The sequence below is a fragment of the Oryctolagus cuniculus genome, chromosome 4, assembly GCF_051225735.1.
Source record: "Oryctolagus cuniculus isolate XC-2025 breed Fujian yellow rabbit chromosome 4, ASM5122573v1, whole genome shotgun sequence".
Taxonomy (NCBI): Eukaryota; Metazoa; Chordata; class Mammalia; order Lagomorpha; family Leporidae; genus Oryctolagus; species Oryctolagus cuniculus.
This window is the reverse complement of record NC_142870.1, coordinates 7,778,026-8,348,060: the sequence shown is the minus strand read 5'-3', so window position 1 is coordinate 8,348,060 and position 570,035 is coordinate 7,778,026. Positions and strand designations below refer to the sequence as shown.

The 570,035-nt window shown below is 50.2% G+C and overlaps 5 protein-coding genes and 4 long non-coding RNA genes across 60 annotated transcripts; 4 read left to right on the top strand and 5 right to left on the bottom strand.

The window, feature by feature from the left end:
* Positions 1 to 97,183: 97,183 nt before the first annotated feature.
* Positions 97,184 to 103,857, bottom strand: LOC149126888 (uncharacterized). The gene is made up of 2 exons (XR_016232994.1): positions 103,705 to 103,857; positions 97,184 to 99,333 (listed from the first exon to the last, which is right to left on the bottom strand). It is a non-coding gene; the product is annotated as an uncharacterized LOC149126888 (long non-coding RNA).
* A 68-nt stretch (positions 103,858 to 103,925) lies between these two features.
* On the top strand, positions 103,926 to 147,778 carry SIM2 (SIM bHLH transcription factor 2). Of its 5 annotated transcripts, XM_051833637.3 has the most exons (11): positions 103,926 to 104,735; positions 111,985 to 112,067; positions 114,864 to 114,953; positions 121,574 to 121,682; positions 125,159 to 125,244; positions 127,735 to 127,934; positions 133,509 to 133,615; positions 140,729 to 140,876; positions 142,022 to 142,190; positions 142,844 to 143,252; positions 144,901 to 147,778. In XM_051833637.3, the coding sequence occupies exons 1-11, from the start codon at positions 104,561 to 104,563 to the stop codon at positions 145,344 to 145,346; spliced, it is 2,022 nt and encodes a 673-aa protein (XP_051689597.3). In that variant the 5' UTR covers positions 103,926 to 104,560; the 3' UTR covers positions 145,347 to 147,778. The 5 variants fall into 5 exon arrangements, 4 of the variants coding, with proteins under 4 accessions (XP_051689597.3, XP_089187554.1, XP_089187553.1 ...); XR_016232993.1 differs by lacking the exon at positions 144,901 to 147,778 and having other exon boundaries at positions 103,928 to 104,735; positions 140,729 to 140,853; positions 142,844 to 143,004; XM_089331428.1 differs by lacking the exons at positions 103,926 to 104,735; positions 111,985 to 112,067; positions 114,864 to 114,953; positions 121,574 to 121,682 and adding an exon at positions 123,888 to 124,388.
* Positions 119,921 to 124,441, bottom strand: LOC149126887 (uncharacterized). The gene is made up of 3 exons (XR_016233002.1): positions 124,340 to 124,441; positions 120,905 to 121,451; positions 119,921 to 120,292 (listed from the first exon to the last, which is right to left on the bottom strand). It is a non-coding gene; the product is annotated as an uncharacterized LOC149126887 (long non-coding RNA).
* HLCS (holocarboxylase synthetase) lies at positions 147,501 to 356,904 on the bottom strand. Of its 7 annotated transcripts, none has more exons than XM_089331422.1 (12): positions 356,608 to 356,902; positions 351,459 to 351,596; positions 336,138 to 336,300; positions 333,133 to 334,085; positions 327,876 to 328,058; positions 291,543 to 291,814; positions 222,240 to 222,281; positions 163,106 to 163,173; positions 161,356 to 161,516; positions 156,244 to 156,358; positions 152,310 to 152,523; positions 147,501 to 150,780 (listed from the first exon to the last, which is right to left on the bottom strand). In XM_089331422.1, exons 1-12 carry the CDS (start codon positions 356,800 to 356,802, stop codon positions 150,609 to 150,611), a joined length of 2,676 nt encoding a protein of 891 aa, XP_089187548.1. In that variant the 5' UTR covers positions 356,803 to 356,902; the 3' UTR covers positions 147,501 to 150,608. The 7 variants fall into 7 exon arrangements, 5 of the variants coding, with proteins under 5 accessions (XP_089187548.1, XP_089187549.1, XP_089187550.1 ...); XM_089331423.1 differs by lacking the exon at positions 356,608 to 356,902 and adding an exon at positions 356,039 to 356,493; XM_089331424.1 differs by lacking the exon at positions 356,608 to 356,902 and adding an exon at positions 356,067 to 356,493.
* Positions 356,637 to 391,590, top strand: LOC149126886 (uncharacterized). Of its 2 annotated transcripts, XR_016233001.1 has the most exons (3): positions 356,638 to 356,775; positions 391,020 to 391,174; positions 391,313 to 391,590. It is a non-coding gene; the product is annotated as an uncharacterized LOC149126886 (long non-coding RNA). The 2 variants fall into 2 exon arrangements; XR_016233000.1 differs by lacking the exons at positions 391,020 to 391,174; positions 391,313 to 391,590 and adding an exon at positions 357,974 to 361,428 and having other exon boundaries at positions 356,637 to 356,775.
* Positions 379,702 to 394,167, bottom strand: LOC127487597 (uncharacterized). 5 transcript variants are annotated; one of them, XR_016232996.1, is made up of 6 exons: positions 393,791 to 394,167; positions 393,485 to 393,596; positions 388,033 to 388,368; positions 384,776 to 385,152; positions 382,392 to 382,476; positions 379,702 to 379,894 (listed from the first exon to the last, which is right to left on the bottom strand). It is a non-coding gene; the product is annotated as an uncharacterized LOC127487597 (long non-coding RNA). The 5 variants fall into 5 exon arrangements; XR_016232995.1 differs by lacking the exon at positions 388,033 to 388,368 and having other exon boundaries at positions 385,077 to 385,152; XR_016232999.1 differs by lacking the exons at positions 393,485 to 393,596; positions 393,791 to 394,167 and adding an exon at positions 392,791 to 392,911 and having other exon boundaries at positions 385,077 to 385,152; positions 388,033 to 388,676.
* RIPPLY3 (ripply transcriptional repressor 3) lies at positions 391,790 to 410,939 on the top strand. 6 transcript variants are annotated; one of them, XM_089331432.1, is made up of 5 exons: positions 391,790 to 392,180; positions 392,863 to 392,935; positions 397,270 to 397,337; positions 407,184 to 407,267; positions 407,599 to 410,939. In XM_089331432.1, exons 1-4 carry the CDS (start codon positions 392,077 to 392,079, stop codon positions 407,245 to 407,247), a joined length of 309 nt encoding a protein of 102 aa, XP_089187558.1. In that variant the 5' UTR covers positions 391,790 to 392,076; the 3' UTR covers positions 407,248 to 407,267; positions 407,599 to 410,939. The 6 variants fall into 6 exon arrangements, with proteins under 6 accessions (XP_089187558.1, XP_089187557.1, XP_069927944.2 ...); XM_089331431.1 differs by having other exon boundaries at positions 407,472 to 410,939; XM_089331429.1 differs by lacking the exons at positions 407,184 to 407,267; positions 407,599 to 410,939 and adding exons at positions 399,751 to 399,911; positions 406,172 to 406,222 and having other exon boundaries at positions 391,802 to 392,180.
* A 21,590-nt stretch (positions 410,940 to 432,529) lies between these two features.
* Positions 432,530 to 442,725, bottom strand: PIGP (phosphatidylinositol glycan anchor biosynthesis class P). Of its 5 annotated transcripts, none has more exons than XM_089331421.1 (5): positions 442,586 to 442,725; positions 441,801 to 441,904; positions 439,607 to 439,679; positions 434,472 to 434,590; positions 432,530 to 432,797 (listed from the first exon to the last, which is right to left on the bottom strand). In XM_089331421.1, exons 2-5 carry the CDS (start codon positions 441,880 to 441,882, stop codon positions 432,667 to 432,669), a joined length of 405 nt encoding a protein of 134 aa, XP_089187547.1. In that variant the 5' UTR covers positions 441,883 to 441,904; positions 442,586 to 442,725; the 3' UTR covers positions 432,530 to 432,666. The 5 variants fall into 5 exon arrangements, with proteins under 5 accessions (XP_089187547.1, XP_008273091.1, XP_008273090.1 ...); XM_008274869.5 differs by lacking the exon at positions 442,586 to 442,725 and adding an exon at positions 442,216 to 442,419; XM_008274868.5 differs by lacking the exon at positions 442,586 to 442,725 and adding an exon at positions 442,246 to 442,407.
* Positions 442,418 to 569,520, top strand: TTC3 (tetratricopeptide repeat domain 3). Of its 28 annotated transcripts, none has more exons than XM_008274871.5 (46): positions 442,418 to 442,554; positions 453,159 to 453,304; positions 454,335 to 454,377; positions 454,692 to 454,842; positions 455,952 to 456,039; positions 458,101 to 458,154; positions 460,357 to 460,477; positions 463,146 to 463,231; positions 464,550 to 464,644; positions 465,296 to 465,358; positions 475,791 to 475,845; positions 483,638 to 483,800; positions 484,778 to 484,823; positions 485,638 to 485,761; positions 487,502 to 487,565; positions 491,924 to 491,984; positions 492,175 to 492,259; positions 494,992 to 495,126; positions 497,571 to 497,651; positions 500,045 to 500,157; positions 503,062 to 503,182; positions 504,542 to 504,664; positions 505,398 to 505,499; positions 507,672 to 507,764; positions 508,694 to 508,758; positions 509,742 to 509,878; positions 511,927 to 512,253; positions 515,427 to 515,678; positions 518,376 to 518,422; positions 519,418 to 519,474; positions 522,431 to 522,504; positions 526,810 to 526,974; positions 533,532 to 534,594; positions 535,441 to 535,506; positions 539,383 to 539,532; positions 543,242 to 543,381; positions 546,477 to 546,545; positions 548,773 to 548,869; positions 550,097 to 550,197; positions 553,291 to 553,381; positions 553,795 to 553,896; positions 559,045 to 559,400; positions 562,921 to 563,047; positions 563,219 to 563,365; positions 566,872 to 566,964; positions 567,946 to 569,520. In XM_008274871.5, exons 2-46 carry the CDS (start codon positions 453,170 to 453,172, stop codon positions 568,027 to 568,029), a joined length of 6,012 nt encoding a protein of 2,003 aa, XP_008273093.4. In that variant the 5' UTR covers positions 442,418 to 442,554; positions 453,159 to 453,169; the 3' UTR covers positions 568,030 to 569,520. The 28 variants fall into 28 exon arrangements, with proteins under 28 accessions (XP_008273093.4, XP_051689579.3, XP_008273096.4 ...); XM_008274872.5 differs by having other exon boundaries at positions 442,455 to 442,650; positions 563,219 to 563,356; XM_008274870.5 differs by having other exon boundaries at positions 442,455 to 442,650.
* Positions 569,521 to 570,035: the final 515 nt, after the last annotated feature.

Genomic DNA, 570,035 nt, shown 5'->3' with positions numbered 1-570,035 from the left:
ACGTAAAAAGACAAGAGCTTGATTTTGGTTAAGTGAGAGGTCCAAGGTCAAGGGGCCGCTGCTGGGGTGTGCAGGGCATCTCACGGCGAGAGGGGCACACGCCAGAGACAGACAGAGACCAGCTGGAGACCCACACGCCAGATGCCCCGTTAACCTCGTAAATGGGTTAATCCATCGCCGAGGGCAGAGTCTGCACAAGCTAATCAGCTCTTGCAGCTCCCACCTGGTCCCACCTCTTAATGGTGATTACATTTTGACGTCCGTTCTCGTGGGGTCATTCGAACCCCAGGAATCGTGTGGCTGACTCAGCGCTGCCAGGCCAAGTTCAGCTGCTCCAGTCAGGTTGTCTGTTATGTCAGTGCAAAATACGCAGCAAGGAGTGAGGAGAGCTATGAGGGGTCCCCTGACACCATCAGGAGCGAAGGTCCCAAGGCACAGTGGAAGGACCAGAGCCATGCACTCGGGGCTGTGCTGTGTTCACACACCTGCTTCCCTCTTGCACCTGCGTCTTCCCCCCGATGGAGTGGCGAGTGGGCTCAGTTTAGCTAACGATCGAACAAGAAGATGCAGAGGTGGATGGCGCCTGCTGCCTACACACCCTCGCTCTACGGAGGAGGCGCAGGAGCGAGTTCACCGGGCCGATGACGGTGGCTCCCCGGTTGACCTGCTGCCGTCTTGGGGAGAGCACAGTGGGGCCAGAGGGGGTGGCTGGGTTGAGACCTCACCAACGTTGAGTTTCTGGTCAACACTGACAGCCTCATGAACAGTGGGTTCCTCCAGTTTATCTGCTTTCACTTGGAACTTCTGTTCCGTCTGACTCCGTTCAACAGGCAAACCCTCTGCTTAATGTACCTGTGGCTCAGAAGTCTCACAACTAATTGCTTCTAGATGGGGCCTCCTCTACCTTTCCCACTCATTTCTCCTATTTTCTCCGTGAGAATCAGCCACTCTCAAGCAGAGGAGCAGGTGCAGTGTTGGCGCTTCAGTGGGATTTGCGGGTTCAGTGCTGATTGCTGCCATTTACAAGCCAAACTCTGCACAGATCCTTGTGGTTTTGTGTGTGTTGTTCCCTGTGAGTACCCTTGAGTAGACCCAGGAAAGGAAAGTGAGTTTTATCTCAGGAAGCCTGGACTCTTGGCAGAAGCTGTGAGACAGGACAGCAGCAGCAAGCGGAGTGAAGACACTTTAGAAAGCGACACGTTCTGATCAGAGAAATGGAATGCAGTGGCAGAGAGGGGGAGGGAGGCATAGCACACGTGGGCACCCCCGGCCCTGCCCATCACCCCACCCCCACCAGGATCCTCCCGGCTGGCAGAATGGGTGCTGGGGAAAGTGCCAGGCCTGCCATGAGTGTACAGAGAGGGTCTGGCCCATATGTGAGTTACCAGTCTCAGACAGGACAAATAAAGATTGAGAGATGGGAAGGCTGGGAGTGAGACCATTCTCCCGCGGGAGTGGGTAGAAAATGCACCCTTCTCTGTTTAACTGTAAGAGGCGAGAGTTCGCAGAGGAAACCCAGGGTGCTTGGGATTGGCCGTGGGAAGTTTTCAGCAACAGAATCAGACATGTTGGGGGCAACTCCACTAAATGGGCTGATCTCAGGGGACAGGAAACAGGGTGGGGAGAGGGAGAGCAGGCCAGGATGAGACAGGGAGTTCCAGTGCCCAGGGTCAGACCCAGCCCCTGGTTTCCACCCGCCCTCCATGAGGACTGTGCTGCAGCAGGTGCACCCAGGCTCCCAGCAGGTGCAGTTAAATCTCCACCCAGTGTTGGCCCAGCACGCACCCTGTGCCTCAGACACCGGTTACCAGGATAGGACCCGCTTCTCTTGACAGCTGTCTGAGTCCATTTCCTGCCAAAAACCCCCTCACTCAGCTCACGGCTCTGGAGGTCGAGGTCACGGTGCCAGCACTGGCTCAGCTGTGGTGAGGACCCCCTGGAGGGCGGCAGGGCAGGGGCAGCGGAGATCATGGAGCGGTCAGGAAGCAGAGAAGAGCCGCGAGGAGCCAGCTCGCAGTCTTGGAACAACCTCGTCACGAGAACTAGCCAGGGTCTCCCAAGAGCCACATCGGTTCCTTCCGGTAGTCGTAGTCTCCAGTGCTCTGCCGGCTTTCCACCAGACCCCACCTCCTGAGGGTCCCACCCCTCCCCACACCACTGCACCACTGAACACTTGGGGGCTACGCTCAGACTGCGTCCAAGCGACAGCCGCAGCGCACGCCACTGCCTTGGAGCTGCAGCTCAGGTCTCCTATCCCATAAATGGGATTAACCCCATCCATGGAGGAGGAGGAGGAGGAGGAGGAGAAGGGGTAAGAGGAGGAGGAGGAGAAAGAAGAGGAGGAGGAGGAAGAGGAGGAGGAGGAGGAAGAGGAGGAGGAGGGGGAAGAGGAGGAGGAGGAGGACGAAGGAGGAAGAGGAGGAGTAGGAGGAAGAGAAGGAGGAGGAGGAGGAAGGGGAGGAGGAGGAAGAGGAGGAGGAGGAGGAAGAGGAGGAGGAGGGGGAGGAGGAGGAAGGGGAGGAGGAGGGGGAGGAGGAAGGGGAGGAGGAGGAGGAAGGGGAGGAGGGGGAGGAAGAGGAGGAAGGGGGGAGGAGGAGGAGGAGGAGGAGGAAGGGGAGGAGGAGGAGGAGGAAGAGGAGGAAGGGGAGGAGGAGGAGGAAGGGGGGGAGGAGGAGGGGGAGGAAGAGGAGGAGGGGGAGGAGGAGGAGGAAGGGGAGGAAGAGGAGGAAGGGGAGGAGGAGGAGGAGGAAGAGGAGGAAGGGGAGGAGGAGGAGGAAGGGGGGGAGGAGGAGGGGGAGGAAGAGGAGGAGGGGGAGGAGGAGGAGGGGGGGGAGGAAGAGGAGGGGGAGGAGGAGGAGGAGGAAGAGGAGGAAGGGGAGGAGGAGGAAGGGGAGGAGGAGGGGGAGGAAGGGGAGGAGGAGGAGGAGGAAGAGGAGGAAGGGGAGGAAGAGGAGGAAGGGGAGGAGGAGGAGGAGGAAGAGGAGGAAGGGGAGGAGGAGGGGGAGGAAGGGGAGGAGGAGGGGGAGGAAGGGGAGGAGGAGGAGGAGGAAGAGGAGGAAGGGGAGGAAGAGGAGGAAGGGGAGGAGGAGGAGGAAGAGGAGGAAGGGGAGGAGGAGGGGGAGGAGGGGGAGGAAGAGGAGGAGGGGGAGGAGGAGGAGGAAGGGGAGGAGGAGGAGGAAGAGGAGGAGGAGGAGGAAGAGGAGGAGGAAGGGGAGGAGGAGGGGGAGGAAGAGGAGGAGGGGGAGGAGGAAGAGGAGGAAGGGGAGGAAGGGGAGGAGGAGGAGGAAGGGGAGGAGGAGGAGGAGGAAGAGGAGGAGGAGGAGGAGGGGGAGGGGGAGGAGGAAGAGGAGGAGGGGGAGGAGGAGGAAGAGGAGGAGGAGGAGGGGGAGGAGGAGGAGGAGGAAGAGGAGGAGGAGGAGGAGGGGGAGGAGGAAGAGGAGGAGGGGGAGGAGGAAGAGGAGGAGGGGGAGGAGGAGGAAGAGGAGGAGGAGGAGGAGGAGGGGGAGGAGGAAGAGGAGGAGGGGGAGGAGGAGGAAGAGGAGGAGGAGGAAGAAGAGGAGGAGGAGGAGGAGGAAGAGGAGGAGGAGGGGGAGGAGGAAGAGGAGGAGGGGGAGGAAGAGGGGGAGGAGGGGGAGGAAGGGGAGGAGGAGGAGGAGGAAGAGGAGGAGGAGGAGGAGGGGGAGGAGGAAGAGGAGGAGGGGGAGGAGGAAGAGGAGGAGGGGGAGGAGGAAGAGGAGGAGGAGGAAGAGGGGGAGGAGGAGGAAGAGGAGGAGGGGGAAGAGGAGGAGGGGGAGGAGGAGGAAGAGGAGGAGGAGGGAGGAGGAAGAGGAAGAAGGGAAGGAGGAAGAGGAGGAGGAGGAGGAAGAGGAGGAGGAGGAGCAGAGCCCTGAGGGTGCTCCAGCTCTGCAGCCGCAGCCAGAGAGCCCAGGAGCTCCCTATGGTAACTCCGCACTGCGTCCCCCACAGCCCCTTCCCGCTCTCCTGCAGTCTCGGACAGGTTTTCCTTCCTTGAGTCTTGGAAAAGAGTGGGGGATGCTGGGCTGCAAAGATGGCTGCAGAGAGATTGGCCAAAGGGACCTGGGCAGGCTTTGGGGGTCCTGGCGACCACACAGTGGCCCAGGCAGGGGCTGGGACCCTGCGCAGACACATCGCTCTCTTCAGCGACGTGGCAGAGGGGCTGGGGAGGGCTGCTGGCGTGCACGAGGTGCGGGTCCCTGTGGAGGTTAAGCCAGGGAAAGCCCACCCTCCACCGCGCTGCACACACCCAGCAGCTGCTCCACCACAGGGACCCTGCCCCCTGCTGTTTCTAGGGGCCCCTTCTGCAGACTCCTGGGAAGAACCTTCCGTGCGGTCGGCGTGACTGGCCACCTTGGTGCTCCTTGGCTCACGGCAGCCTGTGCCGTCCCGTGGCCGTTCCCCGTGTCCGTGTCCTCTTCCTGCAAGGACAGCAGTCATTTCAGACCAGGACCCCCCCCCCCAAGCCATCTGACCCTTATCTTATCCTGATTCCATCCAGGAGGACCCTAATTTGGGGGAGCACCAAGTCCAGGACTGTCGCTCCCCGTCTTCATGGAGGAGCGACACTGAACCCTGCGCTGTTCTTTTGTCTGTTCGGCCCTTCCCGGGTTTGCTGCTGGTTCTTCCCGGGTTGGCTACCGTCCCTCCCACCTCCGTGGAAGGGCGGTTCCCCTGCCACTTTCCCCACTTCCCCGGGGGAGCGGCACACCGCCGGCCGGCTCTCTCGGGGGCTGCACAGGTGTTCCCTCAGATGTTCCCCTTAGATGTTCCTGGTACATGCCGTCTCTCTCCTCCTTTATAGTCCTCCTCCGCCAATCCTAACTCGGCTGCCCACACGCCGAGTACGCTGCTCTCCTCCAATCAGGAGCAGGATCAGCTCCTGGAGGTCATCACTCAAGTTGGCAAGAGGCAGCTGCGTAGAAGTTGTTTTCTTCTCTCCCAGCACCATATTGTGGGAGAGCAGATGCATAGAATAAGTCTTAATTCCAGTAACTCAGTCCAGTCTGGGTTGCTCCCCACAGATCCCCCTTTCTTTTTATTTTTGGCGATGATACGCGCCTGTCTTTGGTGCCCCGTGGCACACACTCTGCTCTGCTTGCTAGAGTTGCCCACAGGTGCTTACAAGTCCTATCAATCAGGCAAACTGAATCCGGGTCCTCTCTTCGCCATGTTGTGAGGAGGTTTTTAGGCGCTGATGTGTGCCTGTGTTCGGTGCCCTGCAGCGCATGCTCTGCTCTGCTAGAACTGCCTGCAGGTGCTTACAAGCCAATCAGGCAAACCGAATCCAAGCCTTCTCATTGCCGTATTGTGGGGAGACTTATTGGTGTTGATAACGTGCCTGTCTTCGGTGACCTGCAACGCGTAAGCTGCTAGCCGCCCGCAGGTGCTTATCGTCCTAATCAGGCAGACCAAATCCAAGCTCTCTCATTGCTGTGTTGTGGGGAGGCCCTTCTCTATTTCTCTATCTCCGGGCATTCCTATTTCTCCTATTTTACTTCTATCTACCAGCATTCCTATTTCTCTCATTTTACTTCTAAACTTCTGTTTCTCTTATCCCTGTGGCTTCCCAGCGCCCGCCCCGAGGCTGCTTCTTGGCGGCTTCCCGGCTCTGCGCGCGCACTCCGCGGTCTCCGCGCCCCTTCGTGTCCGCACCACGGCCTCACGCCAGCCCCGCGTTCCCTATCTATTCACGCCCCGTGCTCTCTCTGCACATGGCGGCTTCCGCGAGTCACACAGCCCCAGCTCACGTTTCCACCACTAGTATTCAATCTAAGTTCCCCGGGCTAACCTGGCGAATTCAACCTAGCTCACGCGTCTGCGCCTTTCGGTCTGGCTTCCCGTCCTTTGCTCCCCGGGCTAATCTGACGGATTCCAACCTGGCGGCCCACATCTCTGCCTCTGGTTCCAGATTTTCGCCTTTTGCCCCCTGGGCTGACTTAAAGAATTCCAAACTGGCTTACGTCTCCGCCTCGGCCTGCCCCCCACGGCTTCAATTTCCCTAACATTTTTCTCTACCCGGTATATTTCCCTAAGTTTTCTTCCAACAATATTCCTCCCTCATTTCTCCTGGCTTCTCCCCACAGCCTGCATCCGAGTCTGTTTGTTCTAGCTTTCACTTTCGCTTTCGACCTTAGAGATTTCTCCCAGCTTCCCCCCGTAGTCCGTATCTGAGTCTATGCCTAGGCTTTCAATAGCTTCTTCCGGCACCTTTTTCGTCCGGCTTTTCCCTAGGCTGTTTGCTAGTCTCTCCGGTATTTTCCCACTTCTTCCCTCCTAGGTTTCCTATCCGAGTCACGGCACCATTATGTCGCTCCCCGTCTTCATGGAGGAGCGACACAGGACCTTAAGGGTAAAGAATGCCGGGACTATGGCTTTGCAGGGATACCCGACTTTAATCACCAAATCCTGTTTTCTTCCCAGAGGATCTGAGATGACCACAGGTCTCCCTTTGCATCCTGTAAACCTGGTCTCCTACGGGCAGAGCTTGGAGTCCAGGTGAGGACACCAGAGTCCACAGCATCGGGAGGGCCAGCTTGAGGGGGGCTGTGGGGGGAGAGGACGCCCCTAGGGACTCCTTCCAGGGCAGGGAGCTCCTAGCACAACTCCTGGCTCTGCCCGCTGCTCACCGCTCTGCCCCGGTGGGCGAGCATGGAAGGAGCACCGAGTCTCGGGCAGTGAGAGGCGCCCGCACCTCCGTGCACCCTTGGTGGGGAGCGGCACCTGTAGGCCTGGCTCCTCCTGTGGGGTGGGGTCCACTACCCCTGCTGCAATGTGGGCGTCAGTGTTGGGGAGCTTACTTGCATGGAGCTAGAAGCCATGACCTGCAACCCAGACTCCATCAGTTGTAAAGGGGGTCCCCGGGACTCCACCTGCCTGCTTCCTTTATTCTATTTCCCACTTGGACAGGGAAGGACATGCCGGTGGCCACCCCAAGGCCTCATGCAGAGCTCACTTTCAACGCCACTGGCCTCTGAGCACTCCGTGAGTGGTCCGTTAATGGGGGCCTCCTTCCTTTCTTGTGCCCAAGAACTCACCCAAGCCCAAGGCAAGCCTGCTCTTTCCATGAACCGCCCAGGAGGGGACAGACCGCCCCCCCAACCCCCGCCGATGCCCCCAGGACCGCTGCCCCACGTCGGCCAGAATGCTTTCCAAACAAGACCACAAAGGAGCAAGGCCAGGCGGTGGAAAGGGGCTTAAGTGGAAATCTTCTACACGCCAGAATCTCAAAGGAGAGGAAGTAGCGGGCCACCCCCGCAGTTACGGTCCATCGTCACGGAGCCTGTTTTTGTACAATGGGCTCCGGCGATTATCTATTTGCAGAAATGTACAAACACAACCAGCCCGCCGTGTGCCGGTGGAAAGACCTGGATCAATACGAGAAACAGAAGAATGACGAAGGGAGAAAAGAAAAGATTTTATCAAGCCTGTGTACTTTAAGGGTACCTTAAAGACCTGTACAAACACACCTGCTTCTTCAGTGCCAGGCAAGCGCAGAGCAAACACGTCTGTCCTTTCAAAGCGGAGAAAGAGACAATTGTAGCCACAGGGCCAGTCACCCCCGGAGGCGCTAGCATCCAGGAACACAAGTGCCAGTGTAGAAGCCTGGCCCGTGATCACTGTTCTGAAAGGGACGGGAGTGGGCTGGGGGTCCGGCCACGCCTGAGCCAGCAGCGGAACAACAAGCCAAGCCTGACTCCACCATCTGCCCATTGCTGGGTGTAAATGCTCCAGCAGCAGGTGATTTCAACCTGCCAGCGTGCTGCTGAGTGCAGGGGCCGGGTAGATAGGTGGAGTACCACACCCTCACACCAGGGGGCGTCGCAAAGCCCGCGGGAAACGGAATTAGAAGACTATTTTGGGCTGGCGCCCGGCTCACTAGGCTAATCCTCCGCCTTGCGGCGCCGGCACACCGGGTTCTAGTCCCGGTTGGGGCGCCGGATTCTGTCCCGGTTGCCCCTCTTCCAGGCCAGCTCTCTGCTGTGGCCAGGGAGTGCAGTAGAGGATGGCCCAAGTCCTTGGGCCCTGCACCCCATGGGAGACCAGGAAAAGCACCTGGCTCCTGCCATCGGACCAGCGCGGTGCGCCGGACGCAGCACACTGGCCGCGGCGGCCATTGGAGGGTGAACCAAAGGCAAGAGAAGACCTTTCTCTCTGTCTCTCTCTCTCTGTCCACTCTGCCTGTCAAAAAAAAAAAAAAAGACTATTTTGATGCAAAAAGAGATTGAAATCCATGAATAAGTGGCCCTCAAAAAGTTCATGGATGAGTGGGCGTTGGGGTGCATCAGGTTAAGGGTCTTGGGGTGGGGCCACCAGGGCTCCAGCCGTTGCTGTTCGCAGGGAGGAGAGCCACAGCAGAGCTTCTTGCTGGCACAGCCTGGGGAGACTCTGGCCCCAGCACCAGGAGGGAGAACAGGTGTGGGAAGGAAAGGCCGACAGGCACAGCCCAGAGACCCTGGAACCTCAAGGCCAAGGTCTCACGGCCCTGCTGACCTGATGGGGTCCCCAGGCCAGCGCTCAGCCCAGGCCCTGCAGAGGGCGGTGAGAAACGCAGCGGCCACCTGCTGCTCTCACGCCGAGGCTGTCCCGGGGCCGGGGTCCACGGAGCGCCCACAGCCGGTTCCCCCAGACTTTGCTGATCCCCCTGATTCCTGCAATGCTGGGGACGTCTCTTAGGGGCCTCCCAGCGAGACGGAGAAGCAGAGGGGTCAGGGAACAATCGCACACACACAGGTCCTCCCGGCTTCACACAGAGCTGTAGACCCCAGGCGACAGGTCAGGCGTCTGGAAGGAGCAGGTGCCAACATCTCGGCCCTCAGCTGGCCACAGAGAAGCCAGGACGGCCACAGTCTGCAATCCGTGTGGTGAACTTGTTCTAGGTAATAAAAGACCGATTACAGAGGAAAGAAAAAATAACCCATGCCAGAGTGTGTGCTTCGACTCCAGACCCTCCATTTCTGGTCCAGCTTCCTGCCAATGCAGCCTGGGAGAGAGCAGACAGTGGCCCAAGTGCTTGGGTTCCCGCTGCCACGGGCTAGACCTGGATTCAGTTCCCAGCTCCTTGATTTGTTCTGTCTCCATTTGGAGAGTGAAGCAGCGGGTGGAAGACCTCTCCATCTCGCTCTGCCATTCTGCCTTTCAAATAAATAGACCCTTTCAAATATGCTCCTGGCACAAGTGTGTTAGGAGAGGAAGCCATTTGGGGGTGACATTTCCACCCTACAGATGCAATCAATCGCCCACTGCCCAAGCGCTGAGGCCCCTGGGCCGACTCCCCAGAGAGACACGTGTTTGTATTTGTTTATTATTTAACTTTTTAAAAAGATTTATTCATTTATTTGAAAGTCAGAGTTACACACAGAGAGAAGGAGAGGCAGGGGCGGGGGGTCTTCCATTCGCTGGTTCACTCCCCAAATGACTGCAATGGCCAGAGCTGGGCCTATCCAAAGCCAGGAGCCAGGAGCTTCCTCTGGGTCTCCCACGTGGGTGTAGGGGCCCAAGGACTTGGGCCATCTTCTACTGTTTTCCCAGGCCACAGCAGAGAGCTGGATCGGAAGTGGAGCAGCTGGGACTTGATCCGGCGCCCATATGGGATGCTGGCCCTGCAGGTGGCAACTTTACCCCCTATGCCACAGCGCCAGCCCCACATGTGTGTATCTCAACAAGCTTACCAGGGAGAGTCCAGCGGACACCCTGGGACACCTCGGAACAGGAGCTTGGGGTGCGATGTGCAAACGTCCCGTTGGTTCACACATGCCGGAGCTGGGGAAGACTAGTGCTTTCTTCCCCTCCCCCAGCCCTTCCCAGCCCAATCACAGGCGCCTTCCAATCCGCTGTTGAAATGCTGAGCTTTGTGCTGGGACCCGTGCAGCGAGATCAAAGCTCGCCTTTTCGTCACCCATTTTCAAAGTGGGCTTGTCAAGGACACTCGTAGGTAAGCAAGACCTTAAAGCACACAGAAAGACAGGCAGACAGACAGACAGCTCCCAACTGCTGGTTCCCTCCCCAAAGCCTGCCGTAGCCAGGGCCAGGCCACAGCTGGGAGCAGGCATCTGGGAACTCCATCTGGACCCCAACACGTGAGCTATGCGTTACCTCCCCAGGGGGTGCGTCAGCAGGAAGCTGGAGCCTGGAGCAGAGCAGGGACCTGAACCCAGGTGCTCAGAGAGGGGCCGGAGTCCCCAGGCCAAACCCTTGCTCCTCAAGAAGCTTCGAAGACCAGCTTGTATCTGACTTTATTTCCACAGTTTGCATAATAACACGGGTCTTATACATCAACTAAGAGAGGGCTGAACTGGCACCCTTGTAACTCACTCATGTAACTTAAAAGTCAAGTGACTTGGCCAGCAAGATTATGGGTGATTTGAATGTTCTTTGATTTCCTCTCCTATATTGTTTCTAAATTCACTTCATCTAGCACAGTTCTATGATGCTCTCTTATATTCTTGAAAACGCTAATATAATCAGGAAAAAATATGGCATGATAGAAACAGGAACAAAACCTAAATCATTTGCATTCTTTTTCTGCACCCAGACTTCTCAGAAACCCAGTTTGCTGTCTCTCCGAAACACACTGGTGTTAAATCTTCAGGGCTTAAGTTCCAAGCCCCCCAGTGGATGCCTGGAGCCATATGGGTGTGCACGGGTTTAAAAAATGCTTCCACTTAAATGCACTCATCTTTTAATACTATTATCCATGCAGGTTTTTTTTTTTTTTTTTTTTTTTTTTTTTTTTTTTTTTTTTTTGGATAGGCAGAGTGGAGAGAGAGAGACAGAAAGAAAGGTCTTCCTTCCGTTGGTTCACCCTCCAATGGCTGTTGCGGCCGGCGCACCGCGCTGATCTGAAGCCAGGAACCAGGTGCTTTTCCTGGTCTCCCATGAGGGTGCAGGGCCCAAGGACTTGGGCCATCCTCCACTGCATTCCTGGGCCACAGCAGAGAGCTGGCCTGGAAGAGGGGCAACCGGGACAGAATCCGTTGCCCCAACGGGGACTAGAACCCGGTATGCTGGCGCCGCAAGGCAGAGGATTAGCCTAGTGAGCCGCGGCGCCAACCTCCATGCAGTTTTAAAGCTACCTTTGCAAACTCCTTTTTCCTATATACACATACCTACAGTGCCGTCTGTTATAAATTCACTTCTGTAAGGGATTCACAATGACCGGTAATGAAAGAGAGCAATTATAACAAGATGCCGTGAGAGAAGTGATGCGGCCGTCGTCTCTCTCCAAACACCTTACTGAGATGATGTGAGGCAGGGCGACGTCCGTGTTAGGACATGAAGAGCGAGGGGAATTCAGCCAGTGAACTTAGCCTGGGACTCTGCCACCTGCTGACCCCGACGGTGGCCACTCAGTGGCTCCCAGCAGGCAGCGTAAGCAGCCCTGTGGCGCGTGACCTCTCAGCACGCTGCTGAAATCAACATGACATCCACAGCTCAGGGCACCGGCCCTTTGTCCCTTTCTCAAGTTCTCTGCCCCGGTGGGCTGCAGGTCACTGACCCCGTGGAAAGCAAGAGTGCCCAGTGGGGAGAGCAGAGAGCGGCCGTGCGGCCACACTTTCCCTGCGGGACTTTCCACCCACGCGTCCCAGAGGCTTGGGGATGCCCTCCCTGGGCGGTGTCGTCCCCACTGCATGGCACGAGCTCCCCTCAGCCCCCTACCCACACTGCCCTCGGTGGGGGCACTCAGCTTGCAGCTCCAGCAGGCGTGGAAAGCAGTGCCAGGTGGCAGCCAGGCCAGCATCCCTCCCACTGTCACTTGTGAGAATGTCCTATGACCAACGGTGGCCTCATGCCCCCGAGGTACTAAAAGTGAGCTTTGGCTGAGCCCTGTACAAAAAAAGCACACGCCGAGGCTGAGAAGGAGGACCGTGGATTCTAGAACCTTCTCTGCTCGCACTCCCAGGGTCTTGGTGTTCACAGGGCCTTCTCCTCCCTGCCCGGGGAGGGGGGCATGCACCCTCACTCATGCTTCTGCCAGTCCTCACCGCAGGAGGTCAAAGCCCTGGAGGAAGCAGCCTCCTCTCCCGGCCACGGCTTCTCAATGGTCCTCAGGGCCGGAATCCCGCTGCAGAATCCCAGGCCAGCTCATTGCCTGGCCCCCGCCCCTCGGGTGGTGACAGAGCTGGGAAGCCGAGGGGCGGGGGCTGGGGGCTGCCGCCCAGGGGAGGGAGCTTGCACGCTCTTTCTTGCTGGCACAGGGCAGTCTCTCATCCTTTTCTCTCCCGGGCTCCCAGACACAAGGCACCGTCAAAGCATCCACCTGTAGTCCACGCCCTCTGGCCTCGGTCCTCCTGGAAGAAGGCCACGTGCCCAGGCAGCTCGAGGCTCCGAGCCCGCCCCGCCCCCAGCCCACCCTGGGGTCTGGGGGCTCAAGTGCACAGTCACGGCCAGAGCCATATCAGGGTCCCCCTCCTGCCCCCAGCAACTGTGCTGTGGGAGTCACGTGACTTGGCTAGAGGTGGGTAATGACGTCACCTCAGAGAGAGTAGCCCGGGCACCCAGGAGCCACTGCGCAAGTAAAACTCTGCACCCAGTGCCAGCACCAGGGTCCGAGTTCCCTTCCGCTAAGACCCCTCCTCTGGGACCCCTTGGCCCCCGTACCGGCTCCCTCTGTGGGGACCCCGAGATCTTTGTAAAGTTCTCCAGTGACACCCAAGTCACTCAGTTGCATTTGAATTCACATCAATGCCAAATGCTGTTGAGTTCAAGTGCGTCCCAAGCAGTATTTTGATTTGCTAAATCCAGAAAACCAAATTTAAGGGGCAGGCATGGTTTGTGGGGTCAGACACCCGAGTGTGAGTCCTTCATACTCCTCCCCATCCAGCGGCCTGGGCCGGTGCCTGGCCCTAAGGGCAAGTGTCCAGGTGGTCAGTGGCTGTCAACAGGGGCTGTACTGCCCCCTAGGGGCTGTTTCTGAAAGTGGAGGAGGCGGCTTTGATGGGCAAGACTGCTGCGGGGACTTCGTGGCATTTCATGAATGGGAACAGGAAGGGGACAGTAGCTCTGGGCAGAGACTCGGCCGCTGTCCCACGCGCCATTCATGGAGGCGACAACCCTGCTTCTGACTGCCGTAGCCTGGACGCCGGTTCCCCGTGAGCACCACGCGAGCTGTGTGTGGCCTTCCGGGAACACCAGCACCGTGTGAAGCGAGGGAGGAAGACACTGTTTTGACACATCCGTGGTTTGACAGCTCAGCACAACACACCTGGCTCCGCCCTATTTGCACCTGCATCTCTGCCCCGATGGCCTTTGTCTCCTTTGTCTGCAAGCGTGGCCTCCACAGCCCAGGACACAGCAAGTGGACCACATTACCAAAACCTTCCCTTTCCCCCTCAGCCCACTTACCACACACCACACACTCAACAGACATGTCGTATTCTGGACTCCGTGCTGTGACACGTGTGTGCGGGATGAAGCGGCAACAGAGCTCCCCACACACCTGTTCTGTGTCCTCTTGGCACGGGGGGTGTGGCGTGGATCTGGCTGTCCACACACACACACACACACACACACACGGGACAGGCGGGTGTCAGGTTTCTGGTTCTGCTCCAGTACCAGAGTTAGCTGTAGAGGACGCAATCATCTGGGAAACTCAGGGTAAGATGCATGGGGCCCTCTGATGATCTTTTCCATTTCTGGAGCATTGATAAATATTTCAAAATTCAAAAAAAAATTAATTAAAGAAGGGGCGTCCTCAAGTGTGGCTTGGAGGGGAGGGGAACAGGGCTGGTGGCTCCTCCACCTGGAGCCGGGCTCGGTCTCTGTCCCGGATGTGGGATGTGCAGTCAGCTTCGCTCACCCAAGGGCAGGTGCAGCTCCAGGGGCTTCTCCCCTCTCCCCCTCCCTCCTACCCCGCAGCCTGGCTTTTGTCCCACTAATCTGCAAGATACAAGTTCAAAGGCCTGGGGGTCATGTGACAGGAGGCTTGGCCCCAGAACCTCTCAGTTAAGGGACAGGCCAGTTACAGCGTCCCTAAGCCAGAGTGGCTTCCCTGGGGCTCGTCCAGTCCCCTTCACCCCCTCCCCAGTCCCAGCTGCAGACCCCCCAGAGAAACTCGAGCCCCCTGGGGACGCGCTGGAAGCGAAGCCAGCAGCTCTCAGGACCCAGCAGAGCCAGGGCTATGCCGGGCAGCCCCTGGCTCTCAGCGGCCCGGCTCGGCTGCGTCCATGCCTCTGGGCTGACTCCAGCCCAAGCCTGCCTGGGGGGAGCAGGGGAGGGGGGGCAGTGGAGCGAAGGGGAGTCGGTGCCAGGGCGGCTACCGTCACCCGTCTCCCTGGCTGGGCTGTAGCTGGGAGGGGTCTTTAGGTGAGATTCACCAAAGACCCAGGACGCTGAGATGCAGGCGGCTCTCGTCCAATTAGGTGCAGGTCTTTCTGGAACAATCTTTAATCTAGATAACAGATTATAAATAATTGATAGGTTATAGGTGGGAGGTAGGCGACAGATGATAGACAAATAGATAGTAGATGGACAGATGGATGGAGAAGGGAGAGAGACGTCAGGACCAGTGGGATGGGGCTAGCACGACTGGTCCTTCTGGGCCATTTCTCAGGGGCCAAGGGCCTCTCCTGGCATAGGGGGTCCTTTACAGAAAGGCGGGGGGAGGCAGAGGAAAGACAAGGAGAAGGCAAGACAGAGGCAGGCGGACAGACAGACAGACCTTGTGGGCCCACCGCAGGCTGAGCAGCCCCTCGGCCCCATGGAGCCCGAGACCACGCCCAGCGCCCACAGGCCGTGGCCCTTCCCCTCACTTAGATGCTGCTTCGGTTTTGCCGTGTGAATGGGTGGCATTGAGCTGCCTGCGCATCGGAGCCGAGTGGCCAGAACGGACTAGAACGCCATGTCCATTCCAGTGGCCAGACGGAAGAGGAAGGCTTCGCAGATCCTAAAGACGGTGAGGAGCCCGGCCCCGCCCCAAGCCCCCCACTAAAGCCCTGTCACCTGGGGTTTTTGTTCCCAGCAACCAGAGCCTGCCAAGGACACCTGCCTGAGGGTGAAGACTCTGGCTAGGATTCCGTGTCCCACATCGGAGGACCAGGCTGCAGCCGGCTCTGCTCCCGGCTTCGGCTTCCTGCGAAGCAGCCATGATGGAGCAAGTAACCCGGTTCTCGCCACGCTGGACCCCTGGCTCCGCTCTCTCCCCAGGCCACGGCAGACGTTCGGGGCGAGCGCCAGCAGCCGGGAGCTCCCTCAGCCCCTGTGTCTCTGCTCTCACTCAGATTAATTAATTAAGTTTGGGGAGACTGGAATTCAAGGATAAAGGTCCTTTTCCACGAATCTCTTGAAATACCCTTTAAATTGCATTAGGTATATGCCTGGTTTTGTTGTAGGTTTCACTCACTTTCAGGAAGTATTTGGTCCTACCTGAGCGTTAGTGGTGCCTTCAAAGGAAACAAATGCAGATGATATGACTGGTTTTCAGTGAGTTCATTCAACCCAGACGGGAAAAGCTGACCTGGCGGAGCGCCTACTCCCTTCCAGTCCACATCTCCTTGCCTTCCCAGCTAACACAACTGGATTTTGGATAGCACAGCAATGTGTTAAAGTGAAAAAAGAAATCATTCCCCTCCATGTTTGTCAGATTAAGGAGACCAACCACATCTAGGTAGAACCCTTCAAGTGAAAGACGAATACCCCTTTTTGTCATTTTCTATTTCCCAGCTCCCTATCTGGGTGGGGCTGTGATAGCTGGAGCTGCAGTAGCCACTTTGGGACAATGAGCTTATCGTGAGAATGGAAGCTTGCAGATGACCACACGGGAAAACTGAGGAGATCTGAATCCCAGGTGGGACTCAGACACTAGCCCTTCACCGGCTACTTCAAACTCTTTTGCATAACCAAACAAGCATCCAACTACTCCAGGCTTCTAGTCACAGCCAGTGTGCAGCCAGCTCCTTAGCTGGCTCAGGCTGGAAGACCCAGTTTCTGAAATGTAACTTGCAAGTGACAAATGTCACAACAGAGAGGCAAACCCACGTTTTGTAACCTGATCCTGCACTTCATTTCCTACTCCCAAAGCTCCCAGGACCAACCTCAGCAGTCCAGAGCTGGGGGTGGGGAACTTCAGCTTCCTCCAGGGTCTGGGGGTCTGTGTCCCTCCCCTCCACTCCCAGGCAGAGCCGTCCTCAGGGAGTCTTGCTGGACCCCCACCCCATGAAGTGCTCCTCACCGCGCACCACCCTCCCCATGACAGCCCCGCCAAGCTGGCCCGTCGATGAACCAACCACCCCACGACAGCCCTGCCAAGCTGGCCTGTCTCGGGTGTGGCAGGGGACACGAGCCCACTGGGGCAAGATTATCTCCAGGGAGAGGGATCAGCAGATCCTTGAGCATTGGTGACTTTTATTCTTGTGTCTTCCTCAGAGGCACGCGTTGTAGGGGCCGAGAGCTGGGGTCTGGGGTCTGCTGGCCCTGAGTACTGCCCCCTCCCCGACTCGCTGGCTCACGTGGCTGTGCCTCAGCGGCTCTAAGAGGGAGGGCGAGTTCCACATTTCACGGGGGGTGTGAGGAGGCCACAGGTGGAACTGGTCTTCATGAACGTGCCTGTGGATGATGGCGTGCGGAGACATTCTTCCTGTTGATTTATTTTCCGGGGTGGGGGGTGGGGGAGAGGACAGAGAGGGAGAGAGATAAGACAGAGAGAGAGAGAAAAGAGAGAGCGAGGACACTACCCCCTCCTCTGGCTCTCTCCCCAGGTGCCTGCCAGAGCAACCAGGGTGAAGTGAGCCACGGCCTCGTAGCAGCAGGACGTCCACCCCGAGCGGCCACGTGGCAGCAGAGACCCAACGGCCTGAACCCGCCCCTGCCGCCTCCCAGGGTGCACAGGGAGCTGGGGCGCAAGTCCAGACACTCCCTGTGGGCTGCAGCTGTCCTACCTGCAGCGCCCACCCGGGACTTCCTCAGGGTACGAAGGCCCCACCCACACCTCCTCCTTTGCCTCAATGCAGCCGGTTCATCCTGCGCCCCGCTCTCCCCGGGCAGGGAAAGCAAGACCAAGAGGGGAATCGCTTCGTGGTTGGCGGCTGCGAGGACTCCACACGCTACCCATGTCGCCGTGCCACAGTGCCTGGCACGAGCCGCCTGGGAAGCAAGGGGGGCTGGTTAGCCCCTGAGGCTCATGGTCCAACCTCGGGCAGCCCCGTGCTGTTGGCTCTGCGGATGGCACTCCCCCTGGCCAGGTCCTGAGGTTGGGCAGGGCACCACGTGGTGAGAGGGAGCAGGTGGCCACATCTCTCCGTGCATGGCCACTGTAGTTCACTCTTGGGGGCCCCAGTCCAACCACTGCCCAGGGCCCCACTTCTAGGCACAGTCTAAGCCCTCAGCACTCAGGATCATTCACGTACACTCAGGGGACCAGGCCGTACCCCAGGGGCCTTCGGGGGACGCTCAAACTGAAACCCACCTCGCGGAGATGGTGGAAACAGCCATCCTCCAACCCCGAGGCCCCGCGCGGGTCAGGCAGCTGACCCCGCACCTCTGCTGGCCCTGAAGCCAGGCTGCTGGGCTACACGGCCTCGAAGTCCCTCCTCCCAGCTCTAGACTTCTGGGATTTTCCAGTGTTTTCTCAACAGGCTCCATCTGACTCACACCCCGGGCCGCGTTTTGCACCAGCATTCGTGTCTCCCACGCACCTGCTGTAAGAGCTGTGGCTTTCCACTCTCGAGTGCTTCACTGCATTGATTTTTTTTTTTTTTTTGCCACATCAGGGACCACTGGGCAGCTGGCCACATGGACCGGGACCGAGCACCTGAGTTTCTGCCCTGGGGGGGTCAGTTGGTGTCCTGCCAGTGTGACTGTATTTGATTTCATCTTTGTGGGCAGAGGCTGGTGGTTGACACGCCCATGTGTCAATAATTTCAGTGCCATCCTTGAACCAATCAGCCCTGAACAGCAAAGCCCTCTCCTACAGATGGTTGGGAATTGAAAATCAGAACTGGAAGGAAGAGGAGGGGGTGGGGTGGGGGAGGAGAGGAAAGAGGGAGGGAAGGAGGTGAAGAAGGGGAGGCTGGGGGAGGGGAGAGGAAGCGGAGAGGAGGAGGAAGAGGAAGGAGAGCCTTCTCCAGGAGAACTGAACGCTGCTGAGCGGAGCCCGCAGGCTGTGCCTGCCCAGAGAAGCCCACTGATGAGTGCTGGTGACAGTTCTGCATGGAAAGCCCAGGTCCCTGGCCATCCACCCGGAGAGAAGCTGGCCAGCACCACGCCCCTGTGGGGTCCCGTCTGCCTCCCAGCGGTGGGGAGGGGAAGAGGCAGAAGATGAGTTTGGGTGTGCGTCTACAGCTCCGTCATCAGGGTCCCAGGAGCACCCCCTCAGCTCTAGTTCTTAGCCACCATGGGACGACGGCACAGACTGTAGGGAGCCAGAAGGGATGCCGGCAGCTGCAGTCCCTGACCCAAGAAGCCCTGGGGAGGGAGCAGCAGTGCGGGCTGACGAGGTGCTGCCCAGAGACAAGGGGCCACTGCGAGGAACTGCGGTCCCCCAAATACCGAAAAGCCAAGGCCAAGGAATCTCCCAAGGCGGGAGTGGGGCAAAAGAGCAGAGATTTTCAATGTGTGAGAAAATACGAGGGAGAGAGACGACGAAGCCAGCAGGTGCAAGGGCGGGTTAACAGGAGTCCTACAGCAGGAAACCGAGGGCGAGAGGGACGCTTTCCCAGCAATCACAGGGACCGAGCTCCTGGCTGCGTGGAAAGGGCTCTGGTGCCAAAGGGGACGAAATCCACCCCCAGCAAACCCCGGAGCTCCAGGCCACCAGGAATGAATAGAAGACCCTTAAAATGTCCAGGGAGGGAGGAGTGGGAGGAAGGGGGAGGGGGGAGGAAGAGAGGAGGAGGAGAAGGAGGGAGGGGGAGAGGGGGAGGAAGAGAGGAGGAGGAGAAGGAGGGAGGGGGAGAAGAGGAAGGGGAGGGGGAGGAGGAGGGGAGGAAGAGAGGGAGGAGTGGGAGGAGGGAGATAGAAGGAGGATGGGGGAAGAGGAAGGGGAGGGGAGAGGAGGAAGGGGAGGAGGGGGAGAAGGAGAAGGAGGAGGAAAAGGAGAAGGGGGAGGAGGAAGGCAATGGGGGGCAAGGAAGAGAGGGAGAGGAAAGGAAGAGATGGAGGAGGAGAGGGAGGAGGAAGGGGAGAAGGGGGAGGAGGAGAAGAAGGAGGGAGGGAAATGAGGGGGAGGGGAGGAGGGGGAAGGGAAGATGAGGGGGAGGAGGAATGAGGAGGAGGGGGAGGAGGAAGGAGGAGGAGGGGAAAGAGGGGGAGAGCAGGAGGGGGAGGAAGAATGGGGAGGAGGAGGGGGAGGAGGGGGAGAAGAGGAGGGAGAGGAAGGGGGAGGAGGAAGGGGGAGGAGGGGGAGGGGAGGAGGGGGAGGAAGAGGAGGAAGTAGGAGAAGGAGGGGAGGAAAAGGAGGAGGGGGAGGGGAAGAAGGAGAGGGAAGAGTAGGAGGAAGAGGAGGAAGAGGAGTAGGAGGAGGAGTGGGAGAAGGAGGAGGAGGGCAGGGGAATGGGAGGAGGAGAGGAGGGAGGAGAAGAGGGAGGGAGAGGGGGAGGAGGGGGAGAGGAAGGGGGAGGAGGAGGGGGAGGAGGCCCGTGTTTGCGATGGTTCATGGCTGACCTTGCCTGAGACTTTGGCATCCCAGAGCCGCGGCTTCTGAGGACCCGAGACTGGGCTGCAGGCCAAGCAGGATGGGTTCCTCCCGGATTCGCAGCAGTTTGAGCTCTGTAGTGCAGCCCTGGTGCCCTGCTCCCCACCATGCCCCGCTCGATCCGTGCAGGTCCAGGCTAAATCCCCGGGCTCGGAGCTCCAGCCGCTTGGCAGTGCGACTGGGGAGTCTGTTCTCTGCTGCTCGGCTCCACCCCTGCAGGAAATGACTTCTCCACCTTTCTGTCCCTTGCCCCTCAGGTAACCTCACAGCCCAGGAGAACGCCTCAGGTCCTTCCTTCCTTCTCAGGCGATGCCCCCTACAGGGTGGGCAAACTTTGCATGCAAAGGAGCAGACGGTAAATATTGTCCAACTGGCAAGCCCTATGGTGCCTATAGCCATTGCTCAACCTGCCCTCCTAGTGCAAGAGGAGCCACAGACAATACATAAACAAACAGGTGTAGCTGTGTTCCAATAAAACTTTATTTCTAGGAGCAAGGGGCGGGCTACATTTTGCCTACCGACCCCCAGCCGTGAAGCTGAGGAAGCTAAAACACAGAAGCTCTATTGTCGAGGCCCTGAAAGGCAGCGGGAGCTCCCTTTCCGTTCTCCTGGTCGGATCTCCTGGGTGTTTCCCGGCTTCTGCGCCCCAAGGGAGGTGGCTGGCGCTCGCACTGCTCTGCTGGTGAACGCGGCCTCCACCAAGCCATGGATGCTGGCGAGACTGGCCGTGTTCCATCCGGCCCAGCTCCGCAGAGCACGCTTGCTAACAAGCCCAGAATGGCCCAGGGGGCGCGTGCTCCTGTTGTGTGCGGTGTTCCGACAGCTCCCAGCCACGGCCCGGCTCCTGAGAGTTTTACGGCTGCCCTCTGCTGAGCCACTGCGAAGCCCGAGGAAGAGGAGGAAGGGAGAGGAGATGCCGCTCATTTTCCTTTAAAGGAAAAACAAAACTGCTTCTCGCCTGATTCCTGCACCCGCTTCCACCTGGCTGCGTTCTTCAGTGGCCCCACTAGGAGCACCGGCGAGGGCGAGCGCCTCCACCAAGGGACCCCTGGCTGCCCGTCCAGTGGGAAGGAAGTGGGGCACCGGGATCTGGCTAGGACGGAGCAGTGCCGGGCAGGACGGCCCTCGGGCTTTGTTCACGTGACCTGGGGCTGTTGGACCCAACAGCACTGTTTCCAAGCCGAAGAAACCTGGCTCTCCTCCTACGTGACCGATGGTGGCAAGAATGGGGCTCAGAGCAGGGCGCTTGGCCCAGCGATTACAGCACCCAAGATGCCCATGTCCACATCACAGTGCCTGGGTTTGCGGCCCGGTTACTGACTCCAGTTTCCTGCTGACGCAGGCCCTGGGGAGCAGCAATGATGGCTCACATCACGGGGTTCCTGCCGCCCATGTGGGAGACCTGGGCTGAGTTCCCGGCTCTAGGCTGTGGCCTGGCCGAGTTCCAGTCATTGTGGGCATTTGGGGAGTGAACCAGCAGCCTCTCTCTCTCTCTCTCTCTCTCTCTGCCTTTCAAATAAACAATGAGAGTTTAATTTCCACTTGGATTTCTCCAACAACAGTATGAAGAGAAAGGTTTTTCACAACAAGATTATAAAGTCCTTTCCAGGGTGTGGAAAGATTTTTGGGGGCTGGTGCTGTGGCGTAGCGGGTAAAGCCACCGCCTGCAGTGCTGGCATCCCATGTGGGTGCCGGTTCAAGTCCCGCTTCTTCTCTTCCGATCCAGCTCTCTGCTGTGGCCTGGGAAAGCAGGAGAAGATGGCCCAAGTCCTTGGGCCCCTGCACCCACATGGGAGACCTGGGAGAAGCTCCTGGCTCCTGGCTTTGGATCAACGCAGCTCTGGCCGTTGCGGCCAGTTGGGGAGTGAACCAGCAGGTGGAAGACCTCTCTATCTGTCTCTGTCTGTCCTTCTCTCTCTGTGTAACTTTTTTTTTTTTTTTGACAGGCAGAGTGGACAGTGAGAGAGAGAGACAGAGAGAAAGGTCTTCCTTTGCTGTTGGTTCACCCTCCAATGGCCGCCGCGGCCAGCGCACTGCTGCAGGTGCACTGCTGCCGGCGCACTGCGCTGATCTGAAGGCAGGAGAAGGTGCTTCTCCTGGTCTCCCATGGGGTGCAGGGCCCAAGCACTTGGGCCATCCTCCACTGCAGTCCCAGGCCACAGCAGAGAGCTGGACTGGAAGAGGGGCAACCAGGACAGAATCCGGCGCCCCGACCCGGGACTAGAACCCGGTGCGCCGGCGCTGCAAGGCGGAGGATTAGCCTAGTGAGCCGAGGTGCCGGCCATAATTCTTTCAAATAAATAATTAATTTTAAAAGGGGAGACTTTTCTCAGGATGGAGAGCAGATTTGACATTTCCTGAGGAGGCCGGGGTTCCCAAGCGGGTAGACTGCGGCTCGAAGGCCGAGTCAGAAGGTCTGCAGCTGCCGCTTTCCATGGGACAGCAGCCGGGGTACAGGGGACAGGAGGGAGGGCGGGGCGGGGGTGGCAGGAGGAGGGGGCTGCGCAGGGGCGGAGTCTTCCCCTCCCACTTCGTTGCATTCTTCGGGCTTTTGAATCATGGGAAAGTGGTACCTGGGTGTGAAGCTACAGTAAGAACGATGCTCCATGCTCGCCGCGGCTGGGATGCTTCGTCCTGTTGGAAGCTGCAGCCCCAGGCCCGCCTGTGACTGGCACATGGAGGTGGGCCTTTGGGAGGTCGTTAGGGTCAGATGGGAGCCTGCAGGTGAGGCCCAGGGAGACATCGAGAGCCAGCGCACCTGCTCTGCCGCCGTGAGAAGCCCTCGACCTCCGACCTCCATACCACGCAGCCGGAAGCCCCGCCCCGCCCCGCACAGGGAAGATGTGAGTGCCGCGCTCGCGGGATTCCCAGCCTTCAGAGCCATGAGCGAAATCAGCCCCTCTTCTTTGTAAATTCCAGAGTCAGGGGCAGTGTGATACAGCAGGCTAGGACCCCGTGTTCATTACGTCTCCTAGAACTTGGCCAAGCCTCCAGCCCCGGGGCTTCCTCCTCTGCCTCCTGCAGCCTGGGAGATCCAGGGTGGTGATTCCCAAGCCTGCTGGGCCTGGTCTGGGAGGGCGGAGGCCCCAGCAGGTGAGCTGGTCCCAGCTCCGGCTCTGAGACACTTCCTGGCACCCGCCTTGAGGGGTCTCACAAAGCATTCACAAACACTGTGCTTTACGGATTTATTTTTTAGTAGCCTAAATAGCACACTTAGAGGCTGGGAGAGTGTAGGAGCAGCCAGAAGCATCAGCAGTGACGTGGCAGCAGCAAGCAGATCTCAAAGCCTGGCCATGAGGACTTGGACAAGGAACTCGGAGTCCCCAGGCCTCAGTGTGCTTGTCTGTATAATGGGGACAGAGCAGCCTCCTCCCGGATTCGTGGCGGTTCCTGGGCTCATGACCTGCTCAGTAAGGGGACTTATTAGGTGACAAAGACAGGGACCATGACCACAGCTGCAGCATGAGCCACCTTGGGAGGGGCTCCCCAGATGGAAGAGGCAGCCGTCACACGCTTCCATCATCTCTGCCCCTCTCTTCCCTGCTGGCTCTCCTGTTGGTGTGGCCAGCGAGGGGCTGCTCACGTGTCGCCGCCCTCACTCTCCAAGCCATCCCAGGGTGGGGGACAAAAATCACTTTCCCTGATGGTGCCCCACCCTCCTGCTTCCCCCCATACACACATACATAGCCTTGTCTGCCAATCCAAGTGCCCTCCCCGGGCCACCAGCTGGGCCAGGGCGGACAGAAGCTGGTCCATCAGTCTCTCGCCTGGAAAGCTGAGTTTTGCGTCATGGGATTAGTCCTTACCCGTCCCTTTCTCATCCATGTGCAAACCTGGCCCCTTCCCTGAGGCCGCCCCCATCCTGGGTGCAGAAGGCCTCACCCCTCCGCCTCCTGCAGCCCTCGGGTGCCTCCCTGGGGTACCAGCCGCTCTCCCCCCTCTGCCCAGTGAGGGCGGGCCCCCTCACCGGCCCGACTGCATCTTCTCCATCCATCTGTCTGTCTCCTGCTTCTCTCCACCTCTTGGAGGACCGGGGCTGGGCCCCCGTTGTCCACATACCCCAGTCTCTGGGGCGTCGGCTGGTATGAAGGCAGAGAATGTAAGGAGGGGTCACTGGCCGGCAGGATGGGGTTACAGCATGAACACGCCCAAGATCCCACAGCTGCGGCCACACCGGTGGGGGTCCTGCATCCCAGGCTGGAAATCTGCCCTGCAGGCTGCGGAGGACCCAGCCACCCCCCGCCCAGGGGACAGAGACCCAACCGGGAGAGGTTGGCGGCTCCACGGGGAGCCCAGGCTGCTCTAGCTGGGCTAGGAGTGGGTGCAGGTGAGTGTGAGGGGCCCGGTGTGCCCCAGGAGAGAGGCAGCTCATGGTGAGGGTAGGTACCCCGGGCTCCTGGCCTGATGCCCAGTGCTGGGTGTCAGGGGAAGAGGATCCCTGGGGGCTCCAGAGGGCCTCCCTCCACCCATTCTTCATGCTGAACCGCTCGCTGGACAACCTGTACAAGCATAGGCGAGAGGCCCTTGGCAGAGTCAACTACCCTGAGCCTGGTGTAACACCACCGGTCAGCCAAGGGACCAGCCTGGCATGTGAGTGTGTCAGCGGAAGACGGGACACCTGCAGTATGTCCCCACGACACCACCTGGAGAGGAGGTCCTCCTTAGAAGCTGCGGCGCACCCCCTAACAAAGCCACCCACCTGCCCGCCCCCACGCCCAAGCCGACAGCCTGCTGAGTCCAGATGATTCCGGCAGAAACTCAGCCACACCAACGGGTTCCAGAAGAAACAGAAGGGCTTTTGACCTAATTGTTCCCGATTGGTTGTCTCTGTCCATCACGTCCTCTTGGTAATTACGCACCCCTGCTTCTGGGCCGGTGGGCAGCTCCCCCGGGGCCGCCACTCAGGTGGGATGAATGGGGTGTGACATGGAGAGACGTGCGGGCCCTAGCTTGCACACACTGCTGCCTTTGTGGCCGAGTGTTTTGTTTATTGCCATTAAAAAACCCAGGGAACACAAGCAGGGGGTCTGTGGGGCCCGAGGCAGGGGCCGGGTGATGTAAGCTGAGCTGGGAACTGACCCTCGCTGGGTCTCGCAGGCGTCTGGGCCCAGTCACCCTCACTCAGTCCCTGGTATCTGCAAACCCCCGATCCTGTGCAGAAACCTGCCCCCCGCCCCCCGCCATGCCCTCCTTTGCCGCAGCATGGGACCTGGCCTCCCCGGCCTGACTGTCAAGACTCCTCGTGGTGTCCACGTCACGTTGCACCTGCCACTCACCCCAAACTGAGGCCCTACCCTGCTCAGTGACCGTGCCGTCCCTGGAAATGGCCCAGGAATCCCAGGACAGCCCTTCGCCTGCCCTGTGCCTCTGCTGGGGTCTCTCGCTCATCCCCAGCCTTCCCCTCCTCCTGCTGCACCCCGGCTCCCCAGCCAGCCTGCGGGGGAGCTCCGGGGGGAAGGGCCTTCTTGTCTGGGGCCAGGTCCCTGCATCTGAAGTCATCCTGGGCTCTTCCAGCGCCCGGCTGCCTCTGCGGCCTGAGAGACAACTAGACGGCAGACGCTTCCGCGCGGCACTGACCCCGCGGGAACACGTCCCCTTCCTAGGCCAGCCAGGACACCCACATTCTTTTTCCCAGCCCGCGTGCAGCCGCCACAGCCCCAGCCAGATCCTCCATCCTGCTGGTGGCGTCTGAATCCTCTGTCCCCAGCAGAGTACCAACAGTCGGCTCGGCAGATGTGAGATTCAAGTGTGAACGCAACATCTGGGGTTTGTGGGGACATTTTCATCAAATGCTTCAGATTCTATCTCTCCACACTCACCAAGATCGGAACGGGTTGGACACCTCGGGTGTCTCTCTCGCTAATGCTGCCTCCTCCTAAAGGGGCGGCTCCACCCCAGGACTGCAGCCGGCGAGCTTCCATCAGCCTCTGCCTATGTCCCCTAAGTCTGCGGTCTCAGCCTGGGGTGATGCCCACCAGGGGACATGAGCAATGTCCGGCACCATCTTTAATTACACAACGGGAGTGGAGAGAGGTCTGGCATTCAGGCAGAAGCCTTGAGTGCACAGGACAGCCCCGACCCCAACTCCAACCCCCACCCCCAAAATGATCAAGCCCAGGACGTCAAGAACCCTGCCCTAAGTACTAGATGAGGGTACATGGAAGGGGCCAGCGCTGTGCCACAGTGGATGCCTGCAGTGCCGGCATCCCGTGTGGATGCCAGTATGAGTCCTGACTGCTCCTCTTATGATCTGGCTTCCTGTTAATGGTCTGGGAAAGCAGTGGAAGATGGCCCCAGTGCTTGGGCACCTGCACCCACATGGGAGACCCAGAAGAAGCTCCTGGCTCCTGGCTACCAATAGGTCCAGCTCTGGCTGTTGTAGCCATTTGAGGAGAGAACCAGCAGAAGGAAGACCTCTCTCTCTCTGTCTCTCCCTCTCTCTCTTTGTAACTCTGCCTTTCAGGTAGTTAAATAAATCTTGAAGAAGTAAAAAAAAGTTCATGGAAAAATGCATAGTGTGAAGAAACTGCCCAGATTTCAAAATATTTTGCCCCAAAATAAACTCACCTTCGAAATCCACTTTCCATGAACTTTTTGAACTTCCCGCGTGTTGCAAAGTGCACCTTACTACAGAGGTGAGAAATGTCCAGCCCTCAACATCATTTGGTCCGACCCTGCCAGGCTGGGACTTGGAATTCCCTGACTCTGCAGCAGGCTAACTTTTAAACTGATCTTTGGCATGGCCCGTGGATGACGTTATAAATCTCCAAAAGGCCTTTGGTGGAAGCGTTTCCCCGCCCCCGTGAGATCGGACTATTTGATCAGGACTGTGGAGTGACATCTTCCAGAGGTCTTCCTCGCTGGGGAGCCGCCGACAGCACCCCGGGGGGATTACGAGCTGGAGGGGACGTCTGAGCTGGAGAGGAGCCAAGAGGCCCGTGGGTGACACTGTCCACGGAAGCCGGAGGTCCCGTGTGCTTTTGGAGGTGAGTGCTGCATGGTTTCCCCCTCTGAAATTCCCAGCACTCCGCGCACAGGAAGGCTCCGGATTAAAAGCCGATGAGAGACGGGCAAAGAGAGCATTCTCGTTTCTAAGCCCGCAGAGCAGGGTGGAGAAGTTTTTAATGGAGCCAAACCACACACACCTCTACTGGGGCATGAAAAATGTGCACATCAACAAGACAAAATAGGGCACGTGACTCGGCTTCTCACGCGGGCTGCACACAGGTCTCTCTGAGCGACAGGGGACGGCTTGTTTGCTTAGTGCAAATTCTCAAATAATGGTTCTTGCCTGTTGCAGCAGGTCAAAGCTGCAGTTCAATTGTGCTAGATTTTTTTCAACACAGGATTTCTCCGTTTGACAATATTTGAACAGATGGTGTATGGGGCAGACTTGGGACAGCAGGATGCTGGAGTGGTTTGCAGTTTGAGACCCGGATCCAGCGTCTCTCACTGTTGGCCAACACGTAGAACTTGGAGGGCTCAGAGATGTTGCTTTCTGCACTGGGCTGGTACCATCGTTCCCCACGGAGTTTCCTGCAGTGAAATCATTGCACCCAGTTAGGCCTGTTTCCAGCGGCAAGCAATGGCAGATCCAACTAAGAGCAGCTTAAGTGATGAAGACCAGCGATTCCTTATGTCACAGCCCTGGAAGCCGGAAGTGGAAAATGCCAGGGCTGTCGTCACGTGTTTCAGTGACATCACCGAGGGCTCTTTTCCGGCTTTTCTCAGGAAGTTAGAGTTCCATCTTTAACCTCGTGGTCGGAAGACACTTCTAACACAACAATGGAACCAGGAAGGAAGGGTGGGCAGCACACCTTGGTGTCCCCAACTAAGAGGGGCTCCTGAAGACCCCAGACCAACTGGGCCAGGTTGGGCACCCTGTGGCCAACTTCCAGTGGGGAAGGGCAGCTTCCCCCCACCCCGACACCCCAGCACCTCCCCTGATGCTTTTTGGGCCAGAACTAGGTCGCACCCTCACCACCCGCAGTTCCCTGCTGTGAGTCCTTCCTGGGGGAGGAGCTTTCCCCAGGTTTGCCCAGCCCAGGAGCGGAACCCCGTCCTGCTGCTCAGGAAGAAAACGAGGAACCAAACACGCATTCAAGGGCCCATGAAGCAAGTCAATGTCTCGGTGAGCCCAATCTCGCCAACGGAGCCAAGTCCCCCAGATTACGCTCGGAGACAGACCCATCCATTTACTGCTCCAGGGAGCAAGCACGATGCAAGCTCTGGCCTGGTGCTGGGAACAAAGGGCACGGCAGGAAGTTCGTGGGAAATGGGATTAAAAGATGACTTTGTTTTGGTGTAAAGTTTTGAAATCCACCCATAGGGTTGTTTTTTTTTTTTTTTTTCACAAGATAAATTGTTCATAAACTTTTTCCAAAGTTTTCATATGATCTTTTCAAAGCTTCCAACCAGGCCACACTGGACAAGTCAAAAGTGTGTTCTTGGTTGGTCTTCTGCCTGCGGCGCCGGCATCCCATATGGGCACCGATTCTAGTCCCGGCTGCCCCTCTTCCTGTCCAGCTCTCTTCTGTGGCCCAGGAAGGCAGTGGAAGATGACCCAAGTGCTTGGGCCCTGCACCCGCATGGGAGACCAGGAGGAAGTACCTGGCTCCTGGCTTCGGATCGGCACAGTGCTGGCTGTAGTGGCCATTTGGGGAGTGAACCAACGGAAGGAAGACATTTCTCTCCGTCTCTCTCACTGTCTATAACTCTACCTGTCCAAAAAAAAAAGTGTGCCAAGCAGCACTAAGAAGTCCAAGTTCTAGGGCCCATATATGTGACACGGGAGTCCCCTAGGTGCTCCTGGAGGACGTGGCCATCAGACAGGTCTCAGGAGTGGGCAGCAGTAGCAGGAGGTGGGGGAAGGAAAAGAAGTAGAGGGAAAGTCGGGGTGCCCCAAGGGAAGGCCCCCTCCCACACTGTAAGGAAGAGGTTCAGTGGGCAGGTGTTTGCTTCGTGTGCCTGGGGGGCAGCCTTGCTCAGTTTCCTTAAAACGGTGGGGAGACCCTTGCAAAGGATGTTGGGTTTTGTCACTGAGGCTTTGGGAAACTGTTGAGGGGAGAGAAGGAACCAGACAGGTACTTTGGTACTTTTCAAGTCATTCTGGCCCAGCGGGAAGACAACAGTGCAAGATTTCATTCTTTTCTTTCTTTCTTTTTTATGATTTATTTATTTTGTAAGGGTCAGAATTACAGAGAGGAAGAGACAGAGGCAGATAAAGAGAGAGGTCTTCCAGCCACTGGTCCACTCCCCAAAATGAACACAATGGCCAATGCCAGGAGCCAGGAGCTTCATCCAGGACTCCCATGCGAGTGCAGGGGCCTAAGGACTTGGGCCATCTTCCGCTGCTTTCTCAGGCCACAGCAGAGAGCTGGATGGGAAGTGGAGCAGCCAGGACTCCAACTGGCACCAGTATGGGATGCTGGCACCGCAGTTGGCGGCTTAACCTGCCACACCACAACACCAGCCCCCTGGATTAATTTCAGTGATAATCATGTAATGAAATCAGTGTTAATAATGGGCAAAAATGTACCACTTCCTGCTTTTTATAAAGCCAGCTTAAATCCTATTCAGAACAAGAAGGCTAAATAACCACATCCTTATAGATAAGCGTTTGGCCTAGTGGTAAACCGCTGGTCAAGATGCCTGCCTTGCGTAGCAGAGGACCCGGCTTCTGTGCCTGGCTGTGGCTCCTGATTCCAGCCCTTAGCCAGTGCTGGCCCTGGGAGGCAGCCGTGATGGCTCAAGTAACAGTTCCTGCCACCGACGTGGGAGACCTGGATGGAGTTCTTGGCTCCCAGTGTTTGTCCTGACCCAGTCAAGGCCATTGTGGGCATTTAGGGAGCAAACCAGCTAATGAGAACTCTCTTCTTTTTTCTCAATTTAAAAAAAATTAAAGGGCTTTCACACATTTTATTGGAACTTCAAAGCAATTTTATAAAGGCTCAAATCTCTGCTTACTTTTTGTGTGACTTTGGCAAATTAATCAATTTCTCTGTTCCTCAGTCTTTTTGTCAATATAATGGGTATAGTTATACCTGTTTCACGGTGTTGGTGTAAGACATAAGTCACTCAGCACAAACAAAGTTCACAGAGATTGCCTGGCACATAGGAAGTACCCAGTAACCATCAGCTGTTACTACCTGCAGTAGTTTCTAAACAGGGTAGAACAATTTCTTCACTCCTCCCTTCGTGGGCTAGAAGTCTGAGTGATCTCTCCTTATGGAGCTTCAAGAGCGACTGTTTGCAAGGAAGAGGGGCCGGGGCCTCTGTGACCCAGCCTCAGAAGTCACATCTTCCTGTGGCCTAGTGGCCAAGACAGAGACAGCACCCAGACTCAACTGCTGGCGGCTGGGACATAGGAGTGGGGCGGGGGGCCTTCAGAGGCTGGGCCCTGTTCCTGGGAACACTCGGCCTGGGAGGTCCACAGGAAGAGACCCTTGGGGTCACCATGCTGGACAGCCCACGTGGCACACTGTGGCCCACACTCCCAGCTGAGCCCAACCCTCCAGCTGTCCCCACCAAGGCGTCAGATAATATAGTCCCTGCAAACCAGCCCATCTGCCCCCCGAGCACCACCAAGTACCCCACCACCAATCCCAGGGGCAGCAGCAGATCTGCCCAGCCCAGCCGACACCTTTTTAATTATGTATTTATTTATTTAAAAGGCAGAGTGACAGACAGAAGAGGAGAGACAAAGAGAGTTCTTCCCTGCGCTGGTTCTCTCCTCATATGCCTACAACAACTGGGGCTGGGCCAGGCCAAAGCAAGGAGCCTGGAACTCATCCAGGTCTCCCGCACAGGTGGCTGGGACCCGACGACTTGGCCCACCTTCCGCTACTTTCCCAGGTGCATTAGCAGGGAGCAGAATTGGAAGCGGAGCAGCCGGGACTCAAGGTGGTACTCCAGTGTGGCTTCACCTGCTGTCTACAGAGCCGGTCCCATCAGCTGATGGGATTTGAGCACGTGTGTAGCTGAAGGGTTCATGTGCTGGGTGGCAGTGTTTAGTGGTGGCGGGTCCTTAATAAGGTGAGGAGTGGTTAGGTCACGGGAGGCACTACCTTTGGAAGGGCTTAGGGTAGTTCTCATGGGATGCTTCTCTGGCTTCCTACTTGCCAGACCTCTCCTCCTGCCTGCCTCCTCTCTCTCCCCTCCCCCCCCCCTTGGATGTGCTGTGACCGTGAAGCCATCCACTGTGAAGCGATGCAACCACACTCACCCTCACCAGATGCCAAACCGATGGTACAGCTACTTGTGGACTGTCAGCTTCTGAAACAGAAGCTCAGTGGACATCTGTGCTTTGTGAGCTCCGTAGCCTCGGGTATTTGGTTCCAGCAACGGCCAGCTGATTCCCAGGCCTTGCCCAAACTCAGAACTCAAAAAATCGGGTGTTATAATAAAATATAAATTAACTGATGGCTGTTTCAAGCCACGAAGTATTGGGTAGCTTGTCATAAGCAATAGATAACTAGAACGCTGCTGCCATAGCTACCTTTCAATGCCATTTGTATTATTCTTGCCCATTGGAAAAGACCTTTCTGGGGTTAAAAGTCTTGCATTAGGGGGCCGGCATGTGGTGTAGCGGGCCCCTGCACCCATATGGGAGACCAGGAGGAAGCACCTGGCTCCTGGCTTTAGATCAGTGCAGAGTGCCAGCCGTAGCAGCCATTTGGGGGGTGAACCAACGGAGGGAAGTCCTCTCTGTCTGTCTCTCTCTCTCACTGTCTATAACTCTCTCTATGTCTCTCTTTTTCACTGTCTAACTCTATTTGGCAAAAAAAAAAAAAAAAAAAAGAATTACTCAGGTGATCGGGCCCCAAAGAACACAGTCAACTCGACACAGTAAATACCACCCAGCCAAGACTCAACTTTAAAACCCTGCAAGGGGCCGGCCTTGTGGCGTAGCAGGGAAAGCCACTGCCTATGATGCAGACATCCCATTTAGGTGTCAGTTTGAGTTCCCTCGGCCCCTCGGCTCCTCTTCCCATCCAGCTCTCTGCTATGGCCTGGGAAAGCAGTAGAAGATGGCCCAAGTCCTTGGGCCCCTGCACCCACGTGGGAGACCCAGAAGAAGCTCCTGGCTCCTGGCTTTGGATCAGCCCAGCTTCTGTAACTGTGACCATTTGGGGAGTGAATCAGCAAGATTCAGCAAGAATTAGGAAGATTCTCTCTCTCTCTCTCTCCCACTCTCTTTCTCTTTCTCTCTCTTTCTGACTCTCTCTATCTATAATTCTGCCTTTGAATAAAAGAAATAAATCTTCAAAAAAACAAAAACAAAAAAAATAAGGACAACAAAAGTGCTGCAAAAATCCAAGGGCATTTCCTGGTTTCCCCTGAATATAGCAAAGGTACCTCGGAGAACCCGATGGTGGGCACATCCCAGCCAACAGGGAAAGATGCCCCCAGCTCTGTTCTGTCCACCTGTCAGAGTGAAGGAAGACGACACATTGCTCTTTATTTTTTTTTTTTTTACAGGCATAGTGGACAGTGAGAGAGAGAGACAGAGAGAAAGGTCTTCCTTTGCCGTTGGTTCACCCTCCAATGGCCGCCACGGCTGGTGTACTGCGGCCGGTGCAACGCGCTGATCCGATGGCAGGAGCCAGGTGCTTCTCCTGGTCTCCCATGGGGTGCAGGGCCCAAGCACTTGGGCCTTCCTCCACTGCACTCCCTGGCTACAGCAGAGAGCTGGCCTGGAAGAGGGGCAACCGGGACAGAATCCGGTGCCCCGACCGGGACTAGAACCCGGTGTGCCGGCGCCACAAGGCGGAGGATTAGCCTAGTGAGCAGCAGCGCCGGATGACACATTGCTCTTAATCAACATTTACATGATGGGGGTCAGCATTGTGGTGCAGCGGGTTAAGCCACTGCCCACAATGCTGCTAGTCCATATGAGCACCGGTTCAAATCCCAGCTTCCGATCCACCTCTCTGCTAATGCGCCTGGGAAAGCAGTAGGCGACACCCAAACACTTGGGCCCCTGCACCCACGTGGGAGACTCAGAAGATGGAGTTCCTGGCTCCTGACCCAGCCCAGGCTGTTGCAGCCGCTTGGGGAGTAGGCCATCAGATGGGAGATTTCTCTCTCTCTCTCTCTCTCTCTCTCTCTCTCACTCTGCCTTTCAAATAAATAAAAATAAATCTTTTTTAAAAACCACTTATGTGATGACGTAAGTTGAACTCTCCTCCCTTTAAACATCTTGTAGCTGTTACTCAGACGGGAAGCTGTTCGTTCAGAATCACTACATCCGTCACCCGGGCATTCCCGACCGCCTGTACTGAGCCCTTACCGCATTCCCCCTCTCAGTCACGTGCCTTCTAGCTCCACCTCCCCGTAGATTCTGCTGATTTCTGGCGGCTCCCTGGGGTTCCCCGACAGAGGGACCTCTGGGACTGGAGTCACAGCTTCATATACTCAGGGCGCCATCCTTTTGTTTATTAGGGTTTTCAACTCAGCAAAGGGCGACAGAATAACTCCAAATGCAGCCAGGTTTTTATGAATGGTTCCACAGACACAGCGCCTTTTGCGAATCTTCATGTACCAACTTCCTTGCCTCCTCCATTGGTTTGAGAGGTTACCAGTGTGTACTTAGCGTGTTTTTTGTTGTGTGGACCCAGGTTATAACTCTGGCAAGAAAGCATGGATTAAGTACGAAAATTCCTGAGATTCTTTCTGTGCAAATCTCCATGCACTCGCTTCCATTGTTCGCTTCCTATAAATGTCACAAGCTGATCAGGACAAAGGTGTCTCCTTCCCACCACCGATCTTTGCTCGTCCATTCCTTATCAATGGATGGTTTTCCTGCTTTGGGCCTAGGCTGACAAACACGCAGTGTGTTGCATTCTGTATTCCGCCTTGTGACTCTCCCGGTCCCCTCGGCACTCCCACCTGCTGTGGGCGCTCCTCCCTGCAATGCTTCTTGATGCCATCATTCAAGTCATGGCTACTTTGCAGTGGGGTTTCACCCATAAAGCGATGATGAAGACTTATTCACCTGGGGGGCCCCTGCAGAGGGCCCAGGTGGGGCTCTGGGGGAGCGTGGTCCAGGACAGCAGAGGGGGCTGCATTTTCGACAGAATGGATTGGGCCAGTTTGGGCCTGGGGCTCTCCTTGGCTGCACCCTGAGACGTTCTCATGGACAGACTGGTTGTGGAATGTTCCAGAACTGCTGATCTGAGCAGAAACCAGAGACAGGAACTGACAGCAAATGGTGGATGGGGTGTGTTTGTTTAAACTCTGCAATTTCTCCTTTAAAAAAGTTCCCAGCCACTGTGCGTGCCACACAGACACAGCCACAGCTACCAGTCACCGTGTGAGTGTCACAGACACAACCACCAGCCAGTGTGTGACACAGACACAGCCACCAGCCTCTGTGTGTGCCACAGACACAGCCACCAGTCATTGTGTATGCCACAGAGACAACCACCAGCCACTCTATGTGCCACACAAACACAGCCACAAGCCTCTATGTCTGCCAGAGATACAGCCACCAGTCACTGTGTGTGCCACAGACACAACCACCAGCCACTCTATGTGCCACACAGCCACAGCCACCAGCCACTGTGTGTGTGACACAGACATAGCCACCAGCCTCTATGTCTGCCAGAGACATAGCCACCAGCCACTGTGTGTGCCACAGACACAACCACCAGCCACTGTGTGTGTGCCACAGACACAGCCACCAGTCACTGTGTGTGTGCCACAGACACAGCCACCAGTCACTGTGTGTGACACAGACACAACCACCAGTCACTGTGTGTGTGCCACAGACACAGCCACCAGTCACTGTGTGTGACACAGACACAACCACCAGTCACTGTGTGTGCGACACAGACACAGCTACCAGCCACTGTGTGTGTGACACAGACACAGACACAGCCACCAGCCTCTATATCTGCCAGAGACACAGCCACCAGCCACTGTGTGTACCACAGACACAACCATTCCAGGTTCCTTATGATCACCTCTAGTGACGTAGCAGGCTTATGGTGATATTTTCCAGATTTCACTTGAAAGTCTACATTATTTATGATACCCTACCTTGTTCCAGGAGAGGTTGAAGGCAGCTAACTTAAACATACAATCTTGCAAAACTGATTCAACTTCCTAGTTGGTTAAAGACAGTCTGCTGTAACTGGAAAAGTTTGAAATTCTCTTTTTCCATTAGACAGTGACTTGTGCCAGGTGACTACGTGATTCTACAACAGACATTTCTAATCATCGAATACAGCGCAATATCTGCCCAGAATGTTCCTTTTGATCTAGAAATCGCAGCTGATACACAGTGTTTTCATTTCTGCCTGCACACAAGGGGTCTGACGTCATGGAGCCAATCGGCGGCAGCTGCATCCTGCACCGGCAAAGCTGAGCTCTCCCAGCAAGCTGCACCAGCTGTGCGCTGGGGTCCTCCCAAGCCCCCACACTGATTTATTTTGTATTTTACCTCATTTATTCTGACACAGAGGCACAGCACTCTCTAATCTTTTCCTTTTGAGGGACAACTAGGAGTCCCATGAGTCCACAAGTTATAAAACGTTCAGATGTCATTCATTTATTTCTATCTCCTTATTTTTAAAGGCTTATTATTTATTTGAAAGTCAGAACTAGAGAGAGAGAGAGAGAGAGAGAGAGAGATCCTCCATCCGCTGGTTCATTTCCCAGATGGCCAGGAGCCAGGAGTTTTATCTGGGTCTCCCATGTGGGTGGCAGGGACCCAAACACTTGGACCAACTTCTGCTGCTTTCCCCAGGCCGTCAGCAGGGAGCTGGATCCAAAGTAGAGCAGCCGGGACATGCACCAGTGACCACATGGGAGGCCAGCGTCGCGGGCGGCAGCTTTATCTGCAATGCCACACGCCAGCCCCCTAGTTCTACTTTCTAGAAAAACTTTCCCTGTATCTGTGGATCAGCGCTGAACTTACCAGTCTCTGGCCAGGTCACGCATTGTGGGGACTTAATGGCAGTTTGTGGTCACAAGGCCAATGCCTCTGGCCAGGTCATCACTCCACTTCCTGGTGTGGCTGCCAGGCTCTTCCCAGACAACCTCCGTGGAGTGACACCCTGGGAGAGAAGAGCAGGCTGTGTGGACACTGCCTGGCCCTTGCCCCGCCCCCGCCTTCTTACTTTGGTCCAGGAGCAGGGGACGCGTGCTGCCCCCCCATCTTACCCTGCTCCCGGGGAAGGGGACGTGTGCTGCCCCCCCATCTTACCCTGGTCCAGGGCAGGGGACGTGTGCTGCCCCCCCCATCTTACCCTGGTCCAGGGCAGGGGACGCGTGCTGCCCCCCATCTTACCCTGGTCCCGGGCAGGGGACGCGTGCTGCCCCCCATCTTACCCTGGTCCCGGGGAAGGGGACGTGTGCTGCCCCCCATCTTACCCTGCTCCCGGGGAAGGGGACGTGTGCTGCCCCCCCATCTTACCCTGGTCCAGGGCAGGGGACGCGTGCTGCCCCCCATCTTACCCTGGTCCAGGGCAGGGGACGCGTGCTGCCCCCCATCTTACTCTGGTCCAGGGCAGGGGACGCGTGCTGCCCCCCCATCTTACTCTGGTCCCGGGGAAGGGGACGTGTGCTGCCCCCCACCATCTTACCCTGGTCCAGGGCAGGGGACGCGTGCTGCCCCCCCATCTTACCCTGGTCCAGGGCAGGGGACGCGTGCTGCCCCCCCATCTTACTCTGGTCCCGGACAGGGGACGCGTGCTGCCCCCCATCTTACCCTGGTCCAGGGCAGGGGACGCGTGCTGCCCCCCCATCTTACTCTGGTCCAGGGCAGGGGACGCGTGCTGCCCCCCCATCTTACTCTGGTCCCGGACAGGGGACGCGTGCTGCCCCCCATCTTACCCTGGTCCCGGGGAAGGGGACGTGTGCTGCCCCCCCCCATCTTACTCTGGTCCAGGGCAGGGGACGCGTGCTGCCCCCCATCTTACCCTGGTCCAGGGCAGGGGACGCGTGCTGCCCCCCCATCTTACTCTGGTCCAGGGCAGGGGACGCGTGCTGCCCCCCCATCTTACTCTGGTCCAGGGCAGGGGACGCGTGCTGCCCCCCCATCTTACCCTGGTCCAGGGCAGGGGACGCGTGCTGCCCCCCCCATCTTACCCTGGTCCCGGGGCAGGGGACGCGTGCTGCCCCCCATCTTACTCTGGTCCCGGGGAAGGGGATGCATGCTGCCCCCCCCATCTTACCCTGGTCCAGGGCAGGGGACGCGTGCTGCCCCCCATCTTACCCTGGTCCCGGGGAAGGGGACGTGTGCTGCCCCCCCCCATCTTACTCTGGTCCAGGGCAGGGGACACGTGCTGCCCCCCCATCTTACTCTGGTCCAGGGCAGGGGACGCGTGCTGCCCCCGCCAGCCTGCCCAGTCCTTCGCACTGAGCCTCAGTGTGTAGCTGCAGCAGCCCCGCCCCTTCCAGGCGTTTCCACTCTGGGCGTTTCTCAGACCTCGGCTTCTCCTGAGACAGGTGAGCAGCGCTGTCCAGAGCCTGGAGGAACCCAGAACGCTGAGGTCCCGGCACCTGCCCTGGGTCCCCCTCCCACAAGCATGGTGTCCGTAAGGCTGGAGGGACAAACCGTGCGGGCCGAGAGGCGCGTCTGGATGCGTGCCTGCTCTCGCTGCCACACTTCTGGTGGGACACCCTGCACGCCCACCCTCCTGTTGACCCAGCTCCTGCACCACCAAGGGCTAAGAGTGTGACCCTGTCCCTGGCGGGCTGGACTCGTTGGTGCTGGGAGCCGATAGAGGCTTGGGAACTGGTTGACTCCTTGAGGGGGTAGTGAGGCAGTGACTGGAGGTGCGGCTGGGGCTGGGCCCACATCCTCCCTACGGGACCCCAGAGCCTGCTTCCACAGGCCCTCTTCCTCCCCAGGGGGTGGGCTTCTACTTTTTGTTGCTGTTTAGATTTATTTATTTGAAATGCAGAGAGAGAGAGAGAGAGAGAGAGGTCTTCCATCTGCTGATTCACTCCCCAAATAGCTGTACCGGCCAGGGCTAGCCCAGGCCAAAGCCAGGAGCCTGGAGTTCCATCTGGGTCTCCCACGGGGGCAGTGCTTGGGCCATTGTCTGCTGCCTTCCCAGGTGCCCCAGGGGCTCAGATGATCCCTGTGGTTGCCCGTGTGGTGTCGCAGGCAGCAGCTTAACCTGCTGAGCCACAGCGCTGGCCCCTGTTTTTGTTTTGTTCACAAAAGTAAAATGCAGTTGAGAAACGGACATCCTGAAGCATCTTGGAAGGCGAGCATGAGGTCACAGGGATCGCCTGCTGTCTGAACATGTCTCCCCCGTCCTGAGCTCGGGGGGGCAGGCCCTAGCTGAGCAACTTCATCAGCTGAGCTCTGCCTGGGAGGTGTCGCCGTCTGTGTCTGCCTCTCTCATAAAATGCCCTGGACCGGATCACTTACAAACAGCACAGGAGCGATGTTTGCAGTTCTGTAGCCTGGGAAGTCCAAGCTCAACGTCCAGCAGATCTGGCGTCTGGTGGGGCTTGCTCGTCCCAGAGGGCACTCTCCGTGTGTCCCAACAGGGAGGAAGGGGTGAACAAGCTGCCTCGGGCACCCTTCACAGGGGCACTGAGCTCACTGACGGAGGGGCCACCCACCCAAAGACCCTACTCCGAGTACTGGGGCATTGGGGGTTGGGGGTCACAGACATCCTTAGAGCAGCCTCTGCCCTTGGTCCCCCAGGATTCACGTCCTTCTTATGCAAAATGTGCAAAGTCCAGAGTCTTGTCTAAATGTCGCCTAATCACGTGCGGGAGAGGCTCAAAGACGAATCCATCCTGAGGCGTGGACTCACCTGCTCTCCAGCAGTGAACCTGCGAAATCGAAGATGTCACCTGTTTCCAAACTGCAGCACAGGACGGGCCCAGGATGGACGTTTTGCTTCCAGAGGGCAGGATCAGGGAGACAGAAAGGGGTACCAGGGCCTGAGTCAGCCCAAACCGAGGCAAACAACACTGAGTCTTAAGGTCTGAGAATCGTGGTCACTGACTCACGCCTGGTCTTCTGGACACCCTGGAGTGGGGTTGGGCCCCCACGGCTTCAGGCAGCCTTGCCCCCGTGCCTCTGCTGGGTGCAGCCCACGCTGTGGTGCCCAGGGCCTGGAGTCTCCTGCCTGTGGCTCTCCCAGACTGGAGCCACACAGGCTGGGGGCTGGACCCCCATAGGCTCCCACAGTTCCGCTGGGCACTGCCCTTGTGCGCACTCTCTGGGGTGGCCTCACCGTCCACGGGGCCCTCTGCCTAGGCTTTGTGCGGGAGACTCCAGGGGGTTCCATCCTTTGCAGTCTAAGTGGAGGCATCACACTCTCACAGCGCATGCACCCTCTGGGCTGGTGGCCCATCAAGGTTTTGGCCTGTGCCCTCCAGGGGCGATCATTGCAACCACACTGCACCTGGCAGTTGTACTGGACAACACAGGTAGAAAGAAAATGCCAGGCCATCTGTTCTCTCTGCTTCTACCAGAAAGGACAGATAAGAATTCCCATCCACCTGCCTATAAAGAACTTAGGGATAAAGACAGAGCCTGTGATGAGCGTTAGAACAAAAGAACAACAGGTTTTTTAAAAGATTATTTATTTATTTATTCAAAAGACAGAGTTACAGAGAGGGGGAGGCAAAGACAGAGAAAGAGAGACAAGTATCTTCCATCTACTTGTTCACTCCCTGGATGACCACCATGGCTGGGGCTGTGCCAGGCCAAAGCCTGCAGCTGGGCGCTTCATCCAAGTCTCCCATGTGGATGCAGGGACCCAACTACTTGGACCATCTTCAGCTGCTTTTCCAGATGCATTAGCAGAGAGCTGGATTGGAAGTGGAGCAGCCAGGACTTGAACCGGCTCTGACATGGGCTGCTGGTGTTGCAGGCAGTGGCTTAACCTGCTCCACCACAGCGCTGGTCACCAGAACAAACTATTGACCAGGATTTCTGTGCCACGCGCACACCTCTTGTCAGCTGCCGCCCGCACCGTAGCAAGGCCCCAAGCCAGGGGCAAGGATGGATCCTCTTTTAACAGAGAAGGGAGAGTGAGCAATGTGATTATTAGTCCTAACAACCACGGATGGCACCTCCCCAAGTCTGTGATACCCCTGGAGAAACTGAGGCACGCAGTGAGGGGCGGGGCGGGGGTGACTTGCCTGCAGGCCACAAACCAGCTGGTAGCAGAACCAGCAATAGCCCCAGATTACCTGTCAATCAACACACCATTCTTAATCCTACCGTGAATCTCCAAAAATGCCCCCCACCCCGCCCCGACATCGGCAGGAAGCGGTCGGGACCCCTGTGGCCCACATCTTGTGCCTGGGCTCCTCCCCCAATCCCAGCTTTCCGCTAGTGCGCCCCCTAGGAGGCAGCAGTGACTGCTCAAGGAGTTGGGTCCCTGCCACCCAAAGGAGAAGCTTGAACTGAGTTCTTGTTTCCCAGCGTTGGACCAGCCCAGCCCAGTTGCTTTGGGCATCTGGGGAGTGAACTAGCGGGTAGAGCTCTGTCTCTCTTTCTATCTTTCAAATTAAAAAAATAAATTAAATATTAACAGAGGGAGACTCAGGGGTATCTCGGCACCTTTATTATCATTGAGATTTATGAATCCCCAAGTCAGAGAGATGGGCGTGAGATTTTGTTCTTGTTTTAACCACAAAACCCACAGAACCCACTGAGGTACAGCTCGTGGGGCTGGTGCCACAGGAACACACTTGGGGAACCCCAGGAGCACCAGGCCCTCTAATCCAACAACTCCGACTCCCCCCAGGAAAGCGAGGGGTATGTTTTACATTGTTGTAAAGAATGGTTTAAAATGCCATAACCAGAATATCAATTCTTTTTTTTTAAGAATTATTGTATTTATTTGAAAGAGTTACAGAAAGAGGTAGAGCCAGAAAGAAAAAGGGTCTTCCATTCTACTGGTTCACTCCCCAAATGACTGCAATGGTCAGAGCTGAGCTGATCTGAAGCCAGGAGCCAGGAGCTTCCTCTGGGTCTCCCACGTGGGTGCAGGGGCCCAAGGACTTGAGCCATCTTCTACTGCTTTCCCAGGCCAAAGCAGAGAGCTGGATCAGAAGAGGAGCAGCCAGGACTCAAACCAGTGCCCATCTGGGATGCTGGCGCTGCAGGCTGGGGCTTTAACCCGCTGTGCCACAGCGCCGGCCCCCGGAATATCAATTCTTCTCAGCTCAGCAACAGACACAGCCTTCATCTGTGCGGCGCTCATGCCTCTTGGCAGGGCCGTTACATTAATTTTGATTACTTTGTCCACTTTCTCTGCAGTTGCAGCCGAAAATGTAATAAATGTCACAAAACAGATATTCGTGAAGCTGCTGGCGGATGAATCACGGGTATCTGGAGAGTGTTTTTTGCCTCTTTAATATAAGTCTTCTTTTTCCTTAATAAAAACAAATATCACAGACCATCCCTCAACAGTAACAAGGCTTTCCCAAGACACAAACCCGTGACCCGCCGAACCACCCTCAGCGACCTTGAAGAGTCGTGAGCGGCCACGGTCGGGGCCAAGGAACGTTCTGGAAGAGCCTGCGAGTGTTACATCATCCTTTCCGCTGATGGTTCCTTTCATCTGTAATGTGTGTGAAATCTGAATACACGTTACATGGCTTGAGATTTCCCAAAACCTTTCAAAAAATAAAATGCTGTGACTCAATGGTGACCCAGAGCCCAGTCACCCTGTGACAGGATTTTCCAACATACTGGGATAAGTATCAAGCCCAGGGCCCTCCCCTAGACCCCCGGACAGGCAGCTCCAGGGACCACTACCTCCTGGTGGAGATAAGCCTAAAGGCCGCCCATCACTCATAGGGGTCCCTGATCCTCTCCCCCCGTGTCCCCCCAGGTGACCATGCTGGCCCTGGGGACAGAGAACTTCCTGGAGACAGAGCAGGTGGCACAACACTGTTCTCTCCATGCATCCCAGACCCCCCTGCAATTCCTAGGTCTTGAGGAAGGGACAGACCGTCCCTCTGTCCCGTGTCGGCCCTTCAAGCATCCCAAGGCTTCCTCGTCCCCCGAGGCTTCTCCTCTGCAGGTCAAGCACTTGTGGCTCCTGGGAGGCCCGCGGGCAGCTGCAGGTGCTGGCCCACTGGGGTCCCAGGTCCGTGATGCCCACACACCAGCCTGAGGTGCTCACAGCTGCTCCCAACCCAGGAAGCGGGAACAAGTGCACAACAGCTGACGCCAGAGCCACGTGGGGCTGGGGGCCTCGTCTCCTTCTTGGTCACAACTGTGTCCATGGAGACAGAACCACACAGCAGTCTGGCCTCCGTGTGGCCTCTGTGTGGCCTCTTGACCCAGACCAGAACAGCTGATGTGTTTAAATACGGGGGTGATGAGCGTTTGGATGCGGCCTGAGTTATAGGCACGACCTTGTAACACGACATGCAGGATGCATGTGTCATCACCACGGGGAATTGGCACACCAGCTAAGAACCCTCCTAAAATATAGACAAGTCCAGGGCCCCTCACCCGAAATGCTTGGGAGCAGAGGAGTTTCAGAGTTCGACTTTTTTTCAGATTTTGGACTACTTGCATATACATAGCGAGATGTCTTGAGGTGGGACCCATGTCTAAATAGAAGATAGTTTTATAAGGTATTTATTATGCCTGTCTTCACTGTGACCCCCTGCTTTTTGGGTAAAGCTGCCGCCTGCAACACCGACAGCCCATACGGGCACCAGTCCCAGCTCCTCTACATCTGATCCACCGCCCTGCTAAGGCACCTGGGAAAGCAGTGGAAAATGGCCCAAGACCTTGGGTCCCTGCACCCAAGTGTGAGAAGCTCCTGGCTCCTGGCTTCTGGCTTTGGTTGGCCCAGGCCTAGCCATTTTGGGAATGAATCAGCAGATGGAAGATTATCTATCTATCTATCTACTTTCAAATAAATCTTTAAAAAAAATAATTCCCCACTTATGGTGCCATGGTCAGTGTTCAAATGTTGGATTTTTTTAATGTAATGTTTATTTATTTGTTTGAAAGGCAGAGTTATAGAGGTAGGGAGAGAGAGAGAGAGAGAGATCTTCCATCTGCTGGTTCACTCCCCAGATGACTGCGGCAGCCAGAGCAGATCCAGGCCAAAGTCAGGAGTCTGGAACTCCACCTGTCTCTCCCACGTGGGTGTCAGGGAGCCACGCCCTTGGGCCTTCTTCCACTGCTTCCTACATGCATTAGCAGGGAGCTAGAGTGGAAGTGGAACAGCCGGAACCGGAATCAGCACTCCAGGGTGGGCCGCTGGTGTTGCCGACAGAAGCTTAGCCCACTGCACCACAATTGCCCCCCAAAATGTTTTGGATCTGGAGAGTTTCAGATTTTGAATGTTCCAATTAGGGAATGCGCAACCTGTGGTCTTTTATTTATTTATTTAAGATTTGCTTATTTATTTGAAAGACAGAGTTGAGAGAGAGAGATTCCATCTGCTGGTTCACTCCCCAGATGACCACAACAGCCAGGGCTGGACCCGATAGAAGCCAGGAGCCAAGAGCTTCATCCAGGTCTCCCATGTGGGTGCAAAGGTCCAGCCCTTGGGTCATCTTCTGCTGCTTTCCCAGATGCATTGGCAAGGAGCTGATTGGAAGTGGAGCAGCCAGGACTCGAACAGGTGCCTGTGTGGGAATGCCAGCACTGCAGGTAGCAGCTTTACCTGCTACGCCACAGCGCCGGCCCCAATCTGTATTAGCCTTTAATTCCATTTTTCCACAAACATTTTGAAGCCACTTTGTGCATGCATGTGCACTTGGGTGTAGCTACATATATCTGTATCTATATCTGTATCTATCTTTGTATCCGTATCTACATCTATATCTATCTATATGTGAGTACTTCAAATATCTGTGGGAAGTTAAATGAAAAGCTAAGTTTATTTTGGTGCAAAAATTTTTTTGAAATCCACCCCATGAGGGAGTCTTCAAAAAGTTAATGGAAAATGCATATCATGGAAAAACTGCATTAGTTCCAAAATTTTTTTGCACCAAAATAAAGTTACTTTTTTTTAAGGATTTATTTATTTTATTTGGAAGACAGAGTTACAGAGATAGAGAGATCTACCATCTGCTGGGTCAATCCCCAAATGGCCGCAACAGCAAGAACTGAGCCAATCTGAAGCCAGGAACCAGGAGGTTTTTCCAGGTATCCTATGTGGGTGCAGGGGCCCAAGCAGCTGGCCATCCTCCACTGCTGTCCCAGACCATAGCAGAGAACTGGATCAGAAGTGGAGCACCCAGGACTCGAACCAGTGCCCATAAGGGATGCCTGCATCATAGGCAGCAGCTTTACCTGCTACACTAGGTGTCGGCCCCATAAACTTGACCTTTGAAATTCATTTTTTCATGAAGTTTTTGGAGTGCCATCCCATAGTATTGTGTAGACTCACACACACACACACACACCCCGCCCCATTCAGATCACACCCATGGGTGTGCACACGCTTCCTACCATTTTCCCAGATGCAGTGGTTGGCCATTTTTATTAGTAGTCTACACAGATTCCAAGATTTCTGCTTGTTTTCCAGGTAAGATTGAAAATACATTTAGGGGCTGGTGTTGTAGTATAGTGGGTAAGGCCTCCATCTGCAAGTTGGCATCCTGTATGGGTGCCAGTTCGAGTCCCAGCTGCTCTGGGAAAGCAGTGGAAGATTCGGCCTGGCTGTTGTGGCCATTTGGGGAGTAAATCAGCAGATGGAAGATCTCTCTCTCTCTCTCTTACTATGCCTTTCAAATAAACAAAATAAATCTTTTTTTAAAAAATACATTTAAAATGTCATATAAACCTTTTAGGCTTATTGAAAGAGGAATCTGGCCCAACCCCTGCATTATTGGATCACAAAGGACTTCAGAGAGCACAGGTGCCTTCCTCCCCCGCCTGGTCCCAGGCTGGGGGGTTTGCGGGGCACAGGGGAACAGGAACAGGCGAGGTTCAGCCACGCCTTCCCCGTCTCCCTCTGGGGCCTGCCCGGGGCCCTGGCAGGTTTCCCCTGTTCTGAGAGCCCCCAGGCCTGGCACTCCCACGCTCCACACCTGAGCGAACTCCCTCTTCCTCTTGGCTAATTACCGGGTCCTTGGGCCGGGTGGCCTCATTGGCGAACAGTGAGCCATTGTTTAGAGGAGGAGAAAATCACCTTGTGCTGAGTGCGCACCCGGCCCCGGCTTCCTCGGCACCACGCCCTGCCGGCCCCTGTGTTTGGGGTTTCGTCCCAGAGGACAAACACCAGGGCACCCCGCCAGCTGTGCCAGGCGGCCCTTTACAGCCACAGCCTCCCTCTGCCGTCCCCAGCCCGGCAGCTCGATCTTCAATCGGGACACCCCCAGGTCTTCAGGAGCATAGCCATGGGGGGGGAGGGGGCACGGCAGGGGGCGATAGCCACTGAACTGATTTGGTGGCTGTCCCAACGTAGGAACTGTGCTATGGGACACAGAGGGACTTCAGGAAGCTCAGGGAGGGGCGGCGTTTAGCCTCGTGGTTGACACCGGGGCTAGGACACCCACATCCCGTGCCAGAGAGCCGGACTCTGCTCCCAACACCCTGGGAGGCAGCAGGTGACGGCTCAGGCCCTTGGGTCCCTGGGTCCCCTGCAGCGCAGCCTGGCTCTCTCACACGCGCTCCCCAGGCATCTGCAGGAGGCCCAGCCTGGCAGGAGCAGCAGCCTGCACGCCTCACAGCGGGCAGGCGGCAAAGATCCAGACCCTGAGCACCTCAGAACAGGTGCGCCGCGAATGCGCCCCGAAGAGCCAGGACACCCCGCGGGCAGCATCTTGGGCTAGCAGTGACACAGGCTCTGAGAGCACCGTGCGTGCGGGGTGTGCGTGTGTGCGCGTGTGTGTGGTCTGTGTGTATATGTGGGGTGTGTGTGTGTGTGGTGTGTGTGTATGTGTGATGTGTGCTATGTGTGTGGTGTGTGTGGTTTGTGTGTATGTGTGTTCTGTGTGTATGTGTGGTGTGCATGTGTGTGCGTGTGTGTGGTGTGTGTGTATGTGTGATGTGTGCTGTGTGTGTTCTGTGGTGTGTGGTCTGTGTGTATGTGTGGGGTGTGTGTGTGGTCTGTGTGTATGTGTGTTCTGTGGTGTGTGGTCTGTATGTATGTTCTGTGGTGTGTGGTGTGTGTGTATGTGTGGTGTGTATGTATGTGTGTTCTGTGGTGTGTGGTCTGTGTGTATGTGTGGGGTGTGTATATGTATGCTGTGTGTGGTATGGAGTGTGTTACGTCTGGTGTGTGTGTATGTGTGTTCTGTGGTATGTGTGTGTGTCTGTGTGGTGTGCAATGTGTGGTCTGTGTGTATGTGTGGGGTGTGTGTGTGCTGTGTGTGGTATGAGTGTGTTACGTGTGATGTGTGTGTATATGTGTTCTGTGGTGTGTGGTCTGTGTGTATGTGTGCTGTGTGTGTGCTGTGTATGTGTGTGCTGTGTGTGGTCTGTGTGTATGTGTGCTGTGTGTGTGGTGTGTGATGTGTGTATGTGTGATGTGTGTATGTGTGTGTGTTCTGTGGTGTGTAGTCTGTGTGTATGTGTGTGTATGTGTGGTGTGTGTATGTGTGGTGTGTGTGTATGTGTGGTCTGTGTGTATGTGTGGTGTGTGTGTGTGCTGTGTGTGGTCTGTGTGTATGTGTGCTGTGTGTGTGGTGTGTGATGTGTGTATGTGTGATGTGTGTATGTGTGTGTGTTCTGTGGTGTGTAGTCTGTGTGTATGTGTGTATGTGTGGTGTGTATGTGTGTGCTGTGTGTGGTATGGAGTGTGTTACGTGTGATGTGTGTGTATATGTGTTCTGTGGTGTGTGGTCTGTGTGTATGTGTGCTGTGTGTGTGCTGTGTATGTGTGTGCTGTGTGTGGTATGGAGTGTGTGTATGTGTAGTCTATGTGTATGTGTACTATGTGTGTGTGCTGTGTGTGGTCTGTATGTGTGCTGTGTGTGTGGTGTGTGATGTGTGTGTATGTATGTGTGTTCTGTGGTGTGTAGTCTGTGTGTATGTGTGTGTATGTGGTGTGTGCGTGTGTGTGCAGGCTCCAGGCTGTGTTCTGACCGTGTGCAGCTCAGTGCCCCGTCACTAACCATGTCCAGCCACTTGTCCATCCCTGGAAGCCTCAGGTACCCTCCCTCTGGGTGTGCCCCCAGAAAAGTGCCTCAGCACCTTCACGTGTGTGCGTGTGCCCTTGGACTTGACTGAGGTCGTTACAAGAAGCTGCCAGATTAGTAAGATTGCTTCTGGGTTGGGAGCTGAGATTGTAGCCAAGGACAGGGCTGGCTTGGCACCCGTGGATTCCTCTAGAAAGTCCAAGGAAAATTTGTTTTGTTTTGTTAGACTGTAAAACCCGGGGCGGGTGGAAATCCCTGTTAAAAATTGCCGGGTGGGGCCGCTGCTGTGGCTCAGTAAGCTGAGCCTCCGCCTTCGGGCCAGCAGTTCATTTCCCGGCTGCTCCTCTTCCAATCAGCTCTCTGCTGTGGCCTGGGAAAGCAGTGGAGGGTGGCCCAAGTCCTTGGGCCCCTGCACCAGTGTGGGAGACCCGGAAGAGGCTCCTGGCTCCTGGCTTCAGATGGCTTAGCTCCAGCCATTGGCAGCCATCTGCGGAGTGAACAGTGGATGGAAGACCTTTCTATCTCTCCCTCTCTCTCTCTGTCTCTCCTTTTCACTCTATAACTTTGCTTCTCAAATAAATAAATAAATAACATTTTTTTAAAATTGCTAGGTAGAGCTGGCCTTTGGCATGGTGGCTAAGGTGCTGTTTGGGACACCGACATCCCCTATCAGAGTGCCTGGTGCGGGTTCTGGCTTCTCTGCTTCCAACTCCAGCTTCCTGCTAACAAGCACCCTGAGAGGCAGCAAGTGATGGCTCAAGTCCTTGGGTCCCTGCCACCCAGGGGGAGACCTGGCTGGCGCTCCTGGCTCCTGGCTTCGGTCTGGCCCAACCCTTCTTGTTGCAAGCATTTGGGGAGTGACTCAGTGAATGGGAGATCTCTCTCTCTCTCTGTCTCTCTCCCTCTGTCTCTCGTATGTGTGTGCTTTTCAAATACAGTGGAAATAAAGAAAATGTTTAAAAATAAATAATTGCTGGACTTTCTGATAGTGGATATTATGCAACCGAGCGTGGCTGGAGTTCAGGGCAAGCCTCAGAGACGAGTCTCAGTACCGACACTGGGGTCTTCCTCCGGCGTCTGTCACCTCCTCATCTGCTCCCTGCGGCCGAGCTGCAGCTGTCGCGGGAATGGTGTCATCCACGCCTGGTTTGTGTTGGGAGCAGCCAGGCCTTTGTGGAAGGAGACAAACATGTTAGGCGACACAGGGCGAGCTCCCGTAGGTCCATTTCGCTCTGCACACCTGCGTGGATCAGCCGTGATTCCGGGGCGGAGCCATCCGCAGGCACCAGGTGGTCCCCACCAGTGACAAAGCCCCTGCGGCGCCCTAAACCCTGACAGTCTGGGAAGGGGGAGTCCCAGTCCGCGGCCGGTGGGGGCCTGCCTGCTTCTGTGACTGCGTGCAAGCACCTACAAGTCTCTGGAGAGGACGGGCGGGGCCATCGTCCGCGGGAGGCACGCTCCCGCCCCACCCCTGCCGAACACCCGCGTTTGCAAAATTCCGAAAGCTCACGTCAGAGAGAAGAGCCCTTTTTAGAAGGTAAATAGTTCACCAAAGCAGGAGTCCTTCAAAAGGAAATGAATGTCACGGTTTCGGATCTGTGCCACCGCACCACCTGGACCGCGCGCGGGAGCTGAAGAGCTAAAACCCATCCTGCTCTGTTTAAGCCTTGGAAGGCAGAAGGAAGGCACTGAGCTCCTCGTGTGGTAAGCCGCGCTCTGCCCCCGGAGGGCCGCGGCACCCCCACCTACCCTCCTGGCTGCCGCTGCCCTGTCTTTGAACAACGACGACGTTGAAATCCCGGCTCCTCCGGGATGCTCTGAAAGTCTCGTGTTTCTCAGGAAGCCAACCCCGGGTTGCCTGCACCCGCCTTTCCTAAGCGGAGTATTCCAAAGCACCCACCAGGGGGCGTAAGGTTCACTTCAAGCAGTGACCAGGGGTCAGGGCGCCAGGCACAGGTGAGGAGCCCCCAGTCTCCCCAGCCGGCTCCGGAAGGGGTCCAGATGTCCCGGGACGTGGGGTCTTCCTGGGGGTCAGGCTGGGCTTGCACCGTCTCCTCTGCTAACCTATTTTGCAGTTCCCCCATATCTCTGAGCAGCTGGCCCAAGCAAGCCTTACTTCTGCAATGTCTGGCATTTGGTAGTTTGGGGCCAGCTGCCTGTCTGGGGAACCTCTTTTCTGTAGGTCTACTTGTGATTCCTATTGAAGGCAAGAGTCTGGGGCGGGGAGTGGGGACGGGGTGAGTCTCTGCTTCTTGCCCTTGATCCCTGGCCACGGAGGACTGTGAGTGTGGCCGTCGAGGTCCTTGTCTGACCCCTCTGCCAGGGGTCCCTGTTTGGGGTATGGGAGGGGGAGGGGGGCGGTTCCGTGCCCCCAGGAGTGTGTGCTGCTTTCAATGGAGAGGTAGCCAGCCAGGCATAGCACGAGCTGTTTCGGCCACTGCCATTTGCTGTCAGCATCCTTGACCCTGACCGAGGACCACACTCACAGAGGCCAGGGGAGCCGTGGGATTCTTTGAGGTGCTGTGTCTGGGACTTTGGAGAAAATCCCCCAGCCCTGTTGTAAGTTGTGTGTCTTTCTGTGCACCTGATCCTGTTGGCAGTGGGGCCACTGTGGAGGTCACTCTGGAGGAGGGGGTCCCCAATCCGCTGTGACTGACGGGTATCCTCGTACGAAGAGGAGGGGACAGAGCCACAGATGCGCGGAGGAAGCCACGTGACCACGAGGCAGCCATGGGAGAGACGTAGCCACGGAATGGGCCACAGAACGCCGTGGACGGTCAGCACCAGAAGCTGAGACAGGCGAGGCAGGGCCTGCCCTGGTGGACTCAGGAGCCGACACCTGGAATGGGGACTTCTGGCTCCAGCGCTGGGCAACCATAAATGTTGGTTGTTTTAAGGCACTCGTTTATGGTTCATTCTCTCTCTCTCTCCCTCTTTCCTTCCTTTCTTTTTTCCTTCCTTTCTTCCTTCCTTAGATTATTTATTTGAGAGGTAGAGTTACAGAGAGAAGGAGAGACAGAGAGAAAGTTCTCCCATCTGCTGGTTCACTCCCCATATGGCTGCAATGGACAGAGCTGGGCAGATCCAAAGCCAGGAGCCAGGAGCTTCCTCTGGGTCTCCCATGTGGGTGCAGGGGCCCAAGCACCTGGGCCATCTTCCACTGCTTTCCCAGGCCACAGCAGAGAGCTGAATCTGAAGAGGAGCAGCCAGGACTTGAACCGGCGCCCATATGGGATGCCGGCACTGCAGGTAGATACTTAGCCTACTGTGCCACAGCAGCCTCCCCACTTTTTTTTTTTTTTTGGTAAGATTTATCGTTGATTTCCTATCTAAGCCCCAGAGACACCCCTGTGACTCTGCGGAAGAAGAGTTTGTGTGCAGTGCAGCATGATGGGATTGCCTGACACAGTTTGAAAAAAGAAAAAGCAAAATGCGTGTTTTCCTTTCTCCAACGGTTGACTTCGCCCTTGCGAAAACTGGACGTGGTGCAGCCTCGGAAGCCGTCGGCAGAGGCCTCCAATCCCAGGCCGGCCCCTCCACATCGTGCATCACTGCCTGCCTCTGTTACTGCTCTCGGGACCGATACTTCTCTCTCCTCTGTCACTCTGTCACTCTCGCAAACACCAGTCCATGGTCATGTGGGTGAACAGTGACGCCCCCAAAGACAGGCCCACCTGGAGCTTCAGAGTGTGACTTTGTTGGCATAGGGCCTTTGCATTTGGGATTAAGACCAGGATCTCAGGGTGCACAAACCCAGTGACAGACCAGTGTCCTTACAAGGGTCAGAAAGGGAAAACACGCAGGAAAGGAGCCACACGGAGCTCCAGGCAGAGGTCGGATGCGGCAGCCACAAGCCAAGGAGCATCAGCAGCCAGCAAACGTGGGAAGAAGCAAGGAGGGCCCCTCCCCGAGAGACGCCGGAGATGCCACCACCCTGCCGGCACCCTGATTGCTTCCTCTGGCCTCCCCTGCTATGAGAGAATTCATATCTGCTGTGCAAGCTTCCCGGTGGGTGGACATCTGTTAGCAGCAGGTCACAAATGCAGGCTGAGTATTCCTGATCCAGAAAGCCAAAGTCTGAAATCCGAAACAGTCCAACGTCCAAAAGTTTTTGAGCATGGACGTGGCAGAAGTGGAAAATTACACGGCACAAGGCCTTGTTTCAGATGCAGAACCACTAAAGATACTGGGTGAAGTTCCCTCGGTCTATGTACAAGGCATATGGGAAACAGAGGAGAGGCTGGCGCTGTGGTGCAGTGGGCTAAGGCTCCGCCTGCAGCACCAGCATCCCATATGGGCACCAGTTCGAGTCCCGGCTGCTCCTCTTCCAATCCAGCTCTCTGCTATGGCCTGGAAGATGGCCCCAGTCCTGGGCCCCTGCACCCACGTGGGAGACCAGGAAGAAGCTCCTGGCTCCGAGCTTCAGGTCGGCTCAGCTCTGGGCATTGCAGCCATTTGGGGAGTGAATCAATGGATGGAAGACCTCTCTCTCTGTCTCTCCCTCTCTCTGTAACTCTACCTCTCAAGTAAGTCAAATCTTAAAAAAAAAAAAAAAAAAAAAAAGAAAGAAAGAAAGAAAAAGAAGGAAGAAAAAGAAAAAAGAATCATGCTTGAATTCCATCTTTAGACTTGGGTTCCACCCCTAGGATATCTCATTATGCATATGCAAATCTCCCCAAATCCCCAAATTCCAAAACCCAAAACACCGCTGGCCCCATACCTTTCTGATGAAGCCACTGCACCGTGCCACGGTCTGCACCTGCGATTCCACGGTTGGTCCCTGCCCCTTCTTGAGAGAATCTTCAGGCATGGCTGCTGAGGCCCTGTCCCTGTTGTACCTTCCTTTGGGAAACAAACAGCCACTGCGCACCTACTATGTGCCAGGAGCGCTTTGGGCCCAGGGCTGCGGGTCCAGCGACAGAGATGTCCCCGCCCCAGAGAGTGGCCACCTTGTCTCTCCTCTTTCCTTGCCATCCCAGCCACTAAACACAGGGTTTCCCAGATTCTGTCACTGCCCCTCTACCCAGTGAAGTTCTATCACAAGGACAACCCCCAAGCACTTTTTTAAGGATGTATTTATTTTTATCTATTTGAAAGGCAGAGTGACAGAGAGAGTTCCAACCGAGTCTCCCATGTGGGTGGTAGGACACCAAGCACTGGGACCACGGAGGACACCCAGCACTAGGACCACGGCAGGACACCCCGCACTGGGACCACAGCAGGATACCCAGCACTAGGACCACAGCAGGACACCCAGCACTGGGACCACGGCAGGACACCCAGCACTGGGACCACGGCAGGACACCAAGCACTAGGACCACAGCAGGACACCCAGCACTGGGACCACAGCAGGACACCAAGCACTAGGACCACAGCAGGATACCAAGCACTGGGACCACGGCAGGACACCCAGCACTGGGACCACGGCAGGACACCCAGCACTGGGACCACAGCAGGATACCCAGCACTAGGACCACAGCAGGACACCAAGCACTGGGACCATGGCAGGACACCAAGCACTAGGACATCATCTGCTACCTCTCACTCCAGTATCACAACGTGGGATCAGAAGCACGGGGGAGCTGGGACTTGAACCTGGCACCCCCACACAGGATGCGGGCGCCCCAAGCTGCGGCTTAACCCACAGCTCCGCACCCAAGCCTCGAGCCTGCCCTGTGCCCGTGTCTCCTCACCTCCAGCTGCTGCTTCCACGGCTCCTCCTGCACATCGAACGCCTCTGCCCCTCCCTCCAAGCTTTCCCGTCCCATCAGCACCCCTGCCTGCCCCTGGGCTGTCGCTGGTGTCTGACACTAGCTGTGCATGCTCTGACGACGCATGTCATTGTTGAACACGCCAGGCGCATGCACACACACACAACACCCCCCGGGGAGCAGAGCCGAGGACATGGTCATCCCAGGCTGATGTCTTAACTGGTGAGCCAGCAGCCTGCCCCAGGCTCGCATCTCAGGGTACTAACGGGGGTCTCACTGGAAGAATCCCTGCCAACACCCCAGTGACCTCCCACAAGGCCCCACCACCTCCCGACATCATCACCCTGCAGACCAAGCCCCCAGCAGGTGAGCCATGGGGGCCAAACCACGGGCCCGCAGCACCACCTCTCAGAGCTGGACACATAGCCTGGGGCCAAGACCCCGGGCTGGGAGACCAGCTCTGCAGTGACCTCATATCTGGAGGGGAAGGCGGCCGAGACCAGGAAATCGTCCTCTGTCTTGGGAGGGACGGAGGGAGCAGGCGGTTGAGTAGCTGCCATTCAAAACCGGCCTGCGGTGTTTGAGTTTCGAACGCCCAGGCCGGTGTTCAGCTTCCTGCGCCCTCCATAAGGACAGGCGGCCCAGGGGAGCCGCACCTTGTACCATTCCCTGGCCTGGAATTAAAAACTGACTCCTTGTCTACCTTAGAGACAGATGGACCAGACACACGTCTGTCGTGTGGTACCATTAGGTACCCCTGGGGAACCGCTGTGGCACTGTGAGTCGACAGCTAAGGGGTCACCCTCAGTCACCAACACAGATCTTGTGGCCCACAACTTAGGGCACTGGTGTGGGATGTAACAACACTCCATCGTGCTAGGTCAGGCCCGAGGCAGAAATGCCATCTTCATGTTGTCTGACTGCCGTGTGTACAGGGGTCCCGAGGGCTAGAGGTGGACAGAATGACCCCAGGACCAGAGAGCTCTCCTGGCAGCCACCACATCCCATACGTACACTTCCCACCCCTCGAGGGTCACAATGGGGATGGAGCGTGTCTGTCCACCACAGCTAACAGCACCTTTAGAACAGTGTCAAGGGACAAGAATGACGAACAGCAAGAGAAGGACGCTACCCCAGAGGACTCTCCCAGTGAGAGAGGAAGCAGTCCCTCGTGCTTTATACAGTGCAAAGCTACGCATGTGCTGAGCCTGGGGCAACCCAGGAATTCATATGTGTTCGCCGCCCTGGTGGGTTGACCAGTTCTCCGGCTAAGCTCAAGTGGCTGAGAGCTGGGTCTGTGGCTTACTTGTTCCTCTTCCCGCTGGACATATAGACGCCCGTGTTCTCCCAGCCCCGTTACTGCCGAATTCACGGGAGCCACGTCTCTGTGGTTGGTAAGTTTTCCCTTTTTGTGAAAATAAGGTTCTGCTGTGGTTATTCAGGGTTGCAGAAGTCCGGCTCTCGGTCTCTCCCAGCGAGCAGCCTTGGAAAAGCCCTTTCGTCGCTCTCGTGTGCAGCTGTAATGGTTGCCCACAGGTGCCGCCTGAAATGAGAGAGGCCAGAGGGCATGCGCAGGGGATGGGCCTTCTTGAGGCCTTGGGAGAAGAACGTGCCGCATTGCGAGGGACCGCTGGCAGCTCTTGGGGTGCCCGGCTGGGACTCCCTAGATGCAGTCTCCCGCCCAGATGCCAGGGGGTCGTCGGTGCCCTCCCCTGGGGCTCTGCTCTGCAGGCACATCTCTCCTGTTCTCTCGTGACTCACCTCTGTTTTAAAAAATATTGTATTTATTTGAAAGGCAGAGTTAGAGAGAGAGAGAGAGAGAGAGAGAGAAGTCTTCCATCAACGGGTTCACTCCCCAAATGGCTGCAACAGCCAGGGTTGGGCCAGACCAAAGCCAGAAGCCAGGAGCCAGGAATCAAGAGCTTCCTCCAGGTCTCCCATGTGGGTGCAAGGGCCCAAGCACTTGGGCCACCTTCCACTGCTTTCCCAGGCCGTTAGCAGGGACCTGGGTGGGAAGTGGAGCAGCCGGGACTAGAACCGGCACCCATAAGGGATGCTGGCGCCACAGGTGGCGGCTTTACCCATTAAACCACAGCGCCGCCCATGACTCACATCTAAATCACATCTGCGAAGGTCCTATTCCCAAACAAGGCCACTTGCACACGTACCAGGGGTTAGGACGTAATCGTGTCTTCCAGGGAGACATAATTCAACCTGCAACTGCCTGTAAAAACAAAACAAGCAAGCAAACAAACAAACAAAAATCTACCGAAATTGAATCATGAAGAAATAGGAAAATCTGAGTGGACTTGTAACCAGGAAGGAAATTGACTCCGTGATTGAAAAGTCCCCCATCAAAGGAAAGCCCAAGATCTGATGGCTTCCTGACTACATTTTACCATACTTAAAATAATTTTTTCTTATTTATTTATTCTATAGGCAGGATTGTTTTGAGGGAGGGGCAGGGAATAGGCGATCCCATCTCCTTGTTCACTCCCCAAATGCCCACAAACTGGGAGTTGAAAACTCAGTCCAGGTCTCCTGTGTGCAGTGGAAGGGACACAATTAAGTGAACCTGCTGCCTCCCTGGGTCTGCATTAGTAGGAAGCTGGAATCAGGAGTGAGAATCAGAATTCGAAACCAGGGGCTCTAACACAGGACACAAGCATCCTAATCGATATCTTAACTGCTAGGACAAAGGCCTGCTCCCTACAGAACTTTTTTTTAAGACTTATTTATTTATTTGAAAATCAGAGTTACACAAAGAGGAGAGACAGAGAGAGAGAGGTCATCCATCTGCTGGTTCACTCCCCAGTTGGCCACAATGGCCAGAGCTGCGCTAATCCAAAGGCAGGAGCCAGGAGCTTCCTCGGGGTCTCCCACATGGGTTCAGGGGCCCAAGGACTTAGACCATCTTCTACCGCTGTTCCGGGCCACAGCAGAGAGCAGGATTGGAAGTGGAGCAGCTGGGACTCGAACCAGTGCCCATATGGGGTGCCAGTACTGCAGGCGACAGTCTTAGCTGCTATGCTGCAGCACTGGCCCAGACCCCGACCTGAGCTTTCTTCTTTCGCACTCCTGGATGGACAGTTCAGCCAGGAGAGTGAGGCTGGGACAGTAAACGGAAGAATTCCCGCCTCCCTCCGCCAGGAATGGCCACACTCTGATGCCTGGAGCTCATGGACAGAACTTGTTTGGAAAAACGACACTAGTTGTGGGATTCTAGGTAATAAATAGACCTTTCTCTGTACTCTGTCACTGCTGAAATAGATGTCTTGCCTGCTCCCATGAAAGACTAGTGTGAGTGTGCTCTGAACTGATCGTGGAAGGGGTGGGTGTTGTGGTGCAGCCGGTTAAGTCACTGCTTTGGACGCCCGCGTTCCACACCAGAGTGCGTGCTTCGACTCCAGACCCTCCGTTTCTTTCTTTCTTTCTTTCTTTCTTTCTTTCTTTCTTTCTTTCTTTCTTTCTTTCTTAAGATTTATTTATTTATTTGAAAGTTAGAGTTATACAGAGAGAGGAGAGGCAGTGGGGGGGGGTCTTCCATCCACTGCTTCACTCCCCAGTTGGCCACAATGGCTGGAGCTGGGCTGATCCGAAGCCAGGAGCCAGGAGCTTCTTCCAGGTCTCCCACTTGGGTGCAGGGGCCCAAGGACTTGGGCCATGTTCTACTGCTTTCCCAGGCCATAGCAGAGAGCTGGATCAGAAGTGGAGCAGCCAGGACTTGAACTGGCACCCATATGGATGCTGGCACTTCAGGCCAGGGTGTTAACCTGCTGCACCACAGCGCTGGACCCCTACAAAACTTTTATCATAGAATTTTCTTTCTTTTTTAAAAAAAGATTTATTTTATTTATATGAAAGTCAGAGTTATAGATGGAGATGGAGATGGAGAGAGAGAGAGAGAGAGAGAGAGAGAGAGAGAGATCTTCTATCTGCTGGTTTATTCCTTAAATGGCAGCAACAGCCAGGGATGGACAGGCCAAAGCCAAGAAACAGACGGATCTGGGACTCCTACATGGGTGACAGGAACCCAAGCACTTGGGCCATTTTCTGCTGCTTTGCTAGGCGCATTAGCAGGGAGTTCGACTGGAAGTGGAGCAGCCGGGATTCAAACAGGTGCTCACGTGGAAAGCTGTCGTCACAGGCATCAGCTTAACCCACTGCACCACAGTGCCATCCCCAAAACCAGTTCTCCTCCAACTCTTCCAAAAAAAACAGAAGAGGAGAGAATACTTCCAAACTCATCTTAAGAGGCCAGTGTTATCCAAATGCCAAAGCCAGAAAAAGATGCTTTGGAAAGAAAATTACAGAGCAAAATTCTTGAGGAACATAGGTGTAAAACTTAACAAACCCCTGTGAACCAAATTCAGCGACACGTGAATGAATCCCACACCACCAGCAAGGGGGATCCAGCCCTAGGGTCTGGGGATGGCTTGACATGGCAGATCCATAAGTAAATGTGATTCTCCACATTGACAGCATGCGAGATAGAAATCCCACAATCATCTCAACAGATGCAGAAAAAGCAATTGACAAAACTCAACATCACTTTATGATTAAAAAAACTCTCAGTAAACGAGGTACAGAAGGAATATGCCAGAACATGAGAAAGGCCACTTTGACAACCCACAACCAATGGCAGCAAAACCTGCTTCCTCGTGCTGCAAACACTGGTCTGGTTCTGCACGGCAAGTGGAGATGCAGGGCTGTTGAAAAAACTCTTAGCTCCCAATCCCAAGTCCATGCCCATGCCACGCCCATGGCTGCACATCTACCAAAGACCCCGAGGGTTTGGGGTGCTGGCTGCAAGGAACCCCGCCACAGGAAGCTGCTAGGCTGAGACCCAGCCAGAACCAGGCATCCTGGTTCCCAGTCCCGGCTCCATGAAATGGGCCCTCTCTCCACCAGCCTGAGTGCCTCCAGGCCACGGAGCCAGCACGTGCAGCTCTCTGCTGCCAGCTGCCGTGCCCTCCATGTCACAGGGCACCGCCCCGAGCCCCTGGTCAAGGGCCCTCCGTGGCAGTCTGAACTGATCGAGGGAAAATGTGCATCTACCAAAAGGCGAGCTGAACTGGGGGTCTCCAGATGCTGAGTCACAGCACCCAGAGGACCTAGCGGCCAGGGTCACAGGTCGTGGGTTTCACAGGACTCGTCCGAATAAAGCTCCCACTGCACGATGCAGGAAAAGCAGCCTGGGGACTGGTTTGTAGGGAAGCATAGAAATGAGTGAAGGCGCAAAAAGCAACCCCAGGGGAGAGGCAAGAGGGAGGGGTTAATGTACAAGTGCACCCCCTAAGTCCCCCAGATCTGCAGGGATTTGTAACTCAGGAAAACCCTGAAGTGAAACACAAATCACAAAGTGACCAGGAGTCGTAATCCGCATTCCTAAAGAACTTCTCCTTTCCGGTAATGAAAACGGAATCAGACTGTAAATACATAATATCGCTTTCCTTCGGTGCCGCTTCTTTCATTGCTTTCTTAAAATATTACAAAGCAAACAAATCCTGCATTCTAATCCATTATCAACCAGTTCCATATCTAATCAACTTGAAGCCAAAGCCATATGGACAGTGCAAACATAAAAAAAAAAAAGTCGTTCTAAGATAAGCAAAACAGGAAACTGCAGGCTGCTGATGATGAAACTGATATCCCGGTGGTAATCTGAGCAGTAAAGTCACTAAACCCTTCCTACACCATAAACAGAGCTGCTTGGGGACGGGTCTCGGTTTCCCTCCCTGGTGGCTTGGCGGTCGGCTGCAGCAGCCAGCACACATCAGCGTCTTCCTCTCTCTTGCCCCCATATCGCCGGCACCGGCACGCTGCACCGGGACTGCAGGATCGCCAGGCGCCAGGCGCTCCCATCTGCTCACTGAATGCTGTGTGGTCCAGCCTGCAGCTCAGGCTGCCGAGGGAGGGGCAGATGGATGCACTTGCTTTCCCAGTGTGGCGGGGGAAGCAGGTGTGCCTGTGCAGAGCAGGCTCCCAGCCACACTTTGCCAGCCTGTGTGTCACAGGATGCCCAGCCACACCCTCCACTGCTACCTACTGGAGCCCGGAGCGCACCTCCCAGCTGCGAACACAAAAAGAAAGCCTCTGGGTATCAGCAAATGACCCCGGGAGGGAGAGGCAAACACCCCCAGTGAAAAGCCCTGAGTTGGAAGGAATCTGCTGAGAGAGCCCAGATCACGCATCTCAGGTAATGCTACCGCTTAGGCTTCATCGAAGGCATTCGTTGTGACCCTGGGTACTTGAGCGCCACCCTGTCCTTCCTCCAGGCTTGCACCAGCAGCCTGTTCCACCCACCTGCTGTTCCCATGACTTGTTTTCATGTGAACTTTGTAACAATCCTTCTCCCCTGCAGGAAAACCAGAGTAAGTAGTTCCAGGCACATAAAGGGTATTCTAAAGACACTTGTTGATACAATGAAGAAATGCGCTGCTCCTGTGGCCGGTCGGGAGAAGCCTCCAGGGCTGGCTGCCTTGCCATTGCCACAGCAGCAGGCTCAGGGTCGCCCACCTGCTCTGCTTCTCACCCAGATGCATCGGTGCCCCGTGGGAGAGGGGGTGTGGGCTCCCGACCATCTCCTTGCAAAGACAAAGGAGAGCTTCCCATGACCCCTCTTCCCAGTGTCTGCTGGGCACCTCTGTCTCAGGGTGTGTCTTTGCTCGTAGTCGTGGTAATGCTAAGCTCTTGTGGTTTTCAGCACAGAACTCTGTTTCTCTCTTGCAAAGCATCACGTAGATCAGGCTGCTCGGCTCCACGCAGTCACTCAGAAACCCAGGCCCCCGCCCTCTGTTGCTCCCATATCCCCTGTGCCCTTCACATCGTCTGCAAAAATCGTTTGAAATCCATGCACTCTTCTTTCATTTCCCATGCGCAAGATTTATTGTGCACTGAAAAAATGTTAATTTCATCTTCCACAGACTTTTGAGACATCCTCATATAAATTAATTTATGGAGGCCCTAATATAAGATTACCAGCAGAGAACAGGCAGTGCTGGAAATCTCACTGGGCACCGCTGCGTTGATCGGCTCTAGACGGCGAGGATAAAAGATGTGGAAGAAACAGGGGCAGAGACCAGAGCAGTAGGAGTCTTAGCTGCAAAAAGTGCCAAAAAGGAGTTTGAAACACAACATGGAATGTGGTGAAAATATATTGCCATCAGTTGATGCCACAGCTTACTAGGCTAATCCTCCACCTGCGGCGCCGGCACCCCGGGTTCTAGTCCTGGTTGGGGTGCCGGATTCTGTCCCGGTTGCCCCTCTTCCAGGCCAGCTCTCTGCTATGGCCCGGGAGGGCAGTGGAGGATGACCCAAGTCCTTGGGCCCCTGCACCCACATGGGAGCCCAGGAGGAAGCACCTGGCTCCTCGCAGTGCGTCGACCGCAGCAGCCACTTGGGGGGTGAACCAACGGAAAAAGGAAGACCTTTCTCTCACGCGCGCGCGCTCTCTCTCTCTCACTGTCTAACTCTGCCTGTCAAAAAAAAAAAAAAAAAAAGAAAGAAAAGAAAATATACTGCCATTATAATCTCACACCTAGCAGTGTGGCTCATCCTATCATCCTTGAAATTGAACTGTAATCAGGCCAGCGCCGCGGCTCACTAGGCTAATCCTCCGCCTGTGGCGCCGGCACATGGGGTTCTAGTCCCGGTCAGGGCGCCAGATTCTGTCCCGGTTGCCCCTCTTCCAGGCCAGCCCTCTGCTGTGGCCAGGGAGTGCAGTGGAGGATGGCCCAAGTGCTTGGGCCCTGCACCCCATGGGAGACCAGGAGAAGCACCTGGCTCCTGCCTTTGGATCAGCATGGTGCGCCAGCCACAGTGGCCATTGGAGGGTGAACCAATGGCAAAGGAAGACATTTCTCTCTGTCTCTCTCTCTCTCTCTCACTGTCCACTCTGTCTGTCAAAAAAAAAAAAAAAAAAGAAAGAAAGAAAGAAATTGAACTGTAATCAAATATCACAAAGGCAGCTCATATCAGCTGGTGACCTAGGTATATCTAGAAAAATTATACATTGACAGGCTTTCTAACAACATTTAAAATCCTTTTTGTAACATCATTCCCACTGACATTAAAAGCTAGATCTATGTGTGATTAAATATTTCCACGTGTCGTCATTATGTCTGTCTCCTGGCTCAATGCAAGAATCTCTCACATTGGGCAAATTCTAGCATTCTTCAAGGCAGTAATAAATGCAATATTTGTAAAGCAGATTGTATAATAAATGACATATCTCCTTTAATAACACGTTGTTAAATAAACACTCCTTTGTGAAGTGAATAACCAGCCTCTGCTTTATGTGTGTTTAGATTTCTCTGCTTGCATGTTGCATTTTCTGTATAACAAACCTAAATTTCTGCTGAGAGGAAAACACTTCCCCTTGCCTCTGTGTCTTGGATACCCTCAGTTTATTATGGCACACGGGTTCCTATTGAAGCGCTGTGCTGTCCCCAGAGTGCCCTTCTTCCCTGGAGAAAACCTGACTGTTATCTAGATTGACTCTAGATGGTGTGTGACTGTGCATGTGTGCATGTGTGTGTGTGTGTGAGTTCATGCATGTGTGCACATGTGCAGATATGGAACGCTTACAGAGAAACCCCAGGCCTGGCCGGACCAGGAGAACATGCATGAGGCATTTCCGAGGTCCCTACGTGCCAGCACCTGTGCCAGGTGCCAAGCAAACCGCGCAGGGCCCCGCCTCCTGCAGGAATGAGACATTCATTTTGGGTTTTCCAGTAGTCTCAGAGTCCTGGTCACAGAGCAGAGATTCCTGAAAGGTTTCAAGTCGTGTGGAAGAGAACCGGAAAAGGGAAACTGCATGAGAGAAGCAGCCAGCCCCCAACACACCGGGGGGGGGGGGGTGGGAAACGCTAGAAACCAAACCCCCAGCGAGAATGTCTCCAGCAAGTGCCTCAGACACGTCACTATGGAGCAAAAACAGCCGCTTTCCCCTTGGGAGCCGCTCAGCACTGTTTCTCAGTGTTTCAAACCCATAAACGATGCCCTCATGCATAAAAAACCTCATTTCACTCAGGGATCGGTCGCCTTCGTTGCTCATGCACATTTATGCTTCTTGGTCAGAAAAAACAAAGCAATGAACAGCCCTGGGAGACCGTTTCCTTAAACCCGAGAGGGCCAGAGGCTCGGCTTGCAGACTCGATCAGCTTATCTGATGGCATTTACAATTGGGTGGCAGTCACGGTGCTCAACACACGCTTCCCACCAGCCTGGCTGCCGGGGACCCGGGACCAGGGACCGCAGGACCGAAGGTGGGGGCGGGTACCGAAGGCGGCGATGAGCAGGACTTTGAAACCCTGAGTAAATGCTTCCTTGCCACAGTGGGCTACAGACCGTAGCAGCCCCGGAAGCTGTCCACCACGAGGGCGAGGCGTCTCCTCCCTGTGCCGGCCAGGGTCCCGTCCGCCCTGGGTTGCAGGAGCACACCCCAGCAGCGATCACCAAACTACCTTTCCCTACCCTGCCAGAACCCCGGCCCCATTTTGTTTCTCCTGCTTACAATTTGCTCAACCCCATGGGGTCAAAGTTCCACTCACAGCACAGACGGCCTCCAAGCTCAAAACGCCTCCTCCATCTGCCTCAAGAGCAGGGAGCAGGGCCAGCACTGTGGCATAGTGGGTAAAGCAGCTGCCCACAGTGCCAGCATCCCATATGGACGCCGGTTCAAGTCCTGGCTCCTCCACTTCCAATCCAGTTTCTGCTGTGGCCTGGGAAAGCAGTAGAAGATGACCCAAGTCATTGAGCCACTGCACCCACGTGTGAGACCTGGAGGAAGCTCCTGGCTTCTGGCTTCAGATCAGCTCAGCTCTGGCTTTCCAGTCATTTGGAGAGTGAACCAGTAGATGGAAGACCTCTCTCCCCACCCCCCTCTCTCTCTGGCTCTCCTCTCTGTGTGTAACTCTGACTTTCAAATAAATAAATAAATCTTAAAAAAAAAAAAAGAAGAAAGAAAGAAAGAAAGAAAGAAAGAAAGAAAGAAAGAAAGAAAGAAAGAAAGAAAGAAAGAAAGAAAGAAAGAAAGAAAGAAAAGAAAGAAAGGAAGGAAGGAAGGAAGGAAGGAAGGAAGGAAGGAAGGAAGGAAGAAAGAAAGAAAGAAAGAAAGAAAGAAAGAAAGAAAGAAAGAAAGAAAGAAAGGAAGAAAGAAAGAAAGAAAAAGAGCTGGGAGCTTGACCCAAGCTCCTAACGGGCCCCCGGCACTCCACGGCAGGAGTTTCATGGACGCCTCGCTCTGCCCAGCGGCAGGCCCAGGGTGCAGATGGCAGGCAGCGGGCTGTGCTGCTGAGTTGTGCCCCCACCAGGAAGCCCTCCTTTGCTGTGTTTATCAAACAGGTGTAAAATCAGCAGGACTTCCTGGTCAGTGAGGATCAAGAGAGCCATGGCGAGTTCTTTTGTTTTTTTGTTTTTTGTAAAGATTTATATTTATTTTATTTTATTCAAAAGGCAGGGTTAAAGACAGAGAGGGAGAGACAGAGACTGAGAGATTTTCCACCCACTGGTTCACTCCCCAAATGGCTGCAACAGCCAGAGCTGAGCCAATCTGAAGCTTCCTCCGGGTCTCCCATATGGGTGCAGGAGCCCAAGGACTTGGGCCATCTTCTACTGCTTTCCCAGGCCACAGCAGAGAGCTGGATTGGAAGTGGAGCATCCAGGAATCAAACTGGTGCCCATATGGGATGCAGGCACCATAGGCGGAGGCTTAACCTATTATGCCACAGCACTGGCCCCAAGGCGAGTTCTTAGGGAGCCCCTGTAGGCCTACTTCCTCTAGGACTACCCTTCGGCCGGCGGAAGGCAGAGCGCTCCGGTACAGGCTATGTGCAAGAATCTGGGCATGAACGACCATGATGCATTGTATGAAGTGCCCAGAGCAGGTGAGTCCACAGAGGCAGAACGCAGCCCAGTGGGGCCCCAGGCTCTCCTCTGGGGAGGGGAGATACAAGTTTCCTTTTGGCAAATAGGGTTTGGAGCTAGACAGAGTGGCTGCTGGCACAGCATTTTGAAATGTCCTGTGTCACTGATCTGGTTACTTTAAAATGGTGTTGTGTTATCCAAATTTCATTTAAATGTGGGTGTGCATGCACGCACACACACACACACACACTCGTTACTCACAACCTGAAAAGACGTGATGTTCACCCTTTCATTTCACCTGGACACCTCCTGCAAGTTTTAAAAAAATAAAACTCCTTCCCGATATCATTTCTGGATTTCGAGGATCTTTCTTTAAAGGGAGTGCAATGGTTTGGATACGGGTTGAGGGTCCCCAAAGGCTTCACGTGCTGAGGTTGAATCCCTGGTGAGAGCCGTGAGGAGGTGGAAACGCGGTCGCCCTGCGGTGCCCAGCAGTGCGCCCTCTCGGCTCTTTTCCTGCTGAGTCTCACGGAGGTGCCTCCAAGAAGGGGCTTGTCCCATGATCCACTGCCCCGGCAAGGAGGGCTTTGCCGCTGGCTGTGTCCTGGACGTCACTGCTGCTTTAGACCCTTCACCCACCATGGCCCAGCACGTGGGATTCGTGAGGCTGCACACACGCCAAGTGCATCTCCGTGCTCCTGCGTCCACCTGGGCTGAGCCCATGTGTGTCGGGTTGGTGGAGACCTTTTATGCTAACATCAAATCCACCTAATTAAGGTTGATGGCACCCAGAAACTGACCGAGAGAGGAAAACCTCCCGCAGCGGGTGACGGCAGCTGTGTGGTGGACTGGCCACTTGTTGCAGAGGGTTAAGCTGCCATCTGCTATGCCAGCATCCCATATGGGCGCCAGTTCGAGTCCCAGCTGCACCACTGATGTGCAAATTTGTAGAAATAGGCTATTGGCTGAGCTTGACATCCATAAGTCAGCTGCTTGTGCCTGCTCTTTCCCGGGTGAATTTTAGTGGCACCAGGCTGTCCTCAGAGGCAGGCGCATCTCCCAGCTGGGCTTGAGGGCATTTGGTGAAAGAACTAAATCTCAGTGCTGGCTGGGGACCCGCCTTGTCTCCCTGCTGCCCCCCAGGCCGGGCCTCAGTGCGGAGGAAGGGCCACAAGGACCACCTCCCCTGCCTGGCTTATTCCCATTTGGGCTGAACCCCATCCAGCTATTCCCTTGTGGCTTGGGAACACCTGGGCCACAGGGTGCAGCTAAGTCACAGGAAAGGAGAAAACCAAGAGAATCCTATTGTGCCACCCTCGCCCCACAAGATCAGGAGAAAATTCGGAGTAGGGGGAGGGGAAGCTACAAAATGTGCAAAGCTCAGTGCACAATGAAAATGCCAGGACCCTTATTCAAGAATTATTTGAGGCCAGCGTTGTGTCATACCTGGAAAAGCCACTCCCTGTGGCACCTGCATCCCTTATGGGCACTGAGATATTTCCCAGCTGTTCTGCTTCTGATCTAGCTCCCTGCTAATGGCCTGGAAAAGCAGCGGAAGACGATCCAAGTCCTTGGGCTTCTGAACCACATGGAGACCAGGATGAAGCTCCTGGCTCCTGGCTTCAGCCTGGCCCAGCCCCTGCCATTGCAGCCTCTGGGGAGTGAACCATAGGATGGAAGAAATCTCTGTCTCTCTCTCTTTGTAACTCTGATTTTCAAATAAGTAAATAAATCAATCTTTTAAAAATTGCTAAGACCTTTCAGATGGCCATAAAAGAGCTTTAAACCCAGAATGGGGCAGTTCCACCAAGCTGGCCAGAGTGGGGGTTGGCAAGAAACTGTTATTCGAGCACCATTGTGAGTGAATGGGTCCCGAGTTCCAGGAAGAGAACTTAAATTGGGTAAATTTGATCTATCTGCATTTTTTTAAGATTTTATTTATTTATTTGAGAGGCAGAGTTAGAGAGAGAGGGGGAGAGACAGAGAGAGGGGTCTTCCATCCACTGGTTCACTCCCCAGATGGCCGGGCCGATCCAAAGCCAGAGCCAGGAGCTTCTTCTGGGTCTCCTGTGTCTTTGCGGGGGGTGGGTGGCAGCAGTGTCACAAACTGTTTCATAAACACTGAGCCCGTGTAACCCAGCAATGAGCACCTTGACCCTGGCTCCCTGACTGGTAAACAGCTGTGTTGGACTCAACTCAGATCATTCAGATGTCAAGATTTCCAGCAAAGAAAAAGGAAAGCAAGGTGACAATGTGGATGGAAAACACTGACTTGCATGGCCTTGACCTTCACAGAATCCCTTTTATGAGGACTCAGCATCCAGTCCGTTTGCTTCCGTCCTAGCCCATCCCTCTTCCATCTCCTGGCACAGAAAGGACCACATTAACATTTTTAGATGTTTTCCTCGGCTCACTCCCAGCCCACCTCTACCTCTCTACGCACCAACCTCTTTTCCCTGCCCTAGATAGAAAGTGCTGATGCCCACAGCTCAGGATCACATGGTCTGGTCATCATTCACAGGGTAATGCCTCCCTCGGGGCTCCCAGCCCTTCTCCCTCAGAGCAAACCGTGAGACCCGGGTCTACACCAGAAGGGGCACTGGGTCTTGTGGATACGTTCACTCCGAGTTCATGCACCAATGAGTCTCTCTCTTCCAGGTTTGCCTCCTGGAGATCACAACCCAGGGATAGCCTGATGTCAGAATCAGATTCCATGACCCTCTTTCCGGGGGAGGGGGTGGGCTTTGGACTCTGCCAGTCTAGCGACCAACTAGATCAAGGCAGATCTCCCCCAGAGTGCTGTAGGAAGTTGGGCAAAGGAGGGGAGACAGGGCCCCAAACAGGGGTGGAAATGATTGACGGGTCTTGGTGGACTTGACTGGAACCACGCGGGTGCACACTTGGGGACACCTGCCTTCTGCTGGGCTTTGTCTTCCAGTCCTCTCGTCTCAGGGCTCCCCGTCTGCTCCTTTCCAATAAACGTCCCATTCCTGGCTTCATCTGCCCTCTAAAGCTTCCCCTCTCTCCCACAGATGACCGTGATCTGAATCTATGCATAAGACACATGGACATTTCTTCAGCTCACGCACGGAACCGTCTCTCCACCCACGCACCTGCCAACTGACAGAGGCCGATGTCTTTGTCATCTAGCGGAGACCAATGCCCTTTTAAAAGGTTATTTCTCCTACAATAACCTGGACAGCCAGGGACAGTCGCCCTGTGAGCTTCCTTATTCATGAACCCTCACCCTCCTCCCCAGCGTCGATGGGTGACAGCTCCTCGGCCGGGCCTTCCCTGGATCTATTTACAGTTGTCTGCCAAGTACGTCCCTGAATCCGAGGGGCCGTGACTCGCTGACACGTCTCTGGAATACCACTGATGACTCATTAACATGGTAACAGCTTCTGTTGGGATGTATTGATCTGGATGTCAACTCTTACTGGAATAAGAAAGTTGAGTTTTAAAAATTTATCTTTCCGCTATGCTGAGTGATAAGTGAGCCAGGGAGTGTCTGTTTGGGGGAGGATACATCACTGGGGGACCCCAGCTAAAGTAGGAGTCAGAGGAAGTGCCCATCAGCGCCCTGATGAAAAGTGGACAGAACTGAGCCCAAACCCGGGGCAGCATGCAAGGAGACGCCAATCCATGGGGCACGGGTTTCTCAGTCACTTGTAAGGATATCCCGGCTTCCCCAGTAGCAGGTGGGAATGAGTCCAGACTGCGAGGAACCAGCTCCGGGGGAGCCACTCTGGATTTCCTGAGGCTGAAGCCCAGGGAGAAGCCCCCCGGCTTCTGATGGCTTCCCGCTTGCTGGCTGGCTTCCAGCCCGCTCACATTGCAACCTCTCTGATCCTTGAACCTGCCGGGGCCTTGCTTCCCGCTGTCTGGGAAAGCTGCTCTGCTTTCTGCTCTCAACCCGCCTGCCCTCCTGGAGCCCCCTCCCCAATGCCCCATCCTGAAACAGACCCCAACGGGCCCCAACCAAGCCCTCCCCAGTGTGGACCCGAATTGCTCCAACCAACATCCCTGCCTGATGCCCTCCACACTCCTGTTGACCTGTACCTGCAGTTCTCCTCTACTAAGCAGGCAAGTGGAGACGGTGTGTCCATCTCCTTCCATCTGGTCCACACGTCAGCCATTCCTCACTGCAGCCCTAGCGCTGACACTCAGCAAACATTGGCTGAACAAATGAGTGAAAAGTCCCTCCAGAACAAGGAAGGGACCCTGGGATACCCCGGAAGGAATTAAGCTGAACATAGCTTTACCCCCACTCCTAAAAAAAAAAAAAAAAGCCGCAGGGAGGGGGCTGGGAAGAAAAAGCCCCCAAGAGATGTCTCCCACTCAGAGGAGGGGGAGGAGGAAGCCAGCTTCTGGGAAGCTTGTCCAGAGCTCCAGTCCTGCCTGGAGTTGCACTCCACAGGGCCAGTTCCTGATGCTGATCTGTGACTCGGGCCCGAGTGCCACGGCCTGAGTGTGCGCTCAAGCCCTAAGCTGCCGCTTCCAGAGCAAACAGCCACAACCCAAAGTGGCCAGGGCGCTGACACCCCACAACTCTGTCAGGGCGGGGCCGCGTCTGCTTGGGGGCAGCATCGTTCCGTCTGCCCGCTGGGCCCTGGCGCTCTGATAGCCCGTCAATGGGCCCATTCACCCAGAGCCCCGTTTTGCATATTATTCTTAATAAACATTCGCCGTCCAAGCCATAATGGCCCTTTCAAGGCTCCTGCTTTGAGCGTGCTGACAAGAGTGCCTTGTGCGCTTACCTGTGAAAACACACTGGCCCCCTGTCGACACGCAGCGTATATATTTATAAATATTTATCACCCAGTCGCGGCTGACATTTTTCAAAATGCTGCATTACGACTGGACCTCGTCTTTGCTCTGTCTCCCAAGCAGAGAGGCCAGACGGGGTTAATTAATCCAATTTTGTCTCATAATGTGCAGCGTAATGATCTCCATGCCCCGGTTTATTTGTCAAGGGGATCGGGTGGGGGTGGGGGCTCCGAGTGAAAGCCGCAGAGACTCCGAGAGGAGGGGCTTCCCGACTCCAGGCTTGATCCTGAGCCAGCCGGAGGAAACCACGCCCACAGCCCCCCCCCCCCCCGTGAGGCCCAGGCTGTGGGCCTGGGTTGTTCCCCGCGGAAGGGGGCCGAGTAGTAGAAGGAGTTCCCACCTGAGTCCATCCCTCTCCCTGCCCAAGCCCCCCACCCGGGTGGGGGGGGTCACCCTGTAAGAAGCGGCCTTTCTAATGTGCCTCGGTGAACCGGACTGAAACCTTTGCTCTTCGTACTCTGCGGTACCGGAAGACTTGCACCAGGATCTGGGTCTGATCCGAATCGGCCAGTGGCAATGCCCTATCTGACAAAGAGCTGGAGCAAGGATGCCCACAGGAGGACCTGTGCAAGGACGCCACTGTAGGATCTGTGCAGCAGCCTGGGTTCACAGCCACGGTGCTCTGAAGATGCCTGCGATACCCTGATCTGCGTGCAGATGAGTCTCTTTGGGGCTCATATTCTAATCCTTTTTTTAAAAAGATATATTTATTTATTTGAAAGTCAAAGTTACACACAGAGAGAAGGAGATGCAGAGAGAGAGGTCTTCCATCTGCTGGTTCACTCCCCAATTGGCTGCAATGGCCAGAGCTGTGCCGATCTGAAGCCAGGAGCCAGGAGCTTCTTCCAGGTCTCCCATATGGGTACAGGGGCCCAAGGACTTGGGCCATCTTCTACTGCTTTCCCAGGCTACAGCAGAGAGCTGGGTCAGAAGTGGAGGGGCTGGGACTTGAACCTGCACCCATATGGGATGCCAGCACTGCAGGTGGCAGCTTTACCCACTACGCCACAGCGCCGGCCCCCATCTTCTAACCCTTGAAGGCATACGGCTTCCACTCCAAGACAGCAGTGTGAGAGGGGAGGTTTTCAAGCCACATCTGAATTCACTGAACTCTAACCCCACCTCCCCTGCTCAACTCTACCCAGATCCAGACTGGGGCTCCTTATGCCTCCAAATGAGGCATGTCTCCACCTCCCCTGCCATGGCTCTCGCTGTCTTGAGAATCTTATTTGCCGCCCCAGGTGCCCTTACAGGTGACTCTCAAAGTTCAGCCTGCCCCATCACTCCTAGGCTTGTCGCTATCTGTCTCTGTAGAGATTTGCTCTCCTAACTCACCTTCACCTTCTTGTCCCCTCCCGTATTATATCCTAGAGGCAGCCTGCCTTTATAAAGGAAAGAGGCTTCTCTGGGCTCACGGTTCAGGAGGTTCACAGTCCAAGATCAGGTGGGCCCCACTGGTTGTATCTCTGATGAAGGTGTTCTTGCTGGCAGAGTCGCAGTGTGGCAGGAGACGGGGACACGTGCTCTGTCTGCTTGTCATTTCTCTGTCTCTCCTTATGAAGCCATCAAGATTCCATGATGAAGAACTCAATCTAACAACCTAACCCATCTAACCACGTCCCAAAGCCTCCATCTCTGAATTCCTTAGCTGGACCAAATTTCCGCCTCTTAGTACTATTAACATAGGATTTTTGAAACCAAACTCTTGAGTTAGGGGAGGAGAGTAGGGATGTGTATTCAAACCATGGCACCTCAATAACCACACCTGGACTTCCAAATCCCAGTGGGCCAAGTCCCATTCAACACTCATCAAGCAAAACCTAAGGGGCAAAGAGAAGCTACTTTAAAAAGTCAGGTGTAGGCCAAAGTTTAGATTTTAAAAACTGCATTTTCTTTGGATCACCCGTGTGCCACAGAAGCTTGTCAACACCCAGCGCTTACCACTAATGGTGTCTGAGTCATAATCATTGCCTTACTCAAAACACCCGGCTCAATGGATCAGTGCCCACGTGGACATCCACCATACCCCACGCCCACCCCTCAGACTGTGTGGCCAGAAATCGGAGCAGCCTGACCTTGGGCAGCTTACCGAGCGGCTAAACTACCACTTCTTCACTGTGAAATAGGTGTGATAAACTCACTCCACAGGGTGGAAGTGAGTACCACATAAGACCATTTCAGGGGGCCAGCGCTGTGGCATGGAAGGCTAAGCCTCTGCCTGCAGCGCCGGCATCCCATACAGGTGCTGGTTCAAGTTCCGGCTGCTCCTCTTCCGATCCAGCTCCCTGCTAATGTGTCTGGGAAAGCAGTGGAAGATGGCCCAAGCACTTGGATCTCTGCATCCATGTAGGAGACCTGGAAGAAGCTCCTGGCTCCTGGCTTCGGTCTGGCTCAGCTCCGGCTACTGCAGCCATTTGGGGGGATGAACCAGTGGATGGAAGATCTCTCCCTCTGTGCCTCTGTGTAATTCTGCTTTTCAAATAAATAAATAAATCTTCAAAAAGGAAAAAGGATCATCCCAGAAGGCACCTAGCCGGGGGCCAGGTCACAGTAAATTCTCAACAAAACTCTGTCGAATCAGTGAATGACAAGGTAAAATCTAGAAATGCGTGTGTCTCTGTTATTTACAGTGGGGATCAACAACATATCTAGATAGTTCCAGAAGCTCACAGAGCTAACAAGCACGTGTGAACACGTGGCGATCTACACACACAACCCTGTTGGAGCCAAGACTCCCTCTTACCTGAACATCGTTACTTATAATCTCAAGCGTCGATCTCATCTGGGGTCTGTCCAACCAGGCTGGAGTCCCCCCAGTTACAGGTGCGATTAATTCTCCACCTGTCATTTGCTCTCAGAAGCACTGCGCCACGGAGGTGACCACTGAGAATTTATTAACTGACATTTGTGTGGGCTTGTGCATTGGACACGTCAGAGGTACCCCTCAGATTCCCTCAGCCTCCGTTCCTGTCCGGCTCGCAGGTACTGGCTCTGCCTCGATGACAGAGCAGCTTCCTCAGGCTCGTGTGATTCTCCTGCCCGAGGCCAGCCAGCTCCAGGCCCAGAGTCCCTGGCCCCTGCCAACCCTTGTGGGCACAGAGGAAATCCACAGCTTGGATTCTGGCTTCTACCAGGCTAGGGAAGGAGCTGCATTGTGGAGTTGATAGCGCAATGGAGTCTCCTCCCGTTCTCCTTGCACTCCCCCGCATGGTTACTGCACGCTGTGCCAGCTGCCAGCCCATCACGAAGCACCTCCCTCTGTCTAGCCACTTGCCACGTTGCTTTCTCCTTCGCTCACCCCCACTGCCCTGAGATGGCACCTCCCAAATAAAGCACTTACACCTAATCCTTGCCTTGGGCTCTGTTCTCTGTCCTTTGAAAGATGCACAAACTGAAGGAAAGGCTGTCTGAAGGAAGACCATGCAAGAAAAAAGGGCCGGGGTCGCCCAGCCCACCGGGTGCATCCCATGAAACTCCCTGAGTGGCCGCTCAGGCCAGCCGTCCTCCTGGACTGGGTCATCAGAGAATCAGGGGTGCCAGGCACGGCCCCAAGTACCAGTGACACCACTGAGCTCTGGTTGAGCCCATGTGCAGCCCAGCAGGTCCGTGCTCCGGCCCCTTCATTTCTTCTTTAGCTGAGATCCAGCTCCAGCCTGGAAGTCCAAGCCAGGCAAGGTGTCAGGGCAGTTTCTGTTCTTGGCCTTGTGTTGGATTTCAGTAAGGAACACAGATGCGGCCACGTGGAAAAGAGTTTGCTCCTGTGTAGCCATGAGAGCAGAGGCAGCCTCAATGCAGGTGAGCGACTTGCCCAGGCAGGAAGCCCCACCCTCAGGCTCACCTGCCCCCCACCCCAATTCCTAGCAGGAGTTCCAGAGGCCACAGGCACAGCCATGCTCTTGCTGGTCATTGGCCTGGGCACATTCTGCAGAAAGAGAGGAGAGTGTGGCTCCTTTGGAAGACTCCCGAGGGAGGGTTCTCCGAAGCCCCAGGGCCAATTAAATTCCCCCCCACCGTGCCCCAAACCCGGAAGCAGGAGCACACACCTCAGATTTGCATCACGTTAGGCTGTTTTCAAAACCCCTTTTCCAGAATTGTGACGTTTGATTACAAATGTACAAGCCCTAAAACGCTAGTGCAGCTTTAAGCGAAGCCATATAAAATCGCCAAATCTGCTAAGTCAGAAGACTGGGATCAGGCCGGCGCCGCGGCTCACTAGGCTAATCCTCCGCCTTGCGGCACTGGCACCCCGGGTTCTAGTCCCGGTTGGGGCGCCGGATTCTGTCCCGGTTGCCCCTCTTCCAGGCCAGCTCTCTGCTGTGGCTAGGGAGTGCAGTGGAGGATGGCCCAAGTGCTTGGGCCCTGCACCCCATGGGAGACCAGGAGAAGCACCTGGCTCCTGGCTCCTGCCATTGGATCAGCGCGGTGCGCCGGCCGCAGCGCGCCGGCCGCGGCGGCCATTGGAGGGTGAACCAACGGCAAAGGAAGACCTTTCTCTCTCTCTCTCTCACTGTCCACTCTGCCTGTCAAAAAATTAAAAAAAAAAAAAAAAAGACTGGGATCAGCAGCTTCCTACGGTTCAACGCACTGCACGGCGGATGTCCCAATTCCGGAGGAAGCAGAGGTCCAGGCTGGCAGCAGAGAAGCAGAGCGCGGGGGCAAGAGCAAGAGCTGGGCGGGCAGATGAGCTGTGCCCACCAGGGCCACTTTTCCTGGCCGTGAGAGTTTGCTGGGGTGTTGGAAGGTTTAGGTTGGAAGGTTGCTCTGGGCTCTTTCCGCAGACGAATCTTATCCTTCCATTCAGCACGTTTGGAAGCGGGTTTTGAACACGTAGGCGCCGACTGAAGAATGAACAGAGGTCAGTCAGAGGCTACAGCGCCCCAGGAGCAGACAGCAGAGGGCAAAGACGCGGTCGGTTTGTCTAAGCACCAGCAGAGCTTACGCCACGACGATTTCCAATACGGACAAATTTGTCAGGTGACCTTGAGCGAGGTCTTGTTGCTAGGAAGCAGGGGATAATATTTATTCCATACAGGGTAGTGTTAGAGGAGGGCAAATGTGATTGATGGCTACGGCTTTTGAGGAAGGAAGACGGTGTAATAAATACTAATTATAACAACCGTTCCTGGCTTCTAAGAAAAATGCCTTTAAAAAAAAGGAAGGAAGGAAAGAAAAACTCCTCCAAAGAGGGTCTCCCGGGACAGCCTCGTGTGTCGTGGACTTGATGCTGGTCCGACGAATTCAGTGGAAAGCTTGCGTAGACTCATGTCCTATTCCGACCGTCAAGCGATCACAATTCTATGTGAGTAGACACGGTGCCAAAGCTCGCAGGCAGTTATCCACTTCTCCACCTTATTTACATAAGTCCTAGATCGAAGTTTTAAAAAGATTTTAATAGCAATATTTAAAATATTCAAAAAGTCCTTGGCGGGCAGGTGTTGTTGGTACAGTGGTTAAGCTAACGCCTGCGACGTTGGCATCCTTGGTCAGAGCTGGTTCCGGTTCCAGTGGCTCCGCTTCTGCTCCCTGCTGATGCACCTAGGAAAGCAGCAGAAGATGGCCCAAGTGCTTGGGCTCCTGCCACCCATGTGGGAGACCTGGATGGAGTCCCTGGCTTTTGGCTTCAGGCTGACCCAGCCCTGGTCATTGTGGCTATTTGGGGAGTGAATGAGCTGATGGAAAATCTCTCTTTCTCTATGTAACGCTGCATTTCAAATAAACGAAATAAATCTATTAAAAAAAAAAAAAGGTCTGGGGCCTTTGCTGTGGCGCCGTAGGTTAATCCTCTGCCTGCGGTGCTGGCATCCCATACGGGCGCCGGTTCTAGTCCCGGCTACTCCTCTTCTGATCCGGCTCTCTGCTATGGCCTGGGAAAGCAGTGGAAGATGGCCCAAGAACTTGGGCCTCTGTGCCGGCATGGGAGATCTGGAAGAAGCTCCTGGCTCCTAGTTTCTGATGGGCCCAGCTCCAGTTGTTGCGGCCATTTGAGGAGTAAACCAGGGGACGGAAGACCTTTCTCTCTGTAACTTTCCTCTCAAATAAATAAATAAAGTACTTTTTGACAGGCAGAGTGGACATTAAGAGAGAGAGACAGAGAGAAAGATCTTCCTTTTCCATTGGTTCACCCCGCAATGGCCGCTGCGGCCAGCGCGCTGCGGCCGATGCACCGTGCTGATCTGAAGGCAGGAGCCAGGTGCTTCTCCTGGTCTCCCATGCGGGCTCAGGGCCCAAGGACTTGGGCCATCTTCCACTGCACTCCCGGGCCACAGTTTATTTATTTGAAAGACAGAATTACAGAAAGAGATAGAGACAGAGAAAGAGGTCTTCCATCCAATGGAAGCTGCGCTGATCCGAAGCCAGGAGCCAGGAGCTTCTTCTGGGTCTCCCACGTGGGTGCAGGAGCCCAAGGACTTGGGCCATCCTTTACTGCTATCCCAGGCCACAGTAGAGAGCTGGATCGGAACAGGAGCAGCCGGGACTAGAACCGGTGCCCGTATGGGATGCTAGCACTTCAGGCCAGGGCATTAACCCATTATACTTCAGCACCGGCCCCTAAAATATTTTTTTTAAATGTGCATAGGAAATGCATACAATGAAAAAGCTGTGTGTGGATTTCAAACTTCTTTCTGAGTTTGCTGAGGCCCCTGGCAGGGTGGCAGGGTGTTCTCGCAGCCCCCAGCAGATCGTCCACTTGCCCAAGTTACTGCACAGCCGCAGGGTCCTGACCTGGGCCTAGGACCCTCCTGAGCATCACCTGGAAATGACCCGGAACCCCCGACAGGAATTTTCTAGATGGATTTGCCAAGGGTCTGACCCCTCCCCTCTCTGTTGTATCTCCTCGCTGCATCTCCTGGACACGCCCACAGTCAGTGTGGCCCCCGGTGTTTGCAGCCCGGAAGGAGCTGAGGATCTGGTTCTGGGCCAGCCCCCGCCCCCTGGGCTGTTAATGGACCGTGGGGCAGATGGCACGCTGCATTCCTTCGTGTGACAGCAGTAATGGAATACACGTGAACCCCTGCGAGGCGACCCTGGAGTGTGCCACACACCTGGAAGCAGTGAGGTTCAATTAAGGTGTCACTGCCAGTAACGGCAGCTACCGGTGAGACCCGCCAGTCGGCTGCCGGGAACAAAGCAGAGGTCAGTGCGGAGCCAGCCCAGGGGGCCCCGGGAGCCCTGGGCCAGCGCTCACAGCCTGGCGCCTTCCCAGCAATGCACCTGCTCTTAATTAAACTCTTGAGTTTTACCTGTGGCTTCCTCATCTCTCACCCAAGGAGTTGGTTTTGCGCTACAACGCCAAAACAGTCCATTGAGAGGAGATGGCAAAGACCCAGTGCAATTCTGTGATGCTACTTTTAATATAAAAACAGAGGAGACCTTGATGGGATCTAAGGGAGGGACAGCGCAGGATAAGGGGTCGAGGTGCACCTGCTCAACCTCCTGCTCCTTCCCTGAGAGCTCTGCTGTGCTCACGATGACCAGGACGCTGTGCGAGGAGTGGTCACCTGGCCACTGATGTCCCAGAGTTCCAGACTGTGTGGGACAGGCCCCATGGCACAGGGAGCCCGGGGCAGCCACGGCAAGGCCTCTCTGCCTTCTGCAGTTAGGGGAGGCTGCTGGAGAAAGCAGCCCCTCAACTGCAGGAGGAGCAGGGGTAGCCAAGGATGGGGAAGGGAGAGGGCGGGGAGGAAGGCCAGGAGGCTGGGAGGCCAGCGAGGGGCAAAGCTGTGGGTGGGGACTGGACCGGGAGTGGCAGCTTGAAAGCCAGGGTCGGGAGTTTGGCCTTTTTATCTTTTTATAGAGTTGTTTATTTATTTGAAAGGCAGAGGAATGAGAGAGAGGGGGAGAGGGAGGGATCGTCCATCCACTGGTTCACTCCCCAAATGCACGAAACAGCCAGGACCAGGTCAGGCTGAAGTCAGAATCCAGGAACCCCATCCAGGTCCCCCACATGGGTGACAGGAACCCAGGCACCCGGGCCATCTCCTACTTTCCCAGGCACATGAGCAGAGAGCTGGATTGGAAGCATGGAGTAGCTGGCACTCCATGGGGTGTGGACGTCCCAAGCGGCAGCTTGACCCGCTGTCCACAACACCGCTGGGCTCTGGTCTTGGAGATGTGCTTGCACTTTCTCCAGCATCAACAGCCTTTGTCTCTCTTAAACATACAGACCCCCCAGAATATCAGAATTCAAAAGGAGCGGCTATGGTTGCCACATATTCCTGAAGGAAAGAAAAGAAAATGGGTATCATGTTTTATATTTGATAAATTCCCTTTAGTTCATTAGCAAACCCTCCCAGCACTCTCTGAGTTTGTGGAAATACCCCAGAGCTCAAGGGCGACACGGTCCCACACCGTGCGGCAGCCTGTTCTGCCTGACCACTCCCATGGCCGTGTCCCCCAGACCTCGTCCACGTGCCGCTGGCTGGTTATCTGGCCCCCTCTTTAAAATAAGAGGCTGTGGCTTGGGTGCACACCTGCTTTAGCACTTTACTTGGCCTCCAGAGGGGGCAGGAACTCTCCGGACCACCCCAGTCCCCTCCTGACCCACTCCTGGCCTCTGGTCCACGCCCTCTCTGGCCTCGTCTGTCAGGCACGCTGCATTCCTTCGTGTGACAGCAGTAATGGAATACACGTGAACCAGTCTGGACTCCCCCAGACATCTCAGTGTCGTAGGGCCCTTCTGGCTGTGTCTCGGCTGGAGCGGGCGCATGTTTATCTCTACATTGTCTTCCAAGCCCACTCAGATGCGAGTCACGGCTGCAAAGCCAAGGACTACCCCACCACCCTCAAGGACAAAGCGGCCAGGAGAAGCAATAGATTAGAACAACCTGTACTCTTCGGAAAGGAGACGAGCGGACGGTGTCCCACTCTTCAGCGGAAACCGGAAATTACCTGCTGGGCTGAAGTGGAGGGGAGGCCATAAGAAGCAAAATTATTCCTGCTGCAGAACCCCGGAAAAGCTCGGCAGCTAGGGGACACCAGGTGACTCTGAAGGCGCGGGGGGACTGGCATGGTGGAAATAGGAAACGCTCTGAGTGACTCTATAGGGATCGTGGACTTGGGTCCCTTTGGGGGTACACAGCTGTGTTCTGCCTCCCAAAGGACAGGCCACTCACCTGCTCTCTCCACATCTGCTCCTTGCCCAGTGCTGCCGGTTTCTAGAAGCCTCCTCTTGGATCAGTGAAACCACTCAGACTCAGAGCCCTGGACCCAGCTGAGAGCTGGAACCTGAAAGCCAGCCCACCTAATGGCACTGCACATTATGGTGTAGCCTGGGAAAGAGGGGACATGGCCGTGTTCACAAACGTCACCTGTACCCAAGCTGGGATTTGGCCCCCTGCAAAATGCATAAGCTGGCTGCTGTTCTCACATCTGTCCCCATCTGTGCCATGTTGGGCGCCTTTCCTACCTCTGCAGGAGATATGCAGGACCCAGTAGAGAGCGGCCTTCTCCCAGTCTTCCTGCTGGCTCGAGTCCCGGCGGGGAGGTGTGTTGAGACTCTGAGCAGGGGCAGTACATGCATGTTGCATGTTCAGTCCAAGCATTTGCTGCCTCTCCCCGAGGGAAGCTAACGCTCCTCACTCCATTGGCAACAGACTCAGCCACGTTACTTTCTCGGCCAATGCAACGTGAGGGGAGGTGACATGCGCCGCTTCTGAGCTGAAGCTTCGAGAGCCTTTGCTTGGCTCCCTCCCTGTCGCGAAGGCAGCTGCCCTGGGTGGACACTGGGTCCTGGAGCTTCATCTGTGTCCCAGGATGAGGGCCACATGCGCAGAGCAGGCACAGTGTGCCAAGAGCTAGACTTCTGTGTGTGCATCGACAAGTTCAGGGGCCATTTGCACACCAGCAGTGAACTGAGTGATGTGGCCCCCGAGGCACGGCAGCCAGGCTGGACAGGAGAAGTGGCGCCGTCTCCTGCCGAAAGAGCATCCTTCAGGGGTCCCCAAAGGCAGCTCTCTGGGCGCTCCTGCAGATGGCACAGCCGCTTCCCGGAGGGCACCAGCAGTGGTGATGGGAGCGAGTGCCTCCCTCCAGTGGGTTGGGGGCTACCGATGTGCACAAGGAGGCCAGAGTGAGAAGACTCCTTGGGGAATCACAGCCTTGGAGGGGGGAGCCGTGAATGTCACTAATGGGGACAATTATTAAGTTCTTCTCCCTCAACTCTAAGCCTGCCTTGATGTGCAGTTCTTGAAGCTGTGCCAAGGCCCTGTGGGTTATAATTCTTCATTACGTGTGGCTCTGTCAGGCTCTGCCAGTGGACTGGGGACGCCGCCTTCCTGTCTGCTGTTCTCGTGGGCGCGGCATCAGCTGCTGCCCCAACCCCAGCGTCTTCCACGCTCCCAGGACCAGTGTCATGGCGTCCACTCAGAGGAGGGTGTCTGAGTCCCTCTCCCACAGTCCCCCACGGCAAGCTTCTGCTCTGATGATCTCTTCTTGTCCTGTTTTCCCGACTGGACCCTGCCTGCTACAGTAACACCGATCCCACCTGCACTCACAGTGGGGGACACCTGTGGCATGTGGACAACCACCCAGAATGGGAGGCTTCCGTCCTGTGCCCTACGAGCCAGAAGTCTGGTCCAACAGGTACTTGTTGAGCACCTATCACGTGCTCCAAATTGTGCCGAGCGCTCTGGAAGACACGGGATGGTTAAAGTATTGTTCTACCCTCCCGAGTTGGAACAAGGACTCTGGGTGGCAATGCGCAGGTCCAGAGAAGGAGCAGGCTAGGAGACCAGGAGAGTAAGAAAACCGCCGGGGCTTCTTCCCTGCAGCCCACCCTGGCTCATACCAGCAACTCCAGGCACCGTGGGGTAGACGGGGGCGTCAAGTGTGACTCTCTCAACTTTCTCCTTTCTCCAAAGTCCCAGAGAAGATTAAAGATGGCCAGGGACACTGGTGTATTTCCAGGAACGGGCGATTTCGGTTTTCAACAGGAGCAACCAGAATGGCCAAAATGTGTAGGACGGACAGTATCAAGTGTTGTCAAAGATTAGAGCAACCGGAACTCTCACACTGCTTGGAGGCGATCTAAATCGGAACCACTGTGGAGGTATCTGCTGAAGCTAAACCTACGCGCAGTCCGTGACCACCAGTTTCTCTCCTGGTCGTGTGCCTAGGGGATGTGACTGTGTGAGTGCACAAAGATACACATATAAAAAGGTTTGCAGCAACTTCATTCACAACAGCCTGGAATGAGATATAGCATAACTGTCTAGCCACAGAGGAAAGAATTTTTTACATTGTCTTACCTCTGGGCTGGGTGTGTTGGGCACCAGGTTAAGCTACCACCTGCATGTCCGCACCCCATACCAAAGCGCCTGATCTGAGTCCCAGCTGCTGCGCTTCCAATCCAGCTCCCTGTTAGTGCACTTTGGACTCAGCAGAAGGCAGCCCAAGTGCTTGGGTTCCTGGCTCATGACTTCAGCCTAGCCCAGCCCTGCTGTTGTAGGCATTGGGAAGTGAACCAGAGAATGGAAGATATCTCTCTCTCTATCTATCTATCTATCTTTCAAATAAATAAATAAACTTTTAAAGGAGAGGGAAGAAAAGAAATCGTGCAGACACCCCCATCCTAGTCTGGGTGCTTCCACAGACTCTGAGACCAGGATTAGAGGCCCAGGGTTAATTATTTTGGAGATATTAGCAGCACTAGAGAGAGGCAAGGGTGAGCTAAGGAGAAGATAAAAGATGCACTGTTGAACCAGCTCCTGTGGTTGGCAACTGGGCTTCACCCCTACACAGCAACAGAGGCACACGAGTGTGGGCACTGGGGCCCTGGCAGGGTGCGTGTGCTTGGGACAAAGGAAGTTCCGGGCATCTTTGTCTCTGAGAAGCCACTGGGTAGGAGGAAGTTGACCTGGCCCCTAGCCCAGAGCCTCAGGGGCACTTGGTCCTGATGACCGGCTCTGGTTTGCTTGACTCTGCCTCCTGGCCCCAGCCACTCGCCTGCTCTCCCCTGAGTGGCCCAGGGAGGGCTCCGCCACTCCATGGTCACAAAGCCCCATCTCAGCCTCCCCCAAGGGTCCCCTGAAGGCGAGCCCTGCAGCAGCTCTGGCGCCCCAAGCTGGCCTGACCCAGCCCAGGAAGTTTCTAGCAGCTAGGAACTCCAGTCTATAAGAACAGGGCTGACAGGGCCCAGGAGAGAGAGGGGAAGGAGCCAGCAGACGAACTGCTTGTCTTTGCTCCCCCGAGACCCTGCTCCAAAAGGCCATGTTCAGAGCAGCTTCCCCAAGAAGTCTCCAACCACACACCCATGGCCACACCATGGCCACCGGAGTGATGGCCCGCCCTGAGTTCACGTCCCTCCTTCCGGCCTCACCTGGCCCTCGTCCTCGCTCTGGCTTCCCCGGGATGCGTCCCTGCATCCCTGGATCGACACACAGCCTAGCTGCAGGCTCTTTCTGGGGTGCAGGATCGGCCTTGTCCCTGGTGAAAGGCACTGCTTCCCAGCTGTGAGCCCGCTGGCGCCCTGGGGGCATCAGTGGCTGTGTTAGTTCCCACGGCATTGTCCCAAACTACCGAAGACCCATGTCTTCAAACAACAGGGTCTACTCGGTGGGACGCAGGCACCAGCAGGCAGCACGCCTCGCAAGGCTGGGGGGAGAGGCCAGCGCTGCCTCTTGCAGCTCCTGGGAGCTACTGGCAACCCTAGGCGTCTCCTTGGCACTTCTTGATTTGTCTGCCTCATTCCAGTCTCACCTCCGTCTTCACATCACCTCCTGTGTGTCTGCCCAACACCCATGCTGCCCCCACCTGGACAAGGACGCAGGGATGGCATTTAGAGCCCTCCCAGGTAATCCTGGGTGACTGCCCCCACTCCAGATCCTTAACGGAATCCCACGACTAATGTCGTTTTTCCAAACAAGTTCGGTCCACCAACTCTGGGGATCAGAGTGTGGCCATGCCTGGAGGAGGGAGGCGGGCATTCTTCGATCTACTGTCCAGCCAGGAGCGAGAAAGACCGGCAGCCTAGGGAGAGAGCGGCACGAGCAGGATAAAGGGCTGACATTTCCACTACCGGTGGCTTCAGAGGCCAAGAGGGATCCCACCTTCCGTCTTCACGTCAACATGAGTTATTCCTTCCTTGAGGAAAGCAAAGGGGAGTGACCCAGCCTTCCACAAGCTCGCTGTCTGTGTGCCTGGCCCTCGGCCCCCTGGCCTCCTCCCTGCCGCCCCCAGCTCAGCTCAGCTCCTGTGGACCCCAGGCCCCCGACCCAGGCACGGCTGGAGTGGAGCTGTCAGTGCCCCCACTTAAAACCCTCCTGCGGGAGGCTCATGGGTCACATCTTTAGAGAGCTCACACACCACCGAACGGGGCAGAGACAAACCCTGTTAGGAAGTTGAATCTACATGAACATGTAGCAGGTGGGTGTGGTTTGCAGGGGTGTGAGGAGAGGGTTTTTGATAATTTTTTTCCAACTGTTTATGTTAACAAATCCAGGAAAAATTACAGGTGTTCCCTCGAATGCACACATCTCTGTTGTCAGACTGCAAGCAGCAGCCACTGAACTCTTTTTTTTTTTTAAGATGTATTTATTTATTTATTTGAGAGGCAGAGTTAGAGAGAGAGAGAGTAGAGAGAGAGAGAGAGAGGTCTCCCATCTGCTGGTTCACTCCCCCAAATGGCCACAATGGCCAGAGCTGGACCAATCCAAAGCCAGGAGCCAGGAGCCTCTTCCAGGTCTCCCATGCAGGTGTGGCGGCCCAAGCATTCGGGTCATCTTCCACTGTTTTCCCAAGGCATTGGCAGGGAGCTAGATCAGAAGTGGAGCAGCTGGGACTCCAACCTACACCCACATAGGATGCCGGTGCCATAGGCAGAGGCTTAACCTACTAAGCCATGGCGCTGACCCTGACACTAGGCAGGTGATTCAGGGGACCCAGATGGCTCATTATCCCCCATCTCCCTCTCCCTGCCGACTCCACAAAGCCACTCGACTAAAATCCCAAATTCTACAATCAGAGCTCCCTTCCTTCGCATTTGCCCTTGGCCTCAGCACTAATATTTCTGGGAAGGGTCACACACTGGGGTGAGATTTTATTTATGCACTGACCTTAGCATTGTCTTCAGAATGATTTGATTTATTTATGTGAAAGGCAGAGTGCCAGAGACAGGGAGAGACAGAAAGAAAGAGAAGAGATCTTCCAACCGCTGGTTCACTCCCCAAATGGCTGCAACAGCCAAGGCTGGGCCAGGCTGAAGCCAGGAGCCAGGAACTCCATCCAGGTCTCCCATATAGGTGGCAGGGATCCAAGCACTTGGGCCATCTTCCACTGCTTTCCCAGGTACGTAGCAGGGAGCTGGATTGGAAGTGGAGCAGCCAGGACTCGAACCAGCGCCCATATGGGATGCCAGCATCACAAATGTAGGCTTAGCACCCTGCATCACAACGGCAGCCCCAACCCTAGCATTTTCTAAGAATGAGATGACAATGGTGCAAGATGAGCCAGCAGACGGGAGAAGGAGCCCTTACTGAGGGAGCCAGGACTGAGTCCCATGCTGCGCCCAGAAAGGCTCTGTGTGGTTCTAACGTTGGAGGAAACCACAGTGCGTCCAGCACTAGGTCAACTCCCAGGTCATCTCCTCCACCTACTTACCCACGAGGACGATGCCCAAGCTCCTCCACGCAGGAGCAGGGCGGGGCGGGGGGGGGGCTCTAAAAGGCGGTGCCTGTGCCGATCTGTTCCAGACCGTGACACCAGATGAGCTGAGTGAATGCTGTGCGTATCCACCCCGAGTCTCACCAAAGAGCCATGGGTGACGGCTTTTATTTCCAGAGCAGGAGACGCAAGGAGCTTGAGGGACCTGCATGCACCACACAGGGTCTCAGCGAGGACCTGTTCCTGGAGGTGGCGTGGTCCCCGGGGGCCCTGACACACAGCTCTGGCTTGGACATGGTGTGAGCGTGTCCCCCAGAGGTCCACGTGCTGGACGCTGGGTCCCCAGCGTGGTGGTGTTGGTGGGGGCAGCCTGGTGGGAGCAGGTCCTCGGGTCACTGGGGCGTCACTCTGCGTGAGGCGAGACAAGACGGGACTCCTGGAGTGAGTTCCCTGAGAGTGACCGCTGGGTCTCTCGGGCTTCCAGTTTGGCCACGTGATCTCTTTCTTGGGCGCACACGTCCACACTGATGCCATGGCCGTTATGTGGCACAGCCGAGGGGACCCTCACCAGAGCTGGGCTTAGGCGGGCACAGCACACTCAGACCTCCTGAACCATGAGCTAAATGAACTCTTCTCTTTATAAATAACCTGCCCATGTGTTTCATTACAGCAGCACTAAATGGACTAACGCTAGTGAGGTAGGGAAGGAAAGGAAATAGACCGGAGCGCCCAGGCTCCCAGAACTGGAAGCTAAGCTGGCCTTACCACCTGCTACGGTTTGTCCCTCTAGAGTCCGCGTGCTGGAAACTTTGTCCCTAATGTAAGGGTGCTGAGAGGTGGTGGCCCTTTAAGAGGTGGGGCCTGACTTACAGGGGCTGGGTCATGAGAGCTCCACCCTCAGCGGCTACTATAAAAGGAGGCTGAAGAGGGCGGGAATGTGGATGAGCCGCCTGACAGGCAGGGGGCGGGGCTGGAGTCCCTGACTGAGCCCCAGGAGCCGGCCTGCACCTGTGGCCACAGGGAGAGGGCAGGTGGTCCTGGGGCATGGACCCTTAGGAGGACCTGCCTCTGAGACCCTCTGCCTTTGAGACAGCCTTGCGTGGAGCAGCAAAAGCAGGGGCAGCTTCTCTCTGGAGGAAAGTGCCAGGTTTGCAGGAAAACCACAAGTTAAAACGAAGCGCAACCTCCCAGCAAAAACCAACAGGCGATTGGGAAGGCGAGCCACCAGGGCTGAGAGCGAACGGAAGCGAGAAGCGGTAGCGATGCAGCCCCAGAGGCTGTGGAGGCAGCTATTGTACCAAAGGCGTGCAGGGGACTCGGTATAAAATGCCTAAAGAAGAAAGGGCATAGTTAGAAAGACGAACAAGCAACAGGAAGCATCAGACGTGAACTGGCAGAGTCAGGGGAAGCACAAATGGAATGTCTAAGAAATATTAATATAACTATTGAATGAAAAACTCAGTGGGTGGGCCGGCACCGTGGTGTGGTGGGTAAAGCTGCAGCCTGCGAAGCCAGCATCCCATGTGGGCGCTGGTTGGAGAACAGGCTGCTCCATTTCTCGTCCAGATCCCTGCTAATGCGCCTGGGAAAGCAGCAGAGGATGGCCCAAGTCCTTGTGCCCCTGTACTCATGTAGGAGACCCGGAAGAAGCTCCTGGATTTGTGGCCATTGGGGAGTGGACCAGCAGATGGAAGATCAGTTTCTTTCTCTCTCTTTCTCTGTAACTCTGCCTTTCAAGCAAATAAATATATCTTAAAAAAAAAGAAAAGAAAAGAAAAGAAAAAGACAGTGGGGCAAGCGTGAAGGCTACTGGTTAAGATGCCCGTGTGCCACATCAGAATGCCCAGTTTCAATTCCCAGCTCTGGCTCCTGACTCCAGCTCCCTGCCAGTGCAAACCACAGGGGACGGCAGTGATGGCTCAAATAATTGGGTCCCTGCCACCCACGTGGGAGACCTGGGCTGAGTTACAGGATCCTGGGTTTGGCCCTAGCCCAGTCCTAGCCATTGCAGGTATTTGGGAAGTGAACCAGTAAACTGGATGGATCTCTCTCTCTCTCTCTCTCTCTCTCTCTCTCTCTCTCTGTCACTCTGCCTCTTAAATAAACAAATAAAGCTCAATACGCACGTTAAACATTGGTTACATTGTTAAGGAGAGATTAAATGAACTAGAACAGAAATCTGAGGGTCTGATCCAGAACGCAGCAGAGACAAAGAGATGAAAAATGAAGAATAATAGCAGATGTAAAGGCCAGAATGAGAAGGCTACCACAGAGAATGGCGAACTATGCGCACCAAAGCCGCTGGCCGCCTGTTTCCGGTTTTTTTTTTTTTTTTTTTTTTTAAGATTTATTTACTTCTTTGAAGGACAGAGTTACAGAGAGGCAGAGGCAGAGATAGAGGTCTTCCATCTGCTGGTTCACGCCCCAGATAGCCGCAATGGCCAGAGCTGAGCCCACCTGAAGCCAGGAGCTAGGGCTTCTTCCGGGTCTCCCATGCAGGTGCAGGGACCCAAGCACTTGGGCCATCTTCCACTGCTTTCCCAGGCTGTAGCAGAGAGCTGGGTTGGACGTGGAGCAGCCAGGACTCTAATCGGCGCCCATATGGGATGCCAGTACTGCAGGTGGAGGCTTTACCCACTAGGCCACAGCGCCAGCCCCTGGCCACCTATTTTTATGAGTCAAGTTTTGTCAGAACACGACCATCCTCACTGGTCCGCATACAGCCTACGGCTTCCTTCACACAACAACTAAACAAAGCCGAGTAGTAGAGACTGCATGGCCGACAAAGCCTAACATGTTTCTCTCTGATCTTTAACAGAAAAAGTGTGCCCTGCTCTAGTATATATGAAGGATTTTATTTATTTATTTATTTATTTTTATTTTTGACAGGCAGAGTGGACAGTGAGAGAGAGAGACAGAGAGAGAAAGGTCTTCCTTTGCCGTTGGTTCACCCTCCAATGGCCGCCGCTGCGGCCGGCGCACCGCGCTGATCCGATGGCAGGAGCCAGGAGCCAGGTGCTTTTCCTGGTCTCCCATGGGGTGCAGGGCCCAAGCACCTGGGCCATCCTCCACTGCACTCCCTGGCCATAGCAGAGAGCTGGCCTGGAAGAGGGGCAACCTGGACAGAATCCAGCGCCCCAACCGGGACTAGAACCCGGTGTGCCGGCGCCGCAAGGTGGAGGATTAGCCTATTGAGCCACGGCGCCGGCCTTATATGAAGGATTTTAAAACATTCATGGAGTGGGGCCGGTGCTGTGGCGTAGCTGCCACCTGAGGTTCAAGTCCCGGCTGCTCCACTTCCCATCCAGCTCTCTGCTATGGCCTGAGAAAACAGTAGAAGATGGCCCAAGTGCTTGGGCCCTGCACCCACGTGGGAGACCCAGAAGAAACTTCTGGCTCCTGGCTTTGGATCGGCACAGCTCCGGCCATTGTGGCCAATTGGGGAGTGAACCAGTGGATGGAAGACCCCTCTCTCTGTCTCTGCCTCTCCTTTTTGTAACTCTTTCAAATAAATAAACTTTTAAAAATTCAAGGGAAAATGAGATTAAAAGATAAGTTTATTTTGGTGCAAAAACAATGAAATCCATGATTTTTTTTATATTCTGCATTTTCATTAATGTTTTGAAGACATGGATCTCAAATTTTTTTGCAACAAAATAAACTTATCTTTTAATTCTATTTTCTGTGAAAGTTTTGAGGTAACCCTAAATCTGGGAACTCAGAAATAAAAGATGAAGAGAAATATTTTTAAAGTTAATGAGTAAATCTCCCAGAACTAACTTGAAACATGACGCCACACAGCTAGAGAGCACGACATGCTCCAAGCAGGATCAATACAAGGCAGTCCTCCCGCTCCAGCAGGGTGAATTGGGTCCTACCCCCAGTCCCTGTGATCATGGCCTCATTTGGAAACAGGGTCTTTGCAGATGTAGTCTAGAGGGGGTCTCGAGCTGAGCCCTTAATGCAGACTGTTGCCTCCATTAAAGAAGGGGGGGGGGGCAGGGAGGCGCTCAGCAGCACAGAGACCCAGGACCAAGGTCACGTGGAGGCAGATGCCACCCAAGTCAGGAGCTCCTGGCGCCATGAGGGGCTGCGAGAGACAAGCAAGGGTCCTCCCCAAGAACATCTGGAATGAACACAGCCCTGTCCCTGCTGCCAACTTGACTTTGAACTTCTGGCTTCCAGAACTGTGAGAGAATACATTCCTGTTGTTTGAAACCACTGAGTTGTGGTCATTTGTTATGGCAGCCCAAGGGAACAAACATAGACTTTGGTACTTGGTGTGGTAGAATAAAAATTATTCTCAGATCGTTGTCGCTAAGAGATATTACTCACCTCCCTCCTCGTGCATCTGGGTGGGGCCTTTGCCTGTGTTCACCAATAGAGTCTGCCAGAAGCGATGCCAGGCCAGTTCCAGGCTGAGCCTCTGGAAGCCTGGCACTTTCTGCTTTTACACTTCTGCAAGCTAAAGAGACCACAGGGAGAGCCACAGGCACACAGAGGGAGAAGCCACGGATTCCATGGGAAAGAGACAAGGCCCCGACATCCAGCATCTTAACTGGGTCCAGCCTCCCAGGTGTCCCCTCCACCAGTGCTTTGATGCTGGCTTCCAGCTTTGCCTCACTCTTGCCTCATTCCAGGACCTGTTCCTGGGGCTAGAACTCCTAGTGCCTTCTGGAGGCCAGCACACTTCCCAGAGGTGCTGGCCTCCATCCATCCCGCCCAGGGGCTCCTGTCACATGCACATGAGCCATCTTGGCTGTCCCAGCCCAGCTGAGACCCGAGATGGCTGCAGCTCCAAGCGGCAGCATCTGCAGAAGAACCGCCCGGCTGATCCCAGCCACCCCGCAGACTCAGGAGGCACTGGCAAACCTGAGAAAGAAGAAACCTTTAGCTACAGGTCACATGGCCCAAAACAGATAGAGATGAATGGGGGAGGGGTTGGTTTCTGCTCTCAGGAGAACTGAGTAGGAATTAACATAGCATCCAGACAGAAGTTCACTCTTGGTCCTATTCATGTGACTCTAATTTTGTTAACTAGGCACAGAAGTTTTTTATTGTTATTACTAATTAACACCTCTTTTATGGGTTTGTAAGTAAATAAAACTGATCAGATAGAACAAAACATCAAACTGATAAATATCAAATCAAAGAATTATAAATATGAGCTTGTGGTGAAATGCATGCCCTCGGGCCAGAAACTTGAACACTAGGTGATCACTCACACTTGGATCACACACACTAGGGGTCACTCACACGTGGGTGGCCTTGCACACCTAATCCACAGTCAAACAAAACAGGGTCACCACAGGGCCCATGCTGTGGTACAGCAGGTTAAGCTGCCACCTGAGATGCCAGCATCCCATATGAGTGCCAGTTCAAATCCTGGCTACTCCACTTCCCATCCAGCCCCCTGCTAATGAACCTGGAAAGGCAATAGGAGATGGCCCAAGTGTTTGGGCCCCTACTATCCATGTGGGAGACCCGATGGAGTCCCTGGCTTCTGGCTTTGAGCCGGCCCAGACCTGACTGTTGCAGGAATTTGCAGAGTAAATGATGAAAGATCTCTCTTTCTCTGTGTCTGTCTATCCTCTCTGTCTCTCAGTCACTCTACCTTTCAATAAATCTTCAAAAAAATAGTGAGGGATTGGAGCCAGGATTGTGGCGTGGTGGATAAGGCCCCCGATGGTTTGAGTCCCTGCTGCTCCACTTCCGATGCAGCTCCACTTCCGATGCAGCTCCCTGCTGGTGCGCCTGGGAAAGCAGCGGAGGATGGCCCAAGTGCTTGGGTCCCTGCACCCACATGGGAGACCTGGAGGGGGCTCCTGGCTCCTGGCTTCAGACTGGCTCAATTCCAGCTGTTATGGCCATTTCGGGGGGTGGGTGAACCAACAGAGGATCTCTCTCTCTCTCTCTCTCTCTCTCTCTCTCTCTCTTTCTCTCTTTCTCTTTCTCTCTCCCTTTCTCTCTCTCTCTTTCTCTCTGTAACTCTGCCTTTCAAATAAGTAAATAAAGCTCTAAGAAAAAAATAAGTGAGGGCAGAATGAAGACATCGCTGTACAAGATATTAAACTTGTTCTCCCATACGGCTTTTGTCAGGAAGCGCAGTGAAGCTGTGTTTCCCAAAGGAGAAATAAATCATTTACGTTTAGAGAAGTGGGGAAGAGTGGAGAGAGGGAGAGAGAGGGACAGCGCCAGTGCTGTGGCGTAGCAGGTAAAGTCGCCGCCTGCAGTGCCGGCATCCCATATGGGCGCTGATTTGAGTCCAGGCTGCTCCACTTCTGATCCAGCTCTCTGCTGTGGCCTGGGAAAGCAGTGGAAGATGGTCCAAGTGCGTGGGCCCCTGCACCCATGTGGGAGACCCAGAGGAAGCTCCTGGCTCTTGGCTTCGGATAGGCGCAGCTCCAGCCATTTTCGCCATCTGAGTGAACCAGTGGATGGAACGCCCCCCCCTCTTTGCCTCTGTCTCTCTTTGACTCTGCCTTTCAAGTAAATACATAAATGTTAGAGAGAGATGAGGAATGTCTGTGTGTGGTCTCAAGGTCTCCCACAAAACATGTATTAATGCAAATGAAACTGGAGTGAATTTACAGGGAGGGAGGAAGGCTGGCAGATACGCCCTCATTCAAATGATGCAATTTAACAGTACTCATAGGGTGAATGGAAATCCTGAGTGCTTTTTTTTTTTCTTAAGGAAGAAATATTTTTTTAACAAAAAGATTTATTTTATTTACTTGAAAGGCAAAGTAACAGACAGAGATCTTCCATCTGCTGGTTCACTCCCCAAATGGTCGAAACACCCAGGGGTGGTGGAAACCATGAGCTTCATCCGGGTCTCCCACGTGGGTGCAGGGGCCTGAGCACTTGGGCCATCCTCTGCTGCTTCCCCAGTGCACTCGCAGGGAGCTGGATCAAGGTGGAGGAGGGCCTGCGCTGTAGCTCAGTGGGGAAATCCCCCACCTGCTGTGCCAGCATCCCATATGGAAGACACTCCTGGCTCCTGACTTCAGATCGGCGCAGCTCTGGCCATTGCCACCATCTGGGGGTGAACCAGCAGATGGAAGACCTCTCTCTCTCTCTCTCTCTCTGCCTCTGCCTTTCAAATAAATAAATAAATCTTAAAAAAAAAAAAGAAGTGGAGGAGCAGGGTCTCGAAACGGCACCCCCAGGGGATGCTGGGGTCGCAAGCAGCAGCTTAACCCTCTGTGGGGAGCAACTCGGACTAGACTAAGTTACTGGAATTAAGACTTATTCTATGCATCTGCTCTCCCACAATATGGCGCTGAGAGAGGAGGAAACAGCTTCTACACAGCTGCCTCCAGTTCAACCAATAAACTGTAGGACCTGCTCCTGATTGGAGGAGAGCAGCGTACTCGGCGTGTGGGTAGCAGAGTTGGGATTGGTGGAAGAGGACTATAAAGGAGGAGAGAGACAACATGCACTAGGAACATCTATCTGAAGGAACACCTGTGCAGCCCCCGAGAGAGCCGGCCGGCGGTGTGCCGCTCCCCTGTGGAAGTTGGGAAAGTGGCCAGGGGGAACCGCCCTTCCACGGAGGTGGAGGGACGGCAGCCAACCCGGGAAGAACCAGCAGCAAACCCGGGGAGGGCCGAGCAGACGAAAGAACAGCGCAGGGTCCTGTTTCGTTCCTCCACGAAGACGGGGAGCGACATAATGGTGCCGTGACTCGGATATGAAGCCTAGGCAGGGTTTAGTGTCGTTCCTCCACGAAGAGGGGGAGCGACAACCCTCCACACCACAAACCCAGCCCCACAAACCCAGTGCGTTTCCTCTTCTAATAACTACAGTGAGGCCATGGGAGAGAGGACTCTTGTCTCAGGAAACACACAGGAAAGTCCCAAGGGTAGAAGGACACAGTGTCTCCAGCTTATTTTCAAATGAATCAGAGAGAAAATGAGTAACCAAGTGGGCAGCAGTGTGAACAGCTGGTTCCTCTGGAGGGTACGTGGGAGTTCTTGTCCTGTCCTCACGACACTTGTCTACAGTGGAAAAAGCTACAGAAGGGCTCCTTCTTCCAGGAAGAATTCTCCTCCCTAACAGCGTGCCTGTTCCCATTAAAACTGTGGTTTTACTAAAAGCATAAGTGAACTCAAGGCAATGTAGCACAGAAGCTAGGAGCACCTCCCCAGAGGCCAACTGTAGGTTAATTAACTTTCCTGGGCCTTGACCTCCTCATCTGTAAAATGGGCTGACAACAGTACCTTCAACTCAGGATTGGGTCAGGTGAAAACATCGCATCCGCTCCACCTTTTAAAAAAGCCCACCTTGGTGCCGGCACTATGGCTCACTTGGCTAATCTTCCGCCTGTGGTGCCGGCACACTGGGTTCTAGTCCCAGTTGCTCCTCTTCCAGTCCAGCTCTCTGCTGTGGCCCGGGAGTGCAGTGGAGGATGGCCCAGGTCCTTGGGCCCTGCACTGGCATGGGAGACCAGGAGGAAGCACCTGGCTCCTGGTTTCGGATCAGTGCAGCGCCAGCCATAGCGGCCATTTGGGGAATGAACCAATGGAAGAAAGACCTTTCTCTCTGTCTCTCTCTCACTGTCTAACTGCTTGTCAAATTTAAAAAAAAAAATTTTTTTAAATAAAGCCCACCTCGAGAATCCTCTCCACCATGTGGTTCGTCCTGCAGCTTGCCTGTATAGCCTGATACTCAGATGCTGTGTTGCAGCCCTGATGTGTCCCACCGTTTTCCAAGCTGGATTTCCCCGTTCCTTTCTCTACATCTCACCAGCGTCTCCGCTCCGGGTAGCCACTGACGTGGAGAGCAGAGGCTGGAGTACAGGCAGGAGGCGCTCTGGATGCAGGGGAAGCAGGAGGGGAAACTCCACGGCACCGCTCTCCATCCGGGGCCTCCCGCACCTGACACAGGCACCTGCAGGCTGGAGACGCGAGCCCAGACTAAACAAAGAATGCTGTGGTTTTATTTCTACTTAAGAAGAAGGGTCAGAGCAAATGTTTTCTTTTATTAAAATTGTGATTGTGCTATTTGTGGGGTATAGTGAGATAATATGATACTTATAATATGAACCCAGGTCCTCTAATATGTGATATGGGAGTCTCAAGTGGTGGCTTAACCTGATGCACTACAACGCCTGCCCCCATAACAGAGAGAGAGAGAGAGAGAGAGAGAGGTCTTCCATCCTCTGGTTCACTCCCCAGTTGGCCACAACAGTGAGCGTTGGGCCATGCAGAAGCCAGGAGCCAGGAACTCCATCCTGATCTCTCACACATGGGTGGCAGGGGCCCAAGTACTTGGATCATTTTCTGCTGACTTCCTAGGTGCGTGAGTAGGGAGCTGGATTGGAAGCGGAGCAGCCAAGGCTAGAACCAGTGCTCAGATACGGGATATCAGCGTCACAAGCAGCGGCTGCTTAACCTTGCCATCCCCTCCACCCTTTGTAAAATATTGATCAAAATACAAGCAAGACACTTTCCTCTGCTAACTATGGGTCTATCCTTGGGTGCAAGTCTCACGTTGCATCCCAGCTTTTCATTCGTGCTCTTTCCCGTCATAACGGATTCCACATCAGGCAGTCCCGCTGAGACCTGGAGTGTCCGGCTGGGTCTAAATAACTCACTTTCACAGCATCCAGCAATTCCCTTGGGCATCACTGATGTGCCTTCACCAAAGCCGTGGTTTCCTTTCTCTGTTTCCCACCAACTTTTCTGAATTAACTAGTGAAGAATGTGCTAAAACATTCAAAGACTCTGCAAACCCCATAACAAGCAGAGCCAGCCACCTGCTGAAGGCGTCCTGGGGCCAGCAGGCCCACCAGGAAGCAGTTCTGACTGGCCCTTTGTCAGTGGATGCACCTGGGACCAGGTGTGCCCGTGATGTGCAGTGCAGGGGCGGCACTGTACCAGTCCAAATGCGCGAGAGACGGGCGCTCCTGGTCGGGGGGAGGCACGTGCGGAGCAAAGCTTCACCCATCTCGGGAAGGTGCAGGGCCTTCTTAGGCATCCTGAGTCTGTGCCGAGGGCCGCCTGGGCAGCTGCAAACTCCAGCCCAGGTACAGCCCTCCGTGCTCAGCACAGAACCCATTCCCTCCCGGGATCCTGGCAGGAGAGCTGGGCAGCAGCGTGGAAATCCCTGTGGATGTCCACTTCCTTAATTCAAATATTTGATGGTCAATCTGTGTCTCTTTCAATTCAGGATACACAGGGCCATGCCAGTACTTTTTTTTTTTTTAACACCTGATCTTGGGGGAAGACGTTGTGGGGAAGGCAGATGGCGAATATTTTTGAGGAGCGCCTCACGATGCCGTGAAAGTGGTAGGAGTTCCCTCCAAGGAAGCGTGTCAACAGCACGTCTTCACGAACTCTGGAGGAGAGAAGTCTCTCTGAGCGCAGTTTTGGCTCCGGCTCCTGCCCCACCTGACCCAGTAAACTATACAAGGGCAGCTGCCATTGAAGGCTAAAATTAGCCTTTTCCGGGGCTTGCCAAGGAGCTCGGATACTTCCAGTGGTTACTCTGCAGGCTCGGGTGACAGAGCAGTATGTCCTGGTGTTGCCACAGAGGGGAAGAAAGAATTTCCTGCCTTACTTTTCCCAGCAGTTTGGCCACAAGCAACAGTCGATTTGGCCTTTGGTGAGAGTCCCGCTTGGATCACAATTGATCTCAATCTCAATCAATATTGAGAAATAGTGATTGGTCATTCATGATGCGCCTGACCTAAGGCTGGGTGCTGTGTACAGAGACACACAAGACGGGCCAGAGCATGCGCCCAGAGCCGGGACGGCAGCCTCCCCCCAACCAGCCCCGGCACTCATGGCCACACGGTGCACAGCCGAGTCCTGATGATCGTGGAGACCCAGGAGCCAGGAAGCATCCCGAGGGAAGGCGGCACTTCACCCCGGTCAGCCAGAGCCGGGTTACAGTTCCTCTCTTCCTCACCAGCTGTGTGGCTGAGCCTGTGGCCATTTGGAAATGGTCAGAAAGGAAGAGACGTGGCTGGGATGGAGAGGGAGAGGAGGACCGGAGTGGAAACCAGACAGCCAACGTCTTCTTTGCTTGAGACAGGGCGTGACTTTCCTGCGGCGAAACCCAGCAATGCGGATGAGTCGTAAGTGGACAGCTGGGTGAATCTGTCACACCAGTTCCTGCAACCACAGCCCAGGACAAATACATAAAGGCAAAAATCACAGGATTTGTGTGAGGTTGCTGGGACCAGTCCCGCCCGGCTACTGCACTGCTTGCCAAGCAGTGGCTGGGGCTGCTCTCTCTTGCTCTGCCGTCCTGGGGATCAGGAGCACCGCTCACAGATGAGGGCAGACAGAGCTTGCATTTCTTTCTTTTTTTCCCTCAAAGTTTTTTTTTTTTTTATTATGTATTTAGAAGAGTTAGAGAGAGGTAGAGACAGGGAGGGGGAGTCTCCCATCTGCTGGTTCACTCCCCAAATGGCCACAATGACTGGAGCTGAGCTGATCCGAAGCCAGGAGCCAGGAGCTTCTTCTGTGTCTCCCATGTGGGTGCAGACGCCCAAGCACTGTAGCCATCCCTGCTACTTTCCCAAGCGTATTAGCAGGGAGCTGGATCAGAAGTGGAGCAGCCGGGACTCGATCTGGCTCCAATATGGGATGCTGGCACTGCAGGCTGGGGCTTTAACCTGCTGTACCACAGCACTGGCCCCAAGCTTGCATATCTGTCTGTCTGTCTGTCTCTCTCTCTCTCTCTTTCTTTCTAGATTTATTGATTTATTTGAAAGGTAGATTTTCAGAGAGGCAGAAGCAGAGAGAGGGAGAGAGAGGTCTTCCACCATGGTTCACTCCCCAAATGACCACAACAGCCAGAGCTGCACTGATCCAAAGCCAGGAACCAGAAGCCTCTTCGGAGTCTCCCACGTGGGTGCAGGACCCAAGCACTTGGGCCATCTTCTACTGCTTTCCCAGGCCACAGCAGAGAGCTAGATGGGAAGTGGAGCAGCCGGGTCTCAAACAGGCACCCATATGGGATGCCGGCACTGCAGGCGGCAGCTTAACTCGCTACATCACAGTGCTGGCCCCGTCCATCAGTTTTGAGTTAAAATGCACCACTTCCTTAAGAGATAACTGCCATCCCCATTGCTCAGATAACCAGACGGAGGGTGAAAGAGAAGTCCAACCTCGATTTGACAGCCCAGTCGTGTCCTTCACCGTTATGCAGTCCTGGTGCAGAAAGGCTTTCGGAGCCTGGCTCATTGGCCTGTAGGACACATAAGCAGATGAAAAAGAATCAAAAGCTACAAATGCTTCCAAGGCCCTGGACGCCCACCAGCAGGCCACATTCTCAAAGTCGCCACAGTCTCAATGGCAGAAGCTGGCTTCCAGTGGGAGAGCCTGGCCCGGCGCCCGGCACGCTGTGGCCGCTCCGTGAATGGTTCCTGCATGAGTCACGGCGCGTGCGGAGGAGGCGTGCGTGAGGACTCTGCATTCCTTCGGCAGCAGACAGAAGAAGCCGCTTCGAAGCTCCTCCAGCCCTGCACTGCACGTGGGACCCGCACCCCTCCATCTGCTGTAGCCGCCTTCACACACCATGAGTCAGCACCAGCCCACAGCCAGGTGGAACAGGGCTAAAGAGACCGTGCGGGGGTGGAGGCTGCATGTAGGGTTTTAGGCAGGTAAATGGGAGTGCATTCTTAGCAATGGCTTCAATTTGGATTATTTAATAACCGCTCTATTAAATGCTGGTTTTCTACATTGAATAGCTACTAATATATATCTCTCTGTGTGTATGTGAGCGTGTGTGTTTGTGCTTATATATGTAGATATATATATGTATATATATATATATATATATATATAGGGGGTCCTCGCCAAGTTCGCTGGAAGTGCACAGTACAGAGCCAGAGTTTGGCACAGCAGTTAAGAAACACTTGGGGGCCCGGCACTGTGGCATAACGGGTGGGGCCACCACCTACAGTGCCAGCATCCCACATAGGCACCGGTTTGAGTCCTGGCTGCTACACTTCCAATCCAGCTCTCTGCTGTGGCCTGGGAAGGCAGTAGAGGACAGCCCAAGTCCTGACGCTCCTGCACCTGCGTGGGAAACCCAGAGGAAGCTCCTGGCTCCTGGCTTCGGATCGGCCCAGCTCTGGCCATTGCAGCCATTTGGGGAACGAACCAGCGATGGAAGATCTCTCTCTCTCTCTCTGCCTCTCCTTCTCTCTGTGTAACTTGACTTTCAAATAAATAAATAAATCTTAAAAAAAGAACCACTTGGGATGCCTGGATGCCACATCAGAGTGCTTGGGTTCAAGTCTTGGCTTTGCTTCCTCTTCCAGCTTCCTGCCAGTGTGCACCCGAGGAGACAGCAGGTGTTGGCTCACAGCTGAGTCTCTACCGCTCACTCAGAAGAGACCCAGGTGGAGGTCCAGGCTCCTGGCTTCAGCCTGGCCCAGCCCTGGCTGCTGCAAGCATCTGGGACATGAACCAGAAGACGAAGACCCCTCCCTCTCTGTCAAATGAAAACATAGAAATTGGCAAAGAAAATGCGTATTATGAAAAAAAAAAACCATGGATTTCAAAATATTTTGTACTAAAATTAATTAATTAATTTTAATTCTAGTGCCACTTTTCCACAAACTTTCTGAAGTCCCCTTGTAGTGTCGCCATCACCAACGCCTAAGTTGGGTCAGACTGTAACCCCCACGCCACTAGAAGCCGCATTAACCGGCACTGGTCACTAAATAGCCTTTATACGCCTTGCGCTGCTTCACCAGGAAGGGCTCCCACTCACAGAGCCACCGGCAGAGGGGCTTGTATGCTAATCCCCCGGGACCATCATCATGTGTGGCACATCCCTGCAAAGTTCAAGAGCAGGAAGACCGGTCTCGGAAGTTTCACCACTGAGGTGGCAAAAACTCTGTTGCCGACCAGCTGGCCTGTTCGGGGGTGAGCCTGCGTGCCAGTGGGTCCATTCTTTCAGTCTTCTTCCATATTTCCCCTTAAAAAAACATAAGGTTACTCAAGGTTCTCTCTTGGTGCTTACTCACCCCTTAGACTATACTACAGAAGGGTCTCTTTAAAAACGGAATTGTAACTTGCCTTTTCAGTATAGAAACTACCTGGCAGCAATGCAGGCTTTTTTTTTTCTTGGTTCATATCACACAGGCTATTTTTAAATCTCTGAAGTGATACCAGGTCCTCCTGGCACCGCCAGAGGAAGGCTGGGAGGCGGTACTACCCAATCCGACCATACTGATTTTATTTATTCCACATGGCCTAAAAACATGTTTGAACATAATGTGCCATAATTTTTCTGGTGATTTCTATGAATCACTTTTTAATTATGAATAATGTGTTCAGGAGACACTCCTGAGAAATTTTACCCAAGGTTGCCTTGACAACCATCACATAAAATATCCAAAGTAAAGCAGCTTCCATGACCGGCACAAAAAAATCAACTTGAAAGCTTGGATTCCTAAAAGACCATCAGTCAGCTTCCCCCACGATCCACACACGCAAAGCATCGCTGAGAAATCCAGATCCACAGACAAAAGGAAAAGATATTTACTGTCAAATCATTGTTCAAAGGGGTTTTGTACAAATATAAATTTTCCAGCTCCCCATGGAGCCCGTGCCCTGTCCTTGGAGCTAGGACATTCTCGGTGATTGCCTCTCTTACCCTCAGCGGAAGATTTGCAACTTTTAAGCGATCCGCTGCGGGTTCAACCGGAAGCAAGCCTTCTTCTTCCATGGCCCATTTCAGGCTGCTCCGAAATTTACATGTTTGTGCAAGGTGATGAGTGCGGACTTCCGTTTCAGGGATTCGCTTTCAGAAAAACTTGCCTGCTGCATCTCAGGCCATGAGGTCCGGTCCACCTCGCGCTCTCCGCAGGAACCGGTGAGCGGGGTTAGCTGTGGGATTCCCCAGGGTTGGGGCGTCTCTCTTCTCATCTTTACCTACTTGGAGCTGTCAGCTTTTCCCAAACTGATGGTGTAGGCATGAGGCTAAATGGAAACCTCGCGCGTGAGTTTCGCAGAACTCACAACTTTGCTTAATTGTTTAACAGGTATTGGAGCCTTTGCTTTCGGTCCCGCGTGGAGGGCGCCGAAGCAAGTGTAAAAACGGTGCCGGGTGCGCCAGGAGGAGCCAGGTCCACCTGTCCACTGCGCGAGTACCCGCTCAAAAGTTAGATTTCTCTATAAACTCTCCCAGCTGTGACCCACCTTCCCCCCCCGCCATTCCTTGGCGCCCAGCTCAGGGCCTGGCAAATGGGAGGAACTAGCCAAAATTAAACGCAAGGTTGACACCAGGTCTCCGGCATCATACTACAGCGGTTTCACTAGTCTGGGTCCTGTGGCAGCGGAGCCGCGCTCACGGGAGTTTCCGATCGCCTCTCCCACGAGGAGGAAGGCGGCGGGAAGGGTCTGCGCGCTCGCTGCACCCCAGGGCAAAAGCGGCCGCCAGAGGAGCGCAGAGAGGAATCCGGGGAAGTTAATAAACCTGTGCACACCCGCAGGCTGGCGGGAGCGTGCGTGCAATGCCCAAGCTTATTTTGTTTCCGCCCCCTAAAAAGCGGAGAGGGTGGTGGAGTTGGGGCCATTTTCGTAAAACGCACAGTGGAAATTTGAAGTCACTCAGCTACCCGACGCCCTTCGCGGGGGAAACGCTCCTGAATTGAGGAAAAAAAAAAAAAAAGTCCGTGGTTTCGCACGAAAACGCGCTCGTCTGTACCGGCACTCAGAAGGGTCTAGGGGCCACCGAGGGGGCGTGAGACCTTCCTCTTCCTCCTCCTCTTCTCCTCCATCTCGCACGCGCCCGTCTCCCCCACGAAGGCTGCGCCTCCCGCAGCCGCGCTCCGTCCGGGACAGCTCGGGAAGCGCGACTTCTGCTTCCCACCCCACCAGACACCCCGACCCACCCGCACCGGTGCCCGGCGCCTCTCGTCCGTGCCACACGGGTCCCAGCTCCGTCCAGTCCCCACTCCCCGCGCGGAAAGAATCTGAGAGGCAGGAGCCGAGCGAGGGCAGAGCGACCCGAGCGGAAGGGCGAGTGGGAGACGGGCAGGGGCCGCGCGCATCGGGGCTCAGGTCCACGCACCAGAGCGTCACGGCCGCGGGCGCCCACCACCCCATGTGACCGCGGCCCTGCGCGCGAAGGCCCCTGTGCCTCCTGCGCTCCCTGAACGACCCCTGGCCACCACCACGCGCCCCCCACTACGGGCAGCGTGCGCATTGCGCCCCCTTCCGCCCACGTTCCCGGGCAGCGTTTCTAACCACGCGGGAGGCTGGAGGAGCGAGCGAGCGCCAAAAGCCGCGCCGCGACGCCATCTCCTAAATAATTTCCTTCAGTGCCAGGAGGACGTGCCGAGACCCCTCTCTAAGTCCAGGAGACCTCTGGCGTCTGGGGAGCCTGACTCTCCATCCACTCCAGCCGCGCGGCTCTCGTGCCCACGTGTGGCCCGCAACCCACGAAGTCCGAGTGCGTCCACGGCGCGGAGGGCTGCGAGGGGGCCTCGCCGCAGCGTGGAACAGGAGCAGGTGCAGTCCCCGCCGCGGCTCAGACGCGAAGTCCGGTTTGCGCGCGGCCCGCAGGGCGAAACCTGGGACGGAGGAGCGCCGGGCTGTGTGGGCCTCGCCTCTTGCTCCTCTGGGAGTAAGTGTGTTCCCATACACACACCTCTCACGCCGGTCTCTGAAATGAAATCACAAAAATAAACACCCGCTGGAAGCGGGAAGGTGCGCGCGCCCAGCCAGGCCCGCCCGCCGGCCTTCCCGTAACTTTGTGCGCGCGTTTTCCCCCAGACCCGGAGGTCCCCACTGCTGTGGGCGCCCGGCAAGAGGACCCTGCGCCAAACGAACCCTCCGTTTTGGCCAGCCCTATATTAAGGATTGGCTATTGCTGTTATTAAAAGCTAGGGAAAAAAATGAAGCCCATCACGCTGGGACTTTCTTTGATGTGCAGAAATATTTATCGCGGCGGGTAGGTGTTGTTTTTGTTTCTTAAAGGCGATTTTGGGGTTGAGTTTGCGAAGGGCCGTTTCCGCGGCGACACAGGTGAACGAATCGGTTTTCAGATTTCTAGGCGCTCACTGATGTAACTACCGAGAAAGTTCGGGGCTCACGGAGCTTTCCCAAGTGATCACAGCCTCCCAGGACGCTGTGGGACAAGCAGGGTGGAGGAAGGTGGGCGCCTCGGGGCTTCTGCTCTCCTTTGGCTGGGAAGCCCCGTCTGGCCGCAAGCATGGCTCCTGGACGCTGGGCGCCGCTTTCGCTCGGCAGAGACCCCCGACTGCCAACCTCCGAAGGTCACTGGGTGTCTGTGTGCGTCCACGAACCTTGTCGGAGCCCGCCCCCGGGGAAGGCAGGGCTGGGCCCAGGAGACGGAGGCAAAACGCAGAGGGAGGTGTCGCCTCTGCTCCTCCCCGGGTAGAATGAACTCTGACACGTGTCCGTTTATCCCCACAAGCCCAGTGGGCCTGCTCCTGGGGCGGCCCCTCTCAAGGACCTGGCTGCTACCTGTAAGGACCGGAGACTGCTTGTGTCCCACTAAATGCCCTGCGTTGAGACAGGGGAGGCACTGTCCCAGAAGACACCCTGGTGCCCCCAGTCTCCAAACCCCGAGTCCTCCTGGACAGAGATTGGGGGAAACGTGGTCACCACCCATCCCGGGATCCCAGAAAGAAGCATGGGCTTCAAGCCCCCAACCCCACGGAGAGCTGCAGCCTGGCACGCGGGAGGCTTAGGAGAGAGACCTGGTCCCTGAACCCAGCCCAGGGGCCCATGGACCCAGTGCAGGAAGCCGGACCTGCCCGGGTTCCTGTCATCTCAACCAGACCAGCCTCAAAGCCCACACTTTCCCAAAGGAGGAGCTTCTAGTTAAAAGAACACTTCAAAAAAAAAAGGGAGAAGTAACCCCCCACCCCCACCCCCCACTTGGGATGGAGCAGGCAGAGCGAGTTTGTCTAGGGCTCTCAGGGATACACTATTAGGAAGTCGCTCTGGATACCTGCAATTATTTTTAAACACTGTGGGGTAAACGTGGTGCTCCCTGCTTTCTGGGAGCAGCCAGGACCCTGGGGATTGTTGTTGAGGTCTCTACGAGGTTTACGCGGGAAAGGAGGGCCGCTCTTTAGGACAAGAACGTCTCCCAGGCTGGAACTAGCCACATGTGGCACCGGACACGCGCAGTGTTTCGCGGCGTGAGCACCGCCAGTGGCAGACCCCGGCTTTTTGGGGTCTGACCCTCCGCAGGGTTGCCTGTCGCCTCGGCTTGGGGGTTGGGAGTGGGCGGCCAGGGCGGGGGAGCTCTGCCTGTCCCCCTACCCCTTAGTGACAAGGTTTGTGATCCGCCACGTCAGGGGCCCGTCCCGGGGGCCGGTCCCTGGTGGACCCTCTGCGCTTGTCTGCGTTGACCTCCCCTGAAAGTCCGCCCCAGGTAGGCGCGCGGGGCGCGGCAGCTGAAACGGAAACTCGGGCAGATGCGGGACGATCAGGGCCCGCCCCCCTTTCCTCCCAGGGCCTGAATTCCTTCCAGATTAGTTGTGTAATGGAAAATTTCCAAGACGTAGGGGTACGCGGGGCAGACCGCTGGGGCGGCGCGGGGCTAGCAGGCCGCGCGCCCACGCTCCTGAACTCGAGCGGCCGGGCCCCCTCGCCCGCTCGCCCTCCTGTCGGACTCTGTGGGCTCCTTCCGGGCCAGCGTGTGAACCGCCCTTGCGGGGTGATGTCTTGGGACCCGGGGTGGGCTGCTGCAGCCCTACGAGCTGGCCGTGCCCCGAGCGAGAGACACGTAGCCGGTGTCCCAGTCCGCAGTCGCCGCCAAAGTTCTGAGCACTCAGTCGGGGCTTTTTGGTTTGTAAGATCTTCGGACTTGGCTCTGACTGTCCCTCATAGGGCCCGTGGGTGACCTGCGCCGAGGCCGAAGATCTCCCTCCCTTAGGCACAGCCCTGGGACAGGGGTAGCTTCTGCCTTCGCTGTCGCGCGCTAACGCCACATTCTTTGCCACCTGGGAAAACGCGGAATCCGCGCCCAGGGCTTTGAGTACTTTCGGGAATGCCTTCGGAGACCCGGGTCCCGCAGCCGGGTGTGCAGACAGAGGAGGAATGTTTGGGGGCAGGGGCTTCTGCTCGGGCAGGCTTGGGGCCTGGACGCGGCCCACGCCACTCACCTTCGAATTTTTAAATTCTGTTTTCCGACCTCCCAGAGCACGCGGTTCGAACTTGCCTCGCAGCTGCGCGGGCCGCGGCTGCGCCTGGGAAAACCGGGCCGCCAGAGCTCCCGTGCGCTTTCCCGTTAAATCCGGGGAATTTGGTTTTGGGAGAAAGTTTCCGTGCTTGTTACTTGTGGGGTCTCTCCCAGTGCCACTTAGCCATGCTTCTGCGATCTGCGTAATCCCTTTTCAAGCTCGGGAGGCTTGATTGAGGGTCGGAAATCGTGGGGGGGGGGGGGGTGGAGAGAAGCGTTGAATCCTCCCGAAGCCAGGAAGATGGCAGTGCGTGCAGAGTTGGGGTGGGGGTGGGGGAGCTGCGAAAGCCGCAGCGGGGCCTGGGCCGCAGCCCGGTGCCCTCTCTGCGTCAAAGCCAGATCCGGCAGCACGGGCGCTGCCCAGCGCAAGATTCCTGGGTTTGGGCACCGCGTACCCGCGCGGCTCGCACCAGTAACAGGAGAGCGCACCATGCTCCCAGTCCTCCACCTCCACCACCACCACCCCCGCGAAAAATGCGGGTTCCTCTTGCTCCCTGCTCCAGCGGCTCTGCGGTGGGTTTGCCAGGGTGAGAGGGGCCGGCGGGGGTGAGCCCGGGTTTGCTCACGTTGCCAACCACCTGGATGGGGCGTCTACGCCGCCTCTAATGCCTTCAAAGTCCTGGCCTTAATGGGGTCCCTACGGGAAGTGAGGAGCGCCTGCTGCAGGCACGGTGGTCGGGACCGGGTCTTCCTGGTGCCTGCCCGTGAGAGCGCCGAGCAGCCGGCTCCTCCTGGGCGGAGGAAGAACGCAGTGCGCCCGGAGCGAAAATCCCCCCGGCCAGCTCTTCTGATCGGGCGACCTCCATCCGCGTGGCTACCTCTAGCGTAGGCGCTCCAAGGCCCTAGATCCCAACAGTGCGCGGCACACCGCCGGGAGACCACCCAGGACCCCGAAGTCCCAGAGTGACTGTGGCCTCTGCGCCTGTCCATAACCCGGGGCGCCTAGGGAGCTGGTGTCCACACTGCGTCGGGGCTTTCAGGCTCCTGGAAAGGATAGGGTTGTTGCCCATCGCCGTAGGTGGCGTGGGCGGAGGACCCCGTGCCCAAACCTATCCCGGGGTGCAGACGCTTAAGGTTGGGACAAGGCGGGACAGCAAGACTCCTCAAGTCTCGGGTGTCCCAGAGAGAGCGCGGCGGGATGCTGGGTGGCCTCGCCTCCAAAGGCGCCTCCCAGCTCCCCTGTCTTCTGTCTTGTCGCTTGGGCCCCACCGACGCCTGCCAGGTGAGCCCACCTCTGCAACCCTCGCCCCCAAGTGACCGCCCCACTGCGATCCCCCGAAATCCCCGCTGCAACGGATCGTGCGGCTGCGCCACTCTCGGGCAGCTCCGGCCGGCGCCCAGGGAGAGGCCTCGCCGCCAGGCTCGGCTCCCCGAACCCCTCCCTCCTTCCGCCCGGCCCGGGCGTCCTGGCGGCCTCCTGCGAGGGCGCCGATCTCTTTTTGCTCTGTTTGCAGGAGACAAGGGGCAGAAGGGTCACTTCGGAGCCTCCCGCGATTTCCTTTTGTGTATGTGTATGGGGCGGGGGCCCTTCCCTCTGGCCGCACCGCTTTGGCTCTCGGACCTGCGACTTGGGGAGGGCGAGAGCACAGGAGCCGCTCGCGCTCCGAGGACTCGGCGCTCCCCGGCAGGGCACTTGGCCGGCGGGTCTCGCCGCCTCCTCCCGGCTGCGCCCGCCGGCGACCTGCCCGAGAGCCACAGAGGAGGCCTGGACACCCCTCCCTCCTCCCTACTTCGCTCCTCCCCGCGCCCAGCCGAGCGCCCAGGTCCCGCGACCCTATCTCGGGGGTCGGGTCCCCACGGGGCGCTGGGTGCACTCACCGCGACTTGCCCGAGCCCGGGAGCGCGCGGGTCTCCACCAGGAGAGTCCCTGGGGGCAGCGGCGCGGAGGCGCGCCAGTGGCTCCAGGGCCGCGGCAGGGTCGGAGGCGAGATTCACCGCCCCCGCCCCCGCCACGGCCCCTCCCCCTGCCGGTCCCCCTCCCCCCCTGGGCCGGGGCGGCCCCGCGCTCCGCCCGAAGGCGGGTCCGCCATAAACAAACGCAGCTCGGTCGCACGTGGACGGCGGAGCGGCTGCGCCTCGCCACCTTCGCGGGCTCCAGGCACCGCGTCTCCAGGCACCGAGAGCGGCTAGGGAGGGCAGGAGAGCGCTCCGGGGCCGGGCCCCAGCCGCCTGCGCCCCACTCCCCTCCGCTCGCCTCCCGCTCCATGGCTCCGCGGCCGCCGCCGCCCCTGCGGCCCTCCGCGGCGGAGGGGCCTCGCGGCCGCGGGTGCACACCCTCGGCTAAGGACTAAAGGGCGCCGCCGCCTTCTCGCCGGCCCCCTCGCCCTCGGGAAAGCCGAGACACGGGCCACAGGCGGAGGGAGGAAGAGAGAGCAGAAGCGAGCGGGAAGCGGTGCTCCGGTCGCCGCGGGACAGCCCAGCCCCGAGGAGGCTGCGCCCCGGGCCGCGGCGGGCGGAGCGCGGGGCGGCGCCGCGGGTTTGCGCCGAACCCAGGGCTGGCGGCTGCGGCGAGGCGCCTCGGTGCCCCGGGGCGGTCCCGCGCACCTGCCCGCGGCCGGCGCTCCGGACCCACCTGGCTCCGGAACCCCTTTGCCGGTCCCCGCCGGGGCAGCCCGAGCGGGGCTCCGCGGGCCTGCAGCGCCGCCGGGTCTAATATGCCCAGAGCCGAGGCGCGATGAAGGAGAAGTCCAAGAATGCGGCCAAGACCAGGAGGGAGAAGGAAAATGGCGAGTTCTACGAGCTGGCCAAGCTGCTCCCGCTGCCGTCGGCCATCACCTCGCAGCTGGACAAAGCGTCCATCATCCGACTCACCACGAGCTATCTGAAGATGCGCGCCGTCTTCCCCGAAGGTGAGGCCGCAGGTGGGCCGCCGGGGACGCTGGGGAGCTGGCGGCCTCGGCGCAGGCGGGGAGCAGCAGCCAGCTGCCTGGGGAGGCCCCGGCGGGGGCTTCAGCTCCAACCCTGACTCAAGGAGAGGGGCAAGGCTGGGACGGCCCAGGCCACCAAACCATCTTTTGTCCCAGGGTCGCGCATTAGCGAACCAAGAGTTGTCCCAGGAACAGAAGGTCCCCAGGCCTGCACCGGCTCCACCATTACAGTCAGTCTTCTTTCTTTTTATTTTTCTCTCTTTCTCTCTCTCTTTTTTCTCTTTCTTTTCTCTCTCTCCATTCTTTCCTTTTTGCTTTCTTTTTTTTGTTTCTCTCCCTTCTTTCTTTTCTCTTCCAGTTCACCCTTGCTTTCCTTTCTTTTCTCTTTCTCCCTCGCCTCCCCTTCCCTACTCTTTTTAAAATGTCCCCTTTTAATCTACTCTCCTCATTTCTCCTCTTTGCCTGGAGGGGTGCAGGGCTCTTGCGTTCCATGCGCCGGCTCCCGGGCAGGCCGCGCTGAGCACTTGTAGGGGCTCCTTTTCCTGTCCACTTCCCTTGGATCCAGGACGTGGGAGATCAGGATAGGAGAGTGGGCGGGCTGGCAAGCGCAGACCCAGCCTGAAAGAACCGGAGACGCCCCCAGAAAGACGCGATGCGATCGGCTGGAAACTCTTAGGACCGAAGGAAAGGAGGAGGTGGGTGGGCTTCGCCGCCGCACACGCCAGCCTGGCACCGCCAAGCAGCAGGCCCCCGGGGTCGCTGCGGCCAGCCTGAGGGATTCCGATGCTGCAGGCTGGCGCACTCCTCCGGGGCCTGGCGGGCGCTCCGGGACGTCCTGGCCTAGCGGCCGAGAGCTGCGCCGCGGCTGGGAGAGCTTCAGCTCGGTGGTCGTGGCTACCTCGGCGACAGGTGTCCATGGGCCACAGGGCTCCTCCGTGGACGCTGGTCTGTGCCAGGCGCTCGACCTGAACTCCATAAGCCCCGCTGTTTGCAATCGCCACCACGAAACCTGTTATTTGTAGCCGGCCCTGGCTGGGAGCTGCGCTTCTCGCCGCGCTGGAGCGCCGAGGGCCAGGGAGCCGAGAGCCGAGAGCCGTGGCGTCTCTCCGAGGCGGTGCGTCCTTTTCCTCGCTTGCCGGAGCCGGAGTAGTTCTCCACTTTGCTACTTGGGTTGGCAGAGACGGCTCGGGCTGCAATCCCTTCTGCTGCTTGAGAAGTAACAACGATTCTCAGGCTAAAGTTTCCATGGAAATTCACAGAGAATTCGGTTGTACCAGAACCAGGGAGCAATGGTGTTAACTAGTTTGCTCACCGCCTGGCACGAAGCAGCTGTGGAATTAGGACAGGGTTTTGAGCCCCTGGCCTCCACCCGGTTCCGAAGTCAAAAGGGAGGAAGAAATGATCAGAAGATTTAGTGATCCTTTGCCGATGAATTAAAAAAATAATAAAACGCAAGTTAGTTGAAAGGGGAGGCCTGGGCAAAGACGGCAAATTGTGAGCCATTCGTTGTTTGGGGGTTTCCGGGAGAGTCCACTATGCGATGTACTAACGTTTATCCCAGACCCGTACCTCTTAGTTCTGGTTGTTGGGGCAGCACGGCTGTGCTGTGGGCCCACTGCAGGCATGGCGGTGCCGGTCCAGACCTGGATCCCTGTGTTCCAGAGCCGGCCAATTGCGGAACCATCTGTGTCGCGGGCGGGCGCAGTGACCTGGAGGGGTCTGGAAGGAGTTGTTTGGGGAATGGCCGTGAACCTGTGGGTTCTCCCGAGTGGACAGGAAGAAGGGAGCAGCCCCCGACCTGTAGCTCCAGGCTGCAGCCCTAGTCCCCTCCCTTCAGTTTGGGGCCGAGGAGCTGTGCAGCTGGGAGCTTGGGACGTAGAGAAGGACCACTGCACGAGGAACCTGGCGGGTGGAAACGGTGCTTTCATGGTTCTCGGGAATCCTGTTCGGGAGGATGTGGCTGGGGGCTCCGGATGGGACCTGGCTGGGGCTAGGGTTGGGGACGTAGGTTTGAGGGCCACGGTGGTCCTGCTCTTTGGTGGCAGCCCCCAGATGGTCCCCAGATAGCAGCAAAGGGATAGGAGCTGAACAGAACTGATCTGCCAAATGCCATCTTTAAGAAGAATCTGAAAACCAATTTGGGACTTTGGGAGCCAGAAAATGACCAGCACAGTCCCGAGGAACAACAAAAATCAGCAGACTAATCCTTTTACCCAGGAAATTGAGGACAGACTGGGCACAGCCCCTTCCCAAGGTCCCCCAGCGAGGGCGAAGGCAAGCCAGTCCTACCTGGGAGGAGAGACAGAGAGACTGCACCAGGGCAGAGGGAGGCCCCAGAGCCGCGGTGGGCACCGGGCACGCAGGCCAGTCCTCTGCCTGCCGGGTGTTTTCAAATACTGCAACCCGTCAAAGCTTCTACCATCACTCTGCTCGGTGGGCCTCAGTCTCCTAGTTTGTGAAATGGGTCCGTTAGCAGCTCTGGGGCCTGCGCGGGGTCGCTGTGATCAAGCAGCAGGATGCAGAGAACCCACAGTGCAGGTGCGAGTCTTCGGTCACTCCTTGCCCAGCGTCTCCGGGAGAAGCTCACAAGGCAGGGCTGGACTGGGCGTAAGGGCCACTGCTTTCTGGGACGCCGCCCTTGCTCCCCTTCTGCAGAGAACTAAGAAGTGGGAAGTGGACGGGCTGAGAGAGAGGGAGGACGAGACCCCTTTGAAATGCGGACCCGAAATTTAAAACTTGGTCTCTTAGCAGGAGCAGGGAGAGAGGCTAGTTAACAGGGCTGGGCTGTAGCCGTAGGGCTCTCCCTGGTGGGGGGGGGGGCTGCGGAAGCCCCTGAGTGGGCAAACGGGGCAGGACCAAGGCCAAACAAGGCACCGACTTCAGGGTGCCAGGGTTCGGCGCAGAGTGTGGACACACAGGGTGTGTGGTGTCTCCTCCTAGACTCTGTTCACGGCAGGCTGGTAGAGGCATGGCTGCCGGAGGCCCCAGCTGAGTCTCACTGCCTCTCGCTTTCCTAGACCAGAAAGGCCCAGGATGGGTGTGGGTGGAAGAGGGGAAGTTAAAGCTACAAAATGCTGCATGCACACCCAGAGTGGTGGGATTCGAGGCCCTGACTCCTGTGGGTTTACATTGAATGACAGGCAGGCACCCCCACCCGTGCACACACCTGGGCCTTGCCCGGCCAAGCCGGACTGACTTAGAAATAGAATCAAAGCGATTTGATCTGGAGGGTTTGGGAAGGAAAAAACTAGCCCTGTACCAAAATGCTGATTTTTTTTAAACAAAAAAAACTCAATGTATAGAATAACGCGAACACGTCCAGCCTGCTCCCCACCTCTACTTTGAAGCCTGTGGGTCTGGGGCCCGGATCCAGAAAGCAAAACCCGACTGTCGTGGGACGGGGCGCTCCTGCTGTGGCCTTGAAGGCGAGGAGCTGGAGCGCACGGGCTTCGATTCAGCTCCGCGCCACCGGAGCCCAGGCCCCAGAACTCCGTGGGCCCAGAGAGGTAGCCGTGACCCGGCGGCGCCGGGCGGCTGCAAGTGCTTTGCGCCTAGTGCCTGCTGCTGCGGGGCTGCTGCGCCTGGCGCTCCCGAGGGCTGGCGATCACGGAGACCCCATCGGTTGTCCAAGAGCGGGCAGTCGGGGCTGAAGCCTCTGGTTCCCGGCCGATTTGGGGCGTCGCCCCTCTCTGCCCCTCACCCCGGTTCTCCCGCGGCGCTCAGAGGAGAACCGGGTTCTGAGACTGGAAAGTGCACGAAGTGTGCCGCAGGAACCCCTATATAACGACTGTGTCCCGGATCCCACGGCCAGAGAGGGTCCTTATGGGAGCGCGAGCCACGGGCGCTTCTGGCTCCCCCGAATGGAGCCTCCAGGGCCCCCAGCCCCGCAGGTGGTCGTGCTCTGGATTGAGTGTGAGCGCCATCCGGATGATGGGCGCGGGCGTTCCCAAGCGACCTTGGGGACTGTGCGTCTGACTTGGGAGTGATTCACACGCTGAGGTAGCCGAGGACCCCAAAAACACGCCCTCCGCTCCCCGACGAGCGCGGTTAGAGGGAGGAAGAGGGTCTGGGATAACGGGGCCAGGGAAGGCTGGAGGGAGGGGGCGGTGGGAGAGCGGAGGAAGTCCCCAAACGCCTGCCTTCTAGACGCTGGAAAGGTTAGCGTCAGGGCCCGGCTGGAGCTCAGACCGGCCCACTGGCAGGATGGGCCCTCGAGCCAGGGAGGTGAGACCCCTGCAGACCCCGCCGGCTCCCTGCCAGGGCTACTGGGTGTTCCCTCTCCCAGAGCCCTGTCTTCCATGTTCACAGGTGCCTGTGGAGGTTCTTGGTCACCGTTTTTAGATACCAGAGGTTGCCCCAGGAAATGAGAGACCGGCCAGTAACCTGGTATTCTTCCAAAATCCAGGCCGGGACTCCTGGCTGCACCCAGGGTCACAGCGGCCGCTTGGCTGGAAGAGGGGAGGCTGGCTCCTTCCAGTGTGCCCCTTGGTCCCAGAGGGTCCCAGCCGGCCCCCCAGCGAGGAGTGGTTTTCTTTCCCAGATGGCTCATTTGTGTGGCCTCGGGCTGTTTTTAATCTGTGACCTGTGTCTGGAGGCACCCCCTGGCCTGGCTGGGACCCCTATACAACACTTGTTCAGGAGCAGTTTGTTAACTGACTAACCAAGTGCGCACAGAGGAGGGACCCTATTTAGGCAGTGGTCCCTTGGGGTTCGGAAGGACACCGAGCAGAGTGCTTGCACCCACAAACTCCGGGAGGCTGAGAGGAAAAGGGGGCGCCTCCACTGCCGGGGGGGGGGGCGGGCATTGTAGGCTGACTGAGCCTCCGCTCATGCCCCCTAACTTCAGGGTCCCCCAGAAACTTGCCGTGTGTGTGTGTGTGTGTGTGTGTGTGTGTGTGGTGGGGAAGTCCAGACCCACAGTCCAGACCCACTGGCTGCCAGGGGCTCCCAGGATCTCCTGGCCCCAGACCACCAACACTGCTAAACTCAGACTTTTTCTGTACCCTCCCCATTTTTTTTTTTTCAAATAAATAAAGTCCTTTGTTAGGTGCAGATAAAGGCCACGTACTCAGCGGCTGGCTCCTCAGCTAGGTATCTCGCTTTACAGTATCAAAACGATTTTCCCCCTTGCAAACCTTACCTTATTTAGTCTCTCTGCATTCAGCCCAAAGTAGATTTTTATGGGCTTAGTAAAAGGACCTCGCCCACAGCGGTTTCTAATGGAAGAGCTGGCAGCGCCACCGGGCCGGGGTGAGGTGTGTGTGTTGGGGGGGGGGGAGGGGGAGTGCTCGGGAAACAGTCCTGTCCCGGTCGGAAAGGGGCGAGCACGCCAGAGCTCCGCCGGCACAGCGGGGGCATCGGGAAGCTGCAAGGAAAAAGTTAAAATGATGGACGTGAACAGGCTTTCTTGAAGCGTGGGGGTATTTGAACGACAGGGAAAATTGTCCCGTGAGCTCAAAGCACTTTTGTCGGTAGAACCCGGTTCTTCGGCAAGGCTTTTGGGAGCGCTGGGCAGGGCAGCGGGGTCTGGGGATTATTCCCACAGGTCCAGGGGCCCCCCAAATCCTTCCGCCACCGGGGGGAGGACAGGTTCGCTGGGAAGGGACCAGAGGCAGGGCAGCGAAGGGTGCACGTGTCCACTTCCAGAAATCAGTTCCTGAATCCTTATTAAATTGTTTCCTCACTCAAACCCCAGGACTTCTGACTTTCGGTATTTTCTGTTGCTGGTTAAATGGAGTAAACGCCTCCGCCACCAGGCTGCCCGCCCGGGTGTAGCGGAGGAAGGACCTGTGCGGTGTGGTCACGGGTAACCTGTTCAGGGGGTGTGAAGACCCCTCCTCCCGTGGTGGAGCCACCAGCTGCGTGGGGACCCGGGAAACCAGGACGCGCGGAAATTGGCCAATTCCCCATGGGGAGACCCGGACAAGCCTCTGATTCCCAGCGCCCAGGAAACTGAAGAACACGCGCCTGCAGCGGCGGGGCTCAGCCGCGCACCGCGGGGTGCGCGTTTCACCTCTGATGGAGCTTTGCAGAAGCCGCGGTGCTCCGGGCGCCCGCGGGGGCAATGGGAGACCCAGCGTGCCGGAGCGGAGACTCCCAGAGACCCCCTCATGGCTGTCCGCTTGCTGGGCGCTGCGCCTCTGCGCTCTGCGCTCCTTCCCCGCATTCACCAGCTTGACCGCGGCTGGCCACGTTCTGCTCCCTGCCGGTGCCAGCCGCTCAGTGGCTCCCGACCCGTGGCCCTGCGCTGGCGGGTGGTCCAGAGGAACCCGCTGGCGGGCCCACAGCCCACCCCGAAACCGGCGATGCGCGCTCCGTGGGCGGCTGGGGACCTGCGGACATGCTCTCTGCGGGCGAGGGTGGGACTTAGCGGCGGTCAGCGGCCTGTGCTGCCTAGTGTCGGGGCCTGGGCGCTAACGGCAGGAGCTGCGAATCGGGTGCTCAGTGGAGCGACCGGGCACGGCTCCCAGCCCGCACTGAGCGCCTGTCCCGCAGGGCCCGAGCTTCCTCCGGGTCACAGGAGCTGGGCCCAGGGCGCAGGCAGAAGGGGACCCCAGGAGCGCTTTTGTAGGCACTGGTGCCCTTGGGGAGGGGTTGGGGGGTCCAGTCAGGGAGTGAGGGCCTGGGGGACCCCCATTATGTGACAGCAGACACCCCCAGTTCCCGTGGAGTGTGCACGTGGCTCTCTGGCGGCTGGCAGATTGGGGGTTTGCCGCCGGGAAGCCCCCCAGGGAGGGTGCGGGGAGAGGCCCAGGGAGAATGCACGAGGACAGGTGGTCGAAGCAGCAGGCGGAGTGGGGACCGAGGACGCCGAGTTGCCCTGGGCGCTGGGGAAGGGTGGGGAGGCGGGAGGGGTGGGATCCTTGGGGAAATATTTACGGGTCTAATCGATATCCCCGTTTGGCTCCGAGGATGGCCGATTTCAAAGCAGATTAGATTACTTTGTGGCATTTCAAATAAAATGGCAATTTCAGAGCCGTGAACACGTGGGCGACCCGTGGGAGCTGGGGGCCAGGCGGGCTCCCTGTGCTCAGGGGGCCTGGGCTGGAGGCGTCGGCGGGCTTTGCTCCTCCGGCTTTTTTGCTCCTAACTGAGGGCTTTGGGCGAGGCGAGCGCATAGGCGGTGGCTCGGGGCGGAGGCGCGGGGTGCGGGGGTTCCCCGCGCTCCACCCGGCGCCCTGGCCTCGGGCTGGACGCTGCGGTTCACTGGTTTGTTTTATTCCTCGTGCAGGTCTAGGAGACGCCTGGGGACAGCCCAGCCGCGCCGGACCCCTGGACAGCGTCGCCAAGGAGCTGGGATCACACTTGCTGCAGGTAGTGCCCCGAGTCGGGAAAGAAGCGTGGAGGGCGGGGGGGAGGGGCTTCCTTCCAGCGCTGCCACCCGGCCTCGAGGTGTCTCCTCCCCGAGCGGCGCCAGGCAGACTGATAGGCCAGAGCCCAGGCTGCAGAGGTCGCCGGAGGTCGAGGACGGCGCCCCGGGAGGGATCATGGGGTGTAGCCAGGGTCCAGTCCTGGGGACTTAACCCAGCGGAGACACAGGCCGAACGGCTCCCCTGGGTGTGGCGAAGTCCTTTCCAACCTCACTTCCAGGGCAGCGTGGGCCGTGCGCTTGCCCTGCGCCAGGCTCTGGTGCAGGCAAGGAGAGATCCGGCCGCGCTGAGCCCGGTGCATCCGCTGTAAGCTCGGGCTGCAGCGGCCCAAAGGCGGCGGCAGTACCAAGATGTTGAAACAGTTGGCCCCACGAGCCAGATTCCTTTCAAAGCCCCCACTGTGTCATCTCCCTTCACTATTCACCTAGGGTGGGTTCCAGGTGGGGTTTTAACTCCATTTTTCGCCCCCAGGGAGGGAAGTTGAGGCTCAACGAGGTTAGGGGACGGGTCTCGGGTAACACAGCAAGAGGCGGAGACCAGCTGACCCAAACAGTACAGCCGAAGAGCCCATGTGGAGTGGCCTTTGGGCTCACCTGGCTCGGCTTGGGGTCAGGAACGCAGCACCCCCGTCCAGGGCCCGCAGCCGAGGGGCGCGCGGCGCCGGGGCGAGCGCTTGGGGCTGGGTTCCCCCACCCGCACGCGCCCCGCCACTTCCAGGTTGGCGACTGGCGTGGGCAGGGGCACTGCGGACGCCTGCTCCAGAGGCTCCTCAAGGACTCTATTCATCCCCCCCTCCCCCGCTCCTCCCGTCGTTTGTCTCTGCCATCGAAAAATGCCTACCGAAAACTGTTTTGCATTTCCTGTCTCCAATTTGTGTTTTCTTTAACGGGGTGGGTGGTGGATGGGGAGTTGGCTGCGGGATGCGGTGACTTGGGTCAGCCAGGAGCTGCGCTTGCAGGAAAAGCAGATCTTTGCAAACCTCTTTTGCCCCCGGATGCCCAGGTCGGGGTTTGCTTTTGAACACGCCTGCACTGGGGAGGAGATGACACTGGGGAGTATTTTGGCACGCGGCGTTTTCGCCACCTAGGGCGCACGGGGCTGCGGCCCGGCGGGGAAGGGCGCGCGGGAGCCGGGCTCGCGCCCTCGCGTGGGCCCTAACTCCGCGCCAGCTCAGCCGCAGCGTTCTGCCTGCCTCCTGCCCTTGCCTGTTCCAAGTGACACTAAACATCAGGGACATCTAAGTGGCGGGCAGAGGCTACAGCCCCCGACTTGGCCGCTGCTGCGCTCTTTCTCTGATCCCGGGGCGGCATGTGCGGGGGTTCCTTGCACTGCGTACCCGCGGCAGCCCGGGAGGTGACCGGAAGCTAGCAAGGCGCGCTCAGCATTCCCCAACGAGAGTCTTAACATTTTGGCTACTGCTGGCAACTTTTAAAATTTAATTATGATCGTTCTCCCCCCCCCCCCACTCCTTTGTCCTGGATACTGGGAGACATGCATTCCATTAAATATATTTCTCTTAAACGATTTTGGAGAAGAAGAAGTAAGCAAAATGGCCCAAAACATTCCTGCCTTGAGAGTTTATGTTTCTGAAAGGGTTAGTTGGGGAATGATTCTCGTGAGCTCGGTGGGAACCCTGGAGAGTAAGGCTTCTTGGGACATCCTGATTCCAGTCCGAACCCAAGGAATGGCACTGACGGTTCGTTGGCCAAGAATTTTTGCAGTAAACTGTTGGCAACTGGAGAAAGCAAGGCATCCTTCAAGTTTCACTTCTGCTACCTTTGCTAGCCCCGCACCTCGGGAGGGGTGCGTTAGAAAAACCGAAGGTGATCTGGTTTCAATTATATGCTGTAAAAATAGAAATTGTGGCCAGAAATTAATTTGGAATATTTTTATGGGGGTAGCATTGTGGGTTGTACTGGTCTGTCACCAACTTTACTGCTTCTCTTTGGTTCTTGATCTAAAACCTGAATGGGTAAATAAAAGAGTTTCCTTTCTCAAGAATAATTTAGTCTTTTTTTTATCCTTGACATACATAATCATTACCTTTTTATTTGTCCTAATTACCTCTTATAATTTCACTCTGTGTTTTTGAGGGCTAGCCAAAGTAGGCAAAATTAGAATTTCATTTGGATAGCTTTCATTTTTCAGAAGTGGATACTCATTCCCCTTGAATTTTGCTAAGGTTATTTGATCTCTTATAAGTTCTAAATAAATAATTCTGTAGACACAGTCCAGTAAAATAGCCGAGTATTTTGTTTTATTTCCTGGGGAGTGGTAGTGTTCGGAATTTATTATGAAAGTGGTACTTAGGGGTAACTAGAAAATTGTGGCAAATAAACCCTGTGTCCTAGTGGTATAAGCGATTGCCAATTATGACATAAAATGGTCTGTGGAGTGGCAGATTTCCCCCCAAGTACTATAGAACTCCGGATTTGTGCTAAGTGCTGAAATAACTCCAAACAATAAAGCTACTACATTTAAACCGGGCATGATAGGAATTCTCAACTGTTTTGCATGATTTTGTGATGTGGCTGTAAGATTCTTTCTAAGTGCTTTAAAAGCCTTGGAGAGCCTGGCCTGGGAATTAAACCTTGAGTGTCTTTCTTATGGCGCTTCTGCATTGCACCAGCGCGTGCATTCTTAATCACACGGGATGCTTTTCCTCCCAGCGGAACACCCCTGCCAGCCGCACTCTAACGCACAACTCTCCTCTCTTACCCCGACGCCTTCTCTTTTGCAGACTCTCGATGGATTTGTTTTTGTGGTAGCATCTGATGGCAAAATCATGTACATATCCGAGACGGCTTCTGTGCACCTGGGCTTGTCTCAGGTAGGTACTGCCTCCTTTACCCATAACCAAAACAGCAAACCAAGTGTCTGCACGACTCCACAGCCCTCCCACCTCTGTTTGAACATCTGCTTTTGTGTGTGAACGGAATCCCAATCCCGCTTTGCCAAATCTTCCTCTTAGGGTGGGATCTCCCCAGTGCTACATTTTGCTCTTTGGCTTCCTTTTTGCCCTGGGAGTGGATCCCTGTATCTTTGATCCGTCTTCTGAGGTTGTGTCTAATCCCCTGGACTATCTGGCGCGGAGAAGAGCCCCACTGAGGGAGACTTCGCTGTGCACAGGAGCTGCTGGGTGCATGCGTTGTGCACTGCTGTGCAGAGAGCGGGGTGCTGACGGAGACACGGGTTTTCTGCAGAGTGTGCTTTGGGGAGACTGAAAGGGGAGTGGGAGATTTATGAGTGTTCACATGGAGCTCAGGGTCGTTTCTCCTGAGTTTTTCCAGTTCAGTGGGCGTTTCAGTAAAGCATTTTATATGCCTGTGATAGAAACTCGTAAAATCCGGTTTACTACTGTTTTGCACAGCGAGGTTCGGGTTCCTTTAGTATATCTGAAGATCTAAAGATTACCAATTTTTAGGGAAAAGGGCAACCATCTTTTAAAAGGGAGTTGGCCATCCCTTGGGGAAAGTGAACCTAATTTATCCACATCAAACCAAGGCTTTGGGACAGGAGTCAGCTGCTGCCTGGGCCCAGGGCACGGCCCCGGGGGAGCCTGGCCCACAGGTCCCATTTGCAAATGTGGGCGGAACTTCTGAAAGTCTCAAGAGTTCCTTCACGTTGTGGGAGTTTTCATCACAACTGGACACAGCGGAGTTGGTGACGGACACAGACCATGGGCCCCAGAGAGCCCCCCAGTCTGTAGCACACCAGCCTTCCAGTGTGCTGAAGCCCAGAGAGAGCTTGCTAGTTGGTGGGGCTCAGAGATCCTCCTCGAAAAACCGAATTATCAGATTTGGAAGCCTACATTTGACATGTTCCTTGCCTTCTTCTGAAAATACAGTTATTTTTTTAACTTGTTAACATTTGTTTACAATGTTCCCTTCCAATACTAGGTGCCTCTTTATGCCTGTCCTGGTGGGTCTGTGTGCCGGGGCGTTTCTTATGCAAACCCCTGTACAGCAAATCCCAGGTTCGAGCTATTTGGAGACTTCTCTTCCTTTTCCTCCTGTTGTGAACTGGACCGCACAGACACGGCCCACTGGGCTTTGGGTTTTACACCTCCCTGTCTCATGGTCATGTGGCGTGCCAATGCTGTTGAGAATATGAAATTTACTATTTCCACATTTTTCCATGATTTTTTTTTTAATTTCCATCTTGTCCTATTAAAAATGATTCAGGCTTCCTTTAGTTCCACCCAGGCTGGCTTTTATTCTTGAGCTGCTCCATGAAATGATCTTGATTACATTACTGCCTTTTCTAGTTATGATTAATAAACACTTGGATAGGTTTAGTAATGTCAGAAACACAACAAAACATTTCACGCATGTTTACAATGACAGGTCAAAACTGTCACAAAAAGTCACTGACGTCAAATATTTAACTTAGGTCTGAGCTCCCTAGCAGACAAAACAAAAAAGGGAAATGCACTCAGCTGTGAGGTTTTCATGGTCTGATAGGGTAGATACTGACCCTCCGTGAACCACCACTTAAATTATAAAATAACGGGTGTTGGAGCCCTCTTTGAGGATCATGGTGAGAAACTCATCCAAGTACCCGTTTCATGTGGTTTACAAACTACACACGATTCAGGCACCCACACCACTTGACAGCACACAGTTGCTGCTTTGTCCTTGGAGTGGCCTGGCCCATGCTTGAGGGCCGTGCACATCCCAAGGTAACCTCGTTTGTTCGGTCAGACTGCTCGGTCTAGCATCCTATTCCTCTGTCTTTCTGTCTGTTTCTACTGGGGAAATAGGATGGATTGATTATGGCCACAATAATTAAGAATAACCAAAATATTGGAGAGATGACAACTATGCCTGCTGATCGCAACTCCACCGAAGAGAGTCCAAGCACCCTCCCAGGTCAGAGTATTGGATTCTGTGCTGATGGTCAGGCAGCAAGGAACCCTCGTGTCGTGGGTCCCACCGTTCCCAAGGAAGTGTAGCCGAACTCTTGTCTCGGCCTTCCCAGCAGAAATGAAAAACTGAGAACAGAGAAGTCGCGCTGATTTCCTGCGGCCACGTTTGTTCCCTGCGGGGCTGTGCGGGCATCCGTGCCAACATGCGGTGCCAGCGGGGCCCATGGAAGTGTGTGGGAGTGTTCATGGTGTGCTGTTGCAGTAAGAGACAACAAATTCCCCCTCAGCTCTACCTCCTGCTCCTGATTAAATGCCCAGAAGGAAGTCGAGGCAGAATCACAGAGAGAGAGAGAGAGAGTGTGTGTGTGTGTGTGTGTGTGTCTTCTTAAATGGTAACAGAAATACTGGGTAGGATGCTCCAGTCGCTGCTGTTTGATGTTGTTTGCACTTTTAGATGATTGTCGTTATTCACACAAAGTTGAGCTAATACAGAGAACATGCAAGTGTTATTAAAGATTGATTTAGGAAGCAAAGTGTTAGGGAAGAAGTCGGAGTCCTCTTTGGGATGGGTTTTCCAAGGACAGTGGTGGTCACCCCGGCTTGTATTTGCAAGGTGCTCTTCTGTATTCTGAGAACTTCCAATCACCCTCCATGACATGACCTCGCTAAGGGCCAGTCTTTCACGCTAAGTCAGGGTGAAACTCCTTGTGGGATACTCACGGGGAACAGACACCCCCAGGGCTGCCAGCAGTGTGTGAAAATGCAACAGAGTGGCAGTTTGTCTCTCATTTCGGTTTTGGCCTGAACTGTCTGAACTCTGTCTCTGAAGTGTCCATGTGTAGGTGCAAAAATGGTTCTTTATGGTTATAAGCCCATCCATAATAAAGCACGCCTTTTATTAACCTTATTAACCCCCTTTTTTTAAAAAAAAAAAAAAAGATTTATTTATTTGAAAGGCAGAGAGGGAGAGAAGAGTTTTCCATCCACTGGTTCACTCCCCAAATGGCCAGAGTGGCCAAGGCTGGCCAGGCTTGAAGCCAGGAGCCAGGCGCTTCATCTCCCACATGGGTGCAGGGGACCAAGCACTTGGGCCATCCTCTGCTGCTTTCCCAGGTGCCTTGGCAGGAGGCTGGATCAGAAGTAGAGCAGCCAGGACTTGAACTTGTGCCCTTATGGAATGCTGGCATCACAGATAGCAGCCTTATTTACCTGCTATGCGATAACGCTGGCCCCTAACTTTTTTTTTTTAAGTGTTGGAATAAGACACCTACTTCTTTTGACTTTGTTATGTTTATGTGTGCTTTTAAACTAGTAAACAAGTGATCATTGCTGTCCAACTTTTGTACTTCAAAATGAAAGCGACAACCACAAAATTCAAATTGACTCCTTAGTCCAGGGTCCAAGTATTAGGAAATAGAGGTTTCTGATCCCTACGCTCCGCTTGGTGTAGGCACACACACATGTGCACACGCACATGGGCCCACACGTGTCATACCTACAGAACAGCTCAGGCTATTTGGCAAGGGAAGAGCTATAACCATGCCTGTTTAGTACATGATTTAGCTCCGTGTTTTTTGGTCAACACAATTATTTTGCTTATAGTTGAGGCAGGGAGGGAGAAAGCCCGGGATGGCTGCTCTATGAGGGGGCTTCGAAAGGTTAGGGAGAAATGAATTAAAACACAAGTTTATTTTGGTGCAAGAGATTCTGAAAATCTGTGCATATTTCTCATGATCTGCATTTTCCATGAACATTTTGAAAATTCCTCGCATGTACAGATTGCAAATTTTGCTGCACCGCAACAAAAGTGTCTTTTAATTCTATTGTCCCATACACCTTTATAAAGTACCCTCATGTACATTTTTACATATCCCTGTGGTTCAAATTTCCTTAGGAAATTTGCCTGCATGATGTAGTGTTTAGGTAGCCAATATACATTTTTTAAAATAAATATAGATGTGTATGCAATAGCTGTTTATGAGCTGCATAAGGAAAAATTTAATATTTTTGTTGAGATTGCTGAAAAACACAACCATAAAAATGGCGACAGAGCTCTTTGGAGCCATAAGAACTAATCCTTTTCACTTTTGAAACACAGAGAAAGGACAGCGTTTTATGTTTGTTGACATAACTTGAACCCTGAAACCCAAACCACCTTATTTTAAAATGCTTAATTTGCCATACTCAGCAAAACACCCCAAGCAGAGTAATGTGCGTTTTCCGAGTGCCCAGTGGCTCTGTCCTGCACAGAATCCATCCATTTAGTGCTGTATTTATCATATGGAATTTTCCTGGCAGGAAAGAAAGCCATTCAGCAAAACATAAAAAAGCTCTTAGTAGGAAGACCATTCATTTTGTAGTTAGCAGGGTTCTACAAATACTAAAGTATCACATCGAAGGTCTGTTTCAATAAGGCTGATATATGAGACCTGGCGAGTTTTATAGCGACAAGCACAATTTCTCTAAAAAAAGGTTTGTGGTGAGGCAGCTCAGCCGCACGGGCAGGTACCTCGTACAGGAAGCGCCCCGTCAACCCTAATTTCCAGTGAAGGTCAGGGCTGTTTTATCATTCCAAGATTCTCGCTTTAAAACCGTTTCCGCTCTGCTTTCTAGAGAGCCTTGGAGGTTTCCGTGCTCTGATAAACTCCTGTAGTGCCCTGGTCGCCTACCGCGGGACGGCCACTCGAAACACTCCCAGCTCCCGTGAGACCTAACTGCAGGTTCATGCCCACCAAGCACGCAGGCCAGTTTTCCAGAGCGTACCGTACGTGGGGCACGCCCCGAAGTTCGGGGGAAAAAAATGGAATTAAAACACACGTTTATTATCATGCGAAAGACTTGAAGTCCATGCCTAGCTTTTTCATAATACACATTTTCTACAAACTCTTCAAAGACCCCCCATAGACAAGAATTTACATTTTTTGTGCCACAATAAATTTATCTTTTTTTTAATTTGCCTTTTCATTCCATCTTCCATGCACTTTTTGACATGCCCTCATGGGAAGAGCTCTCTTAAAGGTACATCATGCATGTGCTTTTTTCCAAAACACAGTTTCAAGCAGACCAGAATCATCATTACGCTGTGAACATGTGGAGATGGGAGAAATGATTGGATACTGCAAACACTTTCTATTTGGGGATTTTTTTTTTTTTTTTCGGTTTTTGGGAGGTGACAGAGGATTCTGGAATAAGGGTCTGTGGCTGTGTTTGCGTAATCTTGGAAAGACATTCCATGAATAATGCAGAGAATGGAACTGTGTAGGGGCCAGATTTCTTAGCGGGGGCCAGAAGTGTGATTTGCTCTGAAAGAGAAGGCCACGCGCACAGTGTTTACGGGTTGGAAGGAGCGGGGAGACGCCCCCTCACGTCGGCAGGGCTCCTGGTCTCAGGCAGAGAGCTGAGGGCCAGGAGCTGCGTTGGGACGGTGGCTCCCAGGAGACCCGTGTCACTAAGCTTGTGCTGCCGTGCGAGGTGGCACTGTCAGGGCTGCCCCCGCCCTGGACGACCTTGTCTCTCCCCTGCCTGAGCCCACAGCTCGCCAGTGAAATCCACAGTGCCACACACCTAAAAGGACTGACAGTGGCCAGGGGTGGGACACACCACAGCCTCTCATGCTGTCATGGGTCACCCTCCCCCCTTGGAGTCTTCAGTCCTCCAACCCCCCAGCCCATCAACTGTCTTTTGTCATCCAGGGAGACTTGTTCGTGTGATTGGAGTTTCTGCCCACACTGGGCTTGGGGAGAGATAACATCACTGCCCCCAGGGTCCCCCTGGACAATACTGGGGCCCACAGACTCACAGTCCTTGCCGGCCACCCTCCACTGTTGATTGTAGCTCGAAAGACAGGGCCCACCCACTGCAGCTCGGGAGGCTGCTTTGGTGGTACAGACTTCTAGAACATTCTTTCTCATTACCTGTTTCATGCTGGCCAAGAGGGCCCAGGGCTTGAGACCTGCGGGTTCCTGATGAGACTGGGACCTCTGTGCAGACTGCTAACTGTGGCATCTTCCTGCCACTTGCCACTTGGTCCTGCTCAGCAGCGCCCTGCCCAGAGTGGACCCGTGTGCCCGGCGGGCTGTGTCTGGAAGGAGGTTGTGTGTGAGCGTGCAGGAAACTGTCACGGTGTCACGCGGACACCGGCTGCTCCCGTGGCGGGAGCCGCGGCGTGAAGTGAGGATCCTCTTGGACTAGGAAGGCTGGGGACACGTCTCTGGCCCTGGGAGAGGCCTGACAGCGCCGGAGGAGCTTGGCTCGAGCTGAGGGGGACAGGCCCTTGTCGGCTGGCCCGGGGCCCTGCGTGGCCAGTCCCGCAGGCAGCACGAGCGGGAGGCTGAGGGGCAGTGGCTGTGGCTTCAGCCTCCTTCCGGGGGCCCCTCATAGGCCTGTGCTGCTCATCACCCACCCTGCAGTACTTCCTGCTGAGGCCTCTCTGGCCGGAGCCTGGGGGTACAGCTGACACGCCTGTGGGGTGTAAGCAGAGATCAAAGTCGTGTCGGGGTGTGGAGCCGGGACACGCCTGCCCCCTGCCCGGAGCCACTCCTCAAGCAGCTGGTGACATCTCTGCCTTTCCCTCCCCACGGCAGGTGGAACTCACGGGCAACAGCATCTACGAGTACATCCACCCCTCCGACCACGACGAGATGACGGCTGTGCTCACGGCCCACCAGCCTCTCCACCACCACCTGCTCCAAGGTACTTCTGCCCAGCCCAGAGAGACCAGAAGGCAAACAAGACCTTGTTCTTGAACATGACCTGAGGGCTTCCCACGCCTGCCAAGGGGCTGTGGGCTGAGGAGGACTGCCCAGCCCAGGTCTCCCGCAAACCCTCAGCCCTCACCAAGTGGGGCTTTGCTCTCATGCCTCTGTCTTTTAAGCCAACGTTATCGAGCCCCCGTTATGTGCTAGGTAGGAGACAAAAGTGACCCAAGGCTGCTCCCCTAATGTGCTCTTGGGTTAAAATTTCCGGGGAGCAGCCTCTGAGGACAGAATCCAGTGGGGAGGGGTGTGCGGCGTGAAACTGCACAGGTAAAATTCCATCTGTACTTCCCAAGCGAAAATTCGGCATTCCCCCTGCTTATGGCTGTAGACCATAAACCACCCTGGATGACTGGCACCTGTGGCTCTGCCGGCCACAGACATCCCAGGCATTTTCCTTTCACTCTGAGGCTGTTATGGAAATTTCAACCTATCGTGTATGCTTGTGGCTACCTCGGAATTTTAGGAGATATGAGACCTGCTACTGAATCTTGGTTTTTATTTTTTTTTAAATATTTATTTATTTGAAAGGCAGAATTACAGAGAGGCAGAGAGAGAGAGAGAGAGATCTTTCCATCCACTGGTTTACTCCCCAAATGGCTGCAACAGCGAGAGCCAAATCAATCCGAAGCCTGGAGCCAGGAGCCATAGCGCCGGCCTCTGATTCTTGTTATTTAAAGTATTAATGAAAGACCAACTTCATATCCATGTCATTACATGTTTAAGTATTTTGATAACTATTTTCCAGTATCATCAGTTTTGTTGTGATTGTATTTTTAAGATGTATTTTTTTATTTGAAAGGCAGAGTGACAGAGAGAGAGGTAGGGAGGGGGAGAGAGAGAGAAAGAGAGATCATCCATCTGTTGGATCACTCCCCAAATGTCTACGATGTCTGGGATTTGCCCTGAGCTCCTTCGGGGTCTCCCATGTGCGTGCAGGGGCCCCAGTACTCAGGCATCCTCTGCTGCTTTCCCAGGCGCATTAGCAGGGGGCTGGATAGGAAGTAAAACAGCTGGGTCTTGAACTGGTGCCTGACTGTATGTATTTTACTTGTACATTTAAGAAATGTAGGCTCGGATCAGTTAGGAAGCCTTGGTTATTACACAAATGGCCCCTTAAATTACAGTTGCCTGGAGAGCTGGGGAGACCCAGGACTTCCTCAAGAGGTCCTGGCCTTTCAACTGTCTCCAGCCATCTGCTGAGGCCAACAGACATGTGACTAATGGGCCTCACACTGGACTACGGTATGCAGCTTGGCCAAAACACCCCAATGGAGGGGTCGGCCTGTGTCGTAGTGGGGGAAGCTGCCACACCTGGCATGCTATATATGCTCCACTTCTGATCCAGCTCCCTGCTAACGCACCCGGGAAAGCAGCAGAAAATGATCCAAGTGCTTGGGCCCCTGCACCCATGTGTGAGCCTTGGAGGAAGAAGCTTCTGGCTTTGGCCTGGCCCAGCCCTGGCCACTGCAGCCATTTGGGGAGTGAACCAGTGGATGGAAGACCTCTCTGTCTCTCCTTCTCTCTCTGTAACTCTTTCAAATAAAATAAATCTTAAAAAAAAAATTAGCCGGCGCCTTGGCTCACGAGGCTAATCCTCCGCCTTGCGGCGCCGGCACACCGGGTTCTAGTCCCGGTCGGGGCGCCGGATTCTGTCCCGGTTGCCCCTCTTCCAGGCCAGCTCTCTGCTGTGGCCAGGGAGTGCAGTGGAGGATGGCCCAGGTCCTTGGGCCCTGCACCCCATGGGAGACCAGGATAAGTACCTGGCTCCTGCCATCGGATCAGCGTGGTGCACCGGCCGCAGTGTGCTGGCCGCAGCGGCCATTGGAGGGTGAACCAACGTCAAAGGAAGATCTTTCTCTCTGTCTCTCTCTCACTGTCCACTCTGCCTGTCAAAAATAATAATAATAATAAATTAAAAAAAAGAAAAGTGGAGCACAATGCAAAGAAGATACTTCAAGAGTGATGACTCTAGGGCGTCTGGGGCGCCCTCCTGGGAGGGGCCTTCTGAGGCCAGGAGGAGAGGCGACGGTTGTCACCCCTGTTGCAGGTGCAGCTCTATGCCTCCAGTTCCAACCCCGGGAATGGTTCTTAAGTCTGATGCTTTCTTACCAGGGCGAGGCTGGGGCACTGGTTCGTGAGATGAGACACGGGCTTCACGGTAGCCATGGCCCACGGTTCTTCTGTCCCTGGGTAGGCCCGGCCTCGCGGAAGCCACGGGGAGTAAGGGCTCTGCAGAAGCCACTGCTCACGCCCCGAGGCTCCGGCTGGACCGGGACGGAGTCTGGAACCCGCTCAGAGCCCACCGCAGCCCCACTCTGCTCTTCCACCGTCAGACAGTCGCCCAGGGCGCGAGCTCCTCCCACGGGCCCTGGGTGTAGTTTTCCCTCCCCAAGTCCCAGCCTCAGCAAGAGCGCTTCTGAAACGGAGAGCCAGGGAATCGGGGCGCAGCCGAGGGGGCGGGGCCGGCTGGGAGTGTTGGGGTCGCTGCTGAGCTGCCCTCCCTGTTTCATGGCAAACAGGTGAGAAATGGGCTGCCCCCCCACCCTGGCAGGCAGCGACCACGTGACGTTTCTTAGGCGCACTCGTCCTCACCTCGGAGCTTACCCGGAAGTGTTTCCGGCAGGCGGCCGCCCGAGGCATTGTGGGTAAAACATGGCGGCCCCCCGAGCCTGGGAAGGCAGGGTACTCTGAGGCACCCTTAAATTGCCCTCGGGGAAGGTGGAAAACCGGGCTTCCATTCCTGGTGCACCGCTTCTTTAAAGATTAATTTATTAACCTCCACCGAGTGGCTGTTTATTTGTCGCAGAGCGACCCTGCGGTCACCCCCAAGGTGTGGGCGCCGCTCTGTTTGCGCCCGGAGTGTCCCTCCCTGCAGCACAGCCGGTGTATCAGGGGACTCATTTGCATCTGCAACACTCAGATCTTGCTGGCTCAGCCAGGGAAATACAGCGAGCTGGGTGCTGCCCGGGAGACAGAGACAAGGGGCTGGCCCTTCCCGGGCTGGAGGGGAGGGCGCGGGCCTTGGCCCAGCTGCAGGTTCCTGGGCCTCCTGGAAGTCCACAGTGCAGCCGCTGGAGCTGCCCGGCCAGGGAACGGGCTGTGCTTGCCGCTGCCACCCTGAGACAAGTCCGTGCTCCTGGGCTTCCTGGGGCTCAGGCACCGGCCTCAGGGCTGGCGACAGCTGCGCCTCAGCCCGGCCTGCTCGTGATGCCAGGTTCTTGCAGTGGCTGCGTTTGGAGCCGGTGGGGCCCAGTCTCTTCCCACTCCCTTCCCAGCGCTCAGCCCCCAGCAGGTGCTTTACTGGGTCAGGGTCCAGGCTGTAGATGCGGCCGTGGGAATTCCTGGACGTTGCAAGGAGGAAGACGGGGAGCGGTGGGACGGTTGCCGGTCTAACCTCACTCCTGCTTTCAGAGTACGAGCTAGAGAGGTCGTTCTTCCTCCGAATGAAGTGTGTCTTGGCGAAAAGAAACGCGGGCCTGACGTGCAGTGGATACAAGGTAGGTGGCGCAGGCCGGCGGGGTGGGAGGGACCGGGGCAGGGGTCTTGCTGTGTCTTCCGTTCTGTTTCACACAGGGGCCCAGCAGGTCCTGCGCACCAGGTAGAAATGGAGTCACGGGGCTCCTGGCTGCTTTTGGGCTGTTCCAGACAGACTGGCTGGCCAGCCGCACCACGGTTTATTGAGAATCCCTGTCTAGGGCCAAACCCTGGGCCTAGCGGTAGTATTTGGAGCCCGGAGACGCTGCTCTGACCTCGGCCTGTTCCACAAATCTCCGCCCCTAGTGGGGATGGGCTTTGCAGTGACAGCAGAGCTGTCCCAGGTGCTAAGTGGGGCTTTATCTCACTGCGGTATCTCACTGGTCCCCAGGGAGCCACAGCCCTTCCAAGGGAGGGTTATTGCCCATTTCTTATTGCTAAAAACATTTTATTTATTTGAAAAGGTGGGGGGAGGGATTGAGACCGAGATCTCCCATCTACTGGATTATTCCCTCGGTGCTTGCACAGCCAGGGCTGGGTCAGGCCAAAGCCAGGAGCCAGAAACCCAAACACCTGGGCCCTCACCTGCTGCCCCCCAGCGTGTGCATTAGGAGGAAACTAGAATTGGGTGCAGAGCCAGGACCCGAATCAAGGCTCACAGGGGACGCAGGGGCGCCACGTGACGTCTCCACTGCCGCACCAGTGCCCCACTCTATATCTAGGACTTGAGCCGATGGCAGGGGAGGGGCGGCAGGTGGCCAGGCCTCTGAGGCCCGCATGCGTGTCTTCCAGGCTGCGTTTCTCTGCCAGCCATTGTGCTTGCCCTGGTCACTTCCAGAATCCAGGCGCAGGCTCGCCTGTAACAGCCTGGTGGAGGGCTCTGCCTGGACGTTCCTCAGCCCCTCCCACAGCAGGGGGCAGGGAGCTCACACTGCAGCCTCTTCAACCCCTTCTCCTCTCAGGAGCTCCTCTCCCTCCTCTGGGAGACTTCCCTGCTGTCCTCTGTGGTCCCAGACCTGGAGGCTGCTGGGAGACTTTCAGGAGTGCTTGCCCTGAGAAGGGGCGGGGGTGAAGTGAAGAGGAGGCCACTTTGCTACCTCTGCTCCTTTGTCCTCTGTTCCTGTTGTCCCCAGCCACCCCCATCCCAGGGCCTCCTCCACCCCAGGCCTGTCTCCCCTTGGCCCATCCTTTGAGCCCCACTCTGAGCCCTTCCCTTTGACCTTGGCCTTGCTCCTCTTTCTCCCCCAGCGTGGTGGATGCACTTGATGCTGGCCGTCCCAGGGTGGGGACCCCCAGCATGGCCTTGCACCTGACAGACCCTCCAGGGCCCTGGAGCCCGACTTGTTTCTGTCGCTAGTAACTCTCCCATTGTCTAACCTGAAGCTAAGCACAGCACCTCGTCCCCAGCTTCTTTATCCACACCAGGGCACAGTGTGCCGGAAAGGTTTCAGGACTTCCTCCAGCTCTAGACGTTGTGACTGCGTGCGGGAATCCTGGAGGCAGAGTACTTGAAAAGAGAGTTTAAGGCTAAGATTCCAGCTCCCTTGACACTGCTCTTGTGATGGTGATGCTAACCCAAGTAAACGCTTCCAGTCGTGAGGCTTAAGGCTGTGCAGGTGTTTCTGGGTGACGTGGGAATGTGTGGCTTCCTTCCTGTGTGGCTTTGGCTAAAACAAGTGGAAGTGCTTCTGTACCGCCATCCTGGCGTATGGTTGGTTATCAGTGGGTAAAATCTTGAAGTATTAGGTAAATATATAAACATTTGAAAAGTGAAGACATTTTAAAACCAAATTCTGTATCTACTGGAGTGGTGGAACATGTCAAGTGACACAGAGGCCAAGTTCAATCCCAGGCTGGTGTTCTGGTACAGTGGATTAAGCCACCACTTGCCAGGATGGCATCCCATATCAGAATGCTGGTTCAAGTCCCAGGTGCTCCACTTCAACCCAGCTCCCTGCTGATGCATCCAGGCAAGGCAGTGGGCGATGGTCCAAGTACCTGGGCCCCTGCAACCCGTGTGGGAGACCAGGATGGAGCTCCAGGCTCCTGGCTTCAGCCTGACCCAGCCCCAGCAGCTGCTGTGGCCGTTTGGGGACTGAACCAGCAGATGGAAGATGCCTCTCTCTGTCATTCCGCTTTTCAAATAAAGAAGTAAAAATAATCTTTTTAAAAAATTCAACACTCCTGGAAGTTCGGAAGCATTCAGTCACTGACACAAGCAATGTGGAACAGGTGAAACTCCTCTGAATGCCTTCGTTGGGTTTCTGATCATTACATGGCAGTGAATCAGTTATGTATAAACCCATCATGTATCAGAGAGCCCTGATTTGTAGAGTTACTTGCACATGGCCAACCAGGTAAGACAACCCTCAGATTTGCGTTTCTTCTGATTAATGAGTGGGGTATGTATCAGCTCAGCAGAGGCTGCGCCTTTGAGAAAATGAGCCAGGAGGAGTGGGTGCCCATCTCCGACCCAGGCTGCTGGTGGTTGACCCTGCCCTCTGCTTTCCCAGGTCATCCACTGTAGCGGCTACTTGAAGATCAGACAGTACATGCTGGACATGACCCTGTATGACTCCTGCTACCAGATCGTGGGGCTGGTGGCCGTGGGCCAGTCGCTCCCACCCAGTGCCATCACGGAGATCAAGCTGCACACTAACATGTTCATGTTCAGGGCCAGCCTCGACTTGAAGCTGATTTTCCTGGATTCCAGGTAAGCCTGGCCATGGTCATGTCCAGAGGACACTGTACCCTGCGAGCTGTGCTAGGAAGGCAAAGCATAGCGAGGCGTAAATCACACAAGGATGTCATCGGAAAGGGAGTAGTGAGCTAAGCTGCCGCTTGCAGGGCCAGCGTCCCATCAAGGAGAGATGATTCGAGTCCCGGCTGCTCCCCTTGTGATCAGCTCCCTGCTAATGTGTCCGGGAAAGCAGCAGAGGGTGGCCCAAGCGCTGGAGTCCCTGCCACCCATGTGGGTGGCCCAGATGGGGTTCCTGGCTCCTGGCTTCAGCCTGGCCTAGCCCCAGCTGTTGTGTCCATGTGGGGAGTGAACCAGTCGATGTAGGATTCCTCTCTCTCTCTCTCTCTCTCTCTCTCTCTCTTTCTCTCTCTGACTCTCCCTTCCAGGTAAATATTTTTTTAAGGGATTTCGTGAAACAAGCCATGAATGAGGAGGGTTAGTGTCAGCCTGAGGGCTCCGGGACTCAGTGTATTTGTATTTTAATCATCTCACTGGCGTTGGAAGTGGAAATAGGTGTCGTGGGTACAAGTTAGCCCCTTTGGAAGGCCTACGATATTAGAATGTTTTTGGTTCTTAGTTTTAAAAATGTATTCCAAAGGCACACACTCAGCTCCCTTGTGTTGGTTCCCTCCCCAGGGGCTAGGGTTGGGCAGTGCTGAAGCTGGGAGCCAGGAACTCCATCCAGGTGGCACCCATGTGGGTGGCAGGGACCTATGCACTTGAGCTGCCACTGCTGCCTCCAAGGCGCACGTTAGCAGGAAGCTGGACTCAGAAGCAGAGCTGGGGCTAGAACCCAGGTCCTCTGATACGGACGTAGGCGTCTTTGACCACCAGCCCAGGTGCCCACCCTGTGATGTCAGAATTCTGTCTCCTGTTTCTACCGAGTTGGTAGCACATTAAAACGAAACGACAGAAGGTTTTCGTGCTGGGCAGTGTGAGTGGAGGGGGCCGTGCAGCTTGGGGCTCAGCCGTGCGGGGCTGAGACTGGACTGTGTCCATAGCTGGGCTCAGGGAAGGGGATTGGATGAGGCAGCAGCCCTGATTCATGTTGCCTGGCCTGGGAGAGGGCCTGCTGAGGGGGCCTGCACTGGAATGGCGGGGGCACCCTTAGGGCAGGCTGTGGGCCTCATACATGGTTTATTATTTGACAAATAGTAGCCACGTATATGATGAGGTTCTCTGTGATGCTGTGGCCCCGTGTGCATGGGTTCTGCCTCCTCAGATCCTGCCAACCTTGTATTAAAAATAAATGAACTAAATATCTGGACTGGATTGAACAGATCTTTTCTTGCCTAAATTACAGAATTTAACAGTTATTTACAGAGTACTTACGTTGTATTATAAGCAATCTAGAGATGATTGAAGGTATATTGGAGGATGTATATAGGCTCTTTTAAAAAATTGTGTCTATTAATTTATTTGAAAGGCAGAGAGATATTTCCGCTAGTTAGTTCATTCCCCAAATATCCACAACATCCGAGGCTGGGCCAGGCTGCAGCCAGGAGCCGGGACCTCCATCGAGGTCTCCTGTGTGGGTGGCAGGGCCTCACCTGCTCAGCCCTCACTGCTGCCTTCCAGGTTGGGTTCGCAGGGAGTGGAGTGGGGAGAGGAGCTGGGTCTTGGACTCAGGCCCCCCAGCGTGGGATGCTTGTGTCCCAGGTGGCGGATTAACCCTCTGTGCCGCAACGCCCGCCCTCTTCACTGATTCTTTGCTGAGAAAAACAAATCTACCTGTTGTGGGGGAGGGGGGAGAAGATGGAGGCACAAATTAATTGAGGTCATGGTTACTGCAGCTCAGAGTGGCCACTGTCCTCCCAGAAACTCCAGGCCAAGAGCAAGTCCAAGTGCAGCCATCTGGGGGGGAGCTGCCCACAGGGACTTGCAGGGAGGGGGCAGGGCTACCTGCCTCAGAGCCCAGCATGCGAGGTCACAGGGGCCCTTTGCTGACACAGGAGCCACATCTGAAAGTCACCCAAAGGAAATGAGCCATGTGTGGTCATTACTGAAGAAACCAGGGAGGAGCCAGCTGGACTCCCACCTTGTGTCATGCCCTGGTAGGAAACCCCTTTGGGGACCTAAAAGTCGGAGTCTCCCCAGAGGAGAGTTGGGGGTCTGTTCAAATTGTCCAGTCCGCACTGCTTTGAAGTGAGGAGGGTCTTCCCAGCCGAGAGATGAGGTCGCCTCAGCACCAGGCCACTGCCCAGAGGGACCCCCAGACATGGCTTTCTTGAGTGCCAGTGGGGGCTCCCGAACCTCGGTGCGAGTGCTGCACCCCACAAGTGGGTAGGAGGGGGAGGCTTCTGTCCCTACCCGCTCCGTGTCAGGAAGCTTCTGGTCGTCACATGGCCTTTACTGAACTCCAGTCATGTGGCAGGGGTGCGAAGGGGTCAGAGGGTGCTGTGCATTGTCCACAGTCCCTGAGGTCTTCAGTGTGCTCTAGCTGGGACGCCTTTAAAGGCCACTGCATCAAGGGGACAGGGGCCTGGGCTGGTCCAGTGCTAAGAGGTAGTGGTGGTCAAGTGCACAGGGAGATGTTGGCTTCATCACCCAGATCCTAGGAGCCACGATGAGGGGTTGGCCAGAGACCCGGCAGCCCCAGGTCACAGGGACAAGGGTGGTGACACCTCACCCATCTCAACCCCAGATGCATCAGGACTCGGCATAACCTGAAATGTGGTTCCTAAGGGTTTTGCAGTATTTCGCTTTGAAAGTAGAGCTGGCGCTTTTGCTAAGGCTAGGTTTACCTGGTCGTGTTTGGGGTTTGGCAGATTGCATGATAGGTCTTCAAACACTAGAAGTTTGGGGGAAAAGGAGGGCCTCCTGCCAAACCCTTCACTCTCCCTTTAATTTTTAAAACCAGTGTGTACCTTGATGGAGGACGTAATCCGTGTGTCCTGACGCATTCACACGTTCAGGGCGGCTGTTCTATTGCTTGACGTGCAGAGGGCCTGGGAAGCCCTTTCATCCCCACGAGGCGGAGACACCTCCTCTCTTTTTGGAGACACAGTGTCCCCGCCCCACAGAACCAGACTCAGAGGGGCCTGGAAGGTCCAGGTGGCCCCAGGCCGCTCCCGAGCGCTTCCCCTTCCTCGGGCCCTTCTGTCCCCCAACTGGGAGCCATTCCAGGGAAGCCTGAAGATTTACGATGCAAAATCCGAGCAGAATGCAGCAGAAAGGGAAGCGGGTTTAAAGAACCAAAGCGAGGTCAAGTTTCCTGGTTTAATTTACAGCCAAGGTTTCCTATTGCTGCCAGCAGAGTCCCCAGCCCCCGCCTGCTTTGGTGCCCCCGCCAGCCCCACTGTCCCCAGGACTGACTTCTCAGCAGACTTTTACCCCCCTGCAGTCCTGTCCCTGCCTTTCATCTGCTCCTGAGTGTCTGTCACCAGCGTGGCCAGGGCCGCCTTCTCCCCGGGCACGGTTCCCAGCTCCCTGCACACGGAGCGGTCCTAAGACTGCTGGTGGCGTGGTCTGGGAAGCCAAGGGCCACTCTTCTTCGGAGAGCGGAGATGCGAAATTCATGTGCCTGGGCCTTGATGAGAACGAAGACGGGCCGTGTCATTTAAACACTGGGAAAATGTTCCCATGTCAGGGGAGAGCTTAGGTTACCTTAAGTCGCAGTATTTGGGAGTTAAAATTGGGGGTCTGAAGCATGTCTCCGCTGATCCCAGGCTTAAAGCTCCCCGGCCATCCCCGACTCCCCTCAGTGGGAATCACTCAGCTGCAGTGTCCAGAGAGCAACTTGCTAATTAACAGTGTCGGGGGTGGAAGGGATTTGAATGCCCTCACGTACGATAGCCAAGGTGTGGAAGCATGCCAAGAGTCCATCAGCACGGGGATTGAAAAGCCAAGTCCAGAATGCGATGTAAGCCAATCACGGGAGAGAGGCTAGACCCAAAGGGCCACGGATTGTATCGGTCCACTTCCGAGGTAGCCAGAAGAGACGAAAGTCTAGAAAGAGAAAGTGGAATCCCAGTTTCCAGGGGCTGGGGAAGTTAGTGTCTAATGGATGTGGAGCTGCTGCTGCCGCCTTTTTTTTTTTTTTTTTTTTTTAAGAGTTGTTTATTTGAAGGCTGGCGCCGCGGCTCAATAGGCTAATCCTCCACCTAGCGGCGCCGGCACACCGGGTTCTAGTCCCGGTCAGGGGCACTGGATTCTGTCCCGGTTGCCCCTCTTCCAGGCCAGCTCTCTGCTGTGGCCAGGGAGTGCAGTGGAGGATGGCCCAAGTGCTTGGGCCCTGCACCCCATGGGAGACCAGGATAAGCACCTGACTCCTGCCTTCAGATCAGCGCGGTGTGCCGGCCGCAGTGCACCAGCCGCGGCGGCCATTGGAGGGTGAACCAACGTCAAAGGAAGACCTTTCTCTCTGTCTCTCTCTCTCTCCCTGTCCACTCTGCCTGTTAAAAAAAAAAAAAAAAAAAGATTTGTTTATTTGAAAGGCAGAGTTACAGAGAGAGGGAAAGACAGAGAGGAGAGGGAGAGAGATAGAGACAGAAACAGAGAGACAGATCTTCCGTCCATCGTCTGCTGCCTCCCCAGGTACATTAGCAGGGAGCTGGGCTGGAAGTGGAGCAGCCAGGACTCAGACTGGCGCTCATATGGAATGCTCTTATTGCAGATGGCAGCTTGCCTGTGCACACTACGTGGCCGGTCCCTGGGTATGGGGTTTCTGTGTAGTATCAGGAAAAAATGGTGGAAAGGGATGGTGGCGATGGTTGCCCAACTATGTGAGAGGAGTTAATGCCGCTGAATTGTACACACATGATGGCTAACATGGTGCATTTTATATTATGTAAATTTTATCAGAATAATTTTTTAAAATATTTATTTTATTTATTTGAAAGACAGAGTTACAGAGAAAGGTAGAGACAGAGAGAGGTCTTCCATCCACTGGTTCACTCCCCACATGGCCGCAACAGCCAGAGCTGGGCCAATCCAAAGCCAGGAGCCAGGAGCTTCTTCCGGGTCTCCCATGCAGGTGCAGGGGCCCGAGCACTTGGGCCATCTTCTACTGCTATCCCAGGCCATAGCAGAGAGCTGGATCAGCAGAGGAGCAGCCAGGACTAGAACCAGCACCCATATGGGAGGACAGCGCTTCAGGCCAGGGCTTTAGCCCGCGGCACCACGCGCCGGCTCCCAGAATAATTTTTAAAAAGGGGCTCACCCAGGACTGTGCTCCCGGGCCCCCACAGATGAGTATTTTCTCCCTGTGGGAGCTTTCTCCCAGTGTCGGTATCAAAGTTCACCATTCGGCGTCCTCAGCTAAGCTTGACCTTGAACAAGGCTGCAGTCTGAAGCCATCCCAAACATGCTCCTAGCCAGCGGTTTCAGAAGAACATTCCTGCTCACAAATAGCACTACATCCTGCCCTGGGCTAGAGTTCAAAGACTTTCTTCTTGTAAAAAAGATCATTCTCGGCTTCCAAAACCAACACACACCCCCCACCCCCTGAGCCTTTTAGCACTTGATTAGTTGGCAAAACCAATATTAGTTTAAATGAAAAGTAATCTGCAGAGCCGTGTGACTCATGGAGCCGCTGTCCTCCCCTAGGGTGACCGAGCTGACGGGCTACGAGCCACAGGATCTGATCGAGAAGACGCTGTACCACCACGTGCACAGCTGCGACGCCTTCCACCTGCGCTACGCGCACCACCTCCGTGAGTAGCGCCCCCTGCCGGCCGGGGAGGAGGCGCTGGGGGCAGAGAGCGCAGGCCTCCCTGTTTGGTGCAAGGATCGCCCCCGAATCTTCAGTCTCAGGGCAGCTCCCTGGCCATTCTCAGTGAGACCGAGAGGTGTGGGGTAGTGGGGAAGTGGCCTGGAGTCTAGACAGTGGATCTGAGACTTCAACCCCTCGAGGCCGCGGGTCCTGGCCAGGGGATGTCAGCCTGGACGGAGTGTTTGGTTTGCCAGTGGAGCAACCTGTAGTCGCTGAGCGTGTAAAGGAGTGGCACTTCCTTCCTGAATCCAAATGCAGGCGGAGACCAGTTTGGATGGCGTGAAACACCTTGCTCCCCTGCTGTCCAGGGGTGCCGTTTCCTGGTGCAGGTGGGGAGAGGAACTTGACCTTCTGCAGTGTGGCCAGTGCCATGTCCCCTATTCTTGTTTTGCCTTGTGGTAGCTAAGAGACCTCAGAGGGCAGGTTGCTGGGCCACATTGGAGGTGGACAGCAGGTCCGTGAGTGGCTCCGTCTGCAGCCACATTGTCAGTCTGGCCACTGGGCATGGACTGGGGACCCAGTGAACATGATGGACACTTGGGTGTCACCATAGTTTGGCTCTCCCCAGGTCACCACAGGCAGAGGTCACGGCTTCATCCTTGCTGTGCGTGCAGAGACTGGGAGCCGAGCACAACTCTTAATTCCTGCCTCTTTAATGACCACATCATGGTCCCCTGTCAACGTCCCTGTCACTCTCGGGCTTGGCAGGGAAGCAGCTGTGTGGTGTTCGGAAGGAAGGTCAGTGTCGCTGGTGCAGGAGCTGGAAGACATTCTGCGCGAACAGGGTAGAGAGTGGCACTCACAGAGTGGGCGTCTCGCGGATCCGATGGACAGAGTGAGGGGGCAGCGTAGGGGAGGGTACTCCAAAGAAGTCAGAGCAGTCGGCAGGTGGACAAGGCGCTGCTTGGAGAGGGCGTGGCGCCCTGGCAGGCACCCCAGGTCCATCTGGAAGGGAGGACAGTGGCACTCGGAACACAGAGGCCAGCACCTGCACTTGCCCATGTGACCCGCGCGTGGAGGCAGGTGTGTGCTGGGGAGCTTCTGGGACGAGTGGGGGCGTCTGAGCAGAGCCCTGAAGAGCCGGAGGGCGGGAAGCGAGGCCTCTAAGCCCAGAGGAAGGCGAGGGCGGCCTTCAAATCTTCCTTCAGGTCCTGCCTGCCTCCAGGCCGGGGGAGGGGAGCGAGACTGTCCCCAGGGGAAAGGAACCGCATTCCTGTTCCGGAAGGCTAGCGAAGGCCACGGTGATGCCAGGCGGTGGCTCCCGTGCCCCTGTCTTGGTCAGATGTTTTTCACGCAGTGATGCTGTCCCCTCGGTGTGGTGGTGGGAGGAGCCAGGCTGCCATGTGTCCATCTCCCAGGTGAGCAAGCTGAGACTCAGGGACCCAGCGGCCCGCAGCGGGGCAGCAGCTGTGTTGGGCCAGGACCGTAGGCCAGTCCCTGTGGTTTCCATGAACCTCAGGGACATAGCCTGGCCTCCATCCCATAGGAGCCCCGGCCATCTGGAAGGTGTTTGGCTTAACATACTCACACGGGGATTTAACCTGAGAAGGTTCCTATGTGTCACAGAGCCGTTCAGTGATCCCTGGGGAGGCTGGAAGGGCAGGCAGGGCCAGGCTCCCATGGGACACACAGCAAAGGCGGCAGTGTTTCGATCCTGGACCGAGCACAGCTTTCTCTTCCGAATGGGCTGGAATTAGCAAAGCACGGGACCCAGAAGACAGCGATCCTGACAGTGGTCACTGCCGTCCTGTGACTCCAGGCTCGGCTGGAAGGACACGAGGACGAGAGGGACGCAGGGCGCCCAACCCGGAGAGTCTGGTGTGGCTTTGAGACCCACCGCGGGCCCCAGATCCGCCCGGTCTCCCCTGCACTGGGTTTGCTGGATACTGACGAGGCTACGGCAGCAGGCACGGTCTCAGACAGCGGGGAGTGTGTCAGTCGGCATTTCGGGACTGCAATGGAATACCCGAGGCAGGTTGACTTTGTAAAGGAAGGGACTCCCTACCTTTGGGGGAGTCACAGTCCAAGACAGGAACAGGCCCCATTGGTTTGTCCTCTGGAGACAGCCTTCTTGCTGGCAGAATCCTGAGATGACAGAGCGAGGTGTGGCGAAGGACACGTCTGTGCATGTCTCCTTCCAGAGCCAGCCGCGTCCACCATGGGGCTGCGCCCTAAGGGTCCCACACAGTCTGGTCCCGCCTCCGGTCTCACCTCCGGAGGAAGTTTCCACCCTCTTAATGCCATTAGCTTAAGACGTTGGGGACCCAAACCCAAGCCCTGGACCAGAGTTCTTAGCCTTGGCTCTTACACACAGCAGGAGAGCCACGCCACCGCCCAGAGCAGCCCCGACACTGCCGGGGGCTCATCCGCCCGGCCCGAGTGGCACCCTCAGGCGAAAGGAAGGCAGCTGCAAGGGTGGGGCCCCTGGGACGAGGCACGTTGGCCAGTCAGCACCCTCTCCAGCGTGGGGCTCTGAGGCCAGGGGGCCCCCTCAAGCCTCCTGCTCCCCACTCTGTCCCCAGGGCTGCCTGGCATCGGTTTTGCTTCCTTAAACTCCAGAAGGCAGCGAGAGCCTGGAAGTGACTGAAACATGGATGTGGACTGAGAGGGAGCCAGGAGAGCCAGGGGGCCGTCAGCGAGGCATGGCCTGCCGGCTGTTGCCCTGAGCCAGCTGGAGCGCTGTCCCCAGGGAGACAGTCCTCAGCCAAGGACTGCTCTAGGAGGGCTAACTCCCTGGCTTAGCCCACAACTGGCCCTAGTGGACCCTACCAGTGCCAGGCCCCAGAGGGAGAGCAGGTGCAGGCAGGTGGAGGTTGGTGGTCAGAGCAAGGGTCAAGCTCCTCACAGCCGGCCTCAGCCTGCTCGCCGCCTCCTCTGTGAAGACCGCCTGGGATCCAGCCCTCAATGCGTTCCTCCTCACTTCCCGGCTCTGTGTGTCGCTTGTTCCTTGCACAGAGCCACACCCATGCTGGGGGCCGTCACCCTCCCTGCCCAGAGCTCGTTGCCAACAGGAGCATCCTCGTGGCCGAGCTCCTCTCTGTGGGGGCTGAGGGCAGGTGAGCCCCCGACTCTCCCATTCTGTCTGCACTCCCAGCTGGGTGCCCACGGTCACAGCCCTCCTGCCGGGACGGGTGTCCAGCTGCTCCTGAGCCGCTAGGCCTGGCCCGGGGGCCCACACTCTTGTTGCTGAGCGCCGCTTTGGTCTCTGGCTGCATCACTGGGTCAGAGCAAGCGCCGTAGCTCGGGCTTCAGCCATGCGCCTGGTCGTCTCACGATTCCGGAGGCCTGAGCTCTGCACCAGGCAGGGGCAGGGCTGTCTCTCCGAGGCCTCTCTCCTGGGTTTGTAGACGGCAATGGCGTCTGCGCCCTGTGCCCATGGGCATCCCTTTGGAGGTCAGTCACATGCATTAGGGCCCACCCCAAGGACCCTATTTTATTTTTTAAAAAGTTTTATTTTTAAATTGAAAGGCAGAGATAAATAGAGAAATTTTTTAAAGATTTATTTGAAAGAGTTAGAAGATGAGAGAGAGATCTTCCTTCCGCTGGTTTACTCCCAAAACAGCCACAATGGCCCAGCTGGGCTGTGCCAAAGCCAGGAGCCAGGAGCTTCTTCCGGGTCTCCCATATGTGTGCAGGGGCCCAGGGACTTGCGCCATCCTCTGCTGCTTTTCCAGGCACATTAGCAGGGAGCTGGATCAGAAGTGGAGCAGCCAGGACTTGAACTAGCGTCCATATGGGATGCCGGCACTACAGGCCATGGCTTTAACCCACTGCACCACAGTACTGGCCCCGGGGGCTTGAATTTTAAGAATGGGTCACCTTGAATCCAGGGCTGTCCCAGGCTGTGATACGGAGGTGTGACTGCATGGAGGTGCATGATGGGCAGGGCCCCTGCCCTAAGGACTTAGGGCTTTGGGGACACCTTCCTGCCCACTACCAGAAGGACCTGAGTTCATGCTCTCCAGCCTGGACTTACGTCAGGCAGCTGGTTAAGAAAGACAGGCTAGATGCAGAACTGGAGCAAACCAAGAATGTTGTGAGTCAGTGTCTGGGGTTTCAACTTGGATTGATACGGAGACTCTCGCCATGGGTCATAGAGAAGGAAAAATTAAAAGTCTGTGTATATGTTTGTTTGTCCTCTGTATCTAAGTGTCATCACAGCGGAGTTTGAGAAAGTCTCGCTGCAATTTTTTCAATTTATTCTTATTATAAAACATTTGGGATACACTGGGTTCATTTTCTCCAGCTGAAGACGGTTACAGAGAGGTGGCAGGAATGCTGCAAGAAGTAAGAGGGCGTGTAAAGTCCGTAGGAAAAGGCAAAGTGTACGATCGTCCTCCTAGGCTTGGCAAACCCTGCTGGGCACTGGTTTCCAAGCTGGACAGCTTAACAGGTTTTCTGCTGAAGACAGCATGCCTCTTGGGAAACCCAGGTGGGCCTGGTCAGTTTGATCATGCCCCATCTTTGGTCATTTTGGAGCCATAAACAAGTGGGCTGGATCCCCCTCAACAGGCTCTCTCCACCTACAGAGAACTTTCTAGAAGCTGCTGCTCTTCCTCCCACAGTCACCACTCTGCCAACACCTGGGCTGGGGTCCCTGGAGTCCTCAAGGTCTGTTGGCCGTGGTTTCCTGGTGATGTCATCTCCCAGGGTGGTGGTGGTGAAGCGAGGCCAAGTCTGTGAATGGGTCAGGTTTTCATTACCATAACGACATAGCTGACACAGGCCGCGTGTGCAGCAAAGAGGCGCTTACTTTGCTCACAGTTTTGGGGGCTCAAGTCCGAGATGGGCAGCTCCATCAGTTTGACGTCTGGGAGGGCAGCAGAAGGCAGTGGCAGGCTGCATGCGTGGTGGTCGCTCAGGCAGGGAAGCGGTGGGGAGGGGAGGTGGCCCTGACTCAGGCTGTTAGGACAGCCCTCCCCCGAGCGCCCCAGGGGTCTCACGGGAACAGCCTTCCCAGACCCCACCTCCTGTAGGTTCCTCCCTCTCCCGATAGGGCCACCTTGGGGACCAAGCTTTAAACGCTGGGCCTCTGGGGAGGGGGGCGTCCAGCCTCCAAACCACTGCAGTGTGCAAAAACAAGGGGGCTTTTTGGTCAAAAATGCAAACCTCAAAAGGAGAAGCTTCTTACGGCTTCTCTCTTGCCTGCAGCCTTTGTTTACCTCTTTCGCTGAATCCTGTTCGTGCCCAGTGACTCAGATGCAGATGTCAACGTGGGCCAGAAAACAGGGGGTCTCTGCACTGTCCGGAGAGAGCGGCTCTGCAGCGGCAGGGGCTGGGGGATGGCCCTGGGCCCCGCCGGCTACACCCCTAAGGGCTGTGTGGCCTGACGTAGGCTGTGTGCTTCCCGTCCCCGCCCACACCAAGAGCTTTCCCTTGTGAAAATGAGTTGATGCTAAATCCTGGTTGTGGAACTCGGACCTCAGCCTTGGTGGAAGTTTAGAGTGAAGAAAAGCTGCAAAGGAGAGCCCGAGCCAGTCTGTGGTCTCCTCCACCACACAGTGGATGAGCGGTGCTCGGGGGGAGCCCTCGGCCGGGCCAGCCGCCGCCCCGGGCCTGCGCGCGGCTTCTCTCAGCCTCACAGCAGCCAGGCGAGCAGGCACCCGGGCCTCCCCTCTGTACACCTGATGTAGCTGAGGCTCGGGCAAGTCGCTGGTCCAGGGCCACGCGGGTTGCTGGGGTGCGTGTGGGTTTGTGTGGCCACACAGGTGCCTACTTCTGCACAGACAGGTCATTCCCCAGGCATCCCCTCCCTTCTGCACTGTGTCATGCCTTGTGCCCACAGGGCGCCTATGCCACGCTCTGACTGAACTGCCATCTTCATGGCTGCATGGCACGCGTCGTCCCCCTCTCGACAGTGAACCCCGCTGTGTCCGAGCCTGGTTGGCACTGCTGGTAATTCCCAAGGGACTGACTCCTGGCCGTGAAGTGTGTGTCATCGATGAAGGACCACGCCAATCCCCTCTGCCTCTGCTCAGGATTAGCCAGCGTCACCTGTCACCCTCTGCCTCCTTTGCCCATATTACCGTCAGGGGCTTCCCCATGCATCTGGATGGATTCTGTGTTAAGGCTGATGACCCCGTGACTGTCAGTCTGCACTGTTGTTTTCTTCTGTGCCAGAACACTTTGTTGGGTGGTGTGGTGAATGGTGAGGAGCCGTCTGCAAAGGAGAAGAAGCCGGGGGGCCGGGAGGGCATGGGTGGGGACCCGGGGTTCTGTGTGTGTGCCGGCTCCGAGCCTCGCGGGACTGCAGCCTGGAAGGTCACGGGCTCAGCCCCTCAGGCCATCTCCCCAGCGCTCTGCTCAGGCAGCTGCTCTTCGGGGGCATGGGGCCGGCACTGCCTTAACAAGCAGCAATGTTCTGGCTGGGGTCCGTGCAGCCCAGGGCGCCCTCGGTTGGGGCTGCCTCCCCCTCCTGGAAGGCTGGGTGGGGCTGGGGAATGGTGCTTCATGGACGCATCGCGCATAGAGGACGGGCCTGTGGAACAGTTTCCAGCATGTGTGTCGCCGAGCTGAGCTGATTCCTGCCTAATCCACAGAGGAACTGCACGGGCCGGAGAAGCCCCGGCACCTGGGCAGAAGTATTGATGGCTGCGGAGTCTCAGACCCTCTCACTGCACACGGCTCCCGGGGAATGGCCAGCGTCAGCACCAATCCATGCCCCGTGGCCTGTACCTACCTTGCTCCTTTCTTTAAATAACAACATCACCCACCCCCTCGCTCACTGAGAATTTGGGGGATGAAAGTATTACAGTGGCGTTTGGGAAACTAAGGAGCAAACCCCGCTCTGCCAGGAACCCGTGTGGCCTGGGGAGTTGTGGTTCCCCCCAAGGAACCAGGGAGAGGGGGGCTGCTCTGCAGACCCCGTGCAGCAGTGGGCAGAGCTGGTGTGCGATGAGAGAGTGTTTGTGTGTGTGTGTGTGTGTGTGTGGGCGGGTGTGTGTCCGCCCTCAGCACAGGCCCGCCCCTCTGTCAGGCTCTCAGAGGTGACCGTGGCCATGGAGAGGCTGCGAAGCGGGGATGGAGGTGTCATCGTGTCCCCTTGTGCTTGCAGTGCTGGTGAAAGGCCAGGTCACCACCAAGTACTACCGGCTGCTGTCCAAGCTGGGCGGCTGGGTGTGGGTGCAGAGCTACGCCACGGTCGTGCACAACAGCCGCTCGTCCCGGCCCCACTGCATCGTGAGTGTCAATTATGTCCTCACGTAAGTCAGCCGCATTTGTTTCTCTCCTGGTCTCTCCTGCTCCCCAGCCCTCATTGCACCATCGCGCTCTCGCTCGCTCGCTCCCTCCCTCCCTCTCTCCCTCTCTCTCTCCAAAACTGTTCATTTGTCTCCTGTGTTGTTTCTAGTTGAACAATCCGGCCCAATGAGAGGTCCGAACTTTCTCTGTGCTTGGCAGTGAGGGCCAAGTGCTGGTCCGTGACGGGAACGTGAGGAGGGAGGGCCCCGGGTGGGCGGGGCCAGGTGCGGGGAGGCCCCCATCTGGAACAGGTGCACGTCAGGCACACCCGCTGTACTGTTCCTGTCCCTGAGGACCGTCCTGGGGGCTCCTGCCGTTCACGTCCCTGCCTCCCTGGCTTCCTGTGTAGCCCGCTGCAAACAACGACGACTGCTTGGTCCCTTGAAACGCTGGAGGCCAGTGCAGCGTTCAGGTGCTGTTCAGGCCATGGAAGCAACGGCTCCTCGCTCCATCTGGGAGCACCTCGGAGAAGCCTCCAAGAAGTTCACAGAAAATGCGGACTATGAAGAAGCTACCCGTGGTTTTCAATGTTTCTTTTTGGCACCAAAACGAACTTACCTTTTAATTACGTTTTCCCGAGAACTTTTTGGAGAGCACTCATACGTTACTGCCCCCCCCCCCCCGGAGGTGGTTGTGTATTAGATGGCCTTGCCCCAGCCCCACCCTGCAGCGGGCCCTCCTTTGCGTCCGAAGTGCACTGAGGGCTCAGCCGCCAGGTTCTTGTGCTGACGATCGCCAGGTCCCTATGTGATTTGAAGTAGATTTGGTAAAAAGTGTAAGGACAAACAAAACGTTGGAGCCCCTCATTAGTCTTCCTGGGCGCCCAGGGCTGGCTGGGGCCTCACGGACTGGAGAGAGCTCCACCGGCCCCTCTCCGTCCCGCCAAGCAGCACTAACCCCGCTCAGCAGTTTCTGGGGTCACCATGCTTGCGGCTGCAGGAAGCTCTCGTAACCATGGTGAGCCGGCCTTTCCTTAAACAGCCCCCACCTCCTGTCCCAGCCAAGCGCACATTGGGACGTTGACAGTGAACTTGTGCAGGGGATGGTGCGAGGGAGGCCGCTCCTCCTCGGCCACCTGCTAGGCTTGACCCCCCCTCTCGCCCTCCAGGGATATCGAATACAAGGAACTGCAGCTGTCCCTGGACCAGGTGTCCACGTCCAAGTCCCAGGACTGCTGGAGGGCCGCCTTGTCTACCTCACAGGAAACTAGGAAATTAGCTAAGCCCAAAAGCACCAAGATGAAGACGAAGCTGAGAACAAACCCTTACCCACCCCAGGTAACACGCTCTGCAGCTGACGGCTCTGGGGGGCTCGGACGCCTGGGCTGGCCCTGTGGGGTGAGGCGAGGTCCCCTGGGGGTGTGTCGCCTGCACAGTAGCGGCAGAGCCTGGGGAAGGGGATGTCCAGGCAGAGTGCTCCAGAACAGGAGACTGAGTGGGAGGGCAGGCCAGCCGCTGGACGCTGCGTCCTGTATACTTTAAAAATGATTGCAGAGACAGACGGACACGGAGACCTCCCATCCACTGGTTCACTCTTCAGCTGCCCACAGTGGCCCCGGGTTGGGTCAGGCTGAAGCCAGGAGCCGGGAACTCCAGCTGGGTCTCCCACGTGGGTGGCGGGGACCCAAGGACTTGGTCCATCACCAGGCTCTTGGATATGGGGTGTGGGCATCTTAACCACCAGGCCCGATGCCTACCCCCAGCAGTATTTCTGAAATGAAATCCTTCCCTCTTTTTTTTTTTTTTTTTTTAAGTAGTTTGGGAGCTCTTGGCAAGGACAGTGCCCACGTGTCTGCGGTATCGCCAGCGTGAGGTGGGGGCGTCTCTTTCTAGCTGGGGGTTCTGCCGTGCACCTGTCCCCGGGGAGCCCCGCAGGCCAGGGTCAGACGGGCCCCCCTGCCGGCCCACCATCCGTGCTTTTTGCCTCGCAGCAATACAGCGCATTCCAAATGGACAAACTGGAGTGCGGCCAGCTCGGAACCTGGAGAGCCAGCCCCCCGGCCGGCGGCCCGGCCCCCCCAGAGCAGCAGCTGCCTTCGGAGAGCAGCGACCTTCTGTACGCGCCCTCCTGCGGCCTGCCCTTCTCCTACCACTACGGACACTTCCCCCTGGACTCGCACGTCTTCACCAGCAAAAAGCCCATGCTGCCGGCCAAGTTCGGGCAGCCCCCGGGCTCCCCGTGCGAGGTGGCACGCTTCTTCCTGAGTGCGCTGCCAGCCAGCGGCGAGTGCCAGTGGCATTACGCCAGCCCCCTGGTGCCCGGCAGTGCTTCTCCAGCTAAGAGCCTTTCAGAGCCCCCCCTGGCCGCTGCTCGGCACAGCCTCGTGCCAAACTACGAAGGTGGGTCGGGTTTGCTCGTGGCGGGGGGAGGCCCGGGAGTGGTCAGGGGCCCGCAGCAGTGGGAGCGGCGTGGCGGTGGGTGGCAGGAGGACAAAGAACCCCCGCGCTTCCGCAGGCGTCTCTCTTCTCTGCTTCTGAGTAGGGCTTGCTATGCTCTCCCGCTCCCCACACACGCACTCACGAGAGCCGGAAAGCACTGGGGGACCGTCCTGGAGCCTCGTGGGCCCTCGTGACTGCGTAAGGGGCGACAGGAAGCCGAGTGTGCAGCTTCCGGGCCCCCTGTCCCCCACAGGGAGACGGGGGATGTGCAGAGCCAGCTCCCGGAAGGCTCCAGCACACGCATTTCACAAGAGTCCTGTCCAGTCCACCCCACGGTGAACCAAGACACACAGGGTTTCTCCCAGGCTAACAGGGAGAATGTGGGCTCAGGGACAGAGGTGCTGCTCACCGGCCCAGGGAGAGACGTGATCTCGGGTCTGTGTTAGCATCTGTAAAATGGGATCATAAGCTACGCGCCTACCCCAGGACCTGGCACACCGCAGGTGCCTTCTCCCTGCGTGCTGGGTCAATGACAGGCAGGCCCCCCGGGGGCAGGCAAGTGGCCGTCCTCCATGGAGGACACAGACTCCTGCTTCCTGATTGGACCAACCCAGGCAGCAGGGTGGCGGAGGGTGAGGACTGACGGGCAGATGCAGGCCACACGACCCTCTTTCACCCAGACTCCCGTCTCCTGAGTGCAGGCACCACACAGACAGGCCGGTGTTCAGGGAAGACTCCCACGACCCCCACCCCACCCCCCGCCGGAGGAGGAGTCGAAGAGGAGCGCTCCCTGGACAGCCCCCCCCCCTCGCTTTGCGTGCAGATCCTCGAATCTGTTGCTCTCCTGCTCTGAGAAGAGGGGTCCCACCGTGGGAGAAACCCAGCCTCCATCACTAGAGCAGGTTTCCCAAAGTCGGCCACCTCTGGGAACCCACACGGCCGCCAGGGCCTCGTCAGCAGCCCCGTCCTCAGATTTGCATCCCTGTCCCCCCGGTGCACCTGTGGACAGAAGGGGCATGCAACGGCCAAGCACAGGGATTGGCCAACGGCTGACCGCGTGTGTGACATAGACTGGAATCAGTTTTCTTTGCATCTGGGCATGGGCTAAGGACATGACACAAAATTTGATTTTTGTGGCTATGTCATGTTTTTGTTTTTTTTTTTTTTTTAAGACGTGCTCGTTTGAGGCCATTTGTGATCGATTTCCTAGTCTTGTTGGTATTAAAGGCAGGCAGAGGTGCGGCGAAGCGGACAGGGAGCGGACTGGTTTTCAGTGGGTAGTGGGGTGCAGGCTGTAACCGCTTTAACCCCGAGGCTGTGGGGCCGCCTCTCGCCAGGGCACCCCTGGGCGCCGGCCTGGCAGTGCGGCAGGGGAGCCTGGGTCTCCCGGACAGCGCGCACAAGGCAAAGATCGGACGTCGGTAACATCGGCTTCTCTCTGCTTGGCGTGGCTCCCACGAGTGTTCAGACCGGGGCCGCCCGATTGCCCCGCGCGGGGGGAAGGGGCGGGGGCGACCCGCGGGTCCAGCGTCGGGGGGTGGGGGGCGCTGCTCTGGGCGCGCCCCTTCCTCCCCGGTGCCAGCGTCTAACGTGTCGCCTGTCCCCGCAGCGCCCCCCGCCGCCGCCGTCGCCGCCTCGCGCAGGTTCGGCGAGGACAACGCGCCCCCGCCGCCGCCGAGCTTCCCGAGCTGCGGCCACTACCGCGAGGAGTCTGCGCTGGGCCCGGCCAAGGCCGCCCGGGACGCGGCGCGCCTGGCGCTGGCCCGCGCGGCGCCCGAGTGCTGCGCGCCGCCGGCCCCGGAGCCCCCAGGCGCGCCGGCGCAGCTGCCCTTCGTGCTGCTCAACTACCACCGCGTGCTGGCCCGGCGCGGGCCGCTGGGGGGCGCCGCCGCCGCCGCGCCCGGCCTGGGCTGCGGCCCCGGCGGCCCCGACGCGGCCGGCGCGCTGCGGTCCCGGCTCCCGAGCCCCGCGGCCGCCGCCGCCGCCGCCCCGCCACCCGGCGCGCCGCGGCCGCACTACCTAGGCGCCTCGGTGATCATCACCAACGGCAGGTGACCCCTGCCCGCAGGGGGAAGCCATGGGCCGGGCCTGCCGAGGTTCGCGTGCCACGAAGCAGAGGGGCGAGCCGAATATGCACGATATAAATTAATTTATACAGAGACGACTATTTTAATAGAAGCCCGCAGCCGACTTTAGATTTTTACCGTAGACGCCACGAAGGCGGGCGCCGAGGCTGGGACGAAGGGACCCCCGGCCTTGCTCGCCCCGCGGAGACGTGGGGCGGGGGCCGGGTCGGTTTCCCTCATCTGGAAGTCGGGCTCCCGCACCTGGCCTGCTCCCGGGGCTGGGGGAGGGGCAGGAGACACCAACGCTGTCTTTAAAAAGTCACTCACGGATCTCGCGTTAACTTTTTTTTATTTTTTAATACAAAACTGGAGCCAAGACAGGGGAGGGGGCGCGCGTGCAGCCCCACCGTGTGTGCGTGAACTTGGGTGTGCACTTGGGTGTGCACCCAGCTCCTACTTCTCCCTAACCCCTGTGAACTCTCCATCACCCCAAGAGTGGCACCTTCAGCATATACTGAATAGGCATCAAATGCAAAAAAAAGAGAAAAAAAATTAAAACCCCGATTCCCTGGCCAGACCTTGACGAGAACGACCCCGCCAAGCCGGATTCCACGCGAACCGCCCACCCCCCAGCCCGCGCGCGTCCGCAATTCGCTAGGCGGGGTTTGCTACACGTAATGCTAAGGAAGTTGGTGACGCTGCATGTGCAATAAGGAAAACTGCCTACGGCCTGCACCTTGTGGGAGAAAACGTGCTTCCGGGAAGTAAGGAGACGATGTACACATTTGAAGCATTTTCTGTTATTTTATACACAGCAAGAGGACTGCACATGGACCTGTCATGTGTGTAACCGGTTCACAGAAATCCTTTTCCAAAGCACCAGCCGTGTTTGAAAAATAAACTTCCGTTCGTTTTTATGTTTTTTTTTTTTTTTTCCTTTGCTTGTCATGGTGCGGGTCCCTGGAACCCGGGCTGTCAGACTGCTCCAGCTCCTCGCGCGGCCTTTCTCAACACCGCCCCGCCCCAGCCGCTGTCGACACGGGAACGGGCCCGGGGCTGACCCTGTGTGGACAGCGAGGACCTGACCCGCGCAGCCCCTGTGGGTGCCGGGCGGCTGGACCGGGCGCCTCCACAGCCGTCGGCGCGCTGGCTCCCTCTGCCCGCGTCGTGCGAGGAAACCGTGATTGCAGGAGGGCGTGGGTTTGGTGGTCAGCGGACACCACGGACTTTCTATCAAACGCCGCACAATGCGGCTGTGTCCGTGTGGGGCTGGGTTTAGCACACACTCGCGAGGGCGTTGGGGGCACTTCGAGAACAAGGATCTCACTGCCGAGATTATATACCACAACAAACCAAAAAACCCATTTTAGATTTACAAACGATGCGGTCCACGGGCTCCACCGAGAGCACGCGTGTACCCCGCGGGCCCCGCAGCCTAGAACCCGAGCAGCCTGCGTCAGAGCGGCTTCCCGCCGGCCGGGGCCTCCCGCGAGCGCGCGTGCGCGGAGCCGTCGCCACGGCAACCCGGCCCGGGCGCGTCCGCCTCGGAGCGCGCGCACGCCGCGGCCGGCGTATTGTTCCCGGGCTTGGGCGAGGGGCGCGGGCAGGGGAAGAGGAAGCATTTTAATACCTAGGCCTCTCTCTCTCACACACACACAAAAGTCCTAGTGAGCCCGAACATGTACCGTGTTGACAAAAATGCCAGATCAAATGGATTTGAGGAATCAGCTCAATTCACGACTGGCTCAGCCCTCCCAGGGACAGGAATTCCTTTATGTCCTTGGAAGCCCCTTCTAGAAAAGCCATTCCATTCATACCTTTGTGCAGAAGTGAGCTGTGTGCGAAGGGCAGCCCCGGAAAGCCCCAGCCCCTCGCCCCCACCCTTTTATCCTCCTCATCCCGGCCTCCCTGCACCCTAGGGTGGGGAGGGTCCTGCTTCTACCGTTCAGGGGTCGCCTTGGGGGCTGGCGCGGACACGGGCGAGAAAGAACACGCTCAGAATGACAGCAGCCCCAAGGGTTAGGGTTACCCGGGCGGCACTGTCCAGGCACCTCCTCAAGCGCTGTATTACGACCCTGGAGCCACACAATGAAGCCAAAAGGCGAGCGGTTTCCACAAAAGAACAAGAAACGCTGTCAAAGAATCCAGAAGTTGTTAGAGCAAATTTATTTCTGACCTGTTTTAAAAGTTTTTTTTTTTTTTTTTACTTTTTGGGTTTTGCTACCTTTTCATTCTTTGGAGTAATAAGATTTCTCTTTTGTATGACGCGTAATACCTTTGTCAGAAATACATAAAAGCCAAACACCAGCTTATTGCTTAGAAATACATACATATTCCTTACTATGTAAAATGATATTTATTTTGTAAAAATATGTTCAGATATGAATAAAAATACTGTAGCCAAAAGTAGTCGCCTCTTTTTTTAAAAAAATGAAACTTGTGGTGAAAATAAGGAGCCCACACTACAGAAAGTCGTAAAGTTTATTCCGTAGACTTGCTTTTTATAGGCAATGGTTTAAAGTGAGTTTTCTGAGATGGCTCCTTGAAAAGCTAAAAATGCAAAAGGTTCAAACCTCCTCGAGTCTCAGAGCTGCATAGTAATCACCTGGGAACAAGGACTGGGGTTCTGAGGCTGGCTGGACCCAGGGCACCCCCACTCCTTGCGTGTTGCAACTGCAGGGCAGGCTGGCTGTGTTCTCTGCACCCCAACACTAGGGTGAGGAGTGTCCATGCTGTGTGTGTCGGGGGTGAGGACCCCCCAGGCCAGTGCCCCCCACCCCGGGACCTGTGTCCCCACGGCAAGCAACACCAGGGTGCTGCAGGAGAACCCGCCAAGGATTTCACAGGAGATGCGAACCCTCTTCCTTCCAACCACCCCCGCACCCCCGCCCCGCCCGATTCCCAGCGCCAGCAGGGGCCCCAGGATGCCCAGTTATCACCGCGTCCTGTGGGGGGGGGGGGCACCTCCTGCGAGTGCCACTGAAATCGGCCACCAGTCCAGGAGGAGGACACCTCCCCTTTCACAAAACACGGCAGAGGGCAGAGGCATCAACACAGCTTGCAAGCGGGAGGGGAGCCCGGGCTCTCGCACCCACGCTCCTCCTGAGTCCAGGGTCCCATTTCAGAGAACGGGCAATGCAGTTTCTGTGAAGACTGAAGCTCCGTGGACCCTAGACGTGGGGTCGGGCAGTTCCGCCCCCCGGCCCGCGGTGCAGCAGGCAGCCGGGGGTCGGCCTCCGGCCCTTCGCTACGGAGCATGGTGCCGAGTCTTCGGTTCCCGGCAGGCAGGATCAGGCTCAGCAGAAAGAGGCCCTCTGCCCCCAGGCTGCCGTGTCCCCCCCGGGGAAGGCCGGGCTCCTGCTCACGCGAAGGCGGCGGCTCCACGGCGCAGGGCCACGCGGAAGGCCCGGACAGCTCCGTCTGCTCGGCCGCGGCCACACTTCATTAGTTTTCATTTACGGAAAGGAAATGAAATGATAACATTTCTTTTTCTCCCCCAAACGAAGAACTGTCCAGAATAGGACTTCGGCTTAAAACAAAATGCAGCATGTTTTTCATTAAATAATCCCCCACCGAAATTCAAACAGTAATGGTGGCAGCTCTGGGGATGGCTTGCCTTGCGTCACAAAGTCGGAGAGCTGCAGTCCGCGGTGATATTTCACAGACACCCTCTCAGGGGTGAGTCCATTTTGCGATCCTGGGGTGGCGTGGACTTTTATTTAAACTTGTCACTAATTCTAAAAGAGGACTTGGGCGTTTCGGAGAGAGGGATTTATTTTTATTTTATTTTTGAGAAAAATAATTCTAATTGAAGCTTTACTTGCAAAAATTACGTTGGAAGTTCTTTTGAAGTTACATTTCCAAGAAATACATATTGGTTCGGTGTAGTTAACTAAACATGTTATTTTTTTTTTTCTTCCTGCGGGGCTGTCTGTGCCTGGCTGAAGGTAGACAGATTTTATATTGAAAACCGCAAGATTCTGGAACTAGCTGGACGGCCTAAGACCCGGATAAAGACGGTGCAGGTTTACAATGAGGGGATTTTGTTCAAAGCTGAGTGCTCCATCGAGTTTTCTTTCCACTCATTTCGGTTGGGGCTGGCAGGAAGAGGGAAAAGTGGACAAACACTGGCCTTTTCAGGCTGAAAAGCAGCGGGCCTGACTCCTAAGTTCAGCAGAGTCGGGAGCTACATGGAGAAAGCGTGCAGAACATCTGGCGGCAGCAAATGTGTATCAAAGGCTCGCTTTCTTTTGTTCTTCCATGGAGACTTGTAGCCCATCAGAACTTGAACGTCATCATTTAAAGCTACACACACACACACACACACACACACACACACGAGGGTGTTCACTATCAGTATTTTCTTTCTTGGCAATACAAGGAAAAGGGGGCCAAACAGGGACTTCCAGGTAAAATGCCATGCGTCCGACCTCCTGCGCACCGCAGGGACTTTCCAGTCTGCAGGCATGCTCCAAGTGGGCTTGACCCTGGCTAACCTCGCTTCCAAGCTCCCCACGCCCCCGGTGCGGCGGGCACGCGAGCCTTCACCTGCTAGAGCCACGCTGCCCGCTCCCCCTCCCCTGCACCTGCACGCAGCGCCCCGTCAACGCCTCGAGGTCTCGAATGTGATCCCACCTCTTCAGAGCGCGCAGTAAACCTGGGCTTGGCTAAGGAGAGCTCATAAAAGAACGTCAGAGTCATTAGCTGGCTTCCTCTGCCAGGTCACTGCCCCGGTCACCCGCCGCCCGAGAAGGGAGCTCCCGAGGACCGCCTTCCCCTTCCCTCATTCACAACAGTAACAACGATTAAGCACCACTGTGTGTGCTCCCTGGGTGCTGAGACCCAGTGACGCCACGCTGGCCTGGGCCCCACGTGGTTTCTGACTGTTTCTCAACAGCCTAGGGGTCAAGGTCTCTGCTCCGGAGAAAGCTCTGGCCCACCCCACCGCTGCTTCCATGTGCCACCCTCTCCCAGGGGTGAGCAGAGATACAACCTCGGTGAAGGCTCCGCCCACATGCATCTCCAGCTGCCGGCCCTCATCCCCAGGCATCCGTAAACACCCAAACGGCAACAGAACAAACCTCAGAGAGCGGATGGATAGGAAAAAAGGAAGAAAGGAAAAAATCTGCCTAGGTTACTTCTCCAGAGCCCTGGGAAGAGGGGAGGGGCAGCCAGGGCAGCGGCAGGGCAGCAGCAGGCCGGCGGGGTGGGGTGGCGGCGCCAGGCCCAGGCCCGGGTTCCCGGTCTGCAGCTACGGGTGCTTGGGGACGATGAGGTTGCGCAGCATGTCGAAGGAGTTGCCGTCCGGGTGCACAGTCACCACGTCCCCGTCCTGCCGGTGCACCTGCAGGAAGCCACAGTCATCCAGGCCCACGATGGACACCTCCGGCCCCTCGGCACCTCCCAGACGCACCTGCTGACCACTGAAAATGCAGAAGAGCCAGCAGTCACTGGGGACTGTCCACACGGAAAGACGGGGCCCGCGCGCCCCGTGGTTAACACGCAGCTGGCCGACCCGGTTCCTCCCTCGGTCCCCGGGATACCCCCCCAGGCTAGAGTCTCTCTCTTCTGCACATGTGACATCACCCCTCCTGATCCTGTGGTCATCTGTGTCGCCCTCTCCCACCCCTCCTCCCCGTCCCCGACATTAGGAAATACGTGCGACTCCACGCACAGCGTCCTGGAGACTGCGGGGAGACTCCCGCGGGGGAAGGAAGGCTCTGTCTTAGGGGAGAAAGTTGGGCCGCACCGACCGGGCGCGCCTCGTTCGGCTCCTCCTCCTCCTGACCATTTTCCACGGGTCTGCTCACGTCACAGCCTCATCAGCAGCTCTCAAAGGACAGAACTTCCTCCCCCGGGGTCTGCCTGGAAGAATTTCACATCCACAGGAAAGCTGGGCACATCCGTCCCTTCCCTTCTGCGGACACCAAAGGGCGTTTTCCGCATTTGCTTTCTCTGCACACACACGTGCGTGTCTGCAGGCTGCTCCATTTAAACACATGGGGCAGGCACGATGAACTCCTGTGCTTAAACGTCCTCGAACGTGGGGAACGTGGGTCTCCCAAGAGCCACGATGACCTCCCGGGAAGCCGTCATCACCGGGACCCTGCAGAAGGGGAACCTTGAGGTGGGGGGCGGTGCTCACCGTTAATAGCCTGTGGGATCTAATAAGCACCGCCCCTCAGGTCTGCTGCTCCTCTATCTGCTTGTTTGTTTGAGGACTAGGCCGGTGACGCTTTGGAAGGGTCCTGGGTCAGCTGCCCGAGACCCCCGAGGTGGCTGTTGGAACCCAGAGTGCTGGGCCCCAGCCCCAGAATTTCCCATGTAGGGGGTCCAGGGCTGGCCCGCAGAACGTGGGTTTCTGACGAGGCCTCAGGTGAGGGTGCTGCCGCCACCTGGGGATCTCACTTTGAGAACTGCTGTTGTCTGGAAGCTTCCACGGCTGAGGAGATGTGACCCACTGTTTCCCCACGATCGGACTCCGATGACACCGGTTTCAAGCTCCCTCTGATCCCAGCATGAGACACAGAGGCCAGCGGGCCAGGCGATGCGGACTTGGGCGAGGTGGTGTCCAGCACGTTTCCCCAGCGGGGAAGGTAGAAATTAATAACTCTGACCAGTGCACAGTTCCTCATTTCCAGATACTGAGTTACCGGGTGGGCATTCGGCTCGCAGCCAGACGCCTGGGTTTGAGGCTCGGCTCTGCTCCCCATTCAGGCTTCTCAAATCCCTGAGTCCCTGCCACCCATGTGAGAGACCTGGATTGAATTCCCAGCTCCCAGGTTTGGTCTGGGCCAGTCTGGACCCTTGTGGGCACCTGGGGAGTGACTCTGTGGATGGACGCTCTCTGTCTACCTGCCTCTGTCTCTCGAATAAATATTTGAAAATGAAGGATACTGAACCACTGGTTTCATAAAGGGGTTGAAAAAGACGAAGTGGAGCCAGCACTGACCTGTGCACCCAGTATTTGTAATACAGGGGAAGAACGCCGTCGGGCCCTTCGTCCTGAAATGTGTCGATCAGCCGCTCCAGCGCCGTCGCGGCTCGCGCGATGAGACAGTCAGCTCTTAAGGGCTTCAGGTCCGCCTTGTGCTGCCGGTTGTATTCCGCCACAAGATCATTGATGCATATGGTAGGGTTGCTGTTCGTCACATTAAAGCCACAGCCTGGGCACAGACAAGACCATGAAAACCTAAGCACATCAAGAGAGTGGAGCCAGGGCCGGCGCCATGGCATAGCAGGTGAAGCTGCCACCTGCAGTGCCTGCATCCCATATGGGCGCCAGTTCAAGTCGCGGATTCTCCGCTTCCCTTCCAGCTCTCTGCTGTGGCCTGGGAAAGCAGTAGAAGATGGCTCAAGTCCTTGGGCCCCTGCCCACGTGGGAGACCCAGAGGAGGCTCCTGGCTCCTGGCTTCAGACTGGCGCAGCTCTGGCTGTTGCAAACAACTGGGGAGTGAACCAGCGGATGGAAGACCTCTCTTTCTCTGGACTTTCAAATAAATAAATCTTAAAAAAAAAAAAAAAAAAAAAAAGTGAGGGAGAGTGGTGCCATCCCACCTGGAAGAAAGGACACTTTTTTTTTTTACTGACAGCTTCCTGCTCCCATGCCTTCGTTTCAATGTTAAAAAGATTTTTCTATTTTATTTATTTGCAAGGCAGGGTAACAGAGAGAGAGAGAGGGAGAGAGAGGCAGAGACAGAGGGAAACAGGTAAGTCAGTTCACTCCCCAGATGCCTGCAACAGCCAGGGCTGGTGCCAGGTCAGTCAGAAGGCTGGAATTCCATCTGGGCGTGGGTGCAGAGGCCCAAGAACTTGGACCATCTTCCGCTGCTCTCCCAGGCAGGTTAGCAGGGAGCCGGAGCAGCCGCTGGAGCAGCCGGGACTCGAACCAGCGCTCAGCTACGGGATGCCGGCGCTGCAGGTGGTATTAACTCTGCCACGGCGCGTGCCTCCTCCATTTCAAGATCATCACCACACAGAGTGGCTCCCTCCTTTATTATCTCGTTCAAGCGAGGAACATCTGAACCTCACTGCCACGCAGGTGACAAAAAGCCAAGCCACGCTTCAACTTAACCACGCAGAAGCCACCAACGGGACGAGCCTCTGACGACAATGGTGCCGCCAAGCCCAGGGGTGTAGATCTGCCCCGGGCTGGTAAGATGAAATCTCTTGTTCTTTCCTACTTGAACAACGTAGTGCAAGCTTGAAAAGGGAGCATTTCATTCCGGTCTTGAGGAGAGAACTCGGATCCAGAGATTTCAACCCCTGGTCTCGGCACAACCCCAGACACATCCCTTAATCCCTTCCCCTTGGAAGTCTCTGGGGCTAGGGTTACGCCACTGGCCGGGGGCCAGCCTGTGTTCAGGGGCTCCTTTCCATGCTCCCCCACCCAGGCAGGCGTCAGGAGAGTGAGTTCCCAGGGCCGGGGGCTGAATCGGCTGCTGTGTGCGGGCCCCTAACCCCTCCACGCTCGCAGGCAGAGCTTAGCGTCGTCAGGAGAGCCAAACCTCAGCTTCCAGAAGGGCCCTGGCCCGGCCTCAAAGAGGCTTCAGTAAGAAATGAACGGCTGCAGGCGGCAGGCCGTGAGACGGCTGCGTTCACAGGGCCTAAGGCCAACGTGCCCACAACGTCTCCGTGCAACAGTGCCGCGTGCAGGCGCAGCCTTCTTCCCTCAGTGTTCTGTTCTCAGTGTGAAGGGGACGACGGCTCAGCCTCGGGTTTTATTTATTATTTTTTTAAGTAGACTGGTTGCTAAAATACTAAGCAATGTAAATTACATCTGGAAAACACGAGTAATTGCAGCCACGGGGCAGAATTTGCAGTTGTTTGTCCATTCATCTAGCAACATTTACGATATCCGAGGTGCCGCTGAAGACAAGGCTTTAACCGCTATGGAGGCTGAAAGTTCTCCCTTGCATTCAGAAAATTCAAGGTTCTGGGGCCAGCATTGTGGTGTAATGGGCTAAGCTGCTGCCTGTAGCCCTGGTATCTCACATGGGCGCCGGTTCGAGTTCTGACGGCTCCACTTCCAATCCAGCTCTCTGCTAAAGCATCTGGGAAAGCAGTGGAGGTGGCCCCGGTCCTTGGGCCCCTGTACCCACATATGAGACCTGGATGAAGCTCCTGGCTCCTGGCTTCATCCTGGCCCAGCCCTGGCTGTTGTGGCCATTTGGAGAGTGAACCAGCAGATGGAAGACGTCTCTGTATCTGTATCTCTCTCTCTCTCCTCTCTCTAACTCTGCCTTTAAGCAATGAAAAAAGAAGTCCTGGGGTGGGCATTTGGCACAGTGCTTAAGATGCCCGGCTCCCATCTGATAGTGCCTCGGGTCAGGGTCAAGTCTCGGCTTTGCCCCTGGTCCAGCTCCCTGCTCATGCGCACCCTGGGAGGCAGCAGGTGTCGGCTCAAGAACTCGGGCCCCTCCACCTAGGTGGGAGGTCCAGATTGAGTTCTGGGCTCCTGGCTTTGGCCTGGCCCAGCCCTGGCTGTTGTGGGCATTTGGGGAGTGAACCAGAGGATGGAAGGTGTATCTCTGTCACTCCATCTGAGTGTGCGCATGCACTTTTCTGCCTTTCAAATAAATAAACAAACCAGGCCGGCGCCGCAGCTCAATAGGCTAATCCTCCGCCTAGTGGCGCCGGCACACCGGGTTCTAGTCCCGGTCGGGGTGCTGGATTCTGTCCCGGTTGCCCCTCTTCCAGGCAAGCTCTCTGCTGTGGCCAGGGAGTGCAGTGGCAGTAGAGGATGGCCCAAGTGCTTGGGCCCTGCACCCCATGGGAGACCAGGATAAGCACCTGGCTCTTGGCTTCAGATCAGCGCGGTGCGCCAGCCGCAGCGGCCATTGGAGGGTGAACCAACGGCAAAAGGAAGACCTTTCTCTCTGTCTCTCTCTCTGTCCACTCTGCCTGTAAAAAAAAAAAAAAAGAAAAGAAAAAGAAAAAACACAACAGAAAGTCCTACGGAGAATGGTGACCTTGATCCTGTCCTTCCCAGCTCCAGAGAGCACCCCGTGTTGGCTACTCTGACTCAAAGCCGCCCCCATGCTCCCGCAGCCTTAAGAATTGGACAAAAGCTCTGGATTCTCCCCCAACAGGACAATGCTTCATTTTCCCGATGCTGATGAAATTCCTGGGCTCCCTGGAGCCATCCATGTGGACCTCACTCGGGAATCTCCGCATCCAGCCCCAGTACTCCTCTGAGGACAGGAAGCAGGCTGCAAGGGTCTGAGCAACTTGCCCAGATAAGACTGACGTTGGTAGCAGTGTTGGATGGAGAAGCCTTGTGTTATCTGGCTGGCACTTCCAACACAGTACTGTGTGTTACCATCCATGACTGACTGAACGCCAACGCAGACCCAGTGGGCATTAGGGAGGGTGCTGGCCGCTGCGATGACCAGGGCCCAGCAGCCTCTCAGATGGCCTCTGCGTCCTTCTCCTGCTTGGCCCGGATGAGCTCTGGGGAAACGGGGTTCTGTGCCCCACCTGACCCGCCTGGAGTTCCTTCTGTAGGTTAAACAAGAAGACAATGTTTTCACGGCCCAGGAGGGTCAAAGAACAAGGTGAGACCACGAGGAGGACTGTCTTAGCCAACTGTATTTTCTTATCCCAAAGCAGTGTATTAAATGTACATGTCACCACTGCGAGCTGAATGAGCAGCAGATTATGAGAGGGACTGGACACCAGCTTGGTGGTTTCCATGACCGCAGATAGGAGATGCTAAGCCCTTGGAAGCGATTTCAACCATTCTGGGCCTCTGTGAATACAGGTCATACTCTGTGAACTACAAACAAGACCGGCAGGAATGGTGACCCCAACGCAGGCGTGCGTAAATCCCTTTTATCCTGGTTTTGAGAATCTAAAACTGCCGCGGGAAAGGCTTTAACACTTACCAATAAGTATATAAAATGTTTCTCCCACAAGCGTGGAATTAACCAGAACTCCGCCGATCTTCATGAGGTCGCTGTAATAAATATCGTTGGGCCACTTCACTCGCAAGTTGATATCCTAAAGGCAAAGTCTGCGTGTTACTTGAGCAGTCACGGGACACAACGCGCACAGGCAAAGGCATCAGCCGAGGAGAGGGGCAGGACGCTCCCGAAACCGATGCAGCGTGGGCCTTGTCCTCCCTCCTTTTTCAGACACCGAATCACTTCTGTGGGACAATCCAATGTGAAAGTACCTCCTGAGGCCAGGAAAGGAAGACCTCAAGAACATATTCAGCATAAATCCCAGCATCCTCTCACCCCCGCCCCCACCCGCCTCTGTCTCTCATCATGAAAAACATCTTCCGTCCACTTCGTTCAGTATCTCAAGGTCAACAACAGCCACCGCAGATTGTCTGCAATGCGCTATGGATCATCGATCACGTGTGTAGTGACGGGGCAGGGAAGGTATAATACTCTCAGGGTTCCTGTGAAAGTGCCCTCAAACGAATCACCTTCATAAAAGGCAGGTAGACGTGTCTAGAGCAGAAGGCTATGGAGACACAGCGGAGGAGCTTGTTTTACTGAGTGGTTACAGAAAGCCTCAGAACTGCCCTCCGTCAACCTGGGGGATGGACATGGACTTGTCACGTGACCCGCTGCCTCTCCCTCCTGAGGAATGGGGCTGGGGGGCATCTGCCTGGATTCCAAAGTGGAAATGGAGCCAGAGTGGACACTGCCTTGCCCACCAAGACCTCCACCTACCTGTGACTCTGAAGTTGGGATATGCAAACTGGGTCAGGCTGCGGGAGTGCCAGAACTCTCCAGGCTTCCGAGGCCGGGGGCTGGAGGCACATTGTGCCACATGTGCATAAAGGAAGCTCGTCTACACATGTGGGGCTGGAAGAGGCACTCAGCAACATGAAGCCCGGAGACCAGAGAAGGGCTGGTGGCCTCCCTGTGCTGCGGGGCTGGGCCTCCTCTGCTGCTGGCCATGCCCAGTGCCACACCAGTCTCCATGCCACTGACACTGAACCCAGTGCTGCTTCCGGGACATCCCTACTGAACAGAGGAAGAAACTGAAGTCTGAGGAGAGGACGTGGCCTGCCGGAAGTGGCAGGGCTGGGATCCACAGCCGGGCTTTCTGGGGCAGGAGTTTGGCCCCCGCTGGGATGGCAGCGTCCCACCTCAGGTCGCCCGGCCCCATGTCCCAGCTTTGCTCTTGATTCCAGCTTCCTATCAGCTGCAGACCCTGGGAACGGGCAGTGACGGCTCAAGTACGTGGGTCTCTGCCACTCACGGGGAGACCTGGATGGAGTTCCCGGCTCCCCGTCTCAGCCCCCACCACTGCAGGCATCTGGGGAGTGACCCAGCAGATGGGGGCTTACTCTGTCTCTCCAATGCAGACTTTTTTTTTTTTTTTTTTTTTTTTTTTTGACAGGCGGAGTGGACAGTGAGAGAGAGAGACAGAGAGAAAGGTCTTCCTTTTGCCGTTAGTTCACCCTCCAATGGCCGCTGCGGCCGGCGTACTGCGCTGATCCGATGGCAGGAGCCAGGTACTTATCCTGGTCTCCCATGGTGTGCAGGGCCCAAGCACCGGGGCCATCCTCCACTGCCATCCTGGGCCACAGCAGAGAGCTTGCCTGGAAGAGGGGCAACCGGGACAGAATCCGGCACTCCGACCGGGACTAGAACCCGGTGTGCCGGTGCCGCAAGGCAGAGGATTAGCCTAGTGAGCCGCAGCACCGGCTCTGCTGGGCAATATTGAGAGGCAGTTCTGGTTGTCCCAGACTTGGGGGGAGTACTGGCTGGCACCCAGGGGTGCTGCTCCACCTATAACGCATAGGACGGCCTCCATGGTATTCACAGCGTCCAGGGAGAGAAACTCAGGAGCAGAGATCTGCAGCCTGGAGACCTGGGTCTTTGTCACTCTCCCAAGTTGCCTTTCTTTCTCCTCTCTTGCTCCCCTGCTCCCAGCTGTGCCCACCACACTGGCAGGGTACCCAAAGCTCTGACACAATCCCTCCACCCTGTGTGCGTAGGCCTAGTTAGCGAAGGAAGCAGCTCATGACACATGGGGGCCTTACACATACAAGAGAAAGGCACCGTGCTTATTTTTCATCTCAAACATGGATTCAAGTAGTTACAGCAACCCTTCCATGTATGCAGCTGCTTTTAGAAGTCAGTAGAAGGGACAGGTGTCTGGCCTAGTGGCTAAGATGCCAGTGGGGATGCCCACTTCCCATAGCAGAGGGCCTGGGTTTGAGTCCTGGCTCCACTTCTGATTCCAGCTGCCTGCTAAGGCACACCTGAGAGGCAGCAGGTGACGGTTCAAGCACTTGGGTTCCTGCCACCTACGTGGGAGATCCAGGTGGAGTTCCTGGCTTCTGGCTTCAGCCTGGTCCAGCCTTGGCTGTTGCACGCATGTGGAGAGTAGATTAGTGGACAGAGATTTCTGTCTTTTCTTCTCTGCCTTTCACACAAATTAATAAACAGGGACCTCCCCTCCCCTCCCCTGCCCTCCCCTCTCCTCTTCTCTCTCTCTCTTTCTCTGTCATTATCCCTTTCAAACAAACAAATAAATAAATGGTTTGTTCTTAAAAAGATGCAGAGAAGAGGGGAGGTGCAGGGACCAGGGTGGAAGGGAGGGTGCAGCAGCCCCGCAGGGACTTTGCAGACAGGAGCAGGTGGCCCCCAGTGAGCTGTGGAGGCCATGGAGAGCCATGGAACGAGGCTGTCTCTGGTCTGCGGGCAGTGGTCATGATCTGTGTGCTGATGGTGACATCTAGCTAGGGACAAGTTGGGGCCCAAGTGAAGGCCACAAGAAAAGTGAGCTATACCTGACCAGGGCCTATGCCAGTCGTTCAGGGAAACAATAAACCCACAAAGTCAACGTCGCATCTCAGAGAAGGGACTGAGACAGGCGACTGTGGATCTGGGAGAAGAACTTTGGTGGCAGCCTCCTAAGGAGGATGGAGGCCCCTCGAGACCCCCACCTGACCCCCCACCCCTCACCACTGAGGGCAAGCTTCCCACCTCCCTCCAGTCCATCTGCCCCCAGTGCCTGGCACAGCATCCCACCAGGCTAATGAGTGAGGCTACAAGGTCAAAATCAAAGCCATGAACAAGTTCAACACACTCATTTAACAGTTTAGATTCACTATGTGCATTAGAATGTACTTCAAGAAGTTGGTGGAAATGGATTTAAAAGATACTTTTACTTTGGTGCAAAAAAACAGGAATGCAGGCACAGTTTTTTCATAATATGCATTTCCGTGAACTTTGTGAAGACCTCTCGGAATGCATGGATCTCAACATTCCTTTGCACCAAAACAAACATCTTTTAATTCCATTTCCCGCCAACAGTATGTTTGCATTTTCCTGTCGCTAGCGTTAAAAATAGCTTCTCCAGTGACAGAACTTCGCATTGTCAACAGCTTCCTGTGAATCGGAGTGGCCAGCTCAGGGGCTGCAGACCAGCACCGGGCGTCCTACAGCAAGCGAGGGCCGTGCCTGGCAGTAAGTGTCCGTGACAGTGACTTCTGGAATTTCCGGGAACATGGACTGCGGGGTTGCCTGTGTCTGTGGAACACAGAGAGGCACACGCACACACAGGGAACACTGTGCCATGTGGGGAGGATTTGAACACCAAGGACGGACCCCTGAGTCTCCTTTGAGCTCTGTGCTCTTAACATGTTGCTTCAGGATTCAATATAATCTTTTTTTTTTTAAAGTTTTACATGGGAGCTATAGGTGGTGGGAGGCAGGGGAGGAATCCCTTTTTCATATCCACGTGAGATCCTTCCAGGCGCCTTTTGTGTATATGTGGGGATGCGTGGGGAGCAGAGCTCAAATATGGAAGAAAAGGCTTCAGTCACTGTGTTGAAAGTGCTGTTTTTCCTTTCTTTCTCTCTCTCTCTCTTTTTTTTTTTTGACAGGCAGAGTGGACAGTGAGAGAGAGAGACAGAGAGAAAGGTTTTCCCTTGCCGTTGGTTCACCCTCCAATGGCCGCCGCAGCCGGCACGCTGTGGCCGGCGCACCGCGCTGATCCGATGGCAGGAGCCAGGTGCCTCTACTGGTCTCCCATGGGGTGCAGGGCCCAAGCACTTGGGCCATCCTCCACTGCACTCCCTGGCCACAGCAGAGAGCTGGCCTGGAAGAGGGGCAACCGGGATAGAATCCGGCGCCCCAACCGGGACTAGAACCTGGTGTGCCAGCGCCGCAAGGCAGAGGATTAGCCTAGTAAGCCACGGCGCCGGCTCTTTCTCTTCTTAAAGACTTATTTATTTATTTGAAAGGCAGAGTTACAGAGAAGGACAGAAAGAAAGAGAGAGAGAAAGAGAGAGAGAGATCTTCCATCTGCCCATTCATTCCACAAATGGCTGCAACAGCTTGGGCTAGTCCAGGCTGAAGCCAGGAGTCAGGAGTGTCTTCCAGGTCTCCCACATGGGTGAAGGGGCCCAAGGATTTGGGCCTACTGCTTTCCCAAGTGCATTAGCAGGAAGCTGACAGCCGGGACATGAACCAGCACCCATAGAGGACGCTGGCACTGCAGGTGGCAGCTTAACCAGCCACGCCACAGCGCCAGCCCCTCTTCTTAATGACTGACACCAAATCATCTGGCAGTGATAATGGTGCAGGCACATCTCTCCTGACAGCTGGGGACGAGGGTCCCAAACAGACCAGGATGTTGAACGTGGTCAACCACAGACAAAGCACAGACTACAGGATTTAGATAAGGTCAGAAATGGGAAGGATTTTGGGGTCTCTAAAATAAGACATTCAACAGAAAACACAAACAGCTCCCATCCACTCTGACACCCAAGAATCATCCAAAGTTGTAAAAGGTGTGTCCTTATCAGGATATCTGAGAATCAGGAGACGCAGGGATCCGGTGACCCCGAGGCAGCAGTGGCACCTGGGGGCGTTCTCACAACGTCAACAGCACTTGGCCGCCAGCTCTGGCGAGGGCAGGTAGAGGCTCAGTCCCACCAAGCGACCAAGCGGACATGGGCTCCACACACAAACGAGCCGGATCCTGCACGTTTCCAGGAGGCAGTGACTGTCCGCGGTACTCACCTGATACTCGGGGATGGCCCTGACCGCTTCCACGACGGCCAGCGACATCAGATGCTGCACGAAGGGGATCCTCTGTCCCAGCGGGGACCTCAGCGGGATGGAGACCAGCAGCGTGGAAAGGGCGCATCCCGCGGGGCTCAGCCAAGCATTGCGTCCTCGCCCTGCAACACAGGCCCTGCTGGTCACAGGGACGGCCTCGGCCGCGTGCACAGGACAGCCCTCCCACCGGAATCCGCCTGCACTTCTTACAGTTACTGTGGGGCTACTGGGCTTGACTCAGGAGGAGAAAAGCGACTCAAAACTGGAGGGTCTGTGGCCGAGGAGGTTTCCAATAATTAGCACCACGTCCGCTCTCTGTGGCCCACCGTTCACGCTGCGATGATTCGTGGCCTCACAGTGTGTATCACTCTAAGCTTCATACTCGCCACAGGGCCGTGCAGGCGACAACAGAGTGGCTGGGAAACCACAGTGAACCTATACCGACCCACGCCAAGTTCTGGGAACTATATTTTAGAGGTGCCCCCTCTGGCATAGCCTGGCAAATGTATTAGAAACCATAGCTGCACACCCTAAATGGAGAAATTGTCTGGCACATGGATTACGTTTCAGTAAAACTGTTTAAAGGGAAAAAAAAAAAAAAAAAAAGATCCCGGCTTCCTGCACCCTGGGAAGCAGCAGGGGATGGCCTAAGTACCTGGGCCCCTGCCACCCACATTGGAGACCCGGATGGAGTTCCTGGCTCCAGGCTTTGGCCTGGCCCAACCCCAGCTGTTGCCGGGATTTGGCAAGTAAACCAGCGCATGAAAGGTCTCTCTCTTTCTCTTTGTTTCTGTTTCTCTGCCTTTCAAATTAAAAATGAAAATAAATAAATGGAAAAGGAGTTTTTCAAAAAGATCCCTCATATTAACTCGGTAAGTTGTTCCTTTTCCTGAAGCAGAATTCAGGAAAATAAAACAATCAAAATGAGAGGTACACTTAATTGAAGTCCGTACTGAGTCCCATAGCTTTTGATAAAATGAATTTCTTTTTTCTCTTTGACTTATGTTCCAAAGACAGATCCAAGGGAAAGAATTGGGAAACAGTAGATTCCTTATTTCTTTGCTTCCTTTGAGAAAAACCACAGGAGCCTCCAAGAGCTAAAAAGTACACGTGGGTTGCCCTGGTGCTGCCGGCTGGGGGCAGGGGCCAGCCATCCGCCGGGTCCCACCAGGTGCCCCTGCACAGACCGGGGAAGGAACTGCTCCAGGCCAGGCCCTAGGTGGGTGTTGGGAGGACCTGGGCTCTCAGCTCCAGCGCCTGCAGGTGTGTACACCCTGAGCGGTGCTCTGCTTTCCTTCCGGGTCAGTCTGTGGATGGGCACTGCACGTGCAGCGGGGGTGGGGCCTGGCAAGCCACAGGCTCCTCCTGTGACAGCCAGCACAGGCCCGGGAGGCACCTCCTGGGGAACCTCCAGAAAGGAAATGCCCTGAGAACACAGCCACGAGCCAGTGTGCGAGGGAGGAGAACGTCCAAGTTGTAGGGAAGCGGGTGTGCCAGCCACCACGGGCGAATGTCAAGTGACTGACAGGCACCATCCTCCAAGAGAAAGCCTTCACTGTGCCCAGGCTGCACCTGCCCAGTCGCCGTTTCCTGCCCTCTCCCTACGTCCCAGGAAGTCATGGAAACAGAGTCCAAGCCCCAGCTGCTGCGCCCGAGCGTCACAGATTCCAGGAGAGAAGAGTTAACGGCAACGTCACGAACGATGACTGACCTTTGCCCTGGGTTTGCCGGACCGCGATGGCTATTAAACCCATTTCCGGTGGCATCTCAAACATCAACCTGCAAATGAGGGGAAAGACCGGTCAGCCAGAACCGCCAGAACAGGACACAGGCGCTCAGACAGGAGGGGGCCGGCATCTGCGTTCACCTGCGGGGCTGTGGCCAGGGAAGAGCCCGCTTCCCGCTCCAACCCTGGGCAGAAAAGCAAGGCCAGGAGGGACAGTCCCTCTCCCGGGGGACGCCCCTGTGGCGAGAATCCTTGCAAAAGGGTGAACCAAAAAGGCGGGGGAGGAGAGCGTGGCAGGTGTACCTGCCTGAGCTTTATCCCGTTTACCTAAGGCTGGGTTCGTTGACATTTCCCCAGAACATCTTATCAAGGTCCCCCTTCTTCGAGTGACAACCTAGCAATCGCCAACATTTGTTCCTACTTACGGTGCGTTTCTGTTCAAACGGCCAAAATCCAATCGCCACAGAAGTTTCTGATTACTCAGAAAGCCAATATGGTGGCAATAAAGCCGTTTAAAAGACACACTATCCCCTGAGAACTAATTATGCCTTAACTCTCGTAAATAAATCCACACCTTCTGAGAACTACGGACAGCATCACTGCAGGCTGCGGGTCTGCTTTTAAAACGGTTTCATTTAAAAGAACACAAAGTTCCCTGCGGGGGAGAGGTACGGATGGGCTGCATCTCCACAGACTTCTTCTCTGTACCGGGGAAAAACACCCCAAACCCTCACTGGGAACCGTCTCCAAGTTCCACCGCACCTATTTTAACTCGGTGCGGGGACAGCTTCCTCCGGGGTCCCGGCGGTTCCTGATCGGGGATAGAGCACACGCAGTGCCTGGTAGCACTGATTAAACACAGCCCGAGCCCGAGTCAGGTTCCCTCACTTGTCGGTGCAGCTGGAAGGGCCCCTTTGGAAGGGGCGTGGCAGGGGCCGGGGCCAGGGCCGGAGTGGGGGGGTGAGGACGGCCTGGAATTTTGCATTCACCAGAGCTTCCACTACAGGGTTTGGAGTGTTCCACAGCATGGGGGACGTTAAAGGAGCAACCCGGCTCTCTTCCACGCTCAAGGAAGCGGGTGGACCTTCATAAATAGCTGGAGCTCCCAGCAACAGAAGAGCAGAGACAAGCTACACAGTGCCCCCTGCACACCGCAGGCTCACGGAGCTCTGTCTGCCCCTGCATGAGGGGCACAGTTAGGAAAGCAGAGCCCCGAGGGTCCCTGATGGGTGAAGAAGGTCGTGCAGGGCTGTGCTGGTGGGACGGTCGTCTCCCCACTCCCCAGCCCCGGCTGCTGCAGCAGGCATGGGGCACTCCGGGCAAGCCGTCCGTGTGCCAGTCCCTCTTCCATCGTGCATGAAATACAGCCCAGGACGTATTTCTCTTGGACACTGTGAATGACTCATTGAGATGGGGTGTGCCCATGCTTCGCTGGGCCCCGAGAATAAAGCGTCCCTTTCTTGTGCCGGCCCGGCAGCAAGGCCTGAGAAGGATTCTTTGTCCACGCTGGGAGCTAACATTGTCTTCCAGGAGTGCTTGCTCCCCAAAGGCCGGGGGCGGGGGGCTGTAAGGGGCGCACGCTGGGAGCAGACTGCAGGCCATCTAGGATGTTCTTTAAATAAACATGGAGGCAGCAGACAGTCAAAGGCTGGAGCCAGGGATGGAGATGGCGATGGCGGGAGGGGTGGGGGACGCAGGAAAAGCGTGGGTTCGGAAACCAAACACAGACTCGGAGAACAAAGAGAAATGATTAACGGAACACGTGCGCTAAACTGCTGGCGGCTCAGGGCAGCAGCTCCCAGGGCATATTAATCAGCAGAGCGAGTCTGCGCTGCCCAAGGCCGAGAGGGGATTTCTGCACAGAGGGAGCCGGGAGACGCCCGGGCGAGGAAGGGGCTCGGCTCAGTTTGAGACAACTGGAGGCCGCCAGATTTATTCGTGCCATCTGAGATAACTCTGGGGGCTCAGCCCGACCACAAAGGCACATTCAGGAACTCTGTGAATTTCGCGTTTCTGAGTACCAAGCGAAGCTGCGCCCGCTTGCGTTAGTAGGAGGCAACCACCAGGCTCGTCCTCCAGGGGCTCGGCAAGGCTGCTCACGCCACAGAGCAAAGAACGACCCCTGGTTCACCTCCCTGCCTCTGTACATTTCCTTTCCTCACTGGCCCAGGCTGAGGACACACAGGCTCCCAGGTCCGGGCTGGACCCCTGCGTTGTGACCCTGGAACGTCCGAGCGAGGGAGGGTCACGGTGCCGCTGCTGCCACGGCCTCCCAGGGGGCTTGGTTTCCACGAGATCTGGAGGGAAGCTCCCCTAACTCAGGCTCACCCAGAATACATGCTAGAAAGAACGGGTAGAACTTCTGAATGAACGAAAATGTGAAGTCCGACCCGGTCTGTCCACGTCCATCACGGTGTCGTGGAAGTGAGAATCTGGAAACAGCCTCACCTCTCAACAGGGGAACGGTTAAACACGGTGTGGAACATGAAGTCAGGCAGTGATTTGTGGTCATTACAGTCGACAGGCATGAAGATACGCAACACGCAAAAAGATGCTTGCACACAATGCTCAATAAAAAAGAAGAACATAAACTCCACGGAAACTTTCATTCCCACTATGTAAAACTCACAGAAAAAGGAGGGAGTGCGATTTGACAAAATGTTAACTGTAGCTACATTAGGATGATTCTTTTTCTTGTGTTTAAATTTTTCTTTCATATGATTGGTTACCTTTTAATTTAAAAGTGACTTTTAAACTTTTCGGGGGGTTAAAAGCATGCACTTTACCTTTAGAAGTAGTATTCACAAATATTTCTCTTTTAAAAATAAGACAATGGCCGGCAGCACCCACTGTATAATACCTGACGAGCAAGAGCCTAAAGGATAGTAATTAATGCGCAGAAATTCTTCAAACCATTCTGTTCGTGCAATGAGAGACTTAGAAACTCTGCACTTTCTGACCCAGTGCCTGTACTTCTAGACTTGAATCCTCAGGAGTATGCAGACAGGGAAATAAAATTCTTCTGGCACACAGCCATTCGCTACAGCGTTACTGATACATTGTGGAAAACCAGAAATAATCGAACTATTATTGCCCACGAAGGAGGAGTGGGAAAAAATCACAGGCTCTTCACGTGGAACAGAGCCACCCCGCCATCCGCGCGCCACGGGGGCCAGCGCCCGTCGGCAACTATCAGGCGGTTTAATCGGGATGTAAAGCCCCACATCCAGCCGGATTCTGGTGGTGCTTTCAAATCGACTAATCAGCTTTTAGCAGCTGTTAGGAAATATGCCAAAGTATTGGCATATGTCTGAGAGTGCAAGTATTTTTGAGAAACAGAAAAATGCGAAGTAGAAAATAAGTCATCAAGTAAGACTCACTTTTCATTAAAAGCAGACATCCTCCTAGAATTTTTCTCCTTTTAAAAAGTACACAATTGTGTTTTCTAGTGATTAGAAAATTTTTATCCTTGGAGCTATTAAAATGAATGTTATACATGTATAGTTAGGGACGGTCTTACTATGAGGGAGCTTCTACAAATTTATGGAAATGTGTCTTAAGACAAAGACTGCATGGACTTCAAAACACTTCTGCACTAAGATAAAGTAATCGGTTAATTCCATTTTCTAAGAATGTTTTGAAGTAGCCTCATATATGGATAAGCCCCAAAAAAGAAAAAAGAGGAAGGCTCAACACCAGTGTACCCTTTAGGTAAAATGTGTTATATAGCAGAAGGAGGAGGGAGATATGTGTTCATTTTAATTTCTTCTTGAAGTTGTTCTATGCGATCTCTGTGCAGGAAGATTTCAAGAGATTTTCATTTGCCTTTCTATGCGCTTCTGTAATCGCCAGTATTTCTACAGTTGGAGGCATTCACTCACTACAGTCAGGAGACAGGAGATGCAAACCGCTCTTGTAAGCGACCCCTTCCTTCCCAGCGACATCGCATGGGGGGCGGCCACCTGTGTGAGGGTGTCCCAGGCACACTCCTGCCCAGCCCACCCTGATCTGATCTCCCACAGGACACACCACAGCCGCACGGGCTGGCGCACATCACCTCTGGAAACCTCGGTATACATTTAGCCAGGACTCCCTCTCCCAAAGAGACATGAAGCCTTTCACTGGAAGGACTTCCCACCCCACAGCCGCGCCTCCCGACCCCCTACCCCATTGGGCATCGGGCTCCAAGGGTTGCCAGAACCAGAGTCAGGCACCAGGCTGGGCTTGGCGGCCTTGATGTCCCCAGCCTGGGGCGCTGGGGGCTTCATCAAGCTGTGGCTTTTTCCCAGCTCAGGAGTGCGGCCTGGGGCTGCCCCCCACTTTCCCTGCCTGGTTCTGATCCCCTCTCTCGGCTCTCAGAGAAGACACACATTCTCAGGCCTTCCCCAGGTTTTCCATATGTGCAGAAGAAACCAAATCCAAGGGTTAGAGGACGAGGGAAAAGAGGGGTGTGGGCGGAGGCACAGGGAAGCCTCGCTGCTTGCTTCTGGCTTAAACACACACACACACACACACACACACACACACACTGGGAGCGTTTACAGCCTTAACACACTGCCGTGCAGTTCAAATGCAAGAGTACCAAATTTCACTTCAAAACTATTTTTTAAAATGTATTCCATTATAAAAACAAGCCATCGTCTGTGGGTAGCACTTTTTTTTTTTTTTAAGCTAAACTATCAAGATCCTCTGTTTTTTCACAAGTGCCTCTTGGCAGGAGCTTGGAAGGAAGATGGACAGTGTTTTCTGCTCAACACCACCATGTGATCTGCAGCGAGGCACGCATCGGGGTGTGGTCTGGGGCAGGTCAGGGCTGGCCTCTGGCCAACGACTCTGACCTGGTGGCCAGGAAAACGGTGGTCCTGAGGCAGCTCCCTGGGGCTAGGATTCCGGGTAGCCAGAGTAAGGTTCCCAAGGAAGCTTAGGAATAGCATGGCCGAGTGGAGACCCAGACAGACAAGGAACCAGACCCTAGGGCTGATGGGAACCGGCATGGAGCAAGGGGCTCCATCTCTCCCAGTCTCTTCAGCCCTTTGTAAAATGGAACACTGTTTGGGTAGACACGAAATACAAAGGATGCACACAGCAGCCTTTGTCACATGGCCCTTAGAACCTCCCACTGCCCGCAGACCCGAAGGGCCTCCATTACCTGCTCTTGGGGATAAAGAGAGTGTCGGGGAGTGGGGAAGAAGAACAGTGAGTAATGGTGTGTTACAGGACTGTCCAGAAATTCCAGACAACACCTCCCCTCTCTAACCACATCCTAACCTCTGCTGCCTACACACAGTAGGTCAGAGAGTTAAAAACAAAACAAAAAATAACCCGGAACACTATCAGTTGAGGACACGCAATCTTCTAACTCTAGGGTCTCCAAGCCCACTTACCAACAGCGTGAGCAGCTGGTTGAATTAACCCTTTGGTTGACAGTGGCCCACCACGCACAACAGGCACATAATTCAACAGCTTTGTTAACAGATTCTTCCACTGGATTATGGAGTTGACACGTGAAGGCGTACTGGCCTATCAAAACCCACCCTTCTGGCCTGCACCAGATCACACCCCATTTTCCTCTCTTGGTGTTTAGCAGGGCAAGGTTTCTGGCAAAACAGGAATGTGGCCTGTCCAAGAGTCATCACCATGTTTCCCTTTGGAGCGCTGTGTTCTCAGAGCCCCCCTGCCACCCGCTGAAAGATGCCTGCAGGTTAGGCCCCCTACTGGAGCCGCCTGTTTGACTGCCCTGTTCTCTTGCACACCAACCACTCGTAGGTTTTCCGCTGTCTCCCCACCTCCCCATCATAGTCACATCCACATGATGGCCCAACCGTCCCACTGCTCACAGGAAGGAGCCCCCAGATCCAGCTTCCAGAATGAAGTGTTTTCTAGTAAATTAAACATTTCTTTATGGGTGTCTGTATCATTCCACCAAGACGACACTTCACCACCTGCACGGACGTCTGAGCCGCCTCAGTCGCCTTCTCCCTTCAATTGGTGTCACTGAAGAATTACCAGCCAGGAAGTTAGCCTGCCCCGAAAGAATCATGGCGCCCACAGCTACCAGCTCCCTCTGCAGCCAAACTTCCAGGTGGTGCTGGTCCTAGGCCCTTGCCTCTGCGGCCTCCTACAGCGAGCCTCCACTACTGCTCCACGTACCAGAACGCAGCCCACATCCGGATCCCTCCCTAGCAGTCCCCAGAGCTCAGGAACTTGTTCAGATTCACAAACATGCCCATCACCTGCAGGTGGGTGTGAAGGGGCGCCCAGTGGACAGCACAAGTCAGCAACTGCTAGTCCTTCGTAGGCAGCAAGCACGTGTGGGACGATAAATACACTCCTCAAAAGTTTAACTTCCTAGACTCGTAGCATCCAAGCACGACTCTTGCTTGAATCCATTATTTATTTGGAAGGTACCAAATGATTCCATCATTCCTTCTGTATTTACCTGTTGGGATTCTCCTATGAAGAAAAGCTTTTTCTCTCTCTCCCTCTCCCCGGGGACTTGTTTATTTATATTTGAAAGGACTTGCGGATTCTTCTTTTATTCAACAGGTTATACATCATCCTGGTTTTGACACTGAGACTGCCCCAGACCTGGCCAGTGGCAGCCCCTTCAGGTCGGCTCCTGTGCTGTGCTCTGTAAGTTCTTGGCGCTCCTCCTCCTCCCTCCCTACAGCTGAGCAATGCTCCAAGTGTGGATGCAGCGGCTCATTCAGCCACTCACCTAGTCCCCAGCGCCACGGTATGATCAGCACCCTAACTCATGTGTGTGGCTGAAGGTGTCACTTTTATTTACTTGATACGTGAAATGGTTGATATTTACAGTGTACCCCGTGACATTTTGAGATACGTATACACTGTGTAATGCTCAGTTCAGGGTACACATATCTATCTACTCAAAATCTTTTTTTAAAACGTACTGTACATTATCATTATCTGCAGTCACCCTGCTAGGCAACGGAACGCCAGAGCTGCTTTCTCCCACCTAACGACGACTTAGCATCCATAAATGTATCCCCCTCCCCGGCCTCCGCTTTCTCCCCAGCCTCTGGCAACCACCCCTCTGCTCTCCACGTCTATGAGATCAGCATTTTCAGACTCCACCTATGAGGAAGAACATGCAGTATCCATCTTTCTGTGCCTGGCTTATTTCCCTTAACATGACGACTGCCAGTCCCATCCACGAGCGGCAGGATTTCAGCCTTCTTATGGCTGGGCAGTGGTCCAGGTGTGCACATGCACCACATTGTCTTTATCCACTCGTCACTGGATGGCCACTGGGGCAGTGTCCGTTTCTTGGCTATCGTGAGCAGGACAAAGCACGGGAATGCAGCTGCTTCGTCCACAGACCGAGTTAATGTCCTCTGGATACACACCTGGGAGTGGGACTGCTGCATCATAAGGCGATTCTCTTTTTAAGTTTTTAAAGAATTCCATATTGTTTCCCACAATGGCTGTACCAACTTACATTCCCACCAATAACGAGCAAGGGTTCCCTTTTAGTCACACCCTCACCAGCATCTGTAATCTTTTGTCTTTTCAATAATAACCCACCTAACTGGACTGAGATGATCTCTCATGTGGTTTTGATTTGCATTTCCCTGATGATTAGTGGTGCTGAGCTTTTTTTCATGCACCTGTTGGCTGTTTGTGTCTCTTCCTTCAAAAATGTCTATTTTTAAATCTATTGTGCATTTTTTAAATTATACTATTTGGATTTTTAAAAAATTTGTTTGCTTCTGCTATTGAATTGGGTTTGTTGTATATTCTGACTATTGACCCTTTGGCAGATGTATACTTTGCAAATATTTTCTTTTATTCCGGAAGTTGTGCTTTAACTCTGTGGATTAGTTTTTTTCTTTGCTGTTCAGATAAAGGTAGATCAATTATCTTTTAACATAAATAAAGTAACTAAAAGATAATCTTCAGGGTAGATCGTTTTAGGTGGGATGCTGGGTCAGAAGATAAACGCATCCCAAGCATGGTGCTCCCTTAACCTAACCACCTCCCACTGTTCCATCACGTCTCAGCATCACCACACTGAAGACCGAGCTTCCGGCACCAGCCCCTCTGGGTGACAAACCACTCCAAACGACAGCACACGGTAAAGGCTGGGGTATGACACACTCACACTCTTGACTGTCACCTCAGTATGACAGGCTTCCAACAGGGGCACACCAGCCCACACAGCGCCATCTCTCCACTCACTTTTACCATTTCTCTAATGTCTCGTGATCACATGAATTAATGAGCTACTAGGGGGAAATGAGTTCTTTGGGTTTTGGGGAAGTACATCAAGGTTCTAAATTGCATAGAACCCAATACCTTTCACTGAGTACCCAACCAAGTCCTGGGGCTTGGTTTGAGTGATTTTTCTCATTAAATGTCCCAATGACTCTCTCAACTGCAATGTCCACATTCTCTAATTCTACTGCCAAGAAGTGGAAGCTACACAGGTTAAATAGCCTGGAGCGATCACCGAGCAGTTAGCTGAACAGTTAGCTGGTTCAGAGTCCTGTGCCCTCTGACCCACCACAAATAATCCCTTAAATTTATCACAACACAATCTGAGAGCTGAAGCCACCAAGTCTTTTAAAATGCATATGTGGCCAGCGCCGCGGCTCAGTAGGCTAATCTTCCGCCTTGTGGCGCCAGCACACTGGGTTCTAGTCCCGGTCGGGGCTCCGGATTCTGTCCCGGTTGCCCTTCTTCCAGGCTAGCTCTCTGCTGTGGCCAGGGAGTGCAGTGGAGGATGGCCCAAGTGCTTGGGCCCTGCACCCCATGGGAGACCAGGAGAAGCACCTGTCCTGGCTTCGGATTGGCGCGGTGCGCCGGCCGTGGCGGCCATTGGAGGGTGAACCTATGGCAAAGGAAGACCTTTCTCTCTGTCTCTCTCTCTCACTGTGCACTCTGCCTGTCCCAAAAAAAAAAAAAAAAAAAATGCATTTGTATACATTTAACAGTCCTGGAGGTTACAAAGTTTTCTGGCAAGTTCTGGATATTTGCTTCCAAACAAGAAACTTGAAAGGAGTTTCTTGAAAAAAAGTTTTAAAACTAAACTAGTTCATCTTAAATTTCAAGAGTTAAACACCGTCATGCTGAGGTGAGGTTCCTCCTGGGAAGGCACTTCCCCTGCTCCATACAGTCTGATTCAGAGAAGCCAATCTCTCCCCACCGATGCGCAAAATACAAGAAGTTTCTTTACCCACAAAGCCAAGGGGCTGCCGGAACATCTGGGCAGACGAAGCACCGTGAAGGTAATGAATTTCTTCCTCTGGAAAGGGAAGTCCGCCCTACCACTTGGGCCCCCTCTGGGCCCCTTTTTCCGCCCGTTCCATGGCCGCTTCGGGGTAATTACGGGGAAGAATTTCCTGCCGTGCCAGCCGGTCTCCAGGCCAGTGTGCCTTTCACCACCTTGCTGCCCCGAGGATCACCCTTCCTCTCTCCCTCTCCCAGCTCCCACCTCTCTCCAGAGCCTTCCTTGCACCCCACCCTGCCAGAGACCAACCAACGTGCCGGTGCTTGTCCGCTCCGGAAGCTTAACACCAGCTTAACTCTTCACTCCACAGGACAAGGGGCCTCTTTCTTCAATGCAGGGCTTGGCTCCTCGAGACACGGGGCTTACAGGCCCCCGTGAACTAAACCTGTTTCAGAACCCAATTCTATAAGAGATTTTCCTTCAAATGGCAATTTTCCATCCGCTCCCTTCCAGTTCCATTTTCTGCCCATCTCTCATAATCCTGAGCCCCAGGGGCTGACCCTGGCTGGGTCCAGGGCTGGAAGGATGCTCGCATCACGCGGCCCTGTTGAAGCCTTGTGTTGCCCTAGTTTACTTTTGTCACTGAGCCTCTATGGTTTCCCAGGCACCCTACCGTATCCCTTGCAAACAGATCCTTTGTACCTCCTTCGATTCTGCTGTCTCCCATCCATTTCCCTTGTCCACGTGGAGTGGCTAACAGCTGAAGGATGATGTGAACTGGACGTGGAGACACGAGCCAGCACGCTGGCCTCATTCCAGGTCATCATGGAAATGCACTCAGGGCTCCCCACCGAGTAGGACCCAGCAGATCGTCCAGCTCCCTCCCCAACTCTGTGTTCCGGAAAATGCCATTTCCTCCCTGGCCCCTTGCATCCTGTGGCTCAGCTGTCCTCCCGAGACAGCAAGACAGCGGGCAGGGGCCCTCAGCCTGCCCTCACCTCCCTGCTTCCCTTCAGCAGAGCTGGGGTCTGCGACGTCCGCGGCTGCAGGCACCGGCCGCAGGCTCCGCGTGGTGGGCCGCAGTCTCACCCCTTTTTCAACAGGGACCCTTCAGGGAGGGGCACGGGCAGTGAGGAAGCCTTGCCCTTTCCTGCGCTTTCCTGGGACATTTTCTGTCCTGGACTCTTTGTCTTCATGCTGCTTTCTCCTCCTCCTCTAAAAAGAAAGTACTTCCCATTGGTTAATTTTTGAGAGCGTTTACTGCTCTTTTATTTTGCCTGACATCTTATAATCAATCTTCTGTAAATGTTTATATATGCTTTTCTATTGAAACTTTTAAACTTTTTTTTTTAAATCTAAAAAACACCATACCATACCGCCAAAGGTGTCAGGAAACACGCTCAAATAAGGAAGGGCTCCAAAGACCGCTCTGCCAACAAAATGCCAGTAAAATCTGAAACCCGGGTTCAGACACACTGGGAACGTTCCAAAACTTAAAACTTAAAGAACTTCTTTATTCCAGTAAATCAGCTTCCCTGTGAATACCATCAAAATCCCAAGCCTTAATGAGTGAGGGAATATCAGAGGAAGGGGTGGAGAGGAAAGGATTTGGACGAGTACGAAATTTAATTTAAAAACTATTATGAGAAGTTTAATTTCCCCCTCCCCCAACAAAATACATAAATCTTTTCCATGCATTTTCTTTGTTTCATTTTTCCTAAAAAAGCAAAAAAATCAAAGGCTTCTTAGACCATCCAAAACAGCGACAGTGAGTCTAGGGGTATGGATTTTAGGAACGAATACTTGTTTACTGGGTCCCACTCGTTACTAACAACGCCATGTTGGCTACGTGGGAGAACGCAGATCCTCAGCCAAGCTGTCTTCCCACCGAACGCCTCGATCGAACCAGGGGAAGAGACAGAGGCCGGCGGGACAAGGGGCGACTCCAGGCCACAAGGGCCATTTCCCTGGGGGGGAAGACCAAGGGGTCAGAGTTCAGGGGTCAGAGTGCAGAGTTCACCGCAGCAGCACGCAGCAAAACCCGAGCTTTGCTGAAACATGTGAACACGAGGAGAAATAAAGCTGGCCTTCGGGGTCCCTAATATCATCTAATCTCCACACTGCCAAGGTGGACTAGTCAGGGCCAAGAATAAACCACTAGAAGGCGGGTTTCTCGGGTTTTCCCACAGGCCGTGTGCGTGCGTGCACGTGTGCGTGTGTGAGTCGGTCCCCTGGCCCGCGCTGTCTCTCCTGAGCCAGGGCTGTCTCAGGGCCATTGTAGATGCTCTTGGGAAAGCTGTCCCAGGACCACAGTGGCGTGAGATTCCTCTTTAGCCTCATCAGCAAGTGCCCATCTTCTGTGAAGGCGCGCGAGGGGCCGCTTCAACTCCAGCAGAACCACCCCGCTGCAGGGCCTTGCTCCTCCTAGTGATGGGGGTCTTCTGCTCCAGGGAACCTCTGCAAAGCCGGGGTCACTTGCCCGTGCATGTGTGGAGATGAAGCGGCCTCTAACCCTTAATAGGGCTCTGCAGGGAATAAACGCATCCCCAGGGGGCCGCACACGGCCGCAGCGGCCATCTGACCCTCGCAGGGGCTCCTTCCCACCATCCTGCTGGCCCCTGGGCGATGCCCATCTCGGGGAGGTTACAGCTGCCCCCTGCCCGCCGCCACTCCACAGCCCGCCCCTTTCCTGCTGGTCTGAGCTGCTCTGCTCACGGAACATTCTGGACAGAGACGCGTCTGTCTCCCTCCTACCTCCCAGGGCTGGAAGAGATCAAGAAGACATGAAAAGGCCCATGAAGAGACCATATAGATCCACATGGCTACACAGTAATGAACTGCTGTCACTGTTCCCAGGGATGACAAAATGACCGGGCACCTGTGCTGATGGTCAGGCCAGAAACAGGCACAGCCACCAGAAAGCTGCCAGTTCTCCCCAGGGAAAGCTGCCGCCTCGTGTCTGTGTGTGTGTGTGCTTTAAGATTTATTTATTTGAAAGTTAAAGGAACAGAGCTGTCTTCATCCATTGTTTCAATCCCCACATGGTGGCCGCAATGGCCAGGGTTGAGCCAGGCGGAAGCCAGGAGCCAGGAGCTGCCTCCCTGTGGGTGGCAGGGGCCCAAGCACTTGAGCCATGTTCCGCTGCTTTTCCCAGGCCGTTAGCAGGGAGCGGGATCTGGAAATGGAGCAGCCGGGACTCAAACTGGCGCCCATAGGGATGCCAGCATTGCAGACAGTGGCTTTATCTGCCATGCCACAATGCTGAGCCCCCAGCTGCCTCTTGATTTTCTTGTCTTTTCATCCCTGCGGTTGCTCAACTTAGGTCACTGGTTCATTCCATTCCCATTTTGCTAGATTCACGCCACTCCCTCAAGCCTCTACAAAACCACTGTCACTCCCCACTCCGATAAAAGGGGAAACCGAGGCACTTCCTAGCGATGGCACTTTGTCTTCCTGACACTGTACTGGGCCCAGGTTCCTCTCTGCACCCAAGTGGAGCACTTGGCAGGTGTTCCCAAGGAACACAGGCAATCGGCCCCTCCCACACACAGCAGAGGGGCAGGGCAAGGGCACTGAGACCTACTGCTCCATGTGGGCCCAACCCACGGTCCTCATAAAGCCAGGCACGGTAAACGGAGTTTAGCATTCTAACGGAATCAAGATTGCCCGGTGTGCTCGCACAAAATGAAACTGCCTGGAACTTCTCATAACGTTTTTTACGATGAGCATTAAAATGCAAAGAGGAAGATTAAAGTTCCTGCTACAGAGCAGGTCTGTAATGAGCGAGGGAGGGGGCCTCGCGGGCCGGGTCTGCTGGAGAGGTTTATGCGCTGCGTTACAGTTGGATATTATTATATGAAATGAGTGTGTTATTAAAAGGATCCTGAAGTTATAAAAACTCAAAGGAACTTTTGGTGAGGATGAATAACTTCTTTGGTAAAGATGAATAACTGGTATTTTCTACAGGCCGGGGAGCAGTCCGTGCTGCAGCTCTCGGATTGCCAGTAGTTGGGTTCTCTTGGTTTTGCAGGGAGCCTTTGTTGGGGGGGTGGTTCTGTGCAGGGATCAGGGATGCATTCTCTGAGAAAGCTCTGGTGGGTAGGAGTCCTCGCTAGCAACAAAGTCCCTTGATCATCCCATTAGAAAAAGACCACAAAGAGGCCCATTCACACAAGCACACACGTGATGTGGCTGCTGCTTCCTAATCAGGGCACACACCTCATTCCTCTCAGGCTGCGAACAATAAAATCAGTAGTCTGGATGAGTGAACTGTGTCACAGTGGTTAAGCTGCTGCTTGGGATCCCAGCATTTCAGACTAGAATGAGAGCTCAAGTCGTGGCCGCTCTGCTTCTGACCCAGGTTCCTGCTAATTGACCTGGGAAGGAAGCACACGATGGCTAAGTACCGGGGTGCCTGCCAGGGGTCTCCATGTGGGAGATGTGGATGAAGTTCCTGGCTCCCGGCTTCAGCCTGATCAGCCACAGATGTTGCAAGCGTTTGGAGACTGAACCCCTGAATAGAAGATCTTTCTCTGTGTCTGTCCCTTTCTTTTGTTCTTTCAAATTAATACAGAAGTCTTTTAAATAAAAACTGTAGCCTGATGTAGTAGAAAACAGTTTTTTTAAAATGCAAGTCTGGGGCTGGCAGGACAAGCTGTGGCCTGCAATGCCAGCATCCCATATCAGAGCACTAGTTTGAGTCCTGGCTGCTCCACTTCTGACCCAGCTTCCTGTTAATGCACCCGGGAAGGCAATGGAAGATGGCCCAAGTACGTGATCCCCTGCCATCCATGTGGGAGACCCAGAGAGAGTTCCAGCCTCCTGACTGTTGTAGCCAGTTGGGGAGTAAACCATCAGATACAAGATCTCCTCCACCCTGTCAATACCTTTCAAATAAATAAAATATTTTTTCCTAAAAAATGCAGTTATACTTCTTTCTAATATATTCAGTTAAAATCACACCAATGCATGACTTCAGGCTTGATCTACTCAAGTAATTTAAACATTTACCCTCAAATTTTGTTTGTGCCCATAAACTTCTAATTTCAACTTAATCTATATGCAGACAATCCTAAATTTCAAATTAGTCAAGACTAAGTTAATGTTTTCCTTTACCATGTTCAGAAGGTTGTAAGATATTTAATGAATTTTATTTTATTTTTGACAGGCAGAGTGGATAGTGAGAGAGAGAGACACAGAGACAGAGAGAAAGGTCTTCCTTTGCCGTTGGTTCACCCTCCAATGGCCGCCGCGGCTGGCGCGCTGCGGCCGGCGCACCGCGCTGATCCAATGGCAGGAGCCAGGTACTTCTCCTGGTCTCCCATGGGGTGCAGGGCCCAAGCACTTGGGCCATCCTCCACTGCACTCCCGGGCCACAGCAGAGAGCTGGCCTGGAAGAGGGGCAACTGGGACAGAATCCAGCGACCCGACCGGGACTAGAACCTGGTGTGCTGGTGCCGCAAGGTGGAGGATTAGCCTAGTGAGCTGCAGCGCCGGCCAAATATTTAATGAATTTTAAAAACTATGATGATTTCACACCACAGTATGGAAAACAGAAATGAAAGATTTGTCCATGTATTGCAGCATAACCACAGCCACTTTGAATATTTTCTCCTTTTTTACATGCTTGTTTTAAGATTTTAACTTCTTACTTATTAATCGAACTTGCTTTTTACTTAATGGATCTTAACCTTTCTGTCTCTTGCTACAATCTGTTGATGGACAATCTTACATTAAGGGACTAGATACAACGATATTAATCATGAACCAACCTGCTTATGGTTTCCCCATATATCTGATTATTTCTTAAGGGTAAATGTCTAGAAGGATTACTGGGTCAGGGATACAAACTTCTTAAAACCCTTAGTGTGTACTAGAAAATTAATTTCATTTTAAATATTTATTTTTATTTTAATGGCAGAGTTACAGAGAGGCAGAGGCAGAGAGAGAGGAAAGAGGTCTTCCATCTGCTGGATCACGCCCCACATGGCTGCAACAGCCAGAGCTGTGCTGATCCGAAACCAGGAGCCAGGAGCTTCTTCCAGGTCTCCCATGTGGGTACAGGGGCCCAACGACTAGGGCCATCTTCTACTGCTTTCCAAGGCCATAGCAGAGAGCTGATCCACTGGATCAGAAGTGGAGCAGCCGGGACTTGAACCCATATGGGATGCCAGCACTGCAGGTGGTGGCTTTACCCGCTATGCCACAGCACTGGCCCCATAAATTACTTTTCAAAAGGTGTCTCTAATTTACACTCACAGCAGCATTTAAACCAATTAAAAGTATCTCTTTCATTATATCCTTGCCCACATAGGGTACTATCATTATACAGTTTTTATGTTTGTTGGTTACTTTTAAAAGAAAAAAATATTTATTTATTTATTTCAAAGGCATAAAGAGGGACAGAGTGAGCAAGATCATCCATCTACTGGTTCACTCGCTATATGGCTAAAATGACCAGGGCTGGGCCAGACCAAAGCCAGGACCCTGGAAGTCCACTGGGGTCTCCAACGTGGGTTCAGGGGCCCCAGGTGCATTAGCAGGGAGCTGAATTGGAAGTGTGTAGCAGCTGGGACTTGAACCCGCGCCCATGTGGGATGCTGGTGCCGCAGGTGGAGGATTAACCCACTGTGCCACAGTACCAGCTCCCTCCTGATCCTTTTAAAAGCAAGGATCCACTGGTGCTTATGTGGGATGCCAGTGTACAGGCAGTAGCTTAACCCACTGTGTCACAACGCCTGCCCCAATCAAGAGTGTGTTTAGGGTTAAGTGAGGCACACCAAGGGTGTGTAGGTTTTTATCTTGGACAAGCCGATACTATGCTATTTGCTGCTTCTTTGTTAGAAATATAGGATACCTGACTCACTGTAAATACACATAAGCTCCACCAAGGCACATCTCCACGTGTTATGTCTTTTTATCTGTTTACAAAGCACATGATCCAACACCCAGATTCCTTGCTTTAAGAAGGATCAGGGGGGAGCTGGCGCTGTGGCGCAGTGGGTTGACCCTCTGCCTGCGGCACCAGCATCCCATTTGGGCACTGGTTCTAGTCCCGGCTGCTCCACTTCCGATCCAACTCTCTGCTATGGTTTGGGAATACAGTAGAAGATGGTACAAGCATTTGGGCCCCTGTACCCATGTGAGAGACCCAGAAGAAGCTCCCGGCTTCTGGCTTCAGAACAGCTCAGCTCTGGACTTTTGGGGAGTGAACCAGCAGATGTAAGACTTTTTTGTATTTCCCTCTCAAATAAATAAAAGTAAAATCTTAAAAAAAAAAAAAAAAAAAGGATTGGGGGCCAGCACTATGGTGTATAGTATAGTGAGCTGTAGTGGGCCTCACCAGAATCCCATATGGGCACCGGTTCGTGTCTTGGCTGTTCCTCTTCTGATCTAGCTCTCTGCTATGGCCCGGGAGTGCAGTGGAGGATGGCCCAAGTGCTTCAGCCCCTGCATCCACAAGGGAGACCCAGAAGAAGCTCCTGGCTCCTGGCCTCGAATTGGCCCAGCTCCGGCCGTTGTGGCCATTTGGTGAGTGAACCAGCAGATATAAGACCTTTCTCTCTGGCTCTCCCTCTGTCTGTCTGTAATTCTACCTCTCAGATAAATAAATAAAATCTTTATAATGGATAAGAAGCCACACCAATGCCTATAAGTACAGAAGGGCAAGGCTGGTGAACAGAAAGGCTAAAGAAAATGCTGCCAATTTCATAACTGCTTTAACTGGAGAAAGCAGCAAAGCTGTGCCATCTCCTGATTCCAGAAGTCCAGTGCTCTGCAGGCAGATGGGGGTGTGGCCCTGTGGGAGGGGTCTGATCACCTTCTGAGCAGGCAGCTCCCCACCCCCTTGCTGTCTGAGTCCGGGTACACTTTCTGTTGCTTCTGCCTTCTTGTATGGGATGGGCAAGAGCACAAGGCCCCAAGAAAGGCACCAGAAGATAGCTTGGTGAGTGTTTTGTGTCTCTGGTCCGAATGCAGGAGCCAAGGTAACAGTGTAGGGCCCCGCTTCAGAGTCCTTCACAATTTATGGGCCACTGTGTCACCCACTAAAGTAGCCAACAGGGGCTAGCATTGTGGCACAGTGGATTAAGCTACCACCCGCAACACTGGCATCCCATATCAGAGCTACAGTTCGAGTCCTGGCTGGTCTATTTCTGATCCTGCTCCTGGCTCCAGACTGTTCCAGCATGGCTGTTATGGCCATCTGGGGAGTGAATCAGTGGATGGAAGATCTCTCTCTCCCACTGTCTCTCTGTTTCTCCCCTGCTCTCTGTAACTCTGCCTTTCAAATAAACAACTTTTTTAAGCACTCCCAACTAAGAAACAATTCAAATGCACACCAAGTAGCAAGAAAGCATAAGGAACCCCACAGACGCTGTCAGCACCAACAGTCGATCAACCCTTAGCATCCAGGGCTGAAGGAAGAGCCGGGGAACCCAAGGCCCGCAGAGCTGGTCTGCCCGCAGCCAAGGAGTCTCGGGCAGAGGGATGCAGCTTTCAGCTCTTGCGAGAAGCAGCCCAGCCAACTGCCAAATTCCTGCTGGGTTGGCCAAGACATAGGAACCCCAAATGAAAAAACACGAAGGGTTTGTTTTTTAGAAGCAATACATCAAACATAAAAAAGAGCTCTTTTGTACGAATTTTCGGTGTGGGAGCCAGAGAGGAGAAAACCGCTCTCCCTCCCGGGAGGAAGCAGTTTGACCTCACCTGTGACTTTTCTCTTACGGTGTGGACTTTTCTCACCCCATTAAATGTAAGCTACTCTAGGTGGGTTTGTGCTGTGAGAGAGAAATAGAGAGTGATGGGGAACATGGCAGACAGGCCGGCGGGGCCAGCCCTGGATGCCCTGGGAGGCAGGCCCTGGGCAGCCGTGTGGAAAATGGCCGCTGCAGACGGCCAGTGAGCTATCTTTCCACGGCTTCAGGCACTTCGCAGTTCCATCCTCTCTCTCACCCCCCGCCCCCACCCTCCAAAAGCAAAGTGAAACGGCAAAAGCAAAAAGGGAGAGGAAAAACCAGGTTAGAACGCGTATTTGCAGCACTGAGGCAGGGCAGGTTTCATACTGTGAAGGCTGCAGGAAAAGCAGCAGAACGGAACTGGGGCCACAGCCTGCCAGACAGGAGCAAGCACGCCTGAAACCCACGGGGCCCGGCACTGCCTGTGGTCAGGCGCTCGGGACGTGGTTCTACAGAGCAGTAGAAGACGATCTCAGCCCAGTCCCCAAGTCCCCTGGCCATTAACCGACTGCCAATGCACAGGGACGGTTGTGCAGACGCCCTGGCTGCATCACCTGGCGCCACGCCCTGGGGACTGGCCGTCCTTTCTCGTGGCACACGACACGAGGAAGCGCTCACCTTGGTATCTGTGTGACAAGGGACGGCTGCATCTGCTACCATCGCTCACTTAGCAGTGGTCTGAGCAGAAGCAGCAGGGGGAAACCACGTGAAACTATGGACATTCGAGCACTCTGGACCCACAGAACAGCAGTTCCTGCTCACCCCGATGAGGAGGGGGAGGAGGAAGAGGAGAAAGGTCATCCCTGGCTGACTTTACCAGTCCTGTGAGAGCCGCTGCTCGAGACGTCATCTAACCCGTGGGACAGTGCTCCCTGGTCAGGCCTACCACGGTCTCCACTTGAAGATAAGGTGCACCTGCTTGGAGAACTAAGTCACTGGTCCACCGCCATACGGCTGGCAAGAGGCACACCTGGCACCTGCAGCCAACTGCTCCCATGTAAGGACACCAACAGCCCAATTCACCCTGGAAACCCAGGGCTGCTAGGACACACGATGCCTCCCGGGCCAGCAGCCAAGAAGAGCAACCGGAAGATGCAGTGAAAGGCTCTGGGAGAGAAGGCTATGAGGCTTCGTCTGCTCCACCACAACAGATCCTGTTCTGGAGGGACCCGGAGTGCAGGCAGCAAAGATGTCAAAAGTCTGGGGTGAGTGTTTTGCACAGGGAAACACACACACCCAATACTGGGAGGGCTGTGCTCAAGTCCCAGCCGCAATTCCAGTTCTAGCTTCCTGCTGACACACACCTCGGACAGCAGCAGTGATGGATCAAGTGCTTGGGTCTCTGCCACCCACATGGGAGAAACCTGGATTGAGTTCTAGGCTCCTGAAATTGGCTAGACCCGGCCCTGATTGGTGTGGTCATTTGGCGATTGGATCGGTGGGATGGAAGATCTCTTGTTTCTCAAATAAAATGAAAACAAAGGGTTTTGTTTTGTTTTTTTTTTTTTTTTTTTTAAGATGTCAAGAATCTATCTGCATCTAAACCATACCAGTTGCCTTCCTCTCTTGGTCTCATACCTGTTACAGCCTTGTGCAGGCCAAGGACAAGCATCCTTTGTGGTAACCACATCTGTGGTCACCCAGAACCAGGTTTGCAGGTGCACTTGGCCATGGTTTGAATATCCTCCCACACTCAGACAGGAGTTTAATTTCTGAAGTCACACGGGAAAGTATTCAATTCAGAAGATGGAAGCTCAATCCAACTGTGGTAAGTTTTTGTTTTTTTTTTTTTTTTTTAAGATTTATTTATTTGTAAGGCAGAGTTAGGGAGATGGAGAGAGATCTTCCATCCACTGGTTCACTCCCCAAATGGCTGAAGCCACGAGCCAGGAGTTGCTTCCAGGTTTCCCTTATGGGTTCAGGGGACCAAGGACTTGGGCCATCTTCTGCTGCTTTTCTCAGGCCATTAGCAGAGAGCTGGATTGGAAATGGAGTAGCAGGGACTCGAACTGGTGCCCATATGAGATGCTGGTGCTGCAGGCAGTGGCTTAACCTGCTGTGCTACAGTGCTGGCCTTTTAACTGAGGTATTTCAGGTGGTACTCCCATGACTGAATGTGTGTGTGTGGGGGTGGGGGAGGCAGGTGGTGGGCAGAGGCAGATAAACAGGTAAAGGCATGAAGGGTCAGTGCAATAGAAACAAAATAAAGCAGAGGAAATGGCTGAGAGAGGAATATTCTAGACATTGTCAATGGCAAGGCCATCAGTGGGTTTGCAGAGAAACATGAGGTGGCTGAAGCACACCAAAGCATAGCAATGTGGGTTTGTGTGTTATGTGAGGTGAGCAGCAGCCCTGGGGGTTGGCAGATCATACTAGGGGACCAGGTTTTTTTTTATTAATTTTCATTTATTGATTTGAAAGGCAGAGAGACAGAGGAAGAGGGAGAGGAAGAAAGACAGGGGGAGAGGAAGCTTCCATCCATGGGTTCACTCCTCAAATGCCCACAACAGCTGGGCCTGGGCCAGGCCAAAGCCAGGAGCCCAGAATCCATCTGGGTCTCCCACATGCGTTGGGGCAGGGACCCCAGTACTTGAGCCATCACCTGCTGCCTCCCAGGGTGTGCATTGGTAGGAAGCTCGATCAGAAGTGGAACTGGGATTCAAACCCAGGGACTCCAACATGGGATGTGGATGTTCCAAGTGGCGACTTAATTGCTGCACCAACGCCTACCCCAGGACTCCAGGTTTTATAGTGAAAGAAGAGGTGATGTTGAAGTATTCCAAATGGAGGGATGATATAACCAAATTACTGTTTAAAGAGATTCACAGCTGAGAGTAATGATGGGAGGCCTTTCTGCTCTCAGTGTCTGGAACAATCCTCTTTCTACCATCTGCAAGGTATATACTGTCTCACCGTCTGTTCTCGGAAGGGCGCCCTGACCATCTGACTCTCACCCTGTCCCTCTCCGTCCCCTTCCTCTGCTTTATTCTGTTTCCGCTGCACCGACACTTCATGCCTTTACCTGTTTCTCTGCCCCTGCCTGCCCTCACACAGCCCACAGATGTAGCAATGCAGGTGAGAAGGAAGCTGCCTGGGCCAGGGTGGCGAGCACAGGTGGCCGGAGGAGAGCATTCTGTGTCTTTGAAAGTGGGACCAACAGGATTTAATGATGGACAGGGTTTCCGAGAGAGATGGGGTCAAGCAGGAGTCCAAGATTTCCGGCCTGCATGAATAGGGGAAAGAAATGGGCCAGTCATGGAAGGCAGGGAGCAGGCTGGAGGGTGGCATGTGGGGCTGGGTTTGGCGAGAGAGAGGTGCCTACCAGGGGCAGGGGAGCCAGCTATAGTCTGGAGTGGAAGGCAGGGCTCTGGGCCAATCGATGCCATGGAGGTGTCTGCTAGGGAATGAATCAGACCAAAGGGTCTGATCAACCTGACTTTGCTCTCTGCTTAAGGTCCCAGGTTAAAAATTCAGAAGCCCACCTCCTGGCCACCAAGCCTCACCATGACACCTGAGCGGCAAGCCACCAAGACCTCCGGTGGGGCTTAGTGAGGGGCATGAGAGACGGGAGAATGCCGAGGGCCCCTCCTGAGTGGCTTAGGCCTCTAATACTCTCCGAATACATCCCAGAGGGAAACCGACAACAACGTGACCCTTCCACACACAGGACCTTTGACACAGGCTGCCGAGACAGATTTCAGTCTCGGTGCTACACACAGGTCTAGCACAGAGGAAGCATTTTATAAATACGTGATGAATGGAGAGCTATGCACATTTCTAAACGAAACTAGAGCAAGTTGGAGCCATGCCTCCTTCACAGGCTTCCACGGAGGGCAACACCCTGCTGCAGGAGGCAAGTCAGGAGCAGCTGTGCACAAGCTCTGCTTCCCCTGTGGAAGATCTGGGGGCCTGGGATAATGGCCCATGCAGAGCCAATGCCCAGTAAATCTAAATAAATGTCGAATGAATGAGCAAATAAATATTCATTAAAAATTAACTGGACAGTTAATTTAGGTCACTCACTGGAAAAAAGAAAAACATTGAGACCAGAAACGCAGCTTTCTAATTTAGGGGCTTAATTAAGGACAGGTTTTAAAAAATATTTTGGTGGCTTAAATAAACCAAGCACGAGTGGGTTCAAAAACAGCTGTGATCCGTAGCTCTGAGAACCTTCGTTACATCCATAAATTAAAAGGGGGGAAACTGTCTGACGCATTTCATGACTCTAGTCCAATCTCAATTCTACAACCAGAAAGTGAGAAAAATAAAAGGCTTATACACTTAGAAGTGAAAATCCTTTATAAAACTCCAGCTAACTGAACACAACACGGTATCGTCTGTGTAATGCATTATCACCAAGAAATTCAAGGATGGTTTAACATCTGAGAAATCTACCAATGCAGTTATATATCAGAAGTGAGCTAAAAGAAGAAAATCACACAATTTACTCAAAAGACAAGACATTTGATTGATTTCAATGGCTTCTGGGTCAGATTTCCCAATGACCCATTAGTCTGATGCACAATTTTCTGGTTTTACCAAATTTTCTCATTCCTGACAGCATGTTTTTAAAATTTTACAGCGGCTATGTCAGGTGCACTGGTAGGGCCTACAGGAGCTGTAGAGACCAGGACTCAACAATCCAGGGCCTTGGGAACTCTCCCAGACCCACATACCATCCCCACACACTTCTGCCCTCTCCACTTTCCCCCAGAACACCACCGACTCGTCAGGGCCACAGAAAGCGAGGGAAGGAAAACTGCTCCCAGCACCATCCCCTCCACCTCTGACTCTTGCCCCACAGGATCTGTGCAGGGCCAGCACTAATGAGTGACAGCATCCGGAAGGGAGCCTTCAGCCAGAGGGGTGAAGTGAGCTGGGCGGATCAATGCAGGCCGAGATCAACAAGTTAATTATATTAAGAAGAGCTTCTTTCACAATCTCCCCTACTACTGTCCTGATGTAACTTATGCCAAGGACAGTATCTTGTGCAATGTCTGAAAAGCTTCCCATCTGGCCTTAAAACAAACCTTCAACATCACAGAGTGACAGTGTCAGGACATAGTGCTAGTTCCCATGCTGACAGCTTTTATTTTATTTTCAAGATTTATTTTATCAAAAGGGCAGACACACATACACACACACACACACACACATACACTCAGATCTTCCATCTGCTGGTTCACTTTCACAAGACTGCAACATCTGGGGCTGGTCCAGGCTGAAGCCAGGAGCCAGGACTCCCTTCAGGGCTTCCATATGGGCACCAAGGACCTAAGTACCTGGACCATCTTCCATTGCTTTTCTAGGTACATTAGCAGGGAGTTAGATCGGAAGCTTAGCAGCTGGGACTTGAACCGGTACTCTGATATGGGATGTCAGTGTCCCTTGAAGGCTGTTTTAATAACATTAAAGTCTAACATTTTATACCTGCTGTTATAAGGATTTGCTCCTAGCATTGCCTTATTCATGTCTTCATCAATGGGGTGAGGGGGCACTAATGATTCACCGTCACATTGTGTATCACTTCAGAAGTTCCCTGTGCAAAATGTTCTATTTTATTTCTTTTTTAAAAAAGATTTGTGTATTTATTTGAAAGGCACAGATATATATCTAGAGAGAAGGGGAGAGGGAGAGAGAGAGAGAGACAGAGACATCTTCCATCTGCTGGCTGGTTCACTCTCCAAATGGCTACAATGGCTGGGGCTGGGCCAGGTTGAAGCCAGAAGCCATGAGGGTCTTCCAGGTCTCCCACATGGGTGGCAAAGGGCCCAAGAACTTGGGCCATCATCCACTGCTTTCCCAGGCACATCAGCAGGGAGCTAGAAGGGAAGTAGAACAGCCAGGACTTGAACTGGCTCCTATATAGGATGCTGGCATCACAGGCAGCTCAGCCTTCTAAGCCACAGCACCAGCCCCAAAACACTCTGTTTTTTTTTTTTTTTTTTTTTTAAGGTTTATTTATTTATTTGACAGAGTTGGAGAGAGAGAGAGAGAGAGAGAGAGAGAGAGGAAGAGACAGAGAGGGGTCTTCCATCTGCTGGTTCACTCCCCATATGGCCACAATGGCTAGAGCTGGGCAGATCCGAAACCAGGAACCAGAAGCATCCTCTGGGTCTCCCATGATGGTGCAGTGGCCCAAGCACTTGGGCCATCCTCTGCTGCCTTTCCAAGCCATCAGCAGAGAGCTGGATCGGACATGGAGCAGCCTGGGCACAAATTGGGGCCTGCATGAGACGCTGGTGGTGCAGGGGAAGGCTTAACCCACTGCACCACGGTGCTGGCCCCAAACACCACATTTTAATATCTCTGCAAAAACATTCAGAATGTACCAGTGAATCCATTTGATCATATTAGATTAACAATGTTTTAGTGCATCCATACTTACTTCTAAGACTGCATCCATTTCTCAAAGCTAACCTGAGCCAGAGCCTGCTTGGCAAGCAAATAAGCAAGAAGGCAAGGCCAAGGAGACAGCCACTAGCATGGGCTGCATTGTCTGTACCTGCATGGGGCACACACAGTCTGAACCCTCATCCTGTATCTGACACCCGCATTCCCAATTCTGTGCACCCATGGACTAAGCTTTACGTATTGAGCACTTAGTATGGAATACTGGTATAGGGACCGAGAAGAACAGCAGTAAACAAAGCGGGTATACATTCTGGAAGGAGGCAGACACTTGACAGACATGCAAGTGCACACGGGAGACACAAGGGGAGAGGGCAGGGGGCGGGGGACAAGCCTCTCTAACAAGCTGACAAGTACCTGGGTCCCTGCCACCCATGTGGGAGACCTGGATGGAGTTCTGGGCTCCAACTTCCTGCTAACATGAGCTCTGGGAGATGGTGATGATGGCTCAAGTGATTGGGTTCTTGCCACCCACGTAGAAGACTTGGACTGAGTTCTGAGTTACTGGCCCAGGCTGGAGTTCACTGCAGGCCATTTGGGGAGTGAACCAGCAGATAGGAGAGCTCCCTATCTATGCATCTTTCTCTCTCTCTTTCCCTCTGCCTCTCAAATGAAAAAAATAAAAATAAAAATTCAGCTGGCCACATAGGTGTTAGTCTTCTGGATAATGCTCTGTTCCACTGATCCATATTTTATCCTACACCAACACCCACTGTCCTGATGATTGGGGCAGGTTAATTTAAAGACATCTCGTGGATACGTAAACATGAGCTACCTAAGTTATCGTTTATTTATAATTTATATCCAAACAGCAAATAAGTCTAAGAATCTGAAGATCAGCGAAGAGATAAAGGAAGTAAATTCGGGAGCCGTTGGGGCCTTACTCAAAGCAGGGGATGAAGGGACACACCATAGGGGACGGACACAGACACAGGACTGGGCATGGGGCAACAGCCTGCCCAGAGCCGCTGAGTGCCCAGGAGCACACAAATAAAGTGCAGGTCTCCTCCAAACTCCAATGTGCAGGAAGTCAGGGTTCTGTCAGCAGCAGTGCCAACACCACCTCCTCCAGCTCGATCTAACGCGCATCTCCCAGATATCCAGAGAGCAGAAAACTGAACCCCACGAACCAGAGTTCCCAGGTTAGCCTGGAGGCTCAGGGCATTGCTCCACTTTTCCAAGTCTCAGTTCTCAGATTTGGAAAAAAGAAGTTCAGTTACTGGCCCAAGTCCCAGGGCTGTTTGTGGACAACGAACGCATGTAAAATGTCAACATCTGGGCATGCCAGCCTCACGAGGGGAGTCCAGGCACCTCTCTTTTTAATCAAGGTTGTCTGAGTTCCACTGAGCTGCAGAGGACACACGAAACAGCCTCTGGTTGGGTCATCTTGAGCTTAAATGACCCGCGGACTCTGAGGCCAGCGTGACCCTATCATCACATCATCAAAGAGGATCGTGGGAAGGGCCTGTGGACACACTCGGAGTGGACTGCTGGCACATCACAGGGCCAAGAGAGCTGGTGGAGGAGCAGATGCGCCACGACAAACAGAGACAACAAGCCGAGAAAACAGACACTCCGCAGTGACGCTTCCCGATGCAATGAGAACGGACAGGACATCTGGAACAGGCAGCTGCAGAGAGAGAGAGCATGAGGACAGCTGAGGGCGTGCACCCTGCAGCCCATTCTCTGCATGTCACATGAACTGGCCCGTAAATCTCATGAGGGAGTGCTATTAATTTTTCAATTTTTTTTAAAAAATCATTACTTTTTCAATATTTTTCAACACTGTACCTCTATTTAAATATATGTATGTATATTGATTTTATTTTTTATTTGAGAGGAGAGAGACAGAGAGAGAGCTCTGGTTCAGTCCCCAAATGCGTGCAACAGCCAGGGCTGGGCCAGTCCAAAGTCAGGAGCCCGTTGCCTGTCCCAGTCTCCCATGTGGGTGGCAGGGACCCAGGTATTGGGGTCATCACTGCCACCTCCCAGAGTGTGCTTTGGGAAGAAGCTAGACTGCAAGCAGAGTAGCCAGGTTTTGAACCCAGACACTCTGAAACGAGGTGTGGACACCCACAATGGCAACTTAACCACTGGGCCACATACCTGCCCCAGGGCTATTATTAACTCCACTGTAGTGTGAGGACACAGAAGGAGGAGGGTGACAGAATTAGTTACCCCACTTTACAGATGAGGAAAGTAAGGCCCCCATAAGTGGTTGGGCTGGAACTTGAAGCGAGTTACAGGGCTGTGGGATTCTATACCCCTCTCCCCTGCACCCCGTTGTTTAGCCAGCCTGCTATATTCTCTGTCATTTGCAAGTGTCTCCCCCTCAAGTATAAGGCAGTATCTGAAAATTCCCATTCAGTCATTTGTTACCCTGCAGCCATCTCAGTGGCAAAACTTCAAAACCAGGCCCGTTCGGCCGGCGCTGCGGCTCACTGGGCTAATCCTCCGCCTTGCAGCACCGGCACACCAGGTTCTAGTCCCAGTCGGGGTGCCAGATTCTGTCCGGTTGCCCCTCTTCCAGGCCAGCTCTCTGCTGTGGCCAGGGAATGCAGTGGAGGATGGCCCAAGTGCTTGGGCCCTGCACCCCATGGGAGACCAGGAGAAGTACCTGGCTCCTGCCATCGGATCAGCGCGGTGCGCCGGCCGCAGCACACCAGCCGCGGTGGCCATTGGAGGGTGAACCAATGGCAAAGGAAGACCTTTCTCTCTGTCTCTCTCTCTCACTGTCCACTCTGCCTGTCAAAATAAAACAAAACAAAAAAAAACAGGCCCGTTTGTTGAAGAACCCTCAGGACACGAGCTCAAGGCTGGCTGCACCAGCCTCTCCTTGGAGGATGAGTTCTAACTGCTGGGTTTTGGGGGCAGAGGGAGGTGTTGAAGGAGAGAGATACCACGGCAAACCTGAAGTCGTTCATCTTGAAGTACCTGCGGCATCCATGTCACCCAGGGCCACATGTCCCTCGGCAGGAGTCATCTGGGGAGACAGTACTGGGACGCTGGTGCAGATGGCGTGAAACACACAGGCAACCACACTGCCAAGCATTATTTATGGAAGAAAATCAAAGAACACGCTGGCAAGCCACTAGCCAGGCACGAGTGACCCCAGAATGGTCATCCTCCCTATTCACGCCAGCCCAAACACGGCGGGTTCACAACGGAGACACGTGTGCTTTTGTAACCTGCGACAGGATTCAAGAAATCCATTTCAGCGCCTGCCACCCGATGACAGCTTAGAAATCGGGCAGATGTCTGGTTACCGAATTAGCGGCCCGGCTCAATTCATCAGTGCCACATTCCACCACAACACAGGGGAACGGGGTGTGGCAGCCAAGGAAGGAGAACAGAGAGCTTTCGTCCCAAAGCTCACACCTAATGGGTCTAAAAACGACATGGACCAGGGCCGCTTCTGCCTTCCACATCACGCCATAGGCCCATCCCGTCTGTGAGGTTCCCAGAACAGTAAATACTGAAGCAATAGCGACGTATCTTTTTTCTTATTATTAAGGTTTCAAGGATGAACTCACCTCTCAGAGAACCTATTAACTTCCCTTCTTGGTCAAGGGATGTACAAAATGTGAACAAAGTTTATGCAATTATGGTCTATTTATAAAAACTGCAAATAGGTTAATTTTTATTTCCATTTGTACTTTTAACAGCAATATTTACATCACATGATATAAAAGAGCCTTAAACAATAATAGATTATTGATGATGAATAAATGAGACATAAAAACATAACAGTAGCAAATGATACTCTTTTTGAGAACTGTGATTAAGCAGGGCAGGCTAACATTAGCCAAGACAACGCCACCTGTGGCCAGTGGCCCCAATCCAAGGCCCGTCACTGGGCTCTCCTCCAAGTGGTGACTCAGGGTCGCAGGCCGATTCCAATTTATGATGCTGTCACTTTCTTTCATGATCTGCAGATGGCCACAGAATGGGAAAAGGAGGGTCTGATGGGCAGGCCTGGAAGGGGTGTGATCCACGTCACTCTGCCATTTCCACACATAGCGGCAGCCAATCTGAGGCACTGTGCACCAGGAGACAGGGTGGGAGTCATGAAGTCTCTCTGCCCTCAACACTCTCTACAGATAGGATTAACCCTTGCCACAAGCCACCCATGTGGGAGACCTGGACAGAATTCCTGGCTCCCAGCTTCAGCCTGGTGCAGCCGAGCTGCAGCAGGTATTTGAGGAGTGAAGTAGCTGATGGGAGATCTCTGTCTCTCTGCCTTTCAAAATAAATAAATAAGCTTACAAAACTCCCAGAACTTTGGAGATTGGGCCATCAGAGTCAAGTGCTAAGCTCTATCCCTTCAACTAAAATGAAGCCCATGTCTAAGTCTCACCGTCGGGGTGACAACAGGACAGATGGAGCTGGAGGACAGGTGAGCACACACGTGGTGTACACAAAGCCCGAGGCGTCACGAGGTGCACATGGCAGTACCCATCGACCTACTTGCGCTACCAACAAGATGGTTTCCTTCACAGGAAAGAGGCTGCTGGTGGGGTCGTAGCTATGGCCGCTGGCAGGGAGCGGGCAGACGGACTGTCCACACGTACCAGGTCCCCAAGGTCTGTATCTATAGCATCAATCTTCACATGTTCAGGGCGGGACAGATCAATGTAAATATTTAGCAATGATTTTCTCCTTTCAAAACAAGGTGTGACGTGCAGCACTAAATCTGGATTCCAGAAGCCTCCGCACAGGGCGACCTTGTGTCCAGAAGTTTATTGCCAAGGTTCCAGTTTACGCCCACGAGGCACACGGCGAGGTTCCCGGATGCGGCAGCAGCTTTTGGCATTCCCTTCACAGAGCTCCTGGCTCTGACAGGTTTTGGCTGCAAGAATATCCCGCAAATGATTTATTCCTCCGTTTCAATTCTCTTTTTCTCTACGTGAATTATTGCCATGTTTCCAAAGTAAAAGTAGAAAAAAAGGGAAAAAAAATCTATGAAGTTAAAAACAAATCCTGCAGCACAGGGATGGGTTTGCTGTCAAACATCCATGGCAGGAGACCATGAGGTAGTGCCAGGCGGTGCGATGGGCAACTGGCCTCAATCAGAGCCATGTCTTGTACATGCCTGTGCACATGTGTGCGCACGTGCGCGCACGCACACACACACACACACATTCCTTCCCAAGCCAGCCACCTCATCAGAGCATGCGCTTTTAGTAAGAATGAATTCCAGCCAGAAGGGTAGTTTGCTTTGCACTGTACCAACATAATGCTTCATTACACCAAGACACAGCATGCCCAATCCACCGGTAAAATAAGGAATGAGGGTGAACATTTACAGCAGTCTTTAAAATGCCAAGCATTTCACCCCGAAACGAACAAACGCATGGCCCCACCAAGCCCTGCCCGGCCCGTGCTCAACTCTTCCTGCGGCTGAGGCTCAGCAGGTCTTCCACAGCGTCTATTAGTTCTTCTCAGCTGGACCCCAGGATCCACACAATGCTCCCAGCAGGTGCTATAACTGCCACTAACTGAAAACTCTCAGGTTGCACTGTGCATCGCTGACAAGGGCGTGGGGTGCTGCCTCTGATTTTGTCTTCCAGGTTCTCTTGATCAGAAGGAATTTCGAGCCACTTGTGCTAAGCAAATCAAGCTACTCATAGGCTGGGGTCAGGGCCACTGCTGAGGTGATGCATAGACCCTCAGAAGCTGGGCTTGGTCAGAGGTATCTGAGGGGGTCTGCTCACAGGCCCTTACAATGAGGCATGTCAAATTACCCACTCCAGGCTAGGGGGCGGACAAAAAGACAGCCCACCTGCAGTTTTCCCGACAAACGGTGCTCAAGACAAGGGAGATGCCACAGGGAACCACAAACTCTCCCCACTTCCTCCAGCCACCCACAGCACTCCACCCTCCATGGGCTGACTGCAAGAGGATCTCTAGGCCAGAACTTGGGGAAATGCTTGTATTTATTGGCTATTTACCAAGTGCTGCAATAGTCGACAGCATTTCTCATCAAGTGCCAGACATCTACCAAGAAGATCACGTTTCAGAGTGACAGAGAGAGAAAGATCTTCCATCCACTGGTTCACACTCCAGCGGACACAAAGGCCAGGGTTGGTCCAGACCAAAGCCAGGAACCTGGAACTCTATCCTGGACTCCCACGAAGGTGGCAGGGGCCTAAGTACTCAGGCCATCATCTGCTGTTTTCCCAGGCATATTAGGGAGAAGCTGGCTAGGAAGTGGAACAGCCAAGACTCAAATCAGCACTTTGAAATGAGATGCCAGCCATCATGGGTGTCACCTTGAACCACTGTGCCACTGTGTCACATGCTGGCCCCTAGACCACGTTTCTGGTGGACCCTAAGTGACCATTAAGATAAAAACCCACTCTGGCTATCATGGGTGAGTTGATGCAAAGTGGCTCAAGTCTGGCATCCCACATGCATTCCCTGTGGACACTGGGCAGCTGCCAAACTGTCTCTGCATGCGCCCTTACTCATACCCCTGGCCGGGGTTGGGGGAGCAAGGCAGGTACACTCATCCTGGTTTTTGTAGCTGAACAAATTGTGATCCAGAGGGATTCAGTGAGGCCACAGGGCGAGTGAGGGACTCCGGCTTGCCATTCCACCAAGCTGGCTCAGCACACAGCCCCACAGGATGCCAGAAACCTGACAGCATGCGACGTTTTCAATGGCTTAGAAAACAAGGCAGCATGATGCCCAGTTTGGAAAATGAAAAGGTGGCAGATACAAAACACACTTTCAAACTTTTAATAATAATAAAAGAAAACCCTTACGACTCTCTCGGTTAACCCTCCATCCTCTGCTAAGAATGAAAGCATCGCTTTGCTGTCCCCTGGATCTGCTGGGGTCTCACTGCCCTCCTTGCCCTGGGGCACCTTCCTCCTCCCGGGCCTGGCTCTGGGCTTCGTGTGTGCCGGCAGGACATGACCTCCCCCGCTCTGTGGCGGGTTAAGCAGCCTGATTGAACGTGGCTGCTAATTAAGGGCCCCTCTTGTCTGGCAGGGCCACCGGGGTACCTTCTGCACTTGTTCATGACCACAGCACCTCACTCAGAAATTAACTCTTGATGAGTGCAGACAGGGGCCCAGCTGGTCCACCCGTGTCCTCCCAAGGAGATAAATGAAGTGTAACAAGAACACTGCTGACTGCCAAGGGAAGAGGGCCACTCCGTGACCTCTCGGTAAAACCCAGACTATGCTTTTGCCGTGACTTAATTCTCTGCACTGGGGGCACATAATGTAGCCAGGAATGGGGTGAACAGACCGACAGCCACAGAGGCGATGCTGAGACGCCTGTGACCTGACGTCCACTTTACGAAGGGGTTGCTAAGAGACTTGAGACAATTTACAAGAAACTTTCAATATGCAAATATTTTCAAGCGGTGAGAAGTGTGATTTTTGTCTATCGTTCGTTCTGGGCCCCGGGGACAATGCTGGCTCCTACTGTAGCTTGCAAACAGTACAATTCCTCTCAGGTTTAAAATAGTAAATGCTTATTTCCCAATCTTTCTAGACAAGAGGGATTTTTTCCCCCTTAAAGATCTGTTTAAGGAAAGACACTCACGGTCATCACTATGCAAGTTTTTGGATGCAGAAACCAGGTGGCCAGGATCATTCTCGATCCCGGAGCAGGGCTGTGGCATCAGTGTTGTGGCCTCTCAGCCGCAGCATTCTCCACTTTGTCATCACAGTAAGTCAGCACACGGGCCACCACGCTGCACCAGCCCACAGTGTGGCCCCTTCTGGGACACCGTGCGTGGTAGGTGTGATACAGGGACAGCAAGAAGGCTGTGAGCCACTGCTCCAGGCCCTCGACAGCAGCAAGCCACACTGCTCTAGAACTTCTGAAAGGACAGGATGATCTCCAAAGAAAACAGCTGAATGGCAGTAGGAGTCTGTGATCTTATTAGCATAGCGAGAAAGCAGTCACTTCAAGAACTTGCAAGGTGGAAGGATGAAGATATGGGCAGGAAAGCCATTTGGTGCCTTGATGAAAGTTTTCTAAAATAAAAGTGTGCCATGGAGGAACTGGAACAATTCCCTAAGGACTCCAGGTGGAAGGGATGGGATGAGGCAGGCAAAGCTGGCACAAATAGTTGCTCCAGAGAGAGCATTTGTTATCCATTGCTATAAAATGGAAGAACCCCAAAAAGCAGCAGCTTAGGACAATTCACACTGCCTCCTAGTTTCTGGGGGCCAGGAGTCAGAGCATGGCTCTGCTAAGTGCTCAGTGTCTCCCACTAGGCTGTGAAGGTGTTAGCTGGGGCTGTAGTCAACCCAAGACTTAACTGGGAAAACCTCCACTTGCGGCTTTTTTTCATGGCTGCCCGCAGCCTTGGCCTCTCCCCGGCTGTTAATCATGTGAGTCTCACCATCGGGCTACTCACCGCATGCCAGCCTGCTTGGCCTAGAGCAGCTTGGGGAATGTCTGGCCCGCAGGCCACATAGGGCCTGCAACATCATCTAGTCTGGCCCTGCCGAGGCAACTGCAGGAGGGATTTAAAATTCAGTGAGTCTACAGCATGCTGATTTTTTTTAAGTTGGTAATTCTGTATGGCCTGCGGATGATGTCATAAACACCCAAATGGACCTCATCAGAAAAGGGGTTCTCCACTCCTGTCCTAGACCAGAGAAAGAGAGAGAGAGAGAGATGAAGACAGAGGTCACAAATTTTTTGTAACCTAATCTTAAGTAGCTCATCCCATTACTTTTGCCATACAGTTTGTAGGTGTCGCTCCCCCTCTTCGTGGAGGAACGACACTAGACCCTGCGCTGTTCTTTTGTCTGCTCGGCCCTCCCCGGTTTGCTGCTGGTTCTTCCCGGGTTAGCTGCTGGTCCTTCCCAGGTTGGCTGTCGACCCCTCCACCTCCGTGGAGGGGCAGCACCCCCTGCCACTTTCCCCGCTTCTGCGGAGGAGCGGCACACTGCCGGCCGGCTCTCTCGGGGGCTGCTCAGGTGTTCCTTCAGATGTTCCTGGTGCATGTTGTCTCTCTCCTCCTTTATAGTCCTCTTCCACCAATCCCAACTCTGCTGCCCACACGCTGAGCACGCTGCTCTCCTCCAATCAGGAGCAGGATCAGCTCCTGCAGCTTATCAGTCAAATTGGCGAGAGGCAGCTGTGTAGAAGTTTACTCCTCCCCAGCGCCATATTGTGGGAGAGCAGATGCATAGAATAAGTCTTAATTCCAGTAACTTAGTCTAGTCTCAGTTGCTCCCCACAGTAGGAAAGAGAATTAAGAGATAAGTTTATTTTGGTCCCCCCATCCCTCCCAAAAAAAAAAAAAAAAAAGGCAAAACCCAGACACATCAGTGGGTCTTCAAAAAGTTCATGGAGGGGGCTGGCACTGTGGCATAGCTGGTAAAGACATCACCTGCCATCCCATATGGGCGCCAGTTCATGTCCTGAATGCTCCACTTCTGATCCAGCTCACTGCCAAGGGCCTGGGAAAACAGCAGAAGGTGGTCCAAGTATGTGGGCCCCTGCCACCCACGTGGGAGACTTCGAGGAAGCTCCTGGCTCCTGGCTTCAGTGGCCCAGCGTTGGCCATTGCAGCTATCTGGGAAGTGAACCAGCAGATGCAAGATATGCCTGTCTCTTGCGCTCTCTCTGTAACTCTTACTTAAACAATTAATAAATCTTAAAAAAAAAAAAAAAAAAAAGCTCAGGGGCCAGTACTGTGGCGCAGTGGGTTAAAGCCCCAGCCTGCAGCACTGGCATCCCATATGGGCGCCAGTTCAAGTCCTGGCTGCTCCTCTTCCGATCTAGCTCTCTGCTATGGCCTGGGAAAGCAGTGGAAGATGGCCCAAGTGCTTCAGCCCCTGCACCCACAAGGAAGACCCAGAAAAAGCTCCAGGCTCCTGGCTTCAGATAGATCAGCTCTGGCCGTTGCAGTCATTTGGGGAGTGAACCAGCAGAATGGAAGAACTCTCTCTCTGTGTTTCTACTTCTCTCTGTAACTCTTTCAAATAAATAAAAATAATTCTTTTAAAAAAAAGAGCTCATGGAAAAATGTGTATTATGAAAAACTATGCACAGATTTCAAACTTTTTGCACTGGAATAAATTTATCTTACAATTCTATTTGCCCAGGAACTTTCTGCACTCTATTTGTACTTGATTTGCCTGAAGTGAGTCAACAGGCCCCACCTACAGTCAAGGGGTCGGGCTTGAAAAGATCATGAAAATTGGAGGGCAGAGACCACAAACCTCCGAAGCTGTGTAGACTCTGGTCCACCAGATAAACCGAGAGCCTGAGTCTTCCACAGTGAAGTACAGCCGCATCAAACCACACCACGAAGCCATCTGCCGAGCGGTGCACCAGCATCACTCTCTCCACATCTCATCTTTCATTCAGGGTCTTCCCCTCAGGTGTGGGGTTTTAATATAAGGAAAACGTGACCAGTACATGCCAGACTGAAGCAGTTCTTAGGCACAGCTGCCTGGAGGTGTCTCAAGCTTCCTTGTGATCTGCCCACAGACTGGTGTGTGGCTGCCAACAGCTCCGTCCTTGTCTCTCAGAAAAAGATGCCCCCAGAGACACAGTCTCCCGGTGATCACTGCTGGCGTTTGTTGAGAACATGATGGTCAGGTGCTGAGTGCTTTGCGCTCATCCACACGTTTAATCCACAGATTACCCATCCCAGAGGAGCCTCCAATTAGTGCCTAAGTCCTCGGGGTACCCCCACTGCACTGAAGCAGACCACTAGACACCAACAGATCTTGTGACCACGCTGCTGTGTGGTGCAGCCGGTGCACAGTGATACACAAAAACCCCTGAAACAACCGGAGGAACCCTCCCCACCCCAATCCTATTAGAACAGCAGTAAGTTTAGGGAAGTGCATAAAATGAGGGTGCAGAGATGTTAACTCTTATGAGATTATTCACTAGCAATAACTAAAAAGAAAAATTCTATAACAACACAAGCTTGTAGAAAATTTAGAAAATATGGAAAAGTAAGGCTGAGACATTAGGTCATGATTCTACCCCCAGAAGATATTTTGGTACACTTCCTTTCATCTGTTTTTCTATGGCATCCGGTGTGTAATATATCAAGGTATTCCTTAAAAAAAAAAAAAAAAAAAAAAAAAACAAACCGTTGTCACACTGTACTGGCTGTGTATCCTGCCTTTTTCATTTAAAACATCACGGGGGTTTTTCCATGTTAATAAATGTTCTTCAAAAAAAAAAAAAACAATTTTCAATAGCTACTGAGTAGTTCCTCATATAATTTTTTAAAAAGTAGCTCCATTTACTGATTTAATGGGCCAAAAAATCAAATTTTGTTCCTCTATTCCTCATTTCCTGCCTCTTAAAGAATTATTTGAATATCTATTTCAACTTTCCCCTTGGCTTTCAGCCATGTTTCTTTCCATTTTTAAGTGGCTGCACCAGGAATTACAAATATGCTGTAACTTTTCATCATCCACCTACAGTCGGTACTGTATCACTTCCTGTAAGGTTCAGACATTTTGCAACCAATGTGGTTCCCAAAGAGGGAGGCAGCTGAGACCTCCTCCAGGGAACCCCACTGACTGACAGCCACCAGCTGCTGCCAGGACACAGGGCAGGCCTGGGCACTCATATCAGGTGCACAGGCTGCACAGTTCACAAACAAGGGAACTTCCCGCTCATGCCCTCCCTGGTCCCCACCTGGAGATAACCACACAGCTCACGTGAGTCTCTGCTCTGCTTACCTAGGGCTTCAGAACGAACTGCCCCATAACCCCACAGTGGCTTACGTAACCCAGTCATTTGCTGTGTTCACAAATCTGCAACTAGGGAAGACTCAGGCAGCAATGTCTGTCGACTAGGGCAGCTCCCTGAGGGCTCGAGGATCCACTTCCAAGATGGCGCATGTGGGTGGCTGGCAAGGTGGTGCAGCCAGAAGTTCAGCTTATGTTGGGCAGAGTTGTGATTCTTCTCCATAGAGCTTACAGAGCTTCCTCTCAGCCCAATGATTCCAGCAGCAAGTGTTTCAAGAGACAAGAGGTGGAGGCCATCGAATTTCTCAAGACCCAGGCCCAGAAACTGGCACCCTGTCACTTCTACCTTAGTCTACTGGTCAAGGCAGACACAGAGCCCACCCAGGCTCAAGGACAGGGGACACAGACCCTACCTGCCCACAGAAAGGTCAATGCTAGCCTCCTTCTCTTATTGTGAAATACGCAGTTTAAGGAACCATAGTAAACGCACACAACACACACATACAGTGTAGTATTTGCTGCCTAGAGTTTGGTAAGAAAACATGAGCTCTCTTTACCAGGTCAAAGAAGGCTCTCAAAAGAATCTAGGGGCACGAGTTCAGCCTTGCCGTGAAGACACCTCCAGCCCATACTGGGACGCCTGAATCAACAGCCGCTCCAGCTGCTGATTCCACCTTCCTGCCAGTGTAGACCCGGAGAGGCGGTGGTGGTGACTCAAGTAATTGAACTCCTGCCACTCACATGGGAGACTTGGACGGAGTTTCTGGCTCCTGGTTTCAGCCCAGCCTGATCTCAGCTACTGTGGACATTTACAAGGGCAAACAAGTAAGGGAGCTCTCTCTTCATCTCCATGTCTATTCATACGTCTCTCTCTCTCTCTTTCTCTCTCTCTCTCTGTCTGCTACCTCTCAAATCAAAAAGAGAATGTATATTGTCTTGTGGTGTAAGAGCAAAAGTGACAAAAGTCTCTTTAATTAAGGCAAACATTTATTAATTTAGTCAACATTCATTGGGCAACTTCTACATGCTGTCCCAGAAGCTGCAGGGAATATAAAGTATGGTTAACAATATGAGCATGGTCAACATTTTCAAATGACGCAAAATTTAGCATGGAGTCAAAAGTGTGTACAGTTTGGATGGAACTCATGGATGCCAACGATTAGCAAAGCCCAAGGCGCCAAGGGGGTAGGGATGGGCAGGCAGAAGGGGTTGACACTTGCCTTACCACAGTTTGCCCACTCTGCTCACATTTGATTCCCCTCAGTCATCTCCAGTGGGGCCTCCAACCCCAGGAATTCCATGTTCTAAACACAGTGAATTTAGTATCGCTTTACATTACATATCCTTAGTCACAGCAAGATAACTCATAAATCACTATTTGTTTTAAATACTGTTTTAAATTTAGAAGCCCACTGGATAAAGCAATATACATGTATATAGGCATGAGCTTCAGAACATGTTAGCAGCAACTGGCAAAACTTTCCTGCGTCTCCATCCTGGTCTTATCACCTTCTAATTACAGGTCTGAAACCAACTCACAGTATTAACATCTGACTGCCTGCTCCTAAATCATATTTGGCTCAAATATAAAAAAAAAATACCCACCTAGAAATGGACATTCATAAACTTCTGAGGAGAGAATCTTAGTACCCAGGAACCCTGGGAACAGCCAACAGCCCAGCCTGTTTTATTTCCAGAATCAACACAGAGAGCTGTACCATACGATTAGTGTTACAATCCAAACCTCAAGGATTAAAATCCTTTATTTTTAGATTTGCCCTCAACCCTTTCTCTCAGTAACACTCCCACCAACTCCATATATGCAGTGAATGATCTCGCTCAATGTGCACACACACACGTACACAACACCCCTTAGTGTGCACCTGCTATATTTATACAATAAATATACATTTTAAGACACGTTCATAAAGGCTTAGTTGCAGATTAGGCAGCCAAACTCTGACACTCCCCCCATGGAGTGGGTGGGGTGGGAGGTCCCTGGGAGGGCGACCATGCTAGAAGGCTGTGTAGGGGCTCGAAGTGGACACTGGCTCTCGGCGGGCACTGCGTACAAGCCCTCCCTGCCAAGGTGACTCACCGATTTAAATAAGGCCATCTTGGTCTCTCCAAACCAGTCTGTCCACCAATGATTAAATAAATATCACCAGATGACCTCAGCCAACACCTCACTGAGCCTTGTGCAAATTCCTCACCCAGAAAAATCACAAGATATCACAAAATCGTTGTTTTAAGTCATTATGCTTTTGAGGTCATTTGAGTCGAGGCAACAGATACTCAGAACAAACTTTAATTTTGAAACTAAGAAACTTGAGGTTAAATGTATGTCATAAACAAGAATATAATTACACTGCAACTAGGAACTAAACTTTCTGCAGTGATACCCCCTCTGCCCGCCCTCCCCCCACCCCAAGGTAGGCATGAGACAGTATAGTATGGCTATGATTTCAGACAGTTTGCTTTAGGGTCTGAAATAAAACATGCCAGAGTGGCAATGTAAGTAGCATTTTGATACATTATCTTGGAATGCCATTCATAGTATTTTCTAGTTTTTATGCTTAGGAAAAAAAAACATTTAACTGGCAGATAAAATCGCATGCATGTATTATGTACAGCACGATGTTTTAAAGAAAATACACTTTGTGGGATGACTGCATCTACTGATCAGCAAATGTGTGACCTGGTACAGTTAGCACGTTCCTGAGCTTTTACACTGTGAGCTCATACATGTCTAGACCCTGACTTTCTGGATTCTACCAGAGACAGCAACCTCCTCGCCCTTAATCAAACAGCTGCCATACTTGTCGCTCCCCCTCTTCGTGAAGGAACAACACTAAACCCTGCCTAGGCTTCCTATCCGAGTCACGGCACCATTATGTCGCTCCCCCTCTTCATGGAGGAATGACACAGGACCCTGCGCTGTTCTTTTGTCTGCTCGGCCCTCCCCGGGTTTGCTGCTGGTTCTTCCCGGGTTGGCTACCGACCCTTCCACCTCTGTGGAAGGGCGGTTCCCCCTAGCCACTTTCCCCACTTCTGCGGGGGAGCGGCACACCGCCGGCCGCCTCTCTCGGGGACTGCACAGGTGTTCCTTCAGATAGATGTTCCCCTTAGATGTTCCTGGTGCATGTTGTCTCTCTCCTCTTTTATAGTCCTCTTCCACCAATCCCAACTCTGCTACCCACACGCCGAGTACACTGCTCTCCTCCAATCAGGAGCAGGTCCTACAGTTTATTGGTTGAACTGGAGGCAGCTGTGTAGAAGCTGTTTCACTCCTCTCCCAGCGCCATATTGTGGGAGAGCAGATGCATAGAATAAGTCTTAATTCCAGTAACTTAGTCTATTCCGAGTTGCTCCCCACAATACTCCTTAAAGTGTTCTTCTAGACTGTCACAGCTCAAGCTAGAAATGACCTTCGGATCTCTGCAGACTATCAACATTGAGCATTTCCTAACCTTTGGCAACTGTCTTCAAAAACTAGAAGCACACGCACTGCTGGACAGTGAGGCCCAGGAGGCAGCTCCTTCTCCTTGGGCGCCTGCTCTGTGTTTGGAGGGCTGAGCAGCCAGGAGGGCCGACCCCTGCCTCCTTACCAAATGCCCCTCCTACTGCTCACTAACAAGCCGACCACCTGCAGTGCTCAGGAACACATCTCCACTCCACAACCTGGAAACTGCAGACCTGAGGCTAAAAATCGGGTATACTTAGCAGTATTCCAGGGGAAACGTGGTCTTCTTATGGTATCCACATGGCCTTGAGTTGATAACTTGAGTTATCAACAATCTCTAAAATTCTGAAATGCTGGCTTTCAGAGGCCTGAAGACAGGGTGACACAGTAGGCAGTGAGGGGACCAAGAGTGGGTTCCCCCAGTAGCTGGGGTGCATGGCCACTGGCCAGCCAAGCACTGGGCCTGCGCTTCTGTAGGAGAGCTGGCCACCAAAGGTGGAAGGAGCTGAGAGAAGAAAGGAAAATCCAAGATTATACAGAATTTTACTTGTTGGGGAGATTTATGGACAGAAGCAAGGTTTTGAGGGGCCTGAGACAATGGATCCATGAGCCACAAAGCAAGACAAAAATGATGGCACATCAGAATGCACCTGGAGTTACCTAAGAAATATTTACGTTCTTAAGAGGCTTCCCAGGAATCAGCTCAGAATCTCAGATATGGGCTACAGGTCACCCTAACAGTGCTGTTGGGGGGCGATGTGGCATAGCAGGTGAAGCCTTGTACCGGAGTGCTGGTTCAACTCATGGCTACTCCAATTCCAGTGCAGCTACCTGTTAATGCACCTGGGAAGCCAGCAGAAGTGGCCCAACTATTTGGGCCACTGCCACTCATATGGGGGACCCCAGATGGAGTTCCTGGCTCCTGGCTTTAGCCTGGGCCAACCTTGGCTATTGAAGCTATTTGGGGAGTGAACAAGTGGATGGAAGATTTCTCTGTCTCTTCCTCTTTCTCCTTAGCTATGCCTATGAAATAAATAATTGGGGCTGGCACTGTGGCATAATAGGCTAAGCCTCTGTCTGCAGCACTAGCATCCCATATGGGCACTGGTTCGTGTCCCGGCTGTTCCTCTTCCAGTCCAGCTCTCTGCTATGGCTTGGGAAATCAGTAGAAGATGGCCCAAGTGCTTGGGGTCCTGCACCCTCGTGGGAGACCAGAAGAAGCTCCTAGCTCCTGGCTTACTTCAGCTCAGGCCAATGCGGCCATCTGGGGAGTGAACCAGCGGATGGAAGACGCTTCTCTCCGTCTTTCCCTTTCTGTGTCTGTAGCTCTACTTCTCAAATAAATAAATAAAATCCTTAATAAGTAAATAATTTTTTTCTGTAAAACAATGTTGTTTACCCTATATAGGCTTGGAACAACCACCGCAGATGCCTATAGGGCGAGATGGTATCACACCTGCAACAGCTGCGTTCATGTCAAGTTGAACTGCCACAGCTCCTACAGCTGTAAACCCAGAGCGAAGAGGCTGCCGAGGCCCCTTCCTTCTCGACAGCCTGTGATTCGTCATTGCTTCGGGACTGCCTGGGACGCCTGGACACGGGGCAGCTCCTTCACCCCAACCCCCCACCCCAGCATGGTTCTGCCAGGGGAGAACCTGCAGGAGCCACTAACAGCCTCGGGGAGACAGGGACAGTCGCCCTCCTGCTACGCTCAGGGTCAAGGTGCTGGCACAGCCAAGCCAGGGTAATGGGATCAGCTCTGCATCGATGTCTCCTTTCTCCAGCCTTCTGGTTGGAAAATGACAGATTCCCAATGGATTTCTCAGAGAGTGAAGGAAACAGCTGCCGTCTGTGGCACGATTTATAATTGTGCTAACACCCAGGTACGTTAACTCGAGTTTTTAAAGCTCCATATCCTTTACAGAACTCATGTTACACTGTGTTATTTGGTTTTTGATAAACTGTTAGTTGCAGGCTAAGTGCTTATGCTAACAGTGAAATCAGGCAAGTGACATGTCATAGAATTTTAATCTTTAAGTATAAAATCAATGTTAACTTAATTTATTTATTTAAAAGATACAGAGAGACAGAAAACAGAAAGGTGGAAAGCCAGCACCCCTATCTGCCGACCCACTCCCCAAATGCCTGGGATAGCCCAGGCCACACCAGGTCAAAACCAGGATCTGAGACAGCAATGCAGGTCTTCCACGTGGCTCTGCCACTTGAACCGTCATTGGCTGCCTTCCAGAGTCTGCATTCGCAGGAAGCTGGAATCAGAAGCAGAATGGGGGTTTGAACCTAAATACTGCAATATGGGATGTGGGTGTCCCAACAGCATCTGACCACTGGGCCAATGTTAAAAAATCATTTTTATTTAAGACTTCATAAGCCCCCAAATAATTGAGGGTACTTTAGAAAGTTAAGTGGGAAAATGGAATTAAAAGATAAGTTTACGGGGCAAATGTGGCACAGCAGATTAGGCTACAACCTAGGAGGTCTGGTTCAAGTCCTGGCTACTCCACTTTGGACCCAGCTTCCTGTTACTGTACACCCTAGGAGGCAGTAGATGAGAGTTCAGCACTTGAGTCCCTGTCACCCACGTGGGAGACCTGGATGGAGCTCCAGGCTTCCGTCTGGCCCAACTCTGGCTGTCATGGGCATTTGAGGAGTGAACCAGTGAATGGAAAATCTTGCTCTTTTTCTCTCTCCCACTGTGTGTGTGTGTGTGTGTGTGTGTGTGTGTTTTATCATTCTACCTTTCAAATAAACATCTTTTATTTATTTTTTAAAGATCTTAATTTATTCATTTGAAAGACAGAGTTAGAGAGAGAGAAAAATCTTCCATACATTGGTTCACGCCCCAAATGGCTGCAATGGCCAGGACTGGACCAGAATGAAGTCAAGAGACAGGAGCTTCTTTGGGGTCTGCCAAGTGGGTGCAGGGGTCCAAACACTTGGACCATCTTCCATGGATCTCCCAGGCTCATTAACAGGGAGATAGACCAGAAGCCCAGGACTCAAAACAGTGCCCATGTGGGATGCTGGCACCGCAGGCAGCAGCTTTACCTGCTGCACCACAACACTGGCCCTCAAATAAACATTTTTTTTTTTAATTTGACAGGCAGAGTTAGACAGTGAAAGAGACAGAGAGAAAGGTCTTCCTTCCATTGGTTCACCCCTCAAATGGCTGATACGGCCAGCGCTGCGCCGATCTGAAGCCAGGAGCCAGGTGCTTCTTCCTGGTCTCCCATGTGGGTGCAGGGCCCAAGCACTTGGGCCATCCTCCACTGCCCTCTCGAGCCACAGCAGAGAGCTGGAATGGAAGAAGAGCAACCAGGACAGAATCCGGTGCCCCAACCGGGACTAGAACCCAGGGTGCCGGCGCTGAAGGTGGAGGATTAGCCTAGTGAGCCGTGGCGCCAGCCCAAATAAACATTTTTAAAAAACAAGTCTATTGTGGCGGGGCTACCACTGTGGCCTAGTAGACTAGGCTTCCACCTGCGGTGCTGGCATCCCATATGGATGTCAGTTTGAGACACGGCTATTCCTCTTCTGATCCAGCTCTCTGCTGTGGCCTAGGAAAGCAGCAGAAAATGGCCCAAGTGCTTGGGCTCCTGCACCCATGTGGGAGACTCAGAAGAAGCTCCTGGCTCCTGGTTTCAGATCGGCTCAGCTCCAGCCATTGCGGCTATTTGGGGAGTGAACCAGCAGAAAGAAGACCTATCTCTGTCTCTCCCTCTCTCTGTCAACGCTCTCTCTCAAAGAAATAAATAAAAATCTTTTTAAAAAAAAAGTCTATTGTGGTATATAAGTTTTGAAATCGTGCATAGATTTTATAATCAATATTATTCATGAATTTTTGAAGCCGCTTTGAATCTGGATTTCATTGTTTTGCACCAGAATAGACATTTTTTTTTTGACAGGCAGAGTGGATAGTGAGAGAGAGACAGAGAGAAAGGTCTTCCTTTTTGCCATTGGTTCACCCTCCAATGGCCACCACAGCTGGCGTGCTGCAGCCGGCGCACCGCGCTGATCCGAAGGCAGGAGCCAGGTACTTCTCCTGGTCTCCCATGGGGTGCAGGGCCCAAGCACTTGGGCCATCCTCCACTGCCTTCCCGGGCCACAGCAGAGAGCTGGCCTGGAAGAGGGGCAACCGGGAAAGAATTCGGCGCCCCGACCAGGACTAGAACCCGGTGTGCCGGCACCACTAGGTGGAGGATTAGCCTATTGAGCCGCGGCGCCAGCCGAGAATAGACATCTTTTAACTCCACAGACTTTCTGAAGCACTCTCGAGCTCTCACTACTTTGACTTCATCAGTTTGTTTCCATTGCTTAGTGTCTCGCAGCAAAGAAAAGCAGAGTATGAGCTGTGGGGGAAGACTCGTGGCAAGACAGGCATCTAGAAAATTTCTCTCACTCTGACCCAGCAGTGGAAAGTAGTGCAGCTGAACCTGCAACAAAAGGAGGCACTATGCATCTAGACAAATCTCAAGGAAAAATAGGGCAAGCAACCAAAGTAGCTGATGGCTCCAGCTCTAACAGGAAGGTTGGAGAGATGCAGCCAGGTAGTGTGAGAGCTGGAGAGAAAGTTCTAGAGCAGCAAAGTACCTAAGCAGTTCTAGATGGTGAGAATGAGTTCTTACGAAGAGCAAGGCACAGCCAACGTGCCAACATGTAAAACAGAAAAAAGATGACATTTTCCATCTCTGACTTTTCTTCCCCTCAGAAGGAAAAATTAGATATGCAAGAAGTCTCGGATTCCTGTTTCCAGTCAACGTTACGCTTCACGTATGTAAAAGCATGTCAACTACACGGATCATCTTGCTCCAGCCAGCAGCGCCACTTTCCCAGACCATAATGCAGTCAGCACTCCTCAGCGTGGCACAGCTCACAATGCTGAGCGATGCAGACACACTGGCAAACAACCAGCACTTGCACAGTCTCGCTTCCATTTCTTCCACCACCTCATTTCCTGCAATGGCCTCACTCACGCCTGAGGTCCACAGACATTCTTACTTGGGCTTCTCAGGTCACAATGCCAGCAGCAAGAAGACCCGTCTGAAACCCTGAGCTTTCCCAGTGCTGCTGAAGGAACCTGACCAACACTGCCTACTTCCCGAGCAGGAATAATGTAAGAAAGCAAACTTAAGGATCTGGTCCTCATGTCATTTTCAGTTAAAAGCACTGAGAGATTTTCAATGATCAAATAATATGCCCGTTTCTTTCAAAGCATGCCAACATTTGATGCCAACACAATTACAAGTTGGAAAAATGTGTAATGAATAAGGCAGCTCATAATTTCCCTGAGAATATGTACGTACAACTTATTCAGCGACATAAAAAGCAAAGAGTCATGGCAAATGTTGAAACCTATAATCTGAGTTTCATTGCTTTGGGGCATTTGCGTCAAACTCCATCATCTGGAAGTGGCTAACAATAAGAAGTGTTAGGTCACCACCGGCTGCTTTCGCAGCACCTGTAGCACCGTCACCTAATGAGGCGAATAAACGAGAGCTTCGTGTTCCTCATCAAATAAGAACACGTAACAGTTAAATCTGACATAATAAGCCCAAATTTGAACCCTGTCGAAATGAAAACATACAGGCGGACGGCATTTTCTCTTTCCAAGTTTCAGCTCAGCCAGCTCCCTCACACAAAGCCAAAGCCACCTGGTGGAAAAGTCTCCCCCCCCCCCCATGCCAGCTTTGCTGTGTGTTTTTCCAGATTGGGCTTCATTTACTTGGTGGTCTTCAGAGGCTCGGGGGAATAAGGTAGAGTTGTCCTTTGATGTTTCCTCCCTCACACCTGCCACCTACTCCCCGGCCCCCGCCACCGTCCCCAACACACACAAATAGGTTAGAAGACAAACCCCACATGCCCTCCCTTCCAAGGTACTTGACAGGCTAAGCGAAGGGACAGGAATGGATGGCTCTCCAGGACACCCCTCGAAACTCACTTCTATATCTTGTACACTCTCAGTTTCTTCATCAAACTTAGCCAAGCTCAGCATCCCTGAGAATCCGAAGTGTTCCAAAATGCAAAGCTTTCTGAGGGCCGGCAGGACACCACACATGGAAAATCTCTCACCCTCCCTCAGAGGAGAGGTCACGGTCAAAATGCAGGTGCACTGAAAACACTGTATATAACTGCTATTGGGGAATCCAGGGCCTAGCTCAGCAGTGAAGATGCCCATGGCCCACATCGGAATGCCTGGGTTCCACACCTCCTCCTGCTCCTGACTCCAGCAATCAGGTTTCTGTCATCTACATGGCAGACCTGGATTGCAATCCCAGCTCCTGGCTTCAGCCCCAGTCACTGCAGGCATCTGTGAAGCAAACCAGTAGATAGGAGCTCTCTGTCTTTCTGCCCTCAAATAAATTTTAACAACTTACCTTCAGGCTATGTTATAAGGCGTCTATGAAACATGAGTGAAGTTCATGTCCTTATGTATATGCCAAGATCCAAAAATCCAAAATACACTCTGGTCCCAAGCATTTCAGATGAGGGATACTCAACCTCTCCTATCATTTTCTTCCAAATAAAGATTTCACAAATAGAAAATACAGAATGCCCAGTGAATGTGAATTTCAGGTTGATAATTTATCATTTATAAGTATGCCCCTAAGCAGTGCATGGGATGTACTTGCACTAAGCAGTTTCTGCTGTTTACCTGAAACTTGAACTTGCCAAGACCTCCCGTGTTTTATCTGGCAAATCTATATAGAACATTCACAATATGGAGAAAGAGAAAGCAGAATTCTACTTCTTTCTGGCAGTCCAAGAAACAGAGGAAAGAGGGCTCTGAGAAGGAGTTGAGGGAATGGAGAAGATACGGGCTCCCTGATTTTAGCAGGATTCCATGTGGCGTTTCTCACACTTCAACACACATGCAATCCCCCAGGGATCTTGTTAATATGCCATTTGGGTTCTGATCTGGGAGGACCCAGGTGACGCTGACTACCGGCCAGAAGCCCTACCAGGTAAGGGGACAGACAAACTGCACATGGCTGATGACGAAGGAGGCGGCCAGTGACTGATGAAGATGTTGTGAGCAGTTAAGGTGAAAAACAAAAGATCTGGTCTCTCCTGATGTTCTTTCTAACCAGCCACTGTGAGAAGTAATCACTTGTCGGGCGTACCAAGACATGGGTTTTCAGCAGAAACACACAACACACATACAAAAACCAAAAGCATCACACAATTCTAGAAATGCTCATTTCCCATATAATCTCTCAGGAATGGAGTAGGAGCACACTTAGGAATCTAGCACGTGTCATAGCTGGACAACTTGGTGAGAACAGGGTGTGTGCTTCACCGACTTGGCCTTCCCCAAAGCTAACTTGAGATTTCGGGATGTGGCCCTGGGTTGGTCCTGAGTGAGGCAGCACATACTCTAACCCAGGCACACAGAGCACCTTCCAAAAGCCATTTGGGTCAGTGGCTTATTACACAGGCCAAGGATGGACACTTGGGGCTGCAGGGGCGTCTACAAGAGAATCTTAGAGTCTCCTTAATGCCTTTAATGCAACACACACACACACAAAAATACCTGGAGCCCAGGAAAACATCAGAAAGTGTTCTTGTCATCCACACAAAACTCCAACTCTCCTACCCTGAAATTCTACCACTCAACCAGTTGACAATAAAGAGCAGGGAGTAACTTTCTGGTGAATGTTTTTCCCTAACTTGGAGGTCTATAATGTGACAGCTAAGAGTGCCCCAGCACCAGTTCATGCTCGAGCTGCTCCTCTTCTTATCCAGCTCTCTGGAAAGCAGTGGAAGATGACCCAAGTACTAGGGCCCCTGCACCCACATGGGAGACCCAGAAGCAGCTCCTGGCTCCGAGCTTTGGATTGGCCTAGCTAAGGTCATTGTGGCCATTTGGGAGAGTGAACTAGCAGATGGAAGACCTTTCTGCCTCTCAAATAATTAAAATCTTAAAAAAAAAAAAAAGTGCTCCAGAAGAGCAGGTGTTGTCATGCAGTGGGCTAGGCTGCCACTTGGGACACTAGCATCCATACTAGAGTGCCTGGTTCAAGTCCCGGCTCCTCCACTTCCAAGCTCTCTGTTAACTCTAAGAAATAGAGGATGGATCTGTGACAGACCCAATGAAGCTCGAAGCTCCTGGCTCCAGGTTGGCCCAGCTGGCTGCTATAGATATCTGGGGAGTGAACCAGTACACGAATGATCTCTCTCTGTATTTCTCTCTGCCTTTCAAAAAATAATAATCTTGAAAAGAAAAGCCGATCAACAGCTTAAAAAAAAATAAGAGTGCCCCAGAGTCAGACTGCTTGTACCAAACCATGGCTCTGACACTTGCCATCTGTAACCCTCTTGGCTTTGGTTTCCAAATCTGTAAAAAGATGTCAGTAAAAGTGTGTTTGTCATCAGGTTGTCATGAGTGATAGATTGACTGAAGTACATCAAGTGCTTAGCAAAGTATCTAGGAAGAGTTCAGTAATAGCAGCTCTTAATATCCTGACATTGCTATTTGTAGTTACTGGTTTTTTGCCACTTGGCATGAAGCATGAAGTTACGAATGCTAAGTATTAGCCAGAGGCTCTGGACTAGGGGGCCACCAGTAGATCACTTCCTCTCATTTGGCTTCCCTGATGGTAAAGCCATGTCCCCAGTCAGGTCCAAGAATATACATTTGCACTGGCTGTGCAAGAATATGGTGACAGATACAAGAAGGTGAGCTTTCTGAAATACATATTTTAGGAAGTAGAGATGCATGGCACTAGCTGGTATGTGCAGAAGCCCGCTCCTGCCAATTCCAAAGGCACAACCAGAAATTAATTTTATTACAAGCAGGATAACTTCCCTCCACACATTCGAATTCAACATTGCAGACCCAACTAAGAGCCTGTCCAGATGAGAGATGGACCATTTTATCCATATGATGGCTAGCTGCTAGCACCCAAGAGATAATGTCCCAGGAGGTGAGAGGCCACCACTGAACTTGCTTATATCATCAGCCATGCCTACAAATAAGAGTAGCAAGAAGTATTTCCCAGCATTCCTTTCCCCAAGGATGACCTTGTTGGAGACTGTAAGGGCTGGCCTGGCTTTAGAGTGCTACATCAGGACCTCAGTGACCCTAGACAAGGGCCAGGACATCCATGCTGACATCTTACATCTCGAGTCTCCAAGGCCAGCCAGCCCACAGCTGCTCTTACTCTAATAGGCCTTTCTTGTTGTGCTTGCCAGCCATGGTTGTGAGAGAAATAGGTGGTTAGCAGTTCCTTTTCCACAAGGAGTCACATTTTCAGATCAGACTTCCGATGCTTGCAACTGGGGAAGTAAAGGGCCAGGGCAGTTGGCTCCCACTGCTCAGATCCTAGTAAGATTTTCAGTTGCAAACTGGAAACTGGCTTCCCTCTTAGGTGGCCAACGTTCAGAGCAGCTATGTTTGGCTGCAATGCACTGTGCCTGTTGTAGGAACTTTTCAGAGCAAAGATGTAGCGCTGCATAAAGATTAAGATGAGCTGGAAATGAAAGAGTAAGCATGAGATAACAGGATGCATCGCCTACCACATATCTGCAAGATGGAAAAGACGACTCTCCTACCATGGAATGCTTCAGAATAAAGGGAGATTATGCACACTGAGGCTTTTCTCTTGACTCAAATTTGGAATTACTTTGGCCTGCCCATCTGTATCTTTGCGCGATCTGGACCCGACGTGTTTCTCTACTTATCCCCATGAAGCTGAATCTTTTCACCAAATGCCCCTGCAGTCATCTTAACTTGATTTTCTGGGCTCACAGGGTCTTTATCTTTTTAACAGTCATGACTTATCTTGGGCCATACTTGTGATCACTGCTCTAACATCTGCTTGACCGTGGCTCAAGATTTTAAAATTTTTCACAAAAGAATGTAAATCTCTTCATTCCCCAACACTCACCAACCCTCCACCCACTGGGCATTTCTCTCCCTCACCCCACACCTCTGCCGGCTTCTCCACCCACTGCACTGGGTCTTCTTGCCTTTGACATCGTGCAATTCCTTGAATAAAGGAGATGGGAGTTTTGTTACCAGTGAAACGAACTTTACATTGGAGACATCCAAACTGTGTGGATTTGCTATAAGCTTCTTTCAAAAAGTACGACTCCATTATTGGGCATGTTTATGCCTAAAAAGAAGATTCTGTGTTCTATTGTGTCAGAAGCTTTCAAAGTGCAATTGTTCAATTTGCAAACTGCAATTGGTTAACCAAGCTAAACTTAATTAGTCCAACGATCCTACAGCCCACATCAAACCCCACTGTTTGATGTATTCTGTGAGATGTCCAAGCCGCCTACAGCTGGCGAAGGGTCACAATGAAAAGGCCGCCAGGCTTAGGTCTGGGAACTGAAATGAGCTGTTCTAAGTGGAGCTTTTCTTCCATTTTCTGAGGCTGCACTGCTCTGACCTTCTCCAAATCAATCCTCTGCGGATTAACATGTAAAGCAGTGTCGAATTAATTTCAGAAAGGGAATATGAGATCAGCCTAGGATCATACAAAACATCTAACTCCTAAATACACTAATGCTTCTCCCCATTCAATGAGAAGCTGTCAATAAAGGGAAAGGAGTCGGGGAGGGGGCGGCCAGAAGGATTTGAAGGTTGGAGCAATCTATCAGACGAGTTAGCACATCGCCTACTTCTGTGGCATGGCTAATGCATTCCTCTAGAAGTTAATCCTATTTCTAAAGACCCTCCCGCCAGGAGCACATAGGCCGTGCTGAATGAGAACTAAAATGCATTAAAATTCTCAACAACTTCACCAAAAGGCACACTATTAGATCCTGAGTGTCTAAAATAAGACGGTTCATTAAAAGTGCAGGTCTTAAAGAAGCGGCTTGTGTCCCTGCACACTGGGGAGAGGGGCCAGTGTGTCGCTCACAACACCTGCAGCCAAAATATTTTTACATGAGAGTCTCGGCGCCGTCACATGAAACGGCGAGCAAGGGCCTTTTGCACCAGCTAGCTTAAGGACCGTTATTATGCGCCGACGAGGACGTGTGTTTCCCCAGCATTAGTCACACAACGGTGTCATTAAACCCACTTTCTAAAAATCAAACATGAAAGAGCACTTAATTTCCCTTGAAGCAGCGGCAGTGTTTGAACACTTCTCTTTTTCGCTCATTGTATTCTGCTTGTACTCAATTAAGAGATAATTTGGCCGTTTATCAAGCCCGTGGTCCCCGAGCGTTCCTGTAGGCATTTGCTGCAGCCATTCTTAAGGGCGGAAGTCCCAAATCCCTCCTCCCCCACAGCTAGCAGTGGCAGGGGCTGCAAATGACATCTGGATGTCAAGGAACAGCCTGGGGAAGGCTGGCCGGCCCTCAAGGATGACTGGGACAAAGTAGAAAGTGATGTCAGCTGCAACATCGGCAGTGCCCAGGCCCAAACACCTGAGAGGACAGGGAACTCACAGGAGGCAAGGTGGGAGACAAACTCCAGGAGACAGAAGCACAGAGGAGGCTCCTGATGCACACCTAGCGATGAGAGGGGTAAATGCGGCGAGTTTGTTCAATAAAGGAATGAGTGGTGAGTGAATGGAGTCAGATGGGCCGCTGGGCCACCCCAGTGGCCATGGGGGAGTCCCTCTGGGGTGGGCACAGGTGCAGAGCTGGAGCCCTGGCCTTGTCCACCTGTTCCCATGCTTCCTAACACACGTACATGCTGCATCACTTCTTCAAAATGTATCAAATATTATTTATTTGAAAGGCAGAGGTACAGAGAAGACAGAGAGCTTCCATCCACTGGTTCACTCCCCAGATGGCCTCAATAGCTGGGGCTGTGCCTGGCTGAAAGCCAGGAGCTTTATCTGTGTCTCCCATGCAGGTGCAGGGGCCCAAGCATTTGCACCACTGTCCACTGCTTACCCAGGGAGCTGGATCCCAAGTGGAGCAGCCAGGATGCTAACCAGCACCCATGCGAGGATGTCAGCCTTATAGGTGGTGGCTTTACCTGCTATGCCACAATGCCAGTCCACACACTGAAAATTTTTGAAAATAACTCACTCCTTCTGACCTTTTATCTTCATATCAGCATCTGTCACATCTTTGTGATTTATAGATACGGTCTATCAACCTAAACTCTGTTGGAACTGAACATGATAATAATTACGGTAATGACACAAAGAGCACCCTTTCTGGAGAGCTTCTAATACTGCGCCCATTTAACATGCTTCATAGGTAATCCCCACAATCCTTCAGGAAGAAAGCATCTTTGTTTTACCTGAGGCTCAGAGAGGGTCAGTCAGCTGCTAAGGGTCACACAGCTAGCAGCCACCACAGAGAGGACTGAACTGAAGGCTGTCAGACTCCAAAATCCAGGCTCTCTCCATTTCTGCATAAAGACACAGCGCAAGAGAAACTATCATGATGGTTTCTAGCAGAAGCTGCACACCCAAAGGCTGCAAGTTCTCTCAGACTGGAAGGAAAGATGCTTGCTTGCTACCAGCACCTTTATTTCAAGGGACAGGAGTAAGAGTTTAAACAAAACAGAGCTGCCCTATCTAAACCAGATCAGATGCACTCAGAGGGTAACAAAAAGAAACAGACTAAAGACAGGCCAGAGCTCCTACCAAATGCCACATCACATGGGGATGGTCACGGCCTGGCAGCCCTTCTCTCTGAGAAGGCGGGTCCTCAACCATCAGAGGGAGGCATGGGAAGGGGAGGGCAGAAAAAGCAGGAGCCCTGAGGACTTGGCCTGAGACCTGCACGGTCATCCCCCAGCAGAGGAACATCACCAGGCCCTGCTACAGGGGCAAGGCCCAGGTCCCAGGGAGACACAGACAAGGGGGGACTGGCAGGAAGGGAGAGACTGTGAGTCTGTCACCCCTCTCTGCTCCTTTGAAACAGTGAAGAATATTCCAGAGCTGGAATGGTCATGGCATGATGGCTTGACAGGACTGGAGATGGGACAGGAGTCTATCAACTGGTATAAGCATCCGTGCACACCTGTGTTTCTATCAGTATGCAGATCTAGATATGTACAGAAAGACATAGATATGGATATATCCTACCCATTGTAGAAAAACAAAATATAAAGTTAACAACATTTTTAGAACTCCCTAGCAATTCTACCACGCCACACCAGGACTGAGAGGCTGGACTGGGGTTCCTCGCCCCCCAAACATCTGCCACCCGCCATGTGTCCGAGGGCACCTCCTGGGTCTGAAGGGCTTCTGTGTTTCTCATGACCCTGAGAGACAGGCACACCTCCAAGGTCTCAGTAGCCGCTGCTGCAGGGGCTGCCCATATGGGAGAAGCCTCAGCCAGGAAGCAGGGTGCTGAGTGGAGACTGGGAGGTGACTCATGGCCTGGACCAAGGCCAGCCCTGGCACCTGGGACACGAAGGGGCCTGGCAAGAGTGTGTGAAAAGATAAATGGAAAAAGCATGCAGGAGACCTGAGCCCACCTGAGAACGTGTGGGAGAAGCCGGGCGTTCCACTCGCAGCATAGCCTCTGCTGATTGCCTCAGCCAGGCCTGGCGAGCTGGCAGCCCGGCCACCTGGGGGAGAGGGGCTTATGTCACCCTGAGATCACACCGCCATGGGCAGGCCTGCCTGGTCTCTGCACTCCCTTCCTCTGTCCTTTGTGCGTCCTGAGAGCCCACAGGGATTAGCGGGAACAGAGGAAACAACTGTACCGAAGCGGCCTCGCTGAACCTCTGCCAAAAGGCCTCAGAAGAGCGAGGTGACTGAAAGCGCGGGACATTCGCTCGTTCGTTTGTTCATTAACTGCAGCCCCAGCTAAGACGATTACCACGTCACAGTCCCCCAGAAATCATCGCTGGGAGATCTGTCCTTTGCCAATTCTGCAGACGCCTCCTCCCCCAACCCCACATCTTAGGTTTGCTCTGGCAGTGATCTCAAGGACAGGATCTTAAAACAAGGGTTCAGAGCTTCACACGGTTACTTCCTGAGCGCCTCGGTATCAGCTTCTGTGATAAAGGGGACCTGAAAAAGCTCATGGAAAAAATGGAATTAACAGCTAAGTATTTTTGTACAAAAATTTATGCATTTTTCATATACTTTTTGAAAACTTGTATGCATGGATTTCAGATTTTTTTTGCACCAAAATAAACTTATTTTTAAATTCCACTTTCCATGAAGGCTTTGAAGTACCTTCCACAAAATACATCTATCTAATCTGATGAGTTATTTTTAAAAATAATTTTTATTCTGGAATAATTTTTCATTGATACTGTTTTCAATGATATCGCAGCCACAGTTCTGTTTCTTTATGCTGGGCTAAGGGTATATGATGGTATCAACACACAGACATGGCCTTCAAAGCAGTCAGTCACCAACTTGATCGGGGATGTACACGCATAGACACGGATGTATCCGTACACGCAGGAGAGGGAGAACCCTTGCCATGAATTTCATCTCTCCCAGCACTTAAAAAAAATGGTTAGGCAGATCAATTATCCATGCCTGAAGCTGCCTGGAAAATGGAAGAACAGGAGCAGAACAAGATCTAATGACTTATATTGAGCTGTAGCCGAACAATTTAATAAAAATAGCTAATGGCTAACAATAAGAATAGTGTTTGATCCAGAGTAAGGTTAAAAGAAGTAACACCAAAGTGACAGTTAAATGTATCACACTCACTGCAATTACCTGATCTATTGATTAGGGCAAAACCACTCAGGTTTTCTTGACCTGTCACCTGGACTTTGTGTGTATATGTGTGTTTTGAAGGACAACCAAATGAAACAGGGACTAATAGCTTTTTAAATTAATCTAAGACTCCACTGATTGTAGTACACACCCCAATTTCAGATCCATTAAAATATACGTTTTAGAACTGACAGAACAGTAATAAATTCCACTGAAACCAACCACAACTAGATTTCCTGCTTACTTGGATAATGATGCACAAGACCTGGTGGAGAGCTGGGAACAGGCAAATATTTACCAGATCAATGTGTGGGCAGGGGGAGATACGCACCTGCTAACTCGGGATTGCCTTTAATTTGCCCACACACCATCTTCCCTCCCTATACTTGCCTGAATGCCCCTCCCTCTCCTTGGTGATGAGAAACAGTCATTATGGCTATCACCTCACCATGCATGATGTAATCTCTTCCATGTTAACTAGAAACACTAACTTGGTGTTCTCCTTCAAGGGGGGGGCAAGAAGATTCAGGAACCCTCCTGTATGAACCACACTTGCAAAATATGCATATGTGTGAATGGCTAACAACCTTTTACCTGCCTTGAATGCACAAGACGTGTGCATGTGTGTGCATCGCTGCTCATCTGCCTCCACCTTGCTCCATTTTTGCACAGGGCAGAGGGAAGTGTGAGTCTGTGTGTGTGTGTGTGTAAGAATGCACAAATGTGGTTCAGCACAGGGCATATGCTATATAATTTACGTCATAGGTTTACTACCACCCAACAGACAGAGTCAGGCTCCCCTGTGTAACTTAGAAGCAACTAACGTTTCTGTTTGCATTACCTAAATAATTCTTTCTCTGCATTTGAGCTGCATAGACCAAGCCTATTCAGTTATTAATTCTCTCTCATCCTTGGAAGAAAAAAAAACCAATTCTGTTGTTCTCAGAGGAAAAATGCCAGGGGTGGGCATTTAGTGTAGTGGCTAAGACTACACCTGCACCCCGTATCTGAGTGCCTGGGTTTGAGTCCCGGCTCCACTCCCAATTCCAGCTTCCTGCCAACCTACACCCTGGAAGTCAGCAGGTGATGGCACATGTAGTTGGGTCCCTGACAACCGCAGATTTCATGTAGGTAACCTATCTTGAGCATGGGCAGCTCCAGCTGTTGTGGACATCTGGGGAGAGAACCAGCAGACAGGGGAATTCTCTTTGTCGCTCTGCCTTTCAAATAAATACAAATTTTATAAAGATCAAAAATTTTTAAGAAGAGAAGTCAAACATAGCATGGACACTGGGCTTGCTGGAATAGCAAGGAGAATGTAGGATGATGAGCAGAATTATACCTCCCACCCCCATGGTTTCAGTTACCTGCTCTCAACTGCTGTCCAAAACTAATAAATGGAAAATTGCAAAAATACCAGTACTTAAGTTTTACAATGTACAGCTTTGCATCGTGACGATATCTCTAACCACCCCACTCTTTGCTGCTCCATCCTGCCCAGAACATGAAGTATCTCACGGTCTAGAGTATCTGCACTGTGCACACCACTTGCCCATGAGCCACTTGGGAGCAACCATGGTCAAGAGATCCAAGGCTGTGGTACTGTAGTGCTTGCGTTCATGTAACCCTTACTTTCTTTTTTTTTTTCTTTTTTTTCTTTTCTTTTTTTTTTTTTTTTTTTTTTTTGACAGGCAGAGTGGACAGTGAGAGAGAGAGACAGAGAGAAAGGTCTTCCTTTGCCGTTGGTTCACCCTCCAATGGCCGCCGCGGTCGGCACGCTGTGGCCGGCGCACCGCGCTGATCCGATGGCAGGAGCCAGGAGCCAGGTGCTTTTCCTGGTCTCCCATGGGGTGCAGGGCCCAAGCACCTGGGCCATCCTCCACTGCACTCCCGGGCCACAGCAGAGAGCTGGCCTGGAAGAGGGGCAACCGGGACAGAATCCGGCGCCCCAACCGGGACTAGAACCCGGTGTGCCAGCGCCGCTAGGCGGAGGATTAGCCTAGTGAGCCGCGGCGCCGGCCTTCTTTTTCTTTTTATAAAGATTTATTTATTTGAAAGTCAGAGTTACAGAGAGAGAGGAGAGGTAGAGAGAGAGCGTGAGCGAGCTTCCATTGTATCGTTCACTCCCCAGTTGGCCACAATGGCCGGAGCTGCGCCAATCCGAAGCCAGGAGCTTCTTCCAGGTCTCCCATGTGGGTGCAGAGGCCCAAGGACTTGAGCCATCTTCTACTGCTTTCCCAGGCCATAGCAGAGAGCTGAATCGGATGTGGAGCAGCCAGGTCTCGAACTGGTGCCCATATGGGATGCTGGCGCTTCAGGCCAGGGCGTTAACCCACTGCGCCACAGCTCCAGCCCAACCCTTACGTTCTTATTAGTGGCAAAGCACAAAGGAAGGGATGCTGACAATTCAAATACACCCAGGAGAAGCTGTAAGGTGCTTCCTCCAAGTGAAGAGGTGACAGATTTTCATAGGTAGGTATGAGAAGGGAAAAGCATGGTGTATAAAGGGTTCAGTACCACCCATGGTTTCAGCACCCTCTGGATGTGTTAGGAATTCTCTCTGGCAGATACAGGGGGCTACTGTCATACTGAACTATCAACAATTCTCACCAAAAACAACACAGCAACTACTCAGCTATCAGAAACTTATTAATAGGCCACCAAACCCTGCAAACTTTCTGTAACACAAGTGGAAAGAGGAATATTCTTTAAGTATAACCTTGAAGACCATAGTTAGTAATGATAGTCCACCAACAGAGACCATCCTAGAGCCTGCTCAGCAAACCACTGCCTGCCCCACCCCTGCCCTTCCCACAGGGCCTCTGCCACTCTTTAGGACAACACCTGATGCTGTCAGGGCCAAAGTGGATGCCCTCTCTGGAATCTTGTGCAAAACTCCTTCCTCTTCTGGGTTTTATTTTGCCCATACTGTGTGGAGAATTCCCATACAAACAGCCCCTCAGGACAGCAATGTGGCAGTGATGGTCTATAGTCAGTTAATATGCTTTTGGGGCAGGCATTTATGACACTTGCATCCCATGTTCGAGTGTTTGGTTTGAGTCCCAGCTCTGCTTTGCATTCTAGCTTCCTGCGAAAGTGTACTCTGGGAGGTAACAGGTGATGTCTGGAGTACTTGGGTCCCTGTCATCCATGTGGGAGACCCAGATTGAGTTCCTAGCCCCTGGAACTAGCCTTTAACACACACAGCTATACTGCAACATTGCTAGGCTCGACTGTCTCACACACACAGCTATACTGCAAAGCTGCTACATGTGACCATCTCACACATAGCTACACTGCAACATTGCTAGGCATTGACGGTCTCTCACACACACAGCTACACTGCAACATTGCTAGGTGTGACCGTCTGACACGCACCCACACAGCTACACTGCAACGTTGCAGGCATGACCATCTCACACATGGCTACACTGCAATGTTGCTAGGTGTGACCATCTGATGCCCACACAGCTACACTGCAACATTGCTAGGCATGATTAGTTACAGCAACCAGCAAGTTAGAAGTCAGGATGATTCCAAGGATAAAAGATAGTCACCAGTGAAACATCTTTTGAATGTGAGGTAGTTGACCAGTACCACAGAAGGAGGGGGGTCAGGGGCAGGGATGACACACTAACAGTACCCTCTCCAAACAATGGAAGCATGGAAATATCTGGAAGGAGAAGGCATTTGGAACAGCAGGTAAGACACTGGACCCCACACAGGAGTCCCAGCTCTTCTTCCCATCCAACTTAATGTTAATGTGCACCCTGGGAGGCAGCCGTGATGCCCAAGTACTTGTATTCCTGCCACCTACATGGGAGACTCAAACAGCTCAGAGCTCTTGCCTTTGACCTGGCCCAGCCCTGGTTGTTATAGACATTTGGGGAGCGAATAGGGGAATGCAAAGATCTATCTCTATCTCTTGCTTTCCAAATAAAATGGAAAAAAAAATTAGAAGAGGGAGCTTTTCTCCATTGATACAAAGAATTAGAATAACAAGTGATTTTTCTAAAAATTAGGAAAAATGAAAGAATCCTGCCAACTTCACTCTGTGGATGACAATTTTAATGTAAGCAACAATGATAGGAAATCAATCAAAAGCTAGGATTATGTATTATCCTGCACACTTTGTGAAGTGGTTCCTGACGAGTCCAAATGAATTTCAGGTCTTTAAGCCAATATTTACAATACATAATCACCTTTTACTACTATTGGTTTAACTACTTTTTCCAATGAATGGACCTTTTAATCTTTTCATTTATTTTTTTGCCCCTCTCCCAGACCAGTCTTTATTTTTCTCACATGCTTAGCGCTCCAGGAGGTGAGACTTCCCATGGGAGGAGCAGAAAGCACTTCTCCAATTATCACAGAGTGGTTTTTCCGCTTCTCGATATTCAGGATTTGGTGCCTGTTTTTCTTCTTAATTCCTCTATTTTTTCCTTCTATGACCATGTTATCAGCTGTTTTCCCATATGCACTAAAGGTATAGACCAAACTCCAAGATGAAAGGGTCTTCAAGAAGTTCGTGGGGAATGTATGTTATGAAAAAACTATGCATGGATTTCAAACTCTTTGCAGCAATATAAACTTACCTTTCACTTCTGTTTTCCTGCAAACTTCTGTATTAGTTTTTTTTTTTTTTTTAAAGATTTTATTTATTTATTTGAGAGGTAGAATTACAGACAGTGAGAGGGAGAGACAGAGAGAAAGGTCTTCCCTCCATTGGTTCACCCCCCAAATGGCCGCAATGGCCGGAGCTACGCCGATCCTAACCAAGAGCCAGGTGCTTCTCCTGGTCTCCCATTCAGGTGCAGGGGCCCAAGCACTCGGGCTATCCTCCACTGCTCTCCCAAAGAATGCCAGCGGCCGCTTCCAGGGACACCTCCTGGGGGAGAGGGGCAGCTGGGAGGGCTGATGAAGGAAGAAATTTCCAAGCATGTGGCAACGCTGCTACAGTGACACTCAGGCCAAAGCAGACAGACACATGAAAGACTCACTCAGTGCCTGAGCTCCAGATGAAAGGATGCGCTGGGCCGAGCCTGCAAAGGAAGCAGCACAGGAAGTGACAGATCTCCGGTGGTGCCTACGTGAAGGGTTCTTCAAAAACAGTGGGAGGAGCTTGGATCTGGTACAGAGCATGATGCAAGACCCCCGGAGCCATCCCAATAGAAGGACTGAGGATGAAAGTGAGGGATTCAGGGCTGGCATTGTGGCACAGTGGAATAAGCTGCCCTCTGCGATCCTGTATCCCCTGTGAGCACCAGTTCAAGTCCGACACTTCACTTCTGATCCAGCTCCCCACTAATGAACCTGGGAAAGCAGCAGATGGCCCAAGTGCTTAGGCTCCTGACATACACAGCAAGATCAAGCGTTCTAAGACCTGGCCACTTCCTGGGCTTTGTAAGCAGGGGCAGCTACACTTAGACCTGCCCCAGGTCTCAGCTGCAGGGTGTGCTTTCAGGGTCAACAACCCCCGTGGTGTCCCGATCCCTCTCTTTCCTCAGCAGTAGCCCACTTCAGAGACCATTTTCTAGGGCTGTACTTGGAGCTGGCCCAGAGTCAGAGCCTCTAGCCTTCCCGCTGATCTGACAAGTACTCAGGCATCTGCATTCAACCCCTTTCTATTCAAAAGATAAGCAACTGACCCTTGACCACTAAGCCTACAATGTGTCCTCCCTGGTTTCCAATTCATACAGGGAAACAGTAATGTTCTATTACACAGAATTTTCCAGAATGGTTATATCAAGTTGTAATTCATGCTGTATACCATTAGCGAACTTCTCACAACACCGACAAAGAAATAGGTAATATACTCTCATTTTACCAATGAGGAAGCTTGTCTAAGTTTACACACTTGGCAATGGAACGGCAATTCCATTTTTTAAAAAGATTTATTTATTTGAAAGTTAAGAGTCACAGAGAGGGAGGGACGAGGGAGAGAGAGAGAGAGAGAGAGAGAGAGAATCTTCCATCCACTGGTTCACTCCCCTGATGGCTGCAAAGGCCAGGGATGTGCCAGGCTGAAGCCAGGAGCCAGGAGCCTCATCAAGATCTTCCACGTGGGTGGCAGGGGCCCAAACACTTGAGTCATCTTCCACTGCTTTTCTCAGGCCATTAGGAGGGAACTAGATTGAAAGTGTAACAGGTGGACTTGAACCAGTGCCTATATGGGATGCCTCTTAATGCAAATCCATTTTGCTATACTGTCTCCCATGGGAAATTCACACAAAGAATTTAGAAATTCAAAGAAAGGGAGAAATGAAAATGATACAGGATACAGTAGTGGCTTAATGAGTATAAATATGATCTGAGCAAGAATAGTAAAAAGGAATAAAGAAAAGCAAAAAAATAAGAGTCAGCAAATGGAGTGCCAAGAGTACAAGGGGTCTTCATGGAAAATAATGCATGGATTTCATTTTTTTTTGTACCAAAATAAATGTTATTTTTTTAAGAGGCAGAGACAGTGAGAGAGATGGCAGGAGAGAGAGAAAAACAGAGCTCCCATTCATTGGTTTACTTCCCAAATGCCTGCAACAGCCAAGGCTGGATCCAGGAGCCCAGAACTTAATCTGGGCCTCCCATGTGGGTGGCAGGGATCCAACTACAGAAGCCATCACCTGCTGCCTCCCAGAGTACTCATTAGCAGGAGGCTGGAATTGGGAACTGGACTCAAACTCAGACACTCCAATATGAGAGCAGACATCTTAACCACCGGCCACACACCCACCCATAAATGTATCATTTAATTCCTTTCTTTAAAAAATATTTATTTATTTATTTGAAAGTCAGAGTTACAGAGAGAGAGAAGGAGAGGCAGAGAGAGAGAGAAGTTTTCCATCTTCTGGTTCACTCCCAAGTTGGCTGCAATGGCCAGAGCTGTGCCGATCCGAAGCCAGGAGCCAGGGTCCACGCGGGCCCTAGGGGCCCTAGGACTTGGGCCTTCTTCTACTCTTTCCCAGGCCTTAGCAGAGAGCTGGATTGGAAGTGGAACAGCCGGGACTCAAACTGGCACCCATATGGGATGCCGGCACTGCATGCAGAGGCTTCACCCGCTATGCTACAGTGCTGGCCCCTAATTCCATTTTCTACAACTCTTTGAAGTATCCTCACTTAACTGATAACTTAGACCAATGGCTGGAAACAAAAGGACAGTGTTACACAGGAGAACTGGGAAAGCAGGAAAAATACAGATGTTTGCTGGCTGGCTGGGAAATGGAAATGCCTTACAGAATCCACGAAGAGCTTATACTTTTTTAAAGCATGCTTTGAAGGTAAACAAGGGATGGGAGACAACTAGGAAAGCATTAACAGTCACCAAGTTATCTTCAATGCACACACTCAAGCAGTAAGTTAAAAACACTGCCCAGGGACCGGTGCTGTAGCATAATGGGTAAAGTTGCTGCCTACAATGCTGGCATCCCATATGGGCACCAGTTCGAGTCCCAGCGACTCCACTTCCAATCCAGCTCTCTGCTATGGCCTGGGAAAGCAGTAGAAGATGACCCAGGTCCATGGGCCGCTGCACTCGCATGGGAGACCTAGAAGAAGCTCCTGGATGCTGGCTTCAGATCTGCGTAGCTCCAGCTGTTGCAGCCAACTGAGGAGTGAACCAGAGATGTAAGACCTCTCTCTCTCTGCCTTTCCTTCTATGTAACTCTGACTTTCAAATAAATAAATAAATCTAAAAAAAAAAAAAAAAAAAACACTGCCCAGATCATGGAGAAAAGCACAGATTCCCACAGTAGAAGCAAAGAGTGGAGTCTGTTCACTGAAGAACCCTTGGTGAATGTCAGTGGTTTCCTTTATGTCTTTCATCCCATTTTTAAACCTCTAACTCAGTGGTATTTTTTCACTGCTGTTCCATGTTCTGAGGACCAGAGATGCTCATTTTTGTTGTAGGTACAAACTGAGGTCTGATTCCGTGGGCTCAGAAGGAACTGAATAAAATCAAAGCACCACTACAGGGAATCCCAACAAGGGTGCTGAGCTTGGCCAACAGGGATCAGAGTCTTGGGAAAAAAAGGTATTTCTACTTGAATCTGCAGAGTTCAGTACCTGGTACCTGATGGTGACATGAACGGAAGAATCAATAAATGGCTGTGCTTTGCAGCAGGCAGGATCAACATCCTAGAAATGCTGAAGAAGGCACTGCTTTTTCAGGCTGGCATTGTGGCACAGCAAGTTAAGGCCCAGACCTGCAGTGCTGGCACCTCATATGGGTGCTAATTCATGTGCCCAGTTGTTCCACTTCTGATCCAGCTACCTGCTAATTCACCTAGGAGAGCAGTGGAAGATGGTCCAAGTCCTTGGGCCCCTGTACCCACGTGGGAGACCCAGAAGAAGCTCCTTGCTTCTGATCAGCCCAGCTTCAGCCATTGTGTCCATTTAGGAAGTGAACCAGAAGATGGAAGACACCTCTTTCTCTCTCTCCCTCTACCCACTTTGTAACTCTTTCAAATAAACAAAATAAATCCTGAAAATAAAGAGGTGCTGCTTTTCAAAATCCTGCTTTTCTTAGTTTATTTTTCCTTTTCTTCCAGAAGGGTAAGATGGATTCAGCAATTCCTCCCCTCACCCCACCCCCAACTGTAATAGATAACATAATACCATATTTTTACTAACAGCAAAAATGATTACTATTAGAAGGGGGTCTTCCATCACCAGAGTTAATTTTTTAAGTGGATAAGCAATTAAAGATGCCAAGTAGATTAAAATTGATCCCAAGCACCAAAGTTGTGATCAATAAAAAACAATCTGTAAATTTGATTGCATAAATCCGTTTTACTTAAGTCCACCATAAGCATGATTTTCAGGATCACTACTTCGATCTCACTTACTGGAAAAGAAAATGTAATGAAAATGCTGCTGCAGAACATACTTTTCAGAAAATGACAAAATAGCTATTTTAAAATTTTGAACCACACTCAGAGACAAATGTGCAATGATCAGACTATGCTGCTAATCAAGGGAAATGTGTGATTCAAGGCCTCTGGGATCTAGCTAAGCTCCCATATAGAAACTGATATGAAAAATGCTCTCAAAAATGCAGCTTGTTGTGTTTAACTGGTTTTAACAAGCCCTCATACTGGCTTCCATGGTTTGGCACCTTTCTGCATTGTCCACTGGCTTCTTGCTAGGAGGATTTAGCTCACACATCATCCATCTCTCCTCTCCTACTCAGGCATCTGCTGCCAGCTTTACTGAATTCTTATGAATCTCCAAATAACGTAATGAAAACCCTCTGATTGCTTTATCCACCACAGCAGGTCCTGCTGCTCAGTCTGAGGGAAGCACATCCACGCTTAGTGATTCATTCATTTCTCCTGGACTGCTCCCCTCCCAGCTACACCTCCCTTTATTACCAAATGGACCAACATCCGCACTCTGCTCAGTAGCAACTGCTCTATCTCTTGTGATTTGTCTACAGATTTGTTCTAAAAGTTGACATACACCAGCTTTGCATGTCATGACACACAACCATAAATTATAATATTAACTGCACAGATGTTATCTATTACTATACCACATAGATATTAACAGCACACTAATAAGTATTGGTACATATTAACAAACTACAGATATTAACTGTACAGATGTTACCTATTACTATATTACATGTTATACATATTAACAGAACATTGAAAGATATCAGTAAATGTTAACATACTATATAGATATTATTTAAATACTAGTATACTGATAGGCTCACTGTGCCATCCAATGGAGAATGTTTCTAGTATCAAAATTAGAAAGATTCTCTATCCTAACTACTACCATTGTATGGGAACTTCAAAAAGTTTGTGGCAAAGCAGGTGTTTAGACTATTAGTTAAGATGCTTCCACCTCACATCAGAGTACCTCATTCAGCCTCCTGCTAATGCAGATCCCAGAGGGCAGCAGTGACAGTTCAAAGTTGGGTCCCTGTTACTCACAGGGGAGATCTGGACTGAGATCCTGGTTTCTGCCTTCAGCACTGTTCCAGGCATTTGGGAGTGAAACACCAGGTGCCATAGAGCTCCTGCTTTTTTTTTTTTTTTTTTTTTTTTTTTAATTTTTGACAGGCAGAGTGGACAGTGAGAGAGAGAGAGAGACAGAGAGAAAGGTCTTCCTTTTTGCCATTGGTTCACCCTCCAATGGCCGTCGCAGCCGGTGTGCTGCGGCGGTGCATCGCGCTGATCCGAAGCCAGGAGCCAGGTGCTTCTCCTGGTCTCCCATGGGGTGCAGGGCCCAAGCACTTGGGCCATCCTCCACTGCACTCCCGGGCCACAGCAGAGAGCTGGCCTGGAAGAGGGGCAACCGGGACAGAATCCGGCGCCCCGACTGGGACTAGAACCCGGTGTGCCGGCACCGCAAGGCAGAGGATTAGCCTATTGAGCCACGGCGCCGGCCGCTCCTGCTCTCTTTCACTCTCCATGTCACTCAAATAAAAAAAGAAATTTTTAAAGTTCATAGAAGATTGCATTTAAAGATAAGTTTTTTGGTGCAAAAAATCTGAAATCTATGCAAATATAATTCTCAGAAAGTTCGTGAAAAATGCACATTAAGAAAAAAACTGCATGGATTTCAAGATTTTTTAGAAGAAAATGTACCTATCATTTAACTCCACTCTCTATGAGATTTTGAAGTTAATGGTGGCCCCTAAAATTATGCCCATGTGCTGATCCACAGTACCTGTGAATGTGACATTATTTACAAAAAGCATTTTTACAGATGGCATTAAGTTAGAGTCTTGGGCTGAGATCACCCTGCATTTCCTGGGTGGTCCCATATCCAACGATGCGTGTCTCTCTACAACACAGAAGAGAAGACACAGACACATAGAGCAAGACAGAGACAGACACTGAAATGATGCAGCCACCAGCCCACTAGCCAAAGAAGCTGGCAACCCTCAAAGCAGGAAGAGGCAAACAACAGGTTCTCCCTGAGCCTGAGAGCGGGCCTGGCTCTGCTCGCACCTTGATTTTGAACTCCTAACCTCCAAAACTGCTGTTATTTTTAAGCCGCAAGTTTTGTGGTGATTTGTTATAGCAGGCCTGCTCAGGTTTTACCAAGTTCTCCAGCACGGTCTGCACATCAGCCATCTCCTTTTCATTCCAGAGTTACCTCCTGCAACGCTCTATCCCATTCCACTCGAAATGGATTAATCCAGACTTCCTCCATATTGTCTTCCTGGGATTTCCTTTATTCTTTGATTGCCTTTATACCTGGATCCCGTAACAACATCTCTCTTGGTTTTGTTTCTTGTTTTGCCAGAGCATCTCCTCAAGTAACTTGCTAGGCAAGGAGATTCATGAAGCAAACTTTCCAAGTCTTTCCGTACCCCCTAATCTCTTCTACCTGGTTAGAAATGTAATCAATTGTTTGGGTGGAAACATAATTTCAGAAATCTTTCTCTGGAACTTTAGCATAGCTCATTCTCACTCTCCCATAAATGTCTGTACTTAACCCTTTCCAGAAGCTTTTAAAATATCCCCAGGTTCCCTGAAACTGCACAATGGGATGTCCAGTTCTGTCTGTACCCCATAGCAGAGGAACCGAGGTGGGTATCTGGCTGAGCTCCGGATTCCAGCTTCTGGCTAACGCAGACCCTGGGAGGTAGTGGTGACGGCTCAGGTAGTCGGGTTCCAGCTACCTATAATGGAGACCTGCATGGGATGCTTCCCACCCTGGCTTTGGCCAGCTTCCAGCCCCGCCTTTGCAGGCATGTGGGGAGTGAACTGTAGGTAACGGCGCGAAGAGAGCTGGTTAGAAAGGAAACAGGGAAGTACACGCGGGCTCCCGCTCTCCCACCTCACTCACCCGGACAGGGATCCCGCAGCCACGGTACGTGTCAGGCACCATTCTGCACACTTCACTGCCGTTGCGCACTTAACACCCACAACAATACTCCTCGTATTATCCTCACTGCACAGATGAGGAAAATGAAGCAGGGATAAACTGACTTGACCAAAGATACACAGCTCCTCAGTGGCAGAGCCTCGGACCTAACACAAGGTCATTTCCTAATTCTTGGTCGTTTAAAACCTGATCTGGCATGTTTTCTCTCACTGAACAAAGGAATGGTATGCTAACTCAAGAGCCAGCAAAATGTGTCCTCCAAGGCCGGCAGAAAAGGCCTCTGTCCCTCCGAAAGGCATGGAGCGGCGGCGAAGCGTCCACTCCCGGCTCCGCGGCTGGGCTCAGGGGAGCGCAGGAGGCTGGGCCTTATTTCCAGAAGGGGCCTTCCTCCCCTTGGGGGCCCACGAGTCACAGAGGGCAGCCGGAGCCCGAACGCAGGAGGCGGCTGACCGGCCTCGGAAATAAATGCGGACAGGCGCGCTGGCCTCGGCCGCACGGAGGGAGCTCAGGAGAGCTCAGGCGAGAAGCGGGCAGGCAGGTGGCGGGGCAGCTCGGAGGAGAAGCCCCTGAGTGGGCAGCAGGGCAGGACCCGCAGAAGCCCACACCGCGCTCACCGGACCAGCTGGGGACGCTTCCGGGGCGCAGGCGCTCCTCACAAACCCGGGGCACGCGCTCTGAGGCGGCAGGGGTCTCCTGCGCATGCGCGCCCTGAGGCTAGCCAGGTCTCCGCGCACTCACACCTGAGGCGGGAAGGGTCTCCCGCGCATGCGCCCCGGTTGACGAGGCCTTGCTGGCGTTCAGGGTCTGACACCAGACACAGAGGGCGCCTCACCAGCGCTGCGCAGTCTTGGCACCTGCCTGGCCCCTAGATACCGAGGGCATCGGGTTCTAAAGGTGGCGGTGGACGTCTCAGGAACTGTGTGGGAGCGCCTGCGCACCAGAGGCCGCGCGTGGCTGGGTGGCGCCCGCGCGTGGAAGCCGCCTGTAGAGAACCTTCCAGCAAAGACTTGTTGGGGTCAGAAGTCAACGCGTCAGGGAGGAGACACGAGAACGACTTCGTAGGGAAAAGCAGGGCCTGTGAGGAATCAGGGGGTCGGGTGCCGCCCTGCCTGAGAGAACAGCCCTGCCGCGGGCCTGTCCGCCCCCGGTGGCCCGGATGCAGGTCATCGGCCGTGCCTCCCCCACTCCCCGGAGTCCTGGCGGGGACAGAACCCCTGGGCTGCGGGAGGAGCCATTTCCAGCAGGGCGGCCAACGGCTTCCAAGATTTAACGCCGCTGGGGATTCCAGGGCGTCTGATTCAGATTATCAGTCAAGCAACTTGGTCTTTCCTAAATATGGTGACAAAGATTTGCGTTTCACATTATGTCAGGAGCCCCGCAGCGCCAAGAAGCTTTCCAGCGCTGAATACCCTTCCGCAAGTCCCACAGAAATCAGACGGCAACAGTCATCATAATTATCACCTTTTGGGTCAAAAATTTGATTAAAACCAAATGACAACTAAACTGTATTTTATTAGCAGGAAGATTAAATCCAGAGCATGTGTCAAAGCTGGAGTATGAAGTCACAATTCTCCAGATTACTGCTGGAAGCAGTAATGTTATCACTCTGCCCCTCCCTAGCCCACAAATCCCAATACAGTTCAGGCAGCCACCAGGACACAGGCAAAACCCCCAGCGCAGTGCTCTCCTTTGGCCCCAAGTCGCAGGCCTCCCTGCCACTTCTGCTCACCCACCGCACTCCCGCCAACCCCCGCGCACCTGGCATCTCTCCCAGTACCGGGCTCCACGTACTCGGATCAGCTGTCTGGCAGGCACGCCAGGGAGGGGCCTAACTAGTTGCTGGGAAGACACTGCATTTGGTGAGCAATAATCAGAACTAACTTCAAATGTGAAAACATGTTAAAGGTGGTGACACCCCTTCCTGTGGGTCTCTGAGTTGCAGTCCCAGTCACAGAGAGCTAAATCCCAATTTTTAATCCAACCAGGAGTCATCCAGATCATAGTGATCCTCTATTCCAGACCTGAACCCCTGCCCTGGCCTAAGAAAGACATCCATCCTCTGACTCAAGAAAGTCATGCAAAGTTTCCAGTGGCCTCTTCCCTATTTCTGTCTCCGGTGTCACTGTCTGGATCCTCATCCTCATTAGGGTTTGCTTGGATTCGTGGCAGTCTCCAAAAACATCCCAAGGTTGACCCCTGTCCCTCCTGGTCACTATCACCAGATTGTTCTGGAACACAGCCCCATTTAGGTAGCTCTGTACTGGGAAGGGCCTCCACTGTCCACTCAGGCAAGTCAATCTGCTTCTCCCACTATAAGAAAGGAGTAAGGACTATGCTAACTGGGGCTCTAACAGGACTATGAATTTTCTCAGCAGGGCAGTAGAAATCCTGGTGGAATTATTTTTTTAAACTTATTTATTTAAAGGTGGCAGGGGAGGTAGGTAATATCTTCCACCTACTTGTTCACTCCCCAAATGGCTACAACAAGTGGGACTGAGCCCGAGCACAGACAGGAGCCCAGAACTCCAACCAGGTATCCAAAGTGGGTGATAGGGGCTCTAGCACCTGGGCCATCTGCTGCTGCTTTCCCAGGGCATTAGTAGAGAGCTGGATTGAAGTGGAGTGGCCAGGACGCGAATCGGCACTCTGATATGGGATCACAGACGGAGGCTTAACCTGCAGCACCAGAATCCTGGCCCCTTGATGGAATTCTTTTTTAAGGCAGTAGGTGTCAAGGCATGATGTGAGCTTCTTTCTCATGCCACAGAAACTGGACCAAAAATGTGTACACTTCAGCACATAAGCTAGATGACAGCCGGCAGTCTCTGGACTGGGCCCTGATCTGCAAACCGCTCAGAAAACTCTTTACAAGGCTTCTGTGACCCAAAGCACTCTAAAAACCACGCACTGTGTGATTTAGGTTTTATAATCTGGAGATCCTTTCAAATAGAAATTTCCACTAACAGGCAACTTGAAATACTACAAAGACACATGGTCTATGACAATTAGACATTTAAAAACACAACATAAAAGACTGCATCCTGGCCAGGAATATGCCAAGGCAAAGTCCAAACAGAACGAAAGCATTGAAATTATAAATCCCCACCCCAAAAAATCCTTGCTAATCAAGAGGGAATTGATATTTAAGTTATCTAATGGGTGCAAGTATCACAACTCCTTAGTACGAAGCTTGCAAAATTATCACCAGGAATATTATACTTGCTTTTTGAAGGAAAAAAAAAAAAGGATTCTCCTCTTCCCGCTAGGGTTAGACCATATAAGAATAAGCACATACAGGATGCACAGGAGTCAAATGGGAAAAAATGAGTGATAATTTTTACAAACTGGAAGAGTGGGTTTTTCATAAAAGCATAATTTTAGAGAACTGTACAAGTCAGCTGCAATCAGGAACATTGCATCAAGCCAAATAATGAAAGCCACTGCTGCCTGGGCGGGTGGGGGACCCGACTGCTGTGCAGCTGATCATGGTCTCACACGAAGCAGGGCACAGGGAGGAATGATGACAAAATAGCAACAGGAACAAAGGCCAAATCTGAACAATCCCTAGGCATTGACTGTTTACACAGTTGACAGCTTCCCAAGATTTTCTTCAAGTAGTACGGGAATCCAGGCCAACTGTGAAGCAGAGAACACGGAGGAACTATTTTTAGGCCATTTCATTCTGTTTTTGATCGATCGTGTAGCCCAGGCAACAGTTTGGCTTCAAAGTGGCACAGGAGACATCCTGAGCTCTCCTGGGCCCAGCACCACATGGGGCTCCACCCTTCCCAGAAGCTGCCTGGTTACATTCCAGTACAATAGGCCATTAGCAGTGGGCTGAATGGTCACACATAGACACATCAGTACACGTCCGTATCCTCACAGCCGGACCCTGTGACTGCTGACTTATTTGGAAAAAGTATTTTTGCAGAAGCAATTAAGTTAAAAATCCTGAGATGAGATCATCCAGGATTACTGGGTGGGTCCCAAATCCAATGACAGGTACCCTTACAAGAGAAAAGTCACAACCACACAGAGGAGGTAGACACATGAAGAGGAAGGCCACAATGAGAGTGACACTTGCAACAGGCCACAGAATGCCCAGAGCCACAAAAAGAGGCAATGGGGTCAGCACTGTAGCACAGTGGGTAAAGCTGCCACCTGCAGTGGCAGCATTCCATATGGGCACCGTTTCAAGTCCTGGCTGTTTCACTTCCAATCCAGCTCCCTGCTATGGCCTGGGAAAGCAGTAGAAGATGCCCAAGTCCTTGGACCCCTGTACCCACATAGAAGACCCAGAAGCTCCCGGCTCCTGGCTTCAGAACGGTCTAGCTCCAGCCGTGTCGGTCATTTGGGGAGTGAACTAACGGATGGAAGACCTCTCTCTCTGCCTCTCTGTAACTCTGACTTTCAAATAAGTAAATAAATCTTAAAAAAAAGGGGGGGGAGGGAGGGAAGGAAGGAAGGAAGGAAAGAAAAGTAAAGAAAAGAGGAAAAGAGGTAACACCAGGTCCTCCAGAGAGCATCCAGAGGGATGCAGCCCTGCCCATGCCTTGGTTTTGGACCCTGGCTCCCAGAGCAGTAGCAGGATTCTTTTCTGTTGATGGAAGTGTTTTGTGGCACCTGTCACAGCAGCCCCAGGAAACACGCATTCCAGAAACAAAGAGAGGTATCCTAGTCCTAAGCAACAAAGGAGCATCCCAGTTAACAGGTTTGGTCTCTACAGAAAGATTAAAATTAGATTGAAGCCGGCGCCGCGGCTCAACAGGCTAATCCTCTGCCTTGTGGCGCCGGCACACCAGGTTCTAGTCCCGGTCGGGGTGCCGGATTCTGTCCCGGTTGCCCCTCTTCCAGGCCAGCTCTCTGCTGTGGCCAGGGAGTGCAGTGGAGGATGGCCCAAGTGCTTGGGCCCTGCACCCGCATGGGAGACCAGGATAAGTACCTGGCTCCTGCCATCGGATGAGCGTGGTGCGCCGGCCGCGGCGGCCATTGGAGGGTGAACCAGCAGCAAAAGGAAGACCTTTCTCTCTGTCTCTCTCTCTCACTGTCCACTCTGCCTGTCAAAAAAAAAAAAAAAAATAGATTGAGTTCAGGCATTGCTTCCTGTATTACACTGCCTTGCTGATAGATGCAGTTGAAAGGCCATGAGAAGTGGACAGCCAGATTTGCATACCTGCTTCATCAAAGGAAAGACATTTCTCAGTGTCGCTTCCATAAATACCAGATCCAGTGAAATGTAGACAGCTAGCATTTAGAAATGATCTGAAATTGTTAACCATCTTCTTGAGATTTACATCTGAATCTTAGGGGGAAGGCACCTGACCCTCAAATCTCTCTCACACATACTTTACCCACTCAGAGTTTTGTGAAAATTTGCTTTTCCTTCTGTAGACACACAGAGATATGCTTTCGACAGTGGGAGAACAGATGATAGCAAGGGACACAGGGACCAGATGTGTATCTGATGAACCACAAGAACTTCAAAACAAAGTTCAAAACACAGGCAGGGGCAATTATCTAGCATACGGCAGGAAAGTTCCTAAGAAGATGGTACAACTCGCTGTTCACTTCTTACCAGCGTGTTTTTAAATTTTCAGAATATCTCAAAATACAAGACTCTGCAAACCCAAATATGGACCTGTAGTGGTGTTGCATGTGTTTTCCAAACCAACTACATTCACACAATTAGAATTCAAGATGGCTGTGACACGATGCTGCCCATGAACTTGAATACAAATTCAAGTTAATGTTTACTTCACTTCTGAATAATGAAAGTGCTATGTAGCTTATAAATGGTCTACTTGTAATTTATTACCATAATTTTGGGGAAAAATTCAAAATATAAACAAACTGTAACCTTCAGTAAAACTCTTTCTCATAATAAAGCTTTAAAAGCATCTTAAATAACTCAGAGAAAGTATGTGTGGATTTACTTAAGAAACTTACATATTATACATATACTCAGTAGGAATCTCATTGCTAATTTTTACATAATCAAAGAACTGAGTGAGGCAGCTATTTTACCTAACATTTACATTTTAAGGCAAACATTTCTATCCCAAATATAAAAATAACCTCTCTCTGAAGAAGGTGACATTCAGTCAGTCTTTGCTGCAGAGGTACTGCCTCCTCAATAACTGACTGGGGACTCAAAAAAACAAGCCCGGCAGAATTAAATGCCAATATCTACAAAAAGACTCATCAGAAGAACTTTCCAATTTTCTTTGAAGTTACTGATTTCCTTTGAAGTAATGATGGGCTTCTTATAGTGAAACTATGAGTTACCAAAATGATAAACATCTTCAGATTTTAAAATTAAAACTAAGTAGTAACATATCATAGTAAGGACTGTAAAATAATATTCCCAAGTCATGGGAAGAAAATGTATGCTACATTACAATATTGCTTTTAGATTAAATCTGTGACCTGCATTAGAAAAAAAATCATTGAGATTTTCAGGCAATGGGGAAGCAATTTAACAATAAAAGCATTTGATGTGGGTAAATTTTATCAGGTGTGAATTGTATCTCAGTTTAAAAGTTTCAATGACACTAAATTAAATTTTTAAAGGACAAGAGCTTAGGCATAAAAAACACCTTGGACATTCAGTTATTTTCCTCTTTCTGTCATAATTTGCCAAAATATTTCAACAGAATTGTCTTATTCTTAAGTTTTAATGAATCAAATGCATCAACCAAGGGCATTCTGTTGGCTTTTAAGGCCATTGTTTTGTCTGCAAACAAAACTCTAACCACTGTCTAAATATTAGGAATGATTTATAATGTGTGTGAAGATTTCGAGTTCATGAAATTTGAGAATGAGGAGCCTGCAGGCAGCAGCGCATGGTCTCTTACTGCTTTCTATCGGTGAAAGGCCAGGTACACTTGAGGCCTGAGTGAAGGATGCAGATAGCAGCCGCCATCATGTTACCTGGACCCACAAAATGCAACTTCTTTGGGAGGTGAGAGAATCTCATCAGCACATGAACGTGGCAAAGGCTAGGGCTGTGCTGTAGCGCAGCCAAGTGCACGGGGGTCAGAATCCCAAGCTGGGATTTGGGTTCAGGCCTTAGTAGCATAAGACCTTGGACACAATGACATCACCTTAGTCACAGTCTTGTCATCTGTAAAGTGGGGACAGTATGATTTATGGTTCTTGTGTGGGAGAACACTAGGCATAATGCTTGGCCCATAGCATGCGACTCAAGTGTGGGTTGTGTCCCTTGATTGGTTTGGCTCTGTTCTTCAGTCCAGGATAGGCCACACATTTTAAAATGCAGGCCCTTGGGGCAGGTTTCTCGCCTAGTAGTTGAGATGCCCGTATCCCACTTCAGAGTGCCTGGGTTTGGTGCTCAGAACCAACTTGTGACCCCAGTTTCCTGCTAATGCAGACCCTGGGAGATGGTGGTGATGGTTCAGATATTTACATTTCTGCCATCCGTGTGAGAGACTGGATTAAGTTTCTGGCTCCTGGCTTCAATCCTGTTGTGGGTATCTAGGCAGTGAACTAACAGGTGGGATATACGCTGTCTACCTACCTACCTACTTACTTACAAATCCCTTTTTCCCTCTGCCTTTCAAAAAAGGGGAAAAAAAGTGTTTTAAAAATAGAAATGCTTATTGTTGATAATGAGGGGCCACCAAGTCAAAGAATGCTAGTATCAGTCTTGGAAGTCTACTGACCCCACAGCACATTCTCATCTGTTGGGCAACATTCTGGCAGGATCTACAGAGCTTGACATATGCACACCTCACAACCCAGCATAATCCTCCGCCTGCGGCGCCGGCACACCGGGTTCCAGTCCCGGTCGGGGCGCCGGATTCTGTCCCGGTTGCCCCTCTTCCAGGCCAGCTCTATGCTGTGGCCAGGGAGTGCAGTGGAGGATGGCCCAAGTGCTTGGGCCCTGCACCCCATGGGAGACCAGGAGAAGCACCTGGTTCCTGCCTTCAGATCAGCACGGTGCGCCGGCCATGGCGGCCATTGGAGGGTGAACCAACAGTAAAGGAAGACCTTTCTCTCTCTCACTGTCCACTCTGCCTGTCCAAAAAAAAAAAAAAACAAAAAAACAAAAAAACCTCCTTTAATGCAAAAAATTGGCCTTCCTCCCACCTTGTAAGACTTCTACTGTTTGCCTGGATGGTTGTGCAGAGTTCAGACCATGCAGGTAGCAGGACAGACAAAAGCATTCACACATTTCCACAGGAGTGCACTTGCATGCGCATTTTCAGAGAACATCTTTTCTTTTTTACTTTTTTTTTTTTTTTTTTGCACTGGGCTGGCATACCGTTCTTCTGTGTAGGAGAATACGATGCAAAATGTATTCAAATAAAAGCGAGAATAAGGGTCGACTTTAATACCTCAGGGAGAAATCTGATCGATTGGGTCCATAAGGAAAGATGTGTGCGTTAGGTGCTCCCTAATTACGACTGCTTTGGTGGGCAGCAGCGCTGGTGGAACACATGTGGGAGACCTATTAAAGAAGGGGTTTCAAACATCTGCTTACAATTTTAAGGCAATTGTAAATACAGCAGAGAAGGTCAATTGGGCCAATTAAGGCCGATGTGCAAATCCACCGCTGCAGGTTTCTTTTCAAGCTTACATGGACTTGACTTTTTTTTTTTTAATGCTTCTATTTTCTACAACCACATTTTTTTAAACACAGGAAATAGGCTTAATAACAACTTTTGTCCATTTTGATTGTGATTTTTCAAAAAACGGCAGCAAATTTTCTGTTTGCGGTAGTAACTGCACACCTTTGGCTTCACGAAGACTCGTTTTCCTTCCCCTTCCCCTCCTACACGCGTGCCTGCACGGCGCCCATCAAACGGGGCTGTGCAGTGTGCCAGGGAGGGGAGCGCTGGCCTCCTCTCGAGCCAGGAGGAAGGAGGGTGAGGGTCAGCTGCAGGAAAGGCAGTCCTGCGACAGGCGGTGCATAAGGAGCTGCTCTTGGCTGTGCCACACTGCTACCGCGGGCACCCTTCCCCAGCCCGTGTTAGAAAATCATGCGAGGGCACCCTTCCCCAGCTGTGTTAGAAAATCATGCTTCGTGAGCTGCAATACAGTGGCAAATCTTACCATCCTTAGTCAGGCTGTGCAAAAACTAAAATGGTCCCATGGTATAAAAAGCTCATTCACATCAGAGAAGATACCGGAGACTCATTCCTGGAAATTCTAGGCAGTGTTCCAAAGACTAAGATTCAGCTGGACCCCAGGTGAGCAGGGAGACGGGGAGAGAGTAGTCAAGGATGAACAAGTCGCCTATCTTATTCCTAGGGAATTTTCCTTAAAGCTGGAAGCTTCATTGTTGGGACCCAAACTCCTAGAATCCCACAGCTACGAGACAGTGCGATCTAAGCATGAACTATGTTTCCTCCCGTGAATGCAGAGTGATGGCCACTGTAGTGAATTTCACCATTGTTTTCAGTGGTCCAAACCACTACAGTACTCTCCGTATACAGAGAGAAGAAAAGCAAAGTCAGCCAAACCTAACTTCAAATTCTGCACTGTCTACCTGAGTGACTTTAAACCCTCAGTTTCTTTACACTATCACCTTCTAGAGCTCTAAATGCTGACGCATAGCAGGCAGTCAATAAAGGTTGGTTTCCTAAAGTTGAAATACAGTAGACACTCAATAAGTGTTGTATTCCTCTGTCCTTCTACGACCTGCAAGACCTCCACAAGATGCTTCCAAGGACCTGGGCCAGGTTCCCAACCATGGGGACAGTCAACCTGAAGACTGCTGTGGGTAGGTGTGACCAGGTTCTGTGTTGCTGATGTTTTTTCTTATTTTTAAAGATTCATTCATTTATTTGAAAGGAAGAGAGAGAGAGAGAGAGAGAGAGAGAGAGAGAATCTTCCATCCACTGGCTCACTCCCCAAATGGCCACAACGGCTGGAGCTGAGCCAAGGAACCAGGAGCCAGGACCTTCTTCCGGGTCTCCCAAGTGGGCACAGGGGCACAAGGACTTGGGCCATCCTCCACTGCTTTCCCAGGCCACAGCAGAGAGCTAGACTGGAAGTGGAATGGCGAAGACTTGAACTCAGCTCCCATATGGGATGCCGGCACTGCAAGTGGCAGCTTTACCTGCTACGCCACAGCGCCGGTCCCAGTGTTGCTGATGTTTTTATTACTTGCTTTGTTTCTGGTGAAACCAAAAGAGACTGGGTAATGACCATATGAAGTAAGATCTAAAAGGGCCACAGAAAGGAGAGAAACAGGAGAAAGCAAATGCTGAGGGAAAGTGAATAGCCCACAGGAATCTGTGTCAGAGAGAACTTTTCTTCCTTATGTCCCCTTTTTCATTTTCAACCTTGAGGCTCAGCTCCCTCAGGTCTGAGCAAGAATAGAAAGTCCTGCTTGTCTAAACATCCACTAAATCTGAAAGCAAACAACTCAACTCCATGTGCTCTTCGGCAGCGTTCTTGTCAATAACCCTGTCTCCCTTTGATTGGCCCAACAATGCCAGACTTAGAGCCGTCTGTCCACTCCCCTCTTCCAGCATGCAAGGGGATTTTCCAAAGGCCATTGCAAAAAGAGCTCTTGCAATTTTTGTAGCCTTTGCAATGACACAAAAATCTAATTCTTTTGGCTCCCTGCTTTGGCTATTTGGAGTAAACTCATTTAAAAATCCCCCTTTTGTAAACAGTGATGTCTGGAATAGCACTGTTGCCATCATATAAAACGGTTGTATTTTTTTCTCTCTTTTGCAATCAGATAATCATAGTTTTATAAAGCTTCAGACAGAAACCGCAAACACAGAAAACCACCTGAGCTTCGGCAGATACAGATGGCATCAGACACAGGGAATGTTTTTAACACTGGAATAAAAGCTTGGGGTACGTAATTTCTTTCTGGAAAAAAAGCCCAGTGAGTAGCAGGGGGCCTGGTACAGCAGCGGTGGATGAACAAAAGCTGAGTCCCAACAGCGACCGGAATCAAGATCATCCACCTGTTCTGCACGTGTCACCGAGCAGGAATTTCATGATGCTGTAGGAACCAGCACAGCAAGACACAGCAAGCAATGGCAGCAGGTATGCATATTAGCGTCTTACGTCACTGTACCGCCTGGCCTCAACTTGTTACAACTGCAAATAAGCCAAGAAATGATCTAAGGTGCCTTCAGATTAAAATTTCTCAAAAGTAATTTTTTTATGTAAAATATTGCTCATGGGTCCTACACTGGGGCACAGTAGGTTAATCCTCCACCTGTGGTGCCAGCATCCCATACGAACACCGATTCGAGTCCCAGCTGCTCCACTTCTGATCCAGCTCTCTGCTATGGCCTGGGAAAGTAGTGCAAAATGGCCCAAGCACTTGGGCCCCTGCACCCACATGGGAGACCCAGAAGAAGCTCCTGGCCCCTGGCTTTGGATTGGCCCAGCTCTGACCGTTGCAGCCATTTGGGGAGTGGGCCAGCAGATGGAAGACTTTTCTCTCTGTCTCTCCCTCTCACTGTCTGTAACTCTACCTCTCAAATAAATAAATAAAATCTTTTTAAAAAATTGCTTATGGTAGTGTAAAGCCACAGTAACATTTGGGTCAAAATTCCAAAGAGCTGAGATAGATGTTAGCTGGAAACAAGACCAGCACAAGTGGAGGAGGGGGTGGTGTCCTCTCCTGGCAGCTATATGCCAAAACATTGGCTGGTTCTTTAAATAGCACTCATTTCCTTCCTATTTTAAGGCAGCAATACATGTTCTCAGAAGAAACTTTGGAAAATTCAAAAAAAATCACAAAGAGGAGAAAAAAAGCCTCCCATAATTCAGTTTGCCAAAGAGCAATGCCTGTTAATACATCCTGATAAACTTCTCTTGATCGTTCGATGGCTGCACAAACATTTTGATTCACTTTCTGTGTGAAAACAAACATCGAATCATATTGGAGATATTGTTTTTGATTCTTTTGTTCCTGGGTTTTATTTATTTATTTGCATATTTTCATTCAAGAGGCAGAGAGATAGACAGTCACAGAGAGTTCTCACCTGCTACTTCATTCTCCAAGTACCTGGGCCTCCACCACCCACGTGAGAGACCCAGAGGAAGTGTCTGGCTCCTGACTTTGGCCTGGCCAGTGTTGGCTGTTGTGGCCATCTGGGAAGTGAACCAACGGATGGAAGATCTCTCTCTGTCTCTCCCTCTCTGTAACCTTTTCAAAATAAATAAATAAGTCTTAAAGAAAAAAAAGTAGGACAATGAACAGCCACACATATACAAGCCTACCTCTGTGCCTACTCCATGTTTTCTAACTTCTTTAAGCTGTTGACTCAAAATATATTCACAGTTTCAGGTGTGTGTCACACAGGGCACACGAGAAAGGCTGTGCTAATTCTGCACCAGCAGCATTCGAGAGTCGCCTGTTCCCCACACCTGGACTCAAAGAATTTTTTAATTCTTCGCTAATTTTGCAGGCAAAAAATTATGTACCTCTCCATTTTCATTAACAATGGTATTCAGATGTTCTCCTATATCTTTACTGGTTCCTTCCGGGAACTGACTGTTTACCTCCCTGGTCCATTTCTCCTCTGTGAACTGTTTTCGTCCATTGGAAACAGTGGCCCGTTGGTTTCTGTGTTCCCAGTACTTTCTCTACAACTGGACCTGATAACTCCACAGTGAGCTCACATGCAGGCCTTTATTATAATAGACAGACCTATCAACCTTTTCCTTTTATCATTTTTCCTTGGATTTCTAAGCTCCTTTCCCACCCTGAGAACAAATAAACAATCTGTTTTACATATTGAAACAATACGGAGATGGCATTGATTCTGATTGCGGTGGTTGAGAGGGCAGAACAGAGTTGGGCAAAGAAAAAAGAATCCCCGAAGGAGTGAGAAAGAGGTGAGAAGGCTTCTAAAAATAACATTTGGCAGACATTGGCTAAATCCAAGTCTAATTTGCTTCTTAGTTAATGAAGGAGAAAACGGAGATGGCGAAGGAATAAAAGGGCCATTCTAGAACGGCAATAATAAAATCCCCTATGAAGACAATAACAACATTCTTGTTATACACAGAAATCCAATCCTAAAATAATAAAGAATATATCGATGTAACAGCACTGTGCATAAATTCCATTTAAGCTGTGTTATTTTAACAATGACCCAGAAAATGTTGAACCGAAGTAGTTTGGTACAAGTCCAGTTTTGGGGGGTGGGGTCCACTTAGAGCACCCCAGGATCTCCCAGGAGCACAGATGGAAAAGGCCCGTTTTAGGTCTGCAATCAATTCATCAATAACCGTGTGCCAAAACGCTGGCGTGAGCACTGCTCACGAGCGTGTACACAAATACGCGCACATGAACAGATACACTTTGCTCAAGTCACAAGGCGGGAGAAACTCTATCGACTTTGGTTTATGTTGTGCAGTCATTAAATGTAATCATCATCTCCTTGGGCTCCAAGAGAAATGATGACTTTGGCAGCTTTGCACTGAGCCCTTGCTCCTCCCTCCTCTGGGAGGAGGCGGCCACGGAGCCAGCAGACCTGCTGCCCTGACCCCGCCCCGTGCGGCAACATGTCCAGGACCGTCCAGGAGGTCTGTCAGGGGCGGCTGGACTCCGGTTCTGCCCACGTTGGGTTTGCACCTTGCGTTCCCAGCCGAGTCCTCTACCTTCCCCTCAAATCGGTGAACTCCTCAGCCTCCACCCTACCAACACGAGAGGACTTCCAAAAGGTCATGGAAACTGCATCCTGCGAAAAAGCTATGCACGCAGTTCTAAACTTTTTGCACCAAAATACACTCATCTTTTAATTCATTTTTCCATGAGGCTTTTCAGAGCACCCTGGGACATATCTACTCTGCTGAGGTTGCCTGAGCCAGTTCTGCCATTTGCAGTCATGAACCCTGGCTTGGACAGACTCTTCATGGTTTCCAACACAAATGAAAATGCAAGAGGGGAGCTCACAGAGTTCCCAACATGGAGGCGCACACCACCCGCTGCTTCCCAGCTCCTACCCCGGGGTTCACCCTTGATTTGGGTCCTTTCTCTTTCGTCTCTTCATGCCCAGTGCCCCTCCCTAAACTGCTCTGGTGGCAGAGGTGAGGAGAGAGCAGAAGCGAGACAGAAATAGGGACTGGTGTTGCGTCGCAATAGGCTAAATTGCTGGCAGCTCATTTGGGCACCAGTTTGAATCCTGGTTGCTCTGTTTCTGATCCAGCTCCCTGCTCACACACCTGGGAAAGCCGCAGAAGATGGCCCAAGTGTTTGGGTCCCTGCACCCATGTGAGAGACCCAGATGGAGTTCCAGGCGCCTGGCTTCATCCTGGCCCAGCCCAGACTGTCGTAGCCATTTGGGGAGTCAACCAGCAGATGGAAGATTTCTTTCTCTCTCTCTCTCCTTCTCTCTCACTCTGCCTTTCAAATGAATAAGATTCATTTTTTAAAAAAAGAAATATTGGAAATAGTTCAGAAAGTATCGGGCTGTGCAATGTGCTTGCCACGGTAGAAGTTATCTTTTGATTTTTTCCCTGTAACAACAGTAAAAGGGCTTTGGACCTGGTTTCGCACCTGGCGTTACTGTGGATGTATTCAACCCCTGCATGTTCTCTATTAACACAAACTGGAGACTGAATGAGAGCAAGCAGAGGGGTGCTGGGAGCCGAGCCAGGGCCACTGATCTCTCTCTGGCCTCGCCATCCCTGGCGCCTTCCTTTAGGGTTGTGGGGCTGTGGGGTGAGGATGCTCGGTATTGGGTGGTCCCCCGACCCTGATCGGGACTTGGGGAAAACTGAAGAGACTGCTCTTTACCGGGCCTCTCCCAGAGGCCAGCCCCAAACCAGCGCAGTGCTAGCGCAGGCTCCCTGCTGAGCATGAGTTTGGACACAGACACCCTTGGCGCCATGAATCTGGAGGCCCCCGGCTCCTTCCCATTCCCTTTCTTCTGGAAGAGTTTTGTCCCATGGCCATCTCTTGAGATTCCAGGGTCAGGGGTCAATGCCCCAGGAGGACAGACAGCAGGGTGACCTTGGCCAACAAGGTTTAACAGTTCCAGCTGAACCCTTGCCCTCAAATGTTCCTGCTGGATTTTCTGTGTCCTCCCACCCTACAGGCCAGCCACAGGGACAGCGGAAGAGCAGGACCAGGTGCCTTCCCAGGGCACTGCAGCCTCTGGCCACGGGGTGAAGAAGTGGGACCTGGGCACCCCACAACTGGCTGGATTTATCTGCACAAAAGCTTTTTGTATCCCACCTCCCACTGTAATAAATAAATAGCCACCATGAAGAACAGTGAACAACAATTAGTTCATTTCTGAGACATGTATTTGAAAATTAATTTTTCTTTTACTGTAGGCATAGGCATTTTGGCCCCTTGCATCCTACAGTCCTGAGTTCAACTTGTGGCTCCATTTCCAATTCTAGCTTCCTGTTAATGCACACCCTGGGAAGCACCATACGTTGGCTCAAGTAGTTAGCTCCCTACCCCCCAGGTGCAGAGCTGAACTGAGTTCTCTGCTGGGGGCTTTGGCCTGGCCCAGCCCTGGGCATTAAGGGCATTTGGGGAGTGAACTAACAGATAAGTATTCTCTCTTTGTCTCTCTCTTTCTCTCCGCCTCTCAAATAAAATTAACAGTAAATTAGAACAAGAACTAGATTTGCTACCTTTTTTGGTACTGGGATGCTTAGAGACCCCGAAGCTGACAGGCCTACGGGCTGTACTGCTCTTTCAGGAAGGACACTTCTGAGGATGCTATCCCTTCCCACGCAGTTTTCTTTCACGATGATCCAGAAGAAGTCCCTGTCTGGTCTGGCCTCTGAGAATAGGCCTGCTTTGCAGGTGCTTCTCTATTTTAACCCATGTCCTGCTGGACTTCTTCACATGGGCGGTGAGTCCACTTAGGCGAATCTATGGCTGCGATGAGGTCAGAAGGATCACGTGAGGTTACCGTGAGCTCTTCGGGGGCACACAGGCCTGGGGGTCCTCACACAGCATCCGGAGAGATCAGAGGTCCCTCTCCTGGCAGGCAGGGCTGTCCCCGGGCTTTCTAGGATCTCAGGCCCACCGGCAGGGCTGCTCGTGTCAACAGTCAATCCCCAGGTCCTGCTGCCCAGTGCCACTGGCCCGCTTGTCCCATAGCAAGTGAGGGCAGCAGTGGAGTCCTCCCCTAAAAGCATACACACACTTCATGGTGAGCACAGGGCCCAGAACGCCTCTCCTACAGAGCCACAAGGAGCCGGGGACCTGCTCATGGGCAAGCAAACTGCTCTCTGGAGCATGTTTCTCGCTGCTTGCCTGGGAGCTCAAGGATGCCCTCCCCACGTCCTGGCACATACCGGTGCCTTCTGCAAAGGGACTTGACCTGCCTGCAAAACACCCCTAGGAAACACGTCTTGAGTCTGTACCCTGTTTGTCGCCTTTGTTCATCCCAAGCAGTGTGCGCCCTACCTCTGCTTCTCCTTTCCCAATCTTATTCAGGACCTGACACAGACATTGTGTTAAATCACTTCTGGAACACAGCAGGGCAGGAGACGGGGAAGGAAAGGGAGGAGGAGGTGAAACAAAGCCCCTACTTTTCAGAAGCAAGCACAAATTCCCCCCAGTGCCTGGCCTTCTAGGACTCAGCGCGCACCTTCTAGATGAGACTCTCGTGACTAAGGAGGATGGAAATGCCCTGAAATACAGCCACTGTCACACTGCGGCAAAGCGTCTTCCTGAGAGGACGTGCAGGCACAGTTTCAGGGGGAAACAGTCCCCAGAGTTCAGTCTTCCCCTCGCAAATGTGCTCCTTCCTAAATCAGCCTGCTTCCGAATGCGCTCCAAGTCCAGGCACACGCAGGCTCTGCTGTTCTCTTTTATAAAAAGATTTATTTATTTATTCGAAAGTCAGAGTTACACAGACAGAGGAGAGGTGGGAGGGGGGGTCTTCCATCCGCTGGTTCACTCCCCAGATGGCCACAATGGCCGGGGCTGTGCCCATCCGAAGCCAGGAGCCAGGAGCTTCTTCCGAGTCTCCTTCGCAGGTGCAGGTTCCCAAGGACTTGGGCCATATTCTACTGCTTTCCCAGGCCACAGCAGAGAGCTGGATCAGAAGAGGAACAGCCAGGTCTCAAACCGGCGCCCATACAGGATGCCGACACTTCAGGCCAGGGCGTTAACCTGCAGCACCACTGCTCCGGCCCCTGCTTTTTTCTTTTTTAAAGAGATTTATTTATTTGAAAGATTCAGAGAGAGAGAGAGACTCCCAACTGCTGGTTCACTCCCCACATGGCCACAACAACAGGAACTGCGCCAAGCCAAAGCCAGGACCCTCATCCAGGTCTCCCACGTGGGTGCAGCGACCCAAGCACTTGGGCCATCTTCTGCTGCTTTCCCAGGCCATTAGCAGGGAGCCGGATCAGAAGTGGAGCAGCTGGGACACACACTGGCACCTATATGAGATGTCGGTGTCAGAGGAAGCAACTACGGCTACACCACAACGCCGGCTCCAGGCTTTGCCCTTAAACCCTCTCTTAGTGTCTCTCTCCCTTTCCCTCTCTCTCTCCCTCTCCCTCTCTCTCTCTGTCACTCTACCCTTCAGATACATAAAAAGGTCTTTATATAGAAAATATATAACAAGGGCTGGCATTATGGCACATGTGGGGAGCAGCCCGGACTGGACTGAGTTACTGGAATTAAGACTTATTCTATGCATCTGCTCTCCCACAATATGGCGCTGGGAGAGAAGTAAACAGCTTCCGCACGGCTGCCTCCAGTTCAGCTAATAAACTGTAGGACTTGCTCCTGATTGGAGGAGAGCAGCGTACTCGGCGTGTGGGCAGCCGAGTTAGGATTGGCGGAGGAGGACTATAAAGGAGGAGAGAGACGGCATGCACCAGGAACATCTATGGGGAACATCTAAGGGGAACATCTAAGGGAACCTGTGCAGCCCCCCAGAAAGCCGGCCAGCGGTGTGCCGCTCCCCTGCGGAAGTGGGGAATGTGGCCAGGGGGAACTGCCCTTCCACGGAGGTGGAAGGGATAGTAGCCAACCCAGGAAGAACCAGCAGCAAAGCCAGGGAGGGCCGAGCAGACGAGAGAACAGCGCAGGGTCCTGTGTCGTTCCTCCACGAAGAGGGGGAGCGACATAATGGTGCCGTGACTCGGATATGAAGCCTAGGCAGGGTTTAGTGTCGTTCCTCCATGAAGAGGGGGAGCGACATAATGGTGCCATGACTCGGATAGGAAACTTAGGACGGATATGAAACTTAGGAGGGAAGAAACGGGAAGAACTAGGGAAAATATCGGAGAGAGAAACTAGCAAACAGCCTAGGGAAAATATCGGAGAGAGAGACTAGCAAACAGCCTAGGGAAAAGCCGGACGAAAAAGGAGCCGGAAGAAGCTATTGAAAGCCTAGGCATAGACTCGGATACGGACTACGGGGGGAAGCTGGGAGAAATCTCTAAGGTCGAAAGCGAAAGTGAAAGCTAGAACAAACAGACTCGGACGCCGACTGTGGGGAGAGGCCAGGAGAAATGAGGGAGGAGTATTGTTGGAGGAAAGCTTGGGGAAACATACCGGGTAGAGAAAAATGTTAGGGAAATTGAAGCCGTGGGGGCAGGCCAAGGCGGAAACGGAAGCCACTTTGGGGTTCTCAAGTTAGCCCGGGAATGGGGGGCGAAAAGTTGAAACCAGAAGCTGAGATGTAAGCCAGATTGGGATCCGTCTGATTAGCCCGGGGAGCAAAGGACGGGAAGCCAAATCGTGGGGCAGAGACGTAAGCTGGGTTGAATTCGCCAGGCTAGCCCGGGGAACTTAGATTGAATGCTAGTGGCGGACACGTAAGCTACGCTGTGTGACTCGCGGAGGCTGCCGCGCGCAGACAGAGCGTGCAGGGCTCAAGTACATAGGGAACGGGGCTGGCGTGAGGCCGTGGTTCAGACGCGAAAGGGTTAAGTGCGAGACCGCGGAGTGTGTGTGCGCGCAAAGCCGAGCCGCGTAGATGAGAGAGGCGCTGGCTGAAGCGGCTCAGCCGGGAAGCCGCCGAGAAGCAGCCTCGGGGCGGGCAGCGGGAAGCTGCGGGGATAAGAGAAACAGAAGTTTAGAAGTAAAGTGAGAGAAATAGGAATGCTGGAAGATAGAAGTAAAATGGGAGAAATAGGAATGCCCGGAGATAGAGAAATAGAGAAGGCCTCCCCACAGCATGGCAATGAGAAAGCTTGGATTCGGTCTGCCTGATTAAGTGAGGCGATGAGCACCTGCGGGCAGCTAGCAGCTTATGCACCGCAGGTCACCGAAGACAGGCACGAATTAACATCAGTAAGGCTTCCCCACAATACAACAATGAGAAAGCTTGGATTCGGTCTGCCTAATTAAGGCGGTAAGCACCAGCAAGCAGCTCGACCAGAGTATGAGCTGCAGATCACCGAAGATAGGCACGAACCAACACTAATAAGTCTCCCCCACAATACGGCAATGAGAAGGCTTGGATTCGGTTTGCCTGATAGGGCTTGTAAGCCCCTGCAGGCAGAGCAGAGCATGCACTGCAGGGCACCGAACACAGGCACGCATCAGCGCCTAAAAACCTCCTCACAACAGGGCGAAGAGAGGACCCGGATTCGGTTTGCCCGATTGATAGGACTTGTAAGAGCCTGTGGCAACTCTAGCAAGTAGAGTAGAGTGTGTGCCGCGGGACACCGAAGACAGGCGCGTATCAACGCCAAAAAATAAAAAGAAAGGGGGATCTGTGGGGAGCAGCCCGGACTGGACTGAGTTACTGGAATTAAGACTTATTCTATGCATCTGCTCTCCCACAATATGGCGCTGGGAGAGAAGTAAACAGCTTCCGCACGGCTGCCTCCAGTTCAGCTAATAAACTGTAGGACTTGCTCCTGATTGGAGGAGAGCAGCGTACTCGGCGTGTGGGCAGCCGAGTTAGGATTGGCGGAGGAGGACTATAAAGGAGGAGAGAGACGGCATGCACCAGGAACATCTATGGGGAACATCTAAGGGGAACATCTAAGGGAACCTGTGCAGCCCCCCAGAAAGCCGGCCAGCGGTGTGCCGCTCCCCTGCGGAAGTGGGGAATGTGGCCAGGGGGAACTGCCCTTCCACGGAGGTGGAAGGGATAGTAGCCAACCCGGGAAGAACCAGCAGCAAAGCCAGGGAGGGCCGAGCAGACGAGAGAACAGCGCAGGGTCCTGTGTCGTTCCTCCACGAAGAGGGGGAGCGACAGGCACAGTGAGCTAAGGTGCCGCCCACAATGTCAGCATCCCTTATTGAACACTGGTTCAAGTCCTGGCTACTCACTCCTGATTTAGCCCCCTAGTAAAACGCCTGGGAAGGGAGTGGAAGATGGCCTAAGTGCTGGGGCCCTGCCACTCACATAGGAGACCCAGATAGGGTTCCAGGCTCCTGGTTTCACTCTGGCCCAGTGCTGACCATTGTAGCCATCTGGGCTGTGAACCAGCAGACAAAAGATATCTCTCTCTCTCTCTCTCTCTCTCTCCCCTTCAAATAAACAAAATCTTTGTGTGTGTGTGTGTGTGTATATATATATATATATATATATATATATAGCCCTCGCTGCGACTGTCATTGCGGCGTAGTAGGTAGGCCTCTGCCTGCAACGCTGGCGATCCATACGGGTGCTGGTTTGATATCCAGCTGCCCCACTTCCGATCCTGGGAAAGCAGTAAGAAGATGGCCCAAGTCCTTGGGCCCCTGTACCCGCCTGGGAGACCAGGTAGAAGCTCTGGCTCAGGTCTGGCCCAGCCCTGATCATTTTAGCCACAGGGAGTGAATCACAGGATGGAAGACTCTCTCTCTCTTTTTTTTTTTTTTTTTTTTTTTTTTTTGCCAGGCAGAGTTACACAGTGAGAGAGAGAGAAAGGTCTTCCTTTTTCCATTGGTTCACCACCCAAGTGGCCGCTATGGCTGGTGCGTTGTGGCTGGCGCGCTGCGCCTATCCGAAGCCAGGAGCCAGGTGCTTCTCCTGGTGCGGGTGCAGGGCCCAAGCACCTGGGCCATCCTCCACTGCCTTCCTGGGCCACAGCAGAGAGCTGGAATGGAAGAGGGACAACCAGGACAGAATCCAGTGCCCTGACTGAGACTAGAACCCGGGATGCCAGCGCCGCAGACGGAGGATTAGCCTAGTGAGCCGCGGCACCGGCTCGCTCGCTCGCTCTCCCCTCCCCTTCTCCCTCTCTAATTGTACCTGTCAAGTAAATAAGAAACAAATCTTAAAAAAATAAAACTCTTCTTAAATAATCACTTTTCTCCCACACGACAAAGAAAGGCGACCCTCTCATCTCCCCTGGCAGCGTAAAAGCATCCAGAGCGGCAATGACCGGAACAGACTGAGCGACCCTCCTGAAATGTCTGGGGCCCAGGAGTGTTTTGGAATTCGGATGATTTTTTTTCCAGATTTTGGGACATTTGCATGCACATAATAAAATATCTTGGGGACCCAGGTCTAAACATGGAATTCATTTGTGCTTCATGCGCATCCCACGTGCACAAAGTGAAGGTCATTCTAGACAACGCTTTCAGTGCACCTGTGCTCTGGCTGCCACCCCTCACAGGACACGGGATGGAATTTTCCACTTACGGCCTCATGGGAACCCTCAGAACGCTCTGGAGTTACGAGCAGTGGATTTAGGATCAGTGGTGCTCCACCTGTGATGCAAGCTACTGATGACAGTTTTTACTAGATCCTTTGGTCCAGCGTGTCTGAGATGGTCCCCCACCTTACAGAGGCACACGGTGTCCTGGCCATCAGCCAGGTATCCTCCCATCTGTGCGGCAGTGCAATGCACTGCAGGGTCAGGCAGAGGCACTGCAGACAGCCTGCACTTAGTCTCTCCTCTTCTCCAGCCCAGAGGCTGTCCAAGGATGCATTGCTCCCAGGGGAAAAGCCAAACAGGACCGAGCGAAATGGGGACCTTGTTTCAGTAAGAAACTCTGTGCCTCATTTATCCCCCTGAGAACTGGGAGGAGGAGGTGAGCCAGTGTCACCGGGACACTCACGCTGGCAGGGGCGCTCAGTGCACTCGCGGACAGACGGCCTGAACGGGCCGACTGCTGCCCGTGAGGCACGGCGTGGCCCATGAGGACTCCACCTGGGTGCTCCCCAGCAAGAGGCCAATCTGCATCATCAAGGCTGTCTCAGATATCAGATATCAGCCGGGTTTGTAGGTTTTCAAAATTATTTCAGGGGTACCTAATGGAGAAAGCTGACAAACCACTCGCTGGCTCCATCAGCACCTCGTTATTCCACCAAGGGGCAAAGCTCCCTGCTTTCCACAGGGGCCACCAGGTCCCAGGGCCGGAAGGACACTCAGGCGGATGCTCACACAGAAGGATGGTTTATAACGTGCACAGGACCGCAGGCAGCATCAGGAGCAGCCCCAGACCGCGGGACGCTCAGACCCCTGCAGGAGCTCACGGCTTCGCCTGTCTCTGAAGAAGACGCTGATTTCCCTACGGTTATGACCAATGATTGGAGCAGCCCAAGGGGTGGAAGCTTCCGCCGTGCACTGACAAGTGGAGGTCACAGGGTCGCCCCAGGTCAGAGGTCCTCCACGGGTGCAGGGCCGCCCCCTGGGGGACACTGAGAACGCCAGTTTTCTAGTTGTCACACACAGAGCGGTTCCTGATCATCTAACGTGAGACCTGCATTTACTGTTGCATGGAAACACAAAGTCCTTCCTGTTCCATTTTATTACCCTCCGAATACTCTAAAGATGTTGGCACCATGTAAATCAGGAGAAGACGGGCAGAGCCCACGCGGAGAACACCGAGTTGTTTCCCACTACGCGAACAGTGTCCTCTTAGGCCACAGCACTCATGGCGTCCGAGTGGCTCCGTGCACCTTTAGCAGTCTGCCCAGCAGCCGTCCCATCCTTGATCTCAGACTCACACAGGCACAAACATCTTGCGGACTCGTTGCATGTTCTCAAACAGGCAGCCAGGAGCAGATATCAAGGCGCACATTGTTTTATTCTGATACTTTCTGTTTCTCTGGCTTATTATGTTTAGGACATTACATTGATTTTTTAAAAATTATACATATATAGACAGGTTAACAATCTATGAATTTAACTTCAAGAAGCTAAAAATGGCATAGTAAATATTTGCTATAGGGGCTGGCACTGTAGCATAGTAGGCTAAAGCCTCCACGTGTGGCACCAGCGTACCATATGGGTGCTGGTTCTAGTCCCAGCTGCTCCTCTTTCTCTCCAGCTCTCTGCCATGGCCTGGGAAAGCAGTAGAAGTTGGCCCAAGTCCTTGAGCCCCTGCACCCACATGGGAGACCCAGAAGAAGCTCCTGGCTCCTGGCTTCGGATTGGCCCAGCTCTAGCCATTTGGCCTTTGGGAAGTGAACCAGCAGATGGAAGACCTTTCTCCTTGTCTCTTCCTCCATCTATAACTCTACCTCTCAAATAAAAATCTTTTTTAAAAATTTGCTATAAAAAGAAGATAGACATGGTATAAAACAGGTGCACCTTAAAAACATTCTACTAGGGGCCAGCACTGTGGCGCAGTGGGTTGAAGACCTGGCCTGAAGTGCCGGCATTCCATATGGGCACCAGTTCTAGTCCTGGCTGCTCCTCTTTTGATCCAGCTCTCTGCTATGGCCTGGGAAAATAGTAGACGATGGCCCCTGCACCCACATGGGAGACCTGGAGGAATCTCCTGGCTCCTGGCTTTGGATCCACACAGCTCCAGCCATTGAGGCCATCTGGGTAGTGAACCAGCGGATGGAAGACCTATCCCTCTGTCTCTACCTCTCTCTGTAACTCTACCTGTCAAATAAATAAAATAAATCTTTTAAAAAAAATTCTACCAAGTTAAAGCATCAGGCAGGAACGAATGACTCTGTTCACAGGAAACATCCAGAACAGGAAAATCTATGGAAATGGAGAGCGGAAGGTGGCCGCCTGAGGCTGGGGTGGGGGGCAGGAGGAGTGAGGAAAACGGGGAACGAGTGTTACTGGTCAGAGGGTTTCTTTTTGGGGTGATGAAATGTCCTAAATTTGAATGCAGCAATGGCTGCACAAAAGAAAATGTATTAAATCTGCTGAATTAACTACACACTTTATAAATGGCTGAATTGTATGGGATGTGAACTGTGTTCCAAAAATAAAAAGTATGGGTCTCATGGGATTGAAAACCACTACTCTAGGGGTTGGTGCTGTGGCACCAATTGTGATACCAGCATCCCGTATGAGCGCTGGTTCGAGTCCTGGCTGCTTCACTTTCGATCCAGCTCCCTGCTAATACGTCTGGGGAAGCAGCGGAATACAGCTGAAGTACTTGGTCCCTGCTGCCCACGTGGCAGACCTGGCTGGAGTTCTAGGCTCCCAGCTTCAGGCTGGACCAGCCCAGTCATTGCGGCCATTTGGGGAGTGAACCAGCAGATGGGAAATCAATCTTTCTCTTTCTCTCTCTGTCTCTGTCTCTAACTCTGCCTTTCAAATAAAAAAAAATCTTTAAAAAAAAAAAAAAAGAATTCTCCACTCTAGAGCTACTTCCATGGAAGACAATCACCTAGGAGATTGGCCGGCCAGATATCTCCGTCTAAATCTTGCCATGGAGAGATAGAACTCTTCTGATATTCAGACAGTAGAAGGCTATACAAACAGCAACAAACATAGGTAAGGTTTCTAATATAAAACCTGCCTCCAATTACAAATAAAGACCACTGGTTGTGTGGGTCAGAGAGATATAAACACCATACACCACATCCATAGCAGTCCTCTGAAACCCTCTAGACCCAGTTAACGCCCTGGGAAGAACATTTAAACATACCCTGTTCTAAGACGTCATCCCTAGGCATGGAAAACAGTTTCCACAGCGATGAAAAGAAAAATAGAAAGGAGAAAAAAAAACACGAATGCCCGAATAGCACCCACCACCAATAATCACCTAGTTAAGAGAAAACCACATCTATGGATCGTGTTCCCTCACCTCCAGTTATGAGGTGGGCCTAAGCCAGCACATGAAACAACTAATGTGTCCTAGAATCAGAGAGCGAGAGCAAAGGAACCAAGATTGACTAGCATGGAAAACTGGCCCCACCCCACCCCCACACACACACCATAATTTCCCCTGGTAGTGATTACCTTCAATTTACTAATACAGGGTTCTCACCGTGCATGGCCCCAGCTTACTCAGAATGCAAGCACCTCAGAACCAAGTCCAGGCAAACCGTGCAGAATAAGGATGTAGGTCTGATGCACCCAAGTTTCAGTCTGCACTGTACCACGCCAAGCAAGAATTCCTGCTCTGAAAACCGTCAGACCGTATTTTACACACCTTTATACACTCGGACAGGGACTGTGCAAAAACAAGGCTCAGGGCTAGCTATGAATCTGCTGCTCAATACCACCACGGCACAGCCGGCAGCTCCAGGTACTCCAGGTCTACTCTTGTTCCTGCACTGATTTCCCCAAGGGTAAAACGCGCAAACCTTCAAGTCCCCCTCCCCTTCCTTTCCTCTCCCCTACCTGCCTGTTCAGTCCCATCCCAGCTGTAGATGGGAAGGCAGAAGGCAGGAGGTGGGGAGGAGAACTGCAGAGGACTCCGTCTCCTTTCCATCACCTCCCACCACGCCTTCTCTTCTGAGAGTCTCATAATGATCCATGTTTGCTCTCTCACTTGTGGGTGACTTGGGGGAGCCTGGCTAAATAATCAATGTGTTTGCAAGACCCTGGTGCAGTGGTGAACTGAAGTGTCAAGGCCCCAATATCAACACCCCCCCCAAAGCCCCTATGACTCTCTCCAGGGGCCCCTAGGGCTCCCATGGGCACCTTAGTGGCCCAAGCTTTGGCTGCTTCACTCGAGTCAGACCACACCGATCCAGTCCTCAGCTGATAATCCCTCACTCTGGGGCTCTGTTTAGTTTTTTAATTTATTATTGCATCTTAAATGTTTTGATTAAATATTTAAAGTCATTAAAATTTTCCAAAAAAAAAAAAAAATCTTGCTCATTGGCCTTAAACTTAAGAAGTCCTATTAACAGTAAGGTTAAATATCTACTTTACTGTCTTCTCGCTTTGTGTTTTATGTTTGACTCTTTTTTAAAAATACATTCTGTTTATTTGAAAGGGAGATGGAGAGGCAGGGACACAGAGGGATTTTCTATTTGCTGGTTTACCCCCAAATGACCACAATGGCTGGGGAGCCCAGAACTCTATCCAGGTCTGGGAGGCAGGGGCCCAAGGACTTGTGATGGCTTCCGCAGCTTTCCCAGGTGCATTAGCAGAGAGCTGGATTGGAAGTGGAGCAGCTGAGACCCAAATCAGCACTGATACAGAATGGCGGCATCACAAGCTTAACCTGCTGCACATCACCGGCCCCTGTAGTTAATCCTTGAATACATCTGGAATCCTCCTTGATACACCTCCAGGGGCTGGCACCGTGGCTCACTTGGTTAACCCTCCGCCTGTGGCGCCAGCATTCCATACGGGTGCTGGGTTCTAGTCCCGGTTGCTCTTCTTCCAGGCCAGCTCTCTGCTGTGGCCCGGGAAGGCAGTGGAGGATGGCCCAAGTGCTTGGGCCCTGTACCCACATGGGAGACCAGGAGGAAGCACCTGGCTCCTGGCTTCATGGGCGCAGCGCCGGCCATGGCGGCCATTTGGGGACTGAACCAACAGAAGGAAGACCTTTCTCTCTGTCTCTCTGTCTGCAACTCTACCTGTCAAATAAATTAAAAAAAAAAAAAAGATACATCTCCAAAAGACAGTTCCAAAAGTAGCTACTGTCTAAGCACTGCTTGAAATACAAGCACAGGGCTCTCTCCCCAACCACACAGTCTTGTTTCTAAGAGGTACAATGACTAGCAAAACTGGTTGCAAAGATCAATCTCTAACAGAGAGAGAGGAAATAACCAAGCAGCACCGAGTGTGGTTTTCAAGTGCATCCACTCACTGCACAGGGTTACTAAGCCCCTGCCTCTTGCAGACTCTGGGCCTACAGCGGTGAGCAAGGGTCTGACTGTGTGAGGCTTGGGCGTTAGAAAGGAAGACTGCGTTAGTCCAATTCCTGTCGCTGGAACAACAAATGCCTGTGGCTGGGCCTTTATAAAGAAAAGAGGTTTATTTAGCTCGCAGTTTAGCCCTCAACCTTCTGAAGTTAGTTAAAAATGAAGTTACAAGGATTTCAAAACAAGCATGGACGTGGTCTCAGAGCCCCCTGCAGGGCAGGTTCCAGACGAGAGCTGGCCAGAAGAGAATGCAGAGTATCTGTGTGTGTCCTCTCATAGTACATGTTAAGGAAGAGTTTTTTAAATTCATCCTGTTTGTTTGTTTTGTTTTTTGAGGCAGTGAGCTGAGAGTGCCCATCCACTGCTTTGCTCCTCAAATGCCCACAGTGGCTGAGACTGGGCTGGGACAAAGTCAGACGCCAGGAAGGCAATCCAGGTCTCCCATGTGGGTGGCAGGAATCCGACCACCTGAGCCGTCACTGCTGCTTTCCAGGACCACGTCTTGGCAGGAACCTGGAATCAGGAGCTGGAACTGGGAGTGGAATGCTGCCATTTCAACACAGCATGTGGGCGTCTTAACCCAGGCTAAACGCTGGCTAATGTTCACGGAGCACCTGCTGGGTCCCTGGGTGTTTGCTTTCCTCCTTATTCTCTCCAAAGTAGTGGTAGTATTCCCGTTTCATCAGATGAGGAAAGCAGAGAGGTCATCCACCTAGTAAGTGGTGCAGCACTCAGCCGTGTTGACACAACTTCAAAACCATGCTCTACCCGGAAGCCATCTCCCCAAAAACCCACACCCCTCTGGGGAGCCACACCCCTGTTATTGCTCTTTAAGGATTTATTTATTTAAAATGCAGAGCTACAGAGAGAGATGCAGAGGGAGAGAGAGAAGGAGGGGGAGACAGAGAGAAAAAGAAAGAGATCTTCCATCTGCTGGTTCACTCTCCAAATGGCAGCAAAAAGCCAGGCTGAAACCAGGAGCCCAGAGCTTAACCAGGTCTCCCACATGGGTGTAGGGGCCCAAACACCTGGGCCACCTTCTGCTGCTTTCCCAGGCACATTAGTAGGGAGCTGGATTGGAAGTAGAGCAGCTGGGCCACAAATCAGCTCCCATATGGGAGCAGGCAGGCGGTAGCTTAACTCACTGCACCACAATGCCAGTCCCTGGTGTTCTGCTGTTTTGTTTTTTTTTAAAGATGTATTTATTTATTTGAAAGTCAGTGTTACATAGAGAGAGAAGGAGAGGCAAAGAGAGAGGTCCTCCATCCGCTGGTTCACTCCCCAGTGGCCACAACAGCTGGAGCTGCACTGATCCGCAGCCAGGAGCCAGGAGCTTCTTCCGGGTCTCCCACATGGGTGCAGGGGCCCACGGACTTGGCCATCTTCCACTGCTTTCCCAGGCCACAGCAGAGAGCTGGATCAGAAGTGGAGCACCCGGGACTCGAACCGGCACCCATATGGGATGCCAGCACTGCAGGCAGTGACGTTACCCGCTACACCACAGCACCGGCCCCTGTTTTGCTGTTAATAAGGTCCTCAGTCCAAGTTTTACTTGAAGGTATTCAAATTTTAATTATAAGCTATTTTTAAGAGAAATAAACTGTAGCGCTCATACAAAGTTTGTGTAAGTGAAATAAACCAGGCTAAATTACAGCTCTAGCTTTATTTTTGAAGAGGCTGAAGAAAAATGCAATGAAAAGGAAAGAGCATTTCTCTTTGAGTCACCTGTCTAGTTTAGACACGGCACGTTGGGTGTGACAGATGCTGTGTATGAATGGAAACCAGTTTAGAGCAATAAATGTTTCCCCAGTGTTAAAATAAACACCTCGGGGGTTCAGACTCTGGCCAGGCAATTTCTCCACAGTAGGAGGCACTTATCTACTTTAACACGTTGCTACTTAGAAATTATCACTCAATCAATTACCGTCCACCTGGGTTTGTTTTCACAGAGAACTTCAATGAAATGAGTGTGAAAATAAGTTAAACACATTCTATTCATTTTCTCAATTTTTCACCTCTCCCAATGGTGGGTATGTTGACAGAAAAATTACTTCACTTTATTTCAGCGGACACGTACGGAATGCGGACCAGGTTCTGGGCTCTGGGCAGGGAGACGGGATACGACAAAGAGGAATGACGTGCGGTTTCTGGCACGGAGGGGCGCACACAACTTGCCCTGTGACACGGGTCGCGTCTCCACATCCTCACAAAAGCAGCCACAAGGAAATCCTGGGCCTAATGATGTCCACAGCTCTCCCCAGAGCCCCTGCACTTCGCCCAGGCCATGCCCTGTGGGAGGCAGCACTCCATGCCTCCGTCAAGCCGCCCTGCCGCTTCCTGGTGCGCAAATGCTCCTTCTGGCCCCGAGGCACGTGTGTTACTCTTCACTTTCAAACAGCACTTCTCTGTTACATCACCTCTGAATTTCCATATTGCCCATCGTTTTCTAAATGATAGCTTTATTGAGATACAATTCAAATATCATAAATTCACCCTCTTAAAGTACACGATTCAGGAGCGGATCTCTAGCCTAGCAGATAGGACGTCAATGGACATGCCCACGTCCCATGTCCCAGCACCTGGGATCAGCTCCTGGCTCTGGCTCCTGACGTCAGCTCCCTGCTAATGCAGACTCTAGGACGCAGCAGTGACGGCTCAGGTGCTGGGGGTCCTGTCGCCCACGTGTGTGCCCTGGACTGTGTTCTGGACCCCCTGTTCCAGCCCTGACCTTGGCGCAGCCACTGCAGCCATTTCGGGAATGAACCAGTGGATGGAAGCTCTCTCCGTCTGCCTGTCTCTGCTTCCCTCCCTGTCTCTCAAGTAAACAGAAGGTTGAAGTGCAACATTCAGTGGTCTTAGTACACTCCAGAGCTGTCCAATCAGCACCACCATCTGATTTCACAGCACTGTCATCACCCCCCCCCCAAAAAAAACCCTACACATTAGCAGCCACTCTCTATCTCTGCTCCCCACCAAGCCCACCAATACCCAAGCAACCCCAAATCTATCATTTATCTCTGCGGATTAGCCGAGTCTGAACACTTCCTATAAATGGAATGTAACCGACTTCTTTCACGGGCAGAATGTTTCCGAGGGTCATCCATGGGCAGCAGGTGTCAGTCGTTTACTTCTGATCTTGGCTGAATAATATTCCACCACGTGACAGACCACGTTCCACCGATGCGCACTGGGGTTGTCTCCATCTTTTGACTCTTAGGAACAGTGATGTTATAAATACAAGGCCTTATGGGGGCTTCTGTTTTCACTTCTAGTGCACTCCTGGCTCCTGGCTTCAGCCTGGCCCAGTGCTCACTGTTGCAGCCATTTGGGGAGAGGCCTAGAACTGCTGGATCACATGGCTAACGTCGTGTTTTGAGGATCTGCCAGCCTGTTTTCCAAAGTGACTGCCCCATTTTACATCCCCACCAGCAGCGTGTGGAGTTCTAATCGCTCCACCTCCTCTTCTAGATCCCTTTTTCCTTACAACCATCTTCATGGGCGTGAGGTTCTGATTTCCATGACCCTGACGGGTATAGCTAGGCAGTCAATTTAAGCTGAGGCAAGCTGGAATTCTTAGGACCCTGCAATGTAATGTCTGCCTTTTTAACTGCCAGTTGGATATGCCCACCTTCCCAGGATGCACCTGTTATATCCCAGATCAGGACACACGCTAAGCCCCGACTGTGTTTGTAGATCTGAATAAGGTACCACTCCCTGCCTCATCAAAGAGGCTGAGAACAGGGGAGAGGTCTCTCTGCCCCAGACCATGCTTGGAGGTCCTGCTTTTGCTTCATCTCTTTCCTGGGCAACCCTCTTTCCCACTCACAGCGGGTATTTCTCTGTGTGGGCAGCCATGTTTGCTTACTCCCTCACTGTTAAATAAATCCTGTTCCTCTTGTACACGTTACTATGTCTCTTCTTGCAATTCTTATCTCCCTGTGTAGTATGAACTGGGAATAAAAACTAAGCCCCCCACCCCCAGGGCCAATGTCGCTCCCAGATGATCCTGGTGGTGACCATTCAGCCCGGACGTGAGCGGAAGAAGCTCCAAGCAAGCACTTCTGTATCTGACGGGCAGCAGAAGGAAGCAGGGAAAGGCCTGGGAACCTTCCCCAGGGAAAGCAACGCTCTGATGGCTGCAGTAAAGCCGCAAGGCCTCTGGACTACTCTTTCCATGGAGTTGTGCCACATCTCTAATTTAACATCCGCATTTTGTAGCTGCTACAGCTTCCCCAAAGCCCAGGATCCCAACACATACCTACAGTGGCAAATATGAGTGCAGGCCCTACGGGCAACAAGAAAAACAAATCCTGACTTCCAGGTGCACGAGCAGTCAGCGGAAGCCTGGGAGAACGAGTGCCCACTGTAGGCAGAGAGACGCAGAAAGCGCATCAATGAGTTCAAGGAGGGAGAGTCACACCCACGGCTCCCCGGGGACAGAGCACAATGACCACCCAGCCGGAAGGAACAGGGCAGCAGACAGTGGGGGAAAGTATTCAGGAGGCCAGAACGGCAGGTCAAACTGAAACAAAAGGTTTGTGGGTCAGAGGCCGGCTCAAGGCTGGACAGAAAGGTCGGGACCCGGGGTCATCGTGTGGCATAGCAGGTAAGCCGCCGTCTGCGAGCATCCCATGTGGGTGCCAGTTTGAGTCTCTGCTGCTCCACCTCCAATCCAGCTCTCTGCTAATGCACTTGGGAAAGCATCGGAGGACGGCCTAAGTGCTTGAGTTGCTGCCACCACATGAGACCTGGAGGAAACTCCTAGCTCCTGGCTTCAGCCTGGCCCAGCGCTCACTGTTGCAGCCATTTGGGGAGTGAACCAGTGGATGGAAGATCTCTCTCTCTCTCTCTCTCTCTCTGACTTTTAAATAGGTAAATAAACCTTCTAAAGCAAAGAACGGACTGGTCCCATGCTTGTCAGCATTCCCTGCCACACTCAGGGCTGAGAGTCTGTCCAGGAAGAAATGGAAAGCCTGGGAGTTTCAGACACAGGGACACAGTCAGATTTGCACTTAGAGAGCTCACTCCAGCAACTGTGCCGCAAATGTCACACTGATCCATTTATTCGGCCCAATTAGGAAAATCAGAAAGAGGCCAAGAACAGGGGAGAGTTCTCTTCGCCCCAGACCGTAAGCTTGGAGGTCCTGCTTTTGCTTCGTTTATACAATACCTATAAACTTACCCAGGTGTGGGGAGCAACTGAGACTAGACTAAGTTACTGGAATTAAGACTTATTCTATGCATCTGCTCTCCCACAGTATGGCACTGAGAGAGACACCAAACAACCTCTACGAAGCTGCCTCATCAGTTTGACTGATAAGCTGCAGGAGCTGATCCTGCTCCTGATTGGAGGAGAGCAGCGTGCTCGGCGTGTGGGCAGCAGAGTTGGGATTGGTGGAAGTGGACTATAAAGGAGGAGAGAGGCCGGCGCCGTGGCTCAATAGGCTAATCCTCCACCTTGCGGCGCCGGCACACCGGGTTCTAGTCCCGGTTGGGGCGCCGGATTCTGTCCCGGTTGCCCCTCTTCCAGGCCAGCTCTCTGCTATGGCCAGGGAGTGCAGTGGAGGATGGCCCAGGTGCTTGGGCCCTGCACCCCATGGGAGACCAGGAAAAGCACCTGGCTCCTGGCTCCTGCCATCGGATCAGCGCGGTGCGCCGGCTGCAGCGGCGGCCATTGGAGGGTGAACCAACGGCAAAGGAAGACCTTTCTCTCTCTGTCTCTCTCTCTCACTGTCCACTCCGCCTGTCAAAAAAAAAAAAAAAAAAAAAAAAAGATTAAAAAGGAGGAGAGAGACAACATGCACCAGGAACATCTGAGAGGAACATCTGAGCAGCCCCCGAGAGAGCTGGCCGGTGGTGTGCCGCTCCTCCACGGAAGCGGGAAAGTGGCGGGGGGGCAGCTAACCCGGGACAGCGTCGTTCCTCCGTGAGTGAGGGTCGGCAGCTAACCCGGGAAGGGCCGGGCAAAAGGAACAGCGCAGGGTCCAGTGTCGTTCCTCCACGAATGGGGGAGCGACACCCAGGATTTTCATTGTGTCTTTTTTTTATTAGAAAAGTTTGATCAGGGCCGGCGCCGCGGCTCACTAGGCTAACCCTCCGCCTAGCGGCACCGGCACACCGGGTTCTAGTCCCGGTCGGGGCGCCGGATTCTGTCCCGGTTGCCCCTCTTCCAGGCCAGCTCTCTGCTGTGGCCTGGGAGTGCAGTGGAGGATGGCCCAGGTGCTTGGGCCCTGCACCCCATGGGAGACCAGGAAAAGCACCTGGCTCCTGGCTCCTGCCATCGATCAGCGCAGTGCGCCGACCGCAGTGCGCCAGCCGCAGTGCGCCAGCCGCAGTGCGCCGGCCGCGGCGGCCATTGGAGGGTGAACCAACGGCAAAAGGAAGACCTTTCTCTCTGTCTCTCTCTCTCACTGTCCAATCTGCCTGTCAAAAAAAAAAAAAAAAAAAAAGAAAAGTTTGATCAAGGCCCAACAATCCATTTCAATCCCATAGCACAAAGTTTAAAATGCACACGAGGGACTGGCATTGTGGCACAGAGGGTTCAGCCACCACTTGCAATGCCAACACCCCATATCAGAGCACAGGTTGAAGTCCTGGCTGCTCCACTTCCGATCCAGCTCTCTGCTATGGCCTGGGAAAGCAGTGGAGGATGGCCCAAGTCCTTGGGCCCCTGCACCCATGTGGGAGACCTGGAAGAAGCTCCTGGCTCCTGGCTTCAGATCAGGCAGCTCCGGCCATTGCGGCCAACTGGGGAGTGAACCAGCAGATAGATTCTCTCTCCCTACCTCTGTCTCTGTCACTCTGCAAAAGACAGAAAGGGAGGGAGGGAGGGAGGGAGGGAGGGGGAGAGAGAGAGAGAGAGAGAGAGAGAGAGAGAGAGAGGGAGAGGGAGGGAGGGAGAGAGAGAGGGAGAGGGAGAGAGAAAGGAAAGAAACAAAAAGGAAAAACAAGTGCACAAGACCATGTGGAATGCAAGAGTCTTCAAACCCTAGGCTCGCACAGCCGCTAAAAGAATCTTGAGAAACTACAGAAGCCTCGCATATTTGAAAGCAGACACAGAAAAATTTTCAGTCTAAGATGGGATGATTGCAAGGTGTGGAATTTCTCATTTAGGCTAGATATTGACATTGATAAAAAAAAAAAAAAAAGATGACATCACTCTTTTGAATGTATTCAAAGAAATGGAGCACCATAGACATGTGCTACCTTGGGGCCCAGGCTGTGGCATAACAGGCTAAGCCTCCACCTGTGGCACAGGCAGCCCCCATGGGCACCAGTCCATGTCCTTTCTGCTCCCCTTCCAGTCCAGCTCCTGCTTATAGCCTGGGAAAGCAGTGGAAGATGGCCCAAATGCTTGGGCCCCTGCACCCACATGGGAGACCTGGAAGAAGCTCCCAGCTCCTTGCTTCAGACTGGCCCAGATCTGGCCATTTGGGGAGAGATTCAATGGATGGAAGACCTTTCTGTCTTTCCCTCTCTATATCTGTAATTCTACCTCTCAAATACATAAATTAAAAAAAAGAAATGTGCTACCTACCTACAACTATTTTTAAAGTATATGAACAAATTCTTCTTTGTCATAAACTAGTGTTCCTTTTCATCCTTTAAGAAAATTTCACTCCATCCCCAAAATTCCATCCTAATTTTGCTTGAAAGCCTTGAAAGTATGCATACTTCACTTGCCCACAATAAAAAATACATAGGTAAAAACTAATATATTAATTGTTTTATTCTCCTGTGACCATTAAGTTCTAAGTGTTAAAGTATTTTCTTGTGGAATTATTGATGGCTATCAGAGTCAATAAGAATGAAACTATTTCATATTGTGTGAAAACTGTTACACATAAAAACCTGAAATCCGTTGGAAGTACACCTTGTGGTGGGATGACAGGGCATTCATTCCTCATTGGCTCCACAAAGGTTCCTTACTGAGAGAAGGAGGCGACGGTCAACCAGGATCACGTTCCACAGTACAGGGAAACAGGACAGCTATCCTACTGCGATGTCCCTCAGTTCTTTAAACTCCTCCCAACCTGTCTGCCCAAAATCACACCCTTCCCAGTGACCCAAAAGTCTTTTTTAACAATCTCCTGGCTGGCACAGTGGCAGAGTCCTCATCGGGTCCATCTGAGAAGTGGGAACTCCTGGACATGCCTCCCAGTGTTGTTTCTCACGGCAACAGTGCACACTTCCTGCTGCCACCCTGAGGTTGCTCCACCTCACAGGATGGTGGGGGAGGGGAACAGACGACTGGCCCAGCGGCTAAGACACCACTTGGGATAGCAGCATCCCACATCAGAGTGCACAGGCTCAAATCCCAATCGCACCTTCTTGCTAGTGCGTACCCTGGGAGGCAGCAGGTGACGGCTGCCACTCACGTGGGAGACCTGGATTGAGTTTCAGGCTCCTGGTTTCAGCCTGACCCAGCCCTGGCGACTGAGGCATTTGGTAAGTGAAGCGGCAGACGGGAGCTCTGCCTGTCCATCGTCTCCATTCTTGCTCTGTCTGCCTCTCAAATGAATGAGTAATTTTAAAAAGGATTTGTACATGAGTGAAACAAGACATAGGGCGGGATTAACAGGTGGATGCAACCATCCCTGGTGTTTGCATGGGCAGATCAGTTTCAGTAAACAGCCCAGAACACGACCCTGGCTGGAGACTGGGCTCCAGGGCAAGCGTGCAGACTCCTGGTTAAACGCTGAAGTGCGCTCTGTTCCTACAGAGCCCAAGGAAGGGAGGGAAGCAGGAAGGGAGCAAAGATGGGAAGCAATGAGAAATGTTAGAAAGCAAGGTAAGAGGGCTAGAGATGTGGTACAGCCGGTAAGGCCTGCGAGCATCCTACATGGGCACTGGTTTGAGTCCTGTTCCTCACTTCCAATCCAGCTCCCCACTAATGGGTCTAGGAAAGCAGTGGGAAATGTCTCAAGTCCTTGGGCCCCCGAGTTCCCATGGGAGACCCATGGGTCTCTGCCTCCTGGCTTCAGCCTGGCCCAGGCCTGGCTGCTGCAGTCCTTGGGGAGAGAATCAACAGATGGGAGGTCTCTCTTTCTGTCTCTTCCGTTCTCTCTGTAACTCTGCCTTTCAAATAAAGAACTCAAAAAAAAAAAAAAAAAAAAAAGAAGGAAGGAAGGAAACAAGAACAAGAAAATATTTGTCTGTTTGTTTAAAACAGAGCAAAGCCTCTGTAAGTTAGAACCCTGCAACTGGCCACACATTTAGTCTATCGGTCAGGCAGCTGACCTCCAACCAGCTCCTCCCAGCTCCCGGCTCTCCCTAAATCCACGCACAGGACCCCTTCAGTTTTTGCACTCGTAGGTTGTTGCATTTATTTATTTTTTAAACAGAGGGTCATCATTTCAATCTTGATTTTTTCGAAGGTATAGTCAAATGTGACAGAAAATTCTGAACATTCCACCATCACTGACCCTTACTATGCTGATCTGGTCTAATAACTCAAAATTATTCCCTATCATACGCACTTTACATGACATCAGCTCCCACACAAGATTTAATACACAGTAAGCAGGTGGCCCCAGCAATTCCTCCTATATCTCACATCTGGTATTGTACTCCATATAAGGTGCTGAGTCCGATTTTTTAATAAAAACATGGCCTGAGCTTGTAAAAGTTCAAGTAAAATATACCTTTAAAACTGCTGTATTTAATTTCCAGTCATGAAAGTCTAAAATTATTGTAAAATAATACTCAACCTTTTTCATAGATCCCTTCAATGAAGCTTAAAACTACTTTCCTTTCAGAAAGGAAAAGCGCTTCATAACCAACAGCTTCCTGAATTCACATGTGCTGTCCTGCTTTTGTGAGTCTGAACTGTACACGCCTTATAACCTTCCAATCTGGACAAAATTAGTTGGGTTGGGAGTACAAAGTAATCATGCATTGAAGTCTGGGTGGGGCGGTAGGGCAAAGGAAAAGGCAGAAATAGCGAAAATTAAATTAAGTCAGTAACCTGGAACTTGGGGAAATTATTTGTTTTGCTAAATTTATCTGAGAGGCAGAAAGAGGGGGGAAAAAAATCTCCCATCTGCAGGTTCACTCCTCAAATGCCCACAACAACTGATCTGAGCCAGGTCTGAAGCCAGGACCGCAGGAACTTAATCTGAGTCTCCTCTGTGGGTGGCAAGGACCCAACTGCTTGGGTCATCACCTGCTCCCTCCCAGGGTGTGCACAGCAGGAAGCTGGAATGGGGAGGGGCCGGGACCCAAGCTCAGGCATTCTGGTAAGGGCTGCAAGCTCCCAAGCTGCATCTAAACTGTTGGGCAACTGCCCTCCTGGGAGTTATCTTTTTCCAAAAATGACATGTATGATTTAAAAGAAAGATACACCCTAGGGAAGAAACAGCCCAGCAAACGAGCAGAAGATCATAAACACTGTCTTATGCCTGGAGGAACAACCGCTCTTACTGCTATTACACTTTCTATGAGTTTGGTGCAGACGTGCATCTACTAAAACAGCTCCGGTTTCACCCCCCGGACTCGCGGACCGACTAGACAGGAGCTGCAGCGCGAGCGGCCGGCCGTCTCCCCTCTGGCCTGTGAGAGGCGGAGTCCTTCTGATTTAAATAACTGTTTCATGCTGGAGCCAACCCGCGGTGGAAACACGGGCTCGCCTTCCTCCCACCATAAATTCCTCGAAAGCAATCTTGTTCCAGGGCAGCTGGTTCTAAATCAAAAGGTAACTTTCATTTCCTTTGACTAACTCGGTTTCATCTTTAACTATCATCCTCAGCCACAGGTTTTAAATTGATACTGAACTGGGTAACTAAGTGGAAATAAATTAGTAGTAGATGCTGGCTATAAAACAAAGCCAAGAATTGAGTTGCTCTCTTTCTTTTTTTTAAGTGCTCTGCTCTAATGGCTCTACTCAATAATAAATATTTCTCCCCAGAACTTTTAGGCTGGTGTTCATTTTCTTCTTTTTTTGGGGGGTGGGGGTGGGTGCGGGGTCCCTTTTTTTTGTTACAACTAAAAATGGAAAAATCAGGGCCAGTGATGTGGCACAGTGAGCTAAGCCACCACTTGGGACCAGCCTCCCACATCAGAATGTCAGCTCGTGTCCTGGCTGCTCTGCTTCCAAGCCGGCTTCCTGCTAATGTGCCTGGAAAGGCAGTGGATGACGCCCAAGCCCTTGGGCCCCTGCTACCCAAGATGGAGTTCCTGGCTTCTTGGCTGGTTGTTGAAAGTATTTGGAGAGTGAACCTGAGGATGGAAGCTGGCTCTCTCTCTCCCTTTCCCAGTCATTTTGCCTTTCAAATAAATCTTTAAAATGCAAAAACCAGCCCACCGAAGAAAAGATTCTCTCAAATTCTAAAGGCAGCAAGGGCCAGTGAGAAAACTGAACCAGCCCGCTGCTCAGTCTAACAACAGCTCTGCAAATTGAGGACATACTCTTGATGGCCTAGTTCTCCCCAGGGATGGGGGTGGGGGAACAGCCCACGTGTGTGCCCCAGCAGGCACTGGTTCCAACAGCAAAATGAAGGAAAGCAGCCCACTACCCTTTAAGGAGGAGACAGCTGAACAGTATGTTCTGATGGTGGTGAGTGAACGGACAGCAAGTCAAAGGACGCACTAGCCCGATACACTCCAACGGGAGTGTCTCCAGAACACTGGGCGGGATGGCAGAGCCACACAGCCGTCCACCCACATCCACACTCCCCCGCTTGGCAAAGAACTCTGCCTGCATCGCGCACCTCCTCACCCACGCCTTCCAGCTGTGCCAGTGGACCGCTCCAGCCTCACCTAGGAGAAAACCTCTTGCTGTTTCCACTCTTTGGTCTTGCCCGATGACTAGAACAGTCATGACCACACTGACTTAGGAAGCCCCAAGTCAGACAGTGGCACCACTGTCGGCCTGGTCCCTGGATCGGCACACAGTAGCCCAACGACTGAGACTACGTATCCTGGATTACCACACGGTAGAAGCTTTCTCTAAAGACTAATTACTGTGGGGTTTCTTACTGTAGAGACTTGGTCTTATGCCCCAATCTAGAAACATGGCTACGTCAGCACAGCTTGTATATGATACTATAAGGAGTCTTCAAAAACTTCCTGTTCTTGGGAAAGACAGATCAACCTCCCAGCAGTGATTACTGAGGTGTGAATGAGATGGGAGGGGCGGGGGCGAAGGAGATAAACCTTAACCTCGGCTGTGATTTTTCATTTATTTTATATAATTGAAAATGAGAACATCTATAGGATTTCACAGTTGGGAGGCTCCACCCCATTTTTCCTCTAAACTTTGCATTAGGCTTGTATTTTGATTCTAACGAAAGTCCACAGACATCTCCCACAAAGTGTAAAAGAAAATGATGATCCACATAAAAATTGTCATGGGGAAAAGGTATGAAGCAGACACTGTTTGCCTGCCACTCAAACTCTGCAGGAGGGAGCAGAGCAACCGCCTGGCACAGAAACAGGACCCCCTCCCCATGGAGCGAGGTCCAGTCCCCCGTTCTCCGGCCAGTGGCGTCAGCCTGCACAGTGCACCTCCATGCACGTGCCCCGGAACCTGGGAGCAGCCCCACCCCTCAGATCAGCAGCGGCCGCTGGGCAGGGCCAGGCTTTGGGGTGAGGGACTAAGGGTGCCCAGGCTCTTGCCCAGGGTTGTGTGGCATAGAGTGGCTCTTCCTCTCTCCCAGCTGCGGTTTCTTGCAGGGAAAAATCAGGACCCTGCATGGCCTGCATCTGAGCTCCAAGTCCTCAGCTGCAAGGTTCTAAGGATAAACTCCCAGTTTTTCTTCGTATGATGATTTGAGTCACTTCATTAAGAGAAAGCTGTTTAATTGTGGATGAAGTTTCATTACGTCATCTTATGAATGGCCACAAAAGGGATTTTCATTTCATTTTTTAACTTTTACAGGGACCCGCGCTGTGGCACAGTGGGTTAAAGCCCTGACCTGAAGCACCAGCATCCCATATGGGCACCGGTTCTAGTCCCGGCTGCTTGTCTTCCTATCCAGCTCTCTGCTATGGCCTGGGATAGCAGTAGAAGATGGCACAAGTGCTTGGGCCCCTGCATCCACGTGGGAAACCCAGAAGAGGCTCCGGCTATTGCGGCCATCTGGGGAGTGAACCAGAGAATGGAAGACCTGTCTCTGTGTATCTATCTTTCTCTGTAACTCTTTTAAATGAATAAGTAAATCTTTATAAAATTTTTTTAAAGATTTATTTTATTTATTTGAAAGGCAGAGTTACAGGGAGGATTACAAGAAAAGGGAGAGGGGGGCAAAGAGAGAGAGAGAGAGAGAAAGAGAGAGAGAGAGAGGGAGGGAGGGTGGGAGGGAGGGAGAGAATCTTCCATCTGCTGATTTACTCCTCAAGTGATTGTAATAGCCAAGGCTGGACCAGGCTGAAGCCAGGGGGCTCTGAACTCCACCCAGGTCTGCCAGTGGGTGGCAGGGGCCATCTTCCGCTGCTTTCCCAGGCACATCAGCAGAGCTGGATGTGAAGTAGAGAAGTCAGGACTTGAACTAGTGCTCATAAGGGATGCTGGCATCACAGGCAGCTTAAACCCACAGTGCCTAGTCCTGAGATTTTCATTTCCAAATCTCATTTCTTTCCTAAGGAGTACACATGCATGATTGCATTCTGCATTTCCAAAATGCCCTTTGTTTTATAAAAAGCCCTGTGAGAATGTAAGACATGCTTAAGACGCTTCAGGAAATTAAGAAAAAAAAATTCTACCTTTGATAGTTCTCGTCTTTACCAGACTCACTTAGTCCTATTAAATTCTCTAACCAGCAAGAACGACCCTTTCAGATACCATATCCTGATTGCATTAACCCTTCATCCCAAGTTTATTGACGTCCTCAGGTTGTGCTTCTAACAGCTGGGTTAAAGCCAGACTCCCGGAATTTAAGCAGCACCCCAGGGACCGGCTCCCAGCCCCTTACCAGGTCTCCCCACCTAGAATCACTTTATGAACGAGAGGGGAACTTTAACACTGGGGGAAACCCTGGATGGCTGCTCTGAAATCTTCTGGGTGTGGGAACGGGATAGGAACAGGAGAAAAACCACCTTTAAAACAAGACCTGTGAACCCTAATTACAGGGCCTTTGAAGGGCAAAGAAGCTGGGTGGTTGTTTGCTGTGATTTTAAAATCAGTTCCACACCCAAGCACATTGTTTTCCACTTAAAACTTCAGAAATGGACAACGAAGGACTGTCAGCTGCCGCAGGAGTTGGCTGCTTTTGTTTCTGGCCCCAGTGGAGCTGGACACAGACCCAGCTGCCCCTCTGAGCACCTCCCCCATCCCAGCTCCCTGGTCCACACTTGTGACTTCTTACTACCCTGCAGGGCCCTGGGGAGCAGAAGAGAGGAACGCACAACACACGGAAAGCACTCGTCAGCAACCTGGTCCATTCTTAGCCAACAGTCACTCTTTTCTTCACAGATTTATTTGAAAGGCAGAGCATGGCGGGTGGGGAGAGAATCTTCCAATTGCTGGTTCCCTTCCCAAATGCCTCCAACAGCCAGGTCTGAGCGAGGCCAAAGCCAGGACTCCATCCAGGTCTCCCATGTGGATGGCAGGGGCCCAAGCACTTTGGGCCATCACCTGCTGCTTCCCTAGCCACATTAACAGGGAGCGGATGGGCGGCGGGGCAGCCGGGACTTGACCCGAGCAGCGGTTCAACCCACTGTGCTCAATGCCACTCTCACAAACAGCCACTCTTATGCTTGCCAACACACAGCTCCTTTCGTTATTAGTGACTGCATAAGTAATAATCACTAATATTATTAGTTATTACTTATGTACACGCTTATGTGAGCAAAATTCTTCCGATTTCTTACAACATCTTCCCACATAGCAGCTAGATGCCTGGTTGATACAAACGGCATCTCCAGCCGGGCTGTGCTCCCGTGAGTGCCTGGCACTCGTGCCACAGGGGAGGCCAAGGAGCTTTCATTGGGGCCCTCTGCCCAGAGGCCCCTGGGAGCCAGTCGCCCACCAGGGCCCCTCACGGGACGAGGAATCCTTACAGGGGAGCTTCAGGGTCAAATACCACATGAGGAAAGATATCTGAAGGATCCATTCAGAGGGAGAAGTTTCAATGAAACCAGGAGCCAGAGGGAAGACTAAAACAGACTGGGAAGAGAAGAGGTGCTCCCACCGGCACAGGTGCAGGACGACGGCTTTAAGGGACCTGGACGTCCTCCTGGAGGAGAACTGACCTCTGACCCGTCCCGCGCCAGAAAGGCTCTCGTGAGCAACCACGGGCCAAGCTGCATCGGAATCGTGAGAGCAGCCTCCAGAACAAGAACACGGCTAATTAGATCTTCTCTTTTGAAGGTAGAGCGCCTTTTACGGCGGCCCCGGGACAGCCGTGTGCCCGGCAGGGAGCCCCAGGTTCCGTGCTGTATGAGGTGTGAGAAATGAAACTTTATGTGCATACAAATTTAGATTTTTAAAATATTTTCGCTAGGGGCATAAATAAATGGAAACAAGACCACTGGGGTTTCAGAGAACGAGAATACAGACTGTGATTTTTGTCTTAAATTTTAGTAGAGTACCCAATACCTAAGGAGTAAATAATCCAGCGAGTCACCAAAAGTCACACTTCAGTTTTTAACTTCACACTTTTTAATAATTTAACTGTTTTGTCCAAGGGAGGAGAGAAAATTGTACATATTTAAGTAAAAGAAAGGAGGACAACGTATGAGCAAAGGAAAGACCATGTCTTTCTCTTTATGATAGAGCCTTACGGATAAATACTAAAAACACATAAATCCAATTTTCATAAATATAAAAACTTTTAACTGTATAACCATGGGGCAACAACACTGGCCCCAGAATGGGATATTTAAAAATTTTTTTATTTATGAAGCCATCACTTGTGATGCCAGCATCCCATATGGTACTGGCTCAAGTCCTGGCTGCTCCACTTCTAAACCAGCTTCCTGCTAATGCACCTGAGAAAAGCAGCAAAGATGGCCAGTGCTCGGACCCCTGCCACAAACATGGCAGACCCGGATGAAGCTCCTGGCTCCCGGGTTTGGCCTGGCCCAGCCCCGCCCTTGTGGCCATCTGGGGAATGAATCAGCAGATGGAAGATCTCTGTCTCTCCCTCTGTCTCTGCAACTCTGACTTTCAAATAAATAAGTAAATCTTTAATACATACACTCACACGTGCACACACACACACACACACACACCCCCCAACATGGCCATTTTTAAAAATCTCCCACAGTGATTTCCTCATTATGAAAACGTTGACACAACTGCAGCAAGCCTGAGTTTTATCAGAAAGACCCATGGATCCATCACTCAGCATACACCACTGACATTCTGTTCTGCTTGTTTAGCACATACGGACCCATCCATCCACACATCATCCATCTTGCTGCTTTCTGTGTTTCAACGTACATTACAGATATTCCCCTGCATGCTATCACCAAGAGTTCAGTGTTGGAGTTTGCACATAAAACTGACCTGCAACGGTAATCTAAGATGGGTTGAGTCTCGACAAATGTGTAGGGCATGTTATCAAAGTCCCTATCAAAACAGGAAACGTAATTTACGTGAGAGCTGCTTCGTGCCTCTTCCCAGGCGATCCATCTGGACAGCCCCCCTCAGATCACTCTCCGACTCCGGGACCTCACAAAACGCAATCAGTACAGCCCGCACTCTTTCGTGGAAGCTTTCATTCACGCTATGGAAGTCTGGGGACCCATGCAAGGGGATGCATGTACCAACTCCTGCTTTTTATGGCTGAGCAGTGTCCACTGTGTGAAGATGCCACGGACTATCCCTTCATCTGCTGCTGGACACAGGGTGCTTTCCAGGTTTGGACCACCACAAAGAAAGCTGCTGTGAACAATGGTGCTGGCTGTTTTTGGTTTTCATTTGTCTGGGTTGGATAAATATCTAAGAATAGGGATACTGGGTCATAGAGAGGTGCATGTGTAATTTTATTGAAAAAAAAAAAAAAACTTCCATAGCATTTTTCCAAAATAGCTGTACCACTGGATACTCCCACTAACAATGAGAGAATTTTATATTCCCACTAAAATCTGAGAATTACAGATGCTCCATATCTCACCAGTATTTAGTGTGGCCAGTCTTTTTGTTTTCATTTAATCTGATGAGCGTGTAGGGACAACTCACTGTGAGCTGTTTTTGTTTTTGTTTTGTTATGTGAGAGGCAGAGACAGAGCACAGACCCAGGGTCCACTCCCCAAATGCTTGCCATGGTTGGGACTGGGCCAGGCTGAAGCTGGGAATTCAATCCCTGCCCACGGGTGGCAGGGACCCAATTACTTGAGCTATCACCCCTGCCTTTCACAGTATGGCATTAACACGAAGATGGAGTCAGGAACCAAGAGTTAGGTAACAAACACAGGTACCCCAATATGGGACCAGGTATCTTAACTGCTATGCCATATGCCCCTACCCCCCACTTCTCACTGTGTGGATTTTTTTTAGATTTATTTATTTTATTTGAAAGCAGAGTTACAGAAAGACAGAGGCAGAGAGAGAGAGGGAAAAGTCTTCCATCCACTGGTTCACTCCCCAAATGGCCGCAACCACCAGAGCTGAGCCGATCCGAAACCAGGAGCTTCTTCCAGGTCTCCCAAGTGGGTGCAGGGACCCAAGCACCTGAGCCATCTACCACTGCTTTCCCAGGCCACAGCAGAGAGATAGATCAGAAGTGGAGCAGCTGGATCTTGAACCAGCATCCATACGGGATGCCAGTGCCACCGGCAGACGCTCAGCCCATTATGCCACAGCGCCGGCCCCTATTTATTGGCTTTTTAACTGTACTTTTTTACGTTGTCTGTTCAGTGGTTACTCAGGATTACAATACACCTCCCTAAATTCTTAATGCTCATTCTGTCACACACGTCACATGGACTGCAGGTATGCCGCACTCATACAGGTCCCACTGACCACCTCTTTGCTGTCCATTATGCTGCGGTTTTCATGAACTCATGCAAGTCTATTAAAGAGGAAGTTATAAATGTTGCTTTGGGCAGGCATGCACGCACATGTGCACACACACACATACACACACAAACACGCGTGCGCACTGAGTATCCCAAAATGTCTCAGGGACTTCACCTGTGAAGCAGCCCTAACCCAAAAATCCAAAATGCTTCCAATCCAAAGCTCTTGGAGCACCATGTCAGCACTCAAAAAGTTTCAGAGGATTTTCAATTTCAGAATGTCTGATGAGAGATACTCAAAGTGCATATATTTTTTTAATTAGGTAGAAAATAGTATTTCAAGTGCACCCAGTTATTCACGCAGACCGGTCTTCTCCCCAAGGACCCAAGCTTCCCTCCGGTACATTTCCTTCCACATTTCTCTCCAGCAGCACTGCACTAGGATGAATCACCTCCGTGTTCTTTTATCTGAAAATGGATCGTGCCTTGGTTGGTGAAGCATACATGTTTTCTTGAGCAAAGAAGAGCTTCTTTTCTTTAAAGTACTTAGAAATATTGTTCCATTCTCTCTGGCCTCTGTGATGTCAATAAGAAGCTACTGGACATGCAGGTTGCCCTCCGGGCATGCTTTTCCCAGCTGGCTTCCGGTGTTCCCTTCCGTCTTGGGTCTCCGGCAGTCTGAATGCGATGTGCCTGGGTGTGCTTTCATCACACCTCAGCTTCCCAACCTGTAACTAAGCCTCCGGACAAACTGGGGAAACATTTGGCCATTATTTCTTCAATATTTTTTTTCTTTTTCTTTCTCTCTTCTGCAATTCCACCTCCATGTATACAAGACATTCTGATACCACCCCAGAGGACCCTGAGGGTTTGCGTGCTTTCTCAGATCAGGTAATTATCACTATTCTACTCTCAAGTTCATGGGACATGAGAACATGAATGACATAATTGCATTCACTAAGAGGGCTCTGTGAAGGGTCACTGTGAACTAGACAGATGCTGAAAGAAATAGGTAGTTCCAATTTTCAAAGGAAATTATGCTAACTAGAGATGCCAAATCCCAGCAGAAATTCAAGGAATATGGACACTCCTACTGCTGAGCACCTACTAAATAAACAAGGTCAGGAACTGCACTGGCACTTTCACATATTCGACTGTGTCTAATCCAGCTCACATCCTGTTGATACAGGCAGCACCGTCCATGTTTTACAAGTCATGGTACAGAGGAAAAACAAGAGATCTGTCCCCCTAGTAACCTCAAGATCTAGGTCTTTAACTTAGGACTCCCATTATAGTTCATTCTACCATAGCATCTCATTTTTTAAAAATCAAAAGAATCACCAAGAATTAGACGTGTCAGCTAACTTGATTTCCTTCTGTAACAGGCTTACTATTATGTAGTTGTTAGATGTATGGAGGAATACAGTAGATTACAATTTCCACAAAGCATCTGTCGTAAGTAATACAGTGTTAGGGACTAGGAATTAAGGCTCTAAAAGAGACACTCTTAAACTGCTTCTACCACTCCCTCTTGTTGCAACCACAGCCAAGCCATTTAAATTGTCTAAGCAATAGCTCCCCCAACTCTTTAGAATGAGAACTATAATGGTACCTATCTCACAGGGATTTGGTAAAGACCGACTAGGGGAAATGTGCATAATGCATTCAGCACCGTGCCTCCATCCATGCAGTGAATGCTGAATTGCCATTTGCTATTATTATTAAGGCATGACATCCCTGTGGGCAAAAGAGGAACTACCGTGGACATTTGCATAATGATGATGAAATCATACAAAATACATACAACAGTGCAAATAATATTAACCAATTGTTAACCCCATCTTGTTCAACTTCCATTTGTGCCTGCTTTTATCTTACAATTTTCCAATTCGGTCCTGGAAAAAGAAATATTGTCATGGGGGTCACTAAAGAATTATACAAAACTGCTGACCCAGAAAGAAACATGCTTATTTTTTATAATAGGAAAACACTAGCAAGGACAGGAATGCATTCATGAGGGATCAGTTAAATAAATTCTGGTCAGACCATATGCACCTAATAACAGACATGGTTTTTAACACACCACGTGATTGCCTGGGAAAATCCTTGTTTAAACCTACAATATAAGTGCAACTTTGCAAATGTTGTGTAGGAAGAAGACAGACTAGAAGGAAATACACCAAAAAATTTGCAGGTGGTGGTGTTCCAGAGGAGTTGACGTCCTTATTACTCTCTGCTGTATCTCTACATTTTCTACAGCTTATAAGAATTTCTTAGAATGGAAAAATGTTTTCAGAAAACAAACCTATGTAGTTTTGTATGTCCTGCCTGGCCTTCTATCAGTGTGCTTAGTTCTTCTAACATAAAGCTTTGATCCCCAAAATAAGGATGTGAGAAAAATGTTCAGCTGCTGTTCAGGGAAAAGACGATATGGGGACAAGGAGGCCACAGCAACTATCTTCCAATATCTTAACAAATGTCGTGGCAACCTTTTGGGATACAGCTGAATGTTTTCTAATTGTGGTCAGATTCCTGCTTTGGAATGGACGGGCTGGGAGGAAGAGCTGTCCTAAAATGGCTGGAACGGGCTGCGCGAAGCAGCAAGAGCCCAGCAAACCTGTGTTACCTGAACAACGGGCACAGAATGGCTCAGGAGCTGGTGCTCAGACACACGCATGGCGTGGAGTGCACTGCATGGTCCGGCGGGACCGGCCTTCCAGGCCCTCCCCACATTCGAGAACGCTCTGTTTGGCACATGCTGTCATTCTGGTACATGTCAAATCTCTCCTTCAGTGCCAGTTATGGCAACACTGCACAGGACACATCTGGCCTGGCCCAGGACCGCTCTCCAGGTCTCAACATAAGAAGTAGGAAGGCCCAGGAATCTACTGGGCAGTTGGGAGACCCATTTTGTAGTAACGAGAAGGGAAGAAAGTAAAAGCTAAAATAAAATCCACAGCAGACATCTTACTTGAGCTTCTGAAAAAACGGTAAATCCTTTTAAGAAAAGCTCCACATCAGAGCTTCTCCAACCTGGTGTGCAGCTTCCAAGTTTCTTCTCCTGGTTCGCACAGAATGTTCAATAAATGAAATTACATTTCAGTTAAGCTTAGAAAAGAGAAGAGGCCACAGGGTATTTTTAGAAGTAGGAAGACGACAAAAAGAAACTCCAGGCAAGCAGGGAGGAGGCCACCACTTGCACAAATCCTCCACCCCAACCCCTCCACCTCTGTTCCCTGAAGGTCTGATCCTCACTCTGGCTCCTGGGCAAATCTACACTCCCTGTGCCATCAAGCCAAGCAAGTTTAATGAAAACTTCAGTGTCAGCCAAGACCTCATCCGAGACAACTCCCCTTCCCTGCCCCACTGCCCCTTACCTCCGTGCCCTCCCTGGGTGCTTGGAAGGGTCCTGGGAGCCAGAGCTGTGTTCTTCACTCCTCCTGGAGTCCAGGTGTCTGGACTGCTAGTGATTCGGGCAGAGATTTTTTTCTTCTTAGACTTCACTCTACTCCAAGTGGGGATATCTGAGCACCCATATGGACAATCACCAACTCCCCAGTAAAGCAGGCACTTAGCTGAGGGGCATGGGACCCATCAGATTCTCCCTGGGTTCCAGAAGAGCTACCATCACTCAGTGCTCACTGCTGGTGGCAGGGGGAGCCAACGGCTCTGGGTGATGCTGATTGTTATGTGTGATACACATCTGTGAACTTTTTTTAAAAAAATATTTTATTTATTTATTTATTTATTTGAAAGGTACAGTAACAGACCATGAGAAGGAAAGGCAGAGAGAAAGGTCTTTCTTCCGCTGGTTTGCTCCCTAAATGGCCTCAACATCCGAAGCCAGGAGTCAGGAGCTTCTTCCGGGTCTCCCACACGGGAGCAGGGGCCCAAGCACTTGGGCCATCCTCCACTGCTTTCCCAGGCCATAGCAGAGAGCTGGATTGGAAGAGGAGCAGCCAGGACTAGGACCGGTGCCCACATGGGACGTGAGCACCTACTGCGACACAGCACTGGCTCCGTTTACGCATCTAATAGCTTTCACCTGACAAGTAACAGCCAGGGAAACAGAGTGTGTCCATCCCACTGGGACTGAATAGCACCTACAGGAGGCAGAAAGAATGCATCTGGGTAACATGTAAAACTGAATCCCCATCGTCTGAAGTGCTTCTGAGAACCAAGCCGGGCACAGGAAGAAATGATCCAGCCAACCAGGCAGGCAGCCACTAAAACTGTGGCACAGCAAGTTAACACCAGCATCCCATACTGGAATACCAGTTCAAGTCCCAGCTGCTCTCCTTCTGATCCAGCTCCCTGCTAATTCACCTGGTAAGGCAGTGGAAGATGGCCCAAGTGCTTGGGCCCCTGCCACCCAGGTGAGAGACACACATGAAGATCCTGGCTCCTAGCTTCCGCCTAGCTCAGCCCTAGACATTGTGGCTGTTTGGGAAGTGAACCAGAAGAGGGAAGCTCGCTCTCTCTCTCTCTCTCTCCCCCTCTCTCTCTCTCTCTCCCTCTCTCTCTCTCTCCCTCCTTGTCATTCTGTTTTTCAAATAAATAAAATATTTAGAAACAAATAAAATAACTGTCCTCAAGTTAGCTTGACCCAAGTGTCCGAGTTGGAAAGACACGGGGCAACGTGCTGCCCAGTGACCTTGACACGGATACCCTGCAGAACCTGGATGCTGGGAAGGCTCCTGAGGCCCACTTATGCAGGGGGCTCCGTGTTACTTCATTTGAAAAGGAGCTGTAGTGTTTAAGACACAATGAAGACACGGATCGCGTAGCACCCTCTCACCTTACAGATGAGGAAGCAGACTCCGAGGGGCTGGGGAACCGGCCCCACGTCCCACAGCTGGAGTGTCAAAAGGACACAGACGCAGGCCACAGTCTAAGGTTTCTTGCTTGTTAGCGCTGCCACCCTACCGTGCAGTTTCATTTTTAGATAAATTCTGTCCCCACGTATCATCAGATTTTACACTGGGAAAGCCACATTAGTGTCCAGGTAACCTCTGGGGCCAAAGGCCAAAGACAGAGGTCCTTGCCATAATTCCTCCCTCCCCCCTCGCCTCCTCACCCTCCCCACATCCTGAGAAAATCCTTCTCTGCCAGGCAATGACTTCATGGTTTCTCCCTCTCACTAATTTGAATACTCTTGTGGGAGAGCCAAACAAAAATGAAAATGATGAATGACTGCTTGTGCAATGCAAGAAAAATGTGCGCTGGGGATGTCCGAGTGCCGGAATCCCCCTCATGCAGAAAACAGAGCAGAGACAGGCGCTTCGCAGCCCAGCGCGTGTCGGGCCCAGCGGGGGGTGTGCAAAAGCTGTTCCAGGGGCAGGTGAAAGCAAATCAGCCCTCACCTCCACGGCAGGTAAGTGTTTCACTCGAAACAAAACAAAACCAAGTCAGGGGAGAAATGGAAACGGTGCAGAGGGACTTAATAAGTAGGAAGCAAAATAAATACTTGATTCAGAACTGTTTTACACTTTTTTTTTAAACCCAGAGTGCAGCCTCTTATCTCCAAACCACATGTCCACAGGTGAGCAAGGGGCCTTGCCTGAGTTACCATAAACACTAAATTCTAAGGATTTCTCATAATACACGTTTCTCCATGAAAACCTCTGACGATGCCTCATATGCATGGATTTCTTTTTTTTTTTTTTTTTTTTTTTGCAGTGCAATTAACTTACAACTTTCCAAGAACTTGTTAAAGTATTCTCATATCTAAAAAGTCTCTGCTTAGAAATCAATGTTTTCAAATGGTGTTGTACCATCCACGTCACACCGTTCTTAGAACATCAGAACCCTGGGTCAGATTATCAGTCTTCATTTTTATAACCCCCAAGGAGGTGGCTACGGGCGTTCCCAGTGAGGCAAAAGTACCTGTGTCAGTCGGCAGGTGAAAGGGAGACCAAACCAACACCTGCTGACCACCCACTCATGCCAGAAGCTACGCAAAGTGTTTTCCAGGGCACTATGCCCTCTGTCTGACCTTCTCAACGTGAGGGGCAGGACCATGAGTGGCCATTGCTATGGCTTGTCATTTGAACATGAGGAGTCCTGCAACTGACCCCAGGCCAGAGGCAGGCCTGGTGAGGGGAGGGGGGCTTCAGGGACACTCACTCTGGGTACTCCGAGGCGTGCAGACAACTGACTGCTGTGCACCCCCGCGGCCTGGACTGAGACAGTCCCAGCCAGCAGAGGCAGCGGCTCGCTCCTCTAAACCACAGTCGACACTCTTGGCTCTTTCCTGAAGACGAATCTGAGCCCAGGGAAAACGATCAGGGAGGCCCCTGTCACCATCTTTACTGATTGCCCTTTCTAATCCCACCCTTGCTTTATTGCCTTTTGTGGTCTTTTATCGCTTGCTTAAATATCACAGTGGCATCTGACAAAACGAGCAACAAACACAGCACACAGTCAACCATCTTGCAGACAACGAACTATCCGAGACGGCAAGCTGATGTGTTTCTGACGGGCACGGAAGGCCTAGGGTCTCAAGGAAGATGTGGGTAACACACAAGGCTTATCCAAGGGCCTGTGAAAATGATCTAACAGTTGAAGATTTGGCTCTTTCAAACTGACTGTGAATTACCTGTGAAAATGATAGATAAAGTGTTAAGACTGACGGAGGAAGTTTAATGAACAAAAGAGCTCACTCCACATATTTTAAGGGAAACGCGAACATGGACAGTCAACAATGTTTTCCCATCTTTCAAGAAAAGCTGGACTGAAAGAACACATTTTTGGCCAAATGGTAACCAGCAATGAACCATCATGTTTCGGGTATGATAAGGAGAAAAAAATAAGTCAAAATTGTCAACAAAAACTCTACCCCAAGAAAATGCATTATCACATCTTACATGCAAACCATGTCTATGTACAGCAGCACTCTTGAAGGTAAAGATTAAAAAGAAAAACAGAACAGCACCCAAGTTTAAACAATAGTGATTTGATGGATACTAGCTACAGTCTAAGAGCCTTGTGGATGTGTTTCAATGTAGCTTCATCCTACCTGGTGAGGGAGGACCCCCCATGCCTGCTCTGTTCCCCACGGGGCCCCAGAGCCTAGCACAATGACCTGCTCACAGGTGATGCCCTAGAGAAATTAGCTGAGTGACTGGACCTAAAAAAAAGAAAAAGCAGACCATTCCCAGCTGCCCGGCACAGACAAGGAAATAGAAGCATGAAGCGTTAAGCCGTTTGCCCAAGGTTACTCATGTATTAAATGATGGAACTGAGAGTATAACCCAGGGCAGGAGGAGCCCATCTCAAGATCTAAGGATCAGGTCAAACCCAGGTGTCCTCCGAAAGTAATGTAACATCAATGCCCCACAAGCAATTATGCAATCTCTGTAGGTATCCCCTACTACGTTACATACTTCTTTTTCTGGAAGCCTTACATACCAAGACTGCCACTACTGAGGACACTCAGAAGACTGTGCTGTGGGCCTGGAAGAGAGTCAACATACTTTGGGCACAGGAGAGCCCACGCACAGCTAAGCAGCTTTCCCACGCCTGCCCTCTCCTGAAGGAGACTATGTTCACCAACTCAGGGCTCCACTCACCCTCCTCTTCAGCACAGTAACACCCAGGAGTTATATAATAAGTATATAATGTATGTACAGAAATATACAGTAAATGATGTTCAAGTGCAATGCCCCTCCCTCAGTTCGTACGTTGCAATCCTCACCCCCAAGGTCATGGTTCTAGGAGGTTGGAGTCCCAGGGAGGTAAACAGGTCATAAAGGTGGGGCCCCCATGAATGGGATTTGTGTCCCTATCTCTAAGGACCCCAGAGAGCTGTCCTTTCCTCTTTCCACATGATACCACAGGCAGGTGGCAGTCTGCAACCAAGACAAGGGCCCTCACCAGAATCCGGTCATGTTGGTAGCACATTGATCTGAGACCCCGCCTCCCAGAATGTGTTTCTCACCAAATTCAGAAATTGAGAAACACGTTCCTGTTGTTTAGGAATGCAGTAGATGCCACTCTACCACAGCAACCCAACCTGAGCCATTAATGTTGAGAAACTGCCAAAGTTCAGTCCTGATGAAAAACCCTCTAAATAGAACACACTGTCACAAAATGGTAGGCATCCCAATAAATCTACCTTACTTAAAAATCAGTTACAGTGCTCAGTGCTGTGGTGCCGTGGGTTAAGCCACCGCCAACAATTCCAGCATCCCATTCGCGTGCTAGTTCAAGTCCCAACTGCTCTACTTCCGATCCACCTCCCTGCTAATGTGATTGTGACAACAGCAGAAGACGGCCCAAGTGCTTGAGCCCCTGCCACCCACATGGGAGACCTGAATGGAGTTCTAGGCTCCTTGCTTCAGCCTGGCCCAGCCCTGGCCATTGTGGTCATTTAGGGAGTGACCCAATGAAAGGAAAATTTGTCTCTGTCTCTCCCTCTCTCTTAGTAACTCTGCCATTCAAAAAAATAAATAAACTTTAAAAAAATCAGTTACAAAATGTAAAAAATTAAACATCCTGGCATACTAAAAGTTAATGTTAGGAAGCATCTCTTAAAAAAACGAATAAACCACTAAATAGCTCAACTTCAGGAACTTGGCATGTGAACGGTTAACTTATTCAGGTGTGGAATTGGAACAACAACAGAAAAAAAAAAAATGATGGAGAACCTGCCAGAATAATCCTTCAGTCCCGACTGCTGCCAAAGTCAAAGCATAGACTTATATTCTAAACTTTAATTTAGAAGTAAACATTAAAATGAAGGGAAAATTCTCCAATAATTTTCACTTTTAAAGTACCAAATTGGCCCATAAAAAAAACTCAGGCTAATTATTCCAAAGCAATCAACTTCTTAAAAACCCTTTATTTCACAATTACGTTAATATCCCATTAATTTGGGACACTTACCAATGTATTTATTCTTTGCTCATTACCTACATGCACATTAAGAGTACACCAATAACACAATACAGGCATTAATATGTAAAACATCAACAAAAGCCATCTGGAAAGCTAATGAATAATCAAGGGATTTCAAATTAAACTACAGAATTTTCCCTTAGAATCTTTAGGACAACACTGTCAAGTTCAATCTATTCACTTCGCCTCCAGAATCAATTTTTCAAACTTTATGACAGCTCTAATCGCTTCCACCTGTGCCTCGAGCTTGACTCTTGACTGGCATGCTACCAGCCAGGGTGGAAATGTAGACAAAGACCCCTATTAGGATCCGGCTGTTTCTCTACTGTGAGGTCACTCAGCCATTAAATTAGTTCCAGCCCAGTTTCTGTCCTCTCAGACCTTGGCTTCAGGAGAGGAGGGTGCAGAGTAGATAGAGTGAGTCCTCGGAGCAGGATCAGAAGGGAAGAGGTGTTTGGGACCAACCAGACCTGCACGCCCAGGGCTGGAAGGCTGGGGTCGGCCCCAACTCTGGAATTAAAACACTACCTGTCCTAAAGGGTGCTGACCATCGTCCCCAGTGCAATCCTCCCCCCAGCCCCACCAATTTTTTGTTTGTTTGTTTTGTTTTGTTTTGTTTGTTTGTTTGTTTGTTTTGACAGGCAGAGTGGACAGTGAGAGAGAGACAGAGAGAGAAAGGTCTTCCTTTGCCGTTGGTTCACCCTCCAATGGCCGCCGCTGCAGCCGGCGCACCGCGCTGATCCGATGGTAGGAGCCAGGATCCAGGTGCTTTTCCTGGTCTCCCATGGGGTGCAGGGCCCAAGCACCTGGGCCATCCTCCACTGCACTCCCTGGCCATAGCAGAGAGCTGCCAGCCCCACCAATTTTAAAGACCATCTTAGGGGACTGTGTTTCCTGTGCTTGTACAAAGCCTACCGTCTCAGCTAACAAGGGGCTGAGCGCGGGCCGTTCAGCCCTCTGAAGATGCAGGAAAGTCACCATGAGACAGAGGTTGGTCGATGGCAGCTCTGACCTGCGGGCACCACTGGGTCAAAGGAAATGAGTGAAGGTACCTGGGGAACATCTAGTGGGCCGATGCCCATGACCTCACAGCTGAGGACAGCAAGGTCCTGGCAGGGGTTGCGGCCAAGGTCACAGAGCTCATTTGTGATAAAGTCTTGGCTCTCGCGTTTTCTCTACTAGACTGTGAGCTTCATGACATCAGGAACAAGCCCAAAACACAGGACCTACACAAAACACCCTGACCATTCTGCCTCTCTCCATCCATCATGTGGTCTGCTAGCCCACTTCCTTCCTGCCCAAACCCCAGGACGCAGACCAAGAACAGCGTGCACAACTTTGGGAAGTATACCATCACCAGGACCTGCCACTGCAAATGCTACATGAGGATGGTGCCTCATCCATGGATGTGCCTCCAGTGCCCAACACGGTGTCTGCATATGGAGGTGGTCCTCAGATGCTGAGTCCATGAAGTGATGAGGGCAAATATAAGTCTGAAAAAAATCAAACAACTTTGGGGCTGGCGCTGTGGCATAGCAGGCTAAGCCTCCGCCTTGGTGCAGGCATCCCATATGGGTGCTGGTTCTAATCTCGGCTGCTCCTCTTCTGATCCAGCTCTCTGTTTATGGCCTGGGAAAGCAGTAGAAGATGGCCCAAGTACTTGGGCCCCTGCACACACATGGGAGATCTAGAAGAAGCTCCTGGCTCCTGGCTTCAGATTGGCTCAGCTCCAGCTATTGTGACCATTTAGGGAGTGAACCAGCACGGTCTCTCCATCTCTCCCTCTCTCTGTCAAATAAGTAAGTAAATCTTTTTTAAAAAAAAAAATCAAGGGACTTAAATGATAAAGAAGTAAGGAAACCTAAATTATTCTTTACGAATAAAACAACAGCCAGCCTTTAGCCAGGTTATTCATGGTGCACAAGCATGCAAGGGAATCTTTTTTATTTTTTTTTTTTAATTTTTTTTGACAGGCAGAGTGGACAGTGAGAGAGAGAGACAGAGAGAAAGGTCTTCCTTTGCCGTTGGTTCACCATCCAATGGCCGCTGCGGCCAGCACGCTGCAGCCGGTGCATTGTGCTTATCCGAAGCCAGGAGCCAGGTGCTTCTCCTGGTCTCCCATGTGGGTGCAGGGCCCAAGGACTTGGGCCATCCTCCACTGCACTCCCGGGCCATAGCAGAGAGCTGGACAGGAAGAGGAGTGACCGGGACAGAATCCGGCGCCCTGACCGGGACTAGAACCCAGTGTGCTGGCGCCGCAGGCGGAGGATTAGCCTATTGAGCCGCGGCGCCGGCCTCAAGGGAATCAACTTAACAAGCTGGTGTTCACATGTTCTCCATACCCTGTGTGGTTTACACAGAAGTTGTTTCAAAATCTCATAGAGGCTTGGTATAAGTCAGTCAAAACAGACACTCTAGGGGCAGGAGTTTTGTGCGGTGGTTAAGTCACCACTTGGGACAACTTCATCCCACATGACAGTGCCTGGTTAGAGTTCTGGCTCCTCCTCTCTGGCCCAGCTTCCTGTTGATGCATAGCTTAGGAGGCAGTAGACGATGGCTTAAGTACTTGGCCCTCTGCCACGTACATGGGAGACCCAGAATGTGTCCCAGTCCTGTCTGCTATGGTCATTTGGGGAGTGAACCAACAGATGGAAAATCTTTCTCTGTTGCCATCTGTCCACCTTTCAGATAAAATGAAAATAAATTTAAAAAAAATATTTTTTAAAGTAGACACTAGAAGTCTAATAAAAAATGATTCTAAAAGTAATACAATGACTCTGTTACCCCAAGCTCTCATACTCCTGGCCTTGCCTCACACTGTCCCCACAAGTGGAGGCTCAGCCATTGCTTCTCTAGAGAGTAACAGAATGGGCGCTTTTCCAGGGATTCACAGCAGTGTTCACATAGCCTTGCCTAGGTCCCACAGCTCCACCAACAGCTCACATGGGACGCAGTCAAATTCACTGGCCCAGACCCAGAACTGAAACCACGCCCTTGGGTGGGTTCTAGACTGTGAGCTTCATGACATCAGGAACAAGCCCAACACACAGGACCTACACAAAACACCCTGAGCATTCTGCCTATCTCCATCCATCATGTGGTCTGCTAGCCACATGATGATCAAAATCACCTCTTCCGACCAGAGGGGCCAAGAGGAACAGCCACGCCAGCCACCAGGAGCAACAGCAGCCGCTCACGTGGCGTTCACTTCTGGAGAGGAGCCTGATTGTGTTGTCAGCAAGCACCCCATAGTTCCCTCCATCTTCCCTTCCCCTCCATGGCATCGCTGACACGACAGGAGCAGAGGGGTGGGGGCTCACAGCTTCGGGAAAACGAGCCTGCTGTTGCACCCCAGAGATCAAACGAGAGGTGGCAACTTCTCCGTCAGCACCACGGTAGTTCAGCTGGCTGTGCAGTCAAAGGAGGAAATGTGACGTCCACCAAAACACTCATCAGAAGAGAAAGTTCTAACCCTTCCCAAGGCTTACGACAATGCAAGGAAAAAGCCTCTACTGACATGAATAAGCAGTAAAACAAAACCAGTGTTACGAGTCAAATGAGTATCCTCAGCCATGACTGAATCTTACAGGCCTCAATGTGGGTACTACTTGGAGAGTCTCCAGCTGTTTTCTTTAGTGGTCTGAAAAACTGAAAGTACTTGCCTTTGACAGGGCCTTGTAGCTGCCCTCACTACCAGCTTCCAATACTCTCCAGGAAGTGACAACTCGTTTTCAGCTGGATTCATGGATGCCAATTCTAAGACCACATTTACTTCCTAGCCTTTTTCAGGTAGCTGTGGTCATCTGACAAGGTTCTGGCCAAGGGATACAAGCTCAAGGTCATGTGCAACTTTCGAAGAGAGTCCATCAGGGATGGGAGGTCAGCCACCTTACTCCCTCCTCCTGCTTGCTGGCTGACATGAGAACATAAACATGAGGGTTGTCTTGGACCACAAGTTCAGGGTATACAGCAACACAGCTAGGTCCCTGGGTGGCCCACCTCACTTACAAGCCAGAGAAATAAACTTCAATCCTATTTAAGCTCGTTTTATTTGGGGATATGTGTTGCACAGAGCACAGCCTAATCCTAACTGACAGGTATCTAATCCTGGAAACAGGTACCTGCATGGGGTGTGCTTAATCTTCTATCTGTGCACACCATCACCAGGGACTGAAGACGCAGCCCGACAGGGAGGATCTGGACAGCGGCAGTTGGCAAGGACTCGGGTCCCAGAGGCTCACTGGCAACCGCAGTCAGGCAGTGACCAGCAAAGCCTGTGATCAAGCCTGGGCCTCTGGGCCTTTGGCGGTAGACCAGGTGTCTGTCCCAAGCTGCTGCTGCACATCATCAGCACACCACATGGAACGGTTCTGAAAAATCAGAATGTCCACATTTGTCAGATCTTCTTGACTGTCTTAGCAAAGTCCAACAAAAGACAAACGGCCTCCTTTTGTGCCATGGTATAGCGCACATGGGAGAAGTAGCTCCCAGGCTCTACAGGGAAACTACTACTGCGATTTACCATACATCTCAAAATAACTAGAGCTGAAGAGTCGGAAGGCTCCTTACACTCAGAACGATGATATCTGAGGAGGTGGAAGATAATTCCCCTGATCTGATCATTGTACATTAACTACATGTATCGAATGATAATACTGTGCCCCATAAATGAGTACAAATATTATTTGTCAATGATTTAAAACTAGAGCTAACCAGCTTCAAGAAGGTAGCAAAGAAAACAGATTCAATAAGAAAGCCACCCTGCAGACTACCGGTAATTGAAATTGGGGCCACGGCTGCACCTGCAGCCCAGCAGGAGATGAGACAGGGACTGCACCGCACAGAGCTGTGCAGTCCTTGGGGAAGGCCCCTGACCTTGCACCCAGGGCCACTGCTCCCCCCAGCACAAGGGGAGGGGGTGGCAGAGCACTGAGGCCCCTTTAAGACGGGAGTTTTGAGGAAGAAACATTCTGTCTAGCCAAGATCTCAGAGGCAAACAGACCAGCGGTCGAGGGACTTTTCAACAGACTGACGTGACCACAGACACCATAAGGCTAGTGATAAAAAGCTGGACTGTGCAGGCCCCAAACCCTTCCAGAAAAGCAAGTGTCAGAAGTCCATCCTCTCTAGCATCCGTCTCAGATGTGACACAGGGAAGACGCGCCCCAAAGGCAAAGCCAAAGGATACCAGGCCAGAAAGCTCTTCTTGGAGGGCAGAACCAGGGCTGCCCAAAAGGTGACCAGGGACCATATCAACCACCCCTGCAGGGGCCCCCAGGATCCACGGTCCTCCTTTCCACCAGGGCAGCACCACAGTACACGTGAGTGCTGGGGACAGAGGACGTGTCTGTCTTAACACACAAACTGCCAGACCTCCATAAGCCATGTCCAACCCTGAGAGACTGTCCATGCCCAGGTCTGCTCTGACCAGAAGAAAGTCAGCCAGTGGGAAACCAGGGTGAAGGGGCCTTGCTTGAAAAAGGGTGAGTTTTCTGCGATGGGGAAGACAGACGCACGTGGGCATTTGGGAGGGTAGCAGAAATTACTAGTCATTCTACATAACTGCCCCCATCCTTCAGGATTTGAGCTCTCAAATTGAGCAAAAACAAGTCCCTCTTTTTATATTGGGGGTGGGGACAAAAAATAAATGTAAAAAACTTTTTAATAAAGAGCTATGTCTAATTTCAACCTCACTTCAGGAAAGAGTAGCTGGATCGCCACAGAGTGGTAAATATGAAGAGAGAACTAGGAATTGAGAGGCAGGCACTTGGCACAGCAGTGGAGCCACTGGCGAGAGTGCCTGGTCCAAGCCTGGCTCTGCTCTCCACTCCAGCCTCTTGCTAATGCACAGCCTGAGAACCAGCAGGTTATGGCCAAGTAGTTGGGTCCCAGCCACTCTCCTAGGAGGCCTGGATTGAGTTCCCTGCTCCTGGCTTCTGTCTAGCCCAGCCCCAACCATTATGGGTATTTGGAAAATAATGGATAAGGGAGCTTTCTGCCTTATTGTTGCCTCTTTAATTAATTAAATATAAATTTAAAAATAGGAATTGAATGAACATGGGCCATGGTTTTGAAAATTCTTCTTGTCTGTTAGTCCATTAAAAAAAAAAAGCAACATTTTTTTAAAATAAATATGCAAGGCCAGCGCCGCAGCTCACTAGGCTAATCCTCCGCCTTGCGGCGCCGGCACACCGGGTTCTAGTCCCGGTCGGGGCGCCGGATTCTGTCCCGGTTGCCCCTCTTCCAGGCCAGCTCTCTGCTGTGGCCAGGGAGTGCAGTGAAGGATGGCCCAAGTGCTTGGGCCCTGCACCCCATGGGAGACCAGGAGAAGCACCTGGCTCCTGCCATCGGATAAGCACGGTGCACCAGCCGCAGCGCGCTGGCCGCGGTGGCCATTGGAGGGTGAATCAACGGCAAAGGAAGACCTTTCTCTCTGTCTCTCTCTCTCACTGTCCACTCTGCCTGTCAAAAAAAAATAATAAAATAAAATAAAATAAAAAATATGCAGAAACTACACAATTCCAGGTACAGTAAGCCCTGCTTCCTGGCACTCTAAGCACTGGTGTGATGCAACCATTTGACTCTGTCTGTGAAAGACCATGAAGCATGAAAAGATGACGCATGGAATGGTGGCCTTGTGTGGCGCTCTAACAGCAGTGTCTAGAAGAGAAGTCTTCTCGGGTACATTAGCTGTTAGTAACACCATCAGCAGACTGCTTCTGTAAGGAGAGTGCACATAGGATCAAATGTGATATAAGCATTAGAAACAGCTGGGGGTTTATTCTCGGAATGTGACCATCCGTGTATTTCATTTATCTATCTCACGTTCTCTTTATAGAACATTGTGGGTCCTGACACCAAGGTGACTTTCCCCAAAGACTTTCCTCTAAAAATGCATGCTGCCCTCCAGGCGCGTCTTGGGTGAGTGACTTCACCTCCGTGTTAGAAAGGGACCCAAGGGGAGAGTGGGAGAAGGGCTCCCATGGAAAGTCAGGGCCAGCACCAACTGCTGACTCAGAACCCGCTGTGCACCAAGCACAGAGATGAATAATAATCAAGCCCACTTCACTCTCTGACAAGAAGAGACAAAGAGGAGATTCCTAAATGCCTTTTGTCAGAATAAAGTCTCAATCCTACAGAAAGGCCCATCCTGGTCAGTGCCAAGCTCAGCTTACACAGCTTCAATGTGTAGCTCTCACAGACCCAAGGTGTTTAAAGCAGCATTACTGTTTTTAAGTTCAATACTTTTTAAACTCATTTATATTCAAGGGTATGAAAGCAGTGCATTGACACAGGCTGGACAGTGTGCAATGCAGCCCAAGCATCTGACGACACCCGGGAGCCTGGCACCACCCCCCCAGCCCTGGCAGGACACTTGTCACTCTCAGCCAGGCACCACCCACAGCCCAGGCACAGTGACCAAACTTCCAGTGCTTCGTGGTCACCCTGACAGCGACTGTTTCTCACAACTGTCCACACAAACCGTGAAAATGGTCTGGGAGTGCCCAGAGTTCTGACCTTCCAAAACCTTTCGTGAAATGTCACATCTGACTTTCTGCACAGGAACTATAATTACCGTGAGCTGCCCCTTCTGTCTGACCGCGCCTTCGCTCAGGGGACAGAGGATTATCACAGCTGTTCCATCTGCAGGAACAGGTTTTTTCCTTCTCTACTGGGGAATGGCAAGTTGTGGAGAGGGAGGGAGCAGGAGAAGTAGGGACCCGGGTGGGAGGAGAAGTTCCTATGACAACAGGAATTTTGAACATGGCTGTGGTCCCCTTCACCACCGTCCTCTCTGCTAATTCTACACGAGCGCTATTTCTATTTCCCATTCACATACCAGAACTGCCACTCCCATGCCAGGTGTGCGAGGCAAGAAAGTACTAACGTTATCTCGGCCTTTTATACTAACATGCTATCAAATTCTAGAAATCATCATTAAGGTCAAAGGCTAAAAGACTTCATACATTAATTTGTACATTCTGTCTAATCATGCAGACTCATGGGAAAATACTTCAGAAACTGTGAATCCAGTTATTTTGGCAACTTCTGTCTTTAAATTTTGTTCTCGCTTTGAGAGATGATGCTTTCCTTATTCCCTCTCTGTATAACCCAACTTAAACTAAAATATGTAATATTCTTACTAATTAGAGAATTAAACTTCGTCTTTTTTTATGGTTAACCTTTAATCCAAATCCACCAGACAGAAGAAATAAAAAGGAAAACTTGTCATCAGAGTAAATTTCAAACATTGTACTGGGATGACAAAGTGCTTAAGAAAGGTATGGGCTAGGGACACTTCAAAACCCAAAGTTCCAGCTTACTCTATTAACACACCCATGTATCATTCAAATTTGCTTTTCTAATGCGGCTCCTGGGAAAACATTCTAAATTAAGCGTTCAGCAATTGTTGCAACAGCACAAAAAGCAAACGATAACCAGAGTAACGATGCTACCCCTTAAATTTATTTTTCCAGAATGTTCTTTTTCCTAAAGACAGTCTGAAAGGTCTGGTTAAATCAAAAAGCAAGACTCAAGGCAAAATACTTCTTGTTTGGTAAAACAGAAATCTTTGATGAAAAACTTGACTTAACTTCTCTTCCTAATGTTTTAACTCGGCAAGGACAGGAGAATTATACAAACAGGTGTGTTAAAGTATATTATCCTACACTCCTACCCCTCTACCCACCCCCAACTGCTTAGAGAGAAGAATCAGTATAACAAAGTTCTCTGAGCAGGTGCCTCAGAGGTCCGATCAGAACTCACCCGTCCAGGAGACTCATTGTCGTGGGGGTCACTTCCGCAAACAGAATTGTTTTTCCAAGTTGCCGAGTCTGCAGATTTTGTCGATAGATCTCAAGGTCAAAATTTTCTGACGAGAAGGCCTCCATATCGGTGACCACGGGTATAGAAGACGGGGTTATTTCCATGTCAGATGTGTAGGATGAAACGAATTTAAGGGACAGTTTGCTGGACTTGATTACTCCTTCAGGATCCATGTGCCTCTCCAGCCACTTCATCAGGGGAGCCCGGATTTCCTGTGTTGTCAATGAAAAGGTTGTAGGTTAGCATTTCATTAGGTGACGGTAGCTTTCTCTTAAAATGTCATTTCCTAATTCATGAGCCAACAAAAGCTCAATTAACATAATCTGTACACCTCAACTATTACACAACGTGGTGATAAACATTCTAGGTGCTATGGTCTGAATGTCTGTCCTCCAGAATTCGTGCACTGGAAACTTAATCACCAAAGTCCCTTGTTAATGGTATTTGGGTGGTGACTGGGTCATGGGGACTCTGCCCTCATGAACGGATTAGGCCATTCATGGATTAATGGATTGATGGGTTATTGAACAAGTGGGTTCCTTATTACAAGTAGATCTGTTACAAAAGCCAGTTTAGGGGAAGGTGCTGTGTGTGGCCCAGCAGGTTAGGCCACCATGGGTAACGCTGGCATCCCATATCAGAGTGTCACTTCAAGTTCCGGCTGCTCTGCTCTGATTCAGCTCCTTGCTAATGCACCTAGGAAGGCAGCAGATGATGGCTCAAGTACTTAGGCCCCTGTCACCTGGAGACCTGGAGAGAGTGCTGCCTCCTGGGAAAGCAGCCATCTGGGAAACAAACCAGTGAACAGACAATCTCGATCTCTCTCCTTCCCTCCCTCTCCTTCCCTCCGTGTGTGTGTGTGTGTGTGTGTGTGTGTATGGTTGTGTGTCACTCTGATTTTCAAATGGTAATTTAATTAATTATTTTTTTTAAAAAGCCAGGGGGGCAGTGCTGTGGTGTAGCAGGTTAAGCTTTTGCCTACGGCACCAGCATCCCATACAGGTGCCAGTTTGTGTCCCAGCTGCTCCCCTTCCAAGCCAACTCCCTGCTAATGGCCTGGGAAAGCAGTGGAGGACGGCCCAAGTACTTGGGGCCCTGCACCCATGTGGGAGATCTGGAAGAAGCTCCTGGCTCCTGAATTCAGACTGGCCCAGCTCCAGCCATTATGGCCATTTGAAGAGTAAAACAGCGGGTGGAAGCCCTCAATCTCAATCAATCAATCTCTCCCTCTCCCTCCCTTCCTCCCTCCCTCTGTATATAACTCTGCCTCTCAAATAAATAAAAATTCAAAAAATCTTAAAAAAAAAAAAAAAAAGCCAGCCTGGCCTTCTCTCCCGGATCCCCTTGCATGCGACAACCTGTGTGGCCGCAGGACTCTGCAGAGAGCCCCCAGTAGCAAGAAGGCCTCTTGACCTTGAAGTTCTCAGCCTTCACAACTCTAAGCAGCAAATTTCCTTTCTTTAGAAATTATCCCATCTCAGGCATGCAGCAATTGCAAAAGAAAATGGACGGTGAAAAGTATGCTTGCACTATAAAACTAAACTGCAGAATCCAGGATCCAAGGACATGTGTTCTGTTCATTACTCCCCATCTTCTGGGACCTTCTAAATTCACAAAAAGCTCCCTCTGGCTCCAGTGTGCCAAAGTGATTCTCAGGTTCTCTGCGCACATTGCAAGAAACGTCTACGGCACTACACTTCCACCCCAATTCATCATCCCACCTATGAGAAAAACAACACCCATCGGTGGAAGAAGCCACAGAACAAAGCACGAAGACACCGCCGCATCTGACCTCTGCCCGCAGAGGACCTGCACCTCCTCTCAGAAACACGCTGGGCACTGGTGCCCAGCAAGGGAGAAGTGGATTTTCACACACAGAAAATAACGGGGGGCCCCACAGCTGCTTTGCTTGCCCCAAATGCGGTCCAGGGAGGAGACAGAAGGCAGAACTCAGGGGAGATTTTGCACAACCCAGACACAGCGCTTCTGCCCCCAAACCACAAAAAGGAGTCTTGGAGCTGGAGGAGGCTGCGGGTGCCCCCGAGGCCCCAGGGTCCTCCCTTGGGCTGGCCCAGCAGGAACCGGGGGTTCAGGGGAGCCCTGCACAGGCAGAACCATGCTCCAGGGCCATCCTCCTGCAAATGGCAGGCCTTTCTTTCTTTCTTTCTTTTTTTTTTTTTTGACAGGCAGAGTGGACAGTGAGAGAGACAGAGAGAAAGGTCTTCCTTTGCCATTGGTTCACCCTCCAATGGCCGCCACGGCCAGCCTGCTGCGGCTGGCGCACCGCGCTGATCCGATGGCAGGAGCCAGGTGCTTCTCCTGGTCTCCCATGGGGTGCAGGGCCCAAGCACTTGGGCCATCCTCCACTGCACTCCCTGGCCACAGCAGAGAGCTGGCCTGGAAGAGGGGCAACCGGGACAGAATCTGGCGCCCCAACCGGGACTAGAACCCGGTGTGCCGGTGCCACTAGGCGGAGGATTAGCCTAGTGAGCCGCGGCGCCGCCATGGCAGGCCTTTCGAAACAAAAACACCTCCCTCCCTTTCCCCATTAATATTAGTGTATGCCACAAAGCTCCCCAAAGCTACAGAAAAGCAGCATCAAGGATGAAATTTAATTCAACTGGGGTCAGAATTTGCAGTGCAGAGAGCTAAACCTCCACCTGCAATGCCAGCATCCAATAGGAGCATCGGTTCAAGTTCCACCTGTTCTACTTCCGATCCCGCTCCCTGATAATGAATCTGGGAAAGCAGCAGAGATGGCTCAAGCGCTTAGGCCAATGCCACCCACGTGGAAGACCAGGATGAAGCTCCTGGCCTCAGCCCTGGCCGTGGTAGTCATCTGGGTAGGGAACCAGCAGATGGGAGATCTCCCTCTGTCTCCCCTTCTCTTTGTAACTCTGCCTTTCAAATAAATAAATTCATCTTTTTGGAAATTTTTGAAGTGCTGGTGCTGTGGTATAGCAGGCTGAGCTTCGGCCTGTGGCGCTGGCATCTCATATGCCAACCGGCATCGGCAGGTTCGTGTCCCGGCGGCTCCTCTTCTGATCCAGCTCTCTGCTGTGGCCTGGGAAAGCAGCATCAGATGGCCCGAGTGCTTGGGCCCCTGCACCCGAGTGGGAGACCCGGAAGAAGCTCCTGGCTCCTGTCTTTGGATTGGCCCAGCTCTGGCCATTTGGCCTTTTGAGGAGTGAACCAGCAAGTGGAAGACCTCTCTGTCTCTCCACCCCTCCGTCTGTTACTCTGCCTCTCAAATAAATAAATAAAATCTTTAAAAAAATTTTTTTGAAAGGTATGTGTACATATCCATGGAAAAACGCACAAACACACAGATCTTCCATGTGCTGGTTCCATTTGTCAGGGTTGGGCCAGGCCAAAGCCAGGAACCTAGAACTCCATCTGTGTCTCCCACGTGGGTGGCAGGGGCCCAAGCACTCGTGCCATCGCCAGCTGCCCCCTGGCACGTGCGTCATCAGGAAGCTGGATCGGAAGCAGAGCAGCCAGGACTTGAACCAGGAGCTCCAAAATGGGAATGCCGGTGTCCCACGCAGTGACTCAGCCGCTGCACCTGACGTCCACCTCAGCAAGCCTTCTGTTTTCACCCGCGTCATTACCGTATTAATTTTACCCTCTCACCTGGCTTTAAATCACCCACAGAGTCTGACAACTACCAAGGCACCTCACTCACACATCCACCACCTATTTGGCACTCCTGATGACTTCCAGAGGGCGTCTCACGCCTCCCTCACCGGGAACGGCCCACTCAGCCCTCCTCTCCAGCGCCGCTCCTCCCACAGTGCAAGTCCAGCTGTCTAGGCCACGAAGCTCTGACTCACTGTTGACCCCACAGCTCCTCTAACATCCCAGCTCCGACCTTAGCGACTCTCCTGGCCACTTCTTCAGTCCTTTCATGCTGCAACTGCTGTCCTGCTGGGCCGGCCATCAGCACCTCACTCCTAGGTAGCTTAAGGGATTTTTCTGACCAGTCCCTCTGCTTCCAATTGTCCGCTCAACACGGCAGCCAGAGTGGGAGCTATCCTGCTGTGACAGAGTCAAGTCTTCCCACCCCTTCCTCAAACCCTGAAGGGCTCCCCATTGCCCCCGAGTGGAAGCCCTCATCCAGGCTGTGGCTAATGAGGTCCCCCTCCCCTGCAATGGCCTCACACCCTTGCTCCTCCCCCAGCTCCCTCTGATGTCTCTGCTGTTGCCTAAGCCCGCTCACTTCCCCCTGGAATCTCTGCACTTGGCCTTCCCTGGAACCCCTATATATAAAATAAGTATAAATGGCATAATTATGTCATCATTTAATAGCACCTTCCTCACTTCCTTCAGGTATTTCTTGGTAAGACCTTTGTCTGCCTGACCTGAAGCTGCTTGGCTACAACAGTTTGCCTCTCTTTTTTAAGATTTTTAAGTTTTTAAAATTTGCTTGAAAGGCAAGAGGATAGAGGACAGAAAGAGCAAGTGAGCTCCCTTCTGCTGTTCACTCCCCAGATATCTATAACAGCTGGGGCTGGACCAGACTGAAGCCAGGAGCCTGAAACTCAATGTAACATGCAGGTATCAGGGACCCAACTACTTGAGCCACCACCTGCCGCTTCCCAGAGTATTAGCAGGAAGCTGGAATCAGCAGTGGAGCTGGGACCTGAGCCAGTCACTCTGGTCTGGAATGCGGGCATCCCAAGTACCGTCTTATCTGCTGCCCCAGATGCCCACACTCCATCTCTCTCTTTTCTTTTTTCTTAAGATGTATTTATTTATTTGGAACGCAGTAAAAGAGAGACCGGGGGGGGGGGTGTGTCTTGCATTCACTGGTTCACTCCCCAAATGGTTGCAAAGGCTAGAGTTGTGTTTATCCGAAGCCAGGAGTCAGGAGGTTCTTCCAGGTCTCCCACGCAGGTGCAGGGGCCCAAACACTTGGGCCATCTTCTACTGTTTTCCCAGAGTTATCAGAGAGCTGGATCGGAAGTGGAGCAGCTGGGTCTCAAACCAGCACCCATATGGGATGCCGGCACTGCAGGTGGCGGCTTTACCCACTACACCACAGCCCCTCAATCTCTTTTCATTTATCATTCTTTACTGTCTGAGATCCTGTATATTGTGCTCACTAATCTTTTCATTACCTGCCTCCCACAGTGGAGAGGAAACCCTCTGAGGACAGGGATGCGGGCCCCATCATTTGCACTCCGTCCTCAGAGCCTGCAGGAGCACTGGCTACAGAGAAGTGGACGGTCCTGCTCACTGGGTGAATGACAGAAGGACTAGCTGCCACCACGTTTCAGCTGGATTTACTGTTCATATAGTAGCTTATGTGGATGCCACCCTCCCTTCATTTTGTTATGTTTCATGATGTCAGTTCTCACACGTGAAGAACAGAGAAAATAACGCAGCAAATACCCCAAATACCCGTCCCCAGGTTTAACAGCAATGAGCATTTCTACCTTATTTGCTTCATCTGCCTTGAGGTTAACAGATACCATGACACACACAACTTCAAATATTAGGACATATTCTTCTATCACCATAGTACCCTGATCATATCAATTAAAACAGGTATTGAGGGGCTGGCACGGTGGCACAGCAGGCATCCCATTTGGTGCCAGTTTGAGTCCTGGCTGTTACACTTCTGATTCAGCTCCCGGCTAATGCACCTGGGAAAGCAGCAGAGGCTGGCCCAAGTCCTTGGGCCCCTGCACCCATGGGGGAGACCTGGAAGAAGCTCCTGCTCCTGGCTTCGGATCGGCCCAGCTCCAGCCATTGTGCCATCTGAGGAGTGAACCAGCGGATGAAAGACCTCTCTTCCTGTCTCTACCTCTCTCTGGATAACTCTTTCAAATAAGATGTTTTCAAATATTAAAAAAAAAAAAAAAAGTCTGTGGTTCAAGTCCCAACTCTGCTCTTGATTTCAGCTTCCTGCTAACACACACCCTGACAGGCTCAATGAGTTGGGTCCCCGCCATTCATGGGACACCTGGATGGAGTTCCTGGCTCCTAGCTTTGACCTGGACCAACCCAAGCTGTTAGAACCAGAGGATGGAAGGTCTCTGTGTCTGTCTCTGTGCCTTTCAAATAAATAAATAATTTTAACTAAAAATTACATACAGCTGTATTCTACCCATAATTTCCCTAAACACTTATATTCATTACAGTTAATGTAATTCTAAGTCACAGAGTAAACTACACATGAGAAGCACTTTAGCTCGACCTCAAATCTTCTGCCCACCCTGGTAGTATCCCTGGACAAGATGATACAATTCTGGCTGTAAGAAATATCAGAATTACTACCTATAGGATGCAAATCTCCCTGGCACGCGCACTCAAAGGTGCCCCAGTGACAATGATTTGAGGGCGCTAAGGTGTGAATGTGCCCCTAGAGCTCATGTGCTGGAAACTGCATCCTCAGTGCAACAATGTGAGGCTGAGGGCTTTAAGAGGCGGTGAAGTCACGAGGGCTCTAACCTCATGAATGGATCAACGTCATTACAGTGGGAATGGGTGAGCTAGCAGAGCAGTGGGCTCCTTGCACAAGGTGAGTCTGGTGCCCTTCCCTCCTCCCTCCTCCCTCTCTCCCTGGCACTCGCTTGCCCTCACACCCTCCATGCAGCAAATAAATCGGTGCCAGATGCTGGCACCTTCACACTGCACTTCCTAGCTTCCAGAACCGTAAGAAATAAACACCTTTTCTCTACAAGTTACCCAGTCTGTGATATTTTATCACTGCAATACAAAATGGACTAAGATACACGGAAAAGGAATTAACTCATGATGCTTGGCTAAACTCTGCCAAATAAATAAGGCAGTGTGGAAATGCCTTCCAAGAAAAAAGTTTCAGATCATGTATATCACGGCAAATGGACTGATATAAGTGGCATAATCCACTCCCTACCCCAAGGTTTACCCAAAGCTTTGAATTCAACTACCAGAGCACAGGGACATCTCCGACCCACAGCCCCTCCCAACCCTCTCATAAATCCTTACCACTCAGCACTTAACACAACTGTAATTACATGAACTGTATAACCAGTTATCTATGTCTCCACGTCTTGTTAGATGTAAGTCCCACTGAAGACAATGTATGCCTGTCTCTGTCTTGCTCCAATGTACCCACGGCACCCAGTACCAGTTTGACAAACAATGTATGCTTAATAAGCACTTCTTCAGTCCGGAGATTCCTCAGAAACCTGAATAGAACCCTACCATACAACCCAGCCATCCCACTCCTTGGAATTTACCCAAAGGAAATTAAATTGGCAAACAAACAAGCTGGCTGCACATTAATGTTTATTGCAGCTCAATTCACAATAGCTAAGACCTGGAACCAACCCAAATGCCCATCAACAGTAGACTGGATAAAGAAATTATGGGGCCGGCGCCACGGCTCACTAGGCTAATCCTCCGCCTAGCGGCGCCAGCACACCGGGTTCTAGTCCCGGTTGGGGCGCTGGATTCTGTCCCGGTTGCCCCTCTTCCAGGCCAGCCCTCTGCTGTGGCCAGGGAGTGCAGTGGAGGATGGCCCAGGTGCTCGGGCCCTGCACCCCATGGGAGACCAGGAAAAGCACCTGGCTCCTGGCTCCTGCCATCGGATCAGCGCAGTGCGCCGGCCACAGCGTGCCGGCCATGGCGGCCATTGGAGAGTGAACCAACGGCAAAGGAAGACCTTTCTCTCTGTCTCTCTCTCTCTCTCACTGTCCACTCTGCCTGTCAAAAAAAATAATAATAATAAAAAAATAAAAAATAAAAAAAAAAGAAATTATGGGACATGTACTCTATAGAATACTATACAGCAGTCAAAAACAATGAAATCCGGTCATTTGCAACAAGATGGAGGAATCTGGAAAACGTTACGCTGAGTGAATTAAGTCAGTCCCAAAGGGACTAATATTGTATGTTCTCCCTGATCGGCGACAACTAACTGAGCACCAAAGGGGAAACCTGTTGAAGTGAAATGGACACTATGAGAAACAGTGACTGGATCAGCTCTTCTCCTGACTGTTGATGTACAATGTAATACTTTATCCCTTTTAGTATTTTTTTTTTGTTCTAGTACTATTGGTTGAACTCTGTAATTAACACAATTTATTCTTAGGTGTTTAATTTTAACTGAAAAGTGATCCCTATTAAATATAACAGTGGGAATAAGAGAGGGAGGAGATGTACAATTTGGAACATGCTCAATTGGACTTGCCCCAATGGTGGAGTTAGGAACGTGCCAGGGATTCCAATACAATCCCATCAAGGTGGCATGTACCAATGCCATCTCACTAGTCCAAGTGAGCAATTTCAGTTCACAACTGATCACACTGATAGGTCTAAGAGTCAAAGGGATTACACAAGTAAGACTAGTGTCTGCTAATACTAACTGATAGAATCAAAAAGGGAGAGAACGATCCAACATGGGAAGCAGGATACACAGCAGACTCATAGAATGGCAGATGTCCTAAATAGCACTCTAGACTCAGAATCAGCCCTTAAGGCATTCGGATCTGGCTGAAGAGCCCATGAGAGTATTTTAGGCATGAAAGCCAAGACACTCTGGCAAAAAAAAAAAAAAAAGCAAGCCTAAATGAAAGATCTCTGTGAGTGAGATCCCAGTGGAAAGAACGGGACCATCAAAGAAGGAGGTACAGAAGGGAGGAGAGAACTTCCACTTTCACTATGACCCTGTCGGAATAAGATCGAAGTTGGCAAACTCAAAAGGCTTCCATAGCCTTGGTAACTCATATGACTAGAGCCTAGGGAGATTACTGACGCCATAAACAAGAGTGTCAAATTGTTAAGTCAACAACAGGAGTCACTGTGTACTTACTCCTCATGTGGGATCTGTCCTTTATGTGTTGTCCAATGTGAAGTAATGCTATAACTAGTACTGAAACAGTATTTTACACTTTGTGTTTCTGTGTGTGTGCAAACTGATGAAATCTTTACTTAATATATACTAAATCGATCTTCTGTATATAAAGATAATTGAAAATGAATCTTGATGTGAATGGAATGGGAGAGGGAGCAGGAGATGGGAGGGGTGCGAGTGGGAGGGAAATTATGGGGGGGGGAGCCATTGTCATCCATTAACTGTACTTTGGAAATTTATATTTACTAAATAAAAGTTAAAAATAAATAAATAAATAAATGATTGGAAAAAAATAAGCACTTCTACCTAAAAGCATATAAATTCCTTATACCAGGGAAAACTCAGCAAGTATCAGAGAGTGAGGAATGTCAAGAAGTAAAATACAGAGAAAGCAATAATAAGGTATGGCATGATATGGATTACACAAGCATTAAAACATGCAAAATCTGGGGCTGCTGTTGTGGGGTAATGGGTTAAGCTGCCACCTAGGACACCCAGCTGCTCTACTTCCAATCCAGCTCTCTGCTAATGTGCCTGGGAAAGCAGCAGAGGACAGCCCAAGTGTTTGGGTACCTGCTATCCACATGAGAGATCTGGAGGAAGCTCCCGGCTCCTGGCTTCAGCCTGGCCCAGCACTAGCCGTTGCAGCCATTTGTGGAATGAACCAACAAATTTAATTTCTGAAAACAAATTTAATTTCTGACTTTCTAATAAATACAATAATCTTTTAAAAAATGCAAAATCCTTCTGTCATATCAGTTATAGTTTTAATAAAAACTATCACCACTCAATAAAGTTTATGAAATTCTTCTAACTAATGTTAATTTCTATTTCTCATTTATTTTGTATCCTTCAACAAGATTCAGGTTGATTAAGTACAACTTAGGAGGAACCAATGACTGAATGCTTTTAAGTCACATAAATGAGCCATGGCACCTGGGAAACTGGAGTCCTTCTCAAGAAAGGTGAATGTATCTTTGCTTCCTATTGGGCAGGTTGCACACTCAGTCTATAAACAATACAAGAACTAAGTGAGCTCAGGAGAGATTTAGATACAAAATGGAGTGTATTTCTCTACACTAGCAACAAATACTTGGAAACTGAAACTTTCTAAAATATCATTTTCAACAGCACCAATTAGTCGGAAGTATTTAGGGATCAATCTAACAACCTCTGGGGAGAGAAAGCAGTTAAGTGATTGCCCAAGGCTGGGTGTGAACAAGCGAGAGTGGATCAGAACTGTCTGGGAAAGGAAACAGAGAAATCATTCTATATTTCAATTGTAATGGTAGGTACATGTGGTTTAGATTTATCACACTGCATCTGAAACAGGTGTGTTTTCTTGACTATGAATCATACCTTAAGTTGATTAAAACCAAATATATATATATATATATATATATATATATACACACACACATGGAGCAGGTGTTTAGCCTAGCAATTAAGGAAGATACCACATCCCCCACTGGGGTGCCCAAGTCTGAATCCTGGCTCTAGCTACTGACTCCAGCTTCCTGTTAATGCAGACTCTAAGAGGCAGCAGTGACGGCTCAAGTAGTTGGGTCCCTGCCCCCCATGTGGGAGACCTGGATTGGGTTTCTGGATCCCAGTTTCAGCCCCAGCCCAGCCCTGGTCTTTACAGGTATTTGGGGAGTAAGCCAGCAGATGGGAGCACTGGGTGACACTTTCTCTCTCTCTCAAATAAAAAGAAAATGACAACAAGCACAAACAACTCTAAACAATAACTAGAGTCCAAGAGACTCAGTATTTATTTATGTCCAAGACACACCAGGCTCTCAACTGCTGGAGAAATGAAGGTATAAATTTGCCTCTACTGCAAACCACAGAAGTGACTATTCTGGGGTTGGTGATCATAATGCAGAGCACAGCTAGGATGAGAGGCCCCAAGGTGCTGTGTCACATCCACCTGGAGCTGTTCCACCTGCCTCCTGTCTTACCCACAGAGTTGGCTCTGAATAGGCCCCATGGTGTGCGGCACCGCCATGTCTCTCATTCAGCGCTGGACTCACAGTGTACATGACCATCTCCATTGTGTTTGGGGCTCCTCTTCCCAAGAGTCACCAAATACCTGATCTTAACCCACAAAGGTGTTTATCTCAGAGACATATCAGCTGCATTGTAAACAACCAGATTAGTTGTATGTCAGTCATAACATCGTCAATTGCTAGGCAACCAGAAGCTGGTTCATCAGAAAATGAATCATCAAAGACCTGTCCCACAAGCTCTTTTGATGGGCATCCTCCTCTCAGTTAAACACTTTCAAGGAAGCCAGCAAGTACACATCTATTCTTGCGGAACTCACATGCGACACAACTCAATTCTTGCTATCGGTATTTTACGCTCCAAACCGTCACAGGCAATTTCCCGTCACTCAGTGTGTTCGTTCCTGGGATGAAAGCACACGGCACAGAGGGTCCTGAATGGCAGCACTGGGTCCGGTGCTGACTCCACTACAGGCAGGGTTTGCTCTCCGGCAGGCCTTTGTGTTGGACATTCACTCAGAGCCAGGACCAAGCCCTGCAAGGTTCCAGGAGGGTGTGAGGGGCGGGCTGCACACATGTGGGCACCTCCTCACCGGACTGGTCCCCGAACCAGATGTCCTGCAGAGGCCTGCCCAACCCTGGCCTCACCTGCCCAGATTCCTCGTTGGAAGGGGCCCATCCCAGGGTGGGTTCCCAGGTCCCTTCTTCCTGTTTCAGCACAGGTCCCAGCACTGTCATGCCACAGTGGATGGACTGGGAGGGGCTTACAGCTTGAGTGACTCACTTCACAGAAATGGGCCCGTCCCTCACCATCCAAGCCAACTGTCCACAGGGGACATCCATAGGCCTAAAGGTTTTATTTGGCACTCCTGTTTTGAAATGGTTAAATCGGGCTATTTCACACCAAGCATCCTGCTTCTTTTAACAAACTCCCTCTCATGTAGTAGGAACTGGACAGAGAGGAGAGGCTGTCCTTGTTCCCAAGAACACACACTACCCTGGACCCTCGTGGTCCCCACTGGCCAGTTGTGCTCCGTGTGCCACCCCTGCTGCCCCCACAGCCAATTGGGTGGAGGCTGTGGCTGGGCCAGGCTGGGCCAGGCTGAACCAGGAGCCAGAGGCTTCATTCATCCTGGTCTCCCACGTGGGTGCAGGGGCCCAAGCACTAGGGCCATCCTCCACTGCTTTCCCAGGCCATAGCAGGGAGCTGGATCGGAAGTGGAGCAGCTGGGACTAGAACCCACCCTGGTTTCAAGCCTGAAACCAATCCAGTAAGTTCCCCAAGTTCTCTCCCTGACCCCTGGATGCTGCATCCATGCAATTGGGTCCATGTGAATTCATCAGGATTCTAGCGACACTGACTCACAAATGGAAAGGGTCGCTATGCCTCAGCTTCTCAGTACTCTACTAGAATTCCTGACATGAGCTACCTGTGATGGAGGAAAGGGCTGCTCAGCTCATGGTTTTGGAGGCTCACAGCCCAAGATCACACAGCCCCTCTGGTTTAGCTCCCGATGGAGCCAGTGGACGGGCAATGGTGGAGCTTGGGTGGAGGAAGAACTGCAAGTAAGCTGAGAGAGAGAGAGAGAGAGAGAGAGGCTCCAGAGCCAACCCTCTAGGAGAACAACCTTCCAAGGGCACACCCCCATGATCTCAGGACCCCACCACCAGGCCCACCTCTAACCACCATAAGTGAGTCAAGATTCCACCCTCTTTGTACCATTAACTCGACAACTTTGAAGTTTAAATGTCTGCACAAGTTTACAAACCAAATCTTGTTCAACCACAGCAGGGTTCATTTGGGTAGTTCCTCAAAAAATTAAACAGAGAATTAATAAATGACCCAGCAAGTCCACTCCCAGGCATATGAGAGTATTACAAAAAGTTCATGGAAAGATGTAATTAAAACATGTTTATTTTGGTGCAAAAATTGTCTAAAAGCCACACATCCTCATATACCCACAAAAACTGATAGCAGGGGCCAGCATTGTGGCACAACGGGTAAAGCCCCTACCTGCCAGTACCAGCATCCCACATAGGCACTGGCTGTTCTACTTCCAATCCAGCTCCCTGCTAATAGCCTGCCAAAAGCAGTGGAAGATAGCCCAAGTGCTTGGGGCCCTGCACGTAAGTGGTAGGGAGACCTGGATGGAGCTCCTGGCTTCCGGCTTTGCCTGACCCAGCCCTGGCCATTACAGCCATCTGGGGACTGAACAAGCAGATGGGAGATCGATCTCTCTCTCTAACTCTGACTGAAAGCAGGGACTCAAATATTGGTGTGCACAGCAGCACCACTCGCAGTGGTCAAGAGGTTAGAAAAATGTGGAATATACATTGAATGGAACGTTATTCACCCAAAACCAAAAGGAATGAAATTCTGATACAGGTTACTATACGGATGGACCTTGAAAACACCATGTCAAGTAAAATAAGCCACACACAAAAAGAATATTGCATGGTTGCATTTATATGAAATAACTAGAACAGGTGAATCCCTAGAAACAAGGTAGAACAGAGGTGACCAGGAGCTGGGGGAAAGGGACTGGGGAGCTATGGTTGGGTACAGTTTCTGTTTGGGGCATAAAAGTTTCTGGAACTAGACAGCAAGGATGGCTACAGAAGAGTATACAGATAATTTATTCCACTGGATTGTCGACTCAAAGACAGTTAAAACAGCAAACAGGCTGGTGCCGTGGCTCACTAGGCTAATCCTCCACCTGTGGCGCCAGCACCCGGGATTCTAGTCCCGGTTGGGGCTCCAGATTCTGTACCGGTTGCTCCCTCTTCCAGTCCAGCTCTCTGTTGTGGCCCAGGAAGGCAGTGGAGGATGGCCCAAGTGCTTGGGCCCTGCACCCGCATAGGGGACCAGGAGGAAGCACCTGGCTCCTGGCTTCAGATTGGCACGGCCATTTGGGGGGTGAACCAACGGAAGGAAGACCTTTCTCTCTGTCTCTCTCTCTCACACTGTCTAACTCTGCCTGTCAAAGAAATAAATAATTAAAAATAATACGTTAAAAAACAGCAAACATATTTCACATATATTTTCATACAACAAAGAGAGGAGGAGGACTGAGACTTGATCCCTCTCCTCCCAAGAAGCTCCCAGACCCTGACACAATTAACCCACATTCACCGACAATCAGCCCTGCAGACTCAGGAGAGCAGAATGGACAGCCCGGGCCGGCGACCCAAGGGCCACCCGAGGCTTCCTCAGGGTTCCTTCTGGCCTCACCCAAGTACCACCCGGACAGGCCACTAAAGGAACTTCTCAGAACCAAAGTCTCGACCCACCCAGAGACGCGACTGGCAACTTCTCTTGCTAAATGACTGAGTTCCGTCCTTACCCACTAGATTACAAGAGCAGCACAAGGACCACCATGTGCTGCAGCCCCACTCCCACCAAGCACTGGGCTGGGTGCTGTAGACTGGGGGTCCCCAATCCTAACCAGGCAGCACCTCTGCATCACTGACACATACCCAGGAGAGGACATGAGGCCTCGGAAGCATCCGGGACTTGCCCGAGCACCCAGGTGTAAGCTGCTTGAACCTGTGAAACCAAGTCTGCGTGGCTCCCAGATCCTTGCTCTAACTCCTCTCCCACAGTCCTCAGCAAGCAGACCCACCAAAGTCACAATGAAGCAACACAGGAAGTGCCTGCTTACCGTCAGCAAAATGTGGAAGACGTCACAAAGAGATATAAACTTGACATAACGTGCAACTGTGAAACGTGATAAAAACAGATTGTACCTCTTGAAGCTCAGGGTGTGGGGAAAGAGGAGTGAGCAAGGGAGGGAGAAGGATGCTTGATAAGAGAGACCTGAATTTAAGTCTTGGATGTACTCTCCACTACCTATCCACAGAGACAAGGCTCCAAGTGGGCACTTCCGCAAGGAGTTGGCACAGACCTCACCAGAATCTGGTTCCTGCAGGAAAGGGATGGCATTTCCATGGGAGACGGGATCGAGGGAAGGGTTATTTACAGAACTGTGGGCATAACTGACAGAAGCCAAGAGCAAGGCATGGGAAGCACCCGGATTGGTAACAGGGCCACTGATAGAGGAAATATACCACCCTCTACCCCTGCGAGCTCAACCCAGTGACCGAAGTCAAGGGCAAGGAGCACGCACCTGCCACGAGACAGCAGCCTGACGCTCGGGGCTGTCTGGTGGAACCGCGGGTCTCATGGCTCCCTCCCACGTACCAGCCCAGCCTGGCAACAACAGGAATCACACGGCCTGACCCTTCACCAATGGCCAGAGCAAGGTGAAATGGTGCTTCTGCAGCTCCCAAGGCCTTCCCGTCCACGTCTGGGCCACCTGGATCCCAAGCACGCCCGCTCCTCACCAGGATCCCGGGGCCTGGCACACAGTAGACGCCCGACCACCCTCTGCTGAACTGCGGTGAGCGATAGCTCAGGCTCAGAAGCCGACAGCCCTGGATTTACGGTGGTTTTTTTTGTCACTTGCCAACTAGCAAAGACCACAACAGGCTTGCCGGGAACCGTAAAAGGAAGGGAATGAACAAGCCATTCCTAACGAGGCTGCTTTTACGGGCACCTCCATCGGGCCCAGCTGGCTCATTTTAGAGGAGAAATCTCTCCTGCGAGCACAGAGAACACTGCAGCCGGCTCTGAAACACAGGGCGGCTTCAGCAACCGACGCCCCACGACGGACGGCGGGAGGCGCGGACTCCCACTCCCCACACTCCTGGGCGTGGGCTCCACATCCGCTGCAGTCCCTGGGGCCTTCATTAAGGCTGTCTGTGTAGGAGGCCCGTCTGGCTGAGTCCAACACTAACAGGCTTCCAATGGGATGGGGGGGTGGAGCCAAGACGACGCTCTGAGCCCAGCATGCAGGGGCTTGGCCTGGTGCACGCGCACACACGCAGGTGTGGCCATCAACACTTCCTGCCACAGTCTCAGTGCATAGCCCTCCCAAGGTCAGACACTGGACCCTTAATTGCTCAGTGCACAGTGGTGGGAGGCGGGACCTGGTGGGAGGTGGCAGGGTCCTGGGGGGAGCCCTCCAGTGAATTAACACCTCTCTTGCCTTAGCTCCTCCTCACCCTTAAGGGACTGGGGATCATGCAACTCAGAGGGTGAGCTGCTGCAACGCCAGGCCACCCCGTGTGCCTGTGCCCTAGACACCTGCGTGCCCTTCTGCTTTCCACCAGGAGTTAGAGCCGCACGGAGGCCTTGCCGGATGCAGCCGCCCACCCTGGTCTTCAGACTCCAGAATCGTGGGCCAGCATTTTCTTTATCAATCAGCCAGGCACTTCGTTACGGCATCAGAAAACGAAGCAAAAAGCATTTTCTTCCTCCTCGTTCTCAGAGAGTCCCACGGTGACGCCATCCTCAACCATCTGTCCATCACCATAGCGCTGTGCAAGGGACAGGCGACTCTGGCCTGGGATCAGACCAACAGCTGTGCAGGATCAGCAAGGCTCTGCCTAAACTGGGCCTCACCTTCTTCATTTTTACAGTGAAAAAAGCAAGCTGATGCTGTGGCGTAGTGGATGGAGCCGCCCGCTGCAGCACTGGATCCTGTCTGGGCGCTGCCTCGAGTCCTGCTGCTCCACTTCAGCTCCCTGCCAATGTGCCTGGGAGGGCACTGGAGGTTGGCCCAGGTGCTCGGGTCCACCCTGCACCCACGTGGGAGACCTGGAAGAAGCTCTTGGCTCCTGGTTTCAGCCTGGCCCAGTGCCGGCTGTTACAGCCATTTGGGGAGTGAACCAGTGGATGAAAGATAGGTCAATCTCTCTTTCTTTAACTCTGCTTTTCAAATAAATAAATGGACCTTTAAAAATTTTTTAAGTAAAAAATGAAAAAAAAAGCTAGGGCAGGCCTTGTGGTGCAGCAGCTGCTTGGGATACCCACACCACTTTCTGAAGTACCAGTTTGAGTCCTGGTTACTCCACTTCTGATCTAGCATCTTCTACTGCTTTCCCAGGCCATAGCAGAGAGCTGGATCGGAAGTGGAGCAGTTAGGACTTGAACCGGCACCCATATGAGATGCCGGCACTGCAGGCGGCGGCTTTACCTGCTATGCTACAATGCCGGCCCCCTCTAGCTCCTTTTTAACGTGCCTGGGAGGCTGTGGATGACAGATCAAGAACCTGGGTTCCTGCTGCCCTCGTGGGAGATCAGATGGAATTCCTGGCTCCTGACTTCAGCCTGACCTAGCCCTAGCTGGTGGATATTTGGGGAGAGAACCAGTGATGGAAGACCTCTCTCTCTCTGCCTCTCTGTAACTCTACCTTTGAAATAAATAAATAGATCTTCAAATAAGTAATCTTTAAATAAATAAAATGAGATAAAAGAACATTCTTTTCTGTCAAAGCTGATTTCAATATTCAGTGTTTAATCTCCAATGTTTATTTTCAGCTGATATTTCAACATCACATCTAGGATTCCAATATTAAAATACATAAAAAGACTAGGCATTTAGCATAGCTGTTCAGACACTGATTTGGACACCCATATCCCACACTGGAGTGCCTGGGTTTGAATCCTGGCTCCATTCCCAATGCTAGCTTCCAGCTAATGAGTACCTTGGGAAGTAGCAGGTGATGGCTCAAGGAGTTGGGTTCCTGCCACCCACACAAAGACCAAAAATGAGTTCCTGGCTCCCAACTTCAGCATGGGCAACCATGATTATTGCAGGCATTTGGGGAACAACCCAGTGAATGAAATTCTCCCTGTCTCCTTGTCTCTCCTTCTCTCTGCCGGCACCGTGGTGTAGCGGGTAAAGCCACCACCTGCACCTGCAATGCCAGCATCAATACGGGCACAGGTTCAAGTACTAGCTGCTCCACCCCCAATCCAGCTCTCTGCTATGGCCTGGGAAAGAGGTGGAGGATGGCCCAAGTCCTTGGGCCCCTGCACGCACATGGGAGACCTAGAGGAAGCTCCCGGCTCCTGACTTTGGATCAGCCAGGCTCTGGCTGTTGCAGCCATTTGGGGAGTGAACCAGTAGATGGAAGATCTCTTTCTCTCTCTGCCTCTTCCTCTCTGTAATTCTGTCTTTGAAATACATAAATAAATAAAAGAAAAATAAATAAATAAATAAAATTAATATATATATGTCGCTCCCCCTCTTCGTGGAGGAACGACACTAAACCCTGCCTAGGCTTCATATCCGAATCACGGCACCATTATGTCGCTCCCCCTCTTCGTGGAGGAACGACACAGGACCCTGCGCTGTTCTTTCGTCTGCTCGGCCCTCCCCGGGTTTGCTGCTGGTTCTTCCCGGGTTGGCTACTGTCCCTTCCACCTCCGTGGAAGGGCAGTTCCCCCGGCCACATTCCCCACTTCCGCAGGGGAGCGGCACTCCGCCAGCCGGCTCTCTCGGGGGCTGCACAGGTGTTCCCTCAGATGTTCCCCTTAGATGTTCCTGGTGCATACCGTCTCTCTCCTCCTTTATAGTCCTCCTCTGCCAATCCCAACTCGGCTGCCCACACGCCAAGTACGCTGCTCTCCTCCAATCAGGAGCAAGTCCTACAGTTTATTGGCTGAACTGGAGGCAGCTGTGTAGAAGCTGTTTTCTTCTCTCCCAGCGCCATATTGTGGGAGAGCAGATGCACAGAATAAATCTTAATTCCAGTAACAGTCTAGTCCGGGTTGCTCCCCACATATATATACACAAGGGTACATCAAAAGGTTCATGGGAAAAAGGAATTAAAAGATGGACTTATTTTTGTGCAATAAAATCTTGAAACCTACACATAGTTTTTGCATAATAAACAGTTCCCATGAACTTCCCCTCATACACATCAACTGAAAGACATGGCCTGGCACCAGGATGGCGGCAGAGAGAAGTCCGAGGGTTTCTCCCCTGAGGTCTTTGTTTAGTAAAGGTGTGTCTGTGCAACTGGCTGTCCCCATGACACTCAGTCCAGATAGTCAGAGAACCCCAGGGAAGAGGATACAGCAGGGGTCCAGGAGAGGCAGGAGGGGGCATTGTCCAACACTGTCCCCTAAGTGTGTAAGGTGAGAGCAAACCCAAACACAGCACTGAGTGGCATGTCTGTGACTGGGACTCTTTCTTTCTTTCTTAAGATTTATTTATTGGAAAGGATGAGTTACAGAAAGAGGGAGAGAGAAAGAAATCTCCCATCTGCTGGTTCACTCCCCAGATGGCCACGATGGCTAGGGCTGGGCCAGGCCAAGGCCAGGAGCAAGGGGCTAGGGGCTTCACCCTGGTCTCCCACATGGGTGCAGGGGGCGCAGGGATTTGGACCATCCCCCACTGATTTCCCAGGCACATTAGCAGGGAGCTGGATTAGCAGTAAAGCAGCCAGGACTCAAACTGGCATCCATATGGGATGCTGGCCTCAGAGGCAGCGGCTTAACCAGTCACACCACAGCGCCGAGCTCCAATGGCTTTCTTAACAGACAAAACTTCAACTTTTGTCAATTCCCACAGCTGATTCTTCTTTTTTAAAAAAAAAAATATATATATATATTTATTTATTTGAAAGGCAGAGTTACAGAGAGGCAGAGAGAGAGATCTTCCATCCGCTGGTTCACTCCTCAGATGGCCCCAATGGCGAGAGATGTGCCAATCCGAAGCCACGAGCTGGAGCTTCTTCCAGGTCTTCCATGTAGGTGCAGGGGCCCAAGGATCTGGGCCGTCTTCCACTGCTTTCCCAGTAAAGCAGCCGGGACTCGAACCAGCAGCCGTATGGGATGCCGGCACTGCAGGCAGCAGCCCTACCTGCTTCGCCACAGCGCCAGCCCCCACAGCTCATTCTCTACACCGTTTCCCGTGATTGTTCCGATGAACTTCCTGCTCCACCTGAATCAAGGCTGCCTGGAGGGGCAGGGCCTGCCAGGGCTGGGGGGGCCCAGCGCCGAGGGAGCGCTTCACACCCACAAGGTAAGAGAAGCCAAATTCCAGTGTTCACACGACACACGCTTAACAGACACCCACTCTGCGCAAAACGCTGGAAAAACAACACAGAGATCAACCACACATCTTTAAACAGGTTGAAAACAAAATTCCATGGAAGTGACCAGACACTAAGGCACCACGTCACAATACCTGGGCTAGGAAACCGGAAGAAAAACAAACTTGGACCCTGTGCCTGTGATGGGGTCATCAGTGGACTCTTCCTAGGTCATGGGACAGAATCCTTCTGGTTGGGAGTAAAAACCACTTATCTGTCCTCTTGGCATCTGCCTGTACGTTTTGGTTGTTGTTGTTGTTGTTGTTTAAGATTTTTTTTTCATATCTCGCTGTTCCCGAGTACACTACACGTGTGTGCTCTGTTCTTGTTGGTTCATGTGAAACATGCGCCCAGCCCTCGCCCAGGCAGGTGGCCACCAGGCCACCAACAGGCAGGCTGCTGCTTCAGCCTCAATTAAGCAAGACAGGGGTGCCCAGGGCCACGCGAGAGGCAGCGCCACTCTCCCCAGCACTCCTCAAGCGGAAGCGCCGAGGCCTCCCGGCCCCGGAAGTAACCCCGTGCCAGACCTGAAAACAGTCACACACACATCTGTCACGAAACCCAAAAGCGCCTTTCTCAGGAAAACAAGGCAAAACGTCACCCAGTTTATGGTGATCCACGTGGAGGCCTCATGGGGCTCATGGGGTCTGTGTACTACACTTCTACCTTTGCTTCAATTTTAATTTTTTTTAAATAAAAAAACTGGAAAGAAGTTAAGGGATTTGCTGCAGAAGCTCCAAGACCCAAGCCAGTTCCAACGTCAGTTTTGTATTTTCCTTCTGTAGTCAGTCCAGGAAGCATCAAAGATGCAGCCTTGACTTAAAAAAAAAAAAAAAATGCTCTTAAAACTGTGGCCGGCACCGCAGCTCACTAGGCTAATCTTCCGCCTGCAGCGCTGGCACCCCGGGTTCTAGTCCCGGTTGGGGCACCGAATTCTGTCCTGGTTGCTCCTCTTACAGTCCAGCTCTCTGCTGTGACCCGGGAGTGCAGTGGAGGATGGCCCAGGTCCTTGCATGGGAGACCAGGAGAAGCACCTGGCTCCTGGCTTCGGATCGGCACAGCGTGCCAGCCATAGCAGCCATTTGGGGGGTGAACCAACGGAAGGAAGACCTTTCTCTCTGTCTCTCTCTCTGTCTAACTCTGCCTGTCAAAAAAAAAAAAAAAAAAAAACCTATATATATGAAATACAGAGGAGCTGGTACACACTGTGGCATATTGGGTAAAGCCACCACCTGCGATGCCGGTATCCAATACAGGCACCAGTTCAAGTCCCAGCTGCTCCACTTCTGATTCAGCTCCCTGTTAGTTTGCCTGGGACAGCAGTGGAAGATGGTCCAAGTGCTTGGACCCCTGCACCCAAATGGGAGATCCAGAAGAAGCTCCTGGCTCCTGGGCTTCGGATAGGCCTGGCTCCAGCTGTTGCAGACATTTGAGGAATGAACCAGAGGATGGAAGACCTCTCTCTCTGTCTCACTATCTCTCTGTACGTCTGCCTTTCAAATAAATAAATAAATCTTTCTTAAAAAATGAAATCTGTTCCTTTTATGTAAATAATTTTTTAAAATATTTTTTAAAAAAACAGAAGAACAGCTTTTTGCAGCTCACAGTTTAGCACTGGAAGGAGTCCTGGTGCTGTCTGCACGAGGGCAGGGTCACTCCCCTGGAAACCGCAGACTTCCATGGCCACAGAGCCGTCCCCTCAGAGGCCCGGATCTGGAACAGGCCAGACGAGGACGTCCCTTCCCGAGTACAAACCCCAGCACGCTTCATGAAGCTTTCCAGTCTACGTGGAATCAGCGTATTAATAACAGCTTATTGGCACTGAATGAAAAACACACAAGTCTTAATCTCTGGTCTTGAATCGGGTCCAGGTCCTACGTCATACCTGGCTGCAAGGGCTACAGCCCTGAGCATGTTTGGTGACTGCGGGCTGTGTAGTGAGACCTGAGTCTTGAAACCAGAATTGGTAGCTTAACAAAATTTACTGGTTGTAGAAAAAGTAAACTTGCCTCGAGGGAGGTGAGCTCAGCCTCACCATTCTGACAGCAGCCCCTGGTGGCCAGTTGAGCAAAAAGTGTTGGCTCTGACTCGGAGAGCCCTGACCTTCCCTCCTCAGTGAGGGTGGCTGCCAGCAGGCAGACCATTCCAGATAACAGCTGGGGGTGAGGAGGGAAGCGGCGAAAATCCAACCAAAGGTGTGCCTCTGAGCCATATAAATTACCAAGTCAACACAGGACCCGTCTCTTGCATTAAGAAAAAAGAGTATTATCTTTCAAAAGTAGGGGGAAAAATAGACTCTAAGAGGGCTGAGTTACAAGGCAGATAATTCACGGGCCCTTCGGAAGTTCATGGACAATGAAATTAAACGATAAGTTCGGGGTGGGCGTTGTGGCACAGAGGGTCAGGCCGCAGCCTGCAAAGCTGGCATCCTATGATGAGCCCTAACCACTCCACTTCCGATCCAGCTCCTGCTAATGTGCCTGAGAAAGCAGTGGAGGGTGGCCCAAGTGTTTGAATCCCTTGCCACCCATCTGAGAGACACAGATGGAGTTCCCGGCTCCTGGCCTCGGCCTGGCCCAGCCCCTGCAATGCAGCCACCTGGGGAGTCACCCAGTGGATAAAAGATCTCTTTCTCTCTCTCTATCTCTCCCTAACTATGCTTTTCAAATAAATAAATAAATCTTTCTTTAAAAAAATATAAATTCATTTTGGTGCAAAATTTTTTTGAAATCCTTATGTCAAGGGGTCTTTAAAAAGCTCATGGAAAAGTAGGTAGGATGAAAAAACGTATGTGATTTCAAAGTAATATCACTCCTTAATTGCATGGAAAACCTTAAACATTCACGGAGCGTGGATTCCCGTACAAAATACAGCAGTCCATCTCCCTCCCCGCAGCATCACGCGGCACGCCAGTGTCTCTGTTCTGAATGCAGGACAGTCTGAACTGTAACACAAGGAACTGCTCCGCACGGAGGAAAGTTCTAGAACATGCTGCAACCGGTCAGAGAATAAAATGAAAGACTTCAGATTGTGAGTGCCACAGATTCACGCCACTTCACTGGATATAAATAGAAGAACGATGGGAGGCTGACGGCCAGCTTCAAAGGCGGGCAGTGTCAGGAGTGGAAGCCATAAGCCGCAGGCCGGCTTCTTCGTAAGGTGCACTCTGTCCTCAGCCACGAGAGAACAATCTGGAAGCAATCTGCTGGGGCAGCTGCTCTCATCAACAAACTGTTTATTGTAAGAAAGTGGCTGGGTCAAAGGCTAAACATCAACCCGAACCGAAAGCATACGGAGCAAAAATCAATACCGTCCCTGCTAAGGCAGCCCAGGACCTGCGTGCAAGGCAGCCGAGGGACGCACATGGAGTGCTGCAAGCCGAGGGAGGGAACCGGTCCCCGCGCCCAGGCGCAGCGCTGTGCCGCCTGTACTGCCACTGCGCCCTGCTGCTGTTTTCAGAAAGGTCTCACCCACGCGGCTAACACGCTGTGTTGAAAAAAGACGGCAGCAACTTTCTAGACCAACCTCCCCTGAAAAGCCACGGTGCTTTATTCCAGTGGCTTCCTTCCTGCCTCTGCCGTACAGGGGTCACCAGTGTGTCGACACACAGTGCGCGGGTAACACAGCCCCTCTTACAACTATCTCACTGGCAACTGCGACGCTGAATGATTGGATGTGAGATGATTACGAAGGAACTTTGATTTTAGGTGTGACGGCGGCACCGCGGTTATGCTTCTCAGCAGAGCGCTTATCTTTCAAGAGAAACACGCTAAAGTATTCAGATGAGACCTACACACACCATCTGGGGTTTGCTTCAACAGGAGCCATGGGCAGGAACAGACGAAACAGACTGGCCACAAACGGACACTCGCAGGGAGAGCGGGGAGTCCCCGGGTGTCCCCTGCATTGTTCTCCTTACTTTGTCTATCTCAAGTCTTCTGTAAGATGTTGTCTTTTACTTGAATGCATAGTTCAACAGCCACTTTGAAAGAGGGGGGAAATGTTTTCTTGAATATAAGAAAAGTATTAACCTACCAACACAAATCTATTAACTCCCCACGAGAGCAAATTTATGCCTGTCTTATGGATCACGGTGCTCCCAGGTGTGCAACATGACCGCTGAGAGCCATTCTGAGATACAGCTGCCGCCCTGGGAAGGAGACACACTGAGAAGGAGAAAGGCTCAGTGTGTTCCCGCTGCCTTGGTGGGTCCTCCAAGCCGGAGGTGACGTGATGCAGAAACCATGCTGTCCACGGGATCCTGCGGTCGGACTGTGTTATGGCGCCTGTGAACCTAGGTGAGTGAGCAAGTAAGAAACCCAACAGCCGTAAACAACGGGGACCGAGGTTCTAAAACAGACAATTCAGCATAGAGACTGAAAATGCGACTTTGTCTATTTGAGGCTGGTATATACTGCACTGAAAATTCCTACATTACTAGTGCAATTGAGAATGAGCCTGAAAGAAATACAACAGAACAGAAAGTAAACCTCTCTTTCGTGGTGCTTAAAGCAGCTGTGAGTACGTATCTGAGGATGATTTCAACCTGCTCCAGTATAAAGATGACAATGGTCATAATCACTAATTCTTAGAAAAGAGGGCATTTGAAGAGTTTCACCCGTTTTCCTAGTCCAAGTCCTTTGCTGGGAGAAGCACACATCCGGGAGAGCCTGGAAGGGGTGAGAAAGGCCATCCTGTCCACCCTTCTCTGGACAAGAGTGAGATGGGCTTGGTCACAGGAAGCTGGGGACGGTCTCTGAACAAACCGTCTTCATCTGGCCCATCTGAAACCACCCCCCCCCTACAGCACGACAGGAAAATCTACAAGGGGAGGATCCTCGGGATCACAGACCTCTGACCTAGAAAGCACTTCATGTACTGAAAAGCTGCAGAAAATCCGAAATCCAAGTACGTGTCAAGGCTGCCTGTGGACGGTAACAACCCAAGCCATTATGTGCAGAGAGCTCAAATGTGCTTTGACCTTTCCCAAAAATATTAACTGTCATTTTTTTAATTTATGAGATCACTATATGGCACTGCTTTCATGAGATATATTTACTTATTTACTGAGATTAGTGGTGTTATCACTCAATTTCTCCCAACAGCTGCTCTATGCAGGATTCATTTTTGTCCAAAGAGAAGAAAAGAGCTTGCCAAATGCCTGCCTAGGGCATCAGAAAGCAAATCTTTACAAGTTTTCTCAGAAGAATATTCATATTTAATTTTCCTAACTTTTACTCTGCACGCAGGAGGTAAGCTGGTTTTACAGTGTGGCGCCCAGGAAAGACCCGTGGCACCGGCCGAGACGCGAGGACTCCAGAACCAGCGGTCTTGCTGCCCGTGATGGCCACATGGGCCCTTCCTTGGCTCGTGTTTAGAATCTGAATTTCAGTCTCGGAGGTGCACGGGCCACCCCTCCCCTCGCCCCTTCCCCTCGCCCACACTCGGACATTCAAGAGAAATGCACACAAAGTGAAAGTGCTCCTTTTTCAAAAGTTCCCGGATACTCTAACCTAGATCTTCTCTCAAATTCTAGGCTAAATGGGAAAAAGGTCCTAGCTTAGCAATCCCCTGTGTTCTCCAATTTGTCTTTAAAGCAGACATATGAATTTAAATAAATAAATATGTGCACACACATCAGGGTACTCCAGAAAGTTCGTGGGATAACTGAACAAATAGGTAAGTTTATTTAGGTCAAAAAAGTTCCGACTGCAGGCACAGTGAGTACACATCCCAGGAGTTTTCTGAAGACCCCTCGTATGTATGGCTTTCAAAAATTCTGCACCCAAACTTATCTTTTAATTCCATATTCCACAACCTTTTTGAAGTTCTTCATTGACCTTCACATATAACTATACGTGTGTGTATTCACAGGATTCAAATAGAAAAAAACACATCTACCAACTAAAAAATTATCAATTAAAACAAACACTGTTAATGACCCTGTTTTGAATGGTTTCACTTGTAGACAGGCTTCTCAGTTGATGAATCAGGGTTTAGGCTCTAGCTTTTTTCATGTTTATCTCCAATGACCAACAGGAACCAAAATTACAAGCTTTTCTACCAGCATTTTTTTACTTTAAAAATTTAATTGACAAATAGAAATTGTGTACGTGAGAGGATTTCAAAAAGTTGGTGAAAATGGAGCTAAAGGTAATTTTATTTAGGTGCAAAAGTATTTGGAAGCCTGTGCACATTTCTTCCTAATACACATTCCCCACGAACTTCTAGAAGGCCCTGTGTATTCAAGGTGTACAACACGATGTTTTGATGTACATATACACTGTGGAATGACGACTCCGATATTTCTAAAATAGATTATATTTTCAAACGAGAGCCTGAAAACATTTCAAGAAAGAAAAACAAGAACACCCACAGGACAAGCAGAAGGATTCTACAGACTGTACCAGAAACAGGCGGGGGCTGGAAAGCGAGGGCGAAGCGACGCTTAGGCAGCTGCGGGCTGAAACAACGGCAAAACCAAGGAAGCAGAGAACGCTCAGCAGAAGGGAGCCTCCTCTTCCTGTCTGTGATGCACGGACAGACAGACCCCAGCCGCTTTTCCACGGAGGCCACTGCCTGGCAAGGACCCTGTCCCCCTGCCAATCCCAGACGCAGCAACGGCAGCCCCCAGCACCCCAAGTTGCCCCGGTCCTCCCAGCTCAGGGCAGGGACACGGAGGATTGCCATCGGGGCTGAAGCCTCCGAGTCCTTGCAAACGGATTTCTAAGGGGCAGCTCGCTTGAGAGGGCAGCACTGTCACGTTACCGGCAAGAATGGTGCGAAACGTGCTCCCGGCTCCAACGCACAGCCAGCCCAGAACTGAGGCAGACCCCGACCCGCTAGCTCCGCCAGTGCCGGCTGGGAGAAGGACGCTTACACGGCTTTCCCCCACAGTGGGCGCCCACCACCAGGCCCCCTGGGGTCCCCGGCCCCTGTTCTGCACCTCATCACGGGGAGCCCTTTGATCATGCCCTCAAGCAACCCGCTACTCGCGCCGCTCGCTCCCTGGGATGTATTTTTTTGGACTTGGGAGACAAAAGTCTGCTCTTAAGAATGTTCCAAGGCTTCCAGAGCCGGCTTCGACCGCCCTCCCCGGGAGGCAGCGCCATGATCCACACCCTCACACATGGCAGCGATTAGGGGCTGGTGCCGAAGACGGAAAGCATTTGGTCTTGCAGGGCTTTTTATTCCAAAAGAGCCTGTTTCCCATCCACAAATTTGTGACTGCATAAACGGTAGATATAAATAGTCTGGGAAATACAAGCACTCCTCCTGGACTGGGTGCCACCCCACGGAGGATGCTCCGTCCGGCTGCCAGCCCTGGTCACCCCATCCCGGGGCCAGGCAGCCAACGCCGCAGCCCACAGAAATCACAGGTCACGGCAAAACCCGTGAAAAGGGAAAAGCCAGGCGGAGTTGTGTGGGTCCCCGACTCCCGCCAGCATTTTCCCGGTCTCTGCCTTGACTTCAACCCTGAAAGATCGACCCCCCACAGAAACTGCTAGAAATAAGACTCCAATAGCAAGACGGGGCACACGGCAGCTGAAAAGCCACCTCCTCCCGAAAGCACTAATTTCTAAAAGGGAGCTAAGGAAAACACCCGGCTATTATTTCTCTCGCATTTCCACGTCAAGACTCCTCATGTCACCTTTTGCTGTGGGTATTACGTTTGATAACAGGAAATCAGTCAGAATGAACAAAACATTTCCAGTGTAGGTGAAGGGGAGAAAGAAAGGAGAGAGAGAGGTACGTATATGAAAGACCCTTTAAAACATGCATAGCTGTAAAAGCTTTTAAATGTGTGCTTTAATCTGCCAGCTGCTCTCGGCCGGCCCCGTCCCGTAAAACGCAGCCACCAGACCTCCGCAGCCGCGTGTCAAACGCTACTCAGCGTGCACCTGGAACTCTGACGCTCCCATCTCCAGAAAGTATTCTTTTAACGGCGTTTTACAATAACGCTAGAAGTGTCTTTCTCGCTGTACATTCAAGATTCAAAGCAAGGATTAAAGGTGGGAGAAGGGGAGGAGTCCGTGTCAAATACCTTGCTGGGGGAAAAAAAAGGCAAGCAAAGACTTCTTTTACAGTGCAGAATTCTAATGAGAACTTGTTAGAAAAATCACGACATGTTGTACAGCCCACTGTCCTATTCCCAGCGGTAAGGAGCGAGCTTGCCAGGCCCCAGGCCACAGGGTCGGGGCCACCGTGAGACCCCGACTCACATAAGGGGCTCCGCTGAGTCTAGGGCACGCCACAACTGTGGGAAATTATCTCTTGCTTCCCAGAAGGCATTGCAGCGAGGCCTTGTGCCTAGTAGGCACTCAGATGTCTGCTCAGTGCAGGGGTGGGTGAGAGGAGGAGGAGTATGAGCCATGTGGACTGACTTAGTCCATGTTTCTTCATAAAGCAATCGATGTCACTGGTGCATACATCAGAACGGTAGGGTGCACACCCTAGATACAGACAATAAAAAGTCAACGTATAAAAAAGTAATTCCCTGAGTAGTAGAGGCTAAGCCTGGAGCTTCTTCCACCCGTTTACAAACACCAAAGCGATTCTCGCCAGCGATATCGTTTTTGAGGGAGTGAGGAATAAAAAGGTTTCACAGTAAATAATTTTAGGCGGAATCAAACTGAAAAGTGAAAACTCGTTTTTAAGTATATATTATTCATCCCCAAACTCCCACGCTACCAACACCGCGCACACACGCCCCGTGGTGATTTTGCCCCCTTACTTTAATAACAAACTCGGTTGTCACTTCTTGTTACGCTCACACATCCTGACCCCGCGGGGAGAGTAACCAGACACCCTCTCGCAGGGCTCCTGCCAAAAGGCCGCCGCTGCTACTTCTCAGGCCGCCTACCCCGCGCCCAGAAGGATCCCAGGCTTCTTCGTTTGGGAAAAAAAGATGGTGCTCCCCAGATCCAGGGCGGGAAACCCCCCGGCTGAACGGGCTGCCACGTGACAGTCGCCTGCCTTCCGGGGGTGGGGGACCTCCCACCCTGTTCTGGCTCTGGCAGGAGGCTCTGGGGGTGGGCGTCGGGGGAGCTGGCTCTATCCCCACTCACAGGTGTGGGGTCCCAGAATCCTGCGGCCCCTCCCCAAGAGAACTTCTCCTGCCCTCTTCCCTTCGCCACGTGTCTGGCAGAGGTAAAAACGGAAATGGAAGCCAGCGCCCCAGAGGCAAGAAAGTCTTCACCAGGAAAAAACTGTGTTCCTTCCACAAAACTAACCCTTACAGAAAATAAAACCCATGAACATTTGCTACGAAATATCAAGTATTTTTTCCTGAGTTCTTCAAGAGAAACGACTGTGGTTTTTGTTTTTGTTTTGTTTTGTTTTGTTTTCCATAAAAATCAGTGTCTCCCACCAATACCCCGGAGCTCTCCCACCCAGGATGGTGTGCTCCTGCTAACTTCCTGTCACCACCAACAGTGGGAGCTGGACTAGGCGGCCTCTGAGCAATCCTGCTCCATGACAGCTTGCGGTCAACCACGCAGTCCACCAGCCCCCCACCCCCACCCCCGACACCCGCAGAGAGGAAGCCCCAAGGGGAGGGGGCGGTCAGCTCACACTCACACCTGATGGTCCCAGCTGTCACACGCCACTGAGCCAGTCAAAGCGGCTGACCCGCAAAGCGAAACCTCTTAAATGTAGAGGTCAAAAACGACATTCCACTCTTGTAACCTTCAAGTTTTAGCCACCTTCAAAAACCCAATGGCCTAGTGTAATCTTTCGGTTTTTAATAACTGGCCTGGCTCATTATATAACTAATATGCTCATCACAGAAAACAGGTCCAATACACAGGAGGTTTCCCAAGATCTCTATTAAAGTCATCTAAAAGCCCACCGCCTGACATGCGCCCTCCACACAGGACTCACGCATGTGTGCATGTGTGTGCGTGTGGGGCATGTGCTCTGCAGGTCAGCGTGTGACGGCCGTGTGGAGCCCTCTGTGTCCGTCCTGGCCTCCTGAGGTTAGGCTGCACGTGGAGACCGAGGCTGGGGGAGCCCAGCTTGGCCACCGGGCCTGCACCCAGCAAAGCTTTGCTTCCTCCTGTTGCTGTGCCTGGGGACACGCCCGGAGTCACCCACGACTGGGTTTTCGTGTGGGGATTACATGCTACCGTGGTGTCTGGGTGTCGCTGAAGGTGGCCTCCGGCAAATGCTGAGGACCCGTGGTCCCTGGGGGCCGTTGTTCCCTACTGGGCGGGCCACGCCATTCCCCAATCCTCCCTTGTAACAGAGACGCACACGGGAGCTTCATAAATCTTCTGTACCGTTCCCCATAAAGTGCAAGTGTCAAGGCACCCAAGTGCATAAACACAGCTGGTCTGCAGTGAAACTATTTAGATAACTGGTGTATTTATTTTGTTCTTTCATATCCCATACCGTAACGAGACCCAGTACACCGCGAATGTCGAGTGAAAGACGAGTGTTATTGACTGTGACATTGAAATAATTTCTACAGGCCCCCAAAGAAAGTGTCACCAATATAATGGGAAACTACCAAAGCACACTACGCGAAATTAATATAGAAAGAAACAAATGCAAACTCTGAATCACTTCAGAGTTCTAGGGGCTGGTGCACCAGGCAGCCTAGCTCAGCAGCGACACCTGCTGGTGCGAGGTCGCAGCTCCCCCGCCGTGGAGCACAGCCCAGGAAGCCGGAAGCCAAGAGGCACCAGCACAGAGGCTAAGACCACCACAGTCAGCAAGCGCCTATCTTCAAAGCCGTGTGCACGGAAACCCTCCGGGAACCTGAACCTCAGGAGAACCTGAGACCTTGAATTCTGACATTTCCTTCCACCACGGATTCGGGCTTTCTAAGTAGAGCAATAAACAATGAGAAATGGTTGGGGGGGGGGGGGGGCGGTGAGTGCTGTGGTGCAGCAGGCAAAGCCACTGCCTGTGATGCCAGCATCCCAAATGGGCGCCAGTTCGAGTCCCAGCTGCTCTGCTTCTGATCTCGCTCCCTGCTGATGGTCCGGGAAACCAGCAGAAGATGGCTTGGCCAAGTGCTTGGGCCCCTGCACCCACGTGGGAAACCTGGAAGAAGCTCCTGGCTTCGGATCCGCCCAGCTCCGGTCATTGTGGTCATTTGGGGAAAGGAAATGAATATGTATAATTCTAAGCCGGACCAAAAAGAAAAACATGTTTTCTCATATTTGGGGTAGTTACTACACAGAGCCATACTAGTATAGTTTTCATTATCTATGATTATTTTTGAATTGACTGTATGTGAGTGAAATGGGCATCTTTTCATTGGATTATGGTTTACTGCCCTTGCCTATAGTTCCCTCTGAATTACGGTCTTTTTACTTTTTATTTGTTGAACTCTTTATCTAGTGGAGCATTAAGCCTCTGACCATTATGTAAATTAAAAGCATATTAACTCAAAAATTAAAAAAGAAGGAAAGCATCACTATACTTTTGTACCTACGGACTACACTGAATCTGTTCTCTTTGCAGTCATGTAACATTAACACGAGAACTGTGTCGTAGTAATTTGCTGTAACCAAGACTCTCATGTAGCAATAAATTCCTAAAAAATGAATATGTACAACAATTCATGCATTCAGCTCCTTAAGCTCCGCAAGTAAAATATAATTCAATAACAAAAAGCGACTGAGGTGCGAGCATTTGGCGCATTTTGCTACTGGGACACCTGCGTTGCATGCTGGAGTGCCTGGACTGGGGCTCTGGCTCTGCTGCGGATTCTAGCTTCCCACATACACCTGGGAGGCAGCAGGTGATGGCTCCAGTACTGGGTCTCTGCCACCCACGTGGAAGACTTGGGTTGAATTCCTGGCCCCAACCTCAGCCTTGCCCAGCCCCAAATGTTGCCAGCATTCAGGGAATAAATCAGTGGGTGGGAGATCTCTCTCTCTCTCTCTCTCTCTCTTTTCTCTCACTCAAAAAAAATATTTAAAAAAAGAAAGAAAAACATTTAAAAAAGGAAAGAGCGATTGGGAAGAGTCCACAGCACAGACATCCACAAAGACCAACAACGTCAGGGACCCAGAACGAGAAGTCAGCATTTCTGAAAACTGTTCTTTTCCAAAACCATCATGTAATAAGGGGCTTACCAGGGCATGTTTGGGAATCTGTACACAGAACAGAAATGTGTCTTACTCATGTTCAACCACTTCATTCCCATGGTTCTTCTTTTTATATCGATTTATGCATTTATGGAAAGGCAGAGTTACAGAAAGAGAGGGTGAGACAGAGAGAGAGAGGTCTTCCATCTGCTGGTTCACTCCCCAGATGGCTGCAACAGCCAGGGCTGGGCCAGGCCAAAGCAGGAGACAGGGGCTTCTTCCAGGTCTCCCCTGTAAGTTCTGGGCCCCAAGCACCTGGGGCACCCTCCACTGCTCTCCCAAACCATCAGAAGGGAGTTGGATCAGCAATGGAGCAGCCGGGACTCAAACCTCAGCCCCTGTAGGACACCGGCATCGCAGGCAGCAGTTTTACCCACTAGGCCACAACGCCCGCCCCTGCAGTCCCATGGATTGTTAATGCAGGAATCAATGTATGAATACTCTCCCAAATGATCAATCAATCACGGAAACAGTATCCCGGACAGAGGTGGCGCAGGGAGGGGACGCCACTGGAGAACTTAAAGGACAAAAGCACGAAACATGAGTGGGTGGTATTGTGTGATTTTTTAAAAATTTTTATTTATTTATTTGAGAGACGGGAGAAAGGGAGAGAGAGAGAGAGAGAGAGTGAGTGTTCTCATCTGCTGGTTCACTCCCCACATGCCCACAATGGACAAGACTGGCCCAGGCTGAAGCCAGGGGACAGGAGAGTGATGCAGGTCTCCCACTTGGGTGGCGGGGATCCAATTACTTGAGCCATCACCACTATCTCCCAGGGTGTGCACTAGCAGGAAGCTGGAGCCAGGAGCCAGGAGCCAGGAGCCAGAGCCAGGTATCAAATCCAGACATTCCAATAAGGGACAAGAGGGGTGGCACTATGGTGTGGCAGGTAAAGCCGCCACCTGCAGTGCCAGAACCCCGTATGGGCTCTGGTTCTAGTCCCAGCTGCTCTACTCCTGATCCAGCTCTCTGCTATGGCCTGGGAAAGCAGAAGAAGGACAAGTCCTTGGACCCCTACACCCACGTGGAAAAAACTCCTAGCTCCTGGCTTCAGTTCGGCACGACTCCAGCCATTGTGGCCATTTAAGGAGTGAACCAGCAGATAGAAGACTCTCTTTCTCCCTGTCTCTGCCTCTCTGTAACTCTGCCTTTCAAATAAATAAATAAATCTTTCAAAAAACAAATTTAAGAAAATAAAAGTAAAAAAAAAAAATTAAGGGACATGGGAGCCCGAGCTGCATCCTGAGCCCTAGGCTAACTCCTGCCCTGGTGCGTGCTGTGACACAAGCAGACACAGAATGCAGAGCTCTGTCTAGCTATCCAGGTCATTCCCATCCTAAAGAATATGCCCAAAGGTCAAGAGTTCCAATCTCCTGCTCACAGGAGAAAAAACGAAGGCCATTCCTTCCTCTCCACTCTGTGTCCACGAGTCCAAGAGCCCAGTCCCAAGAGCAGCATGGTCAGAACTCCTGGGAACAGCCAGGGATTACTGCCAAGGGCAAGTCCGGTCTACCTCGCTCCTGCCCTCCCAGGCTTACAGGCAAGCACCTGCTCACCAGGACAGCCTCAGATTCCCCATGTGGGAAGAGGGCTGAGGAGGTGCAGGAGAGTAACTGCTGCCCTGGGGCCCAGCACCCTCGTCCACACAGCCCTGCTCCACTCCTCCAAGACTGGAGGCTCTAAGGACGGCCACATTGGAGACTTTCTGTATCACAACAAGGCGGGGGGTGGAGAGGCAGTGCTGTGGTGCAGCAGGTCAAGCCGCTGTCTGCGACACCCATAACCCACAGGGCCAGAGTCCCGGCTGCCCCACTTCTGATCCAGCTCCCTGCTAATGCACCACGAAGGCAGCCAAAGATGGGCAAAGTACTCAGGCCTCTGCCGCAAACATGGGAGACCCAAGAAGCTCCTGATTCCTGGCTGCAGCCTGGCCCAGCCCTGGCTGCTGCAGCTGTTTGGGAAGTGAACCAGAGGACGGAAGCGCTCTCTTCCTCTCTCTCCCCTTCTCTCTCTGTCACTCTGCCTTTAAAATAAATAAATAAATCTTTAAAAAAAAAAAAAATATGGTGCCGGCCGGCGCCGCGGCTCACTAGGCTAATCCTCCACCTGCGGCGCCGGCACACGGGGTTCTAGTCCGGGTCGGGGCGCCGGATTCTGTCCCGGTTGTCCCTCTTCCTGTCCAGCTCTCTGCTGTGGCCCAGGAGTGCAGTGGAGGATGGCCCAAGTGCTTGGGCCCTGCACCCACATGGGAGACCAGGAGGAAGCACCTGGCTCCTGCCATCGGATCAGTGCGGTGCGCCGGCTGCAGTGGCCATTGGGGGTGAACCAACGGAAAAAAGGAAGACCTTTCTCTCTGTCTCTCTCTCTCACTGTCCACTCTGCCTAAAAAAAAAAAAAAAAAAAAAGTGGCGCCTTTCTATTAACTGAACATACAAAAACAGAGACAGATGACTGGGAGCTGTGAGTTCCTGAGACACTGGTGCAACAGGAGTCAAACCACAAACTACAGACGTGATGGGGCACACAATGAGACAATGCTGTCAAGATAGAAACAATCCCTTGCTATATTACTAATGTTTAAAAGTAGTAACATCACCTAGAGCCTGCTTAGACGCATCACCAGGCACACTACACACCTTTAACTCACTCCACCTCTCAACCACCTCAGGATTAACTGCACTATCATTTCATAATGCAATTAGGTAGAACTTTCACATGTATTCTCATCTAGTCTCCAGATGACCCTGTAAGCTCTCTTATCCCCAGACACTCTCAGATTTTCAATCTGTCTTCTCCAAGTAAGTGTATCAAGTAAGTGTACCCAGACAGCCCACAGCTCTTCTCTCCTCTGGTTACTAATTTTGCCAAGGGCAGGAGCATAACCCAAAACAGAGTATGTCCTGTTTTAAAGGTGTGGCTGGGGCCGGCATCGGGGTATAGCAGGCTAGGCACTGCTTGCAACCCTGGCATGCCATATGGCACTGATTCAAGTTCCGGCTCCTCCACTTCCGACCCAGCTCCCTGTTAATGCACCTGGGAAAGCAGTGGAAGATGGCCCAAATGCTTGGGCCCCTGCACCCACATGGGGACCCAGAAGAAGTTCCAGGCTTCTGGCTTCAGCCTGGCCCAGCCCCAACCACTGTAGCCATTTGGAGATGAACCCATGGATGGGAGATATCTCTTTTTCTTTCTCTTTCTCTTTTTGTCTCTCTCTCTCTCCCTCCCTCCTTCTCTTTTTGTCACTCTACCTTTCAAATAAACAAAATAAATCTTTTAAAAAATGCGTGGTAAGGGGTGTAATTTGTTCTTTTCCAGGGAAAGTCACCGGGAACATGGGTACCTATCTGCTGGAATAGTCACTGCACTCACAACTTCGGCTGTTCAGGGACAACAACAGAAAGAGACCCACAAAATGATTTGTTAGAATGAATAAGACCTTGACAGCGCGGCAAGCAAGGGGATTAGCAGGAACACACACCTGGAGAATCTGGCAACCTGCCCAAAAGCAGGTATCAATCACAGGCAGCAAATGCAGACTCAAGGCCGATGGAATTCCTGAATACACCCCCAACTCTGCGGGTATTTTCCTTTTACACACAGCTGACGCACAGGAACTGAAGCCCAGGGCCTGTCTGCCACCAGGTGGCAGACAGCAGCACAAATGAAGCCAAAATTGTGATTTTCCCACCCAAAGATAAGCTGAGAAAGGCCCCAATCAAAACAACTGTTTTTAATCCCAAATGAACAGCCCGTGGTTTCCAGATCACAGAGCCACCCCTTGCTATCCACAGGGAATGGGTCCCAGGACCTCTTCCATGGATGCCACAATCCACCGTCGCTCAAGTCCCTTAATAAAACGGTGTCGTCCTCACACAGAACCCACCGAGTTCTATGCTGAATCCTCTCTAGGCTGCTCCTAGTGCCTACCGCAGAGCACATGCTCTTTAAATAACTGTGCACTGTATTCGGGGAACAATGGCAAGGAAAAGGTTTGCACACGTTCAGTATAGAAGCAGTTTTTTTTTTTCCCCAAGTATTTTTATTCCAAGGTTGGTTGAATCCAGGGATACGGAACCCACAGAGCCAGAGAGTGGGCTGCACTCCCCTGACCCACAAGCAGGAAAAGCCCAGAACCTGCAGGCCAAACTCCAGCAGCCTTCCCCCACCTCACATACAAACACGGACGTGACTACGTGATCCCTGCATGCCTTTCACACGGTCTCCAGACCATCCGAAGTCAAAAGAGAAAATGGAAATCAAAAGAGAAATCACAATCAAAACCCAAGGAAACGAAAGAACTCCAGGGCCAGGCCCCCTGTTTTGAAGAAGGCCACGGCACGGCGCCCCCTTCTGGCTGAGCCAGCTGCAAGCTCACCCGTGTGGTCGGCAGGAGGTACGCAGGTGTTAAGGCAGGCACTTGCTTTACGTCACAGCTCAGGCCGAGGGTCGTCAGGATCTCCCTAAGGACTTCGTATCTTGACATGTTGCTTGATTTGAGCAAATTAAAATCTTCTTGAGTTTGCACCAGGGAAGAGCTGGGAGGTAGTTCTAAGTGCACCTGAGGGGAGAAACACCACGTGTAAGTCCAGGGCCCGTGCAGACACCAAGACAGCTTCGCTGCCAGTTCTGAAAACTTGAACATGGATTCTCACCATTACCAACAGCACATAAACTCAGAACCCGAGCACTGCAGAAGAGAGAGCAAGCGCTAAAGATCTGAGGGGCAGGCATTCGGCACAATGGGTAACTGTTGTTCGGAAGCACACACCCCGTCGGACTGCCTGGTTCCCGGCCCAGCTCCACTCCCAGTTCTAGCTTCCTGCTAATGTGCAGCCTGGGAGGCCACAGATGACACACAAGTGCCTGGGCCCCTGCCAGCCACGTGGGAGACCCAGAAGGAGCTCCCAGCTTCCAGCCTCAGCCTACCCCAACTGCTGCGGGCATCTGGAAGGTGAACCAGCAGATGGAGGATAGCTCTCCCAGCTTCTCCGCCTCTTAAAAAATTAAAAAATGATAAATTAAGTGTCCCCCCCTATCACCAGTCAGTGTCTTGGCATAAAGGAAGGGACAGAAACTTCCAGTTCTCTTGAGATCAGATGTTCACTTGACGTTAGCATCAGGGGGACCCCACAATACCGAGAACCCTGAAGATGGACATCAGCTCATTTACCTTATTCTGTTTTTGCCTGTATTGTATGTAGTGCTTCCTACTTTAGGCATCAAGAAAAGTGAAGGCATGGTGCCAGCCTTGTCAACTTAAACATCTCTCAACTCCCACCCATACCTCAATCAAACCAAAGATCCTGTCCAAATCTATTGTCGACCGTGGTCCGAGTGTCCCCACTGAGGGTCTGCAGGACCCTGCCCAACAATCTCCAAACTACAGCTGGCCGCTGCAGGCTGCTGCTTCACCGTGATGGAGCCCTAAGGGCAGCGGGCAGTGGGTGGGCCTGGCCCCAAATGCCCTGGAGAGGGGAGGGCAGAGGAGTGGACCCTATAAAGCATCGATCCTCCAGCCCCTCCTCCCCCCTCTGTATGCCTCCCTCCCAAATGGACAAGCAGCACATAGCAAGTCAGTCTCAGCCCAGACAGGAGCCTCACTGTGTCTGTGCTTGCCTGTGCGTGAGGGAATGGGGACTGCGTGTGCACACCCTGTGGACAAGCTGAACACACAGGGGCACAGTGAAATGCACTGAACCATCATCACACAAGACAGATGCAGTGAGGAAAGCAGGGACAGAGCTACCAGCAGGCCCCAGGGTCCAGGAGGACAACAACAAGCCATGGCTGACACCCTGAGGACAGCGCCTCCATGGTGGGCATGGCCCCCAGTGGCACACCAGGCTGGGAGCCCGGCAGATTTGCACTCCGGGTCCTCGTGGTAGTCAACAGAAGCCTCATCCTCTGGTCCTAGGCTGGTTGCCATAGTGATGGCCTGTCTATAACCTGGCTTCTAAAAGCAAGGCTTTTCATCTGGACACAGTGCTAGAACCAGTAACATCTCGAGCCACAAGCCAGGAGGTGGGTACTGCAGGCACGTATTGGGTAGACGGGGCTCCTGCCCCTAGCTGCAAAGAATCACTGGGCCCGAAATGTCGACGGCACCTTGGCCGAGGAACTCTCTGCGTGAGAGCAGAACCACTTCTGCCTTGTGCCGAGTAAAGAGGCCGAACTTCTTAAAGTCCATTCGGACAACTTCGTGCCAACTGCTAGTCCCTCTGACAGGCAAATGTCGGCGTGAAATCGTCCCCGCGAACTTGATCAGTGCACCAAGCACTTGAACGGTGCCTCTCTATCATCGTGAAGGGCAGAGGCATCAAACGGGCAGTCTGTGTGGCTGGGAGCCCAGCGCCCCGCGTGCAGCTGTGTTGGGCCCTTGAACTCCCTTGCCTCCTCTTACTGGGTTACATCATTGCTAGATTTATTACAAAGATGAAGACTATGAAATTGAACAGGGAAAGAGGAAACTAACCAGCCTGTGATAATATTTATTGGTTGATCTCGGAGAGGTTTCGCAGCCACACGGGCCTGGGGAGAAAACAGTGACCCTGTCACAGAGAAGACTGGAAGTCATTTAAAATCAAAAACGACATTCTAATCCTCCGACTCTGATTTGTGAAGCTGCATCAGATTGCCTTTTTTTTTCCTAGGGCAATGCACTGCAGTATCAAATTTTATGATAGAAACGGGGTCAATTTAAATGGTGCAGCAAACAGATTTGCTACGTAACTCAGAGAAACGGATCGCAACAGTGCCGAATCAATTTTCTAGTACAAGTCTGCACACAGAAGTGGTACAATCCACTCTTCAAAACTGAAATATGGCTGTAGGAAGTTGGGTGTTTAAGTGGATTTTCTGAGAATGCACAGTTGCTATAGTTACCATATTCTCAGAGAAAAAGATAAGAGGAGCATTTATTAGGCCTCCAAAATGGATCCATGTGGCTCACAGCCCTACAGGAAACCTGCCTGGGCTGGACATGTTCATCTGTCCTCGTGTCCGAATTTCTGACATTGAAGCATCTTTGCCTCAGTATCATCTAAATCGAGTGAGTGAGCTTTAGAACAGAGGGAAAAAAAAAAAAAAAAAACAGAACTATACCCTCTGACAAATGTTTGATCACAAAACCCAAGGTAAAAAAGAGGAAAAAAAAAAAAAGAGACGGAGCTTCTAGGAGGGCTGGCAAGAGGCCTGGCATAAAACAAAAAATTAAAAGAAAACAGAACCAAAAAAGTAAACAATTTGCTGACTCAATAAAGAGAGCCCTACCACAAAACACACTCTATTGCATTCATCTGGGCACTCTAATGGGCAAAACTGGCACCTGCGGGGGCCCCTCCCGGGCCGTGGAGAGCTATCTGCACAGAACCCACTTCGCTCCTCCTGGGAACTGGAATAATCTCTAGACCATGTCTAACTCTAATGCAATGTAGGCACATTGGTTAGGCAGCAGCGACAAGAAGGAAGTCCGTACACTTGAGATTTTGTGTCCAAACGTTTTCCAACGGTGCCTGGTTAAGGCTGTGGATGAAGAACCCAGATACTAGGGTCAGCTGGATTTCGTTTTTGTATTAAATCATCAAATCCTTAAGGAGAAGAAAGTGCTCACCTGACTCTAACGAAAACCTCTGTCCTAAGGCATTGAAAACGATGTGCGGTAACTGATGGGAAATTCTGGAACAGTCTATCCTGCTACCACTCGCTTAAATCAGCAAAAGCTAAAAGGAGAAAGACGAAAAAGAGAACAGGAGAGACAAAGGACCTGCTCTCGGCAGCCTCCTTTCCTCTTCTCCTGGCTTCCTTAGGCACTACGAAGCCATCAATCTAGATAACTTCAATATCCTCTCACAGGGAGTTCTTCCCAGCACTTAGATTTTTTAAAAAAAAAAAGATGTATTTGAAAGGCAGAGACAACAAGAGAAAGACAGACAGAGAGATCTTCCATCTGCTGGTTCACTCCCAAAATTGCTGTGACGGCTGGAACTGGCCAGTCTGAAGCCCGGAGCCAGGAGCTTCTTTCTCAGACAGGAGCAGGGGCCCAAAGACTTGGCCATCAGCTGCAGTATTTTATTTTATTTTTTTTTTTTTATTTTTTATTTTTTATTTATTTATTTTTTTTTTTTTTTGACAGGCAGAGTGGACAGTGAGAGAGAGAGAGACAGAGAGAAAGGTCTTCCTTTGCCGTTGGTTCACCCTCCAATGGCCGCCGCGGCCAGCGCGATGCGACCGGCGCACCGCGCTGATCCGATGGCAGGAGCCAGGAGCCAGGTGCTTTTCCTGGTCTCCCATGGGGTGCAGGGCCCAAGCACCTGGGCCATCCTCCGCTGCACTCCCGGGCCACAGCAGAGGGCTGGCCTGGAAGAGGGGCAACCGGGACAGAATCCGGCGCCCCGACCGGGACTAGAACCCGGTGTGCCGGCGCCGCTAGGCGGAGGATTAGCCTAGTGAGCCGCGGCGCCGGCCCAGCTGCAGTATTTTAATGTGACGGTCAACAATGTCTGGGATCACTACCCCAAGACCCTCAACTGTTTACATTAAATAAAGGCTTGAGTACATTAATAACAGGGTACTCGTGACAAGAAAGTAAACTAACGTAGCTTTTTAAAGCTTTTGAGACGTCTTCCTTCTGACTGCCTGCTTTTATCAATTAATTCATTTTATTTTATTTGAAAGGCAAAGAGACAGAGAGAGATGGAGAGTGATCTTCTATCTGTAGGTTCACTTCCCAAATGCCCACAACAGCTGGGCCCAGGCCAAAGGCAGGAGCTAGAAACTCAACCCAGGTCTCCCCCGTGAGTAGCAGGAACTCAATTCATGTGAGCCATCCCCTGCCGCCTCCCAGGGCGCATAGTAGCAGGCAGCTGCAAGGCAGAACGGAGGCAGGACTGGAACCCAGGCCTCGCCAGGAATGGAATGTGGGCATCCCAAGCAGCATTTTCACTGCTGCACCAAACACCCACCCTGACTAATGTATTTCAGAAAGGTTATTGCCAGGCCGGCGCCGTGGCTCACTAGGCTAATCCTCCGCCTGCGGCACCAGCACACCGGGTTCTAGTCCCGGTTGGGGCGCCGGATTCTGTCCTGGTTGCCCCTCTTCCAGGCCAGCTCTCTGCTGTGGCCAGGGAGGGCAGTGGAGGATGGCCCAAGTGCTTGGGCCCTGCACCCGCATGGGAGACGAGGAGAAGCACCTGGCTCCTGCCTTCGGATCAGCGCGGTGTGCCGGCCGTAGCGCACCAGCCGCGGCGGCCATTGGAGGGTGAACCAACGGCAAAGGAAGACCTTTCTCTCTGTCTCTCTCTCACTGTCCACTCTGCCTGTCAAAAAAAAAATAAAAAGAAAAAAAGAAAAAAAAGGTTATTGCCAGTGACGATGAGACAAGACTCCCCTGACTACTCCTTGGTTAACTCTCAAGCTCACACCTTCTGCCCCGTTCCTCCATCACAAGTGTTTTGGTAGGTCAGCATTTATGTTCCTTATTCATGAACGCCCTGAACTAAACAAAGCCATGGTCCCACTCACCCTCAGCAAAAGCTCCCAGCCCACAGCACACGCACCCCAGGAACTTTTCCACGTCCAGCCTTGGAAACCACGTGCCCTCCCAAAGACGAGAGAGTCAGCTCCACCTCCAGTACCTGGCAAAGAACGGCTTCTCCGCCACAGGTTCCAAAAGGCACTTGCACAATCATCCTGTCCTGGTCCGCGCCCTCCAGGCGGCCCTGCAGCCTGCCGGGACTCAGCCGCTCTCCGGTGCTGTCCTCATAGACGCAGCCGCTGCTCAGCGCGCGCAGCCTCACTTCCCTGCCATCAGCCTTGGAGAACACCAAGCTCTGGACGGTCTTCTGCAGCGCGTCCTTGCTCGTCACCTGGAAGCCACCGAACGTGAAAGGCGAAGACAGCCCCAATATCTTCCCTCCCTGAGAAAGATAGGCCATGAACTTCTGGTGCAGGTCCTTGGGAATGGCCTCCTGGGTGGCAAGGACCAACAAGAGACAGTTGTCTGGCCACGGGTCCCTGCGGGCGCTCTCCTCCAGCAGGTGGTAGAGGGTGTAACTGTCGGTGTCCACACAGTCGGCCAGAACGGAGCGCACCTGCTGGAGCCGGCCCAGGGCTTCCTGGGAGTCGGAGCCCAGGTAGAGTAAGATGTTCGGAGCCTTGCCCGTCACGTTGACCCTCCTTTCTTCTCTTTCGGGGCAGCTCTCATCAGCAGTGCCCTGCACATTGCTGCTGTGATCGTAGGGAAGATCCGGAATGTTCTCTGCAGAAGCAAACTTGATCAACTCAATGGTGCTGCCCTCGAGTTCCAGACACTCGTGGCAACTAGACAGGTGGAGGTGGTGATGCTCGGGGGAGCCCCCGCCCTGCTCACTCCCCTCGGAGGCGGGCTCACTCCCGGGGGCACTGCCCCTCCTCGGCGTGGAGGAGCCCTCACCAGGATCCTTCGAGTCACTTTTGCCAACGTGCTCCATAACTCCCTGCGCAGGCTCCGTCTCAGGAGATGGTTCGGGGTTTGGCTGCGGGATTGGGGTTTGGTTGTTTAAGGCCTGATCCTTAAGTTCCTCCAGAGTGGAGTCCTTCAAGTGCACGGCTACAGCATGAACAGGAAAGGGCGTTCATCAACACGTCTCAACCGTCATGGCTCCCCCCACGCCCTCAGCGTGCCAGTGACTCACGGCCCAGGACGACCGCCTGCACGGCTCCCACCTGCATCCCCCAATCACTCCTGCCTGCTGGGAGGGCACCCCTGAAGACCCCAGGTGAACCCTCAGTTTCCCCAACCTCTTCCCTATACACATCACAGAGCTTCAAATTCTCTTACTGACTGGAGGAGAGAGAGGCAGAAAAGTGACTTTGCCCACTTCCTCACAGGCTCAATCTCTTGGGCACACTGCCCTAAATATGAAAGGGAGGAGTACATGGGGCACACGGCTGGAATCTACACAGGCCTGCCCCAGGAAAAAGCCACTCCTAGCACACTTCCCCGCACCATCTTGTTTCAAGAATGGAAACCAGTTTACACCACTGATTCCGGAGACGTCCGCTGCACACTTGCTACTGTCTGATGCAGACCTGGGCGCAGGCATGGCGAATCAGGAAGTTCAGTGATTTACATAAATTTCCAGAGCTCAGGAACACTTATCTGTTGAGGATATGAATAAAGGCTTTCACAGACAGAAAGCCTGCATTCGAGTTTAATGAAAGAACAGTTGTTTCCTGAGAAAAGATTTGTGAAAAAAAACCTATGATACAGATTGGGTATCCCTCATCCAAAATGCTAGGGATCATAAGGGTTTCGGATTTAGGACATTTTCAGATCCTGGAATATCTGCAGATACATAATTCTTGGAGGCAGGTCCAAACAGGAAATACCTTTATGTTTCACGTACACCTTACAGACAGCCTGAAGGCAATAGCGTAGACACTTTCAGTGCACCTGCATTCTGGCTGCCTCCTGCCACAGAAGTCGGTGTGGAATGTTCCACTGTGGCATCATGTTAGTGCTGAAAACCTTTCCGATTTTGGAGCCTTTCAGATTTTTGGATTAGGGATGCTCCACCCGTGTTTATATTTTAAGTAAAAAGCTGCTATGTTTAGAATTTCATAGTAACCTTGGCTGTGCTTCCCATTCAGTCAGAACAATAGGCTAGACATAGGGTATTAAACTGCATGAAATAAATATTATATAATTTGAAATCTGGGCTGGCGCCGCGGCTCAATAGGCTGATCTTCCACCTGCGGCGCCGGCACCCTGGGTTCTAGTCCCGGTCAGGGCACCAGATTCTGTCCGCTTGCCCCTCTTCCAGGCCAGCTCTCTGCTGTGGCCCGGGAGGGCAGTGGAGGATGGCCCAAGTGCTTGGGCCCTGCACCCCATGGGAGACCAGGAGAAGCACCTGGCTCCTGCCATCGGATCAGCACGGTGCGCTGGCCGGCCACAGCAACCACTGGAGGGTGAACCAACGGAAAAGGAAGACCTTTCTCTCTGTCTCTCTCTCTCACTGTCCACTCTGCCTGTCAAAAAAAATAATAATAATAATTTGAAATTTGAATGTCATGACATGGACAACAGAGATATGAAAGAAATTTAATAAGGGGGCCAGCATTGTGGCACAGCAGGTAAAGTCACCACCTGTGACACTGGCATCTCATACGGGCACCGGTTCCTGTCCCAGCTGCTCCACTTCTGACCCAGCCCCCTGCCAATGGCCTGGGAAAGGCAGCAGAGGACGTCCCAGTACTTACACCCCTGCTACCCACGGGAGAGACCCAGAAGCAGCTCCTGGCTCCCAGCTCCTGGCTTCAGTCTGACCCAGCCCCGCCCATTGCGGCTATCTGGGAAGTGAACCAGTGGATGGAGGATCTCCTTCTCTATCTCTTCTCTCTCTGTAACTCTTTAAAATAAATAAATAAATCTTTTCTTTAAAAAAATAAATTTAATGATCACCAAATATACACCCTTCTACCCCCCCCAGAACTTGACGCATATATGAATTTTATACCATGATGATTAAACCTAACCTGGTGACTGAATTATTCTGAAACTAAGGCACGCCCTCACGTCCTTCCAACAGGAACGCTCGAGTCCTTCTGCTAACAACTTCTGACATCGCCCCTGGAGGAGGCACTGTCTGGGGTTACTTACAAACGATCTTCTGTGGCACCAGCCCATTGTCCATCTGCAGTCTGTCCTCCATGAACGCCACCCCCAGCTTGCTGAAGTCATCCACGCTCGCTTCAGCTATCAGCCGATAAGGCTCCCCGGGTCTGCAGGCCAACGGCAAGCAACAGTCCGACCACTTGACAACCTGCAAAAACCCACCAGGATGGAGGGAGACAGAGGCTGAGAGTTTTCCCCTCCGAAATAACCAGACACTATTTTCTTCTGCAGGCTTCCTGCCACTAAATTTCAGTCAGGCAAAGCAAATTACCACACACTGCATTTTGGGAATATCAAAGTTACTTTGGCTCACACATTCTCACTTCTACCTGACACAGAGCTCACAAAGCACCAAGTGTAGCTGCCGTGTTTAAAAGGGGCTGGTGCTGCGGCACAGCAGGTGGAGCCGCCACCTGAGACTCCACACCCAAATGGGCACCAGTTCATGTCCCAGCTGCTCTGCTTCTGATCCAGCTCCCTGCTGATGCACTTGGGAAAGCAGCAGGATGGGGTTGGACAGCAGATAAAACACGTCTGTTAGCCCTTCCAGGTTGTTTAGTCGGTTTTAAATTTTATTCACTTACTTGGCGGGGGGAGAAGAAGAGACAGCAACAGAGAGAGACAGACAGACAGACGGAGGCAGAGAAGACTCCCAACTACAGGGTCACTCAATAGCCAGAGCTGGACCAGGCCAAAGCCAGAACCTGGGGACTCAATCCAGGTCTTCCACATGACCCAACCACTGGAGCCACCATCACCACTGCCTCCCAAGGTCTGCATTAGAAAGAAGCTGGAAGCAGGAGCTGGAGCCGGAGTTAAACACAGGTATTCTAACATGGACCCTGGTCATCCTACCCAGTGCCTTAACCAGTGGGTCAAACGCCTGTCCTCGGCCTTCCAGTTTTTACAAAAGATTTGAAACTTGGACACCAAATATAGCTGCAATGGAAAGGCATTTGGCACTTGGGGGCGCTGGAGTGTGGGTTAAGCCACTGCTTGCGACACCAGCATCCCATATCTGAGTGCCAGTTCAAATCCCAGCTGCTCCACTTCCATTACAGCTCCATGCTGACGTGCCTGGGGAGGCAATGGAGGATAGCCCAAGTACTTGCGCCCTGCCACTCATGTGGGAGACCAACATGGAATTCCTGGCTTATGGCTTCAGCCTGGCCCAGCCTTACCACTGTGGCCATTTGGGGAGTGAACCAAAGAATGAAAGCTCTTTCTCTTTCTCTCGCTCTCTGTGTCATTCTGCCATTAAAATAAATAAAATAAATATTTAAAAACAATAAAGATTAAAAAAAACAGTAAATGTGAACTACGGTTACATCCAGTTGCCACTTGAGATGCCAACTTCCTATATCAGAGTGCCTGGGTTCTGGTCCTGGCTCTACTTCTGATTCCAGCTTCCTTCTTTTTTTTTAATAGAAAACTTTTATTTAATAAATAAAAATTTCAAAAGTACAACTTTTGGATTATAGCGGTTCTTCCCCCCATAACCACCCTCCCACCTGCAAATCATCCCATCTCCTACTCCCTCTCCCACCCCATTCTTCATTAAGATTCACTTTTTTTTTTTTTTTTTTTTTTGACAGGCAGAGTGGACAGTGAGAGAGAGAGACAGAGAGAAAGGTCTTCCTTTGCCGTTGGTTCACCCTCCAATGGCCGCCGCGGCCGGCGCGCTGCGGCTGGCGCACCGCGCTGATCCGATGGCAGGAGCCAGGAGCCAGGTGCTTTTCCTGGTCTCCCATGGGGTGCAGGGCCCAAGCACCTGGGCCATCCTCCACTGCACTCCCTGGCCACAGCAGAGGGCTGGCCTGGAAGAGGGGCAACCGGGACAGAATCCGGTGCCCCGACCGGGACTAGAACCCGGTGTGCCGGCGCCGCTAGGCGGAGGATTAGCCTAGTGAGCCGCGGCGCCGGCTTAAGATTCACTTTTAATTATCTTTATATACATAAGATCAACTCTATGCTGAGTAAAGATTTCAACAGTTTGCACCCACACAAACACACAAAGTATAAAGTACTGTTTGAAGATTAGTTTTATGGTTAATTCACATAGTACAATGCATTAAGGACAGAGATCCTACATGGAGAATAGTTGCACAGAGACTCCCATTGTTGATTTAACAATTGACACTCTTATTTATGACGTCAGTAATGTGATCACCGAGGCCCTTGTCATGAGCTGCCAAGGCTACGGAAGCCTCTTGAGTTCACAGTTTCCAACCTTATTTAGACAAGGCCATAGTCAAAGTGGAAGTTCTCTCTTCCCTTCAGAGAAAGGCACCTCCTTCTTTGATGGCCCATTCTTTCCGCTGGGATCTTACTCACAGAGGTCTTCCATTTAGGTCATTTTTTGCCACAGTGTCTTGGCTTTCCATGCCTGAGATCCGAATGCCTTAAGGGCTGCTTCTGAGGCCAGGGTTCCAGCTTCCTGGAGGCAGCAGGTCATGGCCCAATTACTGGGGTCCCTGCCACCCAGGTGGGAGATCTGGAGTCCCCAGTTCCTCCTGACTGACTGCAGCCTGGCCCAGCCCTGGCTGTTGTGGGCATTTGGTGAGCAAAGCAGCAGGTGGAGGAGCTTTCTCTGTCTCTTTCTCTGCCTTTAAGATAAACAAAAATTCAATAAATAAAAGGTAAACACAAATGCAACTGGCCCTCTGTGTCTGCAGACTCCACATGTGCAAATCCAATCAACCTCAGATGGAAAACATTTAGGAAGACTGCATCTGCACGGAACACACACATCCTTTTTCTTGGCAATGCTCCCTACATACACTGTACAGCGATTGACATAGCATTGTATTAGGGAAGTCAGTCATCCAGAGAGTATTAAAAGTGCATGGGAGGTGGTTGGTGCTGTGGCGTCTGCAGCGCCAGCATCCCATATCAAGTCCTGGTGACTAAACTGATGAGCCAACTTGCTGTTAATGGGCCTGGGAAGGCAGCAGATGACGGCTCAGGTGCCCGAGTCCCTGCCACCACACGGAAGACCCGGCTGGAGCTCTTGGCTCCTGGCTTCTGCCTGTCCCAGCCCTGGCTGTTGCGGCTATTTCTGGAGTGAACCAGCAAAAGCAAGATATCTATCTAATATGCCTTTCATGTAGATGAAAACAAACATTGTTTTCAAAAACTTCAATAGGGGCCGAAGCTGTGGCACAGCAGGTTAAGCCACAGTCTGCAACATCAGCATCCCAGGTGGACACAGGTTCCAGTCCCAGCTGCTCCTCATTCCACTTCCAGCTCCCAGCAAATGTGCCTGGGAAAGCAGCAGAAGACAGCCCAAGTCCCTGGGGGCCTGCACCCACACTGGATACCTGGATGGCGTTCCATGCTCCTGGCTTCAGCCTGGCCCAGCTGTGGCCACTGTGCCCATTTGAAGAGTGAATCAGCAGACAGAAGATCTTCCTCTGTCTCCCTCTCTCTCTGTAATCTGCCTTTCAAGTAAATAAATTTGTAAAAAAAAAAAAAATACATAAACAAAACACATCTTGAAGCACTGAGAACTGACTAGACAATACAGAACCATCAGCATGAGGTCAAAGGCTGGAATCAACCCTGAACCTACGGGGAGCGGGGGGCGGGGGAACCCCACAACCAAAGCCACTGCTGCCCTGAAGATAGCTGCTCATCCAGGACACCTGGGCTTCTAAAATCAAGGTCCAACTGGCAAACGGACGACAGGAAGAGAAGAAAGAATACACACATAAAATCATGTGAGTGCTTTTGGACAAAAGTGCCCAGATAACTCGGTGAGGAGAGTCTTCTTCCCCACAAACGTCAGTGGCACAGCTGGGAAGGAAAACGGCCATCATCCACAGAACAGAGAAAACACCTGCAGATCATGGGGCCGGCGCTGTGGCGTGGTGGGCTAAGCCTCCGCCTGCTGCACCAGATCCCAGGTGGGTACCGGTTCATGTCCCGGCTGCTCCGCTTCCCATCCAGCTCTCTGCTATGGCCTGGGAAAACAGCAGAAGACGGCCCAAGTCCCTTGGGCCCCAGCGCCCATGTGGGAGACCCAGAAGAAGCTGCTGGCTCCTGGCTTCAGATTGGCTGAGCTCCAGTCACTGCAGCCATTTGGGGAGTGAACCAGTGGATGGAAGACGTCTCTCTGTCTCTCCCTCTCTCTGTCTATAATTCTACCTCTCAAATAAATAAAAAAATCTTTTAAAAAATTTAAAAACACACCTGCAGATCACATAAATTCTCCCCAACTCTGCAATAAAAACAAACATCCCAATTTTAAAATAGGCAGAGTGCGAACACTCATTTCTCAAGGAAATGTGCTTGTGGCCAGTAAGCACATTAAAAATGCTCTAAAGAAGTGCCAGTTGGGACCACCAGGAGACATCGCTTCATACCCACCAGGTGCCTACAATAAAAAGATGAAGAGCAAGTGCTGAGGATGGGGAGAACCGAACCCTGAACTGTGCTGGCAGAAACACCAGACAGCACGGCCACTTTCCCACAGTCCAACGGGTCCTCAAGATGTCAGCACCAAGTTCTACTCCCCACCACAATCCCACTCCTTAGAAAATTAAAAACATATAACCACTCAAAAAACTTGGAGGGGCTGGCAGTGTGGCACAGTGAGCTGAGCTGCTGCCTGCAACGCCGGCATCCCGTGTCAGAGCGCCAGTTCGAGTCCCAGCTGCTCTACTTCTGATCCAGCGCCCTGCTAATGTACCTGGGAAAGCAGCAGAGGATGGCTCAAGTACCAGGGACCCTGCCATCCAGGTGGAAGACCAGAATGGAGCGCCTGTCTACTGCCTTTGGCCTGAATCAGCCCTGGCCATTGCAGCCACCTGGGTAGTGAACCAGCAGATGGAAGATCAATCAACCGATATCTCCTTCAAACAATTAAATAAATCTTTTTTGAAAACCTTATAAACAAGAGCTCAGAGCAGCATCATTCATTATAGCCAAAGAGAAGAAACAACCCAATGCCCACGGACAGATGAATGGATACATAAAGCACAAACATCCATAGAATGGGCTGTGATTCAGCCACAAAACACCTGTTACAGCACGCGTGCCTGCTCGACAGCCCAATGCTAAGAGGAAGAAGTCAGTAACTAAAGGTCACGTGCTATCTGATTCCATTTCTACAAAACATCCAAAACAGGCACACCCAGAGTCAGAAAGGAGATCAGGGGTTGTCAGCGGCTAGGAAAGGGGAGAGAGAGAGCAGGAAGTGACCACTGATGGGTGCATGGTTTCTTAGGGTGACGAAAATGTTCCAGAACTACATAGGTGACAACACATGCCCAACTCTGTGGATATACTAAACACTGCTGCATTTTCATTGTAGCTTTTTTTTTTTTTTTTTTTTGACAGGCAGAGTGGACAGTGAGAGGGAGAGACAGAGAGAAAGGTCTTCGGTTTGCTGTTGGTTCACCCTCCATGGCCGCCGCAGCCGGCACGCTGCAGCTGGCGCACTGCGCTGATCCAATGGCAGGAGCCAGGTGCTTCTCCTGGTCTCCCATGGGGTGCAGGGCCCAAGCACTTGGGCCATCCTCCACTGCACTCCCTGGCCACAGCAGAGAGCTGGCCTGGAAGAGGGGCAACCGGGACAGAATCCAGCGCCCCGACCAGGACTAGAACCCGGTGTGCCGGCGCCGCAAGGCGGAGGATTAGCTAAGTGAGCCACGGCGCCAGCTTTTCATTGTATATTTCAAGAGAGCAACTTTATGGCACATGAGTTGTATTTGGGGTTTTTTTCCTTGTTTCTACACTCTCCCAGGAGGGCCCCGTACACTCCAGAGCCGAATCCTGGCAGCACTGGTGGACAGCTGTGTGATGCAAGCAAGGCACTCGGGTTCTCTGGGCTTCAGTTTCCTGTCTGTCAGCTGCAGGTCCTAAGTGCGTGCACCTGGGAAAGTTACTGGGTGACCCAAACGGGAGACTACAGGAAGAGCCTGGCCCATGGGAGCACCTGTACTGTTCCACAGCACGGGGTCCTGGGAGCAGGTGTCCTCATGGGAAGACCCTTCACCCTCAACTGAGAAAAAACTGATTCTAGGGGGCATGGGAGTGAGAAACATCCTAGGTGTCACTGCCATTTTTAACCTCCAGAGCGCAACCTACCCCACAAAACCTTACTTCCTGGTAATGCATTCTGCTCCTTCGAAAGAATTTCAGGGGCCAGCACTGTGGCACAGCGGCAGGATAAAGCCCTGGCCTGCAGCGCCCACACCCCATATGGACACCGGTTCAAGTCCTGGCTGCTGCACTTCCCATCCAGCTCCCTGAAAGAATTTCAAGGGCATTTAATTTGTCTCCAGGGACCAACAATGAAAAAAAAAATCTTTGAGAAACACCAGCTTAGAAGGAAAAATAATCACTGCGGGACTTTATGGGACAAGGGTTGAAATCCGCTCCATGGTCTCGAATATTCAGAGAAGAAACCTCATGGTTTTCTCTCGGCTCTGCTGGTAGCGCTCCCTCCACGTTGTCACGGACTTCTCCCAGGGCGTCCTGACACACGGCCAGTGAGCAGGACCCGCCTGGGTGTGCGGCCTGACATTTCAGGAGGGTTCTGCTTGGTGAAACGGACATCTCTGAGCCACAGCAGAGCTGAGGCTTGCGGCTGAGACAGACGTTCCTGGGGGCGGCGGGAAGGCTGTCAGCTCAGGAGAAGGGGAAGATAAATTCACAGCCTGGCTAGGGGGGCTTTCAGATGAGGGTGAGTGGGAAACAGGAAAAGAAACTCCTGCACCAGCTCAGCGTTCTCAGAGCATCACGGCAAACAAAGGCAGAGCAACACCCGGCCCAATCCGGTTGCTAAAACACTGATCTTGCATCCTGCTGTGGCAGGCACCAGCCTGCTGTAATAGGAGCCAATAATTAAATTCTCACACACTTCTGAAGAGGCGAGAGGCAAACAAAGGAAGAGGAAGGACAGGAAGAGGCCAGAGCGCGACACTGACACACACGGCCCTGATCAGGTTTCCCCACTCGGCCAACTGTTTCCTCACCTAAGTGCGTTTCCTTTTTCTAGGAACACGCTCCAGGGGCCACCGACCATGCAGACGCCTTCAAGCAGCGCTGGGTGCTTCGATCAAAGCACAGCGCACGGTCACTGATACTCGTCCACGCTGGCCGCTGCCCAGCGGATGAAAGCAAACAGGACTCTTCAGAGTCGCACTTTGAGCCCAAGACAAAGGGGCAGAGGAAGAAAAGTCAAGCAAAAGGCTCGCTCCCGAAGATCAAAGCTGGGGAAGCCCTAGACAAAGGGACTTCCTCTTGAAAGGTGTCCAGCATCCCAAGCTCTGCACTTCATGCTACAACTCACGACGGCAGGCAACGAGCACCTGCTTCTCTCAACTTCACACGCACAGCCAAGCAGGAGCCCAGGAGTGAGGGACACCAGGCTGCCGTAGCACGCGTGGCACTCCCTTCCAAGGGCATGGGACTAGCTGGAGTCGAGCGACCGATGGGGGAACAGACGTCTCAACCTGTCAGTCACCCAGAGGCAGTAAGTGATGCTACTAATCGCTCTGGCTGTTACTTCTCCTCTTCTAAGTCATCTTAATTACATGACAGGTTATTAAAGTTCTAGCCATTGCGGCGTAGTGGTGAAGCTGCACCTGTGACATGGGCATCCTATATGGGCATCGGTTTGTGTCCCCGCTGCTCCACTTCCAATCCAGCTCCCTGCTAACGTGTCTAGGAAAGCATGGGAAGATGGCCCAAATGCTTGGGCTCCTGCCATCTGCATAGGAGACCCAGATGCAGCTCCTGGCTTCAGCCTGCCCAGTGCTGTCCGTTGCAGCCATCTGGGGAGTGAATCTGTGGGTGAAGTGTGCTCTCTCTCTCTCTCTCTCTCTCTCTCTCTCTCTAACTCTAACTTTCAAATAAATAAATAAATCTTTAAAAAGAATTCTAGTAATAAATTGGGTGGACAAAACTGGACACAGAGAGAAGTAAAAAATTTGAATCTGTGAGTAAGGAATGATATTGTCCTGGATTTTTGCTTACTCTCCCTGGCTGCATTTTGGGTCTGGAACTGAGAGGATAAAAGAAGGCTACGAAACTCATGTTCTGCTCACTGTTACGTAAAAAGACAACGCGCCACACGGCACTGTTAAGAGAAGGATCTTAGGGGCCGGCACTGCGGTGCAGCAGGTTAGGCCACCACTTGCGATGCCAGGGATCCCACATCAGGGCGCCGCTCAGAGTCCCGGCTGCTAAGCTTCCAGCCAATGCACCTAAGGAAGGCAGTGGAGGGCAGCCCAAGTTCCTGGGCCCCGGCCCACATCCGGATGTTGCAGACATTGGGGGGTGACCAGAGGATGGAAGATCTCTCCCTCTCTCTGTCACTCTTTCAAATAATTCAGTTATTTGAAAAAAAGCAGATGGTGTTAGGATCATCCCAATCCCACCACTAGCAAGAGCTGCGATATGAGACTGACTCAGGTGAAAGGCAGCTGTGCAACTGCAAAGCCGTGACTGACAGAGAAGCAGGGGAAAGACTGGTCTAGTGACTGTGATTTTCTGGATACCTGAGAGTTCACGGCACATCACTGTGCTGTTCAGATGTCCCACAAGCACCTGAAGTCCACCGTCTAAGGTGCACAGTTCAGCTCTGGCATCCTCACCCCACTGATGCACACTGGGGAAGCCAAAAGCATCATCTCAGTTGGTGTGGCTGCCATCGCTCTGTAACTAACCACCCCAAAGTTCAGTGGCTAAAGTGAATCATTTACTTCGCTCACGAATCTCCTCTTTTGCAGGATTCGGGACGGACTGCTCCAGGTCCAGGTAGGAGGGTGGCTCCACTGGGGCACATGACCCACTGCCAAGATGGCCCCCCGGAGCTCAGCCTTCAGCGGGGAACTCCAGGGCTCCTCGGTTCCTCTCCCTGTGGCTCTCAGCACAGCGCAGCCCGAGCTTCCTGACAGCTCGGGAGCTGGTCCACAAGACAGTCCACAAGGCCGGGAGGAAGCCGCAGGACGGGACCCAGCCAGGGAGGTCACAGAGCATCACTTCTCCCATATCCCACTGGACAAACAAGCCCAGACTCGGGGGAGGGGGGGAGACCCTGCCTTCTGGACAGGAGGGAAGGATCTGCAGCCATCTTCAACCAGTGGCAGCTTGGAGTCATTCCCGGTGCGTCACGTCTGTCACAGACACGTCCTCCAGCCAGGGTCCCTGCCTGAACACAGCCCACAGCAGAGCCACAGCTGGAGACAGCAGCGGTGACCCTGCGGGGAGTCTAAGGTTATGTTATTTTAGCCACGCTGACCTGCAAAACTGCATTCCTCACACCAGCCCCCCACCAGGCCCTCCTGCTGCATTCCGGACCTCCATAAATGTCTCACGGGTCACCCCCAAACCACCGCCCCTGGGTCTCCATCTCACACTCCCACCAGCAGTGCTCTTCATGGGCCACAATCGGTTCCCGGTCTGCTCCCCTCTGATCCATTTCCGGTCTGCCCAACCTAGGATCTTTCTAATGCTCTAATCAGGTCATCATTCTGCTTTTTATAAAGGGGGTTTTAGCCTACTGTCCTTAGGGATAATGTCTGAGTTCCTAATTCAGACATATAAGCCTTTGTTAATTTGTGTATTTACCAAACTACATAAGAATATTCAACTGCTACACAGAAAACAAGTGGAATAAATAGCTCCGATGAAATCCCGAAGATGCCCTAAGCAGAGACAGTCAGAAACTTGTAAGACAAGTGAAGAAAACAAAAGACTCATAGAGGCTGCCACTGTGGTGCTGTGGGTCAACCTACTGCATCAAAACACTGGCATCCCATATCAGAGAGACAGTTCAAGTCCCAGCTACTCCACTTCTAATCCAGCTCCCTACTAATGTGCCTGGGAACGCAGGAGATGATGGCCCAAATGCTTGGGCCCTGCCACCCATGTGGGAGACCTGGATGGAGTTTTGGGCTCCAGGCTCTTGGCTTCAGCCTGACCCAGTCCCAGTCATTGCAGCCAGCTGGGGAATGAACCAGTGGAAGGAAAATCTCTCTGTCTCACCCTCTCTCTCTGTCCCTCTGCCTTTCAAATAGATAAATAGATAAATCTTTTTTTTTTTTTTTTTTTGACAGGCAGAGTGGACAGTGAGAGAGAGAGAGACAGAGAGAAAGGTCTTCCTTTGCCGTTGGTTCACCTCCCAAACAGCCGCCACGGCCGGCGCATCACGCTGATCCGATGGCAGGAGCCAGGTGCTTCTCCTGGTCTCCCATGCGGGTGCAGGGCCCAAGCACTTGGGCCATCCTCCACTGCACTCCCGGGCCACAGCAGAGAGCTGGCCTGGAAGAGGGGCAACCGGGACTAGAACCCGGTGTGCTGGTGCCGCAAGGCAGAGGATTAGCCTAGTGAGCCGCGGTGCCGGCAGATAAATAGATAAATCTTTAAAATAGAATACAGGCCGGCGCCGCGGCTCACTAGGCTAATCCTCCGCCTAGCGGCGCCGGCACACCGGGTTCTAGTCCCGGTTGGGGTGCCGGATTCTGTCCCGGTTGCCCCTCTTCCAGGCCAGCCCTCGGCTGTGGCCAGGGAGTGCAGTGGAGGATGGCCCAGGTGCTTGGGCCCTGCACCCCATGGGAGACCAGGAAAAGCACCTGGCTCCTGGCTCCTGCCATCGGATCAGCGCGGTGCGCCGGCCGCAGCGCGCCGGCCACGGTGGCCATTGGAGGGTGAACCAACGGCAAAGGAAGACCTTTCTCTCTCTCTCTCTCTCACTGTCCACTCTGCCTGTCAAAAAAAAAAAAAATAGAATACAATAGATGGAACACATGCGTGTTTAACAAAGATAAAAAGGAAGAAACACAGTATATCCTATGCAGAAATATGCAGGGGCAATACCAGTCAGACACAGATCATGCTACCTCCAGACTGGCAGTTGCATCATCCTGAAGTCAGTCAGCCATTACAACCCATTATGCTATGGGCCCAGGTTTACAAGATGGCTTCAAAAAATCTCTGGAAAATGCACATTATGAAAAAATTATGCAAGGCTTTCATAAAAATTTTTGCCCCAAAATAAACTTATCCTTTCAATACATAACTTTTTTTAAGATATGTATTTATTTATTTGAAAGGCAGAGCGTTACAGAGAGACAGAGGCAGAGAGACAGTCTTCCATCCACTGGTTCACTCTTTAAATGGCCTCAATAGCCAGAGCTGGGCCAATCCGAATCCAGGAGCCAGGGGCTTCTGCCAGGTCTCCCACGCCACAGTGCAAGCCCATCAGGTCATAATTTTTTGCAAGCCCCTTATATTCAGCCTAGAAAACAAGATAAAAAGCCTGGCTTCTCATAGGTCACTGGTAAGCCACCGCTGCTACAGCACACAGGTTCCAGTCTCTCCAAAAGAGCAAGTGTGTGCCAGCCACAGGCACCTCTCACCTGCTGGGCACCCTGTTTAACTCAGATCCCTGTAGTGGCGCAGCTGGCAGCCAAGGCTGCCGCAAGCAGAGAGAGCAGGCAAGATGGGACCTGTGCTCATAACCACATGGCCCTGGGCTTCGGTACAGTCATCCGTCCCTCTGGAGGGCAGGTGAGTGCTAACTGACTTCAAATCTCTCCCTTCATTTCTTGCCGCATGTTCTGAGCTAGTGTAACAAACCATATGATACTGAGCAACTCAGCTTGGTCTGCCAACCTCTTTACTGCTCGACCACTGGCTCAGCCTGGCCGGTCACATCCTCAGAAGCCACCCTGCATCGCAGCAACCCCACTGCACGGAGTTCTGTGCAGCACCCTCTGGGCTTCCGCAGTGCTGCTCTGCTTGGCAAGCCAATTCCTCCTCCTTCACCTAATGTCTGCTCTCCCTTAAAACTGAGCGAGCACCTGCCTGAGAAGTCCCGCCTGGCCCCGTCCCACTTAGACAGGACTCTCCACTACTCCCCACCCCTGCCTTCCACGGCACTTAGCACAGAGAAATGTAACTGCTCCTTTACTTAGCTCTCCGCTCTCCCACACTAGCAGCTGCTGAAAGACAGGGACCTCCATCTCTAACGCATCTTCCTTCTCCATCCGGCACACTCCTGCAGCCCCGGCGCACAGACGCGCGTATCACAGGCACGCAGTACACCTTGGAAGAGAGGAAGGTGTGGCGTTGCAGCCGGCTGATCTGCCATCCGGGATACCTGCATCGCACATCACAGAGCCTGGAATCGAGTCCCACCTCTGTTTCCAATCCAGCTTCCTGCTAACATGCCTGGGAGGCGGCAGATGATGGCCCACGTACTTGGCTTCCAGTCACCCATGTGGGAGACTGGCATGGAGTTCCTGGCTACTGGCTTCTGCCTGGCCCAGCCCCAGGAGCTGCAAGTATTTAGGGAGTGAACCAGTGGATTAAAGATATCTCCCTTTCAAATAAATAAATAAAACTTTAAAAAATAAATAAACCCTGGATGGGTGAATTAATGCCTTGATAGGTAGGGCACAGGGAATATAAGCAAATTGTCTGCAGGGAAAGAGTTATGTAAGTTTTTAGGTCATCAGTTCTTCCTAAGTCCTCACTAAACAGGGCTGCTAATATATGTACAGAAGATATTAAAAATTGAGCTGACTCTGCCATCACCTGTCAGCATTTATGATTGCACCTCGCAAAATAACTGCAACAGATGTTCAATAAATGTGCTCATAAATGAATGACTGAGTGAATATATGACCATGTGAATGTTACATTTTTTTAAACCGCATTCCTCAGATTCAATTATTTATTGTTGAAGAGTCTGTAGAATGACCACAAATCACAGCCCTCTCAGATATCCAAAATTCAAAAAGATACCACTTAAGCATCTGGCAGAGTTGCACAGTCCTTCAAATGTGAGAGAACGTACGATCCCATCACATTCCAAGCATTTCTATGTCATATCCTAGGCTGCTATCAAATCCAAATGCCTGAAGAGTTAGGTGAAACACACACACAGGTTCATATGAGCCCCCCAAAAACACAAAACACCTTCAAGCAGTCAACCGAAACGGTACAAGCGACAAGATCAGCCCCTTTTTAAGTAAACAGCCCAATTTATAAAACAGAGCCCAGTACAACAGCCAGGGAGATCAGAAGAATGGTTCTAGAAGTCTCTGGCTCCTGACCACAGGATTCATCAGACTCTTGAATCCTAAGTAAAATGCATTAAGGAGCCAGTGTTGTGGGTGCAGGTAAAGCCACTGCCTGCCACACTGGCATCCCATATGCACACCATTTCATCTCTCAGTGCAGCACTTCCGATCCAGCTCCCTGCTAACAGCCTGGGAAAAGCAGCAGAAAATGGCTCAAGTGTTTAGGCCCCTGCACCCTCAGCCTGGCCCAGCACTGGCCATTACAGCCATTTAGAGAGTGAACCAGCAAATGGAAGATCTCTCAATCTCTCAATCTCTCAATCTCTCAATCCCCCACCACCACCCCGTCCTCATAACTCTGACTTTCAAATAAGTAAGTGTTTTTTTTAAAAAATTAATTTAGGGGCCGGCGCTGTGGCATAGTGGGTAAAGCCACCACCTGCAGTGCCAACATCCCATATGGGTACCAGTTCAAGTCCCAGCTGCTCCACTTCCGATCCAGCTCTCTGCTATGGCCTGGGAAAACAGTAGAAGATGGCCCAAGTCCTTGGGCCCCTGCACCCTTGTGGGAGACCCAGAAGAAACACCTGGCTCCTGCCTTCAGATTGGCACAGCTCCAGTTGTCGTAGCCAACCGGGGAGTGAACCAGCAGATGGAAGACCTCTCTCTCTCTCTCTGTCTTGCCTTCTCTCTCTGTGTAACTCTAACTTCCAAATAAATAAATAAATCTTTAAAAAAATTAATTCAGTAAAATGAGTCAGGTATACTCTTTCCACCGTAGAAAAGTAATTACCAAGGAGCCACCACTCAGCGGGAAATTCGTCATTAAATCTGCCTTAGAAGGTGAGCGAGATGGTAACTGCAGCAGACACGCCAAATATTTTTATCAGGAAGAAACATCTACCCTTTCCTCCTCCCTTGAATGAACAGAACCCACAGATTCTGCTGAACCCACGGCTGCCCAGCCAGGGAGCAGCCAAGTGGTTAAGGAGCAGAAGCGGCGTGGGAAATTCCTGGGTCACAATTTTAAAAAAAGGAGGCTGCCTTCTGCCTTCTGGCCTCGCCTGCTCCGAGGACTGCGGTGAGGACGGCAATGGCAGCGGGGGAGAGGGAGAGTGGGAGAGCCACCCTCGCCCATGACACGGAACCGCCACCTAGGATGGCAGAGGGGAGAGCGCAGGGCAACGGAGGAGAGGAGACTGGGCCCCTGGGTGGCCCTGTAGAGCACAGCCAGCTCCCTGCAAGAAACCAGCCCCCCCACTCGGCAGAGCCACGGCAGCTCCCAGCTCCGAGTGGCCGTGTCGGGGCCGCTCAGCAGTGAGAGGCAGAACCAGCAGGCTCGTGAGTCCTGCGGACTCTGCACCTCGCGAAAAAGCTATGCAGGGATTTCGCAGCTTCTGCACCAAAATGAACTTACCTTTCCTTTCTGTTCTTTCTTCAATATTTAATTTATTTATTTGAAAGGCAGAGCAGCAGAAAAAGAGGAAGAGACATAAACAAAGTGAGTTCGCTCCCCCCAGTGGCTGCAGCAGCCAGGGTGGGCCAGGTTGAAGCCAGGAGCCTAGAACTCCATCAAGGTCTCCCACATGGGTGGCAGGGCCCCGAACTTGGGCCATCCTGCCAGGCACATCAGCAGGGAGCTGAATCAGAAGCAGAGCAGCTGGGACTCAAACTGGCCCTGCAACAGGGGATGCCAGTGTCACAAGCAGCCGCTTAATCTGCGGTGCCAAAGCCACAGCCCCTAACTTTACCTGTTAATTTAATTGTTCCATAATTTTTTTAAGTACCCCGGTGGTGTTTTATGTCACCCAAAAGGCTCAGGGAACCACCAAGGTGAGGATGAGCATTTGTAAAGAAATAAACATATGGGGGCTGGCAGTGTTGCGTCCAAAGCTAAGCCTCCGCCTGTGGTGCCAGCATCCCATATGGGCACCTTTTAGTGTCCTGGCTGCTCATCCTCCAACCCAGCTCTCTCCAATGCCTGGGAAAGCAGTAGAAGAAGGCCCAAGTCCTTGGGTCCCTGCACCTGTGTGGGAGACCCAGAAGAAGCTCCTGGCTGCTGGCTGTGGATCAGCCCAGTTCCAGCTGTTGCGGTCATTTGGGGAGTGAACGAGCAGATGGAAGACCGTCTCTCTCTGTCTCTCCCTCTCTCTGTCTGTAACTCTAAATCAAATAAATAAATCTTTCAAAAATAAATAAATAAATAAACAAAGCCACAGCGCTTTTCTTAAAGACACACACTGCTTTCCCGGGGAAAGGCATTACTTACAGTTTCAGCAGAGGAAGGCGGCCTCTGTAAGCTCTCACCTCGGACCCAAATGCTCTCGGTCACAAACGCTATGTGTTCTGCCTCCAGTATAAAAGGAGAAACCAGAAACAGGGCCCATTTGTTCAAGTCATCAATGAACTGGGTAGAGAAAGAAACAAAGGAGGACACAGGCACTTAGCTCAGCATCTCCAGAACCCTCCCCAAGCGACCCCAGGAAAGACCGAAGCAAGGTTATCTGAAGCTCTCCCACAGCCCGCATCCACCCAGTGCTTCTGGGTTAACTGCGACCGTGTACACAGCTACAGAAGCCTCAGTGACTCAGGACAGTCTCAACAGCTCTGGATCCGACACAGGTTACCAGCACTCATCTAAAAAGCTTGCAACCAGAAGGGTGGCAGGACTCACTGGGGTCTTGGAATATCTGCATAAATATGATGAGATACCTTGGGAAGGCAACTCAAGGGTAAACGTAAAATCATTTATGTTTCATAGACACCTTACATATCTGCAATTTGAAGGTAATTCTATAAAATATTTTTAGTGTCTCCATGGTTTTATTTTTGCTTTTTATTTTTTTATTTGACAGGTAGAGTTATAGACAGTGAGAGAGAGAGACAGAAAGAAAGGTCTTCCTTCCATTGGTTCACTCCCCAAATAGCCGCTATGACTGGCGCTACGCCGATCCGAAGCCAGGAGCCAGGTGCCTCCTCCTAGTCTCCCATGTGGGTGCAGGGGCCCAAGCACTTGGGCCATCCTCCACTGCCCTCCCAGGCCACAGCAGAAAGCTGGACTGGAAGAGGAGCAACCGGGACTAGAACTGGTGCCCATATGGGATGCTGGCACCACAGGCGGAGGATTAACCAAGTGAGCCACGGCTCTGGCCCCATCTTTTTGCTTTTTAAAATTTGTATTTATTTGAACTCAAATAAGGTCACCAATTACTTGAGCCAGCACCTGCTGCCTCCCAGGGTGTGTATTAGCAGAAAGCTGGACTCAGGAGCACAGCCAAGACGCAAATGCAGGCACTCTGAATTGGGACATAGACATCTTAACCACTAGGCCAAATGCCTATCCCAAGAGTGATGCTAACTTAGGTTTTTTCAAAGCAGATTAGAACCAAGGTGGCTTAGCAGATTAAATACAATTGGCAGGCTGGTGCTGCAGCTCAGTAGGCTAATCCTCCACCTAGCGGCGCCGGCACACCAGGTTCTAGTCCCGGTCGGGGCGCCGGATTCTGTCCCGGTTGCCCCTCTTCCAGGCCAGCTCTCTGTTGTGGCCAGGGAGGGCAGTGGAGGATGGCCCAAGTGCTTGGGCCCTGCACCCCATGGGAGACCGGGATAAGTGCCTGGCTCCTGCCTTTGGATCAGTGCGGTGCGCCGGCTGCAGCGGCCACTGGAGGATGAACCAACGGCAAAGGAAGACCTTTCTCTCTGTCTCTCTCTCATGGTCCACTTTGCCTGTTTAAAAAAAAAAATATATATATATATACACATAACTGGCAATCCCTCCATGAGGGCTCCCTAGCCCTGGATCCACCAACTTCAGATGGAAAACACCCAGAAAAGTACCACATCTGTTCTGAACAAATAAACTTGGTTTTTGTCATTATTCCCTAAATTATACAGTACTCTGTTTAACAGCATTTAAATTTAAATAATCTAGAGATTATTTAAAGTATGTGGGGGGTGTGCATAGATGACACACACACTGTGTATGTATTTTACATAAAGCACTTGAGCATTGAGAATCTTTGTGTCCATGAAGCCTCCTGAACCAGTCTCTGCAGACTGCAAAGGCCAACTCCATCCATTTCTCTGTTCTCCTTCCTGAAATCTTGCTGAAAAGACAGCTACCCACCAAAGAATAGAAAGGTATTTGGGTCAGGCCCCACTGTGTCATCAGCCCAAATCTGCCCTTGCCTATTGAACCGGCACATCTCAAGGCTTAGTAAGTCCCTGTGGAACTAATTAACAGCATGGAAGTTTTACCAACACCGTAGATAAAAACAAAGAAAAATAATGTCCACTTTACTGAAACACAGAATGCATATACTAAACAAGCAAAATGTTTAAAATTTCCAGTTTGTATACAGTTTGATTATACTTGGGGCTGGCACCGTGGCATAGCAGGTAAAGCAGCCACGTGCAGTGCCAGCAACTCATAAGGACACCCGTTTGAGTCCCGGCTGCTCCACTTCTGATCCAGCTCTCTGCTGTGGCCTGAGAAAGCAGTGGAAGATGGCTCAAGTGCTTGAGCCCCAGCATCCATGTGGACGACCCAGAAGAAGCTCCTGGCTCCCAGCTTCAGATCACCCAGCTCTGACCATTGCGGCCATTTGGAGTGAACCAGCGGATGAAGACCTTTCTCCCTTTCTCTCTCTCTCTCTCTCTCTCTCTCTCTCTCTCTCTCTCCTCTGCCTCTCTGTAATTCTGCCTTTCAAATAAATAAATCTTTAAAAAACTAACTGAAATATTATATTTAACAATTTATGATGGGACATTCAATTATAAAAACCAAGACATTTGGTATTCATGTGTATGATTTTAATTGTATAGAATATGACTGTGTCTCCGCCTCATTTTCCAATTAACAAAATTAACACAAAAAGTGGGAGAACTGGACTGAATTCCCAGCTCCCTGCTTCAGCCCAGCCTAGCCCAAGACATTATGGGCATTTAGAGAGTGAACCAGCAGCCGGAAGCTCTCTCACTACCTCTCAAATAAAAACAATTAATATTAAGCATGAATTTGGTTCTGTATTCAGCCCTTGTAGACTGACAATAAGGTATCCACAGAACCAAATCATCAGCCCAACAATATTTTAAATCTTAAAAAACATCAGTTAATCACAAATAAATTGTCAAACTTTCCAACTGTAGGCCTTAAACATCTGAACTAGGTTCTGGCACAGTGGGTTAAACCACTGTCTGCAATGTTGGCATCTCACACGAGCACCGGTTCAAGTCCCAGCTGCCCCATTTCTGATCCAGCTCCCTGCTAAGGCGCCTGGGAAAGCAGAAGATGGTCCAAGCGTTTGGGCCCCCGCACCCTGTGAGAGACCCAAATGGAGTTCTAGGCTCCCGGCTCCTCAGCCTGGCCCAGCCCTGCTGTTGCAGCTATTCGAAAAGTGAAGCCGGTGATGGAAGATCTCTGCCTCTCCCTCTCTGTAACTCTGTCTTTCAAATAATACAAAATAAATCTTAAAAAAAAAAAAAAAACCTAAACCCAACAGCCATTAAACATGCCTTCATTCACTGAAATTGTGTGCAACTATCTCAGGTCAAGCCACAAGGCTAAACAGAACAAGTACCTAGAGAGAAAGATTCAAACTAGAAATAGGAACTATGATCTGAAGTCGATAAGGACGGAGCTGGGTAGTCCCATCTAGTCTGCAGAACTGGGGAACTCCCCCTGCACAGCCAGATCTGAGCAAAGCTTCAGCCTGAGGCAGAGGGAGAGAGCAGGGAGTTACATAATCCCATGGGGCTGGGAAGGGACGCAAGGGCCAAAAATTAGTCTAGTTAACAGAAAAATCAGTAAAATTACAAAAATGTTCAAAAGTGAAACTGGAGGTGTCAAGATGCCCACATCCAGGGGCCGGCATTGTGTGGTGGGTAAACTGCCAGCACGCAATGTCAGCATCCCATATGGGCTCCAGTTTCTGTCCCAGCTGCTCCACTTCCCATCCGGCTCCCTGCTAATGTGCCTGGGAGAGCAGTGGAAGATGGCCCGAACGCGTGGGCCCCTGCACACGTGTGGGAGGCCCAGAGGAGCTTCTGGCTCCTGGCTTGGGCCTCGCCCAGTCTTGGCTGTTGAGGTCATTTGGGAAGTGAACCAGCAGACTGAAGGTCTGTTTCTCGCTCTCCCTTTGTAACTTTACATTAAAAAAAAAAAAAAAAAAAAAAAAAAAAAAAAAAAAAAAAAAAAGGATGTCCATGTACCACATCCAAATACCTGGGTTCAATACTCAGTTCCAGGGGTCAGCACCGTGGCGTAGTGGGACACTAGCATCCCATATGGGCATGGGTTCAATTCCCTGCTGATGGCCTAGGGAAAGCAGTGGAAGATGGCCCAAGTGCTTGGGCCCCTGCACCGGCCCGGGAGACTGGGAAGGAGCTCCTGGCTCCAGACTCCAGCTTCCTGCCAATGCAGACCCTGGGTGGCAGTGGTGATGAATCAAGTAATTAGGCTCCTGCCACCCAAGTGGGACACCTGGGTTGAGTTCTCAGCTCCAGCCCCACCAAGTACCAGCCACTGTGGGCATTTCAGGAGTGAACCGATTTTTTCTTTTTTTTTCTCTCCTCCCACCCCCTTCAAATTCTTTAAAACTGTCCAGGACAATACAGATGATCTTCTATGTTCACCATTTCTACTTTGATCTAAACCATGAAAAATAATTTAAATCAATCCATTTTGGAAAGACCACAACAGGAAAACCCACCCCTCGGTTCTTCGTTAAATCGCCTTTCACCATCAGCTTCCTAGAAGCTGGGGGTGGGGGCGCCAGCTCTGTCTACGCAGTCCTAGGTCTGCAGGGAACCCAGAACGCAGCGTCACAGCCCGTTAGGGGCAGCTTCTACCTGCCGGGCAGAAGGCTGCACCCCGCACCTAAGACTTCATTCCCACATGCGCATGGAAATCTGCCTCCAACGCTGCACACGCGCGAGCAATCGCCAGGGACGCCCCGGGAAACGTGCACAGAACCGCGCCGCGAATGCGAGCCCCGGGCGGGCGCAGAGACAGCTGACCGGGACGAACCATTGTTGCCGCCCAGCGCGAGGCCAGCCCCGGCCGAGCGACCGAGGGTCAGCGAACCGCGGAGGCCGGCCCGGCCCGCCACGCCGCCGGCAGGCGGGAGGGGGTCGCCGGGTGTGCAGGCCGGGTCGCCTCGGGGACCCCCGAACGCCGGTGCACCCTGCGGGAGACGCGGCCATCGGGCGGGCGCACAGCCCCCCGCGCGGCGCCCCTCAGCCCGGGCCCGGCGCCCGCGGTCGTCCCGGTGGGGGCGGAGCGCGGGACCCCGGCGCCCGCGGTCGTCCCGGTGAGGGCGGAGCGCGGGGCCCCGGCGCCGCTTCCGGCTCGCGGCGGCCCCACGCCGCGCGCCCGCCCCCCACGCCCGCCCGCTCGCGGGTGCGCGCGCGCCGCCCACCTGGCCCTCGCCGACGCAGAAGACGCGGCCGCCGCGGCTGAGGCACACGCGGGCGCCGCTCGGCTGCGCGGCCGCGCCGCAGAAGGTGAAGGAGCAGCGCGAGGCGCGCAGCCGCCGCACCGTGGTGCGCACGAGCGCGGCCGGCCGGCGCCCCCACCGCGCCCACAGGTACAGGTAGCACAGCGTGATGAGCATGGCCGGCGCCGCGGGCGGGGCGCGGCCGGGACGCTCGGCCCACACCGCCGCCGCCAGCCCGCCCCGGGCGCCGGCTCCGCCCCGCCCGCCGGCCGGAAGAGACGCGCCGCCCGCCGGGGCACGGGTGTCTGCGGGCGCGCGGGACGGGGCGTGCAGGGCCGGGGGAGGCGGCGCCGGGGCACGGGTGTCTGCGGGCGCGCGGGACGGGGCGTGCAGGGCCGGGGGAGGCGGCGCCGGGGCACGGGTGTCTGCGGGCGCGCGGGACAGGGCGTGCAGGGCCTGAAGAGACGCGCCGGGGCACGGGTGTCTGCGGGCGCGCGGGACAGGGTTGTGCAGGGCCTGAAGAGACGCGCCGGGGCACGGGTGTCTGCGGGCGCGCGGGACGGGGCGTGCAGGGCCGGGGGAGGCGGCGCCCGCCGGGGCACGGGTGTCTGCGGGCGCGCGGGACGGGGGCGTGCAGGGCCGGGGGAGGCGGCGCCCGCCGGGGCACGGGTGTCTGCGGGCGCGCGGGACGGGGCGTGCAGGGCCGGGGGAGGCGGCGCCCGCCGGGGCACGGGTGTCTGCGGGCGCGCGGGACGGGGCGTGCAGGGCCGGGGAGGCGGCGCCGGGGCACGGGTGTCTGCGGGCGCGCGGGACGGGGGCGTGCAGGGCCGGGGAGGCGGCGCCGGGGCACGGGTGTCTGCGGGCGCGCGGGACGGGGCGTGCAGGGCCGGGGGAGGCGGCGCGGAGGCCGAGGCACGGGTGTCTGCGGGCGCGCGGGACGGGGCGTGCAGGGCCGGGGGAGGGCGCTGTGGGGGTGCAGTGGATGGAGGGAGAGGGGCTGCGGTGGGAGCAGTGTGGAGGCCCGGTGAGCACCGTGGGGATGGAGGCGGGGGCTGCGCGCACTCGGGTTAAGGCCGCAGCCCACGTCGGCCAGCCTGGGGCTCCCTGAGCGCGAACACTGGCTCTGCCCAAGTTCAGCTCTGGAAAACCAGGCGAGGCCTTAACTTGCTAGGCCTTGGTGCCAGAGGATTATGAAGTCCGTAAGTGCGCCCAGTGCAATGATGGCTTAAAGTCAGAGCAGGGAGCCCGAGGGGAAGGCAGCTCGGCCCCACCAAGGCTGCGTTTGGTTTCCTGCTGCAGGACCGGCAGCGACGGGGGGACATCAATTCACAGTGTTCTTGTCCCCAAGGGAGGCGGAATGACCCCCCAGCACTGGCGAGCCTCTCCCGTGGAAACTTGCTTCACTCCAAGGCCGTCTGGCGCCCTCGACAACCTGACAGCGAACGATTTCATTTGGTTGCTTCCGGCCCTGGGTGCGAGTGGGTAGCACACAAGCAAGAACACCGCTTGCACAAGTCTTACCTAATTCAAGCACAGATTTTTAAAGGGCCCTACCAGCTAGCTGTCCGCTTTAAAATAGCAGTAGGGAGGTGGGGGCTGCGGCGCAGCAGGTTAAACCGTTGCCTGCAGAACCGGCATCCTGAATGGGCGCCAGTTCGAGACCCGGCTGCTCCACTTACCCATCCAGCTCCCTGCTAATGCACCTGAGAAAGCAGCAGAGAATGGTCCAAGTGCTTGGGCCCCTGCACCCACGTGGGAGACCTGGATGGAGTCCCTGGCTGCTGGCTTCAGTCCGGCCCAGCCCAGCCCTGGCCGTTGCAGCCATTTGGAGGGTGAACCAGCGGATGGAAGATCTGTCTGTCTCTCTTCCTCTTTCTAACTCTGCCTTTCAAATAAAATCGATAAATCCTTAAAAATAAATAAAGTAGCAGTAGGAACAGGCAGCTTGGCCCAATGGCTGGGACACCCACATCCCATGTCGAGTGCCTGAGTTTGGTTCCTGTCTGGGGTTCCTGACTCCAGCCTGCTGCCGATGCAGTGGCTGGGAAGCGGCAGTTACGGCTCCGTTGGTTGGGTTCCTGGCTCCTGGCTCGGGCCCTCGCCCACCCCAGTCGTTTCAGGCATTTCGGGAGGGAACAGCTCTATTTCTGTCTCTCAGTAAATAAGCTTTAAAAGTAAAATAGCGATACAGAATACTCTCCGAACCTCGGACTTGTGACCAGATGACACCGCAAGTGCTCAGCATTGCACGTAGCCCTGATGGATTGAAAGAGCGAGGGAGAGTCCAAAAAGAAATACCTGAGCCGGAAAACACAGGGAGCAGAAGCAAGACAGGGAGTGGGCGCACAGCTGAAGGCCCAGCCTGCACATTGCAGCGGCACGGTGGCGGCTGAGAGGTGGGTTCCCGCAGGGTGACAAGACCCAACACTGTGCCTGGAGGAAGAACCCGGCCCCTCCGTGAGAACACAGGGCTCCAAGTCAGGACCTGGAAAAGGACAAGGCCTCAACAAAGCAAGCTACTCTCCGTGCTCTAGGGACAAACACCACCCTGAGTCGTCTTCGAGTTTGCTGAATTGTGGTCCTTAAGGACCACCGTCCCGACCCCTGTTAGCGTACGGAAGTCAGCTTCTACCTGAAGGTCACCGGCGTCTCTAGTTTCAACACGTTCCTGAAGGTTCCCACAGACACCTAACTCCAGCTGGCCCTGGTTTACCCTCATACTTCCAGATGTCATGGTCTCGGAATATACCATGGAGAAATTTGGGGGCAATCCCCTTGTACTGATTCTGGGTTCTAAAGAATGGGGACCACTTCGCCAGCACCGCGGCTCACTAGGCTAATCCTCCACCTTGTGGCGCCAGCACACCGGGTTCTAGTCCCGGTCGGGGCGCCAGATTCTGTCCCGGTTGCCCCTCTTCCAGGCCAGCTCTCTGCTGTGGCCAGGGAGTACAGTGGAGGATGGCCCAAGTGCTTGGGCCCTGCACCCCATGGGAGACCAGGAGAAGCACCTGGCTCCTGGCTTCAGATCAGTGCGCCGGCCGCGGTGGCCATTGGAGGGTGAACCAACAGCAAAGAAAGACCTTTCTCTCTGTCTCTCTCATTGTCCACTCTGCCTATCAAAAAAGAAAAAAGAAAAGAAAAAAGAATGGGGACCGCTGTGGTTCAATGTGAAGTGAGGAGAGGGTAAGTTTTCCTTCCTGGTGGCAGTCAGGGGCACGAGAGAAGTTAAATGATCACAGAACTAGCTCTGCTTGTGGCCCTTACCTAAAACAGTGAGAAGGGATCAAGGAATACACAAAAAGCAATCATCAAAAGATCCCACAGGTTCCAGGGGACTTTAGAAAGCTCATGGAGGAGCAGGAATAGTGGCACAGTGGGTTAAGCCACCACTTGGGATGCCCACGGCCCATACTGGAGTGCCTGGTTCAAGTCCAGGCTAAGCCACCCTTGCAGTCCAGCTTCCTGGGGAGGCAGTAGTTGGTGGCCCAAGTACTTGGGTTCCTGCCTCCCACACCAGGAACTCGGAGTCTGGCTCTGAGTTGTTGGCATATATTTGAGAAATGAACCAGTGGAGGAAGAATATCTCTCCCTGCCACCCTACTCCATATCCACCCCCCACCCTGGCCCCTGTCACTCTGCCTTTCAAATAAAATAAATGAATTTAAAAAAAAGTGAGGGCTGGCGCTGTGGTGCAACAGGTTAAAGCCCTGGCCTGAAGTGCCGGCATCCCATATGGGCACCGGTTCTAGTCCCAGCTGCTCCTCTTCCGATCCAGCTCTCTCTTGCTATGGCCTGGGATAGCAGTAGACGATGGCCCAAGTCCTTGGGCCCCTGCACCCATGTGGGAGACCCGGAAGAAGCTCCTGGCTTTGGATCGGTGCAGCTCTGGCCGTTGCAGCCATCTGGGCAGTGAACCAGCAGATGGAAGACCTTTCTCTCTGTCTCTACCTCTCTCTGTAACTCTGTCTTTCAAATAAATAAGTCTTTTTTAAAAAAAGTGACATTTTGAGATTTGATTATTACTCTGCCGGTGCCTGCAGGAGGGAATGCCCTGAGAGTGGCCTGGGGACAAGGCAGTGTCCACTGCCCCAAAGGAAAGCATCCACCCCTATTCAACAGACGGCAGCTCCGCCCCCCGGGAACGTTAATCCAGCAACCTTCTGAACCCGGGGAAAGATTCAGAAGTCTCTGTAGTCAAGTGACCAGAGTAGAGGCTGTTTAGCTTGTGAATGAAGAATCCCAGTGCAGTAGAAAGCTGAAGTGTACACAGGGGTTGCGGTACAGCACAGCGGTTAGCTCTCTACTTGGACGCCCACATCAGAGTGCCTGGTTGGGGTCCTGGCTTTCTGCTAATGCACACCCTGGGAGGCAGCAGGGGATGTCCCAAGGACTTGAGTCCCAGGAACACACGTGGAAGAACTGGATGGAGTTCCTGGCTCTTGGTTCATCCTCGCCAGACCTGGCTGTTGTGGGCAGTTAGGGAGTAAACCAGTCTCTGCATTTCAGATACAATGAATAAGTGTGTGTGTATATATATATACACACATCTATCTTTTAAAATCAGTAACTGATAAGCAGTTTATTTTTAAGTACCTAGTCTGTGTTTTACAGATAAAGGAACCCATTGTCCCCCACAGTAATGTTGCCCTGCAAAAATATATTAAGTTCATGAACTTGAAATAATACTCAGAGGTCCCAGGGTCTCAAGAATGACAAGAATGTGCCCTTCAAAAAAATTTAAATATTTCAAAATTTTACTATTTTTAAATAATATGCATTAAAATCGTGAAGCTTTTGTTGGCATATGTTGTAAAGAGCTTTTCTTTGAATATTTGGTTGTCTATTTCATGTGTTTATTAGCCAGAAAATGGAAATGTGAATATCTGCATGTAAAAGTTAATTGAATTAGGGGCCAGTGCTATGACACAGCGAGTTAAGCCACTGTCTTCAGTGGCAGCATCCCATATGGATGCAAGTTCAAGTCCTGGCTGCTCCACTTCAGATCCAGCTCCCTGCTAATCCACTTGGGAAAGCAGTGGAAGATGGCCTAAGTGCTTGGGCCCCTGCACCCACACGTGGGAGACCCAGATGAAGCTCCTGGCTCCTGGCTTTGAATAGCCCCAGCTTCGGCCATTGCAGTCATTTGGGGAGTGAACCACGGATGAAATTTACCCCTCTCTCTAACTCCCTTTCAAATAAAATTTTTTAAAAAGTTAATTGAATTAAACTACTTTAAACCAATAACACTTTTGTTACTGATTTAAACTCAAAAGGGAAATGCATTTGGACTCACAGACACAAGTCACAGGCCGATGCCTCCGTTAGAGATTTGGGCCATGATCAGGCCCCACTTGAAGAAGAGTTGTCATTTTCAGTCCTGCTGATAAGCAGGTGCCCAGGCCCTGGAAAGGCAAGGACCAGACCATTTACTCCTACTCCTGGTGAAAGATTACTTTGAGAATACCAATTTTGAAAAACATTTATTCCAGCTGGCCCCGCGGCTCAGTAGGCTAATCCTCCGCCTTGCGGCGCCGGCACACCAGGTTCTAGTCCCGGTTGGGGTGCCGGATTCTGTCCCGGTTGCCCCTCTTCCAGGCCAGCTCTCTGCTGTGGCCCGGGAGTGCAGTGGAGGATGGCCCAAGTGCTTGGGCCTTTCACCCCATGGGAGACCAGGAGAAGCACCTGGCTCCTGGCTTCGGATCAGCGCGGTGCGCCGGCTGTGGCAGCCATTGGAGGGTGAACCAACGGCAAAGGAAGACCTTTCTCTCTGTCTCTCTCTCTCTCACTGTCCACTCTGCCTGTCAAAAATAAATAAATAAAACATTTATTCCAAGTAGGAAAACTTTATATTAAATGCCCCCTAAAATTTCCATGAAGGATTCCTTACATAACGCAGCTGAGAAATGTACTATTTAACTGTGCTATATTTTATTTTTATATACCTTGGATGTTTTTCTAATTTACTAAAGATTTATTTTGTTTATTTGAAGAGAAACAGAAAAAAAAATCTTCCGTCCACAGGTACAGTCGAACTGGATTGGAGGCAGAGCAGCTGGGACTCAAACAGCTGCTCCAGTATGGAATGCTGATGTCACAGGTGATGGCTTAATCCACTGCACCACAGTATCAGCCCTTATTTTCTAATATTTACTGCACTTAAAGTTTTATTTATCAAAAAGACGCAGTTCTACATCAGAGTTGTCTGTGGGGCAGGCACTGATTGGCACAAGTAAAGCACCAGTGTCACACACTGAATGCCTGAGTTCAGTGCCTGGCTCCAGCTCCCTGCTGCTCATGCAGACCCTGGGATACAGCAGTGGTGGCTGAAATACCTGGGTTCCTGCCACCCACGTGGGACCAGGGTTGTGTTCCCAGCTCCAGCTTTGGCCCAGGCGTTTAGGGAGTGAACCAGCAGGTGGGAGCTGTATGTACATGGTCCCTCTCTCTCTACCACTCAATTTTCTTTAATTTTTTTTTTTTTGACAGGCAGAGTTAGAGACAGAAAGGTCTTCCTTCCGATGGTTCACCCCCCAAATGGCCACCACGGCCAGCACACCGCGATGATCCGAAGCCAGGAGCCAGGTGCTTCCTCCTGGTCTCCTATGCAGGTACAGGGGCCCAAGCACTTGGGCCATCCTCCACTGCTTTCCCAGGCCACAGCAGAGAGCTGGACTGGAAGAGGGGCAACCAGGACAGAACTGGTGCCCCAACCGGGACTAGAACCCGGGGTGCCAGCCCCACAGGCAGAAGATTAGCCTAGTGAGCCGTGGCACCGGCCTCTCCCTTTCAGGTAAATAAATATTTAAAAATATTTTTTAATATTTGTATATTTAAATATATATGTTTGTCAACTCTATAAAATGTATAGAGTCTATCAAATTAAATAATGGGCCGAATCTGTACTTGGCTAGAGGTCACATATATATGGGGCCAATGCCGTGGCATAGTAGTAGGTTAAGCCTCTGCTTGTGGCGCCAGGTTGAAGTCCTAGGTGCTCCTCTTCCAGTCCAACTCCCTGATGATGGCCCAGGTGCTTGGCCCCTGCACCCATGTGGGAGACCAGGAGGAAACTCCTGACACCTGGCTCCTGGCTTCCGATTGGCCCAGCTCCAGTCATTATGGCTATTTGAGGAGTGAACCAGCGATGGAAGCCCTTTCTCTGTCTCTCCCTGTCTCTGTCTGTAACTCTGCCTCTCAAATGGTAAATCTTTAAAAAAAAAAAAAAAAGACATATATATGTATACATGAATCTTATAGCTGTGCTTCAAGTAGAAGTGATCAAGACAGTGATTAAATGAAACTTACATAGAATATAATAGAACTGACTGATTTCAGAATGAGCCATTTTCATGATTTCAGTACTGTGGGGGTGGGCAGAGGAAGGACAAGCTAGACTGGTTGCCAACTTCTCCCACCTTCTAAGAACTTAAAAGGTGAAGGTGCAGCTTTCTCCAGGGTCATCGGACACCAGCTGCTTCCACCATGCCACCTAAGTTCCACCCCAACAAGATCACAGCCATATACCGGAGGTCAGTGCCACGGTGGCCCAGGCCCCCAAAAACAGCCTCCTGGGGTCTGCCGCCAAATAAGGCTGGTGAGGACATCACCAAGACAACCGGTGGCTGGAAGGGTGTGAAGATCACAGTGAAAGTGGCCGTCAGTACAGACCCAGACGGAGCTGTGCCTTCTGGCTCTGCCCTGACCATCACAGCCCTCAGGGAACCACCCAGAGACAGAAACAGAAAAGCAGCTCTGGCCATCCCAGCCAACTGGGGCGTGAACAAGCAGATGGAAGACCTCTCTCTCTCTCTCTGCCTCTCCTCTCTCTGTGTATCTCTGACTTTCAAATAAAGAAATAGATCTTTAAAAAAAAGTATCTAATTAGAATTCCATTATCCAGCAGGAAGACAAAATGTAACATGATAAAATGTAAAAAAAAAAAATCTTGATCTCTGCCTAGTAGCTCTAATGCTTATGTTAATATGTTAATAAGCAAAAAAAATATTTTATTAATCAAAATAGAAAAGGGGGATGGGGCTGGCATTGTGTGCTGTTTCCAATCCAGCTCCCTGCTAATGTGCCTGGGAGAAGCTGGGAAAGCAACAGAAGATGGCCCAAGTCCTTGGACTCCTGCGCCTACACAGGTGACCCAGATGGAGTCCCAGGCTCCTAGCTTCGGCTTGGCTAAGCCCCAGCCATTGTGGCTATTTGGGGAGTGAACCAGCAAATGAAAGATCTCTCTCTCTTCTCTCTAGCTCTCCCTTTCAAATAAATGAAAATCTTTTTAAATGTGTTTTAAGATAAGCTAGTTAAAAACATTCAAAATAGAAAAGGAGATAAAGTATCAAAAGAATGTAAATTAGAGGCAAGCGTTTGGCCTAGCAGTTAAGATGCTGTGTCCCATATTGGAGTACCTGGGTCCCACATTGGGGTACCTGGGTCCCCACATGTACCTGGGTCCCACACTGGAGTACTGGGTCCCCACATTGGGGTACCTGGATCCCCACACTGGAGTACCTGGGTCCCACATTGGGGTACTTGGGTTCCATACTGGAGTACCTGGGTTCCCATACTGGAGTACCTGGGTCCCCACACTGGGGTACCTGGGTCTAATATTAAGTACCTAAGTTCCCACACTGGAGTACCTGAGTCCCCACACTGGAATATCTGGGTCCTACATTGGAGTACCTGGATCCCCACATGTACCTGGGTCCTACACTGGAGTACTGGGTCCCCACACTGGAGTACCTGGGTCCCACATTGGGGTACCTGGGTCCCCACACTGGAGTACCTGGGTCCCCACACTGGGGTACTTGGGTTCCATATTGGAGTACCTGGGTCCCCACATTGGAGTACCTGGGTCCCACATTGGGGTACCTGGGTCCCACATTGGGGTACCTGGGTCCCACATTGGGGTACCTGGGTTCCCACACCAGAGTACCTGGGTCCCCACACCGGAGTACCTGGGTCCCCACACTGGAGTACCTGGGTCCCACACTGGAGTACTGGGTCCCACACTGGAGTACCTGGATCCCCACATTGGAGTACCTGGGTCCCACACTGGAGTACCTGGGTCCCCACACTGGGGTACTTGGGTTCCATATTGGAGTACCTGGGTCCCCACATTGGAGTACCTGGGTCCCACATTGGGGTACCTGGGTCCCACATTGGGGTACCTGGGTCGCACATTGGGGTACCTGGGTTCCCACACCGGAGTACCTGGGTCCCCACACCGGAGTACCTGGGTCCCCACACTGGAGTACCTGGGTCCCACACTGGAGTACTGGGTCCCACACTGGAGTACCTGGGTCCCACACTGGAGTACTGGGTCCCACACTGGAGTACCTGGGTCCCCACACTGGGGTACCTGGGTCCCCACACTGGAGTATCTGGGTCCCCACACTGGGGTACCTGGGTCCCACATTGGAGTACCTGGGTCCCACACTGGAGTACTGGGTCCCACACTGGAGTACTGGGTCCCCACACTGGGGTATCTGGGTCCCCGTTCCCTCCCAGTGCAGACCTTGGGAGGCAGCCTGTGATGGCTTGGTGGTTGGGTCCCTGACACATAGCAGACCAGGACTGGGTTCCTTTTGTAGGCATTTGGGACTTGAACCAGCAGATGGAGCTCTACCTCTGCCTCTGAAATATTTTTAATAAAAAATGTTTTTTAATTAGAAGTAAAATCAATTTTAAAAGGAATGCTTAAAAAAAAAAGAATTTGGGCCGGCGCCATGGCTCACTAGGCTAATCCTCCGCCTTGCGGCGCCGGCACACCGGGTTCTAGTCCCGGTTGGGGCATAGGATTCTGTCCCGGTTGCCCCTCTTCCAGGCCAGCTCTCTGCTGTGGCCAGGGAGTGCAGTGGAGGATGGCCCAGGTGCTTGGGCCCTGCACCCCATGGGAGACCAGGAAAAGCACCTGGCTCCTGGCTCCTGGCTCCTGCCATCGGATCAGCGCGGTGCGCCGGCCGCAGCGTGCCGGCCGCGGCGGCCATTGGAGGGTGAACCAACAGCAAAAGGAAGAGCTTTCTCTCTGTCTCTCTCTCTCACTGTCCACTCTGCCTGTCAAAAAAAAAAAAAAAAAAAAAAAAGGATTTGGGGGCCGGCGCCGTGGCTCACTTGATTAATCCTCCGCCTGCGGCGCTGGCATCCCATATGGGCACTGGGTTCTAGTCCTGGTTGCTCCTCTTCCAGTCCAGCTCTCTGCTGTGGCCCGGGAGGGCAGTGGAAGATGGCCCAAGTGCTTGGGCTCCTGCACCCACGTGGGAGACCGGGAAGAAGCACCTGGCTCCTGGCTTCTGATCGACGCAGTGCTGGTCATAGCAGCCATTTGGGGGGTGAACCAATGGAAGGAAAACCTTTCTTTCTCTCTCTCTCTCTCTCTCTCTCTCTCTCTCTCTCTCTCTGCCTGTCAAATAAAAAACAATATTTTTTAAAAGATTTAGCAGGTTAGACTACCACTTGGCACACTTGCATCCCAACTCTGCACTTCCCATCCAGCTGCTTGCTAATGTGCCTGGAAGGCAGCAGATGGTGGCCCAAGTACCTGGGTTCCTGCCACCCACATGGGAGACCTGGATGGGTTCCTGATTCCTGGTTTCAGCCTGGCCCAGCACTGGCTGTTGTGACCAACTGAGTGAACCAGCAGATGGGAAACTCTCTCTCTCTCTCTCTCTCTCTCTATATATATATATATATATATATATATTTCTTTCTCTCTCTCTCTCTCTCTCTCTCTTTCCCTCCCCCCTCCGCCCATTCCCCCTCCCCATTCTGTTACTCTGCCTTTCAAATAAATTAACAAATCTGTAAAAAATTTTAAGTTAAAACATCTTAGTTATTGGGAACATTAATTTGAACTCACAACTTTAAGAGAAAAACAACTCTCTTTCCTCGCCCTGTTCACTGAGAGGAGCCCCAGAGCCGCAGAGCCTCGTAGTACTCAGATCCTTTGGCATGTGTGCTCTTTCTCCCATTAAAAGGACTACAGATCTCGGAGAAATGGGCGATTCAAGTGTCATGGCAACACCAGATTAACCAGCACAGCCTATGCCGCAAAATAGGAAAGCTCCAAAAACAGCAGCAGTGGAGAGGGTACAAGAAACCACACAGAAGTGTCCCCACTAGCCAGTCAGCAGTCTGAGCATCCGGTTGGAACACAGTTGTCCCTCAGTGTCCCCACCACAACCACCAAGTGATACCAAAATCCACTTGTCCCTTACGTCGCAGGTGTAACATTTGTGCACAACCTACCCACTTCTCCCCGTACTTCCAGTCATCTCCAGATTGCTTGTAAAACCTAGTTTGGGACATATTGACAAGAAAAAAGTTATATGTTCAGTACAGATGTTTTCATCCTGAGGCTGGTTGAGTCCTTGGATTTGGAACCCTTGTATGTGGAGGGCCAACATAAGGTCAAGTTCATGAGGAGCCAGGAGTCAAGATGATCCTTAATAAAAGCTTAAGTATTCTAAGGAGAGTAGGATAAATATGTCACCACTGAGTGGTGTTACTTGGTTCTATTTATAGTATCTATGTATTGTGCCGTTGGAGACTGGTAAATTGTAAATGCCTTGAAGGGGTGTTTCTGGGAGCTAGTGTGGTGCAGCAGTTAAGCCACCACTTGCAACACCGGCATTCTACACCAGAGCACCACTTTGAGTCCCGGTTGCTCCACTAATGCACCTGGGAAGGCAGAGGCAGATGGCCCAAGTGCCTGGGTCCCTGCCTCCCACGCAGGAGGCCAGCATGGAGATGCTGGCTCCTGGCTTCAGCCTGGCCCCATCCTGGCTGTTGCGGCTACTTGGGTAGTGAACCAATGGATGGAAGATCTTTCAGTCAGTCCCCTCTCTCTGTCACTCTGCCTTTCATATAAATAAATTAATTAAATAAATCTTTAAAAAATTAAATGAGTATTTATGACCCAAGCAGGCAGATCGGAGGTGCAGAGCACTAGCCTTCCTTCTGCAGTGCCATTCTTGTTTGAAAATCAAATGTGCAGTTTGTTTTCCGCCATAACCCGGAATACCAAACATAACAAATGACTGCAGATGGGAACCCAGATACCACGGCCTGAGAAGACGGCTCCCTCCCAAGTCCCAGCACTTGGGTAGGAGACAGCAGACCAGTGTTTTTCCAAGCACTGAGAAAAGAACGGTCCACTTGGAGCTGTCTGCCTGCCAAAACATTTTGGAGTTGAACAGAGAAAAAGGGGATTTTCAGAAATACAGTGGCTTAAGGGTGTTTACATATGGAGCCTTCCTATAGGGTGCACTTTAGGAGAAAGGAAAGTTAAAAATAAAGTGCAGATGGAGAAGGCCGGCACATGGGAGTCAGGAGTCCAGGAATTGGTTTTACTTTGTTTTTTGAATAGCTCGCTGAATTTATTCCTTTTATTCTTTTAAAGGTGATTTAAAGAGTTCATCTAGGGAAGGCAAAACTACAAGGTTTTCCTAAGATAATATAGAATATTGAGGCCGGCGCCGTGACTCAACAGGCTAATCCTCCACCTAGCGGCGCCGGCACACCAGGTTCTAGTCCCGGTCGGGGTGCCGGATTCTGTCCCGGTTGCCCCTCTTCCAGGCCAGCTCTCTGCTGTGGCCAGGGAGTGCAGTGGAGGATGGCCCAAGTGCTTGGGCCCTGCACCCCATGGGAGACCAGGAGAAGCACCTGGCTCCTGCCTTCGGATCAGTGCAGTGCGCCGGCCGCAGCGTGCCGGCCGCGGCGGCCATGGGAGGGTGAACCAATGACAAAGGAAGACCTTTCTCTCTGTCTCTCTCTCTCACTATCCACTCTGCCTGTCAAAAAAAAAAATTTTTTTTAAAGAATATTGACCCCAAAATAGGAAAACAGTAGTTAATCAAGACACTAGCAACACTAATTATAAAGAAAAATTTTGATACAATAGGAGCAGGCATTTGGCACAGCAGTTAAGATGCCACGTGGGACGTCTGCGTTCCTTACTGGAGTGCCTGGGTTCAAGTCCCAGCTCTGCTTCCAATTCCAGCTTCCTGTTGTGGGAAGCAGACAGTAACGACCCAATACTTTGGTCCCTGCCTCCCACATAGGAAACCCCGACTGAGCACCAGGCTCCGGGCTTGGGATTGACCCAGTTCTGACTGTTGGAACCTTGGAAAGTGAACCAGCAAATGGGATCTCTCTCTCTCTCTCTCTCCCCCCCTCTCCCCCCCCCCTCTCTTTCTCTCTTTCTCTCTCCTTTTCAAGTAAATGTTTACATTTAAAAAAGATTACTACATTGGGGCCGGTGCCATGGCGCAGTAGGTTAATCCTCCGCCTGTGGTGCCGGCATCCCATATGGGCACCGGTTCTAGTCCCTGCTGCTCCTCTTCCAGTCCAGCTCTCTGCTGTGGCCTGGGAAGGCAGTGGAGGATGGCCCAAGTGCTTGGGCCCTGCACCCATGTGGGAGATCGGGAAGAAGCACCTGGCTCCTGGCTTTGGATCGGCGCAGCTCCAGCCGTTGCAGCCATTTAGGGAGTGAACCAACAGAACGAAGACCTTTCTCTCTGTCTTTCCCTCTCACTGTCTGTAACTCTACCTCTCAAATAAGTAAAATCTTTTTTTTTAAAAGTGATAGATTGCTACATTGAAATTAAGAACCTGTGTTTATTAAAAGACACTTCAGGGTCTGGCGCTGTGGCATAGCAGGTAAAGCCACTGCCTGTAGTGCCGGCATCCCATATGAACACCGGTTTGAGTTCTGGCTGCTCCACTTCCAGTATAGCTCTCTGCTGTGGCCTAGGAAAGCAGCAGAAGATGGCCCAAGTCTTTGGGCCCCTGCACCGGCATGGGAGACCTGAAGGAAGCTCCTGGCTCCTGGCTTCAGATCAGCCCAGTTCTGGCCATTGCGGCCTTTCGGGGAGTGAACCAGCAGATGGAAAACCTCTCTCTCTCTCTCTCTCTCTGCCTCTGCCTCTGTCTCTCTGTAACTCTGCCTTTCAAATAAATACATAAATCTTTAAAAAGAAAAAAAAGAAAAACACTTTAAAACAAGACAAGCTCTGGAATGAGATAAGCATCTGTAGCAAATGCCTGGTAAAGATTCGTATCTGGATATAAAGAAACCCAAACCAATAAGAAAAAGCCAGACAACTAAGGAGGCGGCACAGAGACTACACATGAAAAAGCACTTCAGAGAGTGCCCAGAGGGCAGACGTATGAGAAGGCTCCCATCTCCCACGAAAGCCTTAGAGCTGGCACAAGCCCTTCAGCCTGGCCACAACCCCAAGCTCCAACCATTTTCCGTTCTCAGCCCTCGCACCTTTCCCTAGCACCTGGCCTCCCCGGCCGTGGTATTCCGCACACACATGCACACACACGCCAGTCAACAGAAACCACTGGATACTCTGAGGGTGCTTCGTAGCACTGTTCTCAACATGACAGCCATGCAGAGCCACTGGACATGGACCCTGAAGCCGGGCAGGGGCTAGAAAGAGCCTCTGCCGCCACAGGGCTGGGGCACACAAAGGAAGTGGAGCTACCTTGGCCCAGGAACCAGGGTCACCTGGTGGAAGCTGGAACCCACTGCTCTGTCCTAAGGGAGGCCAGCAGAGGGAGGAGGAGGAAAGACGCCCAGCCCTTCTGTTCTGGGTTCTAATGTCCCCTTGGCAGAGCCTCACTGAAGGCCGAAAATGGCACAGGTTCCTCCCTGAGGGTCAGAGGAGAGGGGGCAGCATCAGGAGGGGTGCGGGACCACAGAACAAGCCCTGCCCTCTGGAACTCTTCCCTGCGGTTGTTCCAGGATTCAGGGTCCTGTTTGTGTCCCTGTTTGCCTGAATGGCACCCCCCAGCCATGGATTCATGTGGAAGCCCTGACCCCCAGCTGTGCCTATGCATGTGGTCCTTAAAGAGTGACTAAGGAGGCCAGCGCCGCGGCTCACTAGGCTAATCCTCCGCCTTGCGGCACCGGCACACTGGGTTCTAGTCCCGGTCAGGGCGCCGGATTCTGTCCCGGTTGCCCCTCTTCCAGGCCAGCTCTCTGCTGTGGCCTGGGAGTGCAGTGGAGGATGCCCAAGTGCTTGGGCCCTGCACCCCATGGGAGACCAGGATAAGTACCTGGCTCCTGGCTTCGGATCAGCGCGGTGCGCTGGCCAGGGCGGCCATGGGAGGGTGAACCAATGGCAAAAGGAAGACCTTTCTCTGTCTCTCTCACTGTCCACTCTGCCTGTCAAAAAAAAAAAAAAAGTGACTAAGGGGGCCGGTGCTGTGACGCAGGGGGTTAATGCCCTGGCCTGAAGCACCGGCATCCTATATGGGCACCAGTTCAAGATCCGGCTGCTCCTCTTCCGATCCAGCTCTCTGCTATGGCCTGGCCTCTCTCTCTCTCTCTCTCTCTCTCTCTCTCTCTCTCTCTCTGCCTCTCCTTCTCTCTGTGTGTAACCCTGACTTTCAAATAAATAAATAAATAAATCTTTAAAAAAAAATTGCAGGTGGCTCTAACAAAAGAGCAGTGGGGGCCAGCACCGCGGCTCACTAGGCTAATCCTCTGCCTTCGGCGCCGGCACCCCGGGTTCTAGTCCTGGTCAGGGCGTCAGATTCTGTCCCGGTTGCCCCTCTTCCAGGCCAGTTCTCTGCTGTCGCCCGGGAGTGCAGTGGAAGATGGCCCAAGTCCTTGGGCCCTGCATCCCATGGGAGACCAGGAGAAGCACCTGGCTCCTGCCATCGGATCAGCACGGTGCACTGGCCACAGCGGCCATTGGAGGGTGAACCAACGGCAAAAGGAAGACCTTTCTCTCTGTCTCTCTCTCACTGTCCACTCTGCCTGTTAAAAAAAAAAAAAAAAAGAGGAGAGAGAGAGAACAGTGGGAAGAAGCGGGTCAGTGCCCGCGGGGCTGGTGTGCCACCCTGCATATAAAACAGTTAGGACTATTTAGAGCGAAGACTGGATTTCTGAAGAAGCCAAGCAATGACAGGCAGGCGACCTGGAGCTCTTGCCTTGTTCAGCCCGCTTTCTGCAAGATTCCAGCCCCAAAAAGGAGGGCATGCAGCCCAGATCCAGCATCGTGAAGAAGAAGGCAAATCCACAAGCCCGGGCCCAACAAACCAGCCATGTCTATAAATAACTCCCCTTGGAGAAATAAACAGCCAGATCAAAGGCAAGAAACCCGAGCCAGGGAACCAGGCCAGTTCCTAGGATCCCACGTGTCCCCCGCCGTGGGAGCCACCGCCCGGGCCGGCACCCAGCGACCCCAAAACGGTCCACGCCTTGCCTACCTGCAGGCCTGGCTCACCGTGCGCCCCTGGCCCCGCTCCCGCATGGTCCAGGGGGCCGGCGGCCGCCGCGGAGACGCCCCCAGGGAGGCGTAGGCGTCGTCGCTGCAAACAGTGAGCAGGTGGCGGCCGGCCGGCCGAGGTGTGCGAGCTCAGAGCCCCAGCACCCCGGCGGGCCAGCCCTAGACGCAGCCCCGAATGCTGGCCACGCCCCAGCCCGCTCCGGGCGGAGCTCAGGTCACACTGCCCAGCGCCCTGCCCGCTGCCCTCCTCGGGCCGGCTGCCCAGAGGCCGGCACAGGAGCCCTCCGTGTCCACTCCCTGGCCTGAGAACCCCACGGGGCGTCTGGCCTGACCCCTCGGCCGTGTGGGGTGGGGGTGGAAGGCTGGCCCCAGTCCCAGCACCCGCCCACCCGGTAGGGCATCCCCTGCACACGTGTCTGCCTTCCCCCTGACACTGGAAAGCTCCAGGGACAGGACCTGGCTCTGTGCATTCCTGGCCCAGAGTGGCCGGCAGGCGGCTTCTGACAGCAAAGGAAAGAAACCGAACTCCCGCTGCCCTGGCTGGGAGCTGAAGCTGCTGAGCGGGTTCCTGTTCCCCAGGGCAGTCCTCCCTGGCTAGAGCCAGTATCCAAAATCCGGATATATTACTTCTTGTTCTTCCTATGCCACGGGCAAAACCAGACTTCTGTGTCTACCCTAAGGATGGAATCTGCTATTAATATTATTGTCATGCCCCATCCAGAGGCACGGAAGGTGAGGGGCTCCCATCTGCACACGAGGCCCAGCCAGGAGCTGAGAACTCAGTCCAGATCTCCTGTGTGGGTAGCAGAGGCCCAAGGACTCCAGCCATCACCATGGCTTCCTAGGGTCTACACCGGCAGGAAGTGGAGTAGGAGCCAAGGCCAGGACTTGAACCCAGGCACTGCCATGAGGGACACAAGTATCCTACCTCTAGGCCAAACACCTGCCCCGGAGAGACCTGAATTCTGGTCCCTGACCCCGAAACCTCCCTTTTCCTTACAACTTCCAGCCAGGACCTGCGGCCTCCCCTGCTCTGTTTTGTGGGACCAGAAGTTCTTTGTTCTGTGCTGAGACAGACTGACACGTGGTGGTGATTGGAATGTGCTATGCGTGTAGGAAGGGAGCCTGTCTGACCTCCAGAGAAACGCCTCTCAGTGGTCTGCACAATACCCTCCCTTCAGGCCAGCAGGTAAAGCCACCGCCTGCAGGGCCGGCATCCCATGTAGACACCAGTTCAAGTCCCAGCCACTCCATTTCCCATCCAGCTCCCTGCAAATGTGCCTGGGAAAGCAACAGAGAATGACCCACGTGCCTGAGCCCCTGCCAGCTATATGGGAGACCCGGATGAAGCTCCTGGCTCCTGGCTTTAGATTGGCCCAACTCCAGCTGTTACAGCCATTTAGGGAGTGAACCAATGGATGGAAGATCTCCTCTCTCTCTCTTTTTCTCTCTCTCTGCCTCTCCCTCTCTGTAATTCTGCCTTTGAAGTAAATAAAATAAAATAAATCTCCTTTTAAAAAAATAAAGAACCTCCCTTCAAGGAAAATCTCAGTGAGACCTCCTGTCACTGCTCGGTAAATCTGGGAGCTGAAATTCAGGCGGTGATCTGAATGAACGTCCTCAAAACCTGCTTTTTATTTTAAAAATTTTTATTTATTTATGTATTTATTTGAAAGGCAGAGTTACAGAGACAGAAGGAGAGACAGAGTGGTCTACCCAGCTGCTCCACTTCCAATCCAGCTCCCTGCTAATGGCCTGGGAATATGCTTGGATCCCTGGGAGACCCAGAAGAACTCTCCTAGCTTCAGCCTGGCCCAGCGCTGGCCATTGCGGCCATCTAGGGAGTGAACCAGCAGATGGAAAGTCTTTTTCCCTCTCTCTCTCTCTCTCTGTAACTCTTTCAAAATAAATAAATAGGCCGGCGCCGCGGCTCACTAGGCTAATCCTCCGCCTAGCGGCGCCGGCACACCGGGTTCTAGTCCCGGTTGGGGCACCGGATTCTGTCCCGGTTGCCCCTCTTCCAGGCCAGCTCTCTGCTGTGGCCAGGGAGTGCAGTGGAGGATGGCCCAGGTGCTTGGGCCCTGCACCCCATGGGAGACCAGGAAAAGCACCTGGCTCCTGGCTCCTGGCTCCTGCCATCGGATCAGCGCGGTGCGCCGGCCGCAGCGTGCCGGCCGCGGCGGCCATTGGAGGGTGAACCAACGGCAAAGGAAGACCTTTCTCTCTGTCTCTCTCTCTCACTGTCCACTCTGCCTGTCAAAAAAAATAAATAAATAAATAAATAAATAAATAAATCTTTTTTTTTTTTTTGACAGGCAGAGTGGACAGTGAGAGAGAGAGAGACAGAGAGAAAGTCTTCCTTTTGCCGTTGGTTCACCCTCCAATGGCCGCCGCGGCCAGCGCGCTGCGGCTGGCGCACCGCGCTGATCCGATGGCAGGAGCCAGGAGCCAGGTGCTTTTCCTGGTCTCCCATGGGGTGCAGGGCCCAAGCACCTGGGCCATCCTCCACTGCACTCCCGGGCCACAGCAGAGAGCTGGCCTGGAAGAGGGGCAACCGGGACAGAATCTGGCGCCCCGACCGGGACTAGAACCCGGTGTGCCAGCGCCGGTAGGCGGAGGATTAGCCTAGTGAGCCGCGGCGCCGGCCATAAATAAATAAATTCTTTTATACATAAATAAATCTTTTATACATATATATGTGTATATATGTAATGGATCTTGGATACAAATTAACATCCTTAAGCAGTGCACTTTTTCACTGCTCTAATAATCAGATTCCACAGGTGTACTTCGAGCTGTGTGCTCTTCCCGCTCAGTGTCGCTGAGAACCACACAGACTTGTGCGTGGCTGCACCTGACTCTCGTTCTTTGCTGGGTAGCATTCTGTGTAGGACCATCCCACGCTTCGTGGCGCCGTCTCCTGCTGATGGATGTGGGGCTATTTTCTGTTTCCTCTGATACACGGTGCTGCTCTGAACATCCACATTCGAGTCTTAGAGGCCCTGGCAAATGTTCCTCTCTGATTGTGGGGCCTAGACAAGAAACCACTACCAGCAATGGGCCAGGCCAATGTCCAGTCTCTAAAAGATAACGTTCAATTATTTTCCAAACACCAATGTAAACCCCGTTACCAGTGATTTCGTTTGTTCCCAGTCAATACTTTTTTTAGGTCAAATACTTTCTCTTTTAGAGCTCACACTGATGCCGGTTGTCACTCCTACCTCAGAGAATTACATGGTACATGGTCCTCAAACACAGCACTTCACACTGGGGTTCCTGAGCAGGTGTGAGCCAGCTGACCACAGATCCCGCGTTGTCCAAAGTCTAAACTGAGGCCGTGGTGGCTTGCACCAGACCCATGGGTCATCGGACAGTGGCAGTGTGTTAATAACCTAAAAATTCGGATGGCAGTTCCGCTCAGTGTGCCAGGGTGGGGGAGGGGTGATCTTCCCAGCTCCTGGGAGGCCCCTGTGCTGCTGGCCCCCACCTCCTGTCCCTCCCACGCCCCATACAACCTTCTAGGCCCACCAGCCACTCTTTTTTTTTTTTTTTTTTTTTGACAGGCAGAGTGGACAGTGAGAGAGAGAGACAGAGAGAAAGGTCTTCCTTTTCCGTTGGTTCACCCTCCAATGGCCGCCGCGGCCGGCACGCTGCAGCCGGCGCACCGCGCTGATCCGATGGCAGGAGCCAGGAGCCAGGTGCTTTTCCTGGTCTCCCATGGGGTGCAGGGCCCAAGCACCTGGGCCATCCTCCACTGCACTCCCTGGCCACAGCAGAGGGACCAGCCACTCTTTGATTTGGGATTCATAGTTTTGGTCCTGAGCATTTACCCTAACTGCGGTAACAAAAGAACAAAGACATTGTATTCAATAGGATGTCAACAGCAGCCTTGTTGGAGCGAGTTTGCTACTGGGAAGTTTTAAATGTTTTCCAACAGGGAACACTTTAAGCCAACTGTGGTGCAGCAGCTCGGTGGTGCGATGTGCATTTAACAGGGACTTTTCTTTCCAGAACCATCAGAGACGAGGGTGCAGAGATGGTGATCTGTCACCAGTCAGGACATCAGGGCACGTTTCCTAAGAGCAAGAACATTTTTCTTAGGCAACCACATGGCATTGATCAAGTTCAGAACATTCAACATTGACCCAGTACTGATACTGACTGTCCCAACATATTTTCTAGCAACATTATTTTCCTCAGTGCGAGGAAAGACATACCATTTAGTTGTCTTGTCTCTTTGTCCCTCCTTTTTTCTGTCTTCCTTTCTTATTCTCCTTGGTCTTTCATGAACTTGACTTTTTTTTATAAGTCACACCCATTATTTTTTTTTTCTTTTAGATTTATTTTATTTATTTGAAAGTCGGGGTGGGGAGGTCCTCCATCTGCTGATTCGCTGGCCCCTAATTTTAAAAAAGTCTTTAAAAAAGGAAACTCTTTGTCATTTTATTCACTTGTTTATGTACAAAAGGTGTGTAGTCAAAGCACTATGTCCACAGGTATTTGAGTCTACAGTTCTGTGGTTTCATTCATTTGTTTCACTTCTGTTTGTATTCAATTGGAGGTTTCCTCTTCTCCATTTTTGTTGATTACTTTCTTTTTTTTTTTTTTTGACAGGCAGAGTTAGACAGTGAGAGAGAGAGAGAGAGAGAGAAAGGTCTTCCTTCCGTTGGTTCACCCCACAATAGGCCGCTACGGCCCGCGCGCTGCGCCAATCCAAAGCCAGGAGCCAGGTGCTTCTTCCTGGTCTCCCATGGGGTGCAGGGCCCAAGCACTTAGGCCATCCTCCACTGCACTCCCGGGCCACAGCAGAGAGCTGGCCTGGAAGAGGGGCAACCAGGACAGAATCCGCGCCCTGACCGGGACTAGAACCTGGGGTGCCGGCGCCGTAGGCGGAGGATTAGCCTAGTGAGCATTAGACAGTACTCCTGTACTTGGCCCTCTCCCCCCACTTATCTGCACATTCTAGAACTCACTCTCCTACACTTATCTGCACATTCTAGAACTCACTCCCCCACTTATCTGCACATTCTAGAACTCACTCCCCCACTTATCTGCACATTCTAGAACTCACTCCCCCACTTGTCTGCACATTCTAGAACTCACTCCCCCACTCATCTGCACATTCTAGAACTCACTCCCTCACTTATCTGCATGTTCTAGAACTCACTCCCCCACACTCATCTGCATATTCTAGAAGTCACTCCACCCAGTTCAGGGAGATCTTCCTTCATACTTGCTGATGTACTGCAGTTTGTTTTTTTTTTTTTTTTTTAAACCAGCTGCCTGTATCCAGGCACTGAGATAGTTTCCAAAATGTTGCCTTTGGAAACAGCGCTACAGTGAGCAACCATGTACTTATAGATACCTTCAGGCTGGTTGGTGTAGGCGCTTCTTCCTGGAAGATTCCTAGCTGGGGAACTGCAGGGTGGGAGGTAAATGGCTGCCACACGCCCCTCTGCAGTTGATCCTTCTTGTTGCACCCCCACGGGCAGGAGAGGAACACGCCTGGGTCCCCACAGCCTGTCCGGCCTCCTTTGCCTTTCTGCAGAGTACTAAGAAGCCATTTCTCAGAGCACCGTGTACCATCCTCTTTGTAACAGAATCCAGACCTCTTTTCATGTTAGGGCCACTTCTGCACAGCTTTTCCATGTGTGTCTTTGCTCTATTTTTACCTACATCTCACACCCTGGCTCCAGTTTTCTGCTGATGCAGACCCTGGGAGCCAGCGGCCACGAAGGCTGGAGCTGCTGGGCCCCGCCACCATGCATGAGACCTGGACTGAGCTCCTGGTTCCTGGGCCGGCTTTGGAGAATTAACCGGGGGACAGGGGCGCACACTCCCTCTCTTGGGGCCGGCGCTGTGATGTAGCCCATAAAGCCTCAGCCTGCTCCACTTCTAAGCAGCTCCCTGCTGATGCACCTGTAAAAACAGCCGAAGATGGCCCAAGTCCTTGGGTCCACGCGCCCGTGTTCTCCCAGCCGTGGAGGCCATTTGGGGAGTGAACCAGCAGATGGAAGATCTCTCGCTTTCTCTGTAACTTCTTTCAAATAAATAAATCTCTAAAATTTTTTAAATTAAAAAATCTCTTGCAAAGGGGATTTTTGGTCTTCAGTCCCCTCATGCTTGAAGAGTGACCTGTGGCCCAGGTGTAATTCTTTTCTCTCATTTGTCGCCTTTTACTTTATTTAGGGTACCGAGGTTTGGGGGCAGGGAAGGGGACCAGGCAACGGCTTTCATTCTTTAATGGGGTCACACATGTCCTTTTTTATTTTTTTTTTCTTTTTCCTGCAACCTGGGCTCTGGGTCCCCAGCGAGCCCCTTCCCGGATTCTACTGGGCGCGCACCTGCGTCCCGCCGCAGGTTCCTGACTCCTCACTGCGCTCCTCCGCGCCCACCGAGGGCGGCTGCGGCCGCGCCTGCGCACTGACTGGCCGGCAGGGCCGCGGGGCGCCTGAGGGGAGGGCCGCGAGCAGCGGCGACGCTGCCCCGGGGCCGCAGCCCTGCCGGAGCCCCAGCCCGCCTCTCGCCGGTGCAGCCGGGGTCCGGGGTCCCTGCTGTGCCGGGCGGCCGGGCTGAGGGGCGGCCGGGCTGAGATCACAGCTCTTCTCCCGGCCGGCGGACTGAGGTCTCGCAGGAGGCCGGTTGATGTTCGCCGCTGCTGCCTGCGCCGTCCGCGCCCCGCCTGGGGCGCACCTTCGTCCGACAGGTGCGGCTCCTCCCAAAGTCCCCGGAGGTCCCGCCCCGCAGCCCATGCACCGCTTCCCCCTCCCTGGCCAATGGCCTCGGATCGAGTGCGCCCCCCAACCGGCGTGTCTCACTCTGCCTCTCAGGTTAACTAATTAATTTATTTAAATGTACCGTAAAACAAAAGGACGTCTTAATGAGGTATGCACTAATAATACAAGAATAAAGTTGCCGTGGCGCAGTGGGTTAATCCTCCGCCTGCAGTGCTGGCATCCCATATGGACGAGGGTTCTAGTCCCGGCTGCTCCTCTTCCAGTCCCACTCTCTGCTGTGGCCTGGGAAAACAGTAGAAGATGGCCCAAGTCCTTGGGCCTCTGCACCCACGTGGGAGACCCCATGGAGTTTCAGGTTCCTGACTTAGGCCTGACCCAAACCTGGTCTTGCAGCTGTTCTGCATGGAAGATCCATCTCTGTGTCTCTTTCAAACAAATAAATAAATCTTTACTTTAAAACGATTGGGAGGGAGGGAGAAAGGACTGGGGCGGGATGGCTTTGAGGTAAGTGCTCATCTCTCTAGGAAGCTGCAGTTCCTGCCCCTCTGCTGGGGGGGGGGGGGGCGGGCTGAGAGAGCAGAAAAGCTGGTACTGAGTGCCCTGCAGCCGGGGACCTCTGTGGGTGTGGGACAGGGCCTGGCTGCCTGCTGGGCGGCTGGGCTAGGGGACAGCGGGCCGCTGCAGGAGACGGGCAGCTGGCACGGGATCATCAGGGTCGCTACATAAAAAGGCAGGGAAAGCAGCTGGCTTGCACGAGCTCCTGCCCAAGGCCCCCCAGACCAAACCAAAATAGAGTCCCCGGTGCTAAAGACACTCTTCAGCCCTTCCAGATCCGCAGGGTCTCGGGCTGCGGGCCTGCAGGAAGGGGGTGTGGCCGAAGGCTTCCTCTCCCTGCTGACCTCCTGGGCGGGGCCACTGACTTCCCCCAGAGGGAGAGGGAGTGGGGGAAGGGTGGGCCCAGGGAGTGCACAGACCCCTGGCAGAGAGGCCCAGGCCTGCAGGGAACCCGGCTGGTGGCGAAGGGCTCAGGACCCCCTCTGGGTGTGTGGCCCTGCCGCTGTGGTCACATCTCCTGCAGCGATGCCTATATGCCTGAGGGAGTCTGTTGGGCTTTGTTCCTAATAATGCCAGGTTAGAAAGCACATATGTATCCATCACGTAGGGACAGGTGAATAAATGGGGTTTTAAAAAAGATTTATTTTTATTTGAAAGGCACAGTTACAGAGACAGGGGAGAGAGAGAGAGAGGGAGAGGGGGAGAGAGGGAGAGAGAGAGAGAGGGAGAGAGGGAGAGAGGGAGAGATGGATCTTCCGTCTGCTGGTTCACCCTCCAGATGGCCACAACATCTGAAGCCGGGCCAGGCTGACGCCAGGAGCTTCCTCCAGGTCCCCCACGTGAGTGCAGGGCCCAAGCACTTGGGGCCATCCTCCGATGCCTTCTCGGTGCCTCAGCAGGGAGCTGGATGGAAAGTGGAGCAGCTGGGACTGGAACCAGCACCCTTAGGGGACGCCAGTGGTGTAGGCAGTGGCTTAACCCACTGCACCACCACACTGGTCCCTCGAATAAATGTCAGCACTCCTCAGGGGAACACTGTGCAGCTCTTTAAGGAGGTAGGTGAGGCAAGACAGACAAAGGATAAGGAAGCTCTTTGTATATCAATAAAGACACAGAAATATCTGGAATAGAGTAAGCTCCCTTGTGTGTAAAAAGCAGGCTGGCTGATTAGAAAACACACTTGTATTTGCATCAAGGGTCCTAAAGCAACAGAGAGGGGTCTGCAGGCGCTGGGGGATGATGAGGAAGGAGAGGATAGGCCCTTGAACTGCTGTGTCATTTTTGAGCCGAGAGTGAGGACACTCAGCAGCATGTTGTCTGTGTTCGGGAGAAAGGCCAGGCAGGCGCGCTGAGGGGCCGGGCGTGCCTTGGGCAATTGGCAGCTGCTTTGAGTGAGCATGTGGCATCAGGAAGGATCATCCCAAGGCCACGTGGGGTCAGATGAGAGGGAGCAGAGACCTGAGTGACTCCGAAACCAGGACCACCCACAGCGGTGGAACTGGAGACAGAGGTTTTCGAGAAAGTTCTACAAGAAAATGAGCTTTTTCTATTCCCGCTGCACTTGAGATACAAGGGTCACCATCATGGAAGTGATTCTGCCGCGTGGGGACAGCTCCTGTCCTCATGTTCAGCAGATAAAATATCACGTAGGGGCTAGTGCTATGGCACAGTGGGTAACGCCCTGGACTGAAGCGCCTGCATCCCATATGGGCGCCAGTTCGAGACCCGGCTGCTCTACTTCCTATCCAGCTCTCTGCCATGGCCTGGGAAACAGTGGAAGATGGCCCAAGTCGTTGGGCCCCTGCACACTCATGGGAGACCCGGAAGAAGCTCCTGGCTCCAGGCTTCAGACTGGGCCAACTCTGGCTGTTGTGGCCAACTGGGGAGTGAACCATCAGAAGGAAGGCCTCTCTCTCTCTTTCTCTCTCTCTCTCTCTCTCTGCCTCTCCTCTCTCTGTGTAATTCTGACTTTCAAATAAATAAATAAATCTTAAAAAAAATGTCCACTGTGGATGAGCTGCCCACTTGATGGTATTATGTCACAGCACGCAGAAGAGGGGTCCCCGTCTCTCCCCATCCTGCTTCTTGGAACATGGACTTGGTGGCAAGCTGCCTTGGGTCCTGAGGATGCTGGCAGTGCATGGGGAAGTGGGGGAGTGAGAAAGAAGGGGCATGTGGCTTTCAGCCCCCATTACCTCCTCCAGACTGTAAGAAACAAACCTACCTTATGTAGCTCACTGGCTACTTGGAGTCTCTTAAAAGACAGGCAAGCATACATCCCCACCAGTGTCCAGAGATGGTTCTGAGACCTGGGGATACAACGTGGATTGTAAACTTCTGGTCTACTAAATAAATAATAATAAATAAAAATAAATAATATGTGTCCAATTACAAGGCAGTTGTGTCGATCATATACCAGACAGTATACATAATAAACTGTTGCTGTCTATTCTTTTTGTAATTCTTTTAACTTTTCTTATTTTAAAATGACTTTGAGAAGCAGAGACAGGGACACAGCAGAACACAGAGAGAGATCTTCTACCCGCCAGTTCATTCTCCAAATGTCCACAGATGCCAGGGTGAGATCGGCATCTGGGGACCCCGTCTGGGTCTCCCACATGTGTGGCAGGGACCCAACTATGTAGTTACCGTCTGCTGCCTCCCAGGAAGCACACTAGTAGGAGCAGAGCCAGGACTCAAACCCATGCCCTCCCATATGGGATTCGAGCCTCTCAGGCTATGCCTTGATTGCTGGCCCAGTTGCTCTCTCTTCCACTAGTGTGGAGCTTAAGGTTATATTAGACCATGGGCAAGGTCATCTTCCCATGGAGAACGGGAAGTGGGCTGGACACCCACTCACTTTTATCTCAAAAGTTAGAAAAAATACCTGTATTTTCTAGGAAGCAGAGATTCCTGGAATGTAACTGCTCTTCCTCCTCACCTTCCTCATGCTGCTCCAGCCCCATTAAAATACATACCCATGAGAAACACACTTTTTTTTTTTTCCAATGCCATAAAAAACCCAGGGCAGGCTTTTAGCCTAGTGGTTAAGATGCCTGAATCCCAGGGTGGAGTGCCTGGTTTGATTCCTGGCTCCAGTCCTAACTCCAGCTTCCTGCCAATGCAAACCCTGGGAGGCAGCAGGTGATGGTTCAAGCAGTCGGGTTCCTGCCACCCCTGTGGGAAACTTGAACTGAGTTCTCAGCGCCCCGCTTCTGCCAGGCCTGGCCATGGCCCCTCCATTTTGGGCATTGGGGAGAGAAGCAATAAGTGGAGCTCTCTAATGTCTATGTAGCATCCATCTGTCTACTTACCTACCTGCCTGTTTCTCTATGTAGCATTCATTTACTTACCTACCTGCCTATCTGTTTCTCTGCCCTTAAATGAATCAGTAAGTAAATAAACCCAGAGAAGGAGGGAAAAAGAGAAGCCGTTAATATCTTTTTCCCAAAGATTTATTTATTTATTTGAAAGGCAGAGAGAGAGAGAGAGATCTTCTATCCATTGGTTCATCCCCCAAATGGCTGCAATGGCCAGGACTGGGCCAAGGCTAAGCCATGAGCCAGAAGCTTCGCCAGGGGTCTCCCACATGGGTGTCAGGGACCCAATAACTTGGACCATCTTTGGCTGCTTTCCCATGTGCATTAGTAGGGAACTGGATCAGAAGTGTGGCAGGGGTCGGCGCTGCGCCGCAGCAGGGTAAAGCCCCAACCTGAGGTGCGACATCCCATATGGGTACCGGTTCTAGTCCCAGCTGTCCTTCTTCTGATCCAGCTCTCTGCCATGGCCTGGGAAAGCAGTGGAAAATGGCCAAAGTCCTTGGGCCCTGCACACCCACGTGGGATACCGGAACAAGCTCCTGGTTCCTAACCAGATCATTCAGCTCTGGCCATTATGGCCATTTGGGGAATGAATTAGCAGATGGAAGACCTCTCTACCTCTTTCTCTCTCTCTCTCTCTCTCTACCTCTCTTTGTAATTCTGTCTTTCAAATAAATAAAAATAAATCTTAAAAAATAAAGTGGAACAGCCAGGACTCAAACCAGTACCCATATGGCAATTCATGCAGCGGCTTTACCTGCTCTGCCACAACGCTGGCCTCTTGATTTTCAGTTCATCAGAATAGAACCTGAATGTCAAGGCTCCCTGGACCTCAAACCATTTTCATGAGGGGATGATCTGAATAAGTCACAGGTCTTGCCCCCTTTCCAGTCCCTGGGTAGAAAGCCAGGAGGCGAGGCCAGCGCTGTGGCTCACTTGGTTAATCCTCCAACTGCAGCGCTGGCATCCCACATGGGCACCGGGTTCTAGTCCTGGTTGCTCCTCTTCCAGTCCAGCTCTTTGCTGTGGCCCGGGAGGGGAGTGGAGGATGGCCCAAGTGCTTGGGCCCCTGCACCCCCGTGGGAGACCAGAAAGAGGCACCTGGCTCCTGGCTTTGGATGGGTGCAGTGCCAGCCGTAGCAGGCATTTGGGGGGGTGAACCAACAGAAAGAAGACCTTTCTCTCTGTCTCTCTCTCTCTCACTGTCTATAATTCTACCTGTCGAATAAATAATAAAAAAAGAAAGAAAGAAAGCCAGGAGGCACCCTGAAATTATCCCCAACTTAACTGCGTCTGCAAAGACTCTTTCTCCGAGTAAAGTTACACTCAAGGTTCCGGGGGTTTGTACTTGAACCCTTCTGGGGGCCAGCGGGCAAGCCAGTGTGGGTGGAATGCCATGTTGTATGGGCAGCTCCAACTGAGGTCTTGCTGCTAACTGAGTGCCCCCGGGGTAGAGAAGCGCTGTTTTCCATACACTCTCCTGCTGGGTGTTAGCTGGAAGTGCACACTCCACCTGACCTCGCCAGAGACCATCCTCATTGTCCTGTGAAGCTAACTACAGTCACGTCTACACACTCTTCAATACCTACTGTGTCAGGAGTTGCTGTAGGCACCAGGATATAGCAGGGAATGAAGCAGACAAACTCTGTCTCAGCGGCTGTCTTACTGGAAGAGAAAGACAATATACAAGACGAGTATGTGAAATGTGGGGCCGGCACTGTGATACGGCAGGTAAAGCTGCTGCCTGGATGCCAGCATCCTACATGGGCGCTGATTCATATCCCGGCTGTTCCACTTTTTTTTTTTTTGGACAGGCAGAGTGGACAGTGAGAGAGAGAGACAGAGAGAAAGGTCTTCCTTTGGCCGGCGCACCGCACTGATCCGATGGCAGGAGCCAAGTGCTTCTCCTGGTCTCCCATGGGGTGCAGGGCCCAAGCACTTGGGCCATCCTCCACTGCACTCCCTGGCCACAGCAGAGAGCTGGCCTGGAAGAGGGGCAACCGGGACAGAATCCGCGCCCTGACCGGGACTAGAACCCGGTGTGCCGGCGCTGCAAGGTGGAAGATTAGCCTAGAGAGCCGTGGCACCGGCCCTGTTCCACTTCTAATCCAGCTCCCTGCTAATGGCCTGGGAAAGCAGCAGAAGATGGCCCAAGTCCTTGGGGCCCTGCACCCATGTGGGAGATCCGGAAGAAGTCCTGGCTCCTGGCTTCTGATTGGCACAGCCCCAGCTGTTGTGGCCTTTTGTGGGGTGAACCAGATGATGAAAGGCCTCTCTCTCTGCCTCTCTGTAAGTCTGCATTTCAAATAAATAAGTAAATAAATCTTAAAAAAAAAAAAAGGAAGCCAGGTTGGGGGAACATGTAGTCTTTATAAAACCAAAGAGGGGCTGGCGCTGTGGTGCAGTGGGTTAGAGCCCTGGCCTGGGGCGCCGGTGTCCCGTGTGGGCGCCAGTTCTGGTCCTGGCTGCTCCTCTTCCCATCCAGCTTTTTGCTGTGGCCTGGGAAAGCAGTAGAAGATGGCCCTGGTCCTTGGGCCCCTGCACCTGCATGGGAGACCTGGAAGAAGCTCCTGGCTCCTGGCTTCGGATCGGTGCAGCTCCGGCCATTGCAGCCAACTGAGGAGTGAACTGGCAGATGAGGACCTCTCTCTCTGTCTACCTCTCTCTCTGGCTCTTTCAAATAAATAAATAAATAAATCTTTAAAAAATAAAAATTAAATTAAATTAAAAAACAAATAGGATGGAGAGAAACGAGCAGAAAAGGATGGGGCACATGGAGGTGTTGTCCGTGTGTGTGGACAGAGGTGCTTTTCTGCAGTGTCCAGGCATCATCTGGGGGCAGCTGCTTGAGGACCTGAAGGAGGGGAGGGGACAAGCCCGGCAGATGTCTGCAGCCACCTGGGGCGAGTGTGCCAAGGCTGCTCCTGGTCCAGGGGCTCCAGGGGCAGTGATGGGAGGGAGAACGGTAGGCGGTGGTGGAGAAAGCAGGGCGGGTGTGGCAGCCCCTGCTGTGGCAGTGCCTTGAACCCCTGCAGTCTCTGGAGATTCCGCTCTAGACATCAGTCAGCCTGTGGTTGAACCTGCAGGTCTGCAGCGCCGGTGGCTAAGCTTGGTTATCATGTTTCCCTTCACACATGGAATACAAAGCAAATCCAGGCCTTAAAATAAGAATTCAAAAACAAATCCATTTCATACACAATTCGGGTTCTCTATCTAAGAGAATTGAAAGCCGATGCAAATGCATTTGCTCTTAGCAGTGTTGGGGCCGAGAAGGTTAACACCCCAAAGTACTGAGGCCTGGCCTGCTGAGGGCTCTGAACCAAGGGGGATTGGAAGGCTCCAGAAGCAGCCGCAGAAGCAGTCTCTCACCTCCCATCTCCTGCTTCCCTGCCTCCCCCAAGGAGCTGGCCATAAAGCTCTCTAACCCACCTGTCAGCTGTCTGTCGTAAAACCCTATTCCTGGGAAGTCCTGCCCCACACCTGGCAGGAAGGAATGCCCCACAGAAGGGCCAGGAAGAATCTGGACAGACAGGCCATGCTGGGCTTCCTTCCGTCCACTTCCACTGGGCCATCTGCTTCGTATCAGCTTCTCGCTCCTCCACTATAAAACACCCGAGAGTTCCTACTAATGAAGGAAGAAGGTTCACTTGGGCTCACGGTTTTGGAGGTTCACAGTCCAAGATCCCATGGCCCCAGAGATCTGGTATCCGGTGGGGGCGGAGGCAGGCGATGGTGGAGCATGCAGAGGGAGCCAGGAGGTACACTTCTCATCTCGCCTCATCTAGGTGGTCTTTCATAATGCCAGCAACATAACCCAATCCAGGCACCTTCCAAGGACCTCCTCCGGACACTGTGATTGGATTAAGTTTCATCCTTGATGCATTAAGGTAAGACTGGTCCTTAACCCATGGACCTTTGGGAGACTTGCAACCTGTTATCCAAACCACAGCACCTTTCTGCCCAAGTACATTTCTACTTCTTCACTGAAGTGACACATAAAACAGTTTCCTCTGGATCTTTGAGTCTTCATTTCTGAAGGCTCTCATGTCACGTAAAACTGATAAAATGCGTTTGCTATCTTTTTCTCTTGTTCAAGTGTCTTTTGTCATGGGATGGTTGGTGTGACCCTTTTTTTAAAAAATTTGTTTGAAAGGCAGAGAGAGAGAGAGAGAGAGAGAGAGAGGTTTTCCATACAATAGTTCACTCCTCAAATGGCCACAAGGGCCAGAGCTGAGCCAATCTTCTGGGTCTCCTAGGTGAGTGCAGGGGCCAAGCACTTGGACCATCTTCTACTGCTTTCCCAGGCCATAGCAGAGAGCTGGATTTTAAGTGGAACAGCCGGGACTTGAACCGGTGCCCACATGGGATGCTGGCACTGCAGGCAGCGGCTTTACCTGCTACCCCACAGTGCCGGACCCCATGTGACCCTTCTGGCAGGTAAGGACAGGTGCCAGACTTTCCTGCCCTACACAGCGTATTCACAATCCCCAGAAAGGCAGAAGCAACACAGGCATCCAGGATAAGCAAGATGTAATATATACAAACCATAGGATATTATCCAGCCTTAAAAAGTAAGGACATTCTGACACATGCTACAACATGGATGAATCTTGAAGACATTTAGCCAAATGTGAGAAGCCAGCCACCAAAAGATCAACACTGTACAATTCCACTTGCATGGAGAATCCACTTGTAGCTGGCGTAGTCAGGTGCAGGCAGACAGAAAGCGTGTCGGATGCTGGGGGCCAGGTAGGCAGACGAACTGCGAAGTTACTAAGAGCTTCAGTAGACGGTGACCGCCGCACAACAACGTTGTGCCTACTGCCGCTGAGCGGTGCACTCCAAACAGTCCCGATGGTAGAATGCTATGCCGTTTGTGTTCTAATCACAAGTCAGAAAGCAAAACCAAATGAATTAAACGCATATATAGTCCCCCTGTAGCACCACCAAGAGCAATCCCAACATCTTGTAGCTTCTAAAACTTTCCAGAAATGCACAGGGGGGTGACAGGAAATGCGGTCTGACTAAACAAGGGAAGGAAATGATCACTTCCCTGCCGCCTTCACACTGTTTATGTGAAAATATTCTGCCCTCAGTGTTTTCTCTACTGCCAGCCTCCTCCTGGGAGCCCGGAAGCCCTGGGGGCTAACGTCTTTACTCTTTGTTTCCAAGCAACACAGAAAGTCAACCTACAGAAAAAAGAATTTTTAATTAAAGACAGCATAGCAAGAAGTTGAATCTCCATTTTATTTAATTCCAAGATCACCTCTCAGGCAGGGACTCACAGTTTATAAACTAGTGGCCTAATTACTCCTTAAGAATTCTATCCCCCCCCTTACTTCCTCTATCACAAAGATCTTCCATAGACAAAAAAAAAAAAAAAAAGGATAAGAAATACAGTATACTTGGTAACACAAAAGCCCTGTTAACTCCCAACCACCTCAATAGCAGTTTATTTTTATTGTATTTTAATTCCTCTATCTAGAGATGACTTATAAAAAAGTTCATTATCACCAATAAAAATTTTGCATCAACCACTTTGTCACCAAAATATGCAGTTATGGATTTAAGTTATGGTTTAAGTAGTTACATGTTACTCTCTCTTTTGTTAAAGTGCATCTATTTATTTGAAAGGCAGAGTGATAGAGAGAAGGGGAGACAGAGAGATCTTCCATTGGTTCACTCCCCAAATGACTGCAAGAGCTGAGGCTAAGCCAGGCTGAAGCCAGGAGCCAGAACTCTCTTCTGGCCTCCCGCATGGTGGCAGGGGCACAAGGACTTGCCCCATCTTCCACTGCTTTCCCAGGAGCATTAGCACGGAGCTGGATCAGAAGCAGAGCAGCCAGGACTGGAACCAGCCCTGAGACACGGGACGCCAGCGTCACAAGTGGCGTCTTAATCCACCACGCCACAACACCAGTCCCTACACGCTGCTCTTTGAGGACAGATTATCTGCATCAATTATTTGGAACTTTTCTACTAAAAACATTTGCCTATTTCTCCCAATTTTTTCATTTATTCACTAGGTATTGGTGTCAGAATAAATTTGTAAATATTTTATATTCTGAGTTATACTCAAATTTTACTCTATTTTGTTGCTCAAACTGTCCCAGCTTTGGCCATGGTGGTCTTATACTGTGATTGGCAAAGGAAAAAAAAAAAAAAGGTATGAGAAAGTCAAGTGCCTCCTGCTTCGGGTCCTCCTGCCCTTTCCCGTGTATCTTCAGAGGCCTCGGTTTCTAAAGCCCGTGCACCTGGCAGGAGAGTGAGGCCTGGCTCTCTAACCAGACCTCGGTACGCACCACCCTTTACCTTCTCTCACCCCCAATTTCCTAGTCTGTAAATGGAGGATAATGCCGACCTGGCAGGGCTGGGGTGAGGGTTAGAACTCTGATCTACCCTGTGCCCCAGGACAGGAGCCTGGACTGATGGGATTCAGAGACAGGGACAGTGGAGCGGTGGTCCCCAAGGGCTGGGCTGGGCTGGGGGCTGTTGAACAGGTGGAGTTTCCGTTTCAGCCACTGGAGACAGACAGTGGGATGATTGCCCACCAACTCAACTGTACATCTGAAAAGGGTTAAAATGATAAATGCAGGTTCTTCATTCTTTGCCATAATAAAAATAATATATTTACTATGGAAAAAAAAATTTTTTGACAGGCAGAGTGGACAGTGAGAGAGAGAGACAGAGAGAAAGGTCTTCCTTTGCCGTTGGTTCACCCTCCAATGGCCGCCGCAGCTGGCACACCGTGCTGATCCGATGGCAGAAGCCAGGTGCTTCTCCTGGTCTCCCATGGGGTGCAGGGCCCAAGCACTTGGGCCATCCTCCACTGCACTCCCTGGCCCCAGCAGAGAGCTGGCCTGGAAGAGGGGCAACCGGGACAGAATCCGACGCCCCGACCGGGACTAGAACCCGGTGTGCCGGCACCGCAAGGTGGAGGATTAGCCTAGTGAGCCACGGCGCCGGCCACTATGGAAAATTTAAAGAACACTTTAAAGATGAGACAGAGACAGAGTTCCCACCCGCTGGTTCACTCCGCAAATGCCCAAGCTGAGGGCTGGGACTCAACCCAGTCTCCCATGGGTGTCTGGAACCCGTGTCCTGTAGCCCTCACCACTGCCTCCCAGGGTCTTCAGTAACAGGAGCTGGGGTCGGGAGACAGAGCAGGAGTGAACCCCTGGCACCATGAGATGGGACTCGGGCGTCCTGACGGGCATCTTGAACCACTGGCCCAAATGCCTGCCCCGGAACATGTTCTTAACAACCCCATAGCATCCTTAATCATCCGAGTTCTCAGGGGCCGTTTCTGGTTTGTTACTCAAAGACTTTTTTGTAGTTCAAGCTTTGTTTTCTTAGCCTCCTAAGCATTGCCGCATGCTGTTAAAAATCTCTACACTTATTAGCCGCATCCAATGCTGCCATCAGCTGCCTAATGGTTGCCATAGTTTTAGACGCACTTGGAAGACGGTCTAAGTACCACCACCGCAAGGAACATCTCTCTGTCATTAGCTACATTCTTATTCCCATTTCAGAAAGGCAGACACCGGAGGAGAGACTAAGCCAGCAGGCGAACAATTGCAGATGCACCCAACGCTCCCGGATCGCTACCCGCTCTTCCCGGCTCACGGCGCCCACGCCTGGGTGCCCAGCGCTGTCCCTGCACTCCGCCTGCACCCCGCCTGCGCCGGTGGGTTAGAACCGCCCCCCTCACCGCTTCACTGGGGTCTCTGCCCTCCTCCACGCCCGCATTCCGTCTCTGTCATTGTTTGTGTAACACCGCCCAAAGTTATTAATTAATCACCCTTCGCTGTTTGCCTTGAATTAGGTTAGACTATTGCCAAAATCTAAAGGAAAAAGGGGGAAAGATCACCGACGGTTGGTGATCTCTGTCTTTTAACGTGAAGTACGGAAAGTGAGCTCCAGTTCTCCAGGCGCGCGGGTGTGCGCCCCGGCGCTGATCCCACCGCAGCCAGGAGGCCGGGAGTCCCGGGCGCCCCAGGGCTGGCTCTGTCCCGCAGGCCGCCGAGCCAGCAGCGGGCCCCCAGCACCCGAACGCGTCCCCGAGGCCCGGCCCAGCGCTCATCAGGATCCCGGGGACGTCTACCGCCGCCCTCCCGGGAAAGAAGCCGCACTCTCTCCGCGGGCCGCTCGGCGCTAAGGGCGTCTCCGCCGCCTCCCCATCCCGCTCCGCGCTCCCGGCGGCCCGACTGCGCCTGGACCCGAGACCGTCCCCTTGGGCACCGGCGTCGGGGAGCCCGCGGCCGGGCACCTCGCTAACCTCTCGGTGGGTGAAGGCCAGGCTCTCCGGAAACCTCCCCCCACCACGCCCCTCCTGGGTTTTCCTTTGTCCGCTGCGCACCCTTGCCCCGGGCTTCTCCAGTCCGCTCCTGGACACGCCCTGCCCCCGCCGAGCGGGTCCTCGCACTGTCCCCGTCCCCTCCGGCAGCGTCTCCGATCCCCTACCCCCCGCCCGCGGTTTCCCGTGTCCCCTCCCTGCTCCGCCCCCGTTTTTAAACCTGGCGCCGAGCGCGCGGGCCGGGAGGACTGAGGTGCGGCGCAGACGCCGGAGCGCGCAGCTTGGCGGGCACCATGAGACCCGAGACGGAGGCTGGAGCCCCGGAGGCGCGGGGGCGCGGCTGTCACTGCCCCGGGGACGGTTCCCAGGTGCGGCCGCCACCGCACGGGCCCGAGAGGTGAGGGTGTCCCCGCGGCCCCGGTGGACGCGTGGAGAGGCGCGCGCGATGCGGGCGCCAGGAACGCAGCGACTCGGACACCCGGGCGCCGCCGGGCCCCGCGGACCCCCAGAGCCCGACGGCGACACCAGAGGCAGAGGGGCGCAGGGCCCGGTCGCCCAGACGCGCTGCTGTCAAGTGCGGAAAGGAAATGGGCCCGCGCTTGTGTTTCTGGAAGATGTGAAATTCCCCGAGCTGGGAACCGAAGCCTCGGGGTCCCAAAGCCGGCCTCGCGAGGGAATTCCCTCGGTCACCTTGCTGTCCTCGGGCACCAGGCCTTTCTGAGAAAATCAAAGTCCTTAGGGAAGTGGAGAAGAGGCTGGGTGGCCAGGTAGTCCGAGGGGAGAAAAGGTTTGCTTTCTTTGGGGAGGTGAGGGTGGGGTGGGGAGAGAGCCTGCAGCCCGTGCGTTCCCTGAGGATTGTGGCCGGGCAGGGCTTAGATTCCCAGAGCCTAGAGGCAGGGAACGGGGAGCGCACTGGAGAGAAACGCAAGCGGGGCCCTGGCTTGTGCACAGACCCGAGAACCCCAGGGAGCTTTTGGGGGTGCCCAGTGACTCCCCCGGAGGCAGACCTTAGACAGGAGAGTGACCTCCGGATGCCACAGAAAGGCCCGCCGGTCACTCTGTCCTCGGACTTGTTCCAGCCGCACGCCGTGGAGACCTTGGACGCTGACACCCAGAGGTGCCCAGCTGACCCCGACTGGGAGCCCGGGAAGGGTAAGTGTGGTCACCCGACGCGCGTACGGACCCTGAGCACAGCGGCCACGCCAGGCCGGCTCGGCCGCCCCGCCCCTGGCCAGCTAACCCTGAGGTGCCTTGGCCGGACCCCAGTGTGCGCTCCTCATAGCTCCGCCTTGCTTGAGAAAACAAAGCCAACAACCCGGCACGCTGGTTCCTGGGAATCCTAAGGGATTTCTTCCGTGTTGGTGTGGAGAGGACGGCCACCCTGGCCCCTGCCCACCGCTGAGCGCACCGTCCGCGCCGGGCTGGTGCCGCCGTGCAAACAGGGGCCGCCGCCGGCTGAGCTGCCCACGGGGCGCTGCCCACAGCCCCGCCAGGCCGCCGTCTGGCCCTTCCCGAAGCACCGTGGTCCCCCCAGTCTGCACACCCTGCTGGGTCGTTTAAGTTGTTGTCTGAGCAAACACACTCAAGCCCGGGCTTTGGAGCCCAAGATTAATGACCAGTGCCACTCTTTTGTTTTCCTGTGCTGGTAACTCAATTGCTTTATACATGGCTGGAGTAATGACTCCCTTTCATAGACTTTACCTTTCCTTTGTTACATTTAAAAATATGAATCCATGATCTTCAAAGCACCGAGGAGTTCATCTGGCCAGGGAGCGCCTTGCATTGAAGTCCCAGGGCCCAGCATGGGGTTTGCCTTAGGATAAGAAAAGGAACAGTATGGGGAAACGTACCATTTTGAGATTTGAGCTACTTTCATAAATTAATCTAAATTAATTTAAATTAATCTAAACATTCACTTCACTTTCTATATAAACTTTAAGAATGAAGCAAGTAAAAATCTATAACAAGTTAACAAGACGTAATTTTTGTAGTCCCAGTTATTCTTACCTGCGATAGCTAAATCATGTAAAATAATTCCTTCTTTTGCACTCAAACTTAAGTTCTTAAACGTAAGATTTAAAAGGAGGGCGGGAGAGAATACAGATGTCTGCAATTATCCAACTTTATTTTCACTGAAGTCTGAGGGTTGTTTGCAGGAATGAGAACAGGGCAGCGGACATCCTAGGGAGAAGCAGAGCGGCTTTGGGTTTATTTGCAAGGAGGTGGCGAAGAGAGGCTCGCCGTGTGAAGCAGCCGTGGGCATAGATGGGTTCGGGGAGGGGTGTGTCGCCCCACCCCCAGGCCAGTTCTTTGCAGAGCCCAGGGGTCCAGCGGAGCGGAGCGGCGGGCTTTGAGTTCAGCAGCCCGGAGCGGTGGGCGCAGCCAGGTGCGGGGAGAGAACGCGTCTTGCTCCACAGCGCCCTCTCTCGGCAAAGCCGGAGAACTCCTCGGCTCCAGGGCCCGGCCGGTAGAATTTCTCAAGCTCTGGGCGGTGGTGGGGGTGAGAGTGGTCCGTACCAGGCCTCTCGGCAAGCAGATCAAAATTGGAATAAAATCTAAGCCTGGGGGGAGGCCTCAAGGCCCCGTGCCCTGAGCATGGGACCACGCTCGCCCACTCGGCGCCCCTTTCACTCCTGAGGAGCTGTGTGCTCTGTCGGGTTTCCCTGCCGGCACTCCCCGGCTCCCTGGGCAGGCGATTTCCTGGAAGGGGTCTGGGAGTGTGTTCCTGGGCCGGACCCAGCTTCCCAATTTCGTGTAGCTGAGGCCCTCGGCTAGCCAGAGGCTGGCGTGGAGCAGAGAAGGCCGCCTCCCTCTGCTTGTGTGTGTTCTCTGGCTCCTGAGAGGACACACTTCCCTGCGTGCGCTGACATGCTTAGCTTGCTCCCGATTCTCTTTCCATGTAATGAGCAGAATCTGAAAGTATCTTTAAAAAAAAAGATTATTTGAAAAGCAGTGTTACAGAGAGAGAAAGAGGCCTTCCATCCATTGGTTCACTCCCCAAATGTCTGCAGCTGCCGGAGCTGGGCCGATCTGAAACCAGGAGCCAGGAGCTTCCCCAGGTCTCCCACGCGGGTGCAGGGGCCCAAGCACTTGGGCCATCTTCCGCTGATTTCTCAGGTGCATTAGCCGGGAGCTGGATCAGAAGTGGAGCAGCCAGGACCCCAACTAGCACTCATATGGGACACAGGCACTATAGGCAGTGGCTTTACCCTCTACACCACAGCGCCGGCACCGAAAGTATCTTTAATAAGATTTTTTGGAACATAGTTATATTTACAGCAGCTGTGCATGTTAGTGGGGGAAGCTTTTAGAGTTCAGACAGGTGCAGTGTATGTGTCGCAGTCTCATTAGGACTGGACATGTGAAGGGAACTGTGGAGCCTCTGTCCCGCCTGCCTTCGGCCTGCCGGAGTCTGCAGTGTGGTATTAGACTCTCGGCCCTGCCCCGTCACAGGACATGAATTTGTCTTTAGCGGGACCTGCTTGCTGGTGGTGATAGAGTGAGCCTGAGCTTAGGGATGCTGACTGAGGGCAGAGTTCAGCACAGAAGCGACTTCTTGTAGCCCTCAAGGAGTGAACTTTGCGATGGAAAAGATTTTGCTCCAAACAGCCCACAGTGGTCCATTTCTCATTACTGCAACAAAATACCCCAGGTGGGCTACTTGGGAGGCAAAGAGGCTTATTCTGGCTCACAGCTCTGGTCCAAGGTCAAGGGTTTGGCCTGGTGATGGTCTTCTTGTTGGAAGCACAAGGCATCCCGTGGTGAGAGACGGAGAGCTTGCCTGTGTGTGTTCTGGCCTCTGTCTCTGCTCCTAAAGCCACCAGGATTCAATGCAGGCTCCACCCTGGTGCCTTTATCTCATCCTAATCACATCATAGTCGATCAAGTTTCTACCTCCCCACAGTACTTCTCTGTGGGGATGAAATTTCAACACATGAGCCCTTCAGGGACAGACTCAGACTGGATCCAAACCATACCCGAGCCTCGTTTTACCCCTCTTAGCTCATCACAATATTTGATAAAATTGTGACTGATGGAATGCAGAGGCTAACTGCACGCCAGTTTGCTCACAGGTGTCGCACACACAGGGCTGCACACACATGTGTGCACACACACACACACATGGACCAGTGTGGAGATCAACAGTGTGGAAGCCCTCAGGGCCTTTTCTTGTCACACCAAAGTAGCAGATTTTGCCCCACTCCCTATCTGGGTCCCGTTCGACTGTTTGGACTCCAAGGGCTCAGAGTTTCTGGTCTGCTGCCCCAGTGCATTTCTGGTCATCCCTGGACATCCCACTCCCCACTGCGCACAATAGCGGAGCTTCCAGAGAGACTGGAGCTAGTGATCCCTGGCTCCTCGGTCCATTCAGGTCCGCCTGCACCGGCAGGTGTTTGGGTAAACTGGGATCGACTGTGCGACCGTCCCCTCGCCTTCCTGGTCACCTTGTAGGCAGTTGGCGTGGAAGGCCTGGCTCTCCTCATTCGTGCTGTCTCCATGCCTGGTGCCCAGCTAGCTTCTCTCTCCCAGGTGCGTGATCTGCCAGTGGCCACGGGCCCCTTGGATGTTACTGAAGTGTGGTGGGAAGCTGCCTTCCCTTCACCTTCCACTGCTGTTACCTGAGTTCACATTCTTGCAAAACTTTTATTGTCATTTTATTTGAAAGGCAAAGAGACAGACAGAGATCTCCCACCTGCTGGTTCACTCCCCAGATACCCATACAAGCCAGGAACCGAGAACGCCATCTGGGTCTTCCACAGGTGTGGGGAGCAACTCAGACTAGACTGTTACTGGAATTAAGACTTATTCTATGCATCTGCTCTCCCACAATATGGCGCTGGGAGAGGAGGAAACAGCTTCTACACAGCTGCCTCCAGTTCAACCAATAAACAGCAGGACCTGCTCCTGATTGGAGGAGAGCAGCGTACTCGGCGTGTGGGCAGCCGAGTTGGGATTGGCGGAGGAGGACTATAAAGGAGGAGAGAGACAACATGCACCAGGAACACCTGAGGAACATCTGAGCAGCCCCCGAGAGAGCCGGCCGGCGGTGTGCCGCTCCCCCGCGGAAGTGGGGAAAGTGGCTAGGGGGAACCGCCCTTCCACGGAGGTGGAAGGGACGGTAGCCAACCCGGGAAGAACCAGCAGCAAACCCGGGGAGGGCCGAGCAGACGAAAGAACAGCGCAGGGTCCTGTGTCGTTCCTCCACGAAGACGGGGAGCGACACACAGGGGTGCCAGGGACCCAAGTACTTGAGCCATCATCTCTGCCCCCCAGGGTGTGCATGTGCAGGAAGCCGGATTGGAAGCAGAGTGGCTGGGATGCGAGTCAGGCACTCTGATAGGGGGTGGGGGTCCCCATGCGGCGACTTCACTGTCGCACCAAATGCCCACCCTTGGAGTTGGCGTCTTCATCATCTCTTGCCAGGACTGATGCCTCCATGGTGCCCTCCTGGGCTCCTTGACTGGTCTGTCTGTCTGTTTTTGCAGCTGGAGCCTGGGGGTGACCAACAAGCTCTGGGATCCAAGGGAGCCTTCGGGTTTCAGCATCCGGTCAGGTAATCGGTGCCCTCCCGGGAGGGAATCTTCCATTTCCCTCTCCTCTGACCACCAGGGACCCTTTAGCGTCTTCAGCAAGTGAAAATCGCTCGGTGCCTTCTCCCATGTTAGTCTGCTCGTACCCAGGAACGTCAAGGATGCTTTGTTGGATTCCTGGACTCCATCTGCTGTGCATCCTGAATGTGTCTCTGTTGTGAGTTAGAAATTGCTTCTCTCACTTAGTTTTTGTGGATTCCTTTGATATATATCATGCCTCAAGTTAATTCAACTGCATGTGAATTGTATAGTACACGCACTTTGTTTAGATACTGAGGCACATTTCTGTCTCTCCTCTGGGATATAAACTAGCAGACAATCTAGCTGACCAGGACTCCGCAGCCCACTGATGTCCCATCCGTTCCAGGTGCTGGCTCATGGTCAGGATTTTTACCCGTGTCCATCTCTTATCTCTGGTTCCCACCACCAAAATCGCCCAAACCTACGCCACTGCCACTCTTCAGGGTATTTTCCACCTGGGTTAGCCTAAAAGGCCAGGGAGCTTTAACACAAGATTCCTTTTTAGAGATGAAAGGTAGATCCCTCAGACTGGCTACACTGGTCTTAGGAAAAGAAACACTTCCATAGTCCTTTTATCTGTGATTTCCACTTCTCCTGGAATTGCTGGGGAAGCTTTTAAAAATACAGATGCTGGGGTGAGCATTTGGCCTAATGAGTAAGACGCCTGCTGAGATACCCACATCCCGTGTCAGAGTGCCTGGGCTCAAGTCCTGGCTCGGCTCCTGGTTCCAGCACCCTGGGAGGCAGCTGGTGATGGTTCGAGTAGTTGAGTCTCTGCCACATGGGGGAGACCTGGATGGAGTCCCAGGCTCCTGGCTTCAGCCTGACCCAGCCCCAAACAGCTGTGGCAGGCATTTAGGGAGTGAACCAGCAGATGGGAGATCTCTCTCTCTCTCTCTCTCTCTCTCTCAAATCAGGGAAATTGCAGATGCCTGGGTGCTTCTGCCAGGAGTTCTAACCGGCTCCCAGGTCAGGCCCGGGCATGTGTGGTTTTGGGGCTCCCACCGGATTCAGGGTGCAGCTGGGGTTGGGAAGCACTGTCTGCTTGATGCCCTGCCAGGATTCCCGGGCTGCCTCCCACGCCCTCAGGTGCTGCTCCCCAGTTTCTGATTTGCTGAAATCACCAAGTGTGTGTGGGGCGGGGGCTGTCTTGGATGTTGTGAGACATTCAGCAGTGTCCTGGCCTCTGTCCGCTGACAGCTGGATGGTACCTCCTCCATGGCCGTGACAACGCAGAACCGCCACATGTCGCTTGTGACCTCTAGCCCTGTTCTGCCACCTGCTCCTCCTCCCCCTGCAAAGGGGGATGTTGGCCTGTGCGCTGGTGAAGTGGTGACGGACAGGCACACCTGCTCACTTCCTCAGGGTGGGGGTGGGGGGAGCCAAGGCATTTGTGAGTCCCGAGTGCAAGGATAAGAAATGAGGGGAGAGGAATATATTTTAAATATTTCCCCACATCTAACTGGAATCCTAAATTCCACAAAACCTGAACTTTAGGAGTTCCAAATTTTATATATTTAAGCCTCACTTTCCTTTCTCTCTCTCTCTTCCCCTTTCTTTTTTTCTTTTTCTTTTTTTTATTATTTGACAGATAGAGTTAGACAGTGAGAGGGAAAGAGGCAGAGAGAAAGGTCTTCCTTCCATTGGTTCACTCCCCAAATGGCCACAATGGCTGGAATGGCTGGAGCCATGCCGATCCGAAGCCAGGAGCCAGGTGCTATTTCCTGGTCTCCCACGTGGGTGCAGGGGCCCATGCACTTGGGCCATCTTCTACTGCTTTTCCAGGCCACAGCAGAGAGCCGGATTGGAAGAGGAGCAGCCGGGACTAGAACCAGCGCCCATAGGGATGCCGGTGCCACAGGCGGATAATTAACGTGCTGTGCCACGGCACTGGCCCCTCCTTGCCCCTGTCTCTCTTCTCCCAAGCATACCTTTTCTCTTCTCCAGAGTAACCACTTCTCCAGGTGCAACCACTGGAAAGGTGAGCTGCCTCTCCCGACCAGGGTTTCCGTGTCTAAGTTTCCTCCAGAGCAAAGCTTACAAGGTCCCAGCCTGCAGAGGCTGGGGGCGGGGGCCCCAACCCAAGTGGGCCACCCATTAGCGGGGGGAGTCAGGGCCTTTGTCGGAGCAGAGTGGGCGCCTTCATCCGGGGACTCAGCGTTTCCACGCGGCCCTGACTGTCCTCAGAGCGCGTCCTCCCTCCCGTGTCCATGGAGAGATTTGCCTCGGCTCAGTGCCAGGCCCTGGTAATAATCCCTGAGTGGCGCACAGGCAAGCTCAGGGCAAGAGTGGGCTTTCAGCTGTTTTCTGAAAGGAGACCAGGGACTGATGCTGTGTTTGTTTCCGCAAAGCCAGGCTCTATCTACCCATTTCCAAGCGCCAGGAGTACCTGCAGAGTTCCGGGGAAAAGGTGCTGGCCAGCTTCCCGGTGCAAGCCACCATTCACTTCTACAACGACGAGTCAGACGGCTCTGATTCTGAAAGTGACGGCCCAGAGGAAGAGACCCGGGCCCTGGGTGGGTGGGACCAGGAGGCAGAACGTGGCCCAGGGGCACAGGGCAGAGCCCAGCCGGTACACGGAGCTGGAGGAAGGGGTGGCCCCCTCAGCAAGGGGCAGCTCCCCCATGGCGACTCTCCGGGGGGCGGCCAGGGCTCTTCATCCGAATGAGTGGGGCCTCTCTCCCAGCGCCAACCCCCTCTCCCTCCGCCTCCTCCTGCTCCTGGGGACAAGGACACTGCGACCTCTGCTGGGTGTGCAGAGGCCAGGGGCTGCCTCTGGAGGACTCTGCGCTGCTGGGAGAGCCCAGCTTTTACTTCTCCCTCTTGGCCTGATTTCTCAGTGACTCCATCACTAAGATCCTCGGGAAAGGATCTTAGACAGAGGGAAGCTGCCTGTGCCCGTGGGTGGCTGTCAGGAAAGGCGGTGGCTCTCTGCGGACCAGACGGCCAGGGTCCCTAGGTGGATCAGCAGCCCAGCCCTGCCTCCCACTTGAGACTCCTGTTTAGCTATCTCTGCGTTTGTAAAGCTGATGGGAGCAGTACATCTGTTTTAACCCATTGCGCACGGGCTGATGTGGTTGCTTGGGGAGCAATTTAGGGGACAAAAATTTACTCATGAAAAAAATCAACAAAAAGCCAAAACTCTGATAATTTCCATAAGAGGAACAAATAGCAATTTCTGAATTTCTGAGGGCTAATTCTGGATTTCAGTGTTTGTGATGAGTGTCTCAGGGCGGTGGGTGTGAACATACAAGCAGAAGAATATTAATCTGAGCTGGGACAGCTCTGGGCTTGATACCTGAATGGAATAACGCTGTTCTCAACGTAAGCATCCAGTGTAAAACTGGTTAGAATTTTTTATATTTTGATAACCAAAAAACTGAATTCTTCAAGGTTTTCTACTTAATTTTCTTACACGTGGTTGTCTTCATGTATAGTACACGTTATGGTATAAGTTTGTCCTTGAAATAAATATTTTGAAGGAAAGAATATTTCAGAATCATCTTTTTTTGTTTTGCTTAAGCTATTTTTAGATGCAATTAGTTCCTGTTCTAGGAGTTCTTGAAAGTCTTTTGGGATTTTTAAATATGTAACTCTTTTAAATTATATTTATTCTTTTTAAGAATGCAGAAAGAAAAACAAAATGACTTATGACTTTAGTGCCCAAATAACAGACTCATATTTTAAAAATGGGAGTAATATGGGGCGGCGCTGTGGCACAGCGGGTACAGCTGCTGCCAGCATCCCATATGGGCATCAGTTCGAGTGCCAGCTGCTCCTCTTCCGACCCAGCTCCTTGCTAATGCGCCTGGGAGAGCAGCAGAAGATGCCCAAGTGCCTGGACTCTGCATCCACGTGAGAGACCTGGAAGAAGCTCTTGGCCATCTGGGGAGTGAACCAGCAGAAGGAAGCCCTCTCTCTCTCTCTCTGTCCTTCTGCCTCTGCCTCTCCCTCTCTGTAACCCTGACTTTCAAGTAAAATCTTAAAAATAAAAAGGGTAATGCATGCAAATAGTCTGATAATCCACAGAGCGTAGACAAGTATGCACTGCACAGTCACCCTCCCGTGTTGTTCCTGTCAAAAAGTGACAATTACTTTTTTTTTTTTTTGCTTCACGCTTTCATAAAAATTACTGTACTTTTTTTGTTTTTTTTTCTCTTTGTGTTTTGGTCTTTTTTGTTTTCCTTGTTTTTTAAATTTATGTTCTTTTTGTTTATTTGAAACGCAGAGAGAGAGAGAGAAAGACAGAGAGAGAGACAGAGGTCTCATCCTCTGGCTTACTCCCTAAATGCCTCCAACACCCGGAGCAGAGCCAGGCCAAAGCCGGGGAAGACTCAGTCCAGGTGGCCCATGTGAGTGACAGGGGCCCGATCACTTGAGCACTACCTGCTGTCCCCCAGGGTGCACATCAGGAGGCAAGTGGAACGGACAGTGGAACTGGGCCTCAAATCAGGCCGTCTGATATAGCGGGTGCAGGCATAGCAAGTGGTATCGTTTTGTGCCACTACTGTGCCAAGTGCCTGCTCCTTGTTTGCTTTGTAAACACATTAATTTATTTTTATTTTTACAGTCTTTATTTATTTATTTGAGATGCTGAGAGACAGAGCAAGATTTCCCACCCACAGGTTGACTCCCCAAATGCCTGCAGTAGTCAGAGCCAGGCCAAAGCTGGGTCTGGGGGCCGGTAGCTCAGTCCAGGTTGCCCACGGGGCTGCCAGGAACCAAGTCCTGGGGCCGTCACCTGCGGCCTCCCAGGACGCATTAGCAGGAAGCTGGCTTGGAAGCCGAGAGCCAAAGCCGAGGTCCAGCCAGGTGCTCCAGTGCAGGATTCAGGCATCGCAGGAGACGACTCAGGGCACCAAATGTCCACCTCGTATTTTTAAAGCTATTTTCATTATTCTGTTTTATTATTTCTTTTGCTCATTTAGAGTACCTTTTTTTTTTTTCAAATTTATAATCAGGGGCTGATGCTGTGGCATAATGGGTAAAAGCTACCGCCTGCAGTGCCAGCATCCCATATCAAGTCCCAGCTGCTCCACTTCCCATCCAGCTCTCTGCTATGGCCTGGGAAAGGAGTAGAAGATGGCCCAAGTCCTTGGGCCCCTGCACCCCCGTGGGAGACCCGGAGGAAGCTCCTGGCTCCTGGCTTTGGATCAGCACAACTCCAGCTGTTGCAGCCTATTGAGGAGTGAACCAGCGGATGGAAGACTCTCTCTCTCTCTGTCTCTCTCTGCCTCTCCTCTCTCTGTGTAACTCTGACTTTTAAATAAATAAATCTTAAAAAAAAAAAATTAAATAATCACCTCTGATTTTGTTTCATTTTCTTAGTGGATTCGTTTTCCTGAGAAAATCGGATGTCAGTTCACCATCAAAGCCCAAACCTGGTGTGCATCGCCATGTTGCTGGTCCCCAGAACTTAGAGTGCTGTCCCTTGAGAATGGGCCACTCTGGCTGTGGCCAGCAATGGAATCACATGTGCTGTGGGTAGGACACTTGTGAACGCAGGGCCCCTGGGATCTCACAGCTTGTCACGTGAATGGATTAATAACAACATGGGTGGGGCCCGGCACGTCAGCAGGGAGCTGGACCAGAAGCGGCACTTGACTGCAACACCTTCCTTCCATGAGCTACTTGAAGAGCCCTCGTACACTAGATTGACTCCCTGAGACTGCTGATGTCTGACTGCTGGTTTTTCTTCTTTAAAAAGATTTATTTAACTATTTGAAAGCCAGAGTTACAGAGAGAGAGGGAGAGACACAGAGAGAGATCGTCCTTCTGTGGTTCATTCCCCAAATGGCCTCAATGGCCAAGGCTGGGCCAGGGCAAAGCCAGGAGCTGGAGCCTGTATGGGGTGTCGGCACCGCAGGCAGAGGCTTGGCCTGCTATACCACAGCACCGCCCTTTTTGAAGATGAAGAGCACATGACTGTAAACATACCATCATGATGGCTAAGGTGTACCTTACGTTTTGCATGATGTTCGGTGATAAAAGATGTTAATGGGTCAATTATTTTTCTTGATAATTTCAATGATATTTTGTGCATTTCTTGTCAAATTTTTACCTTGTGCAGCTGACGATGAACCTGTACTGAAAGCTGAGGTGCCAGCCTTGCCATTTTCTTGTGGTTTGATTGTATTTTCTGCATTTTTAAAGAACATGTATGTTATCTCTTTGACAGGCAGAGTTACAGAGAGAGAGGGAGAAACAGACAGATCTGCCATCTGCAAATTCACTCCCCAGTTGGAAATAATAGCTGGCTAGGGCTGAGCCAGGTGAAAACCAAGAGCCTAGAACTGCATCCTGCTCTCCCACGTTGGGAGAGGGGCCCACACACTTGGGCCATTTGCGGCCGCTTTCCTAGGAACGTTAGCAGGGAGCTGGATTGGAAGCAGAGCAGCCAGGACTCGAACTGGTACTCATAGTATGCTGGCATTGCTTAACCCACCGTGCCACAGTGCATGTCCCTTGGGCATTCTTTTCTTTTTTTTTTTAAGATTTTATTTATTTGAGAGGTAGAATTAAAGATGGAGAGAGGGAGAGACAGAGAGAAAGGTCTTTGCCATGCTGATCCAAAGCCAGGAGATTTTCCTGGGTCTCCCCGGTGGGTGCAGGGGCCCAAGCACTTGGGCCATCCTCCATGGCTTTCCCAGGTGATAGGCAGACAGCTGGATCAGAAGAGGAGCAGCCAAGACACAAATTGGCACTCATGTGGGATGCCGGCACCGCAGGTGAAGGCTTAGCCAACTGGCCACAGTGTTGGCCCTTTGGGCATTATTTTCAATTCAGTTTTTTTTTTTTTTTTGACAGAAAATTTTGTAATTGGGACTTATTGACATACTATAAGATCCATCCATTTAAAGTGCACAGTTCGGCCGGCGCTAAGCTAATCCTCTGCCTGCGGCGCTGGCACCCCAGGTTCTAGTCCCGGTTGGGGTGCCGGTTCTGCCCAGTTTCTCCTCTTCCAGTCCAGCTCTCTGCTATGGCCCAGGAGTGCAGTGGAAGCCATTGCCACTACCTAATTGGACACTTTCGTTACTCCGGAAAGAAATTTCCTAAACATTAGCATTTCCCCTGTCCCCAGCCATTGTCAATCACTGATCTACTTTCTGTTTCTCTGGGCTTCCCTGCTGGGGACTTCTGTTGGGAGTTGGGGAGCAAGGAGGGGCTACTTTATATCCATGCAAATGAGGTATTATTCAGCAATAAACAGAAGAAGCTCTGAGCGTGCTAAGACATGAATTGCCCTTGAAAACGTTATTCCAAGTGAAAGAAACTAAACATAACAGTCTACAATGTATAATTCCATTTATAAGATATATTGAGAAAAAAAGCAAATTTATTTAGTAACAGAAAGCAAAACAGTGGTTGCTTAGCATTGGGAGTGGAAACAAGACTACCTAACTCTAAGTGACCCCAAGACATTCTGGGGGTGATGGAAGTGTTTTATAACTGGGTTAGCGTGATTAGTGCATAATGCTATAGATTTACTGAAATCTTTGCAGTGCTAATGGGTGAAAATATATAAATGACACTGCAAAGAAGCTATTTTTAAAAAGCTTAGGCTCCAGACTGCTGTTGTAGCGGAGAGGGATGAGCTACCACCTGTAGCACCAGCATCCCATATGGGCGCTGGTTTGAGTCCTGGTTGCTCCATTTCTGACCCAGCTCCCTTCTAATGTGCTTGGGAAAGCAGCAGAAGATGACACAAGTGCTTGGGGCCCTGCACTCATGTGGGAAATCTGGATGAAGCTCCTGGCTCCTGGATTTGGCCTTGTGTAGTCCTGGCCGTTTTGGCCATTTGGGGAAGAACCAATGGATGGAAGATCTGTCTCTCCTTCCCTCTCTCTGTAACTCTGTCCTTCAAATAAATAAAATAAACCTTTTTTTAAAAAAAGCTTAAGTTCTTCTATTGAAATAATATTTAGGGTCGGGCGCCATGGCGCAATAGGTTAATCCTCTGCCTGCAGCACTGGCATCCCTTATGGGTGCTGGGTTCTAGTCCCGGTTGCTCCTCTTCCAGTCTAGCTCTCTGCTATGGCCCGGGAGGGCAGTGGAGGATGGCCCAGGTCCTTGGGCCCTGCACCCGCATGGGAGACCAGGAGGAAGCACCTGGCTCCTGGCTTCGGATTGGTGCAGCTCCGGCCGTAGCAGCCATTATCTATACCTTTTTCTTTAGCCACTGAACCATTACAAGAATAATACAATATTTTAGCCAAAATTTAAATTTTTGCAAGTAACCCAAAAGAAAGCATTCTGGAGAAGTCCTGTTTCTCTCCGACATTTCCTGGTTTTTCCCTCCCTGGGTTTATTCATCAAGGCCCTGTCTTCTGAAGACTGTGGTGACCTCTGAGCCATCCATCACACGGAAGTGGAGAGGTCCCAGGTGTGTGTGCGCAGCATAATGAGTTCAATTCCAAAGCACAGCACGAAGGGCAGTCCAACTGCCCAGGTCATTAAGAGGCTAGATATTTCCATATCGGGTTCAAAGTGACTATCTTAAGCTACTTTAAACTCCAAAATTAGGTGGTTAACCAGTGTGGTAGAGCCAATACCCAAATTTAAATTAGGTATGAGACATAGAGCTTTAGACACCAGTAGTACCACACAACAGTGCTCACCACTGTCGTAATTTAGACTCTTTCTAGCTACAATAAGCAGCACAGCTGGAAATTCAGTAGCATGTACACTGATATGTTGTCCCTAGCAATAGTTACAATTACCAGAATAAGTCGTTAAACTTAAAAATAAATTTTAAAAATATATTTCTCATTAACAGACAACAAATACAGAAAAACAAACACGTAATAAGTGCTCAATGAATTTTTGAGCTCTTCTATGAATTTGGCTCTTCTATGCCAGCCAGCTGAAGAAATAGAAGACTATTGGGCCGGCGCCGTGGCTCAATAGGCTAATCCTCCACCTTGCGGCGCCGGCACACCGGGTTCTAGTCCCGGTTGGGGCGCCGGATTCTGTCCCGGTTGCCCCTCTTCCAGGCCAGCTCTCTGCTATGGCCAGGGAGTGCAGTGGAGGATGGCCCAGGTGCTTGGGCCCTGCACCCCATGGGAGACCAGGAAAAGCACCTGGATCCTGGCTCCTGCCATCGGATCAGCACGGTGCGCCGGCTGCAGCGGCGGCCATTGGAGGGTGAACCAACGGCAAAGGAAGACCTTTCTCTCTCTGTCTCTCTCTCTCACTGTCCACTCTGCCTGTCAAAAATTAAAAAAAAAAAAAAAAGAAGACTACCATCACCCCAGAAACACTCTTACCCCCTCCAGCCACCACACTTACTCTCCTTCCCAAAGGTAACTACTATTCTGACTTCTTTTATTTATTTTACTTGAGAGGTAGAGAGACAGAGACAGAGAAGAAACACAGAGAAAGAGGGAGAGAGAGAGAGAATTCCCATCGGTTGGTCCACCCCAAATGCCCACAATTGCTGGGGCTGGGTCAGGGCTGGAGCTGGGATCTGGGAACACCATCCAAGGCTCCAGTGTGGGTGGCAGGAGCCCAGTTATTTGGGTCAGCACCTCCCATTGTCTGGAATAGCAGGAAGTTGGCGTCAGGAGCTGGAGCCGCAGATCCAACGCAGGCACTGGGCTGTGGGATGCAGCTGTCTTAACTGCTGGGCTAAATGTCCACTCCTTGTTCTGACTTCCAACACCATAAGTTGTCTCAAATTTTGAACCCTATATAAGTGGTGTCAATCATACACCATGTTCTCACTTGTGTCTGGTTACTTAATGCTGTGTACGTAAGAGTGACCACTGTTCTATGGAATTCTATTGCAGCAACACCTTACTATCCATTCTTCTGTGGGCATTTGGACTCCATCCAGCTGTGAGCTGTTGTTAATGCTGCTATGGAGATCTTAGGTATGTCCTTTGTGCACACGCAGGCATTTCTGTCCAGCATATACCTAGGAGTGGCTGCGGGGTCACAGGGTACGTGTATGGTTAGCTTGCGTAGAAATGATTTTATTTTGCTAAAATCAAAAGAGTCCCTTGAAGTGATGTAAGGGTAAGCATACGTAAACACGGTGAACTCCTGAGTACAAACACAAGTTCATCCTTTTTCAGAACTGACCTGAGCAAATACCTTCTCGGCGGGAGAACTGGACATCAGTCAGGAAGTTACTGGAGTGTGATGTCTCGCGTTTGAGCCCTGGGAAATGTGCCCCATGTAAACGTCCCGGCATTCCCGCAGGTGCCCTCGGTGGAGTCTGGAAGAACTCGGCTGGTAGCCTTGCGGGGGCTTTGATGCAGAAGAAAGCGTTTGTGCGGCTTCCCGGTGAAGTCTGGAAGCAGGCTCATTTTCCTTCCGTGAGAAGCCCCGGGTGATTATGAGCGCACGGCACCTGGTGCTTCCCAGCGCTCTTCCGGCCGGGCACACGGCTCTGCTCTGGAACCCGTTCTCCGTGGTGACTGCGCTGTGTTGCAGTCCCTTCCTGACCGGCTGCCCTGCTGTCTGGATCCAAGCCAGGGCACCTGACTCAGCCCACGATGCGCCCGGAGGGCAGCTTTCAAAGCAAAGGATTTCTTAGAAATTTCTTGGAAATCCGGAGAATTTGGTTTCAATGAACAAAACTTTCCAGATTGCTTCCACCTTGATTTTACCACGTGACCCGGTCCTGGGGTGCCCCTGGGCTTGAAGGTTTCTTGTGAAAACCAGGCCCGCTTCGGCTTGCTGCCAGCAGGAGTTGACCAGGACTTCCAGACGGCCGGGATGGGCCAGGCTGCCGACAGGGCTCTGTCTTCTCTCCACACTTTGAGTCCTGTAGCTGCTTGATCTTCTCCAGGGCTCCCGGGCACCTTGAGAGTACAGAGACACAGAGGCCTCTTGGGTCACGTGCATTATATCTTTGCACTTAGGTGACAAACGATGGCGTCTTTCACTTCATCTTTTTCCGGATCCTAGTGCTCCAAACAGAGTAGCTGCCACCCTAGCTTGTTGCGTTTAGAGAACTTACCCCGTGCCGCTGTTTCTCTTTCAGAAAGACTGTTTTGCCAGGAGAGAGCGAAACACACGCACACACACATACAGAAGAGCACCGTCTACCAAGGAAAGAACTATATTAACTGGGCATTTAGAATTGACTGGAGAGTGGGCAAAAAAGGTGACTGCACGTGAAAAGCAATTTTGTTTTTGTTTCACCTGTGGCTGGGCTACGTCTTTCCTCTACAGCACTTGGTGCCCAGCCACACTCATGTTCGAGTAAGGGAAACTACTTCCTGATTCTACTTTAAAGGAATGCCCACGTGACTAGGCTATGTTGAGTAGAATCCTATCTAAAAGCCTCCTCTTCCAGGCCAGCTCTCTGCTGTGGCCAGGGAGTGCAGTGGAGGATGGCCCAGGTGCTTGGGCCCTGCACCCCATGGGAGACCAGGATAAGTACCTGGCTCCTGGCTTCGGATCAGCGCTGTGCGCCCGCCACAGTGCACCGGCCGTGGCGGCCATTGGAGGGTGAACCAATGGCAAAAGGAAGACCTTTCTCTCTGTCTCTCTCTCTCTCACTGTCCACTCTGCCTGTCAAAAAATAAAAAAAATTAAAAAAATTAAAAAAAGAAAAAAGAAAAGAAAAAACGCCACATTGCATGAACTCTTAATATCTGTCTTGTTTTTTCCTAAGAAATTCTACATGTCCCCTGATGGAGTTGGTTTGACCAGTAACATGAAAGGCTCCGGCCCCAAGAGCTAACTTCTTAAATGAGACAAATGGAAAAGCTTTTCCATACCTTAGCACAAGAAGAAATCTGTCCTTCAACTGTCAGATTAACTTCATCAACTGTACAATTAGTCCTAATTTGATGATTGATAATATTTATCAAAGATGATAGAGTAACAACGAAGTGTGATGAAAGGAAGACAATATGGAAACAGAGTAAGTGGAATATTTCAAATAAAGAATAAATTAAAATTACATTTTTGAAAGTTTACTTATTTATTTACTGCATTTGAAAGGGGAAGAGAGAGAGTGAATGAGAAATAAAGAGAGAGAGAGAGAGAGAATCTTCCATCTGCTGGTTCACTCCCCAAACACCTGCATCCACTGACATTTTTGAGTGCTGTTAGTGAAAAAAAGAAATCACATTCTCCAAGCTCAGATATGCTTCTGGAATTTGGCCATCCTGTTCACATTTCGATAAACCAAGGGCCTGTCTAACACTACCAGGGACGTGATTTGTGAAAAACTTGGTATTTGTCAAACGGAAAATAACTTGATACAAAAAGGTATGGAACAAGTAATCACATACTTGCTTAGGTTAAAAATCAAAAGAGCTTGGAGGCCGGCATTGTGGCACTTGAGTGCATATTCAAGTCCCAAGTGCTCTGTTTCTGACCCAGCTCCCTGCTAATGCACGCGGGGAAGTCCTGGAAGATGACTCAAGTGCTTGGGCCCCTGCCCGCTATGTGGGAGACCCAGTTGGAGTTTCTGGTTCCTGGCTTCAGCCTGGTGCAGCACTGGCTGTTGTGGCCATTTAGCAGATGGAGGATTCTCTCTCTCTCTCTCTCCCTCTCTGTCACTGTGCCTTTCAAATAAATAAATAAATCTTTTTAAGAATTAAAGAGCTTATTTTTGATCCTATATTCTAAGACAGCAGCATTTTTAGAGGACCATGTATTGGACAAGATGCCGTACAGTGAATTCAAGGTTAATTAGGTGATAAAAGAGAAGCCAGCTCTGTAAAGAGATCAGCCATGTCAATCCGTATTTCTGCTTGGGGTCAGTTTCCCTATATTTGGGATGACATAAATATGGATTACTTAGGTGGCTTTTTTGGTAATTACTGGTTTTATTTTTTTTAAAGACATTTATTTATTTGACAGGTAGAGTTACAGACAGTGAGAGAGAGAGACAGAGAGAAAGGTCTTTCTTCCGTTGGTTCACTCTCCAAATGGCCACAATGGCTGGAGCTGTGCCGATCCAAAGCCAGGAACCAGGAGCTTCTTCCTGGTCTCCCATGTGGGTGCAGGGGCCCAAGCACCCGGGCCATCTTCTACTGCTATGTCAGGCCATAGCAGAGAGCTGGACTGGAAGAGGAACAGCCAGGATTCAAACTGGCGCCCATGTGGGATGCCGGCACGGCAGGCGGAGGATTAACCTAGTGCGCCATGGCGCCGGCCCCAATTACTGGTTTTCATTCAGTTTTTTTTTAAGATTTATTTATTTATTTGAAAGTCAGAGTTACACAGAGAGAAGAGAGGCAGAGAGAGAGAGAGAGAGAGAGAGAGAGAGAGAGAGAGGTCTTCCATCCGCTGGTTCACTCCTCAGATGGCCGCAATGGCCAGAGCTGCACTGATCCGAAGCCAGGAGCCAGGAGCTTATTATGGGTTTTTCATGTGGGTACAGGGGCCCAAGGACTTGGGTCATCCTCCACTGATTTCCCAGGCCATAGCAGAGAGCTGGATCGGAAGCGGAGCAGCTGGGACTAGAACCGGCGCCCATATGGGATGCCAGCACTGCAGGTGGCGGCTTCACCCACTATGCCACAGTGCCAGCTCCCATTCAGTTTTTTTTAAAGCAACTATAGTGAGGCAGAACTCACATTTTTTTTTTTTTTGACAGGCAGAGTGGACAGTGAGAGAGAGAGACAGAGAGAAAGGTCTTCCTTTTGCCGTTGGTTCACCCTCCAATGGCTGCCGCGGCCGGCGCACTGCGGCCGGCGCACCGCGCTGATCCGATGGCAGGAGCCAGGAGCCAGGTGCTTTTCCTGGTCTCCCATGGGGTGCAGGGCCCAAGCACCTGGGCCATCCTCCACTGCACTCCCTGGCCACAGCAGAGGGCTGGCCTGGAAGAGGGGCAACCGGGACAGAATCCGGCGCCCCGACCGGGACTAGAACCCGGTGTGCCGGCGCCGCTAGGCAGAGAATTAGCCTAGTGAGCCACGGCGCCGGCTTCACATATTTTTTAATTCACCCTTTTAAAGTGTACAGTTCAATGTGTTCATTTTCACAGAAAATTCCAGAACATTTCAACACCTTGAGTCAGGAATTTCGTGTCTTTTAGTATTAGCCTTGTCTTCCTCCATCTCAGCTCCAGGCAATCATGAATCCACTTTTGGTTTTCATAGATATTGCTATTCTGAGCCTTCATATTAGTGGAACCATCCAGTATGCAGGCTTTGTGACTGGTTCTTTCACTAGTATAATGTTTTAAAATCTTTACAACTACATTGAAAGGTAGTTCAGTAGATAGAGAGATGGACAGACAATTCTTCCATCTGCTGTTCCCTCTCTACATGCCTGCAACTGCCAGGACTGGGCCAGACGGAAGCTGGGAGCCCAGAACTCAATCCAGGTCTCCCGCATGGGTGGCAGAGACCCAAGTACTTAAGCATCACCCACTGCCTCTGGCATGCACATTAGCAGGGGGCTGGAATCGGAAGCGGAGCCAGGACTCAAACCCAGGCACCCTTGATAGGTGTGTGGGTGTCTGCCTGAGTTCACACGAGCTGAGAGCGTGTCGGTGTCTCACTCCTGCTGCTGGCCAAATAATACTTCTCTATGGAGGCACCACTTCTGGATTATTCATTTGTGCTGTTTTTCTACCATATTTCCTCTATTTACTTTATAGGCAGAGAGAGAGAGAGAGAGAGAGAGAGAGAGAGAGAGAGGGAACCAACTACTCCCCCAAATGCCCACAATGGCTGGGACTAGGTCAAGCCAAAGCTGGGAGCCAGGAGCTCAATCCAGGTTTCCATTGTGGGTGGCAGGAACCCGACCACTGGAGCCATCAGTGGTGCCTCCTAGGGTCTACACTAGCAGAAAGTTGAGTTACAAGCTGGAGGTGAGTGTCGAACCCAGGCACTGCACTATAGGATACAGGCATCTCAGAGTCTTAACCACTGGGCTGAATGCCTGCTTCTTAAAGTTTATTCTTGCTTTGTAATCCTGTTATTGTTAAACATGAAGCCATTAGGGCTGGCGCTCTGGCACAGGGAGTTAAGCTGTGGCCTATGGCACCAGCGTCCCATATGGTCGCTAGTTCAAGTCCTTGCTTCTCCACTTCTGAGCTAGCTCCCTGCTAATGCACCTGGGGAAGCAGCAGAGGATGGCCCAAGTCCTTGGGACCCACATGGGAGACCCATAGAAGCTCCTGGCTCCTGAATTGAGCCTGGCCCAGGGGCCATTTAGGGAGTGAGCCAGCAGATGGAAGGTCTCTCTCTGTAACTCTGCCTTTCAAATAAATAAATAAATCTTTAAAAAACTGAAGCTGTTCTTTTCTTTTTCTTTTTAAAAAGATTATTTATTGGCCGGCACCGCAGCTCAATAGGCTAATCCTCTGCCTACAGTGCCAGCACACCAGGTTCTAGTCTCGGTCGGGGCGCTGGATTCTGTCCCGGTTCCTATTTTTCCAGTCCAGCTCTCTGCTGTGGCCCGGGAGTGCAGTGGAGGATGGCCCAAGTCCTTGGGCCCTGCACCCGCAGGGGAAACCAGGAGAGGCACCTGGCTCCTGGCTTCAGATCAGCACAGCGTGCCGGCCGTGGCGGCCATTAGGGGGTGAACCAACGGCAAAGGAAGACCTTTCTGTCTGTCTCTCTCTCTCACTGTCCACTCTGCCTGTCAAAAAAAAAAAAAAAGATTATTTATTTATTTATTTGAAAGAATTACAGAGAGGGAGAGAGACAGAGAGAGAGAGAGAGAGAGAGAGAGAGAGAGAGGTCTTCCATCTGCTGGCTCACTCCTCAGATGGCCACAATGGCCAGGGCTGGGCCAGGAGCATATTCCAGATTTCCCATGTGGCTTGCAGGGCCATCTTCCACGGCTTTCCCAGGAGCATTAGCAGGGAGCAGGATAGGATGTGGAGCAGCCGGGACTCAAACTGGCGCCCATGTGGGATGCTGGCACGGAAGATGACGTCTACTCACTGCACCACGGAGCCAGCCCTGAAGCTATCCTTGCTAAGCAGGACCTACGAGTGGATGCCGGTTACCCTTGTGACCTTGGCCACAGAAAAGCATTGTGGTGCAGCTCTCAATGCTCCGTGTGTGTTCCTGGTGACAACAAACAGAAACAAAGGACTCCTGCTCCCTTGTTTCAGTGAATGCCAAAGCCGTTACCCTTTCTCCTTGCCAGTCTCCTGCCAGCCCTTGGAAAAAAAAAAACCTGACCATGAAAGAGCACAGCTGTCCTCCTGTGCACAAGGGAAGGCCACAAACCTCACGCTAGCCATTGTTTTCTCGTGGCCACAGTGACCAGGCTGTGCCTGGCTGACGTCAGGAGCCAGGAGCTTCATCCGAGTCCCCGCTGTGGGTCCCAAGGACTTGGGCCATCCTCCGCTGCTTTCCCAGGCACATTAGCAGGAAACACGATTTTGGAAATGGAGCAGCAAGGACTCGAACTAGCAACGGGATGCCAGGACTGCAGGACATGGCTTTACCCCACTGCGCCACAGTGCTAGTCCCTACATTCAGCATTTAAAACGAGACAAGAAGATAACATTAGGTAGGGGCTGGCGTTGTGGGGCAGTGGGTTACGCTGCCTCCTGCAACTTCGATATCCCATATGTCCCCGCTGCTCCACTTCAGAACCCACTCCCTATTGTTATGCCTATAAAGGCAGCAGAATGTGTCCCACATTAGGGACCTGCGTGAAGCTCCTGGCTCTGGCCTGGCCCGGCCCCCGCTGCTACGGCATCTGGGAGGGAAGGCAATTTTTGGACGGGAGATCTCTTTGTGTCTTTCCATCTCTCTCTGTAACTCTGCCTTTCAAATTAATTAATTAATTTTTAAGATAACATTAAGTACAGTAAAAGTAACAAAAAATTCTAAATGAATAGTCAAGGCCCCCCTGCTTCAGGCTGTTTCTTTTCCTCATCATTGCACAACTTGCTTTTTATTTGGAGCACAATATTTTCAAAAGTCATGTCCAAATGAAATGAACTTGTTTTATATCACGTGAGTACATAGATAAGTACCTCTAGTTCATTGCGCAGTCACTGATATTCAGGCCCACCATAGTTTTTTGCTTTGCAGCTTCTCCAGAAAGGACATTCAACCATCTTTTGGACATCAGCCTACTACTATCTATTCATGAGGAAATCCTATTCATCGGGGCCAGTGTTGTGGTGTAGTGATAAAGCTGCCACCTGCAACACCAGCATCCCCTGTGAGTGCTGGTTCATGTCCCGGCTGCTCCACTTCCCATCCGGCTCCCTGCTAATGGCCTGGGAAAGCAGCAGACGATGGCCCCAGTATTCGGGCTCCAACCCCATGTGGGAGACCCAGATGAAGCGCCCGGCTCTTGGTTTTGGCCTGGCTCTGCCCTGACTATTGCTTTATGGAAGATCTCTGTCTCTCCATCTTTCTCTCTGTAACTCTGTCTTTCAAATAAATAAATGTTAAAAATAAGTCCCATTAATGTACTTGTTTGTCCTATGCAGACACCTTTTGGGGCACAGGCCCCAATTCATTGTCTTCTTTGGAGACCTCCCCCAGTTCACACAGGAGGCCAGCCTAGGTGGAGGGCTACACCATGAGCCCTGGGGACAGGGGCAAAGAGAGACGCACGTGTTTCGCCATGTGGATGGGGGAGGAGAGAAATTCGGTGTGCAGAGGGACCCGAGATGACAGAGAGGTGATGGAGGAGCAGAGACGCTTGGCAAAGGCCCCACTGACTTCCTCGTTCCTGGTTCCCTGGCACTGTGGGTTGCGTGAGCCCCTTGTGTCTCCTGTCAACAACAGCAGTGATAGTCATGTAACTTAATGCTGATTGCTTCGTGCTCAACCTGCCCTCACTGTGACCCTATGATACCCTCGTTATGATCCTCATCTGACAGCTCAGAAAACCCAGGTGCAGGCCATTGAGAGCCCACTCAACTCCCAGAGCAGATGCCGGGGCCAGCGTCTGCACCCCTGGGCTCTGTTGGTGGCACTCAGCAGAGGTGGCCCTGCCGGAGGATGTGGACGAGCAGGCGCTTAAGCAGCCACACGTAAACCCGAGGGAGGGCCCTGGGGGTGGCCCAGGAGCGTCTTCAGGTGAGGAAGCATTTCCGGGACAGGTTTTAGTTCTCTGTCTCTCCCACTGTCACTGTCACTGTCACTGTCCTGACATCACGAAGATCTGGAGGGAGAGAAGGGGTTGCAGGTGGCAGCTTCTTCTCACATCTGGCACGGGGGAGAGCCTGTGGCCTGCAGAATGGGGCCACGAGGGCTGCCCCGACTGCCACTGCCCCCAGGAAGCTGCCCTCCTCTCCCTCGGCTCTTCCGGTCGCAGGAGGCCTCGGCAGGTGGCACCTCGGCCAGGGCAGACACTGTCTGTGCCTCAGAGGGCTCTGCGGCAAGGACACTGGGCACCTGCGCAGTGCCCAGCAGGACACTGGAGATGACCAGGCAGCCTCACTTCAGTGTCGGGCTGCCCAAGGACACTGGGCAAGGGTGGCCACACTTCCAGGAAAGGGTCCTTGACACAGTTAACCTCCATGCTAACACCCTCGCAGACCCATCTCCTACTTACAGCCTTGGCCTTGGTGCTGAACCCACTCACAGGCAATGGCACCTTGGAGCTTCAGGCTGATGACTGCCCTGAGACCTGAAGGAGCAGGCCCCAAGACGTGGCCTGGCTGGGCCTGCCTGGTCCACAGACCACCCGTGAGCCGGTCCCAGGGCCTCCTCCAGGGGACACGGCCCCACCCGTTCTCCCTGGGCAGCTCCCCTGTGACCGTGCCCTTGCCCTCTGCCCCGGGGGTGTAGCCGGCTCACCCTCTTCATAGCTGCCACCACCTTCCTAGCCTCTTGGGGCTGATCCTGCTCCACACCCACGTGTGATGGAGGGAGAGGCTCTCTCTGCCTCCTGTCTGGACCCAGATACCCCACAACTGTTGTGACCACCCAAAATGGCGCTGTGCCATAAGTCAACCTCAGCGTGGACGCTTGACCTGAGACATCTTGCTGAGCACGACTGGGCAGTGAACAGAAAGAACCGACCACAGGAAGCGTGTCCCTAACAGATGGCCTAGGGACCGGAAAGGGTGGCTTCCCTGGCGGGCTCTGCCTTTCCTGGGCTTGGGGACACGTGTCCCACGCTCCCAGGCCATCTGACTTGGATGCGGGGCAGCGGCTCCCCTGACGCTTGGTGGGGTTCCGTCTGCGTCCTCACGTCTCTGGCTCCCCTCTCCTCAGCACTCCTTCCTGCTTGGCTTTTCCTCCCATAGCTGTCTGGACGTACCAGGGCTCCCATGAGTCCGCTTCACTCCAGCTTCCTGTCTGCCCCTCCTCCGGACCTGGAGGTCCCTGGGCGCAGCCCCCTCCTCCCATCTATTTCTCTCTGTCCTGAGTGTTTTGCCCATAACATTTCTCCCGGGCAGGCTGATAAATCCAGAGAGCTTCAACTTCAACTCCATTTCGCCTGCTCCTCCTTGACATCAGGGGCCACCCTTGGGAAGTCCACCAGGCTTAACTCTGCTGCCTCCCATCTCCTTCCTGCCTCCCCAGGAGCACTGGATGGGCTTTCTACCCAAGGTCCCCACAGGGACTCCGTCAGAGACAGGGGCCCCCAGGGAGAGCAGGGGCAGCCCTGCCGAGCTAGTCTGAGACAAAGCGGGACTGCTGCGTTGGCAGTGCTGCGGCCTGACCTGTGCTGACTGCCGTTGGCCTGGGCAGCGGAGGGTTGCCAAGTCATCCTTGCGCCCCTGCTGGTCCCTGGGACGCCTGTAGGCTGCACAGCCTGCACCCTGCCACCCAGCCCCGAGGGACAAGCCAGTCAAACCACCACACGGAATGGTCTTTTCCACTTACCTGCCTTTGATAGTGACCTTGCGCATTCAGCCACTCTGCTAAGAACGGGCTGTGTGCCAGAGGATGCGCGTGTGCCGGCGTGCGTGTGGCACTGATGCTGTTTCCATGAATTTCTCAAGTGCCGTGTGCATTTCAAAACAGAAAAGTACGTAACTTTAGAATTGTGATTTCTGTACTCTCGTTTCCAGAAGCTGGTGAGCCGGCTCGGGCACCTGGTACAGCAGTTAAGATTCACTTGGGATGCCAGCATCCCACACTGGAGTGCCTGGTTCAAGTCCCCAGTCCTCCACTTCCAGTCCAGTTTCCTGGGAAACAGCAGATGACGGCCCTGACACCCATGTGGGGGACTCAGATGGAGTTCTGGGATCCTGGCTCCCACCGGGCCCAGCCCTGGCCATTGTGGGCATTTAGGGTAGCAAACCAGTGCATGGAAGATTTCTATCTCTTTCCCCTTCTCTCTGCCTTTCAAATAAAATGAAAATTAAAAAACGACATTGTAGCAGGCTGTAGCTGAGACCTGTGAACAGGAAGGCTGACGAAGCTTTTACCAACTTGCATGTGTCTGTGATCACGGCATCAAATTTCACGTTCTGTTACCTCGACCAAGAAGAGTTTGCAAAGCCACTTTCGGAATTGTTGCTGAAACTCTTGATATGTTACAGAGTTGCTGTAAACTGTTTACAAAACATTATTTGGACAAGCTTAAAATTTGAACTACCTGGAGTAGGGGTTGCGGGCAGCAATGTGAAGCCGTTTGGGCTGCTTGCATCCCATACTGGAGTCCTGGGTACTCAGCACTTCTGGTCTAGGTTCCTGCTAATGCACTTGAGAGGCAGTGGGTGACGCCCAAGTACTTGGGTTCCTGCCACCCACATGGGAGACCCGGATGGAGCTTTAGCTCCTGACTTCAGTCTGGCGTAGTCCTGGCTGTTGCAGGCGTTTGGAGAGTGAACCGTGGATGGCAGATCTCTCTCTTTCTGTTGCTCTCCCTTTCATATACATCAGTAAATTAAAAAAAAAAAAAAAAAAAAAAAGAACCACCCTCATGCCATTTTTATTCTTGTAAAAGAAAAAAGTTTAAGACATGGTGTACAAGTAAATGATTTCTGCCACGGAGGCCTGCTATGAAGCTCTGAAGTCAAGTTAGCTTATTAAATAGGTCTACATAAACTCATAAGAACCCGTGACCTTCCAGCTATCCAAACTGTGTTTGTAATTTATTTTATTTTATTATTCTGAAGATGATCATGGAAGATTCAGTATTACTTTCTTGAATAAATAAAGCATAAAATTTATATTAAATAAATGAGTGGGTTATTAATTTAATTTGATGTTACAAGCAAATAATCATGTTTGGTTGGTGGGAGTGTTAACATTGAGGCTACCTTGCCAGCAACTCGACAATACCAAATAAGAGATTTAAGAAATTTTATATTCTTTTTTCTTCTAAAAAGGATATAATCTGACATAAGGACACAGATACAACCTTTTGTAAAAGAAACTTTATGATGATGGCATTTTTAAAAATGAAACCAAAGCCATTCTAAAAGTCCAATAATAGGAACTTTGTGAAATAAATTATGGTGCAATATTATACCATTATTAAAAGCTCAGAATATATTATTTGAAAAGTGAGACACATAAAATTCTATTTACAGTCTGACCTCACTTTTCCTTTTTTGTTCAATGCATACATACAAACACACATACCCATAACTGAGAAGGACTTATACAAGACTATTAAGGGCAATTATCTTGGGTGGTGAGTTATCGATGTTTTAAATATTTTGTTAGGCCGGCGCCGCGGCTCACTAGGCTAATCCTCCGCCTAGCGGCGCCGGCACACCGGGTTCTAGTCCCGGTTGGGGCGCCGGATTCTGTCCCGGTTGCCCCTCTTCCAGGCCAGCTCTCTGCTGTGGCCAGGGAGTGCAGTGGAGGATGGCCCAGGTGCTTGGGCCCTGCACCCCATGGGAGACCAGGAAAAGCACCTGGCTCCTGGCTCCTGCCATCGGATCAGCGCGGTGCGCCGGCCGCAGCGCGCCGGCCGCGGCGGCCATTGGAGGGTGAACCAACGGCAAAAGGAAGACCTTTCTCTCTGTCTCTCTCTCTCACTGTCCACTCTGCCTGTCAAAAAATAAAAAAAAAAAAAAAAAAAAAAAAAAAAAAAAAATAAATATTTTGTTATTCTCTATAGGTTTAAAATTCTCTATAAGGAATATGTAGTAATTAAAAATAAATAATACTTATTTAAAAAACAATGAGAATCTTAAAAATCAGTTACTAGATGTCACGCCATTCCATATTCATTACTTACGCAGATTTAGCATCATGAGACAATCCTTGTCAAAGTCTTAGGCTTTTAAGTCAGGACATTTCTGACGTGGTCTATTGATCCACAGATGCGTGGTGGATGGGCCGCCTCAGCGCTTTCCATCACACGAGTTATTTGTCTCATGACATTGTCATGATGAACCAACAGGAAAAATCTGATTTAGTCCCCTGCACTAACCCCCACTAATCTTATTGGTGACAAGAAGTTCCTGATAAGGATGGGCTCAAGGGGTGAAAACGAGGGCAAGTTTTGGGACTTGACTTCACTGAAGCCATTTTCTTTGAAGGACTGGATATCTGATCTGATTTCGTTTACTTGAGCAAATCACTACACAGGTATGTTTGGGAAGGAAGGAGTTAAGTGTGGGGGCAGAGCTTGATCTAGATTTGTTTTGGAATCACTTATCTACTGACAACAATAAACATTTTCTAAATGCCTAAAGGAGGGAAAGGAGACTGTCAGCCACAATAAGTTGGCAAATGCAACTTGCTTATTTCTCTAGATTCACTCAGATGCAAATTTGAGCAAAAAACAAAACAAAAAAAAGTTCAAATGAAAACAAAGCAGGTAAAAGGCAGCTTTCAGATCAGCCATGCATGGGCCCCTGGTGTGTGGTCCCCTCCTCGATGGCCTGTGGACGATAATCTATTCTGTAAAATGAAGTTCAAAAAGGCAAAGATATCATCGACGTGGGCCAAACATTCAGTAACTCCTGCAAATGAACCATCAGTAGCCACTGACACACATTCCTTATTCTGCCGGGCAGGGGTGGTTCTTCTCAAGGTTAAGTAAAGGTCAGCTCTCTCTGCCTCACTGTCACTCAGCGCTGGTGGGAAAGCAGAGCCTGAAGCTGCGCCTGGAAGTTTCACTTAGGAGACAAATGGCCGGGTCTGTCTGTCCACTCGGGTCATCTCGGGTGGTTGTCCCATAATTGTACCTGATCGGTAGCCAAGTGAAATGCCAGATTCATCACTGATAGGATCTCTCCCGGGTTGACAGTCCTTTAATTTGTGTGCCTTCATGGCCAGAGGCCATTATTTCTAATTGCCTTTTCATCTGGTAGCAGCTCATCTGTCTTCCAAACACATCAAATTTAATCTTCCCGGCGGATGCTGAGGGTATGTGGTCTGTAGGATCCACTGGACTAGCTACATGAACTTTCATAACTTCTAAGGAGAAAGTCTTGAAAGATTCTTCAAAATTTGAAAGAAGAAAGCAAATTATGATGTCTTTTTTCATAATTTAAGGTTGTTACAGATCTCCACATGGATAATTTTAAATCCTTAAATCCTTCAATGGTTTCAGTCCTTCACATGTAAAAAGAAAAAAACAATCAACTTACTCTGTTCTGTGGCACCTTCAAAACAGTTTAACTATAATGGCTCTGATGGTTCCAGATAGGCACTTCTGAATTTCTTCTCCCTCATTTGAGACCATATGCACAGTGCCCCTGTGTTAGGAACGCAAGGACTCCAGGTGAATCAGGTTACGCTCCCTCTAGTCAGGCATCGCATACCAAAGCACCAGTTGGAGTCCTGGCTGCTCCATTTCCAACCCAGCTCCCTACTAACGTGCCTAGGAGGGCAGCAGAGGCTGGCCCTATGGTTGGGCTCCTGTGGACACCAGTTGGAATTTTAGTTTTGGGCCCCTGGCTTTGGCCTGGGCCAGCCTAGACTGTTGTGGCCATTTGGGGAATGAGCCAGTGGATGGACAATGTCTCTCTTTCTCTGTCTCTCCTTTTATTCCTCTGTCATTTTGACTTTCAAATAAATAAATCTTTTTTTTTTTTTTTGACAGAGTTAGACAGTGAAAAGAGAGACAGAAAGGTCTTCCTTCTGTTGGTTCACCCTCCAAATGGCCGCTATGGCCGGTGCACTGTGCCGATCCAAAGCCAGGAGCCAGGCACCTCCCCCTGGTCTCCCACATGGGTGCAGGGCCCAAGCACTTGGGCCATCCTCCACTGCCTTCCCGGGCCACAGCAAAGAGCTGGACTGGAAGAGGAGCAACCGGGACTAGAACCCAGCGCCCATATGGAATGCCGGTGCTGCAGGCAGAGGATTAACCAAGTGAGCCACGGTGCCAGCCCCAATAAATCTTTTTGTTGTTGTTTGTTTGTTTGTTTTAAGAGATGAGTTGGGGCCAGCACTGTAGTGTAGAAGGTATAGCCTCCACCTGCAGTGCCGTATGGGCAGTTGTGCATGTCCTGGTTGCTCCAGTGCTGATCCACGTCCTTGATAATGGCCTGGGAAAGCAGTGGAGGATGGTCCAAGCGCTTGGGCTCCTGCGCTCACATGGGAGACCCAGAAGAAGCCCCTGGCTCCTGGCTCTGGATCAGCGCAGCCATTAAGGAGTGAATCAGTGGATGGAACACCTTTCTGTCTCTCCTTTCTGTGTGTAACTCCATATTTCAAATAAATAAATAAACAAATATTTTTAAAAAGGAGATGAATCAGACAAGCCCCTGCAAAGATAAGTAAAAGAACCAAGGGTGCCTTTAGGTCACGATGTGGACCACAGAGCACACTCAGAGCGAGAGGGAAGGACAGATGTGGGAGCCAGGGACAGTTCAGATGGCGGCATTGAGACTGGGCTACGTGGATTCTTGAGGTTTCATCCGCTCCTCTGACTCGCTCCCTGGGCGAGATCTCTCCCTCTAACAGAGAACACAGAGATTTAGAGGGTGAACTCCCCAAGACCCTGCACCCCACGCTGGAGAGAGCAGTGTCTATCTGCTCTGATCTAAAACTCCATCGCTGAACCATGCACGCTCTGCTCTTTCAGGAGGGGGCAAGAGGGAAGGGTCCCTGGGCAGGAGTCAGTCCAGCCAGGCAGGGTGTCAGCGGAGCAGGTGGGGACAGGGAGAGAGACGGAGGAGGGTTTCCCTTGTCGTAGGGAGCTGTGGCAAGACCCCAGCCACCCAGCGGGCTGCGCCTGGGAACCCGGAGCGCGCAACATTTTGCAGGCTTTACCTTCTCATCATGGAAAGGACCTTTCTGGGCATCTGTTGTCTTGCCTATCCAGCAGCGCAGCAGCTGTGCCTGACCAACCTGGGTACAAACCCACTCCAGTGCCCCCAGGTGGCCTTGCATGGCCACCAGGTTCTAAGCAGAACCACTGTGAAGGGGAATGGGAGAGCACGCTGTCTCAAGCTTCGGAGATGAGGCAGCCAAGTTCTGTGGACACCTCCGTCGGTCTGAACGTCCACCCGTCTTTTGGTGCCAGGGCGCGGCAGCAGCACCAAGTTCCAGGCCGAAGGGCTCTTGGATGCTCTTTCCCTCCCTCCCCACTTAGACCTCCCGTTCACTGGCCAGGTGCTTACTGGGTGCTGTGTGGTGCACTGAGTGTTCAGCCAGGCCTTGAGGATAAGGTGACAGGACAGATGGGACCTCTGGCCTGGAGCAGCCTGCATGTCAGGTAAGTATGAGGACTGCCACGGAGAAAGGACAGATTTGTGGATGGGATCTGGCTCACTCCGGGGAAACTGGGAAGCTACCTAGAAAGAGCGAGGTCTGAGGGAGAGGGGAAGGGAGGAGGGAGTGTTCCAGACAGAAGAAACAGCTGGTGTGGGCCCAGAAGGGAGAGGGAACAGGAGCCTCTGATGATCCAAGAGAAGGCCACCATGGCAGGCACGAGGCCCCAGCCTGGGGAATGAGTCCTTTTTGGTTTTTCTTTATATAGATTTATTTTGTTTATTTGAAAGGCAGAGTGGGGGGGGGGAGGAAGAGAGAGAGAGACAGAGAGAGAGAGAGAGAGGAAATATGTTCTATGGACAGGTTCACTCCACAAATGGCTGCAAAGGTTGGGGCTGGGCCAGGTTGGAGCTAGGAGCCAGGACCTCCATCCAGGTTTGCCAAGCACTTGGGCCACCTTCCACTGCTTTCCCACACACATCAGGACTGGAAGTGGAGCGGCAGGGACTCAAACTGGCGCTCTGATACGGGATGCTGTTAGCCCGCCGAGCCGCATCGCCGGCCCCGAGGGAAGAAGTCCTTACAGGCCGCCTCTCCTTGAGATGTTTGGATGAGAACAATTAGATACCTGCACGCACACGTAAGGGCCCGCATATTTATGAGAATCACGGGACAGAGAAATGGGGTCAGACAGTCAGAAGACAGCTTTCCTTCTCTCCTCCTCTGCCTCCGGTCTTGCTCGCTTGCTCCCCCCTTTCCTGTTAATCACCCAGCACTGTGCAAGATCTGGCAGTGGGGCCTCCCCAGACCCCGCCCACTCAGCCGCAGGTCCTGGTGGCTGAACATGCAAGTCTCCTCTCCCTTGCCATCCTTGGCACATTGGCTTTCAACTTCAGGCTTTGGAGCCTTCTTTTTTTTTAAAGATTTATTTTTATTTATTTGAGAGTTAGAGATGTAGACAGAGAGAGAGGTCTTCCATCCACTGGTTCACTCCCAAAACGGCCATAACAGCTGGAGCTGATCCGATCGGAAGCCAGGAGCCGGGAGCTTCTTCCAGGGGGCCATGGACTTGGGTCATCTTCCAGTGCTTTCCCAGGTGCATCAGCAGATGCAAAACTGAGCCTCCAGAAGATACTGTGGCCTGCCCGCGGCAGCCCTGGGAGGAAGTAATGGAGCTGGGGTTGAACCCCGGTCTGATGAGGCTAAAGCCTCTTTTAACTTTGCTCCTGGAGGCTGCCATTCTGATGCACATTTATTCACTACTGGAACCTTATTAGTAATCAAATCTTCAAATAGATTACATACCATTCCTTCACTTACGTAACAACAGTAGGACATGTGGTGATTACTGAGCCATTTCCTGACATTTCACACATATTTCACACACATTTCACACATATTTCACTTCCCTCCCCAAGAACTGACCACTGGTGAGGTTCCTTTGGGGGTGGGGTATCAGTGTGTGTGTGCACGAATGACTGACCATTGGTGAGGTTCCTTTGGGGGCGGGGTATCAGTGTGTGTGTGTGTGTGCACGAATGACCAGGGTGGATGGAAGACAGTAACTGGTACTTTTTTTGTAGACTGAACTGAGTTTATAAACTGAAGATCGTCTCTATCCAGCCTTTTGGTTTTGAAAGGCCCCTCTCCACACGGAGTCCAGGGCTTATCCCCATCTGTCTCCAAGGCTGGTTGTTAAAAATGCAGATTCCAGAGCCTTCCGGACTTAGTAGGACTGGGAAACAGCATGGGAATGGCTCCCTGGTGTGCCCAGCCACTTCTGGACTGAGAGTAGGTATCTATGCTCCTCTGGCAAGCAGCAAGCTTGTCCCTGGAACACTGAAAGCAACTGTGTGAGTCAGGCTTAGGCTGGGCTGTGATGGGGCCTCCTGGGGGCTGCAGAAGCAGCTGCGGCAGGCTGAGTCACCACGGCCAGGACCGTGTAAACAGGCTTCATGGCACGTGGGCCATTCAGGTGACTGCAGTCGGAGGGAGACATCTGAGTCACTGTGCGACTCTGGTTTTCATCTTGTGGCCCTGGTTATGCGCCCTGTGACTGTAAACCGCACACACCATAGCCTGTAAGCTTGGGCACTCTGCATTTGCAGAAAAAGCCTGAGACACAGACACAGTTTCACACCCGAATGAAACTGAGAGACTGATCTGTATCCCAGGGAGACGAGTCAAGCAGACGCCCCTCTCCTCTCCCTCTTCCTGCCTCCTGCCCATCTTCCATCAGGTCTGCACTATGGTCACTGGCTGGCGGGGTCTACAACGTACAACGTCCTGGGTTCTGGGACAATTGCTACAGCAGCTGATTTACCTGGCTTTCCTAACTTCTATGAGCATACAACCGTTACTACAACATTCTTTTCTCTTTTTTAAAGAAATGCCATTAAGATTTATTTATTCACTTGAAAGGCAGAGTTACAGACACACACACACACACACACACAGAGGTCTTCCATCTACTGGTTTGCTTACCAAATGGTTTGAGCTGATCCGAAGCCAGGAGCCAGGAGCTTCTTTCAGGTCTCACATGTGCGTGGAGGGGCCTAAGCACTTGGGCTTTTACTGCTTTCCCAGGCCATCAGTAGGGAGCCAGATTGGAAGTGAAGCAGCTGGGACTTGAACTGGTGCCCGTGTGGATGCCAGTGCTACTTTACAGGCAGGCGCTTAACCTACTGTGCCACAGCACTGGCCCCTCTTTTTTTCTCTTAAGATTCATTTAATTACTATTTTTAAAAATATTTTATTTTTTTGAAAGACAGAGTTACAGAGAGAAGTCTTCCATCTACTTGTTCACTCCTCAAATGGCTGCAATGGCCGCAGCTGAGCTGAGCTGAAGCCAGCAGCCAGGGGCTTCTTCTGGGTCTTCCATGTGCATGCAGGGGCCCAAGGATTTGGGTCACCCTCTGCTGCTTTCCCAGGAGCATTAGCAGGGAGCCAGATCAGAAGTGGAGCAGCCAGGACTCGAATCAGCACCCATATGGCATATGGCAGTCCAGGGCTTTAACCTGCTGCGCTGTTGCTGTGGATTCGTTCTGGGAGGAGGAGCATGGTGGGGGCAAGAGGCATGGAGTCACCGCACAGACCCTGGGAGCCGGGTGAAAAGAGGCCAGAGGCGAGCAGCCCACAGACATTTATTTCAGTTGCTACAGCAGCTTATATAGCCAAGGCAGCCAATCCGGTCAAGAGGCAGTCTATGCCCTAACCAATCATAGCCTGTTGCCAGGCAGTTTCCAAAGCCATCCAACACAGCCTGTTGTCAGGCAGGCTCCGTTGCCATGTGTTTATTTATTTATTGACAGGCAGAGTGGACAGTGAGAGAGACAGAGAGAAAGGTCTTCCTTTACCATTGGTTCACCTTCCAATGGCCGCTGCGGCCAGCGCACCACGCTGATCTGAAGCCAGGAGCCAGGTGCTTCTCCTGGTCTCCCATGGAGTGCAGGGCCCAAGCACTTGGGCCATCCTCCACTGCACTCCCTGGCCACAGCAGAGAGCTGGCCTGGAAGAGGGGCAACCGGGACAGAATCCGGCACCCCGACTGGGACTAGAACCCGGTGTGCCAGTGCCACAGGCGGAGGATTAGCATGGCACCAGCTGCCATGTGGTTTCCAAAGCCATCCAATCACAGCCTGTTGCCAGGCAGGCTCCATTGCCAGGTGGGTTTTGAAGCCATTCCTGAGTAACTGTCACTAGCTTGCCAGCAGCAATCTTGGGATGGCCTTCTTATTCTACCACACTGTGCCATAGCACCAGCCCCAGGATTTATTTAGATATTTGAAAGAGTTACAGAGAGAGAAGCAGAGACAGAGAGGTGACAAATCTTTCCTCTGCTGGTTTTCTGCTCAAATAGCCACACTGGCCCTGGCTGGGCCAGGGGTCAAGAACTCCATCTGGGTGGATCTCCCATTTGGGTGGCAGAGGCCCAGGTGCTTGGGCCATCTCCCACTGCCTTCCCAGGCATATTAGCAGCGAGCTAGACCCAAAGTGGAGCAGCTGTGACTGGAATCAGTACTGCTAATAATGCTGGCAGTGGCTTAACCTGCCATGCCACAACAAGGGCCCCATTATTACTTTCTTATGTGGTCCTAATGGTGCTTTGAAAAATTGAGGCACAAAAGACATTTTGGGTTGGGTCAATTGTTTGAGGAGAGTCAGCATTTTCATGAAAGCCTAGGCAACAGCTTCTTCAGAAAGCCCAGGCATGTGACTGAAATCCTCACTCAAACAGGGCACATCAAGAAGTTAGCAAGGGCAGAATTTGGGATTTGAACCCTGTTGGCTATTCATTAGGTGATTTCCTATTTGGATTTGTAATTTAGTTTTCCCACAGGGTTTCAGCACTACAGGGGGTTCACTTGGAACATTTTCATATTACTGATTTTTTTTCTATTGAGTATTTTATGCTATTATTTGGGCTCACTGCAAAGCAGTGTCTTTAAAATTTTTTCTTAACGTAGGATATGCAGCAGGGAAATGTATTATACACCGCAAACCTATAACCGAACCTCATTTTTTTACAAAATAAAGCATTGCGGCTACAGTTGCCCCAGAGTAGGGCTATGCCAAGGTCTGTGTGTAGGCAGTTAATGTAGCAGAGGGAATGCAACTGAGCTGACGGACAAGCCAGCACAGGCATGTGACCAAGGTCCCCACCACCATGGCAACGGAGCTCGAGGCACAGGGCTCAGAATCGTCTGCTTGGGGGATGGTGGAGGATGTGTTTATCCTGATGCCTGTCCCACATCAGGCTCCAGGGGTCCCACAGCTATTAACCCCAACCCCCTCCTTCCAGTGTACGTGACAAGCAGCAGCGGCATGGTGGATGTGGTCAAACCTTACAGGGAACTGTCTTGGGCATCAGCAGCTTAAGGAAGAAGCAGAACAGAGAGGGTGCAGCCACAGGACATGTCCAGTCAAAGCAGTCACACACACAGGCTGGTTCAGGCCCACTAACTAGTGCTTCTTAAAATCCAGGACCCAGAAATTCTTTATCAGGGGGGCTATAGATCAAAACCATTTTCACAGTATTAAGATGACAGCTGTCTTCCCTATTCTTGTTCTCATAAGTATGCAACGGAGTCTTCCAGAGGCTTTGTGATGTGTAGTGACATAACAGATCCAATGCAGAAGGAGATATGAGAACAAGCTATCTTCCACTAAACCAGGTAGTAAAGAGATTTGCAAAAATGTAAAGCAATTCTACTTGTCTCAGTATGTTTTTTTGTTTTGAAAAATATAGCTGTTTTTCATGAAATATATATGTTAAATTTCACTATACTTTTGGGAAAAGATTATATAGTAATAATTCAGGTTAAATGTTTATAAAACAGAAACTATTTTTCATTATCTGATTAGAATGTGATAATCAAATTAAAATTTTAAAAGCATTTACTTATTTGAGAGGCTGAGACATACACACACAGAATGCATCTCCTATCCGCTGGTTTACTCCTCAAATGTTGTCAACAGCTCCAGCTAGGCCAAGCTCAAGCAGGGGACCAAGAACTCAACCCAGGTCTCCCATGTGGGTGGCAGGGACCCAACTTCTTGAGCAATCACCTGCTGCCTCCCAGGGTCTGTGTTAGCAGAAGCTGGAATCAGGAGATGGAGATGGGAATCAAACTCAGGCAGGCGCGCTAACTGCTAGGCTACACACCTGCCCCTCAACTTCAGAACAGAAAAGTAACAGCTTTATTATTTATAGGTAAATATTTAATTTCTAAACATAACTTTATACATAAAATCTCTTTGGGGCTCTTTCCAAGGATAAAGGGATTCTGAGCTTTAAAAAAAAACAGGTGGAGAATCCTTACACACAATTAATCAAGACTCTCAAAGAACTGCAGCCAGTTTGAGAAACACTGGTGCAACATTTTTGACCAAGAACAATGTGGCTGGAAAACAGCACATTAGTTACTCTGAGGTTTAAAATGCAGTGCGGTACTAGAGTTATGTAAGGTTCCATCCCGACCCATTTCAGAACCAGGGCCCTTCACTGGCCCTAGGGAGGACAGGGAGCTCCTAGGGGACTTCCTGGAGATGGGAGGGGGACTGCGAACTGCTGCCCTTCTCTTCCATTGTGGACAGCCACTGCCCAGCTTGACCTCTAGCTCAGGTCAGCTAAACTCAGGTAGGCAGTCATTCACGACCTTGGCTGCATTGTTAGAAGCATCTGGGAGACAGTAAAAAGCAACCCTGCCTGGGCCCCACTCCAGATCAATGAATCAAAACTTCTGGCAGGAGGTGGGAAGGTGGGGCAGAGCTGGCACTGTGGCATAGTAGGTTGAGCCTCCACCTGCGATGCCAGCATCCCATATGGGCACCAGTTCATGTCTGGGCTGCTCCACTTCTGATCCAGCTCCCTGCTGATGGCCTGGTAAAGCAGTGAGAGATGGCCCAAGTGCTTGGGCCTCTGTACCCCCCCATAGGAGACCTGGAAGACGCTACTGGCTTCGGATTGGTCCAGCTCCAGCTGTTGTGGCCATTTCGAGAGTGAACTAGCAGATGGGGAAACCTCTCTCTCCCACTCTATAGCTCTGCCTCGTATTAAAACAAACAAACAAAAAAAACAACTAATGGGTTGGATATGGGCATTGTTTCTGTCCATGTAAGCCATGTTACCATGCCAAGGAAACCACCAGGCAGATCAAGGGACAGGGCATCTCCCGCTCACCGCAGACTCCCTCTTGCCTTCCCCTAGTTAATGCCCCCTCCACAGGTAACCTCCAGTCTAATACTTGGCATCATAGGTCAGTTTTGAACTTCATGGAATCATACAGTATAAACTCTCCTTTGGCTCAACAATTGATTTGTGCTCTTCATTCATGTTGTAAGGTAGAGGTACTTCATTCTTGTTTGCATGACTGTAAATGAGGGTCTTTCAAAACGCTGATAGAAAAAAGAAACTAAAGGTATTTATCCTGGGGGCCAGCACTGTGGCACAGCACATTAAAGCCCCAGCCTGCAACGCTGGCATCCCCTATGGGCACTGGTTCATGTCCCAGCTGCTCCTCTTCCAATCTGGCTCCCTGATGACATGCCTAGGAAAGCAGTGGAAGATGGCCCAAGTCTGTGGGCCCCTGCACACATGGTGGGAGACCAGAAAGAGGCTCCTGGCTCCTGATTATCCCAGCTGTGGGAGGGCCATTTGGGGAATGAACCAGCAGATGGAAGAACTCTCTGTCTCTCCCTCTCTTAACTCTGCATTTCAAATAAATAAAATAAATCTTTAAAAAATGTTTATTTTGGTATAAAAATTTTGGAAAATCCCATGCAGCTTTTCATAATATGCATTTCCATGCACTTTCTTTTTCTTTTTATTTGACAGGCAGAATTGGACAGTGAGAAAGAGACAGAGAGAAAGGTCTTCCTTCTGTTGGTTCACCCCACAAATGGTCGCTACGGCTGGTGCTGTGCCAATCCAAAGCCAGGAGCCAGGTGCTTCCTCCCAATCTCCCATTCGGGTGCAGGGCCCAAGCACCTGGGCCATCCTCCACTGCCCTCCCGGGCCACAGCAGAGAGCTGGACTGGAAGAGGAGCAACCAGGACTAGAACCCGGTGCCCATATGGGATGCCGGCGCCGCAGGCCATGGCATTGGCCTCCATGCACTTTCAAAGCTCCCTTATGATCTACTGCATAAGTAGACCAAGGTTTATTTAGGATTCTTTATATGGAGTTTGCTGGCTCCCTTGAACCCCTCTGAAGTGGGATGACATGCTCTCATCATGAAATACAGCAAAGCAACGGCAGATGCCTGTCACGGGACATACGTGCTTACTGAAATGCAGATCCCCATTTTCTTAACCACTTAAAATTACTTTCTTTTTCACAGAAGGCATAAACGTGTATAAATTAAAATGTGTGACTCCAGTCCTGTGTGTAAATATATGCACGTGTGCACACCTCAAGGAAAACTCAAGCCAGACTAGTATAGAGATTTAGGGGTTGTAAGTTACAGGGCCTTGTCCAGCGCTACATTTGGATTTGGTTTTACTGGTTAACTGTGAGCATACCTTTGTCAAGTTAAATATATATATGAACCTTATTTCCACCTAAGTGCATCTTATTGTTGCGCTGGACACATCCGGTATTAATAAGGCAGTACCATTCAAACATTCATTTACCAAACCCACCAAGCCCAACTGTACTTCTTCAAGTCAATAAAAGTCATCTAGGCCGGCGCCGCGGTTCACTAGGCTAATCCTCTGCCTTGCGGCGCCGGCACACTGGGTTCTAGTCCCCGTCGGGGCGCCGGATTCTGTCCCGGTTGCCCCTCTTCCAGGCCAGCTCTCTGCTGTGGCCAGGGAGTGCAGTGGAGGATGGCCCAGGTGCTTGGGCCCTGCACCCCATGGGAGACCAGGAGAAGTACCTGGCTCCTGCCTTCGGATCAGCGCGGTACGCCGGCCGCAGTGCGCCAGCCGCGGCGGCCATTGGAGGGTGAACCAACGGCAAAGGAAGAGCTTTCTCTCTCTCTCTCTCTCTCACTGTCCACTCTGCCTGTAAAAAAAAAAAAAAAAAAAAAAAAAGTCGTCTATAAGTTCCCGACTCCACGAAGATCTGGGAATGACCCCGATCACATTTTCTGTCAACCTTGCCGGCCTGCACACTCAGCTCCATGTACCCAGTCAGTTAGCTTGTCTCCAGCAAATGCTGCAAAGCTCTCCCCTCCTCCACAACTCCACTGCCACCACCCTGGTCTATGCAGTCATCATTTCTTGCCTGCAGTAAAGCAATCAATCGTCTCCTTACTTTCATACTCGGGTTCCACTGCCAACCTCTACCCACCCTTCCATCCCCCTCTCCCCAAATCTAGTCACCCATCAGTCAGAGTGACCTCTAAAAAACACACATCAGGCCATGTCACTGCTTTCCTTACACTCTCAACAGCTCATACCTAAGGTGCCTCACACTCATCACACTTGCCACTTACACTTAAACCTCAACTCCCTACCCTGACTGGCAAAACCTGTAATGAGGTCTGGTCTCTCTCGGAGCATCTCAGAGCATGTCCCTTCGTCCAGCCAGCTCTGGACTACCGCTGGCTGTCTCTGCTGAGAACCCTCCATGCTCCTTCTCACCTCTGCCCTACCTGCCTCACAGAAGCTTACCCTGCCCCTCCTTCAGTCTTTACATGGCCAGCTTCTTCTTCTGTTACTCAGATCTGAATCTCCACTGCCTCTGAGGGGCCTCCCCTGACCATCCAATCTACAGTAGTTCTCCTACTCTCCAGAGCGTTAGACCATCTGAATTCTCTGCATGGTACTTATCACAAAGAACATTTTCTTAGTCTATTTCAACCTCTGCCTCTAAAATTTAAGTTCTCTAAGAATCTTACTACACCTTCAGTGCCAGAAAAAGAGCCAATGCATAATAAGTACTAAATAAATATCCCTGCCTGACAAGAATCTGACAGCACAAATATAACGCGTACCCTTCACCCAAGTCTAACGTTGAATTCTGGGTCAACCAGGAGGAAGGACACAGTGGTCCTTTGCAAATCACAGGACAAATGCAGCCCTGGAGGGGATTCTTGATTATACTGACCTGGTGTTTTTTTTTAAAGTCTGCTATATGGTAGTGTAGTGTTTTATTTATTCTATCCATTAATTACTAATATTGAGAACACTTACAGCAATAATTGAGCTTAATCTAAGAGAAGATCAACTTACATCTTTTTATATCTCAATAACAACTATTGGCGAGAGATAGTCAAAATAAGTATGGTCAAAATTACTATGTTAGGAACTTATGATGCATTTGCTTGGTGTGCATCTGTCCACACTCGGTTCAGTTTTTAGTGCAAGGTTCTTTGGCTGAAAGAAAGAACATTCGGTTTACTTCACTAATAGGAACATCTCTCAGTGCTGGGATGGCCTCTGCTTGGTATTTCTTCTGCTGCTGATTTTTAGCATAGTTATCTGTGAGAAAAGAACAAAAATCTTTGTTTACAAATGCAGCTTCTTTTCATCTCTGTGGCTGATAGAGACCCCCCCATATGGCTTACTTGGCTGATGTTTGGAGAATAACACTTCTGTTTAATATAATTAAATGATTATTTAATCCTCTCTTTAGAAGAAATGACCCAATTAAAATAACAACTTGGAAAGAAATTAGTATTTCTTTTAACTGTACAAGGATGATGAGCCTCAATTGCATGTTTCTCACAGGGACAGAATTATATCTAGATCTTAATAATGTATTTAAGTTGACATCACAAAACTATTGAATCATTTGGCACAAATATTCATGTAAACTTAACAATTTCCTTTTTGGATAACCATGTGGTTACTGTAAGTCAAGAACGCAGGAAATACATACAGTAGTTTATAAGGAAAGAAATTTAAACATAAACTATAATTGGTTTTCCAAAATATATTGTATTGGCTTATGAATAAAGGTTTTTGAAACTCGAAAAATCATACCAGTAACTTAAAAACTTTACTTCCTAGAATCTAAACAAGCTCACGTATCAGTCTACTTTAATAACTGGACTTGAACTGAAAAAAATGTTATAAAAAAAAGCCACAAAAATGTGCTATGGCTCTTCTCTGCAGTCAGCTGGGATCAGGTGCACATGTGACCCTCCTGAACAGGGTGTGCAGGGACCTGATGCTGTCCCTTGAATGACAGGGCCTGTGTAGGGTAAAATATGCTTCTCTCAAAGTGGCTGAGAATAAAATTTGTAGGGGAAAATATATGTTAACTAGTGCTATAATTCATCACAATTTCTCTCTTCCATGAATAGAACTGGTGCAAGTTAATCAGAACTTATTTCCTTCATGTATTTCTTTTTTTTTTTTTAAGCTTTTTATTTATTTATTTGAAAGACAGAGTTCTGGTGACAGTGCTATGGCACAATGGGTAAAGCCTGCAGTGCCAGCATCCCATATGGGTGCTGGTTCGAGTCTCAGCTGCTCCACTTCTGATCCAGCCTCCTGTCAATGTGCCTGGCACAGCAAAGGAATATGGCCCAAGTCCTTGGACCCCTGCACCCATGTGGGAGACCCAGAGAAGCTCCTGGCTTCAGACCAGCCAAGCTCTGACCATCACAGCTATTTGGGGAGTGACTTAGCAGATGGAAGATCTCTCTCTGTAACTCTGGCTTTCAAATAAATAAATAAATAAATACACCTTAAAAAAAAAAAAGAAAGAAAAAAAGGAGTTTTACAGAGAGGGTGAGACACACACAGATCTTCCACCTACTGATTCACACCCCAGATGGCCACAACAGTTGGAGCAGGGCAGGTCTGAAGCCAGGAGCTTCTTCTGTGTCTCCCACATGGGTGGCCAGGGTCCAAGGACTTGGGGCCATCTTCTGCTGCTTTCCCAGGCATATTAGCAGGGAGCTGGAGAAGTGGAGCAGCTAGAACTCAAACCAGAGGCCACATGGGATGCTGGCACCACAGGCGGTGGCTTAACCCATTATGTCACAAAACCAGCTCCAATATTTCCTTTTGTGTAACTCTACTTACTTCTCCTAGGTTCTTCTCATTGTCCCAATGTGTGTCTTGCAATCTTGGTTGCTTTTCTGGATAAAAGGGCAATATCCCACCTGTTCATTTCCCCAGCACTTTCCTTTCATATAAACTTACCTGTGATTGTATGAATGGAGTTGAGTGGAGAGGTACTCATCATGTTAATGCCAAACAAGAGTACATAACCAATGACTATGGTAATCAAGAGGTAGACAGGTAATGCAACTGCCCAGTATCTGCAGAAGAGAAGATTACAGTATGGAATGGGTACCTTAGAAAGTTGCAATTCTCAATAGCCAATCATAAAACATGTTATTTGAATTTTATTCAAGTAATACTTGCTCACGATAGACAATTCTTCAAGGCACATAATGAACAGCTGCAGTTTCCTATCTCACTTGTCCCATCCGGAGTCTTATTCCCCAGGAAGGGACACTTTCATTACCTGGGCTGTTGCTTCTGATACTTAACTTCCTAATTTCTACATAATGTGCTACTATTATTTCTTGGCTTCTTCTGTTTCATTTTCTCCAGATTTCCTAATATAACAATAGGGAATTTACTTCCTCCTATGTCTTCTGTACTTACAATTTCTGGTTAGGTCAGCTGTTGTTAAATATTATCATGACTATATAAACAACATTTACAACAGAGAATCTTAGCTTTATACATCTTATTTTTGGTTTTAGAGACAGTTTTTATTTGAAAGAGTTATTGACAGAAACAGAGACAAAGATAGAGACAGCCATAAGGACAGATATAGTGAGAGGGATAGCAATAGAGATAGAGAGATCTTCCATCCACTGGTTCACTCCCCGACAGCCACAAGGCCACCGCTGGGCCTGGCTGAAGCTGGAAGCCCAGAACTCCTCCGGGTCTCCACAGGGGTGGAAGGGGACAAGCATTCGGGACATCTTTCACTGCCTTCCCAGGCACACAGGTGCCAGCTTAATCCCTGTGCCACACTGCCAGCCCACATTACACACTTTCTTTTTTCTGGAAGTAGTAATTACATCTTTTTGTCTGTTTGATTTTTCCATGCTTCTATCAATACTCAAGCTCAAATTCTCTGATAGGATTCCTACAGTTCCCAAACAGTTAAATACACTGAGTGTTCCATCTTGCCAAGTTTTTTTTTTTTTTTTTTTTTTTTTTTTTTTTTTGACAGGCAGAGTGGACAGTGAGAGAGAGAGACAGAGAGAAAGGTCTTCCTTTGCCGTTGGTTCACCCTCCAATGGCCGCCGCGGCTGGCGCGCTGCGGCCGGCGCACCGCGCTGATCCGATGGCAGGAGCCAGGAGCCAGGTGCTTTTCCTGGTCTCCCATGGGGTGCAGGGCCCAAGCATCTGGGCCATCCTCCACTGCACTCCCTGGCCACAGCAGAGGGCTGGCCTGGAAGAGGGGCAACTGGGACAGAATCCGGCGCCCCAACCGGGACTAGAACCTGGTGTGCCGGCGCCGCTAGGCGGAGGATTAGCCTAGTGAGCTGCGGCGCCGGCCCTTGCCAAGTTTTACTGAGTACATTGTTTCATTAATAATTTTTTCCCTATGGTTTTCTCTTTCTGGAACTTTTTTTTTTTTTTAAAGGTTCATTTATTTGAAAGGCAGAGTTACAGAGATGCAGAGGCAGAGAGAGTGAGAGTGAGAGAGAAAGAGAGATTTTCCATCCAAAATTGGTTCACTCTCTAAATGGCCACAGTGGCCGGAGCTGGGCTGAGCTGAAGCTAGAAGCTAGAAGCTTCTTCCAGGTCTCCCACGTGGGTGCAGAGCCCACAAACTTGGACCATCTTCCACTGCTTTCCCAGGAGCATTAGCAGGGAGCTGGATCAAAAGTGGAACATTTAGGACTTGAACTGGCACCCATACGGGATGTGGGCACCGCAGGCGGCAGCTTTACCTGCTACGCCACAGCGCTGACCCCTGGAACTTTTTATTTATGTATTTATTTATTTGAGAGGGAGGGAGGGGTGAGGAGAGGGAGGGACAGAGAGGGAAGCAGGAAGAGAGAGAGAACACACCCTTTCATTGGTTCATTACTCAAATGCCTGCAATAGCCAGAACTGAAGCTGGGAACGGAATCCAAGTCTCCCATGAGGGTGGCAGGAATCCAGTTGTTTTAGCCATCACCACTGCCTCTGGGATCTGCATTAGCAGAAAGCAAGAATCATTCACTACAGCCAGGAATTGAACCCAGGTAACCTGATGCGGCACTGCAGGCACTTTAAGGGCCAGGCTAAATGTCTGCCCTATTTTCTGGGACTTTTAATGTACTTTATTATACTTTTCTCTGTTTTCCACTTTGTTGTTTATTGTCCAGCCTTTCAATTAAATATTTTAGTTTTGGAGTCCAGCATTGTGGTACAGCAGGTAAAGGTGCCACCTGTGACGTCAGCCTCCCATACAGGCCCCAATTTGTGTCCCAGTTGGTCCACTTCTGATCCAGCTCTGGCAATGGCCTGGCAAAAGCAGCAGAAGACAGCCCAAACGTCTGGGCCCCTACCACATGTGGGAGACCCAGACGAAACTCCTGGATCCCAGTTTCAGCCTGGCCCACCCCTGGCTTTTGTGGTAATCTGGGGAGTGAACCAGTGGATGGAAGCGCTCTCTCTCCCTCTCTTCCCCTGTTTCTGTAACTCTTCCAAATAAATAAATCGTAAAAAAATTTATTATCTTTATAATTTGCAAATACAGTAACTCCTTGAACATTTGTATAGTATTCTTGAACTCTGCATAGTATTCTGTTCATTCTGAAGTTATAATCTTCTCTGAGTATTTTACATTAAAAGCTTCTGTATGGGGCCAGCACTCTGCAGCGGGTTAATGCCCTGGCCTGAAGCGCTGGCATCCCATATGGGCACCGGTTTGAGACCCAGCTGCTCCACTTCCCATCCAGCTCTCTGCTATGGCCTGGGATAGCAGAAGATGGCCCAAGTCCTTGAGCCCCTGCACTTGCATGGGAGACCCAGAAGCAGCTCCTGGCTTCAGATCGGCGCTGCTCCATCCGTTGTGGCCAACTGGGGAGTGAACCATCGGATGGAAGACCTCTCTTTCTCTCTCTCTCTGCCTCTCCTCTCTGTGTAACTACTTTCAAACAAATAAATAAATCTTTTTTTTTTAATTTTTTTTTAAATTTTTTGACAGGCAGAGTGGACAGTGAGAGAGAGAGACAGAAAGGTCTTCCTCTGCCGTTGGTTCACCCTCCAATGGCCGCCGCGGCCGGCGCACCGCGCTGATCCGATGGCAAGAGCCAGGAGCCAGGTGCTTTTCCTGGTCTCCCATGGGGTGCAGGGCCCAAGCACCTGGGCCATCCTCCACTGCACTCCCTGGCCACAGCAGAGAGCTGGCCTGGAAGAGGGGCAACTGGGACAGAATCCGGCGCCCCAACCAGGACTAGAACCTGGTGTGCCGGCGCCGCTAGGCGGAGGATTAGCCTAGTGAGCTGCGGCGCCGGCTCCAAATAAATAAATCTTTAAAAAAAAAAAGATCCAAAGCCAGGAGCTTCTTCAGAGTCTCTCACGCGCGTGCAGGGGCCCAAGCACTTGGGCCATCTTCTGCTTTCCCAGGCCACAGCAGAGAGCTGGATCGGAAGTGGAGCAGCCGGGTCTTGAACAGGTGCCCATATGGGATGCTGGCGCTTCAGGCCAGGGCGTTAACCCACTGCACCACAGTGCTGGCCCCTCCATGTCTTTCAAGCTCTCCTTTTTTCTTCTGTATTTCTTGATATACTTTTCTCAACAACTGGGTAACTTACAGGCAGTCCATTCATATTTTAAAATGAAGAGCTGACAAGGTAACCGAAAGCACTGTGTGTACATGAGGAGATGACCAATTATCAGAGACCTTGCCCACTTCACTGGGGTCTGCCAAATGTCACAAATTAAAGATTTTTGTGTTTGGTGTTTGACTGGTCAGCATCCTAAGAAAGAATCTTCCCATCTTCTCTGTGATCTGGGAGGAGAAGGTGACAAGAGGTTGGACGCCTTGTAAGGGGAGGCGCTGAGGTGGGACTTCACCACTTGGTCATGCAGATTCTCACCAGTCCCATTTTCAGTGAGGTAACTTATGTCCACACAAAGCTCTAGAGACCCCCAGGCTAGAGACCCTCATTCAACTGTTCCAGGGAGAGAAAAGCTCCAGTTTTCTGCAGGGGATGGCAGGGTCTGAGCCCTAACTTTGAGGACTAAGGGAAGGAGATCTGACCTCTAATGTTCTTTTAACATGTTTTGAGTCCAACTCAAAATGACCGCATGAAAGAGGCATCTGGTTCCTTCAGTGTCTGAACCATTCTGAAGTTCCCTACTTCAGCCACGTGGAAAAAGCAGAAACAAATTCAGTTACAGTTACCTATCTCAATCTGTTTTCCAAAATTTTGTTGACATCTCTTATCTACTATCTTAGCTTTTGGTCCTGTGGGACCTTAATTTTAAAAAAACAGGATCAGTTTAGCAAAAATTTGGGGAGGAAATGGATATAAACATGTGTGTTTACTCTACCATCTTTAATTAGCAGTGTATCAATAATGATCTTTAAAAAGCTTCTAAAACCATTCATGCATTTAAAAATAATATGATCCTTCTGAACACCTTTGCTTATTCTCTTCTTTAAATAAACGTATTAAGGGATGGGCATTTCGCCTAGCAGTTAAGCCATGGATTAAACACCTGCATCCTCCGTTGGAGTACCTGGGTTCAGTGTCAGCTCTGGCTCCAGAATCAGCTTCCTGCTAATGCAGCAGGACCTGGGTCCCCACCACCACACAGGAGACTAATGCCCCAGGACCTGAGTCCCTACCACCACGCGGGGGACTAATGCCCCAGGACCTGGGTCCCTACCACCACACAGGGGACTAATGCCTCAGGACCTGGGTCCCTACCACCACACAGGGGACTAATGCCTCAGGACCTGGGTCCCTACCACCACACAGGGGACTAATGCCTCAGGACCTGGGTCCCTACCACCACACGGGGGACTAATGCCCCAGGACCTGGGTCCCTACCACCATGCGGGAGGACTTGCATTGTGTTCCTTGCTCCACACTTGGCCTCACTCCCTCCCCCACTGCCCTGGCTGTTGCAAGCATCCGAGGAAGCTGTGTCTCTAAAGAATATTTAAATACATATTAAATATATCTATGTTTAAACATGTAATACCCCTACATATATTTTATACATGTAAATATATGTGCAAAATATGTTTTTCATATATATATATGTGTGTGTGTGTGTGTATATATATATATATATGTTAGACTTACTTTTGAGGCCAATAGGTCAGGCCTAATGAGTTTAGCCAAGATTCAGGAATAAAAGCCCACACGAGATAAAGTACTGCAGAAGAGAGACAAAGAGGAGAAAAGTAAGGCATGCATCCAATCTCATAAGGTCAGATAAAATAAAAAGGTTCCTTTAAGGGGCCCTGATTCATTCAGAATAGCTTTTCGCTTCTTTCAATTCTTCTGGCTCCTTATCTGTACTTTTCTTCTAACATTCATCATAATTACCTTATTACTAGTATTTTTAAAAACATTTCTGTAGCAGAGCAAAATTTCAAAACACCTACATCAATGATGACAGATTAATTTTCTTCTTGACAAATATGTATTACAGAACTCTGTCAGGAGTGTGAGATTCAATGGTGAAACCAAGGGGCCAGTGTTGTGGGTAGAGCTGCTGCCTGTAATGCCAGCATCCCCTATGGGCGTTGGTTTGAGTCCCAGCTGCTCTAATTCCGATCCAGCTCCCTGCTGATGCACCTGGGAGAGCAGTGGAAGATGGCTCAAGTGCCTGGGCCCCTGCACCCATGTGGGAGACCTGGAAGAAACTCCTGGATTCAGCCTGGCCCAGCCCCACTGATTGCAGCCATTTGGGGAGTGAACCAACAGACAGAAAACCTCTGTCTCTCGGTAACTCAACCCTTCAAATAAATAAATCTTTTTTTTTTTTTAATAGTGAATCCAAAAGAAGTAGCTTCTGCCCTCTCTGTACTCTCTAAAAGTGAACAGATATGTATATCAGTTATTTCCACTCCACTGGGACAAGGGCTAGTGCATCAAAAACAAAAGATGACACAGGAGCACATTAGTAGCACCTCCTCCCCCCTCCTTCCCCTTGCCAAATCTCTCCCATAGCACATCTTAGCCTCTGACACTGGCTGTCTCCCCTTTCAAAATGAAAACTCCACTGGCCTCTAACAGGGCCAGACATACAGTAAGCACTCAATAAACACCTGAATTAATTTTTGGTTCTTCGTATTAGGGACTTAAGTCTAAAAATCACTGCTTTTCCTTATTTATTTTGGTTTATACTCTGAAATATTCTTTGGCCAGGATTTACAAATACAGTAACAGCAGCAGCTAACACTTACTGCATGCATGTTGTCTCCAAGCACTGTTTGAAGTGCTTTACATACATTACCCCAGTTAATCCTTACACTAGCCGTGAGAGGCAGTGGAGTGAAGTCAGCCCATGAGTCTGGGTTCAAATTCCCACTCTTTGATCTACTACCTTTGTGATCTTAAGTGAGGTACTCAAAGTCCAGTATTCTCACTTTTAATATGAGGCCAGCAACACTAGCACTTCCTCATAGGACTGTCCTATGCATAATAAGCATTCAGTAACCATTCTCTTAAAGAAGTAAACAGCCCAGGTCACACAGTGACTCTGTGGACTTCAAATTGGGACCTAGTTTTAAATTCTTCCCTCACAGGCTGGGCCACGAGGGCCATGTATGAGCTGTACTGATGGTGCAGGGAGGTGTTTTTCAGTAAGGGTTTAGAAAAACTACCATTCCCCTACCTTTCTGGTTCCCATAAAGTTGGACTGGGAACACCCAAGTTTCTCCCTCCTGCTTGCCTCCTAATTCCCAAATCCTCTTGGGGAGAGACTTGGGGCCTGCTGTGCCACTCTGAGCATGAGTGTCTCTGTGAGCACCAGTTTATTTGTAGGAGTGAAATGGAACATTCCGGGGATTAAGTGAAATCCAGGAGGTTAAAGACACATCGCCCAACCCCACACGGCTCCTCTAACTCTCTGCACTCCCCAGCTTCCGATGCCTGCCCGGAACATCACTTCCAAACCCTCTCAGGCCTCATTCCAGAACTCTCCATGTGCCCCACCCCCGGGGAAGGCTTGATTTCTGAGCCCCCGCTGTGCTCCCCGGCAGGCACCACGCCATTATTAATTTACTACTCTGTCTCACCCCCAAGACCACGACCTTCTGGAGGGCAGGGGCCAGGTTCTATGCACTTTGTCACCTGTCTGTCGCTGCGTAAACACGTGCTGCGGTTAGACCTTTTAGGCCAGTGCTGGGACATGGAACATTCTGGACAAAGATGGCTTCCCTTCCGGATTTGTGGGAGAGACGCAAGCAGAAAGAAGCAACAGCTCCCGTCCGCGCATCCTAACAACAAATGCACGATTCCCTTGGCCATGCCTCAGGGCAGTACTTACTGAAGCCAAACTGGGAGCTTAAGAACAGAACAAAACCATAGATGGCTCTTTCTGGCAGTGGCGACGGTGAATTTTCCACCATTTTCCCTGCGGCTCTAGTCCATCTGTGGAAGAGGAACACAAGCGTCGTCAGGGATTTGCCGCCCCTCGCCACTGGCCTAGTATAACCTCATCGCTCTGCTGCGGGCACGGCCTCTGCAGCGCACGGGAGCGGCCGCGCGCACCCCCGACGCGGCCCGGCCGCGCGCGCACAGGGCTCGCGGGCTCGCGCGGCCCGCGGGCAGGCGGCGACCGGGCGAGGGCGCGTCCGGCTCCGCAAGCTCGGCCCCAGGGACCCCCGCCCGCGCCCCGTCCCGGTTCCCATTCGAAGCCCGGGCGCGGGCGGCCCTCGACCTGAGCTCCCTCAGACGCCCACCGAGGCTCCGGCGGCCACCTCGGCGGCCACCTCAACGCGGCGTCCTCTGCGCAAGCGCCGACCAGGAAGCCGCAGTCCCGGGTGGGGGGGCGACAGGAACGAGGGAGGGAGAGAGCGAGGCAGCCCCGGCTCGGCGCGGGGGCCGGCGGGAGCGGCCGGCTCGCGGCCGTGGGGAAGGGGCCGGCGCGGCGCCAGTGCGCACGCGCGCTGCCAGCCCACGTGACCGTGCTGCCTCCCGCGCCCGCCGCTCGCTGGCTCGCCCGCCCGCTCGCTCGCGCCCGCCGCCTGGCTGACGTGGAGTGCGGAGGCGGCGGAGGCGGCTGCGGGCTGCGGGCCCCGGTGAGTGCGGCGGGGCTCCCGGATGTGTCACCTTGTCCCGCTGCAGCCGAGATGCCCGGGGAGCGGGGCCCTCCACACCCCCTCCGTGGGTGTGTGGTGAGTGTGGCTGTGCGCGCGTGGCCGGGCGTGCGTCGCACGGGGGCCGGCTGAGGCAGTGTGCGTGGGTCGCGGTGCCCGCGCGGGAGGGGGTGTGGCCGCCTTTGTCTGCCCCGGTGGGTGTGTCCCGGGGTCTGGGGCCCTGGGTGTCCGTGCGAGGGTGGGGGCAGCCGGCTTCGGCCCGCGCGTGGGGGACCCCGAGGCCGCCTGGGGGTCTTTCTCCTGGGACGCGCGTCCCGCGGCGCGCGTGTTCGCGCCTGCTGCCGACGCGACCCCCGCCGGGAGCGCCGCCCGCGCGAGCGCGTCCCCGCGTGTGCGGCGCGCCGGGGGCCCGCGGGGTGCGTGACGTGCTGCGCGCGGGTGTGGGCTTGCGGGCGTGGGGGGGTCTAGGTTCTCGCAGGCGCAGTGCGGAGGGAAGGACCGGCCGCGGGGCTCGTGCCGCGTCCCGCAGACGCCCGCGCGTGGAATGCGGGGGCTGCGGACGCCAGCTCCTGCGGCTGCCCACTTCCTCCAAAGCCCGTGTCCGCGCCCGCTGGGCGGCCGCCTGTCAGCTGTCCCTGGCGTGGCCGGGAGCGCTTACGGGTTCCTAGAGTTGCGTTTTTGTTTTTGTGTTTTTTTTTTTTTTAAATGGCGTTCACGTAAGTCTTGTTCGGAGCTGCCCAACATCTTGGCCAGGGAAATACGGTAGAGAGCAGTGACCTTAGATAATGGCTCTAATTTGGGCTCCCCCCCCCCCATTCTTTTTGGCAAGAAATTTGCATTTCATGCTAAGGAAAATAGAGTTTATTTTAAGGGTGCGTAGGGAAGGAATCCGCAAGCCCATTAGGGACCGAATCTGTTGCTTATGGGTCTGCGCTTCACGCTTAAAGGCTGCGTTTTAGTGTCTGTTCCTCTCTGTTCTGCTCTATTTTTTTTAACTGTTGCCTAATTTTCCTTTTTCTGAAATATTTCAGAATATAGAGGGGGATCTAACCAATTCATGATATAGATTTTACAGATGTAATCATTTTACCAAATTTACTTCAGGTTCTCTTTAAAAAAAAAAAAAAGAAAGAAATACAATTGCAGATATTGGAGGTACTCAGCGCCTCCCCTTGATGCCCTGGGGATAGCCACTGCCTTCGGGTTTCTGTGTATCATTCCCTTGCGTATTTTACCCTTTGATCGTGGTACATCCATAAGCATTATATAGTATTGCTGCTTTTTAAATTTTAATGGGATGAAACTCTGTATTTTTGCTACTTTTTTTTCACTCAGCATTGCATTTTGACATTTTTATCTGAATAAATTGGTAATTGTGTTATTATCTGGTTCGTGCATTTTAATTGCTGGTGTAGAATTGCATTGTATGATATACAGTAATTTACAGTCATTTATGTATATCCCCTATTGATGGACTTTGAGGTTGTTTCCAGTGTGGGACTGTAAACAGCAGTCCTGCAGTAAATGTCTTTACCTGTTTGCTCTTGCACACGTTCAGAAGTTTCTCGGGGAGTGCAGGTAGTAGTTGGTCTGCCGGGATGTGTGACTTCAGCCTAACCAAGTGCTGCAGAAGCTCTCAGAGTGGTCGCACCAGTTTCCCCCTCACTGGTATTGCGTGAGGATAGTCCTTTGCTTACATCCTTGCTAATGCTTTATGTTACCAGACTCGGCGTTTTTGCTTTCTGTCTACTGACCAGCTTCCTTAGGACTTTAGCTTGCTACTGAATTTTCCTGCAGCCACTTGGGCTTCTGCCCCAGCCCTGTGTCAGTCTGTGGATAGTTGATTGGCTCAGTCTGTCTCTAGTATTAATACGGTTCTAATATTGATTCCAATAAACATTTATTGTGTACCTAATATATGTCAGTTCCTACAGATGTTGTGAAAGAATTTCCATATCATGGTTACTTTTCTAGTGGCAGGTGAGGTGATTTATTTAAAGGTGTTTGATATGGTAAATGTTTCTTGAAATTATTTAATGTAATATTTAACATTGAAAATATATTTAGCACATACTCAAGTGGTGAATCAAAACAATAAAATGAACCCTTGTGAATCTACCACCTAATCCAGTATTGAGTGTGCTTACTTCCAGAGGTGACTGCTCTCCTGAATTGTGTGTTATTCCTTGTTATTAACAATTTAATCAGAAATGTATATATTCTTTATCGATGTACTGTATGCTTTCTGTTGTTTTTGAGTAAAAAACCATACTGGGTATAATCTTGCTTGTTTCACTTAATGTTCTCTGTGAGTCATTAATAGTATAAATGTAAGTCATTAATCTTTCCCTGCTGTGTAATATTCCATGGGTGAATATAACACAGTGACTGCATTCTGTTGATGGAAATTTTGTGTTTTTCCTGGGTTTTGCTTTATAAAAATTATTGTACATATCTTCTGGTATACAATTGTGAGAAATGCTCTAATTTTCACACTGGGGAGTATGACCCACCCCAACCCCACCCCAGGAGTAATGAAAACCTCCTGAGTATGTGGGTACAGGTGATGTTCATGAATCAGTTTCTAGGTCATTGAGTTCTGTTTGTTCCTGTGCCTAAGACTGGTAATGCCTGAAGTCTATGGTAGATGCCTCCTGCAAGTTCAGCTTTCTCTGCTGCCCTCTCACAGTACCACATTATCACTTTACATACGAAAGGGAGACCACACCCCACGTGGAAGAATTCCCCAGGGAAAATAGGGATCCCACCTAGCCAGTGGTGGTAATCCGCACACCCCCTCTCACATCCACTTCCAAAGAAATGCATTTCCAGTGAAATTTCACTTCTTTATCAGCATAGTTCTTTTTAATCTATTGTGTGCTAATGATGATACACATGAAAGAGAAGGTGTAGCAGTTTTACTTTAAAATGTTGCCATGATACTGGAGAAATTCATCCATTTTATTTAAATTTAATGCTGAAAACTTCTTAGTTGTTATCTTTATGTGTAAAGAGTATGTGATTTTTAAAAGCATTTTTGAGTGGTTTTAGAGCAAAATAAAAAAGGTTAGAATACTACTGGGATATTCTGTTTGAAGTGTATTGCTGGTTGAAGAGCCTTGAATGTAAAGCCTTATAAAATAATGCCAAATTGTTTTCTGAAGTGATGATACCAGTTTTTCAGTATACATAATTTGTCAGTGTAAAAGTTATGGTTGACCTACAACCTGTCCAATGCTGTTGTTAGATATTTTTTTACTGTTCACCAGTGTAGTGAGTATGAAAGGATGCATCATTGTGTTTTTAATGTACATTTCTTTGATTATTAATGAGATTGAGCATTTTAAATATGTTTATGAACCATTTATGTCTCCTTTTAATGAAACATGCGCTCATATCTTTTACTCATTTTTAAAATTGGGTTGTCCTTTAAAACTGAATAAACTGGTAACTCTGAACCTTTGTTGATAAATTATAAATATCTTCATCCAGTTTGTGGCATGTCTTTTTACTCTTTATGTAGTTTTTATGTAGTTTTACTTTATTTACTTTTTATGTAGTTCGGAGAACAGTTCTTAATTTTAATGTAATCTAACTGAAAGCCTTCCTTTCCTGGGTTTATGAAGACATTCTCCTCTATTTCGTTTGAGTCTCAAATCCATCTGGAATTGGTTTTTGTGTGCGGTGTGAGGTAGTGATCCACACTGCCTTTTTCCCCCGTGTGGCTCCAGTTATCTCTGTCCTATGTGTTACTTGCCCCTTAGAGTACTGGTGCTCCACTCTATCATCTCTTTCATATGCATGATTTCTACACACATGGGTCAGTTTCCAGCTTGCCTTTCTGTATCACTTTTCATGTCTGTGTTGATACACACAATCCATTACTTATTAACACTGTACTTTTACCAGAAATCCTGATATCTGGAAAGGACTTGAATCTCAGCTGTTCTTGGATCCTTGTTGTTTTAAGAACCAACTTGTTAACATTATGTGATTCTTTGGGACTTAATTGGAATTCATAGAATCTGTTTCAAAGAGAATTGAAATCTTTAAGATTGCTAACCTTCCAATTTGAGAATATAGTATTTTCATTTATTTAGCTTGTCAGTGTTTTTTAAAAGTAGTTTTATAGTTTTCTTCCTAGACATCTTCCATTTGTTAAATGTTCATTTTGATGTTTTAAATAATTTTGTTACTATTATAGATGGTAGTGTTTTAAAAATTCTCCTTATTGTTAGTAAATAAAAATATTTTTAAAACATTGATCTTTAGTTATCCACTTGCTAGCTTTTAAAAATTATTTCTAATATATTCTTGGAAATTTCTTTGGGTTTTCTATTGGCTCTTTTCTTTCCTATCGTTTACCTTAAAAAAAAAGATTTATTTATTTGTTTGAAGGGCAGGGGGACAGAGAAGAACAGAGATGGGGAGAGAGAGAGGGTTCTTTTCCATCTGCTGGTTCATTCCCCAGATACCTGCAACAGCTAGACAGGAACCAGGAACTCTAGCTTGTCTCCCATGTCGATTGGCAGGGGTCCAAGTCCTTGAGACTTCTGCTTTTCTAGGTGCAATACAGAAGTGGAGCAGTTAGGACTCTAGCTGGCACTGTGATGCGGGATGCTGGTGGCAGGAATGGCAATGCCCTTCCCTCAGTTCCCTTTATTGGCTGTGTTGTCTGATTTTGGTGTGGTTACACTGACTTTACACAGAGTGTACTTCCTCTTTTTCTGTTCCCTAGGAAAGTTTGGACTGGAATGATAAGTGTTTTGGATGGAACTTAGTGACCTGTCAGATAATTTTCTTCTTGCTAAATTTAGTGATAAATGGCAGTTAAAAGTAATGGACTAACAGTTTTTCTATTTTTTCTAGTCAGTTTTGGGGATTTATCCTTTCATCACAAAATTTTAACCTTATTGGCATCCAGTTCATGGTATTGTTTTAGTTACCTTTATTTTTTTTTAATATTTATTTATTTATTTATTTGAAAGGCAGATTTACAGAGAGACAGAGGCAGATACAAAGGGAGGTCTTCCATCTGCTGGTTCACTCCCCAGATGGCCAAAATGGCTGGAGCTAGGCTGAACTTAAGCCAGGAGCCAGGAGTTTCTTGAGGGTCTCCCATGTGGGTTCAGGGGCCCAAGCACTTGAGCCGTCTTCCACTGCTTTCCCAGGCCATTAGCAGGGAGCCATTTTGGAAGTAGAGCAGCTGGGACTTGAACCTGCAGTCCCATGGGATGCTGGTGCTGCAGGCGGCTTAACTGGCTGTCTCACAACGCTGGGCCCCAGTACTCACTATTATGAAAGCCTGCTGCCAGTTTTGTTCATACTTTTTTTTCTTTTTAAAGATTATTTATTTGAAAGGAAGAGTTACAGAGAGGCAGAGGCAGAGAGAGAGGTCTTGGATCCGCTGGTTTGCTCCCCAGATGGCCACAATGGGGTGGCAGGGCAGTCAGTAGTTGGACCATTATCTGCTGCCTTCCTGGTGCATTAGCAGGGAGCTGGATCAGAAGCAGAGGCAGAGGATGGACTGTATCGCAGGAACTCTGAAATAGGCTGCTGGCGTCCCAAGTGGCAGCTTAGCCCCCTGCACCACAACACCCTCCTCTGTTCATGTTTTCTTAAAGAAAATACTTTTTTCTTTAAGCTACATTGGATTTTCTATCTTTGGTGTTCTAGCATTACATTCCTAAGTCTGGTTGGAGATTACTTTTTATCTATACTATTTTGAGTATTTGTGTTTCCTAATTTTGAATTTTCTTTTGTAAGATCTAGAAGATTTTGAGCTCTGAATTATTTAAATATTTCTCTTTTCATTTATATATTCTCTCTGGAGCTTTAACTGGACTGGTTATATATATACACACACATATATAATAAATAAATAATTTCCAGGTCACATACCATCCTTCACATTTTTCATTTCCTGTCTCCTCACTGGAATTTATAGTGCTGAGTAGTCTCATCAGGTATTACCTTACTGCTTACCAATTTTCTCTTCAGCTGTGCCTAATCTTCCCTTTAGCCCATTTTTTTTACTTGTAACAAATATGTTTTTCATTTTTGAAAGTTCCACTTGGTTCTTTTTCATATATACCCAGACATTCTTCATTGCCTCATGTTGCTTGCTCATTTTTGAGACTTATAACTATTCTGAAGACTCTGAGGCGCTCTCTATGTCTGGTATCCCTAGGAAGTCTTAAAATTTATTACTTTTGATACTTTTTGTTGTTGTTGTCTCTTCTTCATGGTGACTTGTTACCTCTTGTGCTTGGTCATCATTCATTATGAATTGCTATTTGGTTGATTTTTGTGAGAATCTTGAGACTCTAGGGTGGGGGTGCTTTTCTTTCTAAAGCATTGGTATCGACTTTGGCTGCCATTCAGAGGAGTTTAAATTAGTTCCCACATTGGCTTCTGGCTCAGTGTCCTGATTGCGCTTCTGCTTTTGGCACAATTGCTTGTAGCTCTGGACTGCCTGGTTTAATTCCTAGCTGATGTTTATTGCTTTTGGAGGCAGAGGGTGGCCTTAAGTGTTCCTGTATTTTTTGTGAGCTCAGCAAAACATCAAAAGTATTTTTTTAATTAGGGTCCAGGTTTTTTGTGGTAGTAGTGTCCCCAGAATATCCAATTCGCTGTAACTAATGTGGTTGTAAGTCCTTTATTTTGATATTTAATTTTGGCAATGTAGTAATTCTAGTTTGTGTTAGAAAAAATTCTCTTGTATTCAACATAGGATTTCTTGATGACAGATTTTTTTTTGTTGTTGTTGAAACAAGTCTATGCCTAAGTTAAAAGTTATTTGAAAGGAAAATATTAACAGCACAGGTGTCAAATAAGTACATCAGAGTTAGACTCTAGATGACCTAACAGTGTAAAAACTGCTGTTGGAGACATGAGCAGGGTGCTCCAGGCTTCTAGAGAAGAGGTGCAAAAATAAACGTCACAGCTGGAAAGTCAGGAAATGCTTCCAGGAATTGAGTATTAAGGACTGGTTGGTAGTAGGTGGCTTTGGAGTAAGGTTTGTTTAGGAGTGACAGGCAGTTGGGAATGACTGGCTTCTTGGTTGTGTGTCATGGAATGACTAGAGATGAAAAGAAGGAAATGGATTCATAAGAGGCCTTCTGTGCTCATAGTACGGAGGTTGAACTTCATTCGAGGATGAAGGGGAGTTGTTGAATCATTTAAGCAGCTAATTTACTGAGTAAGATGATCCAAGTTCTAGAGGATGCCAAGATTAAAGGCCACCAGTTAGACTGCTTGTGCAGTTAGTTCAGAGGAGAATCGATGAAGGTAGGATGCAGGAGTGGCACAGGGCGCGAACAGGTGTGTGTGCCAGTTCTAGATCTCCCGGGGAAGTAGGAATGACAGGACTTAGCGCCAGTTGGTTGCAAATGTTGGGGGAGACAGAAGAGTCTAGGTGACTCCTCTGGTTTGGGTAGCCAGGAGGCATATAGATCAATGAACCATTAAACCACATACAGAAAGAGGAAAGAACTTGGCTTCATTTGTTTTTGAGGAAAAAGATGTTTGTTTCTGAACTTACTGAACTTGAGGGGCTTGTGGGTCATCTTGGTTAAGATTCAGCGGCAGTTGATGGGAGAGGGTTTACAAGCCAAGAGGTGCAAGCCAAGAAGAGCTTCGGGAGTCTGCAACGCCTGGAAGCCCAGAAGCCGATGTTCCTACAGCGTAGTATGAGATCATTGGAGTGGTACATAGATAAACAATGGAAGTTTTTCATAGCTAGCAGTTTAATTTGTATGAAAACTGTAACCTGTGCAACAAACCTGTAATATTGTGGACATGATCACTTAGGCCAAGTGTGCTCACTTAAAGGGAAATATTAAGTAAAAACACATGTGATATGTGGGCAATGGCAAAATCTCCGTGGAGCTGTGCAAACAATGAAGGCTCAGAAAGTGCTGCTGTAAGCCATGGGTTGGTGTATATGGTCACCCAAGGAGAGAGTAAGAGTGGGAAGAAAAGAGAGTTGATGTATGGGTGGCGGGGAATGGAGAAGAGGAGGCCGTGAAGGAGACTGAGGAAGAGCAGCCAGACGAATAGGAGGAGAACCAGGAGAAGATGGTCTTTGGAGTCCAGATGAAGAGTTCTGAGGAGGAGGAAGTGGTCCACAGCGGCAAGTAAGTTGTAAGCTGAAAAGTGCTCTTTGGATTTAGCAATTAAGGTAGACCATATAGCTGGAATCATACCAACAGTGGATATTAACGATAACTGGTATTTACAGCATTCCTAAATGCCTGGTACTCTTGGAAGCACTTAACATATGTTAGCTGATTAGCCAGAGAGGAGTATTGTTACCTCATTTGATATGAGAGATCCAATACGTGAGATCTGCCGGAGACCACATACCCAGCAAATGGGAGAGCCAGGATTCAAGCCCAGGCAGTCTGGCTCCAGAGTCTCTGTCTTAACCATTTTGCCACAGTGCCTCTCTAGTTTAAAAAATAATAAAGAGAAGAAAAGAAAAACTACACCAATGTTGTAATTTCAGTACAATTGGTGCTGTGTGTGCTTATCATGACATCTGTCAGACTTGAATGCCAGTGTCATGTCTCTGGCTTAGTCTGCCAGGTATGCGCATGTTAAAATTGTACTGTAATTAACACCATGATGGTGGTATGTGGGCTGTGATAGTTCTTGGCTCTTTCTGTATTTACATACAAAAAATTTTTGTAAAACAAGTGAGTTTCAAATTGCATATATTTTCTGGGATAGCATATGTCCCATAATATGTGCCAAACTTTTGGTGCTATGAAGTGTTATTTTTTTCTGGTCAGTGTTCACTTTTGGAGTTAAACTTTGGAAATATTACTCACGTGGAACACATCAGGTTCCAGACGTTTTAGATAATCAATTGTAGAAGGTCAGGATGGCCCTTATTGAATGAAGGCAGTTTCTCTTGAGTGGTAGAAGAATCCAGATTGTACCAAACAAAGTGAATAAGAATGGAAAATCTGCATGGTAGAAAAAGAAAGAGTTCTGGACAAAGTTAAAAGATGGTTGTAGGAGGAGGCAGAGAAGTGTCAGATTTAGACCTCCACCGTGGTCTGAGGTGTGGCCCTGGGAAAGGAGAGCCTAGCAAGGTAGGCACTGAAGTTCATGTTTGTTGAAGAAGTAGTTAAATTGCAAGACAGGGGTATTATCTGCTTGGGCCGTGATGTGGCTGGGATGGTGATGGCATTTAGAGGAGAGGGACAAACACTACAAACTGTTTGCCTGTGTTCTTAAATATGACAGTAGCCAAGAGGTGAGTAGGTAGCAATGACAAGGAAAAGTAGATGGAGAAAGATACAGCACTTGAGAGAACAGACTCTAGAATCTAAGGGCCGGGTGTGAGTCCTTCCTAGCTTGACGACATTGAGAAAATTACTTAATTTTAACATTTTCTCATCTTTGCAGTGGAGATGGTGGTACTGAGCCTGCCAGGAACTGCTGTAATGGTTGTGAAAGGATGCACGTGAGCTCCTTGTCGCGGGGTGTGATACATGGTGCGCGTGGTTTGTTAGCAAGGTTGTTGTTCATGGTCGGTCGTGAGGTTTGCATTCAGTGAAGTATATGTAGTAAAGATTGATTTAAAAATAGATCTGTATTTCAAGGACTGATGGTGGTCTTGTTTAGGAAACAATAAATTTGGTTCATGTAAACAATAGTGGGATAATTGTGGTGAAACGAAAAGATGTAAGAAATGAAGATGATAGGAAAAAGAAAGCTGTTGCTTGGGCGAGAGTTTGAAGTAATGAAATGCTGTATTTTCTAGTGCTACTTAGGTTTTGTAGCTTCAGCTCTAAAAATCCTTACTACTGTGAACTTTCTTCAAGAAAAAGACCTTAGACTGAAACTCCAGCTCTGATTCTTCTTTTCCCTCATTGAAGTATTTTTAAACTGTGGCTTTCGAGACCGTGGGGCTCTGCACAAGAGCAGGGCTGCCTGTGCGGTGCAGCGGTGTGTCAGTGTTAGTGTTAGGAGAGAGCTTGTTGGAGGATGGAAGGTCTGGATGTGGCTGTGGGGAGACAGGAGATTGACAGGCTCGCCCTTACTGCTCTAGCCCTGCCCCTTTGCCCAGTACAGAAACTCACTGAGATGGAAGGCAGAACACGAGCTGCTGATAGGGAGTGATTTTCTCACTGGAGTCAGGATTTCAGACAGGAGGTTGAGAGTATAGCAGAGTTGTGTGTGAGGAAATAGCATTTGTCACAGAGTGCAATGAAAGCAGGTGGGGCCAGTGCAGCAGTGGGAAGATGTCTTTTCATTTAGCAAACTGATGTGCGGGCTCACCGTGTGCTAGGCAGTGTACAGAGATGCATTGGATGCTCTCATTGTCTTCCAGAGTGGAGATGGTGAATGTGTGAATCTAAGGAGAGGAAGAGATAAACCACTGGCAGAGAGTCAGGGTAATGAACAGTAGAACGGGGATGGGACTCTTCCAGAGCTCAGTGCTCTGACTGGAGTGATTTCCTGGGGCCGTAGGTTCCTGTCTTTTTCTAATGTACCTTAGTAGCCAGGAAGACTGCTGCTCATATGGCCTCAAGTGACTGAATTACTGACTTGGGTTTGTGTTGTTTCCTTAGGACCGTGCACCATGGACGATTTTGCAGAGGGAGATTTTGCTGTAGGGGAGTATGCCTTGTTAGGAGACTGCCCTTGTGAGGATGATACCCAAGAATTGATGACTGACGAGTATGTTCGTGTGACTCAGCTTTACTGTGATGGGGTGGTAAGTAGGTTTGTTAATATTTGTGTCTTAAAGGTTTTCTGGCTTACAGCTATCTGAGAGAAGATATTTTTGTGATTTGTGGGTTTTGACAGGGAGGTACACAAACTCAACAAGAATGTGTAATGCCACAGAACAAAATGTCATGGCAAAAGGTGGGTTCCTTACTGGGCATTAGAGAAGCTCTTGGGGAAAACTGCAAAAAAAAAAAAGAGGGGCAGGTGTCATGGTTAAGCCACTGCTTGCAACACACTCATCCCATGTCATGTGCCTGGGTTCAAATCCTAGCTTCACTTTTTGGACAGGTAGAGTTATAGACAGCGAGAGAGAGAGAGAGAGAGAGAGAGAGAGAGAAAGGTCTTCCTTCCACTGGTTCACTCCCCAAATGCCCACAACGGCCGGTGATGCGCTAATGCAAAGCCAGGAGCCAGATGCTTCTCCTGGTCTCCCATGCGGGTGCAGAGCCCAAGCACTTGGGCCATCCTCCACTGCCCTCCCGGGCCACAGCAGAGAGCTGGACTGGAAGAGGAGCAACTGGGACTAGAACCCGGCGCCCATATGGAGGATTAGCCAAGTGAGTGACGGCGCCGGCCCCCCAGCTTCACTTCTTATTCATCTTCCTGCGGATGTTACCCTGAGAGGCAGCAGGTGATGACTCAAGGACTTGGGTCCCTGGCATCCATGTGGGAGACACAGGTGGAGCTCTGGGCTCCTGGCTTTGGCTTGGTTCAGCCCTGGCTGCAGACATTTGGAGAGTGAACCCGCTGGATAGAAGATCTTGCTCTTTCTATCTCTCTCCGTATCACTCTGCCTTTCAAATAAAGATAAATAACAGCAATAACAACAAAAGAATCAGAGGAGACCCCATGAGAAACGCCTTGAATTTAGACTCACTGAAGATGTGTTCAAAGTATGTAAGTAAATGTGTATTGAAAATTTTTGGTTTAGTTCTGATCATCTTTAGATCAAAAAATCAAGAACTGTGTTTTTGCATTTTACCAAATACAAATCAAAAGAATTTTCTTCTTTTTAGGGAAAGCAATATAAAGATTATGCCCAAAGTGAAAGAAATTTAGGTGAGTACATTGGTGTCTTAATGTTTATTTATTGGAAGACCTATCCATTCAGTTATATCAATATGTCAGATCTACATGTTTAATAAAAATTTATTCTTACTATGTTTTTCATACTGGAAACCCAAACCTTTCTTTGTTAAGATAGAGTTTTAGCCAACACTTAATTATTCTTAACATTTTATAGATAAGGCATTTTATCCATTTAGTCTTTTTGTCTTTCTGTATCCATTTTTACCTTTTCCCTGTTAAACAATGTTGATTCATTTTCAAATGAGGTACAAATACTAATCTTGAACTTTTTTCTTTTTATTAAGAATTTGACATCTGTAATATATGGTGTAGTAAACCCCTTTCTGTCCTACAAGACTACTGTGATGCCATTAAAGTATACCTCTTCTGGCCACTTCTGTTTCAACATCCACACAGTTCTGTTTTATCACGATTGCATCCCTGTATGGAGAACACGTAAGTTCCTGTATGTTACTCATTTTGTATGAACAGTATAAGCATGTTACCCAGTACTGAGAAATGCCAAGTATGCTAGAAATTTTTTGTCTCATTCTTTGCTTAAATTTGTTTAAAGAAATTGTTTATTTTCATCTTATTTGAAAGGCAGAAAAAAAGAGGGAGAGAGAAAGAGCGAGAGATCTTCCGTCTGCTGGCTCACTTCCCAAATGCCCATGATTCTTGGTACCAGGCCAGGCTGCAGCCAGGAGCCCAAAACTTTGGATCTCCCACCTGGTGGCAGGGATCTGCTGCCTCCCCTGGGCAAATATTAGCAGGAAGCTAGATCAGAAGCTGGGACTTACACCATGACTCTGATACGAGATACAGGTATCCCAGGCAGTGACTTAAAAATTGTGTCACATGCCTGTTCCCTCCCACCTTTAAAAAATTATTCATTTTTTATTTATTTGAGAACCACATAGAGAGAGCTCCCTCATCTGCTGGTTCATTTGCCAAATGTCTGCAGCAGCTGGGACTGGGCCAGGACTGCAGCTAGAAGCTGGAAACAAATCCTGGTCTCCCACACGGGTGTCAGGAACACGTTTATTTGAGCCATCACCACTGCCTCCCAGGGTTTGCATTGCTAGGAAGCTGGAATCAGGAGCCAGAGCCAGGAATCAAACCCAAGCGTGCTGATATGGGATATGGTAACTGCTAGGCCGAATGCCTGTCCTGGTGTCTCATTCTTGTATACTGTTGAACTTTACTTCTATTGAATAGGGTGGGAAAAAAGTACTTGAGATTTGTATAGGAATGGATAATCATAACATTATAATGAATGAAATTCTGTATTATGAGATGGTAGTTAGAATCTGAAGAAAAATTAATATGCTTGTTTATAAATATCAGTGTTGCAGTACAGGAGAGAGAAAAAGATAGAGAGAAAAGAGAAAAAGTGGTGTGTCAACTTAATAAATAGCTTACTAATGGTTACCTAGAGTGAAGAAAGATAGAATTTAATTTTTTTCAAATAGTTTTAAGTTGAAATTTATGGTTAAGCATAAAGATCAGTGAATTTGTGTATATGAGAGTCTATAAACTTTTAAACAAATGAATTTGTCTTTAAGCAATTCTTGTGCTTCTGAGATAAGTTTGAAGAAATTACAGCATCTTGAGCTGATGGAAGATATTGTGGATTTGGCAAAAAAAGTTGCGGTAAGTGGTAGAAAGGAGGTTCCCCCAACCCCGTTTAAAAGAATATAGATACTTATTTGTTTGTTTATTTTTCTTTTTTTAAATAATAGTCCCCTTCCCTGTAAAGGGTTGGGAGGATTCAGTGAGTTAGTCTTTTTTTTTTTAAGATTCATTTATTTGAAAGGCAGAGTTACAGAGAGGCAGATAAGTGGGGGAAGAGGGGAGATTTCCATTCATTGGTTCACTCCCCAGAAGGCCACAATGGCTGGAGGTGAGCCAGTCCGAATCCAGGAGCCAGGAGCTTCTTCCAGGTCTCCCATGTGGGTGCAGGATCCCGAGGACTAAGGCCTTCTTCTACTGCTTTCCCAGGCCATAGCGGAGAGCTGGAACAGCTGGGACTTGAACCAGCACCCATATGGGATGCCAGCACTGCAGGCAGCAGCTTTACCCACTATGCTGCAGCGCCAGCCTCATAATATAGATATTTGTATTGTGTCAGACCCGTCCTGCCAGTTTATAGCAATAAACAGGTAGTGATTGTAGTTTTGGTTAACCTGGGATTATTCTGCTGTCCATGAGTGCATGCTTAGTATTGAAGAGATCAGGTAGGTAGATGGCTGCTGACGTGGTTCTGATACGCTCTGATGGGGACCAGGACATCTTTGTGTTATTAAAGGATAGGAATTGGAATTGGCTGCAGATGAAAGTGGGCCCTGGTTCACAGAAACCTTTGTCACAGGCCTGAAAGTCATAGGCTCTGTCTTTTGACATAAGCGCACCACTGCCGCCACCAAGTAGTTTCTCTCTGGGGTAGACTATATCAGAACAGGTTTGAGGAGCTGTTCTAGTGCTTGCGTGAAGAGGTTTTTTTTCCCTCTTGTTCTTGGTACTATTGACACTAGAATTTAAATTTAGAAAGGTATTCTGTCTGATGTCTATTTCCTGCTGATAATCCTTTGCAGTAGCTCACTAGCCAGTGGGGTTTGGTAGATGTCTAGGTATAATGAGCTTTAAAAATCTACACACATAAAAGTTACATGAAATCATTTTATCACCAGGTGCCCAGGGAAAACTATTTCTCAGTTCTTGTTTTAAGGTTCTTAAGGGGTAAATTAGTCATGCAAGCGCTTCTGTACAGTGTACTGCTGTGTACGTGTAGTGGTATCGCGTGTTGCTTAATGATGGGATCCATTCTGAGGAGTGCATTGTTAGGTGATGTTGCTGTGCGACTGTCATAGGAGCGCTTATATAAACTTGCATGGGGCAGATCAGTTGCTTAATGCAGTGCAGATATGTGTGGCCGCTGCCAGTGTAACACAGCATACTCTCACAGGAAACTTTTTCCTGTAAAGTAATGGTAAGAAGTATAATGTAGTAAATACGTAGGCCAGTAACATAGTCATGTTGTTATCAAGTATTATGCAGTAGACACAAATACATGTAGTGTACTTTTTTAAAAAGGATTTTATTTATTATTTAGGAATTAAATAACAAATACAGACAGTGAAAGGGAGAGAGAGAGAGGTCTTCCATCCGCTGGTGCACTCCCTAGGTGGCCACAACGACTGGAGCTGTGATGATCTGAAGGCAGGAGCTGGAGCTTCTTCCAGTCTCCCATGTAGGTTCAGGGGCCCAAGCACTTGAACTGTCTTCTACTGCTTTCCCAGGCCATAGCAGAGATCTGAATTGGAAGAGGAGCAGCCAGGACACACACTGGTGCCCATATGGGATGGCGGCACTGTAGGCAGATGATTAACCTACGGCGCCACAGCGCTGGCCCCCATGTAGTTTACTTTCATACAGCAGACAGTGTGGTAGGTTTGCTTACCAGCAGTAGTACCTCACATAGGAGTGGTATATTGTGCTGTGAGGTTAGGATGGCTCTGTTGTAGCTAGTTGATAGGAGTTTTTCATCTTCATTGTAATCTTAAGGGACAGCCATCTTTCATGTGGTGCATCATTGACTGAAAGCATTGTCATGCACTATATGATTGTATTCTTAAAATGCAGGATTTTTTCCATTAGAAAATTCATATGTAATTTACTGAATAAGGAAACATTTGTTTTTTATTTATTTTGCAGAATGATCCGTTCCTTATTGAAGGCTTATTGAGAATTGGTTATAAAATAGAAAATGTAAGTGTTAACGCTGGGAACCCAGTACACTCACTGTGATAAATGGCAGTCCTGTCACAGCTCATTTCCTGTGTATTGCGTTCACATGTACTATGTGATAGTGCTCATCTCTCTCTTTTACTTAATAATTTCCTCATTTTGGGAGTTTGCCTCATTTTCATTGTTTTGCCTGTGTATGTAGTGTAATTTTGAACCTTTATTATAAGTTGATTCCTTTTTCTCTTTTAGGATGTTTAACTGGCATATTTTATTCCAAATGAAATTACTAGGTCCCTAGTATGAATATTTTTTGATATGTGATTACTAGGTAATCTCCAGATATGATGAAAAATCTATTTATTTATTTGAGAGACAGAGAGTTCCCATCCACTAGTTCACTCCCCAAATGCCTGTAACAGCTGTGGCTGGACCAAGCCAAGTCTGTGAGTCAGGAATTCAGTCTAGTTCTTCCATATTGATGGCAGGAACCCAATTCATTGTAATATCACTTGCTGACATAAGGGATACAAATGTCCTAATTTAACCACTAGGTCAAATACCCAACCTGAAAAATAAATTTTTAATGCTTCTGGTGACTTGAACATCTATATGTATCCTTTAAGCCTGATGCATTGAAACCTCATTTGTCTAATTTCTGAAGTTAATTTCAGATCATGTAAGAATGAATAACGTTTCTGTGAAATCTTTTTTTTTTCCCTAAAGATTTTATTTATTTGAGAGGCAGAGTTACAAACAGAGAGAGGGAGAGAGAGACAGAGAAATCTTCCATCTGCTGGTTCACCCTTCCAACAGGTTGCAATGGCTGGAGCTTAGCTGATCAGGAGCCAGGAGGTTCCTCCAGATCTCCCACATGGGTGCAGGGACACAACCACCTGAGCCATCCACTCCTGCCCCTGCCTGCCACCGACCCAGGCCATAGCAGAGAGCTGGATCGGAAGAGGAACAGCCAGGACAGGAACTGGTGCCCATATGGGATGCCGGTGCTGCAGGAGGAGGCTCAGCCCAATACGTCACAGCACTGTCCCCTCTTTTATTTTATTTTTTTAAGATTTTATTTATTTATTTGAAAGGTAGACTTACGGAGAGAGAGAAAGACAGAGAAAAAGGTCTTCCATCCGCTAGTTAACTCCCCAAATGGCCGTAACGGCTGGAACTGAGCTGATCTATCCAGAAGCTGGGAGCTTCTTCCTGGTCTCCACACAGGTGAAGGGGCCCAAGTACTTGGGCCATCCTCTGCTTTCCCAGCCCATAGCAGAGAGCTGGATTGGAAGAGGAATAGTCAGGGCTCAAAGTGGTGCCCTTATGGGATGCCAGCACCTCAGGCGAAAGCTTAGCCCATTACACCACAGCGTGGGTCCCTTCTTTGAATTCTTGACCCTCTGTGAAGATTGTTGCACAAAATACCAATCGCCCAGCCACTCCCTCCTCTACTGTTTGTCTTGTTCTTCTGTTTGCCATAGACCCTATAAAATACATAATCCCTTTGGTGAACCTTAATCTCCTTGGAGATGGTGGTCCTAGTTTAGATGTGATTCGAGAACCCTTCCACCTTGCATTAGTGTACTCTCCTGCTACTTAGGACAGATGGCCTCTAACCACGTCGGAGACCTCAACTTCCAGATCTGTAATAATGTGGAAGCATTATTTTTATTTTTATTTATTTATGTATTTTTGACAGGCACAATTGACAGTGAGAGAGGGACAGAGAGAAAGGTCTTCCTTTGCCATTGGTTCACCCTCCAATGGCTGCTGTGGCTGGCGCGGTGCGCTGATGATCCGAAGCCAGGAGCCAGGTGCTTCTCCTGGTCTCCCATGCGGGTGCAGGGCCCAAGGACTTGGGCCATCCTCCACTGCACTCCCTGGCCACAGCAGAGAGCTGGCCTGGAAGAAGGGCAACCGGGACAGAATCCGGCCCCGATAGGGACTAGACCGGGACTAGAACCCGGTGTGCCGGCGCCACAGGCGGAGGATTAGCCTATTGAGCCATGGCGCCGGCCAGCATCCTGAGTTCTGAATGTGGCCTGCGGTAACCTGAGTCCACAGACTCTCTAAACTTGTATTGAAGTCCAGCTACTCTAGGTTGTGTGCTGAGTAATGCAAACAGGTGTCGTACAAGATGTACATTAACGTTCTGAAATGCTGTGTAAGTTTCTAATACCACATACACCCAAATCTTACTCTTCATTCCTCATTTTGAAACAGAAAATCTTGGCAATGGAAGAAGCTATAAATTGGATAAAATATACAGGCGATGTAACAATTCTACCTAAATTAGGATCCATTGACAATTGTTGGCCTATGTTAAGTGTTTTCTTTACTGAATGTAAGTATAAGTGCTTTAAGTTGTTACTTAATATTTAAATATTAATATTAAATATTTAAAAAATATTATTTGACAAAATGGGATGTATAGTTAATATGGTTTAGAATTTTAAAAAAGTTTTTCTTTTGTTAGAATGCCAGTTAAGAAAACACTACCTTGTGTTTGGTTTTATTATGTATTTCCAGTCTTAATGATTTTTATGATTTTACACTTTTTGAAATCCTCTCTAATCAGTATGCTAAGTTGTTTAAAGAAAGAGACCACAACTTGTGTTCCTGCGTTCTCATTCATAAGCAGGAGTAACAGAAACTATGATTTGTATTTCCTGGGTGAATCTGCTGATCTTTTTATGTATGAAGAAACTGCCTTATGTATTTCCTTTGTAAATACTTTTCTTTAAAGCATTTGAATTTTAAATATTTATTTACTTTTTTCTTTTAAATAATTATTTACTTATTTTAAATATTTTACTATTTTAAATATTTATTTACTTATTTATTTCAAAGGCAGGATAAGAGAGGTAAAGAGAGAGTTTACACACCATATGGTTGCAACAGCTGGGGCTAAACAAGGAGCCTTCCTGGGCATCAGGGACTAAGCACTTGGGCCATCATCTGCTGCTTCTTAGGCACATTACCAGGGAGCTGGATCTGAAGCTGAGCAGCTGGAGCTGGCACTCTGATGTGGGATTTAGGCATTCCAGATTGTGGCTTTCCCTGCGCCTAACATGTGCTCCTGAATGTTAGCCAATTTTTTTTCTTTTACAACACACACACACACACACACACACACACACATATGAAAGGCAGACTACAGAGAGGCAGAGGCAGAAAGAGAGAGGTCTTCCATCTGCTGGTTCATTCCCCAAATGGCTACAATGGCCAGAGCTGGTCTGATCCGAAGCCAGGAGCCAAGAGCTTCTTTTGGGTCTGCCACTCAGGTGCAGGGACCCAAAGACTTGGGCCGCCTTCGACTGCTTTCCCAGGCCATAGCAGAGAGCGGGATTGGAAGTGGAGCAGCTGAGACTTGAACCAGCACCCATATGGGATGCCAGCATGCAGGCGGCGGGTGGCTGGCTTTACCTGCCACACCACAGTGCTGGACTCTTTTCTTGAGTCTTAATTTCTTGAATCTTTAATTTTCCTTTCATCTTGAAAATGACTGTATTTGGCTAGAGGCTTAACTATAGTTTTGTTGCACAATTTTTTTTAACCACTTCTTATGCTTATGTATCAGCTTAAAATGCAGAAGATGGGGCCTGATAAACTTTTGTTGGGAAGTTTTGTTACCTACTGTGTTTTAAATGCTTCCTTAATATTTTATAAGAATGATGTTTCAAATAACTTCTCATTGTAAAATGCAGAAGATGGGGCCTGATAAACTTTTGTTGGGAAGTTTTGTTACCTACTGTGTTTTAAATACTTCCTTAATATTTTATAAGAATGATGTTTCAAATAACTTCTCATTGTAACATTTCATTCAAGAAAGAAAAAATATTGCATAAAGGGGTTTTATCTTCTTCAGTTCTATAAAATACATACTGAGTTTTTGTTTGAACATTGTCTCATATGCCATAGGTACTTGATATTTGTTGAATTGACTTGAGCAATTGTGAGACCTGTTTAGGTTATGTTACAACAGAACAGAAGCTATGATTATAACTAATATTAAAATAAACAGGGGCCGGCACTGTGGCGTAGAGAAGTTAAACCGCCACCTGCAATGCCGGCATTACATATGGGTACTGGTTTGAGACCTGGCTGCTCCACTTCTGATCCAGCTCACTGCTATGGCCTGGGAAAACAGTAGAAGATGGCCCAAGTCCTTGGGCCCCTACACCCGTGTGGGAGACCTGGAAGAAGCTCCTGGCTCCTGGCTTCAAATTGACACAGCTCCGGCCATTGCGGCCAATTGGAGAGTGAACCAACGGATGGAAGACCTCTCTCTCTCTGCCTCTCCTTCTCTTTCTGTGTAACTCTGACTTTCAAATAAATAAATCTTTTAAAAAAAAAGTGTTTTGTGTGTGTGTGTGTGTGTTTTTTTTTTTTTTTTTTTTTTTTACAGGCAGAGTGGACAGAGAGACAGAGAGAAAGGTCTTCCTTTGCCGTTGGTTCACCCTCCAATGGCCGCCACGGCTGGTGCACTGCGGCCGGCGCACCGCGCTGATCTGAAGCCAGGAGCCAGGTGCTTCTCCTGGTCTCCCATGCGGGTGCAGGGCCCAAGGACTTGGGCCATCCTCCACTGCACTCCCGGGCCACAGCAGAGAGCTGGCCTGAAAGAGGAGCAACCAGGACAGAATCCGGCGCCCCGACAGGGACTAGACCAGGACTAGAACCTGGTGTGCCGGCGCCGCTAGGCAGAGGATTAGCTTATTGAGCTGCGGTGCTGGCGACAAGTGTTTCTTAATTGCTAGATAAAAAACTGATTAGAATCACAACAAACAATCCATTTGCTGTTTTCTATTAACATGTTGTTAATTTTGTAAAAAAGATACATTATTTAATACACGCAAGAGAGTACAAGAAACGGGCCAATTAGGAGGTAAAAAATACAGTGAGCTTCATGGACTCAGCTGCTTAACCTAAGAATTAAAATATTTCCAAAACCAATTTATGGGTTTCTTTTTAACATATGTTCTTTCTCACTCTCTCCTAAAAATAAAATGTAGACAAATATCACATAACTAAAGTTGTAACAGAAAACTGCAATTTGCTTGAAGAATTTAAAACCCGAAATTGTGCGGACTGCATAGAGGTGAGGATAAATATTTACTTATAAATATGCTTTAATATTTTCCCATTAGAACTTTTAAGTTAGAAGAAGTAATAAAGCTGTAATAATACAAGGAACAATTGTATTCAGTTGTACAATTGAATAACATGAGAGAAACTTTTGAAAGTTTTAGTAGAAATTTTCTTTTTAAAGAAGAAATAATATCTTCATCAGATTTTTCTGTTGATTTTAAAGCAGTTCGTCAACTGAAGGCTTGTAGTTAGTTTGGGAAATATAATTTCCTATAGAAACAGTTTATTCACATGTATTCATAGGCCAAGCAGTGCATTGGTAGGAAATATGATTTTAACTCAATGTTTAGAAAATGATTTAGGAAAGTATTTAGTGTTCTTTTGGATTCTCTGACTAAAGCCAGTATATGGTCTATTATATTTTAATTATTTATTTTTTAAAAACCTTGAATGTTTGAAAAGTTTGTTATATCTGTAGCATCTTTCATATATTCTTGCCACCTGATTTTCATGCAGTTAATCTGATCAACATTTCCTGTATGTTATTGGTTCAGATACATATATGCATTTGAAATTTTATTTATTTTTGTTTAAAAGGAAGAGAAAGACAGAGGTAGCTCTTCCATCTCTTGATCACTTCCTAAATGGCTGCAATAGGGCCAGACCAGCCTGAAGCCAGGAGCCTGAAACTCCGTGTGAATCTCCCATATGAGTGGCAGGGGCCCAAACACTTGGGCCATTACCTGCTGCATCCCAGGGTCTGCCCTAGCAGGAAGCCAGAATCAGAAACAGCTGGGACTTGAATCCAGGCGCTCCAACATGGGATGTGGATATCCCAAGCGGTGTCTTAACTGCTATGCCGAATGCATGTCCTGATTTACAGATTTTTTTTTTAAACACTACAGTTTCTTGAATAATATAACGTTTGCTAACCTAATCTACTCGTTACATGTTATTTTAGTCTGCCATACCTACTGATAAAAGTACATTTAAAAGCAGACCTGCCAAATACTTCACAAAAGAGAAAAAATGTTTAGTAATTATTCAGAATGCATCTGTTAGCCTTTTGAGATCAAGTGTAGTAATTATTCAGAATGTGATGATTTTGTTTTCTTTTTAGTATTCCTTTAACAGAGTTAGTGTTGAGGCACTAGAGACAGGTTTCTATATATACCAAAATACTGGATATTGCATTCTCATTTTTACATAAATAATCCTGTTGGTTATTTATGATATCAAAGATAGAGAGCCAGATCCATTTTTCTCTGGGTTTTGGGTTCTTGTCTTTGAAACTAATTGATGGGTCATCTTCTACCTTGGTTTCTCAGCAAGGAGAACTAATGAAACTGAGAGGAAATGAAGAGTTTTCCAAGGGACGATTTGATATAGCTATTATCTATTACACCAGAGCCATTGAATATAGGTAAGAGCAAAACAAAAGGAGGGGTTCTTTTTTAGTGTGGCCAATAAATTTAGAAGGTTAGGAGAAATAAAACCAAGATGAGGAACTGAGAGCATCTTCCAGTTTTCTATGCAGATTAGTTGTTCTCGTCGTTAGGCGTTAGATGCGTTAAAGGTGTTCTGAAAAATACTGATCAGTAATGTAATTCAGGAAAGTTGGGCGGATGGTGGATTTGCTTCCTCTGTACTATCTTCTTTCCAGCTTTCTAATACAGAGTCCTGCCTTGTTCTTATTTTGCTATCAGCTAATTCCTTTCAAGTTGTTAGGGTTTCTAAGACTTCGGGCATCACCCAATCAGGAGTTTTGCTTTCTGTGAAGGAACTTTTAGTTTATATCATTTGATCCTCACAATAACTCTCTGAGCTAGACATAGCGAATAGAATTTTCTTTATTTTTAATACAGTGTAGCTTAGGTTGGTTTGAAGCGAGTTAGGAAGTAAAAGAACTGAGACTTAGCCAGTTTAAGACTCCCAGATCCTTTATTTTTTCTACTCTGCCATACATACAGATGAGAAGTTTTATGAAGATTTTCCATGCCATGTGTTTTCCATGTGAGTTTTGATTATTTCAGATATAATATGCTTTACTGACTAAATATTATTTCTTTTTAAGACCTGAAAACCATCTTCTGTATGGTAACCGAGCTCTTTGTTTTCTTCGTACTGGACAGTTTAGGTAAGTTGGGGAAGTATCCCCATCTATCAGTTACGTTAAATACCCATTTGGGGGAAGCATTTCAGTTTTACTGGGATGCACGAAAATCCTTGACTAGTTCTTTGGCAGAGATATGTGGTTAAAATAGGTGCGCTGTAGGCTTTGTATAATAACAGAGGCAGCTATTCTGATTCAGTACAAATGTGTGTGTGTTTTTAAGTGCTTTATATATATCAAGCAACCCTTAAATAGGTTGGTAATATTACTTTCCACATCTTATGTGTGGATCAACTCACACAACTTGTAAGTGGTGGTGGTACCATGAATTGAGCCCAGATCTTGCCTGGTGATGTCAAATTCTGTGTGTGTTATCATCTTGTGCCCTTTTAATTAATCTGTATAGTTCTTGAGAAGCATTTTTGCTGTAATTTTCCCTCTATTTGTTTTGGTATGAAAAAAACTACATAAAATGTCCTTCCTAAATGAAAGAAAGGTTATAGATTTAATGGTATAACTATGAGGGTGGAATCATAATTTTCATTTCCTTATGTTAAATTTGAGCTGAGTTTTTATTTATTAGCTGAGAATTGACAAAGATGTTGCACCTTGATGCTATTGCCCTTCAGTTAAAAAAAATTTAGGATTTACATTGTGAGCGTTAATGTTAAGCCATGTAGACTGTTGTATTTAATTACATCCTGCCTTAAGAAGGAATTAGGATGGGTGCAAGAACACATTTGCACAGTAGAAATACTCAGAACACAGCAGATTAGAAATCAAGTTGAGGCTGCGATGCTCAGGACTGATCTTTGTGGGCATGGATCTGGCATCAGTGCTGGTTACAAGGCACTCTTGCTTCTGACCTTCTGTGCCCAAAATGAAAAGGGAAACTTTGATAAGTCACACAGTTCTCACTGTCCATAAAGAATCAGGATACCTGTTGCTTGGATGAAAATGTTTTCCTGGTGTTCCGTACTTAGAGTAATTTCTTATGTGGCTTAATTTTAAGTGATGAAGTAGAGAAAAATCTGAGTAACATTCCTATTCATAGCAAAAAAAAAATATTCTTTGAAAGTACAGTTTGGGGTTTCATATACAAGTTTTTATATGACTTTTTCCTATCAATTGAGTCTGTTACCAGTTGTTTTCCAGTGAAAGCATTTATTTTGGCATGTGGGATTGGGGGTGGGGAAGGTAGTATATTACAAGTATGTAGCTTTCAAAAATAACATTTATTGTGTTTTTCTTTTATTATAAACAGAAAACATTCTCATGGTAGAAAATTTGGAAAATACAAGAGTTTAAAAAGAAGAAAATAAAAATCACCAGTAATCCAACCACCTTGGAGAATACCGCTGTATTAAAGTTATGCAGCTTTTACATGGCTTAAGCCGTGGATAAACCGAGGCTATCTAGACTAGAGGAATGGATGGGCTTGACACAGTCTTCCATCAATGCCACTGTCCTCAACTGGTTCTGACAAGAAATGAGCTGCAAATGTCTTTAGGTTATTGCCTCTGGCTAGGTCCAGAATTGCAGATACTCAATGCTGTTAAAGGTGAATTCACATGCTTTCAAGATCAGGTTAATAGTTTTGCAACTTGGCTAGCATCCTGTGAAAACTGAGGTGCTGATCTGAAACTACCTGGCAAGAGGTCATCCACTCTCTCGCTCCAGGAGCTGAGAGACAGACCAGGTGTTTCTGTTTTCAAAATTTTTTGAGTATTGAATGCTGGATACACGAGCAAGATCCCTAAAATCCTATCCTAGGGTCCTAAAACCCTACTTCCACAGGAAGTTACTCAAACTAGAAATATAGACACCAGGCAGTTTGATGAGTGAAAGGCCAGGAGCAGGGTGGTGAATCCATCTTGTACTTCCTGACAGTCTGGCTTGTGGTGCAACACGATGTGCGCGTACATTCCAGGTTGTCAGCAGTACTAAGCCCTCATTCCTTGTTAGGCAGTCACCAGTAAGTAGTGGATGCCTGTCTAATGTAGGAAGCTTTATGCCACACCAGTGTGTCTGTGATTTGCTAAGCAATGTAGCTGTAATGTTTGAGTCCATCATATATGTAACTCCTGACCAGGCGACCAGATGATGATACTTAGAACATGTTGCCAGTAGTTGAGATGTGCCACTGGCGCAGGAGGATCTGTGCTATGAGAAGGGCTTGTAGCTGAGTTACCGAGGTTGAGATATTTTGAATCTGAGCAGCTGTGAGGACAGCTAGGGGTAGAGCGTCCAGCCTCTTCCCACTGGGGCAAGGATGTACTCTGCAGCTGTTCCACAGGACCAGGCTTCCTGTCTGCTGCTGTGAAGCCAAGGATTGAGATGCCCAAAGAGAACAGAAGTGGAACATCTTAAATTAAGACTAGGAAAGATAAATAAAAGGATTAAAGTCATGAATGCTAAGACTTCCGAAATAGTTTGATCCTAACATATTAGAAAATAAAAACTGGAATCTTAAGAAAAGATTGAATGTTGACCAGATTAATATCTAAAAGGGTAAAATAATGCTACTCCACATGACAGCGCGACTATACTGGTCTGTGTACTTCATGTGTACCACTTGTAGAACCCTGCTGCCTCTTTTCAGATGAGGCATAGGGAGGCCAGCAAAGTGTTCCCAGACACTAGGTGGATGTGATGGAGCCAGACTTGAGCCCAGGAGGCCTCGATGCAGAGTCTCTGCTGCTAGTCACTATGAGAAGTGATGGTAGAGTAAAAGAATATGGAAGTTGAAAAATTTAAGAAGTAAATGGTCCAAATAAGCATTTATGAGGAAATTACTATCTTTACATGACATGCAGATTAAAAACCGTGAGTTTCTCTTTCATACCCATCAGATTGGCAAAAATTAAAAACCTCGTAATACCAAGTGTTTGAGAGGATGTGGAACAAAGGAAACTTTGATACTCGGCTGGAGAAAATGTAAATTGGTACAGTCACTTTGGAGAGAATTTGACAAGGTGAAGATGTGCATACCCTGCAGCCCACCTCTAGGCTCGTCCCCTCCAAACTCTCACATGTGTACCCACGAAGATATGTACAAGTCTTCATTGTAGCACTGTTTGTAAGAGTAAAGAAATGGAAACAACCTAAGTGTCCATCAGTAGGGGAATGGATAAATGAATGATGGTATATTCATACAATGGACTTGTATACAGCAGTTAAAATGAATGCAATGTTGAGTGAAAAAACAAGTTGCAGAATGATTTGTGTGGTATGCTGTTTATATGATGTTTAAAAACATGCAAAATGTGCATATCCATCATTAATACAGAGTGTATATTAAAAATGTTTTAAAATGCATGGGCATGTTACACAGGAGGGGAGTGGCTGTCTGGAGAGAGAAGGGGAACGGTGTGGAGATGGGAGGGCTGATGCACAGTGGGTATCAACTGTAAAAAATTTCTGCAAAAGGAGCTGAAGTAAATATGGTAAAATGTTTATTTCTTGCTAAGTTGGTACACAGTGTTGATTATGTTAATGTTGATTGTACTGTTATGTATGCTTGAAATATTTGATAAAAAGTAAAGAGTGCAATAAACATGTACGTAACAGTGATCAGTAAACATCAAGGAAAAAATAAGTATGAAATAATTGTGAAAGGAGAGCAGTACGACTGTTTGCAGGCCAGCGGCAGAGGGTAGGAAGCCTGGAGTGAAGTGTATGTGGAGGCACAAATGCTTCATTCAGAAATGGCCGCGGTGGCTGCTGTGGCAGTCAGACAGTTGGTGAATTGGCCCACCTGTGAGTGGATACAGGGGAGGCCGAGAGCTGATCAGAATACCTCGTGGTCTGTGGGTGTTGTGCTCGGGAACACGGTAGAGATGGGGTTGAAATGAGGGAGGGTTGGGGGGAGCTTCACTGCCTCCTGCCCCCTCAGGTGCACGCAGGGCCACTTTCTCCCCTGTGAGTCCTTCAGGCTGAGGAATGTGAGCAGTGTATGCTGGGATGCCTGGCATGGATGAGATGTCCCTTTTATGTTGGTCTTCTGGAAGTGAACTTTTCAAGTATACTTTGGTAACTCTTGGGCATTTTAAGAATGAGTACATTTTCAGCCCTGAGAAGGAACTAGGAGAAATGGAACTGGATGTACCCATGGCTGCCGTGGTTCTGCAGCACCTCATGCTATTTGTGTGCTGTGGGCTTATTCAGCCCACAGTGTAAGCTGCTCTTGCAGGACTGGCATGAAAAGTTTTAAGTTCCTCATTGGAGTGTTCTGAACTGGTAAAGAGGAAATATGATTGGACAGCGGGAGAGCTTAGCCTTGAATGTTTTTGAGTTTACTATGGAAAATTACGAAGTTTTTCAACTGGTTATTTACTTGAACTTTTGGCATTTATTTGTTAACTCATCCTATTGTATTCTCTTTCAGTAGATCCCAAATGTGATTAGTACCAGACTTAATAACTTAATAAGAAAACTTAAATAACCCTTGCTCCCCCCCCCCCGAATTTCTCTGAGACCAGAGGCATAAAGCAACTCAACTGTGTGTGTGAGAATTTAAAAATTCTGTGCGTCTGGGGAACCTTAGTTTGAGTATATTGGTCAGTGAATTACTTACTCTGCTCTGTCAGCTTATGTAGTCTCTATTTGAACATAGACGCTCCTAATTTGCTTTTGAGAAATATTTTAACTTTTTTCAGTCTTCTTTGGGGTACACCCCATTTTGATATGGTAAAATGTTCAGAGTAGAGAAGACTATACTGAAAATGCTTGTCTGGCTCAAACGTGTTCCCTGATCCCCTCTCGTTAGATTCTTGAGTGTTTCTGTGATATTTTATGCCCATATAATAATTTACTAAGTTAAAACAAATGAAATCACCATTTTTTAAGTCAGAGTATAGGCAGTTTTCATTTGGATCAATGTAACATGTGTCTTTTTTTTTTTAACATGAGTAGGAACATAGTACACATCCTGTTGTATATCTTGCTCTTTTTATATTTAAATCTTGGAGCTTGTTGCATATCATGTTTATAGAGATATATACACCTTGTTTTCACAGTTGCATAGTATTTTACTAAGGTCTACAGATGCAATCCATCAGTTTTTATTAGTGTATAATCTGTGTGCGTTTATATTCATATATGGATTACTTATATGTTCATTAATAATATATATTCAGTTTTTAAAAATTAAATACAGCTCTGTAATGATTATCCATTTGTTTACATTCTGCACTCGGATGCAAGTATGTCTGTGGGATAAATTCCTGATGAATTTCTTTTACTCAGTTGAATGGAAGAGCATATGTAATTTTAGTAACAGACACTTTTTGTTGAAAATGTATTATGTTTATTTGGTTGACAATTATTAGTTGCTGTATTTTTGGCACTAACCATTACATTTGAATCCCTTTGTCGCTTGGGTTTAAGTTTCAGAAACTTGAGAAGTAGTTACTGCTACTTAGTTGTTGATCTGATCAGACTCTGAAAGTAATGATTTTTAATAGGGACAAAAAGCTAATAACCCTTTTATGACTTATAAAGTTCTTACATGCTCACAGAGTGCGGTTTCAGAGAGTTCATAAATAGCGTCTCCTCCCCTTCCAAGTCCAGAATCAGGAGGGGGACACAGAAGACGGGCTGATGAGGCCCAAGCAGCAGCTTCCTTACTGATAAAGTCCTGGAGACTGTGCCTTGAGTCTCATAGCTGAGTGGCTCGTTAACTGTCTGACTCACAGTCTTAGATGGCACTGCGTCCCAGCGCCCTGGAAAGGGGGTAGGGTGTTTCGTTGGTGTTCAAGATCCCAGAGAGAAAAACAGAATAAGGCACATGTGATCAGTTTCACTCCCCACTACTAGATAAGTTACTGTTCTACTCTGGGGATAAGTGAGTGAGAGTGGGAAAGAAGAGAACATTCAGGCATAATTAATTGAGCAAGTCCATATGGAAGCCAGAGGAAGGAAGAATAGGTATTCTTTCCTAGCTTCATATTTTAGGGCAAAATGCAGCATATGAGGTAACAGATTAGGGGTGCTGGAGAATTGAAGTCACGTCCCCACAAAACAGTAATAAGTTGAAGTGCCTGTGCTAGATCGTTGTTTCTCACCCTCTGGTCGGTAACTTTCATGTGTTTCACAGCCTTTAAGAGTCAATAAACCATTTGCATCTGTTGAGTCTTCCTGTTTTCATGGCTGTGTTATGCAGGGTATTGCTACTGCCAAAGTCAGACCTGCTCACCAATTTAGACCCCAGGCTGCAGTAGTGTGGATGAGTGAGAACATGTAATTTACATGTCCACCCTACTTTAGTAGTAGAATATGGTCACATGACAGTACAAATGGAAATTTACCAGTATTACTGTTAATTGCTTTTATACATTAATAAGCATTGTCATAAAACATGCTATTATGATGTTAATAAAAAGTATAACACTATTCTAGTTGTGCTGTTAAAATTACAGTAGATGACATTCAACATTGATTTAACAAATATCACTGGGATTCTGTTAATGGCTGGTGTCAAAAATTAGTACAAACACATGGTCCTTTGTTCTCAGACAGCATAAAGGCGCCTGACAAGGAGGGAAGTAGCAGTCAGGAAACAGTGCCAAGTGGCCTGAGCACAAAAGAGGGAGAGGTGCCGAGGGACAAGACCACCAAGGGTCTTGGGGTCTCCATTGAGGCTGCTGGCCTTTAAAAGCAGTGGTGACGGTAGGGGGTTCTAATCCAGGAGGCGAGTGAGCTGTTAGTACTTCAAAGACGGTGACGCTGTAGAGGAGAGTGAACGTGAAGGCTTGCAGCATGGGTGTGGGTTAGAAGCCTACTGTACTGCTCTAGGCCAGTGATGGTGGTGGCTTGGAGCTTGGAGATAGTGGTGGAAGTGGAACAGTGGAAGGATTCAAGATGTTTGAGAGAAAGTTGATAGAAGTTGCCTTGTTTTGATGTTGGGAGGAACAGTGATTGGCACTGCTCTAGATTCTGCCTTAAGCTTGATGGACTGTGGGCCCACTCACTGACGTTGGCTTCACTGAAAGAGAAACAGATTTATAGGAGGTAGAACTTAACTTTGCTCTTGGACATACTGAATTGAAAGGTGTTTAAAGCATACGTATTGGAATGTCATGTACAGTACGTTTTTATGGGTCTGGAAATTGAGGGTTTTGGGCAGGAGACATTTTTGAGATAGCCTAGATGATCTGAAGTTGTAATGTGGATGAGATTGCTCAGGGAGGTGATTTTCAACTTGGACTGCATACTTGGAATCACTTGAGCTTTTAAGAAATGCCACTCACTGAGATTCCAATGTAATGCATCTGGGGTAAAGCTTCTTGGACATTAGGCTTTTAGATGCTTTCCAGAGAATTCTAACATGCAGACAAGATTGAGACTCATTGGTCTACAGAGTGCATCCTACTGAGACTGGAAGAAGAACGAGCGTTGAGTTTTGATAGCCAGTTAGAGGAGGGGGACCCTGCAAAGACCCTCCTGTTAGAAAGGCCAGAGTCAGTAGGAAAACTGGCAGTGTGGTGGCATGGAAGTAAGTGAGGGTGGCCAGCAGTGACTGCTGCTGTAGAAAAGCCAGTCTAATGGAAATTGGACTTCACCATAGGGACTTTAATTACCACAGCTGTCATTGGGAAATAAAATGGAGATGGCTAGCCCAGGCCACGTGTACAGGTGTTAGGGGAGGGACCGACCGTGGAGCTAAGAAGTATGTGGCAGACGAGGATGTTTTGACTGCACTTAACAGGCAGTTGCACTAGTTTAAATGGTGAAAAAGAATTAGCCCGTTCACCAGTTCTGGAAGGAGGTGGCTGTAGGGTTATATAGTCAGTGGCTCAACAGCATCATCATAAGTCTAAAGTTTTCCAGCCACAGTGTGTGACTTTATTCTCAGGCTGCCCTCCCCGCCTCGGGTGGCAGGCTAAATACATTGATTTAGACAGCAAGCCAGATGTTACAGTCTCCAGTAGAAGGGGGACACCTTGTTCCTATGCTCTTTTAAGAAAACAAATCTTAATACACATCATGAAAAAAGTATACAAATCAAGTGTAGTGGTTGAATTTTCAGAGATCAAATAACCATAACCAGCACCCTGATTACAACCCTATACCCCAGGGATCCCCCTTGTGCCTCCTTGCAGTCACTGCCCACCTCCTCTGCATAGGGTAACTGATGTCCCTGAATTCCATAAGTTAATTTTGACTGTTCTTGTTCAGTGTTAGTGGAGTAATATCTTGTGTGCTTCTCTGTGTTTGGCATTTCAGCATTGTTAGGGAGATCCATTCATAACTGCACGTAAAGTGTTCATCAATTGCATGAATATACCACATGCTATCCATTTTATTGTTGATGGGCATTTGGGCAGTTTCTGGTAATTGGCTTTTACAGTAGTGGGGTTGTGACTGTGTGTGCATATTCATTTCTACTGATTGTGTAACCACACAGTGGAATCCTGGCAACAGAAGATGGGCAGCTTGTCATTTTACACTCCGACCAGTAACATAGGATTCGGTTCCATGTCCTCACCTGCACTTAACTGTCGTCCATCTTTCATCTTAGATGTTTTGGTGGGTGTGTAGTGGTGTAATACTGTGATTTTAATTTGCATTTCCATAGGTTGATTAGGGATATTTAAATTGAGTATCTTTTCATAAGTTTATTGACCACTTGGATATTCTCTTTTGTGAAGTGCCTGTTTAAGTCTTTGTTGTTTTTCCTCCTTTTTTCTGTTGAGTTAAATGTCTTACTCATTTGTAGAAACTTTTTTGTTTGGTGTTGTGGATATGAATTATTGGTTGGACATATATATTGCAAGTATCTTCTCACACTCAGTGGCTTGCTTTTTCACTTTTTAAATTTTCTATTCACAAACAATTTACTTATTTTAATATAGTACAATTCTTGAATTTTTTTCTTTGTGGTAAGCACTTTTTGGATTCTGTTCATAATATATGCCTACTCTGAGGTCACCCAAATGTTCCATGTTTCATCTAAAGTTTTTTTGACTTTGACATTTCTACTTGCAGTCTGTCTGGGATTGGTCTTTGTATTTATTGTGAGATAAGGTGTATGATTCATAGTGGATGTCTGGTTGACCCAGTTCCATTTAGTAAAGGTATATTTTCTCCATGCACCACAGGGTCACCCTTGTCAGAAGTTAGGTGACTGAATGTTGGGTCAGTTTCTGATTTCTCTGCTAGTTGGGTTGTCTATATGTAGCTTTATTTTTTATTGTTGTACATAGCCTTTTGGTAGGCACTGATAGCTGGTAGTATGAGTTATCTAGTTCTGTTATCCCCTATAATCCCTTTTTAGAAGTGAATGATAAAGCAGCAAATCTCAATCTATGTCAATAGGGAAGTAAAACAAGAAAAAGTGGTAAAGTCAGTGAGATGGACCCCTTAAGGAGAGAGTAGGAATAGTTCAGCAAGTAAGATGGAATGAGAGCAACAAGTAAGGTGGGGAGAGAGTTGGGCGCTTGAATCAGTGATTTGGAGTTTGAACACTGTTGAGTGGTGTTTAGTTCCCGCAGGTGCCATAGTGGGTGGCTGAGCTGAGGTAGAAGAAGCAAGCCACTGAAGAAAAGGACACTAGGAAGCTGAGAGACTAAAGTGTTAGATCAGTTAGTACTGAACAGTTAACAAAGTCCATTCTCTAGCAAAGAATCCAACTTAGTATCTACCTTAAAACAGAACAGAATTGTTATCTTCATTTTACAGATGAGAAAGTGGGTCCCGGGCACTTTTTTTATTTTTATTTATTTATTTTTTATTTTTTGACAGGCAGAGTGGACAGTGAGAGAGAGAGACAGAGAGAAAGGTCTTCCTTTGCCGTTGGTTCACCCTCCAATGGCCGCCGCGGCCGGCGCGCTGCGGCCGGCGCACCGCGCTGATCCGATGGCAGGAGCCAGGAGCCAGGTGCTTTTCCTGGTCTCCCATGGGGTGCAGGGCCCAAGCACCTGGGCCATCCTCCACTGCACTCCCTGGCCACAGCAGAGGGCTGGCCTGGAAGAGGGGCAACCGGGACAGAATCCGGCGCCCCAACTGGGACTAGAACCCGGTGTGCCGGCGCCGCTAGGCGGAGGATTAGTTGAGCATAGCTTAGCTCATGTGTTGCATCAAAGACCTGAGAGTTACAGTTTTGAAGATCAGAGGTCTTGCTGAAATGCAAAAGTAGTGTAGAGAAACATGTAAATATTAAGAAAGTATGCATAGATAAGATGTTGATAGGAAGTACTCCAGAAATGTTAAAAGTACTTATTCCTGGGTAGTTGTGATTGTGACTCTGGGTGAGTTTTTCCCCTTTGTTTTACTTTTCTGTATTTTCCAAATTTCCTATAATGGACGTCTGTGGTATTGATTTTTAGCAATTCAGATGTATTTTTTGATTAGATGCCATACATAGAAAATTCAAAAAGTACAAGTGGATACGTACTATATAATATTTTTGTAACAAGAGAATAAAAATATTTATATATTTTATTTTTCATTTTAGAAATGCACTTGGTGATGGAAAGAGAGCCATTATTCTGAAGAACAACTGGCCTAAGGTAGGCTCTTCTGTGTTTTACATTGAGCAAATAATGCTGTATGGCTTTTTTTTAAGATTGTATTTATTTATTTATTTGAAATGCATAGTTACAGAGAGGAAGGGAGAGATAAGGAGAGGTCTTCCATCTGCTAGTTCACTCTTCAAATGGCTGCAACAGCCAGGCTGTGCTAGCCTGAAGCCAGGAGCCTCTTCCAGGTGTCCCCCATGAGTGGCAGGGACCCAAGCTCTTGGGCCATCTGCTGTTTTCCCAGGCACATTAGCAAGGAGCTGGATTGGAAGTGGAGCAGGTGGGACTTGAACTGGTACTCATATGTGATGCCAGTGTTGAAAAATCTGTTTAAATGATATGTTGACATTGTGGATGCAATTATGCTGAACTGAGGAATAGGAAAGGGAATCTTCAGTACCCTGGTCAGAGTGGGTACTCAGGACAGCTGTGAGAATATCTGCATGTGTGCCTGTGTGTGTGGGAACACAGGAGCATCCACAGGCAGTCTTGGTGAACCTTAGCAATGGAGAAGTGAAGTCTACTGGGTGGGTGTGCCTAAATGTGAAAAGGAAACTTAGAAAACTGGAGAGAAATAGAGGAGACTGTCTTTGTAACCTTGATGCAAAAGGATTTCTTAAGTAACATACAATGTACAAATCAGCAGTGGATGCTAAAAGACCCTCTTGATACGTATGACTATATCAAATTTTAAAGACACTCAAAAGACACCATGAATGAAATTCTTTTGGAGAAGATGATAGGCATATATATAACATAATTGATAGGATTTATATCCAGAATATGCAAAGAACTCCTAAAATAAATAAGAAACCCAGTACAAAATGGGCCAATAAAGCACACAAGCATTTCACAGAAGAGTAATCTCATATGGCTAGTAGAAATATGAAACTGTCCTGTTTCCTAGTAATTAAAATTAGAGGGAGTTGGTACAGATAGAAAAGTAAAAGATTGCCATAGAATAGAATAGAGGGCTTCTATACACAGCTACATACATGTGAGTAGATAAACCAGTGATATTGGGCGCTTCAGGCTGGCAAAAATTGAAGAGACCTATAGTCTGGAGCGTTGGTAAGTGGATGTAGTGACAAACCCTCAGTGACTTGGAGTACACAGTGCTTACAGCACATTTAGAGAGCACAATGATGTGCACACCCCATAATTACTTGTTTCTGTGTGGAGTAAGGTGGCTTTTCCCCCCATAACCTCCCTCCCACCCGCAACCATCTCATCTCCCACTCTCTCTCCCATCCCATTCTTCATTAAGATTCATTTTCAATTATCTTTATATACAGAAGGTCAACTTAGTATATACTAAGTAAAGATTTCAACAGTTTGCAACCATACAGATATACAAAGTATAAAGTACTGTTTGAGTAGTAGTTTTGCCATTAATTCACATAGTACAACACATTAAGTACAGAGATCCCACATGGGGAATAGTTGCACAGTGACTTCCATTGTTGATTTAACAATTGACACTCTTATTTATGACATCAGTAATCACCCGAGGCCCTTGTCATGAGCTGCCAAGGCTATGGAAGCCTCTTGAGTTCACAAACTCAGATCCTATTTAGACAAGGCCATAGTCAAAGTAGAGGTTCTCTCCTCCCTTCAGAGAAAGGTACCTCCTTCTTTGATGACCCGTTCTTTCCTCTGGGATCTCACTCACAGAGATCTTTCATTTAGGTTTGTGTGGTGGTTTTTTTTTTTTTTTTCCACATTGTCTTGGCTTTCCATGACTGAGAAACTCTCATGGGCTTTTTAGCCAGATCAGAATGCCTTAAGGGCTGATTCTGAGGCCAGAGTGCTGTTTGGGACATCTGCCATTCTATGAGTCTGCCGTGATCCCACTTCCCATGTTGGATCGTTCTCTTTTTTAATTCTTTCAGTTATTATTAGCAGATAGTAGTCTTGTTTATGTGATCCCTTTGACACTTAATCCTATCATTATGATCAATTATGAACTTAAACTGATCACTTTGAGTAGTAGGATGGCATTGGTATGCCACCTTGATGGGATTGAATTGGAATCCCCTGGCACGTTTCTAGCTCTACCATTAGGGATAAGTCCCCGAGTGAGCATGTGCCAAACTGTACATCTCCTCCCTCTCTTATTCCCACTCTTATATTTAACAGGGATCACTTTTCAGTTAAATTTAAATGACTAAGAATAATTGTGTGTTAATTAAAGAGTTCAACCAATGGTATTAAGTAGAACAGAAAAATACTAAAAGGAATAAAATAGTAAGTTGTTCCTCAACAGTCAGGACAACAGCTGATCTAATCATTGTTTCTTATAGTGTCCATTTCACTTCAACAGGTTTCCTTTTAGGTGCTCAGTTAGTTGTCACCGATCAGGGAGAACATGCGATATTTGTCCCTTTGGGACTGGCTTATTTAACTCAGCATGATGTTTTCCAGATTCCACCATTTTGTTGCAAATGACCAGATTTCATCTTTTTTTTTTACTGATGCATAGTATTCCATAGAGTACATATCCCATAATTTCTTTATCTAGTCTTCTGTTGATGGGCATTTAGGTTGATTCCATGTCTTAGCTATTGTGACTTGAGCTGCAATAAACATTGAGGTACAGACAGCTCTCTTATTTGCCAATTTAATTTCCTTTGGGTAAATTCCAAGGAGTGGGATGGCTGGGTCATGTGGTAGGGCTATATTCAGGTTTCTGAGGAAACTCCAAATTGACTTTCATAGTGGCTTTACCAGTTTGCATTCCCACCAACAGTGGATTAGTGTCCCTTTTTCCCCACATCCTCACCAGCATCTGTTGTTAGTTGATTTCTGTATGTGAGCCATTCTAACCGGGATGAGGTGAAACCTCATTGTGGTTTTGATTTGCATTTCCCTGATGGCTAGTGATCCTGAACATTTTTTCATGTGTCTGTAGGCCGTTTGGATTTCCTCTTTTGAAAAATGTCTATTGAGGTCCTTGGCCCATCTCTTAAGTGGGTTGTTTATTTTGCTGTTGCGGAGTTTCTTGATCTCTGTAGATTCTGGTTATTAACCCTTTATCAGTTGCATAATTTGTAGATATTTTTTCCCATTCTGTCAGTTGCCTCTTCACTTTTCTGACTGTTTCTTTTGCAGTACAGAAACTTCTCAATTTGATGTAATCTCAGTTGTTAATTTTGGCTTTGACTGCCTGTGCCCCTGGGGTCTTTTCCAAGAAGTCTTTGCCGGTACCTATATCTTGCAGGGTTTTTCCAATGCTCTCTAATAATTTGATGGTGTTGGGTCATAGATTTAGATCTTTAATCCATGTTGTGTGGTTTTTGATTTATCCCTTGTATACAAGGATGTTTCAATGTTCGCAAATCAATCAGTGTGATACACCACATTAACAAACTGCAGAAGAAAAACCATATGATTATCTCAATAGATACAGAGAAAGCATTTGATAAACTACAACACCCTTTCATGATGAAAACTCTAAGCAAACTGGGTATGGAAGGAATATTCCTCAATACAATCAAAGCAATTTATGAAAAACCCACGGCCAGCATCCTATTGAATGGGGAAAAGTTGGAAGCATTTCCACTGAGATCTGGTACCAGACAGGGATGCCCACTCTCACCACTGCTATTCAGTATAGTACTGGAAGTCTTAGCCAGAGCCATTAGTAAAGAAAAAAAAATTAAAGGGATACAAATTGGGAAGGAAGAAGTCAAACTGTCCTTCTTTGCAGATAATATGATTCTTTGTTTAGGGGATCCAAAAAACTCTACTAAGAGACTATTGGAACTCATAGAAGAGTTTGGCAAAGTAGCAGGATATAAAATCAATACACAAAAACCAACAGCCTTTGCATACACAGGCAATGCCATGGCTGAGGAAGAACTTCTAAAATCAATCCCATTCACAATAGCTACAAAAACAATCAAATACCTTGGAATAAACTTAACCAAGAACGTTAAAGATCTTGACGATGAAAATTACAAAACCTTAAAGAAAGAAATAGAAGAGGATATCAAAAAATGGATAAATCTTCCATGCTCATGGATTAGAAGAATCAATATCATCAAAATGGTGTATGTTATTTGTAACGTGAGTACAGGATACAAACTAATAAGCCTCAGAAATGTCCTCAAGAACTTTTTAATTTTGAAGGGCATGTTGAAACTATTTTGTTTGCAAATGACAAAACCTGACTCTGATTTGGTTTAAGTAGAAAAAGGAGTTTGTGGGGCTGGCGCTGTGGCGTAGGTTAAGCCTCTGCCTGAAGTTTTGGCATCCCATATGGGCACTGGTTCAAGCTCCGACTGCTCCACCTCTGATCCAGCTCCCTGCTAATGCGCCTGGGAAAGCAGCAAAAGATGGCCTAAGTACTTGAGCCCCTGAACCCATATAGGAGACCTGGAAGAAGCTCCTGGCCTACTTGTTGTGGCCATTTGGGGGATCTCTCTCTGTCTCTCTGTCTCCTTTCTCTCTTTCTGTAGCTCTGACTTTCAAATAAGTAAATAAAGAAATCTTTGAGAAAAAAAAGGGAGTTTATTGACTAATACAACTGAAGAGTCCAGTGGTTAGCCTCAAGAGTGATTGGACCCAGGGCTGTACACATTTTTTTTTTCCTGTTTCTCAGCTTTGCTTCCCTCTTTTATCAGTTTTGTGTTGTCTTCTTTCTTGCTTTTCTCACTCTGATTTTATCTAAGTTATATTGTTTACTCAAGTACACTGATTGTCTTCTCCAGTGTCTGATCTGTCTTAATTTATCCAATATATTTTTCATTGTAAATGCTATAGTTTTCATCTCTAGAAGATAAATTTGTTTTTTTTTTTATATTTCATGTTTCTTAATATGTCCAGTTTTTCTAGCTTCTTGGATATATAGAACATAACTATAGGAACTCTTTTAGTGCTCTTTTCTGCTAGTTCTGTCATCTGTGTCATTTGTGGTTGTTTTCAGTTGATTGGTTTTTCTCATTGTAGATCATATTTTCCCTCTTTGCCAAACTGATAATTTTTGGCTGGGTGCCAAACATTGTGAGTTTCGGTGCTGGATGTTTTCCGGTAAATGTTCTTGAGCTTTGCTTCAGGATGGGTGGAGTTACTGAGAAACAACTGAGTTCCTTGGGTCTTAAGCTGTGTGAGTGGGACCATGAGAGCTTGTGTCTGGTCCTTTAGTCTTCGTCACTGAAGCAGACCGTTTCTGAATTTCATGAATTCGGACATTTTCCAGTCTGGTTGGTAAGAACAGGAGTTATTCCTGGCTCTGTGTGAGTGCCGGCTGTTATTTCCGGTTTGCCTGTGACTGAGTCTTTTCCTGATCTTGGGTGGTTGCCCCAGCGCATGTGCTCATCAGTCTCCATTATAGCCTCACAGGGGTCCCTCTCCTGTTTCCTCTCTCGGCAGCTCTCTCTGCTCCGGTCCCCTGCCCCTAAACTTAAGCTGCCTTGGTGCCCTGGACTCGGAACTGTGTCTCTCTGGCTCAGACAGATCGCCAGTTGCCCAGGCTCCATCTTCCTGTGCTGAGCCTTGGGGAGCTCTGCTTTGTAAGCTGGAGCTAACAAGGGGCTTACTTGGTGTGTTTTTTTCCTTTAAGCATCATTCTCTTTTGTTACCCAGTGTTCAAGATCTTGCTAGCGATGTTTTCCTGTCTTTTGTCTTTGTTTGAGGTAGGAGGGTAAATCCAGTTCCTGTTATTCCATCTTGGCCAGAAGTGAAAGGGCATAGGCCCATGTGGCTTCATTTAAAAAAGACTTTTCCTGTGTGGTAGGAGTCCCATCCTGATGCCCTTCAGTGTTATTAATTCCAATGAAAAAAGAATCTCAGTGTGTATCTGGTAAACCTGAGAGATGCCCTGACCTCTCCTCAGTCATAGCCTATTTGCCCTGGTTGGGTTGGAAGACCAAGAACCCCCAGTACTGCCTCGACTGTAAGGATTAGGGACTTGATGGCCCCTGAATTAGAAGATGTTAGGCAGCCAGGGCTGGGGTAGGCTGAAGCCAGGAGCCAGGAGCTTCATCCAGATCTCCAGCATGGGTGGGGGCCCAGGGACTTGGGCCACTTTCTGCTGCTTTTTCCAGGCCATTAGCAGGGAGCTGGGTCAGAAGTGGAACAGTTGGGACTCGAACCAGCACTCAAGTGGGATGCTGGCATCGCAGACAGTAGGTTTACCTGGTACACCACAGTGCTGGTCCTAATAAAATACACTCTTTTCTCAAACAGCAGAAGTGACACTGGGTTTTGTAAGTTTTAGGGTAAAGGATCCAGTGAAACATAAGAAAATTTAGGGGGAAGGGTGGAAAAAATGTGTTCTCTTCAAATTCTTAGGTATGGTTATTTCTTGTGATTATTTTCTAGGCTAGCTGTGTTTTGTGGGTTTTTTTTTTGTTTTTTTAGTTGTCTGAATTTTTAGGTTGACAGATATCTAATGGGTGGTATTTTGACCTTGTAGCATATCTGAGAGAACTCTATCTTACACCTCCTCAGGCGTCAGGAAACAGGGCCTGCACACTTTAAGGAGAAAACAGAGTTTAACAAAATGAAATTTGAGGTGGGCTCCCAGAAGTAAGCCTAAATAGCTGAGCTGCAGGGTTCTAGAATTCGTAGGCTTGAGTCTTAGAGTAGGAGTGTTTATGCACCAACCCTGCATCAACACATGTCACATGATTTTCTCTGCTTTCTTTAGTAGTAACCTGACCTTTCTTAAAAGGCTCACTTATTTTTAATATTGTATTTTCTCCTAGATTCTCATTCAATTAAAATGTCCTTTACAAAGTATATAATAAAGAAGAAAGAGTTTTGGACAAGATATCATAAAATCAGGGGTTCTTGATTTGCCTTTTAGTAAGTCTGGCGTTGGGCCTGTCTCTGCCCTCATTTCCTTGTCAGTCCCCTCTCCAGTGGAGATTGTGTGTCTACAGTGAAGTTAGGTTTGTGAGTAGCTAGGAAGGGGGCTTATTGAGTTAGCCTGGGTTTCATGCCCTTCGCTTTCCAGATTAAAATGTTTATGCTTCATATAGAAAAGTTCCCAAATGAGTAAATGGAACCAGTGAGGGTTTGGCTTCTATAGCAAACAAAAAAGACCAAAAAAAAAAAACCCTTGTCATTGGAATTCATAGTAAGTCAGTGGTTTTTTGACTGTTTCTTAAACCCAGGGATAAAATCATTGAAAGCTGGTTGGAGGGAGCAAGAGGGCTTCTATAGCAAACAAAAAAGACCAAAAAAAAAAAAACCCTTGTCATTGGAATTCATAGTAAGTCAGTGGTTTTTGGACTGTTTCTTAAACCCAGGGATAAAATCATTGAAAGCTGGTTGGAGGGAGCAAGAGGGCTGGAGGGTCTGGCCTGTGTGCGCCCTTATCTGTGCCTGTGCTTTTTGGAGGGGATTGTTATTCCAGCTCCAGAAGTCTTTGCTGTGCAGAACGTAGGGAATATAATGACTTAGAGACTGTTACTTCTGCCCTGATGTGTGTTGAAAAAATTGTTACTCCTTTATAATGAATTTCGTACTTTATTTGACACAACATGTTATACTTCATCTTTCTTAGTAAAATAAAACAAAAGTTGAATTTTTTCCTAGAGGTGCAGCAATCTCTAAAGGAAAAATATTGATCTATAGCCAGTTGTTAAAAATTATTTGCCTGTTTGTAACTTTTCACTTAGCTCATTAGAGGATTTATTTTCTGAGATATTAACATTTTTGTTTATTTTACATTGATGAGGCCTAATCTAACATTTTAAGCAAAATACTCTTCCTTATCTTTTTTTTAACTTGAGCATATTTTTGAGAAAAAATTAAATTTATCTTTTTGGAACAGGGTCATTATCGTTATTGTGATGCTCTTTCTATGCTGGGGGAATATGACTGGGCCCTGCAAGCAAACATAAAAGCTCAAAAACTCTGTAAAAATGACCCTGAGGGAATCAAGGAACTAATTCAGCAGCATGTAAAGTTACAAAAACAAATAGAAGACCTACAAGGTATTTCACCTAAAATTCTTTTGGTTAAAGTCAAATTCCCTTTAAGACATTTGAAGGTGGGTTTCTTGGATTCATGGAGAACTATAAATCAATACTGAGTTGACTTGTACCTACTCTGTTATGTTATCTTGCTCAGGTCACTTAAGTTTTCCATTTTTGTCTGTATAGAATTAGTGCTATAATCCATTAGGTAGTTGTACATGATTTAAATTATTTAATTGAAACAGTCTGCAACAAAATTATTGTTATTTATTCTTCTGTAGGAAAATATCCCTTCCAGAAATTCTGAATAAAATAAAGATTTTTTGAAACAACTGTTTTAAGGTTTTCCCTCCATTATTAAGGGTTTTTCCTAAAGAAGAGCCCCATCAGTGGGTTGATATTTTTGTACCAGGGTTGCAGCCAATTCTATAGCATGCTGAACATGAAGACACACATATGGCAGAAATTGGCTGTGCAGGCTTAGGAGTTGGGGATTTTCCTTCTCCCATGTTTTCTTTCTTAAGTCATCTTGCTTTCTCCAATGCCTGAAATTCCCTCAGTGTGTACATTCAGCCTATGAGTCTTTCCTGTTCTTTCTTCTTTGGGTATTTAACATCTGTAGAGCTGAGCTGAGCAGTTCGGTTTCACTGGCAGATGTTGCCATCCAGTATAATGTAATTCTGAGATTGTGAGCTCCTTGAAGACAGGTATCATCTCAGACGTGAATTTATGTATGGCTGTCATCTTCCCAATGATAATATGAAATGGGATGTCACACAAGGTTTCTGTAACATTCTGTTGTCACTATACTAAAACCGAAGACATTTAGAAAGGAACAGTTGCTTAGATTTAGTTTTCAGCTTCCTAAATTTAATGTTTTTGCTGTCAACTTAAAGGAAATTTGAAAATATTTAGAGGTCTCTGTTGTCAGTCCATTGATTACTGTGTGTGTGTGTGTGTGTGTGTGTGTGTGTGTGTGTGATTGACTTTTATAGGTCGAACACCAACTAAGAATCCACTTAAAACCTTTTATGAAAGCAGGTGAGTTGACATCAGGTCAGTGGTTACTACTTGGAATGCCTTTGCCCATGCATTTAAGAATCATTTGCATTTGTGGACTGAGTGCTGATAGCAACCACAGTAGGGTTGGGGATGGAGGGAAGGCAGGTGGTTTTTCAAGTGTTCCTGCCTAAGCTCAGGTGCCCTACAAGTTGTCAGCTTCATTTTGCTGTTTGCTGAACCACCTGGGTGTGCGTATAGGAGATCGGTAGCCTGTGCTTGTGGGAAGAGAGGAATGAAACGTTAACTGCATGTTATGCTTGAATAGGACCAGGCTGACCATGGTGGTCCTGGTGGGAGAGAGCTGGGACACAGCCTGTGCCTTGTGCCTTTCCCTGCTGATCTGGACGCATCTGCCCCAGCCTCCCAATATCTTGGCAAAGACGAGGGCACTTCCTGTCGGAAATAGGCAGCAAAATCGATGAATATGCCCCCAAGAAGACAAACAGCAGCTAGGGTTCCACCTTTGCTTATTTGGCAATTGAAATAGATAAAGCTCTTTTCCATGTGGTGGCCTGATGCTTAAGATACTGAAGTTGTGACTTAGTTATTTTAATATTGGAACTCAGCATACTCATACTTTTCTTGAAATGATTTTGTTTGAGTTTAATACCAAATTTAAAACAATGTTATATATAAAGCCCCACTTCAGAGGTAGGAGAGCCTTTTTAAAGCGGTAATTCCTTGTTTTCAAGGAAAAAAAAAAACCTGATTGCTGCAGCCTATTTGAAGGATAGCATTTTAAAATGCATATTAATTAATAGGAATAAAATGATCATTCTTTATCCCTTCTCAGGGCCTATAATCCTAAGACTTTATCAGCACCTGCATTTAGTACTTCACTTAATTTTGTGGAGACAGAAAGAGATTTCAGAAAAACTGACCGCAAAATGGCAAACAGTGGTAATCAGAATATAAAGGTAAGTGCAGTTAAAGACCAACAGTACTTAAAGTATTGATCGTGGTTTTTTGTTTTTTGTTTTTTTTTGTTGTTTTTTTTTTTTTTTTTTTTTTTTTTTTTTTACAGGCAGAGTTAGACAGTGAGAGAGAGAGAGAAAGGTCTTCCTTCCATTGGTTCACCCCCCAAATGGCCTCCACGGCCGGCGTGCTGAGCCAATCTGAAGCCAGGAGCCAGGTGCTTCTTCCTGGTCTCCCCTGCGGGTGAAGGGCCCAAGCACTTGGGCCATCCTCCACTGCCTTCCCGGGCCACAGCAGAGAGCTGGTCTGGAAGAGGAGCAACCGGGACAAAACTGGCATCCCAACCGGGACTAGAACCCAGGGTGCCAGTGCTGCAGGCGGAGGATTAGCCTAGTGAGCCGTGTGCTGGCTGATCATGTTGTATTTTTACAATAACATTTTGGTGATAATGGGAACCAAATATTGACTGATAACTAGTCCTTTTCTGCATATTGTTCTCAAGAGAATGATTCTCTTTTTATATAGCTACATAAAAATAGTATTTGAAAGTCACAGAACTTCTAAAATATTTTCTCTAAATGTCATTTTGCCACTTAGTCCTGTTGGTATGCCCTCCCCTTACATGTGTGTCACCATATGGTCACTTGGGAATAAGTAACAGAAGGTCTGGTGGCCAGATCAATCCTTCCCCTCAAAAATGTTCTGGATTTTTCTTTCCTTCTCTTTCCTATTTTGCAAGCAACATGATCAGCTCACATCACACCAGCCCACCTGGTACTGTGCTGAGGGGCCTGGCAGGCACTCCTTTCCCACTATACCCGTAGTATTTCTGTAGCCTCTCTTCCCCTGGACAGCAGTGGTCCTTGATTCCTGTCTGTCCCCAGCAGAAGTCTTGTTCTGATGTTTCCTTCAGAGCACCATGAGGCCTCTAGCCTGCCCTGACCAGGTGTGCCAGATGGCCATGTCTAAACTCTGAACTGTGGTGCACACAAAACTCAGCAGCTGTCACCCTCTCCACATTTGTACTTCTCCTCAGGGTTTGAGGAAAGAAAAAGAAAATGGTTTTTGGTGTTGTGAGTGATGGGCATTGAAGGAAACTTTTCCAACTCACTCTAGTGCTTTTTATAATACTGAGAATCTCTGAGGCTGCCTTCAACTAGGTTGAGGAGCATAGGGAAAAATGAGATAATTTTTTTTAACGATTTATTTTGTTTATTTGGAAGACAGAGCTACAGAGAGAGGTAGGGACAGAGAGCGAGGTCTTCCATCTGCTGATTCACTCCCCAGATGGCCGCAACGGCTGGAACTGTGCCAATCAGGAGTCAGGAGCCTCTTCTGGGTCTCCCTCGTGGGTACAGGGGCTCAAGGACTTGGGCCATCTTCTATTGCTTTCCCAGGCCGCAGCAGAAAGCTGGATCAGAAGTGGAGCAGCCAAGTCTCAAACCGGCACCCATATGAGATGCCAGCATTTCAGGCCAAGGCGTCAACCTGCTGCGCCACAGTGTTGGCCCCGGGATCATGTTATTTCATTAAGAACATATTGAACAACTGTCATGTGCCACACCTCATGCTGGCAGCAGAAATAGAACTTGTCATATCCCATCATAATCTCTTATCATTAGGTATTATTTTGTGTGTTTATATGTTTAGGCTTAATAACCAGCTGCATATTTTAGGTGCTTGGGTGAATTCTTCATGGCTGTGTTTTTTGAAAGTCTCACTGATTTTATTTTCCCGGGCAGGCGGTAGATGAGGCTTTGAAGGTGGATGATTGTGACTGTCACCCTGAATTTTCTCCTCCACCAAGTGAGTATCTCTTTCTTTTAGGGAAATTGTTGCCAAGTAAATGTAGAGTAGACTCAATTTAAAAAAAAAAAAAAGATTTTATTTATTTGAAAGAGTTGTAGAGAGAGAGAGATCGATCTTCCATCCACTGGTTCATTCCCCAAATGGGTGCAATCAGAAGTCAAGAGCCAGGAGCTTCTTTTGGATCTCCATGCTGGTGCAGGAGCCCAAGGACTTGGGCCATCTTTCACTGCTTTCCCAGGTGGTTGCAGAAAGCCATATCAGAGGAGGAACAGCCAGGACTAAACTGGTGCCCATATGGGATGCCGGTGCTTCAGGCCGGGGCTTTAACCCACTATGCCACATCACTGGCCCAGGTAGCCTCAATTTTTATGCCATAAAATTTGCACAAGCATTACTTCTATTGGCTGTTTTTTTTTTTGTTTTTTTTTTTTTAAGATTTATTTTATTTACTTGAAAGAGAGAGATAGAGACAGAGAGAGAGAGGTCTTTCATTTGGTTCACTCCCCGAATGGCCACAATGGCCAGAGCCAAGATGATCTGAAACCAGGTGCCAGGAGCTCCTTCTGGGTCTCTCATATGAGTGCAGGGGCTGAAGGACTTGGCCCATCCTCCACTGCTTTCCCAGGCCATAGCAAAGAGCTGGATCAGAAGTGGAGCTGGGGCTGGTGCTGTGGTGTAGTGCCAGCATCCCATATGGGCTCCAGTTTGAGTCCTGGCTGCTCCACTCCCAAACCAGCTCTCTGCTATGGCCTGGGAAAGCAGTAGAAGATGGCCCAAGTCCTTGGGTGTGGGAGACCTGGAAGAAGCTCCTGGCTCCTGGTTTCAGATCAGTGCAGCTCCGGCCATTACAGCCAATTAAGGAGTGAACCATCGAATAGAAGACCTCTCTCTCTGCCTCTCCTTCTCTATGCAATTGTGACTTTCAAATAAATAAATATTTAAAAAAGAAAGAAACCTAGCAGTTGTCTGCTTTCTTCGGGGAAAGAAAAAAGTGGAGCAGCTGGGACTTGAACCAGCGCCCATATGGGATACTGGTGCTGCAGGCCAGAACTGTGCCAATTCAAAGCCAGGAGCCAAGAGCTTCTTCTGAGTCTCCCATTTGGGCGCAGGGGCCCAAACACTTGGGTCATCTTCTACTGCTTTCCCAGGCCTTAGCATAGAACTGGATTTGAAGAAGAGCAGCCGGGACTAGAATCAGTGCGCATATGGGATGCTGGCGCCACAAGGCAGAGGATTAACCTACTGCTCCACAGTGCCGGCCCCCAGGCCTTTAACCCACTGTGCCACAGCATCAGCTCCTACATTGTTCTCATTGTACATTATGGTATTTCTATATTAACAGAGTAATGAATGTTTATTTCAAGTCAGTGCTAAGTTGCTCATGAATTTTCATTGTTGAAAGTGTATTGTTGCCTCTGTCCAAAACTACCCTGTTTTCTGATTGGCCTCCACTACAAAATGTTAATATCACAAATACTATTTATCTGCCTATGGACTATCTGTGCATATGTTTTATATGTGCTTAACATATAAAAGGAAGTACATTATTTTCATCTTTCAGTAATTGATTTTCACCTTATTGGGATTGATACTGCACCCTTGAAGAATGGATTCTCTCTAGCCCATTTTGAACTGCTCTAACAAAAGCAGCAAACCGCATAGCTTAAAAACATTTAGTTCTTACATTTCTGGAGGCTGGGAAATCCACTATCATGGCACCAGAAAATTCAGTGGGGGTGTTCCTCGTCCTGGTTCACTGATAGATAGCCATCTTCACTGTGTGCTCACATGGCAGAAGGGGCAAGAGAGCTTGCTGGGACCTCTTCTTTGCTCTGAGGACACTGACCCCATTCCTGAGGGCGCTGCCTCATGACCCAGTCACAGCCAAAGGTCAACCTCCTAGTGCTGTCACCTTGGGGATCAGGTGTTCACATAGGAATCTTGGGGCAGAGACTCGAACGTTCAACTCCAACATGCTTTAGGCTAGTTCCTGTTGAAGTTGAATACGCCCAGTGCGTGTGTGTGTTTATGCAACTGGTAAACGTGCAGACATGCTCACTACTTAGCTTCTCTGGAGATGAACGTTCCAGAGAAGCGCGTTTTCATGCTTCATTTTTTCTCTTTTCCTTTAAATATATTTTTAAACTCTTGTTTTATTTTACTTTAAAGTGGGCGAGAGAGAGAGAGATCGATCGATCTCATTTGATGGTTTATTCTCCAGATGGCCACAATTGCTATGGCTGAATTAGGCTGAAGCTGGAGTCCAGAAACTCCCATCTGGCTCTCCCTGTGGGTGGTATGGATCCAAGCACTTGTGCCATCCTGTGTTGTTTTCCATGGTGCACATTAACAGGAAGCTGGAATTGGAAGTAGGACTGGGACTGAAAACTAGGCACTGCAATACGGGATGCAGGCAGCCCAAGCGGCATCCTGTGGCTGCACCAAACACCTGCCCCTTTGTTTATTTCTTTATCTCCATTTATACTACAAGATTTTGATGAGGACTTTAGGACTATATGCTTACATGCTTTCCTGCATGAAATTAAGTTAGAGCAGTTATTTATCTCCAGCATTCCTGCGATGTTTCTTGGGTTACTGTGGAGAGATGCTTGGTCTTCTCTCCTCAGAAATGCTGTTGCTTTGTTTCTTTTCTCCTAAGTGTGTTGCTTCTAGCATTCACTGTGTCCTTGCCTGCCCACAGCTGTTTAGTATTGGGCACTTTTATTTTGTTCACTTTTACCATAATTTTAGGGTAGGAGACCCTGGTGGTTATCTCATCTGATGTAATTCTAACAGCCTTTGAAACATCTTTGAAGATAAAAAAGTTTTTTTTTTTTTTTTTTTTTTAGAAGACAGCCTTTAATTTATAGATTTTCCAACAATTTAAGTATTGTTCACGCTTCAGATGAAGACATTGAGGTTCCAAGGTTAGGGTTAAATGTTTTGCCTGGTGTCACACAGCCAAAATCGAACTGGAACTCTTCTGCCTTCCCAGAAGTATTTCTCTCTTTCTGAGGCAACCATAGCCAGCTCAGGCTCCCACTCCCTCCTGCACTGGCTGTGACTTTCCTGTGCTCTCATCCAGACCCTCCAGGTGGGCCCTGGCCCTCTGGCTGTCCATACTCACACTTCCACCCGGCTGGGAGCTTGCACTCCCCTGACCAAGAACATGCTGAGGCCGCCCACACGGCTGCTAGGAAGGCGGAGCCTGCACAGCTGGAGAGCAGAGTGAAAATGATAGGGACACCAGGGCCTTGGAAAGGAACAAACACATGGGAAAGAGAAAGCATGTCGTGTAACTTGCCAGGAACCCTGGGGGAGAGGGGGAGGAGACTCCAGGTGGAGAAACAGACAGTGTAATCTTCAGGTGTTGTTGAGTTGGCCAAGGTGACCTGACTGAGCACTCTTCACACTTCTGTGCAGAACAGGCTACTCCAGTATCAGTTCCCTGATTGGTTCATGTGGCCTATCTCATTAGCATACACTTTCAGTTGTCCCTTCCTGCTGATTGGCTGTTACTATGGCTTCCTAATTGGTCATTATCCCTTCCTTCTGATTAGTTCTCAATCTGTCCCTCCCCTTAACTGGGGAAATCTTTACTTTCTTTTCAGAAAGGGGCAATCAGAGAAAGCCACTTTGTTGTAAAAGAGCTGCTCTGGCAGCTGCTCCCGTGGAGTCCCCCTCCTGACTGCTGAGACAGGTTTCCTGCTCTCGGTAAAAATCTCATGTGCTCACCTTGAGACAAGAGCAGAGATAGCCCTCATCGTCCCACAACAGAAAGTCTATAAATGAACACCCCACCCTGTCTTTGCAGCCCGTTCCCACCTTGCAGCCTTGTGAGCTCCTCACATCACCCATGCACAGTATTTCTCAGAAGAGCTCCACTCTGGGTTCTGGCTGTTCTGTTCCAGTCCTGCTTATTCCTCAAAACCACACATCAGCACTGCATTCTCACAAATACTGTCGCCTCCCATTCCAGCTTATGTGATTCCCTTTCTGGGACTAAGGGAGTACCATGTCAGTAACAACACTGCGTCTTCTCTTCATCACTACAGAAGTAATGTTTCTTTCCATCCCATCTGATTGTAAGCTACCTGAGCATAGGAGCTGCCCCGTGCCTCTCCATATCGGCTATAGACCTAAATAATAATACTTACTGTAAGTTCTCTTTCTAGTCATTTTACACCATACATGGGAAGCTTGCATCAGGTACTTTTTTGTCTCACCTACTCGCAGTTACATTCACACAGTATTGCTTCTTTCACTTATATTCCAATGTAAGTGTTTTTACTTTACTCTGGAGTTTGCAGGTTTCTGTGTGTAGACTTCATGAACGGATGCTTTTGTATTCACAGGTCAGCCTCCAAAACATAAAGGAAAGCAAAAACCTCGAAATAACGAACCAGAGAAGCCCAGGTGTGTCTTCTCTGATTGTACAGGGACTTCATCAAGATCGCATTGGATCTGGAAATTAATTTGGGGGAATCTGCATCCTGGGGTCTTGAATGAGCCTCAGTACATGTATATAATATATGTATATATTGCCTATGTAAATAGGGCTGTTTTACTTGAAAAAGATTCAAAACAACTGCTTTTTCTCCTTTAGTTCTAGTTCACAGTTGACGTTACCAGTAGATTTGAAAAACATCTTAGAGAAACAATTCTCTAAATCTTCCAGAGCTGCACACCAGGTAATGGAGAAGGCTTTTCCAGCGGAGTAGCAAACTGTGAACAAAATGTTTTTCCATTAATAATGTTCTTGTTATGTATGTCTCAAATTATTTTTTTAAGAATTTTATAGATCTACGATTCAATATTATGTTGCTAAAAAACAACACTGTCACTAAATTAAATGTTAGCACTGTCACTAAAGTAACAGTTAATGTAGTAATTGTATTATCGAGAGGTTTAACTAATGGTTAATACTGTTTGATTTCCAGTGATTTAACAATAATATTACCCTTAAATATTTTTCAGAGAATTAAAGCACTTCAAAATATTTAAGCACTTGTATATTTTATTATACATACTCTAAAATCATTAAAGATTTACCAACCTTTTTATATTTTGGATGATTTAGCACTAATATAACTTTGTATATAAAATTATTTTTTGTTATTTAGTGATGAAAATATATATTAACATGTAATAGAACCTCTGCCTATCCAAAAAAAAAAAAACATGTAATAGAATGCTTGTTTTAAAATCTATGGGTCATTTTAAAAATCAGTTAACAATCTTAGATTCTGTAACATATCTTACAAGAACTAAAATTTTCTTCTTTCAAGATTTATTTAGAGCAATAGAGAGAAGGAGTGTGGGGAAAAGAGAGAGATGGATCTTCGATTTACTGGTTCACTCCCCAGATGACTACAATAGCTAGGGCTGAGCCAGGCTGAAGCCAGGAGCCAGGAACTCCATCCTTGTCTCCGACATGGATTTCAGGAGCCCAACTATTTGGCCATCTTCAGCTGCCTTCCCAGGCTCATTAGCAGGAAGCTGGAACAGATGGGAGTGGTAGGGACTTGAACTGGCATTTCAGTATCAGATGCTGGCTGAACCTGCTGTGCCACAATACCAGCCCCGTAAAAACAGATTTCTAATCATTTTCATAAAATAATTTTTAGAATTTCTAACAGTTGGGGATATTTAAGTTAGGTTTTCCTATGTTGATTTTACTGACTGCAAACCATAAAGGACTTAAATAGAAGAGACAGCCTGTGAAGATAAAAAGACCTTTTAAATAAATATGAGAGTTATTTTTATGCCCTCACGTGTTCACTCACCACGTTTTGGTTGAGGCCCCACATGCTGAAGACGGAGTTGAGTTTGGTGGTGATGCGACTCTCTCTGCTCTGGTGGAACTTCCAGTACAGGTCGAGGGAAATAACTTCCACTGAAAACAAGAGCTGCAGGGTCTGTGTCTTCAGAATGAGGACGAGATTGAAATCTTATCAGGTTGTGCAAGACTAGTTATCTATGGGATAGCACATCACCAACTTCAAATGTATATCTGAAAATAAATATGGCTGTCACTGAGGTTTTAAAGTACTATGATAACAAAAACCAGCTTCACCTGAATTGCTTTTGTCCATGAGTAATTTAGAGAAAAGTTCTTCTGAACTTTTAATTCACTGGATGGACACCAGCAGGAAGCTTTTGTTAATTTGTAACCACTCTGCTTTTCCCTGCCTGCTTTGTGCAGTGGAATCTCCTTTTGAGTCTGTTTTGTTAGGAACAGTGAGGAATAGAACATGCATGCTTAGTTTTCTGCTCCACTGAATGGTGCACACATGTATGGTGTAAGGAGTGAGAGGATACTGCTGTTTCCCCAGGTGCATTAGCAGGGAGCTGGATTGGAAGTGGAGCATTTGAGTCTCAAACCAGCGCCCGCCCATATGGGATGCTCATCACAGGTGGTGGCTTTACTCACTATGCCACAGTACCGGACCCTCTGGAACTTCTGTGACATATAGATGTTGTCACGTTGCTAAAATCTGAGTTTAAACTGTGATATATGTTCACGAAAGTATTCAGATTACAAAATTTTTCTCATTTAAGAGCAGTTATAGCAATTTTATTACATTTTCTTATGTTCTTATGCATTTAACCTATTGGTCTATCTCCCAATAATTTCGTATAGTTATCTGTGGCAGGAGTATTTAAAGATTGAATTCTTCACCTCTTACTTTGGAATTAATGTTTCTTTTAAAGCAGGTTGGTGGTAGTTAACATCTCATAGTGATCAGTACATATTGCATGTTTTATTGCACCTAATTGTTCTAGTCCAAGCCAAGCAACTTACTTATATAAGTGCTGACTGGTGTTCTCTGTGTGTGTTCTTCAAACTTCAAAACAATGTCTGTTTAGTCTGGAAAAGCAAGTAAGGCTTAGCACCATGTTGTATAAAATGAACCACTCCTTCTTGCATGGGCAGCAGCAGATGTATTGGACTTCTGATGGTGAAGCAGTGTTCTTGTTTTATTTTACATTCTGTATTTTTACAAGAAGCAGAAAGAGAGAGTGAGCAAGCATCCATCTGCTGCTCTGTTCTCCAGGTACCCCAATGGCTGGGGCTCTGCCAGGGCTGAAGCTGGGAGCCAGGAACTCAGTCCAGGCCTTGCATGTGGGTGGCAGGGACTCAACCCCTTGAGCCATCACTGTTACTTCCTGTTGGCAGGAATGTGGAATACAGGAGCTGGAGCTTGGAATTGAACCCAGACACTCCAGTATGTGATGTGGGCATCCTGGCTGGCAGCCAAGCACTTTAATTTGTGCTTTAAATTTGCCGTGCTAAGAAAGGAATTTAATTAATAAAAGCTGGTTTGGGTGTTGATTTAAATTATTTAGTTTTACTGGTGAACTTAGCATTTTAGGCTAAAAATGTATAGATTTGGATGACTGAGAGAAGTTTTTTTGGCAGGATTTTGCTAATATAATGAAAATGCTGAGAAGCTTGATTCAGGATGGCTACACGGCCTTGTTGGAGCAGCGCTGCCGCAGTGCTGCACAAGCCTTCACGGAGCTGCTGAACGGCTTAGACCCCCAGAAGATAAAGGTGAAGTTCCTGCATCGTGCCTGGCTTACCAGTGCGGCTGCCCTGCAGCTGTAGAAGAGATAAAGGCTGTAACTTGTATTCACGTGGGTGTCTTCAAAAACATCATGGAAGATGCCCATGAAAAAGCTGTGGGTGGGCTTCAGAATGCTTTGTACCAGAATAAGCTGCTGCTTATTTTTTGTTTTCAAGTTTCTTTATTTGAAAGAGAGACACTGAGATAGACTGAAAGAGAAAGCTATCCTACCCACAATTACACTCTCCAGATGTCCAAAACAGCTGGGGCTGGGCAAGGCTGAAGCTGGGAGCTATAAACTCCATCTGGGTCTCCTGTCTGCATGGCAGGGGATAACTGAGTTAGCGCCTGCTACTTCCCAGGGTTTGCATTAGCAGGAAGCTGGAATCAGGAGCAGAGATAGGTCTTGACCCCAGGCATTCCAGTATGAATTGGAAGCATCCTGAACAGTACCTTAACCACCTCACCAAATGCCTGCTCCTAAACTTATTTTTTAAAGATTTATTTATTTATTATTATAAAGATGTATTTATTTATTTGAAAGAGTTACACAGAGAGGGAGAGGTCTTCTATCCGCTTGTTCACTCCCCAAATGGCCACAATGGCCAGGGCTGGGCCAAGCTGAAGCCAGAAGCCAATAGTTTCTTCTGGGTCTGCCACATGGGTGGCAGGGGCCCAAGTCCTTGTGCCATCCTCCTCTGCTTTCCCAGGCCATTATCAGGGAGCTGGATCAGAAGTGGAGCAGCCGGGACTGAGCCAGGGCTTACATGGGTGATTTAACCTGCTGCACCACAATGCCAGCCACTTCCTAAATTTATTTTTTAGTTCCTTTTCCACAGCCTTTCAGGTCTCTCTAAGATTAGATGAATTTCCTCCAGGTTGTGGGAAGCAAGTAATATGCCAATTCAAACATCACAGTCACACTCAATTTATGATCAGTGTTTATACTCCTGTTAACTCTAGTTTGAGCTCATCAGAACTGTTATTTTTCTTTATTAACATATTTAATCACAGAATTAGAGTCACTTTAATCACATCTTTTCTTCCAGAAAATTTTAGCAAAGTACGTAAATAGCTTAGGCAAGGTTATAAGAAAGCATGTCTTTTAAAAAAAATTTTTTTAAAGATTTTATTTATTTGAAAGGCAGAGTTACAGAGAGTCAGAAGCAGAGAGAGAGAGAGAAAGGAAGGGAGGAAGGGAGGGAGGGTGGGAGGGAGGGTGGGTCTTCTATCTACTGGTTCACTCCCCAGATGACTGCAATGGCCGGAGATGTGCCAATCCGAAGCCAGGAGCGAGGAGCTTCTTCCAGGTCTCCCATGTGGGTGTAGGGGCCCAAAAACTTGGGCCATCTTCTACTGCTCTCCCAGGCCACAGCAGAGAGCTACATTGGAAATGGAGCAGCTGGTACTCGAACTGGCGCCCATATGGGATGCCAGCACTGCAGGCAGTGGCTTTACCCGCTATGCCACAGCGCGGGCCTCAAGCATATGACTTAATCTATTACTCTTACCCACGTTCATGCAAAAGAATGATTTTGCTTAAAAATTATTCTAATTTATCATGAACCATGCCCCAAGAAACTCTGGATTCTGTTGTATTAGAAATACTCAGTATAATATAACAACTTAGTTTTGTAAAATATCTGTTTTTTTTTTTTTTTTTTTTTTTGACAGAGTTATAGACAGAGAGACAGAGAGAAAGGTCTTCCTTCCGTTGGTTCACTCCCCAAATGGCCGCTGTGGCCAGCGCTGCGCTGATCCAAAGCCAGGAGCCAGGTGCTTCTTCCTGGTCTCCCATGCAGGTGCAGGGGCCCAAGGACTTGGGTCATCCTCCACTGGCCTCCCAGGCCACAGCAGAGAGCTGGACTGGAAGTGAAGCAAGCAGGACTAGAACCCAGTGCCCATATGGGATGCTGGCGCCGCAGGCGGAGGATTAACCAAGTGAGCCACGGCGCTGGCCACAAATATATGTTCTTTTTTAAAAATTTTTTTAGGTTCATATTTTATTTGAAAGGCAGAGTTAAAGAGAGAGTGGGAGAGATCTCTCCCTCTGGTTCGCTGGTTTACTGGATCGCTGGTTCATTGCCCAAATGGATGCAACCAGGGCTGGGCTAGGCTGAAGCCAGGAGCCAGGAGGTTCTTCTGTGTCTCCTATGTGTGTGCAGGGAACCAAGCACTTGGACCATCCCCCACTGCTTTCCCAGGTGCATTAGCGGAGAGCTGCATCAGAAGTCTCTGGTGGCGGCTTAACCTGCCATGCCACGGCATTAGACCTATAAAAATTTTTTTCTAATATTTGACCTTCAGTTCTATCATATTGACTAGTGAGATTTTATTACACTGATTTTCCTGTTATGGCTAGAAGGTTTGTATTATGGAACTTAAGCAGAATTATGTTCACAATTTTTAACTAAGGCATTTTTATTGACAGCAATTGAATCTGGCCATGATTAACTATGTCTTAGTAGTCTATGGACTTGCCATTTCTCTCCTTGGAATAGGACAGCCTGAGGTAAGATGTGTAACAGAGGTAATAAGCAATTAAAATATGACTTTGAGTTTGTAAGATATATAGTAATTATCTGTGCTTTCTTGATAGTCTGAAATAGTTAAGTTTAAATTTGAGACAGATGTGGGGGCAAGAAGAACCAACACAACTGCTGGTACTGGGCCAGGCTAAAGCTGGGAGGCGGAACTCAACCCAGGCTTCCAGTGTGGATGGCAAGGATGCACCCTCCTGAGCCATTTCCCACAGCCTTTGGAGATCTGCATTAGCAAGAAGCCAGGAATCTAACTCAGGCACTCCAGGATGGAACGCAGGCATCTCAGCTGACGTCTTCACTGACCAATTACCCATCCCTAGTTTGTGAAGTTTATTTTCCCTTAGATTTAATTTGGTTTCCTGTTGGAAAAAGGCTATCCCAGGCAACCAGTGGGAATCTACTTTATATTTGTGTAACAAGTGAAGAATGGAATATATATATATATATATATATGAAAGATTTACAAGCATAATGTTGAAGAAAAATTGCAGGGTGAGAACATAAACGTTATTATCCCACTTAGTACAATCTGGAAAACATATAAGCTAGTACCGTACATTGTTTGTGAATGTACATCTTGCAGAATAAAAAAATTGGATTATCCCTACATCAAATTAAGATACTGGCTAAATTTAATGATAGAAGTAGGGAATGGGCCTGGGGATGTTAATAGAGGACAGCTTTGTGTTGCTCTGTTTTATTAGAAAAGCAAAAGGAGAAATGATAGTGTTGGTATCAGAGTGCCGGCTAGGGCATACCTGGGTGTTTGATTATTTCTGGTGTGCAGGCTGCTCATCACTGCACGCGGTTTGTTGTTTTGGGTCTGAGCACCCTTCATTTCCACTGCTCCTGCTCTCTTGGAACATGTGTATAACACTGGGTGTTATAACTCTGCTCTCCATGGTTATTTTTTCTATAAATGTTTAAATGCTCTAAAAAGACCACAGATATACTACATCCTTCTACCAATGTAAGTTCCAAGCCTTGCTGGCTACATGATTAATTAACCACAGAGTGCTGCCTAACGGGGATCTAAGTTTTCCCTTGTGAGGTCCGCAATGGCAGGGGTTTGTTTTTTATGTTCTTGGTGTGACAGATGAATGTCTTCCGTTAATGCCTAATTCTGTATTCCAATAGGTTGCTGAAAACAGGTTTTTGTTATTTTAATTTTGTTCTTGGCAGGACAATAATGACATCTTTTTTTTTTCCCTTATGGGAGTTGAATAAATAGCAATTACGTTTATGATTTACTGGAAAATGGTGAAGCTTTTTTTTTTTTTAACAAAAAAAAGAGAAAACATCTATTTATTTGAGAGACAGAGTACAGACAGAGGGAGACACAGAGAGAGATGTGTTCCATCTGCTGGTTCACTCCCCAAATGGCTGCAAGGGCGATCTGAACCCAGGAGCCAGGAGCTTCTTTTGGGTCTCCCGTGTGGGTGCCGGGGCCCAAGCACTTGCCATCTTCCACTGCTTTCCCTGCCATAATAGTAGGGAGCTGAATCAGCAGGGACTGGAACTGGCACCCATATGTGATACCAGCACCGCAGGCAGAAGCTTAACCTACTGTGGCACAGCCCTGGCCCAGTGGTGAAACTTTCTTTAAAAACAAAAACAAAACAAATAAACAAAAAAAACCACCCAAATAGGTATGGTAGAATTTAGTTGTTTAAAAGGATTTCATCAGAGTGGTCCCTTAAGAAAGCGCTGTGTTTACCCCAACTTAGTCCTTGCTTTAAACATTTTTGGAATTCCTTCTTTGGAACTGGTGTGTTTTCATAGTGACATTTCCTTTTCCACTCACAATGTGTTACTAGTTATTTCTTAAATCTAAGTATCTTTTAGATTTCTTCCAAAAACAAAACTCATTCAACGAATACAGGTTTCTGGTTGTTGAGAATATTTAAAAGAATGTATCCTAACATGTTAATTTTTGCTAAAGGACTTTTTTTAATGATAGAGTTTTCATCTGTTTTATGCCACAAAACGTTGTGCCAACATCAGAATGCCAACTTTTTCAAGGGAGCAACATTTACTAAGATATATATTATAGTGTGTTTGACCAAAATCAGTCTTTTTTTAAAAAAACATGAATTCTCATCTCTTAGTACCAGCCAGACATATCTTTCATTGTCTGATGTGTTAAGCAGGGTTGGTTTGGATGTGTCTTCAGTGCCCATGTTATCAGAAATTCATACAATTTCTAAGAAAATGAAGTGCAAAAGGTGTACCTTTTCCATCAGAATTTTTGCGTATATGTGGTTGTCTTTAATATTATACAAGATGTATGAACCTGCAGATAAAATCTGTGCCAGTGTTTCCCTTTTCGTGGAAATGATCATTGTTCTCACTGTTACTGAAGGAATTATCTGAAGCTGAAAACCAGTTTAAGAGGATTATCGAACACTATCCCAATGAGGGACTCGATTGCCTGGCCTACTGCGGAATTGGAAAAGTGTATTTGAAAAAAAACAGGTTAGTGGAAATGACATTATTGTAATTTCTACCTGATCATTGATGATTCCTTTTCTGGAACTATTTCAAATCTTCTCTGTTATACACTGCTATAATTGCTGTTTTCTTTGAAAAATTTCAGTATCCATCTTAATTTTTAAAAAAGATTTCTTTATTTGAAAAGCTGAAATACAGAGAGAAAGGGAGATCTTCCATCCGCTGGTTCACTCCTCAAATGTCCTTAATAGCCAGGGCTGGGCCAGGCTGAAGCCAGGAGCTTCTTTCTGGTCTCCCTCTTGGGTTCAGGGTCCCAAGCACTTGGACTGTCCTCCACAGCTTTCTCAGGCCACTAGCAGGGAGCTGGATTGGAAATGGAGCAGCCAGGATTCAAACCGGCACCCATATGGGATGCTGACACTGCAGGCGGAAACAGAACCTTCTATGCCACAGCACTGGTCCCTCAATATTAATTATTAATGTAAGACCAATCCATGCTGTTCCTGTGTCTTCTAATTTTAATTCTGGTAAGAAAGTCAATAAAAGAGTAACCTCCTAGAAAGGACTTAGTTTTCTTTACTATGTGTTATCTGTAAATAGTGACTGAATGAATATAAATTAATATTTCAAAGGTCTCTAAACTTTTTTGATTAAATATCTATTTCTAAAAAACTACATCTGGGGGCCAGCACCGTAGCACAGTAGGTTAATCTTCCACCTGCAGTGCTGGTATCCCATATGGGTGCTGGTTCTAGTCCCAGCTGCTCCTCTCCCAATCCTGCTCTCTGCTATGGCTTGGGAAAGCAGTGGAAGATGGCCCCAGTCCTTGGGCCCCAGCACCCGCATGGGAGATTGGGAGGAAGCTTCTGGCTCCAGGCTTTGGATTGGCACAGCTCCTGCTGTTGCAGCCTTTGGGGGAGTGAACCAATGGAAGGAAGACTCCTCTCTCTGTCTCTTCCTCTTGCTATCTGTAACTCTACCTCTCAAATAAATAAATAAAAAATCTTAAAAAAAAAAAAAAAACTACATCTGTATGAACATGGTTTTAATGAAAGAGAGAGTGTGTGTGTGTGCTGGGAATGCAGTGCAAGTCTTGCACAGAGTGGCAGGGGAACCATCTGCTTCTGGGGTGTGTGTTAGCAGGAGGTTGAGTTGGAAGCAGAATAGCTAGATTTGAAGCAGGCACTCCCAGTGGGGGAGGCACACATACTAAGCAGTAGCCTAACCACTGGGCCAAATGCCTGTTCTGCCAGTTAGATACTTTGTTCTGCTAAAATAATTCACTGCCTTATCGTTGAAGAAAGATGTCAGAATACCTGAGCCTTTTAAAATTTTTACAGCAGAGAAATTTTTAGTGTTGATATCCTAATTAGAGTTTATTAAAATGTAAAGAAGTTCCCTATATGATTAGTTACTAGGAAGGCTGCTATTTCTCTTTAAATCTACGTTAATTAGTGAGGTTAATTAAATTTATAAAAATGAAGCAGCCAAATTGTTCAGGTTCCTGGGTTTTTTCAGATGTATTTATTTATTTATTTGAAAGGCAGAGATATGGTGGGGAGATGGAGTGAGGATGGATAATCTGCTTATTTACTTCCCAAATGGCCACAAGAGCTAGTCTGAGCCAGGCTACAGCCAGGAGCCAGGAGCTCTGTTATAATTGTTGGAAACTTTTGAAATAAGTTGTAGGGCCAGCATCATACTGCAGTGGATTAAGCCTCCACCTGTGACTCCAGCATCCCACATGAGCACCGGTTCAAGTATTGACTGCTTTGCTTCGGATCCAGCTCCCTGCTGATACATCTGGGAAAGTAGCAGATGTAACTTCTGCCACCCATGTGGGAGACCCAAATGGAGTTCTAGGCTCCTGGCCCTGCCCTGCTTCTTGTAGTCATTTGGGGAATGAACCAGTGAAGGAAGATCTCTGTCGCTCTTTTTCTGTCACTCTGCTTTTCACATAAATGAATAAATCTTAAAAAAATAAAAGATGTGACTTAAAGACTAGTATGCACCTACCATAAGTTAGCGTATTGGACAGAGTTGTGTTTAAAATATATTCTGGCCAGCACCGTGGCTCAATAGGCTAATCCTCCACCTGCGGCGCCGGCACCCCAGGTTCTAGTCCCGGTTGGGGCGCCGGATTCTGTCCCGGTTGCTCTTCTTCCCGTCCAGCTCTCTGCTGTGGCCCGGGAGTGCAGTGGAGGATGGCCCAAGTGATTGGGCCCTGTACCCATATGGGAGACCAGGAGAAGCACCTGATTCCTGGCTTCGGGTCAGCGCAATGCGCCGGCCACAGCGGGCCAACTGCAGCGGCCATTGGGGGGTGAACCAACAGAAAAGGAAGACCTTTCTCTCTGTCTCTCTCTCTCTCACTGTCCACTCTGCCTGTTAAAAAAAAAAAAAGATATATTCTATAGCTGCCAGCATGATGCTTTATTTTTAAAAAAATTTTTAGATCTTTATTTATTTGAGAGGTAGAGTTAACAGACAGAGAGACAGAGAAAGATCTCCCCATCTGCTGGTTCACTCCCCAAATGGCTGCGATGACTGGAGCTGAGCTGACCTGAAGCCAAGATCCAGGAGCTTCCTCTGGGTCTCCCAGGTTGCTTCAGGGGCCCATGCACTTGGGGCATCTTCTGTTTTCCCAGGCCATAGCAGAGAGCTGGATTGGAAGAGGAACAGCTGGGACTCGAACTGGCACCCATATGGGATGCCAGTGTTGAAGGCAGAAATTTTACCCACTATGTCACAACAGCAGCCCCAATGCCTTAGTTTTTTTAAAAGGAAATTTAGGTACCTGGAATATTTTTGACCCATTCAGTGATTTGTTGCCTGTACTTCTCCCATAAAATTTGAGATTTGGTGACTTTTGTGGTGAATGAAAATATGTCTAATCTTTAACATCTTTCTTTGTGCTTATGACTTTAGATTCCTAGAAGCCCTGAATCACTTTGAGAAAGCAAAAACCTTGATTTGTCGTCTTCCTGGAGTGTTGACCTGGCCCACGAGTAATGTAGTTATTGAAGAGTCTCAGCCAGAGAAAGTAAAGGTACTGATCTGTTTCTGCAGGGTTTCCTACTAACCATGGAGACCCATCTGCACTAACTGATGGAGGTGGAAGACGCGGGTAGGAGCACTCCATCCCCTGCCCCGAAGTGTATGTTCCTTAAAGACTAGTGGGGATCACTGACACTTGCTGAATGTGTTCCGTTTTCCTGTCACATACCTTCCATGTGTCACTGTTTAATCCTTACAGCAGCCCAAGGAACTGGGTACTGTGATGCTTCCCACCTTACAGGTTCATGTGATTAAGTGTAGCTAGGTTAGGGGATGAATTCGGGTTAAACAGCAGGAAATAATGGAACTGTAACTTGAGGCCCCATTTTCTAACTTCATAGCATTTGTTAAACAGTGTGCTATAGCACCTGTACCTGGAGGAAGGTACATTATTTCATCCCAGTTGCTATAATTATTGAGATAGTACCCGAACTCAGAGGATATGAATTCAGTCTCATATCCATAAGCATAAGGATCCTTTGCTAGATTGGAAAAAACTAAATTATGTATGAATTGACTGAATTCACTTGTGGTGAATTCTCATGTTGTGTTCAGAACTTTACTTTGGTTGAAGTTTTTAAAACCATAGGGAGCAGCTTTTCCAACTCAAGAATAAGGAGAAAAACAATTAAACGATAGGCAAAGGATCTGAATACACATTTCTGCAAAAAAGACATACGTGAATGATGTTCAGTATCATTGACCATCAGGGAAATGCAAATCAAAACCATAGTGAGATATTGCCTCACACCCATCACACTGTTGTGTAGGCAAGGAAGTGGAGAAGTTGGAGCATTCACACGTGCTGGTGGTGGTGTAGGATGGTGTAGCTGCTTTGGAAAACCATCTGGCAGCTCCTACATAGAGCTACTATTTGACTCACTTGAGGGTACACAGAGAAATGAAAACATGTTTTCTCGAGGAAACCTGGGCCTGACAAGCGTAAGGAGGAGAGGTTCGAGAGGCTCCTGAAGGAGGAGGAATCGCAGTATTGGGATTCTGGATGAAGAGGCACTGGGATAACTCTTAATCCTTAAAGGAGGTTTCTAACAGCTATTAAGTATCAGATGAGGTTGGGTGATTGTAACAAGGGCAGGATTTTGATTCTGACTCTCTGAAGTTCTGAAAAAAGTTTTTCTCCAGTCTTTTTTTTTTTTCAGCACATCTTTATACCAATTTCCTTTTAATAGGAAAAACTTTAAAAGCTGTATGCAGTTTGTTCTTGGTTTCAAAATTGAGTCATTCCTATGTTGAAAATATTTTGATTGCAAGGTTACTGAAATCCCAGGCATTTTTCTTGATAAATTAGTTTTTGCAATGGTATCATTCACTATTGTTTATTTTGTTTTAGATGCTGATAGAGAAATTTGTTGAAGAATGCAGGTTCCCTCCAGTGCCTGATGCCATTTGTTGCTATCAGAAGTGCCGTGGATATTCCAAAATCCAGATATACATAACTGATCCTGACTTTAAGGTAAGTAATGAATATACAGTGGCAAATTAATTTGCAAAACTTTCTGAAAATGCTTTCAGAGCAGATTCTTTACCTGGGTATGACCAAGGTCTCCGGCCTGCCCTTTTCTTGGACTTCTGTGGGTCTACATTGTCTCGCTCAGGAACCCAGAGTCGCTGATGTGAGCGCTGAGGGCGGGCTGGTGACCTGAGAAGGCAGCTAGTAGCTCTGCTTCCTCCTCCTAGCCCTGGTTCTGTATAGCCACCTAGTCCTTAGACCTGAGAAGCTAAAGGAGATTACTACCCCTGATTTGTTACAGTTCTGACGGATCATAACATTTGAGTTCAGGAATCATTATAAATTAGGTTTGTGATTACTGAATTAGCCCCTCCACACCTAAATTCAAAACCATGTTTGGCACTTAAGTGAGTGAATAAGTTACTGGTTTGTCTTTAAGAAGATAGTAGCTGCCCACCTTCTCTAGTTAGTACACAGATGAAACAATGTTTATAAAATATTTGTATCCCTCACTGTCTTCATTGTAAAGGATAGTGCAGCTGCAGGCTGTGGAGATGAATGTGTGGGGCAGGCACTGTATTTGCAGCCTGACTTGGACCTCCACAAGGAGACAGAATGTCTAGTCGTGTCTGCCAAGTGAATGCAGCAGTCTCTCTTGGAGTATATACTGTGAGTGTCTATGTGTGTGCTTGTCAACATCCTTAAAATGTGAATTAAAATCTCTTTGAAATGCCAGGGTTTTATACGAATCAGCTGTTGCCAGTACTGTAAAATAGAATTTCACATGAACTGCTGGAAGAAGTTGAAAACAACAACATTTAATGATAAAATTGACAAGGTAAGGCACAATCAAATTGCTTGGAGTTTTTAGTATGCTTGTTGTATATAGATTTTCTTTTCTCCAAGAATCTTCAGAAAGTCTTCAGTGAATATAAATTCCTTCCTGAGCATTCTAGACAAAATTAGGAATCTTTAAATTACAATTTTAATAGTAAAATAGAATAAGTTTTTATTTTACGTAATTATAAAGGCTGTAACCATAATGACCTTTAATAAATCATTTAAACATCTTTTGCATTGAGACTATAGGATCAAAAATTTAAGTTTAAATACCTGATTTTAAAATACAGGTCTTAAGTTACGCACTGAAGATTATGGTCCTTTTTAAAAATTCAGTTCCTCAGTTATACTAACTATATTTGAAAATTTTATTTCTAAGATTTTTTTTGTTGATTTGGAAGGCAGAGATACAGAGATCTTCCAGCTGCTGGTTTACTCTCCAGATGACTGCAATGGTCAGGGTTGTGCCAGGCTGAAGCCAGGATCGCAGAACTCCATCTGGGTCTCCCCTGGAGTGGCAAGGGCCCAAGTACATGGGCCATCTGCTACTTTCCCAGGCACATTAGCAGGGAACTGGATTAGAAGTGGAGCAGCCTGGACATGAACTGGCATTCTGATATGGGATGTTCCATCCTAACCCATTGTGCCACAGCACCAGCCCTGACAATTTTAGTCTTCAAAGAATCTTTTATTTGATCACTCAGAAGTGGTGATGGAGAGTTCAGGTCCCAAAATTTATGTTTTCTGCCAATTTTTATTTTCTACCAAAATTTGATGAAGTGATTTGCACTAAGAAACCAAATTAAATTTTATATTGCCATTTCTTATTAGAGTTTTTCTTATTTTCAAGATAATCATGTCAATCAGCATTAACTAGATACCCTTTGAGAGAAGGCACAATTTTATAATTTATTTGCCTTGATAAAATACTTGTCATCTGTATGTATTCTGGACTTCAGAAAAGGAAACCTTTTGTGTGTGTCCTGCATAGGCTCCTGTAGACCACTGTCCCTGTGGGGAAAAGTAGGTTGATTGTACTAGGTGTCTGTTGGCCATGGAAATTATTCAGGTGTGGTGGGAATAAATTCTTAAACTTTAACACACCCTCTCATTGTAAACTAAGGATAGATTTTAACCAAAAACTGTTGCCATTGAGTCACTTTTGCCATGTTTTTATCTTACTTAAAATTGAGTTTCTCTGGTGGTACACATTCTTCCTTTGTGGTCTCATTAACCATTCCAGGATTTTAAATACCCTCTGTAAATTAGTCAGCTTTCTCTTAGATATGCTGAATTAACAGACACCCCAAATATCCGTGACTTCACAGTGAGAGAGGTTCATTTCTTGCTTTTGTTCCTTGTTCTGAAGGTCTGCAACTGCAGATAATCTTAGATTATGTGTAACAATGTGCAGATTACCTGTTGACCAGGGTTGGGCTGTAGCAGCTCTGTTCTGTGTCCATGGTTTTTGTTTCTTTTCTTTCTTTCTTTTTTTTTTATAGAGTTAGACAGTAAGAGAGAGAGACAGAGAGAAAGGTCTTCCTTCTGTTGGTTCTGCCGCTGTGGCCGGTGCCCTGCGCTGATCTGAAGCCAGGAGCCAGGTGCTTCCTCCTGGTTTCCCGTGCAGGTGCAGGGGCCCAAGTGCTTGGGCCATCCTCCGCTGCCCTCCCGGGCCACAGCAGAGAGCTGGACTGGAAGAGGAGCAACGAGGTCTAGAACCTGGCGCCCATATGGGATGTCAGCGCCACAGGCAGAGGACTAACCAAGTGAGCCACAGCACCGGCCCCATGTTTTTGTTTCTGAATCCAAGTTGCAAAGCAACTTTTACTGGAAACATGTTCCTGTGTCACAGGAAAAAGTTCAATGGCTGGTCATGTAGTGTTTATTTTCTTAACTTTTTTTTTTTTTTTAATTTAGTTGAGACAAAGACAGGCAGACAGCTCCCGTACACTCGCTCAGTCTGCAGATTCCTACAGTGTCTGGGGTACATCATGCTGAAGCTGAGAGACACGAACCCAGGCCCTTGAACCATTGTATCACGTGGCACCAGGCAAGGGCTTGCAGTGCTTTCCTGAAGGTTTAGAGCATATTTTTACCATTCCTGGTGGTGAAAATTGTGTGCCTGTGTAGACTGACATCCCCCACATCCTCCTTCTTTTTCATCAAATAGGACTTTCTACAAGGAATTTGTCTTACCCCTGACTGTGAAGGTATCATTTCTAAGATTATCATCTTCAGCAGTGGCGGTCAAGTTAAATGTGAAGTAAGTAAGCCAATAAAGGAGAAATCTTTTAAAACTGATAACCAAAATATGTACACTTTTTAAAGCATTATTTAAATTCATGGAAGTTGTGTGATTTAGATCTTGTCTTTTTCAGGAAAGAAATGGTTACTTCATCTAAGAAAACATAGGGAATAGTGAATATGAGAATCCTTCCTGAAGTATCCCCAAGTCTTTCATTTCCTATAAGAAAGGGAGACTTCATGTTTCGGTTTTATTGTTTGAACTCTTTGGATAACTTTATTGTTTAATCTTCAGGAACTTGCGGGTCATGACGTGGTGTAGGTTCTTAGGGCGGGGCCGAGTGTCTCAAGGGATTACCTGTAACTTTATTGCACAGGTGCTGCAGGAGTGCTTACTCATGATAATAGTCATAATTTATTGGATCTTCTGCTCACCCATAATTTTGTATAAGGGTTTATTTTATTTATTTCAGAGAGTTAGAGAATCTTCCATCCTCTGCTGGTTCACTCCCCAAATCACTGTGATGGCAGGCAAGGAGCCTATAACTCCATCCCAGTCTCCCACATGGGTGCAGGAGCCCAAGCACTTGGACCATCTTCCTCTGCTTTCCCACGACCATTAGTAAAAAGCTGGATAAGTAAAACAGCTAAGACTTGAACCGGTGCCCCTATGGGTTGCCAGCATTGCAGGTGGCAGCTTAACCAGCTGTGCCACAATACTGGCCCCTACTCTTAATTTTTTGAACTTTTTCCTAAAGTGTGTCTCCTCTCCTGTTCTTCTTAGGGAATTATTTCGCTGAAGCTTTCAGCGTTTTGTCTAGGCCAGATCGTTACTGTTCTCTCTCAATTCAAACATACTGTGCTTTTGAGATACGTGTTGTTCATGGTTTTGTGCTGTATGTTATGGGATTATAAGACAAATTTTGGATGTCTTTCTTTTATTTAAAGTTTGAACACAAGGTCGTAAAAGAAAAGGTTCCTCCAAGACCTATTCTGAAACAGAAATGTTCTAGGTAAGATTTTTAATCACTAGTCAGCAGTTTAATGATGTCTCTTAGAATATAATTCTATTAAATGCAGATTTCTGAATTATGCTGTGTTATAAATAGGCTGTGCCCAAATAAGGATGTTTTAAATGATTTTAATAAAAACTAAAGAGAACTAGCTTAAAATGGTTACAGACCAAAAAGTTGAATTGTTATTTAGTATTCAAATTTGTAAGTAAAATTATGACAGTTGTGTTAAGTCACATGTTTTGTAGGATTTGGCATTTGGTTAAGTTATATATCTTGCTGTCAGTCATTTAATTCCAAAACCATTTTAACTTTTTGTTTCTTCAACAAGTATTTTGAATCAATGACTGTTTCTTACTGTGAAATATCCAGTGTATTCTTTGAATTATTCATTTCTTTATCTTTTTTAAAGATCAAATAATTCCATTTTTTTGGTTCAGCTCCTTGTTTTTTTTTTTTATTCTAAAAAGTGACTCTCTTTCCAAAATCATCTGACCAAGAAAAAGCAAAAGAAAAGATGATCAGAATTATTTGTTAGAAAGAATTAATTATAGCCAAATCAACCAAATTCCTGTGTTGTGAGGTCAATTATGGGGATGTGAAAATATTTCACAATGGGCTCTTTGTTCAAAGTGAAATTGTACACATATATTATTTTATAGAGTCATTCATACTATTCTTGTTCTCTGCAGTAACATACGTGTGGAAGTAGCATCTGTACAATCTATACATTGCATCCTTAATTAGCCATAACTTAATCAGTGAGGCTTTTTTTTTTTTTCATGAAAAAGTGCCCTTATTTTGACTGATGGGCAGTTTATCAACACATTCTTATATCAAACAGAAAATGTAGACCAGGGTCTGACTACAAAGGAAAAGTTCTAACCTATTACTTGGAGAATGGTCTCTATAGTAAGCAAAAGAAAATAGTTCGTTGAGCTTATAACAAAGGTGAGTCATCACTAATCATCAATATTTATCAGCCTAGAGAAGCTAAGACTGAAAGAAGATAAAAAAATGAAGAGGAAGATCCAAAAACAAGAAGCAAAAAAATTAGCGCAAGAAAGAATGGAAGAGGACTTAAGAGAAAGTAATCAACCCAGAAATGAAGAGCCAAAAGGTATGTCAAGGCATGATAAGAAAAATACACTGTTGCTTAAAAGTATACATATAAATGTTCATCTTATTAGGCCTTATATTAGTCATTAGTGAATTGAAAGACAGGCTTCAGTTAGTGGTTGTTTTTTTTAAGATTTATTCTATTTATTTGAAAGGCAGAGTTAGAGAAGGAAGGAGAGACTGAGTGAGAGGTCTTCCATCCACTGATTTACTCCTGAAATGGACACACTATCCAGGACTGGGCCAGGCCAAAGCCAGGAGCCAGGAGCTTCTTCCAGGTCTTCTACGTGGTTGCAGGGGCCCCAGCACTGGGCAGAGCAGCAGAGAGAGTATCTATACATTTTCACTCCACAAATGCCCACAGTAGCCAGATTTGGGCCTGGCCAAAGCTAGGAGCCAGGAACTCTGTCCTTGTTTCCCTTATGAGTAGCAGGAGTCCGAGTACTTGTCTGCTGCCTTCCCAAGGTGCATTAGCAGGATGCTGGATTGGAAAGCAGAATAGCCAGGACTAGAAATGACACTCTGATTTGGGATGCTGGCATTGCAAGCAGAAGCTTAATCTACACCACAACACTGGCCCTTTAGCATCTTTATACTGTTTTCTGTTACTCTGAGAGAGTCCATTGGTGGGAAAGCACTGATGTTAGGAACAGTGCACAGGGTCTCACACTAATCTGAGCAAACTATCTGTTTCCTCGTCTCTGAAGTGCAGTAGGCTTTATAGCTGACCTGCATGTGCTTTTTTGACATTGCTCTGTAAATTCTGCCGTGTGTACGTAAGTGCCCCAGTGAGGAAGGGTAAATTAAGCCGGCGCCGCGGCTCACTAGGCTAATCCTCTGCCTTGCGGCGCCAGCACACCAGGTTCTAGTCCCGGTCGGGGCACTGGATTCTGTCCCGGTTGCCCCTCTTCCAGGCCAGCTCTCTGCTGTGGCCCGGGAGTGCAGTGGAGGATGGCCCAGGTGCTTGGGCCCTGCACCCCATGGGAGACCAGGATAAGTACCTGGCTCCTGCCATCGGATCAGCGCGGTGCGCCGGCTGCAGCACACCAGCCACGGCGGCCATTGGAGGGTGAACCAACGGCAAAAGGAAGACCTTTCTCTCTGTCTCTCTCTCTCGCTGTCCACTCTGCCTGTCAAAAAAAAAAAAAAAAAAAAAGTAGCTACTGATTATCAGAAATAAAGCTGAGTTCAAGGAAGCAGCTCATAGCAGGTACCTTAGAGCTCACCTATCCAGCCTTCTCAAGCCCTGACCAGCGTGGGGACGTCTTACTGGTGATTCTGTTCCCATGTCCCCATAGGCCAGGATGTTTATTACCAGGTTTGAGTTGTGAGTTTTCTGCACTTTCTGCTATTATGGCTGTGTTTACAAACTGAGTATTTTTCACTTGCTGTCCTTATTTTTTATCTAGTACTCTAGCGATATTTCAGAAATTAAGCTATCTTTCCCACTTAAAAAAGTTCAGTGCATGTGTTTTATCTCTGCATGCTTAGTGACTAACCGTATTTATTGAATATAAAACTAAGACAGTCTGTGAGGCTGCATTAGTGTGGTTAAGGGATGTGACCTTACTTCAGAGGAACTAATGTTTCAGATACTGTTAAGCAAATGCTGCAGAATGAAGGGTGTATGTGTTTTTGATATGTTTGGTTTAATGTGAATGTTCACATCTTTTCAAAGATATTATCAAATATTTATATTTTTAATTTAAAGTTTTCTTGAGTTATTTACATAAATCAGGGATGGGGAATGTCCAGGCCACTAAAGGGCCTGGGAAATCATTTGGCCTTGCCAAGGTGCAACTGCAGATGGTTTTTGACATCCAGTAAGTCTGTGGAAGGCTAATTTTTAAGAAGATAATTTTGTGTGCCCACAAATGATGTTATAAATATTTAAATAGCCCTTGGCAGAAAAAAGGTTCCCCATCCCAATGTAAAGCAGCATAGAAATCAGTCATATTTTATTTTATTATGTAATGTTACATTGTTCTAAGTTATATCACTGCAAGTTAGTTCTGTTTATTTTAACTAACCATTGGTATTTATCCTTAGAAACTGTAGACAGTGTTCAGAATTGTCAGTTCCTTGATGACAGAATTCTTCAGTGCATAAAGCAGTACGCAGACAAGATTAAATCTGGGATTTTGAATACATCTAAGCTTCTCAAAGAACTGCTTTCTTGGAAAGTTCTGAGCACAGAAGACTATACAACCTGTTTTTCCAGCAAAAATTTTCTAAATGAAGCGGTGGACTATGTCATTCGTCATTTGATTCAAGAAAAGAATAGAGTAAAGACAAGGATATTTCTGCATGTTTTGAGTGAGCTGAAAGAAGTGGAGCCCAAATTAGCTGCCTGGATCCAGAAGCTTAATGGCTTTGGTATGTCCCTTGGTTTTCTAGAGCAATGTAGTTTAGAGGAAAGAATAACATGGGTCTCTGAATCCTTTTCATTTTCCGGTCATATCACTTGTTACATTAAATTCAGGACTACAAATTTATTTGATTAAAAATTCTGTACACCCCCCCCCCCCACTACCAATTTGTTGATTGTTTTGTAAATAGGTTACATCTTTTTTAAAAGACCTAAGCAAATAAAGATCAGTTAATAAGGAAATCCAGACCTGGTTTATGTTAACTATTTGTAAATCTATGAATTATGTGAGGGCCAGCACCGCGGTTCAATAGGCTAATCCTCTGCCTACGGCGCTGGCACCCTGTGTTCTAGTCCTGGTCGGGGCGCAAGTTCTGTCCCGATTGCTCCTCTTCCAGACCAGCTCTCTGCTGTGGCCCAGGAGTGCAGTGGAGGATGGCCCAGGTCCTTGGGCCCTGCACCCGCATGGGAGACCAGGAGGAAGCACCTGGCTCCTGGCTTTGAATCAGCGCGGTATGCCAGCCGCAACGCCACTTGGGGGGTGAACCAACAGAAAAAGGAAGACCTTTCTCTCTGTCTCTCTCTGCCACTGTCTACTCTGCCTGTCGAAAAAAAAAAAAAATTGAAGCGTGGGCACAGCTTCATGTAAATAGGACACCTAGAGTCTGCCGTCTGTAGGGTGCCTTTTGGGATTGTACAGTACAATAGCTTGATTAGAAAGAAAGAGAACCTCAAATTCAGATTCCTTGAAGAATAATACAGAAGGAAAGAGTGGATAAAAATAATTGCTTAGGCTAGGGCAACCTGTATGTAAAATTAAGTGAAACATACCCACAGTTGGACGAGGCTGTTTTAAATCATAGCATCATACAGCTCTGATGCACAGCTCGGACTTCTGTGGTTTCGGTGGGAGAAGAGAAGGTTGAGGAAAACCCTCCGAGTAGCCCTTTTGCCCAGGGCCATGAGGGACTGCGGAAGGTAGCTGCAGATACAGTGCTTGTCCTACACCAGGTCAGGATGCTTTGGGTACCTACCAGGGATCTGTTTATCTTTGTGACCAGGATGGCAACTGGCCTGGCACAACAGTTGATTCAGTTAGCAGCTGTTTTATTAACGACAAAAGGGAGCCACAGAATAGAGAGCAGGACCTCTCAGTAGCAGGTCAAAGAGAAGGACTCCTGCCCCTGCCAGTCACCCTTCCCTGCCTGAGGTTTTGAGACATGGGGCTGTTAGAATCCTAGGGTTTCAGGTAAGGGACTGGTCAGTTTCTGTGAGAAGAGACAAAGTGAGATGGCATCAAGCTTGCCAGAGTTAGCTAAATAAATACTCCTGGGTTTTTTGTTTGTTTGTTTGTTTGTTTTTTTCTTACAGGCAGAGTTAGACAGTAAAAGAGAGAGCGACAGAGAGAAAGGTCTTCCTTTTTCCGTTGGTTCACCCCCCAATGGCCGCTGCGGCCAGCACACCGCGTTGATCCGAAGCCAGGAGCCAGGTGCTTCTCCCGATATCCCATGCAGGTGCAGGGCCCAAGGACCTGGGCCATCCTGCACTGCACTCCTGGGCCACAGCGGAGAGCTGGACTGGAAGAGGAGCGACCGGAACGGAATCCGGCACCCCGACCAGGGCTAGAACCCAGGGTGCCGGCGCCGCAGGTGGAGGATTAGCCTAGTGAGCTGAAGCGCTGGCTAACGCTCCTGCTTTGAGCATAGATCTCCATGGGTTTGTGGTCCCAGGAAGTGACTCCTAACGGGTGATTGCCACTAGTGTCCATCAGATAAGTGAGTTCTGAAATTACTGCTTACTTCATCTGCTGAAGGAGCAGCTTGTCTGGGTTACGTTACATGGACAAGAGTGCCAGCCACTGTTTAGTCAGGCAGGCAGATGTGAACAGTGTCTTTTGATGTAATGCATATTTATTCTGAAGATTAAAGGCATGATTTTAATAAGTATGTGTGCATACTCTGTAGCTTCTATTTAATGTTGTAAAAGGAGTTCACGTATCTTAATTAGTAAGGCTACTGCTGTAGCCCCGATATAAAACATTTATTTAATAAAAAAAAAAAAAAGCACTTAACAATTTCTGGGATTTTACTTCCCTCTCTCTCATAGAGTCTATACACTGGAGTCATGTTATGTAGTTATGTATATATTTAACATGAGAGAGGCCAGTTTACATGTTTAGCAAAAGATGGAGGGAAAAAGGAAGTAGCAGACCACAAGTGAGAGGATGAGCATTTCAGATCTGCCCACATTCTCCTCACTGACACAGCTCTGATGTGAGCCTCGCGTGGGGAATGCGAATTTGCTTTTCTCATTGGTGGTTCCCTTAAACCTTTTACTGAATTTTCTGTGGCATTCTGGTGTTTAAAGTTGGTAGTTTCTCATGCAGCTTGACCTCTGCAAGCTAACATTTTCAGCTGGAAGAAAGAGCAGTCCAGGGCACTGTGGCCTCCGAGCAGTCTTTATTTAATTGGCTGCTTTGAGCACCCCAGGCCCAGCAAGAGGTGACCGTGCTGTGTTAGAGGTGTGATGGGGAAACTGAGTGAGCTCCTTCTGCTTCTTGGTGGCTGTGTTACTGAGGAGCGTTCACGAGGAGTATGAGGTTGCAGCCACTCTGATTTCTGATTAAATTGGGAATGATGACCACTTTGATTTTTGTAGAGGAGGAGAAGGGGCCATGATAATTTGGGGGGAAAAAAAGAACAGTTCTTGGAGATGTGGTGGGAGTTTACCCATTTCCTCTTGGAAAAAGCATCGGGAAGGTTTTGCATATTATTGATGTTTTGTTATTATAGAGAACATACAGAAATACATTGTAAAATCTTGCTAGCTTGTACTAGTTGGAGTAAAAGTCATTAAGGATTGGTGAAAAAAGTTGTTAGAGTTGTAAAAGAATCTCATGCCATGCTTTCATCTCTAAGACTAATAAAGATAACTCTAATGATGCAAGCTTTTTGGCCCACCTTTTCCAACTAATACAGAAGAATTATTCTAATTAGCTTATCAACATTAAATGGTGTTTCTGAAATACATAATAACCTATGCAGGTCTATTCTCAAGTAGTTAAACATTTTTCCTGAAAATGCAAGCCAACTGCGATGGAACCACTTTCAGAGAAGTGACAGCGACTGGCTTGCAGGGCATTGTCTCCTCTCCTCTGATTGGGGTTCTGTTCTCGTTCCAGGCTTAGACGCCACAGGACCTTTCCTTTCTCGTCACCGCGCATCTCTTAAGGAGCTTGATTTTAGCATCATGACCTTTCTGTGGAGTGAGAAATATGGTCATAAGCTGAAGTCTATAGAGGGAAAGCAACTGGATTACTTCTGCGAGCCCTCAGCATTGAAGGAAGCACGTTGTTTAATATGGCTGCTCGAAGAACACAGAGACAAGTTCCCAGCCCTGCACAGTGCTTTAGATGAATTCTTTGACATAATGGGTATGTGGCCCAGATTTAAATTCATATTGTATTTAGGGGGAAAAAACTTGTGAGTTATCTAGTTTATTTTGAATACTTAACAAAATCAATATTATTATTTGAGAAAAGGTAGAAGTTGACAGTAGTGAGGGTTTTGTTTTTTAATACCGTGAAACCTTCTTACTTTGTTAGCTGAGAGTTAGACATACTCAGGTTTGTTATCCTAGCAACATACCATGCTATTCCCATTTTAGATATTTTGACAGCATCATGGTGAAGATTGCATATTAAATGGATAGAATTTAGTAATTAGAAAGCAGTTTGATTCGTAGTATTCAAGAAAACATTTGCTTGCAGAAATAGGTGACATTTGCACAGTCTGTAACAGATAACACATCTGTTCTAACAGTAAGAGCCTAGGACTGGAGTCAGAAAAGATAGGCTATAGCACGGCTTCCTTAATTCAGTTGATTAAAAACCTTTTGGTTTCACTGCTGGATGTTAAGGACTTCAGAAGTGCTTACGCTGGCCCCTGCCCTCGATGGCCTTGTGTTCCAGAAAAAGGGGATAAGAAGAGTGCGCTAATAACAGTAGTGTGATAGTAAGCTCAGTGAGTGAGGACAGAGAAGGTGCTGAGGGCTTTAAACAAGGGAGACAGCCTGTACTTTCATTCTCTCCGTGAGAGAGGAAAGCCCAGAGCAGAGGCAGAGTCTGCAGTGGGCTGTGAACATAGGTGTGAAAATGTGCAGGTGGGTGTCAAGATACGGGGTGGGGGGAGCCTGTTTGGGCCACACCATGGACTCCAGTTTGGCAAAATAGGCTAACTAGCAGTGAATTTGGCAGTCTCACTTGGATCTTAGTTTCTTCATCATTATAATGAGATGATAAGGAGCCAGTGGTCTGTGTGGTCCTATTTCACTTTGTAATTCTAATATTAAATTCTAAGTTAATTTTACTTTTTAACTTTCTGTACTTCTGATGGTAATCCCTTCCTGCACAACATGTCTGTGTATTGTCAGGAGTTAGACTTCGGTTTCATGGTATTTGTTTTAGAAAAGTGCATTGGAAGCCCCAGCCTTGTACAACGGTGTCATCCATTATCAAGTTCACTTGCAGTGGAAGGAACTGAGGAGTCTGCCTTTGTTCTGTTTCTTATGTCAGGCACACGCAAATACAAATGCCTTTCTCTCTCCAGGATACTGCTTCCTGCCTGGGGTGAAGTGCTCCTGGATAGCCTGAATTTATTGGTGTCAGCCTGGTGCTGCTGGCCACACAGGCTGTCCCGGGACAGAACTTACAAACCCATGCATGTTTGGCGCACACAACAGGACAGCTAGAAAGGACACAGGTCCTTCTCAGTGTGTGCTCGCCCCGATTCCTGGGTTCCACATCCAACATAACAGTACATACATCTGGCTGCGACTGTTTCTCTGCTTTTGGCTGTGGAGCTGGAAGCCACCAACCAGACTACTGACCACTTGTGCAGGTTTTCAAGTCTGGTAGCTCCGCCTCCCTCCTGTCAGTTGTTTTTAGTGTTGCTGCTTTTCATTTGACAGAAGGATGGTATTTCTTCAAACTTAAAAATCCTTGGCCCTGTAAAACAGAGTGTTAATATCCTCATTGATGTGATACTGGCAGCCCCAGCTTCTTTCCTGAAGGCTGGACACATGGTTCCCTAGGGAATTCTGTGTAAAGGGCCAAAGGCCCCGTAAAAGCAGTCTGGCCAAATCTTGCCCTTAACACATCCAGATATGTTTTTCCTAAATTTGTCTCCATTAACAACATTGTTGCATATCTAGTTTCTAAGCAGAAAACCCTAGAATTCATTTTGACCATTGCCATTATTTATAACTAGTTTGTCACCATTCCAAATAAGCTTTATCTCTGATCTGTCAATCCCATTTCCCTAGATCAAGACCTTAGTTATCTTTCCATGATGAGACTGTCACAGTAGGCTCCAAACTGGTCTCCGTGTCTCTAGGCCCTCCCACTCGTAATCCTTCCATATTGCCAATACTGACTCCTCTAGAATGTCTGTCTAAATCTGGAACTGTTTCCTTTGAGAAACATTTGCTTAGCTTTGCTTACAGATTAAGTCCACATCATTGGCCTGGGTTGATCATTGCTCTCCCCATCTGCACTGTGAGGAGACACACCAACTTCTGATTCCCAGACTTGCCTCGGACTTTGCTGCCTCCTTTCTGTGCTCACGCAGTTCTGCCATCCTGCTCTACCCCCTTGCTTTTTCATTTCAATTCTAACTTAATCTTCCCCACCTCCCCAGAGCCCTCCTTGACTCCTCCATGGGCCTCTCCCCTTGAAAGCTTTGTTCCCTGCATCAGCTCTGCTGCCTTTGCACTCCCTGTGGGGCTCAGCACATGCGGTTACAAGTGTTCCCTGTCTTTGGCAGTAGAACACGAATTCACTCATGGCAAGGTCTGTCTTGTGCATCTCTGTAGTCCTAGCACCTGGCATAGACGGTACTAGAAGACACTCAGATTAGGCTGAATTGGATAGGAATTTCAAAGTTCTTGGTAGCTTATTTCCCATTTAGCCAGGCATTTTGTACCTGGTTTCTAAACTAGACATGTGTCAAAGCCAAATATAGAATAGAATAGTCTTTGCTGGTAGTGTTTGTGCTTTTTTTAACCTTTAATGTATTACATGGAAATGTCAATATTTCATTTCCTCACCAAAACCATCTGTGTCTTCCCACAGACAGTCGCTGTACTGTGCTACGGAAACAAGACAGTGGGGAAGCACCAGTAAGTTACATGCTCACTGAGATTAAGTTAAAAATAATATCAGAGCTGTCTTCCTTAGTAGATTGTGGTTGCCTTCTGTTCTGTCTGGGAGGTCAGAAATTCTTCAAGCTTAGGAAGGTGATCAAGTAAAGAACAGAACAGCATTGTGGCAGTTTGGCGGGTGGGGGGGACTGCTTGTTTACTGATCCTCCTTTAAACAGATTCTGTCACAATCTGCCATGTCAGATACTGCCTGGCTAGGTGTGGACTTGCAGCCAGCATACCTCGGAGGGAGGTGAATGCTTCACTGTGTGTGTCCCGCTGTCCGACCACGTGCACGATTCTGGTTTGCTCCAGTAAAAGGACCATCAGGGAAAGGCTATTCTGGCGTATAACCACTTACCTACTTGAAATAACATAAACCTTGTTGAAAATGAGGTTCGAAAGTTGGGGAAGTTTAATTTTACTTCTAACTTTAGGCATTATTAGACTTTTTTCTTACTTTCTATTATAAATTATAGCATGTAGACTAATTCACTCTGGTGTTGGTTTGTTTTTTTTTTTTTTTTTTTTTTTTTGACAGAGTGGACAGTGAGAGAGAGAGACAACAGAGAGAAAGGTCTTCCTTTGCCGTTGGTTCACCCTCCAATGGCCTCTGCGGCCAGCACGCTGCAGCCGGCACACCGTGCTGATCCGATGGCAGGAGCCAGGTACTTATCCTGGTCTCCCATGGGGTGCAGGGCCCAAGCACCTGGGCCATCCTCCACTGCACTCCCTGGCCACAGCAGAGAGCTGGCCTGGAAGAGGGGCAACCGGGACAGAATCCAGCGCCCCGACCGGGACTAGAACCCGGTATGCCGGCACCGCAAGGCGGAGGATTAGTCTAATGAGCCGCGGCGCCGGCCTGGTGTTATTTTTATTAACCATTTTACATACATGTAACTTTTAACTAGCCTATGAAAATCAATATGTTTTGTTTATGTTGTGTTCATTGTTTTTTCCCCCTCCTTTTTTAGTTAAGTTCTACTAAGGTGAAAAACAAAGGCAAGAAAAAAAAGCCAAAAGATTCAAAGGTATGGTGTATTTTCTGTATTAATTCTTATCTAAACCGCCCAAATGGGTTTTTGGATATAGAAGTTAGAATCAAGCAGTTCTGGGAATATTTTGAAACATTTTATATAAGAGAAAGACTTTTTGGGCTTCAAAGATACTTTTTAAAGTCTAGGCTTGGTTTTTGGTTTTTGTTTTTAAAATTTACTGATTTGAAAGAATTAGAGAGAGAGAAATATCTTTCATCCCTTGGTTCTCTCCTCAAATGGCTGCAATGGCCAGTGCCAGGCCAGACTGAAGCCAGGAACCAGGAGCTGCTTCCAGGTCTCCCCCTTGAGTGGCAGGGGCCCAAGAACTTGGGCCATCTTCCACTGCTTTCCCAGGCCCCTTATCAGGGTTCTGGATCAGAAGTAGATCAGCAGGAACTTGAACTGGTGCCAGTTTGAGATGCAGCATCACAGATGCAGTTGTAGGAAAAAGGGGAAGGGGTGCAGATTGCTGTCTCCTCAGCTGGGCACCAAATGTAAGGAAGAGGGCACAGAACAGAGAGGAGATAGAATACAACCTCAGAGCCAGACCAAGTTATTCCAAGAAAATAAACTCGTAGAGGTCAACCAACTGCCAGCTTGCAGAGTCGGAACACATGGCTCAGGGCCCAGATCGCAGGGGCTGGGCTTTTCTGTATCCTTGGTGGGCTAGGGATGGGGGTGTGGGAGTAGGCAGCGGTGAGCTAGGGATAGGGGTGCAGGAGTAGGCAGCGGTGAGCTTCTCCATGCAGGTTTTTGGGCTTCTAAACCTAGGGAAGAATGCAGGGAGTGGGTGGAGAACTATAGGCTGTGAGACTGAATTGGGATTCAAGGACAAGGGATAAATTCTGATTTTATCTGTCTTTTGGGCAATGAGCTGCAACGGCTGAGGCTTATGTCCTTGTTCCCTCAATCCTGACTCAGAGTATAGATAAGGAGATGGGGTGCCAGTTTCTTTCTGGCTACTTCGCGCTGATATGGGTGTAGACGTGGGGTGAGGATCTATTCTTGGATCATATTGAAGAAGGAGAGCGGTCTTGTGTTGCTCCTGTGAGATGACTTGAGATATATGCTTCGTAAATATTATTATTACTAAATTGTTGTAAGGAGATAGGAAAGCAGAATAATAGAATCTAATTTTAAAATTTTTTGTTGGAATTATTTCTGTTGCTCAAAATACTTACTGCCTAACATATTCAGAGTAAGAGTGATGCAGGATTGATGTGGGGCAGTGGTTAAGTCACTGCTTGTACTGTTGTCATCCCCATCAGAGTGCTGATTCAGGTCTAGGCTGTTCTGCTTCCCATCCAGCTTCCTGCTTATGTGCCTGGGGAAGGCAGTGGAAGAAGGCCCAAGTGCTTAGGCCCCTGCCACCCAGATGGAGTTCTTGGCTCCAGGCTTCAGCCTGGCTCAGGACTGGCTGTTGTGGCCATATGAGAAGTGAACCAGTGTCTCGGTCACTCTGCTTTCAAATAAATTTTTAATAAAAGAATGATGAATGCTAGTCATCATAACAATCTTAGAATGGATTCTTTTGTTTCTCTCACCTAAGGCTCTACTCCAAGCCTTTGAGATAATAAGTAGATAATAAATATTTTTAAGTCTCCTAATGGGTTCTTTCTTCTTTTTAGTACTTTTATTTATTTATTTATTTATTTGAAAGGCAGAGTTACAGAGGGAGGAGGAGAGACAGAAAGATTCTTTCATCTACTGGTTCACCCACATATGGCTATAACAGCTAGGGCTGTGCCAGGCCAAAGCCAGTGGTCTCATTCAGGTCTCCCACATGGGTACAAGGGCCCAGGCGCTTTCTTCTGCTGCTTTCCCAGGCACATTAACAGAGAGCTGGATTGGAAGTGGAGCGACTGGTACCCATATGGGATGCTGGCATCACAGGTAGAGGCTTAACTTGCTAAGCTGGCCCCTTGATGGCTGGTTAATGGCATGGAAGGAGGGGACTGGCTGAGGAAGTAGTCTACTTTTCCAAGAGGATAGAAAAACCCTTTCTTTGACCCTATCTTTAGTTAGCTAAACTTACACTAAGTAACATTTAAATTGTGTTTAAATTGAAACTATCCTAAATGTTAATTTGAGCTTTTTTTTCTTTAAGATTTTGTATTTATTTATTTAGACAGAAAGAGAACCGTCTCCCATCCACTGGTTCACTCTTTTTTTTTTTTTTTTTTTTTTTTTGACAGGCAGAGTGGACAGTGAGAGAGAGAGACAGAGACAGAGAAAGGTCTTCCTTTTTCCATTGGTTCACCCCCCAGTGGCTGCTGAGGCCGGCACACTGCACTGATCCAAAGCCAGGAGCCAGGTGCTTCCTCCTGGTCTCCCATGCAGGTGCAGGGCCCAAGCACTTGGGCCATCCTCCACTGCCTTCCCGGGCCACAGCAGAGAGCTGGCCTGGAAGAGGAGCAACCGGGACAGAATCCGGTGCCCCGACCGGGACTAGAACCCGGGATGCCAGCGCCGCATGTGGAGGATTAGCCTATTGAGCCACGGTGCTGGCCTGGTTCACTCTTAAATGGCCACAGTGGCTGGAGCTGAGCCAATCCGGAGCCAGGAAGCAGGAGCTTCCTCCATGTCTCCCACGCAGGTGCAGGGGCCCAAGCACTTGGGCCATCTTCTGCTGCTTTCCCAGGCCATAGCAGAGAGCTAGATCAGAAAAGGAGCAGCCAGGACTCGAACTGGTACCCATATAGGATGCCGGCACTACAGGTGGAGGCTTAGACCACTACACCACAGCACTGGGCCCCAATTTGAGCTTCTGTATAACTGTTGAAATTTAGATCACCACAGGATCCTGTTCCAGGAGAATCTGCATCTGTCTTTTATCTATTGGCAGTTAGCATGCATGTTTATATAAGTACTCATCAGCTTAAGTGGTAAAATTCCTCTTTCATGGATTTTAAGGAAGAAAATTATTGTCATTTTTTTTCTTTTAACACAGCCTATGTTAGTGGGCTCTGGAACAGCTTCAGTCACAGCGAACGATGAGACTGTCACTCCAGGGGAAGACCATAAGTAAGGACAGTCTTTTTGCTTCATTTTAACCCACATGTTTTCACTTAATAGGTGGTTTCAGCATAATATACTGTTGATTTTTCTTTTGTGACTCTAACTTTCCTTTTCAAAGATACACATATTTTATGACAACCTGCTGTTATCTATCGTGATTGAATTTATGGCATGGTTGTAGACATTAAGAAATCATTCAAACTGTTAAAGTTGCAAGATGATGAAATTTATTCAGTAAGTATATGTTGAGAACCTCCTGTGGGAGGCACTGTGGGAAAATCCTAGGAGAAAATGTCTAGAAAATAAGCTTTTAAATATTCAGTGGAAAGAATACCCTGTTGATAATTATTACCTGTTTTGCTACAACAGGAAGATATTTTAGGAGCTATATATGCTGTTATGGCTTAACCTTATACATTTGTTATTTTTAATGCCCTCTGATGAAACTGCGTTTTCAAAAAGCAAATAGACATAAGAGATCAAACTAGTGGGCAGGCGGTATGGTACAGTGGAGCACCTGCATCCATATTGGAGCACCTGGTTCAAGTGCCAACAATTCTATATTTCGGATCCAGCTTCCTGCTAATACACCTGGGATACAGTGGATGATGACCCAAGTACTTAGGTTGCTGCCACCATCGTGGGAGACTCAGACGGAGCCCCTGGCTCCTGGATTTGACCTCGCTGAGCCCTGGCTGTTGTGACCTTTTGGGGAGTAAACCAGCAAGAGAGGATCTCTATGCTGTCTTGGTCACTCTGCCTTTCAAATAAATCAATCATTTTTTAAAGATTTTTGTATTTGCTTACTTGAAAGAGTTACATTAAAAATGAATCTTACTGAAGAATGGGATGGGAAAGGGAGCAGGAGGTGGTACAGTTTGGGCGTGGGAGGGCGGGTATGGGGGGAAGAACTGCTGTGTTCCAAAAGTTGTACCTATAAAATTTATATTTATTAAATAAAAGCTTTCTAAAAAAAATAAAAGAGGTACAGAGAGGCAGAAGAAGAGAGAGGGGGAGGTCTTCCATCCGCTGGTTCACTCATTGGATGGCCGCAGCGGCCAGAGCTGTGATGATCCAAAGCCAGGAGCCAGAAGCTCCTTCTGGGTTTCCCACACGGGTGCAGGAGCCCAAGGACTTGGACCATCTTCTACTGCTTTCGCAGGCCATAGCAGATAGCTGGATTGGAAGTGGAGCAGCTGGGACTTGAACCTGTGCCCACATAGGATGCCAGCACTGCAGGCGGAGGATTTACCTGCTACACCACACCACCTGCCCCTGCAAATAAATAAATTAAAAAAAACAAACAAAAAACATAGTGAGTAGCAATAACCTTTTTTAAAAGATTTTATTTATTTATTTGAGAAGTGGAGTTACAGACAAGAGGGGGGGGAAACAGAGAGAAAGATCTTGCATCCACTGGTTCACTTCCCATACAGCTGCAATAGCCAGAACCAGGCTGATCGGAAACCAGGAGCTTCTTCAGGGTCTCCCACATAGATGCAGGAGCCTAAGCATATGGGCCATATTCTGTTTTCCCAGGCCATAGCAGAGAGCTGGATTTTAAGAGGAGCAGCTGGGACTAGAACCGGTGCCCATATGGGGTGCCGGCGCCACAAGTGGAGGCTTAGCCCACTGTACCACAGAACCGGCCCCAACAATACCCTTTTTATATCATTTTCATTATTTTTTAAAACTTTGTTTGACAGGTAAAATTACAAACAGAGAGACAGAGGGAAAGGTCTTCCCTCTGTTGGTTCGCTCCCCAGATGGCCACCACGGCTGGCGCTGATCCAAAGCCAGGGGCCAGGTGCCTCCCCCAGGTCTCCCATGTGGGTGCAGGGGCCCAAGCAGCTGGGCCATCCTCCATTGCCTTCCCAGACCACAGCAGAGAGCTGGACTGGAAGAGGAGCAACTGGGACTAGAACCCGGCACCCATATGGGATGCCGATGCCACAGGCGGAGGACTAACCAAGTGAGCCACGGTGCCGGCCCCTGTCATTTTCATTATTAACCAAATGGGTTTTTTTTCCCCATGTCTCTTAATGGAGTTACAAGACAGGTTAAAATTTGCAGTCATTTTTATGGATTCTTTAAATGGAACAGTTGTTTTAAGTTAAATAATAATGGCCTGTCTTGGGGCTGGCGCTGTGGCGCAGCAGGTTAAAGCCCTGGCCTGAAGCGCTGGCATCTCATATGGGTGCCGGTTCGAGACCCAGCTGCTCCTCTTCCGATCCAGCTCTATGCTATGGCCTGGGAAAGCAGTGGAAGATGGCCCAAGTCCTTGGGCCCCTGCACCCATGTGGGAGACCCGGAAGATGCTCTTGGCTCCTGGCTTCAGATCGGTGCAGCTCTGGCCATTGTGGCCAGTTGGGGAGTGAACCAGCGGATGGAAGACTCTCTCTCTCTGCCTCTCCTCTCTCTGTGTAACTCTTTCAAATAAATAAATAAACCTAAAAAATTAAAAAATAATAATAGCCTGTCTTAGTCTATTTGGGCTCTGTAACAACGTACCATAAGCTGGGTGGGTTATGCACAACAGAAATTAATCTCTCAGAGACGCTGTGAGGCTGGGAAGTCCAAGATCAAAGTGACTGTAGGTTTGGTGTCGGTAAGGGCCTGCTTTCTGGTTCACAGATGCCACTTTCCCACCATGTCTCCCATGGTGGCAGAAGGAAGGAAGCTCACTGGCCTCTTTTCTTTAAGACACAAGTTCCTTTTGTGAGGGTTCTGCCTTCATGACCTAATCAACTCCCAGATGTTCCCCAGTCCAGCACCCCACATGGGTGATTGGCACTCACCATGGGCACTTTGGGGGAGACACAAACATTCAGACCCATAGCACAGCCATTCCTGAGATTGACAGTCTTGTGCCAGGTACTGTTCCAATGGCTTCACACATGTAAACTTAATTAACCCACTCATCTACTCTAGGAGAGAAATCCTGTTATTAAGGCCACTGTAGCTAAGGAAACAGGCAGTGTAGTTAATGATTTGCCAGGAACACAAAGCTAATAAATAGCAGAGAGAAGATTTAAATATGCTATATGGTTTTCAGATTACTTGACCTTTTTGGAGTGCTAAAATCTTTTATTCTTAAGTCTTTCTACCTATGTCTTTTACCTCTCTAACCTTAGTTTAACTTAATACCACTTACAATAAAATCTTCATTTTTCTATTATTAAGACAACATTCATCTCCTCAAAAGCTGTAAGTTTTCAGAAATTCACAGCAAGGTGAATTATTAATTTTTTAAAGATTTGTTTATTTTTGAGGCTGGCGCCAAAATATGCTTAGCAGATAAAGCCACTGCCTGCAGTGCCGGCATCCCATATGGGAGCCAGTTCGAGTCCTGGCTGCTCCACTTCCAATCCAGTTCTCTGCTGTGGCTTGGGAAAGCAGTGGAGAATGGCCCAAGTCCTTGGGCCTCTGCACCTGTGTGGGAGACCTGGAAGAAGCTCCTGGCTTTGGATCGGTGCAGCTCCGGCCATTGCAGCCAACTGGGGAGTGAACCAGTGGATGGAAGACTGACTCTCTCTGCCTCTCTGTCTCTCCTCTCTCTGTAACTCTGACTTTGAGAGAAATAAATCTTTTTTTTAAAGATTTTTTTTAATCTTTTTTTTTTAAAAAAAAAAAAGATTTATTTCTTTGAAAGGCAAAGATAGAGAAGAAGAGAGAGACATCTTCCATCCACTGGTTCACTCCCTAAGTGACTGCCACAGCTGGGGCAGCAGCTGGCTGAAACCAGGACACAGAGGAGCTTCTTCATGGTCTCCTATGTGAGTGGCAGGAGCCCAAGCACTTGAGCCATCTTCTGCTGTTTCCCAGGCACATCAGCTGGGAGCTGGATCAAAAATGTAGTAGCCGGTTCTCAAACTGGCGCCCAAATGGGATGCCAGCACTATAGGCGGTGATTTAACCTATGCCATCGCACTGACCCCAGTATGAAATATTGATTAAAAGTGTCAGAGCCAGCATTATGGCACAGCAGGTTAAATCTCCATCTGCAGCACACAGACAAACCATGTGAGCACCGGGTTGGGACCTTACTGCTCAGTCCACTTTTGATCCATCTCCTTGTTAATGTGCCTGGAAAGCAGTGAAGCAGTCCACGTGCTTGGGTCTCTGCACCCATGTGATAGATCTGGAAGGTGTAAAATGTTTCCATGACCGTAATTGTGGAAAATATTACATTTCTCAGTAGTATTTTTTTGTAATGTATTACTATCATTCTGTTTATTTCAATTAAGTAATATTTTGGTTCATCCAAAAGTATAATTCTTCACACACAGTTTTTGTTTTTGTTTTTTTTAGCAGACGCAATTCAGACTCTGCAGGCCCATTTGCAGTGCCTGACCATCTTCGGCAAGACGTGGAGGAATTTGAAGCTCTCTATGACCAACACAGTAACGAGTATGTTGTTCGCAACAAGAAGCTGTGGGACATTAACCCAAAACAAAAGTGCTCAACTCTTTATGAGTAAGTAGGGTGACATTGCTACAACTGTTGTTTTAGACTGAGGCTGCAGTTAAAAATCAGAAGTTTTAAAATTTGTGTCCCATATTTATTGATTTTTTATTTTTTTAAAGATTTATTTATTTATTTGAAAGTCAGAATTACATAGAGAGAGGAGAGGCAGAAAGAGAGAGAAAGTTCTTCCATCCAATGGTTCATTCCCCAGATGGCCGCAATGGCCGGAGCTGCACTGATCCGAAGCCACGATCCAGAAGCTTCCTCCAGGTCTCCCACACAGGTGCAAAGGCCTAAGGACTTGGGCCATCCCCCACTGGTTTCTCAGGCCACAGCAGAGAGCTGGATCGGAAGAGGAGCTTCCAGGACTAGAACGGCACCATATGAGATGCTGGCGCCTCAGGCTAGGGCATTAACCCACTGCACCACAGCACCAGCCCCGTGTCTCATATTTATTAAATAGCCTTCAGAACCTCTGGGGAAGAACATTGTCAGTGCTTTGTCAGGTGTTACACTGAATTAATTGAGGGTTTTTAATGCTTAAATTTAGAATCCCAGTGATTACTAGTTTTGTCAGTTTGAGCGACTAATACGGACATTTCCTACTAAGCTATCCTGTGATTCCCTGGGAGGAACTATTAATAAAGAAAGAATCATGGTGATTCTGTGATCCACATTACTGTGTGGCTGGATGCATTGTTTGGCCTCTCACCATACTCTTATATACTGGTTTGGATTTACATTTCCCTGATGGCTAGTGATCCTGAACATTTTTTCATTTGTCTGTTGGTCATTTGAATTTCCTCTTTTGAAAAATGCCTGTTCATGTCCTTTCCCATTTCTTAACTGAATTGTTTGGTTTTTTTTGAGTTTCTTGAGCTCTTTATAGATTCTGGATATTAATACTTTATCAGTTGCATAGTTTGCAAATAATTTCTCCCATTCTGTTGGTTGCCTCTTCACTTTGCTGAGTGTTTCTTTTGCAGTACAGAAGTTTCTCAATGTGATGTAATCCCATCTGTCAATTGGCTTTGATTTGATTGCCTGTGCTTCTGCTGTCTTTCCAAGAAGTCTTTCCCTATGCCAGTGTCTTGCAGGGTTTCCCCCAATGATCTCTAGTAATTTGGTGGTACTGGGTTTAAGATTTAGGTCTTTGATCCATTTTGAGTGGATTTTTGTGTAAGGTGTGAGATAGGGGTCTTGCTTCATATTTCTGCACGCAGAGATCCAGTTTTCCCTGCACCATTTGTTGGAGAGACTGTCCTTGCTCCAGGGATTGATTTTAGCTCCTTTGTCAAAGATAAGTTGGTTGTAGATGTGTGGATTGATTACTGGAGTTTCTGTTCTGTTCCATTGGTCTACATATCTGTTTTGTTTTGTTTTGTTTTGTTTTGTTGTTGTTGTTGTTTTTTCCAGTACCAGGCTGTTTTGATTAAAACTGCCCTGTAGTATGTCTTGAAATCTGGTATTGTGATGCCTCTAGCTTTGTTTTTGTTGTATAAGATTGCTTTAGCATCGTTTGAGCATCATTTTTTTCTAGATCTAAGAAGAATGTCCTTGGTATTTTGATTGGAATTATATTGAATCTATAGATTGCTCTCAGTAGTATAGACATTTTGATGATACTGATTCTTCCAATCCATGAACATGGGAGATTTTTTCATTTTTTTGTGTGTTTTTCTTTAATGTTTTGTAATTTTCATTGTAGAGATCTTTGACTTCCTTGGTTAATTTATTCCAAGATTTTTTTTTTTTTTTTTGACAGGCAGAGTGGACAGTGAGAGAGAGAGACAGTGAGAAAGGTCTTCTTTTGCCATTGGTTCACCCTCCAATGGCCGCCGCGGCTGGTGCGCTGCGGCCAGCGCACCGCGCTGATCCGATGGCAGGAGCCAGGAGCCAGGTACTTTTCCTGGTCTCCCATGGGGTGCAGGGCCCAAGCACTTGGGCCATCCTCCACTGCACTCCCTGGCCACAGCAGAGAGCTGGCCTGGAAGAGGGGCAACTGGGACAGAATCCGGCACCCCGACCGGGACTAGAACCCGGTGTGCCGGCGCCGCTAGGTGGAGGATTAGCCTAGTGAGCCGCGGCGCCGGCCTATTTTTAAAAATCTCCAAACATAATTCTTTGAATTTTTGAAATAAACACATGATCCCTTCAGAATGATAGTTTGTGTTATTCACCTAGGATAAAGGAAAGAAAACTTCAGCTAACCTCGGGTGCATGAAAAGAGTGTTTAGGAAAAGAATATTGGATGAGAAGTTGAGAATACTGGGGATGGTGTTGGCATTGTGGCAAAGTGGGTTAAGCTCCTGCTTTGGACACCCATCTCTCATATTAGAGTGTGCCAGATCCAGTCCTGACACCTCTGCTTCTGATCTGTCTTCCTGCTAATGCTCCTGGGAGGCAGCAGATGGTGACTCAAGTGAGTGGGTCCCTGCCACTCGTGTGGGAGATACAGATGGAGTTCAGGGCCTGGCTTCAGCTTGGCCCATCCCTAGATGCTGTGGGAATTTGGGGAACGAGTCAGTAGAACCTCCCCGTGCCTCTCCCTCTCAGCCTCCTCCTTCCTTCCCCTTTCTCTGCCTTTCAAGTAGATGAAATTAAATGGACATTTAGAAAGTAATACTAGGGGGGCTGGCGCTGTGGCACAGTGGGTTAATGCCCTGGCCTGAAGTGCCAGCATCCCATATGGGCGCCGGTTCAAGGCTCGGCTGCTCCACTTCCGATCCAGCTCTCTGCTATGGCCTGGGAAAGCAGCAGGGGATGGCCCAAGTCCTTGGGCCCCTGCACCCGCGCAGGAGACCCGGAGGAAGCTCTTGGCTTTGGATTGGTGCAGCTCCAGCCGTTGCAGCCAACTGGGGTGTGAACCATTGGATGGAGGACTCTCTCTCTCTCTCTCTTTCTTTCTGCCTCTCCTCTCTGTGTAACTCTTGACTGTCAAATGAATAAATCAAAAAAAAAAAAAAGTTTAGGAAAGCAGATACATTTTAAAAAAAAGTAATACTAGGATAATTTCTACCAAGTAACCTTTTATTGATATTAAATAAGAATCCTAGGATAATTTCTACAAACTGACCTTTTCTTGATTTTAGTATTTCTCTTTAAAGTATGGAATTAGCCTAATTTACTTTAATGACCTCTATCTGGTTCTAACATTTTATGATTTTGACAGTTGAAGCAAATTATTCTTCATTAGTTTTTCCTACCACTACTTCAGTGGTATTAGCTGTCAGCAAAGATTTATTAAAGACATAAGGCTAAGCAGTGTTACAGATTCCAGAAACAGCAGAAGGTGTGGTCCTGTCATGCAGCCTTCAGCATTGCAGGACTAAGATGACCGTTGGTGGGGTTACATTACTGCAGATAAGAATCACGAGCGTTAGAGCAGAGTTGTGTGCAGTGGGTGAAGCTGCTGCCCAAGAAGCCAGCATCCTTTCCGAGTGCCAGTTCGAGTCTTGGCTTCTCCACTTCTGATGTATCTCCCTGATAATGGGCCTGAGAAAGCAGTGGAAGATGGCCCAAGCGCTTGGGCCCCTGCCACCCACGTGGGAGACTTGGGTGGAATTCCAGGCTCTTGGCTTCGGCCTGGCCTAGCCCTGGCCATTGCAGCCATTTAAGGAGTGAACTGGCATATGGAAAATCTCTCTTTCTCTGTTTATTCTTTTTTTTTTTTTTTTTTTTTTGACAGGCAGAGTGGACAGTGAGAGAGACAGAGAGAAAGGTCTTCCTTTGCTGTTGGTTCACCCTCCAGTGGCTGCCACGGCTGGCACGCTGCGGCCAGCGCACCGCGCTGATCCGATGGCAGGAGCCAGGTGCTTCTCCTGGTCTCCCATGGGGTGCAGGGCCCAAGCACTTGGGCCATCCTCCACTGCACTCCCTGGCCACAGCAGAGAGCTGGCCTGGAAGAGGGGCAACCAGGACAGAATCCAGCGCCCCAACCGGGACTAGAACCCGGTGTGCTGGCACCGCAAGGCGGAGGATTAGCCTAGTGAGCCATGGCACCGGCTCTCTGTTTCTTCTCTTCCTGTAATTCTGCCTTCCAAATAAATACATCTTTTTAAAAAATAAATGCTAAAATAATAAGAACCATGAGCATGTACGAAACTGATTTTGCCCAGAATAGTACTGTGGAAGTACTTTCCTTGTTCTTTAAATTTTTATGTATTTGAGAGGCAAAGTGAGAGAAATAAAGAGTGAGCGAGCACACCCTCATATCCTCTTTTTGAGTCCCCAAATGTCTTCAGTGGCCAGGGCTGGGTTTGGCCAAACTAAAGATGGGAGCCAAGAACTCAACCACAAGTCTCCCCATGGGAGGCAGAAAGCGTATTATTTGGCCATCACTGCTGCCTCTCGGGGTCTGCATTAATAGGAAACTGGAATCAGGAACCTGATAGTGAATCCAGGTATTTGGATGTGGGTTGCAGGCATCCTAGCCACCATCTTGTTAGGCTACACACTGACCCAGGATTACTTTTTAAATTACCTTTCCCGTCTGTGCCCTGGACTGGCAGCAACGGGCACTGGTCTTCAAAATGGCCATCTTTGGCTATTTAGAACATTAATGATCACATCAAATTATAGAAATGTTATATATACACATAGAAACATGTGCATGTCTACGCAACAAATCTTAGTACCCCTGGTGAATTTGTTTTCTTACAGCAAATTTTACTGCTGTCACATACAACACACTCAGTTCTTTGCCTCTGGTTTTTTTTCCTTTTTAAAAAAATGTATTAGAAATAGAACGAAGGAGAGAGAGCGTCAGTCACGAGGAAGCTCCCACCTGATGGTGGATTGCAGATTCTCCAGGAGCGCAATGTGGGGGCCGTCCCTGGACCTCACAGTCGTTTGCCCTCATTTGTCTCGCCTTCCTTCCCTGTCTGTGGTTGCTCTTTGGTCACTGGGAGCAGCTTCCCTTCACGTGGGCTCTGTTCTTGGTTCAACACTTCAGATTTCATTTTCTTAGTCCGGGTAGAAAAGCTTTAGTAAACCACGTACACCGTTCATCAGTTATTTTACTGCAGTGTAATGGCTGCTGGACAGTGACTGGAAACACTTTGGGCAGATGGTGCGGGCTGATATTATTACTGCCAGCCAGTCAGATCCTCTACAGGATTGGTCGTTCCTGCGACGACAGTGATTGGTTTCTCTTTGTCTCACCTTCCCTCTTCCCCTTTTGCTTTTAGACGTTTATAAAAGGAAGTTGGATGGGAACCCTAGAGCAAAGACATATTGAACCTTAGTTTGCACAGCAGCATGTATATAGAGAGGAAATATTTAGGAATATTGGGAAATACTCCTAAGAAGAAAATATTATAAAACACCTGAGAACAGATTTGGGGTGACTTTTAGTGTTTAGAGCAGAGCAGCAGTGCTGACTGAGGAAAGTGGCATTTGGTCTTTGTAACAGAGTGTCAGTTGCTTTTAAGAGAAGTTAATCATTTTTAATTGCACAAAAAGTGATTTTCTTTTGCTTCAAAAAAGCATTGTTTTTAACTTCCCTTCTAAATATGTGTTGTGCTTGTTTGCATTAATTACTTAAAAAGTTCCTTTACATATTTTTGTTTTTGAAAATGCCTTCTTAGTGGTGTCTGATGTGACTTCCATGCTAGTCATACGATTGTTTTAGGGTGAATACAGAATTCATTGGAAGGAGAGGCCGATCTGAGCCTGATACAAGAATGAGAAAAGAAAATAGACCTAGAATCGGAACATACAAAGCCAGCACAGAAGAGCAGTCAAAGGGACTCGGCCCATCCCTGTGGATCTGGGTCTTGAACAACATTGGTTTATTGATCACGTATGGTTGATGTTGGTCCCTCCAAGTCATTGCACATTCCCAAATGAAAGATTTGACTGTATTTACTATATCCACACTCAATAGGATTTTTTGAGATCTTATTTCCTCTACTAATTTGAGATTTTTTAAAATTATTGTTTTAAAATTTATTTACTTGGGCAGCAGAGGGACAGAGCACTTCATTCCCCAAGTGCGCAAGGGCCAAGGATGGGCCAGACCAAAGCCAGGAGTGGGGAGCCAATTCAGGTCTCCCACATGGGTAGCAGGGACCCAATTACTTGAGCCCACCATTGCCTCCCAGGGTAAGCATGAGTAGGAAGTTGGAATCTGAAGCAGAGCTGGGACCAGAACCTAGGCACTCTGCTATGGGATACAGGCATCCCAACTGTGTGTCCCAAACACTATGCCAGATGACCCACCCTGTCGTTTGACATTCTGGCTATTTGTCCTCAGTAAATATTCTTTCTTGTTCATTACTTTTATAATAGATTATATAATTATACAATTGAAATTTATAAAATAACTTCTTAATCCCTTTTTGCTTTTTCCCAAAAAAGATTCTCAAGAATTATTTTCTAAGGGCTAGACAAAATTGTACGTACTGTATCATAGGCTGCATGAACCTCATGTTCATGTAGGGGGTGGGGGCAGTGAGACTGTTACAAGTGAAATGATGTTTTGCTTTGGAAAATAAGCTTTTTCCCCCCAAATATGTGCAAATGTGTTCTTACAGTAACTCATGTAAATGTACATTTTCTCCAAGCTACTTCTCTCAGTTGTTGGAGGAACATGGTCCCTTAGACATGAGCAACAAGATGTTCTCTGAAGAATATGAATTTTTCCCAGAAGAAACTCGACAGATACTAGAAAAAGCAGGAGGTTTAAAATCTTTTCTGCTGGGATGTCCTCGTTTTGTTGTAATTGACAACTGTATTGCATTGAAGAAAGTTGCATTACGACTCAAGAAAAAAAGAAAGAAGAAAAACATTAAAGCAAAAGTGGAAGAAATTTCAAAAACAGGAGAATATTTGCGAGTTAAACTACCACTGAATCCAGCTGCTAGAGAATTTAAACCAGATGTGAAGTCCAAAACAGTGTCTGACTTCCCTTCAGCCCCAGCTCCTGAGCGTGTGAAGCCCAGGCCCAGATCTGCTGATTCTCCCAAACCAGGCTGTGAAGATGCGAAGCCCAAGTTGGTCTCTGAGCATTCTTCCCGGCCAGTTCCTGAAGACGGGAACCCTAAGGGGTCTTCCTCTAGTTCTCCCAAACCTGTCTCTGAGGATACAAGTCACAAGCGAGCCTCCTCACATTGTCCCAAACCAGTTCCTGAAGATGTGAAAGCAACCTACTGGACACAGTCCCATTTGGTCACAGGATACTGTACCTATCTTCCCTTGCAGGGATTTGACATCACCCAGACACCGCCAGCATACATCAATGTGTTACCAAGCTTGACCCAGTACACTGCCATCTACACACCTTTGGCCAGTATTTCCTCTGAATATCAGCTGCAAAGATCAATACCCGTGGTGCCATCTTTTGTTGCCAGTGATACAGCAGATAAAAATGCTGCTATGTGTTTTGAGGGTCATCCTCTGAATACTGAGCAAGCCTCTGGGGACCAGATGGCCCTCCAAACACGAGTCCGTGAACAGCCTTTGGGAATACCCGTGAAGTCGCAGTGCAGCACAGATGGTGCTGATCTGTCCCCGAGCGAGTCTAACAGAAATGCCGGGCACGCTGGGAGTCCTAAGAAGTGTGAAGTAAATCCAGAAAGTATCGGTGCAGTAACAGATGCCCCACAGACGCAGATGGCTGCCACACAGGTAAGACTTAAACAGAAGTCTTACACTGTAGCAAAGTTAAAATCCCTAAAAATGATTCTGATGGTTACTGAGGCCTTTGTTGGAAAATACTTTAAGTCTAAGAACACTTTTTGAAACATAACAGGCACATTTGTCAGAAAGAAGTTTTCAGTCCAGTAAATAATACCCAAATTCTGTAGCAACTGAGAGCCAGTGGAGTCAGCTGAAACATTTTAATAATTAATAAAGTCACAGTTGGAGGGTGTGGCTGTTTCTTTATAGAAAAGTACAGATGCTAATAACGGTCAAGCCCACATCACTCAAGCTTGCCTGCCAGTTACAGCAAGACCAGAACAGGAGACTGTGGGATTTACTGCAGGTCGGGGGCTGGGAGGGTGGGGGAACATGATGATGGCTCCTCAGAGAAAAGAAAGGAAGAAGAGTCTCCAGCTTCTCCTGCCAAACCAGGGGAGGAATGAGGGAGGCAAAAGAAGTGTCCTCACGGAGGGAAACCAGAGGGGAGTCCATGGAGGAGTCCTTCCCAGCAGGCCTGAGAGTAAACCCAGGTTCCTCTCCAGTTGCCTTTCTAGGGTGTGAATTGATTTAAATGCTTGGGTTGCCCCACTGCTAAGTTAAACAAAATGTTTCAAGTGTTACAAGTGATGAACCAAAATCATTTTCAGTTACACTAATTCTGAAAGTATCTCCTTACTAATAATAAATATTTATTGAAAACATAGGACATAGTCTAAATTGGAAACAAAACTTGAAAAATTGTGAACATGTTTTAAAATGTTATTACACGGTGAGTTTATGTACAAAAGCAACTGAGGCAAATTGAAATGAAGGGATTGTTTTGCCCCATAGGTGTCTTCAACCATAATGCACCAAGAAGTCAACACTGAGCCGGAAGATCCTCTTAAGACACCACAAGTGAGTCAAATTGTATTAACCTCTTTAAAAGTTTAATTTTCATTAATTATTCTAGATGGGAATGATGAGTCAGAACTATCTTAGACTCAGCTAAGTTGATCTAAAGGAAAGTAAGTTTTCTTATAGCATATTTATTATAAAATATGATGGCTTTATTGTTTTAATTGGTGAAACGATGATATATTGATTTATAAATGAAGTATTCATGTGAATAATACAGAAAGATATTATAAAGACTTTCACCACTTTAAGTGATCCAATTAGAAATTCCATTAATATAATTTACTTTATTGATGCATTGTGAGAGAATAATTATTTGATCAGCTGTAAAGGTACTGAAAAGGTGCTGGGTAAAATTAACCTCCCCCCATTTTTTAAACAAATGCTGATAATAAAATGAGAATTAGTATCTCTCAACATACTAGTATCTTTCTCTTAAGCCAAAAGCCATCTTGCTTAAAGGTAAAACGTCACCACTAATATATTATCCTAGAGATACTAACTGACAAAATTAAATAAATAATGTAGAAAACAGGAGATAGAATTACCATTATTTACAGAGACTAAGATTGTATTTCCTGAAAAATCTAAAATGACCAACTGAAAACTTGGACCAAAGTAAGAGAACTCAGAATGATGACTGGATACAAAATAAATAGCTTCTCATGTACTAACAACAGGCTGTTAGAAAGTGTGTCAGAAGAAAATATTCCATTTTCAATAGCAACTAAAAGATAAAATACTTGTCTATGTAAAGAAAACTGAAATGCTTTCAGAGACACATAGGAAGACCCATTATAATAAAGAGACTGATTGGTTCCCCTCAAGCTTTTTTAAATTTAACACAATCCCAGTTTACAGTGATATATATACAACAGACTAGCTCAAAATCTATGGCTTAAACCAAAGAGAAGCATGTGTTATCTCATTGTTCTTCCAGGTCAGGAATTTAGGAGCCACTTTAGCTGAGTGGTTCTGGAGATATTATTCAAGTAACAGTAAAGGTGTTGGTGAGGACTTAGTCACCTCCAGGAAAACCTGGGCTGGAGGTTCTGCCTCTGGGATGGCTCGAGCACATGCTGACACGGAGCCCAGTGGCTGTTAGGCCCTACTTTAGGAAGCTCCACTTCACTCCTGTTTGCCTTGATCACAGAGCAGCTCCTCAAGCTGGTTGTGCAGAAAGAGACCCTGTATAAGGGCATGAATACCAAGAGGCCAGGACCTTGGCAGCTGACTTGGAAGCTGCCTACCGCACAGGATTTACTTGGAACTAGACAAACTGATACCACTTTTTGTGGAAAATGAGCCTCAGGAATGGTCAGGGGAAAGGAACTGTAAGAGAATTATGAAGCTAGATAGCACATAAATAGACCATTAGAATAAAAGTCTTATGGAATAGAATACAGAAATTTAAGGTATAGTGAAGTTGCTAAACTATCAGTGAGCAACATGTTGATTAAACACTTGGTGCTGGGGCCTGCGCTGTGGCGTAGCGGGAAAAGCCACTGCCTGCAGTGCTGGCATCCCATACGGGTGCCAATTTGAGTCCCAGATGCTCCACTTCCAATCCAGCTCTCTGCTGTGGCCTGGGAAAGCAGTAGAAGATGGCCCAAGTCCTTGGGCCCCTGCACCCATGTAGGAGACCTGGAAGAAGCTTCTGGTTCCTGGCTTCAGATTGACACAGCTCCAGTCGTTGTGGCCATTTGGGAAGTGACCCAGTGGCTGTAAGACCTCTTTCTCTGTCTCTGCCTCTCTGTAAATCTGCCTTTCAAATAAATAAATCTTTAAAAAAATAGTTTAAAAAATGAATTAAAAAAATAAACACTTGGTGTTAGGAGAAATGGGTTGCCATCTAGAAAAAAATTAATTTGGATCCCTACTTAATTGCTTCCACCCAAATAAAATCCAGGCAGATCAAAGATTTAATATAAAAAAATGGCCCCTCTATAAAAGTGCCCCCTTGAAAAGGGAAATTTGGTGACCATTTCTTTTCACTGGGGTCTCACCCACAAAGGTGCTTCATGTAGGACATTTTTTACCATTGTGTCCTGGCTTTTCAGCCAGACCAGAATGCCTTAAGGGCTGATTCTGAGGTCAGAGTGCTATTTAAAGCGATTGTCATGCTATGAGTCTGCTGTGTGGACTGCTTCCCTTGTTGGAGCATTCACTCCTTTTTAATTCTATCCGTTATTATTACAGGTCACTTAATCCTATCTATGTGATTACTTTAATACTTAATCCTATCCATATGATCACTTTAATACTTAAAATGCTGATTTTTACTACCCAGCTTAATTAAGGGGACTTGGGGTCCTAAGGCAGATTTTTAAACTGTACCCTTAGAAGTAAGTCCATAGGAATGTATGCAGGACTATACAGCTTTTACTGTAAACTTCATGCACTTCAGAATTACAACTTTAGGAACATGGTGATTCTTTCCACCATGCCTGCCTTCCCACCCACACTCCCACCCCCTTCCTCCTCCCTCTCTTATTCCCCCTCTTATTTTTTATTAAGATCTATTTTCTTTTTTTTTATTTAGTAAATATAAATTTTCAAAGTACAGTTAATGGATTACAATGGCTTCCCCCCCCATAATTTCCCTCCCACTCACACCCCTCCCATCTCCCGCTCCCTCTCCCATTCCATTCACATCAAGATTCATTTTCAATTATCTTTATATACAGAAGATCAATTCAGTATATATTAAGTAAAGATTTCATCAGTTTGCACCCACACAGAAACACAAAGTGTAAAATACTGTTTCAGTACTAGTTATAGCATTACTTCACATTGGACAACACATTAAGGACGGATCCCACATGAGGAGTAAGTACACAGTGACTCCTGTTGTTGACTTAACAATTTGACACTATTGTTTATGGCGTCAGTAATCTCCCTAGGCTCTAGTCATATGAGTTGCCAAGGCTATGGAAGCCTTTTGAGTTTGCCGACTTCGATCTTATTCCGACAGGGTCATAGTCAAAGTGGAAGTTCTCTCCTCCCTTCAGAGAAAGGTACCTCCTTCTTTGATGGCCCCGTTCTTTCCACTGGGATCTCACTCACTGAGATCTTCCATTTAGGTCTTCTTTTTCAATTAACTTAATACACATGATTAACTATACGTTAAGTAAAGAGTTCAACAAATAGTATGAAAGAAAAAAAAAATAACTGTTCCTCAACAGTCAAGACAGGGACTGTTCAAGTCGTTGCTTCTCAAAGTGTCTATTTTACTTCTACAGATTTAGGCAATACTTTTAAGAAGATAGACTCACACTGAGTATGTTGTATTTGAAATTTGCAGTCCTCATGTAATGCAGATGGACATCTTTCCTAGTTAGTAAACAAAAGACTGACAGCTTCATTTTCAGCATCCGACTCCTCGGACTCAGGCATGTGATTGTGGACTGTCCTAGCAGTGTGAAAGGTTTTCAGAATCCTTACAGAGGAAGACTTAAAAGTAGGGACAAAGTCAATATATTCTGTTCATATCTGAAATATATGTAGTAACTATTTTTAATAAAAAAAACTTGTTTTAATAAAAAGTTCTTGATGTTTATTGTGGAGAATGACATTGAGATCAAACCATTGATCTAATACTAAACTTTCCTAAAACAAATAAGTATCAAGAACTAGTTACAATGAAGATTGAAGAGTTTCAGTATGTATTCCAGTAATATGAATATTACTTTTTAAAATATGGCTTTACTAAACCGTGTTTAGGGATTTTTAATTCCTGAATTACTGTGGTATTCCTCTTGTACATTTTCACCTGTATTTCCTTGTTCTTTTCTTGTTTAAAGAGATAGTTCAGAATAAGAGAGTAAATAGGCATTTTGAACTACTTTAATACGCAATTTTATAATTTACTTTTAGGGGGATATTTCACGGATTGAAAAGGAGTACCAAGGATTACAAGAGCAGCTTAAGGAAGCATATGAAAATTATGAGCAGATAAAACTCAAGGGCTCAGAAGAGACCAGGGACCTGGAAGAAAAGTTGAAAAGGAATTTAGAAGAAAACAAGGTAATCCTGCCATTTGCAATCTCTCTTTAATTGCATGTGGCAATTAGGAGAACATAGCTGTGCTGAACATCATTGGCTAAACAAAAGGTTCTTTCTCAAAATTGCCTGTTTCAAATTTCTCTATAATATATTTAAGTGACAGCATTTCTTGCAGTATTTTATAGCCTCTATGAATTCTTTTTAAAAAAGGGCTGTAAATCTGGGTTTTCATTTATCCATAATTCAGCTTCTTCATTAACAAAAACTCCATGTATAGTGACTTAAGTTCTGAGTTAAATGTTTTTTGTATTGCAAGGCACTTTAGGAATTAGTGGTGGCCGGCACTGTGGCTCACTAAGCTAATCCTCCGCCTTGCGGCACCTGCACACCAGGTTCTAGTCCTGGTTGGGGCGTCGGATTCTGTCCCGGTTGCCCCTCTTCCAGGCCATCTCTCTGCTGTGGCCAGGGAGTGCAGTGGAGGATGGCCCAAGTGCTTGGGCCCTGCACCCCATGGGAGACCAGGAGAAGCACCTGGCTCCTGCCATCGGATCAGCACGGTGCGCCGGCCATTGGAGGGTGAACCGACAGCAAAGGAAGACCTTTCTCTCTGTCTCTCTCTCTCACTGTCCACTCTGCCTGTCAAAAAAAAAAAAAAAAAAAAAAAAAAAAAAAAAAAGAAGAAGGAATTAGTGGTTCTGAGTGTGAGCCCTGGAGTCAAAATGTCAGGGTTCAGGGCCAGACTGGTTCTAATCTTCGACAAGCTATTTAGCTTCGCTGTGTTTTAGTTCCTTGTCTGGAAATTCTGAGCAGTAATTGCTCCCAGTTCCTGGGGTTGGAGTCACACTTGTAAAGTACTCACATTATAAAGCCTCAGGAAGTATTGTCTGCCACTGCTATCACCATCATCTTCCTCTTCACCTAAGACAGTGTAGGAATAACATGGTGGGGGTGGGGTAGGTATATCTGAACTGTAAGCTCACCCACATCATCATCATCTTCCTCCTAAGACAGTGTAGGAATAACACAGTGGGGGGTTAGGTATATCTAAACTGTAAGCTCACCCAGAGAATCTCATTTAAATCTTCTGATCTTGAATTCTGTGAGCTCAGATTGGTCGTCTGTTACAGGTAGCTGGCAGTGGAGTGACACTCAAGTGGCAAGGCCAATCTGGAAAGGAAAATAGAATTCTAGATGTGAGGAGATCATAGTGTGCTTTGTTTTTAAAACTATTATATTCTGTTCAGAGAGAGATTAATCCATTTAAGAAGAAGAAGAATTTGTTCCACAAGTCTGGATCAATAGCTGGGGTAACATACAGAAGAAAATTAGCCAAGTGGAACATTAATTAAGAAGCACGCGTACTGAGATTTAAGTACACCAAAGAAAAGGGTCAGATTGCAAAGGGAATTTTCACAGCATCCCCCAGGACCTTTGTGAACTCTGGGTGGGGCTGGGGAGATTGAGAAGATGAGGAGAAGTGGGTGGAAGACAAGACCTTTCTGCTCAGTTCTCTGGTTGGGAATTGGGGAAGAACAGCGAGCAAAACCAGAAGTCTGCCTTGCTCAGTGACACACAGATCACGAGTTTGAATAAGCTACTTGGGAGGCTTACCAAAATAAAGTGTCTGTATAAACTCTGTGTTGCCTCGGGCAAATTCAGTTTTGATTAAATCCATGTGGAAATGGCCGTGTGTGCCTCTTCGGAGTGCCAGAGCAGATGTGGGGACATGGGTATTGGTATTCAGCGAGTGAAGTGGCTTCCGGCTGGCAGGGCCTCTCTGGCTTCATAGATGGGTGCCCTGCCCGGGTGCTGTACTGGAGCAGTTCTTCAGGGCCCTGCTGCTTGTGTAGTGGAGCAGGAAGCACACAGGGAAGAGGAGGCGGGGGGGGGGGGGGGGGCGGGGCAGCAGCTCTGGCAGCGGGTCCTGCTCCTGCGCTTTCTCGCCTGGACAGGCTGTGCTCAAGAACACGGGCAGTCTGCCTCTGTAAAGGGTAGTGAGGGGCTTATTAGGTTACTAGATTCCTGTGTGAAGTATGTACTTGTTTCTTATTAGGATAAATCCCTTTGCTTGGTATCTACACAAGAGCAGATGAGATTTAGACCTGGTCCCTTTTTTATTAATCATGAGGCTGCTGTGTTATTAAAAGGTGGTTAGTACCAACAGCAGATGAAATCGTGTCGTATTTTCACTGGCTGAGCTATACAAGAGGGGGTGTTTGTGTGTGCACACACGCGCTCCTATCTTTGTAATACTCGTGCCTTTTGTTACCTGAACTCTCTTAGGTCCGTTTGCAAAGTGAGTCCTCATGCCTCGGCATAACCTGGGGTTGCACACAACCTCTCAGCCCAAGGGCTGGGTCTGAGGGAAGAGCACTGGCGCAGAGCAGACAAGCAGGATGGACGGGCCGCGGGGTCGTGGCCGTAGTGCTGAGCCAGGCAGAGTACATGGAGGGCAGGAAGTGGAGGTGTGGCGGTCACCTCAGTCACAGTAATGAGTTGACAAGTTCAGCTGCAGAAGGAAGATGTGAGCAGAATTGGTGCCCAGGCGAAAGGGAGTGCTAAACTATTGTTGAACTTCTGCCCCCAAAAGCAGTTGGCCTGGGCAGCTCAAAGCCACTGAACTCAGCCCCGCCCCTGTGGAGGGACTCAGAAGTCTTGGCAGATTCGCCTCCCTGCTCTTTGAAACACTTGGTGTCTGTTAGAGGCTGAAGAGGGAGAAGTGGCCTCTGAGTCAAGGACTGCTATTGCTGTGAGGCCGTTGTTTCCCATGGAGTCCATGGAAAGTGGCTTCAGGGGCCCGGTCTCTTCTAGGGGAAGGCGCTACAGTTCTGCAGCTGAACCCTTGTCCTCAGTGACCTCGGCATGTTCTCAGAATAAGCAGGAAGTCAGCTACACAGGAACCTGATAGGAGATGAAAAATGAAAGCTTACTCCTAGACGGATAGGAAATCAGTATTAATCATGAAGCAGCCATTGAAAATAGTGGAATTATTCAAACTGGAGGATATTTAACTTATCACTTTTAGTTGTTTCTTTAACAGGTGCTCTGGTTCCCTGAGTCTCATTCTCATTTATAGTAACTATTAGAAATATTAACATAGAGAATATCTTACTTACAAATGACTGGCAATTGGAAGCATGAATCAGACCCAAAACTTTTCCTCCTGTCAGATAAATTCTGGATAAGTTGTGGGTTCGGAAGTCTCACACATCTAAGTGCCCAGGGAAGCTGACAGAGAGGCTGGGGACAGTGGTGTGGACCCTGACCTTCCAGAGCAAAGAGAACCTGTGTTGCCTCAAAAGAATACTTCGTCTCCCTTGTCACACTGCCCGACACTCTGGCAGGTATCTCAACCTCAGTGCTTCTGCTCTCCAGCTGGAGCCATCACATCGATATTTTATACACAAACAAAAGCATTTGGACTTGCCAAATAAAGCCCATATTTAGGCTGCCTCTAGATAAGAGAATCCTATAGGTGGCAGTGAAGTGTGGATGCGTGTGGACACATTGAAGTGGCTCTTCAGGGTCCCTTCCTGTAACCAGGTGTTCTCAATGGTCAGGAAGCGGCTCCATCCTGCACACGGCCACAGCGCTGGCTCAGGTGGGTGTGCCCACTGAGCTCAAATCATTGAGGAAGCCATGACACCAGCAAGGCTCTAGTCTGTTGGTTTCTTTTTTTCACAAAAATAAATCTTGCCTCTTATTCATGTATTTTCTAAAATGTTTTTAGATCTCAAAGACAGAATTAGATTGGTTCCTTCAAGATTTGGAAAGAGAAATTAAAAAATGGCAACAAGAGAAAAAAGAAATCCAAGAAAGACTAAAAGCACTGAAGAAGAAAATCAAAAAAGTTTGCAATGCGAGTGAGATGTAAGTAACAATAAGCATTTTAATATTGTGGAGTTTGTATTTTTATATTTAATTTCAAACTCTGCTAAGTCAAACTTTATAGTTTTCAGTGTTTTTATCTCACTTAGAAAACCATGCACTTAGTAGTTAACTAAGGTTTGTTTTCTAGCATGTTTTTAGATAAGTCAGCAAAGAACTGGTGTCTTTCTAGTTTGAACTCCACCCTTCCTGTGTTACCTTGGGTCCTCTTTTTCCTTATTGGTAAAAGGAGAGGCTAGTCTAGACCCACAGTTCCTTCCAGCACAAGTTCTGTGGTGATTGATTACTTTGTGCTGGTACATCCTGAGTCTTTATTGAAATTTGACCTTGTATTGTGAAGGACTGGGTGACGCATGCAAGTCCCAGGCATTGTTGTCACGTGAGCCAAGTTGTCAGGTGGTTGCTTTGTTTTCTTTTAAGATTTATTTTATTTAAAAGGCAGAGATACAGAGAGAGAAAGAGAAAGACAGATCTTCCATTTGCTGGTTCACTCTCCAAATGTCACAACAGCCAGGGCTGGGCCAGGTCAAAACCAGGAACCAACAGCTCAGTCTAGGTCTCCTACATGGATGGCAGGGGCTCAAGTACTTGAACCATCTTCCACTTCTTTCCCAGGCACATAAACAGGGAGCTGGATAGGAAGTGGAGCAGCCAGGGCTCAAACCAGCGCTCATGTGGGATAATGGCATTGCAGGCGGCAGCTTAACCTGCTGCAGCACAACACTGACCCCTAAGTGTGACTTAATGCTGGCTAACATATCCAGACTCAGTAACTTGGCTTAGTAGTTGTTTCATTTGCTCATGGTCCTGCAATCTGGGCTGAATCCAGCTGGGCCATTTTCTTGCAGCTCTTGGCTGCATTTTGTAGGGAAGTTGGCTATGGCCGGGCCCAGCTAGGATGCTGAAGTCGTTCATCCTGTTTCTGTCCTTTTTTTTTTTTTTTTTCCAGAGTCCCTGTCCCTGTTTCCTCTCCCTATGGTTTTTATCCATATGATGTTCCCATATGTTCCCTAGTGTGATAGCCAGACTTATTTGGTGGCTAAGGACCCCCCAAGGATGCAGAAGTGGAAGCTGCCAGACCTTCTGAAGTGTCGGGCTAGAACTGTCCCAGCATCGCTTCCGCTACGTTCTGTTGCTTAGAGCAAGTGGCAGGCCTAGACAAGGCTGACGGGCACGTGTGTGGGAGTGCGGTTCACTGGATGCATGCTGCATGCTCACCTTCAAGGGTGTTCATGTTTTCTCCATGCTCTGTGCCGTATGATTAAGTGACTCTCGTTGATTGTGGCCAGCCGTGCATTTGGGCGGTGTTCAGGCAGTCCTTAGAAGAATGAGGAGGTAGAAAACACGGCTTTGGAGTTTTTCTTCCCTACGTCATGTCATTGTGGTTAGGCTCCACGTAGTTTCATTGAACACTTTATGGAGACAGCAATATCTGAAAACTCTTAATATTTGAGCATTTTCAGTCTTAGTCAACTTTTAAAATGTGGAAGTAATTATTTTAATATTTTTTTTACATGTTCAGTTCAGACATACTAGCAAACCATGCAAGCCTAAATGGAGCTGCTAATGATAAGAATAGTTTTTTTCTGTACTGGCATGAAAATTAGCCATTTGGCCTAGTGATTATCGCCACTGGGGATACTTGTATCCTGTATCAGAGTGCCTGTGTTTGAGTTCCAGCTCTCCCTCCATCTTCCTGGGAGACAGAGCTGGATGGCTTCACTATTTGCATCCCTGATGTCACATGGGAGACCGCAGTGAAATTCTGCCTCTGGTCCAGGACAGCGCCTGCTGTTGCAGCACTTGGGCAGTGAACCAGCAGATGGGTGCTCTCTGGCTCTCTGTGTCTCTGCCTCTCAAGTTTAAAATAAAAAAAATTCTCCTGAAAAATAAACTTTCTTTGAGTTTTTTTTTTCTACTTTCTTTGTCACAGACTTCTCTAAACTTTTTGTGCATTCCAGATTAATTCTTTAAAAGTAACTTTTTTTTTTTTTAAGATTTACTAATTTACTTGAAAGAGTTACACAGAGAGAGAAGGCGGGGCAGAGAGAGAGGTCTTCCATCTGCTGGCTTACTTCCCAGTTGGCTGCAACAGCCAGAGCTGTGCCAGTCTGAAGCCAGGAGCTTCCTCCGGATCTTCCCATGTGGGTGCAGGGGCCCAAGGACTTGGGCCATCTTCTGCTTTCCCAGGCCATAGCAGAGAGCTGGACCAGAAATAGAACAGCCGGGACACAAACCAACGCCTATATGGGCCGAACCAGCACCTATATGGGATGCTGGCCCTGCAGGAGGCGGCGGCTTTGCCCACTATGCACAGCGCCAGCCCCTAAAACTTTTATGTTTAGAATAGAGAAGCACCAGGGATATGACAAATAAATTGACGTTGCTACACTTTTGATCACTCAGTAGCCAATAAAAAATGCCCAGTACTTAAAGAGCTCACAATTGGCGTAGCAAAAGAGATTGCAGGTGGCCATGAAAAGGCAGGAATTCCACACAAGTATCCCCCAACATTGAGTATTTAAGGAGAGAGGAAGCACTTCACAAAGAAGTGCAGTGGCAGTTAAACTGGCGTGTACTGGGTACTCGGGTGTCCTGCTCCGTAGAGATGATAGAAGGTGTGTCAGCTTAGCAGGAGAGTCAAGGCAGAACCGTGAGGTGCGGGGCGTTGCCCAAGATCCATACAGGGTTCTGAAGGCTGCAGCAGTCTCTGTGTGTTTCTGTTTGACTTTTAAGTTCTAGAGAGTGGAAGGCTGTTTTCAACATGTATTTTCTCTTGAATGAGAACCAGTGGCTCTACTGACAGTGGTGCCACATATCTTGAGACACGAGGGAGTGACTGACCAGTAAGCTCAGGACTCGGTGTGGTAAGAACTAGGTGCTCTGTCCTCGAGGTGTAAAGGACAATGACCTTAAATTCTTGGCCTGTTAAGAGGTACTAGAAATGAAACATGGACAAGCATAAATCAGGAAATCACTGGGTGGATACAGATGGGATTTACTGTGGAGTCTTGTTTTTTTTTTTTTTTTTTTTTAATTTGAAAGTTACTTAAAACTTGGGGATTATGCTCTTTTAGGTCTACCCAGAAAAATGATGGAATGGAACAGGAACGTGAATTACGTGTGGATCAATCTGTTGAAATCAGGCAAATTAAATTTATTTTAATACCTTCTTACACAAGCACACTAGATTCCGCTATGTTTTTACTCATCCATTTATTTGAGATAATTACATTTCTGTTTGCTTTATTTCTATTTCATTGTTAAGTTAATATTTAAATACATTCTTTAAATGTTTTAATAAGGATTTTGCTTTTATTTCCCATTGTCAGTGTTGAAAGTTCTGAATTTATTGATTATTTTTTTCTTGCATTATAACTTGAAACTAAAAATGTGTTTTAAAGCTTTCATTTTGTGTTACGTGAAATATTAACCTCAAGCATAGGATGGTAGTTGACTACTGTTGTTGCTCTATGATTAGAGACTCACTAAAGAATTTTTTTGAAAAATTTTTTTTTTTTTTGACAGGCAGAGTGGACAGTGAGAGAGAGAGACAGAGAGAAAGGTCTTCCCTTTTCCATTGGTTCACCCCACAATGGCCGCTGCGGCTGGAGCACTGCGCTGATCCAAAGCCAGGAGCCAGGTGCCTCTCCTGGTCTCCCATGTGGGTGCAGGGCCCAAGCACCTGGGCCATCCTCCGCTGCACTCCCTGGCCACAGCAGAGAGCTGGCCTGGAAGAGGGGCAACCGGGACAGAATCCAGCGCCCCGACCGGGACTAGAACCCGGTGTGCTGGTGCCGCTAGGCGGAGGATTAGCCTAGTGAGCCGCGGCGCCGGCCTGTTTGTTTGTGAATTGTGCTTTTAGATGGTGGTCGAGGCCGGCTTGGGCCCTGCACCCCATGGGAGACCAGGAAAAGCACCTGGCTCCTGGCTCCTGCCATCGGATCAGCGCGGTGCGCCGGCCGCAGCGCGCCGGCTGCGGCGGCCATTGGAGGGTGAACCAACGGCAAGGGAAGACCTTTCTCTCTGTCTCTCTCTCTCACTGTCCACTCTGCCTGTCAAAAAAAAAAAAAAAAAAAAAAAAAAGAATTTTTAATATGAACCTTAAATAAAGTTGCCTTTTAGCCTTTATTGACAGGGATAACACCTTTTCCCATCCTGGTCATGAGTCCCTTCCGTGGTGAGCGCCTGTGCTTCTTTATCACCCCATCCTGTTTCCACATCTGCGTTCTCATCTTGGTCCCCAACCTTTTTTAGCCATCCCTTTGTTGATCATTTAGTTTTTTGTAAACATTTTTTTTTTATTTGAAAGACAGAGTTGCAAAGAGAGGTGGAGACAGAGAGAGAGGTCTTCCATCCACTGGTTCACTCCCCACATGACTGCAACAGCCAGAGCTGAGCCAATCTGAAGCTTCCTCTGGGTCCCCCACGGGTGTGCAGGGGCCCAAATTCGGGCCATCCTCTGCTGCTTGCCCAGGCGCATTAGCAGGGAGCTGGATTGGAAGAGGGGCAGCTGGGACTCAAACCAGCACCATATAGAATGCTGGCACTGCAGGCCAGGGCATTAACAAGCTGAGCCATAGCACCGGCCCTGGTCATTTAGTTTTGTTTCCACCTTTTAGCAGTTCCAAAAGTCTGGCTAAGAACACTTTTGTGTTGGGCCGGCGCCGTGGCTCACTAGGCTAATCCTCCGCCTGCGGCGCCAGCACCCTGGGTTTCTAGTCCTGGTCGGGGTGCCGAATTCTGTCCCCGTTGCTCCTCTTCCAGTCCAGCTCTCTGCTATGGCCGGGAGTGCAGTGGAGGATGGCCCAAGTCCTTGGGACCTGCACCCCATGGGAGACCAGGAGGAAGCACCTGGCTCCTGGCTTCGGATCGGCGCAGCATGCTGGCCACAACAAGCTGGCTGTAGCGGCCCCTTGGGGGGTGAACCAATGGAAAAAGGAAGACCTTTCTCTCTGTCTCTCTCTCTCTCACTGTCTGACTCTGCCTGTCAAAAAAAATAAAAAGGAAAGAAAAAGAACACTTTGTGGAGCTCGCTTTTCCCCTTTGGATCATTCCCTTGTAACCTGCTTTGAAGCAGCAGTTCTCGCTCAGAGGCTGACGAGTGCTTTATAAAGTCTGCTGACGTAAGCCAGATTGCACTCCACTTCATCCTGCAAGAGCAGCGGCCTGGTCCTCAGCATTCCCTCCACGCGCTCACTCGAGTTTCACGTCATTTGTAAAGCACCAAGTGTGCATGGGTCTGTGTGGGGGTGAAGTAGGAGGCAAGAAGGTACTTAGAGTAGGTTTCCGAGCTAACCTGCCAGAAGCCACTGCTAATCTCACAGGTGTAATTTGTTTCAAGAATCTCTTTTTTCCCTTTAACGTTTGCAGTGATACATTTACAGACGAGAGGAAGAAGCTGGAAGAGTGTGTGAAGACAGGGAAGGAGCGTTACGAGGAGAGCCGCCGAAGAGCCGTGGCTGCAGAGGTGAGCCATGGCGCTGGGGGCCGGCAGAGGTCGCGGGGCCATGTGTTGGCTTTTGGTTTCCTTCCTCAGCTATGAAGTGTAAGGACATTGTCAAGTATGTGGAGGGTGAGGTTACCTCCCAGAATCCTGTCTCCCTAAAATAACCACTGTTTCCCCAGCCTCTGGCTTTCCCGTTTTTACCATTGTGCTTGTGCCGTACGTAGATGTGCTTGTGTTGTAGCCAAGCCTCGTACCCTGGTTTCTCTCTTTCACACTATGCATCATTTCCCATACCACGCACCTTGAAGAGCTTCGTCATGCTCAGTCAAGTGGTAACTGCAGTGCCAACCCTAGCACGCCTAATCCCCTCAGGAAGAGCAGCCTCCGCCCTCCCCCAGAGCAGTGTGCACCAGTACCAGTTTACTGTTCGCCAGACTCGGGGACAAATGTCAGAATAATGCCATCCTCAAACGTGGTTGCCTGTGACTTTTCTAGCTGAGAAACAAGTATTCTGTGTTAATACGTGTGTCTGTGATTATACTGGGGAAGATAAGAAAAGGCTCACGCAGCCTGCAGACGTTAGACTTTTCAGCTAAACATTGTGCAACTGCTTCTAAGGGAGGGAAAAAGAAAAGAACTGAAATGTGCGTACTTCGTGGGCCCCACCCCTGCATCTGAATTCCTGCGCTTGCTCATTCATATTTACCACTGTTGTGCCTGGGGAGCTCTGTCGAGGCTACAACCCCCTGGATCAAAATGAAGCTGTTCTGCATTTCCTGTAGTGATTCTTAGAAAAGTGGGCAGCTGGCCTGGGGAAGCCGGGGACGCCAGAGTGTGGGAAGTGTGCTGGAGACTGTGGATGTCCTGTTGAGAGCAGCCTCTCTGAGGCTTTCCACCTGAGTGCGTGCAGCTTCCGCGTTATGCTGTGGGCGGAGCCCTGCTCACCGAAGACGGGACTGCGGGCGCACGTCCTGTGTTCCCACGTGGCTTCAGCACACAGCCTTGTGCAGCCTCAGCTCTGCCAGAAGTGAGGTGCATGACTTAGTGTCATTTCGTTACTCTATTTTTAAATCCCAAACTTTTCATTTGTGTTCACCTAGATGAACCTACAACATAATTGAATTCTGTCCTTGTATCTCATTTACGGGGGAACTGGGAGGTGACTTGAATATTCTAAGTTGTAGCCCTTGGAATGGTTTCAGGCTTTTGTTTGTAAAATACTTCATGTGCCCCCTGACCCGCTGGCAGGTCTCCGTGCTCGAGAACTGGAAGGAGCGTGAAGTATACAAGCTGCAGGCCCTGGGAAGCCGGGCAGAAGCCTGCCTGAAGAAGCTGGAGCAGGCACGCAGGTAGCTGCGGCTCACCAGAGTCCTTCCCAGTTAGGACGCCAAGTTAGAGACCTTTGGGAAAACTTTTAAATATCAGGACCATTTTATTTTTAATAACAAAAATGGTAAAAATTATCCATGATTAATCTAAATGGAAATCTAACTAGTTAATATTTTGAATTGAATTCCGTGTTCTAGAAGAAATGAAAATTGATGTATTTTTCCCTTAAGTAGTAAATTTGAAATTTCATATTGATAGGGTTGTCCTACCTAATTTTGAAAGGTTGAATAGTAGTCCAACATATAAGCATGTCATGATTTATCAAACACTGCTAGAGTGAGACAGAGTTGACTTAAAACTGTTGTTAATGCAGGCTGCTCTGCAGTGTAAGCATTCCTACAGTTCAAGTCTTTCTGCACATTATTAGTCACAACCCTGCAGTGAATTTCACAGTGACTGTTTCATGGGAATGTCACTGCGGGGGATGCTCATGTACATTAAGTTTCTTCAGCCCTCCATAATCTTTGCCTGTTTTACTTTTGAAGAAAGCTTACCTGGGAATCTGGAGGTCTCCATAAGCCTAGCATTTGTGCTTCTCTGTAGGTTTTTGCACTTCAGGTTACTTTGCATCTGGACTTTTTATCACATTCCACAATCCCTGGTTTTCCATTGTTCTTGGTGCTTGCTTTAAAAGAAAAAAAAAAAAAGATTGATTTTGTTTATTTTTAAGGGAGGGAAGGAGTGGATAAGAGAGAGAGAGAGAAAGAGCTGGGGCCAGTGCTGTGGCGCAGCGGGTTAACACCCTGGCCTGAAGTGCTGGCATCCATATGGGCACCGGTTAGAGACCCGGCTACTCCACTTCCCATCCAGCTCTCTGCTATGGCCTGGGAAAGCAGAAAATGGCCCAAGTCCTTGGTCCCCTGCACCTGCGTGGGAGACTGGGAAGAAGCTCCTGGCTCCTGACTTCCGATCACCATAGCTCTGGCCATTGCAGCCATCTGGGGAGTGAACCAGCGAATGGAAGACACCTCCCTCCCTCCCTCCCTCCCTCCCTCTCTCTCTCTCTCTCTCTCTCTGCCTCTCCTCTCTCTGTGTAACTTTGACTTTCAAATAAATAAATAAATCATTTTTAAAAAAGAGAGACTTCCCTCCTGAGCGATTGCTTTGTTAAAAAAAAAAAAAAGAGAGAGAGAGAGAGAGAGAAAGAGCTTCCATCTGCTGGTTTACTCCTGAATGGCCACAAAGGCCGGAGCTTGTCCAGGCTGAAGCCAGGAACCCAGAGATACATCCTAGTATCCTACATGGATTGCAGGGGAGCAAGTGCTTGGGCCATCTTCCTCTGCCTTCCCAGGCGCATGATCAGGGAGCTGGATCCTAAACAAACAGCAGGCTCTCAAACTGGTGCTCAGATATGGAATGCGGATGTTTCAAGGGGCAGCTTAGCCCTGCTGCAGCACCATCCCAGCCCTCTGGGGCTTGCTTTTTGATTCAAATTTCAGACCTGCAGAGTTGAACCAGAGAGTGGCAGTGTCTTGGGAAAACAATTTTAATGTATAATTTTGTATTCATTTTCAAGATTTAATTTTTTTTCACAAGGAAACCTTCCTGATGAAGGTAAACTAATAATGCTGATTCAGGCCGGTGCCGCGGCTCACTAAGCTAATCCTCCGCCTTGCGGGGCCGGCACACCGGGTTCTAGTCCTGGTCGGGGCACCAGATTCTGTCCTGGTTGCCCCTCTTCCAGGCCAGCTCTCTTCTGTGGCCCGGGAGTGCAGTGGAGGTTGGCCCAAGTGCTTGGGCCCTACACCCCAAGGAAGACCAGGAGAAGCACCTGGCTCCTGCCTTCAGATCAGTGCGGTGTGCCAGCCGCAGCGCGCCGGCCACGGCGGCCATTGGAGGGTGAACCAACGGCAAAGGAAGACCTTTCTCTCTGTCTCTCTCTCTCCCTGTCCACTCTGCCTGTAAAAATAATAATAATAATAATAATGCTGATTCAGATGTCAGGATGAGGACAACTGAGGTTGAGACCAGGGATTCAGATACCTGTGTTAAGCACTAACCATGGGCTTCGTAGCACAGCTTCTATGGGGTATATCTTGGGCCTCATTTCATCTAATAGTGTCAACTGCCTTCAGATAAGCCTTAGAGGACATGCAGACTCTTTCTTGGAGATGCTGTGGTAACTGCCAGTTCCACCAGAGGACAGCAGACAGCAAAAGAGAAAAAACAGCTTTGTGTCTTCTCTAAGATACATCATGTGAACTGACACGATTGCAGAGTGATAGTGGTGTCCGCCTTTTCAGTTAGGGGCAGAAGGTTTGACATATTGAAGATATTATACATTTATCTTCATCTGTCAAGCCCCATTTATTTATTTTCACAGTAAAGTGGGGATTAGGGTTGTATTGGGATGCTTTGACTGTGCAGGATGCCTTTTTAAACATTTTTAAATGCAAAGGCATTGTGGTGCAGCAGAATGAACTGCCATGTACAATGCCGGTATCCCATATTCAAGTACCATTTTCGGTTCCTGCTGCTCTATTTCCCATCCAACTCCCTGCTAATGTGCCTGGGAAAGCAGAGGAAGATGTCCCAAGTGTTTGGGCCCTTAACACCCACCTGGGAGACCCAGGTGGAGTTCCAGGTTCCTGGTTACTGCCTGGCCCAGCCCCAGTCCTTGTAGCCATTTGGGGAGCAAACCACTGGATAGAATATCTCCTTTCTATGTCTCTGTCTGTCTCTCTCTCTCTCTCTGCAATTCTGCCTTTCAAATTGATGTCAAAAATAAATTAGAAAATAATTCGTGCAAAGGCAACCTTCAGTGTTAAACTTGAAGATATCAAATTAAGAATGACGAAATTTTCAAATTTGGTGAAACAAATTAAAATTCAGAATATTTGATCTTACCATTTTGGGTGGTTCCTACTTTTTTTTATATCTTTAGTTAAAAATCTCTGAAATGTCTGTAGTGGCAAGCTGGCAGGATACTTAATTTTTAAAAAATAGGTGTATGTGTTTATTTTTTTCATGTTTAAATCTTCATTTTCATTTTTACTTTAGAGCGTTCAAGTTTTTAGATTTCTAAGGTGGATATATGTTTTGTACTTTTTCAGTGACTCTGCAGCATGTCCTGACATAGAGTGTGATATACGTTCATGGAAATCATTCCTTTCTAATGTTGCAGAAGAAATTGAGAAAGTAAAGGTAAATTATAAAACACTATGTAGTTCCGCCTAAATCCTTATGAGGCTTTAATTCTCAGGAGGCTACTGTCATATTGAAACTGTTTCTTTGATGAGCTGTTAATTATAATCAAATACCTTTTTGTTGATATTATTATGAAATCTTCATGAAAGTAGTATTTTCCTAAGTTTCTTCACCTCTGCCCTTGATTACTGAGATTATGTGATAAGGCTGTAGAACATCCTGATTCATGAGGGCTCACTTCGAACTTCTTTTCTTATAAAAAGAATTTGTTAAAATATCTTGCTTCTCAGTTATACTTCTTAGACAGTTGTTGACCATTTGTAATGTGTAGTAAAAAAGTATTAATTGGCAATTGTGGTTTTTCCCTGGGAATTTGTTAGAAAACTTCACACTTTCACTTCTACCCACAGTCTCAGTTTGAAGAACAAATTAAGGCGGTTAAAAATGGTGCTCGGCTCAGTGAGCTCTCTGCAGTGCAGACTTCCCAGCTCTCGTTTCCTGCCTGTGGCACGGTAGGTCTGTCACAGCTTTTGTTTTCCTTGAGGGAAGGAAGTAGAAAACAATGAAGCACAACTTCTTTTCTTAGCTGGACAAACTAGTTTGCTTTTATTGTTGTTTCCTGGGAGAGGAGGTGGGATGGATTAGTAATTGCCTTACTTTTTCATTATTGCTGCTGCAGGTTAACCTGTTAAGCCTTATAACACTGTCATGTAGATAGGAGATCAGTCTTCCTGCATCTGTGCAGATGGACAGGACTAAAGCAAATGCTGCTGGAGCGTGTTTCCACCACTTCGGGCACCATTGCCCAGCCCTTCCTCTCTGGGTGCAGGCGTGTGTGTGCACGTGCATGCACACATGGATTCCAGCACTTGAACAAATAATTCAGGAACATGATTCGTGCAGGCCTGCTCTACTGTTACCACCTCAGATTATTTCCAGATGCTTCGGGGCATAAGACCAGAAATCTAAAAATTAAGATCTGTTTTGTCATCAAATACAGAATAAAAATTTCCGTACCCGAAGCAGAGGGCTTTTATTGGTCTGGCATGCCACAGTTTACACTTAATCTTAGCCAAAAGGCCAAGAAGCAATGGCATGTCATATTTACTGCTGACTTGGGATATTGATTGTTGAATAATAGTGACTGCCAAATCTTGTCTTTTTATTTAAAAATATGCAGCACAGTAAAGAAAAGCATTTATTTATTTATTTATTTATTTATTGACAGGCAGAGTGGACAGTGAGAGAGAGAGTGAGAGTGAGAGAGAAAGGTCTTCCTTTCCGTTGGTTCACCTTCCAATGGCCACTGCGGCCGGTGCACCGCGCTGATCCAAAGGCAGGAGCCAGGTGCTTCTCCTGGTCTCCCATGGGGTGCAGGGCCCAAGTACTTGGGCCATCCTCCACTGCACTCCCGGGCCATAGCAGAGAGCTGGCCTGGAAGAGGGGCAACCAGGACAGAATCCAGCGCCCCTACCGGGACTAGAACCCGGTGTGCCGGCGCCGCAAGGCGGAGGATTAGCCTAGTGAGCCGTGGCGCTGGCCAGCATTTATTTTATTTTGTGGTTAACCCTAGTTTTTTGTTTGTTTGTTTTAGTTCTGGGCGCCCATTTCTTAGATTTAGACCCAGGGCAGATACTCAGTACCTAACAAATTGAAACTAATTAGACACAAAGCGTTGCGGGGATGGCCCTTGCCTGGGCTTGGTCCAGGTTCTTGTCTCCATGTGAGAACAAATTCAAGGAGGAGACACAGATGCATGTGAGAAGGAAAGTAAGATTTCTTTAAAGGCAAAGGGAAGCTGCACACTCAGGAGGGAGTGCAGGCTACCTCCTGGAAGGCTGCACCTTATGGCCACCCTCATAAGATTGGGGTGGTGCCTGGGGCAGAGCTTAATTGAGTATCAAAGCAGAGAGTTTGGGGCCCTGCATGAGTTATACGCAGTTATGTGCCCCTCTTTTGGAAATCTCGAAGATCATGGTGTCAGGTGCATTAGCAGCTAGAGTCCATTTGGGGAAATAATGGAAGTGTCATGGCGCCAGGTACATGATGGGAGCAGGTGTTCCCATCAGGGTAATTTTATTATCATCATCATCATCGGCATCCTGCCTGTTGGGTAGTTCTAGCTGGCACAACGCTGGCAAACTGTGTCTACACAGAAGGGGTTGGGGTTTGGTGGTACATGCAGGGTTGCAGCATGAGTGCCTCTTTGACTTGCTGCTCCCGTGCCTACATCAAAAGGAGATCAGACAGTAAGAATTTAATGAGGGACCACAGAAGCCGATCGGAGTTCGGGGCACGACACTGAAATCTGGTTCCTAGAGATGGAAGAGACGGTTCTCCCCAGCACCTGCTTGGAGCTTCTGCCATCGGCAGACTTTGCCTAGGCTGTTCCTTGGCCTGGACCACCGTCCTCACTCCTCGCCTGCCTTCCTCTGAAGGTGCACGGGGGCTCGGCCTTTGCATCCTGTGCATTGCAGTCCTCCAGGAAGTGGCCAGCACCTTCAGGCCACCTGGTCTTGAACACCCTCTTTTTATGTACGTGCAGCTTGAACTAAGCACGTGGAGACACCGAGTTCTTTCTCACTAACTGAGAAAGACAAAGATTTGTTTAGAATTAAGTTGACGATCACTTCTCATCTGTAGTTTTTCCAAGTTCTTACAGTAGATACAGAGAAAAGAAACTGAATCTCACTGGAATATTTCACCATGAATTTGTAATTCTAGCTTACATAATTTTTTAAAGATTTATTTATTTATTTATTTGAGAGGTATGAGTTACAGGCAGAGAGAGGGAGACAAAGAGAGAAAGGCTTCTACCTGCTTGTTCACTCCCAGGTAGCAGCATCAGATGGAGCTGAGCCAGTCTGAAGCCAGGAGCCAGGAGCTTCTTCTGGGTTTCCCATCTGTGTTTAGGGGCCCAAGGACTTGGGCCATCTTCTGCTGCTTTCCCAGGCCATAGGAGAGAGATGGATTGGAAGTGGAGCAGCTGGGACTAGACCTGGTACCCATTTGGGGTGCTGGTGCTGCAGGTGGAGGCTTAGCCCATTATGCTGCAGCACCAGTCCCAGCTTACATAATTTTATAATACTAAAAGGAGTTTTTAAAATTTTGTGAGGGGGCCGGCGCGGTAGTATAGCAGGCAAGACCCACCTGCAGCGCCAGTGCCCCATATGAGCACCATTCATTCCCAGTTGCACTGCTCCCAGTGCAGCTGCCTGCTAATGTTCCTGGGAAAGCAATGGAAGACAGCCCAGTGCTCGGGACCCTGCACCCATGTGGGAGACCCAGAAGAAGCTCCACTCTTGGCTCGGATCAGCCCAGCACCAGCCATTGCAGTCATTTGGGGAGTGAACCAGCGGATGGAAGACCTCTCTCTCTGCCTCTGCTTCTGCCTCTCTAACTCTACCTTTCAAATAAACAAACCTTTAAAAATTTTTTTTTTGAGAGGAAAAAGGAGAGAGGAGAGAACTTCCGCGCACCGGGTCACTCACCAAACTCTGCTAGGGCTCAGCTGAGTCTGAAGCCAGAGGTTAGGAACTCAATCCAGGTCACTCACATAGGTAACAGAAACCCACACAGGGTCTACACTGGCAGGAAGCTGTAATCAGGAGCCAGAGTCAGAAGTTGAACCTGGCATCCCACTAAGGGGTGCAGGTACCTTAATCTGGAGTGTTGGCTGGCGCCGCAGCTCACTAGGCTAATCCTCCACCTGCAGCACCGGCACCCCGGGTTCTAGTCCCGGTCGGGGCACCGGATTCTGTCCCAGTTGCCCCTATTCCAGTCCAGCTCTCTGCTGTGGCCTGGGAGTGCAGTGGAGGATGGCCCAAGTGCTTGTGTCCTGTACCTGCATGGGAGACTGGGAGGAGGCACCTGGCTCCTGGTTTCAGATCTGCGCAGTGCGCCGGCCACAGCACACCGGCAGCAGCCATCGCGGCCATTTGGGGGGTGAACCAACGGAAAGGAAGACCTTTCTGTCTGTCTCTCTCTCACTGTCTAACTCTAACTCTGTCCAAAAAAAAAAAAAAATCTAGAGTGTTAGCCACTAGGCCAAATTCTACCTGCCCCTCGAAAGAATCTTTATGTCCCAAATCCTGGGACCTTGCAGGGTGCCAGGAGCTTGAGCAATACTTGTCCCTAAAAATCATTCACTTTGTTTCCTCCCTCCATGCCCCCTCCATTTGCTGGGGACTTAGCAATGATCAGCAATAGATGTGGAACATGCCCTCAGAGTGCTAATGGGCTTGGGAGGAGACAGCTCTGAAGTCCGTGACAAGCAGAGTGCGTGAGGTTCTTCAAAGCAGAATCCTACAGCAGCAGCAATCGGGGGACTCGCCTGGGCTGGAGGGACGGGCCTCACAGGAAGGGGGTCTCTGTGAGGCAGAGCTGGCACAGGAGCAGGCCAGACGGAGGAATAGCGTGTGTCGGATGTTGTGATGCCGGGAGGACAGAGTGTTCCAGATATGAGAGACAGTGTTTGGAAGCTAAGGAAAAAGAGAGCAGACAGGAGATCTGGGCCTTTCAGGGCTGTGAAAGAAGTCTGGCAGGAGGCCTGGGGAGAGCCTGCAGGTGCCTCAGCCCTGGGAAGCAGTTTGGACTTTGGCTTCGATCACTAGGAGGCAGGTGCAGGTTTCGAGTTAGGACACAACATCAGGTTGATGACGAGCTGGAGGGCAGTGAGGGGGCGGGACTGGAGTGCTAGCCCATCACTGGTGACCAGGTAGCTGCACTCTGCCCACTTGTCCTCTGCGAGGGAGTGGAGTGGGGGGCGGGACTGGAGTGCTAGCCCATCCCCTGGTGACCGCCAGCCCTCTGCGAGGGAGGGGCAGAGGGAGGAGACGGGAGAGGTGTTGCAAAAGCTGTGCTGCTTGAGACTGGGCAGTGTGTGTGTGGATGAGCACCAGGCAAGCCCCGGGTGTGTGTGGCAGGGGCGGGCACCAGGGAAAGAGCAGCCCAGGGGAGGCTGCACAGAGGCTGGTTCTCAACACACTGGCGCTTGAGTCGCCTTGGAATCACCCCAGTGGATTTGCAGATCAGGAACTCAGGGAAATAATCTAGACCGGGAGTTTAGGAAAAGGGGGTGTCACCAGCCGGCGCACAGCCACTGTGGCCTGAGGAAACAGGAAGTGGCCTGTGTGGAGGTGCAGCATCGGAGGGGGCGTGAGCACTGCCAGGGTCCAGGCTGAGACCTGCAGGGAGGGCTGAGGAGGGTCCCCGGGCACAGCAGTGGGGAGCAGGCAAGGGCGTGTCTCCAGAAAGAGGCAGACCCGTGTCCCTGGGGCTTCATGTGGGCGGAGATAACTTTGGGGAGCACTGGATGGCTGTCCTGGGTCAGTTTAGCTGGAATGGGGGAGACAAGCATGATGGGGGGGGGCTGCAGAGTGCATGAAGTGTAGCAGGGGACATATTCTCACTTCAGCAGTTTTTCTGATTTTATAGAGAAAATAATTATAGAAGTATTTAGAAGTCCTACCCTTGTTCTAACGACAGCCAAGTTAGGATTGGTCATTATGTTAAAACAAACAAAAAACACATTGCCTCCACCCTGCCTGTGCACTGGACCGAGGCGTCCTCACAGCTGTGCGTGTCATCCTTGTCCTCAAACGTTCCTCCTCTTAAAGCAAGCCCTAAGTGATCCAGCTGCTGTGGTGTGTTCCTCACAGATTCATCCTAAGTTACCTCCGCAGTCTTCAGGCCCCGGGGACGGGGGGTCTGTGGTTTCTGCAGGCAGCAGCCAGGGAAACCGAACCACGGTGCATGAGGATTCGAGCCTGCTCTCTGCCCACGCTTGCCCAGTGGAGGCTCCTTCTGCCCCAGGGAAATCATCCTGTGGCCAGCCCGAGGCCACTCAGCTGCCAGAGTCTAAGAGGGCCAGCCGAGCACCTGCAGAACAAAGCCCCGAGGCTGGTGAGAAACCGCCTGCCGCTCCGGGACATGCTCCTCATTCAAGCCAGTCTCCAAAGAATGCCTTCAGTAGTGTCATCGAGCACCTGTGGGTGGTGTTCCCGTGCTACAGCAGGTACGAGTGTAAAACGCCTGTGACCTGAGATGCCTCACTCAACTCAGGTGTCCTGAGAAGCCAGGGCCACTGAGAGGTGGACACAAAAAGGATTGCATCACTGCTTTGCTCAGAACAGCTGCATTTTTTTTTTTTGTAAATGTGGAAGTAAACATTTTTTAAAGTACTTTTTAAAAAACTGTCCTTGAAAAACAGAGAGACAGAGACAGAAAGAGATCTTCTGTCTGCTGCTTCACTTCCCAAATATCTGCAACAGCTGGAGCTGGATCAGGCGGAACCTAGAAGAGCAATGTGCTTACCTAGACTGAAGCATTGACCACAGGGTAATCAACACTCAGGGTTCATGGCAGAAATTTTGATGAGATCAGTAACACTGTCTGACACTGGTTGTAATGGAGTCAGTGAATGAGTTGTGAAACAATGGTTTTATATATAAACAGCACATGATCGGAGCGGGTCTTCTGGCACAGAGTTAAGCCACTTGGAATACCCACATCCCTAAGAATGCCACCCACAGAGGAGGCCCAGATGGAGCTCCAGCCTCCTGGCTTCGGCCTGGCACACCCCCACCTGTTGCAGGCATTTGAGGAGTGAACCAGTAGATGGAAAATCAATATTTCTCTCTCTCGGCTGGCGCCGCAGCTCACTAGGCTAATCCTCCGCCTGCGGCGCTGGCACACTGGGTTCTAGTCCCGGTCGGGGCGCCGGATTCTGTCCCAGTTGCTCCTCTTCCAGGCCAGCTCTCTGCTGTGGCCAGGGAGTGCAGTGGAGGATGGCCCAAGTGCTTGGGCCCTGCACCCACATGGGAGACCAGGAGAGGCACCTGGCTCCTGGCTTCGGATCAGCGCAGTGCTCCGGCCGCAGCGGCCATTGTGGGGTGAACCAATGGAAAAGGGAAGACCTTTCTCTCTGTCTCTCTCTCTCACTGTTTACTCTGCCTGTCAAAAAAAAATATTTCTCTCTCTGTGTTTCTTTTTCTCCCTCTCTCCTCTTCGACACTCTGCCTTTTAAATAAATAAATTTTTAAAAAGAGCTCATACATGGGGCCGGCACTGTGGCGTAACGGGTAAGGCTGCCACCTGCAGTGCCGGCATCCCATATGGGCTCCACTTCTGATCCAGCTCTCTGCTGTGGCCTGGGAAAGCAGTGGCAGATGGCCCAAGTGCTTGGGCTCCTGCACCCATATCGGAAGACCCGAGAAAGCTCCTGGCTTCAGGCTTCAGATCAGCACAGCTCTGGCCTTTGCAGCCAATTGGGAAGTGAACCAGTGGATGGAGGACCTCTCCCCCTCCCTCCCTCCGTCCCTCCCTCTCTCTCTCTCTCTCCCTCTCTCCCCCCTCTCCCCCCTCTCCCCTCCCTCTCTCTCTCCCCTTCCTCCCTCCCTCTCTCTCCCTCTCTCTCCCTCCCTTCCTCCCTCCCTCTCTCTCTCTTCCTCCCCCTCTCCTTCTCCCTCTCCCTCTCTCTCTCTCTGCCTTTCCTTCTCTCTGTGTGTAACTCTTTCAAGTAAATAGTCTTTAGGAAAAAAAAAGAACTCATACCTTGCCAAGACCTCCAAATTGTTAGAAGTGTGAGGTTGAATTCTGTAAGTGAGTAAGGTGTATAGGCACATTTAAAAGATTTTTGTGAGTTTGGAAAGATCTTTTTCAGAGCCAGCATCATAGCGTAGTGGGTAAAGCCAACTGTTATGATGCTGGCATCCCACATGAGCCCCAGTTCGAGACCCGGCTGCTCCACTTCCAATCCAGCTCCCTGCTAATGGCCTGGGAAAGGTGCCAAAGATGGACCAACTGCTTGGGCCCCTGCACCCATGTGGGAGACCTGGAAGAAGCTCTGGCTTCTGCCTGCCCAGCCCTGGTTTGTTTGTTTGTTTGTTTGTTTTTTGACAGGCAGAGTGGACAGAGAGAGAAACAGAGAGAAAGGTCTTCCTTTGCCATTGGTTCACCCTCCAATGGCCGCTGCGGCAGGCGCACCGCGCTGATCCGAAGCCAGGAGCCAGGTGCTTCTCCTGGTCTCCCATGGGGTGCAGGGCCCAACCACTTGGGCCATCCTCCACTGCACTCCCTGGCCACAGAGAGCTGGCCTGGAAGAGGGGCAACCGGGACAGAATCCGGCGCCCCAACCGGGACTAGAACCTGGTGTGCCGGCGCCGCAAGGTGGAGGATTAGCCTAGTGAGCTGCGGCGCCGGCCTCCAGCCCTGGTTATTATAGCCATTTGGAGAGTGAACCAGCCGATGGAAGATCTCTCTCTCTTTCTCTCTTTCTCAACTCTGCCTTTCAAATACATTGAAATAATAAATCTTTTTAAAAAATCTCTCCTTGGCCAGCAAGAATCAAGTAAGACAGGGATGATTTACAGGTGCTGTGGCAATGTCTTTCTGCCCCTCTGACCTCTGCTCTCCAGACTGGTGCTAGTGGGCAGAGGTGCCCCTGGCCTTGGTTGGCTAGGAGAGATGAGGCAAAGGCAAGATGTGGAGGCAGCTCAGAAGAGAAGGTCCACTCAGAAGGAGCAACCCTCTTCCCTGAACTGCGGTTTCTGTCTTGGAGACGATGTGAATTAAGGCCTTTGAAGAGAGTTGTTAGAATATGATTGGCCAAACTTGATACTGACTGAAAATAAGTATATCTTGTCTGCATGTGGATGTGCTTGGCCTTGCCTCAGTTTGAGAAGCGTGGTGAGTTTTCTCAGTAACAATTGCCATGCCAATTGCCAAAGTACTGAAGTTGTGATTACCATAAGTACCCTACAAATAGAGTTGTTTCCAATGTTGAATAAATTCAGAAGTTTGAACAAATAGGAATACATCCTACTTTTCTGGAAGTTGAAGTATGTAGGGTGCTGGTGGTACAGTAGGTGTCAAGTTCCCATGCACTAGGGCTGGCCTCCTGGTACAGCAGGTTAGAGCCACCAGTTGCAGCACTAAGCATGCATATCCCAGCCCCAGTTCCAGTCCCAGCTGCTGTGCTTCCCGTCCAGCTCCCTGCTGATGTACCTGGGGAAGCAGCAGAAGACGCCCAAGTGCTTAGGGCCTTGGGATGCCAGCATCTGTGCCACAGCGCCGGCCCTGGCTAGATTCATTCAAGGGAAGAAATCTATAAAACTAATTTCCTCTTGCGTAGAAAGAAGTTTTATTGATTTCAGGATGTGTTTATTGATTTCTTGGTATATCTGACTGTTCAGTGGAGTTGCAGAAAGCTATGATGTATCTAGGCAGTGTAACTATATGAAGTAGGTTTTCAAAATTGGGATGGGTATTATTAATGGATCTAGCAGCAGACTGTTACTTTAAAATTCTATTGAAATAAGCATTTAGTAGTGATGTGGAAATTTTCACAAGTACTTGGAAGAGTGATACTGCCTTCAAATAGTTCTTGCTTCTCATGTGTGGTTCCTGTTGCTGCCATGGGGTCCCCATAAATGTTTGTTTATTCATTCACTGTTGCTGTCTTTGGGTGGGGCAGTTGGTACCTCCCAACAGTGGGAAGCTTCCTCTTGTCATTTGTCTCCCACTTTCCCTTTCAGCACTGAACTTGCTGGGTTCATTAAAAAAGTGCGGAACAAAAACAAGGACTCACTGTCAGGATTGAGTGTCGATGAGATTGTCCAAAGAGTGACAGAACACATTCTTGATGAACAGAAAAAGAAAAAGGTATTTCTTTCAGACACAGTGAAATGTTCCACTTCCTCCTGATACGTAAAATGTGAGAATTACTTTTAAACAAAAGCTCTACTCACAAAGCAGGAAGCTGACTGCTGAAGACAGAGAGTGGTCAAACCTTGCTTCCTTCCTGTCACCCCCTCCCCCCAATTGTCTTTGTAGCCGAATCCAGGGAAGGACAAGAGGACATCTGAGGCCAGCTCCGCTGCTTCTCTGACCAGGTACTCCCAGGGCCCCGCCGCCGCGGCAGTTGGACCATCATCACCCAGAGCCACGGATCGGAAGACAGATGATGTCCCCGTGAGTGCTGTATGTATAACCGGAGCTAGTTTTGCTTTTTGAGGATGAACAAGAAGTAAACAAAAATTTTACTCCATGATTTGAACCCATTCTTTTCATTTTGAGAATGAAGTTATGTGACTCTAAAATTTGAAACCCGATTTTGATAGACTTGAGTGTGTCCTGTTAGAGGCATCAGTGAACGGTTCTGACAGAATGACGAGAGCTTTGGCCACGCTGGATCTTGTTTCACTGCAGATGGTCAAGTACATGCAGTTTTTTCCTTATCAAGTGTGGTATTTTGAATAGTTGGGAAAAATAATTTTTGAGTAATTTTCCTCTCTGTGACCGTTGGCTTTGGAGTCACAGAGACATAACTGCGTCCCTCGGTGACTCCGAGCCTAGGCTGTGGTCTGGATTCACGTAGCGAATGACCAGATTGGCGCCGTGCTCCGGGGGCTGGTAGCTGCCGTGTGCCTCTTTCCTCAGGTACCTTGGAGGGAGGGGACACTGTAGTGGGTTAATGGAGTCTGTAACTTGACATGCTACTTTGTTTTTAGGCAGTGAGATGCTTACACTTACATAGAACTTCTAATAAAATGCTGTTATTTCTCTAACGTGAACCAGGGAGGCATTGTATGCATCCTTATTTTGCAGCAAGCAGTCAGGCACGGAGGACTCACAGGGCAGCTTGCCTGCACTCACTCAGCTGAAGGTGTGATTACAGCTCAGGGCAGGCCTTCCCACTGCCAGCATCCAGCCATCCCCTAAGCCACGCCACACTGACCAGCAGTGCTGGACAACGTGTGGCTCAGGGCATACGAATTCTGATGCTGAGCAGAATGTCTCCAGCTGCGGGATCAGAGCAAATGACTTGGGCGTTAACACATCCACCATCTCATAGCTTGCAGCAGTGAGTTGGCAACACGAGACTGCACAGATGCCAGTGTGCTAACTTGAGCCAGCGTTGAGTCTTTCTCTGAACCTATCTTCTTAGTCTTCCTGTACCTGTTCACTTCCCAGTGCCCTTCGGAGATTCTTCACACCACTCAGCTCCATGTGTCCCTGAAAGCGTGGGAGTGTGCACAGGGCATTGCCATGGGCCTAGACTGGAGGCCCCTTCTCCCAGGGGTCTCCCCGACCTGTCACCTGTTCTGTGATCCTCCACCCAGGCAGAAGTCTCAGGGCCTTCCCATGCATGTGCATGTGTGTGTGCATGAGAGAGAGACAGAGAGATGGAGGGAGAGAGAGGGAGGAGGGGGTAAAGAGATGGGGAGGGAGAGAGATTGATTGGCTACCCTCAACCCAAGATAGACAAAGGTGATCATGTTTCTGTTTCATACTTGATGTTGATAGTTAAGATATAAAAGCTGACTTTTTAAAACCTTACTGAATTGTATGAGGAAGAAAAGTGTATTCAAACAGCAATTTAATTTGATAGGTTTTAGAAAATTAAAATTATTTTGTATTTTTAAATTATAAATTATAACATGGTAACAATAGGAAATACATAAAAGGGCATTTAAGCGCCCCATAACTACTCTTTTTTGAAATTTATTTATTTATTTGGGAGGCAGAGCTACAGAAAAAAGAAAGGGAGAGACAAAAAGGTCTTCCATCAACTGGTTCACCCCCCCAAATGGCCACAACGGCTAGAGCTGGGCTGATCCGAAGCCAGGAGCCAGGAGCTTTCTCCAGGTCTCCCATGTGGGTGCAGGGGCCCAAGCACTTGGGCCATCTTCCACTGCTTTCCCAGGCCATCAGCAGGGAGCTGGCTCAGAAGAAGAGCAGCTGGGACACGCACCGGTGCCCATGTGGGCACTGGCCCCTCCATACCTACTCTTTTTTTCTCAAGATTTATTATTTACTTGAAAGGCAGAGTTTACAGAGAGAAAGATCTGGTCAACTCCCCAAATGACCACAGTAGCTGGAGCTGGGCTGATCTCAAAGCCAGGAGCTAGGAGCTGCGTTCATGCTCCCAAGTGCAGGGGCCCAAGCACTTGGAAATCTGCTGTTGCTCTCCCAGACACAGCAGCAGGGAGCTGGATCGGAAGTAGAGCAGCCAGGACTCGAGCCAGTGCCCATAGGGGATGCCAGTGCTGCAGCCAGTGGCTTACCTATTGTGCCACAACACTAGCCTCACAAACGTGCTTTTTTTAAACAAGTATTATAACTTTGGTATATGTTCTTCTAAACTTCTTTATGCATCTATATATTTAAAACTGAATACTTCAGTCATTTTAATATGCTTTTAAGTGGGGAGAGTTTGTTTTCAATTTAATTGTTGTTTTATGAGAAAAATATATTGTGCCAGTGCTGTGGCATAACCAGTTTGTGTCCTGGCTGCTGCTCTTCTGATCCAGCTCTCTTCTTATGGCCTTGGAAGGCAGTGGAAGATGGCCCAAGCCCTTGGTCCCCTGCCACCCACATGGGAGACTCAGATGGAGCTCTGGGCTCTTGGTTTTAGCCTGGCTAGCCTCAGCCATTGCAGCCATTTGAGAAGTGAACCAGCAGATGGAAGATCTCTCTCTCTATGTAACTCTGACTTTCAAAAAATAAACCTTTAACAAAGAGAAAAACATAAAGGAAAAAATTAAATCTCAATTAATAAGCAAGTAACCCTGACACCATTTTGTATGGCTTTCTAAACTGTTTCCTGGGCATGTCCCCGTACACACGTTCTATCTCTGAAGGATTGAACCCCGTGACAGATGCTGTGTTGTAACCTGGTTCTTTCGGTAGTCTGCTGTGAGCAGCCCTCTGATGAACCTCACCATGACCTTCACTGGCCGCACGTAGTCCGTCCTGTGCGTGCTGTAGCTTCCTGTACCTGCCTGTTAGATAATGAGGGGAATGATTAGCTTGTAATATTAAACTAATGTTTAATATTCAACTAGTACATTAGGTGGGGTGTGAGATAAGGAGGTGTTTGTGGTGTTCTGTGTGGAAATCCTAACCACATGAGACAGTTTTTCTCTGAGAAAAATTACAACTTCAAATACATATGTTTCTTTATGTATTTTTATATTTTTATTATGAAATGCTTTTTAAAAGTGTATTTCCTCCAGCTGCTTATCCATAATTAGGAATCATTTGCTCCCATTTGTGGCAAAAGTGTTTGAATTTCCCTTGTAGGAGTGCTCTTACCATAACAGAAATACAGTTATTCTTTTTTTTTTTTTTTGACAGGCAGAGTTAGATAGTAAAAGAGAGAGAGAAAGGTCTTCCTTTTCCGTTGGTTCACCCCTCAAATGGCTGCTGCGGCCGGCACACTGCGCCGATCCGAAGCCAGGAGCCAGGTGCTTCTCCTGGTCTCCCATGGGGTGCAGGGCCCAAGCACTTGGGCCATCCTCCGCTGCACTCCCTGGCCACAGCAGAGAGCTGGACTGGAAAAGGGGCAACCGGGACAGAATCCGGCGCCCTGACCGGGACTAGAACCCGGTGTGCCGGCGCCGCAGGCAGAGGATTAGCCAAGTGAGCCACAGCGCCAGATGAAATAGTTATTCTTTAATACTCAAATATGTTTGCTTCCACAGGCATCCAGTGCAAGTTCCTGTGAAATATGCCACGAGGTGTTCCAGTCCAAAAATGTGCGTGTGCTGAAGTGTGGACACAAGCTTCACAAGGGGGTAAGGACTCCGTCCGGCTGCCCTCTGTCCCCGCTGACTGGCAGGTGCTGTGGGACTGAATAGGAAGGCACCAGCACTCCCCGTGTGCCCAGAGCCGTGTCTCAGAGAGACTGGTGCTGTGGGCAGGGGAGAGCAGCCCCAGCCGCTGCACTGCCCTTGCTCCGCATCCACCCTGCTGGACTGAGAGTCAAGGCAGCAGTGTCCGCTTCCTCCTTACACACACAGCCCAACACTTGAGCAGCCACTTGTCCGTGTGGTTCATGACGTCGGCTGAACGTTCTTTAGGAGAAAAACTGCACCTGGCAACGTCCCTTCTGCCTGACCCTGGAGGATTCTGGGTTATGGCCTCCACAGTTCCTGTGCTAACCACCGTGGTGTCTGGGTTCTGTGAACATTCGCCGTGCACCCCGCTGCAGGGTCAGGACAGATCAGGTCCCCGCCGTGTCAGTGCGTTCCGTGAGGACAGATGAAGACAGCGTACCCACTAGAAGGAATCGGGGAGCTTGCGGAGTCTCTGTCCAAACTCTGCCTCCTTCCGGTGGGGTCTTGTGCCCAGGCTCCCTAACTTTCCATGTAGACCAGCAGCAGCAGTCCAGACAAGAGCAAGAGGGAACGTGGCAGACTGGCTAGGGGGTCGTTCAAGGGCCAAGACTAGGCAGAGGGCTGGCTAAGAATCAGGAGATCAAGTCCAACGGCCAAGAAAATGCCTCTTGTAGAAGTCAGAGCAGCCAAGATTGGAGCCAGTGTCGGGGAGAGGACAGGGCCACTCCCTAAGGCCAGTTCAGAGCCCAGAGTGTTCATGGGTCGGACTGTAAAGTGGGATTATTCTGGTCTGAGCAGGCATCAGTGTTCCTGAGTCCTGGGCGCTGGCTCCAGGCCTTGCCAGACGGGGGTGAAGTTAGCCCTGCCTCCCACAGGGCAGCCGGAGAGCCGAGCGTCCCCGGGGTCTACGGCACCGACTGACTGTCTCCTCTTTTTCAGTGCTTTAAGCAGTGGCTGAAAGGGCAGAACGGCTGCCCTGGCTGCCCCGCCTGCCCCAGCCGCAACCTCCAGGCAGAGGAGTAGCCGCCCCTCGTGGAAGAGGCCAGCCCAGTGGAAGTCGGGAACCCCTCCGTCCTGCCAGGTGTTCACACTTCTCTGAAGCCTAATCCACAGCATCTGAATGTGAAATGGATGACCTTCGGTTTAAAAGAGCAACATTTGAAGATTCTTACATTGTGCCCCAGTGTATTGCGTAATTTTCCCCACTCTGAGTAAACATTTTGGTGATAGCCAAGTAGTGGCTGAGAAAATGATGTGCCCCAGTCCTGCACTGGTGAGGCCGCTGCCGAGGCCCTGGGGTGGCGCCTGGGCTGGACAGGAACCAGACGACTCTTGACCTGCTCAGGTGCCCCTTTTTAGGAAAATCTCTCTAGCAGCTCCGCAAGAGAGATGATACTGACCTTTTCAGATTTTTGTAAGATTCAATACTCCTGAAAATACTCACATTTTCTTCAGATTCTAGAAGTGGGCTAAAGCAAACCACATTTTAATAATATATAATTAATGTAAAAGTATTGGCTGTTGTTGACCTAAAGATTAAAATTTCCTCTTCGTGAAATACCATGTGCTTTTGATTTTTCATTTATTTTATTTTCTTTGCATAACCTTTAAAATTTTACTTTTAGAATTTTTGCATACATTTAAATGTTTTTCACCTTTTAAAGGTGAATTCTGATTTTTGAAAACTAGTTACAAATAACTTTTTATTTATTATTATTATCAACCAAGACTTTTTTTACCCCTAAAATTGAGGCTGGCAGTTCGCCATTCCAGCCCACGTTTGGAACTTATCTTTGAGCACTCCACTGTTCTCGGTGGTGGCGTTTGTCCTGTCTTAGGCCGTCAGCAGGCGCTTGGTACGTGCGTGCAGCGCAGGGCTGAGCACAGGCGCTGTGCAGTCATCAGCATCCCCCTCCCGTACCCCATCACCAAAAGAGAAACTCACGTCGTCAGACTGCCCTGGGCGTCTGTGTTACCGCTGCTTGTGTCTGACATCCGCGTAAAGTGAATGCATGCAGTCTTGTGCCGTGGCCTGAGAACAAATCTGTCACTGCGTTAGAAAATATTTAAGCAGTAGCTGTCTTCTAGTGACCTGTTGACAGTGCTGAGTAGGAAACATGCGTCCTGGACACATTCCATCACTCTCAAACACGAAGGATCAGAGACTTGGGTTCTTTGTTCGACCGGAAACCCCAAGGCACACACGGACGAGCTGATCTGGTCACTTGCCTCTCTTCCGTCAACGTGAGTTCTGATGTCTTAGTGACTTAGTCCGTAGAAGTCCTTATTTGGAAAACATTCTGTTTGGTGGTCCCTAAAACACTGTGTGCATATCTGTCATAGCTGAGAGCTGTGGATACTAAAATACAGCGGGGCCAATTTGTAGCAACAGGTAGGAGGGAGAAGAGCAGCTCTCGAGTGAGAAAATGTGTTTTGTCCCCAACTCCACTTCCTTGTGACCATGCCTTACATCTGTCCAGTAGCTTCCAGAATAAAGAGCATTCTAAAATAGTAGCAGTTTGTTGTCATTCTTGTCCATTCCTTCTCTCTGGTAATTGTGAAATGCAATCCACTTGAAAATGCAGTACCTGTGTGTTACGCTGATGTTTAAAAAGTGACTTCCTTTGGAAAAACAGCCACGCTGTCTGAGGAGTCTGACCAGGATCCGAGGGCGCTTCAGAAGCTGGGCCAGGGAATTCATTGTGCCTGTAGGAGGTTCCCAGTCAGGGCCGCCGTTGCGGTGCGGTGGGTCAGACCACTGCCCCGGCCAGTGAACCAGTGGACGGGAGATCTCTCCTTCTCTTTCTGTAACTCTGCCTTTCAAATAAATGAAAACTAAATCTCTAAAGAAAGGGACGGGGGATGGAGGGGCAGCCTTGGTGTAGCAGGTGTTAAGCCACCGCCTGCAACGCCAGCATCCCAGATGGGCACCGGCTCGTGTCTCAGCTGCTCCACTTCCGATCCAGCTCCCTGCTGATGCAGCTGGGGAAAGCAGTGGAAGGCGGCCTCAATCTGTAGGCCCCTGTCCC

What these genes read in the sequence shown, in the direction of transcription:
- HLCS (XM_089331422.1), bottom strand. Translation starts at nt 356,802, where the DNA reads ATGCTCATCACGCTGTGCTACCTGTACCTGTGGGCGCGGTGGGGGCGC. An exon ending in GAGAAGCCGTTCTTTGCCAG is followed by an intron (nt 328,059 to 333,132) that starts GTACTGGAGGTG and finishes TTCTCCCCTCAG; the next exon opens with GTGCACTTAGAACTACCTCC. An exon ending in AACATTTTATATACTTATTG is followed by an intron (nt 152,524 to 156,243) that starts GTAAGTGTTAAA and finishes GTCTGTGCCCAG; the next exon opens with GCTGTGGCTTTAATGTGACG.
- PIGP (XM_089331421.1), bottom strand. Translation starts at nt 441,882, where the DNA reads ATGGTGGAAAATTCACCGTCGCCACTGCCAGAAAGAGCCATCTATGGT. An exon ending in CTGACCTATTGGCCTCAAAA is followed by an intron (nt 434,591 to 439,606) that starts GTAAGTCTAACA and finishes TCTCTTCTGCAG; the next exon opens with ATACTGGGCAGTTGCATTAC. An exon ending in CTCCATTCATACAATCACAG is followed by an intron (nt 432,798 to 434,471) that starts GTAAGTTTATAT and finishes CTTTTCTCACAG; the next exon opens with ATAACTATGCTAAAAATCAG.
- RIPPLY3 (XM_002721265.6), top strand. Translation starts at nt 392,077, where the DNA reads ATGAGACCCGAGACGGAGGCTGGAGCCCCGGAGGCGCGGGGGCGCGGC. An exon ending in CCACCGCACGGGCCCGAGAG is followed by an intron (nt 392,181 to 392,862) that starts GTGAGGGTGTCC and finishes GACTTGTTCCAG; the next exon opens with CCGCACGCCGTGGAGACCTT. An exon ending in CGACTGGGAGCCCGGGAAGG is followed by an intron (nt 392,936 to 397,269) that starts GTAAGTGTGGTC and finishes CTGTTTTTGCAG; the next exon opens with CTGGAGCCTGGGGGTGACCA.
- TTC3 (XM_008274871.5), top strand. Translation starts at nt 453,170, where the DNA reads ATGGACGATTTTGCAGAGGGAGATTTTGCTGTAGGGGAGTATGCCTTG. An exon ending in TAGACCCCCAGAAGATAAAG is followed by an intron (nt 495,127 to 497,570) that starts GTGAAGTTCCTG and finishes TTTTATTGACAG; the next exon opens with CAATTGAATCTGGCCATGAT. An exon ending in GTGTATTTGAAAAAAAACAG is followed by an intron (nt 500,158 to 503,061) that starts GTTAGTGGAAAT and finishes TTATGACTTTAG; the next exon opens with ATTCCTAGAAGCCCTGAATC.
- SIM2 (XM_051833637.3), top strand. Translation starts at nt 104,561, where the DNA reads ATGAAGGAGAAGTCCAAGAATGCGGCCAAGACCAGGAGGGAGAAGGAA. An exon ending in GCGCGCCGTCTTCCCCGAAG is followed by an intron (nt 104,736 to 111,984) that starts GTGAGGCCGCAG and finishes TTCCTCGTGCAG; the next exon opens with GTCTAGGAGACGCCTGGGGA. An exon ending in TGCACCTGGGCTTGTCTCAG is followed by an intron (nt 114,954 to 121,573) that starts GTAGGTACTGCC and finishes TCCCCACGGCAG; the next exon opens with GTGGAACTCACGGGCAACAG.